General features: G+C 43.7%; 4 protein-coding genes across 9 annotated transcripts; 1 reads left to right on the forward strand and 3 right to left on the reverse strand.

The window, feature by feature from the left end:
- Positions 1-78,962: 78,962 nt before the first annotated feature.
- ABCA13 (ATP binding cassette subfamily A member 13) lies at positions 78,963-456,042 on the reverse strand. Its single transcript, XM_090049781.1, is given in 63 exon segments — positions 78,963-79,763; positions 82,379-82,516; positions 84,338-84,443; positions 107,703-107,795; positions 112,990-113,093; positions 118,281-118,411; positions 131,372-131,526; positions 144,464-144,466; positions 147,151-147,260; positions 150,146-150,344; positions 152,408-152,661; positions 154,474-154,630; positions 164,047-164,162; positions 169,904-170,081; positions 173,454-173,508; positions 200,968-201,076; positions 208,716-208,803; positions 211,698-211,816; positions 214,763-214,844; positions 215,688-215,780; positions 216,729-216,975; positions 249,089-249,194; positions 258,782-259,012; positions 259,820-259,977; positions 260,768-260,964; positions 266,714-266,932; positions 268,048-268,234; positions 269,557-269,584; positions 269,587-269,711; positions 271,376-271,510; positions 274,173-274,242; positions 277,809-278,138; positions 279,768-279,882; positions 282,955-283,249; positions 286,967-287,143; positions 293,675-293,765; positions 298,471-298,584; positions 328,444-328,583; positions 332,214-332,404; positions 353,113-353,258; positions 355,047-355,241; positions 360,915-361,036; positions 363,290-363,366; positions 366,059-366,231; positions 370,413-370,531; positions 372,102-372,208; positions 375,472-380,238; positions 383,845-383,959; positions 384,399-384,538; positions 385,755-385,960; positions 386,344-386,520; positions 386,716-386,807; positions 390,430-390,557; positions 398,128-398,327; positions 402,317-402,481; positions 405,675-405,808; positions 408,013-408,137; positions 416,815-416,978; positions 418,693-418,721; positions 420,105-420,256; positions 434,807-434,930; positions 439,588-439,681; positions 455,974-456,042. Coding segments are annotated over 63 exon segments (13,356 nt in total). The 3' UTR covers positions 78,963-79,673.
- A 21,655-nt stretch (positions 456,043-477,697) lies between these two features.
- Positions 477,698-496,933, reverse strand: UPP1 (uridine phosphorylase 1). Its single transcript, XM_090049687.1, has 8 exons — positions 496,804-496,933; positions 493,697-493,764; positions 488,667-488,784; positions 487,389-487,547; positions 486,246-486,360; positions 483,240-483,449; positions 481,993-482,139; positions 477,698-478,160 (listed from the first exon to the last, which is right to left on the reverse strand). Exons 2-8 carry the CDS (start codon positions 493,747-493,749, stop codon positions 478,021-478,023), a joined length of 942 nt encoding a protein of 313 aa, XP_089905813.1. The 5' UTR covers positions 493,750-493,764; positions 496,804-496,933; the 3' UTR covers positions 477,698-478,020.
- A 9,325-nt stretch (positions 496,934-506,258) lies between these two features.
- Positions 506,259-535,669, reverse strand: C5H7orf57 (chromosome 5 C7orf57 homolog). 6 transcript variants are annotated; one of them, XM_090049691.1, is made up of 8 exons: positions 535,383-535,664; positions 533,103-533,291; positions 531,644-531,752; positions 530,942-531,101; positions 513,258-513,358; positions 511,578-511,714; positions 509,994-510,062; positions 506,259-508,188 (listed from the first exon to the last, which is right to left on the reverse strand). In XM_090049691.1, the coding sequence occupies exons 1-7, from the start codon at positions 535,435-535,437 to the stop codon at positions 510,010-510,012; spliced, it is 804 nt and encodes a 267-aa protein (XP_089905817.1). In that variant the 5' UTR covers positions 535,438-535,664; the 3' UTR covers positions 506,259-508,188; positions 509,994-510,009. The 6 variants fall into 6 exon arrangements, 5 of the variants coding, with proteins under 5 accessions (XP_089905817.1, XP_089905816.1, XP_089905815.1 ...); XM_090049690.1 differs by lacking the exon at positions 509,994-510,062 and having other exon boundaries at positions 535,383-535,446; positions 535,552-535,663; XR_016442677.1 differs by having other exon boundaries at positions 508,110-508,188; positions 509,994-511,172; positions 535,383-535,668.
- HUS1 (HUS1 checkpoint clamp component) lies at positions 535,626-551,843 on the forward strand. The gene is made up of 6 exons (XM_090049694.1): positions 535,626-535,751; positions 538,418-538,546; positions 539,079-539,256; positions 541,416-541,490; positions 543,496-543,646; positions 544,055-551,843. Coding segments are annotated over exons 2-5 (303 nt in total). The 5' UTR covers positions 535,626-535,751; positions 538,418-538,544; the 3' UTR covers positions 543,544-543,646; positions 544,055-551,843.
- Positions 551,844-576,716: the final 24,873 nt, after the last annotated feature.

Consider the following 576,716-nt stretch of genomic DNA (forward strand, 5'->3'; position numbering starts at 1 on the left):
GTATTAGAAAATTCACAATACATTATTGCCACCCACGTTGCAATGTTTTGGCTCTATGCAGGAATTTATTTGCTTGCTTGGATATAACCTGCAGGCAGCAAAATTCAAAATGAGAAAGAGAAATAGATACAAAAAGTATGAGCTTTACTGGTGATATTATAAAGATATAAAATGAAGGGCCTGAAACCTAAAAGCTCTACTTTTCAAGATTCATCTTCCATACATTCAGGGAGGCAGAATTAACCAGGCCATTTGCAACATCACTTGCTGCTGATGCCTAGGAACATCAGAACTGCCCCTGGACTAGTGAGGTCTGTCTGATCAAATGTGCAGAGTAGCCATTTAGGGTTAAATACAGCATTATAGAGATGGTAGATGTTTTCAAGTCAGCAGGGCTGGACAAGATGCATCCTACAGCATTCAAGGAATTGGCAGAGGTAATTGCAGATCCCCTGGCTATTCTCTCTGAGAATTCATGGAGGTCAGGTAAAGTTCTGGATGACTGGAAAAGGGCAAATACAGTGCCCATCTTTAACAAAGGGAAGATGGAGAGAATTACAAACCCTGATCTGGCCTTGATATCTCAAAATATCATGGAGAAAGTCATCAAGGAATCTATTGTAAAGCATCTTGAGAACAAGGTGATCATAAATAGCCAACATGGATTCATTAAAAGCAAGTGTTACCTGCTCAACTTGATTTCCTTCTGACATAGTGACAGGCTCCATGGATGTAATATACCTTGACTTTGGCAAGACTTTTCACATTGCTTCGCAAGACATTCTCAACAGTAAGGTGAGGAAATACTATCTAGATGAAATTACTCTCTCTCCCATTTGGTATCACATATCAACTTCCAAAACTACAAGCTACTGTCTGGTATTATTGCTCAATGTGTGAATTCTACCTACTCTATCCAGGCATCTGTAAAGTTTGCAGCTTTTGACTAAGTGCTGTGCTATTTGTTGGACACAGCTTGCAATTAAAGAATTTTTTTTGCAAAAGTCTTGTTGGTCTAATAGAAGATATTACCTCTACTGTGAGCTCTGATTTGTTGGACACTTCATCCACACAGGAGGCTGTCCAAGATGTTCATCTGGTGAAGTCTTGTTTTGAAACATCCGTATCCAGATCTCAGTCTGTTTATTTAGACTCATGTTTCTCTGTCAAGGTCATGCCCAATAAGGGATTAATTTGGTGTTGTATAAAATCCTGTAGGAATAGATATGACCTTTCCTAGCAGTCTGCCCACTCCATTGCTGCCTATAGGTTTGGTTCATTATCCCCAATCTTTTCCAGGAGCTGTTTGGGTCTTCAGTTATTAGCTGATGGAGCAGGTGATTTTTTATCATCTCTTGCCTCTATTGCCAGTAATGATGCTAGGATTTGTCTTCTTATATCACTTGTTTCAATGCCCAAGGGTACAGTGAGTACATCTGTGTGCATGTAAGTTGTGGAACCTATTACTGTAAGGTGGATACTATAAGGTAGATACAGCTGGTTGGATCATCATACTCAAAGATAGTCAGTGGCTCAATATGTAATTGGGAAGAGGCATTGAGTGGGGCCTGGTATTGTTTAATATCTTCACTAATTATTTTGAGGATGGGATTGAATTTAATAAATTTGGAAGAGGTACTAAACTGGGTCGAACTGGGGAGGGTATGAAGGATAGGACTGAGATTCAAAATGACTTAAGTGGTTCAAAATTATTTGAATGAAATTCAGTAAAGACATGCAGATCCTGCACTTAGGATAAAATAATCACATTCACAAATAGAATGACCAGCTAGGATATCCAGGGGTCAAAAAAAACCCTGGAAAAAACCCCAGAGCAGAGCATGCATAGGCAGCCTGCCCTTGCAGTGTGGAGAAAACCTGACTGTGTGGTATGTGGCACTGCAGATGTGTTTGTGGCACCACATACTGCATGGCTGCATGTGCCTGGATGTACCCTTGAGGTCCCTTCCAACCCTGTGTTTCTGTGAATCTGTTTTAATAGACATTGCATTTAGGTAATTGTGTTCATGTGCTGGGTTTCACAAGACAGGACCTGATGTAGTATTTATCTTGACCAGTAATGGATACACTCTGGTTTCTGTTCTGTTTTCCACAACTACTCTATTGGCAATAAGTCCTCTGTATTCCTAGAGATGGAGATATTAGTTTCTCTTGAACTCTCTCCTCCACTATTTCAGCTACATAACTTGGAATAGAGCAAAGAAAACATTTCTAATGAATGCTTCCCAAAGCCAAATACCCTGTAAAACTGAGGAGCAAGCAAAGACTCCTCTGACTGGGGACTGCCCCCTAGTGAAAGGGAAAGATATTGCTCATCATGTGCATTGTCTGCCTGCTGCATGGTTCAAAGCTGTCCTTGTCTTTGTTATGTTGCACACCCTCCATCACCTCTCTGTCATACCAAAAATGTTGTACTCAGTACAACAGGCTGTAATGAGAATGGGGCAGAACAGCCCACCCAAACATTTAGGATGAAGATACACCTTACACTTAGACCATACCAAAAGCTTTTTAAAATGAGCACCTGCTTGTTAACTCATGGTTGGTGCCCTCAGACCACCTAAAAATTATGCCACTTCAGTTGAGGGTTAATCTTGGGCCATGCTACATAGCTCATGTTATGGTAATTTCAGGTCTGCTCCATGCAGATAATAAAAGTAATTTGAAGTTCTCCAGCATCCCAGGATGCACTACTTCCAGCCCTTCTCCCTCTGAGCAGGGATAGAGCCCAGGTGACCTGGCTTCTAGCCACACTCCTGCTCACTAGCTCTCTAGTGGCAAGCCAGAGCAGTGCAGGCATGAAACAATAGTCCTTAACATGAGACTGCTCGTGGCCCATTCTAACTTCAATACATCTTAGCATTCCACAGATTTGGTATGGTCCAAGCGTAATGTGTAACTTTACCCTCATTGTCTTTGTAGTGTGCAAACTGCATAGGCAAGTGTTGTGCAAAAGGAGACTTCAAACATCTCTGTCTGTCTGTCTCTCTCTCAGGACAGGCCCTTGCATACAATATTTCAGTTTTTCAGGCGTTTTTCATAGGCCTCTGAGTTTCCTGTGGTTCCCTCAGGCAAGAAGTCAACAAAAAGAACACCCTCCACATCCACGTTTCCCTTAGGAGTTAAAAACGAAGAAGCATTTAGTTTCTGACTAACCCTTGTAGTATCAATAGATCAGCATATGTCAGGATCAGCACTTAATCTGCGGTTTTCAGAGGTAAAAAAATATGCAAGAAAGTGTAAGATATAAGAAAAATACTGTAGAAAAAATGTGAATACTGCAAACATGGAGATAATGTAAATGGACACACTGCTGACAACTGACAATTGTTGGCATTTCTGAGTCTGGTCCCATCTGAAAAATAGTAAATATATTCATTGTCTGAAAACTACAAAAAAAGATACCATTTCAAGTAGATGTAAGAAGGATTTTTGACTTGGGGCAGGTAGGAAAAGGGAGTTTATTTTAGCTGAAATATTCCTTTAATCTATTTTCTGCTCCTTGACACCAATAAGAACCGTGCCTCTGACTACACAGGATTTTCTATCAGAGCCCTAATCTGGATCAAGTTCCAGATTGCACTTAAGTTTCCCAACAGAGTGAATATATAGCACAATAAATATCAGCCATTCCATCACAGAATTGCATATGTGTATGCCCCCAAATTTATTTGTTTTGATTATCACAAATCACAGCTCAGTGTTGTTTTAACATCTGCTCCAATGAAAACTACAATCTTTCTCAAGACTCTATTGAAGTCCAATAAAAAGTGGTATAAAACTATAAATGTGAAGATTAAGAGAGGGCACCAAAGTATAAATATGTTAATAAAGCCATAAATCAAGATAATGCAATGCTTGCATCTGACACAAAGGTATTAAGAAAAGTAAATTCCCTTTATGTTGCTATAATGGGGCAAATGCATCAGTATAATCTTGCCGCTACTGTACAATCAACCACAGAAATAACTGTAGACAATTTACTTTTTCAACCTTGCTAACTCCTCAATACCAGTTAAGGCCAATGTCTCGCCTTCTTCAGACTCCAGCTTACTCAACTGCTTTTCTACAGATGAGTTATTCCCTCTTTCAGAAACACAATCTTTTATTTATATGTGAGAGACTCTACTACAACAACTTGGAACAAAGCCTGATTTTGTCAAGTAGTTGATTTAAAGGATTTGCATTTCTAAACATTTTGTATGCATTTTAATGCACTTAAATAAGAAAACCATCTGTGCATTTTTTTCGCTATTTGAAACTATGCTTGGCAAACAATCATTACAATTATAAGTAGCATACCATTAAGCGTATGGTTAAATGACAACATATTTACTTATTTTGGGATCAATTCACTTGACAGCATTGTTTTGTTTAATATTAAAATTCATAAATCAGAGTTTTATAAAATACAGGACACCCACATTTGTAATAGTGCTGTCTTGCCTAAAGCTAAAGTATGTAATTATTGTGTCTATAGGTTTGGAGCTTTCCAAAATTTCCTCCACAGTCTGACAGTGCCATTTTCCACTTGCACCTGCCTCAAATGAACAATTCACATAGTCCTGACAATTCCTCATGTGCCTTGTTAGGCATGTTTGCTATATTGTATGCATCTCAATGATAATAAATACATTTCAGTTTGGGTCCCACGGTCATCATCATCATCATCAGTTACTACTGTATTACCAAAATGCCGTACAGAATATGTTTACACCACCATGGTAGCATGTCCCAGTCAGGACAGACCTAAGTACATCCTGCCCATATCATGCTTAGTGCTCACTCATACTGAGAGTGTTCCAAACCCCAAAGTTCACTGGTATGGATGCTTGGAGACATCGCTTAACATAATCTCTCTTGCACCCTCAGTCTCTAGCAGTCTCTGGGAAAAACCCAGAGCAACCATACCAGCACACTACTGGGTTTGGAGTATGCCTGTAGGTAAAGATGGCTGGGTCCTCCTCAGGGCCCTCCTCTCCAAATATACCACCAGCATAGTCTAGACAAGCCCCAAACAAGATCAAATTCTTGGGCTGGGCACCATATAAATACATGTTAAGAGATTACTCCTGCTTCCCACAGGTCTTACAGTTTTAATAGATGTGTCAGACAAAAAGCTAGAGATCCCGTATTACAAGTGAGAAACACAAAGATGACGTCTCAATAGCATAGGATGTAATCCATCCCCCCTTACCATTTTTACTATGCCTCATAGTACAATGCAGTTTTACTTTGAAAAGAGACCACAGAAACTGCATTGAGGTTGCAAGTGGTTTCTTTATGAGAAGCAGATTTTTTCCAGACTCATTAAGGAGCTCCATGTTCTCTGCTCCAAGTAAAAGGTTGGTTTTAACTAACTATTTAGCCTGTAAACTCAACCTGGGATTTGTAAGTCAAGCTGAGTTTGTTCTTACTTGGGCATCACTATCCAATTAATAATCTCCAATAAACAGTTCTGTAGGTGATGCATGACTTAGAAAAGTTTCTAAATGCACCAGTCTCCAAACTATTTTCTCTGCAGGTTTAATGAGAGACATAAGAAGGTAGGGATAAAAAGGAGGATTAGTCATTAAGAGTGAAGGTTATGGCTCAATTATCTGAATGGCTGAATAAGGTGTTACCATACTGCCATGGTTAAGCTCTCCTACTCTGTTAAGAAATACAAACATAAATATGGACATAAACACTTTTGACTGGACAACATAAGTACAATATTTAAGACAAAACTGCTTTATTTAATTATGCCAAATAGAACAGGTTCAGCTGGGGATACTGAGGCCACCATACTCATGGCACACTTTATAGCCCACAGGTTGGGGCATTCACCTGGCATGCAAGTGACCACAGTTCAAATCTCAGGGGAAGTGGAGACATGAGCCTTGATCTCCCATGTCTGCGGTGAGTGTTCTAGCCACTGGCTGTAAGCAGGTCTTCTTGGGCTCTCTGGTTTTGACCAGGAACTCCATCCTCCACTAAACCAATCTGTGTGTTCCCACAGAGTTATATACAAGAGGTTCTTTTGGAAAATTCCCAGCCAGCTCTCTCCAGTACTGTGAGCTTCTTAGCTGAGTAACTCAGTGAAAACTGGATCAGTTTTATAGCCAGCCACAATTCTGGCACCAGTGAACAAAGCTGGGAAACATAGCTGCTACCTGTACTCATATTAGAGCAATGTTCCCAGTTTCAACTGGTGTGTGAGTGCATTTTTCAAACCCTGTCATAGCTGCCAGGTTCTGCAGATCACAGGCCTGCACAGATCTCTTTTCTAAAAATATCTTGGAGGAGGGAAGCCATGCAGTGGCAGATCCACTCCCTCAGGCCAACTGGAGCTCAGAAAGGGACCTCCAGAGAACCAGGGAAGTCTCAGCCCAGAACCACCCAACCAAGGCTGCAGGATGTGACAGGCTGAGTCCCACAGGCACACCACCCACGAGGCACCTGTGAGCCCTGTGCAGGGTAAGAGGGCAAACGAGACTGAAGGGAGTTAGTCCTGGGTCACCTTTGGCCATCTGTGACAGGTCAGGTTGGCCTGAGAGGACTGGGGTATTGAGCATCATGCAGGGAAGCTGTGTGATGGAGAAAACCCTAGGAGGGGTGAGCAGAGGGCTAGAGAGAGACCAGGATGGGTTGGGAAGTGTGGTAGACTTTGTATTGCTTTGTTCTGTGTTTTGAGTTAAATTGTCTTGGGGCAGGACAACACTGTCTGAGGGTATCGGAAACCAGAGTCACCAGAAGAAAACCAGGCGAGCCAGAGCTTTACCGACTGCTGCCTGCAAACTCAGCTGATGACCAGGTTGTGTGTGCTGAGCCCAACAGACCCCAAGCTGCACCCCTTGCTGACCACTGGACAGACAGCAAAGGGCAATTTATTGTCACCCTGATGCATAGTGGTATTAAGTCAGAGTAGCCATGTATTATTTGAAGTGCTGTGTTACCAATATGAATTATAATATGTTGTAGTCAAATTTGTGAATGTTGGGTTGTTTACTATCAATTATTAACTGGTATTATAAGCCTAGTTATGCAATTTTTCTTTCCAGTGTCATTTATAAATTCAAGTTCCTACAATTTATTTGTGTGTGTGTGTATATATATGTTTGTATCACATCTTGCACTGGATAAAGGGAACTCTGAGTACTCTGCTGCTCGGCTGCTACCAATTCTTCAGTGGACTGGGAAAAAGACTGAAGCCACTGGCACCCCAGGAATCGAAAATTGGCAGTAAGCCCATACCTAGCATGGCAGATCTGGGTTACATATCTCTGTAAGGAATCAAACCCATTACAGCAGCCCTAACTCAAGCAAAACTCTAATAATATATTTAATTAGGAGATCTGCCTCCAAAAAGACTAAACAGCACCAGTGTCAGGACTTCAGAAAATTTGTCCTTATATTTGCAATCAACTTGTTTTCTCAAATTCACTCTAGCCTAACAAGTGTTCTAGGCTGGTTGCCACAGCCTGGCATATTTCTTTGATAAAACCTCAGAGCAAATTCCATCTAGTCTTGGAGATTTGATAGGTTTCATTTGTGTTAAATTACTAAATGCTTCTGGCTCACAGCTCGTGAAATCATTCAGGATACTGCATACACAAACAATGTCAGATGGCATATTTTCCCTGCTGTCTCATGTAAATACACTGGAGAAAAAATCATGCAATTCTTTAGCTGTGTTGCCATTCTCTCTGTCATTTTCTCCCATTTCTAAGTTTTCTTTATTCACTGACCCCTCATTTCTATTGCTTAAGAAAAACATCTTATGTCTGTATTTCTACAGCTCTAATTTTAGTTCCCATTGGCATATCTAATGCACTTTTCCTTTCTTATATTCACTGTTTTTCTTATATCATTTTAATTATTTATGCCTTTCTTCTTGTTTATGCTTACATGCTTTCAACAGTTGTTGATTTTCATTCCCTCCTAAATTGGTCTAGTGATTTTATTCTCTTTTTAGACAGGAGTGGTATTTATGGAGAATAGATATTTGTTTTGCCTGTGGTATTTACCACATAGGCCTTTACGTTTCACTCAAGTTCATTTCAGTTCATCGGAATTTTACAGAAACTTATTTCTGGGAAGATATTTCTAGATAGAGCAGATATTTACATTTGAAGTTTAAAGTAAAATAATAGTAATAATTGGTTTTCCCCAGGTCCCAGCTTAGCATTTTTTGAGACTCAGTTTCACCGTTAGTGATTTGTGCTAGCATTAGCTTCAGCTGCTGAATTAACCTATTATCCAATTCCTTCCTTGCCCTTTGCTGCCACAGGCCGTAGCAGGAAGAACCAATGGAGATTTCTTGGAATACTATATTTTCCTGCATAGTACATGCCCCCAAATAAGACCTTGTTCCTGGGAAGACAGGATGAAGAAAAGATGATTGCTTTAGAGTTGTGGGTATATAAAACAGGGACATAGCCTAATTTTCAGTTGATTCGCCCTCCCATTCCTACTTAACTAAAGCGGAAACACTACCTGCTGCTAAAGACTGGTGGTCTTGGGTAGATCTATGATTTTGAAAAGAGCTAACAAAGTCTCCAGTGCTGTGAAATAGGGGAAGAGAGACCAGGAGCAACTAGCAGACAACAAAATTACCAGAGGAAAGGTTAGTTGGATTAGTGGAACACCAAGAGATGATTAAGGAGAAGAGATGATTGTTAGCACCTCTGGAGTTAAAAACAATGAGCCATTAAACCAACTGACTCCCTCAGATGCATGAATAGTAATGCTGCTGCTGTGGCATACTGGAACAGAAAACACCACAACGTATTTCTATCCCATGCAGAAAATTAGCCTTCCTGCCTACAACTTGCACCCCAATTTTGTGCGCATGGGGGGAAGATTTGGGGAGGAAAATTGCATGTGGTATACACATACCTTTTTGCCCCTCTATTAGAAGCCTCTATGTAATGGCACCGGATTAAAAAAGCCAGTTCTGAGTCTGGCAAGTTTTATCAGCACAAATGGATTTTAGGAGAGTGAGTCAGGCTTGGGGGAAGATGGGAAGGAGATATAAATTATACTCGTTTAGAAACACCCTTAGACTGATCTCTGGATTTGGCCATTAGTCTTTCCATCCTGTAATTCAAGCCATAATAGATTCACTGACTTTACATTTTTTAATTATATCCTTCTAACAGATATCACTAGGCTTCACTCCCCTCCTCTATTCTTTCTGAAATGCTCCAAGAGCTGTGTTTCCATTCTCCATGCTGGACCCTTAATGATTTGTAGGCAATGAGCCTCATAACTTCCTCTTGCCAAACACGCTTTTACTCCAGATGACTTTATTATGTCTCACATTACAGACATGAATGTGTTTGTTTTTCTACACAAAAGTTTCCATTTTCAGTGTTTTAACCAATTCTTTTTGCTTTTGTGTTGCTTCAGTTACTGTAATTTTCAGTCTAATGAATCTTCTGCTCTTATTGACTAGAGATGAGCAAATGGTCTGACAGTATGATTCATATTCAAGTGATCCTAGTATTTGGATGAAATCCATATGCCGAAATATGCATAATTTTGAATTAAAAGCACCAGTCCTTTTATGGGTCTGGCTGTACTGCAAAGAACATTAAGTTCTTTGCTCACATCCTCCAAATGCTGAGAAAGAGAGCTTAGCAAGCAGGCATTGCACCCATGTAGCCCCTTGCAGGAGTGATTGAAATTGGTGCCAAGAAAAGACCTTCTGTTTCCTGGAGCTCTTCTTTCTCCTGTCCCATTTGGATTTTGGAGGGCACTGGTACAGAGCTCTTCACCAGCTTCATTGCCTCTTTGAATGCATGAATGGACAGGCAGAATCAGGAACATGCAGCCAGTGGCTCTTTCCCTCAGGTTGGCCCATGATTGTAGAAGCTGAGCTGGTAGAATATTGTCAAATGCTTCTCTCTGGGATACATAGCTGATAAGCTGTATGTGCCACAGAAAATTTTGCAATATGTATCCAGAAGCATTTGACTAACCCAATATGGATGATGTGTGCATGCCTGCCAGTGAGATTTACATTGTTGATGGCCTATACTGTCATTGATGCCACACAGAAGTCAAGCACAGTGACAAGTCCAGCACATCTCTAACTGCACTCAACTAATATTCTCATAGCTCCATCCACCCAAAATGGAGCAGGGAAGAAAAGGAGAAATAGTGTTCCTATTAGCAATCAAAATTGGTAGTAGAAGGATAGGAGCATGGTGAACACTAATAACTGATGCAGTGGTTAAGCTCTCAATGCCTTCTCTGGTGAGACAATGCATTGTCCCCTCAACACCACCTCAGACCAGCTAGGCATAATCCAGTACTATTCCAACTCTGTCATCCTTACAAAAGTCACAGGGTAACCATTTGCACTGGTAATAGCTTATCCAGTAGTAAATTATATTATTCTTAAAATATGCTGGTAAATTCCAAACTCTGTCTTAAAGGTACCATGGGCAGACATGTTGCAGGAAACTGGAGGCTGCTCTAAGAAGTTTGGTGACACTGCCAGAAGGGCAAGAAGTGCAATAACTAATAGCTTATGAGAATTTTTCAAATCTATTTGGAAGGTGCCATCACTAAATCTATCACTCTAGGGGTGGGAGTAGAGTTTACTGAATATTTTATAGATTTCATAGACATTAGGGGCTGGAAGGGACCTCGTGAGATCATCAAGTTCAGCACCCTCCACCATAGGCAGGAAGTCAGCTAGGATTAAGTGACCCCAGCAAGAAATATATCCACATGTTTTCTGAAAGAGTCTGGAGTAGGTGCTTGCACCACCTGTGGGGGAAGTTTGTTCCAGACCCTGGACGCTCGTACCATAAAGAACTTTTTTCTTATATCTAGTCTAAACCAGCCTTCCTGAATTTTATGGCTGTTAGACCTTGTTATCCCTTGGGGAGCTCTGGTGAACAGCTGTTCTCCCAGGTCCTGATGTATAGGCTGCCACCAAGTCCCCCCCCGAGCCTTCTGTTTTCGACTGAAAAGTCCAAAGTCCCTCAGCCTCTCCTCATACGGCCCGCCCTCCAGGCCTTGGATCATATGAGTGGTTCTCATCTGGACTCTCTCAAGCTTCTCCACATCCTTCCTGAAGTGGCGGGGGGGTTTCCAATACTGGATGCAGTACTCTAGCTGTGGTCTTACCAAGGCCGAGTAAAGTGGGAGGATGACTTCCCTAGTTTTGCTTGAGATGCATTAGTGGATGCACGCCAGAGCATCGCATGGGTGGCTCATACTCATCTTGTGGTTAACCAAGACCACCAAGTCCCTTTCAGTCATGGTGCTAGTGAGCATAGTACTGCCAAGCCTGTAAGTATGTTGAAGGTTCTCCCTACCAAGGTGCAGCACCTTACACTTCTCTACATTGAAGGCCATCAGGTTTTGATCAGCCCACCTTGAGAGCATGTCCAAGTCGACCTGTATCCACAGCTTGTCCTGCAGCGTGACTACCCTCCCCTGTAATTTGGTATCATTCATGAACTTGGCCAGTTCACATCTGATTCCCAAGTCCAGATTGTTAATGAAGATGTTAAAGAGTACCGGCCCAAGTACTGAGCCCTGAGGGACTCCACTGGTCACCCTGCGCCATGTTGATTTGCTCCCGTCAACTAGTACTCTTTAGGTCCGGTCCTGTAGCCAGTTACCTAGCCATCAGACCATAAGATGATCAAGGCCACAGTTCCCCAGCTTAACCATGAGGACATCATAGGGACCTAGGTCAAAGGCTTTCTTGAAAGCCAGATACATGACATCCACGTCATCTCCCTTGTCCAAGGCATGTGTTACCTGGTCATAGAAGGAGATGAGGTTGGTCAGGCAAGACCTGCCAGTCACAAAGGCATGTTGGCTGGTATTCACATGCTTGCTTTCTGTTAGACTGGTGTTGATGGATTCCTTGACAATTTTTTCCAGGATTTTTCCAGGGACAGATGTCAGACTAACTGGTCTATAATTCCCCAGGTCATCTCTCCTCCCTTTCTTGAAGATAGGGGCCACACTGGCTCTTTTCCAGTCTTCCAGGACCTGCCCAAGTGCCACGAATTTTCAAATATATCTGCCAAGGAGGATTCAGTGATGTCTGCCAGCTCCTTCAAGACTCTCGGGTGCATTCCGTCCATGGACTTGTGAATGTCCAATTTCTCAAGGTGTTCCCTCACTTGTTCCACATTAATTTTGGGCCCATCACCTACTCCCAATGTATCTGTCTACAGTGTCATAAACAGGGACCTAAGAATATTTGCAATAAAAGGAATATCTCCCTTAATTGGAAAGTTAGAGTATTTAATTACTCTACCACATTCTTATATTCTATAACGGAAAACGTAAGTAATTAAAATCTATAAATATCGCCAACTTTAAACTGCCAGAGGTCAGGTATGTTCAGCTAACTGGGGAGCCAAGAAGGCAGCTGTGGAAAATGCTGGGTTTACTCTATTTAAATTATTTAAAGAGACTGATACATTGCTTTAGTGACATGAGACTATTAGGTTGGTCCCCATGTATAAAACAGAGTTAGGAAGAGCAAATTGGGAATGGCTGGTGACATACCCATTTTGCTGAGTATCACAGAGTCTGCAATACTGCCCAGGCCATTGGTTGCAAGAAATAAGAGAAAATTCCTGCTTGCAATCATATCATGGTTCAACCTGGTCCTCACACTACAGCCTGGAACGCTCCAATGTCTCAAAGCTACAACCACCCACATGTGCTGCCCGTCAGGAGGCAGCGCAGAGAATTTGAATATATATATTGCATGTGTATTTTTGTATGATTAGAATCTAAGATTTAACAACAGATAGTACAGGCCCTGATCCTCACCTCCAAACATAGCTACTCCTCTTACTTCCTTTGTGAATGATCCTCCCATATGTAGCTTGTTGAAACATCTGTCCCCCCCTAGTTTGCAAAACACCTTGTGTTTGAAGTAATTAGAGCCTTGGCTATACAAAAGTAGCTTCTGAATGAGCTCTAAACATGGGAGGCACAAACACAGGTTCAGCCATGAAAAGCAGGTCTAACATAAACAGAAGATGCATCTCAAGTGTATCTATTCCTAGGACTAAATATAGACATTGGATTTATGGCACATTATAACCTGCCTGCCATCTGATAACCCCAGGTAACCTGTCTGCATTTTACCAGCTACATTCTATCACCAGTTCAACATTCCCCCTTTTCCCCTGCTCCTACACACCTATCGTCTCCCATTCCTTCTGATCCTCACTGCCATTTTTACAGACCTGCATTTTGCGTATTAGCTTCAATTCCACCATGGAGAACACGTAACACCAGCAGACTCTTCCTATGCCTGAAGAAGGGTGTTTGTACCTGAAAACTTGCAAAGAACAATTTTTCCAACTATTTAGTTGGTCTAATAAAAGATATCACATTTACCCAAAGAACCTGGGGAGGAAGAATCATCAACACTCCTATAGCCTGGGAGGTACCACTCTATGTAGCACAACTGTGAAAATGGATCTCAGAGTAGTAGTCAACTCCAAAATGAACATGTGTCACCAGTGTGATGAGGTAATATGTAAAGCTAACAGCACCCTTTCTTACATAAGAAGGTGCATCATGAACAGGTCTAGGGAAGTGATACTTCCCCTCTATGCAGCATTGGTCAGGCCGCAGCTGGAATCCTGCATCCAGTTTTGGGCACCACACTTTGGGAGGGATGTGGATGGCCTTGAGAGGGTTCAGAGGAGGGCCACTCATCTGGTTAAAGGCCTACCGAAAAACCCTATGTGTACTCAATGGGAGACCTGAACCTCTTCAGCCTCCGCAAGAGAAGGCTAAGAGGTAATCTCTGGCCACCTACAAACTCATCAGGGGGGCCAGCAAGAAACAGGGGATACAATGTTTACCAGGGCACCTGTAAGTGTAACTAGAAATAATGGCCACAAACTGGAAGAGAGCAAATTCAGATTGGACATCAGGAGAAAATTCTTTACAGTGAGGATTGCCAAAATATGGAATATGCTTCCAAGGGAGGTAGTGCTGTCCCCTTCCTTGGAGGTATTTAAAAGGAGATTGGAGAGATACCTGGCTGGGGTCATCTGACCCCAGCACTCATTCCTGCCCATGCCAGAGGGTAGGACTCGATGATCTAATAGGTCCCTTCTGACCCTAACATCTATGAAAACTATGAAACCTTGCCTGTCTATTGCTAGGACTAACTCTTCGCATTCAGCATCCCAAGAACATATGATTTTAGAAACTGTCAGAGTTGAGCTGATGCATCCTCTGAAATTTTCTTTGGGGAATGTGGAATTGGCCAATAATCAGAATTTTACCAGTGTTCTACATTATAGCTTCCTTAATGAAAGTGGGCACCCTGGCCTCTTCTGAATAGCATTAAGGATTATCACAATGTAACTGTAGCAGCAGAATTAAACTATAAACTAGTTAGACAAGGTCTGCTCCCCAACACCTTGTGGATGATATTACAGTTTTGCCCTCCCAGAAAGCCAAATACAGTAAAAGCTGTGTTATCCAGCACTTATCATCATCAACCGGCACCTGTCCCACGGTGGCACTTCTCATTTCGCCGCCACAAGCTGAATCCCACTTCTTCCTCATGGACCACAGCCCAGGGCAAAGCAGCCTGCATGGGTCTTCTCCCTATCCCCCAGCACACTGACGCCGGGAGTGGAAGCCCTGGCACACCAGATGTACCAGGAGGGGGTGGCCGGCCCAAACAGGCAAAGACACCTCCAACCTGCTGGGCTGGAGATAAGTATAACTGTCAGATAACTGTCATATTTGATTAACTGGCACCCCCCATTCCTCATGGATGCCAGATAATAGAGCTTTTCCTGTAATAGGATTTTAGGATTGCCAGATTGAGGCTTAAGAAGAAGGTGGCTTAGAAGAAAAAGGTAGCTATTCTTTCCTCTGGACCATCTCAAGTCATTCAGAATCACCCCCTGAGGGAAACGAAATGCCTGATATTAAATTGAAGAAACATGACAGTGTCCAAAAATGAGATAATCTTTATTGCCACCCACTCCTCACCTCCATTCCCAAATATTAGACCTGGAACATAAGCACCTCCAAGAGTCAAACCAGAGATAACCTGATCTAGCCCTCAGAAGCAGAGATGACCTGAGCTAGACCTGTGGCTTCTCTTGGCAGCTACAAAATCTTAAATTGATCTAGAACTGTCTGCATAAAACTCAGAGGCACTCAGCATTATTTGCCTCAGCACTTCCTGTGCTGCATAGTCAGGAACATCTTTACTGCTTTGGGCTAAACAGTGCTGTATTTTCATCTTAATCCTGCCCTGAGACTCAGACAACATATAGGCACTGTCTCTTAGGCCCACTGTCAGTACAGGCGTCTTTCCATACCAAGGCTAGGGACAGGGATTCAAAAAGCCTGAACCTGAATTGATTCAATCTTTGGAGGTTAGTCTAACCTGGCTAGGCTAAACCAGTTTTGTAACTGGACAGACATCTCAGAAATGCAGGCACATACCTGCAGTGGCTCAGGATAGAAGGGGGGGAGGGGCACTAAAGCAGCCCTCCCTTCCACAGAGCTGAGCTGAGGGGGGTTCATGATCAGGCCCTGGTAGGGCACTGTGATTAGGGAGAGTCGGCCCCCTCCCCTCCCCGAACAGCCCAGCAAGGAATGTTTATCACCCCTAAGTCCATATTCATCACCCAATTAAGGAAACAACAGGGGGACATTACCAGCTACTTGTTGATTCAGCCTGTTGATTCTACCTGTTGATTCAGCACAGACTAGTTGGCATTTGGTCTGCTAGCTAATACACAGACAACTCTCCACAAGGCAGAGGGGAGGGGGAAATTCCTGCAGAGAGTGGTGAGGGGGAGGGAGGAAGCATCCTGCAGTCTTGCAGAAGCTACAGCCAGGGAACAGAGGGGAGGGGCCAGCCCTGCTGTGGAGCAGAGCCCTGCCCAGCCCAGAAACCATACCAGGATGCTGGGGGAATCTGGCTTATCTTAAGCCAGCAAGGAGTCTGGGACAGACATTGAATAAACTGGTTTGAGCCGAATCAGTCAGTCAATCTGATACTACATTCAACCAGGTTTGTCTCAAACCACTTTCAGCCATTTTCAAACTGGTTTATATACACTGAATATCTGTTCTGCTACAGGTTTAAATCACTTTCTGATCACTTAAACCAGTTTCTATGTAATGTCTGACCCTAGCCCAAAGGTTGGCGGCAAGAAACACAGCTGCAGTTGCCATCCAATTACCTCCTCCAACCTTTATATTTACACTGTGTGGTGGATCCATTGGCAGCAACGGTCCTGACATTTTTGACATTTTACTAAGAATGTACTTCCCTTATAAATGCAATTCCCCAGGCCTGTTTTAAATGGGATCTTCAACTCTAACCTGAAAACTTCAGTAATGATAGTTACATGCTAAATAATTCCATCACCTGGACTATAGCGACATTTGCCATGTAAATATTCTTTAACTCACCTTTTTTCCGATGCCTGTTTTCTGCTGTAAATTTTTTGCACTTCCTCATTCACTGGAGATATCTTGCAGAACATCAAAAACCAGCAGTCTTACTGAAAAAATATGGGACTAGAATTATCATTAAATGGTGCATTTTGAAAGATCTTCACTGAGCTAACAAGTGCTATCACAATTTTAAGATGGGAGAAATAAAAGAACTTTGATAGAGGGTAAAACTTGTTCCTGTGATGAATGCCCTGAAGCCAGCTCGGTGAGGCTCTTTGGAAGTCAGTCCAAATTTTGTTGAGCTTTAAAATTTCACTTTTTTGGCAGTTTTCAGCATTGTTGATTGCTAGAAGTGGACTCTGAACTAATGAGACAATCTGAGCAAACCAAAGATGATAGACTTGCTTCAGGATGTGAACTGCTCTTCAATCAGTTTTCTCACATAAGGGAAAGAAGTTATTCTCTCTCAACCCCACAACTACTGTATAGTAGACTATGCCTTATAAGTGTCCTGAACAAGCACTAAAGATCTTATGAGAATAGAAGCACAATGCATATTTAAAACTACCCCCAGGTACATGCCACAACCATCAATAATAATGACTTGCCCTTTTTCAATATATATTCATCTCATAAATAAACTAACAACTCATCAACTACTGCTGTACTCATCAATACGAGTCAGAGGATCATTCACTCGTAACTGCTATCAACAGGTCCAAGATTAGCATTTATTCACCACTGACACCTATGCGAGAGGTTATAGTGGTGGGTGAGATGTTTCAAGGCATCAGAACAGGATCCTATGAGCTCAGCAGTTATTCAAAGGTCAAGTCTGCTCCCTTTACTCATGTTGAATGCACCAAACTGGTGACTTCCCTTTCACTGAAGCTGGTACTACATCAGGCCCTTAAGCAACAGGTTGCATGTACTCATGCAACCCCAGCAGGTATGGTCATACAGCCATGACTCTCAGTGATGGTAAATGACTCACATGAATAGTCCAAATAAGCCAGTACAGCTCTAACTCATGTCTATTCATAAAGGGCTAGTCATAATATGGCTCTACATGACAAAAAATATGAACAAAGACACATGAATGCAGAAGTAACAAACAATGTTTTAAACACACGTACATGAAAAATTAATGATGCTTTCCCTCCCATAACACTTCCCAGCCAAAGATAAAATTAACTATTTACAAAGTGGATCTTTCTAACAATTATCTGGCCATCTCCTCAGCTGGTCTAAATAAATGCTTGGTCCTGACTGGTGTGAATTTTTATACCTGTATCTGGATTCTTTGCATTCTTCCAGCAAAGCAGTCTGAAATGTACCATGTATATATTTAGAAAAGAAAAAATCGGCACTGATATTTATAATGTTTAAAAGTAAAATAACACAGTGCTCACAAAGCTTAATACATAAAGGAGTATACTCAAGACAAGTACCTATTCAGCAACAGCAGTTATATGGGAGGTTAAATTCTTTCTTTCTGAAGACTGAGAAGTTGTACAAGGGGAGAAAAACACTACACAAAAATATAACTCAGCTGAGATATCAAATGACCAAAGTGAAAAAATATAGAGTAGACAGGTTGTATAGACCCAATTCCACTGTCACTGTATGACTGCAGAGTAATAAAATAGTCATCCCCAGAATCATTCCAGATTTGCATTTGGGTAACTTACAGCAAAATTTGGCCCTGTGATTTTGCAAATACGTTTTATCATGATAATGTTCAGCAGATGTAGTCACGTGCTCTACATATATGCAAGGGAACTCTTATCAGAAAGGTTCTCACAGCCTTCAGTAGTCATTCAATCAATTCCTTTAATTAATGGTTAGTTAATGATTAATTTAATAATAGTAACAAAGCTGATGTTGCAAATTCTGAGACATTGAAGGTGATATTCACTTTTGTTCCAAGGACCATTGGGCTCTCTGGGACATGGGCTGTTATTTTATTGTGTATTTGTACAACACTAACACACTTATGCTGCACTTGGCTGCGGCTGTTAGATGAAAGATATTGTCCTCAGTGACACTCAGCTCCCATTTTGAAAGCTAAATATGGAATATGGGTATTAGCTAGACCATCTTGTCTTTTGCATGGGGGGTGAATTTTAAGAGTTTGGTTCTGCTCTGTAAATCACATAGCTCACAATGTACTAGATGTTTTGAGCCATGCACAGTATCTTCAGATAAGCCAAGGTCTGACTCAGTAGGGCTGTCAGCCTCACCATAGCCAGGGAAACAGCCCATTTCCCAAAACGTTTTTTTGCAGTGGAAATTATAGGCACTAGGGAAGAGACATTGGATGTGGAAGGGAGTCCAGCTTGTTGAGCCCTTCACATCCTTGGGAATTTCTTTTCCAAAAGCGTTTCCATCAAAATGTGAACATTGTGCTCTCAGGGCTGTAAAGTTTTGCATGCTGAGCTGATAAAGCAGACGGCCACCTTCATTAGGTATCAAAGCACCCCGTAACCTAAAGTAAGGTTGGGAGATATAAACCCTGGATAACAGGAGTATGGACACAAAAGAACTGTCCAAGCTTTGTTGTATCTGAATTCACACAGCTATTTAGGTGCCATTGTGTATTACTGTAGAATTGAAGCAGGCAGTCTTCCTACACAGGGATAAAAATAAACAAAAATAATTGAAACCTACTCATAGGGGAAAGTATGTATCACACTCTAATATAACACCTCCTTATTTTTAGTCCCTGGAAACCAACAGGTCGTCAGCTATTTTAGAGGTGACAATATCTTAAACCAACATCCTGACAAAGAATTAATAGGGACATCTGGTTTTCCTTCCCTACATCATTCATTATTCTGTGTACCACTGCTGTGTAAGCTCTTGTTTGTCTCTCTCAACTGAACAGCCCTGATCTTTTCAATCTCTTTGTATGGGATGTTTTTCCATGCTTCTCATCATTTCCTTTGCCTGTCTGAGCCCCTTCTATTTCCATCACATCTTTTTTTAAATAGAGTGACTATCACAGAGTGCAGTATTCTACCTGAGGGCATACCATTGATTTATGTAATGGCAGAATACTAGCTTGAGTCTGACGTGTTGCTTTAAATTACAGACTAGTGAACTCTTGCAGTCTAATGCAGGGTGTATCTACACTGCAGTCACTGCTGTAACTACAATTTGCATAGATGTACCTGAGCTAGCTTTCAACTACCCAGCCTGAGTATTGCTGGCCCTTTAGTTGTGACAGCACAGAGCTCAGTAAAGGCTACAAAATCCACACAAGGAGCTAGGTAAATGTTTTGCCAATTAGCCTATGCCAAGCTCTGTGGTGTTTTGTCAACATCTATCCTGCTCTCAAGTTAATTATTTTAAGCTAATTTGAAGATGTCTCATAGCATACCCTCAGTCTGAACAACTGCTAAATATACCAAACCTATTTCCCCTGTGTCCCATAGTGGTTTGATAATATACATTGCATGTAGATTTAAAGCAAGGGTTTTAATTTATGAAAGAGATTTTAAATTGGTTGAGTTCTACAAAAAAGCAAACACTATACAGCACAACCATACACACACTTCTTATAGTGAAAAAAAACAGAACCACATATTAATCACATTCATGTTTATATTAAAAATTTATTCATATGATTTTAAGCATCTGTTTAAAAAGTCTATTTTTTGTATATGGCAGACTTAATTCCATATTTGACTGCTGACTTCAGTGTAAATAGTTGTCTTATGTTTCTACCAGGATGTCATAATAGAGCTACATGAGATGCCTTGATACTATGCCTGAAGTGTAAAGGTGAGGCTGTTTAATTATAGATTTGTCCTTTGTATAGATTTTTAGCAGATAAGAGATTCTCACTCAGTGAGTAGCATGAATTATCCATTGATAGTCTGAGCTCACAAATAATTTACTACCTGTACATTTGTGCTCCATAATCTATATAGAAAATAAAAAATGCATCTTTATGCTAGGGTAGCTGGGAAATCAATCTGTTGCTAGATGACAGATTCTGATTATGTGATTTAGGTACCCACAATCGCATAAACCTTGTAAAGGCAAAATACTTATCAGGAGACAGAGGACAGAAGGATGAATACTGAGCAAACACCAGACATTGAGAGATGCAATTGATTTATTTCGACCCTTGGCAAATGAATGCAGTTACAGTTACATCTCCCGGAGTGCTTGTGTAAATATACTTCATATTTTACCTATCTCATAAGAGGTTTTATGTTTGTTCTCTGTCATGGATGAGTATAGGACACAAGTCACAATAGTCCTGCATTTACAGGCATTACAATTCTGTTGCAGATGCTGAATTTAAGATGACTCAGGTACCGGTTGTTCACTTTGATGGAAAATGAAAAATTGAAGCCTCTTGCACATGCAAATCTACAAAGTCAGTGCATTTACATATAGATCCAGATTGTGGCATAACAAATACTTGGCCTTTTATAGGTTAATCACACAGTCCTAGCAGCAACATGAGCTGTTTTCAATTTTAAATATCCATTCAGGGAACTATATACATTTGTTTACAGTTGGTATGGCCAGGAGTTCAATCTGAACACCAAAAATTTCCAGTGCAATGAAAACACGGTGAGAAGGGGACTATACCAGCCTTCTGGTTGGAGAACTGTGCAGTAACAAGCTCGCTAGCCAGGGGGCAATAGAGGGCTGCTCTTCGGGTCCCTCGACCACCAGGAGAAGTTGCACGTTACACCTAGACCATACTAAGGGCACTCAAAACATAAGCATTTGTATGTCAAAGCTCATTAACTCATTCTATGTGCCCTCTCAAAGGGATACCACATCAGACAAGGATTAACTCTGGGCCATGCTACCTAATTCATTTTGGAGTAACTTCAATCTGATCCATGGAAATAAAATGTCAGTGAAGTTGCACATGCAGTCCTCCAGCATCCCAGGATGAACTGCTCCAAGCTATCCCTCTCAAGAAGGGATAGAGCCCAGATGTCCTGAGTCCTAGCCAGGCTCCTGCTTGCCTCAGAGTTATGCAGCAAGAAACAATATTAATCCTTAACGTGTGACTGCGTACAGCACACCACTTAATATTCCAGAGATGTAGTATGGTCAAAGTGAAATGTGTAACTTCACTGATGTATGGCCTGCCCATTCCCACTCAATGATCATCCAGCAACTGCTGAAAAGCAGCAGCCAAGGACTGCACCCACTCCCCTTTGCAGGTGTGCCAAAGGTGAACAGAACTGGTTCTAGGCTTCCCAGGGATGGTTTAAATCATGGGACGGAGGGGGGAAAGTCCCTGCTCCCTGCAGAATGCTGAGAACTGAGACTGTGGCTCTTTTGGATTATGCAAGGGCCAGAAGGCAGTGGTGCTGCTGCTTCAACTGTCCCAGGACTATCCAAGCAATGAGGGAACACTTCCCCATGGCTTGAGCCATGGGGAGCCCCAGCAGGGGCTTTAACACATGAACACTAACATTCTGTGCCAGGAAAAAAATCATTTGCCCCAACACAGGTATAAGGCCTGTCCATAAAAGACTTAGTTGACAAATAATTATTTAATATGAGACGCTCCAGTTACAAAAGGACCCATTCTAAATAATTTTTTAACTCTAATTATTAGATTTAGACACATTCACACCCTATAGGGAAAGAGGAAAGCTTTCAGGAGGATGCAGTGAGTTCTGTAATTAACCAAGCAGACGAATTCCTGCTCTGAAGTGGAGAACTCAGTCTTGGCTACAGAACCTCAAAAAAATGCTTCTGTAAGCACCATTGTTGAGGTTCATAATCTCCTATCTTCCCAATTTGCAATTCCCTTCCTCTTGGCTCCACCAGCAACCAGCTATGCAGAACCCACCACTCAAACATTTTGCTGGACCTCAAGTCACGCACAACAAAGCAGAATGCTGTCACCTCCATTTCCACATGTAACCCTAGCCGCGATGCTACCCGTGGCCATGTCTGGATTCAGGGTCCTGGGATGTCAAATAGCCTTGGTCAACTTCCCAGCCCCTAAGGCTGGGGCCACCTCTCCGTGGAGTGCTTTATTGCGGTTTCCCCACACTCTGGAGTCCATACGGTCTAACTATTTACACAGTTTATTATTTACAGAACAGTCAACATATGAATCAGGTTAATAGCAAAACAGGATATCTATAATCTAATTGCCAAAACATCAATGAACTAAAAACACTTTTACCAATCGAATCCAAAACACCCTCAGTACAACTCCCCAGGTTAAACCTTGAATTTCAGCAGGAGCAGCAGGGTTAACACAAACTACTTAACATTAGCAACATAGTAGCATTGGCTGGTGCAGCTCCACAGAGGTGCTCTCCCCTAGAGCCAGCATGGGGAAGAGCTTTCCTCTGGTCCAGCTGTCTTGTACCTGCAAAAGTAACACACAGTCCCCCTCCCTAAACGTCCCTCTCTCTAATTGCCAGACACAGCCCCTTGTGCTGATAACGGAAACAACCCTTGGTTTATCACCCACACAGCCCCAGGGGCTTTGCTCAGCTAAATGTCCCCAGAGCCTTCTCAGATTAACACCCTGCCCTCCTGGGCAAGTCTCCCTTACATCCCTTTTCCTCTCCACGGGTCCCTCTGACTCAGAGAGAAAAAGGGTACTGGAAAGGTCTTCTCCCTGCCACTGAGCACAGTTTCTATTCACAACACAGCAAGGGCAGGCTCCGTGTGGTCCCAGCCCAAGCTTGGGACCTCTCTCTAAGCCTGGCTGAGTTCCCACCCCTCGCCTGCCTCAGGAGCCAAAAACATGCATATGCTTTTCAAAACACTGTGGCTACAAACTTTCCTGCTCTGCCTTTACAGGGATGTTTAGCCCTGCTGCAAATCCAGCAGCAGCTGTTACACAAACAACACAGTTCCTTTCAGGATCCACTCGGATGAAATTGTCCCTTATGAAATTCATCAGGGAATTTTTATAACCTAGATATCAATGTTGCATTCCTTTACTATTCGCTATTCTTTTCCTCCATCTTCTTAATATCAGCCTCTCCCTTCTGTCCTTTTCCAGCCTCTTTATGGTAGTCCCTGCCTTCTGCCAAACCTCTCTTCTACTTCTTCAACTCCCTTGCTTGTTTCAAGCATCTAGACAAGTGAATAAGCCAATCTTCAGCAAGTATAAATTGTCATAGGTGCCTTGAAGTCCCATTGGGCCTATGGGCAATTTACTGTAGCTAGGATCTACTTGTCCTTCTTTCCTCTTTTTCTTTTTTCTTCCAACTCTTTCTCAATTAGTCTCTCCCCATATTTTGAGGATAACGTTGTGCTACTAAATATTGCTAAGGGCATCTAGAGCCATGGACAGACACCCTTATCTTGTCATATAACCTGAAATAAATAAAATGGGTTACAAGCTAAAATCTGCATGGAAGGAGCTAAAGAAAATTGAGTTGTTTTATATCATTACTTGCAACTGATGATTCTGGAAGTTAGTCCATTTGATAATGCAAATAAAAATCAGGTCTTGGAACATAAAAGTTATATTTATCTCAGGTTGGACAGAACGAAAGCTGAATTTTAAACTGAAGGTGATGGGCTACGCTGCTATATTGGTAGAAAATCTAATTTTCAAGCTACCCGCAGGCACTAGTACCAGTGCAACATTTGAAAGAAGTGAGTAGAAGATGAGTGTTTGATTCCTCTCATAAGCTAGCTGGACTTTCACTCCCCATTGATATATATTCTTGGTCTCATAAACAAAGCTCCTCTTTTTCGTTTGCATCTTCAATCCCCTGCTGTAAGTAAGACCAACTCAGGAAAAAAGATCACCTTCCCAAAATGTCAAGAAATGCAAAAAAAAAAAAAAAAAAAAAGATATAAAGAATATCTTTTATTTCCATGCTATGATTTTTTTCCTTTGTTGATACCTTTTTCATTCAGAAGCACCCTGGAGGAATGTGTGACATATGGATAATACATGACACGGTTCTTGCTCTTACACATTTACGTATACTATAACAATCTTATCCTCCTCTTGCCATGGGACCTGGAACCATGATGCAGGCAGTCAGCAGCAGTTCCCTGGATCAGGCTTTTAACTGGATACAGAAAGGGAAAAGAGGAGACATGACAACATAGACTGGGATAGGTGAGGCATAAGAGAAGGAAAATTCTGGGACATTTTGGGGAAAAGAAGCCATTTGTTTGAATAACAAATGTCAGCCATGGCACACTGTCATGGCCCCAGTTTGGACACCTACTACACTAGGATCACTTTCCCATTTTTTCTGTGTCTTTAACAAGTGGGTTTAAACCATTTATTTTGTTCTCAAAAGCTTTTTTAAGGTGGTGTAAAATTTGTTGCAATATTATACTACTTCCATCCTTTCTCTGTGTTTCTTTGGAAGACCAGTCTCTGCACACCAGTAAAACGGTCAGAGGCAGGAGAAAGGAATTTGGATATGCTCACTTAAGGTTCCCCTCACATCTTAGAGCAATCTCATCTAGGAAGATTTGCAAGATAGTATTACAAGTGTATTTTTTCTTTAAGTAAATCCCACACATTTAGGTAACAAGACAGCCACAAAGAAGCTTAAGCCTAACTAGTTTTTTATACCATAGCCGATGTCGGGGAACAGCGGCCCCGAGGTCACGGTGGGCCGGGGTGGCGGATTGGAACATGAACAGGTGGGATTAGCGGCGATGGAGTCTGAGTGGCACTGAAGCATATGGTTTCAAAATAAGATGGATTTTATTTACTCGCGCTTTGAAGCGGAGGCACAATTCTTTCTTCAGTTACAGTAAGTGGAAGACAAAGCTGAGGCTGAGGTGAGTAGGGATGATCCGAATCGTAGTCAGATGCCGGTGCCAATAGTCAGTCAAAAGCCAAAGATCAATACGAGAACAAACGGAATCGAGGAAGCAAATACGAAGTGTAGAGTTGTGAGGAGAAGAACCGCGGCCCCGAGACCCAATCTCTCCCCTGCCTCGCAGTCCCTGCTAATAGCAGCCTCTGCTTGCAGGTTGAGCAGCTCTCTCTCTCACAACACCAACAAAACACCCACTCTCCTAACGCCCACCCAAGGTGGGGGCTCACAAGCCTTTTTATAAGAATTTTGTGGCCAATCAGGGCGCTTATTCAAAAGAACTTTCTAGTCGGATGAAGTCATGCTCTTGTTCCCTGAGCTTGCGTCTAACTTCAGTCTGTGGTGTAACTGGGCATGCGCAGGGCTGAAAAGTAGGTCACTGGTGATTGACAGCTCTGGAGGTCACCCAGGGGGCATGTGCTGGGTGAGCCCTAGAATCTTCCACTCACAGAGTTTACTGCGAATGTCACTTTTGTGTTGGCAGCATATACTTGATATTTTTCCATGACAGCCAACAGCAAAGGTTGGGTTTTTTCCCCCCTGTTTTTCCTTTAATAGTTTTCCTTCACTATTTTGAATCCTTCCTTTTTCTCATTATGTTCCTGCTTTTAACCTAGCATATTATCTCCTACCACTACAGGAACAGCTGAGTGACATTCTATGGCTGATATTCTCGTACAAAGTGAGCCTACATTATATTAATAATCCCTTCTGGCCTTTAAATCTGTGAATCCAGGTGCTGTTATGATGTTTCCTAGTTAGAAGTCTAATATGAAAAGTTACTGTGCATTTTAATCATTTCTGTTCCAGTTTGAAAAGGCAAACTTTGTGAATGCAATACATACAAAGCTCACAGTTTCAGGATCCTATTTAACTGGTAGGAGTAGAGGTTCCCCCCAATACAAGGAGGACAGTCTAACAGACAGGGCAAATAGTTGTGGGAGGGAAAAGTAAATCCTGATGATGTTGGGTCCCAGCCCTTTCCCTTTGTCTTTCTTGAGCAAACTCACTTCACTACGGAGGCAGATAGACTAAATGATTGATGCCTTGTCATACATCACAGAAGCACTGGGAGTTCAGTCAATGCTGGAGTCTCCCAGGTGCTGCCGATAATACTGCATTTCTTCAGATTGGCCTTCAAGGTGAACAAAAGGAGGATATTCAAGGACACCTCACTGGTGAGTTGGGAGCACAGGACCTGGTTTGAGAGCAAGTTGTCAGGCATCTTTATGACATGTTTTGTCTAATATAGCTGGTGCTATATAAACAAGGCTTCAAAGCTGGTGGTGTTTACTTGAGCCAGAACACCGCCATTCATTCTTTTATCTTTCCAACTGTTCTGAAGCCTTGGATAATGGTAACATTTCAAATTGTTTAGGTGTTTCCAATATATTGTCCAGGTTTCACACCCATGCAACAGGGTGGGGATGACAACAGCCTAATAGACAAGAGGTTTGGTTTGTGTCCTGATGTCATGGCCATTGTTGCACTTAGAAAGCAGGTTTTTAAACCTAGTGTCCCAAGAATTGATACAACACAATAACAGAAAGGCTTTAAAAATAATACCACAAGCAAGCTTCTAAAGCCAAGCGACACAAAAAGACTCCTTCCCAAAATAAAATGAGCTACTCCCCAAAGTCCCAGTACATATTTAGCAGCAATAGTGTTTTCTCACCAATGACGGCGAAGGAAGGTGGTCCAGTCTAGCAGTTTTCACCAAGCAAGATCCATTGCTGGTTAAGCTGGGTGCAATGTAGCACTGATCTCTCTCTCTGCTTCTCCTGGAGTGCACACCTTGCTGGCAAATTTACTTAGTTCTTATACTGTTTAATTGTATAGCTTCAAAGCATTTTTCTTTGATCATTGGCCGATTAGAGTCCAGTCAAACAGGGAGGAAAAGGTTGAACATCAGATCACAACTATTAATTGCCTGGCTCCTGTTCTTGGATCTGTCTGGGCGAGAAGACTTATGCATTTTTTTCAGACCCTGCAATTATAGGTTAATCATAGATGATGGGCCTTGAGTGGTCAGACAGGATGCTTAGGTATCTCCAAACCTGTTTTGGGATATTTGTTTATCAATGGGGCACATTTGCAGTAGCTTGTATGGGTGATGGTCTGTTTCCCAAACTCTAGACTTACATTGAATGGTTCAGACATTTGTAACACTCTCTACGTTACATATTTGTTGGGAGAAGTGTAAGAAGGGTGTGTTTGTCATGTACAAGGCTGTATCTTTTACAAGTTTCTCTCAAAAAGCATATTTAGCCTGTTGTTTTCTTTAGCTGCTAGGTTAATTGAAATGCATATGTAGTTTCCTCGCCTTCACTGGCTTTCTTAGACACACACATGTGATGAGCATGTTAGATGTCTGTTGACAATTTTCTTGATTTGACATAATCTAGCACAAAGAATAAAACCAGTTGGGGTTTTTCTATTTTGTATGGTCCCAGCTGCCACTTTGCATTTTTGTGCAAGATGCACTGTTATTTTAATTTGGTTGTAAAGATTTTATGTGTAGACCTGGCTGAGCTGTTACTGTATTCACCATTAACAGTCAACAGAGACACAATTTCAGACATGTCCAAAATCAGCACTGGAAGATTTTTTATGGTGTTAAGTATCATCACCAATGCTTACTTTTTGGGAAAAGTAACCCAGGTAAAGGAGACACTCAATGTTCTCCAAAGATTGCCTTCTAATTGCAATATGTAGATGATATGGTGTGGGTAGGTAAAGTGTTTTGGTTTTGGTGAAGTTAATGGTGAGTACAAGCATTTCATGTGCTTCACAAAAGTAATCAAAAGTAACCAGGAGATGTTCAATTGAGTGCACACACGATACAATCATCAATGGATTGAAAAACTGTAATGAAGGTGCTAGCTATCTTAGATTTGGAATGTAACCAGTTGATGTTAAAGAGATTCCTGTCCGTGTAATACTAGATGCTAACTCCAAATGGATGTCTATCAACAATGAAATACAGAATGATTCTGGCACCTCTCAAATCACTGAGAATCTGTTGTTTTCCAGATTTTCATAATAATGATGTGCAGCTGGTAAGAGTGTTTTTTTCTATCTTGGTTACAAATTTCAGCTGGTATTCCATCATGACCACATGCTTTGTTCTTTTTTATCTGCTTACTGGCTTTCAAGGCCTCTTGATAAGTTGGTGGTCCTTAATTGGGTGGTGTGGAATGGCTTTAATGGTACTGTCTTAAACATTGGAGCTCTTGAAAATGCTCGTTCCATCATGCACTGATGGTGGAGCTCTCTAAAAGTGTTGCTCCATCCCTGGACCCCAGGAGGGATGGCTCCTTGATTGCTTGTCCCACAGGTAGTTTTAGTTGTGCTGAAGAAACTATGCATGCCATGACTGTCAGCAGTTTTTTTAATCTCTTGATTTGTCCTCCCATCACTGGATCTTTCACACCCAAATTTTCCTCTGGGTCTCAGCTTTAAGTGGCAATGTTTGTCTTGCTTCTGTTTGATGTAATTTCCCCAAGTTTTAAAGGCTCTCCTTTTTCTGCCAATGAGAGTTTGAATTTCTTTGTAGAGAAGCCTAGAGATGCCCCAAAAGCCTGATAGACACTATTCTTGAGGCTGTCTCAGGGATCAATGGTGTCAAGATAATCGGGGGGGGCAGAGAGTTTCTCCATAAGGCACTTCTAGAGATTATCACTTTTAGCAGGGTCTATTAAGCATTTGATATTGAATCTTTTCCTTGGTTCCTATTCCTCCCTATCAGGAGTACAAAAATTCCAGATAGCATCATTCTTGAGGTCATTTGTAGCACAGAAGCCTCTCTACCACATCACGGTTGTAATTCTTAGGAGTCCTGTTTAAGCAGCAATAACCATAAAAGTGAATACATATTTTCTTCCGTCCCTTCCAGATGCTGATTTACGTCACAGATAAACATTTGAAAACATGAACTGGGTACAGATCACAAATCTAGTTCCTGAATTTTCACAGGAAAACTGAGTAACCAATTGTCTCTCTTTTTCTAATATTACCAGTTAAGAAATATGTATGTTGGGCTTCACTTAAGGTTATCTTGTGGAACATGTTCTCATGAAGTAAATTTTGTTGTTCATTTAAAAGATTGGTCCATGGTTCTAATCGTGCCCGTGCTTCACTGGACATTCTACTGGGACATGCTCATAGGAAAAAACACACAATCTACTTTAAAGGAAATACTTTAAAGATTTACAGAGAATTTAAGAAATAGATTTTAAAGTGAAGTTCCCACAACCTTGGAAAATTAAGATGATCAGATAATCAGGACATTTCTTTTCTTTTCTTTTTTAACCCAAGTGTGCCATTTAGAAAGATTCTCTCTCATTAAGAGAGGCCAATATTTATCAGTGAATATTACAGAAGACCTCTACTAGTGACTTCAGTTTATGACCAAAAAAGTAATGAGTAATTAAATCAGACAGATGACATGGTGTCTGTGACAGACTTTCTACATTAGTATGAGCATTGTATAACAGATATAATATTTGATTGGCAACCTAAAGTGACAGGCAACTGTAAAGGACAACACTTAGGTTGGGATCAATGATTGAAGCTACAAGTGCTAATCAGAATCCTGGCTGAACAATTAGAAGCCTATTAATCAAATGAGCTGGACTGCCAATCAGAAAAGCATTAAAATAATCAGTTCATGAGGAACTAAATGCATTGATCAGAATCTCTGAATTAGGTAAATGATTTGTATTTCTGATGGGGAAAAAATACATTCCTTAAGTGGTAGAAAGGCCACTTTACTCCTACCTGGACAAAGGCATTACAATTATGGCCTTCTGAAATAAGAGTGCCAAGGCTACTTTTAAGAATGATGACCATGATAGAACTAAAGAGGGAGGATGTTTTGTAATGGATTTCAGCATTTTAGCTCCAAGTGTGTATGTGATAAGTTATTTCAGCTGCTGACCTGGAGGCCTGTGGAACGCATTCATTTAATGGCATAATGGGATGTGTTTTCCGGTTCCAACAATTGCACCTCCTGTCCTGCCACATGTATATGGCAGAACGCATGGTTTTGGGCTCAGGGATGAGATCCCAATTGCACCATTATTAGCTACCAACACAGGAGGCGGCCAAAATCATGATCCCAGGCTCCCCCTGCACTGGCAAATTGAAAGCTGGGTGCCTGGTAAACCCATGAGGCACTGGGAAGGGACAAATAATCAGCTGATCCTTGGGCTTAACACAGGGCCGCACTAGAATAGGTTTGTGACTCCAGTGGATCCCAAGGCTGATTGTTGAGCTCAGCCCAAATACTGCACTAGAGCAGGTTTGACACTTAGTGGGGTCCCAAGGCTGGTACCAACAATCAGCTGATTGTGAGACTCAATGCTAGGACTGTACCAGAGCAGATTCAAGATGAGGATGGGGTCTCAAGGCCAAAACCATCAAACAGCTGATTGCTGATTTCAGCCCTGAGACTGCACCAGGGTCTTCAACTGGCCCCTACAGCCCTGTGCACCAGGATGTCACAAAACATCATGTGCAGTCCAACACATGTAATTGTTTAAGGTCCCGTCACAGGAATGTCAGAACACAGAGCGCAGCCAGGATGTACACATGATTTTTAAAAGCCCCAGCACATGCAGCCCCGGGTCAGGGAACCTCTCCCTATCCCAGGATTCCCATTGCTGGGATATGTCAAGTGCCTTGCTCTCTAGCTCCCTGTAAGCTGCAACGCAAGGCAGTCAACCTGCTAGGTCACAGGGAGCTCTGCAACTCCCCACAACCCAGCACCCTGGCTTACATGATAGGTTCCCTGGATTTGGCACCCTGAAAACAACAAGATGCAACCCCATGCAGGGCTGTACCACAGGCCTGCCAACACAGGGAGTAGTCAACCATGCCCCACCATTCAACCAGCATCAGGCTGCATGGTGGGGACCCTGCCATACTGTCACAGTGGGTCATGGGTGGCAAGGATCACAGGGTCAGCAGGAGTCAGAAGGAACTTCCAGATTCCAGTCACCAGCTGCAACAGGAAGCCAGGAGGTCAATCTGAGAACAAGGTCTAGGAACAGGCAGAGTCAGAAAGCCAAAAGATCAGACAGTATTCAGAGATCAAGCCAGGTTGATCAAGCAGAGAGCAGGGTATAGGAACAAGTCAAGCCAGAGAGCTGAGGTGAGACAAAGGTCAGAGTGAGTGAGCAAGCCAGGTGAAGAACTCAGGAGATCAAGCACAAAATGGAATCAGAGAGCAAGCTGGAGGGAACAGCAAAGTGAGCTAGGATCAGGATGAGCCTTGCTGCCAAGATACTTCCTGTTCTGGGTCAGGGTTTATATGGGAGAAGTGGCAAGCCGGCTGACCCTGGCTGGACATTCCAGTGCCAGAGAGTAGGCAGATGACTAGGCTCTACTGGAAACTTCAGGACAGCCTTGACCAATCTAGGTGACTAGTTCTAGGGTGGTAAGCTGCAATGAGTGGCAAGATGCTAGTCAGGCTGAAGCCACAAGTTTGAAACCACAGCCTGACGCACATTTAATTTAAGGTGCAATGGGAACCAGCCACAAAATTATTGCACATATTTTGTAGAATAATATTGTGACTGGTTTCATAGATTCATAGATTCTAGGGTCGGAAGGGACCTCAATAGATCATCGAGTCCGACCCCCTGCATAAGCAGGAAAGAGTGCTGGGCCTACATTACCCCAGCTAGATACACATCCAACCTTCTCTTGAATACCCCCAGGGTAGGGGAGAGCACCACCTCCCTTGGGAGCCCGTTCCAGACCTTGGCCACTCGAACTGTGAAGAAGTTCCTCCTAATATCCAATCTAAATCTGCTCTCCTCTAGCTTGTGGCCATTATTTCTTGTAACCCCCAGGGGCGCCTTGGTGAATAAATACTCACCAATTCCCTTCTGTGCCCCCCTGACGAACTTATAGGCAGCCACCAGGTCGCCTCTCAACCTTCTCTTGCGGAGGCTGAAAAGGTCCAGTTTCTCTAATCTCTCCTCGTAGGGCTTGGCCTGCAGGCCCTTAACCATACGAGTGGCCCTTCTCTGGACCCTCTCCAGGTTATCCGCATCCTTCTTGAAGTGCGGCGCCCAGAATTGCACGCAGTACTCCAGCTGCGGTCTGACCAGCGCCCGATAGAGGGGAAGTATCCTCCTTGGACCTATTTGTCATGCATCTGCTGATGCACGATAAAGTGCCATTGGCTTTTCTGATGGTTTCGTCACACTGCCGACTCATGTTCATCTTGGAGTCCACTAGGACTCCAAGATCCCTTTCCACTTCCGTGCCACCCAGCAGGTCATTTCCTAGGCTGTAGGTGTGCTGGACATTTTTCCTCCCTAGATGCAGCACTTTGCATTTCTCCTTGTTGAACTGCATTCTGTTGTTTTCTGCCCACTTGTCTAACCTGTCCAGGTCTGCTTGCAGCTGTTCCCTGCCCTCCGGCGTGTCCACTTCGCCCCATAGCTTAGTGTCATCTGCAAACTTGGACAGAGTACATTTCACCCCCTCGTCCAAGTCGCTGATGAAGACATTAAAGAGTATCGGTCCAAGCACCGAGCCCTGCGGGACCCCACTGCCCACACTCTTCCAGGTCGAAACCGACCCATCCACCACAACTCTCTGGGTGCGACCCTCCAGCCAATTCTCCACCCACCGGACTGTGCAGTCATCCAAGTCACAGCCCCTTAACTTGTTCACCAGTATGGGGTGGGATACCGTATCAAAGGCCTTCCTGAAGTCCAAGTATACGACATCCACCCCTCCTCCTGCGTCGAGGCGTTTTGTGACCTGGTCATAAAAAGAGACTAGATTGGTCAGGCACGATCTACCTGCCACGAACCCGTGCTGGTTTCCCCTCAGCATAATTTGTCCTGCCGGGCTCTCACAAATGCGAGCCTTGATGATTTTCTCAAAGATTTTGCCAAGGATGGAGGTGAGACTGACTGGCCTATAGTTACCCGGGTCCTCCTTCCTCCCCTTCTTGAAAATGGGAACCACATTGGCCCTTTTCCAGTCCTCCGGGACTTGACCCGTGCGCCACGAGCATTCAAATATTCCCGCCAGTGGCTCTGCAATGATGTCGGCCAGTGCCTTCAGTACCCTCGGATGGAGCTCATCTGGGCCTGCCGACTTAAAGGCATCCAGTTCCTCCAAGTGACCCTGCACCACCTCAGGGTCCACGCATGGAAGTCTGGTGCCTTGCTGCTGCCTCCCTACACTCCCAGTGAGAGACTTGTCTTGCCTCTCGCTTAGGAACACTGAGGCGAAGAACTCGTTGAGGAGTTCAGCCTTGTCCCCTCTGTCCGTCACCAATTGTTTCTGCCCATTTAGCAGGGGTCCTATTCCTCCCTGGGCCTTCCTTTTACTCCCTATATATCTAAAAAACAATTTCTTATTGTCTTTTACTTGGGTTGCCATCCTCAGCTCCATGGTAGCTTTGGCCTGTCTAACTGCCTCCCTACAAGCACGAGCAGAAGAGGTATATTCCTCTTCGGTGATCTCTCCCTGTTTCCACTTTTTATGTGCTCCCCTTTTGGCCCTTAGTCTGCCCTGGATTTCTCTGGTCAGCCAGGGAAGCCTCCTGGCCCCTTTCCCTCTTTTACCTCGCACGGGGATCGTCTCGCTTTGTGCTCGAAGGATAGCTTCCTTAAGGCACAGCCACCCTTCTTGGGCTCCCATCATTTCAAAACTACTACTCTGCAGTGCATCCTTCACTAATCGCCTGAGTTTGCTGAAATCAGCTTTCCTAAAGTCCAGCATGTTCACCCTACTGGTTACCTTACCCACTCGACGCCTTATGTTGAATTGTACTTTTAGGTGATCCTTTTTGTGCTGTAATTAATTCCCTGAATGTGTGGCCAGGTTACAAAAGTGCATGTCTGCCAGAGGCCTATGTCTTGGTGGTCCCCATGACCATGACCTATGCAAGTTTACAACAAAAGGGCAAAGACTCTTGGTCCATGCAGCAATGGAAGCTTGAAGTATACTGGGCACTTCTACATAAGATGCTTTACTGCACAGTAGAGCAAATTACTGTGTACAGTAGTAAGCATCACTGTCTATACATGCAGACCCTTACGGTGCAGTAATCTGTTTTACTTGGCAGTTAATTTTCTACCTGGAAATGCAAGTAGCAAATTAACTGCTAAGTAATTACTGCACAGGTAGTAAGGCACATGTGGATGGCCAACTGGGAGCAAATTTGCTTCCAGCCATCTGGGCAGCAGAGGGTAGGAGATTGTTCCCTGTTAAAGCTCCCCCATCACAGAGCAGCAGATATGATATTGCTCTCAGCCCCTGCCTGCGATTGTGGAGATGGGGCAGGGAGCTCCCTGCATGGCATTACTGGCCCAGCCTGGAGCTGGCTGGGACCTGCCCCAGACTGGGACAGTCTCTGGACAGCCTCAGGCTGTGTAGGGAAGTTTGCACATACAGCCTAGAGCTGACTAGGGACTGTCCCATTTTGGCAGACAGGGGCAGGGGGCTAGGACTTGCCCTTCCCCCATAGCTTTTTCTAAGCCCCTGTGCCCCATTGGGAAGCTGGGGCTGGGAGCTTCTTGCTGCCAGGACAGGGGGACATTGTCCCTGCCTGGTCAGTGGAGCCCAACCCAGCAGCAGGCAGCTCCCAGGGGCAGGGAGCAATCTCCCAGCAACCCCTCCCCTTTCTCCTCCCCCCCCGGAGACAAATGTCTCCTGACCCTGTGCTCCCTGCTATCTCCTGGGCTAGCACCCAAGAGGATCCTAGAGCTTCCCTCCCTTGGCTGCTGCAAGGGGCTGGTGCAGGGCCAAGGGAGGTAGGAGCAAACTGCTGACAAGAGCAGCAAATCTACTCCCAAATGGGTGCACATGTAGATGCCCACACAGGGTGTGTTTACTCTGGAGTAAATCACTCTGGAGTAAACCCATCCAGCAGCATTTGCACATGTAGATGCACCCACTGAATACATAACAGGTCTGGCAGCAGATAGGCTCTCTCTGCTCAATGTAACCAAGCAAGAACTTCTAGCTTCTATTATCCTGACTCCTGCTTTTGTCCTCCCTGGCCTATTTCCTTTTGCTTAATTTGACTTCAATATTATCTACACCAAAGCTGTAACCAAGTTTTTTTCTTCTGCCCAGTTCTGCTCTTACCATCAGACAAACTTATTACAGATCTTATCTTGTTGTGAAAATAGAAATGGAAAATCCCAATGTGAACTTCTGCTTACACCAATGGGATGCGCCTTGTCTAAAACCTTGAAACTTTTGCATAATGGTCTGCACAAGCTGATCAAGGTTTGACAGTATAGATAACCATGCTAGGGCTAAAGGGAGTACATTTTCTGTAGTGAATAATTTATTCACCCTTTTTAAATGTCCAGTCTATATATAAATTAGCCACTGGATACACATTTTACAAATGTATTCATTATTCAAAATTATTTGGACTCATCATAGGAACAAAGAGCAGCCTATAGCTGTTCATGTTCTATTTCATGCGACTATTTCAGAGACCATGCCCCATTCACAATTCATATTATGCAGTAGTGACCTTACATTCCAAGAAGATGGATCCTCAGAGGGCTATTAGTTACTTCAACCAGCTCTAAGGCTGCTCCACTTCCTGAAAGCAGCATGGAAGAGCTGTGGGTTTAGAAGAGGGTACTGCTCACAAAGTTATCCAAAGAAAGGGCACTGAAAAGTTAAATAATAATGGGCCAAAGACAGCCAGGCACAGTATGAGTCACTTGAATGAACTGGGAGAAGGACTTGATTTAAAGCCATCAGGTTAACTGCAGGCAGTTGAATGACTGATAAGTTCAGTCAAACTAGCAAAGGTCCAAACCACTCAGCACTCAAGACCTGACCAATGCTATCAAATGCAACAGGATTACCCAGCAAAGAGAGAGGCCCAAACCACAGATAGGTCTGAATTATAACTGGGAATCTGAGCATCTCATACTGGGGAGAGAAATTTAAAACACAGACAGTCACATGATTAACCTAAATCTTATTGCCACCTGTACTAGCATCTGTACTAACATCCCTGCCCTAGCAGCCTAGAGACAAAGATCTCTCAAAGTCTAAAAAGCCAGACCAACAATACTATTCTTAGAGACAGTATTTAAACAGTAATTAGTCAGTGGGGTACCAATACCCCACATCTGAATCATAGAATCATAGAAAATTAGGGTTGGAACGGACCTCAGGAGGTCATCTAATCCAGCCCCCTGCTGGAAGCAGGACCATCCCCAACCAGTTCATCCCAGCCAAAGCTTTGTCTAGCTGGGTTTCGAAAATCTCCAAGGATGGAGCTTCCACAACCTCTTTGGTTAACCTGTTTCAGTGTTTCATGACCGTCCTAGTGAGAAAATTCTTGCTAATATCTAACATAAATTTCCCTTGCTGCAACTTGAGATTGTTGCTTTAATGCTTTAAACTCATAAACTGAGTACAAGAAAGTAACTGTGTTAAGAGGGAGGGAGAGAATGAGAGAACAAGGAAGAATCCTATTTACTTTTCCCCACATAGGTGCCATTATTGCCACTGCCACACAGTCAGTGACCCTATGTACATGATGCAGTTACTTCTTTGCCTCCTCTTCCACCATCAAATACCTTTTTTGTGTAGGCAATACGTTGCATAAGAACTGTGGCTAAAGAACATCATTGCCAATACCAGCTTCTGCCCCTCAGGCTGGCAGAGGCCCTGCAGGGCCTGGACTGCTCTTAACCATCTCAGAACAGGCACTGAACAGTTTAAGGTGAGCATGCACTCTTGGGGCCTCCGCAACAACCCTGGCTGCAGCTGTGGTGCTCAAGCTCAGATAGCCAACGATGTCATCTACAGCCCTCCTTTGAACATCCAAGATCTTATTGACATGGACCATTCTACCTGTTGCTGGCTTTCTGGCCCTAATGCTTCCAATATATGAGTGTGGCGACACTCACCTCAACATCATCCTCTAACAACTGCTCAGGTTTTTTACACAGATACAGTTTCTGGACTTACCTGTGCCCAAGTGCAACATATGGTGCATCACACCTGCCTTCACATGGCTTAAAATGATCAAATCAGCCACACCGTATAAAGAAAAATAAATGAGGGATATAAAGGACTCAGGATAGTTTCATTTTAATTCTCTGATCTAATCTAGGTTTTTTTTATTATTATTTTAAAAGCTATTTTAAATGGAAGTCAATGGAACTAAACCAATTTACAGCCGCTGAGTACTTGGTCCATAAAATTTACAGTCGGCACAGAAATTAGAGTCCATGGCAGGCAGAAAGATTAAGAGATGCAATGAATTTAGTTAAACAGGAGACTAGGGAAACTGTACTCTTTGGGTAAGAAAAAACAAAAATGACCCCATTCACAAAATGCTGAAGGGAATGGAGGGACAGAAGTTTCAAGATTATTTGAACTCTTGTGTCATATGCAATAACCTCAGGCACAAGCTAAAGCTTGAAGAGAATTTTGGGCTTAAAAGAACTCAGGCAGAATTTCCTTTAGGGAACTGTTCAAAGTATCTGAATATGCTTGAATGGATGTAATCAGATATTTCATCAACTAGTTCTCTCAGCCCTAGAGCTACCTGTTCCCTTTCACCATCCCTGAAATACCCCACTGTACATTCCTATACTGCTTTGGGATTAATGAGCTAAAAGTTTTCTTTTACTGTAATTTTAATAATGACACTTAGTTTTTTTGAGCCAATGACTTCCAAGTGCCTCAGAAACCACTGTACGTATTGATGAGTTTCCCATTTTACTGAGGAAGAAACTGAAATTCAGAATGACTTGTAAAAGCAGTACAAGGGGTATATTTTCACACACAGCTTCTGTGTACTCAGCATGCAGTTGCTATGTTTACAGGTAGGTCAAGCACTTATAGGTGTACTTGCAATAGGTTCTACACAGGATTAATTTGAATAATGAAGATGACAGTTTATTACACATTGGTCTTAGAAACATGGTCCTATTTGCAGGTTGGTGCATGTTGCTGGAGAATACATATCCCTTCAGTGCTCCCGTTAAAAACTGACTCAGAGTTGAGTAGAGTATGGAAGAGTAAGCATCTCCTTCCATGTCACTTTTAATTGAAACAGTTACACTTAAGCTGTAGAAATGTATTAGTTGTACACATTAAGCACATCTGTTCATATTAGGCTTGTATTTTCTAGGAATCATTGAGTTATCAGAAGTCAACAAGTCAAAAACCAACATGACTAGAATCCAATAGATACAGATGCTGCTGCATGTCTTTCTCTCCCCACTTAAAAACTTCTTGCAAGTTTTTAGAGCATCTGTTTTCTTCCACATTGTTTTAAGATAACTTTTAAAGCACCACTAGGGAAGACTGCATACCTGCCCCAGCAAAGCTAAGGTAGGATGATAATGACATATGATCATACAAATTAAAGCCAGGATTGAGTATTGTACATAGGGACAGAATTCAGCTATCATTATGTAGGGCCATATTCTGCTGCTACTTGAAACAACTAACATGCCGTTGATTGACAGCAGTTTTGGCCTTCCATGGAACAGGACAAGGATCTCTTACTGTTATCAGTAAAACATCTCAGACACCTAACGTAGCATAGCAAGATATATTACTATCCATAATAGAGCTTCTTCATTCTGCAGAACAGTAAAAAATAAAATAAAATAAAATAAAGTCCACAGACTATGTCTAAGGTGTTTGTGTAAGATTACTATGATCAATCAAAAGTATGTGAAAATCTACAATTATCATTCAAAAGGGTCTGCACCTTCATTCAACATTTTTTAGGCATCTACAAATGAAAAAAGGTTGAAAACCACTGTATTAGAGAAATAGATAGCATCAAGAAATCTGCATATGTTCAATACTAGAGGAATTGTTGCTGCCAGCAGAGTTTTAATTAAAACAGTTCCTAAGATCATGTGCTGTACAACATTGTGACCTCCTTCCTCTTCATCTGAAATTAAAAAACTGCAAATTGTACCAGTTATGCTAAAGTACAGTTTTGGGGAACAAATCAACAAGAGGGTTAGAAAAATTATAGGAGCAGCCCAGAGAGAGACTGATTAGTCAATTGAGAAAATTACCATGGGAAAAGAGAAATTGAACAGTTTCAATATAAACTACATGCTCTTCTTTACCTCATGTGGACAAAACTGATATAAGGAACATAACATATTTAGGATTGTAAAAGGGTACACCTCCAGGGGTCACCAGAGGGACCGTTCCTGGTGGTCTCACTACATCTGCCTTCATACTCCAGTTCACCAAGTTGGCTTTATCTTTTTGTCTGCCATGCCTTAATGTTTGAGTGATACGTTTTAGGAAGCTACCTTCAGAAAAATGGAATTTGGTCGTTGGTGCCTTGTGCCACCCTGTTCATCATCTGCTGGTCTGCCAAATCCTAAACACCCTGGCCCAAGCAGGGCTCTTTGTCTGCCTTCTTACCCCAGGACCCCTTACCCCATCTTGCTGCAATATGGGTTTCATCCCCTCCCAGGCTTCAGCCTCTCTCTCCCAGTGGGCCCCTGGCTCTGCCTTGCTCCCTTCTGGGCTTCAGCCTGCCCCTCTCACAAAAAAGGAATAGTAAACAAAAAGAAAAAAACAAACCCACTCTGCAGCTGCCTGACCTCCCCTCATAGCCACTCCCAGTCCACTGAATGTTAAAAACCAAAAAATAAATAATTACAATCAAATAAAAAAATGAGCACCTATCAGCTTAACATAACTAGTCACAAAGGGAAAGCTTAACCACCACCTCCCCCTCCTCAGTACACAAGAATTGCCTTAATTAAGTCCTTAGTCCCTCAAGTGTACTCGCTCTCTCTGAAGGCAGAAGCTCCTCTTCCCAGGCAGAAGCTTCCCCTAATGGGCTTGTAGCTTCTTCCCTTTCACTGGACAGCTTTATCCTTTTCTACAGCCATAGCCGCCAGGGCCCTTCTGCCCTGGAGAAGAGTCTATATACCAGTGGTCTCCAACCTTTTTAAGTAGGAGATCACCTTTGGCATTTAAAAGTAACCTAAGATCTACCATGGGCTGCTGCACCTCCACCACCTCCCCAGTCAAGCAGGTAAGTCTGGGGGATGGAAGTGGGGGGGCAGATTGAGGCAGAAGGAGAAAAAATTATTTGGGGGCATGCCTCCCCAGCAAGTAACTCCCACCTGGCTAGGGCCCCACTCAATTTACCCCTGTTCCTGCCTCTGCAGCACTGTCCCTCACCACGGGGGCCTCCACTTCCCTCCCCCATGGACTAACCAGCTGGGCTGGGGCACATGTATACATGCATGCGGGCACTCAGCATCCCCACCCCAGCCTCAGATTAACTCCAGGAGGCTCTGAGATCTACCACAAGAGGCTCCGAGATCTACCGATGGATCTACTGGTTGATGACCACCGCTATATACCATTCAGCTCCTTCCTACTGGTCCACTGACTTGGCTCCCTGTTTACAGGACCTGATGCTGCTAATTTCCCCATCAGCTGCTTGGAGTTATGTTGCAAGCAGTCTGGGCCCTAAAGGAGCCCAGAGCCAGCCAACGTTCACTATGCAGTCTCTGCTCCCACCTGCAGCATGCAAATTGCTCCTTCTTGCTAGGCTGGGTGTTTACCCTGGAAGCTGGGGGTCTACTGCTCTGACTTTTCTGGCCAAGACTGCTTACTGCTACAAGTTTGGCTTTAAACTTAGATTTAAGCCAAACTCCTTTCCTACTTGAACTCCAGCGATATATAGGTACACACACACACACACACGTACGTGTAATTGCCCTTCCTCTCAGGCTACAAAGCTTATAGTTTCAGAGGAGCTTTGCCAGTTTTTCTAGAATTGTTCTTTCCTTTACCAGTAACAGGTTTAGGGTTCTCTGTTCAAGAATGTAATGTTTCAGGAAATAGAGTGGCTATAACAAATATATCACCCTTTCCCACTTATCTCCTGATTTAAAATACAAGGAACTCTGATAAGACCATATGGGGATTCTTGGTAAATTACAGCTTTTTAAATGACAACCAGTCTAGACAAATAGCCCTTTCAAGATTAACTCACAGCAGAAAATCAAATTGATCAATCAGTAATGTCTGTCTATCTAAACTGGAAAGAACAACTTTCTACCTATGGGGATTTTTTACCATCTGTAATTTTCCCTTCAGAAAAAGATTTTTTTTTTTTGCAATTTCTTAGTTGGTCTAATAAAAACTATCATCCCTGAACAAAGTGTTCTAGAGTTTTGCATTTCTTTTTGTCTCAGACCAACACAACTACCAAATACATCTCAGAAAGAACAATAAACATTTGTTAGGGTGCAGTTACACCTTACAATTAACATGTGCTATCTTTAAAGGATGTTAGTTGGTGTTAAAGTTAGTACATGCTTTGAGCAGTTACAGGATATAATAAGGGTTAACACCCGCCTGTAACGTGCACTGCTCTGACTTCCCCTTAGAGTGTATGGCTAGAAGACAAGTTGGCTCTGTGTTTATCTGCCTTGTTTGCTCTCTGGGGCATTGTTGGCAGCCTAGATGAGGACCCTGGCAGCCTGCGCTGGACTTGCCAGCCCCTCCCCATCCAAAGTGGGCCCCTGCTGCCCACTCCCTCTCCCTCTCAAGCCCAAATCTGGTCTAGGTACACCTCCCTGCTCACTGGATTAGTCCTGCCAGCCCAGCATCAGGCCACCCAACCCTTCCCACCCCCCATTGTCTGGCATTGAGTCCCCTTCCCACCCCATCCAAACCCCTTGGGTTTGGAGACTACACAGGAAATGTTCTGAGGGGAGAGTGAGCTCTTATCCTTGCCACCTTCTGGAAAGAAATCAAGTAAGAGTGGCCCTGCAGACACTGATTAGGTCATATAAATAATAGGGCTATGCAAAGCTTTGGTCCCTGATTTGATTTGGTGGAGATTCGGTCTGATTCAGTGGCCAATCTCCAAATTGGAATTGAATCAGAGGATCCTTTAATCTCTCTGAATCGAATTGGAACCCTCTGAATTGATTCAGAGAGACTTAGAAAGATTCAGCAATTCAGACATAGATGCAGCTTTAAATGTTTTTTCTACATACCTCTAGGTAGCAGGCAGCTCGTGAATTCTGTGATGCTGGGGCACATGGGAGTGTCCCACGGAATCACGGGGGGCTCCCCAGTGCATTTGGCAGCAGAACCAGAAGTAGACCAGAAGCACTTCTGGTCCACTTCTGGGTCCTCCAGGGAGAGTACAGGGGGCCGCCCTCCATGATCCCCTTGCTCAGCAACTGGTGCTTCTTGGGTCTGGAGGGGCACCCGGGGTTCCTCTGCAGCTGACTGATGACTCGGAGGGCACAGAGGGATCCCCTGCATGCACCCCAGTGGACCTGGAAGTGGACCAGAAGTACTTCCAATCCACTGCCAAGCACTCAGGGTCACTCCCCCCCTCCACAAGCTCCTGTGGGATGCTTCATCCACCCCAGCATTGCAGCATTCATGAGCTGCCTGCTACCTAGAGGTATAGAAAAAAAATTTAAAGCTGTGTCTATGTCCAAATCGCTGATCCTCCAAATCAGCATCGATTTGGCTGAACTGAATCAGGGACAGTGATCTGAATCAATGAATTGAATCACTGTCCCTGATTTGGGCCAAATCCAAATTGAACAGAGCTCATTTTACACACCCCTAATAAATAAATTCTCAACACACCTCACCTACAAATATATCAAATGTTGTTGAAAGATATAAGATCATTAAGATACAATTCTTTCTCTGATGACCTCCAGGCAAAGATTGTCAACCAAAACTACAAGTGCTCTCTGTACTATGCACAAAGAAAGCCAGACTGACAGGGGTCCCAGAATCTGATAGTCCAGATGTACATGGAGTTGTCCAGGAAGCACCCATTCAATGACTTTCCCAGCAAAGGGAAAGTTGAGTCAGGGCAGCAGCTAGCTGGGGAGTCAGTGTCAAGAGATATGTTTTGAAAAGGGACTAGACAATTGGAAACTTAAGAAAATCTGCCACCCCAACTCTGACCTCATCTCCCCCTGCCCAGCATAACCCCAGTAGGCACAGTTGCTAATCTGCTACTTTCCTCCCCAGTGCTTCCTATAACCACTAGGGCTCTGCGAAGCTTCAGTAGTCGATTTGATTAGGAGGAGATTCAGCCTGACTCAGCAACTGAATCTCTAAATCCAAATCGAATTGGGAGACCCATTAAAAGGTCTAAATCAAATCAGAACCCTCCAAATCGATTTGGAGAGATTCAGCGCTGATTCAGTGATTCAGCCATAGACTAAACAGGCAGCAGTCCTCGACCACGCTGGACACAGCTGCCAAGTTTGTGGTGGTGGGTGGGGCGGGGAGGGAAGTGTCATGGCAGGGGATAGATCAACACCCCCACAATAAGGGAGGGATTAGGGCTGGAGCTGGGACAAGCTGCCCAGCCAGGGAAGGGGGCACAGGAGTCAGGGAGGGGGGCCCCTGCCACTGCGCACAACCAGTTCAGGAGGATATGAGAGCAGGCATGTGTCCCCGGATATGTGCAGAGTAGGCTGGGCCGGGTTGTGCTCTGAAAGGCTAGCCCCAGCCACCTAATGCCAGGCTGCACTCCATGGGGCGGGTGGAGTCAGAGCTGTGCTCCAAGTGGCTAGCCCCAGCCACAGTTCGGAGCACAGCCCTGGCACTGCCCACCATGCAGAGTGCAGTGGAGCAGCGGTTATGGGGGGACTCCAGCCACCCGAAAATTTCCCATAGTCCCTGCTGCCAACCCCTTCCTGATCCAGGTGCACGTGCCTGCCCCCTTGCCCTGCCGCTGCTTACCCAGCTGGGGTGTACCGGGGCAAAGCTGCAGCTTGTCTGGGAGGCACAGGGAGGCTGGAGCAGTCTCTCCTCACCCAGGCTGGTTGAGTGGCAGGGGGACATAACCCCCACTCCCAGCACCTTCTGCCTGCAGCGAGCCATGCCTGCATTGTGCCACTACCATCCCCAGCTGGGGAAAGAGTAGCAGGGCATAGCCCCCACTCTCAGACTGCAGCACCCACATCCTGCGCCCCCCCCCCCCCCCCGGCTTCTGACACCTATCTGGAGCACAGCCCGGGTCAGCCCACCCCATGCAGATCCAGGGGCACGTCTGCTCCCATGCTGTCCCAGACCAGTGGCACGTGGCAACACGCAGTGGAGCAGTGTCAGGAGCCCCCTTCCCCGAGTCTGATGTCTGCCCACTCTGGCTGGGCAGCTTCTCCCAGCTCCAGCCTCAGTCCCTCCCTCACTGTGGGGGCATTTATCTGCCCCCACCATGTCCCTTCCTGCACCCCTCTGCCCACCACAACAGACTTACCAGCTGGAGGCAGGTGTGTCCAGCATGGTCAAGGACTGATGCCTGTTTAGTCTATGGCCAAATCTCTGAATGGACACCAAATCTTCAAATCTGATTCGGCCAATTCAAATCGGGACAGTGACTTGAATCACCATATCCAAAACAAATACTTGCCACTTTGCACAGGCCTAATAACCATCCTCCAGTCCCTGGCAGTTTCCAACCTAATTCCAGAGCTGACAATTCAGAACAAATCACAAACTCCTTGGGGGACAGGCAGATGGGGGAGATTCATGGTCCCAGTTTGGCACCCTTGAATGCAGATTGGGCAGAGAAGCAAAGGGAGAAAAATTTCACCGCATCCCATCCACTCCCACTTCTCAGGAGAGCTTCCTTCACTTGCCCTGCCCAGCCTCACTTCCCAACTTTCCCAGCCCCCATTCAAGTCCTCTATTAAAAACAGAAATTACCTTCCCATATTCCTTCCCATCTCCACCTCCCACACCCTTGCTTCTCATCCAGTGGAGACCTTCGTCATGTCCTTCCCGAGCCCATACCTCTTTCTCTCTCTCTCTCAGTGGAGAAGAGAAAGATGCTGTTCCCAAATTCCCCTCATCCTTCTCTGCCTCCCAAAGAACATACAGCTCAAAATTAAATAATAAGAAATAATAGAGATCCCTCTGTCACCACCAAAGGGTGATGCCAAAAAACACTCTTTAGTATGATCTACCTAGAGGCGCCAGCCCTGGACTCCTGCCCCAGACAGTTCTGCTATTTTTATAAGGGCTGTAGGCCACCTGAGTGCCTATCTCACTGCCCTTCCTGAAATATATAAACATGCCTTAGGAGTTCACTGGCACTGATTTCTACATGAGTCTCAGAAGATTTTTCCCAAACTGCAACAGACAAATACGGGATTCATAAAGCTGAGGAGAAGCAGCTAACTAAAACAGACATGAGAGGGTCCATCCCTCTTACTCATGGTATCATTAACAAGCTTCTTCACATTACAAAACAGGTCCTTCTTCCCTCCCATATTTATAGCAGCTTGATTAATCATTTTCTCCCCACCAGTAACTTTATTAAGGCTTAGACTTATGCCAAAATCTTTTCCCACTTGAACTCTACTAATACACACACACACACACAAGTGCGTATGTGCAGTTTCACCACAAATTAATTTGACTTTTGTTCTTATAATTACATAAACGGTTAGTATGTTAAAAGACCTGTCCAGGTTCTAATTACCATTGCTATGATTACTTGTAATAACACCCAGGAGAGAGGGAGGCATCCAACATCTTGACAGATGAAAGAAGATATGACAAAATCAATCAGTGGTACTTGACAGTGGTGTGGGAGAAGAGCCCTATATGATACCTGCATCTGTAAACACCAACTTATTCTCTGACCAGACACTGCAGATCTTTATTCTTCAGACACATGCACACAACAACGCATTTTGACAAAATGATTTCAGAAGACGGATCTGGTAAAACTTAATAACTTTATTGGATGCAAAAAAATACAGGTTTAATGCAAACGTGGCTCTTGTGGCTAAAATCAAGTTTAGTTCCATAATCCACCAGCTAATGACCCAAAAATCACAGTGATTTTTGTAAGTGATACTTCTTACAATCTGTCATGCCTACACTATTTCTAGGATTTTTAATTTATAGCTCTGTACATAGCAAGTTCAATAACTCTGTTAGAAGTCAAGGGGTTTTCTATTAAGCCAAATAATGTGACCACATCTTATTAATTTCCAATATTATCCATCCACATGATTGTCTACTTCAACAAATAACTTAAGTATGTGTATGCCTTGATGGGACAACTCATAGACATTAGATTAAGGAAATCCCTGAGGATTGGAAGAGGGCCAGCACTGTGCCCATCTTCAAGAAGGGGAAGAGGGAGGACCCGGGCAACTACAGGTCAATCAGCCTAACCTCTATCCCAGGGAAAATCTTGGAAAAGTTCATTAAAGAATCTATGTGTGATATGCTCACAGAAGTTAAGATTCTGAATGACAGCCAGCATGGCTTTGTCGCGGGTAGGTCTTGTCTTGCCAATCTCAGCTCCTTCTATGACTAGGTCTCTCACCACCTGGACATGGGAGATGAGGTAGACATTATATATCTAGATTTCCAAAAGGCTTTCGATCTAGTATCCCACGATATCCTTGTGGGAAAGCTGGAAAATTGCGGTTTCAGCTGCTCAACGGTTCAGTGGGTGGGAAACTGGCTACAGGGTAGGACCCAGAGAGTTCTCATGAACAGATCTGTGTTGTCCTGGTGTGAAGTGGCCAGTGGTGTCCCTCGGGGGTCTGTGTTTGGACCAGTGCTTTTCAACATCTTTAGCAATGATTTGGATGGGGGAGTGAAAAGCTCACTGGCCAAGTTCACAGATGACACCAAGTTATGGGGCAGTTTGGTCATACCAGAAGATAGGTATCAGATACAGGTGGACCTGGACAGGTTAGAGAGCTGGGCAGACTGGAACCAGGTAAAGTTTAACATTTCCAAGTGTAAGGTGCTCCAGCTGGGGGCAACATACATACAGGCTTGATGGTGACAGCTTGGCTTGCACTATGACCGAAAGGGATGTAGGGATAATGACTGATTATCGTATGAATATGAGCCGTCAGTGCTATGCGGTGGCCAGCAGGGCAAATAACACACTGGCATGCATCTCATGTAAAACTAAGGAAGTGATACTCCTGCTGTACTGGTGAGACTGCAGTTGGAGTACTGTCTCCAGTTCTGGGTGTCACACTTCAATAAGGATGTGAAACAACTTGAGAGGGTCCAGAAAAGAGCCACCCATATGATCAGGGACTTACAAGGTAAGCCATACAAGGAAAGGCTGAGGGACCTGAGCCTCTTTAGCCTACAGAAGAGAAGGTTGAGAGGGGACTTGATAACAGCTTACAGCTATATCAGATGGGCGCATCAGGAGCTTGGTGAACAACTGTTCACTAGGGCACCCTGGGGGAAGACCAGGACCAATGGATAGAAAATCCTGGAAGGCCGCTTCAGGCTTAATACCAGGAAAAACTTCACAATCAGGGTGTCCAGACTGTGGAATAAACTCTCTCCAGAAGTGGTGCAGTCACCTACCCTGGCAGTTTTCAAGAGGAGACTGGACTGTCACCTCGCTGGGGTCACTTGACCCCATTTGTCTTCCTGTCTAGAGCAGGAGGGCTGGACACGATGATCTGCGAGGTCCCTTCCAGCCCCTAACATCTATGAATCTATGAGTATACCCATGTGCTGAATGGAGGTGGACCCAAATAATCATGTAATTTAAATAATACAACACTCTTAAAAATGTGTCATAAAGAAACAATCCCTCCCATCAAGGACACAGAGAAGACATGGTAGCATAGCCCCACATTTCACATTGTGTTCCATCGAGTTCACTGTCACTAATGGCAGAGTGAGATACTACACCCAGTGCAAGATACTACACCCAGAGATAACACAGTATAAATCCAATTTGAGACAACAGGTGAGAATTAAAAATGGACAAGAGGGAAGAAGCAAAAGAAGAAAAAAGAATGGCGATAATAATAAGGTTAATCAATTAGGCACTTGCCTGTCTTGCTGCTTCAGCTTTTTTCTCTCTCTCTCTCTCTGTCTTCTTTACTAAATTAAATCAACCCTTTGGGGAATATATAAGCATTTTTTAAAGAGTTTAAAGAAATGAAAATCTCACTACGTGAAAAGGCCAGAAACTTAATAATATACAACTCTCTCTTTTTTAATATTGCTACTATAGATATCTCATGGAATAGGCCAAGCTTGAGCCTTGAGCTAATTCTTAACTACTGAGCTAAAAACTTCTTGAATTAGGAGTTTTGAAACAGATATAACCTTAACTATTGCATGCTTAAGGGAGGCACAGCTATGATAAAAGAATATCTCCAGAGTTCTCCAAGGTAGGCTCCTAGCATATCTCACATTTTATAAGATGAAATGCAAAGAGCAGCTAGTTGATAATGCTCCCAGGACAACATGTCCTCCTTTAAGATTGTTTGGCCTAGGGGTTGTGTTAAAAACAAAAATTCAAAGCCTGGTATCCTCACATCCTAAACTATGATTCACTCAGGAAGGATTTAACAAAAAACAGCCTACAACAACTACTATATGGAACAGATCTGTTCCTGCTGAACTCAATGTCAAAACTCTCACTAAACTGAAAAGTACAAAATCCTGCAACATAGTACATAGAAATGCAAACCTGCCTTCTCAGTTTTAAACGCATTCAAACTATGTAGTTATAAAAGATTAAATTCAATGCATGCACAATTGATTTTACTTTCTGATACAGAGGCAAGTGTGGGGAAAAAACCCATAAGGACATACAGAGAACAAAATCCATTTAAAATAGGGTGAAAATGCATTATTACAGGTCATTTTAAAATCAGCTACACAACTGACATTGCCATAAGTACTCTGTCTGTTTGTTGGTAATGGGCTTACATTTTTGACCTCTCACAAAATATGAAATCCCCCACTATGCCTGTTTACTGCATCAATATTACATCACTCTAGAGTATCAAGGGATTGTACTGAATACAGTAAATTTTGGAATACTTAGTGGCTGCTTCAAATCATTTTACAAGGGACTAAGCACTCCTCAACTGTCTGAAACTAATCAATTTCATTTAGGTCCTGGACACATGACACTTCACCACTGATATAATTCAGACTGCTTTTCGTGCACCAATATAAATTACACATGGATCCCAAGCAGACAAACAAGCAATATTCAGAATTAACTGAATGCAGTAGCCTCTCTTGCAGTTCCTTGCTACTAGGTAGTGGGAAGCACATAACAACCTGGCTGCCAATAGCAAATGGTTCCCCAGGATGGAAGTAGACAATACCACCTGTGTATGCCATAATAACAGATCTTTCTCAGGGTAACTCTATCCCAGATTTGAGGCATTAACATGTGTGGGCAGACCATGACATTGTCTGCCTCCTCCTCATTTACACTGGCATCCAGGCTGCTTACAGCAGCATAAATGTCCATGGCCTTAGATTTTAGTTACATGAAAGTATAATGTGCGTTCTACAAGCATCACCCATTGCAGAGGATGAACATTTAATCATTTACATAGAAAGCTGCAAAAAGAACAAAGTTTTCATGTAACCTTGACACAGGACTCTGACTTGTCCTCTGTCTGTACTACAAGGTGTTGAAGAACACTACCATGATAGGCAAAACTTTTAAATATGGATGACATGGGAAACCTACTCCCACAACTCCTACATTCTGAATGCTGGTCTTTGTAATCTTAATATTACTTTAAGAGTTAGGTACCCATATTATTTTGAGTCCCCCAACAAACATTCATTTAAAGGCACCATGCATGGCAGGAGATGTGATTTTGGGATCAGAGACCAGATCCCAATAACACCATTTCTACCTGCCAGCACAGGGGAAGCCAGGGATCACAATTTCAGGCTCCCTTTGCACTGGCAAGCTAAAAGCCCAGCATGACCTGATGCAGTCCTGGAGCTATGGCAAGCAATCAGCTCAAAATCAGCTAATCATCTGCCCCAACCCCAGGACTGTGCTGAGGCTGGATTGACGTCCCAGTGTTGTCCCAGGGCAGGAAAAAACACTCAGCTAATTGTTGGCCCAACCCCAGGACTGCACCACAACCAATTGGAGACCAGCAGATTGTTGGCACAAGCCCTGGGGCAGTGTGACATAGTCCACCTCCAGAGAACAGCTGTGATGCCCCTTGGTGGCTGCATTGATTGTGCCCTGCCTACACTGCCCTCCCACCTTGTCCTCATCTTACATGCCTTTTATGGCTAAATATAAATTTGGGAAGCTGGCCTCAGAAACCAGAATGAGCCTTGGGTACTTCATTCTGTCCTGCTCACCATCAGGTTGCCTTGGCCTAGCCTCATCTTTCAGTTCGCCTCCGTGAGCAAGGCATTGATCTTGAAGACTTCAGATGGTTTCAGCCAATCTGCTCCCCTGGTCTCTTTCTCCACATTTGAATCAGGCCTGCCTCGCTGTGCCAGAACCCCTGCCCTGGCTCCTTGCACTGGGTCCTAAGCCCACAGTTCCAAAAACTTTGGAGTGCCTCATTGGTACCTCTACCATAGCTTCATCCTCCATGTAAGCTACTCCCAAACCTCACAGTTGAAACACAGACTCAAAGAAAAACAACTATGGAACCTAGACTACCTATCACTCTAGACTCCTAGCAGAGCTCCTTTTTCTGTCAAGATCAGAGCCAGAATAACCTCCCAGCCTTGGAGGCTACCTACAATCTCCCTCCCCACTTCCAGTTTGAACCCTGATGCTTAGAGCCAGGCACCAGTGATTCCCATTAATCAGTCTCGAGGCTGGTCTCTCTACAGCCTGCCTCTCAATAAGCATGCTCACAACCATGTGACCAGCTTCTCTTAATCAAGCAGCCCCTGTACTGCCTTGCAGCCAGATCAGCTTTTTTGTAAGCTGCCCTCAACTAGGTGTCCCAGCCCCTTAGCTCTCCTGGTTGGTCCTGCTCTCAGTAGCAGAAGTCATTCTCTGGTCTACTTAGCAGCCTGATCAGCTCTGCTGCAGCTGCTCTTTTACTCACTGCCTGGAGCTCAGTACTTGTAGGCTATTCCTTTTACTGTCTTGCTCCAGGTAAGTGGTTCAAGGCTTTTCTGCAGCTCTGGAACTTCTATTATTTATTCCCTCCCTGCTGTTGATTTCCTCCTAGCTGGCCCTCAATCAGCTGTCTCTCCTTCCCAAAGTGACAAGATTTAGGGACCCTGGTTAGAGGCAGCCCTGCACAAGTCACACATTGAACTTAAGGTTCCATACAAACCGTGTATAAAAATTCTCTACATTATATGTGGAACATTTTAACAACTGGTTTACCATTTTATGGTGCTTTAAATTGGGTGCACAAGTAACACCCTTGCCACAATTAACATATTAATTGTGGCACAAACGTAATAAACAGAGGGACCCTCAGTGTAAACTAATCAAATACAGATTAGATGAACATGCTGTAACGTAGATATGTAACTACTTGTATCATCAAGTAGTCACCAATGTCTCAGTGTATAATTGGGAGGAGGCATTGAGTGGTGAGAGGATAAGTCCTAGGTCCGGTACTGTTTAATATCTTCATCAGTGATTTGGAGGATGGGATTGAGTGCTCATATAGCAAGTTTGCAGATGATACCATGCTAAGTGGCATTGTGAGCAGAGGACTGAATTAAATGGGGGGCCTGAGGTCCCTTTCAGCCCCATCTTTCTATGATTCTATGTTCTTGAGAAGATCAATTATGTTCTTGAGAACAGTATGAGGTGCTGGATCTGCTGAATAACAGAACTACCATTTTCCCGAACTGAGTAAATATTTCTTTGCCATTCAGCCAGTTCCACAAGCAGATCTGGTATGCAAGGAGAAGCCAAGAAAGGCATTGATGCCTCATAATTTTTTGACTTCTTAGCCAGGTCCACACAAGCAGGGGAATAACTTTGCAGCAACGCAAATTTGGGCTACTACAATGGCAGCACAAATTTGGGCTACTACAATGTGCTGCAGTGCATGCCCCTGCCCATATGATTTGAGGTGGGACATATTGTCCCACTGCTCTGTACGCTGCATTGGGGGTGGGGGGGAGGGCTCGCTGGGGCACAGGGTGCCTCAGCAGGGGCTAGCCATCCCCTGCACTGAGGCACCCTGTGCCCCAGTCAACCGGGGAGTCTAGGACTGCCTGCTCCCCTGTCTCTGCATGCTGTGGAATTCCCACATGGAGGCACCCTGTGCCCCAGCAAGCCACTCCCCAACTGGCTGGGGCACAGCATGCTTCGAGACGGGGAACAGACAGTCCTGGGCTAACTGCTGCCCTGTCTCCTCATGCCTCAGTGAGGGGCCTCCACTGCTGGGGCACACTGCATCCCAGCCAGTTGCAGAGCAGCTGGCTGGGGTGCAGTGTGCCTCGAGACGGGACCAACCAGCCCAGGCAGGCAGGCACACTGTCTCGAGGCACAGGGCTGAGCTACCTGGTCCTCCATTTTTGCATTTGTCCCAGTGCCTGCCACTTTGATGTGGTTTGCGCCACTTTTTTTTCCAGGTTTTTCTTTGCTATCAGGAAATGCCAGTAGCAAATTTTGCTGCGGCACTGCAAATTAGCAGCACCATACACTGATTAATGTGCATAATATGTAACTCATGAGGTTTGTGGTGCTGCAAAGAGGTTTGTAGTCCCACAAACCACACATCTGCACATCTGGATCCAGCCCTTCTGTCTATCTTTAATTCAAGAAAGCTACGTGTCCACTGTCTTGTGCCTTTCCTTGAGGTGTCTGTTAGTCTTCCATTTCAGTACCTCAGAAGCTTATTTTCCCTCTCAAACTGCCTCTTTCTATGAACCTCTATGTAACAGTCTGTTTACCATGAATAATACAAAAAGGTAACCTTTTAAATTGAAATCATACTTCCACATAATGGCTTGTCCTAAACAGCTTTTCCAAGCTCTCCCTCTGTCTTTTCCAATTCCTGCCTCAGCATTTCAATTACCCTGGTTTGAAATTACAAAGAATAAAACCCTCTTGTAAAAAGTGGAATTGCACCTCTAAGGTATCTTTTAAAGATAATAACAAGAAAAAAATATTTTTTTAAACTTAGAATTGTTCATTTAATTATCTCTGAGAGCAGGGTGTTTTCTATGTTATACGTTCCAATATTGTTCAGTCAGCCACTCCATGGCTATTCCCAACAATACATTCTCTGTATTGATTTTACACATGCTGCAATGTGAAAAAAAATTATACTCACAGCATTGAGGTTAAGGAGTTACAGAAATTTTCCAGAATCTAAGTAGCTACCATGAAATTAAAAACAAAATATTGTGGAAGTAATTCCAGGAATATTTTTTTTTTCTATAATCCATACTGCAGTGGGATGTGTGAGGTACCTGACAATTCCAGGAAGGCTGAGAGTCAAGGGAGAGCCATGGAAAGGAAAGGAAGCTGTTTGTGCCTTTCCCACTTTGTGCACCTAAGCAGAATCTTATGCAGAGTACTTAGCAATGAACTGGAAATTATGAAGGATATTTTTTTAAACATTGCAAATTAATTGTAATGTTTTCAATTAGGCTCAAAAATCCAACCTCTGGTTACTTAAATCCTAAAAAGCAAAAAACACAGCAGGTTACTGGAATCCCCCTGGCTATTGTGACCACACTGCGGGATGAAAGTACCTGCAGCCTTTTTCTGTTTTCAGTTTGCCAGGGTACAGCATGGACATGTTATCAAAGGCAACACTCACAACTCTTTCCTAAGTGTTCTCCTGGGATAGGTTGTGACACGTAGAATATTCATGAGCTTGCCTACACAAGTACCAGTATATGATTATCAAAATTAAAGATGTGCTATTTAGTGTTAATAAGCCCCACACTAGTTTAAGAGATAATATTTAACAAGTACCAAAAAGGAGTCAGTGATAAGCAGGAAAATGAATCAATTCACTTCCATTTTCCTCTGTCAGACCTTGACAGCAGATTCTGATGTCATTATGTCAGTTGCAGGTTTGTGTAACTTCAGCCATGCTACACAGGAGGAACTGGAATCTCATCGATTTATGATGTTACACTAGTGGAATGAGACTCATCTAATTTCCTACTGGAGATCAGTGCTCTGCAGAGTATGGTGAAAATCAATTTGATTAACCTTCTTGGGTTCATAATGAACTAGCCCCAGAGTTTCAAACCTCCTGCAGGTGAGCCACTAAACTGTCTAAATTTGCACGAGCTGTTTATTTGATTCTAGCCAGAGATGGCCAAAGCTCTAGAAAACATCTCGTATTCAATCAGAGAATTAAAAGCTCCCAATTGCATTAAGTAGTTCATTATTTTGAAGTTTTTGATTTTAAAAAATCATGCAAAGAGATTTCCAAAACAGCACTTGGAGCTGTCATTCTCTTTCCTAAAATTAAAGAACCATCCACATTGGTTGCTTTCTGTTGTTTGTTAAATATCCTGCAGTATTTGTTAAATACTGGATCATGTTAACCTGACGGAGTTGAAGAGTCCTGTGGTTAACAATAATGGACCAGAACATCATTATCAACTTGCAGGACATAATGGAACATAATATATAGTGGTATATATGAAAACATCTTTTTAAAATGGCACTGGGTTATCAATAGGATGTTATGCAACAGCAAGACTGTGCATTGGACATGAGAGCAACTTCAAGTATTAGCCCCTTACTGTATACATGTAGCAAAAATGCCATTCCCCACAGAGTGAAACAAGCTATACCAGTAGAAACTCAACTTTACCAGTATCACAGTGTCTATTTGAAAGGCTTCTGCCAGCACTGTTTTATCTGTCAGACATCCCAACTTTTTACATACCTGAGTGACTTAGTTATGCTGGCAGAAGCCTGTCATTATGTCAGTCAGAGATTTGCAAAGGGTGTGCCACAAGAACAACAGAAGTGTGTCACGAGACCCTCCTGTGTGAGAAGCAAAATGCTTTCCTCCTGTATCCAGCAACTATGTCTGCCCCAGCTATTCTAGTAGCACTTCCTATGAGGAGAGCCGACTGCTGCTGCCTTCTCCCGCCTTTCCCTTCCCCCAAGCAGCCAGTGCGTAAACCCTTCACCCATGCTCCCAGCAGTGTGCCCCGCTACCAGTGGATGCTTGAGCTGTGCTTTGCAAACTATCTTGTCCCCTCCACTCCCCCCACTTTCCTGTGGCTGAGAGGAGGGCCCACAGTGGGGTCACCAGTAAGAGATCCTGCAGGAGCAGCCTCAGCAGTGGGGACTGCCTTTACCTCTAAGACCATGGGTCAGGAGGAGACAGAAAGAGCAGGATACAGCAGTGGTGTCCTGCTCCTGCTGCCCTTCAGTGACACCAACTAGATCAGTGATTCGCAGCTTTTTTTTAGCTTCTAGATCTCTCTTCTGAATTTAGATCTTTCTTACAGATTTTCAGCTGGGGTGCTGTGAAATTCAGAAAAGTCATGGAGTTATTTTCTTAGCAGGACATCTCAGCACTGGTATAATTTAATCTGGCAGGATAATGTTTATGTTTTTAAATAAAATAAACACACACACACACATGCATACACACCCCTTTTGGGGCATAAAAGTGAAGTGTGCTACCAATTTTAATCCATAAAAAAACATGCCCCAGGTATCAAATGGTCTAAAGTCACCTGAAATATGACACAAATAAAACCAAAGCCTAGCCATTTCTATGACGAACTGTGCAAATTTGCTATGATGAACGGCAGTGTATCTGAAAGTCAAGGCTTTACATTCTGTATGTTGTACATAGAAAAGGCATCCCTGCCTTTTGTAAACAACCTAAATGCTGCAGCTCCCACTACAGTGTGACTGGCATGCTTGAGCACCATGTTCTATTTCCATGCGCCGAGCTGATCAGAAATGGCTCTGCATTTCAAATAAGAAGCTGTGCTACCTCTCTAGGGTGCCGTGTGCTGAAACATGCTTAGCCTCTCATTCACTCCCATTCAGTCCCTTCATATATCAAAGCAGGACAGGGAACAAAGTAATATTTTTAAAAGGCATGCCCTGCTATTGACTTGAACATCAAAACAAAGCACACAAAATACTTATCTTGTTAAACAGATGGTCTTCCTTACACAAAAACCGATCCATTTCCCAGGCTGTCGTAGGCAACCACCAGAGGCTGAAAGCACTCACAATGTCAGACATTCAAGCAGAACTAAGCTAATATGAGCATAATATTAAACAAAATAAATCATTAAAAAAATTGTTTCTTTTTGTTGCAATGACTCAAAAGAAGGGACAGTGGGCCTGATCCTGATCCTACTAGATTCAGTAGAAAAACATAAACCAAATATGCAGGTAAAGAAAAATATTGAGCTTACACAGCTTTTGATCAAAGATGAAGGTTCTGACTGCCAGGGGGGTCGAAGACCCACAGCTCTTATTAAAGTCATTGGTAGCTGCTTCTTGAAAAATGATTCCAATAAAATTCTGATTGTCAAACATGTATCATATCATGAGCATTCAAAGCATTTTGTATGTAGAAGAAGCCAAAGTAGTAAAAGAAAATGGCCAACCATAAAAAGCATCTATAATACAATTAGCAAAGCATCAATTGTTTAAACAAAAAAATCTCATTAGCACAAACAAACAAATGAAAAAAAGAGGTTTTGCCTTGTAATTGTATCCCACTCCTGGCCTTGCAGTCCCGCCCCACTCCTAAGCCAAGATTTCATAATTGTGTACAGAGGACTACTAACATGAGTACAGAACAAGGGATTTTATCTGACCTGCAACGGGTCCCTTGGCCCCACCTGGCTGGGGGGGGGAGGGGGGACAGACTGGGCTATGGCACAAGTCACTGCCACTGCCAGCTGCCAGCCCAGGCTCCATTACCCAGGCACCCCAAATCACAAACCACATGCTCCATACCCACTGCCAGGGGTACAGGATAGGGTAGGAAGGCTGCAGCCTTAAATGTCATGCAAACATCAGTGTAGAGGAGGGACTGTGTCACCCTTTCTCTCCAACCTTCATATGTGATTGGTGTGGCCCACCCTCCATCCAGCCAAACCCAGTGATCCCACACTTCACCTGCATATCAATTTTTGGAGGATGCCAGAACTCATGACAAGAACACCTGGTTCTAGTCATGAGTGGGGGACTAATTAGCACATGGATCCTTTGTGGGGAATATCTGGAGTGTACACACATACTGAGCAGTGCCATGCTGTGGGATCATCATGGCTTGAAACACTGTGAACTCCTCTAGGGCCTAGCCCAAACATATGATAAATCATTGACCTTTTAGCCATAAACTAATACCATGCATGTGCAACTAATGTGGGCCTATCTATATGTGCAACTAATGTGACTGAATATATTATAACTGAGCCAGAGTAAACTAGTAATTTACTGCTCTGCTGGATACCACTTGCATCTTACAGAACTATCCAGCAGCACAGTAAATTAGTCTACTGTACCCTAATTGTCACACATATATAAATGGTGATGCTTTACTGTGCAGCAAATTAGTCTGCTGCATAGCAAAGTGTCTCATGTAGACACACCCAATTTGTACTAAGTTGTTGCTCAAAAGTGGGTCTTTAGATTACCTGTGCTGAAACTTGCAGCAGTTTGCAAAAAATAAAAAGTTAGGGTTGGAAGGTACCTCGAGAGGTCATCTAGTCCAACCCCCTGCTCAAAGCAGGGCCAGCCCCAACTAGATCATCCCAGCCAAAGCTTTGTCTAGCCAAGTTTTGAAAACCTCCAAGGATGGAGCTTTGACCACCTCTCTGGCTAACCTGTTCCAGTGTTTTAATACCCTCCTAGTGAGAAAATTCTTCTTAATATCTAACTTAAACTTCCCTTGCTGCAACTTGAGACGGTTGCTCCTTGTTCTGTCATCTGCTAACACTGACAACAGTCTAGCTCCATCTTCTTTCGAAACCCCCTTCAGGTTGTTGAAGACTGCTATTAAGTGACCTCTCAGTCTCCTCTTCTCTAGACTAAATAAGCACAGCTCCCTCAGTTTGCCCCATCACCATTTTTTCACCCTCCACTGGACTCTCCAACTTGTCCACAAAAAAATAAAAAAATAAATTGATGAACACCTCATGGCAGAGGATGCTTCAGACCCTTGCCACCTCCTCCTGTAGTTCTTTTGGTTCTCTTCCTTGAGAGACACCACCAGGAAGCACCGCTCACACCACAGGCACTCCCCAACCCTGCCATCACTGGAAGGAACCTGCAAGCCACAGTCCCACATTGACAAAGCTGGACTGGGTGGAAGCCTTAATGGTGAGCAGTCCTGCCTGGACAGAAGCCTCACAGGTGCAAGCAGAGGCAGTGGCAGTGGCTCTGGCATCAACCAAAAATGCACACATTTTGGATGAACTATGTCTATAGGTACATTTATTTCCAAGTCAGTGTTTTTGGTCCCTTTTGTTTCAAATTTGCCCTTCATTTCAACATGCTCAGGGAGAGAACAGAGTCTGAGCAGAGTTTAAGAGTAAGGGGAGGGGGAAGGGACTACAGGGGGAAAAAGCTGGGGATGGCAGAGGGCAAGCAGCTACTTTACCTCCTCCTCAGCCACTATTTTCCCTGCTGTAGCAGTGAGAGGGGGGAAAAATTCAAGAAATTCAAGACGAATTCCAATAATTAGATTCTATACCAGAGGTTCCATATATAGAATCCAATTATTAAGGGGGTTGTCTTAAATTCAAGGTCATCTTAAATTTGAGTGACTACAGTAATTGACATCATAACTAAGACATAAAGAAAATATATGCTGATTATTTCAAAATAAAAAGCAAGGGCTATAAGTACATTGAACTTTTCTTTACCAATCTTGGATAATTTACAGATATTTATCTGGATTTAATCTCAGTCAGCTTGTCCAGTGACTGCAGTCATTTCATCTGGAAAACTGCAAGAGGGACGAAAAACAAACATTCAGAAGAATCCAGTCCTTAAAAAACAGAAATAGGACTACTCCTTTGTTACAATTAGATGCCTGGGGAATTCTATATAGATCCAACAGAAAACACAGATGTTATCATTTAACAATGTCTAAGATAATAAAAAGAAATGAACAAACCAAACAAAGATGCCAAATGTACAAATAAATTCATGTCACGAAACAAAAAAAATGAAAGAAATGTATCCAAGGAAAATAACTGGAAGCCAAGGCTAGACATATTCAGAGCAGAAATTTCTAACAGAGAGGGTAATTAACTATGGAGACAATTTCCTTCCAAGGTGTAATGGATTCTCCATTACACAAAGCTTTTAAATTGAGACTTGGTGTCTTTCTATATGGCACTGAGAACTAACTTTTTTGGCAAGTGCATCACAAATGAGCCCCATGACCTCCCCAAGTGCCACTCCCATCCCTTTCCCTGGCCCCTGCTCTGTTTTCTGCTTCCCACCCTGTGATTCCTGCCTGATTTGCTGCTCTGTTTTCTGCTCTCTGCCCTATCTACTATTGTGTTGGCTGTCCACTCCCGTGTCTGCTGCATGCCACAGACAAGGGCTGCTCATTCCACTTGTGGACACATGCTAGAGGTTGGACACCCCTGCCACACGGTATGCTCTGGGTCAAGCAGATATTATGAGTTTGATACAGACATTAATTTTATGCAGCAGCTCAGAGTAGATAGTCATAATAGCTCCTTCTGCCCTTAAAATCCATGAATCTGACACGTTAATTGGTTCTGTCAGGCAATTGGATTTTGACGTCAGAGTCCAGCACTGGGTATAGTAACTCTAAAGCCTCTGGCTTTCCTTCAGGAACCATTTAAGGATTCTTTAAGTCTGCTTGTATTTGCTGGACCTTTCACGCTCCTCTTCAAGGTCGTGTTTAAGCCCACTGACTTTGATGTGATTTACTCGTTATAATAAAGCACGTGTTTTCATGCTGCCTTGATTAGAGCTGCTTTTTTAAATTGGGATCTTAAGCCTGAAGAATTGCCTTCACTTTTAAATGCAAGTCAGTCGCTTAAGGACAACATTCTGTTCTTCCCATCTGGACAAAATTTCCATGGACTGACACCAGGGATAACTTTGGTCCTTCATTAGTGAGCCATATCTGTAAGGCTCCCATCCCCATTCAAGAAAGTCTTCTGGCAATGCTCCCCACTGCCCCCACTTCTGGATTTGATGTCAGAGGAAAATTCACTTCCAATAGAATGTGATCACAGTAAACTGATAAAGGCTGTCCCAGGTGAGACTGCAAGACAAACCAGGAAATAAACTTCAGAAATGGGAACTTTGGGTTTGAATCCTGTTTGGGAGAAGGCAAAGCAATTCAGAGGGAAAGGATCAAGATGGACGGCTATATACAAAGCTGAAGAGAAAACAGAGGAGGTTTTTGATAAACAGGCAGGAAGGATCAAATCCGTGTACTTTTTAGATATAAGCCAAGAGCCCGTCTTTGTTCTCACACCAGAGTAAACAAAATAACTCACCGACTATAGCAAGATTTCTGACATCACCCAGGCCTTTTAGCAGCAACTAAACTCTTAACAGAATACGGCAAGCAAGGGTCAAATCTTCAAATGGTCAAAACAGGCTCACCTTAATTCAATGGAACAACATATATTTATGTCACGCGCCAAGTATGTAGCAATGAAAGCAGCCAGGAGCAGATCCAGGATTTCCCAAAGGGGAGTCTAGGCGTTGCAACCCTCACTTCAGGGGTGGCTATATCCCCTGCTCCCAGACTCATCTGTGCACACCAGTGCAGGCATACCATGCCACGAGAGTTCTCCAAGGACTTTTAAAGTCCCTAAAGCTGTGAAAAGTCCTTCCTCCCTTCCCCTTGCCAAGGTGGGCACACCCCACCTCCCCTGTTGGTGGCTACTGATTTGTCCACTATTTAGGGGCTAGGTAGGGGCTGGGCTCAGCAGGGCATGGGACAGCAGCAGCAGCAGCCAAAGCCTAGTGGGAGAGTAGTTCCCTCCACCCTGCCAGGTCCCCAGGGGAAGGGGAATTCCCACCCATCTCTGCTGCCGCTGTCCCCTTTCCAGCTAAGCCCAGCGCTACAACAGGCATGAATGGCATTTGTGCTTCCCCCACTTCTGGGACAGTGAGGAAAGTGACAGCCAGGGGAGGTAGGGAAGATGGGTATGCCTCAGAGCAGAAAGGGAAGGGGGGTGGGGTTTACCTGCTTTAGGGACTTTACTCAGAGGCTTCTGTGGTGTTGTCCAATCCAAAAGGAGCGGGGGGTGCAGCTGTACCACCACACCCCCTCTGGATCTGCCTGTGTAAGCAGCCTGGCAATGATATAAAGAACTAAAGATAAACACAAGTGTGTGAACACTGGAAAAAATCCATGAACCACAATGTAAAGCAGCAGCAAATACAAGAATGAAGCAAACAGAACCAAATGCTAAAGATCACAAAGTTGTCATCTGCATGCAGTACACAACTATGACAGGACTGCACATGTCTCTGCTACACACAGAAGGCACTGCTAACCCTGTGACAGCAAAAACTAGGATTCCTGGTTGTCACATTTGCTGATGCATTTTGCATGATAGCCACAGTCACAACATGGTTCCCATCTTCAAAAAAGGAAGGAAGGAGACCCGGGAAACTATAGGCCAGTTAGTCCTACCTCAATCCTGGGTAAGCTTTTCAAGAAAATTATCCTGGCACATATCCACGAGGGGCCAGCAGGGGAGATTATATTTAGGGGCAACCAACACGGGTTCATTAGAGGCAGGTCCTGTCAGACCAACCTGGTGGCCTTCTATGACCAGATCACCAAATCCTTAGATGCAGGGGTAGCAGTGGACATTGTCTTCCTGGACTTTAGGAAGGCCTTCGGCACTGTCTCTCACCCCATTCTCATTAAGAAACTGGGGGACTGTGGTGTCGACACCTACACAGTCAAATGGGTTGCTAACTGGTTGAGGGGCCACACCCAGAGAGTGGTGGTGGATGGGTCATTTTTGACCTGGAGGGATGTGGGCAGTGGGGTTCCACGGGGCTTGGTCCTTGGGCCTTCACTGTTCAACATCTTCATCAGTGACTTGGACAAGGGGGTAAAGAGCACCCTGTTCAAATTTGCTGATGACACTAAGATGTGGGGGGATGTGGGCATGCTAGAAGGAAGGAATAGGCTACAATCAGACCTGGACAGGTTACAGGGGTGGGCAGATGAGAATAGGATTCAACACCGACAAGTGCAAGGAGAGGCACCTGGAGAGGAAGAACCAGCACCATACCTACAGGCTGGGGAACTCCTTTCTCATCAGTGCAGAGGCAGAAAAGGATCTTGGAGTTATCATTGATGCCAAGATGAACATGGGCCGGCAGTGTGGGGATGCAGTCAGGAAAGCCAACCGCACCTTGTCATATATCCACAGATGCATCTCAAGCAGATCGAAGGAGGTGATACTCCCCCCTCTATGCAGCACTGATCAGGCCGCAGCTGGAGTACTGCATCCAGTTCTGGGCGCCACACTTCAGGACTGATGTGGACAACTTGGAGAGGGTCCAGAGGAGGGCCACTCACATGATCGGGGGCAGCAAGGCAGGCCCTACGAGGAGAGGCTACGGGACCTGAACCTGTTCAGCCTCCACAAGAGAAGGCTGAGGGGGGATCTAGTGGCCTGTTACAAACTAGTCAGAGGGGACCAGCAGGCACTGGGGGAGTCCCTGTTCCCCCGAGCACTACCAGGAATGACTAGAAATAATGGTCACAAGCTGGCAGAGGGTAAATTCAGATTAGATATCAGGAGGCGCTACTTTATGGTCAGGGCAGCTAGGATCTGGAACCAACTTCCAAGCGAAGTGGTGCTGGCTCCTACCCTGGGGATCTTTAAGACAAGGCTAGACAATCGCCTCGCTGGGGTTGTTTGACCCCAGTACTCTTTCCTGCCATGGCAGGGGGTCGGACTTGATGATCTGCTCAGGTTCCTTCCGACCCTACTAACTATGAAACTATAAACTCCTGACCAGAGTATGCACATTTTTTCTCTTTTCTACAACAACTGTCTTTCCAAATTAGTGGAACAGGCACTGGAGTTCATATGGATCAAAAGCAAGCAGGTGGTGCAGGAAAGTGCAGCTGCAGCAAGGAGGAAGTTGATCATGTTGCTGACATTCTATGACAAGAGAAAGACTGGTCTACTTTTTATGGGTACACCAGAGAGGAAACAGGGTGCAGAGTCGCATCCAACTTCACCCTTAAAGGAGACAGCTATATATGAGGTGTCTCTTCTCTCAAGCTGAGGGTGCTACAAATTCCAATAGAAGTATCTCAGCAGGCAGCAGGGTGACCCAAGCCCTTCTGTGCCAGCTAACACTTAAGTGCTTGGAGGAGTTTGTAGCAAGTTACCACCACTGTGCATATGTCCTGAACTCTCCTTAAGGCATAGCCTCAGAATGCGGAGTTTCCATCCAGCACCACTCAAGACAGGTCACCTCTCTAGCCTCAATGCTTCACTGCCTTTCGGAGCAATTATTTGGTCTGATACATTTGCTTCACTTAAAAATCCTCAGTTCCTGGATGATTGAAAGCCAATTTAAGGCCAACTTTGCTAGGCAAAGTTCACCATACGTAGTAGTATTTCTCTCAATTTAATCTTGCCTTATTCCTCATCTACTTTTATGGGTATCCTAAAATGCTATTTCTAGAGTACAGAAGGAAGCTGAGTCACAGTTGTATTTATTTGAAGTCACAGCGTTAATGATGCCAGATGACAATTAGCACTTTTGGTACAAGGAGAGGGATATTCACAACTCATTGCACACAAGATGTGTACACATTAGTCTCAGTAGGATTTACGTGTTAGTTCCCTGTGCACTGAGATGAGAACATCGCCTAAAACATCTTTAGCTTTCCAAGGCTAAAATCAGGTTGTTTTTTCCCCCTCAAAACACATGGAAATAGTCTAATCTAGTTATGCATAACATCTGTTTGTAGGCACAGAATCAGATCTATGAATATTACAGAGCACTAGTCCATTTGGTCACAATTAATTACCATAATTTAATAATACCTGCTATTTATACAGTGTGAAACACCTGCAGGAAATATTCTGTAACATATAATAATGATCAGTGTATCATCTTTATTTTTTTTCTTCTGTTTAAAGCAATTTTTCTAGCAGAGAAAGATTTAGGTCAGCTTACATAGTTTATGGCTAACAACTAGTGCAACTGAAAATTTTCCATGGGATGCATATGTTGTTGGCAGGTTAACATTTGCCCAAAGGGGCCTCTGATGAAATGAGGATTTCAGTTTCTATCACTGCCAGTCCCATAACCTTAACCTTCATAACCATGCACTCAAAATATTCACAGTAATGAAAACAAATAGTACTGCCACCACCCCAAAAAATCAACAGTAATAGAGACCATGAAGCTGAGCAGTGGAAATATTCCAGTCTTGAACTCTTTTGAGACATCACTTTAGGCTTTTGTTTTCAAATGTCATTAGTGGCTTTCTGTTGAGCACCTGCTTTGTACACTGAATCTGTACTGTTAAAGGATTCCAGCTTTGACCTCATGCTCTTTTCTGAGAATTTTACATTCTTGCTCCCTCTGGTATTCTGCAAAATCACATACAAATATCCCTACCTATTCCTTTCCAGGACATTTTTTTCAGCACTTCTCATCACATGTAGCAAACAAAGTTACTTAATAATAAAAAGACACTGTGCCAGACTTCCTTACGACAGAACTTTGATATATAAATACTTTTACCTCTCTTTGGCATGAATGCCAGATAATTCATAGAATCAATACTTTGGTGAAGGGAGGACCCCTCCCCATCCCTTTAAATCAGTCAAAAGAAAGCTAAATGCCTACAGCTTATGTTTGCCAAATAATGCAATATCAGAATCTGGAAGAGGCATGCCCCGTGTGACATACTGAAAACAGCTGTTACAAGTTTCCCTCGCTTTACGTGGGTTCTGTATGTGCAAATTTGCTTTTATGAGATGACCCTTTTTATACCAAAAATTCGTTGTACGTGAGGTAAATTCACTCTTATGCGATCAGCGTGGTGGAAGCCTGCAGTCAGCTGTTTTGTGCGGTGCACTGTGGGAGTGACATGCACCAAAATATAGTCTCTTGTGCGGATCTGTGCTCCTCACTCGTTGTCTGCAACACGTGTTTCTGAACTTGCCATGCCCATTATGGCTTCTAAGTGTCCCACTAGCTTATCTCCTACCCCTCTCCCTGGTCCATCAATGAAGTGCAAGAGAACTTCACTAACATGAACACCTTTCACCGCCCTCTCTTCACACCAACTAAACATTCACCACCACCCTGTGCTTGTGTGTACTGTCTGCTGTTGGCGAGTACCAAAATTGTCTTGTAAAAGTGGTAGAAGTGGGTCTGGGGGTCAGTACAATCAAGGTCTTGGAACATATTCCCATTCATTACATTGTAAAGTGGGTTCCCTTTATGTGAATTTGAGTTATCCACCATATTCCAGGAATGCATGTACAGCATAAAATGAGAGAAACCTACAATTCCACATGGCCAAAGATACTAGCTTCTCACATAAACCAAAACATCAACATAAAAATCAACTAACTTCTCACATAAACCAAAAAGTTCAAAAGCGGGAGTTCAGCTTCATCCAGATTACTCATTCATATCAGTGCCTCCATGTGCACATACGCAAGTGATGGCCATTAACTTCTAAGACACAAGCTCCTCATTTTAAGATTAAAGACATAAACATCACTCTACTAGTCATTATCCTTAACATGTAGAGATGTTTTCAAGTCAAGAACTAGAAGCTGGGACTCACCAAGTAACAAATTCCTGACAGATGCAATTAGCTGCAATGGAGAAAAGTGCTAAGCAACATCACACTTTTCTCAAAGTTGCAGTTAACTTTTTCTCAAAATTTCATTTAAATAATGTAAAATATAATGATGCAATACAGTTGCATAAAAACATTCATAAATCTAAAAATGCAAAGTTAGCATAACTGGTACAATGAGGTCTGTTAGATATTCCAGTCGCTCTGAAACAACACTGCACAGGGTTGGTGACTACAAACTGTTCCCATTCACATCTCAGCAGGGTGCAGCATACTCTTAAGGCAGCATATCAACATGATTAACTAGCTCACTGCTGAATAAATGTGCAGAAGAGCAGGAATGGTCATATTGTAAATATCTGCACAATGTGGTATGTCTCCCATCTCATTCTGCTGCAAATGTGGATAGAACCTGGGCTGTACACAAAGCATGGGAAAGTAACAGCACTTGCCATTACCCAATCCAGTGGTTCTCAACCCTTTTAGGCTCAAGACACCCTTTGGAAAGTGCTAGTTCTTAGCTTTCACTCATTTTTTCACTACAGAAAAATAACAGAGCAATTATTTTGTTGACAAACTCAGAAAGACCATGACAAGGACAGAATGTTTTTAACACTGTGGATTCCTATTTGAAATCTTTGGATTTAACTTATGAATCATCTTCCGACACCTAACGTTACATGACAATCCAGCTGAGAATCCCTGATCCAATCAAATGCCTGTAGCTAGTCAAAGAAATACTGCATGGTGAACCCATGAAGGACCAATTTCCCTTCTTAGTTAAATCAGTGCAATGTGGTCCCTGCTCAACCTCCTCCCTCCCCCTGAAAACATCTGTAAGATTGAAGAAGGGAGAATCTTTAGGTTCAGTAGCCTTCAAAAGTTAGGTAATTGTCCAAGTCATCATGTTTTCTGTGATGTAGGTAAAGCATTCTTGGTCTAAAAGATGTAGATTTAGCAGGATTTTTTTTTCTGTTTTGACTGTAATTACTGTACCAAACTCACCAAAGGCAATTTTCTTCTTAACAGGCAAGCAGTCTTTCAAATGCATGTGCATAGCCCACCCACGGCATCCAATCATTATGACATATTCCTTTGGGATTTGTCACAGGGCAAAATTCTGCTTTCTACACCCTTGGGTTCAGCTTCCATTGACTGCACCATGAGTTTTGCCTGTTTCTTGGAAGTAGCTAGATATAATCCTGAGTAATATCTAAAAGGAGTCATTAGAATCCACTGTCAAATATGCAGCAGTTTCATAAAGATGTTGCCGCCTGTTGAATTATGGACCGCTGAATTAGTCTTTTTTGATATATCATTTCATAACATTTTAAAGGTCCAACGTACAATCTCTCAATAGCCAAACAAGGTCATATCTCCCCCACCCCCTTCCTTGCCAAATCAATTTTGTTTGAAGCAGGAAAATGAATCATTCTTCCCTTCCAACCTCTCTCCTCCCCAATCTCTAATGTTTCTGGGCTTCTCAGACTCTTGTTTGGTCCTAGATCAAAGCAAGATAAAAGTGAATTAGAGATTTGTTTAATCTGCTATTCACATCTGACAAGAGATGTGCTCCCCGTTATCCAGTGCCAAATTAGTTGCTGCATTTTGTTTCACTACATTTGGGAGTAAAATGGTATACAATGTATTTGCCAAAAATAACAACATGTTATTTAAACTGGGTAAATATTTTACATGCTTTTGCAAATAAGGCAGAAAGGTCTGCACAGACAAAGGAATGGCAAGAATCAAAAGTGCATTGCATTGTGGGTGGCATGTGTGTCTTCATTCAAACTGACACAGTGACACAGAGGGTGGAGTTGTCAAGGGCAGCTAAGTGAATCGTTTTCACAGATTTCATAGACTTTCGTAGACTTTAGGGCTGGAAGGGACCTCAAAAGATCATTGAGTCCAGCCCCCCACCCAATAAATAGTTTTCACTTATTAGGTTTCAAAAAGAAATCCTCCAATTATTTTTTGCTCATAAAAATCTTTCATTAAAAATGGCCATGTCTTTTCACCCCAGTCTCTTTATCCTTCTCCTTCTCCTTATCATCATCAATGAAGGCAGGAGAAGGAAGAAGGGAGAAAGGCAACAAAAGTGCAAGAGACAGTGGAGGCCATCTTTAGCATTTCAAACATGAGCAGTTCACCTAAGAACGTAGAAGTGAAGGCCTGTGCTGAGACACCAAAGCAGGCTATCAAGCAGATACAAGCGAAAGTACTGGCAGAGGTGTAGCTTGCCTGTACTGTGCCCTGGAAAATAAGCTCACCCTAGCAGCTGAACGATTGGCAGCTACTCCTATGCTATGTGCCACTGGTACTACTCTGCCCTCCCAGCTGCTGGAGCCAGAGCCAGAGCTACTGCAGGAAAGGTGCAGGGTGTAGGACAGGATGGGGGTGAGAGATGGGCGGGTGAGGTGCCCCTTATCTCTATTGTAGTGCCACACCCCCTTTACTCCATACTTAGAGCTCATACCCCACTTGCCCAGAGTTATGCTGAGAAATGGTGACCTTTAGTTTCTTCTGACAACAGGATCAACATTCTGAGAGAAGAATTGGACTATGCGATAGATTTTCCAGCTGACAAAACTGATTAGGTCCCATTGAAAAGCCTTGCAATTTGTCAATAAGTTTTGACATAGTTTTACATTTGGTCTTCTAATTGTCCCTGCAGGGAATCCCATAACCTTTAAGTCCTATGTGCATGCTATCCATAGCATTTGCAGAAACTAAGTGAATACAGCTTCGTGGGTCATATACACTGCCAATATATCCTCTTTTAAAATTTGTAAATCATCAAAAGTGTCATTTTAATAAAATCATCTAATAAAATCTCCATGATTCATCAGTCTGCATGTGGGTGGGTATTTAGTTTTCTGTGAATGTTCAGTTTTCAACTTTTCAGTTGCATTGTTTAGATCTGAGTGGAGACATAGGTCACATTACAAGTCAAGGAATAGAGTCAACACCAAAATTATACCTTGGAATAGGTTTTATGGTACAAATAATTATGCATTCAAAATTTGCTTTTGTACGCATCATGTTCTCATTCTGTTAATGTGTCAGTCTGGAAAGTGGTTCACCAAGAAATTGGTTCCACTATGACACTGTTGGAAAGCCACATACTGGCCACATCTACACATACATTAATGTGCCATAATTATGGCACATTAAATTAGTACCTGTTAAGTTAGAGCCTGTTAGTACCTAATAGCAGGTAGTAACTTAATGCACTGTAATTGGCACTACTGCACAGTACCGCCAACACACATTTTTATGTGACACTAATGCACAGTAGATTAATTCTGCACATTAGTGCATTAGCATAGTTTTCACCATGGTGCACTAATGCTCAGTAGAATTAGTCTACTGCACTTCTAGCATCTTGTGTAGATGTGCCCACAGAGATGAAAACAGTTGAAACAAATTAAGCATATTATGCTGGTTAAAGCCAATTACCTACAATTAATTTGCTGGTTGCCACAGCATCATCCAGTGAGTACCATGTAGAACTGGATGTGAAACTGAAGGGGGAGACGGGTTCAGGTAAGCTGTAAAGATTTGCAGAAGGGCAGGCAACCTTAGCAGAAGAAGTTCACTCAGACTTTGAGGTTGCTCTCAGTTCGGAATATTCAAAAAAAACCCCAAAAACCCAAAAACCCAAAAAACCAACGCATGGTATTATAAGTAGAAAAAGTGTGAAAGACTAAAAGCTTGGGAGCATGTAGTGAAAGTCAGTAACTCCCTACTAGAGAGGCCATGGTAACAGACTGCAAAAGAGACCTGCCACTGAAGGCAAGGGAGCAGAACTGACCAAAACACAGGGCCTGTAATGGAGTGACCAAGTCATAGACAGTTGGTCAGAGTGGAACACGCTTGGTCAGGGGTTACTGGTGTAAACCAAGGTCAAGCCATGGATCAGTCTGAGTCAGGGACATCAAGCCAAAGGTCAAGACAAGGTCCTGGTCAGGACAAGCAGTTTATCCAGCCTGGGAGGTATAAGACAGAAACTGGAAAGATCTGAAACAAGAACAATGAGGAATACATAAAAAAGTCCAGAGGTTCAGAGCGGACAGGTTTAGAAGTTTCAATCAGGCCAGAGGCACAGCAAGATGGGCTCAGTTCACATAGCAGTGTGGGACTTTCACCTGAAGGATGACTCAGCCTCATTGTCTCATTTCCTCCAGCTAGACCCTAGCACCAAATCCGCTCCAGCTGGGTCATGACCAGGAATGGGCAAAGTCCGGCCCAGGCTCACATAGGACTCCATTTCCCAGCAGCTCCTGCCCACGTGGCTGCAGTCAGTTTTCATGTAGACCCCAGAAGCGGTGGAGCTGTGGCAGCACGAGGCCAGGGTTTCCATGGAGACCAGCCCCAGGAGCACTGGCAGGGAGCGCAGCTGGACAGGGAGCTGATCCAGGGCTGGGATCTTGCAGCCGTGACAGCATGGTCCAGAGCTAGGGCAGAGCTGCGATCTGCTGCCTGCACACCCTGGCCCAGCTGCGCACCCTGCCAGCAATGCTGGGGCTGGTCTCCATGGAAAATCTGGCCCCATGCTGTCACAGCACCAGTGCTCCTGGGGTCTCCATAGAAACCAGCTGCAGTAAAGCAGACAGGGGCTAAGGTGAAATGAAGTCTGGTCACCAGCCGGATCTGCCACCTTGCTCATGCCTCGGCTTGACTCATTACATGTTCAGCCAAATTCTCTGGGAGAATTTCTGATAGCGTCCTGCCACACACTAGTAACATAATTAAAGGGAGTGGGGGGAATGGGCAAGGGCTGCCTTTCAGAAGATAGGGGAGTGGATGTATAAAGGGTGTAGAAAAGCTGTAGAGAGCCTGGTGAAGGATAATGAAAAAGGTTAGGGTGCTGGGGCACATGTCTTATGAGCAGAGGCTGAGGGAACTGGGCTTATTTAGTCTGGAGAAGACTGAGGGGGGATTTGATAGCAGGCTTCAACTACCTGAAGGGGGATTCCAAAGAGCTAGACTGTTCTCAGTGGTGGCAGATAACAGAACACGGAACAATGGTCTCAGGTTGTAGCAAGGGAAATTTAGGTTAGATATTGGGGGGCGGGGAACTGTCTCACAAAGAGGGTAATAAAGCACTGGAACAGGCTATGTAGAAAGGGTGGCTGGGATGGGTCTGGTCCTGCTTTGAGCAAGGGGCTGGACTAGATCCCTTCCAACTCTAATTTTCTATAATTTCATAGAGAGAGAAAGACCTACCACAAGGGATTTTCTGATTCTTTTCAAGGTCTCATGTAACCGCTAGAAGTGACTGAAATGAGGGCTCCTGCCTTTGAATGTGCTCTCTGCAGATATCTGCTCTTAACTTCTGTGCCTGGATCCCAGACAAGTGTCAGGTGCTTGGTGTTCCTAACTCTCGCACCTGAAGCTGAGACAGGCCTGGGCATCAGTAAAATGAGAGAAGTGTGCTGAACAGTAGGGCTGTGTGAAATTTCTCCCGATGTTTCATTTTGAAGTTGTTTTGATGCATTTTGAGGTCGAAACAGCAAAATTAAAATGAAACAAAAGCCTTTGAAACAGCTTTGAAACAAAACAAAGGCACTTGAAATGTTTCAAAAGTTTCTAAATGTTTCAAGTTTCAAAGCTAGGCTTACTGGCTTCAGTGCTGGTCCCAGCCAGCAGCAGCAGCCTCCTGTCATACGGCAAGCAGATCAAGGGCTGCGGGGGCTGTGCTGGACAACTCCAGAGGTGCGGGCCCCCAGTCTGTCTTTTGGATTACAGGAGGCTGGTGCTGCCAGCACCGATCTTCCCAGCACTGGGTGGGTGAAACGAAATGGCATCAAAACAGCAAAATAGTTTTGACGAAATGAAATGGAACAGTGCTTTCAAAACAAGACAAAACTCGAAACGAAACACTGTTCCATTGAAACCTCAACATGGAAGTCAAAGCAGAACAATGCTGTTTTGCACAGCCCTACTGAACAGGTTGGAAACCTGGCAGAGTTTTCTTTTGCCCTGTCTAACCTCAAATTCTTAATAGTCTTGCTGAGATTCTGCTTCATGGAGCCAGTGGCCTATTGTTTTCATATCCTTAATGTAGTGAAGTGCAATTGCACTTGAATAACTGACAGCTTGTTAGTATTTGGAGATACTGAATGCCCCGTCCTTTGTACTTTCCTACTCTCTGTGCCTTTTGGTCAAATAAAAAGTTGCCTATTTCTAAAATCAGCTTTAAACATAGGTGTGGAGTCAGTTCTTCTCTGAACACCAGGTCATACATCTCCTTGCTTTTCCTGGGCTAAACTGGCACATACCTGCTTCCCTCTCTCTCTCCCCCTTACCCCAGCCCAAGGATGTCTGATTCTCACAAATTTATCTAAAGATGCCAATGAATTAAAAAGTCATGAGAGAAAAATAAAAGAAAAAACAAACAAACATTGGAGTAAATATTTCATAAGTTGAATTTCATTTAAATAATAAATGCTGAATGGGAGCTGTGCATGAGGCAGGAACCATTCAAAGGAGTAGGATTTGGACACCAAGACTGAAGGGCAAGGAGGAGAGAGCAGAATGATATCATGGAAAATAACTAGGAAAAGACAGGGTTTTTCTCCTCAGGGCCAGGCCCACTAAGCACTCACAGCTGGCAATTCTCCCTGCTCCTCCCACCTCTTGTCCCACACACAATCCGCATGCATGTAAATGAGTACACAAAGGGAGAATCAGGTTCATTGAGACCCGTATGTAATCAACACATTTTGCAAAAAACAGCAACTACATTTTCTCTAAGTCAGTGGTTCTCAACCTTTTTTTTTTTGACTCAAGACACCCTTCCATAGCTGTTCTGAATGTAGTGGTACCCTGCTTGGGAACCATTCTTGCACTCTCTCACAGTATGTTTATAACCATTTTGTACATACTTAACCTTGTACCAGGATGGTACCTTCACTTAAATAGTGCTTCTCCTTCTCTGATATTCACACCCTTAATACATTTACAAAGAGTAATCATAGCCCCACAATACCACTTACCTGACAAAAACCTGAACCACTGCTCTAGGTTCTGCTTTGTTGACCATCAGATACATTAGTGGGGTATAAAGCTGGTACAGCAGTTGCCAGCAGCATTTTCAGGAAAGTAATGAAGAGTTGACCCTCCCTCATGTCTTTAGGGTCACCCTCCCAGCTCACCTGGCCTTTGGGGAAATTTGGTGCTTTTCTTACATACCTTGCAAAATGTCCAACCATCATTCTGCACCCAAATTCTGTTTCCTCATACTCTCCCATCATCTGAAAGAGTCAGTACTTGTGACCAAAGAGGCTAAGTGACTGACTTCTAGCATGCAATTCTGGTGGGATATACTTTGGGTGTTAGGGGGGGCTCAGTGTGAGCAAGTGTTGGTGTAACATTGCCTCTAAAACATATCACCTTGTGTCCCTTCCCCGGTCACCCCAAATATTCTATCATCTGATCCCACTTGCAGTTCCATCCACCAACTTTTCTGATTCTCTTTGCCGCCTACAGTTCTCTTACCGGCTTCATCACCCCACCTTTCCATATCACTTTCTCCTCTTATCTCATGCTCTGTTTCCATCTTGTTTCTACCACCCTCTCAGGGTTAAAATTTTCTTCCCTTTCCAAGCCATTTCCTAAATAAAATTAATCTCTATTGTCTCTGGCCCAATTCTGTCTCTCCTGCTCAAGGTTCTAATATCAGTTTCTTTTCTGACCCTGATTTCCTCACCCACAAAGTTCAATTTACCTGATTGCTCTTTGGAGATAAAAACAGAGGGGCCTCTTGACTGGACCTGAGAAACAGGATAGTAGAATTAGGACTGCAGCTTCCTGATGGTTTGTTTGTCAGGCTAACACTTCCTACTGACTCACTAAAATGACAGTAAATCTACATACAAAAATTCTTATTGTCAACAGTGCAATAGAGCAGTATCAATGTCAATAGAGTAATAGTGACAGATCTTGGGCATGTTTCATAATCAGTCCACCCCTCAGTTCCCCATCTGTAAAACTGGGATAGCACTTTCTTTTCCCATACACTCAGCTTGTCAATTGATATGGAAAAACTTTTCAGAGAAACACTTGCCACATAGTTCAGAACGTAAATGAGTTTCAATACTGGGTGATGAACTCATTTGTACCATAACAGAAACAACAAATAATTTTTAAATTTGGGATTGATGTGGGACCTTTTCTAATGTAGATTTTACTCTGTGCTGTTGCACATATTAGAAAAATGAGGCATGGGTGGGAAATGTTGTGATTTAATTGCCTTTCTGGCTTTTCCTCCGCTAGGGAGATTTCCTGCATGAAAGAGCAAAGGACTATCAACAATAATAATTCATGCCAAGGACAAGAACCTCTGTAATTTGATTAGTTTCAGGATTCAAATACATTGTTGTATAAAGCAGTATCTGATCATTTTTCCTCTTGAACCTAGTAAGTTTTGCCCCTTTGGTTTTGAAAAAGGATATGAAAGGTATGCAAGAACTAAATGAAAAATAATATTCATTATATCTGGCATGACTGTGCTGAATTTAAAACCATGAACATCTTGGCTGCATCCACATGAGTATGTACATTTAGTTCCCCAGAGACAAGTAACAGTGGCCCACCTTGCACCATCATTACTTGTCCCCGGGGAACACCCGTGGCACATGCAATTTCGTGCACAGCAAGTTATCCCAGGTGGGGTAGGAGAGGCTGCCTTACCTGGGGTGCAGGCGGCCTCCCGGGGCTGCAGCAGCAGTAATTCTGCCAGGTGGCGCCTGGCTAGCAACTGCACCGCAGCTCTGGGCAACCTGGCTCCACTTTTGAACAGCATGCCCAGAGGTCAAAAAAAGTTGCAGGAAAAAAAAGGGAGCAGCACGTGCACGGGAAGTGCCCCCTTGCAGTGCTGAGAACATCTGAATGTGTGGTATGTGGCACTGCAGTCATGTCTGTGGCGCCACCTATGCACAGCTGCATTCATCTGGATACGGCCCTTGTGTACAAGATTCCCCCTCCCCTTAAAATATTTACTGTAAAACAAGGCTTTTCCTACACTGTAGGTCTGCAAGATACCATTGCAGACCCACTGAAAAATTCTCTCTTAACCCCTTAACTGAACATACCAGCTACTAATTCAGTAAGGAGTTGGATCTATAGAAAATTCTTGGTGCTTTATCAACATTCTGGGGGAAAAGTTGTAACCATTTCAATTATGTGCTTAAAAACACATGCACTTGTTACTTTATTTACTCAACATTCAAAATTGAATATGATTAGCACAGGTGTATTACTGATTAGGGTTAGGAAATTGTCTCATATTTTTACATTTTAAAACAATTTTGAAACTACCAAAGATTTGAACTCAAAAGAAGTTTCAGAGGTTTTAAAAACGGAACAAAGAAAGGTGGCCTTGGATCAGTGGCCTGGTTCCCTCTAATCTCAGAAACAGATTTACTTTTGAGATAAAGCAATTATTTATAGTACTACCTATCCCATTGAAAGTAACCTTTAAAAATCAATTTAATCTGAAGTCTCATGACCTTGCAATAATACAATTTCCTTTTGCTTTCTCACCCAAACATCTTAAACTGAGATAATGTTTATCCAATATGAGTCCTAGTTATTTTATATGATAAATGCAACTGATTTTTTAATGTCAATCATTCAAAGATATGATTGGACCCAGGACGGTACAATTACTGCACAACTTAGTATGTCCATGAGTAATGCTAAAGAGCTCTTGATGTATTTTAATATTCCTCATACCAATAGTAATGAGCTGCTGTCTGCAAACTTCACTTTGGAATTGCACTCAGTGTTCCATAATGTCTTGTTTAACAACTAAATTAGGGGACTTTTAACTGGAGGAGGCATTGTTCTGATTTTGTTTCCTGTGGTTAATTGCTTTTTGCTTGTCTAGAATTGAATTTTCATGATTTTTCAGTACAGAATCAGAACTACTGATATGACTGAGAGTTAAATTTATGCTTTTCACTGTGAGTCCAGTATTGACAGCTATCCTTATCTGAGCATGCACTTGCTGTAGAAGTTTAAAAAAATCCTACATGTGAATATTTTAAGCCCATTATGAATATTATTTTAAAAAACGGAATTCAAGATAGTTAATATTTACATGTTTCAATAGCATGCAGAGATTGTACATCTGGGATACCCTAACATAAACACACTGTTGTCAAATACATTTGACAATATAAATAATTCACCACTGAACATATTCAGATGCTATATAATACAAAAATATGTACTGCTTTTATTTTATAAAAGGCATTTTTAACAGCCTTATTTTGGAAACAATGTGGCATTTCTCTGGACTACTTGATTTATGTTTAAAAAATGGAAGTTACGAAATATATTCAAATACATCTGATGACAAAGAAATGTGTCATCTTAAAGTCTTAGGTAATAGCACCTTTGTTCTCTAAATCATCATATAATTAATGATATATAGGGTATAATATACTATATATGCCCTGTAAGCCATAATAATATCCATGCTTGAGCATATCTATACCTGTTTTACTCTGCTAAAGTGCAAGTAATATTAGTATCTGATTCAACCTATGCTGGTATTGGCAGGGGTCAATTTCTTATGTCATTTGACACTGGAGCTTTTCAACAGATGTAAGACTTTGCTTCCCCGTTTCCACTTCAACCTTTCAACCATTCACTCATTTTTAATTTACAATTTAATTCCAGTTCTATCCTTCAGAGTAAAGGGCACATTGTCAGGAAGACAGAGAAATCTCTAGTGCAAACATGAAGCTTTCCTAATGGAACTCATGGAACAGAAAGTTACAATTATTGTGTAAAATTTTTGGTTCTTTGATTCAAAATCCAAAACTGTTCAAATGCATATTCCTGAATTCAGTGACTCTTTCAACATTAAGATTTGAGTTGAACTTTTCTGCAGAGACTCAAGGAATAGATTTTTTTTTTTAATTAAAGAAAAAAAACACTTCAAAGACTAGACTAGAGACTTACGTACTTGTGGAGTGCAGCAATTCGAAGATTGGGATTCTGTCCTCTGAGACAGAATCCAGTATGCTGGAACTCAATTAGATTTTGACCTTCTTCAACCATAAAGAACAGGCAAAAAGACATTGTTTGCTACTTGCTTAAATTAAATTGGGTCCCTTAAGAAACAGATGAAGAGATTCCAAGATGAGAAGTATTTTTAACAGAATTGTATTCAACTGCCAGTGTAAAATAGAACTTATTTACTTTATTACCTCATTACACTAATAAAATGTCATATTTGAATCAGAAAAATAATACTTAATTAATGACACTGGCAGAGCTCCCCAACTGATCATTCACTAAACTTCATTTATTCAGTCTCTCCATACTGAATCCTTGTGCTCTAAATCTTCCTTTGTTCTTCATAGGCTGCAACACTGACCCTTTCCTTGACCTCTTGGGCACACTTCTGAGGTACAGGCTCTGTATGTGTTTTTCCTTCACCTAGCTGGGACTTCGTAGCCCCAGAACCTGCGCTGACCTACCCAAATACTCCATTTACTGAAGTACCCCCTTTCTCAGAGCTCTGAGTCTTACAGACAGAAGTTACAGAAGTCTCTCTGTTTTGAAACATCTTCATCTGACCCCTCATACAATGAGGGTTCAGATTTTCATCCAATCGGCCATTTTTAAGATGTCTGCAATTGTGCACCTGTGTTTGGTCATGGCTATAGCTCGCTTTCTGTGGCCAAATTGGGCACATATTGTCACTTCTGTCCGTGCCCTCAAGAACTCTGTATTTACAGCTCATCTCCTGAGACATATGCAGTAGTGAAGGCAAACAAACACAGATACTTTGGAAGGTTCCCCAAACACCAAACACTTTACTTCCATTAGCAAAAGCAGCATAGCATTTAGGGTAAAGAGTATGAATAGTTATTCACCATTCCCTAACCTTTGTTGTAGCTCAGGGGTGTCTCAGGAGTTCTGGGTCCCGGACTAGCACGTGGCTTCTCTGTCCCTCTCTAGTCTCATATAGCCAGTTTTCCTCTTCTTGCCTGGCCCTGCAGTTAAGCAAACCCCCTTTACTATGAAGACACACCCTTCCGCTCTGCCCAAACCTCCAAGTTACTCTAATGCCTCCTCTCCTGCCCACTCCCATGCAACTTTCTCAGGCCCTGTGCTAAAAAGCAAGCACTGACAGACATATTGTATTCTGCTCTCCCAGCTCCAGCCCCATGTAGAGTCTGGAAAAAAAATGGTTTTAGTGAGAATGTGACCATAACAATTAACCCAGGTCTTTGCACTGGAATGGGAATAACCAGTGCATTAATGCATTCTATTGCCCCATGTCTGGAAGACACATGGCACAGTCCTGACTCCAAATTAACTATGACATGCAGTGGTAATCTCAACCAGAAGCTGTATGTAGCCATATTCCCCCAAACAATTAAAATTAACTTTTCAGGATGTCACATAAAGAATAACCTCTTCAGAAAGGACAAGACCATGCTGTCAAAGTGGGAAACATGAGTTCTAACTTTAAAAGACAAATTATTAGGTTCCAAAAACACATCTCTCAGTGTGAGACTTGAGCCCTTCTGTGTTGGCTTGAAAATCCTATCAGATACCAGCATAACCTTTTAAAATTACATCCTGGAACAGCTCGGCATTGGCACAGGAACATTGAAACACTGAGTGCATCTGATCAGATCCTTTTATCTCAATATGTACAATTTAATTTTCACAGAAACTGTACCACAGAAATATTTTTCTATTAAGTTACAATGTTCTGTGATTTCAACTATCAGTTAATGCAGACTAATAAAAGTAGTAAAAACAACTTTCACACAGTTCCCAAAGGACTTGATTTTAAAAGAAAGCTTAGAGTTCCCCCCCCAGGAAATTCTAAACTTTTTTCCAGCCTCAAAACAGCAACAATATGAGGAAGAAGCATGAAAGCAGCTCAGTTTTTATTCATTAAAAGACTTCACTTCAGCAGCTTGGTGGCTTCATTGAAGGCTGTAGTTTGACCATTTACAAAAAAGCTTAAATCAGCATAAATTTAATACAAAGTTTACTGATTTGTGTGTATGCTTATCTCATTTACTTTTAATATATCATTCAAACCTATTTTCACATTCTCTTAGAAAAAGAAAAAAACAGTAATTTCTAAAAGCTAACAAAAACAAAGTAGGTCATTATTAAAGATATATTCAGAATTCCTAAAGAAGCAGACCACGGGTACAAGGGAGAATTTATTGTCATGTATGATTTATCAAATCTTGCTAAATTAACATAGCCGTGAGGCAAAGTAGTATACTAATACCCTTTTAAACATAAATCCCTTATGAAATGTAGTGCCTCTTTTATACAATAATACTAATTTAACTTGTCACAACACAGAATTGAATTAATGGAAAAGTCAAAAGGCTCTCATTTGTGTTATTAGATACAAATATTGTATGATAGCATGGCTGCTCCCAATATCCAATGGGTTTTTCCTCCACTGTAACCCCCCCGATGTTTAAATGTGCATGCAATAGAAAATTATTGTAGTCAAATTAATATAGATTCACCAAAAAGATCCAGCTATAGACTGACATTTCCACATCAGCCCTTTTGCTATGTTATATATTTACGTTAATTAGGCAAAACAGACTCTTCTTTGATAAAGTCCAGCTTATTAAAAAACACCCAAAGAGAACAATTTGGGGTTTTTTCTTTCTTTTTTTGGCATGCATACATTTACTAATCATTCTTACTACTAAGTGGTGCTACCTCTGACTTTGGCCTCTAAAATTGAAAGCTTCCCTCCTCCCCACCCCAGCCTCCCACACACAGCTTGGCTCTGTCCAGTTGAAAAATGTTATTGCTTATAAAAGATACTGCTGGATTATGTCCTGCTCAGAGCCTAGACTGGCAGACAGTAATGATGACTGGTGGAAGAGTCTTGTGCAGAACGAGAGGTTTCCTGCTGGTGTTTAGCAAAATTAAGAAATACCTGCAAGACACAACAAATCAGGGCTTATGCAACAGTGGAAACATTAGCTGGAATGTTTTTATATATCTTCGTGATCTTTTCCTCAGGTCATGTTTAAAGACATGTTCTAAAACAAAAGTTGTGTTTTGATATTGATGGAAACCCTTCAGTTTATCAAGTTATAGATACTATACGAACATTTTTTTACCTTTAATCATGTTGGAGTTTGCTTATATTTAACGAACACAAACTAAGGAAAAAAATAGATCAGGAGTTTCTCATCCTACTCCTGTGTAACTCTATAATGTCAGATGAGAGCCCATATATTTAAAGAAGAAAATTATATGCCCAGGCCCTTGCATGACATACAAACATGTTATCACACAGTAAAAAAAGGTGGGGATTGTAGCACATCAGCTTCCCCACAGTGGCCACTGATACTCATCATTGCATCCAACAGTAAATGTGAGTAATGCACAGTAGCCTATTCATTGTCAAGGGGTTTCATTTACTGTGGGTCAGGCGCTTGCACATGGGTACTTACTGTGGAGAAGCTGAAAAGCATCAAGTCCTCGACCTCATTTACATCTTTGTAACTTGCTCAGGTGCCCATGCCCTGACCCTGAATAGAGTAAAATGGTCTGGGGGCTCATCTATGTGATTTTCCAATGACGGTCTGATTCAGCCGTAACTAAACCCTCTTATTTCATGTTGCCTCCATTTATATGAAACGTATGGGGTTTGGAACCATGCAAGTCTTTGAATTGTGGTGATTCTTCGTTCAAATAAGCATATTCACAGTCAAATATGATCAGCCAATAACAAGAGTTCGTTACTCAGAAGTACTGTTTTCCTTTTTGAAGCTTTTACACATTCAGTCAATGAGCTGAATAATGCTAGGTGACTGAAGTGATTAATTGTTCACCATCAAGAATGAAGAATAAACAAGCTGGAGCAAATAGTTAATGAACAGTCTGCAGCATGAAATTTGTTTGCATAAACTGGTTAATCAATAGCTAAAGTACAAGTAGCTTCATGAATGATTTGCACATGAGGAAAGGCACTAAATTTACACCAAACATCAAAAAACAGTTAATATATTAGCCAGTTCTGCTTCTTACTATTTTCATAACACATGAGAAGTTATACATGAACAAGTTCTAGCACATCAATAGCACCCAGGAATTTCAACACCACCCCTATATTATACTCTTGTCAATCTGTATGTTTCTAAAGTGCCTCCCACTGTGACATGTAGATTGCAAATGCCAACAAACTGCATACCTGATTCAAAGAAAAAAATACCAACCATCTGAGCTAAAGGAAAATCTCCTTTAATTACAAGGTAATTATGCTTTACTACAGACACTAGACCAGCTCTACATAAGCCTTATACCAGAGGCAAGCAAGATATGGCCTGCCAGGCCATTCTATCTGGCCAATGGGGCCCCTAAAAATTTTAGAAAATTAATATTAATCTTCTCCTGGCTGCCTATTGAAGATCACAGGAGCCAGGGGCAGTAGGACCCAGGAGATGCTGGCAGTACGCAGCAGCAAGTCTGACCTGGCCCTGCCCCACCCCCAGCCCCTGCAACCAGAAGCCTCTGCCTGCCACCACTTTCACTACTTCCCTGCATGCCCACCTGCCATCTCCAGCACCACACGGCCCCCAGCTGCATCACTGGACCAGGGGAGCATGGAGCCCATGCCAGTACCCCAGGGCCAGGAGCAGGAGGTGGGATGTGTGTGTCCTTACAATGAGGGAGAGGGAGAGAGAAAACAGAGCAATGAGGGAACAGAAAGTGTATGTGTGCATGTGCAATGAGGGAGGCAGAGAGAGAGAGAGAGAGAAAGTACGTGCATGTGGCACAGTGGTGTGAGTATATGTGTGTGTTCATAGGGCGAGTCCCACGTGCGTACCCCATCATACACATGCACCCACACCCCTCTTGCACTGCCATACACACAGATCCCACACCCACACACTCCATCCACCCTCTCCCCCACATATAGCTCCCCACAAACTCCATACCTACCCACATCCCACATATCCACACACATACCCACATGCTCCCTCATCCCACACCCACACCTCTCCATCCCCACAAAGCCCCCCCACACACCCACACTCTCCCCCACACCCACAGCCCCCCACAAACCTATACCCAACCCCACACAATATACGAGAGTAAGATTTCATTTTAAGATATTGTGCAGTCGCCTCTATGTGCACTAAACAAATGCATGCAAATCAAGACAAAAATATTTTTTGAAATCAAATTAATGAATGTTGTAGATGTTCATTTTTTAGAATATAATTTGGTATTTTTCTGGTTCTGAGATGACAAAACCCCTTGCTGAAAGGAGTACTTCTGGGGGCAAGGGGAGGACTTCTGGTGGCAAAGGCTGGAGATTTGGGGGCAGGACTTCTGGTCCCAAGATGGTGACCAGGGGGCAGGGCACCTATCAAGGGGTGGGGCTGGTAGCCCTCAACAGCTTGCCAAAATTCTTGAAGGGGCCCTCTGCCTGAAATAATTGCCTGCCCCTGCCTTATACAGTAGTCTTCTATTGTATAAATAATTAAAATAGCACAGCACATTCCAAAACAGAAAGTCAACCCAGTGAAAGAACAATACCTGTTCTAAAGTAGTTTGGCCAATAGAGTAGTGTTTGATCTGGAACAAAAGTTTGTGGTTTTCCAGGACTTTGAAGAGCTCTGCTAAATAGCCCCATCTGTGCGGGACATCATACTCCAGCAAATTGAGATGCTGTCCCTAAAAAATAAACATCCATAAATATTATTGACTATTCTTGTAGCAATATATATGATATGTGCTCTGTAATATAATCCACATGGCTCAAGATCAGGGGATCAGACGTCATAAACAAGTCTACGGTTAACAGCAAATACCGATATATACTTTCTCCCCTATCTTGATTCTTTGTTTCCCGATTTAGGGATGCTCAAGCTCACCATACTGAATCCTTCTTGCCAAAGAGTTTTCAGTTACAGCACCCGCCACCACACCCATGTCAAAGTAACAGAATCCAAATGAAGAGTTACGATGTCATTGCTGTCATGTCACAAAGGCTACGTACAGACATTCAAAAGCCCAAGGCGGATTCGAACCAACTTATGTGGGTTTCTCTAAGAGGGCTATGTTAGCTTGGGAATGAACAGAACACAAAGTTCACCCATCCATGTGAAGGGTTCATAGGCTGCCTGCAGTGAATAAGGCCAACAGCGTGGGGATACTCCTGCACACCTCCCAACATGCCAGAGACTTCTGAGGGCAGCTGAATGCAGCTGAGTGGCAAGTCATCCCTGACTGGTTTTCAGGCACATGCCTCACCTCACTGCCTGTTATCTGTCAGGCAGCTGTGAGCTGAAGGCAGCCAACAAAGGGAGGTGTGCTCATTCCTGCTCACAGCAGCATGGGCATCTTTGGGCTTTGTCCAGGGTTGGGGCAGAGGAGTCTGCCCACCAGCAGGACAGAGGCAGGAGGAAGTGAGACTTGCAAGCTGTTGGGGGAGACGGTGCCAGCAGCACACCCCACATTCCTGGCCAGGTCAGGGGAGCACAGGTTGTCCCTCCATGTCCCAAATTCTGCGACAGTGTGCTAGAGCAGCTCCAGGAAGGGTTCAGAGGATATCCCCAACCTGAAGCCAGCACCAAGTTCCCAGCAGAAGTCCTTTCCCCTGCAGCTACAAAGGCATGCCTCCTCCCTGCCTCCCCCCCAAACTGCTGCCACTGCCTGTTGCAAGCTAGAGCTCTGAGGGACCCAGTCTTTCCTTCTGTAGAGTGCACCAGACCCCCCCAGACTCCCATCCCCCAGCCTATGGACACTGTATAAAGATAAAAAATACAGAGCTACAGATGCACACTCCCCCACCACATCCTGCCTGCAGCTGACAGCTTGGAGCAGCCGAGCAGGAGCCAAGTTCCAGTGCGCTTCCATGCAAGTGGGGAATGGGAGGCTAGAAAGGTGCCTGGGACGCTGGCAGATTGTAACCTAACTTGAGTTGAGAGGGGAACTGGTACAGAAGTTTGATAGAGTGGTGTAGTCTAAATGAATTAGGTCTGATACCAAATCTACCCAGGTCTTTCTTAGACTGGGTTCTGCCATTTTTAAACCAGTCTATGTGCACCAAACTTCTGTTCTGTTACAGGTTTAGACCAGTTTCTGATCGCTTAATGAAGTTTGTGTATAATGCCCGTACTTGGCCAATGTCATTGCCTCACCCAAAGCCCAGTGAAGTCACAGGAAAGAATGTCACTGATTTCACTGGATCAAGCATCAGGTTCATGCATACGTATTAGAAACTTGAACAAAAGCACAAAGGAGACTGAGGATCACAAACTAGTCACACTGCTGAGGCTGCCAAAACAGCCATGAAACTGAAGGTTACAATTTAATAATGTCAGACAAATCACTTAAAACAAATAGAATAAAACAAATCATTTCTCAAGAAAAATTGAGAAGCTGTCTAATTTATGAAAACTAACATTTTATGAGGCATTACTTGATTCTGCCACCAAGACAACTGGTCTGAACTACTATTCCAGTTAATGCACTACAGTATGTGTGACTTACCTTAAATTGTGTTCCTGGAAAATGTAACTGCAGACAGTCCAAGATAGCACTCTGGTAACTTGTTTCTTTGTTAAGCCAAACTTTGACCGAATATCCATCTCCAAACCTGAGAGTTGGGCAGAAACCCATATTTAAATACCATAAATTGGGAAGATTCAGAGTTAAATTTATTATTTTTATGTCAAGCAACATTATGGATGCCTATTATGATTTTAATGTTCTATTTACATAAAATACATATTAATTTGAACAAGGAAGAGGGTTTTTTCCTGGTTCTATAAATTGTCAGTGAAGTACAATCTCTGCTGTACTTGAAGGAGAATTTATCTGCATGGCTATATTGCTTTGAGCTGCTGAAACTCTAAAGATGATTGTCTCACCATTGTTAGTGGCACCAAATACAGAGAGGAATCCTATTAAAGCTCATTTTCTTGGTAGGAGTGATAAAATATATTGTTATAACATAGAATTTTATATCACATTTGCTGAGACCTTTTCATAGAACAGCACAAAAGTTTAACAAACATGAGTATTATCTGTATTTCACACAGGTAGGGAGCAAGGCACCTGAGTTGTTAAGCTATTTGTCAAACGTCACACTAAGTAAAAGTAATTAGGAATATCCTAAATCTCCTGCTTTAGCTAACACTGCCAAGCTCTTAGACCAACATAGACCAACCTAAAGATTTTTTTTTAATTTGAACTCTTCTGATAATTATGGAGATTATCAAGTACTAAAGTACTGATTATCAAGTATAGCCAAGTACTGAAAATCTTAACTAAAGCATGACTTTTTTATTAACTATTTTCTTTCTGAGTATATCATGTAGTGTTAAATTTATTCCCCAAATGCTATAATGGCACTTATCTTACCTTGCGTGTTATGGTAAGTTACTTTTGCGATACCATACACTTGCAGGTTTATGGACAAGTGCTTTTCTTGGCCTGCTCTAGAATAATGTGCACAATCTAGATTTAAACCTCTCAAACTTTTCCTAGGATTTGGTAATAAAGCAACATGCACCAGGCAGTGTGTTACATAAACAGAAATCTTTTTTCTTCCCCACTTCAGCATATCTGTTCACACAGAGATCCTAATTCAGCAAGGTTCCTCCTACACCCAAGATATTCTTTCACAAGCAAATCAATCTTCTGCCTGTCTTATGTAAATAGCTTGCTCAAGTGAAACAGCCTAAACGCACTGTTGTGTTTAGTCTCTTATATCAATTATATCAAGGTGGGATGTGTCAGCCAAATGCTGCTGAAACAGTAAGAGTAGACTGTGTTATTTGTTCTGGACCTCAGAACATCAGAACTCTCCCTTTGTACATTACATGTGTTTAAGTTTCTAAGGGATCTGACAGATCTTGCCGTTTTAACTAGCAAACAAAAATAAAATGTCCAGACTCTGTCAGTATCACCCATTACTGCACAGTACTGGTGTAATTTGACCTTCTCAGGCAGTATCCCATATGACAGATAAATAATTGCAAGGCTTCTTCAGTCAAATGCCTATTTTTGCTGTGGCCTAGAGATGGTAATGTTTCCTATCTTCAAACAGTCACCTGAAGGCATAATTCTATTTCACCTACAAAATAACCGAAGTACAGTTTGCAGCCAAACTTTGAGTTACCAGGCTGAAGGGCAGGAATGCTTCTACTATGCCCCGAGGCAGCATAAACATTCTCATTATAGGAATAGGGAAATGCCTGCAAGGTGATCCCCTATAGCAAGAGACATTTACGCACTCAGCAACAGTAAGAAAATTGCTTCTATACAGCAGTTGGGTAACATGGAGTTTGTTGCGAGCTGTACTTTGGTTCTCCATTAAGTGGAACAGAATTCTGTTCTGAGCTTATGGTCCATAACTCATGGACATAACTAGAGTAAATCATTCATATGACAAAAGCACTGGGAGACAGAGTGGTGTAACAGTGTATTATCTCTCTCTCTCTCTCCCAGCAAATAGTGTGAGAAATGGGGCTACTAGAGCACAAGTCTTCCATGACCCAGGAGTTGGGGATCCAGTTCCTAGCTGACGCAACACACTTCACACCTTGAAAAATCCCCCAGTTTCCCCATCCATAATGTTCTGATTCAACAATAGCTTCAAGATTGAAGATATTCTGGGCCAGATTCTAAGATGGTTTAAACTGTGAGGTGCCCAGTGATTTAAATATCAGTAGTTGGGATCCAGCCCATTACTTCCAAAATTTACTTTAGATCCTCAGAGAGAATTAAAGAAAAGCTAAGTATTGTTTTTATGTGTTTTATCAGACTGAGGAAGATTATTGTTGGAATTTTTGGTTTAAAAAAAATATGATTCAAAGCTGAGTTTCTTCACCTTAAAATGTGTTTTCTTTCTTTCTTTTTCATTATGTTTGGAACCACCACTGAACAATGCTAAATGAAGAAGGGAAACCAAAATATGCTGTCAATTACTTTTTGCCCCACTATTTTAATTTACAAAATACTACAAATTATGTGCTGCTGATTTCCAAATAGCCTTTGAGCAATGCAAAATGACAGATGAGCAGTGTTGCCAAAGGAAAGTGATCCAGCTAATGTAGAATCCAGAGCAGTGTCTGGCTGGTTTGCCTTGTATCAACTTACTAACAGATCTCAGACCCCTAATTCAATCTTTTAAATGCATGACATCATCCCTGCAGAAATACATGTGCCAATAAAGAAGATGTTATAAAGACAGATAGACTTAACATGGATGTTCAGTTTAGATGAAAACCAATGTCCAACAACATTTTACAAGAGATCATATTGATGCTGATCAGTTTTCTGGTATCTGTATCCAGCCCCTGTTTGAAACATACTGGCTTATGGAGATGTCCAGCCATTTTGTAAAATGAAAACATAGCATGCCATGAAGATTTCAAAGAAAATAAATCAAAATTCTGATTAACAAAGACAGAGAAGTCTGTTGGCTTTGGATGGCATAACCAGCAACCTGGATCCAAATAATAAAAGGGAAATGTTTGGGGTAATCTTCTATCCCTTGAAGTCATTAACTGTCCTATTACAGAAGCTTTCCACCAGGATAAGCTGATCAACCACAAACATTTTCTGCTGCAGTAAATCAGCCAGCCAGCTGCTTTCTGTAACCAAACAAGGCTAGAACTGACCATTTTAGCACTCTTTTCCTCTCCAATTTATCTGATATGATTAATTCAGAAACCCAAAGTGGAATTACACAGAAAACCACATTCTGGTTTGATTACCACTAGTAAGATCAAATCCTTTATGTTTGATAGTTCAAGACCCAAGGAGAAAAACATCTTCATTAAAACAGCTTAAGTTGAGTCAATACACCTGTTCACTAGCCATCTGTTGTGAAAGAATCACCACTTCTCTGGAGCCATTCAAAAAAGATGCTTTCACTGCTATATGAGCACCATCATGTCACTTTAATGGTGCCTGCAATTTTTTAAAATTTATCTTAATTTCCTACAAGGCTAATCATTCAGTTCAGTCACTGACCAAAGCCCATGGGACTGTTTATGGAGTAGAGATACTTATCAGTCATCAGGTGCTTACTTAATAGAAAAAAAATGGTGTCCCAGCAACAAATTTATGAACTAGCTCAAGTGATAACAGTGCAACTGGTGCTACAAAACCACTTGTATGGAGCTCTCTGCTGCTGGATCTGTACTGCTATCATAAATACCTGAGCTAGCTTGATGAAAGCTAGCCTGGGAACCTGCAAACAGACTGCAATCACCTATACTGCAATACAGATATACCCTAAATGATGGGATACACTTCTGTCCTGCTCTACACTCTTTTGTGTCATTCAGGCAGTTGAAAGACAATGGAGACAGAATGTGCTCCCCTAGCTGGGAGACTTGGGTGGATGCAGAGCCAGTAAAGCTAACTGTCCTCCGCTGCAGAACTTCTGATACAACTGCTCTGGAGGGGAATGGGAGAGAGGGAGCATGGGAGGGCAGTGTGCTCTGGCTACCCTTCACTGGGCAGATGATTGCTTGATCACCACTGACAGCCAGCAAAAAATTAGAGGGGTCTCTGGGGCCTATAAATCACTGGAAGGAAAGGCAGAGTATCACAAAGCAGCCAGCTCCCTGAGTCTCTAGGTATCCGCCTCCTCCCAGCCCGACTTTGCCTTTCCCCTCCCCCAGCAATATGACTGCAGCAGATCAAAGGACCTAGGTCTGTATCTGTATCCCTGAAGAACAGGCAGACCAAGTAATCATGCAGATATCCCTGACTAATCAAAACACACATTTCCTGGAGAACACTGTACTCTCGCATCTTGTCATCTATGCCTGGAAATATGCATCATTAAATTATCATTACCTGAACGTTTGCTTGCAGAAAAAAATAATTATGTGCACACTTTATCTTTATGTAGAGAACTAGCTGAATTGATCACACTTATTGCTTCACGTAATATCAACAGATTACCCAGAAGTTACATTATCAGACAATAACATCAAAAAACTATTGGCATTTAATGTCTGGAAGGGAAAAATTGCAATGCATCCTTTAGAGCATCTGTCATAATTCATGGACAGGAAATCTCTCACCACTGAAATCTTTAACTATTTGTTTCAGTTTGTATTCATTTCCATTCAGTAAACATGATTGTGCTTTTCCAAGAAAGGTTGACTTCCTTTATGTAAGCTGGCCCACTGACTTGAACAGCACTTGACACTTTAAGGAAGAGATACATTACCAAACCTTCCACTTGAAGCACATTATAAAAATAAAAATTGCCATTAAATAAAACTGAATTTGAAAAAGGATAAAAAAAAGTTGGGATAAAATTATGTATTTAAAAAGTCACACTTGCAGGAGTGCAGTCATACTTTAATTTTGTGACCTCCAATTAAAATGGCCATGGGAACCAACAACTGGGGGAGGGGAGGGGAAGACCTTCTACAAACTGATCTGCTAACAGCAACTTTCACTGAAAGAAATCCTGCTAATACCAAATTCAAAACTGCTAATAGTTACTAAGTGCCAGTTCCTTATGTGATTATCCAAAAGTGTCACAATCTTAGTGTTGCAGAACAAGAGCTTGATTAGAGTTAATAATTAAATTATAAAACAAAATCTGTCTCATATATGACATTCTTTGGTTAGTTATTCTTAATTTGTAATTGTTCATTAATTTTACTAAGTAACAGTAGGATGGTCAAAACAGACAGTGCATCAGCAAATAACATACATATATTGTACTCTGAGATTCCCATACACATTTGTTTAAAGTTAGTCTCCTAAATCAGTTTTTAAGCACATAAGCAAGTGGTTTGGTTCTCTAATGTGCCATGTACCCACAAAATCTGAATGATTATTATATACACACAGGCACACAGATGCACAAAACATGTCTGTGCATATATATCTACTGATAAACACAAACACACACCAGGGACCTGCTTCCTTATTGTGTTAACTCCTGACTTACACTGAGGAGTGGTGAGAGTCATGCTCTGTAATTATAGGAGAAGTTGATAGCCCAGCATAGTCAGGTTCATCCCATTTGAAGAACCTATTTTCAATTGCTGATTAACAGAGGTAAAATTGTTTAATTCTATCAACCTGAAATTTTGTGAAATTGCAAAGATATCAATGAATTTTTTTTTGAAACAACTCAAGCAGAATTTTGACTTTTACTTCATTCCAAATGTTTTAACCAGACTTCATTGTTTTGGTTTGACTTCCCTTCCTCTCTGTCTTATATTGCCCTGTGTTTTTTGTAATTGGCTGAATGCATCTGTTTGTTCAGTTCAATTTAGCTACTTGTTTTTCCTCCTGACTGACAGCTAGCCTGTGTTTGCTCTGTGCCAGACCCCAAAGCACAATTGCTGCTCTTTCCATTAGCAGCATTCTGAGAAAACTGTCCTACTGTAAAAGATAAGTGCCCTTGACTCCCTCCCCTAGACTTTGAGCCCCATACCTCTGATGTTTCTACTGTTGCACCAGGCAATGATTAATTCACTTACCCCTCCTCCCCCCAAAACAACTGCCATCTCTGCATCCCTATTTTGCATGCTCACAAAAAAGGACTGTAAGAACAGTTTCTCAGTCCCCAAAGAGAAAAAAACAGAAACAAATCTCTGCTACTGCTGCCAGCAGCTATGTTATCTCATTGTTCCTAAAGCCGCTATATTTCATAGATTTCACAGACAGTAGGGCTGAAAGGGACCTCACAAAATCATCAGGTCCAGCTCCCTGCCCAAAGGGCAGGAAGTCATCTGGGGTCAGATAGTCCTAGCAAGATAAGCATCCAGATGCAACTTGAATCTGTTCAGAGTAGGTGCTTGCACCACTTCTAGGGGGAGTCTGTTTCAGACTCCGGAGACTCGGACAGTAAAGTTTTTCGTTATGTCCAGTCTAAAATGGTCTTCCAGCAGTTTGAAACCGTTGGACCTTATCTTCCCTAGAACAGCTCTGGTGAACAACCGTTCTCCCAGATCCTGCTGTACAACTGTAACGGGGTCTTCCCAGGGCCAGTTAGATGTTAGCCCCCCCACCTGTTTCTGGGCTAACCGCCTGCCTCTCTCACCTTCCACACATTGATGAAAAAAAGATTAAGATGTTACTAAGGTGGCAGGCTGCCCATTTAAGACCCTGATGATGAGGGGTGATATCCCAGCTCTGAATGTTTCCCTACACTAGGGCCCATGCCTCACAAATGGCATCCCATGCAACTAAGCTCACCTGTAACCCATCTCCCTCTCAAACTGTTGTCCCTTCTCTGAGACCTTTGGCTCCCCCTTAAGCCCTGGCCTTGCCCTCTGGCCAGTCAGGATCCTGAGCCTCTAGCTCTGACCATCCCTTGCTGTGGGTCCCTGGCCCTTTTGACCCCCCTTGGGTCCTGGCCCCAGCATTGACCAGTTTGAGGCTCCATCCATTCAGATCCAAGTTGCTTTCCTTTCCCTCCCAACTCCACTGAATCAAACTGAGCCTCAGCCTCTCAAGGATCTCCCAGGCCTGGGCTTTCCCCAGCCAGGATTGCGTGGGGGCTAGAGGTTATCAGGCGCCCCTTACCTGCCTTTCACCAGGGAGGTTCGCACTCCTGGCATTTCCTGGGGCTGCCATGCCACCGGCAGTCCCACCAGGCCTCCCTACATTGGCAGAGTGCAGTTTTAGGTCATGCCCAGGACCTGGGGCCTCTTCCATCCCCATAGACCCATCTCATATATATCCAAGTTGTTCCTGGCCCAAGGAGCTCAGCAGGGAGATGTTCTTCCCCTGCTGGCCGGTCTCAAACTGCTCCCCCTTAGCACAGAGAGCTGGGCATTAAATGGCCACCCTCATCAGGCACCTGCCATCTCCCTTGCCTAGCCCTTCAAGTGGCAGGCACCAACACTACCCTGCCACAACACTTGGGTTCTTTCTCCCAAGGTGGAGCACCTTGCATTTCTCTGTATTGAAGGTCATCAGGTTTCAGTCCGCCCACCTTGTAAGTCCGTCCAAGTCAACCTGAATCCTCAGCCTATCCTCCAACATTACTGAACTACCCCACAGTTTGGTGTCATCTGTGAACTTAGCCAGTCCACTTCTGACACCCGAATCCAGATCATTAATGTATATATTAAAGAGTACTGGTCCCAATACCAAAGTGGTCACCATGTGGCATGTTGACTTGGTTCCATTGACTATCACTCTCTGTCTCCGATCACAGAGCCAGTTCCCCAGCCATCAAACCGTGAGGTTGTCAAGGCCACCGTGCCCCAATTTTGCCATGAGGACATTGTGGGAGACCAAGTGAAAGGCTTTTTTTTAAATCCAAATATACGACATCAACCTCTTCCCCCCCATCCAGGTGACACGTCACCTGGTCATAGAAGGAAATAAGGTTGGTCAGGCATGACCTACCCACAACAAAGCTGTGTTGGCTGTCTCTCAGAATGGTGCTTTCTGTCAGCCTGTCACTGATGGATTCTTTGATAATTTTCTTGAAGATCTTTCCATACTGTTCAACATCTTCATTAACGATGTGTACATTGGAGTCAGGAGTGGACTGGCCAAGTTCGCCGATGACACCAAACTTCGGGGCAAAGCATCCACGCCAGAAGATAGGCGGGTGATCCAGGCTGACCTGGACAAGCTCAGCAAATGGGCAGACGAGAACCTCATGGTGTTTAACACCGAAAAATGCAAGGTTCTCCACCTTGGGAGGAAAAATCTGCAGCGCCCTTATAGGCTCAGCAGTGCTACGTTGGTTAGCACTACAGAAGAAAAAGACTTGGGGTCATCATTGACCACAAGATGAACATGAGCCTCCAATGCCATGCTGCAGCTAGTAAAGCGACCAAAACGCTGGCGTGCATCCATAGATGCTTCTCGAGCAAATCCCGGGACGTCATTCTCCCCTTGTACTCAGCCTTACTGAGGCCGCAGCTGGAGTACTGCGTCCAGTTTTGGGCTCCACAATTCAAAAAGGATGTGGAGAAGCTTGAGAGAGTCCAGAGGAGAGCCACGCGCATGATCAGAGGTCAGGAAAACAGATCTTACGATGACAGGCTGAGAGCCATGGGACTCTTTAGCCTGGAAAAGCGCAGGCTCAAGGGTGATCTGATGGCCACCTATAAGTTTCTCAGGGGTGACCACCAGGATGTGGGGGAACATCTGTTCACCAGAGCGCCCCATGGGATGACGAGGTCGAACGGTCACAAGCTCCTGCAAGACCGTTTCAGGCTGGACATAAGGAAGAATTTCTTTACTGTCCGAGCCCCCAAGGGTCTGGAACAGCCTGCTATCCATCGGAGGTGGTTCAAGCACCTACATTGAACACCTTCAAGAGTAAATTGGATGCTTATCTTGCTGGGATCCTATGACCCCAGCTGACTTCCTGCCCTTTGGGCAGGGGGCTGGACTCGATGATCTCCCGAGGTCCCTTCCAGCCCTAATGTCTATGAAATCTATGAAATGAATTGGTGCTGCACTTCTGCCTTACCCCACAGCACCATGAGGTCACCAGTTTCCTGCTCAGTCAAGTTGGGGCCCTAGATAGACAGCATGGGCGTCGACATGGATGTGGGCACAGACCTGGACAACGAGGAGGATGCCATGCTGGGTCCTGCACCAGCTCTCTGGGCTCCTGCATGGCTGTCCCTGTGTTGCTGGTCCTGGGCAGCTGCCAGCAGTGCCCAGTGCAGGGGCCCAGCAAAGAATTGGCAGCCATATGGCAGAAGCAATGCCCCACAGCACCTGCAGGCACAGGGCAGAATGCTGCAGGATGTGCTGAAAGCAGATTTCATAGATTTCATAGACATTAGGGCTGGAAGGGACCTCGGGAGATCATCGAGTCCAGCCCCCTGCCCAAAGGGCAGGAAGTCAGCTGGGGTCATAGGATCCCAGCAAGATAAGCATCCAATTTACTCTTGACGGTGTTCAATGTAGGTGCTTGAACCACCTCCGCTGGCAGACTGTTCCAGACCTTGGGGGCTCGGACAGTAAAGAAATTCTTCCTTATGTCCAGCCTGAAACGGTCTTGCAGGAGTTTGTGACCGTTCGACCTCGTCATCCCATGGGGCACTCTGGTGAACAGATGTTCCCCCACATCCTGGTGGTCACCCCTGAGAAACTTGTAGGTGGCCATCAGATCACCCCTGAGCCTACGCTTTTCCAGGCTAAAGAGTCCCATGGCTCTCAGCCTGTCATCGTAAGATCTGTTTTCCTGACCTCTGATCATGCGCGTGGCTCTCCTCTGGACTCTCTCAAGCTTCTCCACATCCTTTTTGAATTGTGGAGCCCAAAACTGGATGCAGTACTCCAGCTGCGGCCTCACCAAGGCCGAATACAAGGGGAGAATGACGTCCAGGGATTTGCTTGAGAAGCATCTATGGATGCAAGCCAGCATTTTGGTCGCTTTACTAGCCGCAGCATCGCATTGCAGGCTCATGTTCATCTTGTGGTCAATGATGACCCCCAAGTCTTTTTCTTCTGTAGTGCTAACCAACGTAGCACTGCCGAGCCTATAAGGGTGCTGCAGGTTTTTCCTCCCAAGGTGGAGAACCTTGCATTTTTCGGTGTTAAACACCATGAGGTTCTCATCTGCCCATTTGCTGAGCTTGTCCAGGTCAGCCTGGATCACCCGCCTATCTTCTGGCGTGGATGCTTTGCCCCGAAGTTTGGTGTCATCGGCGAACTTGGCCAGTCCACTCCTGACTCCAATGTCCACATCGTTAATGAAGATGTTGAACAGTATGGATCCCAGGACAGAGCCTTGAGGGACCCCACTGGTCACAGGGCACCACGATGAGTGACTGCCATCAATCACAACCCTCTGGGTCCGACCACGAAGCCAATTTCCCAGCCAGCGGATCGTGGTGGAGCCAAAGCCACAACTGGGCAGTTTGGCCAAGAGGTGATCATGGGATACCAGATCAAAAGCTTTTCTGAAGTCAAGATATATGACATCAATCTCTTCTCCCTTGTCCAGGTGATAGGTCACCTGGTCATAGAAGGAAATGAGATTGGTCAAACAAGACCTACCCGCAAAAAACCCGTGCTGGCTGTCCCTTAGAATGTTAGCCTGGGCCAGTCCCTCAAGGATGGCCTCCTTAATAAACTTTTCTAAGATCTTCCCCAGGATAGAAGTCAGGCTAATGGGCCTGTAGTTAGCCGGATCCACTCTCCTCCCTTTCTTGAAGATCGGCACTACATTGGCCTTCTTCCAGTCTTCGGGCACTACACCAGAGCACCAGGAGTTTTCAAAGATCCGTGCCAGCGGCTGGGCTATGACGCTCGTCAGCTCCTTGAGTACCCTGGGGTGCAGGTTGTCAGGGCCAGCTGACTTGAAGGTATCCAGCTTCTCAAGGTGTTCCTTCACGAGGGTTGATGGAGGGTAGGGGATCCCCCTCACCCAGATTTCCCTGTCCCATAGCAGGCATGGGCATCCCGTGTGACTGATGAAAGACTGACGCAAAGTACCTATTTAATAGGTTGGCTTTTTCCTGGGCGTCAGTTGCCCCATCTAGTTTAGCAGGGGTCCAACATTGCCCTTGCTTTTCCTCCGGCTCCCCACGTATCTGAAAAAGGACTTTTTGTTGTCCTTGATGCCTGAAGCTAGTTGGAGTTCAGTTGCAGCCTTGGCTTTCCTGGTTTGCTCCCTGCAGGACCGGACCAGCGCGGAGTAATCCTCCTTGGAGGTAAATCCCGTCCTCCATCCTTTGTAGGCTTTTCTTTTTAGCCACAGTAGGTCCGCTAGGTCTCTGGAGAGCCAGGGGGGCTGCTGTGCCTTCTTGCTGCCTTTCCTCCGTGTTGGAATAGATTTAGCTTGTGCACTGAGGATCGCTTCCTTGAGAAGCAACCACTCTTCTTGAACTCCCAACTCCCTGTGGTCATGGTCCCTGAGGGCCTGACTGACAAGCCTCTTGAGCTTGTCAAAGTCGGCTTTTCTGAAGTCAAGGACTTCTGTGTTGCTGACTGACTTGCCAGCTTTACGGCGGATGGTGAAGGCAACAGCGCTGGGGTGCTGGCAGGCAGGCACAGCTATGCAGTGGTCTTCCCAGGGGAACACAGGGGCCTTCAGTACCCTCAGTTTCCCTGGTAAGCATGGCCCAGGGCTCAAAATATCTGCAGGCTTTTATAGGGGGAACATGCCCTATAGCAAGGGATTTCAGGAAGAGAATGAAAGTTTTCAGGGTTTGGGAAGCTGAATGCTGACCTTAGAAGTGCTGCCCTTGCCCCTGAGTTCCTGTGTGATGCCTGGAAAGTCACTTAAAGCTTTTCACAACTCTGTGTTCCTCATTTTCTGGTGGCCCAACTTGAGATTTGCAGAAGGATCACTAGCAATGCAACAATAGGTAATGGAAGCTGTACAAACATGTATAGCACAGCTAAGTGCTACATGGTGGTAAATACATTGAAAAACTAGGCCCTTCTCAGCTAAAATGAACAACTCAAATTTGTGGAAACTTTGCCAATCATCTCTGTGCCTCATTGGCACTGGCTTTTCTGGAAAATGGGATTAATTTACCCTCATCCCCACATCAGAGGAAAGCTGTGAAAAAAAGCTAAATCAAACCAAACCATCTAGCATGTAGTCAGGCACCAGGAGCAGCGAAAGACACCTGGGTGCAAGCCCACTGTGCCCCCACTCCCCGAAGCCACTCAGTGACCCCCAGCAGCTGCAGAGCACCACACCAACCTGCAGCACAGCCAGAGGTAAGCGAGGCCTGTGGTGGGAAGGGATTAACCCCAGGCAGCAGAGAGGAGGTGGCTGAATGGGGCCAAGGAGGGTTTCACCCCATCCCAGCTCCTACTTCACTCAGCCCCCTGGGGAGAGAATGGTGAGGAGAAGAGGGTACATACCAGTCCCCCTCTGGTGGGGCAGGGTCCCCTAAATTCCAGGTAGGGTCTCCCCTAGCCTGGAAGCAGTGTGGTTCTAACAGCAGGCCCACTGCTCATGTGTGCAATTTAAAAGGGTTTGCCAAAGCAAAAAAAAAAATAAATCCAGTCAGGCTCCCAGTGCATGGCTTTCATGGGAGACTTCAACTACTCAGACATCTTGTGGGAAGACTGCTCAGCCAAATCTGAACAGTCACAAAGCTTTCTCACATGCATGGATAAGCTGTATCTGACACAAGAAGATCTGGGCCAACAAGAGGTGAAGTGCTGCTTGACTTGGTACTAGCAACTGGGAACCTAATCAGCAACCTAACGATCAAAGGGAACCTGGGCAACAGTGACCACGAGCTCATCACCTTCACCATCAGCTGTAAAGCTGGCAAGTCAGTCAGCAGTACAGAAGTCCTTGACTTCAGGAAAGCTGACTTTGACAAGCTCAGGACACTTGTCAGTGAGGCCCTGAGGGACCACGACCCAAAGGGGAGGGAAATTCAGGAAGAGTGTTTGCTCCTCAAGGGAGCCATCCTGGATGCACAAACTAAGTCTATTCTATCTCAGAGAAAAAGCAGCAAGAGGGCACTGCAGCCCCCTTGGCTCAGCAGGAAACTAGCAGACCTTCTGGATCTAAAAAGAAAGACTTACAAAGGATAGAGGATAGGATCCACCACCAAGGAGGAATATTCTGCACTGGTCTGGACCTGCAGGGAGCGAACCAGGAAAGCCAAGGCTGCAACTGAACTCCAACTGGCTACCAGTATCAAGGACAATAAAAAGCCCTTTTTTAGATATGTGGGGAGCCAGAGCAAAAACAAGGGGAACACTGGACCCCTGCTAAACCAGATGGGACAACTGACAACCAACTCCCATGAAAAAGCCAACTTGCTAAATGGGGATTTTGTGTCGGTCTTTCATCAATCCCATGGGATACCCCTGCTCATTATGGGACAGGGAGGCCCGAGTGAGGGAGATTCCTTACCCTCCATCAATTCTGACCTTGTAAAGGAACACCTTGAGAGGCTGGGCACCTTCAAGTCAGTCGGCCCAGGCTGTCTACACCTCAGGGTACTCAAGATGCTGGCTAGCATCATAGCTCAGGCCCTGGCACAGATCTTTGAGAACTCCTGGCACTCTGGTGAAGTGCCCAAAGACTGGAAGAAGGTCTGTCTTCAAGAAAGGGAGGAAAGTGGATCCAGCAAACTACAGGCCCATCAGCCTGACCTCTATCCCAGGGAAGGTCTTAGAAAAGATTATCAGAGAGGCCATTCTTAACAGACTAGCTGATGACAACATCCTGAGGGATAGCCAGCATGGGTTTCTTGCGGGTAGGTCTTGCTTGACCAATCTTATTTCCTTTTATGACCAGGTGACCTATCACCTAGACAAGGGAGAGGAGATTGATGTCATATCTTGACTTTAAAAAAGCCTTCAATCTGGTGTCCCGTGATCACATCTTGGCAAAACTGGCCAACTGCAGCCTCAGGTCCACCATGATCCTCTGGCTGGAGAATTGGCGCTGTGATCGGACACAGAGGGTGGTGGTTGAAAGAAGTCAAATGTCAAGGTGTGCTGTGACCAGTGGGGTACCTCACAGTTCTTGGACTTATATTATTCAACATCTTCATTAATGATGTGGACATTGAAGTCAGAAATGGACTGGCCGAGGTTGCCGACGATACCCAATTTTGGGGTAAAGCATCCACACCTGAGGACAGATGGACAATCCAGGCTGACCTTGACAAGCTCAGCAAATGGGTGGATGAGAACCTGATGGTGCTTAACACCGAAAAATGCGAGGTTCTCCACCTAGGGAAGAAAAACCTGCAGCAAGCTTATAGGCTTAGCAGTGCTACGCTGGCTAGCACTATGGACGAAAGGGACTTGGGGGTTGACCACAAGATGAACATGAGCCATCAGTGTGATGCTGCTGCTAGTAAAGTGAGCAAAATGTTGGCTTGCATCCATAGATGCTTCTCAAGCAAATCCCAGGATGTCATTCTCCCATTTTACTCGGCCTCGGTGAGGCCGCAGCTGGATTACTGCATCCAGTTTTGGGCTCCACAATTCAAAAAGGATGTGGAGAAGCTTGAGAGAGTCCAGAGGACAGCCATGCACATGATCAGAGGTCAGGAAAACAGACCTTATGAAGAGAGGCTGAGTGCCATGGGACTCTTCAGTCTGGAAAAGCATAGCCTCAGGGGTGATCTGGTGGCCACCTATAAGTTTATCGGGGTGCTTACCAAGATCTGGAGGGATGTATGTTCACCAGAGTGCCCCAAGGGATGACAAGGTCGATAGGTCATAAACTCCTCTGTGACCATTTCAGGCTGGACATAAGGAAGAACTTCTTTACTGTCTGAGCCCCCAAGGTCTGCAATAGCCTGCCACTGGAGGTGGCTCAAGCACCTACTTTGAACGCCTTCAAGAGAAATTTGGATATTTATCTTGCTGGGATCCTATGACCCCTGCTGACTTCCTGCCCCTGGGGCAAGGGGCTGGACTCAATGATCTTTCAAGGTTCCTTCCAGCCCTAATGCCTATGAAATCTATGAAACATTTGTCAAGCATTAGGTATACTCACAACAAGTACAACCCTTAGATGAAACGACAAGCCACTGAATCACTTTCTATTCAGAGAAGGGTTTGAATAGAGTAAATAAGGTTGGTCACACACAACAGTGTGAGTTGCACAAAATGTTGATTTGCTGTGTTTATGAAATGAGTACCTTCTATCCTAGACACTGAATGAGGCAAGGTTCCGTAGAAAATGAGTACACGATCGTGTAATTAAAGACTACATCATAATGAACAAGCACAGTGAGGCTGAGCAATGGTTATACAACCAGCTCTCTAGGCATACATAGGTATAGATATCACTCATTTACAAACTCCTACATCTTTAGAGATCACAAAAGATTAGAATTTGTGAAGAAAATGTCCTTTCCTTAGTGTGCTTTAGCTGGAAGCTACAGAAATGTTCTCTTATTCTTAACTCTTTGTTTACCTAAGCTTCTCTTTGGGAATATACGTAGGTCAATACATCTCTTATACACTTCTGTGCATACTCACTTCCTGCAATACATTTGTCAAATACATAAATATTTTCATTCTTAAAAAGTCAGTAAATTAAATGTTATATCCCTGGATGTTCCTGGCATGTTTTATGAAGCCCAAGTTAAACACAATCAATACATTACACATAATAATGACTGGAATCCTCCAGCATGGTAATTCTGTTTTACTCAGAGCCAGAATAGTCACAAGATCATTATATTTATTGCTGTATTCTACTTCTAAGAAATTTGCACATATGGATGTTTATTGGCAAGAAAGAGATTAAAATATTCCTAATCAAACTTTTTTTTTTTTTAAGAGTGAAGTGTAAATAGCTTGGCAACATATTTTTCATTCCAAATCTACTATCACAAATGAATTAATTATTCAGTAGTTTAATCTGTTCACTTGCTGATACTGTTTATGTATCAGTTTACTATGTGTCCAGCACTTGAAAAACTGGTGTAGGTGTTTTGACTATGAGACGTCTGCCCAGATGGCCTCAGAATGAAGAGTGATATTCAAATATTCCCAGGGGACTGGCCAGCTGCATCTAACATGATTAAAAAAATGCACAGAACCATTTTCATAAAGTATAATTGAGAATACTGGGGAGAGTGCTTAAATGTAATCCATTTATAATTGACTTACTTGGCAGGAGTCAACTGAAATGAGATTTTAGCAGGCACAAGCGTTAAGGTATGCATCTCATGTAAGCCACATCAGAACAAAGTCTGTGGCTTTGTGGAATCCTCTTTCAGTTCAATCTTCATTTATTATTATTTTGCCATTATTCAGACATTTACCAGCTACAATAAAAGATTCTTTGAAGAAGTCCACTAATTAATCATGCTATTGAGAAACATTCAGAGATACTTCAACTCTATATTAACATAGATAAATATATTCAAGGATTCATACTTTAATGCCTCACTTCTCCAATCTGAGCAGGAAACTGAAACCTAGAGGTCTAAAGTGAACACATTTTCTTTGATAAACAGTGCACAACCGTCTTATTTAAATACTAAGGAAAAACCTCCACAGAAATGAGCCAAATCTAATACACTGAGACAACCTGTATGGTGCTTCATATACCAATAACATTTTGGGTATCACATTCTCATCTTCTGGAGCTAAACCAAGACCCTAATAGTAGAGGCCTATGCCTTCTTGCCTGTTTTCACTCCAAAACTATAATGTTTCATTCCTGCCAGATGCTGAATGTGTGCAGAGGGGGGAAACTGTATTCCATGAAGTGACTGCAACACAAAACCTATAGCCATGGAGAAGGGGTTTGTTTAGCAGGCTCCAGGAGATTGCTCATTAAATCCTAATCATACATCCAGGACTTCAACAAAGAAACAGAAAATTCTCAAGGGGAAAAAGATCATCATCTTAGTATGTAGATTGTTTCACTAAATTCATATATAGAAAAATTTCCAAGACACAATATTTTTGGCTTGCATAAAACAATGTGCCTTTTACTAGGGGCTCTTAAGATTATGACCTGTCTGATTTTAGTGTGTTAAAATAATGTTCCAGGAAAATGTTAGAAAATTAGGTGTTACAAAAATTTATGGTTTTTAAGTGGAAGGAAACCAATGACATAATAGATTATTTGGCTGAGTTTCTGACACAAATTTTAGGCATATTTATTTCTTCCAATTAGCTCTCCATTAGATCAGTTTAGGTGTAAGTTACTTTAGCATATTTATTTGATGTGATTTATAGAAAGACTTTCTGAGTGACCCATGAACAACATGTGAATAGAAAAATGTGCATACCATTTTATATAAACAAAAAAAGATCTCCTTCCCTCAAAATAACATTGTGAATGTACAATGCATCTATATTCGCAGACACAGACCAAGACAAATCTTGCAATTGGATCATAGACACAGGAGGGACACCAGCCCACCAACTGCTAGCGCAGACTTAGTGAAGGGGCACTTGGAGGGCTGGTTGTGTTCAAATGAGCAGGCCCAGATAAACTTCATCAAAGGGTGCTAAAGGAATTGGCCAGTGTCATAGCAGAGCCACTGGTATGGTTGTTTGAGCACTCATGGTGCTCTGGTCAGGTCCCAGAGGACTGGAAAAGGGTTAATTCAGCTCCTATTTTCAAGCAGGGAGGAGGGAGGAACCAGGAAACTATAGGCCAGTTAGTCTTACCTCTATCCTTGGAAAAACTCTGGAAAAAATCATTAAAGATCATATTTGTGGGAGCTCGGCAAGGGAAATAATGCTGAAAGGAAATCAGCATGGGTTCATTCCAGGTAGATCCTGTCTGACTAACCTTGTTTCTTTTTAAGACCACAAAATGCTTAGACACAGGAGTCAAGGTAGATATCATCTACCTAGACTTTAAGAAGGCCTTCAATACGGTATCACATTCTGTTATTGTAAATAAACTGACAGGCTGTGATGTAGATGATTGTCTTAGGGGTTGCACCCAGATAGTTGTGGTGGATAGGTTGATATCAACCTGGAAAGATGTGGGCAGTGGAGTCCCACAAAGCTCAGTCCTTGGACTGGTCCTATTCAGTGACTTCATCAGTGACTCAGACAAGGGCGTAGAGAGCACCCTGTCCAAATTCACAGATGATACCAAATTATGGGGCAAAATTAACACACCAGAGGGTAGAGAACAGATCCAGGCAGATCTGGACAGGTTGGAAAAATGGGCAGAACCAAATAGGATTCAGTTCAACAAAGACAAGTGCAAATTGCTGCACCTGGGCAAAATGTTGGGGGAGGACCTTCTCAGCAGCACAGCAGCAGAAAGGGGTCTTGGATTCACAGCTGACTCCAAGATGAACATGAGTCGTCAAGGTAACAAAGTGATCAACAAGGTTAACCACACTTTATCATGCATTAGCAGATGCATGACGAACAGGTCCAGGGAGGTGATGCTTCCTCTCTCTGTGGCACTGGTCAGGCTGCAGTTGGAGTACTGTGTCCAGTTTTGGGTGTCGCACTTCAAGAGGGATGTGGAGAATCTTGAGAGGGTTCAAAGGAGGGCCACTCATACGGTCAGAGACCTGCAGGCAATGCCCTACAAGGAGAGACTGAGGGACCTAGATCTCTTCAGCATTTACAGGAGAAAGCTGAGAGGTGATCTTGTGGCTGCTTCTAAATTCAACAGGGGAGCGCAGCAGGGAATAGGAGATAAGCTATTTACTAGGGCACCCCCTGCAGTAACTAGGAATAATGGCCACAAATTGACAGAGAACAGATTTAGGCTGGCCATTAGAAAGAACTTCTTCACAGTAGGGGTTACCAGAATCTGGAATGGGCTTCCAAGGGAGGTGGTACTCTCCCCTCTTCCTTGGGGGTCATCAGGAGGAGACTAGAGAAGCACCTAGTTGGGGTCATCTGACCCCAGCACTCTTTCCTGCCCAGGGCAGGGTGTCAAACTCGATAACCTACTGAAGTCCCTTCTGACCCTAACATCTATGAATGTATGAATTGCTGGGATTCTTATGGAGTTCCCTTTAACACAATGTCTGCTTAAAAATAAACTACAAATAAAATATATGTGTACCATGTACACATGCATACGAATCCACAACCAAGCAATACTCATTTTAACACTGACTCTAAACTATGTGCTTTATCACCCAAAATATATCACCACCCAATGTCATGGGATTCTTGTCACACCAGGAAGTTCTTGCATCCTGCTGCCTCATACAGACTCTTTCCTGAAATGTCACATTCCCTGTACACTGTTTCCAAGAACATTTACTTTATGTCACACAGTCAGTCATGACCCTAGAAAAAAATCTTTTTTCCCTAAATTCTGCCTTCCAAAATCAAAGATGCATGTTTTATCTGGGGGTTGTTTATATGTGAGAAAATCTGGTAGTCTCAAATTTACAACTTTTATTGCAACCTTTTAAAGACAGAAATAACTAGGGATGTGTGAAGCTTCGATCCCTGATTCAACTGGGTGGAGATCTGGCCTGATTCGGTGGCCAAATCTCTGAATTGAATCAGGAAACCCTTTTAACCTCTCCAAATTGAATTTGAACCCTCCAAATCAATTCAGAAAGATTCAGAAAGATTTAGTGATTTGGATATAGACATAGCTTCAAATGTTTTTTCTACATACCTCAAGGTAGCAGGCAGCTCATGAACACTGAGATCATGGCCTGCATGGAGCATTCCACAGGAGTGCAGGGGGCGCCCCAGTGTGCTCGGCAGCAGACCTGGAAGTGGGCCAGAAGCACTTCTGGTCCACTTCCAGGTCCACCAGAATGCGCTGGTGACTGGTACCTCCTGAGTCTGGGGGGGGCACCCAGGGTTCCTCCGTGGCTGCTTGCTGAACCGGAGAGGCATGTTTCAGTCCACCTCAGGGTTTGCCACTGAGCACATGGGCCCCCCTTGCACTCCATCCACCCCAGAGTCGTGGCATTCACAAGCCACACTTGATACCTCGAGGTATGTAGAAAAAATATTTAAAGCTATGTTTATGGCCGAATCGCTGATTCTCCAAATCAGGATCGAATTTTCAGATTCAGATTTGGCCAACTTGAATTGGAGACAGTGATCCAAATTAATGAATCAAATCACTGTCCCTGAATCGAATAGGCCCGTTTTGCACACCCCTAGTAATCACAGCTTACTCAAGTGAAAGCATTCTATCGCTACCTTGTCTTAAGATCATTGAGATCAAAGTTAAGGTTGGCCCTTCAAGTTGGAATAGATTTTGGTGTAGATGTGAACAAGTCTCAAAACAGGATTTGGGCTTTGCAGCAGGGAATTGGGAGTTGATGCTATCTTAACTGGGGACTGCTTTGATTCTTTTGAAAGAAAATTCAACTTCATTGGAAGTTAATGTTCAGAGGATTCAAGGGGAGTCAGCAGAGATTGGTAAATGGGGTAGCATGGACAACTGTTAAGGACAGTGGGCTGAGGAGCAAGAGACATTTGATGGATGAGTGGTTAGGGTGCTGGGAGAACACAAGGTGCTGAATAGGTTGGGAGGGAAGGGAACATGGACTGTATGACTACAGAAATTCTAAGATTTCTGTGAGGCAAAGTGGGAAATTAATTTTTTAAGTCTGAAAGGGAGCCTGGGGAAGGAAGCCTAGAAGAGGAACAAGTAATGGCTGAACTATAAAAAAAGATGCAGAGAATTTTCAGGTGAGGGAAGTATGGAAGTCTCAGGGATATCAAGGAATATGTGTTATATATGGGCCTGCCAACAGTATTAGGCAGAGCCAGAAAAAAGCCAGGTAACAATCATTCAAAGCTGAATTATGTCATTGTCTTCTGTTTTCCAAATATATATATATCAATTGTCCTTTAGATGGTAACTGTGCTAAATATGGACTAAATTCAATCACACAGAAAGAGATAACTTCATACTAGCATACCTTAGGAGGTTTGTCAGTCTCCTAGTAGTGACCCTGATCAGGTCTGTGACACTTTGGGACGTACAAGGGATATTGGGCTGAAAGATAAAGGGTCAGGAGCTGATGGGATCTGTATGTCTATTGTGAAACCGGGAAGCCAGAGAAGCAGGGCAGAGAGGAAGCAGCAGTAAACTGAAATTCATGGTGGATATGGGAATGCCCATTGGCTTTCCTAAGCACAGATCAAAACTGTTCAGATGAAGAAGGGGAATAACTTTTATTACATTTAAAATTACTTTTAAAATAACCTCTACCCACAATATTATTTTAATACATCCTTCTGTGCGCAGTAACTATGGTAGGCTCTGCTTCAGGCACCTAATTTTGAGAACTGGATTATTTTAATTAATTCCTCTAGTAAAGTTGGTGACTATATACTCTGAAAAATGGGTTAGAAAACTCAATAGGTTTCTGAACAATAAGTGTGGTAAATTTGGAGACTAAATATAATCAATGAACTGTGATCTTAAGGGATTTAATCCTGTTTTAAGTGAAAGTCTTATGTAGCTTTAACTATGGATTCACCACCATCACTTCAGTAATATTGATAACCAGTCCACATCTCATGAGAACCCAGAGGAATGCCATTAACATTCATTTATTTAAAGAACTCTCATGGCAAATATAAGGAACACAAACCTGCTGCTAATGTGGAATGTTCTTAGCACACAAATTATTTTTCCAATTAAAAATTAATTTGGGAAGAATAATGACAATGGATCTAGGCTGTCAAGCACCCTTATCTGAGAATATCTATTGTAATCCAGCTTTGAAGACATTTGAAAGAGGAGTTTATGCAGCCTTCATTTCAGATCTGTTGATTTGCATGTGTCCTGATATCATTAGAGCTGGAACTTCCAACATGTCACATAGCTTACTGCCCTGCATTGTTTTCCTTACCTCCAAATCATCTGATAGATGACATCTACTAGCTATCTAAATACACTTTATGCATCTCTAGTGAAGGCATGACCAACTGGGCAATATCAGCCTTTTTCATGAATATAATGAACATAGTATTATATGCTTATGATGGCTTACCTGCCAAGGTATAGATCAAATAAGCAAATGACATCCCAAATAAAAATCCTTGACAAAACAATGGGGAAGTTGTATATTGAAGAATACCCCTACCTAGCTGCAGCAAAACTAAAGACAACTGACACATCCAAGAGCGGAACCCAGGATCAGGAAGAAGATACTCATCCTTAGAAGAACGAGCAATTAAAAAACGGTGATTGTTCAATGAGAAGTCAGTGTGTATACAGTGAGCTGAGGAAAGCTAACAGGTTGGCAACAGAGGAAAAACTGAGGCAAAACTGCAGAAAGGACAGTCATCTCCCCATATCCCTGGCCCAGAAGTAACTGAGCTGTCGAGGGTAGTTAAAGTATATATGGAAAAGCTTAGGCTTAGAGAAAAAGAAAATTGAATATGGGCCTTTACTGTATTTACCCTTGATTTTGCATGCTGGATACAGACTCTAAGCCACCTCACTGATCACCAGCACCTGGTGTGAAAAGATTTTTAGATGCCAAATCACATTTACCAAAGTCCATTACATTCATTCAAAAACATGAGTGGATAGATGGCAATTCAAAGCTTGGACAGCTTGCTCCTATGCATTCAAAATATTTATATTCACAGTGGCAGGCCTCAGCTTCACTGTGGCATAGCTTCACTGACTCCAAAGGTGAGAAACTACCTGAGTATCTGGCCCTGAAGCTTAATCTAACATTTAATGTTAATATTCCAGGCTGAAGTTTACCCCGACTATATAATGTTCTATTTGCTTGATGTTATTTTTTGTGTGTCCTCTTTATAATCTCCCTATTGCCAGAGATTATGTTTGAGGTTAATCAGAACCAAGGATGTAATTACAAAAGCAACTGTGGTAAATTCAAGGGAGCTCCTCCCCTCACCCCAACCTTTCTTTGAGGAACAGGATACCACCTGCTTACTGCATGGCAAAAGAATGCACGCAGGGCAGTTACTGCAGTGTAACTGGGGTGTTCTGCAAATTTGGACCCTACTTTGCCTTTCAGGAACACGCTTGTGCAGCCATCCCCTGAGCATATTTAGTCCAGGAAAAGGTAAAATAGAAGCATCATTATTTATAAATATGACTCAGGTCTGAGGGATATGAACACCAGCAAACAGTGCTGAAAATAGCTGAAGAGAGCATTAGGACAGATGGGTGGCTAACATGTTAGCATTCTGTTACCTGCTTCTTTCGTCAAGAGAAAATACATGCAATGAACAGAAAGTTATTTCCAAATATTGCAAGATTCAAATTATACACAGCCCACAATTCAAGCTGAACAAAACAGGGGCTTGATTTTTTGTACAGACTTTCTGAACAGAATTATGCTCAAGAGTGACCAGTTACAAGGCCATATATCAAATTATTTTGCCAAGATATCCTAATTTATTTTAAGATGTCCTAGCTGAAGGAAAGAAAAAAAGTGCTCTACCTTTAATGGTATTTACACTATACTGACATTATTAAAACATCTGGCTCCTTGGTGAAATTTAGTTGCAGAAAGTTGCCAAGAGATGATACCTGTTTTTAATGTGTTGGGGAGAACCAAGACACTGGAAACTGCCATCCACCATAATAGCAAGCCGTGTGCAGAGCGCTTCACACTCCTCCATGCTAAAAAAGAGATATGAGGAGAACAACAGTTGACATAGTAGCCATAGATTTGTAGCTACCTTTAGTTAAAATCAAGATAAACTCAAATGATGGAGGAAACAATACACAGACCCCTTCACATCTGCCTCAGCAATACAAATACAACTCTAGTCAGTAGAGAATAAAGAGACAGATGGCTGAATCTTATAACATTACAAAAGCACTACTACTTGCAAGCTGGAGACAGAAATTACACATAAAGTGGTACAAGTGATTGGAAACTGGTCTAAACTGGTAACAGAACAGAAATTCAAAATGGCCGAACCCAGTTTAAGATAGACTTAGAAGGATGTAGTATCAGATTTAATCAGTTTAGGTTAGACTGGTCTAACAAATTTCTGTCCCAGATCCATAGGCAGCAGAAGGTTGGGCTAACGGGGTTAAGCCCCCCGAGCTGTGGTGCAGTGGTGACAATATAGAGGGCCACAGGGCAGCCCAGGCACAGGCTCCAGTGGCTGTAGCTGGGAACGTGCGCAGAAACAGCCACGCAGCTGCAGCCTACATGAAGCCAGGATTGCACCCCAGCAGCTTGAGGAGTACTGGTAGGGTTACCATACACCTGGGTTTTCCTATACATGTCCTCATTTTGAGTCCTCCTGTCTCCCTCCGGGTGGGTTTTTCAAATCTGAACAAATGTCCGAGTTTTTGCTTTGTCTGTTTGGTGGGAGGAGGGGGAGGGGCAATTGTAGGCAGGGAGCGGTGGGCAGGTAAGTGCATCTACGCTCGCCCCAGGAGCTGCAGGCAGGTAAGTCTGGTTTGGAGGGCTGAGTCTGGGGCTGTGGCAGGGCAGGGGGGCTGGGAGGGAGACAGTGCCTGCCCCCCCCAGCGAGGGAAGGGGACTTTCGAGAGCCATGGCTGGGCCAGCAACACAGGGTGTCCTCTTTTTTTGGAACTGAACATACGGTAACCCTAAGCACTGCCCACCACAGCAGGAAAGTCTGGAAAGGGGAAGGGGCATGGGGGGGGCGATCGAGGCCCCCACAGTGAGGGAAGGTGTGGGGCAGGGGCTGAGGTGAATGAAACCCCATGGTGGGTTGTGGGATGTTGAAGCCCCGGTGGCTTGTCCTTGTCCAGGGGTAGAGAGGGACTCCTGGCACTGCATGCACCCCAGGGGTGGCACAGGGGCATTTGTCCCCCAACTATGTGCATGGGGATGAGACTGGCTGCCTGTTGCATGCTGGGCTTTGAACCCCACTGCCACTGTCTCAGGAGCCATGTGATGCTATGTTTCTGCCATGGCCAGGCTGTGCTGCATCCCCTGCCTGCCAAGTGGTGGCAAGCACATGGCATTGCACACAGCATCCAAGGCAGCAGGGCACAGAGCCCCATCCTCCAGCAGCAGCCTGCCTCCACCCTCGGCACAAATCCAGGGGGCACATGTCCTCCGTGCCTCTCCCAGGGTGCACGCAACACCAGGAGTCCCCCACCCCACACCCCACACACACCTCTGGATGAGGTGCCCAGGCCCCGCCCGTCCCATGACTCATCCCAGCCTCAGGGCCCCATTCACCGCAGCCCCTGCCCCACTCCCTCCCTCACTGTGGGGGCCTCGACCTGCCCCGCTGTGCCCCATCCCTCTCTCCCCACCCCTCCCCCTCCACAGACTTACCTGCTGGGTGCGGTGTGTGTGTGCAAGTGTGTGTGTACTCAGCCTCCACAAACAATATTTTCTCCCTCTGCCTATGTCCTGATCCCATAGCAAATCACCTTAGTTTCCTCTCCTCTGGCATCCCAGGATGCCTTATGGCTCCCAGCTAATCCCCCTTGCAGGGCAGAAAGCTAGTGTCTGCTCCCCCCACTCCCATCTGTGCCAGCTCAACCAGGCTGGCTCTGCCCTGGGGCTGTTACAGAGCTGAGGCAGCAAAGCCTGTGCATCCTCTCTGTACCTGTCAGACCTGCAGGACAGTGGGAGGAGGCAGGGGTACAGATCCTCACTGCTCCAACCAGGGCCTCAGAGCTGTGGTACCTCATGGGGTTTTCCCTGCCCTGCCCCAGGCTCCCCTTGTCTGCCCAGTTGGGTTTTCCTCACCCCAGCTTGGCTGCATAGCCCTAGACCCCGCCAGTCACTGCCTTTGACCGCAGGGGGACTGGCAAAGGAGTCCCTATCCTGATGCCAAGGTGGAGTTCCCCCCACTCCAGCCTGGGGTCCAGCCAGCAGCAGAGAGCCCCACACCAGGGCTGATTGCCCTTTGCACTGCCAGGCCAACTGCTCAGCCCTTCCTCCTGCCAGTCTCTGACCCACAGGGGGTAGGGGAAGAGCCCCCATCCCAGTGCCACTCCAGATTCAGGTTGCGGCAGTACTGAAATTTGTACAGTTGTGTCTTAAATTTGTAAGCAAGCTTAAAGAGGAAGGCAGGATTACAAGGGACCAAACAATGCCCTAAAATTAACTCAAACAAACATGAATTTAGGATGAAGCAACAAAATTTCAAAGAGATGAATCCTAAAATTTGAATATTTCAGGATGCATCATCCTGGCTGACCAGAACTACAACACTGTTACTTGGGGAAGCACTGGAGCTGCATTTCAGGTGTTCCCAGGGGCAGTAACTCATTCATACTAGGGCAGGAATTAGCTAGACTGCTAATTAGCTGTGACCTGCAGGGGGACTGGCAAAGGAGTTCCTGTCCTGATGCCAAGGTGGGGTGCCCCTCTAATGTGCAAGTGTGTTACAACTCTTAAAGAGGGGGCACAGATGCATCTTTCTCTCAGTACAAGAGGGAAGCTAGCACTAAGAAGTACCCTCTTTGCAGGGACAATGACCCTCAGCAGCTCCTTGTAGGAGGATGCCACTAGGGTTTTGGTGAAATACTGCAGTCCAGCAATTGACACAACCTAAAAAACCAAAGCTCCATCTAAAAATCTGGATACTTGACTTCAAAGACTAAGGCCCAGATCCCATTCCACCTCCAGGCCATCTAAGTAGCATTTAGAGGTTTAGGTGCCAATGTCACTAAATAAAATCCAAAATTTACCCTCCACAGCATCTACAACCTGCTAAGATGCCCATATTCTCTCTCTCACTTTCTCTCTCCTTTTTAACCTGGAAAGACCCATGGGTGACTAGACTTGGCCTACTGTGCATGCTCAGAAATGATCCAGACAGTCACCTTCATGTCTTCCTTCAGCCAGGCTCAACTGTGAGCCAATACCATCTGGAAAGCTGATAAAACTTACGTACATTTCTGCTTCTTGAGGCAGAGAAAAACCTTGAGGAGTGACTGCTTGATACTGATACAAAGGGATGAGGTGCCTCCACCCTGTATCTTCAGTCTCCATTCTCAATGTTATTTATGCAGTTTGTATTACATTGTCAATGGATAAAATGTGAACAAAAAGTCTGAAAGCAGGGCCAGGAACAAGGGCTCTCTCCTTCACTGGGCAGCTTGTGCTCACTGTACTTCTGCCCCGTGACTCCTCTATTCCTTGATGTCCAGTGGCCAAACTTCAACAGGTGAGATGAAGGATGCCCTCAGCCCCGCCTAATTCATAGACTGGTGGTCAGAATACTTTCATGAGAAATGAGACATGTGACCTTACGTATCCTCTATGCAAGAAAGGACTAGAGTCTCCCTCTGTTAGGGTACTGGACAAAAGGCTGGGGGATGCCTCCTCCTCCTCGCACCTTCCCTTCATTTTACACTTAAGTCAATTCAGCTACCAGTTAGATGCAGTGGTTTGGGAAGACACCTCCCCTTTGAGTGAGTTGCAATCTTCCTGGTAGAAGCACATAAGGCTGCCCGCTGGGAGTGTGGAAAAGCAATGCAGTTCCATGGGCAGAGTAGGGCAGTGCCTTAACAGTGAAACATACTTTCTGGGGCTAACAACAGCCAATATAGGCAACTCAGAAGTGGAAAAGCCCTAAGCTTAAATTTTCAGACTATCACCCAACAACCATTCCTCTTTTCTGTTCACTTGTGATGCACAAGAAACTCAATTTCTAAATAAAACATATCATTTATCATTTAAAAGTTCCTATGAAAATCTGGGCTCCAAACTTAAACTTTTCCTTTCTACAACCTGTAACAACAAAGTGTTATTAATTAGAATGGAAATCTGTGTAGACAACTCTTGCTAATTATTAGTCCCCTAGTTCAGAGTCATTCACCTGTAAAGTTATTTCCTGCAAGTTATTTGAAGAATTTCACTATCCTGATTACAACAGAACACAATTGCCTTGGTTTATTTGCTGAATATGAAAATTATGCCTTTTTTGTTTTACTCTATGAATTGAGCACTATCCGTGTTGTTTACTGATGACTGGTTTCTTAAGCCATATGGTATCAGGCATAGATACTCGTGTGCAACTAGTCAGATTCCGTTTCAATGATCACTTAAAAATGGCTCCAAAATGCTTTTTCTGAGAGCATTTTGCTGGTAAATCTAAAACCTTTAAACAGCCCTATATAAGAAACATATCTGAAACACATCTAAAGCAAATTAATTAAACAATATCTAATAAATCTTTATGGAATATTTTGTTGCATTATTTTATCAATTAATTTATGACTTCAAAACGTGATTTGGCCAAAATATTAATTCAATGTTTCTATTAATATGGCCCCTTCTGGGCATGCTTTTCTAATTACACAGATAAACATTTCCATCCACAAATCAGACTGCTCCCTCAATGTAAGCTATTTTATGTATAAATATGTCTATTATACTGAATGCCCTGCAGGGGATATGCAGTTGATTCAAGTTAGCATAGGTGCTACAAAAGAGTTTCAGTGCTTCTGCCATTAAAGCGAAGAAATTGTCATCATAGCAAGGAGTCTTGGCAAGATCCTCAATTCTGTATAGAGTCCAGGTGTGGTACACAGACAATATATACCACATCCACCAGGGAGCAACAGGCTCTGACATGCTGATGCCAATCCAGAATCCTTAGTCACTTCAGCAGAGGGGCATCCCAATTCTCTTCCATCTCTCACCATACCCATGAAGCCATAGTCTAATCCTTAATACTTTAACCGAGAGAACATGGAGGTGATTTCATATTTCATCAATGAGAAGGAATTGCCAATCATAGCAAGAGACCTTTAATCTACACTTGGGTACCAGTTTTCTCCCTCAGAAGTGTGTTCATTGGCACTTAACCAAAGGAAATATTTAGAATAACAGAAAACATTGCCTGCTGGAACAGTATCTCACCTGTGTGATGTCAGCACAGCTGCACAGCCATCCTGAACTTCCTTCATGATTGTTTTCCAGAGGTACCGCTTAGAGCATGGATCCATTCCAGAACTGGGCTCATCCTGCAGGCACAAATGCATCCATTCACCACCGGAATATAGGAGAGGCGATGAGAAGCCTGGAAAATGTCAGGCAGCGCTAGATGCTCCTAGCACAATCCATTTATAAGCAGGGACAAGAGAGTTCTATGTACCTGGACTCTCACAATTCTTCTGGTTTATTGTAGGGGTGAGAAGGCTTGGTGGGGTGTGTTTGATTCCCTGTCCATCTAGAACTTGTGGGTCTGCCTGCAGAGGGCATGGACTATCAAACTGGAGGCCCTGTATCTCCATGTTGCCCTTCCTGCATGTGTCATACCTGTGCACAACTGGATCATTGCTTAACTTCCCTAGACTCCCCTAATCCAGCAAGGACTTCCCTCTAAAAGAAAAAGTCCAGTCCATATTGCAGGAAACAGTGGTTTCAGAAAGGATTTCCTCAATGCAAGATTTCCCCCAGTGACCAACTGTCCTTCTAAATTGGCTAGTTCATTGTACTCTGCTTCCAAAACTCTGGAAGGCTTCTCTGGAAAATGAAATGCAGCTCTTGGAACTGCACCATCCTTTTGTGTCCAGTAAAATGCGCTTAGATGTAAGCTGAGATGATCTTGACTTTCAAATCCATTCTCTCTGGTTTCATAGGGCTAGACAAGACAGAGCTTTATGACGGCCATCAAGACGGACAGCAAGGACCTTGTTGCTTATTTTGTAAAGAAAAATCTCAGCTGAAATGTGTAAACAAAGATCTCAGCATTCGCAGTGTGCTGCCTAAAACCTGATTGTCACTTAGTTACAAAGGCCACAAGCAGAAAGAGAATCCAGCTCAGTCTCTTACAGTTGCCTTCTCAGCTCTCTATAGATGACAGGTGTAAAAAGCAAGGGCCAAATAAAACAAGCATGTTCCATTTCTACACCCTAAAAAAATCTGAATATAAACAGGGGCAGGGTAAATTGGCACTATTTTCAAGTCACTTTAGTACAGAAAAGCCTTTGAAATTCTTGATAAATAAACCCTTTTAAAAATCCTTCCCAAAACACTGGTATGTATGCATCTTTCGAAGCATTTGAGTTATTTAAAAGTGTGGATTTTCTTCTTGACATTACACATGAGATGGTGTATGCCTCACAGTTAGAGGCAAATTGAAATGGCTACCTGCAGTGGCAGGCTGTCATAAAGAGATTAAATAACAGTGGGAGCATCTTCTGAGATCAGGAACGGCTTTGACTTAAGATACCTCCTCCTTTTGCCAATTCAACCAACCTAAGCTAAAAATATAAGTAAAACCATCCAACCTATAAGTGATCCAGTGATATAAAACTAGAAGAAGGAAAATATATCTAGTTCTAGGAATGCACACCAATTCAGACACATTGGTGGCATGCGCAACTTTAGCTTAACCCACCTCTGTTCATGTGTGTGACACATTAGGACTGCTCTTTTCTTCTCTGCTCCAGGGAGTATATGGCCTCCCAGTGACATTTCTGTATGGTTGAGACACATTTGCTTATTTAGTTCTGCCTCAAGACAGAAAGGGAGATTGTAGGAAATGTCATTTCCTCTAGTTGAACCTGTTTATCATGGTGATGGGCACAATATGAGAAGAAACAAAAAAAAAAAAAGTAGTTCCTTGTCCTTCTCTGGATACCACTAGACTAACCTTCCATGCCTTCTCATGAACTTTTATCATTGGCTCATGAAGAATAGCAGAGAAGATACAATTTTTGCCTGTGCAATTCTCTTAAGCGGTAGTTCATCATTTTAATCTAACAAAGATCTTCCCTTCCAAATGTTACTCAGTTTGAAGCTGCACTCAGCCAAATGAAACTGAGACAGTGCTCCCTGATTCTCAATGGCTTTCCTCAAGCAGAATATCCTGGTTTAAACCTTGCACAACACACCCTAGTGCCTCCTAAATCTGCAGAAGTTGCATGGAAATTCTACCTATAAAAAAAAGTCCTTTGACAATGAGAACTAAGGACACATAGTTGAGAAGACAGGAGCATTTGAGGAACTGTGTGCAGGGATAACCTGAACTGTTTCCTGCTTGTTTATTAGATGAAACCACATTTACTTCTTCTGTTTTAAATCTAAAACCTAAAAAGTAAAACTTGCTTGTGTTTGTAACATAGAGCTCCAATCCCTCTTAGGCCAAGTTCTTCTCCTAGTTGCAACAGTGCTAGCACCTATATCAGTACATCTTCACAGGCCTTGATACACATGCAACAGCAAAACTGGGGTGAGAAACAAACAGGTGACATTTTGCACATCAGAGGCCCCATCTACACATTACACTTCAGGTGTGATTAACCAGTTAATCATGTCTTAAATAATGACTCAGCCACATATTTAATCAATTAATAGCATGATAAAAAGAGGACTAGACTATATGTAATAACTTTGTAGTTGCTTTCTATTACACCATTAATTGGATGTGTGGCCAGGAGGCCTCATGGTTGGAAGCCCTGTCAACTTGTCAGAGCTCTCAGCTGGTTGGGGCACGTGCACCCCAAGCCTGGCAGCTCCCAATTGACAGGGATCCCAGCTGCAGAGGGCCCCATACACCCCCGTAGCTTGGAGACTGCAGCTGCTATGATATCTCAGCCACAGGGGAGCCCCACACACCCCCAAGGCTGGAAAATCACAAGTTCTGTGCTCTCCCAGCTACTATGACTTCCCAGCTATAGGGTGGGGGTGTAACAGAGGACCCAAACCCTGTTATGGAGAAGAGAGGGCCTGGGAAGGAAAGTCAGCATGGCCCCTTTAATCCCTGAACCTTTGTAACCTGCAGGGGGGAAAGGATTACAAACTGCAAATCAAGACCCTGCCAGTGTGGCCAGAGTGGAGGAGATTTCAGCTACCAGGACAGACACCCAGCTAGACAGGAGGGGTCAAGAAGCTTGCCATAGGTGGGAGCAGGGACCTCCAGAGGGGAGATGCCGGGCTCTGGACTCACCCTTTCAAAGCCTAGCCTGCAGTCAGATGACTGCTGAACCCAGGACAAGAGGGGAGAAAGCTTAGGCACACCTGGAAACCTGATCAGGGGAACAGGAAAGCTGGTCAGCTGGCCAGACAGGAGTGATTGACAGCTATAAATTCTGCTTAGGACAGATGGGGGAGGCTGACCCCAATAGTGAAGGGAGATGGAGCTCTTCAGGGAGGCAAAAGGGAACTCACTTGTGGCCAGGATTGCTGCTGCCTGAGAGTAGGAAACTTTCTCAATAGAGAGAAGGAGCAAGCATAGAGGAAGTACTAAGGGCTCTCTTTTTTGTTGGTGCTTTGGGAGGACCCTCAAGTGGGGGGTATACAGAGAGCTAAGGGCCGTTCACGTTAACTCCACAAGACCCCTGGGGGACTTAGTGTGTTGGCCCAGGAAGGGCCTGAGGGAGACACCAGGACCAAGCAGAGGCTGTAAAATCTCTATCCTTGAGGTTTTTAAGACCCAACTCGACAAAGCCTTAGCTGTGATGATCTAGTTGGGGATGGTCCTACTTTGAGCAGGGGGGTTGACTAGTTGACCTCCTGAGGTCTCTTCAAACCCTAATTTTCTATGATTCTATGACTGTTTATAAGAGGCTGATATGGCTCTGCTTTTTGTTCCTTTTACTTTCTTCTCTGATCATTTTTGAAACAACAGGTGGTACACCAGAGCAGATGAGAGGAGGCACAGAGGCCAAAGAGCAGAATACCCATCACCCTGCCATTTTCCCCATATTTTTTTGTTTCCTTTTTTTGTATGGCTTTTGTTGGCTTCAGAGTGTTAGAAATATTATTGAAAATGCATTATCAATAGTGTTGTTAGAACAGCACAGCTGTCAGCTCTCCCTGGTGGGAGGGGGAGGTTGGAGGAGAAGCTACTAAGGGCTCTTTGTATTAAGGTATCACTCTCTCTTTGTTCTGCAAATTTACTATCTATCTCTTTGTTACAGTAAAGCATATACTCCTTAGCGTTCTCATGCAGATAAGAGTAAATTGCAATTTTTAATGGTCCTGTCCTTGAGGGCAGAGAAGGTTTGAACTTTTTGTAACCTAAAGTACTTTCTGAGCAGGCGCAATTAGCTAATGCATATAAGTCTATCCGCCCCGCATACTTAAGTAGTTAATTATAATGCACATGCGACGGATGACGTGATGTCATTTCATATATGTTTGTATGAACCGGAAATGAGATGTAAGAGTTCCTGCTTCTGCACACGTGCTCAGGAGAAAGGGAATAAAGCCTGCTGAGAAGTGTTCCCCGGGGGCAGAGGGTGGTCTTTTGTCTTCACTCTGACCCTATTTGCAAATATATACCTTTTGTGGTACTAATGGAGTGTGTCTATGACTAAGAGTTCTTCGCCTCCCGAGAAATGAACCATAGCAATTTCTGCAACAAGAGCAGAAGGCCTAGGAGAGGGTCAGGGCCCTGATTAAATTAAGATGGGCTGGAGCCCAACAAGGGCTGAACCCCTACCCACAGACAGAGAGAAGGGAAGATCCCCACAATGCCTGGTCAGATGTATGATTGGAGGAATTACTAGGGGAAGCAATTAGCAAAAAGTTCTTCACAGTCAGGGTTGCCAGGCTCTGGAATGGGCTTCCAAGGGAGGTGGTGCTTGCCCCATCCTTGGGGGTCTTCAAGAGGAGACTGGCTAGGCACCTGGCTGGGTTCACATGACCCCAGGTTTGGTGACCCTTTTCTTGCCTGCCAGGGGCAGGGGGTCAAACTAGATGGCCCACGGATGTCCCTTCTGACCCTACAACCTATGAATATATGAACATAACCAGTACCGATATCTCTATGGCAGATGAAGCCATACAGAATGATATTTTCAGGTTTACTTTTCTGGTATGGAACACAAAAATGGGGAGAAAAATATACGACACATTCTAACATGTTGCATAATACATCCTATTTCTCTTTTTTTGTGAAGAAATATATGTTAAAAAAATTACATGCTCAGGCTGACCTAGAGAAGTAACAATTGTATTATAGCCTATGTACGAAATCATAAACTAGAAGCCAGCTTTGAATTCTAATCCAAGATCATTGGAATGCAAAGTAAAATATATTTATTCAGAGAGCTGAAAAGACAACTACGCTGCTTTTGTGTCACTTTCTCCCTGGAGTTGCTTCAGAAGCAGAAATAAGTAAAGTAGCCTGAAAAATAATGAAAAAAGTGAACTGAATTTGCATGTGCTTCTGAAGCAATGAGGGTGTTGACATGGCTTACCAGTAAAAGTATTTGTGGTTTGCCAACCAAAGCCAGAGCTGCAGATAGTTTCCTCCTTGTGCCACCACTGTATGTCCTCACCAGTTTGTCAATGTGGGTGTCCAGATGTAATTGGCTAACAAGGTCCCCAGCTACCTGCAATTAAGAAATGGCAAAAATGGGAGGACTCATGCATTCAACTAGACAGTTTGAACTAGCACAGATTTTTCCCCCCACTAAACTTTAAAAGTAAATATTTCCTCTTTTCTTATCTGAGGCATTGTATGATTATCAAATCATAGACTGAAGACTTGCTGGAATCTGTCAGGCAAAATGTTAAGAATCAAAGGCTGTTAAGGGGACCCATGAAAAATAAGAGTGTTCTGAACAGAAAATCTGGCTTTGTTAATTCTTGTAACAGTCATTTACCAAGCATTTTGGATCACTGAGCCATTAACTTAAAATGCTCCTTCTTCCAATGTATTTTCACAGTATTGATTAGATCCCACACATTTTTCAAGTGCTAGAAAATATGATAGAATGAAATAATAGGTCAAACATAAAAGTGGAAATTGGCAGAAGAGCAGTTTCACAAACAAGGGCTTCTGCCCTTCCCAAAAGACTGGATTAAACTAGATTTAGCTCTGATCAATCTCTTTACCTGGGGACTCTGGACTGATGAGAGGGCACAAATTAGTCTTCACTCCCACTGTTTTAGATCATTATCGGGACCAGACTGATCTGACCTTCCACAGAGGCGCACATGGATAGGAATATCCAGGTAGCTCTCTCCAACTTTGCACTCACCAGCCCAGGGCCAGACACAGATCTTCTGTTCTTGCTCAGTAAGCAAAAGCCATATGTGTGTGCACTAACACTAGTGCTAGCTTCCCTACATGGGTAAATCTAAAACAGCCCTCATTCATCCACATTGGCCAAGGAACTGAACCTCTTCAAGGGTGAGTCCAAGATGTAGTAGGGACTTCTAAGCCAAGGAGTCCTAGACACAATGCCCCTCACAGCACCAGTTGTTAGGGGCACTGCAATAATCTGTGGGAAAGATGTTCCATTTGAATACAGTAAGATCCTTAATATACCTGTTTTGTTTTTCAGATACAATGAGCCTGGAGTGCCCGCCCTTCAGTGGCTGTGGCAGAGGAAGTAGGGGGTGACATGGGTATTTGGCAAGTCATTAGTTTGCTATATTTGAGATCCCCTGCCAGGGATTCCCCAGTGAGGGAGTTACCTAAATTTACATCCCTCCTGTCACCAGAAGAGGTCATGGGAAATTGCAAGATTAAGATTGGACCAAACAGACAGGGCCTAGTTAGTTTGTGGAATTCAGTGAGCAGCATATTGAGAGAGAAAAGTGAAGGTTTTTTGCCTATTGCAAATAAGCTCATATATTTGTGCTCATGCCTTTGAGAATAAGAGTATATTAACACATTTACTTAATGTAAGTTTTCTTGTGGAATAGGCACACCCACACCTGCCTGCAGGCATCCGGCTCGAGTGGTCCCAGAGGCACCACAGCTGTGGAGGGAAGCCCCAAGCCCCCCTACAGCTCAGGCAGGCAAGCAGACTCCAGGGTGGAAAAAAAAAAAATCAGGCTTGCCACTTTTCTTGGGTGGAGCTGTTTTCCCGGGCTACTGCCAGGCTGCCTGAAGGGTTTCCTGCAGAGCCATTGAGCTGCATGGAGTCCAGTGCTTCACTCTGTGGCTGTAGGGCAGCAAACTAAAACTCCTTGAAGGAGCTTTAGTTTGCTGCGCCCCAAGTCATTTAAGGTGCATTATGCCACCGAATTTCTTACAGCGGCTAAAATTCATTCGCAATACGACACTGAGCTGTGCAAACACTGACATCATTAAAGTGGTGCAAAAGCATTTAGCCAACTTTAAAGTGTTGTGTACACATGCCTCTCATTTTGTCTACACACATCTGAAAACTCTAGTTATCCAACCACAGGCTCTGATTATACACAGCTCTAAACACCTTCATATTCCCTTGAGACCAAATGACACTAAGAAAAAATAGTATTAAAAAGTTCATATCAAAAACAGAATGTCAAAAGTATTTAAAGTCAGTATCTTTGATATATAAGCAGGTAGTTTATCTGCTAATCTGACTTTTGTTTATTACCATGGGAAATATGCACACACTACTGACTGTCGGGGTTTTTCTCTATAAATGCAACAAAAATGCACGGAGACTTGTATGGAATAGTTCATAAAATCTGAAAGAAAAGGAGAGAGTTAAAATATGTGCTCTCCTGCTCACACCCAAATCAACATGCCATAATATTTCAAGGAATCTCAAGAAATACTAAGATTTATTGTACCTTAACAAAAATATGAAGGAGAAGATTGCCGTGTTTCAACTATATCAATGAGCATATTTGAACTATAATCACAACTTTTTCTAATACAGCTTGAGTCATTACTGTGACTCTCTTAATATAATCAGCAAAATGCTTTTTATTTTAAAAGAGGACAGTGAATAAGGCGGGGGGGGAAATTAGGGAATTGAGGAATACTGTCAAAGAAGACACAGAAAGTAGTTAGAAGAAGCAAAGTCAGATTTTAAAGTTTGCCACCCCCAACTATGCCGAGCCATGAATCACAAGCTCTTAACGAGCTATCCCAGGAATAATATAGAGGGCAACTTTATCATTTTTCTTTAAGAAGAAATACAAATACAGTGTTCTTTCCAGGTTGTGAGGTAAATCTTGCCTTTGTTTAATTTACCTAAACCCACAATGCTACTCCATATTTATTATTTGCTTGAGCGTATTCAGGGCATAGACACTCATGACTAAGTTATGATCTAGTTGGCACAGCAAGGGAAAGCAGAGGTTTAGGCTTGTAAGTTCTTTGTTACAGATATTTTGCTGGCTCCAAATGATTTCTCAATGCAAGGGGAAGATTCATTTCATGGTACTCACTCTGCCGCTGCTTAGAATGCATAGAGCTTGCAAGTTAACTGTTGCAGATGTTTGCAGAACATAAGCAAGTTAGCTGGACACGTAGATATACTTCTGTTGCACAGTCCAGAGGAGAGGCATCAAGTCAACGGTTTGTAGACTGATGAGTTAAAAAGTTGTTTCACTTATAAGGTGATGCACTGAACACAACAGAGAGGGTTTGATTTCCTGGTTGCACTTAGAAAAGAGACTTTCTATGTCTTTCTTATCTCCCTCAGCCTTATGCACTGGTGGAAAATATTACAATTAAGCCCAACAAATATAAGCTCATTCTACTGCACTGAGCAGCACATGACTTCAGCCCCTCTCTTTTTTGATAATTATATGTGTGTGTTCGCACATGTGCAGATGTGTACATCTGCAAATGTCTACATGATTAGATTTGCAGGCATGTCTCAAGTTCATTAATATAACATAAGTTTTAATGAAGATGCTGTCTATATGACATTTTTGTCATACTGTAGAATAACTAATACATTTCCAGTATAACTTCATTAATCTGCACAATTTATGACGTAATTGTGCTTTGAAGAGTGTTAACCAGTAAAACAGACTTTAAAACATCTTTCAGTTTGCCTGTACCCAAATATTGGATGGCAAAATTGCAAAAAATTATGCAGAAACCATACCCTAAATTAGAGCTATCTGAAAAATAAGTCCTTTGTTACTCAAGAAGTATTTTGAACTAGTGAAAACAGTAACTTTTTGTTTTAGCTAACTCAAAAATAAATTATCAATTGTCTTCCAATTTTAAAGAAAAAATTATCTACTGCCCTTCACAATAAACCTAGCAATTTTAGCACAAGCTCACACTGGTAACTAAAGTTGTAGGAGAAGCAACACTAAGTTTTTACAAACTTAAGCCTTGATTCTGTGCAAAGCTCTACATAAACCCCTTGCTACGTGGAAAATCAGATTCTGATTTTCCTGATTAGGAACAGATTCTGCTCTCAGATTCATAGATTGTTAGGGCTTGGAAGGGACCTTACAGATCATCAGGTCCAGCCCCCTCCCCCTCCCCCTCCCCACCACTCTAGGCAGGAAGATAACTGGGGTCATGTGGCCCCAGCAAGGTGACTGTCCAGTGTCCACACCATGGAAATCATTAAAGTACCAGGGTTTACAATCCAACACACTCTCTTCATACAGTGCAAGTCAAGGTAGCTCTGGGTTGCCACAAAAATTCACCTGTTTGAAGGATTAAATAAAACAGAGCTATTTGCATGTTCCTATGGACTAACTTTTCAGTTTTCAAATGCTCACGAAACATTAAAGCTGCAATCCAAGAATTAAACACTGCATTTAGTATCACATTTGATGTGGTTCAGGTTGGTGGGTTAAAGATAGATAACAGATGTTGAAACGTTTACCCTTGTAACACTGTGCACCCATTTCTACCCATTACTTTGATGACTTGATGAGATTTACTGTGGTATGAGCTATGACACCTATCCCATTACTTCTCCTAAGATACAAACCCTGAAATGTATTGATGTATTAGAAAAATCTAATAAAAATAAACACTCTTTTATTGTGATGACTGTTTGAACATCCCCATGTCTTTGCTCTAATCAAGCTCAAAGCTAATCCCACCCTAGTGTTGTTATATTGTGGGAGAAAATACATTTTTGATTCATCTTCAACTTTTATGTTGGTAGCAAATGACCTGTTTCCTCATCCTTTCCCATTTCGTTAATTACTGTTTTGGAAGTTTAAATGCACTCAGCATTGTGTCAGATACTGGACTCCTGTTCCTGATAAATCTGCATGGCAAAGAATCTGAACCTGAAGTTATTGCTTTAATAGATTATATTTATTTAGGCTGTGTGGCATACTCTTAAGTCATCTACTCACCTGTCAACTTACTGAAAAACAAGATGGACTTAGATTGCTTTCCACCTTCAGATCAAAGAAATGCACTCCCTAGTGCATTGTCTGTTTTGCGCGTGTATGTGTATTAACACAAGCACTTATTGGTAAACACTCAGAGGCTCAACTACAACATCACATAACAGACAAGAGCAAGAGAACAGCAGCAATAATTTATGTTTCTGTAGAACCCGCTGTTCCCTGGGATCCCCAGGCATGCTGCCTCACAAATTTAAAGTGAAAACAAACTTTTCACAGGGACCACTTTATCTACTGCTGAAATACAACCGTTTCAAAGTTGGAACACAGCAGCTGTTTAACATTGTGCTGCAATCTCATACAAAAGCATAGAACAGGAAGTACCCATTCATAGGCCAGACTTGTCAAATATTTTTCTCTAAAGATCTTTACTCTGAAATTTGTGGGAAGGTGAAAATCATTCATTAAATATATTATTTTGATTAGTATCTCAAGGCCTTACTCAAGAGCCCCATTTTGCTGAACAAAACGCATGGTAAGAGACAGAGCCGTGGCTGGATAGATGACAACCTATACCAATGACTCTCAATTTTTTTAAACTTAAGGCACCTGCCATTAGACTTGAACACCTCTCAAGGTACCCCTCAAGATCATTAGACTCAAGGAATCCCAGCTCTTGATTTTCACTCTTTTTTATCATGAAAAAACAATAGAACAGTTTTTTCTGTTGCGAAGAACTCAGATCAGAATGTTTTCAACCCTATGGATTCCTATTTGAAATATCTGGGTTTATCAGACGAATTATATTTGCACACCTAACAGTGCTAACACCCCACAGCACCCTTGAACAGATCTAATGCCAGCCCAAAGTTATATACAAAGTCTGCATGATAGCTGGATGACCTGAGTCTCACTCCAGTATGGACACTTATATAAAATTATATCAAGTTATACCCTATAATGAAACACTTAAATAATACTGATTTATCTCTCACTTGCCATGTGCTAGAAACAGACATACAAAGTAGTTAGTGAGGAACACTTGACATCTAGTAATTTTTGCTACAATTTTTAACCTGCTTTGCTGATCTCATCGTAAATAATAAGGGCTTTATTTTGACCTATTTTGTGTAGAGCCAAAGTGGACCACTATTCTGTGTACAGCCAAAGGTCCTATGCTATCCCTGTATCCTATTCCTGGCCTTATTCTTGTATACTACTGGAGCTGCCAGTGACTTGGAAGACACTACAAAGTTCCTCAAGAAATTCCTCAAGAATCTATTAAGAAGCTTCCAGAGAACATCATACTAGCTATCATGGATGTCAGACCAACATTGCCTATGAAGATGGATTACAAGAAATAAAGAACATTACCTTTGATTATAACCAGGAATCCTGGTTTCTCTGATAAAAAGTTGCAAATTCTCTGATACAACAGAAATCCCAACAACACAAGGAACCAAAACACAACAATGGCACAGCAGCTGTACCCAAAGAAGAAATGGTGCCAGAGGGAGGGACCTGTTACCTTAAAGGAACACCATCACCCGGACCCTTGGTTTCTCTCTACACCCAAGGGTGGATTGTCCCCCTCCCCTTCAGACGGCTTCCCCCTAGTGACCTAAATGGGGAGAGCCCCTCCACCTCTGTGGAAATCCCCTTCTCTTCCCCTCCAGCCAACAACTTCCCAGCAGCTTTGGTGGGCTAGGCTCATCTCTATCTTTGGGTTTGCTGCAAGGAGTCTTTCCTTACTAGGGTGGTTGACTTGTCTGGTTGCCACTTGCTGCAGAAAGGCCTGAGCTGCCTCGTGCAGCCCCCAGGTCTGTCAGCCCTCTCTCAGCCCCATACATTACCCTATGCACCAAAGGGGTGCCTGCCTCATGCAGGAATGGGGACCTATGCTGCCTCATGCAGCCACAGCATCCCATCAGCTCTCCAGTTCTGTGCACTGCTCCATGCACCGAGGGCTTCTGCCCTTGAGCTGTAGACCAACACTTGGGTTGTGCAGCCATGGCAGTCCTTTCAGCTCTACCAGCCCTGTGCACCAATCCATGAACCAAGGGCTCCTGTCTCGTGCCGGGGTGGGGATCCACACCGCCTCAAGTAGCCACAGCAGTCACTTCAGCTCTACCAGCCCTGTGCACTGATGCATGCACCAAGGGCTCCTGCCTCGTGCAGAGTTATAGACCTGTGAACCCACCAAGGTCCCTTCCACTCTCTGGACCCTCTGTGCACTGACCCTGCAGCTCTTTTCACAGTGGGGCTGGGATGCAGAGCGTTTCTGGGGCAAGTGCTCTGCTCTGCCAGTCAACTCTACCAGTTCTTCTGCAGCCCCATCTTCATTATCCCTTGTTGAAGCCACCCTTGTGCTCAGCATGCAGGCTTTTATTTCTTCTCAAGGCTCTGTCCCCAGATTGGGAACGGACCAATGAGAAAGCCTGAGAAGTCAGTTCCCCCTCAGGTCCTCTTCTTCACCTCACCTCTAGGTTAGGGCAGGGTGAAGGTGGTTGTGCTACAGGAACAACCTGATCTATTTTGGTGCCCCTGCCGTACTCACACCCCACTTGCTCATGGTCCGGCACCTCTGTGAAGTCCAGGGCTCTTTTTGCCTTCTTTTTCTGGAAGAGCTTCAGTGACAGGCTTTCCTGGCTCTTGTGGGGGGGGGAGGGGAAGAGGGAGGAGGGTCTGGCAAGGCAAGGTGGGTCATGCCTGCTACATCTCCGCGGGGCCCCGCAAGCCACTGCGCACCCCTGCCCAGTTGCTATGGAGACAGCATGCTATGGAGACCATACTTACTTATGGGAGCTTCTCTCCAGGCTACCTGGTGGCCATGTGCATATACATGCACATGGTACCCCCTGCCTGACTGCTACCCTCCTGCTGCTCTCCGAAGCTCCTTTCAGGCTGGAATTCTGCCAGCCTGCATAGATCTCTTTGCAAAAGTGCAAAATCCATGTGTTTCTCTGTTAAAATTAAAAGTCTGCCTTTTTCTCAGTTAAAAGGGGAAATCCACATTTCTTCTGTTTTTCCATGGGAAACGGAAACCCTGATTATGACATTGCTTTGGTTTCCATCCTACTCTCCCACGTTATCCTCATATACAATGATTTCAGATTTTGAGACCTACTATACCTACAAACAAATGGTACTGCCCCAGGCACATGCATGGTCCCCATGCAATATGCCATTATATTTATGACAGATCTCAAAATCTGTTTCCTTTGTGATTGCTTGCTTATCCTGGTATACCTGAGATACATCAATAATATCATGTGGATGCCAGGGATGGAATCTCTAGAGAAATTCCCCCATGTAACAGGTTCTATTCCTCCACAAAACTGACTTCTGAATACTCCACAGAGCAAATTCATTTCCTACATACCATGGTGAATCTTAGCACAGCACCACCACATTATATCAGAAGCCAGCCAATGGCTACAGCTCCCTCCATCTTTCATGTACACCACTAGATCCATCATTTACAGCCAAGCTCTATGTTACAAACATACCCACTCTGATCCTGCCAACTGGGATGCCCACTTCAAGCATCTGGAGCAGGATTCCTACACTTACAACAAAATTCCAAAACCATAGCCACTCAAATATATATAGCTAGACTGATACTTCACTCAAACTTGCTACAATATCATACCCATGATAAGAACAATAAAATCTCTCTGGTTGTTATCTATACCATACCTTGAATACTTTGGACTCATCATTAATGACCACCAGCTCTTCCCAGAAAATGACAACCAGTTCAAGGTAAGCTTGGAAAGCTGCCATGGTTTACACACAGACCCACAATCTCAGCTGACATCTCTTCAGCAACAAACTACCTAACTCCAATTCTCACCAAGCCACTGGGCCCTGCTACAGACCCAGATGCCAGCTGTGCTCATTCATCAACACAGACCATATCATTGAACCAAACAAACACCATGAATTATAACATCCTGGGTTAACTTACCTATTCCTCCACCATCATATATGCTAGCACCTGCTTACAGTGCCCCACTGCTGTCTGCATTGGCTGGATGAAGCAATCCCCATGTAAAAGAATCAGCAGGCACCAATTTTATATCAGTTTCAGAAACACACAAAAAACTATGGCAAAACACTGCAACTTCCATGGACATCCCATCATTGACTTAAAAACAGCTGTTCTTAAATTTTTAAAAGTAATTTATGAACCAATTTAAATGCAAAATTGCAAAACAAGAAGCTATACACATACTGAAATGTGTTACATATGTTCCCAAAATTCTTATTTCAGTACCTGGACTAGCTATTGACTCCAGCTGATTATTTTTATGCCCCACAGTGTTAATTGCTTTGTTTATCCCTATTAATGACAGGCCACTGGTAGGAGGTATATGGGGGTACACATGCCCCCCCTGACAGGGCCAGTGCCCCCTCTACCAGCTGACACCAATGCTGTTGGCAGGGCTGGAGCCCTGCCTGACAGGGCCACCGCCATCGGCAGCTTCTGCGAGTGTACCCTCAGATTCAAGAGGCACCAGTCACTCATGCTATTGATCTTTTCAACCTACCTTTTGCCTCTCTCAGCAGTGTCCCATCCCACTGTCCCTTGATTTTGTTTTTCAATTCCTCTCTATTTTAAGCCTTTTCTTTCTGCAAATCCATTTATAACATGGGTATAGGTGGCTATACCCCACAGGAGAGATCAAGTGGACAAAAGGGGTGGGGGCGTAGCTGTCTATGTCAAGGAAAGCTACGCATCTCTGCAAGCTGACATCAGTGCCCAGAGTGGACTGGAGACCCTCTGGGTTAAAATGCGTGGGGAACATAGCACAGGGGACACAATGGTGGGAGTGTACTACAGACCTCTGACCCAGGATCAAGAGCTTGACCAGGAGTTCACCAGGGAATTAGCTGAGGCCACATGCTCCCAGTGCATGGTTGTCATGGGAGACTTCAACTACCCAGACATCTCATGGGAAGAGCACTTGGCCAAATCTGAGTGGTCACAAAGCTTGTTCTCGTGTGTGGATGAGCTCTGTTTGATGCAAGAAGTCTACGGGCCAACAAGAGGTAAAGCACTGCTTGACCTGGTACTGGCAATGGGGGACAACCTAATCAGCAACCTAATAATCGTAGAGAAACTGGGTGACAGTAACTGATCACCTTTCCATCTGCTGTAAAGCTGACAAGTCAGTCAGCAATACAGAAGCCTTCAACTTCAGGAAAGTTGACTTTGACAAGCTCAGGAGGCTTGTGCCCTAAGGGACCACAACCCAAAGGGGATGGACGATCAGAACAAGGGGTTGCTCCTCAAGGGAGTGATCCTGGATACACAATCAAAGTCTATTCTGTCTCAGAGGAAAGGCAGCAAAAGGTCATAGCAGCCCCTTTAGCTCTCCAGGGAACTAGCAGACCTCCAGCATCTAAAAAAAAAGACCTACAAAGGATGGAGGACTGGATTCAACTCCAAAGACAAATACTCTGCACTTCTCCAGACCTGCAGGGAGTGAAGAAGGAAAGCCAAGGCTGCGTTGGAACTTGAACTAGCTACAAGTATCAAGGACAATAAAAAGTCCTTTTTTAGATATGTGCAGAGCTGGAGGAAAAGCAAGGACACATATCTAAAAAACAATGGACCCCTGCTAAACCAGATGGAACAACTTACAACTGACACCCAGGAAAAAGCCAACTTGATAAATGGGTACTTTGCATCAGTTTTTCACCAGTCCCATGAGACACCCCTGCCCATTATGAGACAGAGAGGCCCAAGTGAGGGAGACTTCTTACCCTCCATCAATCCTGACCTCGTGAAGGAACACCTTGAGAGGCTAGACACCTGCAAGTCAGCCATCCCGGGCAATTTACACCCCAGGACACTCAAGGAGCTGGCTAGCATCATAGCTCAGTCCCTGGCACAGATCTTTGAGAGCTCCTGGTGCTCTGGTGAAGTGCCTGAAGATTGGAAGAAGTCCAAAGTGGTGCCTATCTTCAAGAAAGGGAGGAAAGTGGGTCCGGCAAACTACAGGCCCATCAGCCTGACCTCTCTCCCAGGGAAGGTCTTAGAAAAGATTAACAAAGAAGCCATTCTTAAAAGACTAGCCAATGGCAACATCCTACGGGATAGCCAGCATGGGTTTGTTGCGGGTAGGTCTTGCTTGACCAATCTTACTTCCTTTTACAACCAGGTGATCTATCACTTAGACAAGGGAGAAGAGATTGTTGTCATATATCTTGACTTTAAAAATCCTTCGATCTAGTATCCCATGATCACCTCTTAGCAAAACTGACTAACTGTGGCCTCAGCCTCACTGTGATCCACTGGCTGAGGAATTGGTTCTGTGGTCGGACTCGGAGAGTGGTGATTGACAGAAGTCAATCATCATGGTGACCAGTGGGATCCCTCAAGGCTCTGTCCTTGGGCCTATACTATTTAATATCTTCATTAATGATGTGGACATTCACATCAGAAGCAGATTGGCTAAGTTCACTGATGACATCAAACTCTGGGGTAAAGCGTCCACACCTGTGGACAGGAGGGTGATCCAGGCAGACCTTGATAAGCTCAGAAACTGGGCGGATGAGAACCTGATGGTGTTTAACATCGAAAAATGCAAGGTTCTCCACCTTGGGAAGAAAAACCTGCATCATGCAGGCTCAGCAGTGCTATGCTGGCTAGCACTATGGATGAAAGGGACTTGAGGCTCACAATTGACCACAAGATGAACATAAGCCTTCAATGTGATGATGCAGCTAGTAAAGTGATTAGAAAGCTGGCTTGTATCAATAGATGCTTCTCAAGCAAATCCCAGGATGTCATTCTCCCGTTTTACTCGGTCTTGGTGAGGCCACAACTGGAGTACTGCATCCAGTTTTGGGCTCCACAATTCAAAAAGGAAGTGGAGAAACTTGACAGAGTGCAGAGGAGAACCACGCGCATGATCAAAGGTCAGGAAAACAGAACTTATGAGAGGCTGAGAGCCACAGGACTCTTCAGCTTGGAAAAGCACAGCCTTCAGGGAGATCTACTGGTCACCTATAGGTTTATCAAGGGTGCTCACCTGGATCTAGGGGAATGTCTGTTCACCAGAGCGCCCCAAGGGAGGAAAAGGTCAAACAATCACAAACTCCTTCATGACTGTTTCAGGCTGGACGTAAAGAAGAACTTCTTTACTGTCCAAGCCCCCAAGGTTTGGAATAGACTGCCACCAGAGGTGGTTGGTTGAAGCACCAACTTTGAACACCTTCAAGAAACATTTGGATGTTTATCTTGCTGGGATCCTATGACCCCTGCTAACTTCCTGCCCCTGGGGCAGGGGACTGGACTCAATCTTCTGAGGTCCCTTCCAACCCCAGTGTCTATGAATCTGTAAAACATCTGATGAAGTAGGCTGTTACCTATGAAAGCTCATGCCTCTCTGAACCAGCTAGTCCGCCCTCCTTTTTAGTAGACTTCAGGCTAACTTGGCCAATACCTTTCTGTTCACTGACTGTCAACAAAACCGTAGATAAGTACACTATAGGGATGTACTGCCCTTATGCATGACACCTTAACAAAGATTAAGAACCAGACTTACAGCACTTAAAAGAGCCTGCCGCCTAATTAAATAATAAAAGCTTGATTTGTTTTAAATTACATTTATGATCAAAAATATTCAATAACTTATGCAAGGCTTATAAATATTTAACAATGTTCTCTGAATTAATATACAGCCATATGAGACCTAAAAGAAGCTGTTCCCATCCACATCTGTATTAAGTGCCCTGATAGTGGAAGCCTGAAAAGAGTAGAGTTGTGCTAAAAGCTGGTCATAAGAAGGGAACTGCCATTTTATGAAGATGACAGGTAATTATAGCCAAGAGGTTTAATGCAATAACAATTATCCTGCAATATATTTTCCTCAGTGCAAAGGGAGCAAGTCTTCATGTTTGTGGCACTCTGCCCATCCTTAATCAAACCTAACAAGGTGGGTTGATAAGGAAAGGACTGAATGCTGAATTTTACGTGACTACTGAACTGCCCATAGGACACTGTTTGCACGGCAGCACCTTGTTAAAGCACAGCCCAATCCCAAGGCCCAGACCAGCTCTAATGAGTGCAGGGCCCAACTGAACGGCCAAAGATGTTTTGAACTAACTTCAAGAGCAAGGCCAATCCTTCAGCCAGCCAAATAACTGTGAACTCCATGTCACAATAGAGCAGCTTCAGGAATTCTGTCTGGTACAAGAAAACAGAACTGCTCTGTGATCTCTGTAGCACAACGTTGCCCTATCCAGTTTTGCAGAGATAAAACATGGATACCTGCCTTATGGATACATTGTGTTGGCACTCCACGTAGTCTGCAGTAATAATAAAGATGCTCCCAACCAGTTAGAAGTTCATCCAGGGCATCTTGCTGTGGGCAGTAGCCAATCAGAATGCCCTTAGAGATAGCAGACAGTATATCTATTTCAGACCTAGTTGAGAGAAAAGCAAAAAAGATTGAATACATTTTACATCCTCCCTTAGCCTTGGTATCACCGTAGACAGCATTTACTCAAGAGAAAACATTCTCACTTTCATCTGCCATGGTGAGGACAGGAAGTCACTTGGCCCAGCTCCCCTTTCTCCTAGTCTCACTAAATTCATTAGACAGTTTCCATTCCACTCCTTAATCCCATAGCCCTACCACACGTATCAGAAGCAGGAGCCTCTTTTCTAGCAGGCATCACATGCTACTGGTGGTTTGCCTACCCTGCCAACCACACCAAATGGAGACACAGCTACTCCTGGCCTCCATGCTATTAGGAGGCCAGGAGTAACCCAGTGCTTTTGTTTTGAACCACACACGCTCTACTGGTTTTTCAGTGTACGACTAGGGAGAGGGAAGAGATGAGATGTGGACTATTCCAGGAGGAACCTCCATAATCCCTACCATGAAATTCTTCCTTAGCTCAGGAGACTGACCAGGCATGAAGAATGTAGAATATTTCAGAAACTGAAAATTTCATAAGGCTTAGGATGGACTATAATGCCACAGGCACTAGGGTGTACAAACACAAAATGATGAGCAGACCCCCCAATAATTTTAAAAGAGAGTGTTTATATACATATGAGTGAGAAAAGTAAGAAAAGAGAGAGAACACTAAATATGTCAAACCCTCCCAAATGTCTAAGAAAACCAAAATAAACACAGAAATATTAAAAGCTTAATAGCTTAAAAAGAAATCACCCTCATTTCACTCTTTGGCCCAAGCTTTATAACTGTACATTACTAGAAATTGCATTCATTTCTAAGAAGCAAGCTTGATTGCAATGGTGTTTCATTACCCATAATGATGCTAAATGTACCCCATCTATTCCAATACCTAATCCAACACTCGGTGGTACTGATTTACATTTACAGGAAGGGATTCAGACAAACAACAGAGCTACAGACCTCACAAAATCAAGAAGCTGAGAAAAAAAGTCTGAGCTTTGGGAGAAAAACATTTAAACTGCATGGGTTTTTGCCACAGTGTTAATGAATTACTTTGAATCCTATTAATAAGCTTGAATACACAAATAATCATTTAGAAATGGACAAGTGAATTGTTCATATGCATGGTTCACAAATGCCACATTTGGTTAAAGTATAAATATGCATCTGATAGTCCTGAACAAGGCTCAACAGTCTGGGGAGAAAAGGAAAACACAAACTGTATATTTAAAATCAAACCACAGTATCAAAACTTATTTTAAATGCTGTCAAAAGGCAATTTACCATGATATGATGAACCTTTCTGATGACTAATTAGAATGGGCTTCTGGTCTTAATAGGAAAGACATGAAATTTTTAATACCTGTGTGGCTTTGGATGATGCCAAGTTAGTTAACAGCAAGCGGGGAGCGCTCTAGCAAAACGGAGACATGTGGCATAACAAAATGGAAGTCAGGATTTAACCCCTCCCCTTGTCCATGTTTAATTCAAAGGCTTTTATTTTTAATATAAACAGTAAGGAATTCCTCCCAGTGCTGATTTCCAGCATACCTAAATCAAATTAAATGTTCTTTTTAAAGTTATCTGCACCTCAGGGCATGGATTTTCTAACGTGAATCCATTTGCATAAAATCACAGACACAGTGGATCACTTCTTTAATAAACTCTGACACAGTGAAATTCTGTTTACAGTGAATTGCTTCCCAGGTTCCAAAGGCACCGCAACATGCACACACAGTCACTTTGAACTAAAATAAACACAGTATGGCCATAAGGCTGCTTGTTTTTAGCAGAGCTGCCCTCTTCGGATGGCTGAAGTCCTGGCTTGCAGCAATATGCAAGGAACATGCAAAGAAGGCCAAAATCAACCCTGCTATAACTTCAGCGGCTCCAGGAAAAAACTCCCATTGGAGATTAATTGAGTGCAGCTATTCTAGTAACTGGATAGGTAACTCCCAACTGGAACAGTTCCCTACCAGGCAGGAATTAAACCAGATCACTCTGCTGCAGCAAATCAACAAATGGTTAAACTTCCATTAAGCTCTCAATGTGAGAGAAGGTGTGACAGGGACATGCTTTGACTAGGGCTAGTTCTCCAGTTTGCTTTGGGGAGTAAAATCCCTTTAACTCCCATTAGTGAAACCCCCAGTTCCAAAAATCAACTAAGATCATGTGAAGAAATACAAGAGTCCCACTGATGACTACCTTCCATAAAGGACAATATTGCAAATGAATAGTTAGACACTGTCATAGGATGCACAAGGAAGGGCTACTGTAGATCTGGAACCTATATGGAGTTTCAGTGAGTACAGTCACTAAAGACATAAATGCCCAATGAAGTGGATCAGCTGTGCCGGTATGTGTCCCAGAACAGCCGATCCACTTCACTGGGCAAAACAAGTCTCCTGTTGTCCCACCTGTTGATCCTGCAGGACAATGGGTGATGTGTTCCCTACTTGTAGAGACATGCCCTGGGGAATCTCCAGGGTACCTCTCAGTAAGCAGGGCAGGCTGGCTTTAGTGCCATCTCATGGGTTAGTTTGCCAATCAGCAGACTGATGGTCCCAGCCCTGGAACTGGTGTCAAACTCTCGCCAGTGCAGCCCCAACCCTGAAACCACACTGGAGCATTCTGCACCCAGGAAATCCCAAATGGAGGAATCCAGGCAGAGGCCTGCTACTGCATGTCCCTAGTGCTCCTATTGACTTTTCTTATCCTGACAGACAGAGGCAGACAGAGGAAGAGAAGGAGAGTTGTTTTGCTTAAAGCTCTGTCCTAATCTTTTGTTGCTTGCTGAACTTGGCCGAGTGGGGAAAATGGTTTCACGCATTACTAACCTGAGAAGGAAAACACTCACCTTTGTAAAATCAACTAACTCATCAAGAAAACATATATTTCAAATTTGCTTCCTTATATTCCAGAAAAATGATGCCTTACAGCCATCCATGTTGTTACTCTTAAAGGCCTGCTCATAAGGTGCATTTGGAAAGGGTTAGAACTCAGAGCACAATTATCTTTATATTTTATTCTCGTGCTTTTTTTTTCTCTTGAACACACTTGCAGTATGCATTTTATAATCAGGCCATCAATATAAACAAGAGAAGAGCAGAGTAGAAAAAATGCAGCTGAAATGGCAGAGTCCAACCTCATTTAAAAGGCCCTGTGTTAGGCAGTTGGATCATACTTCTTAGCATAGTATTTCTCAATTTAATACCAAAAGGACATAGAGCATGTGGGGAGGGGGAGGATGACACAATTATTTAGGCCCAGGACCACATAGAGATCCTGACAAGCTGTCGTGGGCCAGGTCAGCACCCTGCCTTCCCTCCACAATTACTCACCAACTCCTTATGTGGGGTGGGGCCACAGGTGGGCAGATGGAGAGTAGTGTTTTAGAGTGGGAAAGCCAAATGAGGTTGGAATCACAGGGCAGGGTTGCAGGGTGGTGACTGCATGGGGCCAGGACCCAGGACAGAGCTGTGATCCACTTCCTGCATACCCCTGTCCAGGTGGGAGGGGGCAGGAGAAGGAGTAGAGGGTAGGGGGTCTTGCCCACATTGGGGAGGGCAATGACTGAATGCTAAATCCAGAGAGCTGGCCAGGGGCAAGCAGAGGGAGGGGCAGGGCAGGGGGCACATGCAGCAGAGCTTGCCTGGACAGTGCAGTCTGTGGCTGTCCCTGTGGTGCTCTACATGGGGCCGAGCCCCTCCCAGGACAGCCTGCACTATGCTTCTGCCTGAACCTGCAGGACTGGCCCCAGCCAGTTACTGGCAGGGCTGCTCCTGGTGTGGCTGCAGCCACCCTGGGGGTGCTGCTCAGCTCTCCTCACCTCCAGCGGCAGCTCGTCCTCCTGCCCCACTGCACCACTCTGGGAGGGGTGGAAGCTTCAGCCAGGCAGCTCCTGCCCCAGCATGTGGGGCTCCAGCTCCAGCTCCCAGCTGCCTTCCACCCACTCTGCCCACCTAGCACGAGTGGCCAAGTGGGTGGAAAGCAGCTGGGAGCTGGATCCACTCCCCCACGTTCTGGGGCACAAGCCACCCAGCTGAAGCTTCTTCCTATCCACAGTAGTGCTGCAGAGGCAGGAACAGGAGGAGGAGCTGCTGCTGGAAGCAAGGGATGCTGAGAAGCAGCCAGGAAGCTGCATCTGCATCAGGAGCAGCCCTGCTGGTAAGCTATGCAAGCTGACCCAGACTGGGGCTGGCAGGTGTGGGATGCCCTGGGCGAGGCTCAGCCCCATGTGGAGCACCACAGGGTCAGCCACAGGCCAGCTCCAAATATTTTCTCCCCCCCCAGCCTCAGGCCAGATCCAAGTGGTTGGCAGGCTGCATCCAGCCTGCAAGCCATATTTTGCCTCTCTCTTATATAGAGGCAAACATAGAGAAATCTACACTTATACATCCAGTTGTACTTAAGGATACTCAGACGCTGAGATAAAACAATCATCTATAAAACTTGCTAATAGGTTTAGCTAATACCTTAGAATACTGCAAATACTGGATCTAGGTATTCCCTATAGTAAAGTGTGGGAAATTCAGGTATATGCTACTTCACACAAAATAAACTTATCTAAGCAGAACTAGCAAAACCTAATGGAAACGCTGTAGTCACAGAATAGTAATTCTTTTTTCTACAATCCTTTTTATCTACGTCTCTACAGAAGGAAAGTAGTGGTGTTCTCATTTTACAAACACAAAAACTGAGGCACGAAAGGCAGCTTTTATCAAATGTGGTAACCTATACAGTGAAATAACAGCTGTATAAGGTACACTACCTCACTGTCTTATATGCATCCACCACTGTTCCTCAGTATTATGTTGGTACAAACTACCAAGCTATCCATTTCCTTGGCCAGTAACTTTCACACATATAGAGGGACTTGGCATTCTTTACCCATGTGTCCTGGTCTTTCAGACACAAAATAAGTAGAATCCTCACAGCAGCACAGAGCTCACCCATTCCTCTCTCTTAATGCATGCTTACGTAGGATCCAAGATGTTGTGCCCTGGTGCCCAAAGTGAGCATGATATGCTGAGGTATAGATGTGAAGGGTCTTGGACCCTGACCCTAGGTGGCTTCCTATCTATCTAAATGTCCAGTGAGAACCAGGTGCCAGCAGGCAGCATCTGAGTGGGGAACTAGCCACCAAGAGGTACAAAGGACAGAGGTGTAGTTGAAGTCCCATCCCTCTGAGTGACATAGGGCATTCCCATAGTATGGCAACAGCATCATTTCTAGTCAAGGATGCTGCCAAACCACACACTCCCACTTACATACTCCGAACCCAGACCAGACTCTTTTCCCATAGAGGAATGTTGTAGCAATAGGCAAAAGAGTGTTTGTTACCCTTGCCTCTCTAACATTCATGTGCTCTCTTCCATGTGGCCCCTCAATTTGGAAATCCCTCTTTCAGTGAGGCTACTATGCCACTACCTTTTCCTTTACATTTCTCAATTTTCTCCTTAAGTTTCTCTTCACTTGCTGCAAGAAGTCTATGCATTACAGAGAAAATGAAGATAAATAAATTAAACAAGAATCATAGGTGCACAATCCATGCTAAACAGCACAGCCCTTTGCACTGCTTCCCCTTATACTCCATTTTTCCCCATAATCCCGTTGCAGATTTCAGATTTCAGGATCTGTGGCTTGCGTGATAAGAACCAGACTGCCTTCTACTCCAGTGCGACTGTATGGTAAAGGAAGCCACATTATAATATAGAAAATTAATTCCAGAGAGAGATTTTCCATATCTTTAGTCTCCTAATCTGCAATATTGGGGATAATGTTACTTTACACCCTGAAATGCTTTCAGAAAGTTCAAGGCATGGGGAAAAGTTTTCCTATACATGCTGAGAGGTCATGTTATTTGCATGACTTCCAAAGTGCTGTATTTTTTTTTTATTAAAGACAACTAACAGGCATGTGGTCAAGGCAGCCTCGTTGGATAACATTTTTGGCTCACAGTTGTTTTCTCACTAATCTCTTTTTGGTATTTTAAATTTCCCTAGTTTGTTTCAGTAACCCTCGTACTTCAGGCTGTAAAGAAAAATATGCTGGGTTAATCTGGGGCCCTGAATTGGAAGACAATACAGAGTATAATAGAAAAAAACAGTGGACTGATTCTTGTTCATCTTACTTACATGAGAAGACCTGCCTACTTCAGGGAGGCTCTGCTGGTCAACAAAGCAAGCAGGATTTGGCCTTTATTTGTTATCATGTGATTAGAAATTTTACATGTAAGGATTAATATTCAGATATGCTAAGCACCAGGGGTGACTGGTGCCTCCTGAATCGGGGGCGGGGGGCTAGAATTTGTGGGCTGGCCCAGGGGCAGGGCAAAAGCCCCATATCCACACCTATACTTCTCTGCTGTGACTTAGTGCTCCCCCCCCACCCCAACAGGCTGCCAGCCCATGCAGCAAAAAAACTGCCCCATCCTGAGCAATGCCAAGTCAGGGGCCAATCTTGGTGGGACATGTGCTCCCCTTACCAGTCAGCCCTAAGCACTAGGGCTGTGCAAAACCATTTCAAAGGAACAGTGTTTCATTTTGTTTTGTTTCAAAGCACTGTTGTTTCATTTCTTCAAAACTTGCTGTTTTGACACCTTTCAATGTTTCACCTATAGGCTATAATGGGGAATCATGAAAATGCATATAGCTTTGTTATTTCTTGTCTGATTCAGATGAAAATTGCAGAGATCATATACCCTTCTAAGGGCATAATGCCTGCCAAGCTTCAAGGAGATAGGTGCAGGGGTTTCTGGGATACTGCACCTCAAACTACTAAAAGCAAAACTCATGTCACTTGCCAACAGTGGCAGCCTCCTGTCATCCTGTGTGCAGATCTGGAGGCCCACACCCCCGGCTGTGGGGCTGTGCCGATTCCTCCCGGGGGTGTGGGCCCCTGGATCTGTGGATGACAGAAAACTGCTGCTGCTGCCTGGGACCAGTGCAGGGTGCACCAGGAAGACTGGTGCTGCTGCTGGCCCAGCAACAGCAGCTTCCTGTCATCCCACCCACAGATCTGGGGGCCCGTGCCCCTGGGAGGAGTCCGGCAGTGCTGGGAGGGCAGATTGAGCTCTGTGGGCTGGGGGAGCCATTCAGAGCACAGCCCTGGCTCTCCATACCTCCTGCTGCTGCACTGTACTCTGAGCAGTTCCACCAGCCCCATGGAGCTCAGCCCAGCAGCTGGAGGACGTGGGAGAGCCAGTGGCAGAGCCACTCAGAGCACAGCCATGGTAAGCACAGCCTGGAAGCAGGAGGCTCCACAGTCCCATAGAGCTAAGCCTGGCAGCAGGAGGTAGGGGAGAGCCACTGGCCAGGGCTGTGCTCCAAGCAGCTCTGTCACTGGCTCTCCATCTGCCTCCCGCCACTGGGCTGAGCTCTATGGGGTTGGCAGAGCCATTTGGAGTGCAGCCATGGCAATCACAGCCTGGCAGCTGGAGGCTCCGCAGTCCCACACAGCTGAGCCTGGTGACGGGAGGCGGCCAGAGAGCCAGTGGCAGAGCCGCTTGGAGTGCAGCCCTGGTTTTGAGCACAGTGCTGGCCAGCAATTCTCCCTCACCTCCCACCACCAGGCCCAGCTTGTGGAGCTCTGGATTCTCCAGCCACTGGGCTCTGCTCACCAGGGCTGTGCTCCAAGTGGCTCCACCAGCCCCAGGGAGCTCAGCAAGGCGGCAGGAGAGCCGGTGGTGAAGCTGCTCTGAGCACAGCTCTGGCTCTAAGCGTAGTCCTGGCCAGTAGCTCTCTCCCACCTCCTGCTAGCAGGCTCAGCTCCATGGGGCTGGCGGAGCTGCTCAGAGAGCAGCATGGTGGTGGGAGGTGGGAAGGAGCCTCTCCCCTGCCTCCTGCCACCAGACTCATCTCCGTGGGTCTGTGGAGCCTCCAGCCACCAAGCTGTGCTTGCCATGGCTGTGCTTGGAGTCAGGGCTGCATGCCAAGCTGCTCCATCAGCTTCACTGAGCTCAGCCCGGCAGCGGGAGGTGGTGGGTGAGCCAGTGACTCAAAATGCATCAAAACAGCTTTGAAACAAAACACTCATCAAAATTTTGCACAGCCCTACTAGGCACTTATATCTCCCATTACCATGAAGGCTCAGCAGCTCTGAAAAAACAGCTTTTTGCAGTTCTTTATCATTTGTTTTAATGTTGACTCATTTGCATGAGGTTTGATTTTTATAACTTTTTTCCAAGCAGTACACGAAGAAAGTAAAGGTAGTGATATACATGGTACTTCCAAAGCTTCAATGGAGATATAAATTCCATTAATTAGTCAAAATGAAATATAAATTTACAAATGATTAGAGAAGTTAGATATTCCATTGTGCTCTTAACTGCACATTAGAGTCAGTGCCTACTAATGCTTAATTAACATTATAAAAAATCAAGGTTAAAAATGCAATTAATATAACTATGCTAAGTTATAATTAAACTAATTATCCTGATATATAGTATAACAACTACCATCTCAAATATTATATTGATGCAAATTTATTCTGCCTTTCAAGTAAAGCTATTTGAATTGCACTTTTAATTATATATTGAGTTGAATATCATAACCCTGAAAAGAACCCAAATTTTGGTCGAAAAGAACTCTGGTACTTTTCACTCATTGGAGATGTATTCTTTGGCCTTGTGACCTTTTATAACATGACAAAGAATGTGAGTTACTGCATTAAAGAATCTCTCTGCACACAGTAGAGGTTTAAATTTATGGGAGAGGAAACTAAATTGGTCACAATAGAAAAAATGTCGGATACTGACTACTTTATCTACTGGCTTTAATGGGACTTGTGAGAAGAACATCCCTCCCCATCTAAATCTTTGTTACAAGGGCTCCAATTCAACAAACTGCATAAGCCCAGGACTACCCTTGAGCATGGTTAAGTCCATTTCTATTCAGTATGTGCTTACGTTGCAATGACCTAAGAGCCAATGACATTTTCAAATCTTTTTACACTGATCTCTCACTTATTTTCTCAGATAAGCTTTGCTATCTCTCCAAAGACTAGTGCCTAGCCCTCCTCAGTAGAAAGAGACTGTATGTGTTCGAGGACAGTGGTGAGGGCAAAAGAAAGGAACATAATTGAAGTTGGGCAGAATCTGATGCACGCTCAACAAAAGTAAATAGTATTTCTGTGTAATGTCTTTTTGCATGGCAAGGCAGATCTTAAGGGTGATGCCTGATATATGCACAGCCATTTCCTTCCTCTTCTGGCTAGGCAAGTCTCTGCTTTTATTTGTTAAAAAGATCATACTGGTTATTGCTCCTGGTTCACACTAGTTGAAAGCCTATACTGTCAGAAGCAACTGTAGTATATTCAAACGCAGTCGCTTGGGTATCAGCAGCAGCCTAATTGTGACACCAAGGAGTTTGGCACAGACTAATCTGAATCTGACACACAGCTATAGTGGAAATGATTAAAAACTTCCTATCAATGTCAAGCACACATTTACAGGGTAGTCTAATATGATGTTGCTGAAACTTGAAAACTTCTGTGTCCAAAGGGTATCCAAAGAATGGATACATACCATTATTTATAACATAGGACCTTTGGGTATTTTAACTCTATTTATGCAAAGTATTTCCCTTATTATGGCTAGCACTTCTGACTATCAGTGGGGTTGTCAATAATTCATTATCACAGTGCCTCATTTCCACATATTTCAAAGTGATGGCTTGCAGTGTTTCTCCTTGGCTTTCCTGAGCATGAGGTTGTAGCAAACCCAAAGAGCAAGGCACTGTATATAAAATAATTACTGTGTGCAGAAATTATACATAATATCATTTGGACAGATGCATCACTGAACTATGCCAATGCTAATGAGATGCATATGACAAAAAGACAAAACCATTTCCAAGTACCACATTGCTATTACTGTGGCAAATTTCATTGTGATTAGTGCTAAATTTGTATTGTTTCTCTTAGTGGAGCATTTTTATTAAATCTCAATTACAAGTAGAATATGGTTGGAAAGGTTATAATTCGCCTACAGCTTCTTTATCTGAAAAGGCATAATGAAATAATAATAATAAAGAAAGTAATCCTTTGGTATACTAATTGTTTAACTTGTTATTAAGTTTCCCACCCATCACAGTAAAACTTAAACTTCTTGAAAATAGATGTTTACTTTGGGATGCAGAAAAGAAAAAATGAATATAATGCCACTGAAGACCTGAAAAAATGAATATAATGCCACTGAAGACAATGCAATTACAGGTAGGATTAATTTGCATTTATGAAAAATAACAACAACAAAATGTTGTTCTGTTACTAAACCACTTTGTGCTATTAAAATGAGCAACATTGTAAAATATTATTTGCTTTCCACTTTTCTATGCATTTCATTCACCTGGAATGATAAATCGAAAAAGTCAATTTACTATTTGATTTCTCTGAGCTACCACAATGTATTTAGCTGTCAAAAACTTAAAATTTTTGCTTGCTCTCTTTAAAAAAATTGATAAAACCTATTTGGATTTATATATTTTTTGTTTGGTTGTTTTTTTAAGTCCTCTGTTCTGCCTTTCAGAAACCGTAGATTTCATAGACATTAGGGCTGGAAGGGACCTCGGAAGATCATAGAGTCCAGCCCCCTGCCCCAGGGGCAGAAAGTCAGCAGGGGTCATAGGATCCCAGCAAGATAAACATCCAGATGTCTTTTGAAGGCGTTCAGAGTAGGTGCTTGAACCACCTCTGGCGGCAATCTATTCCAAACCTTGGGGGCTCAGACAGTAAAGAAGTTCTTCCTTCCCAGGTCTTTCCCAGTCTCTCCTGTTGGAACTGTCCAACTTTGCACAAATTATTTATTGAAACAAAAACTTGAACCCAGCCGAGTCCCCTAACCAATTCCCATATCCCAGCTAAGTGTTCCAACTACCATGGTATGAAGTCAAAATTTATCTGCCTTTCTCAGTCTCTTGGGTTGGGTTCACCAGTGAGAAGTGAAAGGCTCAGCTGTTTTTGCATGGTCTTGGAGTGACTTGGAGGACTTTTGGGATGACTTTTGGTGTGTGCAGCAAAAGCAATAACTATTGCCCTCCATAAACATGCTACCGGCACCTTTTGACAGTGGTAAAAACAAAAACTATGTACACTCCACTCTACAGAGTAAAAGTTCAGGCATTCACCTGGGGTACACTGCAACATGTGCTCATACTACGGCAGAACTTGCCTTTTACTTGCTTTACCTTACATGTTATTTTACTGACATTAAGAGCTATTTACAATTTTTTTTTATGTCCAGTCTGAAACTGTCATGGAGGAGTTTGTGACCGTTTGACCTTGTCATTCCTTGTGGCACTCTGGTGAACAGACGTTCCCCCAGATCCTGATAAGCACCCCTGATAAACTTATAGGTGGCCACCAGATCAGTTCTGAGCCTGCACTTTTCCAGGCTGAAGAGTCCCATAGCTCTCGGCCTCTCATCATAAGGTCTGCTTTCCTGACCTCTGATTATGTGCATGGCTCTCCTCTATACCCTCTCAAGCTTCTCCATGTTCTTCTTGAATTGTGGAGCTCAAAACTGGATGCAGTACTCCAGCTGCGGCCTCACCAAGACCAAGTACAACAGAAGAATGATGTCCTGGGATTTACTGCTCCCCACAGGTCCAGACCAGTGCAGAGTATTCCTCCTTGTAGGTGGATCCAGTCCTCCATCCTTTGTAGTTTTGTCTTTTTAGACTCCAGAGGTCCACTAGTTCCCTGGAGAGCCAAGGGGGCTGCTATGCCCTTTTACTGCCTTTCCTCCAAGATGGGATAGATTTTGCTTGCGCATTCAGGATCGCTCCCTTGAGGAACAAACACTCGTCCTGAACTCCCCTCCCTTTTGGTTGTGGCCCTTTAGGGCCTCCATGACAAGCCTCCTGAACTTGTCAAAGCCAGCTTTCCTGAAGTTCAGGACTTCTGTATTGCTGACTGACTTGCCAGCTTTATGGCAGATGGTGAAGGTGATCAGCTCATGATTACTGTCACCCAGCTTCCCTTCGATCATTATGTCACTTATTAAGTCATCCCCCATTGTCAGAACCAGGTTGAGCAGCACTTTACCTCTTGTCGGCCCTTCTTGCGTCAGATAGAGCTCATCCACGCACAAGAGCAAGCTTTGCAACCACTTGGATTTGGCCAAGCGCTCTTCTCACAAGATGTCTGGGTATTTGAAGTCTCCCTTGACAACCATGCACCGGGAGTGTGCAGCCTCAGCCAATTCCCTGGCAAACTCTTGGTCAAGCTCTTGATCTTGGGTCTGAGGTCTGTAGTAGATTCCCACCATTGTGTCTCCTGTGCCGTGTTCCCCATGGATTTTAACTCAGAGGGTCTCTAGTTGTCTACCCTGGGTGTCGGCTTGCAGGGATGCGTAGCTTTCCTTGACATAGAGCGATACATCCCTGTCCCTTTTGTCCACTTGATCCCTCCTGTACAGGGTACAGACATCTATACCTGTGGCCCAGTCATGGCTGGAGTCCCACCAGGTCTCTGTTATCTCTTATGACATCATAGTTATTTATGTTAAGTAGGAGGACAAGTTCCTCCTGTTTATTCCTCAAGCTCCTGGCATTTGTGTACAGACAGGCAAGCGTCCCTTTGGAGGCACCTGCCTTGCCCGCAGCTCTGTGTGCTTGACATTGATAGGATATTTTTTAATCATTTCCACTATAGCTGTGTATCAGATTCAGATTAGTCTGTGCCAAACTCCTTGGTGTCACTCCAGGGCTGGGACAGAGGTGAGCTTCCTTAAGTGCCCTGGCCTGCTGGCTTTGCAAGGGTTACTCAGAGGGCCAGCAGTGGCAGTAGTGCCCCCATCCCCCAGCAAGCTTAATTTATCCAAAAGATAAGAAGTTTGAACCAAGTTCAAACCCAATCCAAAACATAGGAAGTTTCAGGTTTCCCTATTTTCTTTTGGTCCGGGACTTTATATTGGGAAAGCGGGTATAGAACACCTTCTGAAAACCAGGTTTCTTCAAAGAACCACATTTGGGAATCTTGAATTTAAGGCTCCCAAACTCATAGGTCATTTTTTCATAGATTGCATAGACTTAAGGGCTGCAAGGGACCTCTAAGATCATCTAGTCCAGCCCCCTGTCCCAGGGGCAGGAAGTCAGCTAGGGTCAAAGGATCCCAGCAAGATAAGCATCCAACTGTTTCTTGAATGAGTCCAGAGTAGGCGCCTGCACCACAGTGGGAGGGAGTCTATCCCAGGTCTTGTGGGATAGGACAATAAAGAAGTTTTTTCTTATGTCCAGCTTAAAATGGTCTTGGAGGAGTTTATGACCGTTGGTCCTTGTTTTTCCTCGGGGCACTCTGGTGAACAGATGTTCTCCCAGGTCCTGATGTACACCCCTTATGTACTTATAGGCAGACACCAGGTCCCCCCTAAGTCTGCACTTTTCCAGGCTGAAGAGTCCCATGGCTTTCAGCCTCTCTTCATAAGACAAGAACTTTGGTTTTAATTGTATGAAGGTATTGTAATACAACAGCACAAAGGAAAAATCCCCACCCTACACCATGACCTTCCAAAATTCATTGCTCCCAGTTACTACTATTCCCACTACTAATGAATCAGGCCTTTAATAAATTGTTAAATTTGTTCATTACTGTCTGCTCAAAGTGGTCACAGCCAACTCCTACCACCACTGCTTCTGGCATGGGTTTCCCCAGACGTGGGACCAGCTATCCTAGCCAGTGAAGTGGAGAGCAAAGCAAGGGTTCTCTCCTGCTCCCTTGGGGGGATATTAGATGTCTCCAACTGATTCTCTTAGTTCCTGTGCACCAGAAATGTCTGGGCTTTGGGCAGCCTCAGGTAGGCAATGAAAAGGAAAGGGCTCCTTACAGCCACTTCCAGTTCATTTTTCCCTCCAACACAGAGCTAGGTATAATATACATGCCTTGCACTAGCCCAGGTTCTATACTCATAAATAAATAGAATTCAGACTCCTTTCCTCATTTGTTTGCCTCACATATTTATTCTTCATAAACAAAACTTTAAGCCCAGGGAAGAAAAGATTTCTGAAAGTTCATTTGACCTTCCTGATGCAGCACAAGCTACTGAGTGCACAGAATCCTTGGACAGCATCTTTCACAGGAGCAAAAACCATTTCCATGACTCAGTGAATGTTCATGCTCTTTTTGCCTCTAAACACTAACTTAAAGTAGGGCTGCTGAAGAGCAGGGACTTGGTTGTAGCCATTCCATTTTCAATAACTGTTTAGTGAAGCTGCAACTACCAACACAGTTCAGAACTTCCTAGATTTGGGAAATGTTTCTGACACTGTTAATAGGTTAACAGCTACCAACCCTATCCAGCTCCCTTCTTTCATTCGTCCATGTGTAAATGTATCATATTTTTTGATGGCATTTCCTATTTAGCTTGGTGGTTTTGTTACCAGCCTGTTTGGGCCCTTTCCCCCCCTTGCATTATGAAAGGTTATAAATGAGAGCACTTGTTTCAGCTATAACCATCTTACCTTACATCTCTGACCTTTTGTCCTAATCTTTTCTTACACTAGCCATACAAGCTATGCTTTTGTGTTTGTTTGCTTTTTCACATTTTTTATTTCTTCTCTAGAAAAAAATGTTGCAAATGATAAGCACCATAATGAAGGCAATAAATTGCATTTGGGGAATGTTTTTGATGAATAGCAATAAAAATGGAACTCTGAAGGGACTGAAACTATTCATGAATTCAGGTCAAATTTGCCTAATCATTTTTGATGAGAAAAATGGTAAAACTTTTTAAAAATACTAGAAGACTGCTTTTCAACATTCTCAGAAAAATGTTTCATTTCAGAGTACCACCACATTTCATTTCAACATTAAAAAAAAAAGAAAAGTTTCAACTTTTCTTTTCAAAATGTAATTTATCTATTTAAAGTATGACCTAACTGAGAAAGATTGGGAACAGGTTGAAAAGACAGTAAAATAATAAAAAATGAACATTTTTGTTTTGGGATGAATTAGATATTTCAGGCTGACCCACAACATAATATTTGCATTTTTTATTTTGTTAAAAAAAACCAGGAGAAATTGTTTCAATTTGATCCATACTGATATTTTTATATCTAATTTTTTACTTTAGCCACTGAAACAAAAAATCTATTGATCACCCAGCTCCATAGCTCAAATTAACGAATACATAAAGGCATGAATGAGGTCCTTTTGCCATGGAATATCCCTTCTCTCACTGATCACCTCTCCACATGATGATCAATTAAAAAACATGGGGGTTTTACAGAACATTTAAAAATGATCCCAAATGAATACCACTCATCAGCTTCATAGTGAAAACCACTCAGTATGAAATTGATTTAAAGGGATTGGTATATATACCTATAGATATACATGGTGACATTTCCTACCTCCCACTCAATTGCTATTGAGCAAATCCATTTCCAATTAACTGAGCTGCTAGTTGGGATTAAATAATGCTAAACTGCTTAACCCAAACAGCCAGCTTTAAAAGAGCTCCTGCCTCACTGGAGACTGTAATAATAACAGTGTAAATTTGAAGAGTACAAAACCATTCTCTGCAATATAATACAAAAGGCTAGGTGTCATGCTGAGGCTCCCTAAGTTTTGATCATTAACTCAGTCAAGTAGCAATATTCTGATCAAGCTCTGCAATATTTACCCTGTTGGGGTCCTGACCATAGCACACCCTGCGGTGGGGGTGATGTCTCCAGTCAGCATCTTAAACGTTGTACTTTTCCCAGCTCCATTTGTACCAAGCAATCCAAAGCACTAGCATAGAAAACATACAACAATACAATCATTATATTTGTAAAGGTATTGTAGCTAACAGTATAAATATTTAATCATTCTTTACACTTGAATAGATTATTTGTAAGGATATAAATGTATATGCATATACACATACTCATGCATACACAGAAGTGACAAAAATAATTTCAGACTTCTTTAGGCTCCTTGAAAAAGGAATTCAGTGAAATTAAAGGAAAAAGCAGTGCAGCATAAAAGTTATTCTGATCATTGGTGAATAATGCCAAAAAGTGCCCAAACAACTTAAAGCCAGGTTTCTTTGACAGTCCTATTCAGTAACTATATACAGCTACTTATGATAACACAAGTAATGTATTTTCCTTTTAAGTCATAAGAAAGGAAAAAAGCAGAAATAATAAAGGTTTGTATGTGTGTATGTACTCCATCTTTTTGCTGGATGATGATAGTTAAGGGTAAATGAATGCATACAGTCTATGTTTTCTGCTTCTTGAATACTGTTCTTTGAAAATGGGATAAAAACTCAAAATTTGCAAGGTATGCATTTTGTCATTTCCAGTCTGCTGTTTAGAGACAGTGCCTAAACCCAGAACAAATGTACTCATACACACACACACTGGGTATCTTCCCAACCCCTCATGGTTCACAGAACAGGAAAAGAGAAATTTAACCACAGATTTCTGGATAAGGAGTATCCTGCCATGCCTGTAAGGCTCATTGGTAGAATGGCTGTGGCACGTGGGAGAGGTTTATTTAACTAGCACAGCTTTTGCTTCTATTACTACAATGATACATGTTCCAGTGGATTATACACAGCACTGTTACAGTCTTGCTATGAGGAGAAAACATACCAGTTATTTAAACTGGTCTACTGCTTTAAAAAGGCATTTCTAACTAAGCAAATTCTCCTACAAAATATTACAATTTCAGTTATAAACTGCTACTGAATTTTAAAAACATATTATTAGAATGCTTCATATTAAAAAGAGAGGGAGAGGAAGAAGAAACTAAACATTTGAAACTCAGGCACCTGAAAGTTACAAAACATTTAAGTGTCAGGAATTTCAGAGAGTTATGGCTTTGTAACTAACTCTGATCTTAACCTGCCCTTGATACCAGTTTTCTGCCCATGGCTCTAGAATCCACTTAACTGCAATCACTCTACTGCTAAAAGAAGATGCTTCCTCTAAACATAGCAATAGCATGCAGGAAAGCAATTTAGGGGTTAGCTGAATATTTGTTCTACTACATATTTGACATACCATCAAGCAGATAACTTTTATAGTGAAGTTAAGAAATGGTTTTCCTGACTTTGTGAATGTGTTCAATTGTTGGAATCTATTCTAATCCCTCATCGAGACAAACCTGAGATCTTTCATGGCTTTTAAATAAAAAAAGATAAGGCCCATGCACAAAGCACACATACAATCCAGAAATGCCAACAGCCTATGTCCAGTGCCTTCTCTTCAGATGTAGATGGCCTAGGTTCGAACCCTTGCTCCAAACTGGACACTGGAATGATCTGAACTGAAGTCTTCCATTTCCCTGGTAAGCCTCCGGCCAGACTACAGGGTACACTTGGACTGGTGCTTCCCAGTCTCTCCTGTTGAAACTGTCCAACTTTGCATAAATCATTTATTGGAACAAAAACTTGAACCTAGCCGAGTCCCCTAACCAGTTCCCATATCCCAGCTAAGTGTTCTAACTACAATGGTATGAAGTCAACATTTATCAGCTGTTCTGTCTCTTGGGTTGGGCTCACCAGTGAGAAGTGAAAGGCTCAGCTGTTTTTGCATGGTCTTGGAGTGAGGACTTTCAGTGTGCGCAGCAAAAGCAATAACTATTGCCCTCCATAAATGTGCCACTGGCACCTTGTGACAGTGGCAAAAACAAATAACTATGTCCACTCCACTCTACAGAGTAGAAGTTCAGGCATTCACCTGGGGTACACTGCAACATGTGCTCATGCTATGGCAGAACTTGCCTTTTAGTTGCTTTACCTTGCAAGTTAATTATTTTATTGAAATTAAGAGCTATTTTCAATTTGTTTTAATGAAGTGGCATAACTGGTAAATATATTTACATTACTAATAACCACCTCTAAGTTAGGCATTTCCAAGTAGCTGCTGACAAACTACATAAAAACCCCAAATGTCACACACTGGACTCCCACCTCTTCTAACTGGTTTTTCACCTTCTCCTCACATATATAAAGAATTTTTGCTGCATTTTTTAATCTTATGGCTGCATGGCCCTTTGAACATTAGGGAAAAACAACTAACAGAAAAAAATCCCCACAAAAACTCCAACAAAACAGCTAATGCTGCTCTGGCATTTTAGAGCCTTTAGTGGCTAGAGTTTCATAGGCTTAGTCAAAAGATACTGAGACTATTCTAAGAAGGCTAAATCTTAAAGTTTCACTTGGCTTTTTTTCTTTCCTAACTCAGGTAAGAATTGTATTGAAGCCACTGTGAGTTTCACCCAGGGACAATTCAGGATTTAGCCTGGGGCTTGTGAATTTTTTCACTAGATCTATTAAGGAGTTCAGCACCTAAAATAGCAGCTATGGCAGCGTTTTACTTTTCATGTTATGGTTTAACTCAGTAAGACTAAAACAAAAGAAAAATTGTGTGACATACAAAAAAGCTTTAAGACAAAAAGTGAATCATCATTCCCTGAAAAAACTGCATCTTAAATATTATCACTTTCTCCTCACCAGTGCTTTCATTTCCAACTAATGTTCTCAGAAACTACCACAATTGGAAGTCTTTTGCTACTAACCACAGAGCCTTTGTTTCACACATTCTGAACATGCCCAAACAATTGCTCTTGACCACACAATTTGAAATGAAAGGTAAAGAAAGGTAAAATAAAAAGAGCATTTTTACCTCCCCCCTTGGAATTCCCAAGCTGATGTCTTTCACAGCAGTGCTTCTCCTACTGAAACCACGATACAATTTTTTGAGGTTATATAGCAGAAGGACATCATTATCGTTACTAGTTCTTCCACCAAAGACCCTCTTTCGTTCCATTGCTACATCTATGTCTTCTGAAGGATTGACTGTGCTGCTGATGGAACAATGGCCCCTAAATGAAGAACACAATGAATGCCAAATGGCAAATTACACCCTATTATATTACAAACATCTAAAAAAAGGAGCACTTGTCTATTTATAGTTGCATTATGGTTCAGGCATTCAAATCTCAATAGAATCCAATGGGTGCACTGATCCTGAATTTTCTCTTTCCAATTCCCAGTAATTTTGAGGAGCAAAGTCCGTATTTCATTTCTTATATGGAAAGAGATTACATTCAGTTCTTTTGGGGACACAGGAATGGTGAAGGGAGGCTGAAAGGTCATTTTGATATGGCATTAAATCTTCTCTATAAGTTGAAAATAAGCTCAAGTGAGATGTGAGAAGAAGCAATTCTTGCAATATGGGAGCATGGAAAGAAAAATGCACTTAGGTACTAGACAGGTTTGTAAAAAACAACAACAACAAAAATGATGTTACACGTTCCAGGTTAGCTCAAAATGAAACCTTCTTAAGAAATACTTGCTATGCTCTTTTCTAATGTAGATGCATGTTAATGGGGAAAGGAAGAAAGAGAAGACACACAAGCAAAATAAACAGGCAGCAACACAGGTGTCCCCAGGGAAAAACAATTCAGACCTTTTCTATTCATGGAAAATTAAATGAAACCATAGCACTTCAAAAGATGGTCTTGGAGAAGCTGGGAGTGTGAGGTAGCATCTCTAGAAATGTTGCAAGGGCTTAATGCTGAAATTAGGCCAGCTCTGAAGAAAACACATGTTATTATGATACAAAGCAGTAATGTGGGTATAGAAGTCTTGTGCATCCAAAATAGTCCTCTCTTACCCAAGGAAGAGGAACAAAAAGAGAGCTTGGAGAGTACACTCTCACTGTTCTGTACCAAGACGACAACAGAGAATGAACAACAGATACCACAAGGTTCATGATCTGTTGTACTACCATGTTCATGCCCTATGCTACTTCACAGCTCTTTCAAGTACAGTAGTTTAGTACAGCACTGTTGTCTTACTGTCCCCAGTGTTCTCTGCAATTCCACGTCAAATGCAAATGAGGAAATAGTGTTGTCTGATGCACCATTAAATCTCCACAACTGTAATGAGTCCAGGGTGACTGGAAGCCAGGAGAACATACTGAATAAGCCATTCTTCCTATTCCTATGCTCTGGTGCTGGCATTTTCCCCATAAACACAGTGGAAGCTTTTGTAGAGAAGGTGAAATAGAAAAGCAGCATTTTACATGAGCCACTGCCCAGAACCTGTTAGGTGTTGCTCTGTTGTTGCTCCTTTCTGCTCTGGGTAGCAGAGGTGGGCAAGCATCTAAACCAATGGGCTTTCTGCCATCTATAAATATTTGATTGTCTATTGGGAGCTGACTTGGTCATTTTGTACTAAATCATTACTAAGCTTTCACCTATGGAAATAATCAGGACTCCTACGTGTCCATCAACCTCTGATGAGGAACAGATTTTATGTTATATATATCTATATATCTTTTATATTATATATAGCAGGATCTAGCTTTAGGGAGCACAGGTCAGTGCAACATACTGCATTACACAAGAGTTCACACACAAGGAAAGAGTGTTTAATCATCCTAAAGTATTTTGCAGATGACTGCTTTGCAACATGATCTTTCAGTAAACAGGGATGAGGGAAGAAGAGAAACCTGCAAGCAAATAACAGAAGTCGACAGTTCCCTAACCATGTGTTTTTTTTCTGGATATCTGGTCGCTTAGAGGCCAGGAATTAATGTAAAAGAAAGAAAATCCAAGATGCTATACTGGCAAAATTCTTTTTGGATACTAGAACCAGCATTAGAACAGAGTTATATATTTTCTTTTCTCAGTTATTTGATTAAATTTTAAATGTTATGCTTCCTCTCACAACTTACCTTTTCAAGTTCTCTTTTCCAGCACATGTAACCGATAAAGATACAGAAATAGAAAGCTATAATACATGAGCTCATTAGAGCCAGATAGAATAGTGATCAGATATAGTCTATTTCCTAGTGTGCAGTAGGATTTCATTTCCCTTTTTCTTTGGGAAATTAGTTAATATCCACAAAAGCAGAGTGTAAATAATAGATGCAACAAACCTTGGTTTTTGCATCAGATCCCAGTGCAAGAAAACCCGCAGGAGAAGGAGGACTGTTCCCTGCAGGGCCATTTCCACAAAGATCCAACCAAGGAAATTCATCTCAAAAGGACTCACATAAGAATCAATTCCAAAATTACTTGTCAGGTCAAACTTGATTTGATTGTAGGAGAGTTCTATTAAACCCTGGCCCAAGCAGAATTGGGGGAAAACAATAAAAGCCCATTTGAAGATGCTGTAGAGATTCTCAAAACTCTGCAGAAGACGGATTTAGGGAGGGTTGGGCGAAGAGAGAAAAGGCAAAAACTTTGAATCACCATCCAACAGAAAAAACAAACAAAACAACAACAAATCAGTCATACCTAAAATCTATGAGCTTTATTCTAAACTCATCAGTATCTTAACTCCACTGTTTTTCAGTATAAAAATTATCCTTATTTGCACCAATCTGAAATATGAATCAAGTCCTAACTTCTCCACATTTTATTAGATTTATTAGATGGACATGCAAATCAATCCTTTGGCCTAGGAACCAGCTCTTATTCTATATTTTAGAGTTCCTAGCACAATGGAATCCTAGCATGTTGTGGTTCATAGATAATGCTAGATTACTACTACTGCTACATGATACAAATATTCCACAGCGGGCATGTCTACACATGCACCAATACTGCACAGTAATTTAGGTTACTTCCCCAAGAGCTGGAGTGTAATTCGATCTCTGATGCCCAGTTATAGTAACAGGAAGAGATAGCTGCTGGAAACCACTAAACGTTATCTATCACTTCTGTGAAGCTTTTGTTATATTCACAAAAATCTAATATAGAAACAAAATGTTTCTAGCTTCTTCAATAAAAATATTAAATGTGAAAGTCATGGTACCATAACAGGAGATATACAATTTAAGTGAGATTAGGTGCACTATGAGGAAACACTTGGTATTTCACCAATATATTATACATAATAAATCTGTTGACATAATGGAGGACAATGTAAGGATTACAGCCAGTTAAATCAGCTTTTCTGTGATCTTGCATTTCCCAGATCAGCATACTAAAAAATCCAAAGCAGATTCCTCTCCTAGTAAATCATTAAATCTAAATCCAAAATATAATCCAAATCTAGATTCAAACAAATTTCCCAGCCAAGCCTTTTACATATACAGTATAACCTCATAAATCCAGCATCCTTGGGACCTAGGCACCTGCCAGAAATTTGAAAATTCTGGATTTTTGAAACATGAGGAAAGTACATAGCCTTAGGACAATCTTCTTTGCTATTACACTATACAAGTGACTGAGCATTGTTGGAAACAATAGCTGCAGACTGACGAACAAAAACAATGGCAGCCGGAAAAGTGCCGAACTTCTGGAGAAATTTCTGCAGTATTGGGAAACTATTTTTAATGCAATAATGCAGTGTACTGTATTTTTTTAAGGTGACGGATTTTTGAGAATTCCGGAGTTTTAAAAGCCAGATTTTATGAGGTTTTACTGCATTTTGAAACATTAATTGTCCATCGTCTCCTCTTAATACACAAGCCTAATTTTTACCAAGTATAATGAAAAGTATATACGTGTGTTAATGAGCATATCATTATCCACACAATAAATGTCAGATCCTAGAAAAAATTAGCATATCGCTTATGTTAATATTATTCAAACAAATTTTGTAAAGCATATTATCTACTCAATAGACCTGAACAATTCTCATTATATGCAAATTATGAATTAACAGTCTGGAAAATATCAAAGTTTCAATTAAAGCTGGGTTTTTTTTCCCATTATTAGAGTGCAAACACTTTTTTGGTAAACATATGAAACAAAAATTAACCTTGGATGGTGCAAGAAAGTAGCTTTAACCTACTTTCATAACCTACAAAAGCTTATAGCCTATGAATAGCATCAAACTGATGCCACATCTGATGAAATAGGTTATAGTCTTCAGAAGCTTATGCCTTTTTGAGTGAGTTAAGTCTTTAAGGTGCTCCTCTGCGTGACAAAGCAGGCCACACAGTAATTTCTATACCACTTACAGGAAAAATTAAAGCTCAGGGCTTATACTGACCTGTGTTTTGGTAATTATAGCTAACAAACGAGGCAAGAGAGTCACCAGCATGGTACAAAGACCAAACACAAAATTTAAGGAGATGTAAGAAATGAAGGCTACATCTGAACTTGAGAAGAATCTGGACACAAAATACATCCATGGTAAAGCTGCATATCTGAAACGAGAAAAGCAAGTAGAACTGCAACATAAATAATTTAGGTTCACTCTGCTTCCTGATTCATCTGCTCAGTATCCTGGGCATTCCCCTAAAGAAAACACAACACCTGTTTGCTGATTTTAAGGTTTATAATCTCTTCCCTAAATTCTTCCTCCTCACTTTTATATCTAGCATATCATACTTTCCTGAATTCCACACACATATTTCCTATTTTGATACAAACAGATAACTCATTCTTTTAAATTTATCAGCTTCATATCTTTTCTTTCACTCTGCCAGGAACCTCACAACCTTTATTTCTGAATGATTACTAACCCAGGTAATTTTCAGTAGTTAGGCATCAGTGAGATATAGTAAAACACATTTGTTTAGGCATAAACCACAAGCTTCAAGCTATCACTGGTTATTATAATGACAACAAGCTGGAATGGAAACTAAGGAGCTCTGACCATTATGCCTAAATGATAGCATATGTCTGCTACAGACAGCACATTTAGTACAATTAATTATATATGGCAGACAATAATGGCTGGTACAGTGGTTGTCGTTAAAAACCAACAGTAACATGAAGTTACTGAAGAAACTACCAAAAGTATGGCAGCTATATTTTCTATGTAAATAATTAAATGAGTACAGAAAGCAAGACAAGAGAGATCATGGGCCCAGTTAGGGCTTCTGTCACCCATATAGGGTAAAAAGTTATCCTTTTATGACGAAGAGTGAGATGGCTCCACCAGACATTGCCCCCAAATGCAGCTCAGAGCAGTTAGCTATAGCCAAGTATGACTGTCCTACAAAGAACAGCTTATTGGATAGAAAATGCAAGCTTCTGTGTAGTTAAAAATGGGAGGACTGTATGCACAATGCAAGGAGCAGAGCCATTAAGGATGCACTAATGATTCAAAAAAAAAGGAAGAAAGAAAATAAATATGATAATATATGCAGTTTCATCAGCTATTACAAAATCAATTTGGACTTGAGCATTTTTAGGCATATACTCCAGATACACTCATTTTGCCTTGAAATCTATTTTTCTTTCCTACCCTGTGCCATCCGTCTATGAATATATCATGGTCTCTATGATAATGGTCCTATCTAGTCTTAACACTAGATTATGTCACACTTTTCAGTCAATTTATATCTGAGGATCTCCACATACTCAACAGAACCTGCCAAGCTCACTGAATCATAGGGGCGGTTTGTTCCTGGTACACAGAAACAGAAAAAGAAGTGACGTTTTCAAAATCTCAGAAGTTCGGGGCTGAATGAAGATCGCAACTTACATTCCTTGGCACTCAATTCTCTTTCCCTTTTTCCCTTCCTTCTTCTGCAGTTCCTTTAACTGGAGCTGGAAAATCACTAGTCCAAGGCTTGCTCCAAGTTACAACAATGTAACTACAGTATAAAACACTAGGTTCAGCAGAATGAAATAATTAAATGGAATTCATCTCGATTTAAATGTGAGCAGATTTAAACCTAAGTAGGCTACGTATGCTAAGCAATAAGACAGTTCATACCAGCCAGCCCCAGATTCTATTTTATCTACTTGCAACTGTTAGATTTTATTTTGTTTGAACTAATGATAGATCAGTCTGGATAGAAGTACATGAAAGACAATGCTGTAAAAACGGTTCTTCCAGCAAGCAGAGAATAAAGACAGCTAAGTCCTAAGCCTGAGAAGCTTTCAAAATATTGGTAACTTTGCTTGAATGAAATACAATGAGATGTTTTTAAAACATCATGTAGTTAAACTTCCTTCATACAATCTTTATCTTAGGCAGGGCAAGACTCACAAATCACAATTTTTCTGAAAAAAAGAAGGGAAAGTGTGCTACATGGAACATGGATACAGAGAAGTTATGTAAGGTCCTATATACTGTGTAGTGTAGGAAAAACCTGTGTAGGAGGATTGGGGATGGAGGAGATTGGGAAGAAGGCTCTCTATAAATAAATCAGTTTGTATACTACGGAGTTTCACAGAGGCAGGTTAAATTTCTGAATACTTGATTGTGACCGTACTTGTAAGAGTTCCTGAAAGTAAGACTTTTTCCATTGTCTCTGAAATCTACAAGTTATCTTCTTGGCTAGGGACAGACATTCAAAAAGCCAGAGCCTGAATTAGTTCAACCTTTGCAGCTTAGTTCAACCTGTCTAGGCTGAACAGTTTGTAACAGGATAAATATTCTCCTTGAACCAAGGCAATGCAGGCACATGCCTGAAGTTGCTCAGGCCAGAAGCAGGGGTGTGCTAAAGCAGGCCCTCAGCTGCAGGGAAGCTGTGTTGCCCGGGGAGTGGCCAGTCCAGGCTGATCTGGGCAGAGAGGGGTTTAATTCTTCCCTCTCTATCCCACCAACAGGACCAAAGCAAGGTCTGCCAGGCACTCCCCCCTCACTGCTGCAGCAGCAGGACACCATGGACCCTGAGGCAGACAGGAGCAGGGAAGAGAGTCAGTTTCCCCTCTATCCCCACTGGGAGCCAGGTCTGCCCACCGTTGCAACCGTGCTCCCTGCCCCAGAACAGGCCCTGTGCTGTCCCCTCCACTGGACAATGGAGGGAGGAGGAATAACCCATGTCCCTGCCCCTCAATCCGAAGGGGCCCTGCTGGCCAGCACCTGGCTGTGTCCCAACCCCGCTGCTGCAGCGGGAGGGGGAAGGCCCTCGTTGGGGGCAGTAGTCCCTGTCATAATGTGGGGGAGCGTGAGCCCCTTCCCAGTGGGGGTGCTGCACTGAGGGGCTGGCAGAGCTTCAGCGGGCTGCATGTAGCAGCACCAGGGTCTGAAGTAGGCCAAACCCCTGCAAGCTCGCTGCAGCATAGAGTGGCCCCTGCCAGGAAGGAGCTCATGTTCCATGAAGCCACGACAGGCCACTGTCTGTCATGGTCACTCACCACTTGCCACTCCAGCTGCCAGGCAGGGGCAGGGCTGCTCAGTCTGTGCTTTGGCCACTCCTCTCCAAGCCTGAGGGGGATTATTCAGCTGCTGGCTCCAAACAAAGGCCAAGCAGTGGCTGCAGCCAGGCCAGATAGACACCACTGCAGTGCCAGTGGCTGAATAAGATCCCTTCTTCTGGGAGGGGGCTTGCTCCAAGCACAGAGAGGCCACTGGGACCATAGTGGGGTCTGCCAAGTCCAGCTGCTGCCACTTTGTGGTTGGGGCCAGTGGCTGAATAAGCCCCACCCTGCCTAGAGGGGGCTCGCCCCAAACACAGAGTAGCGGTGGCTGGGCTGGACTGGGCAGACCCCACTGCAGTACCATGTGCCCAGCCTAGCCACCACTGCAGCAGCCCATCATGGCTTCCCAGAGTGTGAGCCCCTTCCCAGCAGGGTGCAGCAGTACTCTGGGGGTCTTGAAGGGCTCTGGCCCACCACAGACCCCTGTGCTGCCACGCACAGCCCATCGCAGCTCTGCCAGCCCCGCAGTGTAGTGCTCCCGCCAGGAAGGGTCTTACACTCCCCCACATTATGACAGGGGCTGCTTCCCCCAACAAGGGCCTCATCCCCTCTTGCTGCAGCAGCAGGAAGGGGGCATGGCCAGGCAGGGTCCCTGGGGAGGGACAGCAAGAGTGGTGACAAGGGCGGGGTCACCCAACTGCCTGTGGGGGTAGAGGGGAGACTAACTGTCCTCCCTGCCCCGCTCTGCCTCAGAGGCCATGGTACCCTTGTGCTGCAGCAGTGAGGGGGGAGTGCCTGGAAGACCCTGCTTGGGTCACTGCCAGTGGGATAGAGGGGGGTGGAACTAAACCCTGCCCTGGCCAAACCCCCACCCCTGCCTGTCCTTGCTCTGGCTGGGAAGCAGAGATGTGGGGACAGCCTGGCTGGGCTAGAACAGAGAGCCCAGCCCCAAGAGCATGCTGGGATGCTGGGGGTCTCTGGTTTAATTTAAACCAGCAAGGGCCTGGGACAGACATTGCATAAACCGGTTTGAGCCAAATCAGTTACCATATTCAATCAGGTTTGTGTCAAATCAGTTTCAGCTATTTTGAAACTGGTTTATGTGCACTGAATATCTGTTCTGTTACAGGTTTAAACCAGTTTCTGATCACTTAAACTGGTTCATGTGTGATGCCCTTGACTTTAACTGAAGTTGGACAAAGCTCATGAAATTCTGAGGGAATATCCTTAAAGGTTAGAACTTTATTATAAGTCAGATATAGGCCTGCTTTCATAGACATTCAACCTTTTCTGTTAGCAAATCTACACTGTGAAATGACCTTAACCATATATTGCAAAAAGGGGCTCATTTTGGTTAAAACTCATTTTGGAGCTCAACCTCTGGCCTGTGGCCCAGATCCAGCCTTCACAGAAGTGTCTTCTGTGGTGGGCCAGTAGGGGGGGCTTAGCACAGGAGCATTTCTTACCTTAAAGCAAATAGTGATCATGCATCTGGATTACTGAAAGCTACATACCTAGTTAGATCTCAAGTAGCTTACTCACAAGTATCATCCAGAGGCAGGTAGAGATTACCTCTGGAGGCAAGCATATCATAGAACATGAGTTTCAAGAGAAAGAGCAAGTTTCAGATGGCCCCACTTCTCTGAGAGTTCTCATCATGGCTGCTGCTCCACCTCCTGGGCAGTCCTTAACTTATATAGACATTATGACCTCATTTACTTGATCCAATGAAGGACAGTAGCTATTGGCTGCCAGCCAACCAATTTGAAATACATCACTGGTTGCCGGGTAGACTGGCAGGGTCTCTAGCCCCAACCCAGGAGTGAGAGGCCAGTCACATAGGCAGAGGAAGCAGGTTTCCCCCCACCCTCAGGAATGTATCCAGCTCAGGTTGCAACTCATGGTTACCTGAAGCCAATGGGACCAGACGTGTCTGCTCTCTGCAGTGACGATGGTCACCAAGTTGTTCTATTGGTGATCCACCTGCTGGCAGAATTTGAGGAGAAACAGAGATGGCATTCTGCCACATCATCCAGCCCAAAGGGTTCCCCAGTGGTCTGGAAATTTGGCAGCAGGAAAGCAGTTCAGCCTCAATTGCTGTTTCCCTGTTGCCAAACTTCCAGACCTGTGCTGAACCCTGCAGGCCACATAACGTGACCCTGTTCACCAAATGCTGGCATGTGATCAGGCTGGCACTCAGGGTTGGTCTGTGGCTGGATCCAAGCACACAGGATTCAGGCTGCTGCATAGCCAGATCCAGCATGCAGCTAGATCTGGGGTGCAGAGTAGGAATGGAGCACAGCCAAATCTGGCATGCTGAGATCACACTCAACTCTCATGCAAGATTCAACCCACAGACCAACTGCCCACCACTTGCCTGGCCCATGAAGCTGGAAGTTCTGACGCTACTGGATTAAAGTAACAAAATCTGTCAGCACTTTTAGGTCACAGAAAATACACAGTGGGCAAGTTTTGAAGCCAATTGAACTAAGTGGAAAACATATTATTGGCTTCAGGAGACACTTCAAATCAGGTTCGATACTGGTTTAAAATGTGTTTGGCAGGAGGAGATAAGTTAGGATTTGTATAGTAGTCTATTCTCCTATTTTCACTGGTGGCAGGATTCTAAAAGGATTTAATTTATATATGTATAATAAGAACACATAGGATATTTAATAGTACATACTGCAAGTTCATGCCATAGGGAGTAACCTTAAGACTTTTTTCTTTAAGGCTCATTAGTTGGAAGCAACAGAGGAAGCAAAATTATGGGATCATTAGCTGATCGTAGGTAGTCTACCTTTGAGATACAGCAAAGGAAAAGACAAATGCACTCTTAGGATGTATTGAGTAACATGCTTCCAACTGAGATAGAAGGGTATTACTGCCATCATTCAAGAAGACTCAGTCATCGTGCCTGTGCAGTTCAACATCTTCATCAGCGACGAGGGGGTGAATAGCACCTTGTTCAAATTCACAGATGACACCAAGATGTGAGGGGAGGTGGGCACACTAGAGGGGAGGGACAAGTTGCAATCAGATCTGGACAGGTTACAGAGGTGGGCAGATGAGAATAGGATGGGTTTCAACACTGACTAGTGTAAGGTGATGCACCTGGGGAGGAAGAACCAGCAGCATACCTACAGGCTGGGGAACTCCCCTCTCACCAGCACAGAGGCAGAAAAGGATCTTGGAGTCATTATTGACTCAAAGATGAGCATGAGCCGCTAATGTGGGGATGCAGTCAGAAAGGCTAACCGCACCTTGTCATGCATCCACAGATACATCATGACCAGGTCCAAGGAGGTAATCCTCCTGTAGCAAAACCCCCAGTTTTTCTTTTTTTTAATTTTATTTTAAAATGCATGCCTTCCCCTTCCCCAACCATTTCTGACTTTTTCTCTCCCTCTCTATTCCCTATAGATAAGAATAAGTGAGCCCAGATAAGCTTTAAACATTTTTATTTTGGTAGCAAGTTTTTGGTTTGGGATATCCACTGTTTTATATTGTATTATTATTAGGTTTGTATTGATTCTTACTGTTGTATATTGTATTATTATCATATTGATTTTTATTGTTTCATATGGATATTGTATGGTTTAGGCCTGTGTTTGTAAGTGAACCAAAGTCATGTCAAGTTTCTATTTTCTATGTCAAGCCTCCATCTTGTGTCCTCTGCCTGGGCATCCCATGTTGTAGTGGTATGAGTCACATACCCTTCCCATGTAAATTGGTTCCCCGATGAATGAGAATGATTGGGAATGATTGAAATACAGTGGTAGCAGGCCTCTACTGAATGGTCTGTAATGACTGGGCCATCACCTCATGTTGATTCATCCAGGAACCATAGACCTCACCCAGGAACAGAAACAAGACCAGCATTTGAAAGATAAAAGACCCTGAAGAACCAGCAACTCTCACCATTACAGACACCCAAAACTGCACATCCCTGCACACATGCTCAATACGCCAGGGGATGACCCTTGCCTAGGCATGCCTCCTGTCACTAGGGTCACACAAGGTCTGCCCCTATACAAAGGGGCAGTGAAGACAGACGCAGTGGAATGCCCTCTCCATCTGGACCAGCACCATGCCATACCATCTATCCACCCAGAGGCCCTGCCGGTGACTCCCCTCTGGACAACATCTACTGGACAAGGACCCCTTTCCAGCCTGGATAGGTAGATATTACCTGCACACCTCCTCCTATAATTTGGACTCTCTTTCTCTGTCTCTCTCTCTCCTCCTGGACTTCAGTGGGTGGTATTTGTGTAAATTAGTGAATACACATATATATACACATATATAGATATCATTGTGTGTGTGTGGGGGGGGGGGTATATAAATTAGTAATCTACGTATGTGTACTGAATGTGCAGGTGCTGGTAACTGGTAACTGATTCTGTCTAAATTTGGTGTGCATAGCATGTATGGGCTTAAATGGTGTTAATGAACCTAGACTAGTTATTTTGAATGTGAGTATATCTGAGTTTCGTGTGTGTGTGTATATACACACACACACGCACGGCATTGTGTGCATGATATATGAATTAGTGATCTGTGTCTAACTTTTGGGGTGTATAATGTATATGCTTGAATTGTGCCTAGGCGGGTTTGGATGTATATGTGCCTTAGCTGGTGTGTGTGTGTGTGTGTGTGTGTGTGTGTGTGTGTGTGTGTGTGTGTGTGTGCACCTAATTGATTTGTGTGTTTGTATATGTGCAATTGTACACCATGCCCTCCTGTCTAACAGCACAATATTGAGATCCTGAGCACTGGCCTGACCCCTCAGGGCAACACTCCCCTTCTATGCAACCTTGGTCAGTCCCCAGTTGTAATACTGCATCCAGTTCTGGGCGCCACACTTCAAGAGGGATGTGGACAACATCAAGAGGATCCAGAGGAGGACCACTCACATGATCAGGGGGCAGTACAGCAGGTCCTATGAGGATAGGCTATGGGATCTGAACCTGTTCAACCTCCACAAGAGGAAGCTGAGAGGGGATCTGGTGGCCATCTATAAACTGGCCAAGAGAGACCAGCAGGCAATGGGAGAGTCCCTGTTCCCCTGAGCACTACCAGGAGTAACAAGGAACAATGGCCATAAGCTGACAGAGAGCAGATTCAGGCTGGATATCAGGAGGCAGTACTTCACAGTCTAGGATCTGGAACAAACTTCCAAGGGAAGTGGTGCTGGCTTCTACCCTGGGAGTCTTTAAGAGGAAGCTAGATATACACCTTGCCAGGGTCATCTGACCCCAGCATTCTTTCCAGCCCGTGGCAGGGGTCGGACTTGATTATCTGCTCAGGTCCCTTCTGACCCTACCAACTATGAAACTATGAAGCTGGTGAGGCTTTTTCTGGAATAATGTGCACAATTACAGTCACCCATTTTTGAAAAAAGGTAAACTCAAACTGCAGCACATGCAGAGAACAGCAGAAAGGTAATTAGGTTAATAGAAACCTTATCTTATGAGAAGAGACTAAAACAGCCCAGCAAGGCAAAACTGAGAGGAGATGCATTTGCACTCTATTAATAAATTGTAGAAGCCACTGGGGAATATGGATAGAGAAATACAATTTAAGCTCAGGGACAATTCTGATGTAACAACAAATGGGAATACAGCATGAATAAATTCAGAGCAAGGAACTGGAAGGAGATCTCTGACTCTCCAAAGAGTGAGATTATGAAAGAGCATCCCAAGAGGCTCCCCCAGGCAGAGCAAAAAACCCAAGTGGTGTCAAGATGGAGCCTGACATTATGAAAGGAATTATAGATGAATGCCTACAATAAAATACATACTTAGAAACCATATCTATCCTCATATATAAAGCTATATTTAGGGCATTTCATAACTGTTCATCTTGAACATTCTTTGCAATTATCTGGAACTAGTTACTGCTGGAGACAGTGGAAACAAAAGGATCACTGCTTAGATCCAATGTGGAGGGTCCTACATCATAAGCTTCCTCATCCATCAATACTTTGTGCTTATTGGCAGCAATTTCACCTGTAAAAGTTGGCTTGGGAGAAATGAGGTCAGGTGGGCTTAGAAAAGCCTTTTGCTTCCACGTAAGATCCATTGTAGGGATAGTCTTAGCCAATCTAGTGCTCAAACTTGCCCACATTACTCACTGGACATTAACACCACAGCAAGTGGATGCAATTTAAAATAGTTTCATTGTCTAGTGCTAAACTGTACATTAGGCCATTGCAATACTGACCTGATAATGCTACTATTTTTGGCACCTAGATGAGCCCTTTAATGAGAACAACCACCAATTTTTCTGGAAATATTTCCAGCACAGATCTCATTTTGAGGGAGTAAATCTCTCCCACACACTTTCCCCATGAAGTATTCAGCTTCAGTCTGCAGTTTGTTCCCTCAGTAGCTTTAGCTGAATCATAATTGTCTGCAAAGAGACAAAACCATGCACCCAGCAGCAGGTGCAAACCAAGCCTAAAGATTTCTGTTTGTTTCTTACAATCCATAATTCCGGAGCAGCATTTCCAATCACATACCCAAAGAGTATCAGCAGGAGAGCAGTGGCTGCCAAGTTCTGTCGAAAAGTGAAGGCGGATAGCTGGAAGGCAGTAATAACACCAACGCACAGGATAACCGGAACCAAGTAAAACAGCTAGAAAAAAGAAAAATAGGGGTAGTGCAGGTGAGCATCTCCTATTGGTCTTAACCAATTAACACAGAAGTGCCTGTACAGTTGGTAGCAACTCTATGTTCCCCAGATAATTATATTGCCTATCAGAAATGTGCCAGCAGTAGAGATATAGGCTCAGTTGGGTTTCTCCCCTGGGGCACTGCCCTACTCAAAAACCGTGAGGAAACAGAATCCAAGTACCACATATTACCTTTATCTTAATCCTATCTGCAATTCCCAAATGTCACTGTAACAGGCTAGCTCTTCCAGATAATAAACCCTTGTGGGACTCTTGATCCAATTCACCAAGCTATATCCTACTTGCGCCAGTATGGGGTGCGCATGGAGCAAGGTTTCACTGAACATTCCTGGAGTCACAGCAGAACAGTGAGACAGCCTGAAAAGTCACTCTAACAAATGGGAATGTGTTCAGTTAGAATTTTTCCCCTCACCTTTCAGTTGGAGCAAACTCTTGCATTTACACACAGCAGTAATGGTTTTACTAGACAACAAGGAACATAAACCTCCCCTGGATACACATTCCTGGTGACCATTAACATGACGTCTAGCTTGAGGAATGGGTGAGGCACAGCAGCACAGGACTGAAAAACAGCACACCTGGGTCCTGCCCTGATAGTTTGGCCACTGATGTGATGTGTGACCTCAAGAAAGTCCCTCATCTTCTCTGCTTCCATTGCCACAATTCCATTGCCTTTTTTTCTTCAAGCCAATGGACCTCTAGTGCCAAAAACCCCCCACAATATGTCTACCTTGGAAGGTACCAGAGTGCTGGCATGCCAGAAAAACAAAATGAGAGCTGGGGGGAGATGTACATGGCAGGACGCACTGCCTAATAGTGTATTTAATAATCCTAAATGTTGCCTTTGTTGTTGTGTATTCCTTTTTGCTGAGCATGTTGCAATGAGAGAAAGAAAAAAAGAGACAAATAAGAAAAAGAGGAAAGAGAAAAAGAAAGAGAAAGAGAAAGAACCAGACATGCACAAAGAGAACCACATGCACAAACACAAAGAACCAGAACACACCCAGAACAGACACATGCATACACACATTCAGAACCAGACACATGTGCACACACAGAACCAGACAGGCACACACACAGAACCAGATGCGTAGGCACATGAAGCCGGGCTCCTGAGCCACACGACAAAGTCCAACCCAACAACGCCCTGGTCCTGCCAGAGTCCCTGTGCTTCCCCAGGAAGCCAGTCCCCCAGGCTGCAGCATAGCTGGCCAAGGCCATGGCCTGCAGCCTGCCCATCAGCCCAACCACCCACAGCTAAGCCTGCGAAAGGTGTGGTGCTCCTGGCAAGGGGCAGTGCCAGCCTCACCTCAGTGGAGGACTGGGCTGGGCTGGGCTCAGAGCAGGTGGGAGTCAGGCAGGCTCAGCTGTAAGCCCTGCTGTAAGCATCCTGGGCTCTGTGGTTAGCAGCAGCTGCCAGAGCCTGGGCTGGCTGCAGCTGGGAGGCTGCAAACAGCTGCTTGGGGCTCTGGCATCAGCTTCATACTGGTGGGTGCACACGCACCTCGGAGTGGATGGTAGGGATAGGCCTGAGGCAGCACAGCTCTCTCGCTGTCCGCTCCGAGGTGTATGCGCAATTGCCGGCAGCATGGAGCTGATGCCAGGGCTGTGGAGCCTGGCGCAGCTGTTTGCAGCCTCCCCGCTGCAGCTGCCCAGAGCCCAGACTGGCCTCAAACAGCTCCTGGGCCACAGGACAAGTGAGACAGCCTGGCTCCAGAGCCCAATCATCAGCTCTGTGCTGGGAGTTGGGGAGAGACCAGGGTTGCGCTGCCTCAGGCCCCTCCCCCATTGCCCGCTCCAAGGCACACATGCACCCACCAGTATGGAGCTAATGCCAAAGCCTGGAGTAGATGTTTGCAGCCTCCTGGCTGCAACAGGCTCAGGCTCTGGGAAGCTGCTGCCAACCACAGAACCTGGTCTGCTTGCAGCAGGGCTTGCAGCTGCCCAGCTGCCTGCTGGGAGCAGCCCAGGCTTTGTGGCTGGCACCAGCTGCCTAGAACCCGGATTGGCAGTGGTGTGCCGAACAAATGGCATGCTTGGCACATGTGCTGGGGGTTGCTGACCCCTGTTCTAGGATTTCAGAGAAGGTCAATGAAGTTGAGGACCAAGGGATGAAATAGGGATCCCTAATTCCTTGACTAGAGAGAGTATATTCCTACAGATAGCAGTCTGTGGGGTACAGGCTGCACAGAGGCTGGTTGCAAGGTGGTAAACCTGCTGATACTGAACTTCTGTGCCCTGTTAAACAAGGCCTGCAGACAGGTGACTAAGGCAGGGGTGGGCAATTATTTTGGCTGAAGGGCCACTTTAGCAAATTTGAGAGCTGTTGTAGACTGGGGGGAGGTGGCAATTGATCCTACCCAGTACAGGGTCAACCTCCCTGCACCCACTACCAGGGGCACCAGACAGAGAGGTGGACAGGGTCTCCATGAAGACCAGCCAGGACCTCTGAGGTCATGGCACGCTAGCCCAAGCAGACAGGATGGGGATGCAAATGGGCAGAGAGAGGCGTCCTAGAGCAGGACAGGCAGGCAGGGGCCAGGGACAGGCAGGCAGGGGCCAGGGATGGAATAGTGGGGAAGTAACAGAGCAGGACCATGGCCTAAAGTAGAGCCGTGATCCACGATCCACTTCCTGCATGGTAGGGACATGCAAAGAGCAGGTTGCAATGCTGCTCCAGGCCCACGCCCTGTGTTGTCACTACCCCATGACTCCAACCCTGGCCCCTGCCCACCTGTCATGCTGCTGGACACTGCTTCCCACCCAGCCAAGCACACCCTCCCCAGCCTCCATGGAGACCCTGCCTGCCCTCCCACCCATTCCATCCAGTGCCCCTAGTGATGTGTGCAGGGCAGATGAGCCAGGGTACTTCGGCAGTAGAGCCAGATCTTTCAGTAGTAGAGATACTAGCGGTGCTGGGAAGTGAAGTCCTGTGCCACCCCCACCCCACCATATGCCAGAGGGCAGCAGGACAGGCACATGGGCCAGGTTGCCCGCCATGCTTGGGCTGGGAAGGGCCAAGGGACCCACTGCAGGCTGTATAGAATCCCTTGGTAGGCCAGATCCAGCCTGAGGCCCATATTTTGCCCACCCTTGCTATAAGGGAATAGAAACTAGGGTTTTATAAGCCTAGCTTCTGGTTGGAAGCCTCCAACTGGCTCATGCTAAACTCAGGGAAAGATCTCCGCAGGACTAGAGAGAAACCAGAAGGAAGATAATTTGTTTAAATAAGATCACAGAATTCAGTTATCCAGATACAATGGTTGACCATACTTAGGGACCACTGAGCAAGTAAGAGCAGACTGGATGCGCTGCTATTTGGATATGAGCCAAGAAGGTGAATTCCATTACTCTACCCACACCAGTGTTTTTAAATAAAAAAACAAATTTCTCAGGTTTTACAAAGGGAGACATGCATTTTCACCCACAGTGATCATCTGACAGGATGTGATGGATTAAATCCTGCCTTTCAGAAGTTACTTCCTACTGGACAATTACATCTTTTCAATTGTAAGGAACAGAATAGGAACAGTTAGAAAGCAGGTAATAATTACCTTGATAATTTCAAAGGAAAGAAAAATGTTCATGTGTTTCTGTATACTAACTGAATGAGAAGATTAGCTCTAGGACAGTGAATTTGTGCTGATGACAATCTAAACCACCTGCAGAAGCATTAAAATCTCTCATTCTCTGTTTGCAAGATGGACAACTTGCTTATAAGGCTATTTTTGGTGTAAGGACCCTGAACTGCATGCGAATCTAAACATGCTGCTATTTACTCTAGAGACGATCAGAAATAGATAGTGCAGTTCACAAGTCAACAAAAAACACAATCCTTCCCATATAGAGGATGATCACACAGTGTTAATGTGGGAATGTTATAGTGGATAACTCAGGGAAACTCAGTTACAGAACAAATGCCTTATTATTAGCATGTATCAGTGCTAATGGATGTTGCCCTAAACAATTTAGCTGACAAAGTTTCCATTTGTTTAGAAATATATTTTATTGTGGACGTGATTTCTTTAGAATAGTACACAATCAGGATTCAAAGGGAGCTCAGGAGGTCATCTAGTCCAGCCTCCTGCTCAAAGCTGGTCCAGCCCCAACTAGATCATCCCAGCCAAAGCTTTGTCTAGCCGGGTTTTCAAAACCTCCAAGGACAGAACTTCCATCATGTCTCTGGGTACCCTGTGGCAGTGTTTTATTACCCTTCTAGTGAGAAAATTCTTCCTAGTACCTAATTTAAATTTCCCTTGCTGCAACTTGAGACCATTGCTCCTTGTTCTGTCATCTGCCACCACTTAGAACAGTCTAGCTCCATCCTCTTTTGAACCCCACTTCAGGCAGTTGAAGGATGCTGTTAAGTCCTCTCTTAGTCTCCTCTTCTCTAGACTAAAAAAGCCCAATTTCCTCAGCCTCTTCTCGTAAGTCACATTCCACAACTCCTTCACCATTTTTGTTGCCCTCCACTGGACTCTCTCCCATTCATCCACATCCTTTCTGTAGTAGGGGGCCCAAACCTGAACATAGTATCCAGATTTGGCCTCACCACTGCCGAATAGAAGGGAATAATCACTTCCCTTGACCTACTGGCAACACACCTACCAAGGCAGCCCAGTATGTTATTAGCCTTCTTGGCAACAAAGGCACACCGCGGCTCATGTTCACCTTATTGTCCACTGTAAACACCAAGTCCTTTTCTACAGAACTGCTGCCCAGCCAGGCAGCACCCAGCCTGTACTGGTGCATGGGACTGTTCCATCCTAAGTGAAGGACTTTGCACTTGTCCTTGTTGAACCTCATGAGATTCCCTTTGGCCCAATCCTTCAATTTGTCTATGTTACTGAATCCTATCCCTACCCTCCAACATATCTACTACTTCCCCTACCTTGGTGTCATCTGCAAACTTGCTGAGGGTGCACTCTATGCCATCTTCCAGGTTGTTGCTGAAGACATTGAACAAAACCGGCCCCAGGACTGACCCCTGGGGCACTCCACTTGATACTGGCTGCCAACCTAACATTGAGTCAATTGATTACTACTCTCTGAGCCCAATGCCCCAGCCAGTTTTCTATCTACCTTGCAGTCCATTCATCCAGCCCATACTTTCTTAGGTTGCCTGTGAGAATGTTGCAGAAGACCATATTAAAACCCTTGCTAAAATCAAGATGCACCACATCCACCAGCTCTCCCCACATTCACAGAGCCAGTCACTTCATCATAGAAGGGAATCAGGTTGGTCAGGCATGACTTGCCCCTGGTGAATCCATGCTGACTGTTCCTAATCACCTTTTCTCTTCCAAGTGCTTAGAAATGGATTCCTTGAGGACCTGCCAGATGATTTTTCCAGGGACTAAGGTGAGACTGACTGGTCTGTAGTTCCCTAGATCCTCCTTCTTCCCTTTCTTAAATATGGACACTGTTTACCCTTTTCCATTCATCTGGGACCTCTCCTGATCACCATGAGTTTTCAAAGATGTGATTGCAGAGCCATTGGCCATCATCAGTCAACTCCCTCAGCACCCTTAGGTGCATCCCATCTGGCCCCATGGACATATACACATCCAGCTTTTCCAAGTAGTCTCTAACCTGTTCTTTTAGTTTGAGTTCACTAAAGCAACCCATTCAGAACGACATATACAGCTTTAAAAAGACGCATGTTGCTATCCATAGAACCTACCATATCATAAAGGAAGTTACCAAGCCAGTAAGTCTTGTAGCCAAGCCCAGTGAGGTGCTGCAGCCGCTTTGCACCAGACTCACGGTCTTTTACAATGGAGCTTCCAATGGATGCCGTAAGGAGAGAAAATCCCAACATGATGCACAGTGCTACTCCACATTGACGAATATTCTCCATTCTGGGGTTCAAAAGAAAAAGGTATCATGACAATACAGCTCACCAAAAATTTTCCAAGTCAAACTCCTTATCAAACCAATTGCAAAAAAACTTGATAAATGTATTTACATTATTAGATATAAATATAAAAAGAAAACATCTCCATGTATTTTAACCTCAATCCTACCTAGAGTCTTGCTACATGTTCATTTTAGGCAGCTTCTGGAGCTCTTAACCCCTGGACTGTCCACACATTAATACCTGAAGCTAGTTTTAAGCACTTTAGGCAACAAAGTTATGCTACTCAAAGACAGGTTTATCTCTGATCCATGTTACCCATCTCATGTTCTATTAATGCAGGGGTGGCCAAAATGCAGCCCGCTAGGCCATTCTATCTGGCCTGCGGGGCCTCCCAAAAATTTAGAAAATTAATATTTATCTGCCCCTGGCTGCCTCTCATGCGACCCTTGATGGCTTGCCAAAACTCAGTAAGTGGCCCGCTGCCCAAAATAGTTGCCCACCCCTGCATTAATAGGTGACTCATCTGTGGGGAGTAGCCACACAAAAGTTGCAGTCCTCCATCATCCCAAGACACAGTGTCCCCTCTCCCACCCTCCTGTTCTGGAAAAACTTTCTACCCCCTGAACTCTACTGCCCAGGGGGAGGTTCTGACACCAAACCAACTCCCCCTCTCACCCCCCGGGGTGTCACCTTCCCACCCCCAGGGGTGCAACCCTATGCAAACAACCTGCAGAGGACATGCCAGCTATCTAGGTTGCATGGCACAAACAGATCCAAGAGTGGGGTTTAGGGGAGCATGGGAGACAAACAAGGCGAGTGCCCAGCTTGGGTTTCCATGAGCAGGGGCTTCCCAAAAGCACCATCCTTCATCACTTCCACTTCCCAGCCATCCCAGGAAGCGTGATTAGCCCCCTCTACACCTCAATCCCACATTATTAAAACATGAGATCTTCTTTAATTTACTTCCTTTTATTTTTTTAAATTCTTTTTTTCTCACTTTTTGATTTTATCCATCAGTGGCTGACTTCCTTCATTTCATCACCCTTCTCCCAACCATATTTCCTTTCCACCTCCAATTTCATTACCCTCCCCCATTCCATTAATTCTGTCTTTCCCCAGAGCATCTTTCACCTTCTACCCCTTGTCACGGAGTGGGACCTGTGAGTGGCCGTGAACTCGCTAGCGCCCCCCTGCCATGTCAATTATGGTGATCCAGCACCCTCGTCTCACCCGCCACGTCTTTGTTCTTATAAGTTCAGTAAGGGAGGCTGCCTACTCTCACCTTGACACTGCGCTGGTATTACCTCCGTTCCAAGTGGGGTGTTCCAACACCCCCAGCCTTATGGGCAATGTGTGCCTCCTACCTCCCCTTTAGCACGCCCCATGCCTCACAGCTGCTCCTGGACGTTTATTCTGTCCTGGCTCTCCGGTGCCCTCTCTGGCGCCCCTCTCTGACACCCCCGGGCCTGTCATCCACCTGGTGCCCCTGGGGCTCGTCATGCCCCGACGCCCGTCTCCAATCTTCCCAAGGCTATCACGCCACCTGGGCTGTCCTCCTAAACCTTTACTGGTCCCTCTAAAGTCCGTTAATGGTGGATACCGGATTAGGCTCAGGCGGCCGGAGCCTTACCTGGCCTTTCTGACCCTACTGGGTTCTTGCCAACATCATGAGTCCATTTAGGCTCAGGTGGCCTGAGCCTTACCTGGCCTAACTGACCCCTTGGGGTCCTGTCAATCCTTGATGTCAGCTTAGGCTCAGGCGGACCGAAGCCTTACCTGGCCTTTTAGGCCCCTCGGGGTCCCCAATACTGAGGAACCCCTCTAAGGTGCTTTTTAGTATCCCCATTACTGGGTTTCTAATAATCAGAAAAATGCCTCATCTATTCCTGGGGCCTCTCTTGATACCCGTGCCTGCTCCTGGGGCACCTCTCAACACACGCTCCTGCCCCTGGAGGCTTCCCTTAGTGCACTCACACTCTCCTAGGGTTCTTCCTAGTGTACTTGCCTGCTCCCAGAGCTTCTCACCCCCCTAGGGCCTTTGCCGCGCCTCTCGCGCCCGTTGTCGCCCCCTCTAGGGCCTATGCCGTGCCTCTCGCGCCTGTTGCCCCCCCCAGGGCCTATGCCGCCCTCACGGGCTGGGGTCTGCAACCCCGCACACCGCGCCTCTCCAGCGCAAACAGCTGTGCCCCATGGGCACCCCTCGCTGTGCCCCACTGGGCACCGGGAACCCCCAAGCCACTGGGGAGCCCCCATGAGGCCTCCTCACACCCCTACAGCCTCACCTGGTCCTCCGGTATAATCATAAACAAACCAAGCAGTCAGCCAGCCGGCTACAACGTAACAAAAGGCCTACCGGCTTACAATCCCAACTGCCCACAGTGCTGACTCCCAGTCGCTACTGCTGTCTGGACTCTCTCTCTCTCCCCTCGCATCACTGCAGCCAGCCAAACCACCAACCTTGACCCCGCTGCTCAGCTCTCCCGCAGAGCCGTGGCTCCTGCAGCTGCCAAAGGGCAACTGCCCTCAGGCTCTGGCCTGGGCTGTTTATAAAAGGGCCCGGCCCTGCCCACTTCCGGTCACCTGACCGGCTGGTTGCCACAGCAACCAGCAGCTGCACTGCCCTGCTGATTGACAGCTCTCCTTCTATCCTCTAAGGCACAGGACACCTCAGTGCCCCTGTGACACCCCTACCCTGCCCTCACCTAGAAACCAGGGATAGAAAACTGTCCTGTCTCACCAGCCCTGTAGTGCCAACTTACAGCTGTAGCTCCAAGTCAGGCCCCTGCTCACCAGCGCTCAAATGGCAAGTCACAGCTGAGCAGGTGAGGGACAGTCAGAAGTGTTTATCCTTAAGGTGCAACTGCTCCAAACTCAAGCCAGCACTAACACCAATCAACATGTGAGCAGCAAGAAGTGCAACATGTAATAAGGTCCCTACATATCAGCTAATCAAAGAATAGAAAGAAGACAATGTGATTTATTTAACTAGAGAACAAAGCATGCATTTCAAAGTTTGAATACTGAGTACTCACAGTGAAACCTTTTCAAGAATGCCCCTCTCACAGAGGATGAGCAAAGTTTTCAAAGAGAAACTCAGTGAGCATTTCAAATAATTAATCCATCTGAGATTTTTGTGGCAGGCTTGCAAACACTTTGCAAACAGAAATCCAATTAAGTATAATGGTAAGTTATTCATTATTTTTCCTCTCCAACTAACTTTATTCAACAAAATACTTATGTTAGTAGTATGCCTGGCTAAATGATTAATTGGAAGTGACTTGTGTGTAACCAAAATAAGGTATCTACTACATGCAACATACAGTAGCTATTATCTAAGTGGGTTTTCTTCAGTATTAATTAAACATTTTCTCACATTTTGTCCTCATCCAGCAAGGCTCCTCCATATGGATGGCTATATAGTGTGATTCCTATAAAGGGAAAAAGAAAGCCCCATGTCATCTTAAACTCTAAAATTAGCAGACTTTAACATTTTTATTAAATAGCTCATTGCCTTGGACAGGAAAGCTGGACATTCATGAAGTGGCATCAGAGCACCATTACAATTTTCAAGCACAATGAAAGGAAGCTCTGAATGCTATCAGGTTCAGAGTAGAGAGGTGGCAGAGTTTATAAGATGCATTAAATAAATAAATTACAACAGCAACTGAGAGGAACAGGGAACAACGTAAAACAAAACAAAGGGGGACCTAAGAAAGATAGCCTTGGCTAGAACAGCCTTGCTTTTGTAGATATTATTCAATACCTCATTGCACCTTTCACATAGTGGATTGATGTACCATAGCTACAGACAGTTGCCTCCAGAGAGCTGTCTGCGCTTTAGTCAATGGGAAATGAAGGCACTCAGGACTCACAGGAATCAGCACTCAGCTGTAAACTGACCCTTTGATCTCTCAATTCCAATTCCACAAGGGTTATATGTTTGCAGACATGTTGCAAGTACTCCTAATGGAGGAGAGTGGGAGTTGATTTCTCTCTGTGGGCCCTGGCTGGAAAGGCATTTGGTACTCAAAGTAGAAATAAAGTCCAATTACAGATCAATAGACACTTCGCTAAAGTTATGTCTAACAGAGAATGTATACTAGGATCATATATTAGCCTTCAGCTGGTTGGGTTTCTTGTGTTTTGTGTCAGTTTTTTTGTTGTTTTTAAACTACCTATTTTTCACCTTGAATATTTATGGCAAAGCATGAAGTCATTCTTCACAACCGGAAAACTCTCATTTAGCTTTTTTGCTAAGTTAGTAGAAAAACTCACTGAAGAGAGAGAACAATCTCATCTGAAGTAAATTTACATTTTTGCTTGGGATCATAATTTTAGCACTTCCACTACAAAACCAAACAAAAATAAAAGCTTTGTTTTCCAGCAGAAAGTGAGCTTTTGACTAGTGCCCACCAAATGAGAAAGTTTTGCAAAAATATTAACTTCTACATACATACTGGGTGTATCTACATGTTTAATTAGTGAGGCACGATAGGCTCCAGCACCGTTTCCACCAGAGTTAATGGCTCCCAGGTGCAGCATCTGCACATGTGCCCAGGACTACAGCAGTTTGAGCTGAGGTGCCATAGCAGGCTTGGGTAGGGTCAGCCCCAGGCTCCAGATCATGGCATCAGACTGTGGAGGGGCTGACTGGGGCACAGGAGTGCCTAAAAAGTGGAGCTGTGTGGCTAGGTGGCAGGCAGGAGTCTGGCCCCCTGCTGCCTGGAGTGACCAAGTGCAATTTACACCCAAGTCAGCATTTACACATGCAATCAGGTTCAGTTATTTTCACCACCGTAAGATTGTACTGTCCCCAACAAAAATTAGTTTGCTGTGGTCTAATAGCATCACATGTGCAGACCGTGATGCTTTACATCACAACAAATTAGTCTAATGTGCAGTTAAGTGTACATGTAGATGTACCCACAGAAACTGAGTTTCACACACCCTGATGGAACATATCTTAGGAATGGCCCTAAAGGAAAATAAAGTTTTGCTTGCAAATCAAATATTAAGAGATTTGCCATATTCACATTTTTGCTTTACATTTATTTCAGAATAAAATTGCTTCTTGAGATTAGGCACATAACACATTAATATCAATATAATCTGTCTTTATACTAATATAAATGTAGAGTGGGCACATGATATATGGTCCTACAAAGGCATACATCACTTCAGTCAAAACTAAAATTACTCCTTATGAAGGCAGTGGTAACTTCTTACCAGTATATGTTACAACAGTAACTGAAAATCAGTCATGTATGCCTCTGCTCTAATCCATTTAATCAAATAAACTATTACTAAGTCCTCTGCTACCCAATAACTGGGTGCTGTAATAGTGCCTGCCAGAGTTAGCTACCTACAGAGAGCTGGTTGCCTGCCCACTCTTACACTGGGTAATTTATATTAGCATACAAACCTATGTAAATTACACTGATGTAAACATATTGTGCATCTGCAACCTCTGTTTTGCATTGCAGTACTCTGATTTCTGAATGACTTAATTCAAAACCAAAAGAAACTTGATTACTGCTGAAGAATTCCAATATACATAATAATGAGATAAAATAGCATTATTAAATAATGACTGGCTTCAGCTATTGTATTTTTTTTCTATTTGCTGTGAGAACCATGACTTGTAATGTTCCATACATGACACCAAGTTGGTGAGAGTTAGACACTCAGGAGGTTGGGCTAGGAACCAGAATGACCTGGATAAACTGGAGAAACGATCAAAAACTCAACAAGAAGCAATTCAACAAAGACAATATTGGGGTGGGATAAATACATGTACAAATACAGACTAGAGAATGACTGGATCGGCTGTAGTACTGGACAGAAGGACCTGGGGATTACAATTGACCACAAGCTGAATATTAGCCAGGAGTGTGGTCTGTTTGCAAAAAAGGGCCAAAAGTATACTGGGTTGTATTAAAAGCAGTGTCTCTTGTAAGCTAAGGGAAGTGATTCTTCCACTCTACTCAGGACTACTGAGGCCTCACCTGGTCTGTGTTGTAACAGGGTGGGCTGTCCTATTAAGACAGGGCAGCCAGCCCTACTGAGTAGCTGCAGCTGGGGAGGTTGCTGATCATGGAGTGGCTCAAGGGAAGCTTAAAATTGCCAGAGAAAACAGCAGCAGGAAAGCAAACTGTGAAAGAACACCTGTGAACCCAAGACTGGCAGTGGTCTGAACCACTGACTACACAGAGAGGCCAGACTGCTATGCAAAGGTCAAAGTCACAGGACACCCCTTCCCAGAAAAGCCCAGAGGTGAGGCTACCCATTTACATGCATCCAATATTGAGCCCCACAGTTCAAGAAAGGTGTGGACAGAGGACAGAGTCCAGCAGAGAGTGACCAAAATGATTAGAGACTTGGGAAGCAAGATTTATGAAGACAGGCTGAAAGAACTAAAGTTATTTAGGCTGGGAAAAAGAAGACTGAAGGGAAATTTGAGGATCCTGGGCACATCATCCTTGGAGGCTCCTAGAGAAGCTGTGGAATCTCCATCCCTGGACATTTTCAAGAGCGGGTTACACAGACATTTGTCTGGGATAGTCTAGTCAGGAATGACCCTGCCTTGAGCACAGGTTTGAACCAGATGACCTCATGTGGCCCCTTCCAGCTCTAATTTCCTGTGTTCCTTTCTTTATGTGATATCTCCTTATCTATGACTTGGGAGGCTATTTGGAAGAATGCCAAGACAAACTGGATGAAAACTTAGAGCCAGATATGCTTCTTTTCCATGTCTCTCATCTATTTGCTGATATTTGCCATTGGCCCATCCTCCCAACCCTGCTCTACTCCATTAATAACAATGGCAAGGATAAATTGCCATAAGGACCAGGAAAAGTCTCATACCACATGCTCTTCCCTGCCAAGTGCCTTTCCACTAAAGCAGGGGTCAGCAACCTTTTGCCTGTACAAGCCGCCCTTTGTGACCTAGCCCAAAGCTATGGGCCACAAGTTTCCACCCCCTAAAATATCCAACTGCCTGTGCTTACCCTCACCACTGTTCACCACATCCCTTCTACAGTGAGGGTAAGCACAGACACAGCAGAGCAGCAGGCTCTGTGCCACTGATCCCCTGTATCATACCAGACATTCTCGGGCCAGACTGGACCCAGATGGCCCATAGGCTTCTCACCCTGTGACTAGAGCATTTCTTGGTATGTGGCCTGTTATACACTGCCTTAGACTGTACTCGCTCCTGCATCACATGGCCTTGCCTGTCACTCAGTATGAGACCAAGAGTGAAGGGACTAGGAAACATAGAATAAAAATGGGGGAGGAGCGGGGATCACTGGATAGAAAATGATAGCCTAGGTTTCAACCAGTATGTCCAAAGCAGCTCATTCTCTTTCTGCCTATAAACTGTCTCTTGTCTTCTGCTGATCTCCCCATGACTATTCAGAATTAGCCAGCCATAATGTACCACTTAGACATCACCAGGATTGTACAGATTAGCATGGAACATATCAGCTGTTCTGCACTTAGATCCGTTAAGAACTATTTCATATATCATTAGAAGGGTTGTTTCCTGGAAGAGATAAAATAGGAATCTGTCTCTCTTCTTGATTTATATAGGCTACTATAGGAATCAAAATACTTGATATTTCCCAGATTTTAAAAACATATCCGTGGATTTTCCGTGGCTTTATGGTATGGGTTTTTTTGCTTTCTTGTTTGTTACGTCTTGTTCCCCCTTCCCTCTTCTTGTTCCCTCCCCCATAGAGGGGATTTCCAGCTGATGGACCAAAATAATATGATTTCAAACAACTCTCATCAGTGATTTGAAACCATAAGATTTTATATTTTTAAAACTAATTGATCTGCGTGGCTGAGTAAATTGTTAGCACATCATTCAGCCCTGTATTGGCTCCTGAGCCCAGCAAAATTGTTGATAACCAATAAGATTATTATAAACTTCATTACACTTCTATGTTGAGAGTTTGCTAGGGTCTGAAGTTTCAGTGGTAGGCAAAAATGTTAAGCTCGCTGTAAAAAATAATGATAAGAAACAAGGCAGTAGGCCTATAATCTCGGACATATTTCTGATCCCACTGTGTGGTGGTAAAGAATAAAAGCCATACATAAACTAGACTGACATAGCTAGTCAAGTCACTGGCTGCCTCATGAAGGCAGCTTTAAAAACAAATATTTTGTGCTTCTCTAGCAGTAGAAGCAACCATATTAAATGTTAGAATGTGACTTTTTTTGTTTTTCCAAGGAGAGAAATGTTTTTTTCACAGCCCAAACATTGTTTGAACGTAACAGGGTCCTAGTTATATGCTGCATGACAATGGGTTATGATCCAAAAGCATCCTCAAGGCAAATCTAATCACAGTTCTAAGGACAGGTGCAATCACCCCAAATTTGTATCCACATTTGCATTATTTTCCTATCCTCCAAATATCCCTCATGCATCAAGAAAATAAAAGTTAATATAGTCATCTCAGGGTTAAAAAACGAACAACAGAAGATTAAACCAAACACAGAGCCAGGGTGTTTCTGATATTTCCAAATACGAATAAACACTACAAACCTGCACAGAAGTGGTTAATAAAACAGGAGAATCAAAAAAATAAATCTTTAATTCATCTCCAACAGACGCATGCTGTTTTGGAGAAGGATTTTGAGTCATTTACTAAGAAGGACTGTGTAAAAATTCTTCTTTAAGGTTTTTCCCCTACCCATCATTTTCTCACACTTACATTATTAACAATAGCTGCTATTTATTCTGAAGGAGAAACATACTTTTCTAAAATACCCTTATTTTAGTAATGGTTACATATTCTCTGGGCTTTCTATTTAAATGAGGGAAGGGGGCAGACGAGAAAGAGCTTAATCCCCAGAAAAGTTTCAGGTTTGTATGTGGATGAATATATATTTTCCAGTTTTCCAAGTATTTTGATGTATGGAAAAAGGGACTGACCAGTAGGGTGTCAGCAGCAGGCAAAAAATGCAGGAATAAAGTGAGAATGGCCAAAGGTGTAGTTGAGTTAGACCTGGAAGTAAACAGAACATGGGACAAAACACACCATGATTTTATCCAAGGAAGATTATCATACCTTTCTATGTCAAGATAAAGGCAATACAGTGGACTTCATACATGTACATATCAGCAAAACTTTTGATATTGTGTCTTACTGGAAATTACTGACCAGACTGGAGACAATTGGTGTCATAGTAGATAAGGAGATGATGCAAAGGGAGGCTGCTGAAGTTTAGGTTGAAAGGCAAGTTATCCCTTCAGGGATTGTTTTTGGGACCTATCCAGTTGACTTAGTAAACTTGGTACTGGAGTTATAAGTAACCCCATGAAATTGCAGATGATACTAAACCATGGTGGAGGACATGGCCAACATAGAAAAGGACCAAAATATTATACAGAAAGATTTAGATAAACCTGAGGAATGGCACATGGACATGGAATTAAATTTAACTATACGAAGTACAAAATCATGGCCTTAAGGATCAATAACAAGGACTTCAGCTATAAGATGAAGGCATATAGCCTGAAGACATATGGATCTGGGTGTAATCTTTTTATATAAGTCACCAGTGTGACATGACTGTGATAAAGATTAATGCAGTCCTAGTATGTCTTAGGCATTCATAAGACCCAATCTGGAATACTGTGTGCTTTTCTGATCACCAATGTTCAGAAACAATGAACTTAAACTGAAACAGGTACAAAGATGGGCCACTAAATGATTAAAGAATGGAGACTTTTTAATGAAAAACACTAAAAGAGCTTGGCACATTCAATTTATCAAAATAGAGATTGAGAGGAAACATGCTTACTCTTTACAAGATCATTCAGGGATGAATATTGGGAAGGAAAAAGAGCTTTTTAGGCTAAAAAAAACAATATTGGCACACAATCAAATAGCTATACACTGGTTATGAAAAAATGTTGACTGGAAACTAGAAGATTTCTATCTACCAGAGAAGGGAAGTTTTGCAATGTTCTTTGGGGCTTTTTCCTGTAAGAGCCGAGAAAGATTTCTTCTTTTTTTCCCCCCTCCTTATGAACATTTCTAGGTTTCTTCATCTTTCTCTAAGGTACTGGACAATAGCCACAGTGACAAAGGTACACCAGTGTCACTGTCAGTACTTAGAAAATGCTGGAGGGTCTTGATCTTCAGGTTCAGAATTATTTTTTTCCCTAGTCATAATGGCATGGACTCTAAGCATTTTCATATCTCACTATGGTCCAAGACAGGTCCCCTTCCTAGGATCCTCTAAGCACACACACACATGATTTTTTTCCTGGAAAAATCATGAAGCAGATCCTCAAGGATTCATAGATTCATAGATGCTAGAGTCGGAAGGGGCCTCAACAGATCATCGAGTCCGACCCCCTGCATAAGCAGGAAAGAGTGCTGGGCCTACATTACCCCAGCTAGATACACATCCAGCCTTCGCTTGAAGACCCCCAGGGTAGGGGAGAGCACCACCTCCCTTGGGAGCCCGTTCCAGACCTTGGCCACTCGAACTGTGAAGAAGTTCCTCCTAATATCCAATCTAAATCTGCTCTCTTCTAGCTTGTGGCCATTATTTCTTGTAACCCCCGGGGGGGCCTTGGTGAATAAATACTCACCAATTCCCTTCTGTGCCCCCCTGATGAACTTATAGGCAGCCACCAGGTCGCCTCTCAACCTTCTCTTGCGGAGGCTGAAAAGGTCCAGTTTCTCTAGTCTCTCCTCGTAGGGCTTGGCCTGCAGGCCCTTAACCATAAGAGTGGCCCTTCTCTGGACCCTCTCCAGATTATCCACATCCTTCGTGAAGTGCGGTGCCCAGAATTGCACGCAGTACTCCAGCTGCGGTCTGACCAGCGCCCGACAGAGGGGAAGTATCACCTCCTTGGACCTATTTGTCATGCATCTGCCGATGCACGATAAAGTGCCATTGGCTTTTCTGATGGTTTCGTCACACTGCCGACTCATGTTCATCTTGGAGTCCACTAGGACTCCAAGATCCCTTTCCACTTCCGTACCACCCAGCAGGTCATTTCCTAGGCTGTAGGTGTGCTGGACATTTTTCCTCCCTAGATGCAGCACTTTGCATTTCTCCTTGTTGAACTGCATTCTGTTGTTTTCTGCCCACTTGTCTAACCTGTCCAGGTCTGCTTGCAGCTGCTCCCTGCCCTCCGGCGTGCCCACTTCGCCCCATAGCTTAGTGTCATCTGCAAACTTGGACAAAGTACATTTCACTCCCTCATCCAAGTCGCTGATGAAGACATTAAAGAGTATCGGTCCAAGGACCGAGCCCTGCGGGACCCCACTACCCACACCCCTCCAGGTCGAAACCGACCCATCCACCACGACTCTCTGGGTGCGACCCTCCAGCCAATTCTCCACCCACCGGACTGTGCAGTCATCCAAGTCACAGCCCCTTAACTTGTTCACCAGTATGGGGTGGGATACCATATCAAAGGCCTTCCTGAAGTCCAAGTATACGACATCCACCCCTCCTCCTGCGTCGAGGCGTTTTGTAACCTGGTCATAAAAAGAGACTAGATTGGTCAGGCACGATCTGCCTGCCACGAACCCATGCTGGTTTCCCCTCAGCATAACTTGCCCTGCCGGGCTCTCACAAATGTGAGCCTTGATAATTTTTTCAAGTCCATTTCTAAGCACCTGAAGGAGAAGAAAGTGATTAGGAACAATCAGCATGGGTTCACCAAAGGCAAGTCATGCCTGACCAACCTGATTGCCTTCTGTGATGACTGGCTCTGTGGATGCAGGGAGAGCAGTGGTTGTGCTATAACTTGACCTAAGCAAAGCTTTTGATACAATCTCCTACCTTCTTGCAAGCAAACTAAAAAAGTATGGGTTCAATGAATGGATTTTAAGATGGACAGAAAACTGGCTGTATCATTGGGCTGAAAGGGTAGTAATCAACGGCTCAAAGTCTAGTTGGCAGCTAGTACAAGTAGAGTGCCCCAGAGGTTGGTCTTCGGGCCAGTTTTGTTCAATGTCTTCATCAATGATATGGAAAATGGAATGGAATGCACACTCGAGAAGTTTGTGGATGACACCAAGTTGGCGGGGGAAGGTAGTATTTACACTGGATTCAGAGAGGAATAGACAAATTGGAGGGTTGGATCAAAAGAAATCTCATGAAGTTCAATAAGGACAAGTGCAAAGCCCTGCACTTAAGGTGGAACAATCCCAAACAAGCTGGGATTGGGATCAACTAATCGGTCAAAATCAACTGATCCCTGCTCCCACCCTTGGGAGCATATCAATCCCAAACAAGCTGGGGACTGATTAACTAAGCAGCAGCTCTGCAGAAAAAGACCTGGGGGATACAGTGGACAATAAGTTGAACATGAGCCAACAGCATGCTTGTGTTGAAAGAAGGCTAACAGGATACTGGCCTGCATTAGCAGAAGCATTGCAACATATCGAGGGGAGTGATTATTGCCCTATATCCCGGTGAGGCCAGATCTGGAGAACCATGTCCAGTTTTGGGCCTCCCACTTGATGACTGTGAAATTCCAGCTGAGGTTGGGCCTACTCACAAAAGTTAAAATACAAAATATTGATGACAACTGTGTACGCAAAAGGATGCAAATTTGCACCTGGACTTTCTGAAAAGAAAGTATGAGGCATCACTTCCAGCTTACCTTACTATATTTATGATGAATTTAAGCAGGCTTATATGTGTTGGGAACATAACTGTGTGAAATGTCTATATTAACTGATATAGTAAATATTTCTCTGCAATTAAATCATGTTTATGTATAGGAAAAGACATTCTCCATATGGGCTTTGATAGGTGTCTCTTCCTGATTTACTTGTTGCTTCAGTGGTTCCCTTGATCGTTCAAGGAAAACACCTCAAAAACGTTGCGGTTTATTTCTGGTTGTTAATCAGCCTCTTGATATGTTCCAACTTAGCAGAAATTGATAATCTGTTGTTACTGAGGAAAGTAATTCAATCAAAATTAGGACTTTCTGATAACCAATAATGAACAGTTTGATTAACAGGATTTTCCTGTTAATTACTGCTTGGGATTCTTCTCTTGATTTACACAACTACAAGAATGCTTTGAAGATGCTGAGCTAAAGGGTATAAAAGAGGAACAAGGGAGCTAACTGGGTGTGCTTCAAGAATGAGAAATTATTCTGACAAGAACTGCTACTGCGCCTAGCTGATCTTCTAAGTGAATGGATCCATGCCTCGAGAAGCTGACAAGACTGAGATTGCCTCTTTGCCTGTATTGGTGCAATGCTATCACTTTTAAAGCTAAATATACTGGACTTTGCTTTGCTTTAGGCTCATTTAGCAGTGAATAGTTGTACTAAATAAAGCCCTTCTGTCATTCATCAAGTGCTGTCATGTCAAACCTTTATACACTAGTTCTGAATCCTATTTCATGACTAAACACCACTACAGAAAGAATGTGGCCAAATTGGAGAGTCCAGCAGAGGGCAATAAAAATGGTTAGGGGGCTGGAGAACATGACTTATAAGGAGAAGCTGAGGGCACTGGGCTTATTTAGTCTGGGATAGAGAAGACTGATGGGAACTTAATTGCAGCCTTCAACCACACGAAGGGCAGTTCCAAAGAGGATGGAGCTAAATTGTTCCCAGTGGTGGCAGAGACAGAACAAGGAGCAATGGTCTCAAGTTGCAGCAAGGGAAGTTTAAGTTAGATATTAAACAAAAACTCTCTTCCCGGGAGGGTAGTAAAGCACTGAAGCAGACTAACTCAGAAAGGCTTTGGAATCTCTATCCATCCTGCATCCCTGGCAGATGTTCAGTAAAAGGTGCTATAGAGACTGATGTGTGAACCCAACAATCATGCTTCCATACTCCATATGCATCGCAGGAGTAATGACTGAGGGATCAGAAATCAGATCCCTATACCACCATATTGCCAGTGCATAGGGAGCCTGGATCAGCTGACTGCTGCATGATTTCATAGATTTCATAGACATCAGGGCTGGAAGGGACTTCAGAAGATCATCAAGTCCAGCCCCTGCCCAAAGGGCAGGAAGTCAGCTGGGGTCATAGGATCCCAGCAAGATAAGCATCCAATTTACTCTTGGAGGTGTTCAATGTAGGTGCTTGAACCGCCTCTGATGGCAGGCTATTCCAGACCTTGGGGGCTAGGACAGTAAAGAAATTCTTCCTTATGTCCAGCCTGAAACGGTCTTGCAGTAGTTTATAACCATTTGACCTCATCATCCCTTGGGGCGCTCTGGTGAACAAATGTTCCCCCAGATACTGATGGACACCCCAAATAAACTTATAGGTGACCACCAGATCACCCCTGAGCCTGCACTTTTCCAGGCTAAAAAGCCTCATAGATCTCAGCCTGTCATCGTAAGGTCTGTTTTCCTGACCTCTGATCATGCGTGTGGCTCTCCTCTAGACTCTCTCAAGCTTCTCCACATCCTTTTTGAATTGTGGGACCCAAAACTGGACACAGTACTCCAGCTGCAGCCTCACCAAGGCCAAGTACAAGGGGAGAAAGGCATCTCAATCAGGGTTCTCTTCACCCTCACCATAGTGCAGTGCCTTAGGTGCTCAGGCGGCACCGCTCGTCTCTGCTCTCCTGGGCTCTTCCGCAGAGCTCCTGCACCTCAGGCTGCCAGAAGGGAACTGCCGCTAGGCTTTGGCCTGCGCTGTTTATAAAGGCCTAGCCCTGCCCCTTTCCGGTTATGTGACCAGCCTGGTTGCTCTGGCAACCAACACCTGTGCTGCCTTAGGGAGCTTCAGCAGCCCTTATTCCTACTGTCAGTAGCAGGCACCCTAGTGCCCTGCTACATACTCTATTTGTAGCTCTCCTATTCTCTCAGTCCACCGCCTCATAAACTTCTGTCATGCTGAGATGCAGCTTGGGAAACATCTACCTGAACTTGTGCTGTCTAACTGTCAGATGGCAGCTTTGACTACAACGGGTGCATCTACACATCACCCTATGGTAACGTTGTTACAGCACTGCACTTTAGTACTTCCTTTTGGAGTACTAAAGGAAGTACTAAAGTTTGGCACAGTAACCGCCCATATTGCACCGTGTGTGGCACATGGTTAGTTTTTGCTGCTTCTTCACCATAGCAATGCATTAAAAACAGGGAGTGTGCCACCACGGACATTAGCTGCCAATCATGTGTAGATTCATGGAATTGCTGTCACCATAGTGCATTGTATGGCGACATGGTGCATTGCTATGGCAGTGTAGGGCAAAGTGCAGACCCAATGTAAAATAGAAGACCACCCACCTTTTGCCCAGTAGCCTAGCAGTTAAGGCAGTTTCTGAGTAAGATAGGTTCTACACCCCACTCAGCCAGGAGGGGGATGCTAGGCTGTAGACATCCTACATCCCTCATGGTAATGCTGGGCCACTGAGCCCAAAGGAATGCAAGAGTCATGGGACCAGAAGTAGAGTGTGCAAGAGTGAGCCTGACTGTAGGTGGGTGAGGTAGGCACTCTGGGAGGGAGAGACCACTGGGCTCTGGCCCTTTGTTTCCAAAATTGTTTATGTATTTGTTTCTAATGGAATTTTATAAATGGCATTTTTACTTGCAAGTGTATGAATTGAATGCTTTAGGGAGAGGCTAATATCACTGGACATAATGGCAGAGACTACATAAGGACAATTGACAACAAACTAAAGAAATCCTACTTCAATTGTTTGTACTAATTTTTTTTAATTTCTGTTTTTGTATTTCATCTGCACTGTGCAGATGGGTGCTTTAGAAATATAAGGTAGTTACCTTGAAAGCTCTATTTCTAAGAAGGCATTGTATTTGGTGACCGTCTGTTTCACTGTCTTAAAATGAAATTATTGATGGGGTTGAATTTATTTTTTCAGAAGATGTCATGTCCTGCACCATGGGGAGTTTGTGCCCCATGCAAATTACCAGTAGTTTTCTTTTCTGGCAGTGGTCTCGTTTTCCTTGACCTGTGTTTATTCTGTGATTTGATTAAATGCTAAAAATATTTTCTTGTATCTGACCTAACTTGGCCAGTCTTAATTTTTGCTGAGTTGTGATTTAAAAATTATATCTGTTAGTATTTCCTCTTGGAATTGTTGATATACATAATAAACTAAGGCCATTTGAGACCGTCTCAGAAGTGTTGCTTTCTGCAGGAAAATGTTTTGATGTCATTTAATTTCCAGGACTATTTTTCATGTTTCACTCATTTCATATGGTTCTAAGATTGTCATTGGCACAGATCATTTCCTCTGTATGAACTCCTGGCCAGGTTTTTTACCTGGTATAGCTATTCAAATATACATTCTCTGAGGATCTGGCTTTATCTATATCTGAGCACCCTGACAGACATTACACTTAAGATGTGTTCAACCTGGGCTGTCTGGACACATCTTAAGTAGTAATCTGGCCAGATGTTAATGAAATTAATAGTACGATAAAAAAGGAATAAGTCACAAAGTTATTACACATGTTTTGTGTAATAACTTTGTGGCTGGTTCCCATCATGCCTTAAACTGAACATGTGGTTAGGCAGCTGATCACAGTTCCCAGCCTCTGGGGTACAATGAGGCCCTTGAGTCTTCGGTGTCCCAGAGGCTGGGAAAAGCAGCTGATTGGGGCTCCAGGCTTTGGGGGTGTATCAGAGTCAAAGGCTCTGATTTGCCCCTGAGGCTGGGCACAGAAGTCAGTTGATCAGTGGTCCCAGACTCGGGGTCACATTAGAGCCCTTGATTTTGATATGCTCCCAAGGATGGGAGCAGGGATCAGTTGATTGGCCTTCCTACTTGCTAGTGCAAATGGGCCTGGGATCATTGGCCTGGAAGAAGGCCAATGTGGTACCTATCTTCAAGAAAGGGAGGAAAGTGGATCCAGCAAACTGCAGGCCCATCAGCCTGACTTCTATCCCAGGAAAGGTCTTAGAAAAGTTTATTAAAGTGGTCATCCTTAATGGTCTGGCCAATGCCAGCATCCTGAGGGATAGCCAGCACGGGTTTGTTGTGGGTAGGTCTTGCTTGATCAATCTCATTTCTTTTTATGACCAGGCAACCTGTCACCTGGACAAGGGAGAAGAGATTGCTGTCATATATCTTGACTTCAAAAAAGCCTTTGATCTGGTATCCCATGATCACCTCTTGGCAAAACTGGTCAATAGTGCCCTTGGGTCCACCGCAATCTGCTGCCTGGGAAATTTGCTCTGTGGTTGGACCCAGAGGGTGGTAATTCATAGAAGTCGATCGTTATGGTGCCCTGTGACCAGTGGAGTCCCCCAAGGCTCCGTCCTTGGACCCATATTGGTCAAGATCTTCATTAATGATGTGGACATTGGAGTCAGAAGCGGACTGGCCAAGTTTGCTAATGACACCAAACTTTGGGGCAAAGCATCCACACCTGAAAACAGGAGGGTGATCCAGGCTGAACTGGACAGGCTCAGCAGATGGGCGGACGAGAACCTGATGGTGTTTAGCGCTGAAAAATGGAAGGTTCTCCACCTTGGGAGGAAAAACCTGCAGCATCCTTATAGGTTCAGCAGTGCTACGCTGGCTAGTACTATGGAAGAAAGAGACTTGGGGGTCATCATTGACCACAAGATGAACATGAGCCTGCAGTGCAATGCTGCGGCTAGTAAAGTGACCAAAACGCTGGCTTTCATCCATAGATGCTTCTCAAGCAAATCCCAGGATGTCATTCTCCCCTTGTATTTGGCCTTGGTGAGGCTGCAGTGGGAGACGCCTTTGCAAGAGGGCCAGTTTGGGCCTGGATCCTTATGTTACAGCCAGTAGGCTTATTTTGAGTTAGAGCCGGTGGGCTGGTAGCTTTGCTTTGCGGTAGGGCTGTTTGTGTGAATACTGGAGGACTGGGTGAGGCTGTAGGGGTGTGAGGAGGCCTCACAGGAGCTCCCCAATAATCCGGGGGTTCCTGGTGCCCAGTGGGCACAGTGAGTGGTGCCAGGCAGACACAGCTGTTTGCACTGGTGGGGCGCATGTCGGGGGTGTTGACCCCGACCGGAGGACCAGGTGAGGCTGTAGGGGTGTGAGGAGGGCACAGCAAGCGGTGCCAGGGCGACACAGCGATTGCCGCCATAGTTGGCATGGCAAGCGGGTGCCAGAGAGGCGTGGTGTGTGGGGTGTATGCCCAGTAGGGCATACGACCCAGAAAAGGGTTAGGGGGCCAGGCACAGCTATGGGCCACCTGAGCCCCGAGCACAAGAGGCGCACGAGCTAGGCCCGAGAAGGCGGGTCTGGGGACCAGGCAGGGCTAAGGCCGCCTGAGCCCAAACTTGGGAAGCCCGAGTGTGGACAGGGAAGCGCGGGGAGAGCGGCACAGGCCCCAGGGAGGGCAGGGAAGCGTGGCACAGGCCCCAGGGAGGGCAGGGAAGCGCGGGAAACATGGCACAGGCCCCAGGGAGGGCAGGGAAGCACAGAAAGTGCGGCACAGGCCTCAGGGAGGGCAGGGAAGCACGGCACAGGCCCCAGGGAAGGCAGGGAAGCATGGCACAGGCCCCAGGGAAGGCAGGGAAGCATGGCACAGGCCCCAGGGAAGGCAGGGAAGCACGGCACAGGCCCCAGGGAGGGCAGGGAAGCATGGGAAGTGCGGCACAGGCCCCAGGGAGGGCAGATCAGGGCAAGAGGCCCCAGAGTGAGCGATTGGTCTGCTACCGGTGCAAAGTCCCAGAGAAGGGCGGGTGCACGGTAGAAGTCCCGGAGAGGGGCAGGTGTGCGAGAGTAAGCCTGGAGAGGGGCGGATGTGCAGATTGGGACCCGATGGAGACGAACGCGTGACTAGGAGCCCGGATAGGGCTGAACACATGGTTAGAAGCCGTACAGGGCTGAGCGCGCGGGCAGGAGCCCAGGCAGGGCTGCGTGTACGGTCGACTGGCCCAGAGAGGGACACATATATCAGAGAGTCCCAGGGAGACAGGTGCTTGTATTGGGAAAAACTCCAAGAGGGACTTTATAGGAAAAAGGCCCAGGAAGGGTGAGAGGGGAACAGAAGCCCGGGAGAGGCGAGTACATGACACAAGAACATCCGGTACAGCTGCGAGGCTTGGGGCATGCTAAAGGGGAGGTTGGAGGCACGCGTGGCCCATAAGGCTGGGGCGCACCAGGGCGGTACACCCAGGACAGGGGACGGGGGACACTTGGGCACCGTGTCCAAGAGGACAATTAGGCAGCCTCCCATAGAGAACCATTTAAGATCAAAGACATGGCGAGCGAGACAGAGGGTGCTGAGTCGCCCTACTTGGCATGGTAGGGGCACCAGAGGGAGCACGGCTGCTCCTGCGCCCCGCCCCATGACAGAGTACAGGGTGGAATAGGATCAGCCATGAATGGTATACCAGGCTTATCATTTAGAGAACAAGAAAGCTATGCTTCTCCCTGGGCAGATTAAGATTGGTCTCCTACGGCAAGACACATGGTTCTTTCTGGACACCAAGCAGCAGAGCCTTAAACATCTTAGGGCACAGACAGAAGACCAGTTCCCCATTACAACTCATAGCATTTTGCAGGAAGTGCTATGAGTGGCAATGATCCCTCAGACCAAACAGAAATTCACTGTTGGATCCAGCAGTTGGGGATTCTAGCTGATTGCTGGGAGCCTGCAGGCTGGTCTCCCTAATAACACCATTCCCCTTCCCAGTCCAGACACTGTTTCCAGAATGGGAGGGGGGAAAGGGAGCAGAGGAGCTCGTTCTTGGGGGTCCCCAGCTGGCACTGGAGGGTACGTTGGGTAGACTGGAGACTCCAATCTATGCATCCTACCCTCCAGCAGTGGCTGAGAAAACGGACCAAACTCCCTTCACTCACTTTCCCCCCTCCCATTTTGAATATAGCAATAGGCTGGGAGCTCTGTAGACACAAGTTACAGAACATGCTCCATTTTAGAGTGCACCAGAGCTCTCATGAAATGAGAGTTCAGATTTTCACAGGATTGGGCCCTTTTAAAGAGGTCTGAAGCTGTGCACTTCTGTTTGCTCATGGCTGTAAAATGCTTTCTGGGGCTAGATAAGGTGAAAATTGTCACTTTTGTCTGTGCCCCTAGAGGAGGAATAGAGTCTGGATCATAGTCCTTAAACCTGCTGTTCAAGCTTGCATCATAATTTCTAATAAAGAATGTAAGTTACTGGCAAACCACAAAAAATTGAAGCCTTTACAAAATGGACACACAGTGTTTTATACAGCAGACAAGGTTCTTTGGGTAAATGTGGTATCTTTTATTAGATAAACTAAAAAGCTGGAAAAACTGTTCTTTGCAAGCTTTCAGGCACAAAGAGCCTTCTTCAGGCATATCTGCCAGTGAATTGTGAGCTCTCCTGGGTAGAACAGAAGCCAAAAGGCAAAATGCAGGTCTGTGAAAATGCAAATACCTGGCAGTGAGGATCAGAGAAGTGGGAGACAATAGATGCAAGACAGGAAGGGAGGGTGGAAGGTGGTGAATGTTGAACTGGTGATAGAAGAATGTAGCTGGTAAAATGCAGACAAGGTTCCATGGGGTTATCAGATGTCAGTCAGGTTATAATGTGCCATAAATCCAATGTTAATGTTTAGTCCATGATTTTTTGTATCCAGTAGATTTTTTAAGTGAAGTTTGTGTTTTATATAGGGAATTTCATGGATAGTACCTGGAAGACTTTCATGTAGAGTCACCAGGGACCACAGAACATAGAGCACCAGCATTCAGAACTAATTCAGCTCTACTCCCTTCTACTTCTTTTTATAATTTGAAATTAATAGTCCCACACCTAAAAGACCATCATTCCTTTCCAGTGACTAACTTCCCTGGAATATTACCAACATCTCCATGGTATATGTCTCCATAAATCTTCCTTCCCTAACATCTTCCTTCACACATTTTTTAGCTTTTCTTCTGACCTGCTGTAGTAAATTGAAAGACTATTCCTGGGGCCTCAATCCTCTCTATAAAAATATAGTATTTGAGCATGGAGTCTTACTACCTGTGCAGACCCTAAAGCCAAAGAAGGATTTTAGTGTCCCATGCAGAGAGTAACTGAACTGGATATTAATAAAATTGAATATCAAAATGCTGAGAAATTCTGGCTATGGTAACTTCTTCAACTCTAAAAGTAAGGAACTCAAAAATTGGAACCACTACTTCAATGGTTAGGTTTTGGGGGATGATCCTAGAAGAAAAACAGTATTTGTGTATATGCTTCTTCCATATGCTCCTTTGGAGAGATCTGAAAAGGAATGAGGCATCATGCAATCCTAACACTGAGCACAAGATAGAACTTGCCCTAAGCAAAGACCTGCTACAGGATTTTAAAAGATGTAAAGCTGTGAATGTACGGTATATCTTCATTCAGTTTAAATTCCATTTTGGGGATGGGAGGGGAGAGAAGTCATATTGTTTCTTAACTTGTTTTCAGCTTTCCTCCCTTTCCTCAGGGGCTTTGTCTAAACATATCTTTGCTAATGATGATTTTTGAGATATATATGATCACCAGCTGGTATCTTTTCTTTATAGAGTTCAGTGAAAAGACTTTAAAATTTTACCTAGTGCAGGAAAAAACAGGGAATCTAACCATTTTTATCAGCCTCGTCACTGATAGGAACATGGTGGGAAGTTATAAATCTCTCTCTCTTTGCCCAATCAAGGCAAACATACAATTTAAAGTGCAGAGTATGAGATGGGGTGTTTCTGGAGCTTGTTCACTCCCTCCTACCCATAGCAGAAAACAACATGAAGATTTCCAGAGCCATGAGACAGTGACTGGTTAGAATTATATCTGTTACTTCCCACCATTTGAAGTATGAAAATTCTGTCCACTTAGCCAACAATATAGGCATGCTGACAAGTTTCCTTCAGTAAACTGATATTTTAAAAATTCCATGTTAAATTTTGGTGAATTTGGAATTCTTTCGATGTAACTGATGTCAAAGATGGACTGAATCAGACATTGATGTTATACATTTATCTATCACCACAAGAGCTATTCGTCCAAAACTCATTGAAAGAGCTTGCAGATTCAGTACTGCTCCTAATATACTCAGCACCCTCTGAACCCCAGCCAGCCCACTTAGCAAAATGCAGGGAATAGAGAAGAGGACCTTCTCTTCTGCCTGATGAATGACTCATTCATGCCCTCCAGATCATGGCTGAAGCACAGGGACATCCAAAGCAGAGAAGCTGGAATTGTCACCATCACTGCCTGTGTTCACGCATAAGCAGACCTTGCATTTTTCTTGTTTGTCAACACGGCACTACATCTTTCAGACACACTTGCTTCCTATTGCAGTAAAACTTTGGCAAACCTCAGAGACGGGCTGAAACTGAGCAGCTTGTGCATCCAGATTGGTGTCGGGCAGAAAAGGGATTGGGGCCATCCAGAATGGTGGGGCTGTATGTGGGGCAGTTAGGCATAGTTTCATAGTTTCATAGTAGCTAGAGTCGGAAGGGACCTAGGTAGATCATCTAGTCCGACCCCCTGCCTTAGCAGGAAAGAGCACCGGGGTCAGATGACCCCGGCAAGGTGCTCATCTAACTTCCTTTTAAAAATCCCCAGGCTAGGAGCCTGCACCACTTCCCCTGGAAGCTGGTTCCAGGCCCTAGCCGCCCTGACTGTGAAGTAGCGCCTCCTAATATCTAATCTAAACTTACCCTCCGCCAGTTTGTGACTGTTATTCCTGGTCACTCCTGGCAGCGCACGGGGGAACAGGGACTCCCCCAATACCTGCTGATCCCCCCTGACCAGTTTGTAGCAGGCCACAAGGTCCCCCCTTAACCTTCTCTTGTGGAGGCTAAACAGGTTCAGGTCCCGTAGCCTATCCTCATAAGGCCTGCCCTGCTGACCCCTGATCATACGAGTGGCCCTCCTCTGAACTCTTTCCATATTGTCCACGTCCCTCTTGAAGTGTGGCGCCCAGAACTGGACGCAGTACTCCAGCTGCGGCCTGACCAGTGCCGCATAGAGGGGGAGGATCACCTCCCTGGACCTGCTCGAGATGCATCTGTGGATGCATGACAGGGTACGATTGGCCTTCTTGACTGCCTCCCCACACTGCCGGCCCATGTTCATCGTGGAGTCAATGACGACTCCAAGATCCTTTTCCGTCTCCGTGCTGGCAAGAGGGGAGTTCCCCAACCTGTAAGTGTGGTGCCGGTTCTTCCTCCCCATGTGCAACACCTTGCACTTATCAGTGTTAAACCCCATCCTATTCTCATCCGCCCACCATTGCAACCTGTCAAGGTCAGTTTGTAGCCTATTGCACCCTTCTAGTGCACCCACATCCCCCCACATCTTAGTGTCATCAGCAAACTTGAACAGGGTGCTTTCTACCCCCTCATCCAAGTCACTGATGAAGATGTTGAACAGTGCAGGCCCGAGGACCGAGCCCTGCGGAACCCCACTGCCCACATCCTTCCAGGTCGAGAAGAACCCATCCACTACCACCCTCTGGGTGCGGCCCTCCAACCAGTTGGCGACCCATTTGACCGTGTGGGCATCGACACCACAGTCTCCCAGCTTTTTGATGAGGACAGGGTGAGAGACAGTGTCGAAAGCCCTCCGGAAGTCCAAAAAGACTACATCCACAGCAACCCCTGCGTCTAATGATTTGGTGACCTGATCGTAAAAGGCCACCAGGTTGGTCTGACAAGACCTGCCACTGATGAACCCATGTTGGTTGCCCCTGAGCATGCATTCCCCCGCAAGGCCCTCCTGGATGTGTGCCAGGAGAATTTTTTCAAAGAGCTTACCCGGGATTGAGGTCAGACTAACTGGCCTGTAATTTCCCGGGTCCTCTTTTTTTCCCTTTTTGAAGATAGGGACCACATTGGCCCTCTTCCAGTCCTCCGGCACCTCGCCAGAGCACCACGAGTGCTCATAGAGCCGTGCCAGGGGTCCCGCAATGACCTCAGCCAGTTCCTGTAGAACCCTAGGGTGAAGATCGTCCGGACCAGCGGACTTGAACACGTCCAGCCTCTCCAGAAGTACCCTAACTAACTCCTCGCTAACCCTTGGCCCAGGCGTGTCTCTCTCGGGGCCCGAGGGGGGCCCAGCAGGGAGGTGGCTGAACTGGTCCCTACTTAGGAAGACAGAGGCAAAGAAATCGTTAAATATGTTAGCTTTGTCATCTGGCGTGATGACTAAGTTGCCCATCGTGTCCTGCAGGGGCCCCACATTACCCGGGACCCTCTTTTTACCCCCTATGTATTTGAAGAAGGACTTCTTATTGTCCTTAATCCGGGAAGCTAGTCCTATCTCCAACTCTGCCTTGGCCCTCCTGACTGCCCCCCTACATCCTCGGGCGACTATAACATAGTCCTTCTTGGCGATGACCCCATCTCTCCATTGGGTATATGCCTCCCTTTTAGCAAGGAGACATTCCCGGATGCTCTTAGTGAGCCATGGGGGTTTATGTGCCCTCCTGCTCCCTTTGACCCTTGTTGGGATTACCTCCCTTTGGGCATGGAGGATCGTCTCCTTAAGGAGCAACCACTCACCTTCGACATCTGATTCCCTTCCCCTCTGGGTCCTCAGCGCTTCCCCAACGATCCTCCTTAGCTTGTTGAAGTCAGCCCTCCTAAAGTCTAGGGCTGTTGCCTTGCTGCAGCCCTTTGCCACCTTACGCTGGATGGTGAATTCCAGCAAGCGATGATCGCTGTCTCCCAGGTGGCCCATCACCCGCAGCCCCCTCACCAGGTCATCACCCGTGGCCAGCACTAGGTCCAACAAGGCGTCTCCCCTGGTGGGACTGTGCACCTCCTGGGTTAGATGGAGGTCCTGCACTCTGGCTAAGAACCGACGTGAGCGATCAGACTTGGCTGACTGCTCCTCCCAGCAGATGTCTGGGAAGTTCAGGTCCCCCATGATGACCACATCCTTAGCCCTCACTGCCTCTGTAAGCTGACCTAAGAATTCCTGGTCGAGCTCTTCTCCCTGGTTGGGAGGTCTATAGTAGACTCCCACCGTTAAGTCTCTCTCCCCTGGACTGCCTTTTACTCTAACCCAGAGCACCTCAGAGTGCCCCCCCTCTACCCCCATGCTAATTAACGAGGAAGTATATTCCTCCTTGATGTAGAGTGCTACTCCTCCACCTTTCCTTCCTATCCTGTCCTTCCTATATAGCCTATAGCCCTTGACACTCACCGCCCAGTCATGCGATGAGTCCCACCACGTTTCTGTGATCCCTACTATGTCAGGGCTGGTGACAGCTAGGAGGAGGGCGAGTTCCTCCTGCTTCTTCCCCATACTTCGAGCATTCGTGTAGAGGCATTTGAGGCCTTCAACGGTTGTGCCCACTGACCCCCTAGTCTCAGCAATGCCCCGTCCCCCATCGCTTACCTGTTTCTCCCTTTTGACCATTGGTCTGGGCTCGCTGGCTGTTGCTGGGCCTGGTAGTTCATTGGGGGACACAGGGACCTACTGGGCACATCCAGACGAGCATGCACGTGCCTCTTGCTCTATCTCAAACCCCTTTCAGGTGGGGCAAGAGGCACATGTATGAATGAAAAAATGTTCAGCATGGGGAGAAAAGTAGACATGAAGTCTAAAAAAAACAGATAAAAAAAGAGAGGCAACTGGAGGCTGGGTCTTCCACAGAGATGCTCTGGCTGCCAGAGCATCTCTGTGGTTGGTCCCTCACCCTGGTGCTGAAGCACAGGCAGCGTGCTGCACCACCAGGGCTCCAGTGTCGGTAAGCATGGGGTGGGGGGGGGCTGGAGAAGAGGACTATGGGGGGACCCCCGCTGGCCCCACCCCCCAGCCCCGCCCTGCCCAGCTCCATTACCCACCTGCCCCCACCACCCTGAGGCCCCCTGATTCCTTTTCTGCCCAGCCCCATCCCCTGCCTGCCCCCGCCACAAGGTCCCAGATCCCTTTTCTGCCCATCCCCATCCCCTGCCTGCCCTCCAGGCTCCCCCAATCCCTGTCCCACCCAGCCCCACTCCCCGGTTGCCCCCCAAGCCCTCTGATCCCTTTCCTGCCTGGCCCTAATCCCCCACCTGCCCTCCCAGACAGCACAGGTGCTGGCTCCAGGCTCTAGATCCCCCAACTGCAGATCTAGGAGGAGTCAGGCAGGGTTCTTTTTCCCCAAGTGACACAATTTGCTCTGCAACAAGGTGCACATTCAAGCACGTGTGCTGAGGCAAAAAGCCTCAGCTGAAAATTTGCACCTCTCCTATTTTAGCTGCTGCAAGCACATATGCTTGCATGTGTGTACACGTGCGCCCATTGTGTGCCGCAATAGGTAGGTAAGATTGGTGGCTCCTGCAGATCCACAAGATGTATCCTCTGCCCCTGCACACACTGGAGTAGACAGGCAAAGGTTATACACAGTGCTGACCAAGGTACCCCATCCTTGAGATTCAAGTGGCAGCCGCAGAGTAGCTCCCGTTACTCCATGACCTGGAAAGAAAGAATGACCTCAAGGACTGTCCCAACACACAGCTCTGGGATGGGCCTGGGCTGTGGGACACAAACAATTCTGTAATCAAGTGGCATATTCTTCACTGACAGATGACAACTGACAGCTGAGCTATTGTAGCACAGCAGCTGCATGAGCATAACACCACTAATATTTCTCTGCCTGAATACAAATCATTTAAAAGTAATTTGAAATGCCTCCCAGTCTTAAAAATAACACAGAATCATTTTGATAGGAACAAGGGACACCTAGATGCCTCAACTTCCATAGCCACACTTGTACATTGGTTGTCCCAGAAAAAAACTGCACACACACACACACAAGGTATGCCATTACTATTATTTGTGCAGCTCTACTGAATTCATCAGGTGCAAATAAGAACAGAGTTGGCCAGAAAATATGCAACTATCAGTACAGTCAAGTCTCAGGGATGAGATACAAGTAGGAAAACAACTATACCACTGCATTTGTGGCACAGATAAATTACATTAAATTAATGAATAACAGGAAACTATGTCCTTCATGACATGATGGAGATTAATGAACTTAAAAACAAAAACCAAGTGCCAGAGCATATTTCTCTAAGGGAAAATCCCCCTCTCCCTTCCTTTCCTGCAACTAAAAGCACCTTTGCAATTATAGCTTTGAAGAAAAGGAAAGGGAAGAGTATTTTTACAGTAACATCACTGGAAACAGCACCAGACTAAGACTAGAGACAATTATAGAATTCTTGTATACTATTTTGCAATATACACTCAAAAAAGATAAGCAAAAGCTGCCTCCCTTTGTGGGTGGCATAAAACACTATTTTCTGCTGGCCCACTTACCTCCACCAGCCCTTTGCCCATAACCAGATATAGTTAAGCATTTACCACTGCTGGAGGGGGCAAGTCCAGTCCGTCTTTATGCACATCTACTGTCTGTCAGCAAGCCAGCCAATCCTTTAAGCATGCTGTGTGGAGATCAGTTGGGAGTATGGGGCTGGAGGAGGGAAGGAGGAGTACAGAGGTTCCCATCAGAATGTGGCCCGGTATGGTTGGACACCCCCTGATTCCTGATACCTTCTGCTAGACTTCGATATCATGGGATTTGTCCAGTAACATTCCACTCAAGGGGACTTCATTTCTACGCATGAAATCACTGAAATCTTAAAGTTAACTACATCATATAGACATTAGGGTGCTCCTTCTCCTTTATTGGTGTATATATCAAATGGAAAGAATTATGAAACTAAGGTTAAGCTTTCAGTAAAGGAAGGAGTCTCAAAGAATTTTACATTTTCTTCATGGCTTTTTTTCATCTCTCTTCTTGATATTTTTCTCTTACAGTATATAATCTGATTGGGCATTACAAGTAAACTCCAGTACCCAGATGAAATTTCCCTTGCCCACCCTGATATATAATGCACAGTGCCCAGACAGCCAACCTAGCAGCACCCTCTCCAAGAGGCAGGACAGTAGTGGCAGTATATGTAACCTATGAGGTAAAATAATCTGGTTCAAGGTGACAGATCCCATATAAAGGGATAGAAAATAGCATAGTTCCTATTTTGACTGCACCAGGGCTAAGCAGCAGAACCTCTAGGGTTCTGTGTGAATGACAGCATAAATGCCAGTCACTAAAGGAGATAAGTTACAATCATTTCTTTTATAGGTTCTACTTAGAGAGCATCTATATTTAGGTTGGATAAGACTTTCTGAAAATCTTGCAGGATGTTTTTGTTTAATGAGACACAGCTATTTGCAACTTTTATTAAACACTCTAAATAAAGCATTTCATTAACAGTAGCTCATCAATAAGTGACATTTTATTTTTTTCCCCACTACCCAAACAGTGATAACAAGGCCCCTGACAGGACTACTTAGCAAGACCCCAGATGAATAGATTTAAAGCTAAGCTTTTCAAAGATGACCAAGGACCTGCATAATTGCTCTACAGGAATTAGGTGGCATCTCCATTAAGGCTCTTAGAAGAAACCTACTTCAAATAAAGAAATAACTGAAGATAAAATATTAGCCTTACACCAAGACTCTTAATTTAAGGGATAAAGTGAGTGATGATCCTAGTACAAAGATGACAACAGGTGGCAACACAACAACTGAATCCCCAATACAGATTCCTGATCTAGGTGCTGCCACAGGAAAGCTTCCTGGCTACCAAATAACAGAACACAATGTGGACACCATTATTTTCCTTTCTACTATGGCCATGAACTTCTAGGGCAGGGAGTTTTTTACTTTAAATTTGTTTGCTTAGTATATTTTGGGAACCGCTGTAAAACAACTATTTTTCTCATTTTAACACTATAACGTTTTCAACCCTCAGCCAAAACCATTTTTTCCTCTTATTTTATCATTCCCTTTGATATTATTTAATGTTATAGTTGTGTTATCCAATTCTGTAGAGGCAACATGCACAAAAGACAATTTATAAGACAAAAATATATTTTATGCATTGAATTAAGTGCCAGCCAGAGCACTCATGTAGAGCTGTGCTGAAACCCAGCATAACATTTTTCCTTTGGTGTTGAACTTTCCCCACCAATAAATTATTGCTTTAATGTCTAACATTAAAAAATTCACCATCATGCTCTTTCAATGAATTTATAATCCAAGGTAAGCAGCAATTGCTATAATCACTTTATTATACCAGCTGTGAATGAAAATTAAGTTTATTTCCTTTCCAGGGAGATAGGTTGGTAAGTTCTTTCCACAAGAAAAACATGCATATCTAAGCATGTTATGGAGGTTAGGCACTGCTGTCCCCAACAATGATGTAGAGAGGCAATGCTGTATTGCAGTTAGTGAAATACTCTTTCCCCACCATATCAGAACAGACCACTGAATTACCAATGCCACTACCCCTTCACATTTGAATTTGGTAGTCTTCTGCGCCTTTGTCATAAATTAGCCACAAAAAAACCTTTCCTTTTGTATCTGTATATCAACTTACATTTTTAAAACATCCACTCAAATTGCCCAAATATCTCAAAACACTTCATAAAACTAATAAATTCTCACTGGGAAAGTTCTCTCACAAGGGTTGGATATTTGATATTCACAAATTTGAACAACAAAGAACCATACTGCCTTTTGGAGGTGAACGAGGCCAGGCTACCGCTGCCATTTTGATGCTCCTCAGTGTTGCTTATGCACATAAACCACTTCAGAGCTAGTGAACAGACAGCTAGCATACCCTAAAAAATTGGGCAGAGAGTTGTGAATCACATTCATGGGCCAAGGTGCTAAAATTCTACATAAGATGTACTTTAGTTGCCCACATGCTTTTCTGAATCTGTCCACGCTCACCCTGTCCACTCTGCCCTTGGATGGTCCAATATTTTCCTTGACAATTTATAAGAGCAGATCAAAACCACTAGTCATCTTGACAGTAAAAGGCTACCTTCTGAAAAAGCAAAATACAGCATTAATGCGAAGGAGGATTACAGAGCTGTGCTTTCAAGACATCTAAACTAGCTTCCTAAAAGCCTTTCAACAATACACCAGCATATTCCTTGCACGTAGACACTCAGTCTCTAATTGAAATCATACAAGGCAAAAAGAAAGCAACAAATAACTGACAGTCTTCAAATTTAATATTCCAAATAGCATTTTGACCACTGCTTTTTAAAAACCACTTTGTATATATCTACCTTATCTGACAGGTAAAGCACACACCAATTCTGATTTTGCCAGGATCACATGTTTATATGCCCTTTCCTGCTGCTATCACATTTTAATCCCTTTCTAACTTTCTGCCTACAAAATAGTACTTAGCATTTTCTGCCCACCAAAAAGAATCATAAATTGTATTGTGTAGCACTCACCTCAAATTCCAGGCAGAATGCAAGGAAAGATGCACCTTAAAGACTAACTAAACCAGAAATTCATAAGCTTTCATGATACCAAGCTCACTTCATCAGATGCTGTGAAGTGATCATGAGCTCACAAAATCTTATGCACATCTCTGCCTCGTACTCTGGCTGATTTCAGAATAATGCAGCTAACTACCTCTCTCTCTGCTCAAATGCCAAGATATACTGCTTTGAATTTACCACCTCTCCTGATCTAAAACAGTATAAAGCTACTTTAATCCATTGGACACTTTGCATTGCCCTCTCTATCCATAGCTTGAAGAATGCTTTCCAAATCTCACTGGGCATTTGCAGATATGGCCTACAGTTATCATATATATAAGGCTTTCATCCCAGTCAGGAATCTCATGGGGTTAAACATATATACACATATACAAATGGATATCTCAAAAGAGTGGGACATCCAGCGCTAGCAGAATGCATAATACAAACACCATTTACCATTATTTATCAACTATAGCTAGACCTACTTGACCAAAAACTTTTGATAGATTTTTTAAATTATTTTTTCCATCAGAATATTGCAATTCAACCTCTAGGTTTAAGAAAGATCAGTCCAATTTTTCACACTACTATTTAATGTCAACAGAGGAAATCAATTTTTGTTTTAAATCAGTAGTGTTAGAAAGAAATGAGTGAATTCAAACAAGGATTTTGAACATTATTACCATATTGTCTCCAGTCCACGTTAGAAGGCAAATTCATCCACAGAATAAGGTTGTTCAATTGATTTAAGTATGATGGCAGTGAATGGAACCCTTTCTGGTTGTACCACACCTGAGAAAGAAAACAGAGATATTAAAAACAAAAAGACAGCCTCAACAGGAACCCCAAGTTCAAAATATCCCTAGATCTGAAAGAATTTCAGAGCCAAGATGAAGTAAAAGGAGAGCAGCTAGATGCTACTCTAAGGAGCCACAAGCTTCTGCAGGTCATGGGAATCTGCTGTAGACCTCAAGGTGTATAAATATAGGTAGGGATTGCAGGAATGTTATTAGGGGGAACAAAATTTCACTGGGAAGTCTGTCATTATGGGCAAATGTTAACTACCCATATATATATACGCTGGAGAGGAAACACTTCTAATATTAGTAGGGCCTTAGTATTTCTGGATGTAATAGCTAGGAGAAGAGGCATGGAGAAATAGTGATTTGTCTGACCTGAGTAGGAGGCAAGATCAAGTTTTAGAACAAGTGTTAAAGAAAACATCAATTAAAGATATGGAGATAAAGGAAAAATGCATGTTTTTTCCCCAAAGGTAGATGACCACAGACTAACTTAATGTTTCTTTGATAAGAAAACTGATTTTTTTTCTGGACAATGAATAAGGAGTAAATCTAATCTATCTAGTTTTCATTGAAATGTTTGATATAGTGCCACATCAGAAATTATTAGTTGAGCTGTAGAAGACAGAGATTAATACAAGATCCATAAGGTGGGCACGGAACCAGCTATTGTGGAGATAACCCTTGCTGCTGACAAGGAAACTGCTGGTTGGAGGAAGATTACTTAACAGAGTTCCCCAAGAATTGGTCATGGCACTGGAATTATTTTTTTATTTTCATATATTTTTATTTTTGTATTTTATGTATGTGCAATAAAATTTGCTGTGGAAGCAAGTTTGTGTGGTAATGTCAATACAGAAAAGAATCAGAATATTATGCAGAAAAATGGATGTCATTGAGGGCTGTGATGAAATGTAATTGTACAAAATGTGAAGTCATATGCTATGGACTAAGCATCTCTGCTACAAAGCTGGGAGTTGGAAAAAATAAAGAGAAATCAGATCTGTTTCTATTAGTCAATTATGGGATGATAATAAGATACCAATCTAAGCAGCTTGTGAAAAAGCCAAATATCTTCCAATAATCTATCATTTGAGGTATTTCCAAGACAAGGAAGGATCCTTTCTATTTTGCAATAGTGATCTCTTTGTGAGATCTCTTTTTGAATACTTTGTGTATTATTACATACAACCCACAAACCCCACACCCCCTCCATCACATATACCCCCCATAAACCCCCACACACATTTCCAACACCCCACACCTGCCAGCCAACCCCCCCCCACAAATGCCAACTCTCCACATACACACATACCCCCAACACACTCCCCCATACCCTCTCGCACACACAATATAGAGTATGACTATTCTGAGCTATTACACAATTGCACTTTGGAAATGCATGTAAATAAGGACAAAATATTTCTTGAAATAAAATTAAAATATGTTATAATAGATGTTTAATTTTTCATATATTATTTGGTTTTTTCCATGTCCAAGATGGCAAAGCTCCCCCTCCCAAAAGGAGTACTTCTGGGAGAAATGGGAGGGATTACCAGTGGCAAAAGTCAGGGGTAAAAGGAGGAACTTCTAGTCCCAAGATGATGACCAAGGGGGCAGTACACCTGTCAAGGGGTGGGGCTACCCTTGTGGCCCTCAACAGATCACCAAAACCTGTTAAGTGGCTCTCCAGCCAAAGTAACTCCCCATCATTGGACTAAAACAAGAGATCACCTAGGCCTCTGCTTCTTCAAGCATCTATCTCAGCCTAGCTTCATCATTCTTGGCCCATTCCAGTATGAATCTTACGTTACCATTTGTCCCAATGTGCAGAATTGTCAGTAGATTTTTCCTCAGTCTTAAGATCATATTCAGTCTCTGGTACACATCTCATATCTGCTCTTAGTGAACAGCACAGCCTCTCTGTCTGGATCCGCTCTAGTGGCAGCATGTCAATTATTCTTTATTAAGAATAAACATAGACCTGCCTCTTCCCAGTATCAGTGTTCATTCGTTCCCTTCCATTCTTCCTTTTGCCTGCAATTTATTCTGCCTTATGTCCTCCTTCAGCCTCCTGTACATCATCCACATTGGGATCCAGTCCACAATTATTTGCACCACCTCTTTCTCTCCTCCCATAGTGCCAGCTACTTCTCTCTTCTTCCTAGCCATCTTATCTTCTCTATCTGACTGTTTCTCCTCTGAATTCTTCAGTGTAGCAAACTTGTTCCTAAATTCTAATTCTTTCAGTAGCTGGTTTTATCGCACCCACACAGCCTCCTTTTCCTTCCTTTCCATCATGTTTTCAAATCCCCATCATCCATCAACTCTCCCACACTATACCTCTGATCCTTGGATCTTCTCCTTTCACAAGCCCTATCACACAATACTTCCTATGTAACTATCTTCCCTCATGTACCCATTCAAGGATAATATACACCCCACTGATTCTACTTCCCTTCAGTCTTTGGATCACCTTCCCTGATTTCTCAGTAGCCATGACCATCTGCTCTTATTAGTCCCCATGTGAAAAAGAGACATCACTCCCAAACTTCCATCAATTAAGTCCCATGTTTAAGTCTCAGTCTGAGATCTTACAACTTCCAATGCACTTCATACATATTCTCCAAAACTCTCGCATGACATTTCTGTCCATAAGTGTGTGGAATACTGCATAAAACCTTCCTTTAAAGCCATCAGCACCCTTGGTGACTAAAGCATGGAGAGAGAAAAGACCTCAGCTTTCCAAAAAACAACAACAAGAACACACATTGAAGAAGTAATTTTAAGAATTCTATACTTCCTGGTCCCCTGTGCAATGAGGCACCAGAGCAAAACAAAGACTGTACTAGCCCACAATCCCATTTCTTCTTCTAGCTGTTCTGTTCAGATCGCCTCAAATACAGAAGTTAAATGCACATAATGAAAACCATTGCAATTATATGCATTGTATAGAAAAAAGAGGCAATTAAAAAAACAATAATGCAAAATTCTGCTGACACATTCTCAGTTCATTGGAGACCAGGGAGAGGTCTCACTAAGTATTCACAAAATATCCCAGGAATTTCATAATGCAACCAAGATTCTAAAGGAAAGCATAAAATCTGACAATATAGCATTGTCTGTAACAACACAGTTGGGTGTCCTGCACAATAATCAGAATCAAAGCATTCTTCCTCCAAGACTGGGACAAAATTGTGTAAGTCAGACCATCAGGAACTAGCCAAAATTAAAGAAAGATATTTATTCATTTATAATTTGGCAAAAGTGAAAAGAAAGTCCTTGATGGTATTATCTTCATCAGCAGATACATCTGGCTCTTTTTCAAAAGCCTAACATCTTATTCTGAACAAGTGACCACAAAAATAAAGACAGTGCACTTGGTTCCATTCAAAACATTTGCCGATCTGCCGGAAAAACCACTTCTACCTGGTCACTAATTCTGGGGAGAGAGGACAAGGAGGAAGGAATCCACACTTAACAGATCCATCTTTCTCTATCCCAGGGTCAGGAAGAAGTATCCAGGCAATAGCAGAACCTAACCACAAATAGAAAGCTCCATCAAACAGCTATGGCATTGGGCTAAGACTGTAGTTCTGGACTCAGCCCCAGTGTAGCCATGTCTATGTCTACCTGACTTTCTGTGTAGTGGTGGGTAAGTTGCTTAATTGACCTCGTGTCTCAGTTCCCCATTTTTATGACAGGTTATTTCTATAGTATTGCATCGGACAATGAGGCTTTCTGATACAGCTACTGATGAACATTCTCTAAATATCACCAGGAAGAGCAACAGCTTGAGAGACCTTAAGGCACTGTTTCTCAACCAGGGTGCCACAGCATCCTGGGGTGCTGCAACATCCTTCTAAGAGTGCTGTTGGGTACAACACAATATAAGTTGTGTAAATACTTACATGAGTCACAAGAGAAACTTGGAGATTTTGCATAGGACTCCATAGTGTCAAAACATTCTGACCTGTTGTGGTCTTTATAACGGAAGACTTATATTATTTTTCCATAGTCAAGAAACAAGTGAAAGCTAAGAGCTGGCATTTCCCATGGGGTGCCTTGTGTCTAATCAGAGGTACTTTGGGTCAAAATTTTAAGAATCACTGTTTTAGGGACAGATGTCTTCTTGCCGGGGATATAATTTATTTTATTATATCAAGCATATCAAGCATGGATCTCCTTTCATATCTAGGAGAGATCTTAATAGAGTCAGTGCCCCAACAATAATGTTATTAGCATCCATACCCTCCTTTAAATGAAGTGGTCTTAGATTTCTGAATCTATGTGGCTTATTAAAACTTCTCTTCCTACAACTGAGTAAACATCATTCAAATGGACTTCCTTTTAGTTCACTGCCTTTGAGCAGAGCAATGACAAATTCCTGGTGTTAATAAAGTAACATTGTTAATTTGCCCAATTTTATCTTCAAATCCTAGTCAGGCAAATTATTCCACAGTAGAGATTTTTTTTAGTTAAAAAAACAAAACCTAGTACAGAGGCCACCAGCTTGGTCTCTACTCTGTTTTTAGTGTTTTAAATACCCTATAAATTTGCCATTAATAAGATACCTGGAAGCAAGTTATTCTTCCAGCTTGGATTACTGACCTACAGCTTGTAATGAATATAGAGAAGCCAAAGGAACAAATTGCCTTCCTGCATGCAACCTGGCTTCCTAAAATCTTCTAGGAGCAGATACATTAAATTTGATATCTATATGATCACCTAGTGCATTTCTATAACACTTCATAGCCCACATTATCAAATGCAGCTGAGGAACACACTCCTCCAACACAGAAAAAGGGAGGAGCCAAGGAGGACCTGTTGAGTTCAGCTACATGCCTGTGCAGTGGTGGGCCTCTCCAAATGTCAGAAGTCTGTATTTTTAATCAGACATTCCTGGCAGTTTTGTCACATGAGTGGAAGCTGATGAAGCAGGTAAGGTGTTAGACACCTTTAATGTTTTAACTAGATATTTTTAATCTGAAGTGACAAGTTAGATGGTTGGTGCACTCTGCAGCGGGAAACAGTATGTGAGGATTCAGAGGTTTCCTACAGTGATATGAATTGTGCAGTAAGTCTCTTCAAATGCAAATTTCACATTTTCTTTCATAAGAGGCAATGTTAATGGTATATTCACTGTCTTGTGAACAGGCCTGAAAGGTCAAAGTAAAAGACTGGCCATTAATTACTGAAAGGTTAATGCAATAATTTGACACTGCATCAGTCGAAAGCCACTTCCAGGAGGTATTTTAGATAACACAATGCCCTTTATAAATCTAGTGCACTGTTGTGTTTGGCTCTGAAATATGAAGCTTACTCACTAACAATATAACTATAATTTATCCTGATACTGATGGCAGGTGGAGTATGTGCCAAAGACATTTTTAAAAAGACCCTCACAAGAGCCTCGGAGGAAGCATGTCAAAACAAGAATTTAAAATGATTGAAGACACATGGGAGAAAAACAGTAGTAAGAAAAACAACAATGTATTACAACCCTCTCTAGACTTGGGTGCCTAATTAAGAACTGATTAAAAATCAGAGGTTCAAATCAGAGGAGAGACTGAAGCAAGTTCATCTTGCAGAAAAGGCGCTTATAGAGGGACATGATAGCAGTCTTCAAATACTTGAAGGGTTGCCATAAAGAGGAAGAACACCTTTCCTCTCTTGCTGTAGACCAATGGCTTGTAGTTGTAGCCAAGTTAAGTTTAGATTGAATATCAGGAAACTACACAGCAGTTTAGATTGAATATCAGGAAACTACACAGCAGTTTAGATTGAATATCAGGAAACTTTTTCAGTGGTAGAACAGTGAGATAGTGGAATAAACTGCCTAGGGAAGTTGCAGACTCTCCTCCACCGGAGGTGTTCAACCAGAGGTTGAATAGCTACTGGTCAGGGATGATCTAGCTGTAGCTATGCCTGTGTTTTACTATGGAATTTCCCCTGCTTCTGGGTTTTCCTAGTTGCCCCCTCTCCACCTTTCTGTTATACATGTAAGGGTGTTTTTAAGCCTCTCTCAGAGTCACTAGACATTGGCTTCAGTCAAGGCTTAGGATTTTGACTGGGGTGTGCCAATGCTCCTATTGAGACTTAAAGCCAGAGGTTCCTGGCTAGAGCATCTTCCCCCCCTGCTCAGGGTCAGACCAATTGCCTATCTGGGGTCAGGAAGGAATGTTACCCTACGGTTACCCTATGGTTAGACTGGTATGAGTTTTTGCCTTCCTCTGTAGCTGGGGGCATGGCCCTCTACCTGCATTCCTTTGTGCATGTATTAACAATTTTTTCTATAAGCAAGACGTTGGCTGCTTTGGCCCCCCCTTCTTTACCTAAGACAGATTAGGATGTTATGTTTCATGTTGTCAGGCTTGATGGTAGTTTTAAAAACAGTTTAGATTATGAATTTGTATAGGATGGTTAGTTAGGGATTATTCTGCCTAAGCAGGGAATTGGACTAGATGACCTCTGGAGGTCCCTTCCTGCCCTGCTTCTTTAGAGAAGAAAAATAAAAAAGCTAAAAGAAGTTTGTGAGATAAAAAGGGACCAGAAAAACCTTAAATAAACATGCTTGATAGTCAAAACAAAATGGTACAGGTTACAGCTGACTCTGCAAGTGCACATTGATTTTGAAAAACAAAGCATGAGATAATGGTATCCACATCCCTTTTTAACTCAGCTCCCTATTAAAGTGGTAGACAAGGGGGTAATTTTGGATAAACTGTTCCAACTCTACCTCATTTGCAAGAAATAATAATATCTATTTCTATTCTTCTAAGTCAGGTGACCCTGCTGAGGAAATAAAATTAACTACCCACTCCCACTCTGCTTGCATCAATCCCAGAAATGAGGTGGTGAGTCTGCCTGCCTTGAGGGACTCAATTCCTGGGTTTCCAGTATGTCCAAGTGCACTAGCTTGGAGAGCTTCCAGGTCATCTTCACTGCCTCATTTTAGGGCTCATCTACTCCGAACAGGAGCAGTTCATTGGGGCCTATTTCCATGGAGGCATGACTGAACACTGCTGTCATAGTGTTTAGACATAACCATTGTGTAATCTTAAGCAAGGTACATGAACCCCTCAATTTCTCCATTTAAAGGGGAACGATAAAGGGATTCAGGAGCACCTTATTAGTGGAAAGTGTTATTCATTATGCAATTGTGATAGTTACCCTAGACATTCAAAACTTTACTTTTTAAAGCTATGAAATTGATGCATAAGAATAAAAATAGCAAAGAACATTATTTCTCATGAGAATGGCATAACCATCCATAATAATTCATTTGAACAAAATTCAATGAACTTAAGTCAATTCTGAAATTGATTTTTAGTAAAAGCAGAAAGTATACAAAGGAAGATTTAGGCTGATTACCAGGACAAGTCTTAAAAGTAAGCTCAGTTATATTCTGAAATACTTTCAAAAGGGCAGTTATAGAAACCTTGTCATTTGAGTTATTTACGACCGATATATGCAAATTAGAGGAAGATAGCTGTATGCAAGAAACTTGGACAGAAGACCTTGAATACATTCCTTATTTCTAACTACAAATATTCAGTTATATTATTGTTTCTTATTTGTTAAGCACTAAGGATCTTGGAATCCATGGTAAATATAGAAGTGCACCTTACCTTAGCCAAAGGCTTAGAGTTTGTCCAATTTGGTTTGACACCTTGAAGTTCAGGGTGTATTTTCACTCCAAATGTCCAACCTCCATATCTAGTAATATAAAACAATGCAATAGTAAATTATCTGTCAGCTGCTTGCCTTTGTTAGCATTGTGAAAAATTACTTTTTGCAACACAGAAAGACATATCTTTATGATTATTCTTTACATGTCAAGCTGAAAGTGTAGCTCATCCTCACATAATCAGCATATTTCTACTTGAAATGGAACCTAATTTATAACTTATAATCAAGTGATTATTATGCACTTTAAAACAAAGGAAGTTCCTTTAAACTCCACTGATAAAACCTATATTTTCAGAAAGCATAATTATGCTGCTAAGATGGTTTGGATTTTTACAAAACGTATTTTACCACGCAATTATTTCCAAGGCCAAAATGTATTTTAATGAATCATTCATCCTAAAAATGTACCTTGAACTTGTAAATTGAAGTTAAAATCAAATTCCATTTCACAGATGGGAGGGGGGGGTGTGGCGGGGGGTGGTACACACACACACAACACACACTTCCTTCTGTTCAGTAAAATTACACTTGCTCAAATTTTTCCAATTATGTCACTGGGTTTTTGGTTGTAGCTGTGTTGGTCTAAGGACATAGGCAGACAAAGTACTTTGAGCAGATGTGATATCTTTTATAGACCAACTGAGCAGCTGGAAAAAGTTCTCAGCAAGCTTTGAAGTGCAGTCACCCTTCTCCAGGCATAGGGAGTCTCTGCTGACCAGAGACTCCTCAAAGTACCTTGCCTGAAGTTATGTCACCTATTCACTGCGGAGGTCCAAAGGGATCAGAGGAGGACTGAATTAAAACAGGCATCATGGACTCATTCTTCATACCCATGTTCCTGGTGTCATGCAGTTATATCAGGACCTCAGTTTTTTTCCCCTGTGAAAAAGGTGCCTAGCCCTCATGGTTGCAAAGAAAATTTGAAATGTGACCTAAGTATAAGTAATGTACCAATATTTGCCTGACTCTGCAAACAGCCTGAAACAGTAGTGCTAAAAAACCTTAATTGCCCCATTAATCTCTATGGCAGATAAACTACACAACTCACTGAACTGAGATACACTAGCATTTCTAATACTGGCCATTTTCAAGAGCTAGGCATTGCTGCAAAAGTCTTGCTAAGCTAGAAAGCCCCAAATCCTCATTAACCGACTGCTGTGTAGTTTCCAAGTGTTACAAACGTATTCAGCAGAGTGTCTGCAGGAATCTGCATATTCAGCTAAGTAAACACCAAAATCCGCCATTTAGGTTAAGAAAGGTATAATGGGAAAGTTTGTTAGAATGCCTTATTCTAAGGTTAATACAATTAATAAACTATTGGTAAACAAATAAAATTGTATATCGATAATAATTAGTGATTTCTGTGACCCTGTGCATTTATGTATTGCTACAATGCAACTGCATGCTTACACTGTTTTCTTAACCAAACAGAAACTTTAGGGATAATATAAGGTGGGGGTAACTTCATTAATGTGACGAAGAAAAACAGAAAAGGGAAAAGGCATGATGAGCGATTTTTGCCCAACCTGTGGCAGGTAGTTGCCTGGGCACACAGCAGAGCTGGGGCCCTGTGGCTGTCAGATGCCATTTCCCAGCAGCACCAGTGGCAGCACAGGCTCCTTCCAGCTGCACTGCCATCAACCCATCCCTGCTGCCTGGGCACCCTGGCCTGTCCACCTCGCACTCACTGCCAGGGGCAGGACCCATACAGACCGGGTGCTCAGCCAGACATCTGGGATGGGGCCACGGGCCAGCGAGGAGTGGTGTTTGGGTGCAAGATGGGCAAGTGGAGCCAGAGAAACCCCAGGATCTCAGGGCAGTAACAGTGTGTGGGGTCAGAACAAAGTCACAATTCACTCAGCGCATGTCCCTGCCTGCAAAACTGGGGCTCTGCCTTCCCCAGCCAGAGCACACAGCTCTGTGGCCGGGAAGCTGCATCTAGGGCCGGGGCCAAGCCCAGAATCCTGAAGCAGTGAAAATGCGAGGCCTGGGCCAGAGCAGAGCCATGATCTGCTCTATGCATGCCCCTTCCCATGGGACCCACACGCATCACAGGAGTGTGCACGCAGCAGATCGTGGCTCTGGCCCAGGCCCCAGCTCTGTGCTGTCACTGCCTGTAACTCCATCCTGTGATCCCAGCCTCACCCATTCCTCCTGCTCCAGCACATCTCTCCCAAGCCTCCCATAGCCCCATTCCACATATGGAGTTTTGGTGAGTTATTGTGCGGTGGTTGGGGTTGCTGACCTAGCCTGTGACACTTCAACAAAACTCTCTATATGGTCCATAGGCCCAAATAACTGCCTGACCCTGATGTCAGGGATAAGAAATTCTCCTGGATTTCATAATGACATCAGTTTAGCTAACTGATATCTTATAGAACCACTGAAAACTTAATTCAGTCTAGGTCCCAGTGTCTGAATAAAACCAATGAGGATCTCAGATTGGCTTAATCTACTCCGATAGATAATGGAGACCTGCTTTGTGATCCTAAATTACAGAGATTCATAATTTTGGAACAGGAAGTCTTATGTTGCACCTGTACTATTTCAGTAACAATCCTGATATCTGTTTGTATATGGCCAAGTTTTCATTCACTGCTCTTGAGTTGTTATACCAGGAGTGGGCAATTATTTTGGGCACAGGGCCGCTTACTGAGTTTTGGCAAGCCATCGAGGGCCGAATGACAGGCAGCCCAGGGCAGATAAATATTAATTTTCTAAAATTTTTAGGGTCCCCGCGGGCCAGATAGAATGGCCTGGCAGGCTGCATCCAGTCCCTGGGCCACATTTTGCCCACCGCTGTGTTATACTCTACTCATGTCTGTAGCACACAAGACAAAAACTCTATTCCATTGTTCTAGCACAACTTTCTAGAAAACTGATTAAAAAAAGGGGAAATCCAGGGGAATATTAAAAAATACCTTGCTTTGTTAGAAGGTCTGATTAAATATTCTTCCACATTGAACCCTGAGAGGTTGTACAGGAGATGTCCTTGCATATTCTTCAAGTAGGGAACTGAGATATTAATAATTGGGCACTTCTAAAAATAAAAATAGCACACAAATTACTAAGGTTCCTTCAAAAACTTCAACCACTATATGTTCAGCCTCAAACTTTAATGTACTGCATTTTAGCTGTAATTGTATTTTGCAGCTTTTATAACTTTTTGATAAATTATGTATGGTTTTATGTTTATATGGCATTTAAAATAATTACATCACCTATATATATGGTACAATATTTTCAGTCACCTTTGTTTTAGAAACATCAAAAACTTTATGAATGCGAGCTTGGAAGGTCTGCAGCCATGAAAAGCACACTGAGACTTTTACAGTCACTAACATTCATCTGTTGAACATGAAAATAAATACACAAAAATGCACTGGATGGATTATGAAAGAGAGGCAGAATTCAAAATCATCCAAAATATTCTTAACATTGTCCAATGGACTGAAGACGGGAACATACAAAGATGATTCATAGACAATCAGTCACTTCCAAAAGTAAGCAGATTACAACATCAAGTGATGAGACATTTTGTACAGTGGAAATGAGCAGTGAGAAGTGTTGGATGTACCCAAAACCTAGATAAGCTAAAATTTGCCGTTTTCGAGATTCTTCTTCCTCTGCATAGATACAGACTGCCTCCACTGTCCACCTGTGAGTGGCTTCTCCTTTCTTCCACCTTCTTGCCCTTCTCTCAGAATCAATGTTCTATCCAGAGTTCTCAGCCCATCCTTCTCCCTGTCCTTGGGTAGGGTGCTCTGCACCCCATTTCAGCAGTTTGTTTCAGCAGTCCCTTCTGTGGCTCGTCTGCCTCAGCATGGCCCAACCATTTTCTCTTGGAGCTAAGGAATAGGAGGATGTTTAGGAAATCCATACCTGTAACAGGGAACCCTGGCCCTGTTACCAGAAGACAGGTCGGCCCCTTTAAAACCAGAACTTTCTGGGCACAGCAAGCTGGTAAGGTGGGGGTTAAAAGCTGAGCCAGTGGAGTTTCGGGGCCACTCCCCAGCTTCAAACTTGCAACCATATGGCTGTGGGGACAGTGGACGGGCCTCTGGGCCAGGGAGACCGGGCTCTAGACTGCAGCAAAAAGGAGAGCCACGAGCCCCAGGATTAAAGAGCTAGAGCCTTGGAGTCAAACCCTATCTGGTGGGTTCAGACAGGGAGGCCTCACTAGAGAGAGACTGGGGTCAAGGCCAAGGGTGGCAGAAGACCCCAACATACAAAAACAATAGGCGGTCTCCTGCTTATATTTCCATCAAGATGTGGCAGGTGAGTAGACAGTGGGACACAAGAAACCTTAAGGGGACTCCAAGGTTGCCCCACATAAGGTGCGGATAACGCAAAAGATGGTGCTGGGGAGGGAGACCTGTTACAATACCCAACCTGGAGCACTGCCTAGCTGTGCAGAAGCATCCCCTCCAGCTAAGAGCGCTACAGCTTCAGGAAAGCTCCCTTGACCACCTCCATTAAGTGCTGATCTGTCCATTTTCTGTTGTGCTTCCCAGATATGGTCTCCACTACATAACCTTGCTATCTGGATCTTTGCTCTCATCAGCCATCATGTTTACCACTACAGGCCATTACTCCATAATCTCCCTAACCCCTCTCCCTGGCTCACTGCCTTGCAGTCTCTCTGGCCTCTGGCTGCCCAGTAAGAGCAGTGTAACACCAGTCCTGGATCTCCTCAGGCCTTGCTAGCCTGCAGCCGAGGGACTTGGGTCCCTAGCCTCCTCCTTACCTATCACTACAGTGGCCAGAACTGTAATCAGTGTCCAACCTGTAAAATGAATGAATATTCAGTGCTACATCTAAGTAAGTAATAGAGAAAGTATAAGCAGTGAATACTGAATGCTGCTAAGGCAGGTTTGAACTCTAACCAATCAAAACTACTAAGTCTTGGTTTGTCAGGGTTCATACAGTAACATTTTAAACAGAATTATATTTGAAAGGCCTGAAATCTCTTTTTGGGAAAATACATTCTATCAAAATTTCAAAGATATTTGGTTCATATAGGCCTCCTCTACACATTACAGGTATTGAACAATTAACTGGTTAATTGTGCAATTACCTGAGACCAGCTACATGTGCAAAGTAGCTGTTACACAATAAAAAGTTTCAACCAGATATAAAGTTAGATTTCTGAAAGGAGTACTAACTTTATAGCTGGTTGCTATCAACCTTTAATTTATATGTGTATCGGGTTTTCCTTGAAGCTGGGAGCCCCGGAATCTGACAAGGGTCCCAGCCAGGGCTGCAAGCCCTGCAACTGCTGGGGACCCTCAGCCCCAGCAGCTGTGGACTCTGGGTCCGAGCTGCATCCAGCAGCCGCTGGGACCACCAGTCCTGTAGCTGTAGATGTTGGGCCCCTACAGCTTCCCTTCCCCAGGCAAGAGGATTGCTGCTGAGGTAATCCTCCAGCCACAGAGGTTTTCCACATCCCCAGGGCAGAGGGATCGCCTGAACCTCCCAGCCCCAGGGAATTCATATAGCCCCAGGGAAGGGGGATGGTCCTTGCATCAATCTTTTAGCTGTGCAGATTTCCCACATCCCTGGGGCACAGTGATTACCCTGTAGAAATTCTCTGGCCCTGGGCAGTTTCATGCACCCCTGGGGTGGAGAGACTGCCCCAATGGTGATCCTCAGGCCCCAGGTGTTTCACAAGCATAGTAGGAGGCATAATGTGTGAATCACACATTAGATCCCATCGTGCCTTTACCTGCACATAGAGGGGGCTGCAGCATACCTTTTACAATGAGCCATTCCTGGAAGATGTAGTTGTTTCACAAGCTCAGCATAGCAGACTGCAAGCAGTTTGGCTAAGTACAGTCTAAAAATTGTTTTACAACTCATTTCCCTGCAAACTCCAGAACATGGAGTCAAAGCAGTACAAGAGACAGAATGAAATCTCATAATGAGGCCAATCCACTGAGTTCCTTTTTTTTTTTTTGCTTATTTTATAGGAATGGAAGAAATATACCTGTTGATCTGACACACACCCACAAGAATCCAAAATTTTTTGTGGTGAACTAGGCTCAGTCTGCCAACACAAATCATTTTTTCTAAGGGAGCAAACGTAACAAGAGAAAAAAAATCATTAAAAGAAAAAAAACAAATATTTTATTTAACAGAACATGTCTACAGTATAGCAAACTATGACTCTATATTGACAACCTTCACATTCTAGTCTATAACAGTATCTTCTCTTTAGTAAATTGTGGGCGACTGTCAAAATGGCTTCCAATTTATCACTAAAAATACCTATGCATGCAAATCAGCCAATTAGTTGCTGACCTGGTGTTTGCATTCACAAGGCAAATAAACATGTGACCACAACCACAAATAATCTAAATTTGAAAATCCAGGCTTCTATATAATGAATACTGATTCAACAGAATAAGCCTTGCAATTGCTGACTGTGCCACCACTGATTTCATTCAAACTGACTAAAGGACTAATCAAAATTCCTCCAGAATTAATAGAAAGTCTATCGCTTACATGGCTTGAGATTTCCTCTAAAAGGAAGCTCTATGATATTTTTCAGCTGTAAGCAAGCCCAATCAATAGAGCATTTTTTAAAACTCATGCTATAATGGCCAAGCAAAGCATAAGAAAATAAAACACAGAAATAGAAATTATTTACAAAATCTCATATTACCTCTTATTTACTTTTGGAGGCATAGATATTCTTTTAAACTTCTATTTTGTAAAGGAAGGGAAGATTGTTCCTCTTCAAGCAAATAACAGTGAACAGCGGTTTGTTTAATGACTTATTATTATATTAAAAACCTTACAAAGCATGACATTTAAATAGCCGTTCCAAAAAAATGCATGCACTATAACAATAGCTGTAATCATTAAATCAGTCAAGTAGCGCATTAATAAAGATGTATTGTTTCACTTACATATCTTGTCTTGAGTACACACATGGATGTTGCCAGTCTGCAAAATATCTCAATAGGACATGAGAGAGATTTTGTAGGTCATCACTGTCAGTGCTGCTCAGAGACAAGGGAGTAATCAGTAAGGTCATCAGTACAAAGAAAACCTATGTTTGCACTCAGACCCTTACCAAGCTTACCTTTGAAATCAAGGAATCATAAATGAGCAATATGCCCTAATACTATATTCACAGCAAAAAGGCTTTACCAGGACAGAAAATAGATAACAACCCATTTTATCAAGTAAAAATAGAAGGACACCAGTTTTAACAATTAAATATTAAAATATTTAAATATGTACGAATTTCTAAGATCACTATGTGAACATTATCTGTGCCTCAAAGCCAATTATTTCTTCTAGATACTGGCATCAATCCCCACAAGCTGCCACACAAGAGGAAGATATACTCCTAGTATTTCATTTATAAATTCAAAGGCGTGGGCTCTCTCTTTATGATGATAGAATCTGCATCTACTCTTTTGATCTATATCAGGCAAAGGAATATCTCTGCCCAGAATACTAACAGATTATGCATAACACAGCATTTGTATTTGGTAGACTGGGACCACAGAACCTGTAAATAAAGCCCATCTACAGACATTGTAAACTCCAAAAAAAACTACCTGTGCACACTGAGGTTAAAAGCAGCAAGGACTACAGGTTTTCTGAGTGCTATGCTAGATTTGCAAACTTTGGAATTTTTGTGATTATGCCTCCATACTGCTCCAAAATCTATCTAAGTAACAGAAACACATGTTATCATCATGTACTTAGATACATTATGCTCTTCAAATTCTCCAGAGCCATAAAATGAATGCTTACAATAAATGTTCATGTCTGGTGGGGTGGGAAGTCCTGAAGATTTTTTTTTCCTTAATAAAATCTGGTTGCTGTGTCATAGTAGTTTTGATTATGCTGCTTTTAAAAAGTTTATTTAAAAAATGACAGCTCTTTAAAGAACAATAATACTGTCCACACTTTTTGATGATAAATGAGCTCTTTACCTAAAGAAGGATTCTGCATTGTCATAAAGTCCGGGGGTCAACTTGAGCGAAGGATAATCAATTGCCAATGGCTTCACAGTAAACAAGGCCATTGCCATGGTAACAAAGAGGACAGGCAGTAAAACATTTGACAGAGTTCCTCTCCAGTTTCGTCTGGTGTGGTGAAACCTCTTCAACAGAAGGGCAGCAATCTGTGTGAGAGCAAGGCTGGCTCCATGCACAGTCTGAGCATCCATGAGAGAGCTATCTGCCATGAGACAAACACATCTCTTCACAAATAAGAACCCTTTTTCTGGGAAACAACAGGATCTTTGTACCTTACTATATTCTCAGAGAACAAAATGAACCCTTTTACAGAAAAGGGGGAAAAGAAATCCTGCCCCAGAAGAACAATTCACCTTCCAGAGGGAACAGTTAGTCCCTAACAACATGAAGAATAAAATAATGTTCAGAATATCAATTTATAATAATAAGTAAATGTTCATAATAACATAATAATACAAATCATGCCATCTTTACTTAGGCCAAAATTGCTACCGAAGTAAATGGTTAATGTGAGCTTTAACTGAATAAAAGACCATGGTAAAGTCAGACGAAACTGAAACAGTAAAGATCATCACCTCACTAGCACCTGTGTACCAGCTTTGGTATACAATACTTTTTTAAAAAACTGTAAAATATTACGTCTTAAACCATGATATGTAGCTGCTGGCTTGAGCAGTACAGTGTGGAATCACACTGCCCCAAGGAAAAAAACAAGCCATCTCAGAAAAACACAAGCTGACGCTTATGGCTCAAAGGGAACACTGGAAGTGGCATCATTCCAGCATCACAGAAGTAGAAAGGACCACCTAGATCTTTGGGTCTAGTGCACAGTAGGCTCCACCTATGCCCAACAGAGAACTGAACACAATTCTGTTAGACCCTTGCTCAAGTCATGAAAAAAGACAACCGCTTTTATAACTAGAGGTGATGAAGCAGGGCACCAGCCCTGGGTATTAACTTAGAAGGCAACCAACCTCCCTCTAGTACATGCTCATTAGCTTCTATGGGTTTATGGGGCCTGATCTAACTTCCACTAAAATCAGTGGCATTTTTTCAATGAATAGGAGACAGAACAGGTGTCAAGAAAAGACATGCCAGGATCACAGTGCTAAGTCCCATAAAATCAATCAATTCATATTCCTGCCAATACAGGATTGAGTCCTCTAATGCATTTGCTAATGCTTTATCCAATCCAAGTTTTAAAATCCCAGCTCATGCATCTTCCTTCATTTCCCCAAGAGAGAGTTTCCACAGCCTATTACATCTCATAGGTCAGAGATTTCCTAGAGATTCCTTTTCTTAGTTTCGTCTCATTGCTTTTAGTTATACTCCTGTGAATCACCCTAATTACTTTGTCTCCATTCTTGACATTAACACCATTTAGATGTGTGTAAGATTATTGCTATGCCCCTCTTTAGTTGTTGCTTAGCCAAGCTGAATATACATTCAACTATTCCTTTTAGTTAAATTGTATTAGTCTCTGGGGTAGCTTTATAACAGCTGTTGTTTGCAATGTAAAAGGATTGAAAGGCCCTGCTTGCACTAAGAGTCAATACAGCCTCAGAAGACTTGCCATATCTAATGGCCCCTTAAGATATACCCCTTTTATCTTGAACCCTATGTATTGAGCTTTCCATAAACGTTATTTCTGCAATAGCTTTTCACCATTGTTTGAATGGGCGCTTTCAATTAGCCTCCAATTAATTGTTCCTTGCCTTTCACAGTTTCTTCTGATGCACTAGCAGTTTATTCTTTAATTTTAAAAGGCACTTCCTCATATGAGGGTAAGGCCATATTTTACATAGAAAACCACATTAGCTAAAATAATTACAGCTGCAGGGAAGAAGAAGAAATACAAATCGCAGAGGAAGACAGTTAGTTATGATGCAGATTAAAATACAGAAGTTAAGCGGGTGAAGAGAAAAGCAAAATCAAAAGACAAAATTTACCTAAAAGTTTGCATGTTGAAGAATACAAACCAAATTCTGTGCTCAGGGACCATGTACTCCCAGTGAAAGTCAAACTGACTGGGCCATCACATGGAATTTGTCCTATGAGTTTCCTCTTTCCACTGCAATATTATCATCATATTCCATATAAAGTCTGATGAAGGTAAGTATCTGAAAATAAGACACTCCCCCATAAAGCATCTCAAGATGAATCTCAAAATGAATGATTTTGATGCATTTCAATTTTGGTAAAGTCTTGGGCCATATACAGACATTCAGTTTCTCCTGGGAGGAAAAACCAAGAGTGTACAGGTGTTCGGTATTTTTCTACCAGTGCAAAAATATCCATTCCAGGAGAAAAAAACCCCCAGAACATGAAGAGTTAAATCACTCTTGGGAGAGTTTCTCCTAAAAAAGTGCATGTCTGTACATGTTTCTTTCAGAGAGTTGCTACAGCACAGTTCTCCAACATCGCCCCACGCCCTCTCTGAAAAACACTTGAACTGGACTCTGCTGCTCCCATTAAGCAGGGAGCAGAATACATTCCCATTGCAAATCTCACATTACAAATCTCACATTGTGCTGCAGGGGGACACAGGCTAAACCTGAGCAGTCTAAGTAAATCAATCAGGGCTGCACAGTGCACTGCTACCATCTATCTACAGGCTAACTGAGGGAACCTGCAGAGTATATTGAAATGTGTGCACAGGGCCCCCTGACTGCAGCACCAGCACTGTAAGCTCTCTGCTTTTCAGGGGCTCAGCATCTGAATCTCTGGGAGGGACCTCTAGGTAAATTACTCTACTTGGAAAACAAACTCAGGAGAATTCTCCAAGATTATTTGAACGTGTATACACAGCCTGAATCAGTTCAAACAAAACAGCATGTTGCTGAATCAAAAGCACAAATAAGTAAATGGAGAAAAAAGCATAGTATGCTATTTGAATCACTCACACTTCTTGATGTATAGCATATAATGCACAAATGCTAAAAACAAGCAAAGAATGGTTTAAAACCACTGGACTTTTGGATCGATAAGAGAAGCATTATGATTTCATAGAGGAAGGAGCTGACAATGAAAATAAAAGCTTGAGTTCACCAGCTCCACAGAAAAGAAAGAGGAGAAAAACAGGTTCAAATGAAGTATGGTAGCCTAGCAGAAAGAGGAAAAAGATGTAGATTGCGTCACACTGGACCACAGCAGCAGTCCCTGCTGTTAGATATCCTGACAGTTTCCCCAGTGGCAGCCAGTATCAGATGCTTCAGAGGAAAATGCAAGGAATCCCACAGTAGACAGTTGGGGGAAAAAAACTCACTCCTGAGGGAAGATTTCTCATAATCCATACACTCGAATGTTAACATAAATTCTGATAATTGTATTTTAATCCCTTTTTATATTTTTACTAAACTCAGCATTGTATATTCCATTAAAGTGTGAAACCCCTCTGTCCATTGTGCTAAGTTTTTGGCCTAAGCGATGTCCTATGCAGTGAGCTCCAAAGTTCTACTGCACGCTGTGTGAAAAGTATTTTATTACACCTTTCAGTTTTGATTGCCCACCTAGTTCCTACAGAAAATGTGGACAACAGAAACTCCCAATCTACCTTCTGTATAAACAGACCCAATCTTTTCAACCTTTCTCCACAAAAAAGTTTCATGGACCTAATATTCCTGCTGTTTTCTTTGAAATCTATTCCAATTCTACAACATCAATTCTAGAGAAGAGATGAAGGCTACACAGTTCTCTAGAGGAAGGTATGCCTTTGATTTATATAATGGCACTATGCTTTCTTGTACACAGTCCATCTGTATCATATCATTCTGTTTGACTGCAGCTGCATAGTGAGCAAAGGTCTACACCACTATGCCCCTTAACTGGATTACCAAGATATAAAATAACTTGGAAAAAAGAAAAACAAAGTCTGCACCCACTTGATATTCAACCAATACTGCTTCTCCATCTGCACATTCAGCCTAATATACTTGCTTCTCCCTGGAATTTATGTGGTTATTTTTGCTTTGTAAATCTCTGAAGTAATTTCTCAGAAATCTTTGGTATGTATGTCAGGAGGTGTAAAGGAATCATGTAATTCAGGGAAACAGAATATTTTCATAGTTGGTAAAGTTCTTCATAAAGAAGAACAGAACAAGGCCAGGCAACTTCTAGGTTATAAAGTTAATTTTCATGCTAAAAGATTATGGAAATCTTCACATGAATAATTTAGCTGATAAAATTAAAAATTGGACCCAATTGTTAGAAATTGTCTTGTTAACTTATGAGTGCAATTATAGGCAGGGAGTGCAATTATTTTCACAATTAAATTGTACTTCCCAATTCATCCAGATTCTTCCTTTACATTTAGGAGCAAATTACTAGTAAATTCTAATTCATGCCACTATTAGCAAGTACTGGGAAATGAGAAGGAAAGCAACCTATTCATTTCATGAAGGGTCCTATGGACTTCTGAATATATAACCTGGTCAAAGGTTGTAGGTTCTAGCATTATGAACAGAGCCAAATGTTCTCAGACTGGATATATAACTGCCATATCAATATTTTTTCTTGAAAAATAGGTTTTCTTGTTTGAATTACTTTTGTCCATATTAGAAAAGAAGGCTGTCAGAGTATCATAGGATGAATGAGATTAGAGGTCCAGAGTTCTGTTTCTGACCCTCTAGGGCTTGGGGAAATAATTTAATTTACCCATGTACCTGTTTATCCACCTTAAAATGAACAAAGAATTTATGTGCCTCACAAGAGGTTTTAAGGAGCGGCCAATTTTCATGAAAGTGCTTTGAATCGCAGCTACTTTAACAATGTGAAACATGTAAAAGAATAAACCATACTCTTTGAATCCATCTTCACAGGATGATTATGCCGTGTCCTTGTAAGTAGGGGCAAAATATTGACTAACTAGTAGAGTGAGTTAAAAAACCTAAATTATCTTCTTGGAAAATTTCTCAAGAAAAATTACCTTCTGACAGAATTCCCATAAATACTATGCCACACTCTCTACTTTGAGATATTTTACTTAAAAACACAATAGGCCTTGCTTTTAATCCCATGATCTAACATTGTGCTGCCAGGGCCTAGGCTCACCACAACACTCCTAGAAGAACATGAGCAGTATGAAGAGGGAAAGTGGGAAAAACAAAAATTTGGGGGCATATTCTTTACTGAACTAACTGCATGGCTGGGATAGATTTAGACAAGTTTATGAGTGCAACACAATCTTCTTCAGGTCTAAGACACAGCTTGAAGAGGGAAAATCATCTGACCATAATTAAATGAAGAAAGGATGAGCATGGCAAGACGTGCTAAAAAAAAGAATTAAAAAAAAAATCAAATATTGTGAGGAACCCCCATATCTTATTCTCCCTGGGTGCATCTACACATGCAATTAATGTACCTGAATAAGCCTTGGTGCATGTTGTGCTAGAGTTTATTACTTATGGGCACACATTTACTTATGTACCTGGGATTGCAGCACATTGAGCCAGGCCAATACAGCCCCAGCTGGCAGGAGACTTAGAGGGTCAAGCCTGCCACCCTAGAGCTGACTCCTCCCTAGCTCAACATGCTGCGGAGGGGGTAGCTAGGGCACAAGGGTGCTACAGTGCAAGGATAGATGACAGGCAGCCCCCACACTGTAGCACCCTCATGCTTTAGTCAGCCCCAGTCACTGTCTACACATACATTGAAAGTCAGTAAATAACTCCACTGTAGGATAGTACTTGTGTTGGGCACTACTATCCAACAGCATAGTTATAATTAGTTTATGGCAGCCTGGTAATGTTGAACATGTAGACAGTGATGCTTTACTGTGGAGCTAATAAGTCAACTCTAGTAAAGCACATATACAGATTCCCCTTCTCTGTACAGAAGTTGGAGTTCTGAAGTTTTACTGCATCAATGGCAAAAATGCACCTGTGGCCACTTATACACATGATGCACCTTTGCACTGACATGTGCTAATCGGCACGCATCAAAGCCAGCTCAATCAATTGAGTTTGCTGCTAGCCTGCTGGAGCATGCTGTAGCAGCCTCCATGTCGATGTTTTCAATGTCCCAATATTTGAAAATGGAGGTGGGGGGACTTTAGCTAAAGCTTATTGAATGAGCTTTAGTTAAAGCTCCCCTGCTGCCATTTTGAAGCAGAAGATACTGAATATACATGACACTGTGGGTGCTTTAATTAGAGTGGTTCTCAGAGTCACTGGAATTAAAGTGCCCCTCCCCCCCTCCACTCCAGGGGATGTGTATAGACATCCAGTGTTTAAATCCACATTTACTCTTTGGATCTAGGATTCATGTTCAGGTTTCTCTCATATGATAAATACATTGCAGTTTCATATAAAATAAATCACAGAATCATAGAAAAGTAGGGTTGGAAGCTACCTCCAGAGGCCATCTAGTCCAACCCTCTTTAAGAGGCAGAATCATCCCTACCCAAACCCAATGTCTTTCCTATTAGTAAAACTACACAGTCAACCCTGATGCAACCACAACACGTAACACCCTAACCTGCCAAAGGTACAGCAGGGGACAATGGTGGCCAATGTCTTGCTGCTATAATGGTATAGGTTGTAGCCATACGGTTTAAGGACATAGGCCGTCAAGGTCCTTTGGGTAAATCTGATATCTTTCATTAGACCAACTCCAATAGTATGAAAAATTCTTCTTAGCAACCTTTGGGGTATGAATATCCTTCCTAGAAAGAGTACACACCAACTGCAGATGCTTCCTCAGCCTGATGAAGGGTATTTACACCTGAAAGCTTGCTAAGATGAATTTTTCCAATTATTTGAGTTGGTCTAATAAAAGGTATTAGATTTACCCAAAGAATTGCTTGCTGCTATAATAGGGAGGAGGACCCTGTAGCCAGGAACCTCCAGGCTTAAGTCCCAGCATGAGTTTATTTAAATGCTTATTTTAAATAAGTTAGTAAGTACTGGGAATAAAAAAACATATATAAGGCTGGAGTTTCATGCTCCATCCACGATTTGGCTTTTAAGTACTACATATTGCACTATGCAATCCTCAGGGAAATTTATAGTGCGACACACAATAGATATGTCAATTTATCATCAAATAAATTAGGCTCAGTCTTTGTTCTGGTTGGTGTAAAAAAAACCCAGTTAAACAATTTTCCAGTTGTCATGAAGCCAGTGTTTCAGATAAAATAGGGCTGATACAAATGCTTTAACCATCAATTGAAAAAGCATTGTTCATCTTGTGCAGACAACAGAAACTGTAATAAGGTTAGTAGCAGCAGCTCCCCTTGCTGGTAGGGTGTTAGCTCTGGGACAATTAACTACCAAAGTAACAATTAATGATACCTTGTGCTGTATTCCTGGGTACTAATAACTAACTTTGTATAGGTGTACAAAGTTGGGTATAACATTCTCCCGTATCAGGTTCCCTCCACATGGAAATGAAAATGTCTAGAAAAGGCAAAACAGTGGGGAAACAAGGTCCTAAAGTTCACTGCTCACATGGGGAATGTAACCAAGTACTTCAGAACATGTTATGTATGCAGCAAGAGGATATTTGCTTTAATGTCACTGCAGAAGGCTATGTGGGCTTCTGATCACTGTCCCTGAAACAAGGGCCCCGGTCCTGAGGATGTGATTATTGCTTAAAAGTGCAGGGAGCTAAGGACTCTGCTTCACTGTTTAGCTGTCCGTTTTATTAGAGCCCCATCCCATTTGCCTGTTCTATGCCCGTGTTGAGTCCTGGCCCTGGAGTCTGGGTACATACAACTGTTAGGTGTTGAGGCCCTGGCTTTGGCCCTGATTGGAGAATGTTAGCTGCTGTTGTAATAAGGAATAGGACTTTAGCAGCTAGGAAATCCACCCCAGATGCTGGCAACACTGTTTTGAATGCCACTTGAAAGCTTTAACTGGTATCAAAATATCTTTTTCCCCAATACCACCTGGAATGGCTTTGGAAAAATACAAACACAAGAATTTACTTAAATACCTGGAATTAACTGCTTACAAGCAAAAGAAAAAAGGAAAATATGGCCAGTGGTGTCCCTCAGGGGTCCGTGCTTGCTCCAGTACTTTTCAGCATTTTTATCAATGATTTGGATGTGACGGTGAAGAGCTCACTGGCCAAGTTCACAGACAACATGAAGTTCTAGAGGAGTGTGATCACGCTTAAAGATAGGCTGCAGATACAGGTGGACCTAGACAGGCCGGCAAGTTGGGTGGATCAGAACCAGATGAAGTTCAACACTGAGAAGTGTAAGTGCTCCATCTGAGGATGAACAATCCCCAACATACTTACAGGCTTGGTGGCACCAAACTAACTAGCACCATGGCTGAAAGGGACCTAAAGGTGATAACAGACCATAGTATGAACTTGAGCCAGCAGTGCAATACTGTAGCCAGCACAGAAAACAATAGTCTGGCATGTATCAACCGATGCATCTCAAGCAAAATCAAGGAAGTGATTCTTCCACTTCACTCAGCATTGGTGAGACTGCAGCTGGAGTACTACATGCAGTTCTGGGTGCTCCACTTCAACAAGGATGTGGAAAAGCTTGAGAAAGTCCAGAGAAGAGCTACCTGTATGATCAGAGACTTGCAAGGCAAGCCATACAAGGAAAGGCTGAGGGACTTGGGTCTCTTCAGCCTAAAAAAAAGAAGGCTGAGAGGGGACTTGGCAGCCACTTACTGCTATATCAGGAGAATACATCAAGGGCTTGGCAAACAACTGTTCACCAGGGCATCCTCGGGGGAAACCAGGAGTAATGGCCACAAACTCCCGGAAGACCATTTTAGGCTCAACACCAGGAAAAACTTCTTCATAGCTGCTAAGGTGTCTAGACTATGGAATAAACTCCCTCCAGAGATGGTGCGATCACCTACCCTGGAAATCTTCAAGAGGAGACTGGATGGTCACCCCACTGTTGAAGTTGTCTTTCCTGCCTAGTGCAGCGAGCTGTACCCGATGATCTTATGAGGTCCCTTCCAGCCCCTAACAAACTATGAATCAGGGAATTTAGTGCACTGGATGGGATATATTACATTTCTGGAGGTACAGGTGTAAGATTCAGGAATGGTGGTGGTTCTGTTATGGAGTGTAGTTATTGTGGGAGTGGTGGAAATGGTTGGTAGGTTTTACAATTTTTGTCCTGGAATGGTCCAGGTCCATTTGGTGTACTTAGGCCCACCAGTAGTTTACTTCTGGTGATGAGGTTGGTGAGGTTTGGTGCTGTTTAAAGGCTAGGATGGGTGGTTCTGGAAAGATCTCTTTGAGAATTGGGTCTTCTAGTATGGGTTGCAATTGTTTGAGGATTTTCCATATGGGTTCCAGGGAAGGATAGTATGTTATAACCAATGGTGTGATTTGTGGGGATTTTCTTTTTGTACTGCAGCAATTCTCCACATGATATCCAGGTGGTTCTTTCAAAGCTATGATCTATCTCTCTGCAGGAATGTCCTTGTTGGGTGAAAGGCCTTTTGAGATTTGCAAGGTGATAATCACATGTATTCTCCTCAGTGCAAATTCAGTAGTATCAGAGGATTTTGGCTGTATATTAGTTTTCTAGGTGTGTTTAGGGTGATTGTTAGTTCTCTGTAGATATGCATGTTGGTCCATGGGATCCTTGTACATGATAGTTTGCATTTTATCATTCTGGATATTAATCCTAGTGTCTAAAAAGGAAATATTTGTGCTGGAGTATGATGGAGAGGTGATAGCTACTGAATCTGTGATGGAAATCAATCAGAGACTGCAGGTTTATGGTCCAAATGATAAAGACGTCATACATATATATCTTAGGTTTAGTATGGGTTTGATGCTGCAGTTCTTGAAGAATTCTTCTTCTATGTGAGCCATAAAAAGTTTGGCATATTGTGGGGCCATTTTGTTGCCCATGGTCTGGAGGAAGGGTTGGTTATTGAAACTGAAGTTGTGTGTGAGGATGAAGTGTATAGGTTCAGTAATATCTTTAGGCCTGTATTCTGAGTTGTAATCTTGCATTGGTAGATACATAAGGCAGGCTTTTTGCAGGAACACACATACACACACAGAGAAATCTTCTGAAAAATGTATTTGATGAAAAATCCTTTTTCATCTAGCATCCTGATAACTTATAAATAGTGGATTAAACAAGTAGCTACATTGATTTTAATGAACTAAACCAACTGCTCTATTATTTTCTAAGGGTCTCTGATGAGTGTGATAACCTAGATCAGCAGGGAGACAGACAGAGGGACAGACGGACAGAATAATGTTCTCAATGAGTAAAATTCCCACCTACACTGAAGTCCAGAACAAACATTATGTGCCATACAGTGCCATTCAGCTCTTAATTGGAAGGCTGACCTGGCAATTATATCGCATAAAGACCTTGTCAAGTGTAAGCTGTCAATATGGTAACAGAATTTACAGAGACTACTGGATGGACTCTAACATGGCAAACCCAAATCCTGGTTACTTGGTGCACTGTCTTTCAGACAAAGTGAAGGTGGACAAAGCATGCTCAGCCAGTTAAACCAGATTCTTCTCCTGAAAACAGCTTTATAGTCCAGGATTCTTCATCTCCAGCATACCGTCTAGAAAACAGACTGAGTGTTACATCCTCTTCTAGTGACTAAAGTCAGGAGATGAACAATTGCTTCCTTCTCAAGCAGTATAGAGCTGAACAGACTGTCAGAGTCAGACCTGTTTCCTAGCTCAGAACCTCAGCAATGAGGCAAAATAACTCCCACTTCAACATGTATACCTGTTACATATCCTGTACATACTACCTATGACAATTTGTGCAAACCAGAAACTATGAGGTTACTGTTCATATTTTGTGCTAGACTGAAGCTTTTTAGGTTTTGAGAATTGGTAGGATGTATTCCGACTGAATATTTACTGTCACTAAGCCAAGTTTGTGTGTGTTTATAGAATCATTTTTGTGAGGCATTTAGGCAGTATGGCAGTGCAACAGAAATGCCTATAAATAAATAAAGGGAGCTATATAAAATATTAGTACACAACAGTTTCTCTCTCCAAACACAGCACAAGTACCAGCTTTTATTCAGGAAAACATACAGCCAAGCCTGAACTTTAAACTAAAGCCAAAATTGACGTACCTCAACTGACACTCATACATAACAAATATTTGTTTAGGAAAATCACCCAAGAGTTTCAAAACTACATCTGATCACTTAACCATGAGTAAACTAAAAATGACTCTGTGGCATTTTCTAGAAAACATGTTCTAGCTTACCTGGAAGCATGTGCAATTTCAATTGAGAAGGACTTTTTGAGAAAGCTTTAGGTAAATGCAAATCTACTACTTTAGAGCAGTATTCCCATCAACCTCACATACAGCATAGCTAGGATTTTGTATTCTGTACTGGGATGCAAGTTCTTTGAGTACATGCAATATCTTTTATTAGACCAACTAAATAGTTAGGGAAAAGTTCTTTGCAAGCTTTTGGGCACAAAGCTTGCAAAGAACTTTTTTTCCAACTACTTAGTTTGACTAATAAAAGATATTACATCTACTCAAAAAACCTTGCCAGCCTGTGTCATTAGACCAACATGGCTACAACCAACAACCCTGCATGGTATTTTGGTATGGCATTTATAGATTAGTGACAACATACACCAATGTATTCACGCTCTTTTGCCAAGCATTTTAAAATACCTTTTCAGACATGTAAGTTGTTTTATTGAGTTTTTTCCTACTTGAAAAATGAAAACCTGATTTGCTTTAACATTAAATATGCCTGAATAAGGAATCTTGACTTTTGGGGGCTACCTTACAAACAGTGATATGAGATACATAAGATTTAAATAAGGTTATATACATCTGTATCACATACATTTGAAATATAACTGCATTTGCATTGGAACTGCAAACTAACGCAAAACACCAAAATTAAACTTTGCCAAGGGAACCTTTATTTTGCCTACTTCATGCAAACTTCAGCTGCACGATTCTTCTCCTCCCCAACTCTGGACACCTGCCTCATTAAGTCCACAGGCTGGAAAGAACACTCAGCAAATGAGTCAGCCATTCAACATTCATTCTTACATTCCTCATCACTCTGTAGCTGACCCCATGCTCTAGTTACACCAGCCAAATTTGGCATGCAACAATCTTTAGAGAAATATTTCTTGCAGGTTGTTGAATTCCATTCGTCACTGTCGTATTCAGATGCCTCACAGCCATTAGTTTTTAGCACATGAATACTTATTTGTATTGCAGTATCCTTGAGATCAGTGATATTATTATCCCTATTTTACATGGGGAACTTAGCCACAGGATGTTAATACCAAAAAGTCTCAAATGAAATCTTATTTTCCAAAATGGAAAGATTTTCCCCTTAGATTTACTCAGACTGTATTATATAAAATGTACTTTGTGACCTAGAGCTACTATTTGTTCCTACCAGAAGTGATTTTTTTTTTCATTTATTCATTCTTATGTCAATTAAAAAGCAACTGTTAGAGAGCCTGAGTGACAGAGAAGTGTCACGTGAACTGCCATCTACACAGGTTTCCTTCCACAAAGGTGCATTTAAATTTAGTTTGTAAATTACAGTAACTTATGAGTTTTGTGACTGGCAATTTACATGATGAGTAAACACATACCCTTTGATGTTAATGTTTTATAATGCTCATATAAAATACTGTAAACCCTTTACCAAAAGCTTCCTTGATTTCCAAACATCATTCTATTTCACAGTACATTAGGCTTTATTACACCTTTTTCTTCCTCTTCACCATATTTTCATTCCCTTTATTGAAGTAAACTAAATTTAGAATATGGAACAATCATTCCTCTAAACTGATGGATCTCTCTCATAAAGACTCAGACTAGCCATGTCAATCTCTAAGTCCTATACAGCAGTATGGTACATTTGCTCATCATTGCTCAAGGGAAAATAGGGTATTATTTAACTCAAGAAGAAGGTTAAACATCATAATAATATAAGCAAAACTAAAATATCAATGAAGCAAAATGCCTTGGGAAGAAAATTGGTCATTTGGCCCTTAAGAATAAGCTTATTGCCCAAAATATTTTTTTTAAATAAGGACATATATGGGCCTTCGTTTCACTCAACTAGCTTCCAAGAACTAACTGAAAAATGAAAAAAGGAAGGGGGAGCTACAGTTCATCCCAAACAAGAAAAGTTTAAGCGCTGTTTTTGAGAAAGCCAGAGTAAGGCTCCTAAAATTTCTTAAGGAGGAATTCCAAGGGATGAAGGATGTTATTGGAGTCACACCCCTCCCCCCCCCATCCACACACAATTTATCCCTACCTTCTATCATCTGTCTCTCTAGCCTCTCTTTTTTGATCATAAACATATAGTCAGAAATATTTATAGTGGTAGAATTGTACATATTTATAGTGGTAGATGTAGAGATAAAAGTAGCAGGAACATGACAGAACCTGGTCATTTTAAGGCACACCTGGATGACTGACACTAATCAATCACTCCAGATGGCATTGTGCTGAAACTCTGCCATGCTGTGGCACACTCCTCTAACCATTACATAGCCCTACTTCGCTTATTTAATGCATTAATTATTATGAAAATCAGTAATGAACCAACATGTACTGAGATGATATTGAAGATGGTGGCAGTTTAGTAGACTAGGGAGTGGCAGCTCTGCCACTTCTTGTCCTTGATGTACACTTCATCCAAAGGGATAATATACAAGTACTATGATGTCACCTGCATGTATACAACACTGCTGCCTAACAGTTTAGAGAATACAGGTAGCAGAAGAAGTGAATGTTACTTCTTATATCATTATAATGCATAGAAGGCAATGGACAAAAATAACATGTGGACACTGGACAGACTGAAAGAAGGGAGGCCCATAAAAGGCTTGAGGTAGGTGGGGAGACAAGAAACACTGATGGGAGATGAACGGCATCACCAGTATGAGAGGAGAAAGTGTGCTACAATAGCAAGAGAAGAGTCCCTGAAAAGGATGCATGCCTGTGTAGTGACCCAATCCCTTGAGTTCAAGGTATCTAGGAAGGCAGATCCTTGTAATTATCTTCTATTGTGGCTGTAATTTGGGGATAAATGACATTTTCATGTGTGGCACCATGGCCATCTCCAGTGCTTTGTTCCCCAACCCTACGAATGACCATGGTCTGGTGCCACTCCTGACATAGGCAGCATGAAAAATTTCCAACTCTGTGACTGCAAACATGTACAATAATCCAGATGCTAGGCAGGTGACAAAGTAGGGTAATATGTTTATCAGATTCCATATAATGCCAATGTAAAGCCTTACTTAGAAGCAGGATCTGAGGGCTTGAAGTTGTTGTGCCTAACAGCAACCTGAGATGTGAAGGAGCAAAATGGACTACTGTATTTACTCAAATATAAGACAAACCTAATTATAAGAGGATACCCCCCCTTAATTAGATTCTATATATGGAAAATGTATACATTTTATATAATTTTCCAAGTATAGAATCTAATTCTTGGAGGTGTCTTGAATCCATGCCCCTCCTACAGCAGAGAAAATAAATCTTGGAGTCAGGTAGTCCCTTTTCCCTCTGCCCCCCCCCATCTTCCCCTGAAGCCCCTTCCCCCTGTCCTTACTTGTCAGACCCTGATCTCCCTGAGCACTTAGAAATGAGGAGCACATCTGAAAAAACTACCCTTGATATAAACATAGCTGTAGCAATTTGCATATGATACACATAGACTTAGTTCATCCAGAATTGTTTTAACAGGGATACTCCATAAACATACTTTTAAGTCACTCTCGCTCTCACACACACACACATGTACATATATATACCTATACATAGAGAGAGAGAACAAACTATGCATGGTATTAGTCCAAAAACAAAATGCTGAATATTTACCACATTGTTCATTAAGCTGGACCCTCAGCAGAGTCAACAGCATTCATTTCAAGCCATTATGATCTTATAGCCACACTAAACATATGCAACAGGTTGAAAGAGGGGCCAGAGGAATTCTAGATGAACTGTTTGGCACCCCATGTTTGCCACACATGTACAACTAATACTATCTTCTTCAGATGGGTTGCATTAACCTATCCTTGTTGTAGATTCTCATCAGCCTGGTTGCCCAATATGGGCCATGTACTTTATACTTATGCTCAGTGTTGGCTGCATTTAATCAACTTCATAGGTAGTTTCCATTACTAAGCACATGATGCTTTTAGCAGCAGTTCAAAGAATAACAATGTATTTAATGCAATTCTCTTATATGCTAATTGAGGGAAAAATCCCTCATCTTGCATTTGAGTAAATACAGTAAATTATCCTCACAGGAAATGCCTAATCCTGACACCAATGTACTGTAAGTTAGAAAGCTCTATAACTGGTCTTGATCATAACTCCCTGCTGCACTATCCAAACCAATCCATTTCCATAGGCAAATGTCCCATCACAGGTAGGCATAAAAGCTTCCCTCTTCAAATTCCACACACTGTAGGCCTGAAAATGCTCAAGGAACTTGAGACATGACCTGCCATCTGTATCTATTTACAGAATAGAGATCACTCTTCAAATGAATCTTTCATGAAAGAAAGGAGTGGTATGTTTAAAAACTACAATGCATATGAAGATGACAGAGACCACAGACAGTCCTTCCACGGCTAGACTCTAGTACTTCTGATCACGTGTTCATAAGTATTGAGCCAGGCCTCCAAACTCATGGAAGTGTCTGTGAAATTTCAGGGGTTTTATACACACACTCCAACAGATCCCCACTGATCAGCATCCTCTCTCCAGTAGCACAATGGAAAGAGCAGGGCAGGAAAGCAGAGGTGCTTGTAGGTTCTAGCTCTTCAGCATGTGGCTGCACAGAGAAGCCAAGGGCGGGACTTGCATGGACTGCCTTGCCTGTGTGGCCTCTTTACATAGCCCAGGACAGGGGTTTGGTGGGGAAGACGGCCTTCCATTGTCAGCCATCTATATGTACATGCCATTCCTCTGCAGGTTTAACCAGGGTGCTACACCCGCCATTTCTCAACAATTAATGAAAAAGCAAAATTAGTCACAATGCTAATTCCTGTTTTGCTCCATAAACCACCTTCCCTAACCCACAGACCTGTCGCCTCACCCCATCTCCATCCAGTTTTCCATTTGTGCCAGAATGTTTTAATCCACACCAACAGGGCTTAATTTCTCTAGTATGCTTCTACAGGGCATAGAATGAAGAGATTTACTAAAAATCATCTTCCATCTTCCTTTTAAACAGAACTTGATAGCAGAGTTCTGTTTAAAATGTGAGGATAAAATATGGCCCAAAATACTAATTACTGCACTTGTCATCTGCATGTTCTATAATTCGAGCCAATGTAGGATTTGTTAGACTGAATGCAGTGTCTTGACCTCTTTAAGCCTCATGGGGCATGCCCATACTTGCAAGCACATGTGCGCTTGCAGCAGCTCAAACAGAAGTGGTGCAAATTTGAGCCAGGCCTTTTTGCTTCAGCGCACGTGCTCGGACATGCACTTTGTTATGGAGCAAATTGTGCCACTTGGTGCAAAATAACCCTGCCTGGCTTCTCCCAGATCTGCAGCCAGGGGATTCTAGAGCCCAGGGCCAGCACCTGTGCTGCTCCTCAGTGGTATAAAAAGCTACCCTGTCCTGGCCCCCAGCAGTACAAAAAACTGTCCTGTCAAGTAGCTCAGGGGTAGCTCTCAGGAGCTTCTGGGCTGTCCAAGTATTTTGTTGTGCTATCCATCCATTGGCCCCATAAAATAGGGGCTGTTAGTTAGCCATGTGGGCCTCAGGGCCCACAATAACTGGGTGATACAAATACTCAGGAGCTTCTGGAGCTCACCCAACTGGTACCTAGGGACACTACCTCTTGTGCCAGCTGGACTGCTGAAGCAGCCCTGAGAGTTTCCTGCACCCTTTACCCACTGCAGCAGTCTGGCAGTGGGGGCTGCTGCCTGGCTGTGACCTGCTGCGCACCTGCCAGACCTGGATGAGGCATCTGCTCCTCTGGGCCAGCTGCCAGTAGGCTGTGGCTGCAGAGCTGGCCTTTGTGTGGCACTACTGCAATGTGTGCCCCCTTGCCTGGCCATCTGAGCAGCTCTTGCACCGGAAGATGTTCTGGATGTGATGGCCTGCTTTGAACTGTCAGAGCTTATCTTCCTGGCCCTCAGTTGGCCAAGAAGTTAGCCACAGCCAGCTGGGTCCAAGGTGCCAGCTCTGAGCAGGCAGGGTCCTGCCACTGGCCTCCCTAGCAGGAATTCTGGTGTTCCCTATTCAAAAACTAAAAAATCCTTGATAAAAAAAATCCTGAAGTCACTCTGTAAAATACCCCAAAATCCATGTTTCTCCACAATTAAAACAAAAGACAACTATAAAGAGAGAGAGAGAGAACGAGAGAATGACAGTGATCAGTTGGGCAATGTTTTATTGATATATCGTACAGTGTTAACAGCAGTTTGGAAGACTACTAGCGTGTCTATCATAATAATAAAGTGAATTCTAAATACATGTTTCATGAATTCATGAATACCATGAATATATATTTTGTTGCCCCCCACAGGGGCTACACCCCCCCCCAGGGGCTACCCTCTCTCACGGGCAGGGCCTATATGCTCCTGCCCCACTCCTCGCTTGCTCCCCCAGCCCCCTGGATTGCTGCCCTGCTTAGCCTCATCCCCAGCTGGCTCCTGCAGCCCCCCCCAATGGCTGCCCCACCCAGTCCTCACTCCCCTATCTCCCAGACCCCCCAATGGCTGCCCACCCAGCCCCAGCCCCACTTGCACCCCCAGCCCCCCATGGATGCCCCCCCCACCCCAGCCTCCAGCACTTTAAAAAGAAAAAGAAAGAAAATAGAATAAGAGAAAAGTAAAGAAAAGAAAAGAAAAAAGACCTCTACTCACCCCAGGAGCAGGGGCTGGGTGGGATTCTCGGGCATCCTGGCAGAGCCCTTCCAGGCAGTACAGGGTAGCAGGGGGACAGCAGAACCTCAGGCTGGGGCTGCATGCAGCTGTCCCCTGCCCTCCACTATGTGAGCTGGGGCCCCACTGACCTTGACAGCAGATGGAAGCTGCTGGTAAGTGCTAGGGGGGGAGTTCTTCCCCTGGGATGCTGAGGTGAGGGGGCAGGAACTGGGGGTGCTTGGGGGCAGGGCTGAGCAGAGAAGAGATCAAGGGGCTCAGTGGGCAGCCAGGGGGTGGGGCAGGGATCAGAGGGCCTGGGGGAGCAGGCAGGGCCAGCCGGAGTCCCCCCCACAGTCCCCTCCCCTCTCCTCCAGCCCCCCAACTTCTTACTTACTCAGCAGGGGAGACCTGGTTCCAGCTCCCTGCTGCTGGTATGCTGCCTGCCATATACAGGCAGGCAGTGTGCTTCAGCACCAGGATTGAGGGCTAATCATAGAGATGCCCTGGCATCCAGAGTATCTCTATGGAGGACCAAGTCTCTGGTTGCCTCAGGGCACAGTCCAGGACCATGCCCCCTGCTTTTTTTCTCTGTCAGGGTTTTTTGACCCCTGGATAATCCAGGGGTCTAAATTTTGCCCCCGCGCTGCAAATTTGCAGTGTAGGAAACATTTTCTCATTTCTGCACGTGCCTCTTGCAGCATCTCAAAGGGGTGTGAGGCGCTGCAAGAGGCATGTGCAGGCTTATCTGGATGCGTCCATGATGTTTAAGGCCAAAAGAGCCTTGTTAGGGTGACTGTATTTGGATCTTGGGGAGCACTGGATTTGCAGCTGAAACAGGGCTTTAACCTGTGGCCTAGCAAAAGCTGCTAACCACAAGGCAGAATAATATATTAAAAGTAACACTGCAAGACACTTAGGCAAGCAGATTTTGCTTATGAGCGATAGCTAAGCCAGCCATTTGCTTATGCTAAGTAACCATCTTAATTGTGTCAACCATTTTCTGAGAAAAAGCAGCAAGTGAGTCTGTGTGCTGTGAATGAGGTGCCATTTTAGGAATGGCAAAGATGGTACAACTTGGGACAGAAAAACAGACTGGAATGGAAAAAAGAACATGAGCTAGTGGATTATCATCTCCTAGTCATTGGGCACTGCATGGAGTCAGGGGTCTACCACCACTGAGTCAGACTTTCAAAGGCTACTGAGTTTCACTTCTACCTCTATATAAAGCCCAATTACTGTATAAAGCAGAACTTCCAGGAAGGCTTCCAGCCTCCATATAAACACATTAAGAAAGAATTCATCACTTGTTTGCTAGTTTACTCTGGCTTATCCCAATGGCTTATTATTTCCACTGTTAGAAATTTCAGTCACTCCACTCCACTGTTCTAACAATAACCTGACCCCACATTTTTAGGTTTGATTTTAGGAAAAAACAGGTTTTTTTCCCCTGTATATATATGAATGCCTATAGATAAAGACCTTGATTGGGTCTTGCTCTTACAAAATCCTACAAGAGAATGAAATAACCAAAAAAAAAGACTCATTGGCAGCTTATAGACATGCTTGATTGCATTCTAATTATAACATATCAGAGAAGACTCAATTAATTGAGTTTGCTCTGTGTTCTAATTAAAATGCTCCAGCATTACCTCACTGCCATGTGCATTAAGCCCCTTCCCCACTCCATTCAAAATGACCATGAGTTAATTTAACTAAACCTCATTGAATGATTTACTGAAATTGCCCACACAGCCATTTTGAAGTGGGGGGGGGGCGCTTAATACATGTGACAGTGGGCAGGAACCACTTTAATTAAAATGCCCTTCATGCACACACCTCTAAGCATGTGTATAGGCAGCCAATGACAAGGTTAAAGTGCACTGAAAATAATAACTGCACTGAAAAATCTTTCTGACCTAGCATTTTTATTGCATGGACAAAAATATCACAAATACAGAAGTCAAGCGTGCCAGGGTCCTAATGATAGGCTGACCACGGGCATATTAGTACAGGGTGGTTTTTTATGGTTCTTGTGCAGGCAAACAAAAAGCAGATTTATAACGGGAAGAATACAGTATTGCCAGTATGACTTTGCTTGGTTTCAGCTTTCAGACACTGAATCAACTTAAATTTTGTTCCAGTACATTAACCACCCCCCCAATTATTTTCTCCCCATGAAAATACTTTGACCTTGTAATCAAGTCACCTCTGCTTTTTGATAAGCTAAACAGAGTAAGCTCTTGAAGTGCCTCACTGTCAAACATTTTTGCTTCAGCCCTTGAAATTTTTGCAGCTCTTTCTTGTATTGCTTCCAATATTTAGCATCCTTTCTAACACATGGACACAAACACTGCATGCAGCATTTCAGTGCCAGCTTCATTAATATTGTATAGCGGGTAGATATACCTTCCTTCCTCCTGCTTACACATCTGAGGATTACATTAGTTCTCTTTGCCAAAGTATCAAACTGCAAGCCCATCTAAAGTTGCTTTCAAGTCCCCTGCATTCCTTTGTCCTAGGTTTTCCATTTGGCTACATTAAAACAGTTTTGTATTTTGTTTTTTTTCAAATGGGTCCACCCAGCCATGTAACAAAGTCTGCCCCTTATAACTGTATCTTATTTACTATTCTGTCAATCTGTGCATGATATCTGAATATAAAATCATTGGTGCATTTATATTATAGTTTCATAGTTGGTAGGGTCAGAAGGGACCTGCCAAGTCCTACCATAGCAGCAAAGAGTACTGGGGTCAAACAACCCCAGCAAGGTGTTCATCCAGTGTCCTCTTAAAGACCCCAGGGTAGAAGCCAGCACCACTTTGCTTGGAAGTTGGTTCCAGATCCTAGCTGCCCTGACAGTGAAGTAGCACCTCCTGATATCTAACCTAAATCTACCCTCTGCCAGCTTGTGACCATTATTTCTAGCCACTCCTGGTAGTGCTCGGGGGAACAGGGACTCCCCCAATGCCTGCTGATCCCCCCTGACTAGTTCGTAAACGGCCACTAGATCCCCCCTCAGCCTTCTCTTGTGGAGGCTGAACAGGTTCAGGTCCCTTAGCTTCTCCTCATAGGGCCTGCCCTGCTGACCCCTGATCATGTGAGTGGCCCTCCTCTGGACCCTCTCCATGTTGTCCACATCCCTCCTAATTTCAATATCATTGCTGAATAGATTCAGACCAAGTACCAATCCCTGGGGAACTCTGGTAGAAATACTTTGTTGGATGACATTTCCCTGCCAATGCCTCTTTTTTGCCACCTGTTAGTTAAACAAGCACTTAATCCATTTAAAATGTATTTTAGAGATATTGTACACTGCTGTTGTTTTTTTTAAATCACAATAAAAGCAGTGGAACATTTAGTCCATGATCCTTCAACAATGGATGGTAACAGCTGCTAGAGAGGAAAGTACAAGAAACCATGCTTTTCAAGGAAAATTTCCTCCTAAATCCCGAATTGTCAGATGATGGCAATTGCCAAGAAGCCTGGGGATTTACATCTCTAACTTTTTTTAAAATATTCAGTATTACCACTATGGATAACTACCCAGGTACCTTTTTTTAATCTTGATAAGCCCTTGGCTTCAGTGAAAACTGGTATCAACAAGTCCTACAGATAAGTCACGTTTTGTATGAAAAATATTTCCTTCTTTCAAATACATCTCCCTGCAGTTGCTGGGAGTGCCTTTTTGACACTTCAGTCTCTAATTGCTCTTCCTCTTTCCTAGCAGAAACGATTAGGCCCAGAGTAAGCGTCTCCCCAGAATCCTCTGTGTTGAAACAAAGTTATTCATTTAACTCTTCGGCAAGGCCTTTATATCCTTTTTCTTTTTAATTAATTCCTCCCTTAAGTCTCTTGTAGACTTCATGCTGCTATCCTTTAAGAATTTCATGTTATTTGTGTTATACCTTTAGCTTTTTGCCCTTCAATTTCAGTCTTAGCCTTGGCTCTAATGTCCTTTGTGTGTATTGCCTGCAATAGTTTATGCTATCTTTTATCAGCCTCACTAGAGTTGGATTTTGATTTTTTCAAGGCTATTTGGCTCAAATAACCTTGCCACATAGCCATTCTGGTTCATTCTTGCCTTCCTTTTTATTTATAGCTATACATGCCTGGCATATATGCACATACCTACCTATAATAATATTCTCTGCTACTCAGCAATTTGCAAATTAAATCTTAACACTGTTTTCATATGTGCACAGACCATACCCATAGCTGTAAGCAGTCCTCAATTTTAAAAAATGTATTCTTCACAAAAAGGAAAAAAGTATATTACCCACTTCTTAATGGACCTGCAGTAAAGGTGGCTAGCAAAACTTGTGGAAAGTAATAAATAAAACCCAATGGAAATCACAAGAATGACTCCAAATTATAAATGGTGTTATCCATTATTTAAAGAAAGATTGTTTGAATTTTTTCACATTTTTTTTTCCTTAGCCTTTGGGTTTATACTTTGGTTTTCAGTGCCAAGCATACCCTTAAATGTAACTTGTATTGGGAACCCTGGTTAAAGTTAAGACGTGATTAACAAATTAATCGCAACTTAAATAGTAACCAGCATACATGCAACTCAATTTAAGATGTGATAATGCAGTAAATGAGCCACAAAGTTATTCCACGTATAACTGCTGCTGCTACAGCCCAGTGCTGGGCTCCCTGTCCATGCGGAGTTGTATAAGTCCCGCGTCTTACCCAGCTGGGCAGAAATGTGGTTTTATAGCTCCCTGTACACGGGAGCCTGATATTGGTTATATGAGCCCCATGTACATCCAAGCTGGGTGACACACTGGGCTTATACAGCTCTCCACTGCCAGCCTCCCCATGAACCAGGACCTGTTAAAAGCACACCTACTGCTCAGTTGGGGGGCCTATGTGGTTTTATAGCTCCTGGTGCACAAAGAGCCCAGCACTGGGACATTGCAGCCCAGACTCTCCATGTGCTGAGCTCATTGTCAGTTGGAGTCAGGGACCATTGTCTGGTTCCCAGCACCAGTTAACAGTCAACTGATTGGTTTTATCTTGATAGTAGGGGGTATGATTAGGAAGTAATGCCCCATACCAAGATCACACGTCCTGCCATGTACATGTGGCATGACAGGAAGTGTGACAGTTGGAATCAAGGATTAGAGCAGAGGCAGGCAAAATACAGCCTATGGGCTGTGTCAGACCCACCAAGCATGTTTATCCAGCCAGTGGTGCCCACCAACGAATTGTGCCCCACCCAGCACTTCCACCCACAAAGGTGGGAGCGAGGCGCCCACTCATATGCAGACCCCCAACATACTCTAATTCTGCCTCACCCCCACCATTGTAGACAGAGGGGCCCAGCCAACATACAGCTTCCAGGAGGGACTGCTGCTGGCCCTGGGAATCTGCTCAACTTCCCAGGCATCCAGCTTACTCTGGGCAACAGGTATGGGAACAGAGGGGCAAGGCAGGGGTGGGGGAGGGAGGGTGGGTTTGTGGGGACTCCCCAAAAACTCCGCCACATGGCACGCAGCCCCACTGCCAGGAGCAACAGCAGGTGAGGACTCAAGGCACTCGTGCCCAGTGTGGTGCAGCTCCAGCCATCCTTGCATGGGGGGGTGCAAGGAGCACAGCCTGCCTGGCTGCCTCCATCATGGTGGCTCCACACGGCACCCCTGCAGCTCCCACACTCGCACAGGAGAAAGCCCCACACTGGAGCTGGTTGCTTTCTCCACCCCCTGCTGCATAGGTCCCTGGACTCCACTGGGAGTGGTGGGAGCCCTGTCCCCTACTTCCCCACAAAGTCAAGTGCAGGGCTTCCCCTGATGCAAGCGTGGGAGCTGCAGGCACGCCACACAGAGCCCCCTTGACAGAGGTGGTCGGGCAGGCTGCATGCACAACAGCGGTCAGAGTGTACCCAGCCAACTATAAGCACCCTGGATCCCCCCCACCTCATGCTGCTGCCAGCAGCAGAGGCTGTGCACCATGGGTGCGAATATGGGGGGTCCCTACACCCACCACCCTCCCTCCCACATCAAAAACCTCACATTCCCACACCCTGCTCCCACAACCGCCACCAACATATAGACACCCCAACATACCTATGCCCCCCCACACTCCACCATACACCCAGCCCCACCACAATATACAATAAGACTTTTTTTTTTTTTTTTTTTTTACTTATTATGCAATCACCTCTATATAGACTATGCAAACACAAATCATGACAAAAATATTTTTTGTAACAAAATTAAAATATGTTATGCTAGGTGTTTGACTTTTAGTGTATGATTCAGTTTTCTTCTGGTTCTAAGATGGCAACCCCACTCCCAAAAGGAATATTGGAGGCGGGGGAGAGAGGGGGAAGCAAGGTGGAGGGACTTCTGTTGGCAAAGATTAGGGGTTAGGAGGCAGGACTTCCAGTCCCAATATGGCAACCAGGGGCAGGACAACTATCAAGGGGCAGGGCTACCCATGCAGCCCTCGACAACTCACCAAAACTCTGTGAGAGGCCCTCCAGCCAAAATAATTGCCTTCTCCTGGATTAGATCCCATCACGTCTTAATCTAAATGCCTCTGAGGGGCCCTTGAGCCTCAGTGTTTTGATGAATTGAGACCTTCATCATTCTTGCCACTGCCATGCATCAAATGCTACCATTGACTGACCTTTATGCAGAATCTTTGTTTCATAGTTGGTAGGGTCGGAAGGGACCTGAGCAGATCATCAAGTCCGACCCCCTGTCATGGGCAGGAAAGAATGCTGGGGTGAAACAATTTTGATTTACATGGAGAATTCTATGCAGGTGAGACATGACCAGAATTAAGGTGACGAATCATGCAGTCTGGACTTGAAAAGGACCTAAGAGGGTATGGCAGTGCATCTTTGGGTGCCTGCCACTTTAAGGGCTGCAGACAGGCAGCCAGCAGAAGCTTGATTAAGGCAGCCATTTTTAAACTTAGAAAAGACAGGAAGAGACAGACGCCTGCTGCCAGCCTTCAAGGTAGTAACATCAGCTAGCAGAGTTACAGGTCCAGTAACATCTTGGCAGTAAGGGCAGGAGCTATAGAGATGGCTTGGAGGCTCCTGGTCCTCGCCATGACTTAAAAACTGCACCCTGCCAGGGAAGGGGTTCTGGCAGGACTATCGTGGTCAGACAGCCCCCTCAAAATACTAGACCACATACCCCACCCACCAGTAAAAGGCGGGTAGGAGCACCTTAACCTTAAAGGATCGGTCCCCACCATCTGGTGGGTAGTGGTGAGAGTAGTAGGAGCAGTGTGGGCCAGATGCACTAATAATGAGGCACCTGAGCCCATCAGGGTGTGAGATCCCGGAGGCCCCTTGTGCGTAGTTTGAGGGTCCATGCAGAGTAGGGTGTAACCCTGAAGGACTGTACTAGTGGGGTGCAGAGTAGGGCTACAGAGGAAAGCTTGAAGGACTGCACCAGGGGTGTACCAAGCAGGGCTGCATGGGCAGCTTAAAGGGTAGTACATGGGCCAACCCCAAGTGTTTGTGCATGAAACCAGTTGCCCAGTGGAAGGCTTGGGGCAGAAGCAGCCCAGTGTTTGGCACAAGGCAATGCCATGTAGAGTAGGGGAGAATGAGCAAATCAAAGGTGCTTCATGGGCTGTGCCAGAGAATTAGTAGGCAAGCCTGATGGACAGGAGGCCACTCAAGGGAGCAGGGCAGGTTGTATGTAGCCCAGCAAGGGGCGGCGTGCAAGAGGCCCCTGTGAGAGGGGGCGGAGTCAATGTGAGCATGGAAGAGGCCCAACAATGGACTGAATCTGACCTGGCCTGAAGCTGGGAAGCAATAATAATATTCTGGATGCCATTTGCAAGGCATGGGCCATGATGTAGGGAAGGTATGGAGCCATGGATAGCAGCCTCTTGCATCAGGGAAATAAACTGGCAGCCTCCCACTTAATATATCATGGAATCATTCAAGTTGTGGCAGGCGAGTCAGGGCAAACTGCCCTAGACAGGTGAGTGGGCTAACTTGAGATGTAGCCCCGGGAAGCCCCCTGTCAGAGGCGAACTCACATTTTGTTCTTTTAAATATATACAGTATAACCTTGTTAGTTCAATCTTGGGTAGCTCAAAGTATCAGATACTTCAAATCTATTGTCATGCCCCAGCCGAAAGAATAGATTTTTGTACATTTTACAATACAGATAATTCATAAACATCTACTTTGGAATTCAAAACCATTTTCTGGTCCCTTGAACTAAGAAATCCTCATTAAATATAATATATATCATTAATGTGCTGTAACAGGTGCTCAGTCATAGAAACCAGCTATGAAGCCGAGTGCATGAAGTCTGCGCTGAGCATGCCCATACTACACCTGGCACAACGCTAAGGCCCATACTGCGCAAAATGTCTGCTGGGAACCTGCCATAAGGCTGGAGTAGTGCAGCCTACCTGAATAAGACAGTTTCATTGCATTCAGTCCCCCCCAGTGCCAGCTCTTTTCGAGTCAAAGTGAACCACTACATCAAATACATTTCAACTTCCTCTTCACTTACACAGCTGAACAACAACTTTCTCTCCTGTTTCTAATGATTTGTGCTGCTTCACCAGCCTTAAATGTCTGGTAAACATCTACATAGATGAGAGACACTGTCACACCTTCTCTCAGCCTGTTGCATGTGACCTGTGTGACCCCGCCCTCGATCCAATATGAGCAGACCAGGTCACTTCTCACCTCATCTGCATATAAATTTGGAGGGTCCTAGGAATCATGACAAGAACATCCAGTTACAGTCATGAGTAGGAAGCTAATTGGCATGTGGATCCTTGAGGTGGGGAGCAGAGAAGTTAATCTGGAATATACATACATACTGAGTAGGACTGGGTTGTTGAGTCACCATGGCTTGAAATGCTGTTGACTTTGCTGGGACCTAGACCAATGAACTATATCCTAAATGATGAGTCTTTTGGCTTTCAACTAAATATCATGTATAGCTTGTATTATACTTACCTGGAAGGGGAAACGTCATATATCTAAGTCCAAGAAGGCAATTTTCCTTAAGTCCTCTCCAAGACAACTGTTCTTCTGGTGTGGTTTAGTACCCACCGAGGTGTTGGGGTTTAAAGCCTATTTTATGAAAATGGGAGCCTCCTCCCTAACTTGCTCCTGTGGCCATATGGCTGTGGGCAGGCAAAACTTGGGGCATCCAAACCCCAAGCTTCTGACCTTGGGCCTGCCTGCTGAAAGATGTTGGAAACATCTGAAGCTCCTGGTGGGGGTGGAAGCTGTTTGCTGGTTGAAGGGCCACGTATGGTTCTGGACTCACTCATAGATTTGGACTTGATTTGGCTTGGAACACAAAAAATGTGTTTAAAAAAAAACCAGCTTGTATTATAAGTAGGTACACAACTGCTGTGCAAAAGTGTGATTATGAAATACTTGTGCTGAGACTTGAAGTATTTTGCAAAAAGATAAAACACATCAGTTGAGTGAATTAAGCCTGTGGATACCTGTATTGATTTGCATATATGCAAATTGGCAAGTGTGTTTGTTTCAATGTTAGTGTTTTTGTTCCCCTGTGCTTTGAATGCATGAGGTTTTATTGTATTATTTCTAAATTGAAGCATGTTACATGAATTTTCTAAGCCATTTGTATTTTTCCCTGACTGCTTTTATGAAGAGCTCTGTCAGCCTCTTCTCACACCAGCATTGCATCACCAACAGACATATAAACATGCTTTCAAGGGACCAGTCTTATGTCCTCTCTACTCTGGATGGCACCTTTCAGAACACAGCCCATCTTTAAGTGAGCAGCAAAAGCAGGAGGAAGTGTTACACTTCTTAAAATCTCTCTCAAGGTCAGTCAGAACAAGGCTTCTTGGTTGGCTGGAGGGTAGATATGAGCTAGAACACTTCAGCTAAAGAAGCTATTATCTGTGGAAGGCACTCAGAGCACAACATAGCTAAGGAAAGAAATACCCTCCAACATCTGCCTTGAGACATATGCCAGCACAGTCAATCCCAGCTGACTACTACACCACATGGAGAAAGGCATAGACAGCTTGATGGTCTCCATGATGCAGTTTTGACTTGTGCTGTGCTGGCTTGGACCCTAACATATCTATGCCTTCCTTGCTCAATGTGGCACTCAGAAAACATGCAGAGGTTTTTTTTGTGAGCTCTGCTGCTGGGACCCACACACTCCATAGAAAAAGGTTTGACTAGCCAGGGGCCTGAGATACCTGGGTTCAACTCTCTGTTCATCCACATACATTGTGTAAGCAAGCTTTCACTCAGACACACAAAGAGACTCCAGCACAGTGCTGCACCATCAACTACTTGGGCATCTAGCCACTATAACAAGATCCATAGCCCCCACTTTGGTGCCTACATCTACGCAATACACAGGCTGTGCTATACATCATAGGATGGAATTCAAAACAGTGAGCAAGAAGGCCTGCCCAAGCTAGGGAATAGTGAGTAAGGAGGAGAGAGACGTATCTTAAATCCTGCCCCTTTTTTGAGCTTAGTGCTTAGAGCTGAGTCTGTGCTCTAAGAGATCCCTTGCTCCACTCAAAATTCACAGCTGAAACCCTTACCCCTAAGGGAAGTGTATGAGCTTCTCTTTCAAAAACATTACAATCCAGAATATTTTCTTTTAAGACATAGGAGGAGGTAGTGATTGGGAAGAAGATCCTCATGTCTCTGAGAGCTCCAGTGGTTACAGCACTCATCCAGGAAGCAGGAGGGCTGGGTTCAATTCTACCCCCTGCCTGAGAAATTCAAATTCTAACCACTGTTATGCTAAGAGTGGTGTTTCTGGGCTGGGAAAGTGCTAACTCCTTTTCTTTAAAGCTATTCTTCTGCGTATTCATGGACCATGTCTCCCAGTGGCCAGAACAATTACCTGAGAAGTGGGAAAGATCTGGTTTCGGGTCCCTACTCCTAAGGCTGTTTATTAAAAAAAAAAAAATTGAATAACCAGGAAATAAAGCACATAAAAAAACCCCTGAAGTACAACTGGAACCTCTCAACAGCATGGCACAACCATTAGACTAGAGTAGAGATGGATATTTTGGCTAGAGGGCTGCTTAATTAGTTTGGGTGTCTGCAAGGGTAGCTTTGCCCCTTGACAGGTGCCCCACCCTCTGGTTCCTATCTGGGACTAAAAGTCCCACCCCTAACCCCTGACATTTGCCACCAGAAGTCCCTCCCCTTGTCTCCCAGAAGTACTCCTTTTGGGAGGGGAGGTTCGCCATCTTGGAACCAAAAGAAACCCAAAGCATACAGTAGAAGTTAACCAACACCTACTATAACGTATTTTAATTTTATTACAAAAATATTTTGTCATGTTTTGTATCTGCATATTATAAACAGAGGTAATAACTCAAAAATAAAGTCTTATTCTTGTATATTGTTTGAGGGGGTGTGGTTGGTGGTAGGTGTGTATATGGTGGAGTGTGGGAATGTGTGGGGGCAACAGGGTATGTTGGGGGAGTTGTGTATATGTGGGGGTGTTGCTGAGGCACAGTGTGGGTGTGGGTGTGTGGTATTTTTGAGGTGCAAGAGAGGGGAGGACATGGGGACCCTCCACAATCTCCCCCCCCTCCCCCCCCCCCCCCACGGCACACAACCCCCTCCAACAACTATTTGGCTCAAATAACTTTGCCATATAGCCATTCTGGTTCATTCTTGCCTCCCTTTTTATTTACAGCACTCATGTCCCATATAGGTGCTGCCACCCAATGATGCACAGCTCTACCCAGCACTGCACGTGGGGACAAGGAGCTCAGCCAGGCTGGCCCACCTCTATTGCAAGGGGCTCCATGCAGCGCACGTGTGGCTCCCATACTCATGTGCCACTGGGAGAAGCCCTGCACAATGGAGCTGGCTGCCTTCCCCGCCCCATGCCATGGAGGTCCTGGGACTGCCACAAGTGGAGGGGAGCCTCGCCCCCTGCTTTCTAACAGAGTCCTGGGACCTGCATGGCAGGGGGCAGGGAAGGCAGCTGGCTGCGTGGCAGAGAGGCAACTAAGTCCTGTCATAACCTTCAGTATTTGTACCCCAGTTTCCAACTTGTAACATCAGAACAAAAGAACTGTGCCTGGTTTGTTGTGAAAATAGGTTCATCAAAGACTGCAAGTATGAGATAAGGCCCCCATGGGTAACTATTATAATTCAGTATTGAACAGGCCATGTATACAGGGCTATAGCCCTTCTGCACTGGGCTTTGATGCAATACCTATACCTGTTACCCTCGTTGGTGTTAGCCACCATGTGTCATCTCAATCCCAATTCCCTTAATTTGCATAGGAGAATCCTGTGATCTTTTTAAATAATCCAGCTGTTCACTCTAGGGCTTTGCCAAAATTCATTGAACTACTCTGCCAAACAGAAAGTTTGACTGTCTTTGAGTCTGCTTTCAAAGACAAAATTATATAGGTCAAGCTATTGCCCATGGAGTATTCTGGTTAACTCTGACAAAGATGGATACCTTTCATGACCAACTCCCAAATCCCTTATGCCTACACTTCACAACTGTCCTTAATGATGAATGACAGTCATCTTCCATGAATGAAAATTTCTCTCCATCCTTCTCCCCGCAGAAATAGCATTATTATCACATTTTCTTACGGTAATTTATCAGCCTCAGAAATAAGAACTATTGCTTCTAATTAATGGTTTCTTTAATTATGTGAGACACCTAATAAATACATATCTATATGTTCTGAAAAATAGCTGGCTATTAACTTAAGATATAAGGTACAGTAGAGGCCAAACATTGATTACTTTATACATTTCAATTTGTATAAATTAATGAAAATGTGACGTGCAGGGGACAAACAGCTTGATAAACTGCCCTGAGACTTCCTAAAAGTTATCTAACTTGATATGTGCCATGGAACTTTGTTTTTAATTAGTCCTAAAATAAAGAGATATCTAAAACTATATAAATAATACAGCACCTGTTGTCATTTCACAGAGATTTTTTCTTATTTTAGTTTTTTTTTCCCCAAAGGGCGCCTTGTTGCTTTCATTTTGTCATCTCTATCTCCATAATTATATGATGAGAGGAAAGTAGACGTAGAAAAAGACAATCAATGAGACGGTCACCACAGGGCATTTATAATGTGATGTCTGTGTTCAAACCTCATGCTATCTGAGGTAGGGAAAAATCACAAAATAGAAAACTCTAAGGAGGGACATGTTCTAAAGTGCTCAGCATTGCTTTAGCTGCTCCACTGAAGTCAATGTAAAACTCCCACACACTGCTGTGGGAGCTGAACAAGGTCAGCAAGGAATGCTTTTGAACACGCCACCCACAGAGTTTGCACTTGTCAAGATTTTTGTAAGCACCACAGCCAAGGAGAGTATTAAGGAGGCTTTTTGAGGAAAACAACAAAGTGGCTTTCTAGGTCCTTATACAAACCACCCCCAAATGTGAGGGGACAGCATGTGAGGGAGCTCATTCTAAAATTTAAACAAGTGAGTGAAAGAAGCCAACATCCAGGGCTGACTGGAGATGGGAGTTGACATTTGGATACAGAAATGTTAGACAGGGAGGGCACAGACCACCAAGGTTCCTAAAAACAAAGACAAAATGACTTATAGCTGATGCAATGCAGATGAGGGAGGCAGAGCAGGGATGCTAAGATAGAGCTAATATAGTCAAAGCAACTGGCTCACATGGTGATCTTCAACCAGTGTTCTGAAGTAAGACTACAGTTGTCAAAGCCAGAGAAAAGAAGGTTACAGCAACTAAGAGGATTTTTACACGTGCTCCAAGGAAGGGGGTGAAGCGTTTTAATTAAAACACTAACAGTGTCCCATGCATCAGCGTCCCCTCACTTCAAAACAGTGGTGGGAGCACTTTAACTAAAGCTCACCAAAGGAGCTTTAGTTAAAGCGCCCCTGCCACCATTTTGGAGCGTGGGGTCACTAATACATGAGACACAGAGGCTGCTGGAGGCATGCTAATTAGCACACACTGTCAGACTCGATTAATCAAGTCTGCCCAACACACCATAATTACAGCACATGGGAGCAGGCTCTGCATGTCTACAGCTGCCCTAAATAAATAACCAGATGCGAGTTTCAACTGTGTAGATGGAAAGGGAAGAGTATATATTTTAGAGATGTCATGCAGAAAGAATCTGCAATACTTATACAATTGTGAAGAGCTTGCAATAGGTCTAAATTGAAGATGACATCTACATTATTGGGCCTGAATGACAAACCTGATGGTAATGCTGTCCATGATGACAGAAAGCAGCAGCTAAAAAAAGATTACAAGGTCTGCTCTAGCCATATCAGTCCGAAAGTAAGCCAGGGCAAGTGTTGAAGCATATAATCCCAAGCAGGATATCTAGATACCTCTGAATACTGCACGTGAGAAGACATCACACAGGATTGTGATGACCTACAGTAGCCCACTCCTCTCACACATGCTGCCAACTGTAGGGAGGCTTTAGCCTGATTAACTGTAGACCTCTCACCTTTCTAAAACCAACTGCTTTGAAGCAAGACACAGAATTTTTTTTTTTTTTTTTTTTTTTTACTTACACTTCTGATAGGTTGATTCAGTACCATTAGCAACTGGGGCCTTCAAGTCTATTGCCAAGGGCATAGATGGCTTCTTCCCTGTGTCCTGCAGTAACTTCAAAAACACCTTTCAGGAAACAGAAAAATAAATTAGTTCCAGTTTCCTACAGATCAGCTTTCAAGCTTCACCTTACAATATCTCTACTGAGAAATGACTGTACAAAACAATAGTAAGCATCCCACAGATTCAAAAGCATCTGCACAAAGAGCTTCTGGCCCTTTCACAGTGCTGTACTGGCACTCTGCCATCTAAGAGCAAAGCTCAGTCACAGCTAGGTCACCACAGACTGGGCTTCCCTACCTCTGAGCTGTAGCATTTATAGATTCATAGATTGTTAGGGGCTGGATATAGGGTTCTGGACTTTATAGGTGCCCATACATGTGATGATTTGCACCATTAATACATTTTAAAGCATTCACTTAATACACATGGGCAACTTCAGAACATTTTTAAAATGGTGGAAGTCACCTTAATAAACTTTATTGAATGCATTTTAAATGTAAGGCGAACTGCAGTAGTGCAACTCGGTCTACCTAGTTTGCCTTCATTGCATGTGTATTTAACTGGGGCTTTTCAAAGTCATAATTACTACTTGCTACCACCAGGTGTACCTAGCTCTGGAGTCCAATATCAGCATATTTCTCAAAAGAATATCCAGCACTCCCTGCCTCCTCCTCTATAGGCATGAAACTTGCGCAAAACTATGGAATGCCTATTAAGTTTTAAGGTATTATACTTAAAGTGCTGGAAGTAAAGCAAAAAACAAAAGTTACAGCATCTTTCAAAATGCCTGCCCTGCACATGTATAGGCATCCCATGCTTCCATGAAGCAGCATTAACTCCCTGCTTATATTCTAGAGGGGCATCCACCAACCCCATGGAAATTTCTTAGTTCCCTACCCTGTCACATCGAATGCCCCTAACTCAAACCACAAAACCCTACAGAATCCTGAACCCAGCAGCTCCAGCAAAAGGAAGAAATTCAAGGGAAAATTTAGCTCTCTGAGAGCAGAAACACTGCTGAAATACACATTTTGTAGCAAATGCAGTAGCTATCCCCACCAAAGTTGCGCTCAATAAATCAGTTTAAGGGTATGTCATGGAATCTTGTTTGAAAAGCCTCAATTATAATAAAAATAAAGAGAGGTAGTTAGCCATGTTAGTCTGAAGTCAGGCAGAAGGCAAGGAAGGGTGGCACCTTAGAGACTGGTTCATTCACAAAGACAAGCTTTTGTAGGCAACAGCTGACTTCATCAGGTGCTGTCTGTAGGTCTGTTCATAGCAATGGCAATACATAGAAAGGAACAAAGTAATTTAAATACAAAGGATAGCGAAAGGGGGAGAAAAGGATAGGGGAAGGAGGCACTACTGAGAGAGGCAAAGGTAGGTTAAACAGATAAACAAAACAGTTAACTGCTTCAAACCAGCAGCACCCCTATTAGCCTAACGTTACTGTCACACAGTAGCATTTAACTCTTCCAACAAAGGAATCCAATATTGGCTACAACAAAGGGGAAAAAACCCTTAAAGCACCCAAAGAGTCCATACAAAGGGCTATAAAAGCCAGTCTATTTTAATTTCTTTATCCTGGTAAAAAGGCTGTTTTTAGCTCCATTGAGGTCTGTCTGTTAGATGGATTTTGCTTTGTTTAGTCAATATAATTGCTGTTTAATAGTGATTATCGATTGTATAGCTACCCGTCAATTTCCAGTAAACATTTCTGGCTGCTAACTAGAGCGAGCACAATAGAAATTAAATGTTTCTTACCTTTGTTATATTAGTAGATACTAGAGGGAGATTTTGATTGTCCAGGCCTACACTTAATTGGTTGCTTTGGGCCTATGTGATTCTATCACTGATGTATACCCATTTCCACCACTACAAACAATACTAGGCTAAACACAGTTAATGAGATTGAAATAATTAGGGAGGAGTATTTTCCTTTCTATTGGCAAGTCCCTCACTACTGTTAATGAGTCAGAAATGATCAGTACCCTATTTAACTGATGGAGATTGAGGCACATAGATTATAATTTACCCACTGTCCCTCAGGAAGTTTGTGACATAATAGTCTTCTGAACGAGAATCTTGCTGCCAAGCCATATTTAGGGAGGTGGAGGCATGGCTCCCTCTACCATCCCCCAGTGAACCCCTGCACTATTCCAGGCAGGAAAGAGAAGGAAAAATGTAGGCCAGGTCAACACACTAAGCTTCTTGGGTCACCAAGCACACCATGCTGCCCTTCACAAGCCACTTCCTAAACAGAAAGCAGAGTAGAAGCATTCATGTGATGCTGCAGATTGGCTAATTAGCCTGGGGGCACAGGCTAATTTGCCTGTCATTCAGCAGTCCTAACTGTCCTGTCCAAAACCTACCTCTGCTACCTGGTCTCTGCCTGAAGAAGGAGCCTGAGCAGAGCAGCACAGTGTGCAGAGGACACTGCTGCCAGCTACAATGAGCCTGCCTTATGAAAGCAGTCTCAGCTGCAGCTGGTGAAAGAAGGAACAACAAGAGATGCTGACTCTTCCTTCAAACCCAAAAGCATTGGGCTACCATCTCGGAAGCTTTTCTTGACCTTCTACTCCCATTTCTAATGTAAATCCTGGAGAGGCCACCTTTTTTCCCCCCACAAATAGAAAGTGACTGTGGACAACAAACCACTACTGAAAGGGCAGCCAAGATTCTGGAGGACAGGTGGTGGGAGAGAGAGTCAAGTGAGCACATAAGCAAAAAACATAAAACACCTAAAAATAGAAAACAGGGAGGAATAGGGGAAAGCAACAAGAAATGTAAACACGCTGTAGAGAAACAATGCTTAAGCTTTTCCTCAGCTCTTTTTCTTCTGCCCTCTCTGAGACTAATAAAGGCTATGCCAAATACAACAAGGAACTTAAGAATGTAATGTATTTTGCTTCTTTGTACATTTGGAGATCGAGATACCCCTGAACCAAACCTGCAAACCTGTAAATCCTCGCCTTTGAGACTACTCAGCTTCAGGTTTAGACATGTTTATACGTTGCATGGCTCTGTGGCTGTAATTTTGGAATGATAGCTGGATATTTTCAGGTCACATATTCATGGGATGGTTCCAATTTCTGGAACACTTCAATCTCTTCAAAATCTATGGCCCTAATCTATTTCACTTTAAACTTCTTCCCCTCTGTTCTCCTCCTCATGTCAGAGCTAGAGGCAAAGTTTTCTTCTCTGATTACACTTTTTATTTATGTCATTTTTATCTTTTCTTCAGTACAGTGAGTAGTCAACACAGTACAGTACAGCTGCAACTGAAGCTAATGGCAAATGCCCATTGATCTTAAATGTGCAGAAGTATGCTTACAGCCATTAATTGTGGGTTTTTTGAGTTGACAAAGAAACTGGCAGAAAGTAGGCCAGGGTGCCACCTTAGTCACTGGTTCAGAGAGACATGAGCTTTAATAGGCAATAATCTAATCTACTTCATTAGATCCATCATACAAAGAATCTTGTTGCCTATTTAAGGGTTCGTGCTTCTTTAAACCAGTTAGTCTCTATCACCACTGACAGATGTTAAATTAAAGGCACGATGGGATCTGATGCATGATCCCAACAATTATACTTCCTGCCATGCCACATATGCATGGCAGGAGGCACAATTATAGGACTGAGCATCAGATCCCATTGTGCCATGCTAGCAGTGCAGGGGGAGCCACAAATCATGATCAGAACCCATCACACCTGCACCAGCAAAGAGCAAGCTCAGCTCTCTGATCAGCTGACCTAGGGTCTCAGTTGGGGGAGCACATGGAGCCTTTTGAATCTGATACCACTTTCCTGGCTGGGAGCGCCCATCAGCTGATTGGGGCTCCCAGCCTCTGAAACACATAGGAGTCCTGAAGGGATTCAATTCAAGATGTGATAGGAACCACCCACAAAGTTATTACATATTTCATGTAACACCTTTGTGGCTTATTCCTGGATTTATCACACCATAACTTGAATGAATGCCAGATCACTCCTTAAGACATGTTCATCACATCTTACATGTAAAGTCTGTCAAGGGCTCAAGGTACAACTCTGAATTTCCTTCTGCCTGACTTCAGACTAACATGGCTAAGCACCTCTGTGCTCAGGCAAATGAAACTGTTGCACAAGTTTTTTGCTTGGCCAACAACAGGGGCATGTTTATTTTAGTATAACATTTAGAAGAGGGAAGACCACATAACTCCTGGATCACAGAAACAACCATTTTTACAAACAGGCATTCCAAACTGTGTGCAAAATAAATTAACACTGCATTAATATTATCAGCAGTTGGACAGAACAGTCTTAACGAAATGTTTTGAAACCTCAGAAATACTTATCCTAAGGAAGTGTCACTCTCCAATCAGCCTTAAACATGAAGGTTATTTTAATAAATCACAATTTCAAATCTACCACATCTGCTAACATTTCTGGATTGCCTTTATGTTTAAACTCTTTAGTATCCATTTCTGACTATAGCTAAAAATCAAACACAGCAAGAAGAAGAAAGAAAAGGGTTTGAAGCATTGCCTTAGATCATCAAGATACTGCCTGTGATCATATGATGTCCCTTAATGGGTTAAGATTCCTAAAGCATGCAAATGTCCCATACAACCAATTGAAAGAAAACAGAGAGGAATTCTGAACAAAAAATAATTTGATATATTTTCCTTTTAGAGTCAGAATTCTTTGTTTCCAGATTGAATTGTTTGAATAGACTCAATAGCACTATTATATGCTTTCTATTTAGTTGCCAGCATAAAGAGGCTTTTGATAAGAAAATGAAGAAAGAAGCTGGTAACAACAGTTAATGATGAGCATGCAGAGATGACAGAAATCACACCAAATTAATATGTTAAATGTCTAAACCGCAGAACAATGTATCAGTACCTACTACCATTTTGGAAAGCTTTTCTTACTTTTCTGCAGGAAGTCACCTAGAGTAGCACCCTTAAATTGAATGACACAGAAAGAGTATTCTAAGAAGCTTATATATTTATTGTGACTGCTTTATGTTTGCTTTTGCAGTTGCCTCTTTAGGAAAATGTCCTGAGGAATTCCATGCAAATGAAACAAGCCAGCAGAAAAAGTTTTATATAAATTGTCTAAAACCCTCTGGTAGTCTTTTATATTGTATGTTAATCACTAACTCAAGAGAGAATGACCACCATTCAATAAGCTTCTAGACTCACATCACCTCATAGAACTCTAGAGCACAGATATAATTTGTTTAATTGTACATGCTAATTATAAAGCCCATATAGATATTTCCATTGATGTTATTACCCTTATTGCAGTTACAAATTCTTGCTCCACTGCACTAGGTTTTGTGATCTAATTTAATAGCAAGAAGCTCCCTGTTCCAAAGAGCGTTAGCCATTTTACATAGCTTTTAGCTTTGTATTTTGGGCATGGGCTTGTTTAGTTGTGATCCCATTTTAAAGGAAATTATTATGCTTCCTTGCTTATATTAATCATTTGGAATCCAAAACAAACAAATCTGTTTTGAAAAAACCCTTAAGAACTATTGGCTGGAAAGGACTTCATGGGACAATGAATCCACTTTTATGGCTGCATATACCATTTTATCCAAGCAATATAAAATGCAAGGAGCCAGAAACCAGGGCCCATCCCTTCCAGGGCAATGTCCATCTTATCAAGTAGCACTTTCTCAGTATTACTCTTTTCCTGGTCCCAACCTATCTTTCCCTCTTGGAAGCAGGTACAGGGGTGTGCTGGAGGGTGGGCAATCATCCTGCTGCAAATAGAATCCAAATGCCATTTAGGTCCCAAGAATATCACTTATAGAGCTATGTAAGCATCACTTTGGCAAGCAAAGGTGAAATAGGATTCATCCTTTCGCATTTTGCTGTATTTACAAATAGAGACAAGAGAAATTAAAATCTCTCATTATTACTGCCTCTTATGTTTCTGATTTGAGGGTATGTAGTAGACAGATCCCCAGCCCCTCTATCTTCAACAAGATGCACTCAAGAGGTCTGCTACTTACTCTTAGATTTTGCAGCAAGTACACAAGCCCCTGCTAGGACCCTTTACCTCTCCTGATCTCTCCATGTGGGACACCATAGTACATTATAGGAGTCTGAGAGGCCTTTGGCTTTTTGTACCTAATAATCCTGAGTCTACTACATGGCATCAGAGGCTGCTTTGTGACAAGTGATGTGTGTGGGGAGGAAGGAAGGGGGCAGAGTGGGTGTTCATGTGGGCTCTTTTGGATCTCTGTGGTTACACAGGCATGGACTCCATGGCTAGGGACAGACATTACACATAAACTGGTTTAAGTGATCAGAAACTGGTTTATACCTGTAACAGAATAGATGTTCAGTGCACATAAACCAGTTTGAAAATGGCTGAAACTGGTTTCAGATCAACCTGGTTGAATGTAGTATCAGACTTAACTAATTTGGGTCAACCCAGTTTATGCAATGTCTGTTCCAGACCCCCTGCTGGTTTAACATAAACCATACTCCCCCAGCTTCCCAGCATGCTCTCTGGGCTGGGTGAGGCTCCTTGCTCCACAGCAGAGCTGGTCCCTCCCCTCTGCTCCCTGACTGGAGCTCAGGCAGAGACTGAAGACACAGCAGGGTCTCCCTGGCTTCCCCCTGCCCTCCTCTTCCCCTCGCTGCTCAAGCGGGAATCCCCCTCTTCCTCTCTTCCATCTCCCACAACACAGACCCAAACCCCACAGACCCAAGGCATGTGGTATGCTAGCTAATGCTGAGAGGTGTTTGTGTGCATTTCCAATTTCATTGGGATAGGTGGACAGAACAGTGACTGCATAGGACTTTTGGAGCTAATCAACAAGTCAGCTGGTAAGCTGCTTAAGAAGAGTTCGAACTAATGGAGAAAGGCTATTGTTTTCCTAATGGGGTGATAAACACTGTTATCAGCCCCATGCTGGCTTGCTTCCTGTCAGTTTGCTGCAGACATTATAAAGAGGCAGGGAGAGGGAGAGGGAGACTGAAAAGCTCCGTATCATCAACAGTTGCATGCACTGTGTACCAGGCGGGGGAAAACGTCCTAGAGTTGCTGTGCTCTCCCCTAGCGCCCCCTACCGTGCCAAGTTTGCATTAACGCACCTTCGGTCTCGCCCACCACGTCTTGATCTTCTGAAAGTAAAAGGGAGGTTGCCTCATCTTCCTGGTCATGGTTCCTACTACCCCAATCCTTGTTTGTACAACGGGGTTCTGAACACCCCAGCCTTATGGGCTATGCGTGGCTCCAACCACCCCTGTACCATGCCCCAAGCCTCGAAGATGTACCAGACATTGTTTGGTCTATCTCACTCTCTGCGCCCTCTCTGGCGCTCAGGCTCTCCACAGCCCTCGTCTCTCAGCTGCACCTCACAGGCACTCTGGATTCTGCAGCCTTGTCTCGGAATCACGCCCCACAGGCACTATGGCTTCTGCAGCCTTGTCTTGGACCTGTGCCCCACAGGCACTATGGCTTTCCACAGCCTTCGGACATGCGCCCCACAGGCACCCTGGCTTTCCACAGCCTTGTCTCGCAATCACACCCCACAGGCGCTATGGCTTCCACAGCCTTGTCTCAGAATCGCTCCCCACAGGCTTTCTACAGCCCTGTCTTGCAATCATGCCCCACAGGCGCTCGGGCTTTCCACAGCCCTGTCTCGCAATCACGCACCACGTGCGCTCTGGCTTCCACAGCCTTGTCTCAGAGTCATGCTTCACAGGTGCTATGGCTTTCTGGGGCTTCTTGCTGTACCCCCCCCCAGGGCTTCTCTGGGGTCTCCACGCAGCCCTGGTTCCCCTATGAGGCCTCCTCCATCCCCTTATAGCCTCACCTGGTCCTCCGGTCTTACAATAACAACGAAACAATAACGGAAGCCCCTGGGCTATAACACAAAGCTAAACTGCTCGGCTAACCTCCTTTGAGTCGCCCTCCACGGGTGCTCCATCCTTCATTAGCACAACTGACTGCTCGTGTTCAGGCCTTTCCCCTTTGCTTAGTCAGGCAGCACTCCTTCTCCTTGGCTGCCAGCTGAAAGCCCACTCTCGGCCTCCAGCCTGTGCTTTATAGAAGTCAGCCCTGCCCCTTCCGGTCAGCTGACTCAACAAGTGTGGGCCCTTAGCTCCTCCTGGTTGCCCTGGCAACTGGCACCTGGTGGGAATTCCTGCTCTTCAAGTAGCAGGCACCTTAGTGCCCTGCTACACACTGCACACCTCCCCTTGCCTCAGAGTGCTAGCTGGGGGCTGGCGACACTCCCACCTCTTGAGCAGCCACCGAAGAAAAGCCTGGGGTTGTGCAGACAGACCTCCCTAATCAGAGGTCCTGCCAGGGCCTGGCCACACCCCCCGCACTCAGCTCAGCACTAAGCAAAAGAACAGAGGGCTGCTCTAGCAACCCCTGGCTTCTAGCCTGAGACACTGCAGGCATGTGTCTGAATTTCCTCAGTTCAGAGAGAATGTCTGTCTAGTTACAAACCGGTTCAGCCTAGCCAGGTTAGACTAATTTGCAAAGATTGAATCAATCCAGGCTTGGGCTTTTTGAATGTCTGTTCCTAGCCTATGACTCATGTGGACCAGTTCTGCCTTCTTATAACCATCCAAAATTTATTTATTTTTTCTGTGGGGGGGGGAGGAAAAAGGGAGAATGGGGATAAGTGGGTACTGCATAAAATGTTTAATACTTTTAACACACAGGGTCTGTTACAGGTATGTTATACTACACAAAGAACTACCAACCCAAAATGTGCATTTTATAAGCTTGTTATGAGTTTTATTCTCTGCCACACTTCAAATTCTCATTTTGGATGTGGTTCACTCCTCTGTCTGTCTGGGGAAAGCAGTTTTATGAAGTACTACTGAGTGGATTGGGCATCAAATGAAATTGTCTCTCAGCTATTGAAAAATCCTAGTTTTATTCTTGTATCATTTGAAGAATGAAAAACTAATATTTTTTAAAAGCATTTAGAGTCCATTGCTTAAGTAAAGGTAGGTTAGGGAATTTCATAATGAATTGATATAGTTGGGATAAAAATTATTCAAGCCTGGCATAACCCACTGAGAAGTATGAATGTTGAAATCAGAAGTGGTAGAGACCATGCAAGTGGCTGCTTCTGTAATAAATTTGACTAAGTTATACAAAAAACCCCACAGGTAAATCTGAGAGAAAGACGATTCTTATGACCTTATCAGCTCACTTCTGCAAATTCCTGAAGTCTGGTCATTTCAGTCAGGATTCAGAGAACAGATGCTAAACTTTGGAGACCTGTATGGAGCAATCTTTCCAGCTTCTTTTACCACTGTAATCAAGGTGCAAGTTTTCAGATTTCATTAGAGATTTTGGGTGACAGGGATTTTAAGATAAGTCACTATCCTATAAAAACTTCCCAAAACCAAAACAAGTCTTCCAGAGGATGATATGATCTTTGAAGCTTATATCAGGCCTTTTGGACAGCAGAACAGTTTAAAGTGTAGAGCAGTTGCTACAAATTAATAATACAACAACATTTTAAAATATATATTCTGTACAAGATGTTCTTTCTCGTTTCTCACAAAAACCTGTCCTGAAATATGAGTTGATTCACATGGAACCAAGAAGGCTAGAAAAAAAGAGAGTTACCTATTAGAAACCACTAGAAGCTAAATGTGCAGGGGACTCAAAAATACCTGCTCCAAGGTAGTGTCTGAAATGCCATAACCAGTCACATGTAGATGTAGAAGGTTTTCATCCAAAGCCTGAAAAAGACCTTTAAAGGAGGCCTTGTCTGCCACCCTTGGAATCAGGTAGGTCAGCTCACTCCCACTGTTCTCTTTCAGGAATGCTTCTGGTAGATGGGACTGCACCAGAGATGTAACTCGGACAGTATCTTTGGGATCCTGGATTTCAAACATGGAGGGCTACATAGAAGGGAAATATAACAGTAAATGGAGCTTAATGCCACCACAAAGTGGTAATAAAGGACAGACTGCAAACAAATATAGGACCCAATACAGGAAACACTTTCTCATGATAACATTTCCACTGAAGCTCTGGAGCCTAATTTTGTGAGCAGTGTTTCCTATTCAGCAAAATATGAACTTGCACCTTTTTCACTGAGAAGCAAGTATTTCTGTGGGTGATGCTTTTACTGGACCAACTGAATGGTTGATACAGACACAGGCAAACATTCAGGTATCACAGTACCCTTCCCCAGGCCTCTGAGACAGAAGTAGACACAGCTGACCTAAATACACATTGAACAAAATCTTGTTAAGTAGGGTCATATCCTTACTATAAAAACCTGTTCAATCTGCTGTTTAGCTCAGCTGTGTCTACTTCCACCTCAGATCCTGAGGAAGGGTACTGTGATACCTAAAAGCTTGCCTATGTCTATCCTGCTGGGCAGAAAAAATACTTTTAAAGAATTCTTGCTTCTAACATGTCTCCTGGACCATCATGGCAACAACCTCACCTCAACTCCACCAAATTCTCACCAAGTTACTCAGTAAGATAAAACAATGGAAGATAAAATAGCCATGAAACAAAAGTTACTAAAACAAACAACAGCAACCCTTGCAGTGCTGTCAGTTTTACATAAAAAATAAGAATCATAACATTTATCCTGCATATAAAAGTTACTGACAATATTGGAAGGTGCCTTCAGAATAAGCATGTCCATTCTTTGGCAGGCACTGCATATGGTGTAAGAAGTTTCCTCAACCTACCTTTTTAATGAGTGTTAGGCTGTGACCCTGGCCATATTTTTCCTTCAGGTAAGAGGGAGAATCACAGCAGTGCAGCTGCCCATGCTGCAGGATAGCAATACGATCGCTGAGCACTTCTGCTTCATCAAGATGGTGGGTGGTGAAAACCAGAGTGCGACCTGCCCCAGGAAGAACACTACACGTGACTCAGGTTTGAGTGAAAACATGGTCACATGAGAGACATCTCCTGCTTGCCATATGCCCTTATAAGAAGAGGGTGCTTCCATATCATATTGCACATCATGCAGGACCATTGTGCAACATGGCTGTAACCCTCTATTTCCCATATAAAACACTTCCTGAATTTTTTTAGGGCTAATATAGGTGAACAATTTAGAGCTGGACCTAAAGTTGAAGACAAATGTGAAGCAGATACAATTTGTAAGCTTCTAAGTTGATTAAAAGATACTTAAAAGCAGTGGCTTCTGCTCTAATGGATCATTCACAGAAGTGTGGGGGGAGGGGAAGGACTGTTCCCTCAAAAGCTTGCATTCTTGCAGCTCATTTTAAAGGAAAACCTTTTAAAGTTCTGTAGTCGCTAGACCTATAAGTGTGCCAGCATTAGACATATATATACAGCCATCTGTGAAACACAAAGTGAAAGACTGGAAGGAAGCAAAAGTACAGAGTGCTCAGGCCAGGGGATAACACTTTTCACCCAGGGCAGAATTGGCAGCGTTCAGGGCTAAATTTAATCTTGCACTTATGCCATTAGATCCTCTGCCTTTCCTAAGGAAACAGAAAGGAATACTTTGAATTTTAGCTGGTTGTTTTAAAACTTCATCAGCTGCATCTAAATATGGATTTCTAATCATTCACTGAAAAACATAATTTTGAACCACCCCTTGACTTAAGCAAGGCACCTTAGGAAGCATATTAGCTGACAAAATACTTGTCTCAGTTTTGTACCAGCTCTGTACTTCAAGAGAATGTCCCAGATGCTACGCCGTGAACATGGATCTATACCACTGGTGGGCTCATCGAGAATGACTGTCCTTGAGTTTCCAATAAAGGCAATGGCAATTGACAGCTTCCTTTTCATTCCCCCAGACAGGGTCCCAACTAGTTTGTCCTTATGTTCAGATAAACTCACATCCTTCAGGGCTCTAGAAGGAGGGAAGAAATAATGTCCTCTTAGATCAGTTACTACACTGGCCTCATCCAAAGTGGCCATGACTACAAGTCACAAGTACGCAAAATATCCATGTACAATTCAAGTAAAATGGAGCAGCATGCATATCAGTAACAAACTCATCTGAGCCCAATCACTGCTTGCCCATAGCAGGGGACCAGGCTTGATGATCTTACAGGTCCCTTCTGGTTTTATGTTTCTATGATTCTATGTTTCTTCTCATATTGATCAACAAGAGGGAATAGTAAGAATACTGAATCTCTCTCATACTTTCTAATTCTGGATAGCTACAACATAAAGATAAAAAATGCAAGTAGAATAAATTGAAAATTTCAGGTCTAAGCTCAGTGAATTCAAGGGCAGTTTTACTGATAATTTCTTTAAACTTCAAATCAGACCCTATAAGAATCTAAGAGGGGAAAGACAGGTCAGGAACACTGAATTTTTCTCGCTCAATACTTATGTAACTGACTGCAGAGACAGATTAAAAATCCTGGCCATTTATTAAAAAGAAATAGCTACTTGAACTAGCTGATCATGCAGTACATTCTGATTCACTTTAAATAATATAACAACTTCAAAATCACACTTCTGCCAAACAATCCACCCATGCAAAATAATCATCCCTTCCTTTAGCAAGCCTGAGGCCTTGGTGAATTCAGTGCTTCTAAAAGGGGTCATATTGCCAGCCTTAACCAGTGAAACCAAGAGAACAAATAATATGCAAGTAAAAAAGTATATTCCTCCATACTACTCAATCAATATGCCTGCAGGTTCATTTTTAGCAACAAAGGCATAATTTATTTTGTACAGACTATTCAGCTCTTGTCCTTTGTGGATACAACCTCCTAGTATTATATGGACACCTTTCCAACAAGAAGTGGACTGCAAGCTATCAACGTATTTCACATAGGTCAGTGCACAGACACCAGACGCTAACAGCTTTCAATCACCATGAACCTAGACCAATTTGAACTGGCAAGCATAGATAAAAGGCTGGGGAGCCTTATGCTAATCTGCTGAATTGTTCTGTCCTTCCCTGTGCACTCTACCTTCAACTAATCAGCCTTTTTAAAGAAGCAAAATGTCTGCACCAAAAAGCAGATTTCATATGAACACACACTTAATTTCTACTTCCATATCTTTCTAGATGCTATATTAAAAGTCTGAGCTTCTTTGTATAGAAAAACAAGAAAACTTTTAAAAAAAATTATAGAAATGAAGCCCTCAGAACAGGGCTAGGCAATTATTTCAGCTAGAGGGCCACTTAACGAGTTTTGGTGAGCTGTCAATTTTGAAATTTTATTTCAAAAATACTTTTCTCCTGATTTATGTTTTTGAGTAGTGTATATAGAGGCAACTGTATAATAGCTCAAAATAAAGCCTTGTTCTCATTCATCATGGGGGCTGGGGCTCTCGGTGTAAATATGGGAGTGTGTGGGGGGTTGCATGTGCGGAAAGTTGTAGAGGGGTGGGGAGAGTGGATGTGCATGTGTTGGGGAGGAGGTGCACTCAGTGCCAGGAGCTGGCCGGGGGTGGGAAAGGAAAGGGGCGGCAGGAGGGAATGTTCGGCAGAGCTTGCCCAGATGGTACAGTTCCAGTACTGGTGCAGGTGCAGTCTAGGGTTACCATACATTCTGGTTTTCCTAAATATCTCCTCTTTTTTGAACCCTTGTGCTGCATCTGGGTGGGCTTTTAAAATAAGGCAAATGTCCGGGTTTTCTGCTCTCCCAGGGTGGCTACTTGGAGCTGGGAGCAGCAGGCAAAGTGATTGGCTGTCAGGGGTCATGGCATGGCAAGGCAGACAGAGAGAGAGAGAGAGAGAGAGAGACAGCGCGGGCTCGCAGGCAATACAGGACCTGCTTGGGCAGCAGGTCTGGGGGGTGCAGGGGTCTGCAGGTCAGGAGTGAGGGGCACCAGCAGGGCTAGGGGGCAGAGGGCTGCAGGTCAGGAGTGAGGAACACTAGCAGGGCTGGGGGGCAGTGCAGGGGACTGCAGATCCAGAGTGAAGGGCACCAGCAGGGCTGGGGGGAAGGGCAGGGGTCTGCAGGTTGAGAGTGAAGGGCACCAGCAGGGCTGGGGGGAAGGGGGTTGTGGGTTGGGAGTGAGGGCCTTGGGCAGGGCTGGGAGGGGTGCAGGGAGCTGCAGGTCTGGAGTGAGGGGCATTGCCAGGGCTGGGAGGGGGATAGGGAGCTGCATATCAGGAGTGAAGGGGACGGGGGATGGGACAGACTGTTGGTTGGGTGTGCAGGGCACTGGCAGGGTTGGGGGGTCAGTGGGTCCAAAGTGAAGGGCAGCAGCAAGGCTGGGGGTGGGTGTGGCTTGTCAGTGAAGGGCAACAGAATGGGCAGGGGCAGGGCACCAGCATGTCACTGTCTTCCCACCATCATATTCCCCTGCCCCCTTTCATGACAGGTGTCCTGTTTTTTGGACCTGGAAATATGGTAACCTAGTGCAGTCACACCCCTCCATCCAGCCCGTGGCTGCCCCTAGCCAGAGTGCGCAGCTTCACAGTGGGGCTGCTCATATTGCTGCTGCAGCTGCCTGGGTGCTGTTCAACTCCCCCTGCCTCCAGTGGCTCCTCCTGCCCCTGTCCCATTGCACCATTCTAGGTGGGGGGAGGTGGGGGCCTGTGTGGCAGAATGCCCTCCCACTATCTCCCCAAATCTTTCTATTAGGTTTTTCCTTGCTATTGTCTTCTTACTTGTCTATAGCTCCAATTGCTAAGCAACCAGCTCTACTTATGTGACCTGGACAGGTAAATTCCTGAGGTAGGGGAAACCTGCTCCCTTTGTCTCAAGTTTCCTGCCACTGCAAGTCATGTGACTAGCTTCCTCAGGTGGAAAGGTGATGTCATTTGAAAGCACTGGACTGGTGGGACCTTAGCAATGAGGCCACAATAGGGGATAAAAGAGATCCCTATGAAGAAGGAGAGGGAGAGCCATCTTGGAAAGCCATTTTGGCAGAGCCATGCTGGAAAGCAGGGAGAGAGCTTGCACGTTGGAGTCCTAAGGCTCCTGGGGAGAGAGGAAGAGCAGCTGAATGCTGCAGCCCTCTCCCTCTCTCTCAAAACTGGACGCACAAGAAACTACCTGCCTCCAGAGGAAAGGAATTAGCTTCTGGATGATACTTGTGAGGAAGCTATTTGAGATCTATCTAGATATATAGCTTGCAGTACAGCTGTTGTATGATCAATGGCTGCCTAGCCACACTGTTTGCTTTAAGGCTATTCTTTGATATTGCTCTATCCTGCACCCTACCCCAAACCTACTCCCTGTAATCAATAAAGTTCACCATCGTCCTAAGTATGGTGAACTGGCTGGGAGAGGGAAAGGGGCATGCTTTTGTGTCTCCTTGGTCCAGCTAAGAGAGATCACTACTTTTGCTCCAGGCCAAGGAAAGCACCCCAAGTTCTTGCAGTGGGTCGAGCACCTTCAAGGTCTACAAGGCCTCTGCATCCCAGGGGGCACAGGGCTGTGGACAGACCAAGATTCCTGGGTGGTGACCCCAGGCTCACGAGTGTGCTCTGGGAAAGGGAGTTGGCAGGATGTGAGGCACCCCAAGGAGACACTAGGAGCCTAGTAGGTGGCAGGCACAGTGAGGTGGGTGGCTCAGTGCAGGATCGCTCCCTGCTAGCTTGCTACAGCCTGCAGCCAAGCAACTCCTGCCCGAGAACATGGGACTCCAGCTCCTCACTGCCTTGCACCCACTCAACCACCCACAAGTTGCTATTCATTGCACTGTGTGGGCAAGTGGGTGGAAGGCAGTCAGGAGCTGGAGCCCCAAGTGCTGGAGCAGGAGCCCAGCTGCAGCATCCCTTCTCCTGCCCCCCTCCCCCTCACCAGGAACAGTGCAGTAGGGTCAGGAGGAGAAGAAGGAGCCACTGGAGGCAGGGGGAGCCAAGAAGTACCCAGGCAGCTGCAGCTGCACCAGAAGCAGCCCAGCCAAGAAGCTCTGTGCACTGACCAGGGCTGGGGCTGGGACTGTGGCAGGTGCAGGAGGGAGCATGGCTGCCCCAGGCTGGAGGGGGCAGGGCTCAGCCCCATGTGGAGCACACCATGGGGACAATTGTGGGCCGAATCCAATCAATTGACAGACACTTGCCCCCATGCCAAATATAATCAGTTAGCAGGCCAGGTCCAGCCCAGGAGCCATGTTTTACCCACGCCTTTCTTAGCATTTAGGGCCTAATTCAATAAAATTTAATTCTGGACTTTCAATAGATTCCCTTTACTTAGTGGCAAGACTTGTTTTCTATCATTCCTGTGAAGGCACCAAATACCCATGCACAGAAATGTTATGACAAAGTCTATAGTATTCCAAGTCTAGTGGTCCAAAATAAATTAGAAGAAGGTTCCTTTACATCTAAATTTTGCCTCTAACCACCACAAATTGGGGGGAAGGAAGGGACATTGTGGAAAGAGGGGAGATTTAAGTGAGTTTTAGAGTGCCCCTGTAACTGAGGTGTTTTAAATTCAACATTAAAAAAAATAATAGGCCAGGTTGTTAATAGTAGTGTGTTCATAGAAAAGTTATGATCCTGCACACATTTATACCTAAGAAGACTTCAATAAATCTACCCATAGTACAGTAAGTTTGGTACAAACATGTAACTTTTGGAGCAATGAAAGATGTGGGGGTTGGGGTGGGAATAGGCTTTACCAAAAGCAGCAGTGCATTACTTTGACCTGCAGGATCTGTATAGATCAGGAACTTCAGCAAGGCTTTTTGGTGCTTTTATCTAACAGCTGATTCAACCAGCTGTTAGATAAAAGCGCAAAAAAGGGCCCATTATACAGGCATTGAGAAAGCCGGATGCAACTAACGCGATGACTCTTCTGGTCATGCACTGGGCTTGGTACAGGAGTGTAGCAAATTTAAAGTAAAGCACTTGTTTTGGGGAGGGGGGGCTCCACATCTGCAAGCAGTGCCTAGGACTAAGTTCTTAATTATGATTAGGGGCTCCTGGACTGTACTAGTATCTGCATGGGGAAACTCCTGAGTCCACATGAACTCCAAAGAAGTTCATGATTAGGAATCTCTTTGAAACATTCATTTCAGCTCAGGCAGTACCTTGTGGCCTTCCCACTAGAAACAGCAGTGGTTCTCAACCTCATTAGAGTCAAGGCACCCCTCTTAGGTTTTCACTTGTTTTTTTGGCTATGGAAAAGTAATAGAACAATTCTTCTGTTGCAAAGAAACTGGAAAGACCACAAGACGTCAGAATGATTTTAAAACTACTGATTCCTATTTGAAATCTCTGGTCTGTATCTCATGAATCATGTTAGCACTGTTGGGTACACAAATATCGTGCAACTCCTGCGGCACCCTTGAAAGGGTCTTAAGGCACCCTGGTTGAGAATCAGATTTAAAGACTATAGTCAGGATTGCTTCATTACATTAGGCTCTGTACAGGAGAGAAACAACCATAGTCCTGGTTTTGTCCATCTTGTTCGAACTTGGTATTTGTTTGCTTGTTTTTAACTCCTTTGCCTATTTATTTTCAAGATAGCAGAGCCTAGATTTAAAAATACTCTACAATTGTCACCAAAGGTGTTGCTAAAATATATATTCCTATAATTGCATTAGGTCTCACTGGACTCTAGCAATTAGGACTCTAATTCTTCATGTGGCTTTTTTTGTTGGACCTGATGTTCTTGGAGTGGTTATGAAATGACAGCCTACAATAGCACTTTCCAGCCCAAAAAATAGTAACCACTAACCTAAAGACTTGTTGGTTTAACTGTTTCTTTGTCCAATGAGATGCCTTCACTGAGCCATAAAGCAAAAGATGCTCTTGCACAGTTAACATGTCAAACAGTACATCGTGCTGTGGACAAACACCAATTTCCAGTCTGACAGCAGGCAGATGAGTACGCATGTCCCTTCCATTGATGATAATGGTACCAGAACTGGGTGGGGACAGGCCTGTCAACATTGATCTGATACAAGAAAAAAGAGAAATTCAGAAGCACACACCCCATGTTCAAGCCATACTGTATGTTGTATCCTGAATTTCAGTGATTCATTAATTTAAATAATTCTTATTTAAGAGTCACATCATATAAATAACTGTCCTTGAGTTCTTGAGGCTGGTACTCTGTTCATGTAGATCAAAGTACTTCTATTAGTTACTTTCGCACAATACTGACTTGTGCCAGGAGATATCTGCCCATTTATAATTACAGAAAAGTTGCTAATAATCATTTTTTTCCTAATTAACCCAGATTTCAATCATCTCTCCTCTCCTTAGTGCTTCCAAAACCAGGGTCATTTTCCTAGCAAAAGTAAGCATTCAACTGAATTATGTTTAAATAAGAAATATATTTAAAGTTTAACAGTAAGCAAATGATCAGATACAACTCCTAACTTATAGGGACTCAATGTTGAATCCCTTACTCAGGTTAATCAAGTTGATTTAATCTAGAGTCTAATTCATTCTTATTAGTAATTTATGTACCTGTGGAAGCTTAGGGGGGGAAATGGTCAGAATTCTTGATATTTCAATTAACAGAAAGGGCAGAAATAAATTAACTTTTTAATTAAATCCCATTTTTAAAAATGATTTTCATTTTGTTATTTCTGCTTCCCTCCATTTGTCAAAATACCATCTTCAAAATCCAAGAGCAAAGCCTGCAAACCCAGAAAGCCTCCAAGCTCTTCATCTGGTAGGCACAAAGGGGCAATGCTGTGCAAGAAGATTTCCCAGAGGTCACTATGCACCTCTACATGAGAACCAACTTCCACCTTTACTTCCACCCTTCCCCTTTACAGCATCTACCACCACAACTGCTTAAAAAAGAGTTACTCTGTTAAGGAAGCTCTGTTCAAGGGGGCCCACTTTTCCAGAGCAATGCATTGGTTTTGTTATGCACCAAGGCAAACCCAGTCCAGTTAAGCCATGTCAGTTATACCTTTTGAGTCCTTTACACCTTAAAAACGTGTAATAATAATAAGTTAATAAGCCTAGAGAACATTTGCTGCCTTACAAACACATTTTAGAGCACCAAATAAGTGGAAAAAACTGTAACAGCTCATTGTTAAACAATGGACATACATAACTGTTGTCTTGCCAGCTCCATTGGGCCCCAAGAGAGCTGTGATCTGATCTCTGTAGAAAGTGAGGCTTAGATCTTTAACTGCAGTCTTTTTGCTCTGTGTATATTCTTTGGTGAGTGAAATAAGTACTACGCCTTGAGCTATTCCTTCTTCACTAGTGATTTTCTGCTCTTGAGGCATTGAACCTAGATAAGTGAAGAATCACAGACCACACGGGCTTTAGAAACACTAACATTTATAAAGTGACTATTCATTAGCTTTACTTTTCCTAACACGGTCATGGTTGCTATATATTAAAACTAGAGAATCCATTCCTCTGGTGGTGTCAATTTGCACAGCTCCACTAGAATAAAAAATGCTGTGTTGAATATACATTGGTGAAGGGTCCGTAGTTGTACTTACCATATTTATTTGATTCTAAGATGAGGGCTTCCCCCTATTTAACATGGGGTGGAAGGACCCTCGTCTTAGAATTAAATACGAGGGGATTAAATACGAGGGGGTGTGGGGCAGGGGGCACATGGCTGCTATGGCTCTCACTCTGGCCCCTACCTGAGGTCAGGACCATCGCCACAGCAGCTTCAAGTTAATTGAACCTTGATAACTTTTGGAAAACTGCCTTGCTAACAGAGGTACCAAAATACATCAGCCCTGAATAGCTGGTCCTTCTCACCTCTCCTATAGGCTAAGCCATTTCAGAGATACTAATTTTCAGAGCTCACAGAGGAGTTTCCAAGGCACAGGAGTAGATATGGGTGGCATGTGTCTTTACCTGAAAATCTTTAATGAAAAGAAACACAAGAGAAAGTTGTGAAATGGGCCTTAGAGGAAAGAAAATAAATCTGATTTTAAGCAGCAGAACATGTAGGGAATTGATAAGCAGCCAAGCACAGAGCTGGAAATCAGCAGTGAAAATGGTTGTAGGCAGCAGCAGTGAAAAATAGAGGCGATAACAGTCTGTTATTGAAATACAAGGCTAGAAAACAGTCTGAAAGAGCAGCATTTAGAAAATAAGGGAAAAGAAAAAGAAAACTCCCAAAACCCCATATAAAAAGCCTTTCATGGAAACAACATGCAGATAACATCAGACTTTTTGTGATGAAATCAAAGTGCAGAGAAACTGAGTTTGACCATATGCTTTAATGAGCATAAAATTGTTCAGACTATGCAGCAAACACTATAGAATAGACTGAGAAACTTCAGGGAGCCTAACAAAGGTAGGTGGATTGGCAGCAAAATGGCTGGCAAAATTCTATATTGTCAAGTGCACATTTAAACTACTTGTCCATAGCAAGGGATTCTAGTTAAACTGTACCCACTCGGACATCACTGCAGGTAACTCAGTGAAATATTTTACATATTGTATACTGGAAAAAATAAGGCAATTTTCTAGGAAGCATAAGGAATGAGATATGGATTTGGGCTTAGCCAACCACGAAAAATGATTGATTGGAGAGAAGCAGAAAATGAAAGTGGTCCTTATAAAGTGTCCCATCCTATCGCAAACTTCTTCCTTGAAAATTTTCATTGAAAAAAACCAAAACAAAACAAAAAACAACTTACCGTAAGTTAGAGGTTTGTTTCTCCTGTCTGTACTGCAGAAGTTCTTCCAATAGGAGACACTTAAGGGAAAGTACCATGGCTCCCTTAATCCAAATCGACCTCAGTGTTAAATATAAGAAAAACAATTGAAACAAATCTTTGAAAAATTAATGACTTTTTCAGCTTCAATATTTTTTATCCTTTTTTTTGAAGGAGTTGGGGGAGAGGCAGGAAAACCGTACAATATGTTATCTATATTATTGTATCACTTGGATTTTTACCACATGCATTTTTCAAAATGTCTGACCTCATTTTCAAGCTTTGGGGACAACCTAGCTATCACTAATGTCAAAAGAAATGCTATCATTGTATTTTGTGTGTGGAAAAGGCATTCTGAAAGCGATTCAGACATTAGTGGGAGAATCCAGGTGTAATTAATTACCAGTTTTGCCCAAGATATTGAGGTCTGCCACTTTGGTACACTGGAGTAAAAAGTACCATTAATCTCTGACACTGGAGACATTTAGCTGTGGGATCATTCCCTGGCAAAAAAAACAATGGAGTCTCAGAGTGTGAAGTTTCCTGCCAGTGGGCTTCAGAGGAACAGTCCAACACCAACGCATCACACCCTGCTCTACCACCTGGCTTCGCCTCCCATCCTGCTGGTAGGGGAATTGACATAGGATATGCTCAACTGCTGATGATCCTCCAAGGAATCATCTTGCTACACAAAAGAAATACTCAGGATTCTTTTTTCATTTTTCAACAGATTGTCGTCAACTGCCAGCATGGGACTCATATATTGTAGCAGAAAGAAGCAGAAGTACAGCTGCACAAGCCAACTCATGTTTGACATTTCTTGACCTTTCAGTGCTTCATATAATATTTGCATTATGTATATTGTTCATGTCTAAGACTGTGGAGCAATAGTACGTGGCATTGAATGGCAGCAACATCCTTCATTATAAGTTAAAGGCTTTTGCTTGAGATTCTGTTACTTACATTGGCACACCTACGTTTCCATCTCGGGCTTCTATTCTTTTTTCATTTTGAAATAAATATAAAATTAGCACAGCAAAACATGTGATATACAGATGTGCGCAAGTGTAAATCCCAGATGCTCAGAAAAGCAAATTAGAAATCATTCCACGTGCCTCAACCACCAAGTCAAGAACACTCATAAATGTGTGGAGAAATTTGGAAAAATTAAACATCTCAATATTTTCTGAGAATACACTTGGGATTTAGCTACTCTCAATTATGCAACTGTGGCCCACAGACATACTTGGGATATGGAAGCAGGGGGTTAACAAGAAAAAAACAAGCTATTTAAGTACTGTCCTTTGATGTTTTGAAAAGCAACCTTTTTTGTAAATAAGAGGCCAGATCTTAAGACTTACTTAGAGAGAATCTCCACTTAACTCCAATAGGATTTTGCTACTAGATTGGACTCTGTTATTATCAAGTGTCAAATCAGCCCCAGAAGTCCTTACCCAACAATTTGTACTCTTTATAGAGAGCAAGACGTGGTACCACATTACAAATTCCAGCCCATCTGTTAACACTGTTTGCTGTCCTAGCTACATATGAAATATCTGTTACATATTAGTCATGAATTTGGCATGTCAAGGCTCTGACTCTGAGTACTGAAGATTTTTCTACTTGTATTTAAAAGGGGAGGAGGAAATCAATCCATTTTATTAAATTATTAAATCTACAGATGCCGAAAAAGAATATTTAAGTGGGTGGTGATTAAAAAAAAAAAAAGCCCTCATTGATCTTACCAGGAATTGTGTTGCTGAAATACCAGCCAGCTATAAAACACATAATTGAGTCAAAGAAAATCATCCAGCATGCCCATCCAAAAGTAATAGATCCTCCTTGTGGCAAGGTCTGGTACATGTTGCTCCACTGAATTCCTAGAAACAGAAAAAAAAGATCAGAATTAAATCTATAAAGCACAACAGGTAGGTGGGCCATTAATAGGCCAAGACGAAACACTTAATATACTAAAGCACTGACAGACAAAAACAACATAGTTAATAACTGTAATTTTAAAAGAATAAACTGTTAGACCTCTTGGTCTCTCTTTGGAACAGCAGGTAACATTACTGCTGAGAAAATGTAAGAGAATTCAGAGTGGCAGGGTTTTTTTTTTTCCTTTTCAGTTTTAAGTTGCTTTTTTTTTTTACTGGACTATTTTGGCAACAAAAAAAAGTCCCCAAAATTTCAAATAAAATATGAAAAGGTGTGTGTGCATGCATGTGTATGTGCATGTGTTCAAAAAAATCAGGCATGTGTGCATATATGTGTGCATGCTCATGCAAGAAATCAAATGCATGCATGTGTGTGTGTGTGCACACACTCACATGCACAATAAATCAGGCATGTGTGCACGCATGCCATTGTTTGGGCACGCATGCAATAAATCAGGCTTTAGGACAGAATGTTGATACCCATGATGAAATAAGCTTATAAGAGACCTAGAGCAGATTTATTTAGCTGAAACCCCCATATCATAACTAAATGGAGCATATCGTTGTTTATCATTTATATGACAGCAGTGCCTGGAGGTGCCAATCCATTACTGGGGCTCCCAACACTAATCAGTTCAAAAAGTCTTACAGTAAGTTAAAGTAAGTAGGAGGAAAGGAAATAAGATATGAATCAATAGAAGTAATTAGGATTTATACTTGATAGAGCTACTTTATGGCTCAAATTACAAGGTTCAAAAAAGTCACTGCATTTTTCCACATACTTTGTCAGAAAGTGGCAATAGTGCAACAGAGCAGCTCAGGAAATCCTATGAGGACATTTTTCATATCTTGAGAAAACCAGAAATTTGGGAAAATTTTCCCCAGAAATGTCAATTTTGGCCCCAAAAAAGCCATTTTTCCTCACAGCAGCAGGGATTTTTCAACCAGATCCACCATACTTCTTAGCTTCCACTTAATTACAACCCCCTCAAACAGCAGCTATGCTTAAGATAATTCAATGTTGTTACTAGGAGAGTTTTCCCACTTATGGCAGAAGAAAGAGAAGACTGAACCTTGGATCAATCACAGAGTTAAAAAAAATCCCTACTCAGGCTATAATCATGAGGATTTAAAAAAAAAAAAAAAAAGGGACCCACCCTTCCCCCCTTGGCAAACTCCGGCTGGTGTCTGGGGCCAGGGATGAGGGTTAAACTTCCCATCCCCTGAGTACAGAGCTGCCTTGCCATGATAAGAATTTACTGCTGGCTGCAACTGTAGACTACAAATGCCAGAGCCACCTGGAAGCAGGAAGAGGAAGCAATGAGCAAGCCTGCAGGGTCCTGCTTCTGTAATTCTGGATTGCAAATCCCAGAGACCTCAGGGGCAGCAGGAAGAGGAAGCAAACATACAGCCCATGCTGGCTACATGCCAGAGAGCCGTGCTGTAGTGCCCCCCAGTTTCTGGCCTGAGATCCTGCATGCATGTGGCTGCATTTCCTGAATCAAAAATGAATGTCTGTCTAGTTGTTTCTCAGTTTAATCTCTGCAGTTTAGACTAACGTGCAAAAACTGAATCAATTTAGCCTTGGGGTGTTTGACTGTCTGTACTTAGCCCTTGACCGCTGAGATCCCCGGGCTTTGGATCAGGCACAATATAATCTTCCTAACAGATTTTGCACCAATTTGCCTCATCATAATTTCTGAAATGCAAGTATTTTCAACAGGTTGAACCCCAAGCAGTGCTGTCAACAAGACGACACAATACAAGATTGAAAGTACAGCTTTAATACTTGAGTCACCTCTGAAAGTCCTGATTGTGAATTTCTTAACAAAACAAGTTTACAATGTTTTCCTACAATGTGAACATATTTGAATTACGGAACCAATATAAATTGCCTAAAAATCATCTTAAATTTCAAATTTAATTGAATACATGAAAAGACCACTTTAAATCACCTGAAATGTTGCTTCTGGAAGGCAGGGAGAGATGACACTCATATGGTGCCCAGAGCTCCCCTTTTTCTTAACAGTTAAAGTAACTTTCATCCTCAATACTGAATTCCCTGTCCATTTCATAAAACATTTCCACAGCCAAAACTCCATTGCTGGGATACTGAGAACTCTCTCCAGTAGTAGACCAACACAAGATCAGATCAAAGATAAAGCCACTCACAGTGCTATTCTGTTAGATGTAATTTGACTACAGATTTAGCCTTCTATCTATCTTCACGGTACTGCTACTGGATGAAGATAGCATGGCAGTGGTATAGTGCTACCTAACAACTTCTGAGAACTAATTAAATACTTCAGTTATCTTCCAGCTGCTGAAAAGTATCTGCAATGTTGGGAGTGTGGATAGGGTTTTCCCTGCATCCTGCATTATCAGCCCCTTTCAGTCACTGTAGCCTTCCACAATTTAGAGCAGTTTTAAGAGGGGAGAGGGGAAAGAATGTAGGGGCATTATGGGGCTTTACACCTTATATTCTGAGTTCAGCTGCTCACTGGCAATCTGATGCTCTTTAGCACAAAGCAAGGGGAATGGGTTTTCACATTTAGCTCTCTGTAAACCATTATTACAAAAGCTTCTAGCTAACAGGAGATCTTACCTATTTCTTGGCCTTCAAAGAATGTAATGAAAAACACCCCTTGTCCAAAGGCAGTTGTAGACAAAAGGCACTGCAACAGTACAAAAGAAGCAGTAAATTAACATGTATAAAACTTCATGAAGAAGCTGAACTAAGTCCAAATGAAGAAACAATGGACCTTTCAGTTCCACATAAGTTAATGATCCAGCCTTTCTTTTTACTTCTTGAACAATATTTATCTGAATTTTGCAGAAGTACACTCTCGAAGTTAGAGAGCTTTACTGACTTAGTTATTAATATTTGAAGGCATTATTTAACTTTACCACAATTTATGGAGCATCATAAATCCACCACATATTGAAAATATATAATGCATAACAGTGGAAGTATGTATAAAGCAATTTATTTTCTGTAGTAAGTGAATGACCCAGAACTCACAAGAGGCAGAGGTTGATGGAACATACATTGTGTACTGTACGCTGGGCAGGTATTCTACTGCAAGGAAATAACATTTAATTTCCAATGGAGCAATATAAATAGGGCATACTGCATCAGAAAAGCACAAAATGGAAAATGACCAAGTTCAGGGACATAATGTAATAAGAATAGATGACTGATGGTAAATGGAAAAAATCACTGGCCAGCATCTGAAGGCTAATAGAGGAAACCAAATCATTACTATATATTAATAAAATATAAGGCGTTGTGGTATGTGGAAAGTTCTGTCATTTGAATGTGAACTCATAACCAAGGTCTCATGTATTTTAAGATAGTGATGTCCAATGTGGCTGTATCTAGAGCCTGTCCAGTACATTGCCCCACCAAGCCATAGCTATTCCCACTGTACATACCCTAAACCTGGGAAAAAAGCAATGAAGCTGTCTTGGGGACAAGCCTCTGCCACTGCCCTCAAGCACACCAGAAACAGAGTTTGAGAGCATTTACTGCCCCATTTTCAGGTTTGGTTCATGAAAACTGGGAGCAAGAAGGGTTATGGGAGGTTTGGGGGTGGATGGGGGGAAGGCCAGTATGCTTCTCAGTGCTCTCTCAAATACCTGGGAAGCCATACAGGTATCCCCTTATGTTTCTGCAGCATTTCATACCCTGGGAATGTACCCAGGTACCTAATATGAAAAGTAACTTGCATTACTTTTCAGGTAACTAATATGAAAAGTAAGGGCAATTGTCCCACTCCCCCAAAATAAAGTAGCCCTTTAACCTGTTTAGACCCCAATCTTGCAGTGGCATATCATTATGCCAGGAGTGGCCAACCCATAGCACACATGCCACAAGTGGCACAGGCAACTGCTGTGTGTGGAACAAGAACCACACTTATTGTTTATGAACATAAAGTTATCTGATTGCCTTTGCTTACTTTTATGTAATACATAATGTGTGTATACACCTACCCTAGAGTCAAAGAGCAGTAAGTTGGACATCTAGGTTATATTGTTTCTCTGTAGTTATGGTATGATTTAAATTGTTTCTCTGGTTGTATTAAAATATTTAATTTGTTGTCACAGCATTAACAGGAAGTTAATGGTGTGCAAAATATTAAATACAAATTCAAATACAAATGACTTCTAAAAGTCATTGAGATTATATCTGAAATATACATCAAAAAGAGAATTGTTTGCCTAAACTATTTCTGTTTCTGTCCTTACTTTAATACTTAAGACATTTATTGGCCTAAACTCATGTTGTTATTAATCCAAATTACAGAACCTTCTTAATCCTTCTGGGCCTCAACAGAAGTACCACAGGCTCCTACCTGGGTCTAATTCTGAATTCTTTACACAGGTTTTGTGTGATCTTCCAAGAATACTTTCAAACTAGAGGGTTTTCAAGTTCAGTATTAAGTAAGTTCTCTCTGGGGTTTATTCTGTCATTTATAAAAGACTTGGTGTATAAATGCATGAGAAGAGTCTTCTGAAGTAGATGTAGTCTTTTACATTAAATAAATACATTAAGAGGAAACCGGACAAGTGAATGTAAGTGTGATACTGATTCACAAAATGCTTTCTGAGCAAGTATACTGATTCTTAAAACAGAAATTTCAGGAGAATAACCACTAGGCATGTGCAAAGCAGCTAGTATTCACTTTGGATTTGGTCGATTTGGGGGACAGTGATTTGATTTGGTGATTCGAATCACTGTCCCAAATCAATTCAACTGAATCTGATTCATAGATTCAACCATCACTGAATCGACCAAATCTCCAAATCAAACAGGCCTCATTCCTGCCCACTCTCCCAGCCCTGTCAATGGCTGCCCTGCCCGGCCCAGACATCCCAGCACTTTAAAAAAAAAAAAAAAAAAAAAAAAAAGTCGTGTTGCCTGGAAGGAGGACAACCTGCTGCTTCCCACTGCCCTGTGCTGCATGGGAGGGCTCTGCCACAAGCCCCAAGAAGTCCTGAGGCTGCTGCAGTGAGTGAATGGTCAAAGGATGGGGGCTCATGGCAGAGCCCCCACACAGCATGGGGCAGTGGGGGGCAGCAGGGATCGTCCCCCCACCCTGTCCTGGCATCAGCCAGTGTGTGTGGAGCTTTGTTTTCTTTTTTCTCTGAAGAGCTGGGACGCCAGGTCCAGGAAAGTGGGAGGGGGATGGGGGGCACTTAGGGGGACTGGGGGAGCAGGCAGGGGATGGGGCCTGGCAGGGGTCCCCCCCATGGTCCCCTCCCCCCTCCTCCAGTGCTCCCCCACCCTACTTACTGGCATGGAGTCCAGGTCCAGCTCCCTGCAGTGGTGAGCAGGGACTACTCATATCTCTGAAGCTTTCCAAATCTTTTCCGAATTGATTCGGACCTTTTTGTCAGTGTCCTGATTCAATTCAGATTCAGAGATTTGGCCACTGAATCAGGCCAAATCTCCTCTGAATCAAATCAGCACTCGAAGCTTTGCACAGTCCTAGTAACCATCATCACCATAGTTCAGTCCATCACAAAAACATGCATGACAAAACTGCTTAGCAGAATATAGCAAAACTCCAACCAGATAATATGGTAACTAGTTAGTGGATAAGTACCTTACTCCTATTATTATCCTGTCTGCTAATGTACAATTATTCCACTGTATTTTTAACAAAATTTAAGATAACATCTTAAACATTTCCACAGCACAAACAGTATCTGTAAAAGACACAGAAAGTGCAGCATGTATTCTTATACTCTTTTTCTGTAGTTATATTTTAAACATGAGTGATTTCTACCTTTCACTAAGTTTATACTAGTTTTCCTGTAAAGAAGAAATGTTTTTCCTCAGATGCAGTGCCATCCCTTTTGTGGATGGCATTAATTTTTCATGGTATTCTTTTGTGTAAAAAAGAAAAACCATGTGTTTAAGAATGTATCTTTTTCCATCATACATGCAGCACTAGGAATGTAGAGCCTTATGCTGTTTATTGGGTTCTGTCAATTCTCTTGAACATTCATTTTCTGATTCCCTTCTGTTGCATTCAGAGTGGTATTTCTTGGCTAGTTTCCCATCAAGGAAAGCTATGCAGTTTCAATGAGATATAAGCCCAAATAAGAATCTACAGACAAAGTAAGGGAAGGGGTGTTTTTTGTTTGTTTGTTTGTTTGTTTTATAATGGTCATAAATGATGAAAATGAATAAAACAACTTTAAAAGAGAAAGAAAAAAAGAAAAAAGTACTTACAGCGATGATCTGGTTGGCAAAACTCAGTTGGTTCTGCAAAACCAACAGAACTATGTAGGGTAAAAAACTTATCATATACACAAGGCTGGCACTGAGGGCTGCTGTATTGGCACTGCTAAAAAATGCACCCATCAGGTAGCTTAGCATAACAACTGCAACTCCAAAATCAAGGAAGAAGAGGAAGATGAGGAAGCTGTTGCTGTAAGCAAAGATGCCGCTCACTTTTAAAATGATGACCAGAGTGCAGCTGCTTATAGCAAGTACAGCTATATTCTCCAGAAACCAGGCTAGGAAATGAATGGATGGGTGCACACCCATTGTCTTCATGTACTGCAAAACCAAAGAAATATCTTACAGTTAATATACAGCTCTTAAAATTTAAGTAGAAGAGAGACAACAAGAGACATTGCTAGCATTCTCCCCAAAGATCACAACTGTATTAATTTCACCCTTGTATTAACAGTATGTGGGATAAGAGTGAGACCCGGTAAAACATTCTGGTGCTCTTTTTTTTTTTTTTTTTTTTTTTAAGTTATGGCTCTCTCCTGATGACATTTGCTTTTGAGTATAATGTAGATGAACAGGAGGAAGACCAATGAGCCTAAAGGCCTACTCATGTTCATGGGCATAATGTTTATTTGCAAGTATTTACAGCATCAGACTCTTAAATTGTACCAGCCCCTGAAGTGGGAATCTCCCCCTTTTATGCTTAAAACTGTGCATCTTTGGCCTGAAAAAAACAACAGTTATAAAAGACGGCATAATATAACCATAATAATGGAAACCTGTGAACAATTATCAGAATGACAAAAACTAAAAGAGCCCTGCAAAAAAATTATAACATTGTGCAAATATGAAACACTCCTATGCTTCATTTTTTGTTTTTCTCACTAAAGTTAAAGCATCTGAAAAGAAAATGTGCCATTTTAACAAATATGGTAACATTTACAATTTTCCTTCTTGTAGAACTTGCAGTAGAATATGGACTAAATTCTTCCATTCTCAGCTTCTGCATAGGAATCTTCACGAAAGCAGATATTAATGACACCACATACCTCCAAGACCACCACTTAAAAAAGCACTAGCTGAAATAAAATAGTATTTTTATACTATGTTTCAACCAGAGTAAAAGGCATTTTGCAGACATAGTGAATTAATATTTAAAACACCCCTGTAAAATAAATGAGCCCTCTTTTAGACACAGAGAAAAACCAGTCTAAAAAGTTTAGATAATTTGCCAAAGTTCAACAGCAAGTCGGCAGCAGAATGAAGAACAGCGCTTGGATTTGTGGGATAGAAATGGTACTACATCTACACAGCATCTACATAAGGTCCCAGTTCTGCAAGATACTGAAGACAGGGTGTGAACTCCTATAGATGCTACCTTCAATGAAAGAACATGTTTTCCCTCTGTGCACTTCTCCTGTAAAACTCTGAAGAATACTGTTCAGAGCCATTTTTTTTTAGTTCAGCAAAAACTATCACACTGTAAATGCATGTGTGTTTTCTCAAATAGACTGTCTTTTCTTGTTTTTTTATTCTCCTACTCCAAAGAAAGGTCATGCTGATTGCTAGTACATAGTTACTGTTTGAGAATGGATAAACATACCATCAGCTGAAGGCATACAGCACCTAAGAAGATCGGGATCTCTGTTGACAAGACTGGTTTTAAAGAAAGGTTCTCAACTTAACATTTTACAGTGTTTTCAATTGTTGCTCTCCTTTGTTTCAGATATAAATCTCCACACAGCAATGCGAAGCTCAAATTCAAAACATCCCTGTGAATCTGAGCTGGCAGGTAGAACTCAGGCTCACAGCTCAAAAGAAGAAAATAAAAAATAGAGCAGTTTTATAAGTACACAAAACCATCTCTCAACGATTTTTATTGTCGCCATTGTTTTTAGTCTTTTAGGCACACCTTTGGCAAACTCATTTTATAGTAGGTCCACTAATTCTTACCTCCTCAAGACAAATTTCTCTCTCATAAACCAGTTTCCGGACCATGCCAGCAACAGATACCATCCATGTTAGCATCATTATGAGTGGGAAAAAAAACCCTATGTTGTTCAAGAATCTGAAATCACAAATATATTTGTCAACCCCTAAAAGATGAAAGACTATTATATAGATGTTAATATCCATACAGTGTTATTCAGAACATATACATAAAAGAATAATGTATGGTGTGTGTTTAACTCAGGTCTAGAAATACTTTTTGCTGCTATTAGGTAAATATATGTACTATAATTTAACAGTAACAGTAGAACCTTTATATTGCCTCTTTGAAATGAGGCTCTATTTACAGTGAAATATAATTACTGAAGTATATTTCAATGTGCTATTTCCAAATGAAAATACTGAAAGTGCTTGACATATTATCAGCTTTGCAGCATTGCTCTAGTAGGAAGTATTCCTCACCTTAATGTTCACTATTTGCATTCTCATCTTTTGGTTTTAGTGACACTTATCTTCTACATATAAACCACATACTGAATCACTGCATGCACATAGTGTCTCCTCCCTCCAATCCCTTTCCCTCTATATACAATTATTTTTTTCTGACAGTCCATTCATAACACCTGGTGAAATAGGTTGTTGCCTACAAAAGCTCATGTCTCTCTGAACCAGTTATTTTACGGTGCCACCCTACCCTCACTTCTGCCTAACTTCAGACTAACACAGCTAACTCCCTCTGTGCTCCTGGAAGGCACTGTGCCCAACTGAATAAAAATGATTCCAATCAATCTGCTCAAGAAACTTGCTTGGGTATCTCAAATGTCTTCTTCCTAATCAGATACCAGTCAGATGAACCAACCAGTTGTAACCCAGCTACACATCTGATCAGTTAAACAGCATGATAAAACGAAATAAGCCACACGGTTATTCTACAAAAAACATGTAATAACTCTGTGGCTCATTGTTATCACAGCATTAATTGAATGTGTGGCTATGTGCTCCCCTGTGGCTGGGCGCCCCAACAGTAGACAAGGCTCCCCACTATGGGGGTACACCATGCACTGCCATGGATGCAAGTCCTGCAGCTAATGGGGCTCACAACCATAGGAGCACTCCATGTGCTGCCACCGTTGGGAGTCCCACAGCTGACAGGGCTCACAGATACAGCAGTGCGTAGGGCAATCCTGTGATTGCAAGCTCTGTCACCTATAGACCTCCCATCCACAGGAGTACATGGGGTGCTGCAGCAGCTGCAAGTCCCGTCAGCTGTGAGCTTCCAGCCACAGAAGCTTGTTACTTGTCAGTACAGAGGGAACCCGGGATGACAATAAGCCATAATAGGATCTGCAGCCCACAATCGTGCCTCCTGCTATACACAAGTGATCCTAACTTGCCTTTACCCAAATGTCTGGCAGGGGCCCAAAAGACTCCAGGTGACCAGGTCACATTGTTCTACATAACACACAGCCTGTTCTGAAAAGCTGTACTTTATTCTCTCAAAGAAAAGGAGGAACTGCCTCTTCAGGGTCTTATACAGCAAACAGGAATAAATTAGCACCAGGCTCACAGAACTAACAAGCAGACCATAGAGTCACCCAGATATAACAGACCTTTTCCAGGGGGACATCCCTGCATCCATCCAGGAAGCCTACCACAAATACGTTTAACTTGTTAAAGAAGATGAAGGAAGAACAGTCTTCTACACTCACTCTTCAAAAACAATACTACAGTCCACATCAATATCATCAACCTATCAACCCACACTCTCAGTCCCCCTAAAGTGCTCTGGGTTATCCAATCATCTTTCCTTCTGCTCTCCTACACAGTTCAATAAGGTGCAGCTTTATGAAGACCTTTTGGGCTTTCTCCATCAGCTACAACTAAGGGAATACCTCCATGACAAAAACAATACACCACAGTCCTGACCCTTACATCAAGACCTTTACATGAACTGTCTCTACCTTCACACCCATTCTGAGATTGCCAAGAATAAAACATGTGTACACTGCAAGTCTTGTACATTGAAGAGCCATAGTCAGATTTCAGACTAACAAAGCTAACCACATCTGCCTCATCAGGGTGCTATACACCTCATACTCAGAAACAGCTTTTCATCTGCTGCTCAGAAGTAGAGGGAGATAGGAGTACAAAGCTTTGGTCCCTAATTCTATCTGGCGGAGATTCAGCCCAATTTGGTGGCTGAATCTCTGAATCGAATCAGAGGACCCTTTAATCTCTCCAAATCAAATTGGAACCCTCTGAATTGATTCAGAGAGATTTGGAAAGAGTCAGAGATTCAGACATAGACACAGCTTTAAATGTTTTTTCTACATAGCTCTAGGTACCAGGCAGCTCATGAATGCTGCGATGGTGGGATGGATGCAGCGTCCCAAAGAAGCTCAGGGGACTTCCCAGCATGCTCAGCAGCAGACCTGAAAGTGAACTAAAAGCATTTCCGGTCCACTTCCCTGTGCTGGGGGGCCTCCTGGGTCTGGGGGGGGGCACCTGGGGTCCCCTTGTGGCCAATTGCTGGGATGGGGGGGTGCAGGGGGGCCCCAGAAGACCCAGAAGTAGACTGGAATACTTCTGGTCCACTTCTGGGTTTGCCCCCGAACACGTAGAGGACCAACCCCCCCGCACTCCTGTGGGATACTCCATGGGCCCCAGCATTCACAAGCCATGCTGGTACCTCAAGGTATGTAGGAAAAACTTTTAAAGCTGTCTATGTCTGAATCGCTGATTCTCCGAATCAGCATTGAATCTTTGGATTCAGCCAAATCAAATCAGGGACAGTGATCCGAGTCAGCAAAGCGAATCACTGTCCCCGATTTGGGTTGAATCCAAATCAAATAGGACCCACTTCACACATGCCTAATAATCGAGTTGGTTCCAAACCAGTTCCCAGCTCTATTGGCATTTTGAACACTGGCTGATAACAGCTCTTACAAGGCCATCTACCCAGGTTAAGATGTCACAGTGAGTTGCTGCTGTACTTGTTCCCTCCCAAATGTTCTCTTCTGGGAATCGCAAAATGAGATCCACCAAAACCAATCATGCTGGTTTAATGCCTTATTGGGGCAACCACCAGGTAGAGAAATCCAACAGGTTTCCAGGAAATTTCTTTGGACAGTTCAGCCAGATCACAGCTAAACTAATGCCACTTAAGGTTCAAATGAGCAAATTTACTTACAGGTCACTGGTGTGGCATGGATATGGCATAGCTTGCACTTGTATTTCTGGCTCTGAAGCATCAGTTGCAGCATGCACTGAAACAATTGCACTTTCAATCACGTCTTGCAGTGGAATGAAGATGTGGTTGTATTTGAATCCATCAGCTGGCAGGTTCTGCGGGTGGAATTTCCACAATGGGTTTTTAATCAAATCTGTTCTCATGCTGAACAGAACACTGGTCCGGACTGTATATGAAATGTGTGGAGGAAGGTAATCTGTGTTTGCCTTGTTGTCTGATGCATGGAATATGATGCCTGTTACAAGAAAGAAAAATACAGTAAGGTGTTTCACAGATTTAAATGACCACAGCCTCAGAGTCCTGTATTTTGTGCACCCTGCAGTACAAATTCTAGTCTCGGGTCCCCAACTTTCTACTTTATTTATGAAGGTAATAAATAGCCGATCAAATCATTTCATGACACCTATCCATTTATAAAAAGTTACTGTCTACCTGTAAAGAATATGGATGCATAGTTTATCCAAAGAGTAGCACTGCATTTTAAGCCACTTCTACTGCAACCCTATGATTCAACACAGTGGGATTCAAACCTTGAAATAGGAACTCCTTCAAGTCTCTATTAATCACCCAGTGAATTTCTTTTCTTGAAAAGTACTGGGTGATGTTTTGGAATATTAAACATAAATACAATGAAAGAGCTCATTCTTTTTCCTCCACTTCTAAGATTTGAAACTGGCTCAAAATGGCATTTTTTTCTTTAGCCCAAAGACAAATCTAGAGCAAAGCATTTCTATATTTTGACCTTTGAAATTTCTTCTCCACACTTCCTATACTTTTATCTAAATTTTCTGTAGTTGCTGCAAGAAAACTTAGCCTGCCTATACACGTGCTCTAATGCATTCTAATTAGAACACTCTAGCATCCCTGCCATGTCAAGTGTATTAAGTCCCCCCAGCCACATTTCAACATGGCCATGGGTCAGTTTAACTAAAGCTCACTGAATGAGCATCCCGCAGCCATTTTTAAACACGTAAGGGCTTAATACACATGATGCTATGATGTTTTAATTCAGCAAATCTCCAGGAACTGCTCCAATTAAAACACCCCCCTCAACCATATGTATAGGCAGCCCTTATGATCCTAAACATTGCAAAGTTCCCAATACATTTGGCCGCTTAAAAATTATACTCCCTTGAATGAGGATCAGAAGATTGTACCTCTGAGGCAGAGCTTTATTCTTCCATCAAGTGGGTGGAGTCACTGCTCCTATATAGCACTAGCATGGCAGAATAAATGTTTTTTTTCTTTTTATCTTAACTTCAGGGAGAGTGGGTCAATCCTATTTCTGAATCATGAGAAATGAAGTCAAGTACAGGAACAGGAGACTAAAGCTTCTCCTGCCCTACTCCTCTGACACATTCCTTCTGGATAAATGGTAAAAACACGTTTGCCATTCTTGTTTGAGAAGCAAAGCTGTCTTCATTTTCATTATAAAGGGCTGTGCATTGAAAGGAACCCAGACCATCTTCGTTTCTGAGGAAAGAAATATTCTTAGGACATTTTAGTCTCTCCTTTCCTATTTTTTAAGCTGGCCAAAGATTAAAAAACAAATACAATTTCCTATCTAGGGGAAAATTTAATACCCCCTGCCACCCAAGAAGATTTAGAAGTTGCCAAATATTTTTCAAAAATTAGATAAAGGAAGCCAAATTTCAGTTGTACATCATTCACTAAAAAGGAAGATGTGCATAGATCAGATGATGTAACAAAGAAGTACTGCATAGATTACCCTCATAAAGGGAAGGCAATCCACTTCAAGTTTTCAGAAAGCTTTGAACCTATTTTCTTGAAGGCAGGCAAGATACTAGCTTGCATGGAGCCTCTAATACAGGAGAAGCAGCAAGATAAAGCTAAAATGTGAGTAGTCAAAATTAGCTGCCTTTGGTTCAGAACCTGACAAACGTGTTGCAGGAAAGGTGCAAAAATCCTTTGCCTGTCTCCTTTGTGGCTCCTACCTCCCTCTATTTCTGAGCAGAAGATGAAAATCTGTTTCTGAGCATGACAGAGCAAGGTCACGTAAATATATCTGTGACAGAATAGGCAATAAAAACTCCAAAGTACTGGTCTGATGTTTTGCACTGCCCCAGATTTTGACTGATATTAATTCCTACATCTATTGGACCCAATTTCCCTTAAAGATCACCTTTAGGGTACAGACATGCAACACATTTGCTCCACTGTAATTTGACTTCACTCCAGGGAAAAAGTGAAAAGTGGAGTGGACACACAGCACACAGCCTTATAGGCACTCTATTCCCTTTGGAAAATGGCTATGTATCCTCTCCCTAGTCAATTTATCCTAGAGTAGATATTTGCTCAATATAAACCAGCATCTCCTTCCTCCTCAGCTGTGAATAGACATCTCGACTGTCCCAGAAGAAAGCCTTCTGTCCTGGGATCCTACAGATGTAAAAGTCCACTGTCTTGTTTTAAGTCCTTTTGAAGTATGTGGGATAAAATGTGCTAACACTTTTTCATGAGACATGGTTGTATGAATCTAAATTTATTGTGGGAAATCTCCAGGACAGGCCAGCTAGATTGTGTGGTCTCACTGAGAAGAAACAATTCAGCTTGGAAGGGCAACCGATGTAAATGGCTGTGCCAAGCTTGTTTTTTTCCAGGTCAAACGCCAGGGCAATTAGGCCCACGTCAAACGAGACATTATTTAAAGCCTTAGTGGCCAGGCACTTTATTTGTGCCTACTGCAAGCAGTTAGTTTGCAAGAGCTGGCTGCATATCTGCTCCCTATTAAGAAGTAAAATCCAAAGTTTATAGTCTCCAGTAAATCATGTTGCATAAGTATATCCTAAGCCCTGAAGACTTCAGCACAGAATTTACCAGGAGTCAGAAATGATAAAATAAACAAAACTATGGATGAAATCCTAGCCCCAGTTAAATCTGTGGCAAGGCTCTTTTGGCATCAACACAGCCAGGACCTCACCTTTCTATTTAGCAAGAGGAACATATGCCCATGCAACTCAGGCAGGAATAGGAAGCTTCTTAAATAGTAAAATGAAAGAGAGAAAGAAAGAAATCACTCTTTAGCACACTAGATAGCTCTCCTGCAGCAAGGAGGATTTTCAAGAAAGAGGTATAGAGACAGAGACAGTCATCCTAATGACCAAAATCACTAAACTTACTCAGAGTAAATGATCCAATTCAAAAGTTACCTTCTTTATCAAACATGACTACTAGAAAGATTACTTCATTTTGTTTTGTAAATCCAGAAGACAGAAATTAAAAATTTAAAAAGTGCTGCCTATACACATTCTGGGGGCAGTTGCATTTTAACTCCAACAGTTCCTGGAGAGCCACTCTAATTAAAATGTCTCAGCATCATGTGTATTCAACCCCCATGGGTTTAAAAATGGCCATGGGATGCTTTATTTGAACACCGTTCAACAAGGTTTACATAAAGCGCCCCGTGGCCATTTTTAAACACGTATACACATGACACAAGCTGGAGCATTCTAATTAGAACATGGAGCAGACTACTAATTTCATTAGAACATGAACCAGCACATTTATAGGCAGCCAAAAAGGTGAAAACTTGGGTGACCTTGTCTTAAAAGAATAGTTACTATCTTCATTTGGCTGGTTTGGGAGGGTTAGAGCTCTTGGCATTCTTTCACCTCAGTGCATTCTAGCTGTATATTACATATTTGTTGTTCCAAGTATAATATTTATTAGGTATATATGACTCTGGGGATTCATTTACTAATGTTTCCACAGTTACAATAGCAACATCATTAGCTTTCATTACAATGTTCAAGATTCAGAGATGTATTTGTACCAAGCAAATGTGCTTGTGATTATAACATATTTATATTTTAAGCCATGTATTCATAGCTGCCGAAGCACTACAGCACCCTCTTACAAGGAAATATGGGACGCAACAGGTCTATGAAGTCTGAGGTTTCCTGTCAATATGTATGTTAAATGAGGTACTTACTAGCCAAGAAATTGTTTTGTTGCATGAGCTCATAAGCCTTTGCCTCCAATTTCTCAACAGACTCTAAAGGCTGGAAGCGATCCAGTAACACACAGGAGGAGATATTTACCACGAGCTGTGACAATAGGTCAATCTGCTCAGTCACTGAGTTGTTGAGCATCTTGTCCATCATAGCCTCTAAGCAGAGTAAACAAATTGAAAACTATTGGTTTCAGTACAGCATGCATAAAACAAAGCCATTCATTGTGCAGTATGAATATACAACAGAAATAGAACATTTTTTGTAAGGAAAGAAAGAATCAATTAAGGAGAGAGATTTCAAAAGCACCTAGGAAATTAAGAAGTACAAGTACAAGCTTGTGCTCCTCTACGTTATTTAGGTGCTTTGAAAAAATCTTTCCCTGAATTCACATTCCATTTCAGATTAACAATGATATTATGTGTGTCCAATTCCAGAAGGAAGACCCTGTTCATGAAAAAACAGTAAAAGTTTAGATGCTTGACTCAGCTCTGTTGGTACCAATTCCATCTCCTGACGTGTGAGAGTAATTCTGGTCTGGTAAAGACAGGAAGTTTCCACACAGGCAAATTTGAAGTTCACATAAGACTTCCTATGAGTCATAGGTGAGAGTGTCATTGTACACTTCAGGTATCGCAGGGTTATCCTTCATAGTTTCATAGTTTCATAGTAGCTAGAGTCGGAAGGGACCTAGGTAGATCATCTAGTCCGACCCCCTGCCTTAGCAGGAAAGAGCACCGGGGTCAGATGACCCCGGCAAGGTGCTCATCTAACTTCCTTTTAAAAATCCCCAGGCTAGGAGCCTGCACCACTTCCCCTGGAAGCTGGTTCCAGGCCCTAGCCGCCCTGACTGTGAAGTAGCGCCTCCTAATATCTAATCTAAACTTACCCTCCACCAGTTTGTGACCGTTATTCCTGGTCACTCCTGGCAGCGCACGGGGGAACAGGGACTCCCCCAATACCTGCTGATCCCCCCTGACCAGTTTGTAGCAGGCCACAAGGTCCCCCCTTAGCCTTCTCTTGTGGAGGCTAAACAGGTTCAGGTCCCGTAGCCTATCCTCATAAGGCCTGCCCTGCTGACCCCTGATCATACGAGTGGCCCTCCTCTGAACTCTTTCCATATTGTCCACGTCCCTCTTGAAGTGTGGCGCCCAGAACTGGACGCAGTACTCCAGCTGCGGCCTGACCAGTGCCGCATAGAGGGGGAGGATCACCTCCCTGGACCTGCTCGAGATGCATCTGTGGATGCATGACAGGGTACGATTGGCCTTCTTGACTGCCTCCCCACACTGCCGGCCCATGTTCATCGTGGAGTCAATGATGACTCCAAGATCCTTTTCCGTCTCCGTGCTGGCAAGAGGGGAGTTCCCCAACCTGTAAGTGTGGTGCCGGTTCTTCCTCCCCATGTGCAACACCTTGCACTTATCAGTGTTAAACCCCATCCTATTCTCATCCGCCCACCGTTGCAACCTGTCAAGGTCAGCTTGTAGCCTATTGCACCCTTCTAGTGCACCCACATCCCCCCACATCTTAGTGTCATCAGCAAACTTGAACAGGGTGCTTTCTACCCCCTCATCCAAGTCACTGATGAAGATGTTGAACAGTGCAGGCCCGAGGACCGAGCCCTGCGGAACCCCACTGCCCACATCCTTCCAGGTCGAGAAGAACCCATCCACTACCACCCTCTGGGTGCGGCCCTCCAACCAGTTGGCGACCCATTTGACCGTGTGGGCATCGACACCACAGTCTCCCAGCTTTTTGATGAGGACAGGGTGAGAGACAGTGTCGAAAGCCTTCCGGAAGTCCAAAAAGACTACATCCACAGCAACCCCTGCGTCTAATGATTTGGTGACCTGATCGTAAAAGGCCACCAGGTTGGTCTGACAAGACCTGCCACTGATAAACCCATGTTGGTTGCCCCTGAGCATGCATTCCCCCGCAAGGCCCTCCTGGATGTGTGCCAGGAGAATTTTTTCAAAGAGCTTACCCGGGATTGAGGTCAGACTAACTGGCCTGTAATTTCCCGGGTCCTCTTTTTTTCCCTTTTTGAAGATAGGGACCACATTGGCCCTCTTCCAGTCCTCCGGCACCTCGCCAGAGCACCACGAGTGCTCATAGAGCCGTGCCAGGGGTCCCGCAATGACCTCAGCCAGTTCCTGTAGAACCCTAGGGTGAAGATCGTCCGGACCAGCGGACTTGAACACGTCCAGCCTCTCCAGAAGTACCCTAACTAACTCCTCGCTAACCCTTGGCCCAGGCGTGTCTCTCTCGGGGCCCGAGGGGGGCCCAGCAGGGAGGTGGCTGAACTGGTCCCTACTTAGGAAGACAGAGGCAAAGAAATCGTTAAATATGTTAGCTTTGTCATCTGGCGTGATGACTAAGTTGCCCATCGTGTCCTGCAGGGGCCCCACATTACCCGGGACCCTCTTTTTACCCCCTATGTATTTGAAGAAGGACTTCTTATTGTCCTTAATCCGGGAAGCTAGTCCTATCTCCAACTCTGCCTTGGCCCTCCTGACTGCCCCCCTACATCCTCGGGCGACTATAACATAGTCCTTCTTGGCGATGACCCCATCTCTCCATTGGGTATATGCCTCCCTTTTAGCAAGGAGACATTCCCGGATGCTCTTAGTGAGCCATGGGGGTTTATGTGCCCTCCTGCTCCCTTTGACCCTTGTTGGGATTACCTCCCTTTGGGCATGGAGGATCGTCTCCTTAAGGAGCAACCACTCACCTTCGACATCTGATTCCCTTCCCCTCTGGGTCCTCAGCGCTTCCCCAACTATCCTCCTTAGCTTGTTGAAGTCAGCCCTCCTAAAGTCTAGGGCTGTTGCCTTGCTGCAGCCCTTTGCCACCTTACGCTGGATGGTGAATTCCAGCAAGCGATGATCACTGTCTCCCAGGTGGCCCATCACCCGCAGCCCCCTCACCAGGTCATCACCCGTGGCCAGCACTAGGTCCAACAAGGCGTCTCCCCTGGTGGGACTGTGCACCTCCTGGGTTAGATGGAGGTCCTGCAGTCTGGCTAAGAACCGACGTGAGCGATCAGACTTGGCTGACTGCTCCTCCCAGCAGATGTCTGGGAAGTTCAGGTCCCCCATGATGACCACATCCTTAGCCCTCACTGCCTCTGTAAGCTGACCTAAGAATTCCAGGTCGAGCTCTTCTCCCTGGTTGGGAGGTCTATAGTAGACTCCCACCGTTAAGTCTCTCTCCCCTGGACTGCCTTTTACTCTAACCCAGAGCACCTCAGAGTGCCCCCCCTCTACCCCCATGCTAATTAACGAGGAAGTATATTCCTCCTTGATGTAGAGTGCTACTCCTCCACCTTTCCTTCCTATCCTGTCCTTCCTGTATAGCCTATCAGGACACCAGATACTGCACACAGATCAGCCATTGGCAATCTGGGCTTCATATTTTAAAAAGTACCTAGGCAAAATTTCCAATTCAAAACCACTTGGAATGTTTTGCTCCAGATCTAGATCTGAGATTGAGGACTGGCCTTTGTCTGCACACACAGTTAAATCCACTTCTCTCAGCCTTTGCTAAAGTTCAGGTCCGCATCCATTTTTCTGTGGTTTGTGCTAATCTCCAAGTATATCTGAGATAATGTTACATCACAAGACAACGTGAAACAAAAACAATTCTTGCTACATTTATGTTGAATAGAAACCTGTGGATAAATTCTCCAGATCTAGACACGTACTGGATCGTTCATGTTACTTTAGGCAGTCAAGAGTAGGTAGGGGAGGTTTCCAAACTTCTTAAGACTTTTCAAGAAACATAGTTTCATAGTTAGTAGGGTCAGAAGGGACCTGAGCAAATCATCAAGTCCAACCCCCTGCCATGGCACGAAAGAGTACTGGGACCAAACAACCCCAGCAAGGTGTTTGTCAAACCTTGTCTTAAAGACCCCCCAGGGTAGAAGCCAGCACCACTTCACTTGGAAGTTGGTTCCAGATTGTAGCCGCCCTGACAGTGAAGTAGCGCCTCCTGATGTCTAATCTGAATCTACCCTCTGCCAGCTTGTGACCGTTATTTCTAATCCCTCCTGGTGGTGCTCAGGGGGACAGGGACTCCCCCAATGCCTGCTGGTCCCCTCTGAAAGTCTTTGAGCCTTATAAATTAAGGTAATAACTAATCTGACTGAGAATGGTGGCAAACATACATCAGAACACAGTGAAAAAAAGAGCAGGGATTGCAGGGGGAAGGTAGAGGAGCAAAAATGTACAGTGATATGGAGGGAAGGCAGCACTGGCAGGAAAAGAGGTCAACAAAGACTGGAGAGGGAGTCAAGACTAACAGATAGTAGATGTACCAGGAAGTAATGGTATGAATTCTTGGATCCAAGGGGAATGTAACTTGGTTGGAAATATCACATGCATCTACAGCTATTCCTAACAGACGGCACAAAGGAAAGATGATGCAACATTCTTGGTTTTGTAGCATTCCAAGAAGTATGACATTCCTAATACTAATTGGGATAAGTATAAATAGATATATCAACTGAAATTTCTCCACCAGCTGATCTTTATTGGACCTTAATTTGAATAATACATCAAAAATTAATTTAAAAATTTTCTCTCTCAACTTAATCACTTAAATATTTTAGCATAAGACATATCAACTAGTTAGCTGCTCTCTTGGAGTATGTTGCAATTAAATATTTCTGTAAGTAAAAGATAATATTTAACTACATATGACACAATGTCTACTTCTATGGAAATCAAACAGTTACATTTATGAACAAATAGAATCTGAGGGAAGTTCCAAAATTTAATCAAATAACAGTTTTAAGAACAGAAAAACACCCCCTAATCTATGATAGCTGAAAAACAAAAATTATTAATGAAAAACAGCAAACTTTGCCTTGCTGTTTTTGTTCCTTTCTTTGTATTGTGTTCCATATCTTGGCCCTGGTACTACAAAGGTACTGGAAAATGAACTAGAGACAAACAAAGCATCTTGTATCCAAAATAAACAATCCAAGGATCATTAGCTCAAAGTAACCTTCTGGGTCATTATGTCCCATGTCCCACTACTCCAGACAACCACATCATATCATCCCTCTCACATCAGTTTATTAAACTGCATCCTAGAACCAATTTGGTTTTCCTTCCTACTCCTCCTATTGGATGGTGGGTTCTAGACTCTCACTCCTCTGCTGGGTAGGAACTTCCTCTTAAATTATGGCCTAAAAATCTGCTCATCACCTGTTTACATCTATATACTCTCTTGCCATCTTAAATACCTCTTTTTACTCCCCAGTATTTAATTATCTGATGTATTTGTAAAGAGCTCCTCCCCTTCTCAGCCTTCATTTTGCTATGCTGAACAGTACTGGCTCTTTGTGCTATTACATTTCATCCCATTTTTATTACTCCAACACTGACATTCTAATCTTCTTCTGTATCAGTGATGCTTCCCCAGCTTTGTGCCATCAGAGAATTTCATTAGCACACTCCTACGTTTTTGCATCAGCATCACAAATGAAAATATAAAATAAGACTGGTCCCAGGCAAGTCCCTCTAATGTGAGCGTGTGCAAGGCCATGCACAACTAAAAGTGTGGCTGCACACAGCCTTTTTAAGGCTGCACACCAGGAGAGGCTGGGGCAGGAGCCTGGTGCAGGCTCCGCCAGCTCCGGGGAAGTGCTCTGCTCCCTCGCATCAGGGCCAGGGGATGGAGCACCTGCCCAGAGGCAGTGGAGCCCACACCAGCCTCCATCCCTGCCTTGCCACACCGTGGGGAGGAGCCACTGCCTGGCCAAGTGGGACACTGCTGTGCTCCCCGGCATGGCCTCAGGGGGCATGTCCCACACTGTCCCAGAGCTGGCGGAGCCTCACTCAGGGCAGGCAGCAGCTCCTCCCCAAGGTGAGGCAAGGCAGGGATGGAGGCTGGGACGGGGGGCTGGTGCAGGCTCCGCTGGCTCCGGGGAATTGCTCCACTCCCCAGCCCTGATGCAGAGGAGTGGAGCACTTCCCAGGAGCCAGCAGAGCCCACACCAGTCCCTGGCTCCTGGCTCTGGCCCCTGGCCCCTGCCTCCGGCCCCAGCCTCTGGCCCCCAGCTCGAGCCTCGTCTGGCCCCCAGCTTCTCGGCTCCAGCCCCCAGCCTCCTTCAGTAAGTGTCCAATGCCAGACCAAGGCGGCGCACTCATGGACCACTACTCCTTAGAGGGAACACTGGTCCCAGGACTAACCCTTGAGGAACTCCAGATAAAATCCAGCCCTGATCTCCCTATCAGTACTATCTATTGTTGCCATCTGCATTTTATCCCATTCCATATTCATTTGACATTTTTCATCATACTGATCCTCATCTCCTCCTACATGACTCAGAATTATCTTCCACACCAAATGTTTTTCCAAAGTTCCATAGAGTTACCCCATTTCCATTGTCAGTTATCTTATCAAAGGAAGACAATGAGTCTCCCTGACACACTCTATCTTTGATAAACTGGGCTGTATTCTATCTTATTTTCTCCTTACCTCCAAGTCTTCAGACTGTGTTAAGACTGCCCTGTTCTTCCAAACAAACAATTAAAAGAAACAACAACAACAACTTTTGAAACGAACATGAAGGATTGTCTAACCAAGGCAAAATGAAATTTGTAACAGCAAATCATGAGCAAGTTTAAGTCAAATGCAAAACCTGCTAAGGTACTAAGCATGCATTTAGGTATACATACCATATATTCGCAGCTTGCCAACAAATTTTCCCACATCAAGATTCAAGTGACTTTCTACGAAGTTCTTTATAAAACTGTTTTGCAAAGCTTCCTAGAAACAAGAAATATGATTTACAATACAATGCTTATACTATTCATCTGTGCTGGAAGTATATATTGACTCACATTTAACACCCTCCTCAGCCATGGATTTCTCACATGATCTTAGCACAAGTCACTGGGCCACTTTCTAGATGGCAAGTTTTCCGTCCATGGCAGGGGTGCCCTCAAGCAAGCTGCACTTCCTAAACAGCACTTCCTGCAGCACTTCAGGCAGGTTAATTAGCACTGATGAGATATAGGGCCAATTAGACAAACAAAGACAATATGACTGCCTATGGCACCATTCAAATGTTGTTGCACTGCATCTGGCATATGGGACAGCTCATGAAGACTTGCCTAGTGTGCTCAAGGGTACCAATAGCAGTCCTAGTAAATGTACCATGCTGTAAAGGATGGATCCAGAGAAGATGTGGCAGCACAGTCACACACCCCTGTGGCTGTACTGCACATGAGCTCTCAGCATGGGGTCTGGCTGGAGTCCCTGCTTTCATGTGGCTCTGGAGCCCAAGGGATAAGCAGTGCCCCCAGAGGGGGTGGGGCAGTGAGAGCATCCCTTCCAGGAAGAGGGAGAGATGGCAAAGATGAACAGCAACAGTGTTCACCCCCAGGTTCCATAGCCAGGCAAAAGTAGGGACTCTACCCAGACTCCTGCCCCCATCTACCTGGTGAACTCAGAGTCCACTGCTCATGTGAAGACCCAGCAGAAACTTGCACTGATTAGGCATTAAGCTCAGAGCTCACTACACATGCATGGAAAAGCCAAAGTGGGTGGCAGGGAGGCCTCATCCTCCCTGCCCTGTTCCCGGATCTGTTACTGCAGGTGGTCACAGCCTTCATCTTCCTATGATCAGTTCTTGACATGGGAAATAGAATTAACAATGTCTTCCTACTTCACAGATATGCTGAGGATAAATTTAAAGAGTGTGTATGTATGCTCATATATACACATACCCACCGCCCCGGCAGAGATTTTAACATGTTTTATAGGAAGGGTGGGGCTTTTAAGATCAGCTATGGGTTTCCAGAAAAGGAGAAAATTCTCCTTTTGTTCTATACCCAAACATTTCCTAGTGAACTGTTTCTCCAGTGTTAGGAGCCCCTGCATAATCTATCTTATTTGATAATAAGACAGCCATATGTCTCAATTCAAGGAGACTGAAGGTATTATGATTTTTATATAAATATACAATACTCACATATAATTTATATATATAAATCTAGCCCTATCCAGAAAGTCTCAGAGCAGCTTACAATAAAAGAAGACCAACCCACTAGATAAGAAACAAATTCTCCAACTGACACCCTAAATCTTAATAACTCCACTTCAGCCTACCCGCTTCCCTGCCTTTTACCAAGTACAGCAAACTGTCCAGCCTACCCCAACTGACTCCCTGAATTCCTTTCAAAGTACACAGCAAAGAATTAAGACATGGGTAGATGCACCATATTATGTAGGATTCTTCATATACTATACAATGAGTTCTTTCAATTTCCCTCTATCTTTTTACACAGAAGTACATTTTCTTCTTTCAATATAGCAATAGATACACATACTGGTCATACCACAACCAAGGCTAAAAGGGTGATGGAAAGCCTTTTTTTAATGCCCACTATAGGAAATTTGCTTTAAAAAAAATCAATTTTCAAATTCAACATTTTAGATCCCAACATATGGCATTAGTGCTCCAGAAGTAGAAGTAATGGAGCCCTAAAATAAGTAGTGCCCTTCACAACAAGGTGCATTTAAAAAGATTCTACATTACAGTTATCATAACAGACTTGGAAGCACCACTGATTAAAACCTCTTTTATGAGCAATCTAATCCTCAACACTTTACAGCATTGTTGGCTTCAATGGCCACCCCTTATAATTTCTACAAGTCTGACATAGCCAAAGTATAAAATCTTCAAGACAACAGATTAATCATCCAAAGACAGGAAGAATCTAAGACAATTATTCAATTACTCTCATGGGTCCAACTCAGTCTCCCTTTTTGTACTTAGGTACATCACAAGTTCCCAATAATATAAATAGTCTACCATTTGTAGAGAATAGTTTCTCCATAGCAAAAACATTCCGAACTTCAGAAACAAGAGTCTGAATGCTAAATACCATGGGATTTTGATTATTTTTCTTCTATGTCCTTTTAAATTACTTATTAGTATTCGAATGATTTAGAAGACAGCACCAAGAGAACTATTTCTATTTTATCACAAACTACCTAACCATTCTACTACTCAAAACAGAATGTGCATCATGCATTCTGAACTATAATTGCTTCACAAAGCTGGAAAATAGCCCTGCTTGTACTAAAGGTAATTCTTCTTATATCTAGTCTTGGTTGTCTTTGTGTAAGTAATGATTTTTAACAAGTAGTCTAAGCCTGTGGAGATCTGAATCATTAGATAAGACTGCATGTAGTTTTTCTAACCTAGGTAGCCTGTAATTCAAAGAAAATAAAAAGAACACTTCATGATATTTTTCTCGTGTTCCTACCATGGCATTAACTATCTCTCATATATTTGATACTCATATGTCCCCCCCTCTCCATAGTATCTGAGTGTCTTACAATCTTCTATCCATCTTTCCTTATAGCACCCTTGTAAGGAAAGTAAATCCTATAACTCCCATTTCACAGAAGGACATCTCCATGGCAGTACAAGTCAGGAAAATGCCCACTGTTCTCTTAAATCTTTGGCTTCCACCTTGACTTCAGAACCATTGCTTCTCTTGGGTCCCAGTCTGCTTCTTACAGTGCAGGAGCCCACACGTCCATTAGTAAACCCTCCTGTGACTTAGGTGGACTTATTGACAGAGTAATTCACGCTGAATGCTGCCTGAATAACAGCAGCAGACACTTTACAGAAACAGGCCATATCCATGCATAGCGACTAACCACACACACTTAGTGTAGTACGCTTAGACTTCTCTCACCTCTCCTACCCTAAAACAAATTGAATCAAGCCTCTACTTTTCTTGTAAGTTCACTGGGACAGAGACTTTTTCTTTCCTTGTTCTGGAGGAAAAACACAATGTTAAAGCAACTTATTAATTACCATTATAAATAATAAAAAAGGATAAAATTCCATGGAGAAAATGTACATTGAGATTCTGTGTTTATTATCTCAATGTCTTCATTTCATTTGTTCAGTTTCAGAGGAAAAGAACTAAGTGTTCATTTCACAAAAGCATCCTGGGATCAGCAAGCTGCATGCATGATCACAAGCAGCACTCCTTAATTGAATCTTAATTAACAATTCTATCATTGATATATGAGCCACAACAGAATCCTATTTATTTGCCAGAAGCTTAATAGCTCTGCAAATCTTAGAGAGTAAAACATGGCAAAACTACACTTTAGTGAGTTAAAAGCATGATTGTGAGACTTGGAAATATGCAGACGGAGAACTATTAACAAGGTACTTTGTTTATATATACTCACTGCTTTTCCTTATCAGCACTGCATTTTACATTTTCCCCATCAGCCCTCTGGAAACATCAATTACATGAACCATTGGGAGATGCAGATGAGCATTAAGGAAGTTCCATCTATTATTTTATTCCTTAAAATCTTGTCACTTGCCTTACATATTGCTTGCCACTGTCCTATTCATTATATTTGCAGTATTATACAGGAATTCTGAAGATAGGTAGTATCACTTTCTTAAATACTTTTAAAAATGCTTTCAAGTAACAACTTTACAGGTTTGATAAGCCGCAGTACAATCCCACTGTTACACAGACACTTTCTTCAGTACCCCTATTACAGAAACTTTCTCCATAACTATGCAGGCAGACAGCTCCTATATTTTATAATATATATGTGCACTAACTGTACCACATGGGACTACCACATCTCTGAAACTGTTGCTCCTGAAAGTAGAGCTTTTGTACATTTCTGAATATATTCCTAGCTCTAGGTCCATGATTTGTGTCGCATGCAAGCATTTGTTTCTAGCGGTGGTAAACATCGACCACTAGTAATGATTCCAGGAGAAGGAGCCATTAAGGTGTTCAGCTAGCAACCTTCCCATCCCCTGTTCCTGGTGCCTTCCTGAGACTTGGGTGATCCCAGTCTGGGAAAAGCTTGGGGAGCAGTGGCTGCTCCAGTCTTCCTGTTCCTGCTGTGCAGAACAGGCATGGGCTTTCCTGCAATGCTCCCTCCACTCAGTTCCCAGGCACCAAGCAGAAATAGTAGTGACAGTAGTGCCCTGCCCACTCTTCACACTGGAGTCCCCAGTATGTGAGGACCCATCAGGGAGCAGCTAGCAGCTGCTTCTCACCTCAGCCTACAAGAGATGAGGAGCAGCTGTCTCCTGTGCATTCTCCAAACCAGTGTAACCCCTGTCTCTCGAAGGCACAGGAGATTTTGCCCACAGCTCAACTTCTCCTGGTCCCCAGGAGGAGTAAAGTTACAGGAAAGTGTACAAATATGTGTTCTCTTGTGGAAAACTCACCAACAAGCCACTTCTGCCAGGTGAAAGTTGGGTTATTTTTCCCCTGAAGCTGCCATTTTTGGTCCAGAAGAAACAATGAGAAAGTATGTATACTTCTGGTTTCTAACAGGAGAATGGTGGTTCTCCCAGTAGAAATGTGACACTTGTATGTGGCCTCCTAGACAGGTACCTCTACTGTTCAATTGTAGTTTATATGGTTAATATTAGAAACTAGGTAGTTGTCCATCATTTACCAACCTGAAGTTGACTAAGCATGAAGAAATTTTCGCCATGTTTAAACATCTTGGACACCCTGAGCCATGCCTCTGCGTAAGTCTTCAGATTCTCCACAAAACTGAATGTTTGATTAGCCTAAAAACAGAAATGAACCAAAGTGAAATGAAAGTTGAACCCATAAATCCCATGGAAACAGGAGTAATTTGGATGCTTTGAGTCCTTCTGTAACATTTTTGCATTTCAGTTTTGACTGTCAGCAGTGTGCACATCTGTGTCTTCTCTTTCATCCTCAAAAAAACCTGAAAATAATTTATTTGGTATTCAAAGACTGCAATGAATAAAAGAAAAAGCTTCCTGCAGTGTATGTTTTCTGCCTGAAAAAAACAAAATACAATTTCTTTTTATACAGCATCTGTACACAAGGTAACATAATGTGCTTTAGAAAGTGAGATGGTGAAAAACAAAGAGAAGTTCTCAAATGAAATACTGCATTGATCACAGCACCACCTGTATGGGAAGAGAGTGGGTAGTCTCTGGATTTAATTTTCAATTCGTGTAACCTGATAGGTCTGGCACTGCCTGAAAAAGGGATATCTGACAAGGTTTGTCAGAGATTCCTTGCTCCTTTTCCTGGCCCATCAGAAAAGGAAGAGTCAAGGACAATGTATTATGATTGAATCATCAGAGGACAAGTCAAGTCGGAGAATAGTTGGGAAAGCACTGAGGTCCCAGAGGGGAGGGGAGCCAGGTGTCCAAGAAGAGTGGTCGCTTCTTAAGGAGACGATCCTCCAAGCCCAAAGGGAAGTAATCCCAACACAGATCAAAGTGGGCAGGAGGGCACAAAAGCCCCCATGGCTTACCAAAAGCATCCGGGAATGTCTCCTAGCTAAAAGGGAGGTGTACACCCAATGGAAAGGAGAGGCCATCACTAGGGAGAATTATACTGCGGTTGCTTAGGGATGTAGGGGGGCAGTCAGGAAGGCCAAGGCGGAGATGGAACTGGGACTAGCTTCCCAAATCAAGGACAACAAGAAGTACTTTTTTAAATACATGGGGGCAAAAAGAAGGTTCCGGGTAATGTGGGGCCCCTGCAAGACACGCTAGGAAATTTGGTCGTCACACCAAATAACATGCTAACCTATTTAATGATTTCTTTGCCTCCATTTTCCTGAGCAGGGACCGGAACAGCCACCCTCCCTCTGGGCCCCCCCAGGGGAGTGGCACCTAGGCCAAGGGTTAGTGAGGAACTAGTTAGGGAACTTCTGGAGGGACTGGATGTATTCAAATCAGCTGGTCTGGATGATCTTCACCCTAGAGTACTGAGGGAATTACCTGAGGTCATTGCAGAACCCCCAGCATGGCTTTACAAGCACTTATGGTGCTCTGGTGTGGTGCTAGAGGACTGGAAGAGGGCCAGCGTGGTTCCCATCTTCAAAAAGGGGAAGAAGGAGGACCCAGGAAACTATAGGCCAGTTAGTCTTACCTCAATCCTGGGTAAGATTTTTGAGAGAATTATTCCGGCATATGTCCACAAGGGGCCAGGAGGGGAGATTATGCTTAGGGGCAACCAACACAGGTTCATTAGAAGCATGTCCTGTCAGTCCAACCTGGTGGCCTTCTACGACCAGATCACCAAATCCTTAGATGCAGGGGTGGCAGTGAACATAGTCTTCCTGGACTTTCAGAAGGCTTTTGACACTGTCTCTCACCCCGTTCTCATTAAGAAACTGGGGGACTGTGGTGTCAACACCTACACAGTCAAATGGGTCGCCAACTGGCTGGAGGGCCGCACCCAGAGAGAGGTGGTGGATGGGTCATTTTCAACCTGGAGGGATGTGGGCAGTCGGGTTCTGCAGGGCTCAGTCCTCAGGCCCACACTGTTCAACATCTTCATCAGTGACTTGGACGAGGGGGTAAAAAGCACCCTGTTCAAATTTGCTGATGACACTAAGATGTGGGCATGCTAGAAGGAAGGAATAGGCTGCACTCAGACCTAGACAGGTTACAGGGGTGGGCAGATGAGAATAGGATGGGATTCAACACTGACAAGGGCAAGGTGATGCACCTGGGGAGGAAGAACCAGCACCATACCTACAGGCTGGGGAACTCCCTTCTTGTCAGTGCAGAGGCAGAAAGGGATCTTGGAGTCATCATTGATGCCAAGATGAACATGGGCCAGCAGTGTGGGGATGCAGTCAGGAAGGCCAACCGCACCTTGTCATGCATCTCAAGCAGATCCAAGGAGGTGATGCTCCCCCTCTTTGTGACACTGGTCAGGCCAAAGCTGGAGTACTGCATTCAGTTCTGAGCGCCGCACTTCAGGAGGGATGTGGACAGCATGGAGAGGGTCCGGGGGAGGGCCACTCACATGATCGGGGGCAGCAGGGAAGGCCCTACAAGGAGAGGCTACAGGACCTGAACCTGTTCAGCCTCAAGAGAAGGCTGAGGGGGGATCTAGTGGCCTGTTACAAACTAGTCAGAGGGGACCAGCAGGCATTGGGGGAGTCCCTGTTCCCCTGAGCACTACCAGGAGTGACTAGGAATAACGGTCACAAGCTGGCAGAGGGTAAATTCAGATTAGACATCAGGAGGTGCTACTTCATGGTCAGGGCAGCTACGATCTGGAACCAACTTCTAAGAGAAGTGCTGGTTCCTACCCTGGGGGTCTTTAAGAAGAGGCTAGATGAACACCTTGCTGGGGTCGTTTGACCCCAGTACTCTTTCGTGCCATGGCAGGGGGTCGGACTTGATGATCTGCTCAGGTCCCTTCTGACCCTAGTAACTATGAAACTATGAAGTCCATTTACTTCTGCACTCATCCAACAATGGGGTCTGAACTATAAAATACCAAATAGCAAATAAGTTACATTCAGGAAAATTGTTTTTTTTTCCAGAAAAGTTTGTACTATAATTGGTGATATTCACCAACCAGAGTGGTTTGTCCAAATACTAGAGTGACATACAAGATGAAATTGGTGAAATTCAATTGCATAAAATACAAGCAGGGTTAATAAAAGCAAATTCTTTGAACTGAAAGTTCTTCAGTTGTAGACAACTGAGAACAAGAGGCATTCACGTTTACCAGATGATTAGAGGAGGTGCTATTGTGTTGCAGTGATAAAAAAGGGGAAAATGCAATTCTACCTGTAACAGTTAAGATGTTTCCATCAGTAACATCTGATGGAAGATGTTACTGTAAGACAAAAAGACAGAAAATTATTATAACTATTGCACAATTTCCTGGTCAGACCTCAGGTGAGTACCAAAGCAACATACACTGGTCTGATTGCCCTTATTCCACAAAGGGTAAATTTAATCTGGAACAAGGTCCAGAGAAGGGCTGCTAGGATGATCACGGGAATGGAGAGCATATCAGAAAAGAGGAGGCAATGAGAACTCACAGGTTTAAGCTGTGCAAAATGAAGGCTAAGAGTCTATTAGTAAACCATGGGAGCAAATACCAAAAGGGGAAAAAAGAGCTATTAAAGCTAAGAGTGTATTTTGTGCAAGAACAAGTGAGTACTAAGTGGTAACATATTTCTGACTGGAAATTAGAATACATTTTTAACCATATATAACATAATCGTACTGGCAGCAAAAAAAACTAACTACATTTACATTAGCATGCAATACCTTTCTGAAACGTTGTAAGCTATCAGGATGCATAGAAACTATCCTAAAACCATGTGTCACTCAAAGAGCAAGTTTCTTCAGACTTCCTCAACTGAATCCAGAACATCAACCACCTACCTGAAAAGACCATACCTGCAACCATGGATATCACTATCTTGTATATTAACATCCCAAACCATGAAGGCACTACTACCTGCCTAAAATACCTTTAAGAATATGGAGTAGATGTCGATTTGCAACAATATGTTGCACAAATCATCCACTTCATCCTCACCCACAAAATCTTCTCTTTCAACAATTGTGACTTCCTCCAAACCATGGCATAGCTATGGGCGCAGATGGTCCTTCAATATGCCAACCTCTTCAAAACCCACCTTGAGGGGTGAAAAAAAAAATCTTAAAATTGCACCATACCTATACTATACCTGTATTATATAGAAGATATTTTCATCATCTGGACTGAACACCCAGACTCACTTACTGATTTCTACCACAGGTTTAACAACCATCATCCACCGATCAAAATTTCTCTGAAATACTCCTACACTAACATCAACTTTTTAAATACTACAATCCACACCGAGGACGATACCCTGCAAATCACTATATACTGGAAATCCACAGACCACCATACCTATGTCCAATGTTCTGTGCCTGGCTTCCTGTGATTACAGACCTGACAAAGAATGTCTTGCATTTGAAAGCCTGTCTAACCTTTAAGTTAACTACATACTTGATCCAATAGAAGATATCACCTAAGAAATCTTTGCTTCTCACAACTTATGAAAGGTATTATATGATGGAAGAAATTCTACCCCATAGTCAGATTGATAAAGACTGTGGGGGTTTTTGCTTTTCTCTCAAGATCTCTTGAGCATATATTGACAACATTTTATAGAAGCAGGACATTGGCCACCATGGTTACTCTGCTTTACCTATGGCAGGTTAGGGTGTTAGGTCTGTGTTGTGTCAGGGAGTGTTGGTAGTCTTATGCGGAGTTTACTTGATGGTTTGTATGGGATGGTTTGTTTAGGGATAATCCTGCCTCAGGCAAAGAGTTGGACTAGATGACCTCTGGAGATCCCGTCCAGCCCTACTGCTCTATGGTTCTACATGTTGTCCACGATAACAGGGGAGCTAAAATTCATACCAATGCCCAAGAACCCAAGAAAAGCAATTTCAACATAAGCAAAAAATAACAACAACAACTAATAATAGTTTTAGAGCCAGTCAGAAAATTCCATTTCTTTTGCACAAGGGAACACATGGGGAAAATGTGTTTTGATTCTTAAACAATCTAGAAACAGTCCAAATTTTGACGTTTCTTTCGGAAAAAGCATTTTAAAAACTAATTCAAAAACATCAACATATGTTTTTACATTTTAAAACAATGAGATATTTCATAATAAAATAGAATTTAGAGCAAAATCACCTGATGATTAAATAAATTAACGAAAAACTTCATAAAGGACTTAACTTTTTTTCCAAATTAATGAAACACTATCAAATGATAAAACATTACCAAACTGGTAAAACATTTCATCCAAATTGATGCATTCCAATGAAATTTATCTTTCCAGTGGAAATGTTTTGAGCCATATGCCTCAGAAGACTCACCGTGGGGATAAAACAAAACTTTGTTGTTGGATAGCAGATAGTTCAGAATATCAGTTTATATCAAAATTTTACAAATGCCTCAATTGTGAGTGAACTAGTTTGTGGATACCCATACTAATTTGTGCATATGCAAATTAACGTGTGCATTCATTTCAAATCCATTTATTTCAAAGTCAGTGTTTTTCAGTCACCTGAATTTTGAATTAACAATGCTTTACTGTACATGGGGGAAGGAGGTCAAAGTGATTTATTGTCAGGTAAGAGACATGTAAATGTGTTGAAGATAAACTGGTGAACAGAATTCGGAATCTGATACAGAGAAAGAAATCAAAGGTGAAATTGATGAAGAAGTTGTTACAAATGGCATAAACAGAAAGAGGAGACTGTCATGAGTTATATCACATGGCTTTATCACTGATCAAAGCCTTAATATCATATTAAACCAAACATTTGTGATATAAAAGCGTGTCCAAATTTGATTACACTACAATAAAAAATATTCTTGTTGCAGTTAGTGGTTTAAGCTCACTTTGGAAACATTTGTACCTGGAAATACAAATAAGTACTATCTGAAGTAGTATATTCAATGGCCCATTGTGTTCAAAAAGAACATTCTTTTCATTATAAGGATAGAATACACAAGGGAATTTTTATAAAAGATGCATATCACCTTCTAAGTCACAATGTTGTTAATTCTTGAGCTAGCACAAAAAGAAAAAGAAAAGGATTAGTACGATAATTGAGAGCCAACTAGAATTTAGGTTGTTGCTTAGGAAAGAAAAGGGAAGAGTACAGTCTGTGTGATCTCGGTATTTTTTTCTTATGAAATCTGCCCCCTCAGTCTCTGGCGACTACTGAATGTTAGGATGTATTCAAAGCCAATGAAATAATTTCTTTTCCTCTGCCAGTACACATTTATATGTACAAGCAAGTACAAACAGTTCTTTGTGCACAGCTTTGGCAATTATCTTTCCCTTGGTTCTGTTAACAAGGAGCAAGCAGACATTTGAATGTAATTTGCAAAAATTTGACAAAGGGTAGTAAAGCTAATGAACATCAGTTTAATATAGCTGTATGTGTGCATAACACCAAACAAGGGCTTCTCTACACTTACGCTTTCAGAGAAACTGAATACTAGCAATAGCCCAAATAAGCATGTGATAAAATACAGTTAAGGTACAGCAAATATAGACTGGACAATAGCTGGACTAACAGCTAGGGGCAAAGAAATCAGGACAAATCCTGTGAAGAACTGCAGCCCAATAGCTTGTGTCCCAGTCCTGTACCTTAACCATAAGACTATGCTCCTCTCCTGTAAACAGCTGTCTCTTATTTTTGCTGAGACCCAACGATTAAGAAACTTATCACTCAGTGTTAGAGAACACAGTGAAATCTATTTCATTTCAGTTAATTGTTTAGCTGTCATAGTTGCTTCTAGGAGTCAGAGTTCTTCATTATCGTAATTTATGACCCAGTATTGATCTCAAGGTAAAAATGTAAAATATTCTTCTCTAACAGATATGAGCTTACTGTATGGAGTTGTAAATTGGTAAAGGATTTGATTTATTCTAATACTTCCTATCAAAAGTACAGAAATTTGGCACAGATCTACATTTACAGTGTCTTTTGCAGAGTTGACCTTTCAATATTTTTCAGTGGTTATCTACAGGAGTTACATGCCTGAAAGGACAACAACCTTGAGTGACCCTGTCTATGCTGGGATTACAGGAGGTTGTAAGGTGTTGCCTGGCAGTAAATTCTGTTCCCCTAGCAGTAGCAATATTGCTTAATAGCAATATTAAGATTTTAAAAAGGGGTCATCTTTGGCCCTTATTTTACCTCCCAATGCAAGAAATTCTTCTGCTAGAGGCTGCAAAAGCTCCACTGCTACCAACGTGGTATATGTGGGGTGGAATGTTTGTCCCTCAGATACACCAAACTATCAAATCCCAAAGGTTCAGGTTCTACAGCTGTCTCAGGTGAGATAAGTTTATTGAAGTGATATGGGGAGAATTGTCCAGCTGGATCTCTCTTTCTCTAGGTACCATTCTAAAGTGTGACTTGTCCAACATACCTTCAAAATGAGTCTTAATAACCATATCTCAGTTCCTTCAATTCTCTTTTCCATACATGGTGATATTGTCCAGCATTCTGATGCACACGTGGGGACTGGTACAACATAGCAAACCAAAACTCTTAACTTCATCCTCATAGAAGTTTTACTATTTGTCAGTATCTTTTTCATTTTCAGTGTCTTTTTTCATCACTATTCTATTTCATGATCACATTTACCATCTGATGTTATCCAGCTTCCCAAGCAGTTAAATTTATTGACCTGCCTTATTTTTTCCTTTTCCACTTTGATGTTGCATACAGGAATGATCTTCTTTGTAATTACTGTGCATTCTGTTTTTCTACACTTGATACTTAGACCCTTCTTAGTTTAACTAACAGCTTCATCCAAAATTCCTTGCAGCTTCTCTTTTCTTGCTATAGGTCTCAGGGTGGGCTTTCATTTTGCCTTCCTCAGAAGCACTGGGAAAGGCTAGAGATTTTGACTGGATGTGTCAGTGCTCCCTTTGGGATTAAAACCCGGAGGTTCCTAGTTAGAGAGTCTTACCCCTTCACTCAGAATCAGACTGATCTCCACATTTGCTATCAGGAAGGAATTTTACCCCGTTGTCAGATAGATCAGGGGTAGGCAATTAATCATAGAATTCTAATATTATAAAAGCCTTAATCTGTCTGTCTGTCCACAATGCTTTACTCGCGCTCTGATTGGCTGACAAACAGACAATCAGAGTGTGAAGAAGCATTCAGACAGGTAGCAACATGCCACCATGATGGCAGGGACACAGGGGACGGAGCTGGAGGGGCGAGGCCAGCTCCAGTGGCCTTGCCCTGCACTCACCCTGCTCCCTGTAGGTGACCTCACCATCCTGTTCCATGCGCTGCTCCATGCAGGTGGAGACCGGAGCTGGCTTCGTCTCCCCCACTTTGCTGCTTGGAGGTGACAATGGTGATGTTGGCACGGGGGGGGGGGAAGGAAGAGTGTGGTTAGGATGCTGTGGGGGGGCAAGGCCACCGGCACTGGCCTCAGACTTCCCCCCTTCTGTCATTACTGCCTGCAGCAGTGAGGGGAGGAGTGGGCCCAACACAATGGCAGTAGTGGTGGTAGGGGAAGGGGAGACGTGGGCCAAGGCCTGATGTCAGGGTGGGAGTGGGCCCGCCGCAGCGATGGGGGGGAGCGGTGGGCCTGGCCAGATGCATCCAGGCGTAACAGTGGCAGGGAGAGAGGAAGAGCGGGCCTCCTCTTCCCCTCAGGCCCGGGCCCACTCCTCCCCCACCCCCACTTCCATCTCCCCACCACCACTGGGTCGACCCAAGCCTGCTGCTCTCCCCCTCGCTGGGCCTACAGTGCGCCTGTTTGCGCACTCTATTTGCGTGGCTGCCTAAGGGGCTGGGATAAGTAGGAGCTGAGGTGCAGCGTGATTCTTCTCAGCTCCACTCAGCTGCCCCCAGCACCTAATGCCCACCCACTGCTGGCCCCACCTACCTCCCAGCTCCAAACTGGAGGATTGGGTCGGGGTCCTCCTGAGGGTCCACTGGGGTCCTGAGCTCACAGGGCACAATGGGTTTTCACCTGTGTACCTCACGCCGGAGCTGGACCCGAATACTGCTTTGGCCATTGAGGGCCCTTTTTCAAATCCTGCAGACTCTGACGCCATGCAGGTTGGTGCCCAGTTAGATCAGGGGTGGGCAATTATTTGGGCCCGAGGGCCACATGGGAAGTTTTGATGAGATGTCATGAGCTAGGTGAGCACTCTCTCCTCCTGCTCCCCACAACTCACCAAAACTCCCTATGGGGCTGCAGGCAGACGGAGAGCAGTATTCAGGAGTGGAAGAGGCATGTGAGGCTGGGATCATGGGGCCAGGTCACCAGGCAGTGACAGTTCTGGACTGGGGTTTGGGGCCTGCTCCCTATACACCCCTGCCCTGGAGGGCTGGGAAAGGGGTTTGGGGGGGTATGTGCATGTGTGTGTTGGGGTAGGGGTTCTGCCTTGGCATGAGGTCCCCATAGCCTGCCATGGGTGAGAGGAAGGAGGGGTGGCAAGAGGGAATATTCAACAGAGCTCACGCAGTTGGTGTGGTCTACAGTTCCCTTGCAGTGCTCCAAATGGGTCTGAGCCCCTGCCCACTTGCACTCCTGACACGTCCCAGCTGCTCCGCTTCCCCTGCCTCCAGCAATAGCTCCTACTCCTGCCCAGGCCAAGAGGGCAGCCAGGAGCTGAAGTTGAAGCCCCATGTGCTGGGGTAGGAGCAGCCTGACTGAAGCTACACACCTGCCCAGACTGGCACAGCATGGCAGAGACAGCAGCATCTTCCAGTGGAGCTGTTCCCAGTGCAGGTCCAGCCAGCCAAATGCTGCTGTGAACCCCCCACCTCCAGCAACAGCTCCTACCCCTGTCCCTGCCCCTGCTGGGTCACACCACTTCTAGCAGTCAGGTGAGTGGGCAGCTTCAGCCAGGTGGCTCCTGCTCCAGCATGCAGGGCTCCAGCTTCAGCTCCACCTCCCACCAGAAGGTGGTTGGGAGCTGGAGTCAGAGCCCCTGGGGCAGAAGCTGCCGAGCTGAAACTGCCTGCCCACTCACCCAGAGCAGTGCGGCGCATCAGGGGCAAGAGTTGCCCCTGGAGTTCGGGGGAGCACAGCAGCATCCAGCTACATCCATACCGGAAGCTGCATAAACTGGCTGAGGTTGGGCTGTGGCTGTCGGCAGAAGCCTAGCATAGGCCGTCCGGTGCAAGCTGGCAGGGTTTGGCCCCATGCTGAGCACCATGGGGGGCTGCCACAGGCTAGATCCAGTCACCCGGCAGGCCAGATTCAGCCTATGGGCCATAATTTACCTACCCTGAGTTAGATTGTGTGATGTGTAGAGTTATGCTTGCTGTTCCCAGGTTGCAAAACAGAAAGCAGGGTTTTGGTTCTTCCCCTGCTTCTGTACTTTGTTGGTCATTGTCACATGAGGCTGGGAAGGATTCCGCTCCCCCCCCCCCCGTTGTTATAGGTATCAAGGTGTGCTTTTTACCCCACCTCCCTCAGAAGCACTAGGGAAAGGTAGGGATTTTGACAGGGTGTGTCACTGCTCCTTCTGGGACTAAAACCCAGAAGTTCCTAGTTAGAAAGTCTTACCCCCCACTCAGCGTCTGACTGATCACCACATTTGGTATCAAACAAGGAATTTTACTTCATTGTCAGATACTTATGGACTGTGGGAGGTTTTTGCTTTCTTCTGCCTTCCCTGAATATCTTGAGTACCTTTCAACAACCTTGCTTTACCTGTGGCAGATTAGGGTGCCTTTGCTGTCTTTGGGCAATGCTTTTCTTTTCTGTGGTGTTACTATTTTTCTACTAGTTTATGTTAAGGAAACTATTAAATATGATCTTATTCCAAATTTAAGACCCAGGTAAGTCTTTCTTCATTAGAATATAACATAGAAAGTACAGAATACAGAGCTTGGAGATCTGCATGGATGCTTTGTGGCTACTGCACCATTAATACCTGGAAAATTGTGTATGGAAATTACCATGGAAATAGAAGTAGAAGTAGCTGTAGCTGCACAGAGATACATTACAGCCAGGGCTAGTGTTCTCAGGTGCATATAAACTTAGAAAATATAAACCCACATGCTGCCAGGGTTTTGGCTGTAGCCATGTTGATCTAAGGACATAAGCAGGCAAGTTTCTTTGGGTAGGTGTGATATCTTCTATTAGACCAACTAAGTAGTTGGGGGAAAGTTCTTTGCAAGGTTTTGGGCATAAGCTTCTTCTTTAGGCATAGGAAGTCTCTGCTGTTCTGACATCTCCAAGGAATGAAAGAAAGCCTCATCTCAGAATAGCAGAGGCTCCCTATGCCTGAAGAAGAGTGCCTGTAAGCTTGCAAATAACCTTTTTTCCCAACTACTCAGTTCGTCTAATAAAAGATATCACATCTACCCAAAGAAGCTTACCAACCCACATGCTGAAAATTCAACCAAGTTATGTGTTTGCCTCTGACTAAATTGTTTTGGAAGCTATTGTCCGTAACTGTTCAACCATTTCTGAGATTAAGACTAGGGAAAATCTATGTCCAAATTATGCATCTACAACTGCATATGCAGAGAGAGAGGGGAAAAACTTTTTGTTTGAGGGCTTTAGCTCCCTGACATTTTAGAAGAGAAATGTACAGGAAGGTTGGACCTGTAAAAATCTTTCCCCAATTTAGTCAAGTGTTGAAGAACTAGAGTTTACACATACTCAGCAGACAGCTACTCCAGCTTTGCAGCTGAAAACAAGGCAAGGGTCCAGCACTGGTGTGGGAGATAGAGGAAGCACCACCACACTGAGTTTAGCTGTGGAGATGATGGAAATGGAGACTGTGGGCAAAGGCAATACTACTTGGTAGATGACCACAGAATTCGAGACTATAAATCACAACCTGTGTTCAACAAGGTTGCACGGGTTTGTTGCGGGTAGGTCTTGTTTGACCAATCTCATTTCCTTCTATGACCAGGTGACCTATCACCTGGACAAGGGAGAAGAGATTGATGTCATATATCTTGACTTCAAAAAAGCTTTTGATCTGGTATCCCATGATCACCTCTTTGCGAAACTGGCCACTTGTGGCCTTGGCTCCACCACAATCCACTGGCTGGGAAACTGGCTCCGTGGTCGGACCCAGAGGATTGTAATTGATGGCAGTCACTCATCGTGGTGCCCTGTGACCAGTGGGGTCCCTCAAGGCTCTGTCCTTGGACCCATACTGTTCAACATCTTCATTAATGAAGTGGACATTGAAGTCAGGAGTGGACTGGCCAAGTTCGCCGATGACACCAAACTTTGGGGCAAAGCATCCACGCCAGAAGATAGGCGGGTGATCCAGGCTGACCTGGACAAGCTCAGCAAATGGGCAGACGAGAACCTCATGGTGTTTAACACCGAAAAATGCAAGGTTCTCCACTTTGGGAGGAAAAACCTGCAGCACCCGTATAGGCTCGGCAGTGCTACATTGGTTAGCACTACAGAAGAAAGAGAGTTGGGGGTCATCATTGACCACAAGATGAACATGAGCCTGCAATGCGATGCTGCGGCTAGTAAAGCGACCAAAATGCTGGCTTGCATCTATAGATGCTTCTCGAGCAAATCCCGGGACATCATTCTCCCCTTGTACTCGGCCTTGGTGAGGCCGCAGCTGGAGTACTGCGTCCAGTTTTGGGCTCCACAATTCAAAAAGGATGTGGAGAAGCTTGAGAGAGTCCAGAGGAGAGCCACGCGCATGATCAGAGATCAGGAAAACAGATCTTACGATGACAGGCTGAGAGCCATGGGACTCTTTAGCCTGGAAAAGCGTAGGCTCAGGGGTGATCTGATGGCCACCTATAAGTTTATCAAGGGTGACCACCAGGATCTGGGGGAAGGTTTGTTCACCAGAGTGCCCCAAGGGATGACGAGGTCGAACGGTCACAAACTCCTGCAAGACCATTTCAGGCTGGACATAAGGAAGAATTTCTTTACTGTCCGAGCCCCCAAGGTCTGGAACAGTCTGCCAGCGGAGGTGGTTCAAGCACCTACATTGAACACCTTCAAGAGTAAATTGGATGCTTATCTTGCTGGGATCCTATGATCCCAGCTGACTTCCTGCCCTTTGGGCAGGGGGCTGGACTCGATGATCTCCCGAGGTCCCTTCCAGTCCTAATGTCTATGAAATCTATGAATTACAGTGGAACAAACCACCTCAATTCTGGCATTTCCTGACTTTTGAGTGACTGACTTTGAAACCTTAATGAAGTTCTTTCAAAGAAGTCTATTCAGTCCCTGTGAAGTCTGTGTGCGTGTCTATAATAATGTATGTACAAGGATCCTTAGATTATGCAGACCCACCTCTCTCATTTTCTTTACACAGCTGTTCTGAGCCAATTAAACAGTAGCTAAATTAAGAGGTAAGAATTTATTTTTTTTAAGGTGGAGACATGGCAGAAAATCCCTTAAAGTTTTCCACTTTTTTTTAATACATTTTTTCCCTTCAAATCGATATGAATCCATTTGCAGCAGCACGTGTAACTTAGTTCTCCCTAGGCTGAAGAGCTCTTAATTAAGGCTGGATATTTGAATTCCACTGGAAGTCACTCTGTATCCTTGGACTCAACAAGCACAGTACAAACCTCCTACTTTTATAAACAGGAAAAGCTAGGAATGTCTTTTTGAAGGTACCTGACACCTGTGAAAGTATTTCATCCTAATATAATTTTGTATCATAAAGAGAGTCCATTCTCATGGGTTTCTTACAAATGTCAAATTTCACAGGACAATCCAATTAAAAGTTGCAGAAATAGAATTTCCTTTTTGTGTTATGACATTTTGATATTTAAAATGATTAAAATAAGGCAGGAATCTTAAAAGCAAATAAGTTTGTCAAACTACTGTTTTACCTTTACATTATATTGTTGTTTTAATACAGTCAGAACATATGCACCAATTAGACATACCTACAAATCTCTCTCATGAAGCTATAATCTTTTTAATATAACACTTTTTAAACCATCATTTAAAAAGTAGATGAAATAATAACATGGCATGAAAGAAATTTTGCTTCTGATACGCCAATAAGAAATCCAAAAACACACATATGCTTTCTGATGTGCTTAACTGTGATCCAAAGATTGATAATAGTTGAATGTAGTGATATTAGCATAATGTTATTTACCTACTACATGTATAAACTAATTGATCAGCATTAATCTCCCCCTCACAATTGCTGACTTTGGGTGCTATTACAGGTTACCTTTAAACCATTGTAAAACCATGGGAAGTTAGACAGTGTTAAAATTAGATTCATTTCAGAGCAGCTACAGGTTAAGGCTTAATACCGTCTTTGACCTTTACAAGTGTAACTTGCCACTAGATGGTCTGGTGAGCAGGGGTGTAGCAAGGAGCCAGGACTCTATCCCTCTATCCCTGGGGCAGCAGAGCCCCAGAGGTTAAGCACAGCAAGAGTATGAAGCCCAGGCAAGCACATTTCCCTGGGCACCATGCTCTCACTGCCCAGTGGCTCTGCTCCAGTACATTGCTGTCAGAGGTTAACCGTGACAACAGCATGGACCCCAGGCTCTCACCATGTTCTGCAACCCTTTCTCCCCTGCCCCAACAAGGAAAGCAGGAGGCTAGGGAGGGGAGCCATGCCCCCACCTCCCCCACCCAATTCTCCCAGCTAGGGGAGAAGACAAAAGATGTAGGGCAAAGTCTTAACCCTCTGAGTGGAGGACTGCATGCCTGACCTCCAACCCAGAGGCCTGGATCAGGTCTCCTAGGGCCCTTGGAGTCAACAGTGCGGTGCCATTTGAGCTCGGACCATATCCACAGGGGGTGGATGGGAAGATTGGTTTGGGGCCAGTACCACCCCCTGGGCAATAGAACTTGGGAGGATTAAAAGTTTGTCAAGGGTAGAGAGGCTGGGAGCCATGCATCCTGGCATGCTGAATAACTGCGAATTTGTCACTTTATCTCCATGCTAACAATACCTTTGCTCCACCCAGCTTGATCTAAGTAGAACAGCTCAAAGATAACACTCTTCTGAAGTGGCATAATTTTTACAACACTTAGAGAGTACTTAGCACAGTTTAGCACCCTTTGGACACTCCTATTTTAAGTGCTTTTAGAATGTTTTACCCCACTGTCAGAAAAATAACCTGTACCTGTACATCTTCTGTACCTTATCAGAAGACCAGCATCAGACAAACATGAAACAGGATAGCCCAATTCTATGAACCAATACAGGAAAATTATCCTGAAATTCTAACATTGATTTTACTTCTGTCCTTTACTAAGCTTATAATTTTCTACTTAGCTTTTTCTGAGGAACCACGGGTAAGTGGCATCATTACTACAGTCCAACACCTCTGCCTCTACTGTAGCAAAACCCCCAGTTTCTTTTTCTTTTTATTTATTGCATTCCCTTCCCTTCCCCAACTATTTCTGACTTTTTCCCTCCCTCTCTATTCCATATAGATAAGTATAAGTGAGCTCAAACTTAGGATAAGCTTTAAACATTTTTATTTTGGTAGCAAGTTTTTGGTTTTGGATATCCACTGTTTTATACTGTATAATTATAAGGTTTGTATTAATTTTTACTCTTGTATATTGTATTATTATCATTTCTGTATTGATTTTTATTGTTTCATATGGATATTGTATGGTTTAGGCCTGTGTTTGTAAGTGAACCAAAGTCATGTCAAGTTTCCATTTTATACGTCAAGCCTCCATCTTCTGTCCTCTGCTTGGACATCCCATGTTGCAACAATATGATTCATTGTATCCCTCCCATGTAAACTGGTTCCCCGATGAATGAGAATGATTGGGCATGATTGAAATACAGTGGTAGCAGGCCTCTACTAAATGACCTGTAAAGACTGGGCCATCACTTCACATTGATTCATCCAGGAACCAGGGACCTCACCCAGGAACAGAGACAAGACCAGCATTTGAAAAACAAAGGTCCCTGCAGAACCAGCAACTCTCACCATTACAGACACCCAAAACTGCACATCCCTGCATGGAGCACACATGTTCAGTTCACCAGGGGCTGACCCTTGCCTGGGCATGCCTCCTGTCACTAGGGTCACACAAGGTCTGCCTCTATAAAAAGGGACAGTGAAGACAGACCCTGTGGGATGCCCTCTCCATCTGGACCAGCACCATGCCACACCACTTATGCACCCTGAGGCCCTGCCGGTGACCCACCTCTGGACAACATCTACTGGACAAGGACCCCTTTCCAGCCTGGGTAGGTAAATATTACCTGCACACCTCCTTTATTTGGACAATTTGGACTCTCTCTCTCTCTCTGTCTCTCTCTCCTCCTGGACTTCAGCCCCTGCACCAAGCCTCTCTAATCCCTGCTGCCATTGTGTGTGGGGGGGTGCAAGGGAACGAATAAGACATTGTGTCACCATCTCCCCTGTTCAATAAAACCACTGTTATTTGCAACCCTGAGTTGTGTCATGTTTTACTGAATCCCAGTCCCTTCCTTATCTTAAATTCCAGCCTCATTCTCTCTCTCTCAGCTCCAGTTCCCACCCTCTCTGCTAGTTTCCTGAACTCCTCCCAATTCCATCTCCCCTTTTCTGCCACCTCTCAGCCTCTCCTTGCTTTCCTGCTGTCCCTCCTACCTGCTGCTTTTCCTGTGATTTTTCTTCTGCCTCTCTCTCTGTTTTCAGGCTTCCCACCCCCTGCACCTTCTGTAATCTCCCCCCACCCCAGCTTCCCAGCTCCTATTAGCTCTCCTGCAGTTCTCTCCAGCTTCCAGCACCTACTGCCGCTCTCTGCAACTTCTCTAGCTGCCCCAGAGCCATCCTATAGCTCCCTGCACCCAGAGCCCCTCTTTAACACCCACACTTTCCCTTAGTCCCATTTTCCCTCCTCTCCCCATCTACCTTTTCAGCTCCCCCATAGCTCTGGCTCCAGTCCCAGAAGCTGTGCCGGCATGCTTCCCTGTTCTTCAGGCTTTGGGTGTTGTCTTTTAATCAATTAAGATCAATTAACCTAAAATTACCCCCAGCCTCAGTTCTTCAGCCCAGGCCCCTGTAGTCTACCAGTTCTAATCCCAGTCCTGGTAACTTTAACCCCCTACACTTCTACTTTCTTACCTTAACCTTTCCCCAGGTATCCCAAGTACACCAAGCACATACATACATACACATCACAACACCCAACTTAGAAACTCACCTGTGTGTATGTGTAGGTGGGTGGTATGTGTGTAAATTAGTGAATATATATATATATAATATATATATACATATATAGATATCATTGTGTGTGTGTGTGTGTGTGTGTGTGTGTGTGTGTGTGTGTGTGGTATATAAATTAGTAATCCACATATGTGTATTGGATGTGCAGGTGTTGGTAACTGATTCTGTATAAATTTTGTGTCTAGTGTGTATGGGCTTAAATTGGTAATAGGTATGCATGTGCCTGAGCTGGTAGCGTGAGTGTGTATGCACCTACTGAGTGTATGTGTGCTTAACTGATTTTTATGTGTGCATGTGCAGTTGTACACCATGCCCCTGTGTCTAACAGCGCAATATTGAGATCCTGAGCATTGACCTGACCCCTCAGGGCAACACTACCTCTACCTCATTGGGAGTTTTAAGGGCTGTAAGATTGGACTTAATACTCATATAGAATACTTGTGATTAATTGGATACATTTATATTTGCATTTTTCTGAATTGTCACAGAACACAATATTTGATAAGCATATGCAGAAGAAAGAGGTATGACTACATTCCTGGTAGGACCTTGCCTGAAACATCTACAATCATCTCACAAGTCTAGCATTTAAATTTTCACAACAGCTTGAATGAGCTGATGGATCTGTTTTGGGTCCAACTATGTTAATAGAGTCAATGTGTTATAAACATCTGCTAGAATCTCTAAACAGTTTTAGACAATTTTAAAAAGAAAGCATAAAGTAAAATTATCTCATTTAAAGTACCTTGGCAGTTAGAACCCTGCTACTCAGATTCAATTTCACTTGAAGACATACAGTAGGACTTAACATATGCTGATAGATTTATCTGCCTTATCTTGGATCCTTTTAAGATAGTGGTCTTGGCATATTAATTGGCAAAATAATGTGGAGATGTCTTCAATGCATTATTCTCAGTGTCACTGTAATACAGAATGTAATTTTGTACTCTGGGGGTTTTAGAGTTTTTATCATCTATCACAACTGATACTTTTTAGATTTTGCATCTGTTAAAATCAGAAAAGAGGCTTATTTTTAGCTGGCTAAAGTTTTAAAATGAATTATATTCAACTAAGCAGACCAGACCACAAGAGAAATGGCCTGTCTCCTGAACTCAGTTCTTTATCTTAACTGTAAAATAGGAAACCAAAAAAGCCATTTTTTGATTAACAAGAAAACTGTGAAGTTACAAACTAGTTCTAATATCTATCATTTTACCTACAGTTTTTAACATTTTATTTTCCATGGCAGAAATCAGAATGTTATGCTGAATTCCATTTACATAGAAAAGACTTACCATCTCATTTAAAAGTTATTGGATTTCTGTATACCATTAGCAAGCAGTAATGCTTCACATTTAAATGAATCTAAATTACTATTCCTGTAATACGAAAAAATCCATGGCAAGAATCTCGTGCTTGCAAGGGAAACACAATTTTTGCCTCAGGCTTTCAAGCCTTTTAGAAAACTGATTATTATTATTTCTATTGTGGCAGCACCAAACAGCTCCTGTCCTAAAGTAGGATTATTGTCTTCACACGAGAAAAGTATAAAAACTAGTTTCTGTCAAAGAGAAGTTATAATCTTATTCAAGGCCAACCAAATAGTGGCTACCCCAGGTAAAAAGCTTAGAAACCATAAGAATTTTTGGTCATGCAAGCACACACAGGTATCAATACATCAATCAGTTAGGCTCTGGAGCAGCGAGAGATGCACGGGTGAAAGCCCGCCATGCCCCCGCTCCCCCAAAGCCTCACAGACACCCCCAGCAGCCGCGGAGCCCCCTGCCGACCCCCAGCACAGCCAGAGGCAAGCAGGGCCCATGGTGGGAAGGGATTACCCCCTCACTGAGTGGGAGGAGGCGGATGCGTGGAGCCAGGCCAGGTCAAGCTCCACCCAGGCCCCTACTTGGCCCAGCTCCCCAGGGAGACACCTGACCAGAGCCACGCGAACAGGCTGTGCAAACAGGTGCACTTGTCTGCTGGCGCGTGAATTAGCACGAAGTTCGCGCAGGAGGGTGAGTGAGAGGGCCCAAGACCCTGCCCACGAACCCCCCAGGGTAGACCGTCCCAGCTGTAGCCAGCCTACCAGAGGCATTACATGGATGGGCACATGCTGCACCCCAAGAGTCCCCTCAGGCTCTGCGGGCCCCCCCCCGGGCACTCAGAGACCGCCACCCAGACAGAGCCCCTGGTTCCGGGCTCCATGCAGACAGAGCCCCTGGCTCTCGGCTGCGCAGGCTGCCTGTCCCTTTTTTAGGCTCTGGGGCCTGGGAGCATGGCCACCTCCCCATGTGGGGTCTGCTCCCTTTTGGGGTCTCTGGCATGCCATCTGGAGGAGCTCCAGGCCACAGTTCAGAGACTGCGTGCCATTAGAGACTATGAGCAGGAGACTGACTCCTACTGCCAGGCCCTTCTCCCCTGTGAACCAGAAGATAGACTACCGTCTCCCTCCAGGACAAAGGAGGACTCCAGGACCTCCCGCTGTGTCCAGTCAGGGGCATGGACCAAGGTGGTCAAGGGCCCTAAGGCCCACCACATCAAGGCCCCTACCCCGCTGGAGCTTAGCAACAGGTACGCACCTCTTGCTGCTCCAGCAGAGCCTGCTGAGTTGCCAGCTCCCACAGGCAACACAGGTTCAACTGCAGCTACCATCCCCGCTCTCCCCAAGACAAAACATAAGGTGTTTGTTGTGGGAGACTCCATCCTGAGGGGGACTGAGGGAACAATCTGCCGCCCTGACCCCTTAGTCCAGGAAGTCTGCTGCTTCCCGGAGGCCCGCATCCGGGGCATTGCAGAGAAGATCCCAAAGCTCCTCCGGCCCACAGACCACTATCCTATGCTCCTTATTCATGTGGGCACCAATGACACAGCTCAGAGCACTCCCAGCCAGGTCATGAGGCGCTACAGGGATTTGGGAGCAGGGCTAAAGGGTCTGGGGGCACAGGTGGTGTTCTTGTCGATCCTCCCAGTCTCGGGGTATGGGCTGAGGAGGGAGAGGAGGATCCACGTAGTCGACCAAAGACTGCGGCACTGGTGTCATTGGGAAGGCTTTGGCTTCCATGACCACAGCCCGCTCTTTGGCGAGAGAGGCAGTGAGCTGCTGGGAAGAGGTGGCCTCCACCTCTCTCCCCTGCGGAGGAGGCTCTTCTCAGCCAGACTGGCTAACCTGCTCCACCGGGCTTTAAACTAAGCCTGTTGGGGGAATACCGCCACTGCTGGCCCACTGAGCAACCCTTGCAAAGCCAGCGGGTGAAGGCACTTAAGAGAGCCCACCCTTGCCCCAGCCCTGGTACAATCTGTAGGCAAGGCAAGAGCCCCCAAGGGCACACTTGCCTGCCTGTACACAAATGCCAGGAGCTTGGGGAATAAGCAGGAGGAACTTGTCCTCCTGCTCAATGCAAATAATTATGATGTCATATGGATAACGGAGACCTGGTGGGACTCCACCCATGACTGGACCTCAGGTATAGATGGCTATACCCTGTACAGGAGGGATCGAGTAGCTAAAAGGGGTGGGGGTGTAGCTCTCTGTGTTAAGGAAAGCTACATGTCCCGGCAAGCTGATATTGCCGACCAGGGTGGATGACTGGAGACCCTCTGGGTTAAAATCTGTGGGGAACATGGCACAGGGGGCACAACGGTGGGAGTCTACTACAGACCTCCCACCCAAAGTCCTGAGCTTGACCAGGAGTTCACCCGGGAACTGGCTGAGGCCACATGCTCCAGGACCATGGTTGTCATGGGTGACTTCAATTACCCAGACATCTCGTGGGAGGACCACTCAGCAAAATCTGAGCACTCGCAAAGCTTCCTCTTGTGCGTGGATGACCTCTACCTGACTCAAGAAGTCTATGGGCCAACAAGAGGCAAAGCACTGCTCGACCTGGTACTGGCTACTGGGGATGACCTAAATAGGTGAACTAGTTATTGATGAGAAGCTGGGTGACAGCGACCATGAGCCAACCACCTTCATCATCCACCGTAAAGCTGGCAAGTCAGTCAGCTAAACGGAAGTCCTTGACTTCAGGAAAGCCAACTTTGACAAGCTCAGGAGGCTTGTCAGTGAGGCCCTAAGGGGGGAGGAGAGTTCAGGAAGAGTGGTTGCTCCTCAAGCGAGAGATCCTCAATGCACAAGCTTAGTTTATTCCATCTCAGAGGAAAGACAGCAAAAGGGCACAGCAGACACCCTGGGTCTCCAGGGACCTATCAGACCTCCTAAGGATAAAAAGAAAAGCCTACAAAGGATGGAGGACAGGATTCACCTCCAAGGAGGATTATTCTGCATTGGTCCAGTCCTGCAGGGACCAAACCAGGAAAGCCAAGGCTGCAACTGAACTCCAACTAGCTTTGAGCATCAAGGACAATTAAAAGTCCTTTTTCAGATATGTGGGGAGCCGGAGGAAAAGCAAGGGCAATATTGGATCCCTGCTGAACCAGATGGGGCAACTGACAACTGATGCCTAGGAAAAAGCCAACCTATTAAATGGGTACTTTGCTTCGGTCTTTCATCAGTCCAGTGGGATGCCCATGCCCGCTATGGGACAGGGAGGTCCGGGTGAGGGAGATCCCCTGCCCTCCATTAATGCTGTCCTTATGAAGAAACATCTTGAGAAGCTGGATACCTTCAAGTCAGTCGGCCCTGACAATCTACACCCCAGGGTATTCAAGGAGCTGGAAAGCATCATAGCTCAGCCTCTGGCATGGATCTTTGAGAATTCCTGGCGCTCTGGTGTAGTGCCCAAAGACTGGAAGAAGGCCAATGTGGTGCCTATCTTCAAGAAAGGGAGGAAAGTGGATCCGGCTAACTATAGGCCCATCAGCCTGACTTCTATCCCAGGGAAGATCTTGGAAAAGTTTATTAAAGAGGCCATCCTTAATGGACTGGCCAACACTAACATCCTGAGCGATAGCCAGCACGGGTTTGATGTGGGTAGGTCTTGCTTGACCAATCTCATTTCCTTCTATGACCAGGTGACCTATCACCTGGACAAGGGAGAAGAGATTGATGTCATATATCTTGACTTCAAAAAAGCCTTCAATCTGGTATCCCATGATCACCTCTTTGCGAAACTGGCCACTTGTGGCCTTGAGTCCACCATGATCCACTGGCTGGAAAACTGGCTCTGTGATTGGACCCAGCAGGTAGTAATTGATGGCAGTCACTCATCACGGTGTCCTGTGACCAGTGGAGTCCCCCAAGGCTCTGTACTTGGACCCATATAGTTCAACATCTTCATTAATGATGTGGACATTGGAGTCAGGAGCGGACTGGCCAAGTCTGCCAATGACACCAAACTTTGGGGCAAAGCATCCATGCCAGAAGACAGGCGGGTGATCCAGGCTGTCCTGGACAGGCTCAGGAAATGGGCAGATGAGAACCTGATGGTGTTTAACACCGAAAAATGCAAGGTTCTCCACCTTGGGAAGAAAAACCTGCAGCATCCTTATAGGCTCAGCAGTGCTACGCTGACTAGCACTATGGACGAGAGCAACTTGGGGGTCAGGACTGACCACAAGATGAACATGAGCCAGCAATGCAATGTTGTGGCTACTGAAGCGACCAAAATGCTGGCGTGCATCCACAGATGTTTCTCAAGCAAATCCCGGGACATCATTCTCCCCTTGTACTTGGCCTTGGTGAGGCCGCAGTTGGGACTACTGCATCCAGTTTTGGGCTCCACAATTCAAAAAGGATGTGGAGAAGCTTGAGAGAGTCCAGAGGAGAGCCACGCACATGATCAGAAGTCAGGAAAACAGACCTTACAAGGACAGGCTGAGATCTATGAAGCTCTTTAGCCTGGAAAAGCGTAGGCTCAGGGGTGATCTGATGGCCACCTATAAGTTTATCAAGGGTGTCCATTAGTATCTGGGGGAACATTTGTTCACCAGAGTGTGCTCCACACCCCAAGGGATGATGAGGTCAAACGGTCATAAACTACTGTGAGACCATTTCAGGCTGGACATAAGGAAGAACTTCCTTACTGTCCAAGTCTGGAACAGCCTGCCATCGGAGGTGGTTCAAGCACCTACATTGAACACCTTCAAGAGAAAATCGGATGCATATCTTGCTGGGATCCTATGACCCCGGCTGACTTCCTGCCCTTGGGCGAGGGGCTGGACTCGATGATCTTCTGAGGTCCCTTCCAGCCCTAATGTCTATGAAATCTATGAAATCATGTATTCATGGTAAAATAAGCAGGAAAATTTTTAGTCTAAAAGACTACAAAATTAATCTTCAGCCACAGCCACATACAGGGGTTACATGCGTACCAGGAGAATTGTAGCCCTTCTGGTAGAAGCCATGAACATACAGGTGGTTCAAACAGTTTCTCCCAGAACAAAAATGGTGTTCTGGGACAAAAACAATCCATCTCCCAACCAATACATGTCACTGCCAGGAGAAACTCTCCAAGGAAAACAAATACCTGTATACCTCCCCAGTGCCCAACTCCTCCCAGGGACCAGAAGTAATCCCACACCAAAGAAAAATTCCCCTGCCTTCCAGAGACTGGGGTCACTCCAATCTGTAGAAGGTTCAGGGGATAGCTGCTTCTGCCCCTTCTGTAGATTAGGAGGAGAGGGGAGGAGTAGCTGCCCACTGTTCCCCACCAACTCCTCACACTAGGGTCCCCAGTGTAAGGAGGGGGAAGGGAATTTTCCCCACTGCTCCACCCTCCCTGGGAAAGGGAAGACGAGCAGCAGCTCCTCCCCATACTTTCCGCAGAGCAGGACCACCCACAAGGCACAAGGAGAAAGGGAGTGAAAACAATTGCAGGCTGACCGCCTATATTGTTTTCACTCTTGGAGTCACTTTTAGTGGTGGAAATTTCCCACCACTAGAAATGAGCACCTGTATGCAGTCTTAGTGGACTAAAGGAGCAACTCCACTAGTTCAGTCAGTCATGCACACCTGAGCATACCTACCCTGCTTCTGTTTAGTAGGAAGAAATACAACATATGGCATTTGTACCAGATTTTCAGACCCATCTATGGGAGTCTGTTACTCAATTTCTCTTCAGTTAACAGCCGATTCCCTTTGAGACATGCATGGCAGGGGTGTACAAAGCTTTGGTTGCCGATTCAATTTGGAGAAGATTTGGCCCAATTCAGCAGCTGAATCACAAATCCAAATAGAATTGGGAAACCCATAAGAAGCTCTGAATCGATTTGGAAAAGATTTGAAAAAGATTCAGTGATTCAGAAAAGGTGGTTTTGTGGGGACACAGAAACTGAGAAGGGGAGAGAAGGAGGGGAAATATTGGTCTGATATTGACATGTGTAGCTGACCAGTGACTGTGATCTTTCCCTGAGTTGCCTTCCAATCACAGTGCTCTCAGGGAGGGACGTAGAAACAGCATATAAGGCTCTGTTTGAAGCCTTTCTGTCCCTTTTGTGAGCTGTTTGTCTAGACGCAACAGCGTCTGAAAAATACTGGCTGTAGCGGCTGGCTTCCTAGTCAGCCTCTTCACTCTTTTGCTAGTCTCTCTATCTAGTAAACACAGAAGATATAGTAAGCAGATACAAGAAAATATAATAAGCAGTTAGAAGATATTGTAAACACACACAGGCATGTATTAAACACATACAAGATACTACACTTGATCTGAGCCTTCAAGAGGACGAGAAGCAACACACACACACACACAGATTTTCCAGCTCAGCAAACATTATGATGCATGCTGGAAAGGCAGGTGCCTGGTCTTCTAGCAGGAGAGGGAGAGGGGTTAGAGGACAGCTACAAGTTCCCCCTGCCCAAACTTAGATGTGCCCTCTTCCCTAGCAACCATAAGGCTTCTGCTGCTAGTGGGAGCAAGCAAGTGGGAGCAGTACCTGTCCCTACACCTGCACCACTTCCACTAACACCAAAAATAGCCACCAACACCAGCATGACAGTCTTCTCCACCCCAATTTCAGCTCCCAATATGAGCCTCCCAGTGCCAGAGGAGGAGCTGGAGCTGGAACCAGGGGAGCTCAGTGCCATAGCCAGGGAAATTCTGGGGAAGGAGGGGGAATCTGAGCTTGTGCTCCACACCCCTCAAAGTTCCCCGACAGGCAGGTATCTTCTGGAAGGCACTTCGTAAGAGGTTGTGGGAGCAGGTGGCTCAGCTTCCCCTGATATTGTGCCTCTGCCTGCTGAGGAGGGGGATAAGGCAAGATCCCCACCTGCAACCCAGAAGTCGGGGGGAGAGTGTAGTGTGGGATCATTTTGAGTTGGCAGATGATCCCAGGTATGCTACCTACCAGCGCTGCCAAAGGCAGATCAGCGGGGGCAAGTAGGTAAAACAGTTCACCACCAGTGATGCTGCTGCATCTCAGGAGGCAGCACCCCCTTGCCCTTGCTCCTCCTCAGCCTGGCACCAGTGGGAGTGTGCCCAAAAGGGAAGTCCCCCTCTTGCTCCAAAGCCCTTGTCCTCATGAAGCAGAGGCAGGCCACCCCAGAGTAGTGGGGGAAAGCCACAGACAGAGCGGGGTGCATTGCAAGGGTGAGCAAGGTCACCCAGAGCATTGGGAAGATTGGCAAGCCCTTTTCCTTAGTTGATTGTCAAGGGTTCAGGTGGCTCATGATACTCGTGGCCCCATCCTACTAAGTGCCTGTACACACCACCTTTAGCAGGACAGTGGTGTCCTCCCTGTATGAGGCATGCAGGGAGTACTTGAAGAAGGAGCTGCACAAGACAGGTCCACAGTTGGCCTTGCACTTCACCTCAGACATCTGGATCACGTCTACGTCTCCCTTATAGGACACCAGTGTGATTAGTTGTCTGTCAGTGGGCTCTTCTTCAAGCAGAGGTGATGGATGAGTTCCCCATGGCAAGGGAGATCCTGGTGGCCTGAACCGCATGGTGCAGGGGTGGCTAATTGGGCAGGGCAAGCTAATCCGCAGGTTCATGGTCACCAACAATGGGGCCAATATGGTAAAGGTGGTCCTCCGTGATGCCAGCTTTGTTGGCATCTACTGTGTAGCACACAAGTTCCACCTCATTGTCAGGGACGGTTTGGAGGGCAACAGGGCTGCCCGTGATGGTGCCACCATGACTGGCCAGCTCGTTTCAAGATGCAGTAAGATGGTGGGCTACTTCCACCTGAGTACAAAGGGGGGCGAGATGCTGTAGGATAAACAGGCAGAACTGAGCATCCCACGGCACAAAATCATTTACGATGTGGAGACTTGGTGGAATTCTACATACTTGACATTAGAAAGGCTGGTTGAGCAACAGAAGGCCATCCATGAGATGGCCTTGCTTGGCGAGATTGGGATCAGCGGCCCCCTTAACAAAACAGAGTGGGAGATCATCTCCCAAATCTTAGTGGTCTCCTCAAGCTTCTCCTCAAGGCCACCACTAGCACTGGCTAGTCCTCCTTAGCCAGGTGATCTCTGTAGAGAAGGAGCTTGAGAACCAAATGAAGAATTTCCAGGGAATCAATGTTCCTGGCTGGGCAAGCCGCTGTCACCAGAGGTGCAGGCACCGGTGAAGTGGCTGAAGGAGGGCATCAAAAAACAGCTGGATCTGTTGCAGACCAGTATGGTCCACATGCTGGCAGCCATGTATGACTTGACAAAACCCTGGATCACTGGACAGAGGTGCTGATAAACAGAGTCAGGGAGACAAAAGGGCAGAGGTGGGGGGACATGGAAGAGGGGGATCCACTTTCCCGTGCCACCACTCCCAGCACCAGCCAGTCTCCTCCATGACAGCCACTGCCAATGTGGGCCTAGGACATGGCTTCAATGGTGGGCACCAGACCCCAGCCTCAGGCAGGTAGCATGGACACTTCGGTAGCTACACCACACCTCCTTGAATTCTAGGTGAATCTCCTGCTGCTAGGGTTCACCAAGTCCCACCTGCACAGAGAGCAAGTACCACCCTCCTCACCTGTCCACACCTATTTCCTGTTTAAATTCTTTTAAAACCATTTAATGCCCTGTTCTCAGAGCTGGAGGCGGCACTCACTGTATCACCAGCTAGCAGGGGAAGAACTTCTCCCTGATGAGCTCCCATGCCAGGATGAACAGGTATGGACTAGGGCAGGGGTGGCAAAATGCAGACCATGGGCCAGATGTGGTCTGCCAGGCTATTCCATCCAGCCCATGGGGCCCTTGAAAAATTTAAAAAAATAATATTTATCTGCCCCTGGCTGCCTGTCATGCAGCCCTTGATGGCTTGCCAAAACTCAGTAAGTGGCCCTCTGCCCGAAATAATTTTCCACCCCAGACTAGGACTATGGGGAAAGAAGAGGCTCCAGGTCCTGGGCATGACCTAAAACTGTACCCTGCCAGGGTTGGGAGGCCTGGTGGGACTGCCAGAGGCACAGGAACCCCCAAGAAATGCCAGGACCACAAACTTCCTTGGTAAAAGCCAGGTAGGCCTTATACCTCGAGCCACCACATGCCTTATAACCTCCAGCCACCACACGCATGCACAGCCCTGGCCGGGAAAAGCCCAGACCTGTAAGATCTTTGAGAAACTTGCTGGTTGCAGTGGAGTTGTGAGGCTCCAGGTGAGCTTAGCTGCCTGGGATGCAGTCTGCAAGGCATGGGCTGCAGTTTTAGGGGAAGTATGTAGCTGCGGAGTGGATGTTACCCCTAGACGTCGGGGGGGGGCCTAAATGGGCAGCTGCCCTCCCCTGGAAAACATCTGGAAATCATTAATTGGTTTTCCATCAAGGCGTGGCATGAAAAAAGAAGGGTGGGTGGTTGGCCCAGAAACAGGTGGGTGGACCAAGATCTCATCTGCACTGGGAAGACCCCCTGCTCTTCCTGGATGGAATGAATAGTGATGAAGCCAGAGGCTGGTATGCGTGCAAGAAAGTTAGTTACTGAAAATGTAAATTCAGGTGTCAGGGGGTGAGGGACAGGCTGGGAATGGGGGGAGAAGGGGCACATAGCAGGTAAAAGTGGAAAGGTACCTGGGGAGTCAGTTGTTGTCATAAATCCAATGTCTGCATTGAGTCCATGAGTTTGTTTGTTTTTTATCTAGGAGGCTGATAGATTGAAGTTCATAGGCTCGTCTGTGAAAAGTGGTATGAAAATTCCCTTTGAGGATCAGCCCTGAGAGACTGGAGACAGAGTTGCTTTCTTGTGAGAAATGTGCCCCCACAGGTAGTTTCATAGAGTCATAGATGCTAGGGTCAGAAGGGACCTCAACAGATCATTGAGTCCCAGCCCAACCTAGTTGGGTATTCTTGTCTGTAATAGATTTCCGATGTGCACTCATTCTGGTGCACAGTTGTTGCTTGGTGTCTCCTAGGTATTTTCCACTGGGACATTTGGTGCACTGGGTGAGATATATAACATTTCTGGATGTGTAGTTATAAGATCCCGAAGTGGTGATGGTTCTGTTGTGGGGTGTAGTAATCATGGGGGTACTGGCAATATGTTGGCAGGTTTTGCATTCCTTATCATGGCATGGTCTGGATCCATTCAGTGTGTTTTGGACTGTAGGAACTTGGCTTCTGGTGATGGTTCAGTGCTTCACTGGTTAGTGAAGTTCGGTGGTTGTTTGAATTTACAAACCACTTTTCACAGACGAGGCTATGAACTTCACTTCATCAGCCTCCTAAATCAAAAAACTCATGGACTCAGTATAGACATTGGATTTATGAGACACTATAACCTGCCTGATATCTGACTCCCCAGGTACCTCTTCATTTTTACCTGGCTGCTACAGTCCCCTTCCCCTCCCCACACCCCAGCCTCTCTCTCACCCCTTGATACCTCAATTTACATTTTCACTGACTAGATTTCTTGCCTGCAGCCCAGCATCTGGCTTCTTTACTATTCATTCCACACAGGAAGTGCACACACCAACTGCAGATGCTTCCTCACCCTGACAAAGGGTTTTTAAACATAAAAGCTTGCTAAGATATATGTCTCCAACTATTCAGTTGGTCTAATAAAACATATCAGAGGTACCCTTGACTGGTCCGTGCTGGGGCCAGGACCCAAAGTGGGGTCAAAGGGCCAGGGGCCCACCATGAGGAATGCCCAGAGCAAGAGTCTCAGGATACTGACTGGTCTGAAGGTGAGGCCAGGGCCTAAGGGGGAGCCAAAGGTCCCAGAGAGGAGGTAAAGAATGTAATGTGTGAGGCATGGGCCACGGTGTTAAGGGAGGTATGGAGCTGTGGAATGGATATCACCCCAGGACACCTAAATGGACAGCCTCCTGCCTGGGAAACATCTGAATCGGTTTTCCATCAAAGTGTGGCAGGCAAAAGAGGGGCAGGCTGTTGGCCCAGAAACAGATGGGCTGGCAGACATCTAACCAGCACTGGGAAGCCCCCTGTTACAGGCTACCATGCCTGCTGTTTTCATCCTGCTGTGCCTTAATACACACAGAAAGTCACACTAGTGACACTAGTTTAGCTTTGAACAGTTTGAGGTGCAGGTTCACAGAAACCCCTGCACCTATCTCCTTGAAACTTGACAGGCTTCATGGCCTCAAAAGGGGCTACTATCCCTGCTGTTTTCATTCAAATATGCCACAAAATGACAATGTAATAGTTATTTCAGTAATTCCCCATTAAAATCTATGGCCAAATCACCGAATCTCTCCGAATCAGCGCCAAATCTTTCGAAGCAGAGTCAGCCAAATCAATTAGGGACAGTGACCCGAATCTCTGAATCAAATCACTGCCCTCCAAATCATCTGAATCTGAATTGAATGCTTCCCTATTCTCACAAGCCTAACACATGAATCCTACTCTTAGTATACCAAGTAGCACAATTAGACTTTGTCCACACTGGCTAGGAAAACCATAGTAGCACTTACGTAACAGGAATTACAATTAACCATGGATAATCCAAGTAAAGAGGAAGCAGCAGGATTCAAAACACAGCTCTTGATTGTAAGGGACAACAAGGAACATAAATGCTCACTGAATTAGAGGAGTTTTTGCATCTAACTTTACAACTATGTTTTGTAACAAAAACTCAGTTAACATAATCAGAAATCATGCGCTCACCTTTTCTATCACCAGATTGATCTTTTTAATGTTGGAAGTGTAGAGTATCTTCCCATGTAGCAAGGGCTTCAAGAAGGTCCACAGCAAAGCCCCATTAGTTGACTGCAAAATTTCTTGATAAAGCTGCAAGCAAAATGGAGCTGTAAGGGCAGGAAGGGAGAGAGAGATTTAAAAAAAAAAATTAAAAGAGATTATTCAAGTGGGTGATTTGTTCAGTGACAAAATGCCAATGCACTTCAACATAAGGGCCCACCCTGCAAGTTACTGCAAAGCTTCAGTTCTCAGGGCCTGGACACATTACACATGTATACCAGTGTCATTTACCTCAGCTTTTTACACCAATGTCAATTATACTGGAATTAAAGAGGAGCAGGTCTTCCAGGATATTTGCTCACAGTAGGCACTATTACAGTGCCTAAACCAGTAGGGAAAACAAGTAGTAGCTCATATCTGCCTATAACAAAGTACTAACCTCAGAAACCTGTGCATACACAACATACACACTGGTACAGTTTTAATCCTGATTTTTCTGAGATGAATTTTCCACCTAATTTAAATTAGTTAGACCTCCATACATTGCATGTCTGCACTTTGTTTATAGCAGCATAAAGGGGATTATACCAGTGAAAACATGTCATGTGTCTAGGCCCTAAATGTACTGTTATTACTGCTTAATGGATATATTAAATTTGTTCATCCAGAGTTTGCTATGAGTTGTTGAGAACCTGAAATTTCTACTTTAAATCAAAGGCCATCAGGACTTAAAGAGCTTTGGGCCTAAACTCCATGAGCCAACAGGCACCTTTCAGTCCGATGTCTCTTAGTTAAAATACTTCATAATCTGCACATATCTGAAAATCTCTGTATGTTACCACTTCAGAGTGAAACAACATGCAAAGTACACATAAATAAAGTAGCTGCTGAAGAAACAAGCACTGCTATAAAATGTCACTCAATTCAAAAGCTCTTTAAGATATGGGAAACCAGATATACAAGAGAAGGTGACTTGTTAACCTAATCAGCAGCTTGCTTTCTTATGCAACTTGGCTGTCTCTTTATAAAGAGAGATAGCAAGGACTCTATTTCAGAAAGATGCAGAGAGCTGCAGCTGTAACATTGAATTGAATGGTGCTTAATTCTTTTTTTTTAAATCAATCTATTTCAATTACTTAACTGAAAAACATGTTCTCAGTACCTAAGAACACATGATAAACAAGTTTTAATTATGGATATTTGTCCTTTAGACTCATTTCAAAATATGGTCCAAGTCCTTCCCAGAGAGATTTCAGCAGGCACAGGGAGATAGATATTCTTTGCAGGAACAGCCTCTATGTAGCTGTGCTTTGCTTTTATGAGGCATCTTTGCTAGCAGCTGATTTGGAAATATTTCATATTCATCATACAGTAGAAATATAATGTTAGAACACCTCTGTGAAGCACATGAGAATTATCATCTGCATTTCACCATGAAGAATGGACCTCAGAAAGCTAAAAGGACCTGCCTAAAACCAGGAAGTGCAAGTCAGAAATATCATAATGACTAAGGATATTCTAGCTCACCATCCTTTGCCAATATCACATCATAATTCTATCTTTAAGAAGGTAAGTCATTTTTAAAAAGACACAGTAACTGCAGAAAAATTAAACTAAGGCTCCAAGGGGACTAGACAAGTATAACAGTATTCGCACAGCACATAACATTCGTTAATCCTAAACAAACGTGGATATTTAGCATGCTGTCCAGTGTTTTTGGGCATAAGGCTAAAGCCATAAGTTCAATGATTAGTGTACAGAAGGAAGGGCCACTGAGAATCAGACTGACTTGTTATGTGATTTTAGGCATACTTTCCCTTTGCCTTATTTTATATATAAAACATAACAGTATCTACTTCATAGTAAGGGTGTGCAAAGGGGACCCTATTCAATTCAGATTCGCATTCGGCCTGAATCAGGGGCAGTAATTCAATTTCTTGATTTGGATCACTGTCCCTGATTCCATTTGGCTGAGTATGAATCTGAAGATTCAATGCCAATTCAGAGAATAAGCAAGTTACAAAGACACAGCTTTAAAAGTTTTTTCTACATACCTCGAGGTACCAGAGCAGCTTGCTGGGGCACATGGAGAGTCCCACAGGAGTGCATGGCGACCCTCCACATGCTCAGCAGCAAACCCAGAAGTGGACCAGAAGTACTTCCAGTCCACTTCCAGGTCTACCGGGGAACACGCTGGGGGGGCCCCTGCACCACCCCCAGCTTGCAATTGGCTGGGGGGGACCCTGGGTGCCCCCCCAGACCCAGGAAATACCAGTTGCTGGGCCAGGATGGCATGCACCCCCCCCCATGCTCCCTGGTGGACCCAGAAGTGGACTGAAGATTAAAGGGTCCTCTGATTCAATTTGGATTCGGAGATTTGGCCACTGAATTGGACCGAATCTCCGCTGAATCAAATCAAGGACCAAAGCTTCACACAGCCCTACTTCCAAGTAGAGTTGCGAGCACCAACAAGAATAGGTGTTTCCAGGACATTTCACAGCAGCACTATCGTACTGGGCTTTTTTATACCCACTATGCCAATAGGACCCACAACTCAAGTACACCCTTTCCAGACCTGTATGCAGTCTCACTCAAAATTGGAAATACAGCAGGGAAGGTGGCTCTAGGTTCATTTCCTCTACCTAAGCCCCTAGTCTCCAGCAGGCATGATAGTGGACACTAGAAGGGGAGTACAAAACAGCCATATCAGGCTACTGCTGAGCTTGGAATGTGCCTAAGGGCATGAGTAGGTGGGTTGGGCCTCTTCACACCCTTACTGGTGCTTTGAGGCTCTGCAGCAGAAATATAGACAAAGCCAATGTAGCCCACTCCTTGCATAGGTCTCTGTAAGGAAAAGTTTATGGCAACATGAGGTCAAGAGGAGTCCAGGGAAAAAGCTGTGCCCCAGAAAAGTGCAGCTGCATCATTGATGTTTGGGGAAAACTATCTGTTCTTGGCCCTGTATGCATGTAACATTTTCACCTCAATTCAGTTGTAATAAAGACTGGCACCAGATGCTGCACATCTACATGGGGGGGCGGTATTACCAGGCAGTCTAAGCATTACCTTCCTGGACCGATGATAGAATTGCAAGAGGGTAGCCTGTCGGATTATATATGGGTCAACACCCCCTCATGGCTGCCAACAGGACAATCTAATAACATATTGTTAATATTTTATGGTTAATTCCCAAAACTAGTAATGATGATGACTAGATGAAAACTAGTCAAATGTTGTTGAAGCCTATTCGGATACATAGGGATGAGAACGAAGGTAATAGCAGGAAATGGACAACTTATTTTACTAATGTGGAGTACAGTAAGGTAGCCAAACATTTCTGTGACACCGAAATAGGAGGAAATCTTTCTCTGATTGTATTCCCAAAGCCTTATTATTTCATCATAAAACTATACTAAAGTTCACAAAAAAGTGGAACATTGCAGAGTTCTATGCGTCTATCTAAAAATGTTTTTAATATTAATATATTCTATGATCTTCCAATAAATATGCCATCTCTGAAACAAGGATATCCTATTTATGATTACTCATAGGGATACAAAAGTAACCTGACTTACTTGTTTCCATAATTATATCTTAGCAATAAAACGTACATCAGTCATTTCAGAATTGCAATGCCAACTAGTTCAAATGAAGTTGATATTTCAACATTTCCATTTAAGATGCAAAAATGTCAGTAAATAGGCATGTATGCAATTTATTATTGATCTTTCTCTTACTTGAGTCTTTGGGAATGCTGTATTTTGCCATATCCTCCTCCAAGAGTTCTGTGATTCTGGGCATGTCAATGAACATGTTGGCATTGCTGAAGAATGAAGAGTCCTCTTTACAGACTGCCTTGATTACTGACTGAAGGGATCCAATAGCAGAACTTCTCGATTGACCACCCTGTAGGAAGTAAACAAGAATGACAAAGCATTAGAAACCCAATTGAAACAGAGCTGCCTTGGACTATCCACTAAACACTTAGTTTGCTCCAGTGGTAGCTCAGACACTTATCTTCATTACTGAATCTGAGGAAGTCAACAAAACATGAGCATTCAGACTGGCTACAAGAAATGATGCACGCCATGCTCTTTTTTGTTCTCATGACAACCTTTTTCACAGAAAAAAAAAAATCAACCACTCTAATAACCAGTGGACTCTTGTGAAAAGCAGCGCCATAATATACTACTTTTTAATCTTTCAAACCTGTCATATTTTTCTGGCTTGACTAGGCAGAAAAAGAATAGGAACATCAGGACAACCAGACTGTGGGCTCCTGGATTACACTGTCATTTTTCACAGTCTGCTGTCCTCAGCAGAACAGGAGTGGGACAGAACACATTATACCTGTGGCAAAGATTATGAAGATAGGAGCAATAATAAACTGAGAACATCTTTACCTGATAGGAATGTTTGCCATGAAAACAAGAGCTTTGATAAAATAAAAACAATCCCCAAAATATTAAAGTGCAGGTGTGGTTTAAAAAAAAAAGTTGTCAAAGAGAAGATGATCTAAGTTATCACTTGTGCTCTTTAAATGTTTTTCCCCTTAGTTGTTACAGGTATCAGGGGCTTTTTCCACCTTCCTTAAAGCATTGGGTGTTGCCTGCAGCCAAGGCTGGGGATTTTGACTGTGGTGCACTGATACTCCTCCTAGAACTAAGAACTAGAGGTTTCCTGTCCCAGGGGTCTTGCCCCTCTGTTCAGGGTCAGCCTAATGGCCACATTCAGGATCAGGAAGGGATTTTACCCCACAGATTGGCATGGATTGTTCGCGTTTTTGTCTTCCTTTGTGGTGGGAGGCATGGTTCTCTTCTTTGGATCACTTGAGTCTAGCTCAGCAGCAATTCACTGACAGTGCTTTACTTGTGAAAGGTTAGGATGTTCTTGGTGTTTTTGTGCCAATGTGCCTTGTTATGACAGGTTATTAGGAATATGTGAAACAAGCACTTGTATAGAGTGGTCTGCCTGCCTTGACTGCTTAAAGTCCCTTCTAGCCCTTCTTTTCTATGATACAGTGATCAAGGTCCAAGGTCCATTAGACCCTAAAAGCCCACTGAGCTGGTGTAGATAAGGTACTCCAATTTCGGTAGCAATGGCACATGAGTAAGTGACATGGCCAGTGTCACACCTGGCCACCTTTGACTCCCAGACCATACGACCAGGTACATGTACATCTTGATCACATGCGGGCAACCTTTGGCATAAGTGCAGATCAGGACTTGAACTCACACCTTCAAAGCTGCAGTAAGATACCTTCACCATTCTGCCATGTGCCCCTCTGTATATAGTTTGAGTCATATTGGTACCTTCAGTTAAACAGAAGTCATAGGAAGATTTCAGCCACTTCTTCAGAGCTGATGCTACTATTTAAGAACAACTGACTGCTTTTATGGCTTGTGCACCATCAAGTGTACTGTTAACCAAGTATTAATGACAGAACCCCCAATGTTCAAATTAATTGTTCGCTTACAACTGTTCAACTGTATAGCCTTCAGTGAGATTGCATGGTTGAACCTGAGGACATAAATAGAGGACAACTGTACTACAAATGAGTAACACAGAGCCTGGACATTTACATCATTGTAATCAACCTTTATGCTGGGTAAGCAAGGAGCAGAGACAAGACATACACCTTTATGTCAGTGTCTTTACTTGCATCTGGTGCATCATCCCATGGGAAATGGCAGTGAAACTACAGCGGTGCAAGTTAAAGTGCTTGCAACGTATCCCTTGGATAAATATTTACTCAGTACAGGTTATTATGCACTCTCCTGCCAAATAGCAAGGCATTGTCATAGCCATCTACTGCATGCAGGTACCCTGGGAAAACTGAGAATCTGTCTGCTCCAATGTATACAAAATATCCCATCAGTATACAAAACCAACCTAAAAATTATACCACTATAAATATACTCTTTCCTTCAGGTCCCAGACACTTTTGGTTGGCTTGATATTTATTCCTGTGGCAGATGCATGTCAGAAAGAACAGAATTACACTTTCAGATCTCAATTTGAGATTGCACGACTGGAACTTGTAGGGCAGGGAGCGAATCATTTGATAAACTGTATGCGTTTGATATTGAAAGAAGTGGATCATAACAAATACGAAACATGATGGGGTTTTTTGTCTATTTTAAACAAAGCCAGTTTTCAAAGTAGAACTATGCTTTAAATTTCATAGTTTCATAGTTGGTAGGGTTGGAAGGGACCTGAGTGGATCATCAAGTCCGACCCCCTGCCATGGGCAGGAAAGAAAGAAAACGGGTCAAACAATCCCAGCCAGGGGATTATCTAGCCTCCTTTTGAAGACCCCCAGGGTAGGAGCGAGCAACACTTCCCTTGGAAGTTGGTTCCAGATCCTAGCTGCCCTGACTGTGATAAGGTGTGGTCAGTTTGAAAGCCGTGCCGTTTGAAATGGTTCCTATTGATTGATGAATTTCATAAAAGAGAGCAATCTTTTTTTTTAGTAATCTTGATGCAGTGCAATGGAGTATTATTTAAAAACAATGTTCACTGCCCCAGGCACCTGATTTTCTGTCTTCACTTCCAGTGAATATTATAGCAAATAAATTATACCTAGCTCTTAAATAACCCTATGAACCATAGAATTCAAGTGAATTTGATGATAGGAGTGCTCATCAAAAGAGTGAATTTTATATACTGAAGAATATTCAAGAAAAATCAATCCCGAAGTCTTAGTCATGGCTACTTGAGTTAGAAACCTGATTCTAAGGATTGGACCCATCTAATCAAGGAGCAGAAACAGAACAACTCCCCAGCAGTCAAGAGAAGAGAACCCCTGTGAGCCCAAACAAAATAGTCTGAAATTTAAATCTTCACAAATAACATGCCTAATAAGGTCTTTCTAATAAAGGTTGAGGCCAGGCCAGTTATTTCTGAATGATTCAGCTGGGAGACTTCACCAAATAGGGAAGATCAGGGGGGATCTAGTGGCCTGTTATAAACTAGTCAGGGGGATCAGCAGACACTGGGGGAGTCCCTGTTCCCCCGAGCACTAGGAGTGACCAAGAATAACGGTCACAAGCTGGCAGAGGGTAGATTTAGGCTACATATCAGGAGGCGCTACTTCACTGTCAGGGCGGCTAGGATCTGGAACCAACTTCCAAGAGAAGTGGTGCAGGCTCCTACCCTGGGAGTTTTTAAGAGGAGGTTAGATGAACACCTTGCTGGGGTCGTTTGACCCCAGTACTCTTTCCTGCCATGGCGGGGGGTCGGACTAGATGATCTACTCAGGTCCCTTCCGACCCCAGAAACTATGAAACTATGAAATAGTGATGACATAACCAGAGTGTCGCAGGGCACTTCAGTATCCTGCTCCTAGTGAATCTTGAACTTAAGGGGGGAGGTGTGTCGCAGGGCACTTTGGTGCCCTGTGCCTATAAAGAGGTTCAGGTGCCAGTTGCCAGGGCAACCACAGTTTGGTCAGCTGACCAGAAGGGGGCAGGGCCTGACCTATATAAATGATCCAGGCTGAGGCCAGGGAGGCAGTTCCCTGCTAGCAGCCAAGGAAGAAGGAGCTCTGCTGGAGTATGCAGCAGATGGCCTGAGCAGCTTCGGTTCAAGGATACCGGGTGGAGAAAGCCCTGGTAGGGATTTGAATGATGATTAGTCAGGTGGCTTAGAGTTTACGTTTTAGCCAGGAGGCTTAGTTTTGAGTTATAGCCGATTGGCTTGCGTTATTGCTTTTGTTGTTTGTTGTTACACCAGAGGACCGGGTGAGGCTAACAGGGGTTGAAGGAGGCCTCATAGGGGCTCCACGGTAGTGTGGGGACCCTGGTGCCAGAGAAGGCACAACATTCAGGGGTGCATGGACCCCAGCCCTGAGAAGGGGCACAGAGGATTGGGGGCCAGGTAAGGCCAAGGCTGCCTGAGCCCCACAGGAACTTTCAGGCCCGAAGAGGGGATTCAGGGGCTAGGCACAGCTATGGCCACCTGAGCCCCAACTGTGAGAAGCCCCAGAGGGCACTCGCTGCAAGACCCAAGGAGGGGATTCGGGGCCAGGCACAGCTACGGCCGCCTGAGCCCCAATTGCAAGGAGCCCCAGTGCGGGCACGATCGCTGACGAGGTCCCAATGCGCGTCCGTGAGGGCACAGGTGATTGAGACAAGCCAGGGGGTGTCTGTGAGGGTGCAGGCCATTACGTGAGGGTGCCAAGGGGAGAATTCACAAGACAACGTCCGGTACATCTGTGAGGCTTGGGGTGTGGTATAGGGGTGGTTGGAGCCTTAAGGCTGTAGTGCATAGAGTCATCTAAGATGGAACACAGACTTGGATACATCAGGGGTACCATGTCAAAGAGGACAAAAAAGCAGCCTCCTTTAACACTACTTACATCAAAGATGTAGCAGGCGAGATGGTAGGGTGTATTGACACCAACTTGGCATGGTAGGGGGCGCTAGGAGAGATCACGGCTGCTCCTAGGACCCCGCCCCGTGACACAGAGCATATTCTAGTCTTGGCTTATTACTGGTAAGCAATAAGGACAATAAAAAAGAGCTGGCCATAGTAAATTACCTTAGACTGAGTGATCAGAAGTTGACTTAGTTTAATTTAAATAGAAACATAGATCTGTACCTAAGGTTTCTAGATTTCAAAAGGCCAAACTGAGAAATAAGGGAACCAGGTAGTGAAATCAACTAGCTCAAGGGTTTAGATATGATGATGACGTAGATTTTGGATCTTTCCCTTAAAATTCTATGTAGAATATCCATCCCAACCATGTAGTAAAAGTGTGGAAGGAAGGGCCTTATGAGTTGAATAGCCACCTCAAAAAGGATATTTGACATAAATAGAAAGTCTCCAATGGGAAACAGGGATTGAAAAGCAAAGAAATCCTTGGGAGTCAAAGTCTAGGGATAAAGTAAGAATTACCAAAAGTCAAGATGGTTTAGACTTTACAAATTATATTAAGACAAAGAATAAAAGGCTCTCAACCCTCATAAATAAGACAAACAAGGAAAGGGAAGTGTGGTGAAGATGGCTGGAAATTAAAGATACTCTAAGTATAGCTCCAAAACTAGATGAATACCTGACTTCAGGACAGGATTAGCGGAAACAGGATAATAGCAAAAAGTGCAAGATTGTACTTCAAGACCATGGATTTCTCTAGCAAGAGACTTATCAATAGTAATTGATATAGGAGGAGAAAGACCAAGGTATATTAAAAATCGTATAATGAAGTCTGTACCACCAACATAATGCAGCCATAACAAAGTAAGAGCAATGTTTCATTGAGTATTTTGGGGAGAAATAAGGTAGCATACATGGCATTATACAGGACACTGAGACCTTATCTAGAACAATGCAGACAGATCATTTTTGTCAAAGAAAAAACATCAGGGAAATAGAGAGCTTATCTAACAAGAAGCTTATGAGAGGAAACCTGGCTTTCACTTTCCTAAGTTAGACAAGCGGAGATAGGCTAGGATTCCTGTCTATAAATACAAATATAACAGGGAGACAGATGAACTATTAGAACTAAAAAGTATGGTTAACACACATAAATAAATAAGTCCTGGCCATGAATAAATTTATTCTCAAAGTCACCTCTACGTGTGCAATTAGTTGTGATTAAAGTTACTGTGCATTAGCCTAATGTGCAGTAACTGACTTTTGGCAAGTGTCTACATGTGCAGACAACTGGCACTAAAGTTAGTACCAGTTCCCTCCACTACTGCCATGTCCTTCTGTGGTCACCAGGGGAAGCTCCAGGCACACAGCTGCCAGCATTTGTCAGCCATGTTGGAGCTAGATGTAGCTGCCAACACTTGGCACTCATCTTTAAAACAGAGCTCCACACTGTGATCTCTGGGCAGACACTTCCTGTGATGAAGAAAGCAGTGTGGCAGGGACACAGCCAGCACATCAGCTCTGCTCTTCTGAGCCATGGCTGCCCCAGCCCTTGGCCCAGGCACCCAAGAACATAGTCTCCTGATCCTCATGGCCACTGTGGCTGTCCTCATGCCATCACCAGCACCTGGCTCATGGTCACCTCGGTCCACTCAGCTCCCTCATCCACAGCAACCACCTGGACAATGGCCACCCCCAGGCACTCCCAGGGCCCCACCACCACACAGTTGCTACCACCAGCCACAACAACCAGAGGCTCCATGACACCACTGCAGGGGTTGCCATTGCCCTCCTGGTCCTCCAGGCTCACCACGCCAGGTAGGACTGATAGCAGCATGTTGGGTCAGTGGGTTGGGCAGGACCAGATTACTACTCTGTTTTCTGCTGCAATGCAGGCAGTTGCCGTGGGTTACGGTAACATGGAACAAGAGTTTAACCCTCCCCCATGGGCATGGGCTAACTTAGAGGAAGCTATCTGCTGTCTTTATCAACTAGCATCAACTAATCTTTGACAGAATGATTTCAAAGTCTTTGATTTCAGATGCCGATGGCAAAAGGTCAGATGACAAAAGGGTCAGAAGCTAACACAACAAATTCTGTGGTTGTAATTTATCCCTCTGTATTAACAGTGTTGCATATACACACCCCTATCTGTGCCTCATTTCAAATTACTTGAGTTCCATACGAGAGAGAGAGAATCTGACCATGACAGCCCAGCACAAAAGATAAAGTATCTATAGTAATGAGATTAGCTGACTTTAGTAAAGTTGTAAAATTAAATATACTATGTGCGCCATCCTGTGACCAAACAGAACCAGTACCACCCAAGTAAAAATAACCCCCCTTTTTTTATGAAACCTGAGCAAACAAAGAAAGCACAAGTGCCAACTCATCAATTATTTATAATTGGCGTATAGTAATTGGTCACCTGTGAAAAGTATAACTTTGAAAGAACTTCCGCCCAAAGCGGAGAACTGTGTATACACTCAAGAAGAACAGATCGTGCACGAATATTTCTCTCCGCCTACGTTATTATTCTGGTGTATCCCCGTTTATCTCTCTATCTCTGGTGTTATCTTTCTTATCAAGAGCTCTCAGTAATCTGCAGATTGCAACGGCTTATACGAATCGCTTATACGAAGCAACTGTCTTACCCACCCTGTAAATGCTGGGTAACATGATATCTGCATGCTGTAACTGAATAAATAAATCAACTCCACTGCCTACACTCTAGCCATCAGAAGCGTAAGTAAAATAAATCTTTTGTGAAAACATCATGCTGTGTTTAAATCATACTGACTCCTGCTCACCGTTATCACCCACTTGCCTGGTCATAAATCCCCCTCCTCGCGCCAAGCCGGTCGTGCCGACCCAGGTTCACAGGTCAAGGGTGCACCGGTGTTATGGGGCACGACACATTCGAGCAGGAAACTGGAGGCACACTCTAGATGAAGAATTAGTGACAGAAGCCATGTGGAAGAAGCTCTGCTGGCAAGCACCGATGGAATGTACTTCAGCTCTGCTGGCCTTACAACAAGATTAGTAAATCACCCGGTAAGAAATGCGATCCGGCGGTTGCTACAGCTTCCGCCCATTGCAGAAGCTGGGGCTTCCCAAACCAGTAAAAATTGCCAAGGCCATGGCAGTGGCCCCCAAGAAAGATGACCCAGCAGGGCCCCCCAAGTCCAGGAAAGTGGGGAATGGAAGATCTAAACCCCTGCGGGCACAGATGTGGAGGGAGTTACTGGCAGCAGGGTTCAATAAAGAGCAAATTGATGGGCTGCCCACCCCAGTCCTGCAAGGGGTATGGGCCAAACACTGTGGGGAAGGGAAAGGGAAGAAGATAGAGCCCTCAGCACCCCCCACACCTCCAGCAGTAGGAGACCCAGCCAACACAACCCCCTCGAGCAAGGGGCCATCATGGGGGCAGCAGAGGATCAGGAACCAGTAACACAGAATAATATTGGCCCCTTAATTCAAGTCCTATAAAGATTTGTCTAAATGGAAGGAAAAAAGTCAATTAATATGCTACTAGACACTGGTGCCCAGCTATGCATTTTGGACTGTGCAGAATGGAAAGGGGCACAGAGAACCCCCTACCAGGTAGTAGGAGTTGGAGGCGCCAGATGACCAGCACATTTGGTCCGACACACATTCACCTTGCCTAATGGCTCTGTAGTAACAGCAGCTGCTGTAATGCTCTGGGGAGGGCCGAACCTACTGGGACTAAATGTGTTGCAAAGGCAGCAGTTTATTCTTAAACAGGAAACCTGGCAGTTTGGCTGTACCACAGCCCAGGAAATCAAGCAGGAAGGTGTGATAATGGCAGTAGCCTGATGTTTTGTGACCTGGCTCGCCCTGCCAGCCATGAAGTGGGTACATCAACCTCAACACCGCATACCCCCAAAGTGACACAACCCATCCAGAACATCATCAATCAGCAGCTAGAGGATGGAACCATCATTCAAACTCATTTTCCATACAAAAACCCGGTGTGGCAGGCACATAAACCAAATGGGAATTGGCGATTGACTGTTGATTTTAGGGCTTTGAATGCCAACACCGACCAACTGACAGCCACGGTCTCATCCATGCCTGCACTGACGGAAAGCATTAGGTGCTATGACCCCCAGTGGATGGGATCCGTGGACATTAAAGACATGTTCTTTGCTACCCCCATCCATGAAAATCACTGGCCTTTGTTTGCCTTCACATGGCTGGGACAGCAGTACACCTAAACAGTCCTACCCCAGGGCTGGGTGTACAGCCCCACCCTGGCCCACGGAGTGCTAGCTGCAGTAGTCCATAAAGTCCAACTGAGTCATCTAGAAGTACATGTCTGGCAATACATCAATGATGTCATGGTGCAAGATCAAGGCCAGGAATTAACCATTTCTGCTTTTGAGTCCATAAAGGAGAAAGTGCAGGCATTTAGGTTCATGCTGTCCAGCAAAAAGATCCAAGAAGTCAGACCCCAGTGTGAATTCCTGGGAATCCAATGGCAGCAAGGTGGACCCACCATACCGGCCAAAGAGCTGCAGAGTCTGGTAGATACCCCTGCCCGCAGCAATGTAAAAGAGCTGCAGGCCCAGCTGGGTGCGCTTAACTTCTGGCACCTGCATGTCCCCAAGTTTAGCATGTTGGCCTGGCCTCTATATAACCTATGCAAGAAAAAAACACAGTGGGAATGGGGCCCCAAGCACCAACATGCTATACGGGCCCTTGAGGGGAGCTCTGGCTTCATGCAAACATGTCCAAAGGGAGACCCCATTGGAGCTCGTTGCAAAGGGACACACCTGAGACAGAGGGAAAACCCCTTGGGTTCTGGAGCCGAGGCTGGAAAGGGGCTGAAGCCCGATATACCCTGCTAAAACAAAAGCTGTGTGCAGCAGCCACAGCTTTAGCAGCCACAGAGGCCCTGAGAGGGGAGCTTCCCACTGTCATAACCACTCTGGTGCCCATCCTAGGAATGGCATTGTCAGACAGACACCTCCCACCAGGGGGGCGAGCCCAAGAAACCACAGTGCAAAAATGGGTATATTATACCTTCAGTCAAGCTCAGTGCGTAACCCCAAAGGGACATCCAATATTAGTAGAAAAGGTCACAGACAGCACAATTAATGTATACCCAGACACAGCCAGCCTGGACTAGCCAAGGAAGCACTGCCCTTTTCACTCAACACAGAAACATCAGAAGACATAGAGGTCTGGTTTACCAATGGCTCAGCCAAAGGTCATACCTGGAGGGGGGCTGCCATATGAATCCGAGATGGTAAGCAACTCACCCTGGGGGGAGACGGCCAAAGTGCACAATATGCTGAGCTAGCCGCTGTAGTCAACATGGCTGAGTATGAACTGGTAGAGGGATCAGGATGCCCTACAAGGCCCATTTATATTTTCTGCGATTCATGGATGGTAGTAGAGGATTGCACCAAGTGGCTACCCCTGTGGAAGAAGGAAAACTTCAAAAGGTGGGGAAGAGACACCTGAAACCATGAAAAGTGGGAAGCTTTGTGGGAAATGGCACAGGAAGACCTTCCCTTATACATATGGCATGTTAGTGCACCACATGGGATGAGAAAGGCTGAGGGGCCTGAGGAAGAGTGGAACAGGCAAGTGGATGAGATAGCCAGAGGCAACACAGAAGCCCTTGTGGCCTGGCCCCTCCCTATGGCAGACCTCTGGAGTTCTAGCTGCAGAATGGCTGCATTGGCAGCATAGGCACCCTGGCCGTGATGGCACTGCTCGCCTGGCTGCCACCCGAGTCATTCACCTAACTAAAAGGGAAGTGCAGGAATTAGTCAACTCCTGCTTCACCTGCCAGGAGGTCAAAGCTTGACTAACCCCTGCCTCGACTACCCTTTTGTCGCTGCACGATGGAAAGGTAATATGAAAGGTTTGGCAATGTGACTTTATAAGCCCGCTTCCCTGCGCTCCCAGAAAGCGACAGTATGTGTTTGTAATCATAGAAGCGGTCACCGGAATGATGTTCGCCCGGGCCTATGCCAAGGCCACTGAGCGGGACACCTGTGCTGCACTAGACCTGCTAGCCATCTACCCACCTCCCGTACAGCTGCAAAGTGACAATGGTTCACATTTTTGTAATCATCTTGTCTATGAAGGGGCCACAAGACATCATGTGCTGTGGACCTATCACATTCCCTATCACCCGCAATCTAATGGGCTAGTAGAATGGGCCAACGGTAGCCTAAAGTGCAACTTGCGGATGGCCGCTGGCCCAGCCCTCAAGGACTGGGTCTTGCACCCGAGTCACTCAGTCAACTGGCCAAAAATCGGCCCCACCCCAGAGGAAGCCCCATGCAGTAAGTCTTTGGTCAGGGTGGACCCCATGAGCTGGCAGTGGAACAGCCAAGGTTTGGTTGGGGGAAAACTCCAGGTGGGAGACCAGGTAGTAGTTAAGCATCCGCAAGGGGGACACATTGGAAGGGGTGCTAATGGCACAGGACATACATAAGTCATGATGGGTGTCAAGTTTGGATCCATCTAATGGGAGCCAGATGCCATTTTTTCTTGTTCCTGCAGATTGGGTCCATCCGCAGGCACAGCCATAGTGGCCCCGAGGTGGCCTGGAATCATCACCCTGTTCCAGGGTGACACCACCACCCTCACCTAACAATGAAGGGGTGGAATGCTATTATGATGGGACTGCTGGTTATTTGCTACTGTTTGATTAAGGGGGGGCATTCACATGCTCCCAAGTCCTAGATAGCACCCACTGCCAAAGCCTCAGACACGCTGGGATACTGGGAACACCCAGCCACAATTGAATACGTGCTAAACTGGCCTTTCAGTCGCTGACAGTGGATTGTGGACTGGCAAGAAGGAATCTGTCAATGTTAGTGTGGGACAGGGTGGTTGCTCGGTTTCCTCCCATATGCCAAGATCAGGAAAAACAAGTGTGATACAGGGGGAGATTGTTGTGGTTTCTTCCAATGGCCCTGGTGCTGTTATATTCTGCCTGCAGGTGCGCTGCCCACCCTGGGTCCTGATGTGACCACTGCTGCAACCCCACCTGCAGCTCAAAATTCTACAACCACCCGGAGCCCAAGGAGGCAACCAAAATCTCCAACCCCCCCTCCATAGGAGACGATAGCTCCAGCAGTTCCCCTGCCTGATGATACTTTGGCATAATGGTGTACATCTCACCAAATACACCAGTCCTCCAGGTACAGCAAGGTACTGTGGTGGTTTAAAAATGACTCTTATGCTGTCAAGCGGTGGTCCATGGAATGGGAGGCCAACACATCCCACGTTCCAGGTATTTTGTGGTTCCGCCATATGGATGAAGGGGGGTTCACTCACAGAACTGAATACACAATAGCTGTATATCGCCAATCAGTCTGGGAAAATCTGCAGGGCAGCACCCTGGTCAACCCAGAATAACTGGCAGAGCCCATGGGGGGCACTGTGCCACAATCATTTCTGCAAGATACCAAAGCCATAGTCGTACCTTGGCAGTGTGCATTTAAGTATACAGATGGGGACACACCTGACCGAATACGCTCCTTTGACCAACCCTATTGGGAGATTTACCAATCCCAAAAGGAAGAAGGAAGATGGTTAAACACCTGAACAGGAGAACCCATAGCCATTTTTTGCATTAAGCAAGGATGTACCTTGTTAATCCAAAAGGAGCCACCACAGGTGTATCCACTACCTCACTTATGTAACGTGGAGGTCCCAAACCAGGGCTCCAGTCCTCCTTAATGCCTCCTTGTTCAATGCCCATATCACATTTAACCCCAATAAATGGTTTGTCAGAACAGCACTTCCTAACTGCTCTGCTGGTGCTCGGTTGGCAGAAAATACACTGCGCTGGGCCTGGCCAACTGTTTTCCAACCTGCAGCCCAGCCTCTAATTGCCTGGAAAAAGAGGGATACACTAGACCATGTGTGGAATGGGCTCAACTCAGCCATGGGAGTTTGGAACATAGATAAATCCCAGAAAAACACCCAAGGAATCATGGATATATGGTGAACCATAGGTTTTCTCAGTAAGGGAGGTATGATTAATAACATGGCCTTAGAATACACTGATGACTTGGTGGCAACCATTGGCCGAAAAGCAGCACAAATAAGTCACCTTTTGATGCATGCAGCCTTCAAAACTGATGCTAATCAAACCTGGAGCACTGCTTGTGCCCAAGTGCAGCTTTCACTTAACCTTCATTTTTCCCAGGTAATGAGTGATCTCAGACACAAAAAATGGCCTGCTGGTTTTGAGCACCATGGATTACCCCCAGCTTTAGCCCAGCAGTTGGTTTACCGAGACACATGCTGGGAGGGTGTGGAGCAAGACAAAATGCTTTTTCGTTGTATATGGGGTAGCAAATGGCACATGGTTGACCGCCCATCTCTTAACAACAGGACTAGGAGGTAGGTGCATGTGGGACTGGGACTTGCATCATCCCATTTGGGAAACTGTAACCCCTGCAGGTCCCAAGTATTTGGCCCAATCCCTGGTGTACCCTGTAAATGGCATTATAATAGGCTTGGGAACTTTATGGAGAGGGTGGCCTGATAGTCTGCCCAACATGGTTTGCATAACACCCCTACCAGCAACTCCCTATATTACCCTAGCCCGAGTTTGCTGGGAAGATCCTGGCTGCTTATATCATCCTAACAGCACATTTTGGACCTCCTGCACCAGCTGTTGTGCAGAGGCTCAAGGTTTCCGAGGGGAATCAGCTACCCTATATGTCCACGACCAGGAAACCACCTTAATGTGGCCGAAAACCCAATTAGAAAGTGTCACCATTAACCTACGTCTTCCAAAATCCTGGGTTAAAGATGTAGACATGCCCCAGCTAAAGGGATGGGGTGAAGTAGCAGCCTCCATTAAAGGTTTGTTTGAAGATGCCCAAAAAGGAAAACAATGTGCCCTCATAGCTCAAGAGGAAGGTAGAATTATTAAATGTGCTACTAATATTCCCCCACTAGGTAAGTGGTATGAAGTGGCCTGTACTGTGCAAATGTATACCTTTATTAAACGTGTTCCTTTTCCTTGGTTTGTAGTAGTAATAAGTTTAGTCATAGGAATAATATTATTCAATATAATCTTTAAATGTTGTTGTTATCAAATTAAGTCTAATACCTATGCCAAAGTAAATGTTGTTGCTTCTGCCAACCATATACACACCACCTGGCAGAAATCATATTTGTAGGCCTTACCAAATGCTCCAAACAAGCAAGGGTAGATTGTGATAGTCAGAACCAAAGGGATTAAGCAATAAATATGTGCTTCTTGGAAGCATTTTGTATTTTGCCTAAACAGGTAATATTAGTTACTATAAAGCTTGTAAGTTTGTAAACTGCAAATGTAACTTGTCCATCATAAGTTTAACTAAAATGATAAAATTAACTGTTCATGGAACTGACTGGGCCCCATAGGCAAAGCTGTAGCTACGAGATTAGGAGACCTAACTGTTTTTTGCTCAGGGTTCAGCCTTGATGATAAAACTAGATCCAACTGCCTGGCACACCCAAAACATTCTAGGAAAACACATCCCAAGAAAGCATATTCAAATGAAACCTAAAAGGGGTTGTGGCTTAGGCAGAGCAATGTCAATTTCAAACCTAAAGGTGCTGCATCATAATTTGCTTATTGGATAAACCCGAGTCTGGGTAGTAACCTTTTATGATAATTTTAACACCTTTCAATCCCATAGGGTAACAGATATACGCTAACATTGTGAGTGCCTCTAAAGCCAAATATTAGCATAAAGCTAAGTATAAAAAGCACGTGCATCAGGTGATCAGCAGGAAGGAGGGAACAGAACGGTCATTTCTGTTCGATGCCCGGACCCCAGTGTGAGTGAGGATCGGATCCTGATCAAGGGACCGTCCCCGGTATTCCTTCTGACAGTGTTGATCAGGGATGCCTAACTTTGCTGGAATCACTTGACACGCATCTGGCATTGAGGGACCATCGATAAGTTGCCAGCCCATGTCTGTCTATCTGTTGTTTTGAACAGCCCAGTGGCTAATACCCTCACAGTGCCCAGTTGGCCTGTGACAGAATTGATGCATCTATCTATTATTATTATCTGTTATTTACTATTAACTCTTTAATACTGCATTATCTGCTTATCGCATTTATCTTTCTGTTAACTGTTGTGTGTGTGTAAGCTATAATAAATTTGCCTTCACTCCCAACTTTGCCTCATTGATCTGAAACTGAATCAAACAGCCCAGTTTGCTTGTGATAAAATTGATACATTCACAGTGCCCAGCTGGCCTGTGACATGGAGGTGAGCAGTAGCAGGAGGCAGGTAGTGGGCTTGCTGCCAGGAACAGCCAGGCAGAAGCCCTGAGAAAATGTCAGGGCTGGGGGAGAAGGGATGAGGTGGGTGCAGCAGGCTGCAGCCTCTTACAACACCCACCTGTGGCCAAGCAGCAGCTCTGGCTAGATGACAGGACTGGCAGAGGCAGCCTAGATCCTGTCCAGGAGGGTACACAGGGCCTTCATTGCTCCAAAGTCCTGGTGTGTGCACCTCAAAATGGCTAGAGGCTTTTATAGGATAAGAAAAAAAATGAATTTCATCAGAAGCAGCAGCATGTAGTAGTTCAACCCAACTCTGCAGCATCTGTATAGATCAGATGCATCAGGAGGGCTTTTTGGTCCTTTTATCTAATAGCTGATTCAACCTGGGCATGTGGCTGTACTTGGTGTGAGGGCACACCAAGTTGAAAGTAAATCACTGGGTTCTCCCCCACCCATGTCTGTAAGTAGTAAAAAATTTTCAGAAGGTAATTAGTTGTTAGAGCAATTAGGATCTGGAACAGCCTTACAACAGGTGCAGTTGGGGTAGATGACCCTGTCCCAGGGGCCGAGGTAGCAAGGGACACTTACCTGGAGCCCAGGACAGGAGAGATGCAGCGACAGAGGGAGAACCCGCACAACACATTAGCCGCCTCTATGTACAGCTGCGGCCGGCAGATGCCGGCCAGCAGATTTTAAAATGGTGGCCACCACTCCAGAGGCAGCGGATAGCACAAAGAGCAGGCGGCTGTCAGGGTCATCCACGGTGCTAGCCCCGCTGGGCAAATGGAGAAGAGCCAGCGTGCTGGAGGGAACAGTGGCTCAGAGAGCAAGCTTGATGACTGGGACACCGGCGGATCAACCCCGAGGCAATGGACCGGGTGAGCAAATGAAGATTGAGATGATCCAGGAGGATTCAGAGTACCCTGAAGTAAGTGCCAAGGCGGTGGGTGCGGACTTAGCTGAAGAGGGGCGAGAGGCCGAAGGACCACCTGGTTGGCAGGAGATCGGGGCAGGATCGCCACCGAGAATAAAGGACGCTGATTAAGGGAACAAGTGTGCAACTAGAGAGCATCCGAGAGGTGCCACTCCTGTTCATGATAATAGGGAGCTGGTGGTAGAACCTCTTAGAGGAGGCACGTAGCATGGGGTGCCCAGGGTGATGGGTTTGTGGTGTGGGACCTACTGTAGTAGTGGCTAAGGCACCGGTTCAGGCTAGTGCAAAGGGGTCGACATCAGGGCAGGAGTATCCCAAGGGTTTTGGGGGAACTCGAAGACGAGAGCCGTGTTAGAAGTCTGATGAACATCACTGAGCAGGCTTGGGGAAGTGGAGGCCACAAGTAGCATGAGGCCGGGGTGTAGGGGTGGCAGAACCCCGTGTGCAACCGGCAGGCCAAACCCGGGCCACCGAGGGACCCGTGAACTAGCCCCATCCCACTGGTGTAATAACAAGTCATGGCAGGCGAGAGCGGGGTTGGCGACACGGGAGGACGAACAACCACAGTAACACACAAGTCCAGGAAGGGAGTAGCCAACGACCAGGAGAACAGAGCTCCCAGAAGCGACACACGAAGGCCCGTCGGGGACAGACCCAATTAGTTTTAAGATGCAAATCTATAAACTATATATAGTGTGGCAACAGCAAGACACACCCTGTGACCTGGAAGGTCCCTTGCAATACTATGCTACTTTATACCTAATTGTTAGTAAAAGAGATTAATACCAAAAATTAGCCAAATAAATAATTCCATGAATAGTTTAAGAGCAAATCATGATGAAAATCATGCTCTTTTCACCAAGAGAAAAAGTGGTGGGTTTTTTCCAAATATCTTAACCATTATAAAATAGTCTCCAGATGCTACTGTTTGTCCTAAGTAGCATAGGCAACTGATGCCTCCTGAGCAGCCAGTCAGCAACCAGAGGGGATCCCCCCACAGTTGCACGCACCGACCCATAAATTCTAGCAGTGTACCCAAAAGGGCCAGGGGCACACCTGGAAGTGCCAGCAGTGCTTCTCCTGGTGCCCCCACCCCCTGGCCAGCAGCCGGCACTCTCAGGGCGGGACCATCACTCCCGCTTGCCTCCCCCCTGCCATCCATCACCTAAACAGGGATTGCTGGCTGTCAGGGAGCGCACCAGAGGGTGCACGTAAACCCCTTACGTGTCACCACTGAACAGTAGGTCAGTATACCAGTCATTACACTTTTAAATGTTGTTTTCGGCATGCTGTGTGGTATGAAGAATGCCTCTTTATATTTCACAGCCCTTTCAGAACAATTGGTGTTTTTTTCCATTCCTATTAAAGTTGCACTTTCAGACAAAATGTACTTGTAACAAGGCAAGTTAGTCTGCCTGGAAGGAAATTAGGTATCTCTCAAACAGCTGCCTGTATCACAAATGGTTTAATAGTAAGATATTCTTATTTTTATTCACATATTCATTTATTCCTATGGTTGAAAATGAAGCTTTCAATGTGCATTTTAGATAGCGGGTCAAAAATCACCCCTGCAAAGAAAAGTCAAGGAAGATGATCCAGGTTGTTTCTGAAATTAATTTTGCTCATTGTCCCTGTTTGTTTTATCAGGAAAAAACGTATTCTCTCAGCCATCTAAGTTGGAAATTTGCAACTGGCTAGCACCAGAATAAAAAATTACTAGGAAAAGATACACAGGGGACATGGAGAGTGTTTTTAGGATAAATATATGAAAGCCCAAGGGTAACATTTGCCATTTAACAACATCTTAACTAGGAGCTACAAGCCTGACCAGTGGACATGAGCCAAGAAGCAAACAAAATAATCAAGGGCAAAAGAACATTTTGTATAGTAGAATGCAGCTGAACCTGAGAAACCCTGAGAAACAAATGCAAGAAGCTCGAAAGGAAGATTAAGATAAATAACTTTTTTCCTGGTACATAAAAGAACAAAAGGTCAGTAATGTAGATAGAAGAGCCTTTAAGGAGATCACATGAGTAAATTTATTGACAGAAGAGGAAGGCACTGAATTGCTAAAACAATTAAATGAATTTTACATGCAGGTGTTAGCAAAGGAGGATAGATGACAAAAACAGACAAATTTCCCAAGGGGGAAAAGAAGAAAAAGCACTGCAGAATATACAGACTCTGCCAGAACAAGATGCGAGGAACAAAAAATTATGGGGTCATATGGGCTGTATTCCTCAGGATGATACAGGAAGTGGCAAAAATGGGAGCAAAACTGAGATACGATAGCCCTCTGCTGTTGAATTCTTTTCTTTGCAAGAGGTTTGTCAGCTGAAACTTCTAAAACATATATTTATCAGATAATCAAATTTAGGTTTTCAGATCAGCCAGTCATATTTCATTGATAGCAATAGACGTCTCTAACCTTCTGTAAATTAGATGAGCTTAAAGTGAAAATTTAAAGGACCATGTCTTCATCTGATATACATTTGCATAGCTTCATTGAATTAAACCAATTGAAAATCCTGTACAGACATGTGCCACATTTGAATAAGGAGCATTAGAAGAAGCAAAGCTGTGACAGGACCAGGAAAGCCATAAGGAAAAGAAAAGCCTTAAAAAGAACTTATCCAAAGGCCAGTGCTGCCTTAACAACATTCTAATTTTGTCATACAGATCAAAGATCTATAGGAAATGCTCACATGACCAGTGTGGTCTATGGAAGATTTAGCTATTGTACATGATGGTATGTGACTGGACAGCTGGTGAGTGGGGAGCGGGGCTCCTGCCTGCAGTACCAAGAGCCCCATGTGGAGGCAGCCATGCTCACCTTGGTAGCATGTGCTGCTGGATGCAGTGCTGGGAGCCACAACTGTTGCCACAGAGCCAACCCAGCTGGCCCCATGGTGCACATGCATATGGGTTGGTGTGGGGAATGTATGTGGGTGGGTCTGAAATTTGTGGGGGAAAGTGCGGGGTGAGGTTTGTGGGTGTACGTGGGGTTTGTGTGTGAGTGTGGTCCTTTCTGCTGCATGCCCCCCCACCCCACATGACACACAGCTCCTGCCACTGGCAGCAAAAGCAGCAGGTGGAGGGCTCTCAGGGTGCCCATGGCCCATAGCTGGACTGGCCTGCTGGCATGCACCTTCATGCTAGACCAGGTTGTTTCCATCCCAGCAAATCACTGTAGGTCATCAGGCCACAGCCATATGCCATCAGGCCAGGCCAGGCCGGCTCCATGCCTCCACACGGGGCTTCCAGCACTCCAGCAGGGAGCTGCACATGGGGCCATGGAGCCAGCTCAGCCTGGCCTGACAGCGTGTGTTCCCAGCTGCAGTGCTGGCACAGAGCCAGCTCAGCTGGCCCAATGATGGACAGCTCCTGGAAGGAAAGCCAAGAGCCATACCTGGTGACATGGAGACTGCCTGGCCTGATGGTGCGTGGACCAGGACCTGTGGAGAATCACATGCCATCGGACTGGGCTGGCTCCATGCCTCCAAGTGCAGCTCCCCACCGAAGTGCTAGAAGCCCCACATGGAGGCACAGAGCTGGTCCACCCCAACCTGATGGCACATGGCTCTTGCCTGCAGTATTGGAAGACCCACATGCTAGCACAGAGCTAACCCAGTCTGGTTCAAATGCACACACCAGCAGGTTGGGCCAGGATGGCTCTGTGCTGCCAGGTACAGATCCTGGGACTCAGTCAGAGCCATGCACTGGTGGGGAGCCCTGCCTGCTGTGGCCCATGAGCACCCTGAGGGCCTGCCACCTGCTGCTGCTACCACCAATAGCAAGGGATGTGCACCATGGGGGGGAGGAGTGGCAGGGGACCCACACCTACCCACAAGCCCTACACCCACCCAAACACCCCCCCCACAAACCCTTCACCCACCCCCTCACAACCCCCACAGACATCCCCACATCCATTCACAGATCTTCCCACAAACCCCACACACACCCACTCACACCCTTTCACAAACCCTGCACACACAAACCTCCCCCCAACAAATGTTACACACACATCACATCCACCCCAACCATACTCCACACACAATTTAAAAAAGTAAAACTATTTTGAGCTATTATGCAATCATCTCTATATACACTATGCAAACACACTTAAATCAAGACAATAATATTTTTCAAAATAAAATTAAATGTATTATAGTAGGTATTTGATTTTTAGTACATGATTTGTGGGGGTTTTCTGGTTCCAAGATGGCAAACCCCTCTCCCAAAAGGACTACTTCTAGGGGTGAGGGGAGGGACTTTCAGTGGCAAAGATCAGGGTTTAGGGGTGGTACTTCTGGTCCCCAAGATGATCAGGGCACAGAGCACCTGTCAAGGGGCAGGGCTACCCCTGTGGCCCTCAACAACACACCATAAGTTGTTAAGTGGCCCTCCAGCCAAAATAATTGCCCACCCATGCTTTAACTGCAAGATCAACCTTCTTGCCATGGAGGATATTAACATTTAATGCAGAAAGTCAAGGATCCAACAGTGGAGCTCCTTCAGTCACCTGTAAAGGACGCTTTAAGTAATGTTACCACCCAATTTACAAAAAGGCAAACAATTTCCCAATATTGATAAAGGAGCCGCTGCTTTAAAAAACCCATGATGCTTAGCTAATAAAATGATGGTAAAGAGGACTATTCTATCTCCAGAACAAGGAAAATGAATGCTATTATTATCCAAGAACCTGTCAAGCTAGGCTGCCACCTGGCAAGTCAACAAAAATGAAAAAGAAGCGATCATCAGTAATTGGATGGTGCCCCATTTAAAAAGATGCTGATATAAATCTTTCATCAGTGGTGAAAGGGCCATCATACACATCTTCCCAAACACAGTAAACCCTACCCACTCACTCATCACACAATACTGCCTAGCAGGCCACAGAGCACATACCCATGTCTGCCAATATTCCTCCCAATTATTCAATACACATCCTTTACTAGGTGTCTTAAACAGGACAATCTCACTTATCTTTAGTAATTACTGAAAAAGTGACCATACATTTACCTGATGGAATATAGAGATGTCCAACAGCGACATATTTCTGAAGGCTTGGAAGAACATAGGAAGGTTTTCCATGACATGCTGGGCTTTGTTTAGAAGAGAGCTGATGCTAGAAACTAGATCCAATAAGGTGTTAAGCAAGTTATCTACCTCAGAAGGGATCTTGACCTTGAAAGAGAAAAAAGGTAGATGTGACCCCAATTAACCACACAAAATTTAACCTATCATTCAATTAGAGGCTTATAACTTCTTTAGTCTCTTTCACGTGCTGTTTACAGGAGCTCCAGCAAACAGTTTACCCAAACCCTATGGTAGCCTACATACAATTCAGTAAGGGTGTATCTATACATCACCATGCTTCTGTACTTCCTTTTCCAAAGTACTGAAGCATGGCGCAGTATGGGTGGTTATTGCACCGTGCATGTGGTGCATGGTTAGATTTCACCGCAGCAATGCACTACAGCAAGGGAGTGTGCTGCTACGGTGACATAACTGTTGATCACATGTAGACCCACATGATCGTTACATTGCTGTAGCGTACCATACAGCAACATAGCATGTCACTACGCCACCACAGGGTGATCTGTAGGTGGACCCTAAGTGTCCCAAGTTCTGCCTAGACAAAGTGTGCATTACAGTCAGTTTTAACTCCTTCCACTTGGAATCAAGAACCTGCAGAGCATCCTTCTCCTTCTCCAGCTAAATGGATCTCTTTTTCTACTCTGTTGATTTCCATGTGTGTAAACACAACAGGTGTTTTTCCTGCCACTGAATCTGGATTTTACCCTTATGCTAATTTACCACTTAAACATTAATTTTAAAGAATTCAGAATTCATTATTTAAAATTGACTTACCGTTTCAATCATTTTTCAAGTCAGCATTTGACTTAAATCCTCTCCATCCCTACTAGTTCCTCACTTCTCTCCCTTCACCCCACTCAGCATCTCCACCTCCCCCTCCGACCCCACCTCCCCTTCTGATCCATTTTCCAAGCTCAGGTACGCATAGAACTACAACAAGCGAGCAATGCTCGTTTCTAGATGACAGTCCCACGTGGGCAGCAAGTGGAATAGTACTATGGTCCAGATCACTTAGGAGTCTAAGTTCCATTAGAACTTAGATTATTAAGTTTTATCCAGCTTCAGCCTTGCTGATCTCAGATTATTCTGAATCCTATTAGCCTGAGCCAGTGAGTCTAGCTGGAAAAAAAGACACTTGATCTCTTTGCTTGGTGCTATTTGCAGAGTACAAGAAAGGAAACCCCAGTGCTGTGTTATGCATTGGAGGGGTAATCCTTCCAAGAAGAAATCTTGGATTGATTTTATTCAACCCATACACTTGAGTACTGTTGTAACTCCCATGTTTTAGCTAAAATTTGGAATTTGGGACAAAAATATGCTACTGCCAGAGTGGGGGAAGTATTCCAGAACCTGCTGGACTACCACAGCAAAAGAATACTTTCAATTTCTTTGTGCTGTGAGTTAAAAGAATGATTCAGGTAATGGTAGTATCATGGAGTGCCATATTTATTCTCCCAAACAATGCCAAACTGAATTTCATAAAGTAAAAATGCAGCTAATTTAACTACCAGAACTGTACGCTCAGCCAGGAATTTTAGAGGGGAGGGAAAAAAAAAATCAAACTATTGTTTATGATCACCTACAGAATCTCCAGAATTCCCAAATTATTACTTAATTTATAATTTTATTGGTGATAGAAAACATGACTGGCAATACAGCCCCATTCTTCAAATCACTCCACTGGCTCCACAGTACTAAATGAGGTTACAGGAAGTTCGGTAGGGGCTGTGTTTGGATTTTACTGGGCTAAGGGTCTATAGCAACACAAAATGATAGCAGCAGAATGGATAGATAGTAAATTATATATTTATAATTCTAGTTGACATCTCTAAAAGTTTTCCAAAAGTTCAGGAATTAAGTATTTGCTTCTCTTACCTTATAAATGATATTACGCAAGTTCAAATTCTGAGCAATCAGTACAATCATAGTATACAAGTCCAGCGCTGGCAAAGCACAAAGTTCTTTCACTGCCTGAGAAGTTTTGTCATTTCCAGGAAGCGTCAGCAAAAGACTAAGGACCTCCTTGTCACATCTTCCAGCTAATGCTACTGCAAGAACACTGTAAAAAAACTATTGTAATGAACTGTAATTAATGTTCATCCTTCATGAAATGTATCAAGAATTTTTACATTAATAAAGTAGAAATGTGTGTCACCAGGTTATTTCCAATAACCATCAATAGTACAGGAAGCCAGAGACTTATATAGCTTTATAGCAGGATATGTTTATATTTTATCTTATTTTTGTGTATAAATTGGTAAAAAAAAAAACCAAACCAAAAAAAAAAAAACACATATATCATAATTTGTCATAGAATCATAGAAAATTAAGTTTGGAAGAGACCTTAGGAGGTCATCTAGTTCAACTCCCTGCTCAATGCAGGACCATTCCCAACTAGATCATTCCAGCCAGGGCTTTTTCCAGCTAGGTCTTAAAAGCCTCCAAGGACGGAGATTATTCTACCACCTCTCTGGGTAACCTGTTCCAGTGCTTTACCACCCTCTGCATAACAAAGGTTTTCCTAATATCCACTCCAAACCTCCCTTACTGCAACTTGAGACCTTTGCTCCTTGTTCTGTCATCTGCCACCACTGAGAACAGTCCAAATCCATCCTCTTTGAAGCCACACTTCAGGTAGTTAAAGGCTGCTCTTAAATCCCACGCAACCCCGCCCCCCGCAGCCTTCTCTTCCCCTGACTAAATAAGCCCATTTTCTTCATAAGTCATGTGCCCCAGCCCCCTAACCATTTTTGTTGCCCTCCACCGGACTCTCTCCAACTTGTCCACTTCCTTTCAGTAGTGGGGGGCCCAAAACTGGACAGTACTCCAGATGTGGCCTCACCAGTGCAGAATAGAGGGGAACGATTACTTCCCTCTGTCTGCTGGCAACGCTCCTATGGTGGGCCAGTAGTGGGTGCTCTTGCATTGAGCCACCCACCTCACTGTGCCCTACAACTTTCCAGGCTCTAAGTGCCTCCCTGGGGGCACCTCATGTCTGGCCGACCCCCTTCCTGGAGCACACCTGCTAGCCCGGGGGTAGAGCTGCCACCACCCAGGAATGGGCTTGATTCTGGCTCTGCACCCCCTGGGAAACACAGGGCTAGTAGCCCTCGAGGGTACTTGACTCACCTCCAGAAGTTGAGATGCTTCCCTCAATTGGAAGCACAAGTAGTCGTCTCCCTTAGTCAGCCAAACCAAGGGGACCCCAAGGCATAATCTAGACCCACTCTTAATAAGTCTCCCACACTAGGTACAAAGGAGAACTTTATTGGTTAAAAGGGGTAGGGTTGGAATAGGGTACAGAGTTGAGTAGTATCAAAGAAATCCCTTAGAGCAAACAGGGTGGCTGGAATAGACTTTGATCACCCATCTGAGTTACTGCAAGCTATATATCTAGTTAGATCTCAGATAGCTTACTCACAAGTATCATCCAGAGGCAGGTGGAGATTCCCTCTGGAGGCAGGCAGTTCCTTGATCATGAGTTTTGAGAGCGAGAGAGCAAGTTTCAGATGGTCCAGCTCTTCTCTCTCTCTCAGAGTTTCCCTCATGGCTGCTGCCCCCTCCTCCTGGGCAGTCCTTAACTTATATAGCCCTTATGACATAATTTACCTGGTCCAATAGAGGCCAGCACCTTTTGGCTGTCAGCCAACCAATTTGAAATGCATCACTAGTTGCTGGGAAGACTGTCAGTCTCTAGCTCACCAGGGAGCCCAAGACCCTCACCCAGGTATGTGATGCTAGTCACGAAGGCAGAGGGAGCAGGTTTCCACCCTCCTTCTGGAATGTATCCAGCTCAGGTTACCTAAAGAGATAAGGTAATTGCCACAGAGTAGAGTTTTTGGGGAGAAACAGAGGTGGCCTTCTGCCACAGCTCCTACTAATGCAGCCCAGTATGCTGTTAACCTTCTTGGCAACAAGGGCATACTGTTAACCTGAGATCCAGCTTCTTGTCCTGCCCAGGTCCTTTTCCGCAAAGCTACTGCTTAGCCAGTTGGTCCCAAGCATGGGATTTGTTCATCCTAAGTGCAGAACTTTGCACTTGTCCTTGATGAACTTCATGAGACATCTTTTGGCCCAATCCTCCAATTTGTCTAGCCCTACCTTCCAGCATATCTACTACTCCCTACAACTTGGTATCATCTGTAAACTTGCTGAGGGTGCACTCCATCTCATCTTTCAGATCGTTAATGAAGATTTTAAACAAACTGGCTCCAGAACCAACCTATGGGGCACTCCGCTTGATACCAGCTACCAACTAGACATCAAGCCATTGATCACTACCCACTGAGCCCAATCCAGCCAGCTTTCTATCCACTTTACAGTCCATTCATCCAACCCATACTTCCTTAGCTTTCTTGCAAGAATGTTGTGGAAGACCATATCAAACGTCTTGCTAAAGTAAAGGTATATCACATCCACTGCTTTCCATATTAATCAATCTGTCATTCAATCGGCAGGCACTCACCCCACAGATACACATACAACAATGAAAACATGCTTATCAAATCAGTTTAATAAAAATACACACTTCATTCTGAGGAAACACCTAAAAACAAGTCGAGGATTTGCATGTCACTATGGTCAAAGACTCAAATCCTATTGTATACATACATACTGTAAGGGCCCCAATTTCAAAGTGCTCACTTAATCTAAGATTTAAACAATGCTCAACAGACAAACAGACACATGCATCAAAGGGAAGGGCAAGATAACTGTAAATGCAGATGTATTTCCTTTATTTCCTAGTACTACAGTGCCATCCTTTAAGAAAGTAATGTTTATAACATGGTTTGGTTTTTTAATTGCCCAGGAAACAGAAATTTCCATTCCCAACCACCTGTATCCCATACCACTTGAGGCATTATCCAGTAGGCTAAAGCAAACTCTTTGAACTCTGTCAGGAAATCCAGAAGTTGGTACATCTTTGTGAGCATTAGCATTATACACCCTTAGCACAGTATACTCAGTAAGTGAATAGTCATATATTTCATGAAGTTTCTGAAGGCTCGTAAGGTATAGTCCCATGGTAATGTGCATCACCAGAGTCTAATCTTAAGGTGACAAAAACAAGGATAAATGTAGCAAGGTCACTATACAAAAAGCTTAGTCATATTCTCCCCCCACAAATGCAAAAGAAAAAATAGTTCATTCATAGCATAGGCTGTTCCATATCATAAACATACAGGGCTACACAAAAAAACTGCACTTGAAAGAGTATGCTTGCAGCTCATATAGCATTAGACACTTATCACTGTGCTTCAGTTGAATCATGTGTATTTAAGTACTCATTTGCATGTACAAGTGTCAGTGTGAACATGCAAATATGTGCACAGATGTGAGTATATGTACAGAGTTTCCACAAGTATAAATTCTGCCTATTACTATTTATTATTTTAGGAGAACAAAGTCTTACAAGTTCACTGTCAAGTTCCTCTTTTACTGGATCACTTCCAGGTGACTTCTCTTGTCTAAATCTACTACTAACAAAACAATGAACTAGTAATAATGGCAGTTACTCATATTGCCCAAGGAGCAGAAGAACAAACAGAAATCACATGCAATTAGAGTTAGACTTGTCCTGTAAAAGAATTTGCATGGAGAATGGCATCTTTCAAAGTCAAGCTTTTTATGGAATAAGCCTGCAGCTCCCTTTGCCTTGTGGAGCATCAGTGACATCCAGTGGCTGCTTGATTGATCCGATTAGTATAAGGCTAAAGCGCCAGAATACCAATTCATTCCCATTTATAAGTATGTGTGTGTATTTGGAAACAGAACCTCTTGTCAGCAGACACCCTTTACAATTCACACAGGATACAGAAGAGGTTATACGACTCCAACCATCAAAGAAGGAATAGGCCGTGAAAAACAGGAGACACAGATAACGACAGCAAGGCTCTTAAGAGAAGGACTCATCCTTTAAGGGAACACAAGAGGGCAGACTGCTGTCTGCACTCCATTCTTAGGCAGGACAATTTCTCCACGAAGCCTGGCTATTGCTCTCCAGACTTTCCAGGTGGCAAAAGTTCAGATTCAATGCTGGTATAAATTGAAATGCCGCTAGCAGAGATGGAGTCATACCCAGTTACAGTAGCAGAGAATTTGGCCTATGACACTTTAGAGCAGTAGTTTTCAATCTTTTTTTCATTTGCAGACCCCTAAAAAATTTCAAATGGAAGTGCAGAGCCCTTTGTGAATTTTTAAATGCAAGTGCAGACCCCTTTGAATTGCAGTTCACATACTTCCAATTGATCGTGGTCCTCTTTTGCGGACTCCTTAGACATAGTTTGCAGACCTCCAGGGGTCTGTGGACCACAGGTTGAAAACCACTGCTTTAAACCAACAGGGCTTGCAAAATGTATCCCATAGGAACATGAGAAATGCCATACTGAGTTAGAACCACAAAGGACATCTACCTGGTATTCTCTCTCTCAGAGTGCCACAGAGAGATGCTAAGGGAAAAATGCAGGGTCTATCAAGACCCAACCATCCCCTTCCTCTCTACCTTATAACTTCTAGCATCAAGAAACCTAAGGAATTCTGATTTCAGGGCTCTATAATTCTGTTGTCATATTTAATACCTACTGACAGAACTATCAAGAATTTGTCCAATCCTCTGTTGAACCTAGTTAATTAATCAGCTTCTACAACATTTCCTGGTAATGAGTTCCCCCAGCTGACTATAGCAGTGTGAAAAGAACTTTATTTTATTAGCTTTCAACCTGTTTCCTAATAATTTCTTTTATATGTCCCCTAGTTCTCGTCTTGCAAGAGGCAGTAAACAGTACATTCTTTTTTCTCCACCAGTCATTATTTGTATAGACTTCTGTCATATCTCCTCCTCAGTTATCTTTTCTCTAATCTAAAAAAGTTTTCCTCTTTATAAGAGAGAAAAAGGAAATACACTATTTAAACATTCACCATCTTAGAGTTTCCAGCAGACTCTGAAATGTGTCCTAGGTTCTTCTGTGCCAGTATCACTACCCACCCCACTTAATGCCTTGATATCATTTTGAATTGCCAAAACCCTCATAATTTTCCATAGAAGAATAATGTGAAAATATGAAAGCCCACACAAGATCAACTAAGGCCGGTGGCATACATTCAAATAAGTATGTAATGGGGTCTGATCCCAGATCCCAACAATCACACCTTCTCCCACACCATACATAAATAGCACAATGTGCAATTATGGGCAAGATCAGAGACAGATCCTAGTCACTACTGCCTGCAGCCTTGCTGTCAATTCCAGGGATGAAAAGCTCCCCAGAGAAGAGGAGATGAGGTGCTAATCCCACTCAAGAGTTTAAGTCCCCATTCCCAGCAGCCTAGCCAGGACTGCTGGGCATAAAGAATCAATGCTTCCAACACAAGATTTAACCTCAGGCAGAAATGAGGGGGTCCCTATGCTCGATAATGTAAAGCCTCATGCCCATCAGCCCTGTGGGAACTGGAGGATCAAGTCTTCCAATAAAAACCTTAGGGCAGGGAGCACCTCAGTTCCATCCACCAAAAGCCAGGTTCCTCTGCACCCAGCAGTCCCAACAGTGCTGTTGGGCACCGGTGTCCAAAATCCCCAGCATAGGAAGTCCCTCAGCTTCTCCACTTGGACCAAGGCAGCCCCAGGCCAGTTGGAGACTAGCTGGTTTTCTATTTTATAGTGCCTTAAATTAGATGAATGTGAAGCACCTTAAGGAGGCATTTTATAGGTCAAGATGCTCATCCAACCTATTTGTCATCCTGTACCTTGGAATGTGAGCCACTCCCTTCCAAGATGATGTCTATGGTTTCTTCAGAGATATTGACTGAAGAATGAAGCTGCAGAGTCAGTTCAGTAATGTTCTGCACAAAGTCTTTGATTTTCACATCTACAACACAGGAAAGAATGCATCCTCAGTGCCACACCCAACTGCTGAACTCAAAATGCCACTCAGCCATCCACTTCCATACATATATTTGGGGACATGAAAGAGCAGAATGAAGTCTCCAGGAACCACTATCTCATTGCCCCACCAGTCCTACAGAATTCACAGTCAGGGTTCTGAGGTATATCACATCTACCTGTGGAGCAGGTCAAGAACGGTGCTTAATGCTACATAACTAATCCACTGGTTCATAAACTATCCCCTCAAGACCATTCAGGAGAGACATCCTAAATTGCTGAAGTTAATCTTCAGCAGGGATCCCGGTTTTTCATTCACCATGGAAAATGCAGAAAAATGCAGATTTCCTCTTTTTAAGGATAAAAACATGGATTTTTGCCCTTTGAAGGCAGGTTCCCCCTTGCAGGCTGGCAGAGTTCCAGCCTAAAACAGGGTTGCTTGGGGTTGGGGGGAGCTTGGGGAGGGTGATCAGGCAGAGAGCACAACGTGCATGTGTGCACACACACATACACATGACAGCCAGGCAGTGTGGAGAGCAGCTCCCACAACTTCCCACAGGTAAATCTATGGATGGGGCAGACTGTGGACCCCATGGTGAGGGAGGGAGTAGAGCAGGGCTGGGGTAGGGGGTGGTGCATGGGGCCCAGGGCCCAGGCAGGAATGTGCGGCTGTGTGGCCCAGCCTGGGAATGGAAGGGAGCCATGGGTGGCTCATCTGGGGAACCCGGCTCCTTGCCACTGCATGCACTCTCATGGGGGGGAGGCATGGGAGTAGTACATGCACCCCAGATTTTTGAGAGTGTTGGGGGCAGATGTGGGCTGCCCACTACAGGCTCAGGGCTTCCTGTCTTGCTGCCCTCATGTCTCTGTAGGTCAGTGAGTGGGACCCAGAATGGGAGAGCAGAATGGGGTGGGGCTGCACCACCACGGTAAGGCACCCCTTGCCTTCCTGGCAACAGCAGGAGCAGCAGCATGGAGTTATGCCCTGCCTCACTGCTGCCAGGTGGGCAGGGGTTGCCTCACTTTAGCAGCACAGCTGGTGCAGGGCTTCCAGTGGCAGCAGTGACACCAAGCCTCCCTGCCCCACTCCACCCTCCTGCACCAGGTCCCACCCACCGGACTGCAGAGGGCCCAAGGGGAGGGCAGAAGGATGGGGAGTCCTGAGGCTACAGCAGGCAGCCCACATCCTCCCTCCCCTCATGGGGTCTGCTCTGGCCATACCACCCACAGAGGAGGGGAAGCCAGGCTCTATGCTCCACTCCAGCCACAGCAGCCACCACCTCATGCAGGTGGCAGCCAGGGAGCAGGTGCTGCTGGGGGCAGGGCAGGGGTCTGTGGGCCCTGGCCTGATCCCATAGCTCTGGCAACTGGGGCCCCCTCTGGCAAGGCTGGGCAGGTGGTGGGCTGTGGGTGGGGAATGAGGGGTACTGGCAGAGCCAGGGGCTGTAGATCAGAAGTAAGGGGCACTGGCAGGGCCCAGGGGGCTGTTGGTCGGAACCAAGGGGCACTGGCAGGGCTGGGGTGAGGGGGCTGTGCATTGAGAGTGAGGGGCAGGGCACTGGCATATCAGGGCTCAATGCCACAAAGGGGGTGGGGGGGCAGTGGACAGCTGCAGCTGGACCCGTTTCCTGGTGAGCAAAGTGGACAGGGGGAGCTCTGATTTTCTATGATAAAAAAACAAAATCAAAAGCCAAAAAATATAGATTTTTAGAATTCATTATAATGATTGGAGCACTGGTTGTTCTTTTAAAAAAAACAAATTGCTTTAAAATTGTAAATATATTAATAAAACGTGTTCAACTGATAACTTTATATGTAGTGGTGTTTCATTTTAATTGCAGAAAAACACAGATTTTGGAGGTTTTTAAATCAGAGAATTTGCCATTTTTAAATAGAGGAAACCAGGAACCCTAGGCTTCAGTCACTTAGGACAACTTGTGCTACTACACTGCAGATCTCTTTTCCTTTCACAGAAAGATTCCAGGATCATGTTACTGGGGAGCTTTGCTACCCTGGGGCCAAATTACTATGTGGGGAGACCACGGACAGAAACAATTTATTCATAAGTTAACTACACACTAGCAAGCTAGTGTTTTTCACATACAGAATTATTTTACCTTTGTTAAGTTTGTTTCAATTTAATATTTGTTTTCATGGCCTTTCAAACAAGCACACCATGATGATCCATAAAACAGCAGCAGGGTTTATATTAGTTCCTATAAATACACCATTAACTTACCATTCGGTAGACTGAAGTTACTGAGAAAAGTGGGTACTGAGTTTCCTGACAAAGATGCCTCCAGGTTTTCAGCCAATCTGAAATGACAATACTAGTTTCATAAGTTGCTATTTCTAACTAGCGAAATATGATTGTACATCATGCATTACATGCACAGCATTTATCATTTTGCATTACTGAAGTGATGCCAGTTAGACAACAGATAAGTGCTAAACACCAGATTTTTCCTGCTGCTTGTGCAGGTAAGCAGCAAGGTACTGAGATGGGCCCAGATTACCATGCACCTATACATACTGCACTGACCATCACATGCCTTGTTCTTATAGGGCCTAACATGGTCAATTTGACAAACTGGGGGTGAAGTAAAGAATTTAGTATAGATCACCCCCGAACTGGTGACCATTCAAAGAAAAAAAAGGGGGCAAGCCCTGCCTTCCCAGTACAGTGTAAGTAATATCTATCATTGTTTACTCCCCCTTGGGCTGTTGGGTAAGAACAAAAACTATGACAAGACAGGCTTCAATCCTGCCAAGAGCAAAGCGCATCCTGCTGCTTGTGCATTCTGAACATCCCTGACTTGAAATCAACCCAAGTAGAGGTTGCTTAAAACCTTTCAGGATCAGGGCCTGGAAATTTGGTTGATATAAGACCCACAACATGTAGACTGGGGTGGGCAAAGTACATCCCACAGGCCAAATCCAGCCTGCCAACTGCCTGGATCTGGCCTACAGCTCTCCCTGTGGGGTTCTGCATGGAGCCAAGCCACACCCTCTCCCACCAGGACAGCCCACACCATGCTCCTGCCTGCTGGCCAGGTGCTGCTCTACTCCCCTTGCCTTCAGCAGAAGGCACCCAGCTGAAGCTTCCCCCCGCCCTGCCCATTCACTCAGAGCAGCACAGACAGGGGCAGGGGCAGGAAAAGGAGCCACCACTGGAGGCGAGGGGAGCAGAGTAGCACCTGGCCAGCTGCAGCTGCATAGGAACAGCACCGCCAGCCCAGGCCCTGGCCAGCATGCACAGCTTCCAGTGGGGCTCTTCCTGTGCAGTTGCAGCCAGCCAGGTGCTGCTCTGCTCCCCTCACCTCCTCAGCAGCTCCACATGCTCCTGCCGCACCACTCTGAGCAGTGAGGGAGCTTCAGCCAGGTGGCTCCTGCCTCAGTGAATGGGGCTCCAGCTCCTGACTGCCTCCCATCAATTCCACCTGCCTGGCACAATAAGCAGCCACCTGCAGGCAAGTGGAAGGCAGGCTGGAGCTGGAGCCAGAGCTCTGTGCACTGGTGCAGGATCCACCCAGCTGAAGCTGACCTCTGCCCACCCAGAGCAGCACAGCAGGGGCAAGAGCAAGAGAAGGAACTGCTGCTGGAGCTGAGGGGAACAGAACAGCTCTGCCAGCCCAAGCCTGAGCCCCAGCCAGTGCACCCAGCTTCCAGTGGGGCTTTTCCCGATGTAGCTGCAGTGAGCCAGGTGCTGCTCTGCTCCCCCGCCTCCAGCGGCAGTTCCTCCTCCTGCTCCTTCCCATGCTATGCTGCTCCAGGCAGGGGGGAAACTTCAACAAGGTTGCTCCAGCTGGAGGTGAGGGGAACAGAGCACCTCCCACCCAGCTGCAGCCACACTGGAAACAGCCCTACCAAAAGCTGCATTTTGGCTAGGCCAGGGCAGGGCCAGCAGGTGCGGGGGGAGCACAGCACAGGTTTCCCTGGGCACGGCTCAGCCCCATGTAGAGTGCCACAAAGGAAGCCATCCCCTAGTTCACTGCTCCCCACCTGCCAACAGCCCCATAGGGAGTTTTGATGAGTTGTTGTGGGGAGGAAGGACACATGGGGTGCTGACCCAGCCCATGACAGCTCATCAAAACTCCCTGTGTGGTCCTCAGGCCCAAATCATTGCCTACCCCTAATGTAGATGCTTATGGGTGCAGACATAAGTGCAGCTCCCACCTGTAACTCAGAACAATTCTTGGAAAGCGTTCCGAGTTACAACATTACCACAAACCAGACAGAAGTTCAGTGTTGATCCCAGGGGGAGGGGAGTCTAGGTGCTAGCCGGAAGCCTGCAGCCAGGTTCCTATAGCAATGGCCATGGCTCTCTGCCAGTGCTCACTGTTTTCAGAATGGGAGTCGGAAAAGGTAGCGGAGGGAGCTCATTCTTGGGGATATCCCCTGGCTGGTGCTGAAAGGTAAGGCAAGTGAATTGGAGCCCCCATCCTCACCCCAGGGGGATGGGCTCCAATACACCCATTCTACCCACCAGTGGGGGCTGAAAAAACCCCAGACTGAAATCCCTCTGTTCCCTTCCCCCCCTCCCATTCTGAAAACAGTGGCAGGTTGGGAGCTCTGCAGACACAAGTTACAAAAGATGCTACGTTTTGAAATATCTTTATCTAATACTTCATGCAACAAGGGGTCAGATTTTCACCCAATCAGCCATTTTTAAGTTGTTTGCAGCCACACACTTGTTTGGTCATGTCTATAAACTGCCTTCTGTGGCCAGAGTGGGCAAAAATTGTCATTTACTCTTTGGAGAGGGCAAAGAGGGTGATTAAAAAAGCAGACCTTTTCACACTTACAGCATAAGTCATTGTTTACTGTTGCAGAACACATCCCTCTAAGAAGTATACAGTCCCCCCTTCTTTCTCCTTTTTGGTCAGAGGATAGTCTGGGTAAGCATAATTTATATTATAGCTATACAAATTCAATCCATACACATGCAAGGGACTACATAACTAGCCGTAACAAAAATAGTGCATAGCAACAGAAAAACAGACTTTACATTTGTACATTCTTCTGGATGTCCTCCAATATGAGCTGACATTCACAGCTGCTATCAGTGGTGTTTTGTAAAGTTCTCAGGAAGCTATGCAGAGTACCAGAAAATTTCTTGTTTATATTTACAATATTCTCACAATCTCCTTGGTTAGAAACGGGCCACGTTTTTTCAATATCCTGCACAAGAAACAACCAAGTTAAAATAAAATACATGCAATAGCTTTATTTCCTTGAAATAACAGGTCTACACCACTAAACATAGGGAAGCTTTGCTTGAAAATAAAACACAAATAAAAAGACACAGCTCTTATCTTGTTATCTGATTTTTTTGTAAAGAAATGGAAAACACTACTTATCCAAAACCAAAAAATCCTAAGTGCACAAAATGCACAAAAACAATTAAGTTTTGGGACAACCCAAATTATTTATGAGTCCAACCCAAATTCAGCAAAGAGTTTCAGATGAAAAAGCTAGGGGGTGGGGAGGTTAAAAACATCAAAACAAAATGTTTCAACGTGTTCCAAATTAAATGTCTTGTTACAGAAATGCTGAAACATTTTGCTATGATGTTTTCAAAATTAAGTCCTTCAATTTTATATTTCAAAATAAGATTTCTGACTTAAAATTGAAAGGGAAGGAGAAAGGTTAAAGAAATGGGTTAAAGAACCTGGAAAATAAACAGGATATTTTGTTTTGGGTCAAATGAAATGTTTCAGACTAACTTAAATTGATAGCCAGGGGGGAGGGCAGGAGGACATCACTTTTCACCAAAAAAAACAAAAAAAGCCAAGAATATTTTTCTTTCCCTTTAATTCAAATACATTTTTCCCAATTTTTTCTGTTCCCGTACCAAACCAAAAAAAATAAAAATCAGTTGTGTGCTTAATTCCCTCCATAACCACATGCTCCTTGCATCATGCCCTACACAGAGACCATTTATTCCTTTCAATCTTTTTCTTGCCTTTTTATTAACTTTGCCTTTTATATAGGTGCTTTTCTAGAACAGGTCTATTTATACATACAATGTTTAACTGCATATGCATATATTTAGATATACGAGAGAAAAGTATTCATATAAAGTCTCCTTGAGCAAAATTCTACCCTCAGATCTGTTTGGTGGCTCTCAGTTCTGACAGCTTGCTCTACTTAACATTCTCTGAACTCTCACTCACACCATTGAGTGCTTTGTGTTGACAGTGGAATACCAAGGCTGATATCCAAAAAGTAAAGAAAGGCAAATCCTGTATTAAAAGAATAAAGCTCATGTTGCTGGAGGCCTCCAAGAGGCGAATTCTCTTCTCCTGAAGGCAACTGCAAAACTCTCACTGGAGCAAGATCAGACCCTGGCTGAGGCCCTAGATGCCAAGCATTCATCTTTTGATCAGAATTTGTGTCCAGCATCAGAGATACAGAGAGCAATCCCTCCTGGCAAGCAAAATTAATCTATTTTCTGGGAGAGTTTTCTTTTAGTCTGAATGACTCTGGTTGGAGAGCTTTCATTTGTACTATGTTTGATTAAAGTCTTGCTCTTGTAAATGTCTAGCAATGTGAAAGCACTCAAGAGTACCATGGTGGTTCCATCAATAAATCTAAAGGAGTTCACCAGGGACCAGGAGTTCACCAGGGAATTGGCTGAGGCCGCATGCTCCTGGTCCATGGTTGTCATGGGAGACTTCAGCTACCCAGACATCTCATGGGAAAAGCTTCCTCTAATGCATGGATGACCTCTATCTGACTCAAGAAGTCTATGGGCCAAGAGGTAAAGTGCTGCTCGACCTGGCACTGGCAACGGGGGACAACCTAATCAGTGACCAAACGATCGATGGGAAGCTGGGTGATAGACACCACGAGCTGATCACCTTCACCATCCACCGTAAAGCTGGCAAGTCAATCAGCAATATAGAAGTCGTTGACTTTAGGAAAGCTGACTTTGACAAGCTCAGGAGGCTTGTCACTGAGGCCCTAAGGGACCACAACCCCAAGGGGAGGTGAGTTCAGGAAGAGTGGTTGCTCCTGAAGGGAGCAATCCTCAATGCACAAGCTCAGGCTCTTCCGTCTCGGAGGAAAGGCACCAAAAGGGCACAGCAGCCTCCTTGGCTCTCCAGGGAACTAGCAGGCCTGCAGTGGCTAAAAAAAAAGACCTACAAAGGATGGAGGATGGGATCCACCTCCAAGAAAGAATATTCCGCACTGGTCCGGTCCCGCAGGGAGCGAACCAGGAAAGCCAAGGCTGCAATAGAATTTCAACTAGCTACAAGTATCAAGGACAATAAAAAGTCCTTTTTCAGATATGTGGGGAGCCAGAGGAAAAGCAAGGGCAACATTGGACCCCTGCTAAACCAGATGGGACAACTAACAACCGACACCCAGGAAAAAGCCAACCTATTAAATGGGTACTTTGCGTCAGTTTTTCATCAGTTCCACAGGGTGCCCATGCCCATTACAGGACAGGGAGGCCCAGGTGAGAGAGATTCCCTGCCCTCCATCAATGCTGACCTCTTGAAGGAACACCTTGAGAGGCTGGACACCTTCAAGTCTGCTGGCCCTGACAATCTACACCTCAGGATACTCAAAGAGCTGGCTAGCATCATAACTCAGCCCCTGGCATGGATCTTCGAGAACTCCTAGCACTCTGGTCAAGTGCCTGAAGACTGGGAGAAGGCCAATGTGGTACCTATCTCCAAGAAAGGGAAGAAGGTGGATCTGATAAACTACAGGCCCATCAGCCTGACCTCTATCCTGGGCATGGTCTTGGAAAAGATTATCAAAGAAAATCATCCTTAACAGACTAGCTGACAGCAATATCCTGAGGGATACCCAGCATGGGTTTGCTGTGGGTAGGTCTTGCTTGACCAATCTCATTTCCTTCTATGACCAGGTGACCTATCACCTGGGCAAGGGAGAGGAGTTTGACGTTGTATATCTTGACTTCAGAAAAGCCTTCAATCTGGTATCCCATGATCACCTCTTTGCAAAACAAGCCAACTACGGCCTCAGGTCCACCACGATCTGCTGGCTGGGGAATTGGCTCCATGGTCAGACCCAGAGTGTGGTGGTTGACAGAAATCAATTATCGTGGTGCCCTGTGAAGTCCCCCAAGGCTCTGTCCTTGGACCTGTATTGTTCAACACTTCATTAATGATGTGGACATTGGAGTCAGAAGTGAACTGGTCAAATTCGCTGATGATACCACACTCTGGGGTAAAGCATCCACACCTGAGGACAGGAGGGCAATCCAGGCTGAACTTGACAGGCTCAGTAAATGGGCAGACAAGAACCTGATGATGTTTAACACTGAAAAATGCAAGGTTCTCCACCTAGGGAGGAAAAACCTGCAGCACGTCTATAGGCTCAGCAGTGCTACGCTGACTAGCACTATGGACAAGAGGGACCTGGGGGTCAGGATTGACCACTAGATGAACATGAGCCAGCAATGTGATGCAGCGGCCAGTAAAGAGAGCAAAACGCTGGCTTGCATCCATAGGTGCTCCTCAAGTAAATCCAGGGACGTCATTCTCCCGTTGTACTTGGCCTTGGTGAGGCCGCAGCTGGAGTACTGCGTCCAGTTTTGGGCTCCACAATTCAATAAGGATGTGGAGAAGCTTGAGAGAGTCCAGAGAAGAGCCACATGCATGATCAGAGGTCAGGAAAACAGACCTTATGATGACAGGCTGAGAGCCATGGGGCTCTTTAGCTTGGAAAAGCGCAGGCTCAGGGGTGATCTGATCGACACTTATAAGTTCATCAGGGGTGACCACCAGTACCTGGGGGAACATTTGTTCAGCAGAGCGCCCCGAGGGATGACAAGGTCGAACGGTTATAAATTACTGCAAGACCATTTCAGGCTGGACATAAGGAAGAATTTCTTTACCGTACAAACCCCCAAGGTCTGGAACAGTCTGCCATTGGAGGTGGTTCAAGCACCTACTCTGAACACCTTCAAGAACAAATTGGATGCTTATCTTGCTGGGATCCTATGACCCCAGCTGACTTCCCGCCCCTTGGGCAGGGGGCTGGACTCAATGATCTTCTGAGGTCCCTTCCAGCCCTAATGTCTATGAAATCTATAAAGCAACACCCCTCCAACCACCGCCACCACTTTTTATTTGGTACTAAATGACAGCCTAGTTATTTTGTTTACAGCTTTCCACACTTGTCAGCATTTATTTATGTGACTCCTGGGTATCACTATGAAGTATGCTAGAAATACCCTTGCAACCCTTGATTGTACATAAGGACACTGGATGGATTGTTCAGGCTGTAGAAATACGGAATGAAAAACCTCTTGGAGGAATTTTCCAGTACAGAAGTGTAACACATGATGTAAAGGACATTGCAAGAATGAAAACTCTTCAAACCTGGTACTGATCATGAATCAAACTGATTCCTTCAATAACAGAACGGAGAAGATGCTTTGTTAAACCATTTTTACAGCTTGTAAAAGCACAGAGAAGGTTGCTGATGACTGTTGGTTTTTCTGTAAGAGAAAAAACATGCAGATGAATCAGTTAAGCTTCAACATCCCATCAGAAATTAAATTAACGTTAAAAAGAGGAAGAGACAGGGAAAGAAGATTTAAATATAAGAGCAAAAATAAAAGTCTAACGTGCTATGCTTTCCTTCTTATATAATGCTCTATATCACCCTCAGTATCCTGAGTGACAGTGAGGACAGTCATGCCTGGAGCAGAACCAGAGCAGCTAGGCTTCATACCAGTTCCATGGAAAGAAAATTCAAAACTTGTAGGGAAATCTGTGGGCTATAACTAAGTCTCCCCTCCTCTACCCTACCATTCCCACCAAGCAACATTCTGGCATCTTCATCAATCTTTTCCCCTCTGGAGATGCCTGGAGATTACTGTCCGGAAATAGCAATCCACATATAGCTGTAAGTGGAAAGACTGGCCTCTATTACAGATAAGTATCCAATACAGGTATAATCCTAAAGAGAGAGCGTGTATTCTGCTATCTAATCTCCAGGTGAGGGAAGCTTTACCCAAATTAGCTTTCAGCATGACCCTGACAAACAGCTTCCTTCCATTGCCTTCAAAGGTTTGCACATATGACTGAAGAGAGGATCTGGCCCCACTACTGGGTTTGAGTTAAATAGAATCCTGCTCATTCTCTCAAAGCCTGGATGGTTGCAAGGGGGAAGAAAACAACTTCCAATCATAAAGAAATAGGGCTGGAAGGGACCTCCACAGGTCATCTAATCTAATCCTCTGCCGTAGGCAGGATCATCCCTACCCAAACCATGCTACACAAATCCATTATTTAACCTCTTAATAAAAGTACACAGTCAGCCCTGAAATAAGACATCCATGTTTTGTTTTGTTTTGGTCATTCAGTCTTCATCTCTTAAATAGATAAGGGAAAAGGTAGAGAGAAAAAGATGGCGCTGCGTTAATGTTTTTCTTCCCCTCAAAAAGTTGCTTTAAATTCAGGTTCAGTAAAATCCAGCCTAGCAAATTTCTGCATCTAGGAGTTCCAGGCAACCCACAACACAACAAGCAAGTCTCATCAAACCTTTATGTCTTGTATAAAGTTTTGCAAGTTTCCCTTGATGCAGAAAATCTAATGTAAGCACATAGCACAAAGGTCAAGACACTCAGACAATAGTGCCTAAAAACATTAGATTATCCGCCCATTTTTGAACCTTTAAAGCTCGGCACCATTGGAAAAGCATTTTATAGTTGTCTTAACTTCTCTCCCATTGCAGCTAATGAGGGTATTACCAGAGAATCCATCCAGAGAAGCAGAATTAGTCAACCACCAAAATCCGTGGCTTATACACCCGTTGAATACATGGGTTTAGAAGCTAAAACATCAACTATCCACTTTCATGCCATGCTGTTGCATTAGGACTTCTACATCAAAACGTTTTCAGGTGCCTGCCTTTGCTTCCTTTTGAGGTGTCAGTGTTTGAGTCTAATTTGAGACCATCCAACTAGGCTCACTATGGCTGCACCAGGGTGCTCCAAGTACAGCTTTAACATTCCAGCAGTAAGATGGATCATGAAGCAAACAGTTGTTACTACAGCAACCAACCTGCAAGGATTTTTAGTACGCTCAAAGCTGTTATTTGTACATTCTGTAGCAGTAAGACACTAGCAGGACTTAAATGCTTCTGGAAAACCTGGCACATCTCAGAGACACTAAACAAAAAAAAACAAAACAAAAAAAATCAATAGAACAGCAATCATTTTTAGGACAACAGAATCAAAGAAAGGCTTGAACTGCACATGCTATTATAATCATCAGTGAGCTTCACTAATATTCCAGTTATTCCAATTTGACTTCCTGGAGTCTTATTCCTAGTTCATAAACCTGTGAACTCATCAGAATCAGGCAAAATAGGCAGTACCATCCACTTCCATATGTAACTAGAAAAGCAGGTCACTAAAAACTTATTTTTGGCCATAGCATGAAAATGGATAGTTGCGTATAGATTAGAGTTCAATATAAATATTCTTAGCCTTGGTTTCAGAGGCACCGAAGATTCAGGTCCCATTGATTTGATGGAAGCAACAGGGTACCGAGCCCCCTTTTAAAAACCAAGCCTTGACAGTGATGGGGGTGGGAGATGGGGGGAAACTAAATTCTTAATTATTTACCTTTGATCATTTAGTGGGCCTTGTTGCCAATATTCAGTCAAGCTAATCAGTTGCTGGGCATATTTTTCATAAGATGATAATTGTTTGAGCATCCATTTAAAACCATGAATCAGCCCCTGTGCATTCTTTTGTAGCTGGTCTGTATCAGCTACACCAGTGATTCCCATAATGAAGGGCCCCAACAACGTTTTGACCAAAGTTCTTGTTGAATTCACCGGCTGGTTATTATCTAAATGCAGCAACTCCACCCAGGGAATTTCATTTAATGAGCCCTTAATAACAGTTTTCCAGCTGGATTGTTTTTTCTGAAGGTACCTTATATTTTGGTTGATAAGGCTGGAGAAAAATGACCTCAGGCTGAAGTTTCTTTCAGAAACATTATTTGTTAAACTGAACAACTCCATAATGATTTCCATAACTCTCAGAAAGCCATTGTGGTTGTTTGCATAAGTCAGCAGCAGATTTAAGTCATTTTCATTTAACTTATTTTCCCAGAACCCCCCCAGAAGCACATCAGCCACAGCTCTGATGAAAGGCTTTATGGATGTGCATTTTTTTGTGTGCAAATTAGCAATCATTTCCTGAATTTCCCCCCATTTTTCTTCTTGTGTTGGATTGTGAGTAAGATTTAGTGTACTAGCTAAAGCTATTTTGCTAGTAATATCATTTATTGGTACAAAAATACAAAGAAGATACTGTATTAGGCTGACAGTCTTATTAGGCGAGTTTATATTTGCACTGGTAACAACTGTTACAAGTCTTTCTAGTACCCAAGAATAATTCTGCACATCTGCTAAAAATGCAGCAATTTCACCTACAATATTGTTTAATTCACTTAGTTTGCTCAGATTTGCAGGCAATCTGGTGGATGTGTTTACAGTCTCAGAGCCATTTGAACTGGAATGATCAACCTGAATGGACAAGTAGGTCAAATCAAGAAATGCTTTCACCAAATCTGCCACATGTTTTTCATTTGAACAGACAGCTTCTGCAGTCTCACTTGTAGTTAACTCATTCACTGCATCACAAACAGCTCTTTGAAGAACTGGATAGAACACATGGAGGTAGTCTACGTTTTCTGTAGTATCCGAGTCAGTAGGTTGTTCAAAAATGGTAACTATCTTTTCTGAAGCTTTCTTGGACCATGCCAGAAATTTAGCAATAGCTTCTACTACTTCTGACAGCTTTGCAAACTCATCACTTTCTTGCAGCAAAGTGCTCAAATAATCAGCAGTCTCTGAAAATGGTCCATGAGTGTAGTTAGTGCTACTGCTCCATGAAATAAGAAAAAGTAATATTTTTGTAGCTTCTACTACCTCTTTATTTTTCAAAGGAAACACCTTATCTAAAGAGATTAACTGTTCTGCTAAACTGACAATGTCCATTTCCCAGAAAGGAGAATAGAAATCTGGGAAATCTTTGGAGTGATTACTCGTGAAAATATCCACTATCTTTCCCATTTTTGCAAAAGTTTGCCTCATAATTCGGAGAGACGTGGAAAGTTCTCTAGTCATCTGAACAAGTTTCCATGAATTATCTGCATTAAAATTATTCATAAAATGAAACAGTTCATAGTTATCTTGGGTGCCATTTTTTTCAGCAGACTCTCCAAATAGGACATTAAACAAATCCTTCACAAACTTGAGTCCTTTTGCACTATCAAAGTGAAGTGTCTTGTCTTCTGATATGGCTTTGAGTGGGTCATACAGATGTTCTTTAAAACTAGAATAAATTATATTTTCCTTCAATCCATCAACTTCTTCCTGTAGCTTGATCAACCAATCCAAATTCAGAAGAGTTAATATCTTATCTCGGGGAAATATACTGCAACAGAAATATTGTTTAGTGTTTATTAGGGTGGCAGGAATAATTCTGAATGTAGACTGAAGTCGTCATTAATGTCTAAAAGGTATTTTGCTACATATTGCTTAAAGAAACACTACAAATACACTATAAAATGATATGGTCTGACAATAGATGTTGATCACTCAAAGGGACACGCTGGTTAGCCATTCAGCCAGTAGTGTAATAGGATGGTGTGACTAGGTGACTGTCCCAAGGGGTAATGTTCTGGGTTGGCGGGGAGGGGGGTTGAAAAAGCTGGCATTAGCAGCTACACAATCTTGCAACTCAGTGGCAACTGAAAGGTCACTACTGACCTGTGCCTCGGGTGTCTGGCCACACCACTGCCATGCTATATTTAGGGATAATGCCACAATAATACCTAACTGGCTCCTCAACAACATCAAAGAAAAATCCTATGCCCAGTGTGTTATAAATGAGTGGAGAAAATACAGGCAAGTACTATTACCTAGGATTTTCAAATACTACATCATTCAATGACTGCACACCTGGGTATACTTTCATAAACCGAGGAGCTCTAAGATTTATGCTAGCTTCATCTCATTTACGTCAACAACCAAACTGCCATCCCACAGGTAAAATCGTTGAGGTTACACTACCAGAAACCAGGGATAAAAGAATAAAAGAAGTTTGTGTGTAGTGTAAAAATACAATACTTCCAAAACTAAATTGCTACCAAGAAGTTAAATTGCTAGCATCAAAAACATCAAACTTGGTGAATAAGTTGTCATAGAAGAAGAAATTAATTTTAACCAGAAGAAATAATTGCAATAATTTTAAAGAGCCAAACATTTAAAATGGTACATTTTTCAGTTTTTTGACTGAGAAATCAAGAAATTCAAATATTAAAATGTTCTACCTTTTAACTATATTGTCCATAGCAGAATTTACTGTTCTTATGTTTGCATACAAGATTAATAAACCAATTAATAGACACTTACCTCATTTCTGCCATTATATCCCTGTGCAAGTCTTTTAGTAAGACAATTATTTTGTTCCTGTAATATTCTGCAGAAGATGGAAAAAATATCTGCTGTAACACTTTTACCATTTCCATTATCCTACTTTGGAATGGAGCAGTATTTTTTCTGTAGTTTTCATATTGTGTATTGTTAAAAAACAAATCAATGAAATCCTCTATTTGAAGGTCTGTAGAATTTAAGTGCATTATCTCTTCTTCAGTAACAAAGTCAGAGATCATATTAAGCATATTGTTCTGCAAAATCAAATGAGCAACATGAACATTATTGAGCTTTTCTTCATTAAGAAGATCAGTAACAAACGAAATATTGAAATAATCTCTAGAACCATTCTGAAAGACCTCCAGAAAGTCAATGATGTCTTTGATAATTGCAATGAGGTCATCTGATGAGTTTTCATTCGCCATGAGGAGAACCAGTGCATTTATTATTCTAGAATAATTTTTATGAGTGTACTCATTCAGCCAGTCTCTCTCAATCTCTTGAAGTCCCTCAGCAATTGTTATTGTGGTTTCCAGAGATGACAAATTAAACCATTTAATGAAACTACCAAATGCCAGTGAAGAGTTTTGTCCTGTTGCTGTACTTAGTAGTTGAATTTCTTTTTCTATCACAGAGAGCAGGTGGCTGACATCAAAATTCACCAGTAAATCCCATATGCTTTTCTCTGTATCAAGCCAGAGAGCCTCAAAGTTATCAAACAGACTACTACTGTTCCTACTTAAAGTTGCTAATGCCATGAATACCACGTAAGTTTGGTTTCCAGCTGGAGAGAGTGCCATTAAAGGCTGGGCTGCAGAAAGAAAGGAGAGGACATCCTCAGAATCTAGCATTCCAGTAATATCATTGACCATGATTTTTAAATTAGTAAGAATAGTGTTTATAACTGAAGTTCCTGCACTTCCATTCAAGCGTAGAAAGCTATGCAGATCTGCTAACTGGTCAGAAACAGCTCTGGCCTTCCCAATGTCTGCTGTTGTCATATTGTTCACTACTTCGATGAGTTGCAAAGCAGCTTGCCTTTTTGGTGTGGATAGGCAATGAATTGAATGAAGACTACTGTTTCCTGAAGACATAAGAGAGACTGACAGATCATCCCAAAACTCCTCTAAATCCATCAGAACATCGTCATCCAGATGGTGGATCTCAGAAAACTTCAAAAAAAAGGAGTTCCACTCTTTGAGCTGATAGAAAAAGCAAGTCATGTTGTAAGAGGCCTCCCTCAGTAGCTCTTCATTAGAGCATAGAGAATTTCCTGCAGGAGCTGTCAACTGCAGTAGCTCAAATGCATCAGCAACCATGTTGTAAACAAAGGAAGAATCTAAGTTACAAGGCTTCAAAGCAGGATCATCCAACAGGTTGGCTGTTGTGAGATTCCAGCAGGCAACTGTGCTAAGACAACTCAAGGCCTTTGCAGATTCATCAGGCATATTTGTTACTAGCTCCAGTAACTTTAGGAGGCCATTTGCTTTACTAGATAAATCTTCTTTGCCATATATTGACATATTTGTTTCCTGACTCAACATAAAAGTAAATACTTCAATTATGGCATCAGTGATGTTGCTGTTGTGAGGTAACTGCTCTAGAAGACTGAAGACATCAGGAAGAAGGTAAAGGGCCTCTACAAAATCATCACGCTCAGCTTGAAACAATTCTAAGACAGGCAATATATTTGTCAAGTTCCAAAAGTGTGAATTGTTCTCAAGCATATGTAACCAGCCTGTCAATGTTCCCAAAACAGGATTCTCAACCTTCAAAGCTTTAATATTTGTAAAGAATTTGTTCAGGCTCTTACAGACCTGTTCTAGCTGATTTATTAAGAATTCTAGATCTGTATTCTCAAGGTTTTGCATCAAATTTGCCACATGCTTTAGAAATTTGTTATCACCTAATATTATTGGAAAATTGAAAATGCTAAAAGACTTTAAAAATTTTAATGGCTTCCCAACCAGTTCAACATCAACAGCTGCTGCATTTATCAACATCTGCAGAGGTATGTTTTGCATACTTTGCATATTATGTGACAAGTTTGATGCAACGTAAGTTATTAGCTGTTCAAAGGATTCCATTAGCAAGCTTATATTTTTGTCTTGGGGGATTGCCTCTAATGAATTTAGGAGCTGTACAATGTCCAGAAGAGATGTGCTGTTTCGTAGGCTTGCAGCAGTTCGGTTTTTCAGAAAAATCCAAATTCTTTTCCAGTGGGCTACTGAAGAAGGCTGGTGACTATGAAAGAAATTAGGGACTTCACTTGAATTCTCAGTGGCTTCAGTGATTAGTTTAGTGAAATATGTCTGTTTCAAGTCAGATGTGTATTGTGAGTACTTCATTAAGTGCTTAACTATTGTTTCTATTTGGCCCCCTGAGCTATTTAATAGCTTAAAGATAAAGTCAAGTGTATGGGTATCACCTTTAACATCAGATGTTGGCTGGGTGAATTTTAAAATGTTTTCTATAATGTTGAAATAAATATTCATACAATGTGCATCAGAACCATTCTGTAAACACAGAGAATCTTCCAAATCAAAATAAGCCATGTTAATAATATCCAGGATATTTTCTAGACTATAATCCATATCATCAAGGTTTCCCAGAGACAACAGAAATAAAACGTGGCTTGTGTTTTCAAGGTTGGAAAGGGAAATTAATTTCTCACTGAGGTTACTGATAATATCTATCCACTCATTACAACCCTTTACTCCATTCAGGATATTACCAATGGTTAGAAGGTAATCAGGATGAAACCAGAAAGGTATTTGTGAAATATTTTTGGTTGTCAAATCTAACTCTGTCACATTCTGGAGAATGTTGGCACAAGCCAGTAGGTAACGATCTTGAGATATGTTTTTAAGGAATCCAGCAGTCTCTTTTAGCTCTGTGAGAACAATGGCCAGCTCTTCTGTAGAAAGCTTCAGGATACTTGAAAGTGAATGCCCAATTGAATATAGGTTTGTCTTCTTATAGTCCACTTTAGAACTCAATCGAGTAAAAATGCCAGCCCAGAAATCCAAAAACTCCCTGCTAAAAGTCTTCAGCAGAGATTTCTGTAATTCTGTGATCACAGTTTCCATTGTTTGGAAAGCTTCCTCCAGACTTTCCCTTGTAAGGTTGCTAGTGATATCAATTGCAATCTTAAGTGCACTTATAAGATCATCAAGGGCACCAAAATCCTCCCAGTTGTTCAATTTCCCAGCTCCTGTTATGATGCCTAGTAGATTCAACGCAGATGTAGTTTCAGGACTAGCTACAAATGTCACATTGCATGGTTCAGCATGGGTTATATTTCCAAGCCCTTCAGAAATCTGGGTCAGGCTGTTTTGTAGGTATGTGATAAAATTTAAATCCAGTGTTAACATTTCAGAAGCTTCTCGAAGAATCTCTGTCCACATCTGAAGCCAGGTAGCTGTGCAATGCATGGCAAAAGGCACAGATACCCCAAAGTCTGTTGAATTGGACAGAACACCGACCAATGGAAGAAGTAGTGAGCTGTAAAGCTTTACTGGAGGTTTCTCAGAAGGGATGCCAAGAACATAAAAATCAGTACATTCATTATTTAACAGGCTTTCTGGTGGAATGTCAAAAAGTTGTTCTAAGTATTGAAAGGCAACTGTACGTAGCTCTTTTTCTATAAACATAGCTTTAAGGCTCCCCAGAGTTTTATATACAACTTCTACCTCTTGTTCCCCTTTCTGTGCAAGGTGCTGGGCCTGGAGGATTAAGTAGTTGTAAACTTTTTCTAACTTTTCACAGAGAGGCTTCTGAGTAAGACCATCAAGAAGTGTTATAATTTCAGATAGAAAGTCAAAAACCACACTCATATTTTGGAAAGCAAGCTGTATTCGAGTAGATGAAATGTCTTTTGAAGTTTTGTGGAAGAAAGATAACAAAGAGCTATTGCTTTGGATTCTTAAGAATTGATCAGTGTTTTGATATACAGTGGAAAGCATCTCAACAAGCGAGGCAGCTTTACTATCCACTATCCTGGGGATGTTTTGGTAGAAATCAGACACAATTTTCCCTGTGTCTTGTACTTTAGATACAGCAGTTGCATTTGAGAGTAGAATACAAGACAGATTTCTCATTTTGTACATGATACTAAGAGCTGTACTGACATGTTCTTGGGTCAATAACCCAACCTCATACAGACTCGTTATGAAGTTTTCACAGAAATTGTTTACAACCTTTATGCCATCAACATTCCACTGAGGCCAATGTGCGCGGATGTTTTGGAAAAACTGAAGGCTTTTATTAAGGACTTTCTGATTTTCTGGAACAGAGAACACAGTTTTAGATAAGAAATTCTCCAGGTTGTCTACTTCTCCAGTTGAACTTGTACCCATCAAGAGGTGTGGTAGTTTAGGATCAAGCTCATACAAGACCATTTCCACCGTTTTCCAAAATACTTCAGCCTGCTTATTTGGCCAGAGCCTTGAAACAAGTTGAAAATTCTCTAGTAGCTTTTTACTGAGGTCAGAAAATGGATGAAAATCCACAGCAGACTCATTTGTCTCCACACTGGCAAAACTGTTAATCCATGTAACAGCATTATTCAACACTGTGTCTAGGAGAGATTGGGTGTCTTGAAGGCTTAAAGAAGCCAAAGAACCAGGCATCAAATTCTCTTGTATGAATTCTGCAAGGCGCAAGCTGTTGACTATGTCTTCTTTCTCTTCAGGAATTTGTAAGTTTTCTTCACTTGTCAGAAGCTCTTTGACAGATGTCAAAATCCTGAAATATTAAAATCAAGATTTTCATGCAAGTTACCTGCAGTTAATATATACCTTAGCATGAAGCATATGTAATCATTGTATTTCTTCTAAAATGCATTGCATTGATATCTTAAAATCAAGAGGACATTTAAAAACCACTAAAATAATGTTTATAGTGTTATCTTTTAAACACCAAATTAAAAATACATTAGCAGGGAGTTGCATCATTTTTAACACACACACGAAGGCAATGACTAAGAATATTTCAACCACACAAGTCAATGAAGTAGAGTTGACCTTAGGTAGATGATTAGGGACACAGACATCTATTGAGCAAGAGGATAGAGCCATGAAAACTATGCAAGCTAAGTCTCTGCCTCAATGACCTTTCATGTTCTGCTGAAACCAGCAGAATTTTTAAGATCCACAGAGTAAGTAGCTTTAAAGGAATTAGCAAGTAGAACAGTTCAAAGATATTTTATTTCCTTCAAACGTTGAAGAAAATGAAAAACTTCTATGTTTCTGTAAAGAATTGAAAAGCAAATGCAAGTTTCTAACAACTCATCCCTAAAAAGTTGTTGGCTTCTCAAAAAAAACCGAAGAAAATGCCAGTGAAAACAGAAATGTTGTCATGAAAAAATCCTTTCATCACTGCCGTTCTTGCTGCAAATATTTTACTTAAAGATTTCAACCAGTTTTACACAGAACTTTGGCTAAGAATGGGAAGGTTTGGGACACACAAATTAGGGAAGAGTAGGATCAGTAGGTCTCAACCAAAAATAGTTTTAACTTGCTAAACTAATTCAGTGAAGAAAGCCAACAGAAATCATATTTTTCTTAATTTTTGCATTGAAGACTTTTAAAGCAGGAAAACTGAGAAGCTAAGCATTGAAAAAAATATTCCAGAAGTTAATGATTGTTTCCATTATGTGGTCTCCACCACAAGTTTTTGCACAAAGTGTATGTAACATTTATTTTTGTTTTTCTTGTTAAAAAAAGACTCAGTTAATTTTGTTATTAATACTATTGTATAGCAGCAACAACATGTTTAGTGCTCTTGTATATTAGAGTACAGGCTGGATACCTGTTCCTGGAGATCTTTTATTCTAAAGTCAACACAGAGAAAAGGTGAAGAGAGAATGTGAGGAGACAGCTGAGATAAAACAGAAAATGTGTAATTGAACACACAGGTCTGTTAGGTCCACTGTGCTTGTGTACTGACATTTTCATTTTTGTCCTCATTTCCATTTAATAAAACTCTATATTTCACACAAATTTTCAGCTTTCAGAACCAAATGAGGAATTATTAATTCCTAGTGCCCACTTCATCAAAACCATCAGTGGTTGAATAGTACAAGGACTTTGATCCAAGATATTTTTGACTGCATTCCTTAATATAACCAAAAGTTCAGAACATGGGAATTTTTAGGAGCTCTGTTACAAATCCAATCCTGAATTTACTTTACCCAGATTTTCATCCAGCTGGATGAGTTAATTTGTTCCTATGTAACTAGCAGATGAGTAGCTCACGCTCCAAATGAAGTAGAAAAACTCTAACTGACTTCAATAGGAAAATAATTCAGGCCTCCTATGCAAAGCACAACAGATGGCCATATCATACTGTTGCCTTTAAGAACTCAACAATTCAGTCATTGGAGACTTCTGCTTAAATGTGAAGGGTAGCACACAGCCCACAACACCAGCAACTGAGTTCAATTGCAGAACAGAAGAAGTTTAAAATTGGAGATTAGAAAGAACTTTCTGACTACAAGGGTGGTTAAGCACTGGAACAGGCTACCTAAAGAAGTTGTGGAACCTCCATCTCTGGAAATTTGAAAAGCAAGTTGCATAGACACTTAGCTGGGATAGTTTAGTTAGCTTAGATCCTGCCTTGAGCAGAGGGCTGGACTAGATGACCTTCTAGCCCTGCATACCCACAATTCTGTGAAGAGCTGCGAATTCCAGAATTAGGTTATGAAGGGCCCATCTTTTACAGATTTACAACATTTCTTTCCATTTCACAGGCGACATGACTGATTACTTTAGCAAACACCAAAAATAAGGAAGCAGCATAATGTGAAATCTTTAGAAATGCAATTTAAAAAACACTTTTCTACAACAGCTAATTCCTGTGACTAGATTTGCCAACAACACTAGGTGTGTCCATTTAAATTTTCTTTTCACAACTAAGGGCCTTGTTACACACTGCACTTTGAGCAGCTCAAATGTTGATCAATGTTAGTGCTAGCTTGAGTTTGGAGCAGTCACACCTAAAGGCTAAAGACTTTCTCTCTTTCCCCTACTTGCTCAACTGTGACTTGCCACTAGGGGGCTGGTGAGCAGGGGCCTGACTTGGAGCTACAGCTCTAAGTTGCCACTACAGGGCTGGGGAGCCAGGACAAGCTTCTATCCCCGCTCTGGAGGCAGTGCCAGATTTAGGTATAAGCTAAATAAGCTTCAGTTTAGGGCCTCACATTATAAGGGACCTCTAAACCAGCTCCCAGGCCGTAAAGGGTCAGCTGCCAGCCACAAACCGCAGCCCCACAGAGCCAGTCAGAAAGGCTGCAATTCCTTTTGCAAGACCCGTAGCAGCCGTGGTTGAGGTCTGGGTCCACCTAGGGGCTGAAAGTATCTGTACTTGTGTTCCAGCCAGAAATTCCAGCCGCAGGGCTCTGCATGGCGGTCTGAGTTTGCTGGGCTGCAGCCGCTTCCAATCCACAGTTTGCTGGGCCACAGCATAGAAAGGTTGGGAACCCATAGTTCAGGGACCCAGCATGTCATAATCTGGCCCTGTCTGGGAGGAAGGTGTGAGAGATGGGTTGGGGAGAGGGCAAGCCTGGAACATGAAAGCTGGGGGGTGGAGAGTTAGTGGAATGGGGGTGGGTAATGAAATGTGAGGTAGAAAGTAAACGGCAGTATGGGAAGCGTGGTAAAATAAAAGAAGTCATACACTGAAGAATAAAATAAATTAAGTAAAAAAGAATTTAAAAAACAATAAAGAGGAAGTAAATTAAAGGCCTCATGTTTTAATAAATTGGGATTTGGAATTGGGATGCGGGGGATGCTGTCATGCTTCCCAGGATGGCTGGGAGATGGAAGTGGTGAGGGAAGAAGCTTTTGGAGGTACTCCTGCCCCTGTCCCAGGAAAGAAGCCCAGCTCATGAGGGCCTTGACCCCCTCCCTTACTTTGACCCCCTCCTGCTGTCCCGGATATCACTTCTGGACCTGTCCATGTCCAAAAACCTGGCTGGCTGGCATGTGCTCTGCAAGCTATTTACAGAGATGCACCTTTGAGCAGAAAGCATTTGAATGTGAGCAGCAAAGATATAACTCTCTGTAATCTTAAAAGTTTGATCACGTAAAAGAAATATTTGCCAAAAATGAGCAAAATAATCTTAATCAAGTCTACAGAAGTCTAAAATGGAAAAACAAACAAGAAACTATAAATTGGATGCTTATCTTGCTAGGATCCTATGACCCCAGCTGACTTCCTGCCCTTCGGGCGGGGGGCTGGACTCGATGATCTTCCAAGGTCCCTTCCAGCCCTAATGTCTATGAAATCTATGAAACACGGTTTAAAAGAGTTTGCAAAAAACAGTTGAGTGAAGAATTCAAACTGAATTACCTTGGCCATGAAGCAAATGGGGAATTTGATAAGTTTTGCAGAAATGCTAAATAATATTCCATTAAGGCCTTAAAATTGAGATTTTTTCCAATACACAGGGATGATCCAGCATAATCTGCAGGAAAAAAAATGTGTTATGTCAATACGCTCAGCAAAGAATCTGTAACTCTCCCAGAGGTCATTTGACTAGATTCTCACTGGATTTATATCCAGCTGGAGTTGAATCGAAAGAGAAATGACAACATTCTACAATTTTTCCCAGAGAAATTCATGAAGTATATGTTAGTAAAGGATTTAGATACCAAGAAGGACAAGCTAGAGAATCTCCCAACACATTTTTCATTCAGAGTGATCCTTTCAGTCTAGTTCCAACAAATTGTCTGAGACAACTGTCTCATCAAGGAAGCTCTAACAGCAAGATCAAGCTGTGAGGGCTTGTTGAAATTAGTGAAACAAAGGTGCCCATAATGTTTAAAGCAGCCTCTATTGCTCTGGGAACTTTTGTCCTGAGAAATACACAGAGAACCAGGAGATGCAGAGACTTTGTTTCTCACCTGACTGGCCTCTTCTGAAGCCTTTTGCCTCATTCACAAATTGAGCTATGCCACACATTGTCCTGACAACTGTTGTTACATCCTTCCAGTGTGGGTTCTCCTCAAAACCAAACCATATTTCTTCAAGTGTACGAATAACTCTGAAAGGATCAAGGACCCAAAAAGCAGGTATTTTATCATAGATCAGACCAGTAATTTTCTAAATAAAAACATGGGGTCCACATGCAGCTGCTGCCTTGTCTATTTGCAGCTAAATCTTCCAGTTCCTTTACTTATGTGGGGAGTCCTATTGATTTCAAAGTAAGCAGGGCTCTTGACTAGGTACTTCTTCCCTTAATATCAGTGGCAAAATGCTCCCCAATGGCAACATAAGCAGAGTTGCACTGCATGCAGCTTTGGCTACTAGTGCTACATATGTGGTCAAGTAGAGCAAAAGCTCCATGAATTCATTAAAAAAAATAGAATTGACAAGAAGCTTAAAGTCCAAAAGTAACATCCTGCAAATCTTCCAAATACCTATTTTGTATTAATAATTCACTGCTTACTCAAAACAATAGCAAACTTTCCTAGATGCCCTGCACAAAAACTGTACTTTGAGTTTATATGCTGCCTTCACTGGCTCTACCATGCTACTCAAGTGCTATTCCCAGGGGTGTTTTATCATCCCTCCAGCTACTGCTCAAAAAAGAGAAGCAAACAAAGCAGTCCTGTCATGTTCAAATTCACTTAGAAATAGGTCAGGGAGAAAAATCCACTTTTGACCAACAGGGGGAAAAAAGGACCCAAAACCCTGGGATGATAAAAAAAATAGAAACTAAATTATCTAACCTTTAATATGGTTATACAAGCCACACTCTTGGTTCTACTCTTGCATAAATTAATGCCATTTTTGGCTGCAGCTTGGATGGGAGATGATTCAAGCCTACTGGCAGGTCTGAAAACAAACCAAGCTTACTATATACAGTGACTTCATGCCACAAAACTTGTGCACAAGGTTAGTCATGTTCATAAATGTAATCCCACAAGTGTAATCACATGTGAGATGCTGTTGTTGTAACTGCATCACTGTAGGCCTGAACTCTAAGAAAGTGCCTGAAAGCATCTGCCGACTGTAAATCTAACTTTACATTAACCGCATTGTGCCTATGATTTATTTTTGAGGGGAAATACAACAACATTTCATTATATTTAAGAAAATTTTATTGCTACCAGGCTTAGTGTGCTTATCTTATTTACACAGGTTTCACTTTGGCTTAACTCCTTTGACTTCACTGAAATTACTCCTCAATTTAGAATGGGGTCAGGGAGGAAGCAAAATCAGGCCCCTTACATCTAAAAGCCATTTGTGATGCTTACAATGAGAGGAGCAGCTGCTCCTGACAAGAGCTGAAATAGACATCCTCTCCAGATGGTGCCTTTGTGCTCAGCAGCTGATTAATTTTACAGTAAGAAGCACTATTTTCAGCGAGCTGCTGTTCTATTTCTTGCCATCCCAAAAACTCTTCCATTATTGAATCTGGCAGGCTCTGTTGTCCATGAATTACTTTCTGCAGAAGTAAGACCTTTGGGGGAAAAAAGGCAACAATTTATAAACAGCAAAAGGAAAGAGTCTTTGATACTTGGGTCCTCTCTCTTAGACTAATATAACTCTATTGACTCCACTGGAATTATTCCTGATTTAGGTAGGTTTAGTCAAGATGAGAAAGAGAACCTCAAGTCCTTTTGTTTTTCTGGGAGTAGCATAGGCAAACTGGCACCTATACACAAAATACACATCTGGTCAGTATATGTATTGCCATAAGTTTCTTTTAACTGGTTTGATTTACTGCAGTGCCATACTATTCAAAGTCACTGGCACAGTTAGTTTAATTCTGTGATAACCATTCAGTTAAGTTACTTTGGGTGTTAAATGTATTAAAAAAAAGACGCATACAAAAATACTTACAGATTCCTTTATTGACTGGATTTGACTGCTTAACTTAAAAGCCTCATTTGAATTGTTGTAATGGCACACAAATCTTGCTAGAACATCTATGACTTCAGAGTTTGGAGGAAGATGAAGGGCCTTCTCAAATACTGTAAGCAAATCCTCGCATATATAGGAAGCATTACTCATCAATGTCTAAAATGTAATTAATATACTGTCAAAATGTAATGTGTGAAAAAATGGACTTAAATTCACTCTGAGAGACCATTTCCACATTAAGGAATATAAACACTAGAGTGAATAAACACAAACCAACCATAAAAAGCAGTATGGTGACCCAGTTTATTTGACACACACAACGTTATTTATTGTTTTTTAAATACGACTTACCTGCTTTAACTCCCAAAAGAGTGTTTCAATGTCCAGATACACTAGTCCATCTTGAAGAAAGGGGAGCGCTTTTTCCAAGTGATGTAAAAATTCTGTAAAACATGCATCCTTTATTTCTTTTTTTCTGAGGTACAGAAAATACTTGGGACACCAAATTATTTGGTTTGGTCTGAATGGAAGAACTAGCTTCTGGACAATTAGACCACAAAGAATATGGTTCAGTCTACATGTAATACCTATCAATAGGCTCTCAGTTGTTTTTGGGTACAGAGGTGAGACCAGTCCTTTTACCCAAAGGCTTGTGTACCACTGCCCTCTGCACTCAAAGTGCACAGTGCTTGTCTAGCATCCACAGTGGAAGAATCCTCACCAGAACAGGTGGAAAGGGAATGAGTCCAAGAGTCATCCCCCTAACTCTTGCCAGCACTACTGTCCCTGTGAGCAAGGATACCCACATCCTCCTCTTTAAGGGTGTGATATCCATGCTTCCTTGGTGCTCTGTAAAGCACCATGCACAATGCCTGCACAGACAATATAACTCCTCCACCTCTATGCCACCTACAGTTTTAGATCTGCATTTCCCAGGGGTCCTCTAACAAGGAGTAATTTTGGTCCTATGATCACCCATGCTGTTCAGAAATTGATCCAGCATTTTGCAAAGGGAGGTGTGGTAGCAGTGGACTGGCTGCCCCCTCTCCCCTCTGGGACAGGCAGACCATGCCACTGGAGGGATTTTAAGTCCTCAAAGCAGGTAAGAATTCCTCACCCCACCCCCTTTCACCTCTCCACTCAAAGGCACATCCTTTCCCTCCCCACCCTATGTCCCCTTTCCCTGACCTGCCGCTGACATTGTCCTGGGGGTGAAGGGACCTCCAGAACTCCTTCCGCAAGGCTGCACAAAGCCAGGCTTGACCCATGATAATAGCAGCAGCAAAAAGAGGGTAGCCATGTTCCCGCCCTGGCCATGCCTGCTTCTGGTCAGGTATGGAATACCCAAGGGTACAAGGCAGGAGACAGAACTTATCTGCCTCCACCACTGCTGCTGCTGCTGCTGTCCCAGGCAGAGCCCGGCCCCTGCAGTGGTGGGCTGGAGCAGCCCTGGAGCTCCTCTCACCCCACCCCCAGGACAGCAAGGACTGTGGCAGCAGCAGGGAGGGGAGGGAAGAATAGAAGGGAAAAGGAGGGGAAGAGAGCAGAGGGGACATGCCTCTGAGAATGGAGAGGAAAGGAGAAGAAAGAATTTTTACCTTCTTTAGTAACTTGAAATCCCCAGCTTCTGCTCCCACTGTATAGTCAGAAAGAAGGGGTGGGGGGAGTGACTGAGCCACTGAACCACTCTGAATCCATCCCTGTCCATGTGTTCACGATACATAGTCAATACAACCAGTTATCCAATTGTAGCAAAAGCCCCAGTCTTTCTTTTTTTCTTTTAAAATGCATTCCCTCCCCTTCCCCAACCATTTCTGACTTTTTCTCTCCCTCTCTATTCCCTATAGGTAAGTATAAGTGCACTAAGACATAGGATAAGCTTCAGCATTTTATTTTGGTAGCAAGTTGTATTTGTTTTGTTTTTCCTCCTTCTTTATATTGTTTAATTATGACATTTATATTGATTTTTACTGGCCTATATTACTGTTTTACTGATACTATATGATTTAGGCCTATATATGTAAGTTAGCATAAGTCATGTCAAGTTTCCATTTTGTTTGTCAAGTCTGCATCTTGTCCCCATGCCCTGTTGTGTAAGTATGTTGTAACCTATGACTCATACCTACCCTTCCTATGTAATTTGGTTCCTGAATGAATGGGGATAAATGAGGGTGCTTGAGAGACAATGGCAGTAGGTCTAAAAATAGCTCTTTCTGAATGACTGAGCCATCAAAACCAATACTTGGACCAATGACCCAGCCCTTGGAACCACCCTCAGCATTCAAGAAACAGAAGATGAGGCAACCCACCCTTGAGCTAAGGCTGCACATGCTCAGTAAGAACACCTGGAACCCTCTGGAACAGGACTGACATTGCCTGGACAGGCCCTCCCCATTGGAGATCAGAGGTAGTCTGCCCCATAAAAAGGGGTAGTGAAGACTAACTCCTTGGGACACCTTCTCCATCTGGACCAGCGCCATGCCACGCCACCTATCCAACCAGAGGCCCTGCCGGTGACCCACCTCTGGACAACACCTACTGTACCCCTTTCCAGCCTGGATAGGTAGCTATCACACCCCACCCTCTCTTCAACCAAGGACTTGCTTCTCTTCCCTACCTGAACTCCAACCCTTCCACTGAGTCTCTTTCTCCTGCTGCCATTGTGAGTGTATGAGTTTGTGTGAGTGTGTACCAATAACTTCATAGGGCTGTGTAGTGTGTCTGTTTAATAAAACTGTTGTTTTAAAACCCTGAGTTGGGTTTTTGTCCGTCTCCTGACTGTTTCTTCCTTGCCACCACTTATCTGCCCCCAACCTCCCAGCTGTCTGCCTCAGTTTCCAGCCCCAAGCTCCCAGCTGTCTGCCTCTCTCTCTTTCCTTGCTGTCTCTTCTTTGCCACTGGGCTTTTTCCCTTGCACCAGTGACCTTGAGTAACACTGGGGCCACATGACCTTAAGTAACCCTTAGCCTCAATTCCTCAGCCAGCTTCTGTCTAGTCTACCAGTTCTAATCCCAGTTCTGGCAACTTTCACTCCTTACACTTTCTCTCTCACCTTAACCTTCCCTCAGGTATCCCAAGTACCCCAAACACACACATACATACCATACCATCCAAGTTAGGAACTCACCCATGTGTATGCGTAGATAGGTGATTAGTGTGTGAATTGGTGAATATACATATATGACATTGTGTGCATGATATCGGAGTTCGCGATCCATGTATGTGTACTGCGTGTGTGGGTATTGACATCTGACTTGTGTAGTTTTCAGTGTGTATAGTGTGTATGTGCCTAGACTGGTAATTCTGGATGTGTGCGTGCGCCTGAGTTGGTAGTGTGTGGGTATAGGCACCTAGTGTGTGTGTGTGTGTGTATATGTACCCAACTGATTTGAGTGCGTGTGTGTTCAATTGTACACCACGCCCTCCTGCCTAACAGCATGATATTGAGATCCTGAGCATTGGCCTGACCCCACAGGGCAACACAATAAGGAAGAGACATGACAAATTAGGTTGTGCTTACACCCATCCCTAATCAGATCCATTCCCAGGTCTACACTTCTGCACACGGGCCCTTAAACCAGGGTTCTGCTTCCATTACAGATATGGGCCAGCCACAAATCTTGAAACTAGACGTAGAACTAAATGCAAAACTTCAAGAAATTTAACGGTTACTTGGAGCTGGAAATCTGGTTCAGGTCAATCTTTGTAAAAGATTACATTTATTTTATAAAATTAAAATGGTTATCATTTTCATCAATTAAATCTTTGAGGGTAGGGGAAGAAAAGTAGGCATCATCAGACAGGCATCAGTTCACCAAAAGGAAAGCAGATTACCAAAGGAGCTGTAGGGCGACTTATTTGCTGAACCTATGGAGTAGAAAAACATCATGCATTGTGTTTTACCATCACTTAACGGAACAAAATTTGACAAACACTGGAGACATGGTACATATCTGAAACATGGTATATGCATTATATAGTCTCAATGCTTTCCCAGTATGCTATCGATCAAGGCTACAGCAGTCATTTGGGAACTTGCAACTAGTAACCACAGAATATTTTTACCTTTAGTGAAATATAAATTCTGAGTTACTATATTCCTCATAGCTCCATCTACCAGAATCAGCCTCTTCATAACAGGCCATTGAGGCAAATTTTCAGTCAGAGTCTGTAGTTTCTCCACATGCAGAATACTGTAGACAAAAGAATGAGGATTTTTCTGTAGGTTTTTTTTGTATCAGCAACAAAACATGGGTTCCTACAAAATTACCTTACATTTGTTGTACATTCACAATATCACTTGCTTTATTATTTGTTATACCAACAGTATGGAAGAGTCACAGCTTCCTGTTGTGAAAAGCTGCATTCAAAATATGTTGCTCAATTTCTGAACAGTTTAACCCAGAGGCTTCCTACTGGCAATAACCAATCCTACAAAACTCTCCCTGTATATGCAGGAATAAGAACTCTTCCCCTCAGCATCCAAGCGTTCACTAACTAGCATCCCAGGCTGGAAGACAGACTTGGTCATGTGGGCAACCGTGTGTTTAACTTATTTTTAATACTTATGTACCAGAAGAATAAAAGTGTTACTGTTACATGAAACTGTCCTTATTTTAAGCGTTCCAGGAAACAAATTTTTAACAAAATGAACTGTTATTCCTCATAAAATTTCGTAATTTCCCAGACAACAACACTTTGTATATGCAAGTCCCAAAGAAGCAAAAGCAAGCTACTCAATGGCTAGTGCCAGTAGGCTGAAACCAAGATTTGTACATCCAGCCAAGGCTGTGTTCCTCACTTTTCCATATACTGACTTTAATAATGCTTTGGCATTTTTAAGTATTCTACAAACAAATTAGTTGTAGAATTTTACAAAACAAGAAAAAAAAAGGAGTAGAATTTTGGTAGCAACATTTGCATTCCAAGGACACTATCACAGATAGGACTGCAACACATCCTTCTGGATTTTCATCTTCTCTTTTGTCCATATACTACAGTTCTTCTTGGGCAAGTCTTAAGTTTTTCAGCCTCCTCCACAAAGCATGTGCAACACAATTTACCACTTTATTATGGTTGTAGCCTGTGCAGTATGTTTCTAGACTTTATCTAGAATAAGTAGCATTGCTCCTATTTTACAGAGGAGGATAATGGAGCCCCTAAACTCTCCATTTCTCACAGATAACTTAGAGCAATTGCTCAGTTTTATTTTAAATTGTGTCTTGAATTAGAATTCCTAAAATTAAAGAGCAATCAATTCTTTCCAGGCTTCTGTTTGCACTTGAGTTGGGCATTTGGGGAAATGAATGCATCTCTAAAGCATCAACCGGATGGATTTCTACTAGCCCAGTGACTGACTGCTAAAACGATAATTGTAATACATTAGAAGAATAAGAAAGCTTTAGCTATAAAAGAAGCATCAAACAGGCCTCCTGATGACATCTTAATATAAAATTGCTTACATTTGGATTAGAAGATAATAAACCAGGCAATTTAAACCCAATAAGGAATTTGTGTTGGAAACTTTCATAAGAACAAGTTCATGAAAGATAGGGGGGGAACCTGTAATAGCTGCATAGCCTTGGGAGCCCTTTTTGAAATTACATATATAGGCCTTGGACACGCTTTGAATTTGTACTGTTATACATGACCTTTTAGCACTACAGAAAGCTAGCGTGCATACCTCAGGCTGTCTGTAACTCCAAGATGACAGATCCACACAGAGCCGTCCCTAGGGGTGTGCGGGGCCCAGGGCATATCAACCTGTGCAGGGCAGGGGCATGATGAACGGAGCAGGAGGGGTGGGAAGCAACCAGAGCATGAAGCCAATGGTAAATGGCAGCTGCAGCAGAAACTGTACAGCACTATCCACAGGGCCCCCCCAAAGCCAGGACCTTAGGCTACACCTCTTCTTGCCATAGTGAATGAGCAGAGAGCTGCTGCTGCTGCCGCTGCCTGTGCAGTTGTGACATAAGGAGGGCTGTGGCATAAGGAGGGTTGCTGCTCCAGGACACAGGACTGCAACCACAGCACTGTGCTGCCCATGGAAGTGTAGCAAGGGGTAAAGAGAGATACCACTCTGGGACCTGGGACCCAGAGCAGCCAAAGATAGTTTGCCCCCTCCCCTGCCAGGGAAGGGGGACAAGTCTGCCTGGTCCTCTTTTCCTAGCAGAGGAGAGGGCAGGCTGCTAGTGATCGGACACACTGACAGACACCCCTAGAGTGGGAGGAGAAAAGAAACAGCGCTTTATCAGCCCTTGGCTGGAGAGCATAATTGCAGTGCTCCAGCTGGGAGCTCTGAATATGTGGACATCTTCATAGTACTCTATTTTTGTAGCACCAGAAAAATGAACACGTGGCCAAAGCCATATATGTGTATATGTAGATGTGCCATTATAGTTATTACTCTAATCTCAAGTTTATGCAGCTGCTTATTTGATTACTAACTCATGTTTGCATGACAAGGACTGGTATGTGAATGAACTGATGAAGTCTTAGAGCATTTTTCTTCAAACAGAAAGACCCAAACTTACAAGTTGTGCTTTGTTTAGAGGAACCACAAGAGACTGAGAACACTAACAGATGTGCAGCTCACTTCACAGAAAGTGCCATGAGTTACAGCAAACCCCCTGATCCCCATTTGGTTGGTGGGGTGGGGAAAGGTTGGGGGGAGGGGGGAAAAAATTGAGCTCCACTTTGAAGCCAATCCAGTGGTGAAAGGCTTATTGTTTATAGCTTCTCTCCCCTAGCCCTGCTCCCTGCTCTGGTGCTGTCTTCAGGATGGGAGGGAGGAGAAGGCAGGGAAGGGAGCTCCAGTCTGGGGTTTGCCCAGCCTGTGCTGGAAGTGAGGGGCAGGGGGAGCAGGTGGATTGCAACCCCTCCCTACCACCCCGTCCCAAGGTAGGGGACTCCAATCCACTCCTCCCCACAACCACCTCTAGGCACAGGCTGGGCAAACCCCAGATTGGAGCGCCCTCCCATCCTGAAAACAGCACCTGGGGTAGGCCTGAGCTGATGCAGCCTAGCCCTGTTCACACGCAGAGACAAACAGAAGTTAATGAAGGTGTGGCAGAAGGCCACCTCTGTTTCTTCCCAAAAACTCTGCTCTGTGACAATTTGGTTAGATAGGCCCTACAGACACCTTACCCTATCTCTTTAGGTAACCTGAACTGGATACATTCCTGAGGGAGGGGGAAACCCACTCCCTCTGCCTACATGACTGGCATCACATACCTGGGTGAGGGGCTTGGACTCCCTGGGGAGCTAGGGACTGCCAGTCTGCCCAGCAATTAGTGATGCATTTCAAAGTGGTTGGCTGACAGCCAACAGGTGCTAGCCTCCATTGGACCAGGTAAATGAGGTCATAAGGGTTAGATAAGTTAAGGACTGCACAGGAGGTGGGAGGCAGCAGCCATGAGGAAGACTCAGAGAGAAAAGAGCTGGACCATCTGAAACTTGCTCTCTCTCTCAAAACTTATGATTAAGGAACTGCCTGCCTCCAGAGGGAATCTCCACCTGCCTCTGGATGATACTTGTGAGTAAGCCACCTGACACCTAACTAGATATATAGCTTGCAGTAACTCTGATGCATGATCAAAGGCTACCCAGCCATGCCAGGGTTTGCTCTATGGGATTTCTCTGATATTGCTCTACCCTGTACCTTATTCCAGCCCTACCCCTTGTAACCGATAAAGTTCTCCTTTGTACCTAGCATAGGAGACTTATTGGGTGTGGGTCTAGATTATGCCTTGGGGTCCCCTTGGTTCAGCTGACTAAGGGAGACCACTACTTGTGCTTTCAAGAGAAACACCTCCAAGTGCCTGAAGTTAGTCAAGTACCCCCGAGGGCTACTAGTCCTGTGTTTACCAGGGTGCACGGAACCAGAATAAAGCCAGCCCTGGACGGTGGCAGTTTTTACCCCAGGCTAGCGGGTGTGCTTCAGGAAGGGGGATGGCCAGACATGAGGCACCCCCAGGGAGGCACTTGGAGCCTGGAAGGTGGTTGGGTGCAGTACGGTGGGTGGCTCAACACAGGAGCACCCCCTAGTGGCCCACCACAGAAGGCACTCCACTTTGGAGCACCTTCATCTGAAACTTCATTAAATGAGGATTAATTTGTTGCATGATTAGGCACTTTTAAAGTGCTCTGCAGCAATGCACTACTGTCAGGCCATGGCTGTAGAGCACTTTCAGGGGGCTAATTGCATGACAAATATCACTTCTGTGATCACCCTGACACATAAGAGATACATGCAGGTAATGGTGGGAAGGGCATGTCACTAATGAATTATACAAATAAATACCACAAATATATAGGAACAAAATCAGGAAAGGAAAGCCAATAAACGATTTGTAATTGGCAAGGACTATTAATGACAACCAGAGGGGGTATTCTACAAATATGGCCCTTTAACACAGCCTCATAAGATAGGGAAATGTAGACATAATCAGCTAAAATACCTCCAACAAAGTGTGAATATCAATGGATCATGTCAAATGAACAAGGGGGTTTTAAGTGGAGTGTGGTTTAACTTTTTTATAAATGATTTAGATGCAGAAAGAGAGAGCATTGAGCCCAGTTTTGAGTTTTGGATACTGCATATTAAGCAGCACATAGTGAAACAGAGACAATCCAGAGGAGAAAGAGAAAGACGATGAAGGGGTTGGAAAGCAAACTGTGGTAAGGAAAGGCTGAAGGACGTAGTTTAGTTTGTAGAACAGGAGAGTAGAGCAGACATAACAGTAGCTTTCAAATATCTGAAAGGCTGACATAAAGATGACAGAGAAGCATTTGCTTTTCCTTGCTGCACAGGACAGGATACATGGAAATGGGTTTAAACTACAGCAACACAAGTTTGGAGTAAATCTCAGGAAACTGATGTGAGAACTGTAGGACAAGGGCACAGGCTGCCCAGGGAAGTCATGGAATCCCCTCCCCTGAAGCTTTCCAAGGCAAGGCTCAATCTGTGCACTTTACATACATTACTGACAATTCAGGCCCCACTTCAGCAAAAGACTTCACCGCACCTTTAAGTCTTTTTCTAAATCTTTGCCTAGAGGTCCACTTTGAATCCCAAGGACTTTCTTTTTCTCAGCAGGGGGAGGGCATTTTTAATATTTTCATGGCATATTATATTTCTGAGTTAAAAATTTAAAAGTAACATGGGGAAAAAAAGAAAAACCACCCTCTTGACACTTCCAAAAATACCCAAACAAACAAAATCAGTGCTTAATGATTAAATGAAATGCTAAATTGAATATTCAAGCTAATCACAGCTTTATAGGGTGAATGTCAGAATGACTTCCTCTGTCTCGTGCTTTGAGTCACATCACTGAATGATGCACAGAACAAACATAGAAACATTAGAGGAATTCAGAAAAAACTATTTTCCTTTTAGAACGCATCTTTAAATTCAAGGGTCCTCTCTCTAGTGCATTCACTCTTTCATATTCTCTAAGGTCCTTTTACAGCTTCCATAGCTGTTGTATGCAAGTGTGTCACAGTATTTAAGGGGTGTACTTGGTAGCCGTGTTGTTCTGATACAAAAAGACATATAAAAAACTAGAACTCTTGGTTCCAAAACGATACCTTTTATTAGACCAACTGGAAAATGGCAATAAAATTGTCCTTTTCTGCAAGCTTTCAGGATCGAAGTCCCTTTGTTAAGCTCTGGGAAATGTGTAGATGGTAAAAGATGGTAAAAAGTCCCCATAGGTAGGGGGAAAATAAAGTTTATTTCCTACCTATGGGGACTTTTTACTATCTTGTACCATCCACACTTTTCCCAGAGCCTGACAAAGGGACTTTGATCCTGAAAGCTTGCAGAAAAGGACAATTTTCTTGCCATTTTCCAGTTGGTCTAATAAAAGGTATCATTTTAGAACCAAGAGTTCCAGTTTTTTGTATGTCTCACAGTATTTAATGCATTTATCTTTCCCATACCCAGATGAGGAAGGCAGTCCTGTTCACCCAATATTACAGCTAGGGAAAACTCAGCACCTCTTTAAGCCCTCACAATCCTTGCCAAATCCTTTCAATATTCACTAGTGAACACCCCCAATTGCCTCATGTTCAGCTTTTGTATGGCACAGCACTGCTGCCATCTTGTGAGGGCAGAGGAACTCAGCAACCGTTCTCAAACCTGAGAATCCAGGATCCTCTAACTCGGAGTTCCTCCCTTCGCCAAGTGCCATTGGAGGATGTGGTCTTGTAGACATGCCCAGAATGTGCCTAACACACCTGTAGGAATAAACTTTGTACAAGACAATGCAGCCACTTTGTCCTGATGGTGTTGAGAGATGATGACCTTCTTTTACAAAATAGATCAGTGGTTGGAGCACTCACTGAGGATGTGGAAGGCCTGAATTTAAGGCCCCTCTCTATCTGAGGGGACTTAAACCAGCCTTCTCTACCTTCCAGGGGAGCACCCCCACTGCCAGGCCATGGGTGAAGGAATTTCCCACCTAACATTTTCAAGCTGTGCTACTTTGTTAAGCAAGAGTTCGGGCCAAGTTCATTATTTCTAATCTCTCTACTCCAGATTTTACAGAAATCCTACAATGTCCAGTCAATATCCTGAACCTCTCTCTAGCTCCCTGCCAAGTACCTCTCCCTATATTTCACTCCTTCCCTCTACTGTCCACACATTTACCTATCAGAATATCCAGTCTACTCTGTGACCCATGGACTTCCTCCACCACAAAGCTGTTCTCTCTCTGTCTTTGCAGCCTCTCTAGGGCTGAACCTTTTTAAGCCCCTTACCTGTTTAAACCCTATGCTTACAAAACGTAGGCTCTTACATTTTGTGCTATATATCTATTCCCTTTCCCCACTCCCTTTAACTCTATCAAGGAATTGCAAATTTCTTCATAGAGGAAATACCGTCTAACTAGGATATCGTATTTCCTTTTCTCACCTCCCATTCTCTAATCCCTATGGAACTTCTCCCTTACATCTTTTTCTAAACAGTCAGTGTCCCTTCAGCCTTACTCTCTAAAAACTAATTGCCCCATACATTCCTCCACCTTTTCTATTACTGGCCATCATTGTGTTGGGTTTGTTTTAGGGACAAATTCTCAGAACAGGAGTGAAAAATATGCAGCCTGCCAGGACAATCCCACAGGCCCATCACAGATCTTTATTAAACCGCTCCATTAAAAGAAAAATAATTTTAAAAGTACAAGAGTGAGCCCTGCTGCATAGCAGTTAACAATCTATACATGTGTACATATATTGTCCATTTTCCAATTTATAAATGCATTGTGGGCTTACATTCAGAGTAGATCTGACCTGTACTGGGCCTCCATGGGCTGGCATGCCTTGCAAGTGGCTCACAAAAAAATGTGAGTGGTTGTGCACCTGGCACCTTACCAAGTACCCACAATTCTCCCTGAAGTCAAAGGGAGTTGCAGGCATCCCTCACCTACAGATCAGGGGGTTACAATCTACAGGACAGAACCTAATCACTTTTGCAGCAGTTGTTTGTAAAGCACCTGACTCACCTATGGGATTTCATAAGCCAAGTAAATGTTATCTGGATAAATTCACTGCAAGCTATTTACTTTTTCATCCTCCCTGCATAAATTGGTATTTTTAGAAGATATTTACCCTTTTAATTTTAATAATGCATGAAATCATGTTTGGGAAGCTTAAGAGCAAAAACTTTAAGGTTTTTTGCTCTTGTTAGCATCAGAGCTGATGCTTCTACTGTGAAGGAAAAGCTTACAAAGTGTGTTAATACAGGAGATGGAAAGTGTCACTTACATGTCCTGAGTTTCATTATGCCTTTCTGGAAAATTTGGTTCCAGTTTCTCATTCCAATATTGGATAAGGGTATTTATCGCTGAAGCAGTCTCCAAGGCCTTGCTGTTGTTTGAATATTGAGACACAAGATCAACGATATTTCCTCCAAGTTTGGAAAGGATTTTTTGAAACTTGCTGCTGCCGAACCACTGCTGAAATATCTAGCAGATTTTTTAAAAAGGAACACAGTGGCTTTTGTTACATGAAATGGGACCCACTTTTTCTGTTACACAGAACACAAAAATTCTTGGTTAGATGAAAACAAAGAAGTCAGATTTTGCTCCTTTAGACTTTATCACATACAGTGAAAGCTTCCTCCATTTCCTCAATCAGAATGGATTGCCCTTATGAAAAATGACATTAAACATGACAGCTGATAACGTACATACAACCTTCTTAGTTCTTTTACTAGCCACTACATACAAATAGTCCAGATCCCAGGTCTTACAGAATTGCCCTCAAAGCAATAGAGAATGGTAGAAAGGAAGCCTTCAGCAACTGAAAGGCCAGTCTCCCCATTCAATTGAAATACAATTAAGATGAGCTTTTAGCATGAACTTATAGTCCCTTTACCTTTGATGGCCTTATTCCCATGTTGAAGTCAAACATGAATTTAATTGTTCCGATGAATCAGCTCCCTCGTGAAACAATCCTATAGTCTGGCTCTAGATCCTGCCAGCTACAGTGACTCCATAGTGATTATGCTTTTTGTCCCTGTCCTGAGAATGCCCCTTAAACACCAAGTGGCATAAACCACCTATACCAGCTTTCCAACATCAGGGATGCCCTGTACATGAAAGAAATTCCTGAGTGCCAGCGTAGCATTGGAAACTGGCCTGAAGCATGTATTATAGGCCTGTGCAAACAGGAAAGCATTCTATTCGGATTTGGCCAATTCAGAGGACAGTGATTTGATTCAGAGATTCAGATCACTGTCCCGAATCAATTTGGCTGAATCAGCTTTGGAAGATTCAGCGCTAATTCAGAGAGATTCGGTGATTCGGATCAGCTGGGGAGAAGCAGGCATAGCCGGGTGGCTGCAGGTTCTCCTATGGCTCCTCTGGCTGCAACTACCTCTTCCTTGGTAGGGGGAGCCATGGGAGAAGCCTCCATGGCGGCCCTGCCCAGCCCCATCCCCCTGCAGGCACCAACCTAGTCCTGGCACTTAAAAAAAAAAAAAAAAAGAAGAAGAAAAAAAAGCCACGCAATCACCAGCTCTGACAGCGGTAATTAGGGCCTCTGGGTGCAGTGCGGGGCAGTGGGGAGCAGTGGGGATCATCCCCCCCGCTTGGCACCCATGCAGCAGCTTTCACATCACGCAAGTACAGCATGGCTTGGCAGGGCGCTGTGCACTGTCTGGGAGCTAGGGCCTCTGGGGATGAGCCTGTCAGGCTCCAATTGACAGATGAAGCTGCCCCAGACAGCACACAGTGCCCTGCCAAGCCACACTGCACCCATGTTATGGGGCAGCTGCTGCACAGGTGCCAGGTGGGGGGGCACAATCCCTGCTGCCCCCCACTGCACAGGGGGGCTCTGCCATGAGCCCTCAGAGGCCCCACTCCCTGCTGCCAGAGCCAGTGAGTTCAGGGTGGAGGGGGGGGAGGGGTTGGATTTTTTTAAAGTGCCAGCAGTCTGGGGCCAGGAGGGAGATGGGGCCAGACAGAACAGCCATGGGGGCTTCTTCCACAGCTCCTCTGGCTGTGCCTGCCTCTGCCCTGGCAGGGCGAGCTGCTGGGCCTATGCCCTGCTCCTGTTTGCCCAGCCAGCGTGGGGGAAGGGGGCACAATGCACTACAGGTGGCAACATGGCATAGCCCCTGCTGCCTGTTTAGTCTGGACAAATCTTCGAAGTGGCCAAATCTGAAGCTTTTCTGAATTGATTTGCATGCTTTGAATCAATTTGGAGCTTTTAATTGGTCTCCTGATTTGGATTTGGAGATTCCAAATTGGGCCGAATGTCCTCTGAATCGAATCAGATACTGAAGCTTTGCACAGCCCTAATACATTACTTATAGTGATTGCTAGTGAATGGTGTGCACTTGCCAAGAGTTATACAGTAATATCCAAGATAAATTGCTGGTTTTCCTTTAACTACAATACAAACAAACTGTGGTATATGTTCATTCAGAAGTAAATTTTAAAGCCACAACATAACCACCATGTAGATTTATCAGGAGAGGCACTGAAGCATCCAAAGGTTTAAATGAGCTCAGTTTTGCTATCCTCAGGACAGAGACAGGAGTAGTTGTGCACAATGGATTGTTACACAATTCTATAGCTCCATTATCTAAATAATACCCCTTTCAAAAAAAGACAGAAAGGCCAACACTAATAAAATGACAAGTTAAGATTGGCTTTCCTTGAGCTAAGATTAATTAATTTCCCTACCCCAAGAGACTACCTGGAATGTGTAACCTCTCTTTTGCACAAAATACACACATATATATCCTTATAGACTACGATGGAGTTTGTTTTCCAAGCCATCCTATACCAGCAGAACCTTTAGGTGGCACAATGGAGATTCCAGAACCGTTCACCCCAGTACATCTTATTCACCATGACCAGAGAAATAACAAAGGCAAAGTTAACATAGATGAACTTACAGTATATTTACAGTGCAGTCCTGTATTCTGTTCTCAGTGGGCAGGTCTATATGTGCAATCAATTTGAAGTAGGCTTACTATGCAGGAAGCCCACCGAGAGCATGTCTACAGATGCTCTCTCTTGGGAGCAGATTCACTCCCAACAGGAGCAGCCTGGAGAGGGCTGCTTCCACCCTGCTCTGCCCCCCTGCAGTACCAGAAAGAGCTCTAGGCTCTCCATGGGTACTAACCCAGGGGCTGGCAAGGAGCACAGGGCCAGGAGACAACTGTCTCCTGGCCCCATACACATGGAAGGGGTCCTGATGTACATGAGGTAAGAGAGCTGCTGCTGCAGAACTCTCCTGCCCCATGGGTGCAGGAACAAGTTCTGTGTCCAGCAGGGCTTCCCTGCAGCTGGCCAGGGCCTGTCCCCATCTGGGGCAGGTCCCAGCCAACTCTGGGCTATGACCCTTCCCCACAGCTGTTCCCAGGCCCTGTGCCCTGTTCAAGCACTTGGGTCAGGGGGCTGGGAAAGAGTTGCTAGGGAGGGGACTCTTCCTAGCCCCCTCCCCAGATCATCCCATCAGGGCACAGGGCTGGGAAACAGCTGCTGGGGAGAGGCAGGTCCTAACCCCTGCCCCGATCTGCTGGCAGGACAGCTAGCAGTGAACCCTCTGCTAGACAGGGATTCCCTGCTCAGCTGGAGACAGCCGGGAGCTGTCCTACAGGATTTCCCACCCAGCCGGGGGCTCTGTTCTAGCTGCCCCACTGGTAAATTCCCAGTCCCAGGAAGCTCAGCTCCCTGCTCCTGTGGGGAGCCAGGAGCCCCAGAGAACTGGAACAGGGGGCAGAGAGAGACCCAGTTCCCATGCTGATCGGATCCTGGCTCCAATCAGAGCTAGAGCGAAGGCATCCTGCTGCTGGGCCAGGGGGACACTGTCCCGCCTGTGCTCCACACTCAGAGCCCACCCCAGCAGCAGGCAGCTACTTGGAGCAGGAAGCAATCTCCCAGCTTTCACTCTGATCACAGAGTCAGGGCCAGGAGCTCCCTGCTGCCAGGGCAGGGGGACATTGAGGAGGTGATTGTTCTCCCACCATCTGCTGCCCAGGCTGACTGGTAGCAAATTTGCAGGTAGCAAATTAACCCCACAGTTGATTAATTGACTGTGCAGAAGTGTCAGTATGTTTAGCATCAGGATTTGACAGCACTGTGCAGTAAGCATCACCCAGTGCTATCCAAATTTAGACTTAAGCAGGACTTCTCCTTTGGCTGGGCCTCAGCACTGGACCAAATGTCACTTATGTTCTGACAGGTTTAAAGAATGAGCTTCAACTAATTTAGAAATGTTGGTCACCTAGAGGCTGAATAAACAGTGCTATGGTATATTTCATTGCAAGAACTCTATTATTTTAAAGCAAAACATCACCTGCCTTTTTGTCAGCTGAATATTTGACTAACTGTATTGTTGCCTGCCCTCATTCGTAAGTTTTAATTATATAATTGTTAGTCACTGACCAAGAGGATACTGCAAAATTGTGTATTCTAGCAATTGACCTATTAAAGCATACCTGTGTATAGAGTTTGATCTTGTTGACAGAATGGACAAGATAGAGTTTGGCCTCCAGCCATGCAGGGATACAGTCACCCTCATTATCCCGACTGTCAGCTCCGACTTCTGACATGTTGGACAGGGATGAGCACACAAAATGCTCCAGTGTGTCTTCAGTGGGAATCTGGCAGTGACACAAGAAACAGATGAGCATGTCAGAAAGCAGCTTGGTATTATCACTCATATTGGCTTACTTACCTAACAAAAAAAAAGAATAGCCATGAGGCCACTTTCAGGATGAACAAAGGCCAATTATTCAAACCTGGTGATCTTAGAGTAGAGCTTGCAAATGCATCCTGCACCAGAAGCTTCATTAACTACTAACCAGCCATGTGCATTTCAGGGTTCCTCTGCATCTGGAACTTTTAATCTGGGGTACCCATAATATTGAGGCCACATTGACATGAGCTCCCACTTTGAAACTGGAATAAAGACACTGATGCAAATCTTGTTTCATATGGATGAATCATTTCTCTGTTGGAGTTTTATACCAGGATAACTGCTTTGGTGTAAATACATAGAGGCAAACAAGCTTTTAGATGCAATTATATATCAAACTGGATTTGTTTTTAACACAACTAATTTAACTGAAGTAGGAGCTGGGGAGGGCGGCCAGACGGTTTTTTCCTCATGCTGAATCCATCCAACTTCCAGGTCAGAATTTTTAAATTTACCAAACAAGTTCTCTCCCTTTTTTAACAGGAGTATTTAAAATCACTGTGCCCTCACTAATCCATGCCAACAAGAACCCTGTCACAATGTTGTTTAAATTATGACTCATTATTCACCAAGGCGCCCCCGGGGGTTACAAGAAATAATGGCCACAAGCTAGAAGAGAGCAGATTTAGATTGGATATTAGGAGGAACTTCTTCACAGTTCGAGTGGCCAAGGTCTGGAACGGGCTCCCAAGGGAGGTGGTGCTCTCCCCTACCCTGGGGGTCTTCAAACGAAGGCTAGATGTGTATCTAGCTGGGGTAATGTAGGCCCAGCACTCTTTCCTGCTTATGCAGGGGGTCGGACTCGATGATCCATTGAGGTCCCTTCCGACCCTAGCATCTATGAATCTATGAATCATGTTATCTCTAACTACAGAAACACTAGAATTTTTTCAAAACATCTAGTCAGCAAGGCAATGAAACTCTCTATACATTGATGGCTGCTCAGGGCTGACAGTCACAGTCCTGTATAGTTCTTTGTGAACTGAGTCAGATATGATCCCAACTGTACAGATGACCAACCTGAGACAGACAGCATGTTTGCACCATTTGAGGAACATGCCAAGGAGCAGTTGTGCCGTGGTCCATTCTGAGACTCCCTACCAGAATCCTCAGCTGGCATAAACATGACAGAAGTGCCTGGTTGACGGTGACACAACAAACCAAGAGCACTGTGGTGACTGATAGTCCTTCATTCAGTTTACTGGACCATCCTGGCCCTCAGTGACCATTCTCTTCCAAGAATACTGAGAACCAAGGTATTCTATGACCAAGCCACTTAAAATTTTTCAGCGCAAACCCTTGATATGCACATGAAAATTTGCCCCTAAAACTCAGGTAGTGAGCAGCAAACAAGAGATATTTGATAAATGGCAACGTGTTCTAGCCGAAACACAGGACATAGTTGACAAATGATAGATTATTCTGTAGGTATGTATTTATTTAAACAGGATTAAACTATATCATCATAATGGTTATTTTTGGTCCAGGGAAAGAAAAAAAGAAACAAGCCGTGAATCTGGTTAAAGGTTTTCCCCAAAAGGACTTTTAAAGTCAAATTTTGTTCAGAATTAGAAACGCCACATTTTCCACCACTTTTGCTCATGTGGAGAGTTCCACTGAGTTTAATTAAATGTAACTCACATGACAATCACACGTTTAATATTAAAGAAAGGCACTTGACGGAAGGCTTTAAATCTCTACAAAGCCACTCAAATGACTTAACTAACCAAAAGCCAAATATGGGACCTAAATTTGCTAATCTTTGCCACATTCTTATTTAAGTTTTATATATAAAAAGCTCATTTGTAGTGTCAGAAGAAACAATACACATGATGAGAGACATCCTCCACCAAATTAGTACACAAGCATGGGAAAGGGTGTTGGCAGAAGAACTTCATTTGTCTGTAAACAGATATCAACAAAGAGAGTAAATTATAACTAGACTTTGATAGAAACAACAACATAGGAAAGGGATGCTGAATTAAAAAATAAATTAAATTAAATATCAGCAAGATGTCAATGCTTTGGCCTAAGTTTATGCTTTAAAGTAGCACTGTTGATTTCACCTACATCTATAATTCTAAAAAATTATAAATTGACTTCAATGAGACAAAGCTAGGCACACACTTATGCTTCTTTCTCAATTTGGGACATTTTAATCTTACTCCTAACTAGCTTTCCTACTCTAGTAAAAGGAGATGCCATATAAATGTCATATAAATCCATTGCTATATAAATCCAGAAATACCATATAAATCCATTAGATTACAGTTCAGTACATGGGCACACGTTTATAAGACAGTGATTTCTAATTTCTGAAAACAAGAAACATTCCTTGAAATAAGGAGTGTGCCTTTCACCCATATCTAGCAAGGACCATGTGATACAAGGTAGCGTTTATAAAGGTGACAGTGACATTCACCTTAATTGTTGTCAAGCATCCCTTATTATTGCATGTCCTTCTTTGACTCATTTGTCTCTTCTTTCATATAGGATCTTAACCTTCCTTATTAATGGAAACCTTCTAGATAAAACTGCTAAACAATTCCAGTCTAAAGCAATCATCATTTATAGCAGTAAAGGAAGGGGAGGGAGTTGTAATTTTAATTCCATTTAAGTAGGTGACTACCTCATGGATCAAGTAATCTGAAGACCAAATTTACCAATGACTGAATTAATTAAATGACACTGCATTTGCATCAGTTATACAAATGGATAAGCTGCTCTCAGAGCCTTGTTACACAATAATTTTGGATGACTCCTGGAGCTCTTAACACCTGGATTGTCCACACATTAACATGTGAAACCAATATTAAGCACTTGTTACACAGCTCAAAGTTGCACCACTCCAGAGCAGTATTATCGCTGATCTATGTTATCCAGCTTGTCTTACATTAACCATTCTATGCTTCACTTTAGTGTAAACACCCCACTTGCCCCCTGCCCTGCTGGCCTGGATCAGGCCCACTGCTCCCACCTTCCCCAGCACCCCAAATATGTGCTTACCGCCCCCCTGCCACTTACTTGTGGCTGCATAAAAATATAAAAGCATCAAAATGTAAAAAATACCAGAACACTGACATTTTTATGTTTCCCACCTTATTTAACACTGCCATATAATTCAGAAGTTTCTTAGCATGAAGTTCACTGAAACCAAATCTGGATTCAAGTTCAATTTTGACTGCATATGGATCCCACATCACATCCCAGAGAGAAAGGTTATACTGAGAACCTGTAAGAAAAAAAAAATATCTGGTGTCATATTTCTCACATTTTGCTCATGTTCTATCCTATAGCTTACTAATCCATATCTGACAGGACCTATGCAACCTGATAAGCTTTTTTACGACAGAGAATTTGAGCATATTCACATGCAATGGGTACAGTTATAGACAGAAATACTGAATCGCACAGTATTTTGCATGTCCTGTTTGAATTCATTCAGGCCCTGCCTCACACATGCAGCCCTTGGCAGTCTTGCAGGGACAACAGGCTAGGATAGGGCCTTGCTTACTCTGAAACTTTTTGATTGAATTATGAGAACCTAACCATTTTCCCAGCTATCCAGGTCAGAACCCATGTACCCAAAAGGTACTTCTGGTACTGTAGATAAACCTCTCTGGCACCTATGAATCCAGTATAATCCCTGCCCCCATCCTTTTTTGATCAGTTTGGTAAGCACATGGTCACATTTCTCATATGACCATATCAATTTAACCTTTACTTGGCATTCAGAGCCAGAGGTGGACGCAGCCACTCATATGAAAACAGGCTTCTCACAAAGAGGCTACAGCTCAGAATGTGACAGAACATGGAAAACACAGATGTAAACAGCAGAGCAGATGGTGGTGACATGCTCCCCCATGCAGTGAGTGCCAACAGTCCCTGCAGTGTGCCATTTATCTGGATTAGCATGTATAATTCAGCATGCAGTATTGAAACAGCAGGTATCTGTGCTGGAGTGAACAATCACTGAGCAGGGAAAAGAAACCACATTGGGCAGACAGGTTTGAATTTTATGAATGAAGATGTAACTTATTTGCTCTTGCATTTCTTAGAGTGTTCACAAACTATTCAAATTTTAATGCTGGGCAAATCTACACTGCAACATACACATACACAGATATGCCTTTAATCTAACAAGCTCAGGTAACTATAGTAGAGGATGTATGATAGACTTGGAGCCTAAATACATTAGCCAGAGTTTCCATCAAGATTGCCCAGTCTGCACAGATGTTCATACTACTCTCTTCACTGATGTTGTTACCCCCACCAGCTAGATAAAGCCTGAGTCAGAATAGCCTGCGTGGACTACTATCACAGGCTTCAGTTCTCTCCCCTCTGTAAGATAGATGTACATCTGGTTGGCACTGTAACTATACTGCAAACTATAATTATTTTGACTGTCAGAAAGTAAGTTATGCTGCAATTGACAGGTGAGGTGCCATGCAAACCACTGTCTAGGAAAGCCCTCCATTCATCAAAGCCACACAAAACCCATTTTCTGTTGCACGTGCTTGGATAACAATGGAATTTAGAGCACAGAAAAAAAGTAAAGGAACAATAGGAACAACAGCAGCATGTTCTAATAGGCAACCTCTGTGCAAGGACCGAGCACCAGATCTCTAGTTCCCTTGTTTTGAAAGGGTAAGAAATGTAAAGGACTTGGCATGACATTCTCCAGAGAAAAGACTGTGACCCAGCTTGAGCAGATCCTGATCTTACCTTGAAGAATAGCAGAGGAAAAGGGGAGACAGAGACAAATAACTCAAGAGAACTGAAGGAAGCACCCCAGTTAAGCTTCACCACCACCTTCCCAGGTTTGGCACATGTAGAACAGGCGTGGGAGGGTGGGGCAGTACTTCTCAACAGTGCTTTCAAGAGCATCATGTAAGTGACAGAAAAGCCCACAGCGTGTTTATATTGCAGGCCAAAAAAAGAAAAAATCACATCCTACTAGATGCACAGAAAGAAGCTGCTTCCAAAGCTCATCTTTCCTATTTAAACTCTCTGCCCAGACGTATGTAGTCCTTGAACAAAGACTAGCTCCCTTGACTATCTTGCCCTGACCTATAGCATTCATTTTCATTTGGATCTAAGCTGAAACTGAATTCAGCTTCTTTCACAATTCCTGGAAACTAGACATGCCAATTACAAAGCATCCTCCCCAAAAAATTCATTGTAAAGAGTACTCAAAACATGGTAAGTTTGGACTGTAAAACTGGCACCATGAAAGGATTGCCATAACCAGTGCTATCCACTGATTTCTACTAAAGGAGATGTCTGCAAAAGGCTCTGGCTATCCTAATCAATACCATTTTAAATTGCAGCAGCATTAAATAATCAATTCTTCAAGAGCTCATCTAGTTGCCTTCACCCCAAATTCTTAAAATTCTTGGACCATCTTTAAAAGAAACAAAAAAAGACACCATTTACCTTCCAGACTCCAGTCTTCTAAGAAATGTAGTGCTGTGATAGAGGTATTCAGTCCTAATTTCACTGATCTGTAGAAACTTTGGTTTGATGGCATTACATCCAACTCTTCCAAAGATGTTATGGAACTGAAAGGAAAAATGTAAAAAAAAAAAAGGAAATACTTTTCAAGCTACAGCAGTGCAGTGTGTTCTTTAAAGAGCAGGAGAAATACGATGCAAAGCCAGCTGACTTTTCATGACAATCCTTTGGGACGATGGGTGTCATAAGAACTGCCAGTTACTGGTTCAGACTGTAGGTTCATCTTGCCCAGTATCCTCAATCACACAGTGACTGAGAGGGGATGTTGAAAATGCAAGTGAAAAGGGTAGGACCAGGCCTTTTCCACTGTTACTTTCCCATTTTCAGCATCCAGCTTTTAAGGTCTAGGACAGTGGTTGTCAACCAGGGGGATGCGTACCCCTAAGGGTACTTAAAAAGGTCCTAGGGGGTATACCAATCTAATGTGGCTGATAAATGTTGCGTGTGTGCATGCAGCTGCAGCACAGCACGCAGTTGGCCAGGAGAGCCCAGGTCTGGCTGGTAAGTGTGTTTGTGAGGAAAGGGGTGTGGAGGGGGTGCAGACTGAGGCCCCAGCAGTGGGGGAGGGAGTGGGGCTGAGGCTGCCAAGCCAGAGCAGGGCACCAGACTGAGCTGCACAGGGGACTGATTTGCATGTGGGGCAGGGCAGGCTGCTGCTGCTGGCTGTGCTCGGACCAGGAATGCACTGGACTCTTCCCGGTAGGAGGCTGGGCTCAGGGCAGGCGGTGGTGGCACTGGGAGTGGGGCTATGGGAGGAGCTGCAGCCACTCCAGAATTTGTTGTGCCCACCCCCACATAGCCCCCTTCTAGCACCAATGCTGCCCACCCCCAGCACAGCCTCAGGCAAGCCCTGTACCAGGAACAGCTCAGCGCCAGCCCCAGCCTGCAGTGGCAGCCTGCCCTGCCCCATGTGCAGATCCTGGGGCACACCCCCGCCCATGCCCTCCCAGGGTGCACTTAGCTGCAGGAGCCTCCCTCCCCACACCCACCAGATGAGTCACTTGCAGCCTTGATCAAGGCCTCTGTGGTGAGGGACGGAGTGAGGCTGGGGAAGGCAATGCCCAGCTGGGGTATAAGTAGCTCATCCAGTGAGATTGAGGGGGGTGGTTCCCCCAGCTGCACACACCCTGGGAGGGCACAGGGGACATGTGGCCCCAGATCTTCACCCAGGGCAGGGCAGGCTGCAGCTGTGGGCTGAATCTGGGGCTGCACCAGGCTCTTTCTGGCAAGGGCTAGGCCGGGCTGCACTCAGGACAGGCACCACTGGGAGGGGGCTCTGGAGGGGGGGGTTGCAACCACCCCAGAATTTGCTATACCCACCTCAAACCTCCCTCCTAGCACCGCCACTGTGTGTACTGAGCACAGCCTGGCCCAGCCCCCACTGGAAAGAGCCCAGCACCAGTCCCAGCCCACAGCAGCAGCTTGCCTTGTCCCATGCACAGATCTGGGGACACTCTCCCCCCATGCCCTCCTGGGGTGTACGGGAGCCACCCCACCATGAGGCTCATTCCTGCACTCCGCCCCAGCTGTGCAGCCCCTGCCCCAGCCACACTCTCTCCCTACACCGCTGGGCCAGCCCACCCCACACCATGTGCAGATCCAGAGGAACACGCCCCCATGTCCTCTCAGGATGCGTGCACCAGTGGGAAGCACCCCACTGCCCCGCACCCCACCCTGCCCCACCCCAACTGTGCAGCCCCAGCCCCACTCCCTCACTTACTGTGGGGGGCTCAATCTGCCCCCCCCCCTTAAAAACAAGAAAAAAAATGTAAAAGCATACATGAGCTGCAACTTTGAGAGAGAAGGGATACATTTATTGAAAAAGGTTAAAGACCTCTGGTCTAGGAACTTCTGATGCAGAGACTGTTCACTGCATCATCCTATGCTCTGTAACTACTAAGGCACCTTTCCTCCAAAAATCTGCCCAATTCTTTTTTGAAAATAGTTAACCTGCCAGTTTCCACAACACCTTGTGGCCACATTTTAATTGCATGCTGTGTGAAAAAGAACTTCCTTTTGTTAGTTTTAAACTTCCTAGCTACGAGTGTCATTTTGTGACTCCTTGTTCTTGATTGCAAGAGATGGTAAATGATAAATCCCTATTTACTTTCCCTTCACCATTTAGTATTTTGTAAGCCCTTATTAGGTCCCCTCCTCAAGCATCTCTTTTCTAAACTGAATAGGCCTACACCAGGGATGGGCAAAATACAGACCACAGGCCAGATATGGCCTGTGGAGGGACTTTATTTAGCCCACAGTTGGTCCCTTGCAGGTACCATCCAGCCTGTGGTGCATCCTGCCACTCCTGAGTGCACAGCAGGGCTGGGGCAGCTCCAAAGCTGGACTCTGGCCTCAGCAGCATGGGGACTGACAGGGACCCATTCACACAGCCCAGCCTGGCTCACCCCACACCCACTCCAGACCTGCCTTAACCAGAGCGGACCAGCTTCAGACTGGCTGGGACCTGTGCGTACAGCCCTGACAGCCACAGTGTAGCCCAGGCTGGCACCACTGCTCATCATGAGTGGGCAATCCAGAGCAGGCACGAGTGGGTTGGGGTCAGGGCTTTGCATGTCCTGACTGGTCCAGAGCTGGTCCACTGTAGGATGAGTCCGGAGTGAGGTGGGGCCAGGGCTTTGATCTCAGCTGCTGCTTAGCACTGGTGTTGGTGAGGAGCCACGAGGTACATGGGCTCTGGGCTGTTCACAAGCAGGAGAAGGGTGCTGACTGGCCCACAACAGCTCCCCAGAACTGCCTATGTGGTCCTCAGGCTGAAATAATTGCCCACACCTGGCCTAGACTCTTTAATCTCTCCTTATATGGAAGCCCCTCCATTTCACTAATTCTCCTTTTTGTTCTTCTCTGTACCTTCTCTAGTTCTTCCATATTCTTTCTGAGGTGTGAGGATGAAAACTGGACACTATTCAAGGTGTATATGCACCACGGATTTATGAAGGAGCAAAACAATACTTTATATTTAGTTTACAAATTCACTTCTTAATGATTCCTAACCTTTTGTTTGCCTTCTTGACAGCTGATGCTTTTAGTGAACTGTCCACAACTCCCAGATCTTTTTCCTGATATAGAGGGACAGCTAATATAGAGCCCATCATAATGCAAGTATAGTGTGGGTTATTTTGCTCATGTGCATCACTTTATACAAATCTACATTGAATTTAATTTGCCATTTAGTTGCTCATTCACTCAATAGTGCCAGATCCTCCTGTAATTCTTCACAGTCCACCTTGGGCTTTAGCACTCTGACTAATGTTGCATTATCCACAAACCTGGCCATCTTGCTACTCACCCCCTTTTCCAGATCATTTATGAATATGTTAAACAGCACTGGTCCCAAAGAACAAGCCCTGAGGGACCTTACTGTTTACTTCTTTCCATCCCCAAAACTGACCACTTATATTCTTTGTTTTCTATCTTTAAGCCAATTTCTAATCCAAAAATGTACCTCCTCTGTAATCTCGTGACTACTTAACTTTGTTAAGAACCTCTAATGGGGGACCTTGTCGAAGACTTTTTTGGAAGCCTAGATATACTGTGTCAGCTGCATCACCCTGATCCATCTGCTTACTCATACTCCCAAAGCACTCCATTAGATTGGTGAGGCATTATTTCCCATTGATAAAACCAGGTTTATTCTTCCCCAGCAAGTTATAGTCATCCATGTATTGAACAATTCTTTTTTTTTTTTTATTACTGTTTTTACCAGTTTTCCAGGAACAAGTTAGACTCACCAGCTGTAATTCCCTGGGTCCTCTCCTCTCTAAAGCCCTTCTTAAATATGGAAGTCACAGTGGCAACCCTCCAGTCAGTGGCAACCCTTCAGCAATTTCTGGTATAAACTCCTTCAGGATCCTAAAGTGAATGCCATCAGGTGCTGGCGATTCACTACTGTGTAGTTTAATCAATTTCCTCTATCATCTAATCAGTTGAAACCTCAATTTCAGTCAGATCCATTGACTTGTCCCTAGAGAGGAGTGGATTGACTAAGGGAATCTCCCCAACATCTTCCACAATGAAAACAGATGCAAAGAATGCATTTAGTTTCTCAGCAATGCCCCTGTCATCCTTTAGCACCCCTTTTACACCCTGATCATCCAAAAGCCCCACTGACCCCCCGGCAGGTCTTCAGCTTCAAATGTACGTAAGGAAATATTAGTTTCCTTTTAGGTCTCTAGCAAGTTCTCTCTCAAAATGTCTTAGCTTGTCCTATCACATTTCTAGATTTGATTTTCCACCATTTGTGCTCTTTCTTATTTTCCTCATTAGGATCTGTCTTCCATCTTTTGAAATAAGCCCTATTTTTTTTGTTTTTTGCATCTACAACTCTACCATTAAATCATGCTGGTTTTCTTTTGGTCAGCTTTCCACTTTTTGATTTGCTGTATGCATTTGCTCTGTGCTTCCAATATCATGTTCTTAAGCGTTTTCCATGATGTTTCCAAGTTTTTCACTTCCGTAGGGGTGGGCCCCTTTTAGCTTTTGTCTCACTAGCATCCTCATTTTGGTATAGTCTCCCCTTTTAAAGTTAAAGGTTACTGTGGTAGGTTTTCTTTTCGCTTCCCCACCTACCTGGTTGTTAAACCAACTGCTATGGGGTCACAACTGCACAAAGGCTCAGCAACACTTACATTTTGCAGCAAATCCTGTGCACTACTTACAGGTAGATTAAGAATGGCCTTTCCTCTTGTAGGTTCCAGGACTAATTGCTCCAAAAAAGAATCTTTTATAACATCAAGAAATTTGTCTCTGCATCCCTGCCTGTGGTTAGATTGGCTAAGTCTATTTGTGGATAATTCACATATTATTACTGTGCTTTATGCTTTTGCAGCCACCCTCAACTCCCTTAGCATTTCTAGCTTACTGTTACCATCCTGGTCTGGGGGGGGTGGTCAATATTATATACCGAGATGTATTTATTTTTATTAAACCACAGAATTTATATTTACAGAGATTCTACAGTATCTCTTATCAGTTGAAAAAATCTACCCTATTTAATTTGATGCAATCTGATGTAGAGTGTTAGTCCCCCACCAGTACAACCTATTCAATCATTCCTTTATAGTTTGTATCCTGGTATTAGAGCATCCCATTGGTATTCCTCATTCTACCACAATTCAGAGATACCTATTATGTCAATATTATTATTTACTGCTAAACATTCAAGTTCCTCCATCTTGGATCTTAGTCTTCTGGCATTAGTATAAAAGCACTTACATTTTTGATTGTTGCTTGGTTGGCTACTTGTGTAAGACCTTTTAATAAATATTTCTATTTGTTCATGCTGGTATCCTCCATGTTTCACCCGACTACTCCCCTCCCCTACAGTTTCTTATGGTTTCACCCCCGTAGGATGTGTCAATCTGAACTGTACACTGTTCCATACCTGTTGGCTTTTCCCCAACTTTTAGTTTAAAATTTACATATAATAAGCTAATATATAAATTTTAATGTTTTTATATAAGGGAAAAATGACATGGTGTTCTCTGCATGATAAAATTTCCTAAATGAAATATTTCAGAAAAAATACTGGACATTTCTTCAATTTAGTGTACAGCCCCAAATAGCTACTTATCCTCACCATCTCTGGAGCACAAAGCACTCCCCTGAAGCTTGTCTAAACCATGGTCATAAGATCAAGGCAGAGACCACCATAGTGGTACAGCATGTCTGCTCCATCCCAAAAAGATATGTCATAGCCCCCTACAATAAGACACTGGGCATGCACCACAAGGTCTGGTGCATGCTTGTTCACTGGCATACACCAGGTGCTGCACCAAAGATGCTTCTTTTGCATCCTTTAACGATGTCACGCATATCAAAAAGCATGCGTTACTTAACGCTGCACTTTCCAGCACAGTCCCTTTATGGTGTAGATGTGCCCAGAGTTATTGATAAGGAAGTGGGAAAACAAAATTAAAATCTTTCCTTCATTTTTATTCTACCCTCAGAATCTGAAGAAAGTTGGTCATGTGACCACCAGTGCCACAAAGCTTTTCCAATAGTTATGTATGGGGGTTTGATTATCAGCAAGTTTGTGACAGCTGAAAATTATGTCTGTGTGATAAAGGTGCTTGCTGGAGGCTCTAGAAAGATTAGACCAAGTGTTTTTCTGCATTTGTTTAGATATTAAGGTATATGCTGTTGCTAAGAGCCTAATTAAAGTTTAAGATGTAGTAAGGCCTTGTATAAGTAAGGCCTAGTAAATTTAGCAAAGCCTTGAAGTAGTAAGGCCCTGTGGCGTAGTTAAAATTAACTTTAATCAAAGGAATGCAAGGCTTGTACTGCTATTGGTCAGTCTAAGGACAGTTGAAGTAAAAAGAATCTGAGTGGCTGTACGTTATCAGTACTGTTCAGAAGCTATAAATTGGCTGGAATACCCAGAAATAATTCTGAAGGAAGATACAGCTCTGTGAAAAGGATTAGTTAGCTGCTGGCCTGGACCAGTGGGCCTGTGGATCTCGAGGAGCCCAAGGACTAAATTCCAGGGTCCTTCTTGGTACCTCTTGGACAGCACCGATCGGGGATGCCTGACTTCACTGAACTTTGTGGAAAAAGAAACTTGTTGTATATCAGGCATTGGAGGGGACTGCTGATAACTTGCTGACATGAATTGTTCCTGTCTGTTATTGTTTGTCTTGTTACTATGCGTAGTTGTGTTTTTGTTAAGTCATTAAACCTTTCTTACCTTTCTACCCCCGACCATACCCTCAATCCTGAACCCTCTGCAGGCGGCTGGGATGCAGGATCCACAGATTTTAGGAATAAGTCTAAAATGTAAACAACTTCTTATACTGCAAGCTTGAACCAAAGTGACTGACTTAGAAAGAATCATAATAGAAATGGTTTCTAATAAATATTCCTCCAAGCTCCTTCTTTGCCCTTAAGCCATTTTGGTTTCCTGCTTCACTTTCTAAATTCTACAGCAATTTCCCTCTGTAGTACCCAGGCCGCCTGATGCTGTTCCTACCAATAGCAGTGAGGAGAACTAAATTCAGTGATGATGGTGAATGGAATATGCTGGAGGGAGCAAGGTGAACTCACAGCTACTGTATGTGGTTTCTAGTGAGTTTGGCTAGCCAGAGAATATAAGACGGGAGTTTCTGGATGGGCTGCCTATGCTACTGAAATAGGTTGTTTCTTTCCATGTGAAATTGACAGTGACCTGCATTGACAGGGAAAGAACTACACAGTGAAACAAAATCAGGTCTCTAATACTGATTCCTATCGACTGCCAAATAAGAATTTCATTAAACTATGTTAGAAAAATTGTATTAAATACAACTGAGAAAAAAAGATGCAAATTTATACTGAGAGGCTCTTGAGCATGGACATGGACTCCAAGTTTTCAACATTTCCAATGACCCTCAGATAATAATCTTACATTAACTGAGAACACAGAGAATCCAAAAAGACAAGCTAAAACTAGAGCCACTGGGCACAAAAGGCTCATTTCAGCCCCTGCTAGCATATGACAGCTTCCCAAAATCCTTCTGGCAAGATGGAGATACAGCCAGGGTTGTGGAGAAAGGAGTCTACAACAGAAGACAAGGATCATAAAACTTTCCCACTGAAGCAAAGGGGCTTGTTTCTGGTCACATGTTGGCTTAACTCTGTCACCACTACAGTCTACAGCAAGAGTAGGCAATTATTTCAGCTGGAGGGCAGCTTAACAAGTTTTGATGAGCTGTTGAGGGGCACAAGGGTAGACCTGCCCCTTGCCAGGTACCCCACTCACTGATCACCATCTTAAGGCCAGAAGTCCCATTCTCTAATCCCCTGACCTTTGCCACTGGGAGTCCCTCCTGTTGCCCTGGAAATATTCCGGGGGGAGGGAGGAGGGGAATGACACAAAATCATATACAGTACTTAAAAATAAATAAATAAATAAAATCAAACATCTACTATAACTTACTTTAATTTTATTTACAAACATATTTTGTCTTGATTTGAAGAGTGCATCTACAGGAGATTGCATAATAGCTCAAAATAGAGTCTTAGTCTTGTATATTGTCTGTGGGGAGTAAATGGGGGGGACGGGGGGGTGTACAGTTGCAGAGTGGGTGTGTGTGGTGGGATCCTCAGAGTCCCTGGAGTGTGCGAGTTTCTAGAACTGCGCGTGGTGGCAACAAGCAGGGCTTGCCCCACCTGGCCCCATAGCATGCAGCTCCTGCGCTCCCACCCAAGTTCCCGGCCACACACAGTAGTAGCATGATGCCAGGCAGAAGCTTCTTGTCTTTAGCACCCCCTGGCTTGGGGCTGGGGTGGGTCAGGCCAAGCTGGCTGGCGGTTGGTTGCTTAGCAACCAGAGCCACACCTCCTGCATGGGGGCCCCAGCTTGCAGAGGGGCAGCCCAGGGCCAGGGCTTACAGAGAGTCCCCATGAGCAAGACTGATTGCCTGGCAGACAGGATGCAGCCCATGGGCTATGTTTTGCCAGCCCTGATCTATGGTCAGTCTCCAATGGATGGCAAGTGCGAAATTCCATTTTTCCCCATGGATATTTTTCCCGATCCATCTCCCATGGATAAGGGCAAGTGAAGAATTCCATTTTTCTCTTTCTCCCTCTATGTGCATGCATGTCTATATAGGGATTCTCTCCCATTAAAAATGCATGTGGGCAGCACAATAAATTAGACAGGTATATTAATCCTGGCAAACAAGAGAAACCAAGAATCAACCCATACGTTTTCCAGATTTTAGTACTTACTTTTTAAAGGTCTCCAGAAACTGTGCTAGAGTATGTATCAAATCATCTTTGTAAAGGCTGCTTGCCTGCGGTCTGGGAAGCAAGTGAAGAAGGTCCCAAAAGTAGGGTTGTTTGTAAAGGCTTTCAACTGTAGAAATGATCTCTTCTGCTTTATTTAAATCCACCTTTATTAAAAAAAAAAAAAAAGGTGTGTGTGTTAAATATTATGGGGGGAGGGAGGTCCAGTGACCTGCCTTTTCCTAACTCCCACTATCACTTCCCAGGAATTATTAACCATTAGAAAACTTTTAAGAAAGGAAGCAACTGGCTTTGTACATTCACCCTGTGACACATTCGCTGTTTTTTGAATGCCTAGTAGTCATAACTTAACTATACATGCATCCCTGGTGGGAAAACAGAATTATGAAAAACCCAAGGCATCCCCTTCCTCAGCTTCTGTTCAGAGAAAAGAGAAGGATTAACTCCGAAATCCAAAAGCAAAGTGTTCTGTAGCCCTGCAACAGAAACACAATGTCTCTGGGGGACTAACAACTAGGCATGGTCAAGGAATGATGAGAGGGGTGAAGCCTCCATTCCATCCTTGCTTTTCCAGCTCTTTGTGAAAAGCTTCCATGAAACAGGCCAGGAAGAATGAAGAGGGATTAGCTGAGTCCAGTTGACCCTACTCTGATTAGTGATTTGATAAAGATGACATCTATTATGCTGGGTAATACCTTCATATGGTTCTGCAAAACATAAACAGGAAAATGTGCCAGTGCTTATTATGCCAGTCACAGGGGGAAGCCCTTCAGTGGGACTCTAGCATAAGTGTTTACCAAGATGACCAAGGCTTATGGTGGTACCAAGACCTTTGTACATTTTCTCTCATTATTGGGAAGAAAAAGGGGGAAGAAAGGTTCAAGGCCAAGTTCAATAATAACTGAGATTTAACACATTGATGAATGTGATTCTGTTTTTATTTTATAAGTTCCAGAAAGAAAACCTTGCCATTATGTAGCTCCTTCCAGTTAAATATCTAAAAGAGTAATTTACAGATATTGCTTGTAAAATGCCATCTAATCCTTTTCAGATTGTAAAATGAAGTTTTAGGCCATGCAAAGAGGCAGACATCACTGAAACTACAGAGCAAATTTACTTTGGATATTGAAAGTTAGTGATTTCTGAAAAAGTATAGAATTGACAGCCTTGGAAATTAAATTCTGTACCCATTCAGTTTTTGTCTTTCCACCAGAATTGCGAACAAGCTGCGATAGCAGATGATTTATCTACACTAGGGACTGGATGGATGGCAAACACATATCAAAAGGGACTACCAAAGGACTGAGAGGGACATTTCTTCTAAACACAGTCACCCTGTCCTTTTTCACTCCATCTCTATTCTGCTATTCATTAGCCAGAATAACTGCATCACATCTAAATTAGACACAATCTCTTCTAGACAGCACCCACATCTTTCTGTTTTTACTGTAATAAGCATCTTTTACATGCTGTTGGAAACCACAAACACTCAGAACACGAGGATGGAAGAGCCTTTTTGTTAAGAGTGTTTTGTATTACATCTTTACTCATTTTGTTCAAATACATAGAGTAGCCTGATAGGTACACTTTTAAAAATCTCATAACAGACATACAGCAATGGCTTTTAGCCAGTAATAACCTAAGCCAGGTGCAAATTAGTAATCTAGCAATTAATGGCTCTTTATTAAGTCCAAGAGACTACACTGTTTTCTCAGCAATATCCCAGCCTTTACAAATACTCTGACCAAAACATGAAAAGTATTACATTTTCTGCTCTTTAATGTCTACTCTTCAATACTATAATGATACAAACTCTAAAGCCGGCATGATAATTTCATAATGAAAAGTGAAGATACTTACAGCTAACAAAACAGAGCTGTCGTTCAGCCCTGTAAAAACAAGAATATTCCAGAGATATATCATTATTAACAGTAGAACCTTTGCTACCATACAACTTGTAGACATTCATATATATCATATTATATTCATATTCTAAATTATATATACACACACACAGACTGTATATTAAGGAAAAGAGGCTCAAGACTCAGACTACACCAGTATGAAAACTTTCTGTTTCCCAGTATTTACAAGTATATTATTTAACAACATTATTAATTGGTGACGACTATGGTATCTCTAACTATTCTGCATAGATACTAGGGGCCATCCAAGATGATGGAGATGGTAGATGGTGCTTGAGGATAGGCTAGAGAAGGGTGCTGGCTGTATACCTACCAACACAGATCAAGATTAATTTGCTAACACAGATTAACATGCATGGGGCATGTGCATATCCAGTGCAAAATGTGACCAGCTCTAGCTTTCCACAATGTAGCCTCTTCCTAAGACTACCATAAATTGGTAGGATTTTACTGCCTCCTCCACTCAGGGAAGTGGCTAAATGACTCAACACTCCTCCAAAAAAGTGTAGCACATGTATATACTGCAGCATAAGTACTAGGAAAAACAAGAAGTTAGATCATTGCACTAGCTTATATACCGTGCCTGCTCAACCCAGGGGATCTAGGGACATTCTTGAATATCAATGTGCCCATATGATCACATTACTGAACTTTGTCCTTATAATTCCTCCCACCTCCAAAGTCTTTTTTGTTAGTAATAAGTGATGCAAGGGGTGGGTAGCACTTTATGTAGATGTTACACTTGTAACGTTATATGCGGTTATCATGCAATTAATCGTAACATGCCCAAAATTTTACCAATTTTGAGATTTGCACTGAGAATTTTCTATCCTGGGATGGAGGCAGACAGATAACATCTACACCAGTGTAACTTACACTGGTGTTTTACCGCCAATTTTTCCTGGAGTAATTCTACACCAGATTTAAGTAGGCTATGGTGGTGAAGGAGCTTATATTGTCCATTTCTCCCATACCAATATAAGTATGTGATCTACCTCAGCCTCAATAGAGAACACTTCTTACAGCCTGATCCTCTTTTCTCAAGCTCCACTCATCATATTACTCTCCCTAATCCCTTCTTTTATTTAGCATCCACAAATATTTCGTCAGGTTTCATATTTAGCTTAAAAGTTTATGGGGATCAGGCATCAATCCTACTGTATGTCACCTTTGGGTTCCCTGAGACAGAAAAACCAATAGTAATTATTGCAATGATGCTACTTCTTGATCAATTTCTGAACTAGAACATGACTTTTTCATGGCAAAAAGAGCTGCTATCCATTTTAAATGGCTGTCACTTGCTATCTTATACACAAGACAGTCTGTATCTATAAAATGGTGGCTTACCTGATAGCCATTGTTTTACAAAAGGTGTGGGGAAGAGAATCAAAGTTTTCTCAGTGGTCTCTAAGATTTCCTCTGCAAGGTCTTGTATTTCTTTCAGGAAGGCCATGTCATTTCCCAAAAGTCTCTCTGGACCATCTTGGAAATCGGAGGCTCTTGAGGAGCAAAGACCGCATCATTTTAAAACAGTGTTGGGAAAAAAAAATACTTCTCTGTCACCTGTGAGCTCAGGCATGTAGGGTGTAGGTGAGGGTTTCAATGGTCTATATTTACCTGATTTTTATTTTATCTTTTTTTCCCCCCAAGTTCCTTACAGCTTCTGTTACAATAAAACTCCCAAAAGCCTGGTGGGGGGGGAGGGAGGGAGGCAAATGAAATCTGGCATAGACACCTCCTCTAGTTTGATGTCCTGACTGAGACAATGACCAGTGATCATAGAATCATAAGAAAGTGGGGCTGGAAGGGACCTCAGGAGGTCATCTAGTCCAGCCCCATGCTCAAGGCAGGATCATCCCTAACCAGAACTATCCCAGACACATATCTGCCCAACCTGCTCTTGAAAACATCCAAAGATGAGATTTCATAATTTCTCTAAGAAGCCCGTTCCAATGTTTAACCACTCTCATGATCAAAAAGTTCCTTCTAATCTGCAACCTAAATTTCCTCTGCTGCAGCTTGGGGCCATTGCTCCTACTTCTGTCCCCTGAGGCCACAGAAAAAACTCATCTCCATCCTCTCTATGATCTCCTTTCAAAACTGTTACCAAATCCCCCTCAGTCTTCTCTTTTCCAGACTAAATCACCTTAGTTCTTTTAGCCTTTCCTCTTAAGTCTCGTCTCCCAGGCTCCTAATAACTTTTGTTCTCTTCTAGACTCTTTCCCATCTCTTCACACCCTTCTTGAAGTGTGGAGCCCCAAACTAGATGCAGCACTTCAGCTGAAGTCTCTCCAGTGCTGAACAGTTTCAGAATCACTTACTTAGATTTGCAAATGACACTTCTACTGGTACAACGTAGTACTGTATATTGTTAGCTTTTTTTTCCCCACAAGAGCACACTATTGGCTCATATTCAGCATATGATTCACTGTAGTCCTCCACATCCCTCTCCGTAGTACCGCAGCCTAGCCAGTCATCCCCCAGTCTGTATTTGTGCATGCAATGACTCCATCTCAAGTGATGAGCCCTTCCAAAAAAGTGTTGATCAACTAAAGTGCACTGAAGCAGATGATTGATAATAGGAGGGGATTTCTTCACAAATCTGACAGGTCACTCAAGATATGGGAAAAAAAAATGACTAACCATCTCTGCTATTCTACCCAGGCTATGTAAACAGAGTCACTGCACAGCAGTGAGAGTCATGCCCTACTCAAGAGACGCAACTAAAGCAGAACCTTTATTCTGCCTCCCTGAACAAGGAGCAGTTTTACCTTCTCTGACTAACTAACCTACCAAACTGCCTTGCAAACATCTGATGTGTTTACAAGCAACAAGCAAACAGCAAGAATGACCACCAAAATCCTTAGTATTGCAGCAACAGTTTCGAAGACAGATTCTTAATACTCAAAGCGCAGTTTTCCTTCTAGAAGCAACTGTTAGGCTAGTAGGGCGGGTTGTAAATTTATTGCCTTGCATTGGCTTCCATGATAAAGTTGACAATAAAACAATATATTGCAAGCTTTGGATCAACACGTACCAAGCTAACAAAAAGTTGTTATTATGCCGCTTTCAAACAAAATATGCAAATTTCATGTAATTAAACTCTCAGCCTTTTGACAGTCCAATATAGGCAAGTCTGAGATGCTGTAGTAAGTATCTGCTTTATTGTGAACAGTGTCTATATACTGCATATGTAGTTCATAACAATTTTATGAGGCTATGCAAGAGCTTACTTAGGGAAAGAACATTACATTACAGGCATGGAATTTCTCTTAGCTCTCACATTTTCAGCTAAACAAAACTGTACATGCTGGCTATAAGAGTGATATCTAGTGGCTGCCTGATAATATTTAATTCAAACAATGTATATTAATTCCCAGACAGAAACAAAGCAAAAGGACCATATTTCTCTCTTGCTTTTTCTTTATCCCACAATATTCCTTAGAAGAACAACAGTAAACAACAGAAGAAAATTCTCCCTAGTATATTGCAAGCTGTGAGAGGTAACATAGCAGAGACCCCATTCAAAAAACTACTACTCCTTCTCATCAAGTCAAATAGAACCTGTGGGTAAAGGTTACATTTTCTACTTGTTCGCAAAGGGCAAGTGAAGACCTCTCAACTGCAAAAGTAAGTAAATACAGTCACTTGTTCTCTAATTTCCATCCTTCAGTCAACCACACTGCTACATAACTTTTTGTTTCTGTCAGTTTTTTCCCCAGCTCCACTGCCATCCTATTGGTCTTGAATGGAAAGAATCTCTAGCAAAAGCCTTTGAACACATCCAGACACTGGGTAAAACCTCCAGTCAAGTCAGACAATTCACATCTCCTTATAAACACTCCAAAAGTAACACTCCCCTCCTCTATCCCTTCTCAAAACCAGCCCCTTTCCTGAACAACTTGTGGAAGTATTCCTACAGTCATCCACATTCCAGCTTGTATAGAGCCCCTGAAAAGCTGAGAAAGAAAGCGCACACATATACAACAAACAGCAGCAACAGTTAGGTATGGTTGTGAAACAGATTCAGAAAACATAATCTCCTTCTTGAGATCTAAGGGACATCAGCTGGAGAGTCAGGCCTCGGCTCTTCCTAACACCTGCATGCAGACAAAGGGTTTGCTGGACTACTGGTTTAAGGTGGGGCATCCCAAAGTCTGTCCTGACTCGCACTTGACTGTTGTAATGGCTACTACATGGGTTTTGTAGCAGTAGAGGATTATTTGGGCAAATCTTCCCAGGGGGGCAGGGGTTTTCAAGCACGGGAAGGGAAAGGTGGTGGCATAAGGAGAATAGATGGAGGGTGGTCAGTCTTATCTGCCATGGGGGACAAGACAGACCTATGTTGCTGCTGCTGTGTTCTCAGACCTAGTTCTTAGTGATGTGAAACTATTCCTGACCCTGCAAACTTCAGGGAAGGAAAGGGTGCCATTCTCACACACACACAATTATGCTTTTCGCAACAGATGGATGCACAATAGATGGACCTCTGAGCAAGCCCTGGGCACCCCCATACAACAACTGCACCAGTCTCATGCAAGGCTGGTCTTCTGATGATGGGAGTATTTGCTAAAGCTTCATTACAGCTGCTATAGATCTCTTATACACTGCATTTCCACAAAGATTTAGCCATGGGAACTACCTCCAACACAATTAACTGCAGGAGCAGATCAAGAAGATTTTATAAGACTGAACTGAAAGCTCTGGAGGTCACTCTCAAGGCACCAGATAGGAAATTGCTGATGAACCACAGATTTATCAGATAAAGATTGAAGTAACTGGATACTGCCCATTTTAAACTAGCTTGACTAAACTATGGTAACTGGATAACACCTGGTTAACAGGCCTTTGTGTCCTTTTTTAATCTTGAAAGTAATATAATCATGAAGCAGATTTTAATTAAGAGTAAATGTGAGCAGGGAATTAAGTAAATCCTGGAAGACTTATTTAATTAGCAGCTATTTTTAATAATTCTTATTTAACCCATGCTTTGATTTTGGGTTCCACTACAACTAAATCAAAAGTAGCATCAAGTCAAATAACGTTGTTAAAATGATACATTTGCTTCAATCAGTCTATTATAGGGATGTCAAAGATACTACAGGTGGGATCTGACCCAAAGAGCTATTTCACTTAGTCAATGGAGCTCTTAGAGGTCCACCATTTCTGCATTCCCAGCTACAGTACCCCACTGGAGATGTGTGTCATTGACCAGGGGAGTGGGAAAACAATGACCGCACTGACCCCTGTGCTGTCCCTTGTCTCAACACCACTGCCAGGTCTGAATCCCTCCCAGGACCATGGGTGAGTCTGTTGCCCTTTGTCCATTAGAAATCTCACATAGCCTTGTTCTTCCAAGGAACACTGTAGAAACCCTATCCGCAAAACTACATCTTGGTAAGAACACTCCTACTTCTCACAAAAGTTTTGTATTCCAGAGTGTTTTTGTAAACTAGGACAGTATATAATCTTAACTTTTCCAAGGCATTCTTTGTCTTAAATAAAACTTGTTTTAATTCTAGCCTGGGAATTATAGAAAACTCATTCTTATCTGCCTCAAACTCAAATGGATTACAAGCAAAACAATGCAATTGTTTCTGAAGTGTTCTAATAGGCAAGTCTCAGTTAACAGAGAGATTTTTTGTTAGGAACTAATGTCTGCATTTTTCAGATTATACTATTATTACTATGCTACTTATACTACCAACACAACAACATCTGAAAACTATAAACACGGACATTTGGAGGAGAAAAACAGGGACATGTTTTGACCATACTGAAAAGCACTAGAGTCAGTGTTTTGCAGATCAAAAAAAAAGAGATCAATATTTTACAAAAATGCAATGATTCAACTCACTCAAAATGCAGATCTATTCCAAAAGCAACCATGTGGGGTATTGGGGAGTCAGTCTCTGCAGGATTTCTAGTGCTAAGGCCATTATCCTGCAAATGTTCATCTACAGGGAGGTGAGTGACTCCATTGGTTCAAACAAACAAACAGAGTCAAATATATTTGGAAGTACTTGCTGGACTGAAATGTAAGACCAGTCATGTTATACGTAACCCCACAAACTTAGGCTAAACTCCCCATATTATCAAGTTTTTCCATATCTCAAACCATTACCAAAAACAGTTCTCCAGGACAAATTGTGCTCTTGCATACACCTGTGCAAGCCCATTGTCTTCAAACGGTACCTTCAGGAACAGCTGTGCAGTGCAGCATCATTGCCATCAACAGTCTTGCACAAGGTGGAATGGCCCAGAATTTAGTAAAAACTACCCTGTCCTGCTGTTTCTTCAGGAGACTGAGCAGTAAAAAACCATCCAAAGACAAAGCAACCACACTGCTAGCTTCCTAACTCACTTCCATCCCTCATCCCACCCACGTTCTCATGAGTCACCAGAATCCACCAGAGAGTTCTTGTATCCCATGCCACCTGGAGCCCCTTCTGGCTAAAGGGACATTGCTCTCATCAGTTGTCTCGCTGTTGTGGAGTAGCTTTACCCCATAACAAACAAATAGTGCCCCAGACCCTTGATTGAACCATGTCCAAAACTATGAAGATATACACAGCCAGCATAACATAATGTTTAGGGTGATAAAAGCAATATGAATGGATACAGAGTACATGGGCTTTCCACTAAGACCACACATGCCATATTAGTACAATAAAACACAACAGAACATTAATGACACACCACAAAGCTGCAAAACATAATGGGCTTCTGGACACTCGCTATTAAAAAAAAGAAAGAAAGAAAGAAATTCCTTCTCATACTCACTGAAATCAGAGGACCTTAATGTGACATGCGGGTATTCTTTTTAGACCCTCACATATACTATTAATATTCAGTCCAGAGGTATAGCTGGACAGTCCATACGCTGGGCAGCCATGAGACACCTGGGGTAGGGACAGTTGCCTCTATGCTGTTTGCAGCAGCACAATCAGCTGCTGCTGTGGTTGCAGTTATTGTTGCATCCTCCCCCAAGAGGCAGAATCAGGGGCTACTGTGCCAGTCACCACTCCACACCCCCTCAGTAATGGTATTGATTAAATCCCATTTGTTACTGTAACCCCAGACACCCTACAAACACAGATTCCTGGCTCCAGAAAGATTGCTAAATAAAGAAGATGGGCACAAGTCAGGGAAGGGTTGTAATACACCAGCAAACCCAGCAAGGACAGCAAACAACACACTAGTGCTACAGTATGGGGAGGCTAGAAAAATAGATGTAGTTAAAAAGGATTAAGTATCTGGAAAAAAATCAAGGGAAGGGACACAAGGGAAAAGGAGGCAAGAACAAAGGGTGTGGAAATGAAGGGACTGCAAGAGTGAACAAAGCGAACAGCTATGCAGTGAAGAGAAGAGAAAGTCCTTCCAAGACTATAAAGAGATCTCCAAATGCCCAAAGGTCCCTGCTTTGGCTCCTCACTCCCTGACTGGTTCCTCCCTGTAGATTTTCTCTGGAGACTGGGGTCAGCAGGAAGAAAAGCACCACCCAGGCCCTAATGTCCCTAGAGTTTGGGGAGAGGAGTTTCCCTGCCTCACTCTTGGTCTCAGAGGCAAATTAGCAATTTCAACCAGTGGCATAGTGATGCTATGTTGCAGTGGTGGCATACAGAGCGTAGGCAGCTTGGCTAGCTAGCAGCAGCTGTTATTTTTGTGTTGTCATTGGCATTTGGAGCTGCTATCTCTATCAGCCTTCTACTTCCACCTCTCTCTGTTATATTACTGATCACAACACAATGAGGAGGGGGGTCCAAAGTATAACTGCAACATGGGGTCCTTGAACACCTGCTACTGCTATTACACAGATTCCCTGGGGATTGCCATTTAGAGGCACACCTTTAATCAACACCCAAGGCAGGTGCCTCAACTCAGCAGTAATGTTACTGTTGGGCCTAGGAGGACTCTGGAGGATAGATGGATAGATGGATGGGGGAGGGAGATCTTCAGCTGAGTTCCGTTTTAGCAGTATTTGATTCTAGTGTTTAATTTACTTTGTTTTCATGTCTCTGACCTGGCTTCAAAATGAATGCAAGGATTGTAAAAAGAGGAGTCATTATTAATAGATTAACAGAAAAGAAGGAAAGCATTACGGGTTGAGTCTGGTTTTGTGGCTGGCTCAGTGTGATCTAGATGAAGTGTCCACTGCTGCAAATCAGGAATAGCAGTTGTAAAAAAAGGCTATGACATTCTTCAAGTGTGGGACCCCTGGCCCATTTCTGTGGGTATGAATAACTAGTGTTTGGAGATGATGTGATTTCCCCATAGCTAGTTCTGTGACTAAATACCAGGTCTCAGTGCTGTTACTGTAATTTCTTTTTCATAAGCCTGCAATATTTGCAGAAGAAATGTTATAGCATATCAGCTGGCAGGTGGACATTTGGCAGCAAAGAATGATTTAACTGACTTGTAAGCAGGGTGGGGGGATCACCTGATGTGGCCAAGAGCCTTAGAAATAAAAGCCAAGGGATTGCCAGGATGAGGAAACATCATCAGTAGGAAAAGCAGACACCATGGCTAAGTACCGACAGCCAAAAAGCCTAAAGCTGAATTGATCCAATTTTCGCAGGTTAATCTAAACTACAAAGACTGAACTGATAAGCAAGCGAAGAGACATTCACTTTGGTTTCTGGAAATGCAGCCACATGCCTGCAGTGGCCCAAGATAGAAGCTAGGGGGCATTAACGCATGCCTGTCTGCTCAGCTGGAGCAGACAGCTTGAGTAAAGGCTAGCCAGCCCACCATGCGAGGTGGGGTTTGCAGAGAAGGTGCAAAGCATCCTGGATTTTGGGGGACTGTGAGTTAACTTGAATCTGGAGGGGATCTAGGACAGAAGTTCTTTAAACTGATTTCACCTAAATCAATTCACTCTGATACTACATCCATCCAGGTTTGTCTTAAACCAGTTTTGGCCATTTTGAAAGTGGTTTATATGCACTGAACCACTGTTGTGTTACAGATTTGAATTGGTTTCTGATCACTTACACCAGCTTATACGTAATTTCTATCCCTAGTCTGTTAGTATCAGGATACTGATGGAAATCATCTACATCACTGTCTCATTGTGATAACAGCTCTGGCATTACCAAAAATAAAGGGGTGATGCCAGAAAATGAACTTTGAATTCACCCAGATTCATAATAGTTCTGACTGAAAAAGCACTGAAATGTAAAAGAACAAAAATAGTCTCCTGCAGCACTTGAGTGCACAAAAGCAATTGGCTTTGCCTGAAGCTGTGACTTTGAAATTCAAATGCTGTCCAAGTTACCCAGTTACACAGAATATAAGAAGTCCCTCTAATGTGTGTGCTATGATATGCAATGTCACTTAAATCTGTGATTTTCATAAGCCTTTCAGCAAATTCTTGTCTGAACCTGACCCCTGCCATCATATTCTTTGTTAGACGCTCTTCCCTAAAAAAGGGAAGCCACAACTGTGCAGATTTGTACTGGGCATGATCAGCTCAGAGACATCGCACTCACATCATCAGTAATATGCACATCAGGTATCAACAGCTCATTGCATGCTGTTGCAGCACAGTACTGTACTGCTTCCACTTCAGAGCAAGGCACAGAGTAATAATATACAGAATTAGGTGCTGAGCATGCAAACAACAGTAGTCTCAATTTATTGCAGAAATGAAACAAGCACCTTTTTGGAATGACTTATCCCCAGTTCATTCACTTGCCTGCTCTGTCTCAAAGACATTTTGGTCTTTGAGACAGAGCAGGCAAGTGATTTAGAGTTTTGTTTAAATGTGTCATGCCTCAGAACATAAGTGCTTAACAGGATCCTTTGAAGATTATATAAGGTTAACTTTCAACCTGATGCCAGGATGGTGGCTCTGCATCTCTTTTAGTCAAAGCTTGCTTTTAAAAGCATCTCTTTTTTTGCTTTAAAAGCATCTCTTTTAGTCAAAGCTTGCTTTGAGCATGCAGTACACATACAGTCATTCTAAGTAATAAACATACATGCAATAATTACCTCTAAATAATATGTATGCAAGTGCTATCACTGCCTCCTTAGGCTTTTCTCCTGGACTTTGTGTTCCTGCCTACCTTGGCCCAAGACTGATTTCCCAGGCCCCTAGTACAACCTGTTAAAAAGTAATAGACACTCAAGTTTTAGTAACAGCTGTATTAACAGCACAGTTTAAATTTCATCCAATTCTAGCCATATTCATCCTTAACGCATCCCTAAGCATTGACATCCCCCTTGCTCTTGAACTGATATGCATACAAGTATCAGGCTGAGTGGCTAACCCCTCAGTAGGCCCTAAGCCCTCGAGTGGTTTTAATAGAGTGGAGTAGCCTTTGTTCTGCACAGAAGTGAAGCTCAAGATGGTGGTCCCTCTTCTGGATCTTGTTAACAGACACAATGCTGTTTAAAAAGCATATCTTAAGTGTGGGTAGCGATATCCAAAAAAGCTATGAAATATGTTTGTTCAGCAGAGCTGTTTGACATATTTCAGCCTTTCTCTTTGTTGTAATTTTGGCAGAACACTTGTGATTTCAGCAATGCAGATTCCTGTGGGAACCATGAGTCTGAGATTATTTCAGGGGAGAATACAGACTGCACCAGCTGATAGCATTGCAAGTACTGGGCAAAACAGTGGTTGCACATTCATATTTGTGGAACTTTACACATACGGTTTCCACCTCAGAGGCAAAGCATTGTTAGTACAGAATGGTCCAAAAAGTGGTTTAAACAACCAGGCTAGGGACAGGCATTCAAAAAGCCTGAGCCTGAATTGATTCAATCTTTGTAGGTTAGGCTGAACAGGTTTGTAACTGGACGGGAATTCTCTCTGAACTGAGGAAATTCAGGCACGTGCTTGCAGTGGCTCAGGCTAGAAGCCAGGGAGCACTAGACCAGCCCTCCCTTCCCTTGCATAGTGCTGAGCTGAGGCAGGTGTGGCCAGGCCCCAGCAGAACCTCTGCTTAGGTTGGTCTGCCTGCACCATCCATCCCAGGTTTTTTCCTGCTGGCTGCTCAAGGGATGGGAGTGTTGCCAGCCCCCAGCCCCCTCCTAGCACTCTGAAGTGATGGGGGGAGGTGCAGCACATGCATCTGTTGATGATGCAAAGCTTTTCAATTTTCCTCTCCCTACTTCTTTATGCTGTCTGCAGCAAACTGACAGGCCAGGAAGCCAGCAGGGAGCTGAAAACAGTATTTATCACCCCATCAGCAAAACAATAGCCTCCCTCCATTAGTTCAAACTCTCCTTAAACAGCTTTCCAGCTGACTTGTTGATTAGCTCAAAAAAGCCCTACACGGTCACTGTTCTGTCTGCCTGACCCAGTGAAATTGGAGACATGCACACACAGACACCTCTCAGCATTAGCTAGCTTACCACATGCATAGGGTCCATGGGGCTGGGATCTATGCTGTGGGAGATGGGAGGGAAGGAAGGTGGGATTCCTGCTTGAGCAGCCAACAACGAGGTGGGGTAGGGCAGGGGGAAGCCAGACAGACCCTGCTGTACCTGCAGTCTCTGCCAGAGCTCCAGCCAGGGAGCAGAGCCAGCTCTGCCCATGAGAGAGCATTCTGGGATGCTGGGGGTGTTTGGTTTATCTTAGACCAGCAAGGGGTCTGGGACATATGTTGCATAAGCTGGTTTAAGTCAAATCAGTTAAGTCTGATACTACATTCAACCAGGTTTATCTCAAACTGGTTTCAGCCATTTTCAAACTGGTTTATGTGCACTAAACACTGTTTTGTTACAGATTTAAACCAGTTTCTGATCACTTATCTCATAGATCTCATAGACATTAGGGCTGGAAGGGACCTTGGGAGATCATCGAGTCCAGCCCCCTGCCCAAAGGGCAGAAAGTCAGCTGGGGTCATAGGATCCCAGCAAGATAAGCATCCAATTTACTCTTGAAGGTGTTCAATGTAGGTGCTTGAACCACCTCCGCTGGCAGACTGTTCCAGAACTTGGGGGCTCGGACAGTAAAGAAATTCTTCCTTATGTCCAGCCTGAAACGGTCTTGCAGGAGTTTGTGACCGTTCGACCTCGTCATCCCTTGGGGTGCTCTGGTGAACAGACATTCCCCAGATCCTGGTGTTCACCCCGATAAACTTATAGGTGGCCATCAGATCACCCCTGAGCCTGCGCTTTTCCAGGCTAAAGAGTCCCATGGCTCTCAGCCTGTCATCGTAAGATCTGTTTTCCTGACCTCTGATCATGCGCGTGGCTCTCCTCTGGACTCTCTCAAGCTTCTCCACATCCTTTTTGAATTGTGGAGCCCAAAACTGGACGCAGTACTCCAGCTGCGGCCTCACCAAGGCCGAGTACAAGGGGAGAATGACGTCCCGGGATTTGCTCGAGAAGCATCTATAGATGCACGCCAGCATTTTGGTCACTTTACTAGCTGCAGCATCACATTGCAGGCTCATGTTCATCTTGTGGTCAATGATGACCCCCAAGTCTCTTTCTTCTGTAGTGCTAACCAACGTAGCACTGCCGAGCCTGTAAGGGTGCTGCAGGTTTTTCCTCCCAAGGTGGAGAACCTTGCATTTATCGGTGTTAAACACCATGAGGTTCTCTTCTGCCCATTTGCTGAGCTTGTCCAGGTCAGCCTGGATCACCCGCCTATCTTCTGGTGTGGATGCGTTGCCCCAAAGTTTGGTGTCATCGGCAAACTTGGCCAGTCCACTCCTGACTCCAATGTCCACATCGTTAATGAAGATGTTGAACAGTATGGGTCCCAGGACAGAGCCTTGAGGGACCCCACTGGTCACAGGGCACCATGATGAGTGACTGCCATCAATCACAACCCTCTGGGTCCGACCACGAAGCCAATTTCCCAGCCAGCGGATCGTGGTGGAGCCAAGTCCACAACTGGCCAGTTTGGCCAAGAGGTGATCATGGGATACCAGATTGAAGGCTTTTTTGAAGTCAAGATATATGACATCAATCTCTTCTCCCTTGTCCAGGTGATAGGTCACCTGGTCATAGAAGGAAATGAGATTGGTCAAACAAGACCTACCCGCAACAAACCCGTGCTGGCTGTCCCTTAGAATGTTAGCCTGGGCCAGTCCCTCAAGGATGGCCTCCTTAATAAACTTTTCTAAGATCTTCCCCAGGATAGAAGGCAGGCTAATGGGCCTGTAGTTAGCCAGATCCACTCTCCTCCCTTTCTTGAAGATCGGCACCACATTGGCCTTCTTCCAGTCTTCGGGCACTACACCAGAGCACCAGGAGTTTTCAAAGATCCATGCCAGGGGCTGGGCTATGACGCTCGCCAGCTCCTTCAGTACCCTGGGGTGCAGATTGTCAGGGCCAGCTGACTTGAAGGTATCCAGCTTCTCAAGGTGTTCCTTCACGAGGTCAGCATTGATGGAGGGTAGGGGATCCCCCTCACCCAGATTTCCCTGTCCCATAGCAGGCATGGGCATCCCCTGTGACTGATGAAAGACTGACGCAAAGTACCTATTTAATAGGTTGGCTTTTCCCTGGGCGTCAGTTGTCAGTTGCCCCATCTGGTTTAGCAGGGGTCCAACATTGCCCTTGCTTTTCCTCTGGCTCCCCACATATCTGAAAAAGGACTTTTTGTTGTCCTTGATGCCTGAAGCTAGTTGGAGTTCAGTTGCAGCCTTGGCTTTCCTGGTTTGGTCCCTGCAGGACCGGACCAGCGCGGAGTAATCTGGTTTATGTGTAATGTCTTTCCCTAGCCCCAGTGATGGTCACTGAATGGGGATGCTATGGTAGAATAGGGCTGTCCCCACAATCCTGTGACAGTTATCCCCACCACCCACTCACCCCTTGTCAAGAGAGGGAATGTTGCAAAGACAGTGACACTTGTATCATCTCTGGCTGATAATATGGACTCTCAGGGTTGGTGCTAGTCAGAATAACTCACAGGTGCCCTCAGGCTGATCTAATTTATACTGATGGACTTGCCTGCAACAGACTGACCTCAGGATGAACCTTATAACACTTTCATCCTTTTCAGCTAGCTGGCATGTTCCTCAGCCATGTCTGCAACACATACATATATGCATGTCTACAGGCAGATGCATATGTAATATATAAAACAACATAATAAATACACATAATTATTTCTAAACCAAGGAGATGAAAGTCTTCCAATACCTCCCTTTAGATTACTCAGTAGGTCTCTGGGATAAACTAAACTGTCTTGAGGAAAACCTTTCCTGTTTTTACATATGACATTAAGAGTTTAGTTCAAGCTGTGTGGATGTTCATCCAGAGCTAAAAGTCTCTACAGCTCAGAGTTAGGTGTCCCACTACTTCATGTTGCAATATAACACTGGGGGGTCTCCAGCCATTTGAGACAGAGAAAACCTTGCTTGCTTTAGAATATAACACTTCTGTCAGTGCACTGTGCATCCTTAATTTAGTAACAGTTTGTGCAATAGTATAAATTAAGATAACATTTTATAATACAACCTAAGGGAATGTACCACTCCAGTCAAATTCCAATATAAGCAAATTATATTTATTGACATACACAGATAACTAAAATGATTTAGAATACAGTGGCACATAACACAGAAAGTAAGCTAAGGGCATGACGAGGAGGCAGGCAGCTGATTTGTGGGCAGATCATGGGATCAGCCACCATTTTGTGGGCTTATCATACGGTGCACCCCTCCCCCATGCCTCTGATTGGCCAGGGGGGCCCCGTGGCCCCACACCTTGCTGCTGATTGGTCAAAAGGGCTGTCTATCATGCAGCCCAACCGCCACTACTGATTGACCAAGGGTGCTGTCCAGCATGCAGCCCCACTACTCATCACCGATTGGTGGAGAAGGATGGGGCTGCACAACAGGCAGCCCTCTCAGTCAAACAGCAGCAAGTGGGGGGGATGTAGCCATCATCTTAGCTGCTTCCCATCACATCAGGGCCCTCCCACCCTCCTCACCTCAGGCTGTGTGGTCAGGCTACAGAAGCCATAAGGACTGTTGGCTCCCACTAGGGAGACAGCATTGTATTTTAAGTTTTGTTTGGGGGGGGGGGGTTGTTCGTGTTTTTTTGCGGGGGGGGAGGGGTTGGCAGATTTCATGGACATTGCCCAATATCTCAGACAATGCCAATATCTCAGATATTGCTACAATATTGAAATTTTTACATGTGCTCAACACAAAGATCCATCATCCCTTTCAAATTATATTTATGATTATTAAGCCCTTTAAATCCACATTGACTGATCTTCTCTAGTCCCTGTAGCCCACTGTGCTCCGACTGACTGTGTAGTTTGCCTGGAATATGACCTTGAAAATAGGCTGCTTGCAACTACACCTATCATCAAGGAAGCATGCTGCTTACTTGTCTTCACATTTATCCATCCTTGCCAATATTTTAAAAGTAGCTGAAAGAACTGCATGTTTGCTACCGTGCTTAATTGATCCCAAAACAAGAGAGGTTTTAAGTTTATTTAAGTTCATTCTTTCATTGCTGAACTCTTGGGTCCTTTCTAGTCTGCTTCACTCTCACCTGTGTTTTGCTTGTTTTCTCTGGCCATTTCTTTGGAGTCTATGTTGGTAGCTTCTCTTATTCCATTTTCTAATTCTGTATTGGTCTCCCAAAGGATTGTGTCCTTGATTTCTTCCATTCTCTCTGCACCCCATATCAGATAGCCCGATCCAGGCCTATCCTATCTAAAACCCAACACGTCGTATATCTGAAACCCAAATGCTGTTCTCACTTCCATGTTCAGCCCCACACCATGTTGACAGAAGCTCCCTCAAAGGGTAAATTCTCTCCCATGTAACAGCACGAAAGCCAGAGAATCCCTCACCATCTTCTGCCTCAGTTTCTCAGAAAATTCCCTTTGAAAAGCCACTGTGAGGACTTGCTAACTCTGGGGAGCAAAAGCACTCATAAGAGGACAGAGAGGTCAGGAGAAAGCCTGCTGCTGGCTCTGCTTCTCCATCTCAAACAGCATACCGAGGAGAGTGTGATCTGGCCTGCAGCAATCAACTGCCTATCATTCCAAGCCACACACAAAAAATGACCTTTTTGTGGGGAAAAGATACTTTGACCATGAAGCCTGACACACTGGTACATCTTACCGGAAACTGTTGTTTTTTGGAGTGGAGTAACTGCTATTCTTGCACCTTGAGCCAACATTACAAAAGAGGCTCCGAACAAAAGGATAAAGGCCACGATTTGGCAAATCTCGGGCTTCTAGATAACCTAAAAATCAAGTAACAGACAGCATTAGAGCAGCAACAAAGATACGTTATAAAGCTTCAACAACAATACTGTTCCCTTTATTGTACTGCAACTATTCCAGTTTTATGTAATCCACACAGAAATGATTCATCCAGCACTGAAGTGGAGGCATTTCTGGGCTACAGCATGGCAAGACAGTGATCTTGTGCTGCAGTGCTCTCCAAACTTTTGAGAGCTCAGTTTCCCTTCAGGAAAATGAAGTGAGTCATGCACTGGGCTTGTAACTGGCTTAAGCCAACCTGGCTGATCATATAGAGGAGACTGTTCAAATCTTCATCAAAATCTTTGTAAGAATCTTCATAAAAAGATGGTTCCCCTGTTTCCTTCCATGTTTTCCAAAATGGTGAAATAGTTAACAGTGCAGACACACCTGGATTAACACTCAGTGAAATCGATAGGGCAATTTGCATCTCACAGGGCAAATCTACACATGATGCTACATCGCTGTAGCAACATGCTACTGTGACATACCGTTGGTGGGAATAAACCATGATGCTGCAGCTACATCGCTGTGGCAATGCGCTCCTTCATTATAGCACATTGCTGTGGTGACATAGCATCTAAAAATAACCACGTTCCTCCAGCACAGCACAGTACAGGCTGTTACTGTGCCATCATTTAATACTTCCAAAAGGATGTACTAAATGACGTTGCAGTACGAACAGCACCGTAGGGGCACACCGTAGATGTGCTCATAGTGATTGTTGCCGCTTCTCTGTTCACTGAAGCAGATATTCCTACATTAGTTATATTTACATCACATTTTGAAGTTTCTCTTTACAACAATCACAGAGGCCTTGCAGAAGAGCTCCCCTGGGCCTTGCAGATGTTATGTAGCACAGTCTGTGATGATGACCCAGGGAAGTTTGTCCTTGGGAAACTTGAGGTGCATGGTGAGGTGTGCCAGAAGTCCTTGAGGCAACTGAAGGCACACTCCACCAAGGTATCGGTCCAGCCCAAGAAGCAATTAGTGGGCCTAGTGGGGGTCCAGGTGGCTGGTATAGGACTGCATGAGCCAGAGTGGGTAGGCGGAGTCCCCAGTGAGGAGGTGTGGGATGGCCATAGCACCCAGCTTCAGATCTGGCACCTCTGGTACAAAGCACCCACTCTCCACTAGGTCTGGCAAGCTGGAGTTCCTGAAGATGTGGGTATTGTGGGTGTTGCCCATGCAGCCAAAGATTACTTGTATGAAGGCTCTGTGGTGATCCACAATGACCTGGAGTATCATGGAGTGAAAGCCCCTCTGGCTGTAATAGGGGCAGTCTTCATGGGGTGGGTAGGTGATGGGGATGTGGGTCCTGTCCAGGGCCCTGATGCACTGGGGGAATCCCAGGGCATGGAACCCTGCCAACACCACCAGGGGGTCATGCTTGTGGAGCAGAGTGGTCCCCAACATGTCCTGAAGGGCCCTGCATACCTCTAGGATGGCCTCCCTGGTGATGGCCTTGCCCATGCCAAGCAGGTGGCTGATGTATTGCAGGCTGGCAGGCATGGCCAACTTGAGCAATGTGAGGAGCAGGTGAGAGAGGCAGCCACATGCCAGTGTGGAGGGGCAGCCACATGCCAATGTGTTGCCACACCAAGCATGCCTGGACCTGGTCCAGGAGATCCCAGGTAATGCAGAAGGCCTCCAGCCACTGCCTGTCATCCCAGGTATGCTGGATTACATGCTGCCACCAGTCCTGGCTAGCCCAGCAGGCCCAGAAGCAGGAGTTTGGAGGCCCAAGAGTATGATGGTAGCCCCGGCAGTGGTATTCTGGAGCCCTTTATTGGTATCCCTGCCAGGATCTGGCCAGACAGACAGGATTGAGGCAGCAGGTACATGGCAGCAGTCCTGGGATGGTGCACAGTGGCTTGGCAGATAGTCACTATGCATGGGGGAGCCAGGAAGAGCAAAATGGCTGTGGACCTGGCAGTGGTCTGTATGGCAGACGAGTGCAGCAGCCAACAGAAGCCCAGGGTGATGGTGGTCAGTGCCAGGGCCAGGAGCTGGAGCAGCCAATAGCGCGGGAGGCAGAAGCAGCAAGGAGAGGGCTGACACATGCTGTTCCTACATTGGGCACTCTGTCCTAGCCAGGAAAATGGCTGGCCAGAGAGCAGCAAGCAGGGATGACTTTTAAAGAGGGCCGCTGACTACTGGCAGCTGCAGCCAGAGCCTGGAGTTCTTTGAGTGACGGCAGGGGCCCATTGCAGGGTCCCAGGAAGCGGGAGCAGATTGGCAGCAAATCTGCTCCTGCTTCCCTGCACGTGTAGATGCTTGCCCAGCACCATTTACTGACGAGTAATTTATTCACAAGTAAACTGGTGCTGCAGCAGATGCACATGTAGATGTGACCAGTGTATGTGTGTACACAAACATATATATCGTGTATATGTGTATCTATATATACATATATACATACATACGTATATCATGTGGGGGAGTGTATACACACATACACTCTATCTATTTTATTAACTCTAATCCCATCAAATTTAAAACTGATCGAACCTACACTCTGAATCTGTAAGAATACAATAGATATAGATATATTCATTTATTAACTGTAAGTAAAATAATAATTTTATTAAAAAGAGTATCAAAAGTAGAGCATAGCTGTTCCATTTAAACTACAAGAAGCATTAACGTAGTTTGGACATCAAATACAAGCTGGAACATTGCTAGAATATTCTTGTATAGTTTGTGCATGCACATGTGCTTATGTACAAAGGAACCACTGTTAAAAAATGATTTTTTATGGCTTGATCCAATGCACAGTGAAATCACTAGGGTTATTTCTACACAGCACAGTGCAGTACCACATAGCAATACCCAAGGTATCGTATGTGCACACATGCTCTATCATGTGCTTTGAAATGGAGATGTTTGAAAATTAGTGTAATTTTGTAAAGGTACATTATTAACTCCAATACCATCAATCTAAAACTGATCAAACCCATGCTACTGATCTAAACTACGCCACTTACAGAAAACTACGTAACTTAGATCAGTTCTGCCTTGGGCTTCTTGAATGTCTGGACCTAGCCTATGAGTCTCTCAGACTTCTAAGAATGAAGCATTCCTAACAGTATCTGTCCTGTTTTGGAGAAAGGGGATAATGAAGTTACTATAAAAGTTACTATTTCAGTGCATAGAATAAATTCTACTGAATATGAATTAGAAAGAATGAATATGTGTTCCACTGACACTATATATATACCAAAATTCCAGATAGCTCACTGTTTGTAGCATTACTTCAAATGCAGGCTTACTCAGTACCATTAAGTATAAAGCAGCAGTTTTTAAACTGTGGGCGCACCCCCTGGGAGACATGAAGGAACACTGGAAGGCTGCAGCACATGGGCACATGGGCGAGAAGTTTGCAAGGAGCCTTCACTGCTGCAACCTCACAGGGGGGATATAGGGGAGGGAACCACAGGCAGGCTCTGCCGGTGAGCTGCTGCGGTTCTGGGAACCTGATGCAGAGGTCACATAGCCTAGAGCCACAGCAGGACCAAGGCAGGAGGTGCTGGAGCCAGGGCAGGTAGAGCCAGCCCCACCAAGCCAAGCCAAGCCAAGCCAAGCCAAGCCAAGCTAAGCCACAGTGGCTGCTAGGGTGAGAGGTGCCCTGTGCCTGGCTGCTGCTCCTCTGGGGTGAGGGGGCCAAGGCAGGTGGGGTGCAAATAAAATTGTAATCCAAAGCGGGGCTCAGCTAAGAAAGTTTGAAAATTGCTGATCTAAAGGTTTCTACATACCTAGTAGATCGGTGCTTAATCTATATATAAACATAAAGAAAGCAATCCAAGGCTTAAGTTCTCATAGGCCTTTTATGAGGCAACAGGCTTCACATTTCTGCCTTAAATTCAAGCAGTTGTACCATGGTGTAATTGATTTAATTGTGGATTTTTTTTCCCTGTTCCTTGTTTTCATTAGCCTTGTGCTTCATTCCTTTCTGGGAAGTTGACAACTGTGTAGCTTGAATACAAGTTCACATTTCCAATTAGATTATAAAATATAAGCCATGCTGAAATCCCCTAGAATTGCACAAACTGAATGAACAATGACATAGTAATATGATTCATGCTTCTTTGTACAAGATAATGCTTGAGACGGATTTAGCAAAATTAACTATAGATTTAGATTTTAAAAATCCCAGGTTTTATAAATTTGCAGAAAATAAAGGAGCCACTGTTTTAAAAATTAATTTTTGTCTCGATCCAATGCCCAGTGAAATCAATAGGGATATGTCTGCACAGCACAGTACTACATAGAGATACCCAAGGTAGCTCTATACACACTAATCTGGTACTGGGAGCAGTGTAGCTTCAATGGTGTGGTGTTTCAGCTGGGCTCCATAGCCCTTCCAAGAAGCAAAGTATATTGGTGAGGTGGATTGCTGTGGTAACACAGCTATCATGCTCCTAGTTTCCAAGTTAATGTGTTCAGAACCACCCTGGGAATGTCCACATGGCATTGCATCGTGCCATGCAGATATAGCCTAGGAGTTTTTCCAGTTGACTGCAGTGGCTTTGACTTAGGCCATTATGTTTCACCTTTCTGATATTTTCTTATTGAGAAGCTGTCTTTACAATGCTGTGTGCAGCTGTGCAAAGAAATACAGATTAAACTCAAACATACAGTGTTCCTTATGTTTGGGAGGTTCCTGGAAACGAACTGCAGCCAGAATTAAGAATAGCATGCAAGGCCACAATACTTCAGAGAGAGACAGGATCTGAAAAGTGAACCAAAAGTACAATATCAACATTACAGAAAATGAGAATTAGAACTGCATCAGTCAAATATACATCAAGACCTGGGAAAACATTTAACATACTAAAAGATACTAATAGATTTCCTACTCAGGATCTATCTAAGGCAAAAGAAGCCACTAAAAGCAGACCAGATTATTTCACTAAAGACCTATATTTTACTTAGACTTGGTATCAGTGTTCCTTAACAAAATCACAAAAAGAGAGTTTTCTGAGAATAATGGTTACTATCTTGCTAGTTACACTGCTTTCCTGTATCATCTTCTGTGATCATACAAAATAACTTTAATAGAACCAGATTGCAATTACAGGTACTCCGACTGAAGGCAAAAAGCATTAATTTTTCTGCCTCACTTGCTCTAGCTGCAAAACAGAGGTGAGGCCACTTCACCAACTTTATAAAAAGCTTTTGGCTCCTCAGATTAAAAGTGCTAAATTAGTGTAGACTCTTATTATGTCAATACAATTTTGTATTGTAGAAGAAACAGAATGGTAGGGAGTCACTGAAAATATTAAGTCAAGGAAATAAGGAAGTTAGACAAGATGTCAGATTTGCCCCTGACAGTCTTGGAGGATTATTGTTCCAGGCTGCGTCTACACAAGACACTGACTGCACAGTCATTACTGCGCAGTCATTTAGTACCTGTATACACAAGTGTTAACTAACTGCACAGTAACTGGAGTTACTGCACAGTAATGTCACTGAATGGCTTTTAGGTGACACTGACTGCACACACTGATGCGGTAGTGTTGCATCACGTTTCATGCCATGCAATGCTACTGTGCAGTAGTAATGATCTACTGCACAGTCAGCATCTCATGTTGACACCGCTCAAGTACCACTCCAGTATCCATGTGCCAGATGCAGAAGCTGAATCATCTGTTCATATCAGGGAAGAAGCTCATAAACTTAAAATTATTACAAAGAAAAATGTGATAGGATGGTCCTCCATCCTTAAGAAGGAAGGCTGGATTTTGGCACTGACACTGTCTTGGAAAGCCTTTCCCAAACTAAAATAAGCTTCACCAAACCTGAAACAAGACTGATCTACAATAACCTGAAGAAATGAGGTGCTCCAGGACACCTCTGATATCCCCACCATAACTGAGAGTTGTTATGTCTCATGATATAATGTCTTGCATATAAAGCAAAATGACAAATATATTCTCTTTGACAAAACCCCAAATCAGTAAGCAGTACAACTGGTCAAGAAGTAGAAAGGAAATCACAAGAATTTTCTGCAAAAAGTCCCCATGTTTTTAATTAATCATTTTAAATGAGCTTTTAACAAACATTTTACAAAGTGAGCAACTTATAACCTAAGAGTTAAGACACCAGACCATAAGACATTTTAAAAATCCATTATTGGCAACTCAGTGCATGTACTAAGAGGCCTTCAGCATATCCCATTGAGGCACTACATCAGTAAATGTTTTCCAGTTTATATGTTCTGTCCAGCACACAAGCAAGTTAAAAGAGACTGTATGAGAATAAGATGCAGTATCAGGTCACTGAATTGTGAGAGAAAAAAGAAACACTAAACAGGTGAAATGATGAACTATTGTAAAAGTGTACAATGCAAATTTATAAACAAGTCTGGTGTGTGGCCCTGTGAAATACAGCTAAATACATTTGATGCTCCCTCTGGGTGTGTCAAAGGAAATTGAGTGCATTTGTTATGGGAATGCCTCCATGACAATACCCAGGAAATATCAGCTCGAATTAGTGCAGTATTACATAAGACTTGTTTTTATTTTTCAAAGCTGCTTAAAAGGTCACAATGTTTCTCTACTATGTGAGAAAGGGATGTTGTCTTGGGCATGTTGCACTGATGCAACTTCCTGACAGAAATTTGGAGGAAGTGAAATTCATTCCACTGAACACATATGTAGGTAAATCACATACAGGGAACCAGACAGTCCTCTGTGGGATCCTTCCTCAGAAAGAGAAATAGAAACTACCTCAGTATTTGGGAGCTTACAGAAATTACATTTTTCACGTGATAAGGCCCCTGAAAGCACTCTACGGTCCAGCCATAATATAACAAAAGTTCACAGCAGTAGAGTGCTTTTAAAATAGCTGATTGCATGAAAAAATAACCCTTGTTTAATCAGCAAGTAGCTGAAGGTGCTCTAATGCAGAGCGCCTTAGGGAACTTTTGCACAGGATCCCTGTGAGGGTTAATCTGGGGTGATTCTGCTGGTATCCCATGCACCTCTGCAGGGCTGGGCTGGTGCTCCAGCAGGCAAGCACCAGCGCAGCCCTGCCCCTGGGGCTGCCACATAGAGTCTCCTCCCTGGAGAGGAGAGGTAAAGGAACACACTTGCACTGGGAGCTAGGGCAGAGGCGGGTATCTGGACTCCCATGCCACGTGGGCCCAGGCCTGGTGAGGTCTTGGAGGGGAGCTGGCCTGGACCCATTAGATATAGGGGCACAGATTTCTGCCCCTCCCCGTCCCAGCTTCCAGTGTAATTGTGTTGACAGCAGCCCTGCTTGGCTGCAGCTCTAGAAGCTAAGGTGGGGGTGAATCCAAGCCCCTATGCTACACTGGCCTGGTCCAGCCACCTCAGGTAGGGTTTTTTTAGGGGGGGAGACTTGGATTCCGGCCCCTGCCCCAGCTCCTGGCACCACAGCCAGGCCGGGCTGCTGGCTGTCAACACACTCCTAGCCTCAACCAGTGCATGAAATGACAGTACCGCACCACCCCTGCCTCCTGGCCTTGGCTCCAAGACCCCACCACCAAAAAATGAAAATCTATTAATTTCAATCACACTGTAAATGTAAACACTTTGAGTGTGCCTTTTGATCACTTGTGTAAATGCCCTTAGCCTTCAGTCTGCACCCAACTGATCCCTCTCCATAAAGAATTTGGCCAGCCATCACCTGTCCCCCTTTACTCCTTTCTACAACAGGCAGAGATCCATCACCCAACACTGCGGGTCTCAAGGGTGTAACTAGAAGCCCAGGCTCTTCTTTGCTGAAGACAGGCCTCCAGGTTGCTGTTAGAGTTACAGCCCCACCTTCTACACTGTTCTCAGAGCTTTTTTTATGCTTGTGCTATTTGACTATGCATCCTCTAACACTTCACAGGAAAGAGAGAAAGAGGAGCCGGAGCAAGGTTAGAAAAGAGGACAAAGGTTAAGTGACTGATTACATATGAAAAGAGGTGCACTGCTTGTAGTGAAAAGGACAAAAAAATCCAAGAGGTCTGAGATCTTTTTACATGGAAGTGACACTCCAACTGGAAGCAAAATTGCAACATAAATCCAGGGAAAAAGTAGGATCTCAACTTCACTCTGCAAAATATTGTAGATTGGAAAAACAGTACTGACATTTCTACTAAACTCAGTAGACTACCAAGGCACTTAGAAGGAACCAAGAATAGATGGAATATTAAGAGAGAGAGAGAGATAGGCAGGCAGGCAAGCAGGCAGGTTCCTTTGGGACTAAATTAAAAGATGAGAAGATGAGGGTGGGCTTTTTCTGTGCATGTTTGCTGGGCTGGGGGAAGGGGGTTCTGTTCTGTTCTGTTTTGAGGAAAGAGAAACTTCTGAAAAGCATTCAGTACATACCAGCACCAATAAAGGCTGGGAGCATTTGATCAAATGTAAAACTGGATTCTCTTCTTTCATGCTCACATCTTTTGTGGCCATTCTGCAGAAACATCTGAGTAGTAAAGTCACTCGCTTGACTCCACAAAGTATACAAGAAGCATGCTAGGGTATTTCTCAGCATGAGTAAGGATTGCAAGGCCAGATGTTAAATAAATGCCATACTGCATGATGCACTAGTGTTACAGTAACACGCTCTGGTCCTGACTCCACTGAGTACCACATAGGGGAAATCCTTGCACCTGTGAGGCTCAGCATGTTGCCACAGGCAACACTTGGCAGGATCAGAGCACTAGACATTGAAGTGCAGTCTACTGAAATGGGCGTCAGTAATTTTGTGCAAACACGGCTCATTCTGTAGACCTCATTCTGTAGAGAAGCTGCCTTCCAAATGTGCTAAATTAGTTACAATCCCAACAGGAAACAGATAGCGTGGATATAACTAATCCATCAGGTAGTGTTAGAGTCCTCTATAACGAAACTGCTGTCCCTCTGTTAGATGTGAAGGTATTTTGACATGCCAAAAGTGGTTCATTTAGTTGGGTCTGAAGTTGTTCAGGGTGCAGGGGGAGCATGTGGGCCCTGCATGGAGGCATGTGGGCACTGTGGGGTACATGTGGGCCCTGTGGGAAGCTCATGTAGGCTCGGCGCAGGCATGTGGGTCCTGCAGGGGGGTGCTGTGGCCCTATAGGGGGGGCTGTGGCCCTGTGGGGGGAAGCTGTGGGCCCTGCGGCAGGGAGCAGTCCATCTGCTGTGTGGGAGAGCTTCACCTTGTGAGGAGTGGGGGACCCACCCCTCCTGAGAAGGCCCCCTCACACAGCCTCTCCATAACCACAGTCCCCCCACAATCCACCCACAAAAACCACATCCCCAAGTCACCCAACAAACCCCTCACCCACATACCCAGCCACAAACCCCAAACCCCCATACAAGCCCCATACCCCCACAAACTCTACACCCACCCACAAATTCCCCAACCCCCTCCCTCCAAATTGCTTTACACCTGTAAATATATCAATAAAACATTGACCAGCTGATTTCTCTCTATATAGTGGTGTTTCATTTTAATAGCAGAAGAACACTATTTTGGGTATTTTAATGAGATAATTTGGGTTTCTTGCTGGACACAGAGCTTGTCTGGACCTACATGTAAAATTTGAATAACTAAATTATAGTATCAGTGCCTTCTTGCACAAGAATATAAAAACTCATGACTGGGACCACCTAAAGCATAACAATACAACTAATCTCATCTCTTACTCTAGTATTAAGTACAACCCATGACCAAGTATTCTAATTTGGTTATGAATAAGCTTCCCTTTCAGAGTGATTACATCCCCTTGCTATGATATTCCTTGCCAATCTAGGTGTCTCTGCCAGTTGGAAACTTTGGAGTTCTGCCCTGCTATCACAATAGCCTATACTGTACCTTACGATTTAGAGTCTAAGGTGCTCAATTCAGGAAACCAACTCCTACTGAAATTAAATCAAGTAGTGTGCCTCTGGTTTACCTGGAGGGCAGATGAGGTGGCTGACATCTTGGCCATTTGGGGCCCTGAGGACACACACTGACAGCTCAAAGCGGGCCACCAGAAGGAGCACATCTTCTGGGCAATGGCTGCCCAGATGGCAGAGTGAGGACACCCCATCTGGGTCTGGCAGGGGCACAGCCATGAGGCTGCAGGTCCAAGAGGGTGGATGCTGCTGCAGGTGGCAGCAGGTCTCAGCCAGGCAGCAGCCCCCACTGCCAAACTGCTGCAGTGGGTAGAAGGTGCAGGGGCCACTCCAGGTTAGGGCTGCTTCAGCAATCCAGCTGGCACAAGAGGTAGTGTCCCCAGATACCAAGTGGCTGAGCCTCAGAAGCTCTTGAAGGCAAGTAGCCCTGAGCTGCTTGCCAGGGCAGGTTTTTATATTGCTGGGGTCGACACAGGGCAGGTTTTTATACTGCTAGTCCCAGCATAGGTGGCTGGTCCCAGCCTCTAGGTCTCACCGGCTGCAGATCCAGGAGGAGCTGGGCAGGGTCATTTTGCCCCAAGTGGCACATCTTGCCCCACACCAAAGTGCATGTCCAGGCACGTGCACTGAGGCAAAAATCCCTGGCACAAATTTGTGCCGTTCCTATTTGAGCTGCTGCAAGCGTACATACCTGCATGTGTGGACGCATACAAGGAGCGCAACAGGGTCAGGATTCCTATCCCCAGTCCTTCCACCGCCTCTCTCCATGACAGACACTGCTGCTGCAAGGTGTTAGGTGTTATTGCCAGGAGTGACATTAATTCTTTCCTGGCTCTGTAGCCGCCTCTAAATTAAGGACTTTGGATCCTTGCTCACCATGTAAAACTGTAGCAGTTACAGGGCAGGGGAAGGTTAACATGCCTGTTTGCAGAGACACTTCTCTTCACAGCAGCATCCTTGCCCCTACTCTGCTCCATGTACTCAGAACATTAAATCTCCCTATTTTGGCACCCCAGGGCACAAACCCTGTTAGGTATGACTCTACTGTGCAGAGCACAAACCCTATAGCACCATCTGCACCTCCCTTTTCAAAACTTCAGAGAGTGATAAAATCATTGTGCCTTAATCATTTGATTATAAGAAGGGCGGACAATCCTTCCTATCCCTCCCCCCCAGTCTTGCCCATTTAGACTGTAAGCCTTTTGGGGAAGGTGCTATGAATAGGTGCAGCATCTCAGTGGAACCTTCATGTCAATTGGGGCCTCTGTGCTCTCCTGCAACACTTCATTATATATTCCCAAAATATCTTCATCTGCTTGCTTTCCTTATTGGGCTATCCAGCTAAATCAAGATAATTAAATAATGAACCATAATTAAATGATTATAAAGACTGAAAATCACATGTGACATTCATCACATTTATCTCCACTGACCTCAGAGTCTTTTATGTAGCAGGTTAATCCTTATTATTAGCCCTGTTATATAGGTGAGGAAGCCAACACACAGATGGACTTGATTAATGAGCCACACAGGAAAGCCAGAGAGAGCATTCAAGTCTCCTCATTCCTAGTCCAGTGTTTTGGACTACAACATCTATCTATAAGCTCCCTGATCTAAGAACCCACTTTTTCTTCCTCTTCTATGCCTGCCAAGTACAATACACATCCCCTGACCTGTATAAACAAACAATTCAAGTCTTGCTAGGCTCAACACCTACAAAGTCAACCAAAACATCTCTGAACCAGATGTTCCAGAAGTATAAACCATGCAGAAGAAACATGGAAAAGATTTCTAAAGCATGGGGAGGCATTGTAGCAGATTCTAAGCAGCTCATCACAGATTAAAGGGCCAGAGCAAACATGGGATGTCACTGCCAGATGACATAATTTAGGGCAGCCCTTGGACTCTAAGGCTAGGGACAGACATTCAAAAAGCCTGAGTCTGAATTTCATAGACATTAGGGCTGGAAGGGACCTCGGGAGATCATCGAGTCCAGCCCCCTGCCCAAAGGGCAGGAAGTCAGCTGGGGTCATAGGATCCCAGCAAGATAAGCATCCAATTTGCTCTTGAAGGTGTTCAATGTAGGTGCTTGAACCACCTCCGCTGGCAGACTGTTCCAGACCTTGGGGGCTCGGACAGTAAAGAAATTCTTCCTTATGTCCAGCCTGACATGGTCTTGCAGGAGTTTGTGACCGTTCAACCTCGTCATCCCTTGGGGCGCTATGGTGAACAGACGTTCTCCCAGATCCTGGTGGTCACCCCTGATAAACTTATAGGTGGCCATCAGATCACCCCTGAGCCTACGCTTTTCCAGGCTAAAGAGTCCCATGGCTCTCAGCCTGTCATCGTAAGATCTGTTTTCCTGACCTCTGATCATGCGCGTGGCTCTCCTCTGGACTCTCTCAAGCTTCTCCACATCCTTTTTGAACTGTGGAGCCCAAAACTGGACACTGTACTCCAGCTGCGGCCTCACCAAGGCCGAGTACAAGGGGAGAATGACATCCCGGGATTTGCTCGAGAAGCATCTATGGATGCACGCCAGCATTTTGGTCGCTTTACTAGCCGCAGCATCGCATTGCAGGCTCATGTTCATCTTGTGGTCAATGATGACCCCCAAGTCTTTTTCTTCTGTAGTGCTAACCAATGTAGCACTGCTGAGCCTATAAGGATGCTGCAGGTTTTTCCTCCCAAGGTGGAGAACCTTGCATTTTTCGGTGTTAAACACCATGAGGTTCTCATCTGCCCATTTGCTGAGCTTCTCCAGGTCAGCCTGGATCACCCACCTATCTTCTGGTGTGGAGGCTTTGCCCCAAAGTTTGGTGTCATCGGCGAACTTGGCCAGTCCACTCCTGACTCCAATGTCCACATCATTAATGTCCACATCATTAATTGATTCAATCTTTGCATGTTAATCTAACCTAGCTAGGCTAAACCAGTTTGTAACTGTAAAGACATCCCCTCTAGACTGAAAAAATGTAGGCACATGCCTGCAGTGGCTCAGGCTGCAAGCCAAAGGGCACTAGAGCAGCCCTCCCTTCCCTTCCACAAAGCTGAGCTGAGGGGGGTGTGGCCAGGCTCCAGCAGGACCTCTGATTAGGGAGGGGTTCCCCCCCTTCCCTGAATAGCCCAGCAGGGAGTTGATAAACACAGTGTTTATCACCCCTAACTCAGTGTTTATCAGCCCATTAAGAAAACAAACCTCTCTCCACTAGTTCAAGCTCTTCTTAAACAGTTTTTCCAAGGAAGGAACAGAGGGACATTACCAGTTACCTGTTGATTAGCTCCAAAAATCCCTATACTGTCCTATCTGCTGTTGTCCCATCTCCCACAGCACAGAACAAAGCCAGCATGTGGTATGCTAATGTTGAGAGGTGTCTAAGGCATGGGGGGCGGGAAAATCCCAGCTTGAACAGGGAGTCATGGGGTGAAGGGGGGAGAAGGAGGAAGCCAAGCTGATCCTGCTGTGTCTACAATTTCTGCTGGAGCTGCAGCCAGGGAGAAGAAGGGAGGGGCCAGCCCTGGTGGGCTACAGCACAGAGAAGAGCCCCGCCCAGCAAAGTATCTGGGATTCTGAGGCGCTCTAATTTAACTTAAACCAGGAAGGGGTCTGGGACAGGCATTGCATAAACTGGTTTGACCCAAATCAATTAAGTCTGATACTACATTCAACCAGGTTTATCTCAAACCAGTTTCAGCCATTTTCAAACTGATTTATGTGCCCTGAACATCTGTTTTGTTATAGGTTTAAACCAGTCTCTGATCATTTAAATTGGTTTATGTGTAATGTCTGTCCTTAGCCTAAATAGGTCCTGAGGAACTTACTAGCACTCACTAGATTCAAAGGTGTGAAGGTGTTTTTAAACTGCATGATCACTACTATGTAAGTTGCATTGGGTTGATGACTGATGGTCAGTCCTGGCACTCTGGCCACTGGCATATATTCCACTGTAGAAGTATCCTGTAAAGGTAAGTGCCATCATCGCCCCCGTGGAAGCCAATGGGAATTTTGCCATTGACCTCAGTAGAGCTTGGATTTCATCCATAAGGTTTAAATTTCACATGGGAAACCAGAGGGGATTAAGTGCCTTAGTAAGAAATACTTGTTTGTATTAACACAATAGGATAGAATTAAGAGCTTATTGTTATCACAGAGGCCACTCTAGAGGAGGAAAAAAAATGTGATTAAATCTCACTGGTAGAGCAGGGAAGGGACCCCAAAATCATGATATTCTATAGCTAAAACCAATTGAGGGGTATAGCAAAGCATTAGTATTATAAGATGACTTTGCCCTACATACAAATGGCTTTAAAGAAATTATATAATCAATTCTATTTATCTGCAACAATGAAAACCATGAATTATTTTTAATTAAGGTTTCCTTTGTGCAAATGAATAAATCATCAGCCACAAGGGAGAAGAAACTTTCCCAGGTATTCAGAACAGTGAATATTCTTAAACTCTATCCATTTTCAGTCTCAGCTAGTATTTCTATACAGGTGACTCCCAAGCCTATATACTGCAGACTTCTTCCCTTCTCTTCAGCTCTGATTTTGTGCTGCCATTTGGCAATCCAGCTGCAGTTTGGAATGGACCAAATTTACATTGGCTCTGACTCCCTGAAATAGATGCAGTCACTCAACATTTGCTTTACTTGATGCAGGACACCCATGGCTCCTGTAAGGAAGCAAGACTGAAAAATATGGGCATGTCTACACATTGCCATATGGTGACATTTGTACTGCGCTGTCTTTTAGTACTTGCTTGGGGGAAGTACTAAAACATGGCGCAGTATGAGCCCATACTGTAGCATACAAGCAGAGCATGGTTAGAGTCACTGGCTAAGTTGCCATAGCAGCACAGCATAGCCAGGCAGCGCGCTGCTATGACATTGTAGCTGGCAACCACATGTAGACCTGTGTGTTCGCTACATCACCATAGCATGCCATACAGTGGGGACGTTGTAGGGAGATGTGTAGATAGATGTACCCTGTGTCCCTGTTTAGCTGGATGCAGGTCCAATGCTCACAGAGCCTGTGTGAAGTGAACAACCAAAAGGCTCCAATTTCAAATGAGTACCTCAAGGGAAGCTGCAGTCGCCATTGAACATAACCTGCACCCAGCTGATGCAAGTCTGAAGTCAACTACTGACAGAAATAATTCTTAAAAATCCATGTTGCTAACATCAGCCAAACTAATTACAGCAGAACATTCAGGTCACCCCTCTCAGAGATCTTGTTCCAAACTGTATTTGTCTTCACAGGAAGTCTTTGCTGAAGTTAAAACATCACTGGGAGGTGACTGGGTAGACCTGGATTCTGTCTGGAAGAGACTGGCCATGGCAGAGGTAGGAACCTCAGCTGGGAATATGCCATGATAGGTGCTCTGGGGACTCGTTTGGTGTACTGCTCAGCCTACATAATGAAAGAAGCCTGTAACCAGTCAGCCATTAAGCTATCAACTATGATACACAGCAACAGAGGGTGTCAGGCAGTAGGAAGACACAGCAGTGTAGGGACACAGCCAAGTACCCACGGCAAAGTGGAACTGTCACCTTCTAATTCATCATCACAAACATGCAACTGCTAGCAACAGCTGGTGTTTTTTTTCCCCCTCTCCACCTATTTAGCACCCAGAATAGTTGTCCCTATCATCTCCCACTAGTTATACCACCAAGGATAAATACTGACATGCTATGGCTTTGGAAATGCTAATAGAAGTTGGGAAGGAAAGTAAAAGCTGGAAGTGGTGGCAGAGGGGCTATCAGTTGCAAAGGATAGTGGGATGAAGTAGAAAAGGAAAGACACAGCAGTCCTCTCTCTCATGCTTATAGATGTCATAATCACCATTTAATAAAACTGGAGCATGTATTTCTTTTTTGTGTGATTTTTTTCTCCTGGTTTTATTAACTATACGTTGGGTGCATCTACATGTGTGCCCGGGATCATAGCACATTGAGCCAGGGCAGAGCAGTCCCAGGCTAGCAGCAGGTTCAGGGGGTCAGCCCCGGGCTCCAGGTGGGAGTCAGAGAGGCTGGCTGAGGCATGAAGGTGATACAGTGCAGGGCAAGCCAGAAGGCAGCCTCCTCACTGTAGCACCCTCTGCACTGTAGCACCCTCATGCCCGAGCTAGCCCCGGTCACTGTCTACACGTGCATTGTGCTGGTGTAAACTCCTCCACTGTAGGATAATACCTGTCCCAAACAATACTGTCCTGTGGCGGAGTTAATTACTTTACTGCACCCTGATATGGTCTCCACAGTAAAGTGCATGTGTAGATGTGAGCATTTCCATGTATAAATACTACCTCCATAATGAAATATAATTAAGTAGGGAGAGGAGCATCCTTTACCTAATCACCTACCACTTCTGCTGCAAGTCTACATAATAGCTAAATAGTGTAAATGTGATCACTTACTCCAAAAAGAAATATTTCTCTTACATTTCTTTCATTAAAAAAACTATGAAAATTAGTAACAAAAGGAACTTATTTAATACAACTATCAAGATTGCTTAATGGTATTTTATGCCTTTCCAACACATGTAGGTCAGTGAAACTTACAATTTTTGAAAATCAGAAAATGAAGAGTTAAGGTACTTGACCAGGCCAGGTTCAGTGCCAAATATATGTGTTCTTTGAGTTGTAATGAACATAAGTTAATTACATCTGCATTTCATCCAATGTACTGTACTGTACAGAAAGAACAGTACCTCTGCAAAATTAAACAATCCTTTGACAATCAATTTGTCCTTATAAACATGATATCTGACTGTCACTTACCCATCATTCCCTATGATCATCTCCACCTAAATGCTGACAGATTCCATGGCAAGGAGACCCTCTGTGCCTGACTTCTGACAGAAGCTACACAAGGCAATATGGAAATCTGTACTGGATTTCTCAAGGGAGCAATATACCTCTTCCCTTTGACCAAGTACATGGAGGTCAAACACAGGGGCTCCTACTCCCCAGAGAGACAGCCCACACATGCTACCTAATCACAATCCCAAATCTGCCAAGTCCCTCCAGCTAATGGCACCACAATTTATTATAGCTCCTGCCTAGTGCAGTGAATGCACTGGAGTCCTGCAAAATAATTCCCATTGGCATTTTCCAGATCTGTATAAGGTGGAAGAAAAAGGGGGAGAGTTAAGGTTACATGGGACTGTATTCCTTTATTTTTCATATTCAGGCATTTCATAGATTTCATAGACTTTAGGGCTGGAAGGGACCTCGGAAGATCATCAAGTCCAGCCCCCCGCCCAAAGGGCAGGAAGTCAGCTGTGATCATAGGATCCCAGCAAGATAAGCATCCAATTTGCTCTTGAAGGTGTTCAGTGCAGGTGCCTGAACCACCTCTGATGGCAGGCTGTTCCAGACTTTCGGGGCTCGGACAGTAAAGAAATTCTTCCTTATGTCCAGCCTGAAACGGTCTCGCAGTAGTTTATAACTGTTCAACCTCGTCATCCCTTGGGGTGCTCTGGTGAACAATTGTCCCCCCAAGTTCTGGTGGTCACCCCTGATAAACTTATAGATGCCCATCAGATCACCCCTGAGCCTGCGCTTTTCCAGGCTAAAGAGTCCCATGGCACTCAGCCTGTCGTTGTAAGGTCTGTTTTCCTGACCTCTGATCATGCACATGGCTCTTCTCTGGACTCTCTCAAGCTTCTCCACATCCTTTTTGAATTGTGAAGCCCAAAACTGGATGCAGTACTCCAGCTGCGGCCTCACCAAGGCTGAGTACAGGGGGAGAATGACGTCTCGGGATTTGCTTGAGAAACATCTATGGATGCAAGCCAGCGTTTTGGTCACTTCAGTAGCCACAGCATCGCATTGCAGGCTCATGTTCATCTTGTGGTCAATGATGACCCCCAAGTCTCTTTCCTCCATAGTGCTAGCCAGCGTAGCATTGCCAAGCCTGTAAGGATGCTGCAGGTTTTTCTTCCCAAGTTGGAGAACCTTGCATTTTTCAGTGTTAAACACCATCTGCCCATTTGCTGAGCCTGTCCAGGTCAGCCTGGATCACCCACCTGTCTTCTGGCATGGATGCTTTGCCCCAAAGTTTGGTGTCATCGGTGAACTTAGCCAGTCCACTCCTGACTCCAATGTCCACATCATTAATGAAGATGTTGAACAATATGGGTCCAAGGACAGAACCTTGGGGGACCCCACTGGTCACAGGACAACATGATGAGTGACTGCCATCAACCACTGCCCTCTGGGTCTGACCACGGAGCCAATTTCCCAGCCAGTGGATCATGGTGGACCCAAGGCCACAAGTGGCCAGTTTCGCCAAGAGGTGGTCATGGGATACCAGATTGAAGGCTTTTTTGAAGTTAAGATATATGACATCAATCTCTTCTCCCTTGTCCAGGTGATATGTCACCTGGTCGTAGAAGGAAATGAGAATGGTCAAGCAAGACCTACCCACAACAAACCCGTGCTGGCTATCCCTTAGGATGTTGGCATCAGCCAGTCCATTAAGGATGGCCTCTTTAATAAACTTTTCTAAGATCTTCCCCAGGATAGAAGTCAGGATGATGGGCCTATAGTTTGCCGGATCCACTTTCCTCCCTTTCTTAAAGATAGGCACCACATTTGACTTCTTCCAGTCTTTGGGCACTACACCAGAGCACCAGGAGTTTTCAAAGATCTGTGCCAGGGGCTGAACTATGATGCTCGCCAGCTCATTGAGTACCCTGGGGTGTAGATTGTCAGGGCCAGCTGACTTTAAGGTATCCAGCTTCTCAAGATTTTCCTTCTCGAGATCAGCATTGATGGAGGGCAGGGGATCTCCCTCACCTGGACCTCACTGTCACATAGCGGGCATGGGCGTCCCATGGGACTGATGAAAGACCATTGCAAAGTACCCATTTAATAGGTTGGCTTTTTCCTGGGCGTCAGTTGTCAGTTGCCCCATCTGGTTCAGTAGGGGTCCAATGTTGCCCTTGCTTTTTCTCTGGCTCCCCACATAGGACTTTTTATTGTCCTTGATGCTCAAAGCTAGTTGGAGTTCAGTTGCAGCCTTGGCTTTCCTGGTTTGCTCCCTGCAGGACCAGACCAGTGCAGAATAATCCTCCTTGGAGATGAATCCCATCCTCCATCCTTTGTAGGGTTTTCTTTTTAGCCTTAGGAAGTCTGCTAGGTCCCTGGAGAGCCAGGGGGGCTGCTGTGCCTTCTTGCTGCCTTTCCTTTGAGATGGAATAGACTTAGCTTGTGCATAGAGGATCGCTCCCTTGAGAAGCAACCACCCTTCTTGAACTCCCCTCTCCCTGGGGTCATGGTCCCGTAGGGCCTGACTGACAAGCCTCCTGAGCTTGTCAAAGTTGGCTTTTCTGAAGTCAAGGACTTCCGTGTTGCTGACTGACTTGCCAGCTTTATGGTGGATGGTGAAGGTGATCGGCTCGTGGTTGCTGTCACCCAGCTTCCCATTGATCACTAGGTTGCCAATTAGGTCATCCCTTGTAGCCAGTACCAGGTCGAGCAGTGCTTTGCCTCTTGATGGCCCATAGACTTCTTGAGTCAGGTAGAGGTCATCCACGCATGAGAGGAAGCTTTGTGACCACTCAGATTTTGCTGAGTGGTCCTCCGACGAGATGTCCAGGTAATTGAAGTCACCCATGACAACCATGTTCCTGGAGCATGTGGCCTCAACCAGTTCCTGGGCAAACTCCTGGTCAAGCTCAGGACTTTGGGTGGGAGGTCTGTAGTAGACGCCCACCATTGTGCCCCCTGTGCTGTGTTCCGCACGGATTTTAAGCCAGAGGGTCTCCAGTTGTCCACCCTGGTCACCAATATCAGCTTGCAGGGACATGTAGCTTTCCTTAACATAGAGAGCTACACCCCTGCCCCTTTTATTTGCATTTTGCTAAATTCAGGATTCTCTAAAGGCATAAAAGGTCAGATTCTATTTCATTCTGTTGCATCCCTCAATGCATCTACTGTTATAACACACCATCACCTTACCCTTAAAACTGAAACACCAAAAAGCAGGAAGTGGAGGAGGACACAACAACCTTTCATATCACAGTTTTTCAGGAACTCAAGCAGGGTGGAATTAGATTGTACTTATCACTTAGTAGATGCAATAGAATCAACTGGCTATCAACAATTAACTTTAGTCTACATCCGTGAAGGTTTTTATCATTGCAGAAAAAAGGAGAGAAGGGCAATGGGCAGCATAGGAAAGGAAGCTTACCAAGAAGGTGAGGAAAAGGATAGGAAGTCCTAAAGGAAGCAATGTGAGAGCTGCAGGTTAAGTGTGAGGAGCACTTGCAGCCACAGAATTCAAGGAAGGGAGTACGTAGGAAAGAAAATGATCACTCCTGTAAAGAATAAGGTTCCCTCACATTAAAAAGTCACTTGTAACTGTGAGATGTTCAGTGGGAGGAAGACATAGTGTTTCTCCCAGTTACAGATTCCTCCAGTTAACTAAAAATGCTGTTGAGATGAAAGCCCATGTCTTAACTTACTTTCCAAAAGGATTATTTAGAACAGCAAGTATGGAAATCCCCAAATCAGTTTAGACAAGGGAAATCAATGGCACGGCAGCAACAACAGTGACACTAATGGATTAAACCCTGCATCAGTTAATAGGGCCTTCTTTTACTATCTCTAAAAGTTTAAAAATCATGTCTCATTCAGGGTGGGGACACAGAAGAACATATTCTCTATCACTCTTGAGAGAGATTGTGAGTGTCTGCATTTTTATGGCAATTTCTAGCTTCCTCTGCATATTTTACTTCAGTGCTGTAAACTACAGCTTACTAAACGAAAAAGAATGGAAAGTACAACAAATCAGCTAATATTTCTAGCTAATATTTGTACTTCCCAAGCCTGGATTCCAATTTCTTTTGCACTATTTTTTCTTCCACTGCCAGTGGGCACTCCAAAGGTAAAGGACAAATCATTTTTTATCCTCAAGCACAAGCAGTATCTAATGATGGTATATGGTTATTCTTTCTCTTCAAAAACTTTTAAATGCCTTCCCTTAAATCTGCCATCTGGCAAGTCAGAGTTAACGTTCTGCTCTCCTCCTCTTTTAAATCATCAGGACTTCAAAGGCAAAACATGGACTGTCTGCAGCCAACTGATCCTTAATACTCTCTAAGGCAAAGGAAATATTGAGAAGGATGGACACAGCCTCTCCCCACACCTCCAGCGGAGGAGATGAGCACATGCAAAACTTACCGGTTGCCTCAAACGACAGAGCCAATTCTTCCAGAAGAGAGCCTTGAACTGATGAACTGAATGCCCCATATTGCCTTCCCATTCCCCTGTCCACTTCAGGACTGGATCCTTAAAGACTCATACTGAGCTGACCAGGTAGCCTGACAGAGCACTCAGTAATTTGTTAATTCCAGTACAAGGGAAAGGTGGAACAGATATGCCCACAACTGAGAAAAGATTAGATTATGTTTCTGCCTCTTGTTCTGCACTTACTGAGGAATCTCATTTTTCCACTTGCTGCTCAGTGAAATGAACAGTAAGGGGATGGGTTTATATAAATGCCTTCAGGGTGGTTTACTCTCTCTCTGGCACATAATCTGCACTTGCTTTGACTTGTCAGGAATAAAAGCAAATAAGTAAAACTTAACAGTACACATCGGTTGTTTAATATTTACTGCCTTTGCCTTCTCCAGAACAAAGTTACCATTTTTACTGCAGCGATTATGTCATTGTGAGTATATACTCTTTTTAAGAATAGCAGTACAAGAGGTGGATCTGCTTTCGTAACCAGTTCTCCCCACATAAATGTCTGACAGTTTCTGTAGAGTACGTATGCATGCTCATGCATACAATATTATAGCTATGCTACTGCCTCAGCCTAAGCCCGTATTCAGTTCTGCATTTCTAATGAGAGCTTATGCACTTAGTTTTACATGAAACTGCCTGAATTTTTAACCAAGCACTGCATGAAGCTTGAATATATTCAAGACAAAATTACCAGTTCATTTCCAAGTGCTCCTCAAGAGCCCTAGAAGTGATGTTAGCCTTCTAGCACCTTTTTCTCCAAGCAAATGTTGAGTGTAATTTTCAGAAAGGCAGAGATGTGCAGAATTGCAGGAAATGCTGCTTTCTTGTGGGGTGGGGGAACATAAGTAAAGAATGGCTGGAAGTCTGATATTCTAAGGTTAGAAACAGATATCACCAAATGAAGTGGAACAGCTGTGCCACAATGTGTCATGGCCCACAACGTGTCATTGCCCACTTCATTGGGCAAAACACGTCACCCCTTGTCCCAACCATTGATGGTGCAGGACAAGGAATAATGTGTTCTCTCAGGGCTTGATGGGTCTGGTCCTGCAAACCCTGGGAATTCCCAGGCAGGACTGGGTCCCTTCAAGCCTTAAGACCACCTACTTGGCTTTCTCCACTTACCCATGCATATCCCCAGGATCTTCAGGAACACATCTGGATAAGCAGGGGAAGTTGGGTTTGTTGGGCTATGTCCCCAGAGATCTCAGGGGTAAGTCTGGGAAAGCAGTGAAACCCTGATTTTTCCTGTTTACCCAGAGCTGCCCCTGAGATCTCCTACTACAGAGCTAATAGATGTGGGACACGGGAGGCCTAAGTGAGGGTGGTTCCTTGCCCTCCATCAATGCTGACCTTGTGAAGGAACAGCTTGAGAGGCTGGACACCTTCAAGTCAGCCAGCCCTGACAATTTACACCCCAGGGTACTCAAAGAGCTTGCTAGCATCATAGCTCAGCCCTGGCACGGATCTTTGAGAACTCCTGGCACTCTGGTGAAGTACCTGAAGACTGGAAGAAGGCCAATGTGGTGCCCTATCTTCAAGAAAGGGAGGAAAGTGGATCCAGCAAACTACAGGCCCATCAGCCTGACCTCTATCCTGGGGAAGGTCTTAGAAAAGATAATCAAAGAGGCCATCCTTAATGGACTGGAGAGGGCAACACCCTGAGGGATAGCCAGCATGGGTTTGTTGTGGGTAGGTCATGCTTGACCAATCTCATTTCCTTTTACAACCAGGTGACCTATCACCTGGACAAGGGGGAAGGAGATTGATGTCATATATCTTGACTTTAAAAAAGCCTTTGATCTGGTACCCATGATCACCTTTTGGCAAAACTGGCCAACTGTGCCTCGGGTCCACACATGATCCACTGGCTGGGGAATTGGCTGCCATGGTCAGACCCAGAGGGTGGTGGTTGACAGAAGTCAATCGTCATGGTGCCCTGTGACCAGTGGGGTCCCTCAAGGTTCTGCCCTTGGTCCCATTTTGTTCAACTTCTTCATTAATGATGTGGACATTGGAGTCAGAAGTGGACTGGCCAAGTTCACTGATGATACCAAACTTTGGGGTAAAGCATCCACACCTGAGGACAGGGGGGTAATCCAGGCTGACTTTGACAGGCTCAGTAAATGGGTGGATGGGAACCTGATGGTGTTTAACACCCAAAAATGCAAGGTTCTCCACCTTGGGAGGAAAAACCTGCATCATGCTTATAGGCTCAGTAGTGCTACGCTAGCTAGCACTATGGATGAGAGGGACTTGGGGTCGGGATTGACCACAAGATGAACATGAGCCTGCAAGTGCAATGCTGCGGCCAGTAAAGCGAGCAAAATGCTGGCGTGCATCCATAGATGCTTCTCAAGCAAATCCCAGGACGTCATTCTCCCCTTGTACTCGGCCTTGGTGAGGCTGCAGCTGGAGTACTGCGTCCAGTTTTGGGCTCCACAATTCAAAAAGGATGTGGAGAAGCTTGAGAGAGTCCAGAGGACAGCCATGCACATGATCAGAGGTCAGGAAAACAGACCTTACGATGACAGGCTGAGAGCCATGGGACTCTTTAGCCTGGAAAAGCGCAGGCTCAGGGGTGACCTGATGGCCACCTATAAGTTTATAAGGGGTGTTCACCAGGACCTGGGGGAACGTTTGTTCACCAGAGTGCCCCAAGGGATTACAAGGTCAAATGGTTATAAACTCCTGCAAGACTGTTTCAGGCTGGACGTAAGGAAGAACTTCTTTACTGTCCGAGCCCCTTCAAGGTCTGGAACAGTCTGCCAGTGGAGGTGGTTCAAGCACCTACATTGAAGTAAAAGCCTTCAAGAGCAAATTGGATGCTTATCTTGCTGGGATCCTATGAACCCAGCTGACTTCCTGCCCTTTGGGCAGGGGGCTGGACTCGATGATCTCCCGAGGTCCCTTCCAGCTCTAATGTCTATGAAATCTTTGAAATCTCAGCAGGAATGGGGAGGCTGTGGGCTGGGAGTGAGGATCACCTGCAAGGACAGGGGGCTGTGCGTTGGGAGTAAGAGGCAGAAGCAGGACACTGGTGTATCAGGAGTGCTCTGTGCCACAAGACAGGGTCGAGAATAGCAGCAGTTAGAGCCGCATCCTGGTGAGTGAAGAGAGAACTCTGATTTTCCATGATAAAAAAACAAAATCAAATGCAAATTATAGGTATTTAGAATGTACTGTATTATAATGACTGAGGCACTGGTCCAGATTGCTTTAAAATTCTAAATCTACCACTAGAACATTGTGTTCAACTGGTACTTACATATAATGCGGGTTTTGGGGGCGTTAATCAGGGAATTTGGGTTTTTTTACACCGAGAAAACCAGGATCCCTGATGATTAGGAATGTAGCTACATAATAGTGCAAGCACAGAGGTGTTTTTTTTACTTTTAGGAAGTAAAAAAAACTCTTGTATCATTTAGTTATTAGAAAGGGAAAAAACAGACTTTTCCCCCCTAGCACTTACAGCTATTTTTTTCCTCAGCCATAATTTAAAAGACTATAAATTTTCTCCACGTAGCTAATCCTTCTTGAGCAGACTTCCATTAGATTTGCAATGAGGAGTAGAATTAAAAAATATAATTTTGTATATAGTTAAAAAACAGTAGTACCAATTCATTGGTGCACGAGCTATGACATCGTACAACACCTGAGGATCTGACCCATGATTTCTAGTGGTGCGGTGCTCTCAGCTCAGAGTGTCTTGGTTGCAGTTTGCTCATCCTGGAAGCCCAGGATCCAACTCTCACAGCCCTTATGGCATGGTATAACATTCAATTTAATGCTTGACTGATTTTTTTTTAATATATATATTTGAAATTTTGCTTGTTTTACACAATTGCATTTTAAGTTTTGCATATAAAACATCTAGCTTCCACAGACACAAGAATGATAATGAAAGAAATCAAACAGACTCCATGAAATAGCATGGGAATTATTAAATTAACAATTTCTGTAATTAGTATTATTTTTAAATCCTATAAATAACTTCCTCCTGGCAACACAAAAAACTATAAATACAGAAATCATTGAAGCACTTGAGAATTCTTATTCCTACAGAAATAGGAAATCACTGAAATACTGTTTACTTTTATACATTCTGGTTCTGATTAAGAAAAATAAAAGTATGAAATTTTCATTTAGCTGTCAAACTTCAATTCCAAGCCCATATGTAAAATTAAAACGGTGGTTGTTTTCCTCAATCGGGTTATGCTGATAATTTAAACTAAACTTATTTACAGTTATGTTTAAATGCTCTGATATATTGTGACCTTTGTGAATACACGTGAGCTAAATTTGTTCACAAGATCATTAATAGAAATGAAAGTGCTGTACGACTATATTTGAAGGTACCCATTGGTAAGTGAACATGCATTTGCAAGATGTCACAGGGAAACCGCAGAGAAAAGACCCCGAGGGGCCAAGGGGGAACCCCGGAACCCTAAACACAACAAGGAAGGCGAGGGAAGGGAAGGAAAAGAGCAACGGAGATTCCCTGACCTGCAGCTGACGACGCAGCGAGACCGGAAGAGGCGGTAGGACCCACGCAGCTGATTAGCCGTGCCTTTTTGAAACTGCGGCCAGCTACAGAGAGTAACAAGCAGAACCGGCATGGGAAAATAAAAGGCAGCCCGGGTGAAGGAGAAGGGGGGAGAGCCGGAGAGGAGCCACCAGAGGAGGTGCCCTTTGGAGCCCTGATCGGGGGCGAGGAGGATCCAGACGACCCTCCACGAGACAAGAGGCTGCACCTTGAAGCTGTCAGAGGGAAGACGCCAGCGGTGAGGTGGTGGATGCCCTTATTCACAGCGACGGAGCCAAAGGAGAAAATCCAAGGACTCCAGATGAAGAAGCCGACAGCAGAGATGGCCCTGAAGAGAGGGTGACAGGAATCAACCCAGCAGTCCAGGTGGGATTGGCTCGGGTTTGGGAAGGATCCCGGAGTCCACCCCGACAGAGAACAGAGAGCCTAAGCGGCAGGAAGGGCTGCATGAAACAAGTTCCTACCAGTCTGAGCCGCTCGGCAAGGGACAGAGTGGGGTTGAATTGGAGGGACCCGCAGTAGTCCAGTTCGGCACTAAAGAGGGATATCTGCCGGACAGAGCGGGGTTGAATTGCGGGGGACTTGCAGTGGTCCCGTCCGGCACTCAGGAGGGATATTAGCCAGACAGAGGGGTGCCTTGTACAGGGCTGATAGGAAGAGGAATTCTCCAGGCCAGGGAGTCCATTTTGTTTAAGGCCAGGGAATTTAGTGGTAGTGCTTTTCTTAATTTCGTTGTTCTGTGTCCCACTTTTGGAGGGGTAGGAAGGAAGGCCATAGAGGGTCTCATACTCGGCTCGAGCCAGGGTCAGGTTAGAGCTTTATATCTGCATCAGAGTGCCCATTACATCAAGAGGCGAGGGTCGGGCCTGGAGACGTCAGCAGCTCAGTGAGGCTGGGTATATAGATTTCATAGATTTCATAGATTTCATAGACATTAGGGCTGGAAGGGACCTTGGGAGATCATCGAGTCCAGCCCCCTGCCCAAAGGGCAGGAAGTCAGCTGGGGTCATAGGATCCCAGCAAGATAAGCATCCAATTTACTCTTGAAGGTGTTCAATGTAGGTGCTTGAACCACCTCCGCTGGCAGACTGTTCCAGACCTTGGGGGCTCGGACAGTAAAGAAATTCTTCCTTATGTCCAGCCTGAAACGGTCTTGCAGGACTTTGTGACCGTTCGACCTTGTCATCCCTTGGGGCGCTCTGGTGAACAGACGTTCCCCCAGATCCTGGTGGTCACCCCTGATAAACTTATAGGTGGCCATCAGATCACCCCTGAGCCTGCGCTTTTCCAGGCTAAACAGTCCCATGGCTCTCAGCCTGTCATCGTAAGATCTGTTTTCCTGGCCTCTGATCATGCATGTGGCTCTCCTCTGGACTCTCTCAAGCTTCTCCACATCCTTTTTGAATTGTGGAGCCCAAAACTGGACGCAGTACTCCAGCTGTGGCCTCACCAAGGCCGAGTACAAGGGGAGAATGACGTCCCGGGATTTGCTCGAGAAGCATCTATGGATGCACGCCAGCATTTTGGTCGCTTTACTAGCCGCAGCATCGCATTGCAGGCTCATGTTCATCTTGTGGTCAATGATGACCCCAAAGTCTTTTTCTTCTGTAGTGCTAACCAACGTAGCACTGCCGAGCCTATAAGGGTGCTGCAGGTTTTTCCTCCCAAGGTGGAGAACCTTGCATTTTTCAGTGTTAAACACCATGAGGTTCTCATCTGCCCATTTCCTGAGCTTGTCCAGGTCATCCTGGATCACCCGCCTATCTTCTGGCATGGATGCTTTGCCCCAAAGTTTGGTGTCATCGGCGAACTTGGCCAGTCCACTCCTAACTCCAATGTCCACATCATTAATGAAGATTTTGAACAGTATGGGTCCCAGGACAGAGCCTTGAGGGACCCCACTGGTCACGGGGCACCATGATGAGTGACTGCCATCAATCACAACCCTCTGGGTACGAGCACGAAGCCAATTTCCCAGCCAGCGGATCGTGGTGGAGCCAAGGCCACAACTGGGCAGTTTTGCCAAGAGGTGATCATGGGATACCAGATCAAAAGCTTTTTTGAAGTCAAGATATATGACATCAATCTCTTCTCCCTTGTCCAGGTGATAGGTCACCTGGTCATAGAAGGAAATGAGATTGGTCAAACAAGACCTACCCGCAACAAACCCGTGCTGGCTGTCCCTTAGAATGTTAGCCTGGGCCAGTCCCTCAAGGATGGCCTCCTTAATAAACTTTTCTAAGATCTTCCCCAGGATAGAAGTCAGGCTAATGGGCCTGTAGTTAGCCGGATCCACTCTCCTCCCTTTCTTGAAGATCGGCACCACATTGGCCTTCTTCCAGTCTTTGGGCACTACACCAGAGCACCAGGAGTTTTCAAAGATCCGTGCCAGGGGCTGGGCTATGACGCTCGCCAGCTCCTTGAGTACCGTGGGGTGCAGGTTGTCAGGGCCGGCTGACTTGAAGGTATCCAGTTTCTCAAGGTATTCCTTCATGAGGTCAGCATTGATGGAGGGTAGGGGATTCCCCTCACCCAGATTTCCCTGTCCCATAGCAGGCATGGGCATCCCGTGTGACTGATGAAAGACTGACACAAAGTACCTATTTAATAGGTTGGCTCTTTCCTGGGAGTCAGTTGTCAGTTGCCCCATCTGGTTTAGCAGGGGTCCAACATTGCCCTTGCTTTTCCTCTGGCTCCCCACATATCTGAAAAAGGACTTTTTGTTGTCCTTGATGCTTGAAGCTAGTTGGAGTTCAGTTGCAGCCTTGGCTTTCCTGGTTTGCTCCCTGCAGGACCGGACCAGCGCGGAGTAATCCTCCTTGGAGGTGAATCCTGTCCTCCATCCTTTGTAGGCTTTCCTTTTTAGCCACAGTAGGTCCGCTAGGTCCCTGGAGAGCCAGGGGGGCTGCTGTGCCTTCTTGCTGCCTTTCCTCTGTGTTGGAATAGATTTAGCTTGTGCACTGAGGATCGCTTCCTTGAGAAGCAACCACTCTTCTTGAACTCCCATCTCCCTGGGGCCATGGTCCCTGAGGGCCTGACCAACTAGCCTCTTGAGCTTGTCAAAGTCAGCTTTTCTGAAGTCAAGGACTTCTGTGTTGCTGACTGACTTGCCAGCTTTACGGCAGATGGTGAAGGTGATCAGCTCGTGGTCGCTGTCACCCAACTTCCCATCGATCACTAGGTCGCCGATTAGATCATCCCCCGTAACCAGTACCAGGTCAAGCAGCGCTTTGCCTCTCGTTGGCCTATAGACTTCTTGGGTCAGGTAGAGGTCATCCACGCACGAGAGAAAGCTTTGCGCCCGCTCAGATTTAGCTGAGTGATATTCCCACGAGATGTCCGGGTAATTGAAGTCACCCATGACAACCAAGGTCCTGGAGCAAACGGCCTCAGTCAGTTCACGGGCGAAGTCCTGGTCAAGCTCGGGACTTTGAGTGGGAGGTCTTTAGTAGACTCCCACCGTTGTGTCCCCTGTGCCGAATTCCCCATGTATTTTTACCCAGAGGGTCTCTAGCTGTCCATGCCGGTCACCAACATCAGCTTGCAGGGACATGTAGCTTTCCTTCACATAGAGAGCTACACCCCCGCCCCTTTTGTCAACACGATCCCTCCTGTATAGGGTATAGCCCTCTATACCCATGGTCCAGTCATGGGTGGAGTCCCACCAGGTCTCCGTTATCCCAATGACGTCATAATTCTTTGCACTGAGCAGGAGGACGAGCTCCTCCTGCTGGTTGTCCAGGCTCCTGGCATTAGTGTACAGGCAGGCAAGTGTGCCCTTGGGGGCTCTTGCCTTTCCCACAGATTGTGCCAGGGCTGGGGCAGGGGTGAGCTCCCTTAAGTGCCCCCTTAAGTGCCTTGGTCTGCTGGCTTTGCAAGGGCCGTTCAGCGGGCCAGCAGGGGCAGTAGTCCCCCCATCCCCCAGCGGGCTTAGTTTAAAGCCCGGTGGAGCAGGTCAGCCAGCCTGGCTGAGAAGAGCCTCCTCCCCAGAGGAGAGAGGTGGAGGCCATCTCTTCCCAGCAGCTCGCTGCCTCTCTCTCGAAAGAGCAGGCTGTGGTCATGGAAGCCAAAGCCTTCCCGATAACACCAGCGCCGCAGTCTTTGGTTCACCGCGTGGATCCTCCTCTCCCTCCTCAGCCCATAGCCTGAGGCTGGGAGGATGGACGAAAACACCACCTGAGCTCCCAGACCCCTAAGCCACTCTCCCAACTCCTTGTAGCACCTCATGACCTGGCTGGGGGTGCTCCGAGCCGTGTCATTGGTGCCCACATGAATAAGGAGCATGGGGTAGTGGTCTGTCGGCCGGAGGAGCTGCGGGATCCTCTCCGCAATGTCTCGGATGCGGGCCCCCGGGAAGCAGCAGACTTCCCGGGCTAAGGGGTCGGGGCGGCAGATTGCCCCCTCAGTGCCCCGCAGGATGGAGTCTCCCACAACAAACACCTTACGCTTTGTCTTGGGGAGAGTGGGGCCAGTAGCTGTGGTCAAGCCTGGGTTGCCTGCGGGAGCTGGCAACTGCATGGGCTCTGCTGGGGCTGCAAGAGGTGCGAACCTGTTGCTAAGCTCCGGCGGGGCAGTGGCCTTGGTGCGGCGGGCCTTGGGGCCCTTGACCACCTTGGTCCATGCCCCTGACTGGGCAGAGCGGGAGGTCCCAGAGTCCTCCTTAGTCCTGGAGGGAGATGGAGCTCTCCCCTGCGGCTCCCGGGGGAGAAGGGCCTGGCAGTAGGAGTCTATCTCCTGCTCACAGTCCCTGATGGCATGCAGTCTCTGGACTGTGGCCTGGAGCTCCTCCAGCTGGTGCGCCAGAGACCCCAGTAGGGAGCAGATGCCGCAAGGGGAGGTGGCCATGCTCCCGGGCCCCAGAGCCTGAAAAAGGGACAGGCAGCCCCCGCAGCCAAGAGCCAGGGGCTCCGTCTGCGTGGAGCCCGGAACCATGGGCTCCGTCTGGGTGGCCGTCTCTGAGGTGCCCAGTGGAGGGGCTGCAGAGCCCGAGGGGACCCTCAGGGTGCGGCGCGTGCCCATCCGTGTCATGCCTCTGGTAGGCTGGCTACGGCTGGGGCTGGCTATGGCTGGCGGGGGTCACAGGCAGGGTCTCGTGCCCTCCCTCGCCCTCCCCTGCACGAACTCTGCGCTAACTCAAGCGCCTGTTTACGCAGCCTGTTCCCGCGGCTCTGGTCGCGGGGCTTCCTGGGGGGCTGGGCCAAGTAGGGGCCTGAGCAGGGTCTTGACCCGGCCCAGCACCAGGCAGCGGCCTCCTCCCAGCAAGCGAGGAGTTAACCCTTCCCACCATGAGCCCGCTTACCTCCGGCTGTGCTGGGGGTTGGCAGGGGGCTCAGCAGCTGCTGAGGGGGTGTCTGGGGGGCTTCGGGGGAGTGGGGGCGCAGCGGGCTTCACCCGCGCGTCTCTCACCGCTCCAGAGCCTACCTGAGTGTGTTTGTAGGGGCCTGGGCGGGGGCTTTTTTTTTTTTTTTTCCCTGGCTGGCGGGAAATCATTTTGAACAAATGAATTTGTAATACCTCAGAAAATACTTCACAAATAAAAATGAAATAAATTAACTTACTACATTGTTTAATATGAATATCATTCTCAACTGTGTCACACACTGTTTATAATGTACTATATTGATGGCTTTCCAACTGTGTTCTGCAGAACCCAGGAGTACCACAACGGCTAGGGACAGACATTCAAAAAGTCTGAGCCTGAACTGGTTTAATATTTGCAGGTTAGTCTAACCTGCCTAGGTAGAACTGGTTCTCAATTGCACAGACATTCTCTCTGGACTGAGGAAATGCAGGCATATGCCTGCAGTGGCTCAGGCTACAAGTCAGGGGGGCGCTAGCCCTCCTTTCTCTTCCACATTGCTGAGCTGAGGGCCTGCATGGCCAGGCAGGATGCTCTGATTAGGGATGGGTGTAAACCCCAACTCTGCCTACACCATTCCAGGCTTTTTCCCACTTGCTGCTCAAGGGGCAGGAGTGTTGCCAGCCCCCAGCCCCCCTGACTTCTTTAATATGAATATCACTCTCAACTGTGTCACACACTGTTTATAATATACTACACTGATAGCTTTTAAACAGTTTTTTCCAAGCAAAGAACAGAGGGACATTATCAGCTGACCTGTTGATTAGCTCCAAAAAGCCCTAAGGACACACCGCTGTGTCTACCTGTACTAGTGAAATTGGAGACACACACAGAGAGACACCTCTCAGCTTTAGCTAGCATACCATGTACCTAGGGTCCGTGGGGCTGGGATCCATGCTGTGGAAGATGGGAGGAAGGGAGGGGATCCCTCCTTGGCTGCAGCCTCTGCCAGATTTCTGGCTAGGGTGCAGAGGGGCAGGGCCTACTCTGCTCTCTGGGAAGAAGTGATATGAAAGGGTTCTATGACTTTAGGAATTTTGAAAGCTACTGTATAATAGAACTATGTATTCACTATTGGTGCATTCTATGACTGTAATTAACAATCACTTGTTGAATAGCCTCAAAAGATTCAGCTTGGATGTGATGACCTTGGTTGTAATTGTGCCTCTTGCCCTTTGTGTGCAGTCTCCACATATGCATATAACATATGTACAGAAAAATGCTCAAAAGATGATCCTAACAAGATCATATTCAAATCTTCTTTCATGACAAAGAATATTTGGAATGGAGTGAAACCTTCATAACTGGAACTCATTTTTATCACATGCCCAAACCAGAATTTCTACCTGCAAGCTTTATGTAAGTTCGTATCTGTATCTGAATTTTGTTCACTCTAATACTAGCACATTATGAGCCAAATTCTGCTATGATAGACAACTTGATGCTGACTGCATATCATTGTGCCACAGCTTTCCCCATCCTGTAGAGCACAAATGCCCTGTCAATTTGGTAGAAGTACATCAGTGAAGTCAGTAATTGAGACAAACAGTGTTGCAGAACTAGGATATCTTCCACATGTGCTTTTCACACTTCCATTGCACAGGCTCTCATTTTCTCCAGCCGATGGAGGCAGAGGGGTGAATAGCCCTAAGGCTTTTTAATTAGAACATTTAAATATGACTTTTAAATGACTCTTCCATTAACTATGATACAAATGTGAAATTGAACCACTAAATCACTGAAAAAGAGGGTTGGGGGGAGGAGGGAGAAAGTGTTATGGAGCTATTCCCAAGAAATTATAGCTGAAATGCCCATTTTGTCTGAGTTAAATGGCCTTTTGGCATGTGTGCAATTAATATTCTGTTAGATTGTTGTAGTTATTAATTACTACTGACCTAAATATTTTATTTTTATTGTAATTGGCATCCACCAAAGAAAAAGTCCTTAATTTTAATCCTTTGCACTTATTTTCTGTTCTATCAACTTCAGTAACCCCAAGATTTCATTCTTGCTGAGTGTATTATATTTTCCTCAAAGATTTAGGTTTTGCGTTAAAACCAAATTCAGAAATCTACAATATCTTTGATGATTGCAATATGAAGAACAACCAGAAGTCTGCAGCAAGGTAAGGAAACTTGTGAATATATCAGCTTGAGAAACTGTTTGTGGCACAGGCGATGCATAGTGGGTGCACACAGGTGAACACACACTTCCTGAGCATGGTGGTGCACCCCCTACAAAAAGGCACTGCCCCCCCGCCACCACCTACAGTGCCAGCGGCATCTGTGGGAGCTCCGTGCTTACTGCCACCGTGCTCCCACTGCCGTCACCATACTCCCGCCGCCACGAGTGCAGCCGTGCCCTCACAGCCACTGGGGCCACTCATCATTCATGGTTTGTAGCATTGTGAAAGGATGAGAAATATAAAAACTGTATACAAAACCATTAGACCAAGTAAATACAAATGGAATATAGCAGTCTATATTAAAAGATAAACTAATGTTTTGCATTCAATCTAAACAATACACCTATTTTGAATTTTTTCTGCAAGAATTTTAGCCATGCTGGTGCCACTCTGCATTGGTTTCATCAGCTAAACAGTAGACTGTATAGGATCTGCTTGTTTGAGGAACTTAGAAAATTAAACCAGAAGGGCATTACTTGTGAGTCAATAATTTAGCTTAGGAATCAGCTAACTGTAGTAACCACAGTAGACCATCACATTATGCAAATTCTAGATCATATACAAGTCTGCAGACCATGTTTCATCCAGAGCTGATTTTACAATCCCTAAAGTTGACAGGAAAAAGCGATCGCCACACTTTTTCACAGATGTTCACCTATCCAAGCTCTTGTGTAGTATTCTAAGGTGCATCATAAAATGTTCTTATCAGCATGCTCTAAAAGTCTAATGGAGACAAGGCAGCATTGCAATTTTACACATGCTGACATCCCAAGTGTCCAAAACTCATCCAGATGAGCTCATATAATGTACACCTTATTTACATTAGACTTCAGACATGCTAGTTAGAACAGGTAGCTTACCATTCTATTCCAGACAAAACCCAATAATTGCAAATACTGTTTGGTGAGGAAGGAAACCGTCTAATACTTTGATACTAGGGTCAGGGAATCTGGTGATCACTTATATTCTTAATCCTGTCAGCAGCTGTTTGGCTAAACTTACATACAATGTGATTTTGGACTTTCCTTTAATAGTATTAGTGGTTTTAAATATTTACCTTGCAAATCAGAGATGTTCTTGGAGGGAGCGTGCAGGCTGCAGCCAGTTAGCAACATGTTTTCTGGGAGATGCTCATTAATCCTTCCAAAAAGACTAGAAGGAATATGCTAGCTGGTAATGTGAAAGGTGAACATAGGGCATTTTTTAAAAGAGGGGATGGATCAGTGTATTCAACAAACACAATGCACTGTAGGTCTCACAGCAGATACAATGTCTCATTTGAGCTCCTAAGCAGTCCTAAGAGTTCTATTCTCAAAACCTGACAGGTTGATAATAGGTTCCTGCAAACTCTCTCGCAGTTACACACTCATAACCAGCAAGAAGTGTCTGGAATCAGGTTTCTGTGTTGTGTAAAACCCTCTTTGTCTGACACTTTCAGCTGTTCTTTTTCCTTTATAGCTTTAGCAGAAGCAATGTCCCTCATCACAACCCATTCTACTGCTATTATTAAACCAGAGAGTTTCAGATTTAATGTTGTTCTGCTCAGTGACCTCCTTCCTCTCCATTACACAGTAACCAGATGACTTTTTTCTTTTCTTTTTTCTAAATCGTTATTCCCATTCCCTCTTCAATCCTGTTATTTTACTAAAGAAAAAATATTGAATTGCAGCTATTTTAATTTACCACTGCTGTAGGAAGTGAGAAGAAAACAAATCATTGGGCCCTAAAGACAGAACCTTTGAAGGGAAAAGAATATCCACTTTCTGTGGGAGATGATACAAGTCTCCTCCGATTACTTCGGTGTGGTTTGTAAGCTTTGTGGCTATACACATGCCAGCCCCCAAGGTTATTAGCTCACTGTATACACTATTCTACCTGCAGGGGTGGGAGGGAAGGGGAGGAACACAAGCCATTATTTTGCTTTCACATTCTTCCGCTGGACAGTGAATGGAAATAAACTTGACTACCCTGATAAATCCTGGAGGGGTGCCTCCAAATCCATGGAGGATCACGCAAAACAAGATTGAGTACTTTGGCACTACCATTGACTTTTAAGTAAAAACATCCCTACATTCCCCAAACATTGACTGGGTCTCTGCTCTCTCCCTCCCCACTTTCTCTCACTCCCTTTTCTGTCTCTGGATTGTGCCTGAAATGATTCTTAAGGGTTGAAAAGTAGGCTTGCTTCTCCCACCTCATACCCCTATGCTCTTTCCCAGATGTAGATTTCCCTCAAGGAAATGTTTGGAGAATATCAATCTCAGGTTTCCTCCCACCTGAAAATGACTTTGGCATTGCTGCATTTCTCTTTCAGAGAGCCAACACAGACATAGCCCAGCAACAGTATCAGCAGAACAGAGAGGTTTCTCCAGTAGGGAGGCTGAATTAACAGTTGTGTATACTCTGAAGTCTTCCAATAGGCAACAATGGAGCCAAAGTCCACAAACTTTCTAAGGGGTTATTCAGCATACCCTATAAACAGCTATGGTACATGCTGAGTTTCAGAGAACAATGGGACCAGTACTGCAAGAGGCAACTGGTGTTGCCTGTTATTTGGATAACAGGCAAGTAGGGCTGGAAGGGACCTCACAAGATCACCTGCTCAATGCAAGATCATGCCCGACTAAACCATCCCAGACAAGCATCTGTCTAACCTGCTTTTGAAAATTTCCAAGCATGGAGATCCACAACTTTGCTGGGTAACCTGCCCAATGGCTGATCACTCATAGACAGAAAGTTCCTTCTAATCTTCATCTTAAATTGGGTCAGGTGGGGCTCAAACCTGTCTGCACTAGCCCTGAATTCACCATCCAGCGCAAGGTGGCAAAGGCCTGCAGCAAGGCAGCAGCCCTAGATTTCAGGAGGGCGGACTTCAATGAGCTAAGGAGAATAGTCAGGGAAGCACTGAGGTCCCAGAGGGAAGGGGAGCCAGGTGTCCAAGAAGAGTGGTCGCTCCTTAAGGAGATGATCCTCCAGGCCCAAAGGGAGGTAATCCCAACATGGATCAAAGGGAGCAGGAGGGCACAAAAGCCCCCATGGCTCACCAAAAGCATCCAAGAATGTCTCCTAGCTAAAAGGGAGGCGCATACCCAATGGAAGGGAAGGGCCATCACCAGGGAGGACTATACTGTGGTTGCTTGGGGGTGTAGGGGGGCAGTCAGGAAGGCCAAGGCGGAGATGGAACTGGGACTAGTTTCCCTGATCAAGGACAACAAGAAGTCCTTTTTTAAATACATAGGGGGCAAAAAGAAGGTACCGGGTAATGTGGAGCCCCTGCAAGACATGCTAGGAATTTGGTCGCCACACAAGAGAAGGCTGAGGGGGGATCTAGTGGCCTGTTACAAATTAATCAGAGGGGACCAGCAGGCATTGGGGGAGTCCCTGTTCCCCTGAGCACTACCAGGAGTGACTAGAAATAACGGTCACAAGCTGGCAGAGGGTAAATTCAGATAAGATATCAGGAGGCGCCACTTCACTGTCAAGGCGGCTAGGATCTGGAACCAACTTCTAGGCGGAGTGGTGCTGACTCCTACCCTGGGGGTCTTTAAGACAAGGCTAGACAATCACCTTGCTGGGGTCGTTTGACTCCAGTACTCTTTCCTGCCATGGCAGGGGGGTCAGACTTGATGATCTGTTCAGGTCCCTTCCAACCCTACTAACTCTGCAACTACTATGAAACTATGATCAGCAGGCAGAGGTGCTCCAGCAACCTCCCGGGAAGCTGCTGAACTGTCCCTCTTCCTAGCCTCATCCTGCCCCGGCTTTCTTCCCCCAGCCCTGGCCCAAGCCCCTTGACAGCAGCAGCATGCAGCTGCCAGCTCACACCTGCCAGCTGGGCTTTGCTGCAGCTGGAGCCTGGGCAGTGGGGGTGGAACGGAGCCCCCGCGCACTATGGGACTAGCCCAGCTCCCCCAATACCACAGCTGGGGTAGCTGGGGGGTCCTAGGAGGTGAGGGGTTCTGCTCCACCCCAACCCCTATCTCAGGTCTGGCCAAGGCAAAGCCCAGGTGGCAGCTGTATGCTCCCTCCTCTCCCCCCCCTGCACAGGGAGAGAGACTCTTTCCTTTCTGTGACAACCCTCACCAGCACAAGCACCAGCCCAGCCCTGCACATGCAGAAATATAACCCTCGAGGTTAGTTCTCTAAAGCATTCTGCTCAAGAGCACCTTCAGATAATAGCTGATTTATTCAGACTTAATTTTCTGTGCAACTAGACACTGTAAAGGCACTCTGCAGCTATACAAGTGTGTTCTGTCACAGCTGTAGTGCATTTTCAGGACGCAGAGTACACAAAAAATGTGTAAACACCCTTAGAGATTATAAGTAATATTTCCCAAAAGAATATTAGTGGAATGATCTGAGCTGGTAGTAAAACTGAAATGGATAGCTGCAAGTTATTTTTGAAAACCAGCTTTAAAATGTTCAGAGCAACTCCTGCAGCAGCAATCAGAACAGGATATTTCTGGCATGTTCTGCATGAAACATGAAGAAGTAGTCTATGAAGCCCTGGCAAAGGCTGCACCTGGATCTTGCAGAAGCAAAAAAGAAATGCATTTTGTAGTGGCTGAAATGTGATCAGAAAAGCCAGGAATAGTGCACGTGAGAAACACTCTACTGTTAAAAAAAAAAAAAAAAGTAGAGGGTACTTTGCAATGTTTTCCACTCTGGGTTTTTTTTTTTCCCCCCCATTATGGTTCATAATTTATTTTTAAGTTTTCAAACATTTCCAGTGCAAAATTCAGTAAGACCCATTAGACTGGCTTTTCATCACCTATCACCAAGTGGACTGACAAAGTGTTTTATGAAGACACTGACACAGGCATTAAGCAAAAAAAGTGGAAGAATCCTGCCATATTGCACTGTGAGCTTTCTATTTGTATATCAGTCCAATCTGCATACCATGAAGCAGAAGACTCCAGTAGAGCTGTTTTAGGACATAGCTACATTTGATTGAATGAAACCAGATTTACCAAACCTGCAAATATTGAAAAATCCATAGATCCTCCCAGGTTTTGGGGGGGTTCCCTGTCCCCTGCCCCTGCCTCCCCTACTTTAGACACGCAACTGTGGTACCTAATTACAAAAGAGGGAAGAGGTGGGAAAAGTTGTGACACAATAGGGAATGAGACAAGTGAAACGTTTATTGGAAGTGAAAGAGGGGGATAAAGAACAACACAAACTGATTGTTACCAGATAAAAGCTAGAGATGTTTACAAGATGTGCCCCTGGATTTAATAAAGACGGTTCTAGCTTCAGTTGGTCAGGAGATATGCTAATGGAAACTAAGAAACACTCCTGTTGAGTTCAGACAGGCACACCAGGCACAATAAAGTCACAGAGAAATGCAGAAGGCTAAATCTGGGATTTTTTTTTTTATATTGGGAGTTATTGAGTGAATTTATAAGGGACATCTGTGAAACGTTAAGAAACTATGCCGTTGTTTTAAATTTTTAAGGGGTTGCCTATTTCCTGCTTGTGGTGGGGGGGCGGAAACTCTAGGGAACTATGCGATCAGGAACTCCTTTTTAGTTTCATTTATGATTTAAGCTTCTTGCATCAAGGTCAATTAAGTTGTCTCTGTCTGTTAGCTGGTACTTATCTTGTGGGAAGTGATTGCATCTGGATTCTAAGCAAAGTACTCTTTTGCTGCCACTTCTTCAGAAAGAGTATTATAGTGTTTAAGTTCTCTGTATATGGCAAAACCAAAGCCACTTGCTTCATATGGGACGGATGGCTGAGGAATGGCATTACAAGAGGCAGGAAGTGGCCAGGATGGGGTGAGAAACTCAAGTAGAGACTCAAGTGAGGGAGGGAGCTGTATTTAAGAGCTGCAGAGAAAGATGGAGAAAGGGGGAAGATAAATGAGGCTGCTAGGAAGATTGTTTCTAAATGAAAACTAATGTTGTGAAGAGGGGAGAGAGATCAAACAGGGTACAGGCAAATGAGAAGCTGAAAGGGAAACACGGAAGGTTAGGAGATGGTGCAGAAACACATTAGGAACAGGAGATGGAGGGGGAGTATTGAAGGACAATGTGAATAGGAAGAACGAGCAGTGAAAGTGTGTGAGTGGGATGGGGGTGAGAGAGCTGGATAAGGACAGGAAGGGCTTGGGACGCTAAGGGAAAGTACAGCTGCTACAAGCTCTCCAAGCCTGAGAACAGTACCCTCCTCTGTGGCAGGGAGGGAAGGCCTACATTACTGGGTGTTTGGTTACAATTACATCTGAAACAAAAAAACATCCCAAAGACAAAAAGGAAACTGGACAGCCACTCCTCCTAGACTCAAAATAGGAAGCCAAGGGGGAAAAAAACAAAACACACTATGTTGTTTAAAAAAAACAAGATCCTTAAGTCAGTTTCCTGACTCATGGCACTTGGGCTCACAGTACTGTCAGCTTTGGTAACTGCAGTGGAGTTACTATTTCTTTTGCTTGACAACTCAAAAGGCAGATTGAAAGGTTGACCTCCAACTCTGTCATTCACTCTGCGGAAGAATCCAAACAGTTCTTCCCAGATGTTCCATGGGTTGGAGGTCTTCTTCACAATTACACTGTTTGTCCTTCATTTTCCATTTGTGTAGTAGGCAGCTGCAGCATCTGTGTGAGGAGCAGGTGTGGCTTGCTGAAATCCATATTTTGCCATGGTATCGTAAAGCCAGGTGTCTGATCACTGAAGTCAACAAACAGGACTCTACTCTGCCATTTGTCTTGTGGTAAGAGTTGTTGGGTTTCAAGAATTGGGGTACTTAACTAGAAGACTTCTGGACTCAAGTCAGCATCTTAGGAGATTCTAGAGAATTTCCCAAGAAAATTAACCCTGGCTTCATTATTCTGCTGTTGCATTAAAATAATTTGGTCAATTTATAGCTTTGAACCACACACAGAAATCTTGCTATTAATGAAGGCTTGCAACTAAATGGTTCCATTTAATGGATATTTATTAGGGCTGTGTGAAATTTCGCCCAGCGTTTTGTTTCAAAGTTGTTTTGAAAACAAAATGAAACAAAAGCCTTCAAAAAAGCTTTAAAACAAAACAAGGGGAACTCAAAACTTTTCAAGTTTCGAAGCCAGGCTTACTAGCTTCAGCGCTGGTCCCAGCTTGCAGCACCCGCCTCTTGTCATCTGGCAGGCAGATTGGGAGCTTGCCCACATCCCCAGGAGGTCTGCAGCCTTCCTGGGGCTGCAGGCCCCCGATCTTTCTGCCAGATGACAGACCAGCGCTGGACACAGCCCGCACCCAGTGCCAGGAAGATTGGTGCTGCTGTTGGCCCCAGGAAGCAGCACCTGCCTCCTGTCATTCGGCAGGCAGATCGGGGGCCTGCATCCCTGGGAGGACTGTTCCACTGAAATATCAAAACAGAAGTCGAAGCAGAACGATGCTGTTTCACACAGCCCTAATATTTATGTGGTTTTCACTCAAAAGAACACTATAAACCAATCAACTCCTGAACCCGAAATACACTCAAGTTTTTCCCAGCTATTAAAATATGGTGTGAAAGGTCCTCCAGAGCCTAGAAGCCCATATTGATATCATGACAATCCCACCAACTTGTATGTAAAACCTCGACGGAAGATAAGGAAGGAAACTTGGACCACAAGGTGCACTCTTCAGGGTGCCTTCTTCCTTCCTTGGCCAGCAGACAACTTGGTTCTTCTTACTGTGAAGGAACACCTCAGCGAAGTTTTCTCTGGAACAAGGAGGAAACGTGGTGGGTACCACTTTCTGTTCCAGATGAAGGAACGAAGGTAGGGTGTGGATTAGATTTTATGCTCACTCTGGTTTTAGGAATACAGCACTGCAAGGAAGTCTGCATTGCTGCTTCCCGTTAAACTGTGGAAAATTGCTAACTATATGAATTGTTGTGGGATCTACTTTGGATTTGTTTGTTTCTGAGCAGTTTCTTGGCAGTTTCTATATTCTGCATGATAGTTAGATACAGAAATTGCTTTCAGAAAGAGAAAATCTATATAGATATAAAAAGGAAGTGCCAGGATGAACACACTAGATTGGGTTTTAGTGATTAAACTTTTCAAGAAAGTGAGCCCAGGGACTGAAATGCTGTTCTCCAACATCATAGTAGGAAGCAAATGCTATTCCAGGATGGCTGGAACCTTAGCTTAGGTTAAGCCAGGCCAAAGTCTGAGTTACATTTCAGCAGGAGGGTGGCAGCTAGCTGCTTTCTTACTGCTCATGGTAGGCTGTATAGAGATGACTGCTTTGTGTGATTGCTAACATAAGCTTTTTAATCTAAATGGATGGATTTGTTAAGAGTCCTTAAGTAATCTTCTATTTTCTGTATCTAAAACAAGCTCCAGAATCTTGCTACTCTTTCCTCTTTTTCCTGTTCCACAAGACCAGACTTAAACTCCTGTACTAAGACTGCACAGTATAATACTGCCCCATACCGACTGTAAACAGACTGTGCTTCTCACTTCCAAATACAGTCTGTTTTTTTCCCTTGCTGCCATCTGCTGACTTAATACTGCCTTTCACCCTCATCTACACAACACCATGGAGAAACTGTTTTGAGTTTTGTCCTGGTAAACCCATTGTCCCTTCTGTCTCTGGAAATATCCATACTGAGGAGACATGCCCAGCTACTTGCAGGTTTCTTTCCTCTCTGGGGTGCAGTCTCTTATAAAAAGTAACATTTCTTCCTGTTTGTCTCCCAGAGTGCTGCCTGAATGCAAAAGGTTGCTGAGGAAAGATGTCCTTTTCTACATACTTCCCCATGATCAGGTAGGGCCAGCAAGAGTTTTTATCTACCTAGCGCTTGAGATTAAGAGCCCATTATCTGTCTTCTAAAAGACTTAACCCTCGGCACTTTTACTGATAGCTTTTTTACAAAACTGCTTCCATCATTTTTCCCATTTTCATGGGGAATACATCTGTGACTCTTCACTCCCTTTTGGGTACAGCCTGAATCAGTTCCCGGAGTGTTGATGACTGCAGTATTCCTCAAGGAAATTTGCCAGGTCTAGATCAGTGCTGTGTTTTAGGGTATGTTTATCCATGACTCCTAAGTATTACTCCTAGCCCAGGTGCAACATTCTTTGCAGAAAGCAATGCTTTTCCCTGTATATAATGACACGTTTGTTATATTAACAGAGGCAAAATTGTGAAAGATGGCATTTTAAAAACCACTACCCTGCTGGCAGCAACGCTATGCACCAGAGAAGTTACACCAAAGGATCAAATGCAAACTTGCAGCTACAAGTTTTCTGCAGTTCTCCATGTGCTTAAGTACTTTGCTGGAAGGGCATGGACTTAATTAAGTGCTTTGCGAAATCACTGCCTGAGAGCTGAGGGCTCTCACAACAGCTTAGAATCAGGTCCTTAAAGCTTTGGCAATTCAGTCCATGCTTTTTCGCTTCTCAAACCATAATTAAAATATGAGAATGATGTGTCCGACTTGTCACAGACGAAACACTAAGGACTTCTTGATGACATGGTTACCCAAGTTTAGTTGTATGAAGTGAAGTTACAAAAGGCAATTTTAAGAGCTGGCATGACATTTTGATACAACGAGGAATGTAGCAATTTTTTTTAAATATATTTTAATTTTTGGCTTTGCAAGTCCTTTTAAAGAAGTATGCTTTATCTTTTCTTACAGCATAAATAAATTAAAATCTTATTTTTATATAACATAGGACCTGTTGTACAGAATTAGCCTATTTTAAGGTACAGAGGTGAAAAATATCCTATGCCTCCTATAATATATATAAGCTAAAACTTCATTTAAAATAACTCAGCCTATTCTCTTACTGAAGCATACTGCAAAGAAAGTATTCATCTGAATACTATTTGGTAGCATATAAGCTATTGGAAGCAAGAGAGACTTTTATGGAGAAAGACTGGCCTTCTGCTTACAACAAACAGAGGTGCAGGTACTTCACACCTTCCCAAGGTACTTCTTAATAAAGTGTCCCACTAATTTCTGTGGTCTCTGCTGATACTCCACAAGTACATCATGAGGGGTGTTGATCTGATCCCCTTCAAATCGATTCAGCAGTGTGACGCACACTACAGCAGCTAGAGATGATAAAGATGGCATTAGTTAGAAATGATAGGTTACTAATTTCACAGTGAAAAAACATAAAGGCATCTTCTATTCCTACAACAAACCAAGGCATCAAAACAGAGGGAGAGTAAATAAGCAGGGAAACAATGACCCAGCAGAGGGTACAATCAGTTCACAATCAAACTCGCCCATTAAAATAACTAGACCAGCATGCTTTATATATATACATACATGTATATGTACACACACACACACACACACACACGCGCTTTACTAACTGCTTTTGAAAGCTACCAGGATATTAATAAGTCAGAGGCCCATTCTGAAAGTGTTGCTGCTGAATTATTATAAACTTTTTCCAAAGAGGATTTCTTTTTCAGTAGGCATTTGAAGCCTGCCTGGCTAAACGGCTAAATCCTTTTCCCCTTTCCACATCTAAATGGCATGTATGCAGCCCTGTACCTACAGTTTTTGCTCACAGTTTTGAGGTTTAGCTCTGGGCATGCAAGTATGTGCCTAATGAGATTGTTTGGCAGTGCTGCACTGTGCCTCAGCAGGTATGCAAGAACTCATGATTGGCTGGGTTCCTACACAAGGCCAGGTAAGTACTGAATTTTAGTTGAGCAAAAACCACAAGAAGGAGGTGGGGCAAAGTCTTTCCTACCATTTAGCCCAATAGTCTAGTGTTTACAGCACATGGGAGGCGGAAACCCAATATCTAGTTCCCCACCCAGCCAGAAGCTGTTTGAATGTCTAACTCCTGCTTTACAGGGAAGTACTCTAACTGCCAAGCCAAGTTTAAACATGACTCAGACCCCACTTCAAACCTTCTCTTGAAGCTAGGCCTCTGGACAGCCAGCCGAGAGAGGGAGATATGTGACATTTGGAGGAAGGGTACAAGCCACAGGGTGCGCCTCAGTGAGATGGATGTTGCCTTGGATAGAGAAAATCCTAGATCCTACACTGGACCTTTGCTCCCCGTGGGGCAGAACATTCTCTACTGCTCCCCATCCATTTTATCCAATGTGTAGTTAATGCAAGTTGAAATGGGTCAGCTTTAAGAGCAAGTCTAGAGAGAAGCCTGTGGCTAGTGCATTGTGCTGGGAAGATGATGTGAAATCAAAAACCCATGAGGAGGCCTAGAACCTAGGTCATTTGCTCTCCGAGCAAGTATACATGCAGGGTAATTCTATTTCACCACAAGGCAAAATACAATCCCAAATTGTGTGAGTGCCCAAAACTACAATTAGGTGGCTATTTATGCCATTTAGACACACCCTTGGCACTCAACTTGTAATAAGTTTTTTCTTACATCTAGTCTGAAGTGATCTTTGGTCAGCTTGTGCCCATTATTTGTAGTTTTCCCCTGGGGAGCCTTGGTGAATAGTTGTTCCCCCAGGCCCTGAGGTACTCCCCTGATATACTTGTAGGCTATTACTGGATGAAAGCTGTGAAGGTGTTTGCAAAGACCTTCAGCCAGATCGGACCGTTCCAGGAGGTTCCTGGTCGAGATACAAGACCTCCACTTAATTCAGGAGGTGCACAGTCCCACCAGAGTTAATGATCCTGGCCATAGGCGATGACCTGGTAAGGGGCCTCCAGGTTCTTGACCACCTGGGTGATAGTGATCATCACTTGCTGGAATTCACCATCCAGTGCAGGGTGTGAAGGGCCTGCAGCAAGGTGGTAGCCCTAGACTTCAAGAGGGCCAACTTCAATGAGTTGAAATTAGTGGGAGAGGTGCTGGGGTTCTCGAGAGCAGGGGAGCTCAGTGCCCAAGATGAGTGGTTGTTCCTTAAGGAGACAATACTCAGGGCCCAAGGGGTGACCCTCCCAACAAAAAGCAGGGGGGGCAGGAGTGCCCAAAAGCCCCCCTGGCTCACCAAGGTTGTATGGGAATGCCTGACTGCCAAAGCATCCAAAATCAAAGATAAGAAAAAGTCCTTTTTCAAATATATAGGGAGGATGAAGAAAGCACCGGGAAATGTGGAGCCCCTGCAAGATCCTCTGGCCAATCTGGTGGTTGCGCCAGAGGAGAAAGCAGACCTCTTTAACCAATTCTTCACCTCCGTTTTCTTGTGCAGGGCCTGGGACTTCCCCACCGTGATGCAAGACGGACTCAAGGGGAACGCCTCCAGACCTCAGGTTAGAGAGCTTTTGGAGGGGCTGGACGTGTTCAAATCAGTGGGTCCAGATGCTCTCCACCCCAGGGTGTTGAGGGAGCTAGCAGACATTATTGCAGGGCCCTTGGCACAGCTTTACAAGCGCTCATGGTGCTCGGGCCAGGTGCCAGATGATTGGAAGATAGCCAATGTGGTCCCCATCTTTAAAAAAGGGAGGAGAGAGAACCCAGGCAACTATAGGCCCGTCAGTCTTACCTCAATCCTAGAGAAACTCTTTGAGAAGATCACCATGGCACACATCTGTGATGGGCTGGCCTCACGGGTGATACTCAAGGGCAACCAGCACAGTTTCATTAGGGGCAGGTCATGTCAGACCAACCCACTTGCCTTTTATGATCAGGTCACAAAAGCATTGGATGCAGGTGTCGCCGTGGATGTATTCTTTCTGGACTTCAGCAAGGCCTTTGACAACGTCTCCCACCCCATCCTCATTAAAAAATTGGGCAACTGTGGCACTGATGCCTACACAGTCAGATGGATTGCAGATTGGCTGAAGGGTCGTACTCAGAGGGTAGTGGTGGATGGGTCATATTCGACCTGGGGGGAAGTGGGCAGTGGAGTCCCCCAGGGCTCGGTCCTTGGGCCCACGCTGTTCAATCTCTTTATCAGCGATTTGGACAATGGAGTGAAAAGCAACCTGTTTAAATTCGCTGATGATACCAAAATTTAGGGTGAGGTGAGCACGCCAGTAGGGAGGGAAAGACTGCAGCAAGACCTGGATAAGTTACAGGGGTGGCCTAACAAAAACAAGATGTGTTTCAATACTGACAAGTGCAGGGTGCTGCACTTGGGCAGCAGTAACCAGCAACATGCTTATAAGATGGGAAACTCCCTTCTTGAGAGTATGGAGGCAGAAAGGGATCTTGGAGTCATTACTGACTCCAAGATGAACATGGGCCGACAATGCAAGGTCACAGTTGCATCTCAAGCAGGTCCAAGGAGGTGATCCTCCCCCTCTATGTGACGCTGGTCAGGCCACAGCTGGAGTACTGTGTCCAGTTCTGTGCGCCACACTTCAGGAGGGATGTGGACAACACTGAGAGGGTCCAGAGGAGTGCCACCCGCATGATCCAGGGACAACAGGGCAGACCCTACAATGAGAGACCTGAACCTGTTCAGCCTTCACAAGAGAAGGCTGAGGAGGGACCTGGTGACAGCCTATAAACTCACTAGGGGGGACCAGAAGGATTTGGAAGAGACCTTGTTTCCTCTAGCTCCCCCTGGCATAACAAGGAATAACGACCATAAGATGTTGGAGAGTAGGTTTAGATTAGACATCTGTAAGAACTACTTTACAGTCAGGGTGGCTAGGATCTGGAACCAACTTCCAAGGGAAGTGGTGCTGGCTCCTGCCCTGGGGGTCTTTAGGAAGAGGGTTGATGCCTACCGGGCTGGAGTCATCTGAGCCCAGTTTTTTCTCCTGCCCTGGCAGGGGGTCAGACTTGAAGATCTGCAAGGTCCCTTCCGACCCTACTTCTATGATTCTGTAATTGCATAGCTCTAGCAAGCATCCTAAAATGAATTTAACATGAACGATAAATTGCTGAGGTAGTGTTATCATAATTTTCTACTGTAATTTACTTAATGTTTGTTTTCAGTTCACTAGTTTAGTCATTTTTGTTGTAAAAAAAATTGAATAAAATGGCATGTAATCAATTACCTTTGATACCACTAAGCTTACACATAGCAGCAAAAACTGACGATTCCATCTCAATGTTTCTAACTCCAGCATCGTATGCTTCCTTCAAATACTGCAGTTTCTCTTCTTCAGTGTAACTGCAGATTGCACCATCTAGACGGGCTTGGCCTATCAATTAGATGCATAGAGACTTTTTTCATATTGATGAAATCAAGGGACAATTCCAGACTGCAAGGGCCACATGGCTGTTACACTCTAATACATCCATCTCAATTTATCTCTGTGTTGCTTGGCTTTTGCACATGAAAGACAGTGGATAGCACAGTCCATGACTGGAACTCCCAAGCTTTACAGTAATAGATATGATACTAATATTAGTGGAAGTCGTTTTTATTCATAATTAGGAGACAATTTGAAATGGGAAAAAAAAAATCAACTAAATTCTCACATCTACACACAAGAAAATGTAGGACAATCTCCCAAGTGATAGACTTTTAATTGATTTTAATTAATTTTAATTGAAAGAATTTTAATTGAGGTTATGTTCACTTTGAGCTGGTTTGAGATACTGTGTACATTTGAGCTTAACAGTTCCCTAGAAAAAAAACCCTCCAGACTTATAAATGCTGTTGTGATACTCCCTTATTATATTAAAAGGAGAAACAACTGAAGCCACTTTTGTATACAAGACTTTTTAAGATAAGGGATCAAGAATTTCTTAAACCCAGGTAATACTGGTGCCTGTTTTCTGAAGTGGCTTATACCAGCCACTTGGAGCTTCAACACCAGTAAAATTAGATATCTTCTATCAAGCAATTCTAAGCTATACGCAACCAAGATAAATATAACCTGGTTCTCAAGCTTGTAGCTTTCTGTTTTCAGGAGTTGTACTCACAAACAAGAAAGGGCTTACACCCAAACTCAGTTTCTGTAATACATTTTGTGGCACAAGCTGGAAACCTGCTGCTCTGATTTTCAGCCCTAATACATGAACAATAACTTCACCATCCCTCCAAACTGTGCTTGAAGAAAGGCACAAACTAACACTGCTTTGCCTGGGACTTGCCTTGTATGTTGTTAGTAGACCTTCAGGCTAAATATTCCTCCAAGCAATGTCATTCATTTCATTGGAGTCAACAGGTTTGCTCATCTCAAAAGTTGAGAATGTAAGTGCTTTGTTGGACTGGGGCCTTTATACCAAAATAAAGTTGGATTTTCATATGTTGCTGTTTACTAATGTTCTTTCCTTAGTTTATGGTGAGACTTACCTTCATAGAAATCCAAAGTGCACATAGTATTTCCAATAACTGCATTGAACTGAGCTATCTCGTTACTGCACTGCATCAGTTCATTAGCTAGCTGCTCGTCTAGGTCTGTACTGCGAATTACATTCTTTCCTAGTATAAGCTGTTCAAACTGAGGCTTGAAGGTGGCATCTACAGCCTGCCTGGTTATGACCACTGAGCCTGGATCCAGACCTACATTAAAAAAAAAACAAAAAACTTTTTTTTACTGTAAAATATATGTATTAATATAATATACATAAGGTAATTAGCAGTTCAACCTCCTTCTCTGATATAAACAAGATTTTTAGGGCTCAATCCTACTCCTACAGAATTCAATGGGAAAAGTATGGAATCTACATGAGTGAATTCATGTTATTATTACAAGTACTTTTAAAAATTTGTCAGCATGCAAGATGCAACATATCACCAATTTAAAAAAGAGAATGATAAAAAGGCAAAAGTGCCATGTAGTAAAATCTAATAGCCTGATTATCTGACCTACCAAAGACAATTTCAGACTGGTAAGCAAGAAGAAAAGTCACTCATGTCCTATCTCCCTGTGGCAGCGAGTTGCCCCCACAGCTCTCCTGAAAGAGAAAGGGCAGTCCCCGCAGGCCCCAAACAAGTTTCCCCACCAGAGCTGGAGCAGGAACCACGGCCATGGCCGCATGAACCAGCTTTACGCCAGCTGTTTAATCAGCTGTTCCCTGGGTGGGAAAAAGCCAAGGCAATCGCGGCAGCCAGAACGGCTGCTGCAGGAAGATTTAAAAGCCCCACCGGAACCCGAGGGGTGGAAAGAGCGAGGGAGCACACTGGCGTGGAGCGTGCCAGACATGCTGAGGCTCCTGGAGCAGGCAGGAGCAGTACAGCCAGCTTGACGCCGGCAGGCAGAGCAGGGGAAAAAATTGAGCCCCCTGCAGCAGGCTGGAAGGAAGGAGGCAACTTCATACCCCTCTCCTCCCCAGTGTCTATTTTTTCTTACAAACAAGAATAGGAGCAAAACAAGAAGCGCCGTACTCAGAGGTGGTACAGCAGGTGCCAGATGATTCGAGTCCAGCTTGCCAGTCTCTGTAGCGGAAAGGTTACCCGTCGGGGCAGCCTGACAGGTCCCAATAAGACCCACGCTGACACGGGTTCCCCCTAGGCAAGCAAGGTTCGATCAAGCATTATCAAACCACACCGTTGGCACCCATCCGGTTGGCGAGTGGATGGGGTGTAGGGGAGGCAGAGCCCCATGGAAAATTGCATCTGAATTGTGAGTACAAATCTTAAAAATTATTCTAGTTTTGGATTTGTGTTCTTCAGCCCTTAATTATAATGCACTAAAAGAAAAAAAAAAGCTTGCATTTCTTCTTTCCTTAGTATTGGAACAAAGAAGAATGTTAATTATAGCACTACCACACTTGGCTGGATAACTTCTCGGGATACTCCATTATTAAGTGTCTGTCTGCCCTGATCTAAAACTCAACTAGTTATTGGAATTAAACAGGGATGAACAGAAACAAATTATAATTCAGAATCCCTCCAAGTTGCTCAGCTCTGACTTCCTGCCAAACCCAGGACTTCCCAGGCTTTTTATAGCCTCATTTTCCTATGATTCTACGACTGTTCTGTGACCCTTTTCCTAGACTTCCAGCCACTCAGAGTAACTGTGGGCTAGACAAAAACAGAACAGTTAATGAAAAAGCAGAATGGGAAAAAAAACAAGAGAAAAAGAAAAACTTCATATCTTTATACATCGTGACAGGGACAAGCTTGGGGCCGAGTCTCGAGTTGGCCCGGTTACCTGTCTGTATGGGGCAGTTCACCCAGTCTCGCCTGCCATGACTTTGCTGTTCCCATAACTGGTGGAAAATGTGGGAGACTTCCCATTACATACCCTAATTCCAGGGGCACTATCCACCACTCTGAACCTCCCCTACCCAGTGGCCCATGCCTCACAGATGGCATCCAAGATGACACTATGCTCCCAGCCTAAACCTAAGCCAACTTAGTCCTTCATCAGTCCTCTTCATACGCACATTCATACACACATTCATACTACCCTCCTCTCACTAGGGCCTCTTGCACTCCACCCCCTCTCATAGGGTCTCTCTCTTGCATGGAAAACTTGTTCTGCCCTGCTCCCTCCCTCTCTCTTGCTCTGTAGGCCTTGGGGCTTTATCTGGATCACACCTCAGGTGGTGACATGCAGTCTGTTGGGCCTCTCCCACAACCCTCACCTGGGTTATGGCCAGCCAATCCACCACACGGAGAGCTAACTCCACCCAGCCCCTCACCAGGCTTCTCATATCCAACACTTGTTCCTTAGGGGGTTGGCCCATGTGCTGCTCTTCAGGCTATCCCACAGCCCTACTCAATCCTTATCAGGGCCCTCACTACCGCCACCTCTCTGGGGCTACACATCTATCCCATCCCTGGGGCCTCTGGGGTCACATTCCCCTGTGGGGGCTCAGGTAGCCACACCCATCCCTGGCCCCCTTATACCCATGGTGTTGTGGGGGCTAGTGGTTATTGAGGCATCCTGACCCACCTTTCACCAGGGAGGTAAGGAGTCCTGGTATTTCAATGGCAAGACAGAGGGAGGGAGCAGTTCAGCCAAGCGATGTCTCTGCCTGGTTGCCAGCAGTGAACTGCTGTGTTTATATAGCTGGCCTGTATTGTAAAATGGCCACCACAACCAGGCTCCTGCTGGCTGCCTGACTCAGCCCTTAACATGGCAGGCACTACAAGTGCACTGCCACAATCATATACAAGGAAAAAAAAGGGTGCAATTTCTTATCCTTTGCAAGTCACTCTTAGCACTAGTTTTATCTATACTGTGCGGACTATAATATTTACTTTCCCAAGATGAGCATTAATTCATTTGTAAAGCTCTTTTAAAAGCTAAATAAATGTTAAACATTTTAATGAGGTATTATTATATCTACAAACCTTAAAGTACAGAATATTTTCATTTAAAAAGAAAGAAATCCAGAGGAAAATTACCTATTCCACCAGAAGTGCCAATGCGAATAACTGTTACATTGGAACACTTGGCATGATGCAACAGTTTGATCAGCTCATGTAACATGATTGCTATAGAGGGAATACCCATACCATGCTGAAACAAAAGCAGAAATTTATGGTGAGAGTTCGTATAAACAGGTGTGGAAAAATAAGAAGTTGGAGCATATTGCTTTCCTGTTATTATTTGAAGAATTAATTCAAAAGTGTTTTCATACAAACCAAACCTACAGGTCTGACTGGAAGCCTACTGCAGGAAAGATGAAGTAACCTCCCAATGTCCGTGGACACTACATCAGGTCCAGATAGGTTCATTTTGAAATGCCAAATCCCTGCCCTAATTCTTCACAGTTACATGCCTACACAAAGCTTCTATATAGTTCAAGAATAATGCTTACACAAATTTCTAACAATCTGGAAAGATGGCAACTATAGCTGTCCTACAACTTTACAAAAGGCAGAGCTTGTGGTATAAAGCACTAAGTTCAGCAAGCCAGAATCTCCCTCAATTTGTAACACACTAAGTTTAAGTCATAGTTGGAAGGGAAGACAGCAGAAGACTCATAAGACCAGGGGCTGACATGGCAGGTAAATAGTGTGGTTTCTTTCACGCAATGATTAAGTGACACAGACTGTCTTTGCACTCTTCAATATCCAACTCTGGATCTATCCTGGGTGAGATACAGACATCTGTCCACTGCTCCACAGAGATCTGTTCTCCCATTTCAAGTCCAGCAGGGGGACACTGCAGAAGCCAGGGGTCACTATATCATTGGGACATCCCTGCTGCATCTCCTTTCTCTCTGGAATGTCTGAGACTCTGGGGGCTGAGTATCACCTAGCCATTTTCCTTGGGTAACAGGGAAAGGGAAGCAAGATTTCTCTAAGGCCTTACTGAGCCAGATGGAGCCAGAGATTTTGCACCTCTGAAACAGACCTAGGAATGTGGCTGTAGATCTTTCAGAGGCTACATGCATTCATGCCCAATACCACAAAAATGACTTCAATTAAAAGGGTTACACTGCATATTGGAACACTTCTATTCTTCCAAAACCAAGCCTGCCTTCTTTTAAGAAGAATGGAAATATCATTCTCCCACCATCACTCATAATGTTTGATACTTACACTAACTGATAAGACAGGTCCTGCTTTGTACATGGCATACCGGTCAGTCCCTGCACAGATGTTAGGATGGTCATAGCCAGGGGTCCTGAGTCCAAGCTCTTCAGCTATGTAGGTGATAAAAGCTTTCATCCGTGAAGGGCTTCCTCCAACACATACAAACTAGTGTGGACAGCATTCAACAAAACACAGCTAACATACATGATGCAGTATAACATCAAAGAAGCAGCAAAGATACATGTAAGGATGAAAAAGCTCAAGTTAAATCAAAACTGTTCCTAACTGTGCTTTTTCCATTGTTACAATTTTTATAGGAAGCTATTATGAGAAATGTCTAAAGGCCAGGTTTAAAATAGTTTCAAAGAAGTTGTTCATCATTGCCTTGTTTGCTACTTGCAGCACTCGTGTACTAAAAAGCTGCAGAACTAGGGCAGCTTGTTTACAGACATTTAAAATGATGTTCCCTCTCCAAGCCAGAGAGGGATTTTTACTGTGAAGTAGGAGATGTAAAAAGGCACCAAAGAGAAATGCTGTGACTAGGTCAATAGGGAAGGCTTTATATCTATCCTGGCAGACTGAGAGGCTACCCAAGAAAGAACCAGAGGCTGAGAGTGCCCTTTCCTAACAGGGAAACAAAGCACTGCCAAACTCAAACTTAAATGCGATTTATTTCTGTCCCCTAATCCCCACAGAACCCATTTCCAGGGCACAGAGCAACTGCCAGCAATGCTGTGTCCTAAAAGACGATGTGAAATCTCATAGCAGAGTTTGCTGTTGAGGCTCTCTCTCTCTCTGTGGGTTCAAGGTGGTATTTCAGGTCTTGTTCTTGGTTTGGAATGAAGGGAACAATTCCCCGCATTTTGACTTAGGAGAAAGAACTGCCACAGCTGCTACAAAACCAGACTGACATGCTCATGTCATCAACATGCAGAAGATGCTCCAAAGGCTGAAAACACACTCAGTCCCGATCCTGATACATCTCTGGGACTTCAGCCTTGGTCCTGCATTCACTCAAAAACAGGTGGAAGTTTGTTATTGACTTCAGAGGAAATGAGAGAGGAGTCACTATTTGGACCAATACAGAAAAAAGCAGTCAGCTTTGCTAAGCCATAAAACCATCTGAAGATGAAAACACTGTTCCCACTGGGAAGGCCATATCTTCTCTCCAGGCCTTTCCCAGACCGATTTAAACTGCTGTATTTAATTTAATCTCAGGCGTAGTTTAATTTTTTCCTTTCTGATTAAATGTTTCAGCTTTTAAAATTAAATCAAGTATCTTACCTTCACATCTCCAAACATGGCAGGAAAATCCTGGGTACCAGTCCCAAGAGCAAAATGGTACAGGACATCTTCTTTCATTTGCTGAAGGTGAGGGTTGCAGAGATGAATGAGATTCTTTCTGTCATGACAGCAGAACAGTGGAAAATATAAGTTACACACAATATCCTACTTTAAAAGGTCCCCAGGTATGCAAAGACAAGCACTAGATGTTGGGGTATAATCAAAATTAAAGCTGTTTGTGCTATTTTTATTCCATTCTGTTGCATGACTGCATTCACTGGGTCTTTAATCATGTATTATTTTTCCCACAGGGCCTAGTATCACTTGTTAGACAAGACAATGCTCCTCAGGGTTGTGAAGCACTAATAAGTTGTCATCTTCTAGGGCAACAACACTGCTTGAGTTGCGTTTTGCTTGTTTTTCACAGATACGTGCTATGACAGAACCATGTGGGCAAGAACCATGGGTTCCATCCTGGGCTCTGTGGGAAGCTTGGTTCCTGGGGACATTTTTGTTTCTCCCAAATCTTGTGCCCTTCAGCCCTATCCTAGTCTTGTCTTCTGTGGCTGCTGCACCTTTCTCAGCCCCATTCTCCTCATGTATTCTGTCCCTGTCAAGCCAGTTCTATACTTCCTCCACTTTCTTAGCCTTCTTGCCTACCCAGTCCCATATACAACTCCCTCTTCTCAGTCCTCTCACCCAAATAAATACTAGTTTTCTTCCCATAGCCCAAATCCTTATAAGCTCTGTCTCACAGCCCCTAAACCCCCATTTTTCCTCTCTCCTGATTCCAGTCCCACACTACCCTTCCTCTGCCCCTCATCTGATATCAGCGTCCCTTCTTAATAACTCAGACAATCTCGAAACAGCTAACGGATTCTACCCACAATCATGACTGCAAGCTTCATTTTGCAGGTAGGGTAGGCCTTCACTTTCCTGCTGCCTTCTTATTTCTACTTGGCCTACAAGCCCAAGGGCTGTTGGAATAGCTGCTGAATGCTCTGCCATTCAATTGCAAACATCCTGTGCAATATGCTATCTCCAACCCTAGAGAACTGGTTTGAGACACAGAAATGGACAGAAAAGTGATGTAGTGCTGACCTATTATCACCTGTTGGAGCTGATCAGAGACTGTCCTTAAAAGCGGAATGCACATTATAAAAGGAGAGGAGTTGCTCTACTGGGAGGAAGACATGAAGGATGGGGCATACTACTCTGGGCAAGATAAGGGGAGAGAAACACAAGAAGCTCTGGGTAGGAGGGAAAGTACTAGAACATGCTTTTGTAGCAGGGGATGCATTTTTACTAGGCACAAACTGAGGCTGAGGAAGATGAGATAGGCTGGGACACTCCCCAGTACAAAAGCCTACCAGTAGAAGAATCCTAGACCACTCTTGGGCACCTGACCTCAGTCCAAAGAACGTCTCAGTCATTCAAAAAACCTAAAGAAGCACTCCTGCGTGCAGAAGCATAATAAGGCAGGACGAATCCTATCTTCCTAAGATATGCCTGCCCCATGCAAGACTCTCAAGGAAAGTCAGAGCTAGATTATACAGGGCACTGCCTTTAGGAGGTTTGCCATTTTCTAAATGAACTGTAACTTTTGGACTTTGTCTCAAAAATAGAGCCAATATATTTAGAAAACCTGAACAAAACCTCTCTGGATTTGCATGGGATTCTTTGGTCCTGTCACATATCCTGAAGACTTGCATGCTAAACTGAAAGTTCACTCCTTTGTGAAGACTCTAGGGGAGGGCTTCATGGAGTCTGAAAAGCAAAGCCTGGATGTTGGGGACTGTATTTAGAGATCTCAAATTGAAAAGCAGTGCCCGAACGGTCACCAGACTCCAGAGGCTTAAAACACCCTAGGATTCAGCAGTTGAGTCCCATGACTGCAACCTGGTGAGTGGTCAAGGTGGCCAGGTGTTGTACACCTCCAGTGTCTCTATACTTCTACTGGCCAGATCTCATACACCTCCAGCGAAGGGTAGATATAGGGTTGCAGTTGCACCCCTTTCCCCTTTGACTCCTGGTTCACCCACAGTTTAAAACCAACTGCCTGAAAGTGGAAGCAACATTTCTATTCAAGTAGCAGGGAGGAAGTTAACTGACTTTATGGCAAATCTACCTTACTCTTCCCAAACTCTTCCTTCCACAGGTGATAATGGCCCCCTCTTTTTTTAAATGGTCTTGATGTTGCACTAATAAAGCTCCCCTTTCTTCTAAAATATTGTTGTCTGTGAGCTGTTCCTGATAATTGTAGTTCCAAATTTCACACCCCTGAAGACTGTTCTTTAACTAGCTAAAAACATTAACTAAGATGTGGAAATAACTTTCAGTGAAGCATTGTCAAGCACAGTCAAAATGTTCAAGATTAAATTGTGCTTCAAGAATCTGAAAGAGAGACATACATTTCATTGTAATGGCTACAGGACTAACAAAATAACATATTTTGATTACTTTTGACTAGTTTGTTGTTTTTTTCTATAAATGATATATGGTAGAGCAAATTAATGCACATTCCAACATAGATATATTTGTTTTTGCTTCTATCATAAACTGACTAGTATAACCCTAGGCCCCTAACATATCAGTAAAGCTTCTAGTTTCTTTTTAACTACAGAAAAATATGTCCCGTGTTATACGTAGTAATCCACCATACCATCTGCACCCTGCTGTTTCAAAATTCTGGATCTACCCATGTCACTAGCCACTCACTGTCTTCCACCTCATCTCTTCAGATGAACTGGTCCCCCTGCCTGGCAGCTCCTTGCTCAACCAATCAAACCATTATCTCTATAGTCTCCAAGTTTCCTCCACAATTCTTAGTTCCAGTTTTTCTTTCCCCACTCATCCCAGCCTTACCACAACCTTTACCCCAATCTACTCCTTACACTCCCCTCTTCTTTGTTCTGCTCTACTTTTAGCTCAGATGATTTCTTCCTCTTCACTGCCTGAGCTCCAGTTGCAAAAGAAGAGGAAGCAAGGAATTCCTACTTGCAGTTCAGTTGCCCAACTGTCTGGGGAAAGGGCACATACAGACTGGCCAGCACTACCAGCAGCGAGGGTATGGAGCAACCTCCGTGAGAACAGAATCTTTACAGAACTTAGTGGCAAAATCTCTACTGAGCACACACAAACTGCAATCTTTGTAAACAGCAAAGGTTTAAGACACGGACAGATTTAGACAAGGGACCAGCAAAAGGCCGATCTCTGACAACAATGCCAGACTTTTTAAAAGTCTTTTCTTAAAATATAGTTTATCCTAGCTTTGTTTTTTGTAAATCTCTGAACTCTTTTGGATAAAATTTTCCAGAAAAATATAGCCTGAAGTAGACACCTGGCAAGGAAAATTTCAGAGCAAAGTGTTTCACCTTGGCAGCTATAAGCAACTGAAAAACAGGGTCTTATAGTACAGAATGTCAGGCAAGCTTAATAACAGACTTGCCTATCATAATTAAATATTAGAGCAGAGGAAACTGAGCAGTGATCCATGATGGGAGAGGGTTGGGAGACTGCACCTTTTCACTGTGTGGGGAATGTACAATCTGCAGCAATGTTAATATACAAACGCAGCCATCAAAACACCCCTCCCTCTTACGCTCTTTGGGGGCAGGGTTAATGGCCTACACCACCCCATAAATGTCTGGCACTGGAGTCAGACTATCAGATGTGGGAGAGAGGGAAAGGACCATTATTCTCTGAAATTATACTAGGCTGGCTTCAGATGCTTACTGAAAATAAATCCTACTAGGAAAAAAGTTTATAATCATTCAGTAACAACAGAGGTAGCAAGGGGAAAGGTAACTGGAAAGAAGAGAGAGGCAATGCGTAAGAAGAGAAAATCAGATGCACTGAGAGAAAATAAAGAATGTGAAAAAGAACAGAAAGGGAAGAAAAGGCAAAGAATGAGAGAATCAGTTTCCTAGAATTCATCCCATCAGGGCAGTTATTGCAAAGAGGGAGTAGTTCCAAGACATCGACTAAGGAACTTGCAGACAAGAGCAATGGGAAAACCCAGTCACATCCTAATGAAATGATGAGTGGTTTGATCTTTCCAAAGGCCAGAGAACCGTGCAGAGCGTGGCTATGGAAAATCAGCACTCTCAGTCTGATTTTAATTCTTCACACAGCTCAAAATTATTCCTGCTAGATGATCCGGGGCTCCCTGACTTTCTGTAACAGACCAATAACACAGACCAAATATTTGGCTCTGGGGATACATATAAGAAGTTATAAAATTCAAGTAGGATTTGATTTAGAAGCATTTTACCTTTTTTTTGCACAAGCAGAAAACCATTCACTTCTATAAGATACCAGCTCTTTTTTCAGTTACACGAATTAAGCTAAGACACAAGTAAATAGACTGTAATACACTGCAAGTGAATATTAAACTACAGAACTTATCCTCTTGCATCTATATACAATGCTTAGTGTATTTCAGGTGCTAGATAGAGAAAACAGAAGTATTTGAACACCAATCATTCATCCTTGGCTTAAGTTTTGTTTTCTTACACTGAGATTAATTTGCAGTAAAACTGAAATATTTGTTCAAAATCCCCTCTTCAAAAAAAGATGTGGTTACAATTGGCTCTATTTAAGTCAGTTGTAAAGATCCTCTTGAATCCACTGAAGCCAAAATTTCACCCACTGATTAGCCTACACCAGAAAAGATTCACTGGCATGGAATATCACTCAAGATAATTAGCTGATGCTCCTTATAAAGCAAAGACTGTTTGTAAATCTTATTTCAATTCCTTGAAATGTCAGTATAACTACACCTACATTTACGCTTTTGCTAGTAAAGAAATGTAAAAAAAACAAAAACAAAAAAACCCAACAAAAGTAGCATTGACAATAACCAACATAATTACTTCATCAAATATGTTAAGCATAGACCTGCAGAAAGTCTACATTTAGCCTGTAGGCATTTACCTTTAAAAAAAGAAAAGTGTGTAATGAATGTGTTAGAGCTTTCAGAGTAGTTAAGTAAACTCAAACTAGATAATGAATTTGTTTTTGGTCCTTACTTGGAAGACTGTTCATCCTCAGCCTTTTTTTCATCTGACAGTCCAGGAGCCATTCTGTATAGTTAGACCTTGAGAAAGAAAACAATATAAAGCAATTTTAGTTTTGTATGTTCCATTACAGAATAAGACCCTGATTCTGCAAAAGCAGCCATCCCATTTTTTAATTTAAATTTCATTAATTGTAACATAGATAAGGCATCTAGACTATACAGGTATTAAGGTTAACAGCAAAAAGTCAAATAAAAACATTTACCGTAAAGATATTAAAGAACCCAGCTCCTACAAAATAGTTCAACCACACAGACATTTATCCATCTGATTATTTTTTTTAAATAGACATTTAAAAAATTTGTCATAAATTAATGTGGACAGATTTACAATTGCTGCCCATGAATCAGCACTGTAATACAACATAGAAAATGCAGAGAAGCAGCTATCAGTGTTGTCAATTCTGATTTACATATATTCTGCATAATGAATAAGACAAACCACAAAAGTTAGCATATTAACAATACCTGTAAAGGAAGTTTTGCGTTATTGTTCAATTTCCCTTCCCTCCCTAAAAACTTATGACACATACATCCTGTTGAGTTAGTAATAGCTTTCCTTAAAAAGATACCCATGCTTAAGAAAGGAATTCAAGGGAAGAGTGAAATTTTGCAACAGCATTACCAAAGCAGTCAATTCTGAGAAGGAAGCAGAAGAGACCTGAAGAAACAAGCTTGAACTGCTGCACATAAACAAAAGGGAGTGTACAATGTACACTCCCTTTTTTACTGCATTCTGTGTACTGGAAATGCACTGATACTTACCAGAAAATTTCTTTCCTTTATTTAGGGCAACTCAGGTTTAAATAAAGCATAAATATTAAATGTTATTAGTATTAAATAAAAATTGCAGTAAATATAAAAGTAAAAAAATTGTTATTAGTGATAGAAAATACTATGTAGTTATTTATACTCAAGCAGTAGTCCAAATACCTGATAAAGGCGAAAAACACATACTTTGCTATGTGGATAAGTATATTTTAAACAGCCAATTCTTGTTTCAAGTACATGAGAACCCTGAAATCGTACTATTTCCTATATTGGGAAATTCCTAACTCCTACAATGGGAATGTATTTGATTAATAGTTAAGTTTTTATTACATACCAAAAGCCACAATGACAGAGGGAGGAGTTTTTCACAGTTTGATTAGTGCATAAGAGAATAAATGATTAAATTAAATTAATCATGTCATGCCTTTTTCATTCTGGCCCTTTGGTCCCCTGTACTAAAGGGACCAAACCTTATATCAGCAAAGGTGCATGACAGCCTGGATGCATAGCATAATACAAACACACAAAACCAGAATGCAGTAACTAAAAAGAAGCTAACTGAAATTCTGATCACCAGAACAAACCAAGACAATATAACCAACTTCCTGTATGAATTTAAGACAGCCCTCAGATAATGAAGTAGAAGAGTGATATGCCAGAAATTATGAGGCAAGGATTTCTTAGGATGATCTGTTATTAAATTAAACATGTAGTTGAGATAGTTAGATCGGCTTTTGAACGTCTAGCATTCGAAAACTTGTCTAACATTATTATCTCAACTACATATTTTTCCAGTAAAAGATTGTCCTAAGAAACCCTTGCCTCTATGATTCATTATTTGAGACAGAAGGGTTTCTTAGGCCAATATCTTTTACTGGACTAAATATGTAGTTGAGGTAATGTTAGACCAGCTTTTGAACGTCTTACATTTGAATATCTTTCATTCGAAAGCTGGTCTAACATTATCTCAACTACATATTTAGTCTAATAAGAGATATTGCCCTAAGACAACCTTGCCCCTCAGATAATGAATCAGAGGCAAGGGTTTATTAGGGTGATATCTTTTATTGGACTAGGTATGTAGTTGAGATAATGTTAAATCATTAAATCAGCTTTTGAACTACTTGCATTCAAAAGCTTATCTAACATTGTCTCTACGACATATTTAGTCCAATAAGGGAGATCACCCTAAGAAATTCTTGCCTCTCAGTTAACCAGTCACAGATTCATAGAGAAGCAGAGCTGGAAGGGGCCTCCAGAGGTCATCTAGTCCAAAGGCAGAATCATCTCTATCCAAACCATCCCATACAACCATAATCCAAACTCTACAGAAAACTACTGTCAACCCTGACACAGACCTAACACCTTAACCCAGGGGTCAGCAACCCCAGGCACGCGTCCCGAGCACAGCATGCGAGGCCATTTTGCTTGGCATGCCCAAGCTCTAAGCAGCTGCTGCTAGCCACAGAGCCCAGGCTGCTCCCAGCAGGTGGCTGGGAGGTTGCAAGCCCTGCTGCAAGCAAACTGGGCTCTGTGGGCTGGCTGCAGCTGGGAGGCTACAACAGCTGCTCTGGGCTCCAGCATGTTGGCACTCCGGCACCTTCCAAGGTAGACATTGTGGTTTTTTCAGCACTCTGACCAAAAAACGTTGCCTACCCCTACCCTAACCTGCCACCAGTAAAGCAGGGAACCAACATCCCGCACCTATGAAATATTGACAATATACGCTCAAGAGATCTCAGGGACGGGGTTATAGCCCTGACCACAGACAAAGGCAACCTCCTCCTCCCCCCCGCCACTGTCCATACCAATCTGTCCATGAGGTAAAATTCCTTCCGGACCCTAAATCCGAGTGGAGGGACAAGATGCTGTAGCCAGGAACCTCTGGCTTTGCAGGAGCATTGGCACAGCCCAGGCAAAGTCCCCAGTCTTGGGGGTGCCAACACCCAACTCCTCTGGAAAGGCTTTAAAAACACCCTGAAATGTAGCAGAAAGGGGTAGAGAGGGTGGCAGGGGCAAGCAGCCATGAGCTCCCCGGGCAAAACTTTGCAGCCGCCCGGAGAGGCGGCGCGGGCACAGGCCTGGGTGCCCGGACAGCCCGGGGCCGAGGACAGGCCGGCGGAGCAGCGCTGGCAGAGACCCACGGCACGGGGAGGGGGCTCAGGGGGCAGCGAGCCGCAGCAGCACGAGCCCCACGTGCATCCCGCCCAGCCCGGGGGTCTGGTCCCAGCCGGGCAGCTGCAGCGGGCCGCGATGGGCGGGATAACCTCCCTCCCCGCCGCCACCTACCTGCAGCACGGAGCTCAGCTGGGCAGCGGCACCTCCTTCGCGGCCCGGGCGACAGTGGCAGCCGCAGCCCCGCGGGAAGCCGGGCGGGGCCGGCAGGTGCGCACGCACCGGGTCACTGCCACAGCATCGCCGCCGCCGCCCAGCGCGCATGAGCGCGGCGCCTGGCGCTACCCCCCGCACCTGCCGGGCCGGGCCGGCAGCCCCACCACATTAGCGGCTGTGGGCTAAGGCCATAGTGTCATGCCGAGGAAAAGTTTGGGACGCTCTGGTCTGCACCTTTGGTAATGTGCCATAGTTCTGGTGCATTAGGTTTCTAGTGCTAGTGCACAGTAACACTAGTCAGCTTTTTAGTGACGCTAACTGTGCAGTAACCTAATACAATTGTGCGGTAACGTAGCATATTAGCATGGGTTTTGCCCTGCACACTACTGCGGATTTTGCCCCTTTCAGGAGCTGTTTGGTTTGGCAGGAAAATGTGTGAGGGGGAAACATTCCAGTTGTTGCTGGCTATCTCTGCTTTTTCCTTCCTTCTTACTCAGCTTCCTTATGATGCATAAGATCCTTTCAGCCACCAAGCAAAGCAGTTACCACTAATAGTCTTTTACAGATATCCGAGGTTAGGACTGAGGTGTTTGGAAACCAGGAGCCTCTTGCATGTGAAGATCTATGGTTTAGTTTCCTCAGATGACCCCCAGAGTTCTGGAGGGGAAGTAGACTATTGCCAAACGGCTTCCTTCCAACAGCTCACTGATGGTCATTTTTATTCTTACATGCTACGTGACACATGAACCATACACTTAGTCTCTAGCCCTTTGCAGAACAAACGTTTAATGGGCTGCTTCACCACTCAAGGAAGGAAAGCCAATGTCATGCTCAAATCCTTGAAAGGCCTTTGCCTCAGGTCACAATTTCTTGCTTGGAACAAGACACAAAGTGCAAAAATAGAACAGATTAACCAAGGGCTTGTTTTAACTGGGCATGCCTACACATTTATTAATGTACAATACTGACTGCATATTCAATTTTGTACTTGTCTAATCAAGTACTAAACACATGCCCACTAACTGTGCTGTAGCACTGGTGCTCACCATTTTAGTGACACTGCTGTGCAGTAGCTTAATATTGGGCAGTAGTGTATTAGCACTGTTTATGCTGTGACACACTACTGCATTGCGTTATTAGGCTACTGCGCAGTTAGTGTCTCATGTAGATGCACCCACTGTGAAGCTAACCTGAGTTGACTAGAGTCTCAAACATACTCAAAAGTTTTGGCATGGCAAATCTTTTAATTCAGCTTGGCTGGCCCAGCAGGAGTAACAGCCAAAGCCCAGGTTAGCACAACTGATCAGCTACTAACAGAATCACTAAGCAGCATGGAAGCAAGGAGCTAACCTACTGCTCATCTTTCTTTGCCTTCTACCGAGTGCCTAGTAAAGACAGGCACGTTCTGTTGCCGTTCACAAGGAAATCATTCTGAAGCTCAGCTTACTACAATGTAAAGTGTCAGAGAAAATTTTGAGTATCTGCTGCCGGCACAGAAGAGCTGGACTGACATGCGGGGTTTGATTCTGTGAGTGGAAAGTTCCAAGGCTCACCCAGTCCTTGCCCCCTGGGTGACCTGCAGACCTGTCAATATTGTTGACCTACTTTCCCCACAGACCCATGCTCAGATTGTGTCAGCTTCTGGCTGAGAGCATGCTCAGTCAGAACCTGACATGAGGTAATCTGACTAGAAATTTCTCTGCGGAGAGGGTTCTGATTGGCTACCAAATTCATATAACCCCGGGGGGGGGGAAGATCGCGCTACCTGAGAGCAGAGGCTGCTGTTGCAGCGACTGTCTCTCAGTCAGGCTTTAGGGCCTACAGATCTCCTCCTTCGCTCTTGTCGTTGGTTCTTTCGTATCACTCGATATATTACGCTCGCCTGGCTTCTGATTACTCTCGGTACTGACTAACGGCTACGATTTCGGATCACCCTTTGGACTCTGTTATAACCCGGTTCCAGATCACCGACCTCGGCCTCCTCCACTGACTACGACTCGGCTTACCCTTCTGACCTGACGTCTCAGCTGCATCATCTCCTGGCTTCCGACCTCAGCTTTCTCTTCGACCACCCGATTGTCCACCACCTTGGACTGGTGTCACGCGATTCATCATCTGCGCGTTACAGTTCATTTTATCGTTGTATTACCCATTAATGCGCTGTTGACCAGCCCTGGGACTAGGTCTTCGGACTAAACCTCGTGGGCCAACAGACCCCTTTGTTGTGTTGTTGTTCATACGTTTGCAACTGTAACTGAAGACTTCTCTGCCTACGCCGAAAAGCATAAGTCAAAATAAATCTTTGCATTTCAACCCTCTCCGGTTCCGCCTCTCAGACTCCGCAGCCGCTAATCCCACCTGTCCGTGCCAATAGCCACCACTCGGCCAACCCACCATGACCGCGACCCCAAGCTTGGCTTGCCAGCTCCGCCGGGTTCATCGTGACATAAAGAACCATGGAATATGGTATCAGAAATCTTTGTGTCACACACAAATATAGGATTTTGCATAGTAACAGAAGAGATCAGAGGGAGCCTGTATAGAAAATTTGTTTCAAGCATGAATGGTATATGAGAGAATCTGAAGTGTATTGCTCATCACATTTCAGGAAAATTGTGACCTGACCTATTAACTCATTTTCAAACAGGTCAAGCAGAAGTGTATATGGTACCATTATGCCCTCCAGGTGATATATTCCCGGACAATAATTGAAATCTAAAACAAAAGAGGCAGTGCTGGACAAATAGAAATCTGGTAAGGCACATATAAACTGTCTGTCAATTCCACAGAAGTTGCTTTTTTCTATATCAATACATAATGGAGTAAAATATCATTAATACTCCTTCCTGGCATCCACCAAATAAGCCACTGTGACTACTTATTCAGAGTAACCATATAAAATATTTAGTTCACAAATAAAGAATAACCTAGTTTCCATGGATACTCTGATCAAAAAGCACAATGAATAATGCATTTCTCAGAATCTAATAAGTGGTTACTGTGGTAACTTTTGTTTCAATCTCCATTAGAAAATACTATAAAAAATTAAAGTGGGTTTTGAAGCTTTTTTTAGTTAAATATTGAAGCTTGCTCTTGTTTAGGACTTGGAATTATTGCCTTTGGCTTTTTATTCCATTTTGTATTTTAATAATTCCAGAGGAGGACATCAATAAGTGTATGAAATACCAAATGTGCTTTTAATGATCATTTGCAAGGGGGGAAAAAAACAGACAAGGTTTTAAAAATGTAAGGGAAACTCTGATCTGCAAGTCACTTATTCAGCTACTTCTAGAAACCATGCAATACAGAGACTGTAGTGTGGGTAGGACTGTGAATTGCTCAGTTTAATTATGGCTGACATGTTCCTTGGATCAATATGTTAACACAAATCAGAGATTCTTGAAAAAATAAATTACAATTTCCCCCCTGCCAGTTTTAAGACTGTTGAAGAAAAGGGTTAATTTCACCCTTGTTTTCATTTTTGAAAACCCTGGGATTCTCTGTATATACGTGATAGTAAAACTTCCCCAGATATCAATACTCTTCTAATCCATTGTGCTGGCAATTCAGCATACTTGTACAGTTACTGACCTTTATCAACTCACCTTGGCCATGTGGTTTAATTTAGAATGGCAAATTTAGGACACAGAGTGGTTAGGTGTATTTGTTACAGTATTACTGTCCAAGAAAGAAATCACATACAAGATAGATATAGAAATGTATAGGCCCAAATTAGATAATAAAAATTAATCCAGCTTCTGGACACGATGCTTCAGCAGCATTCAGTGTCAGGGGCCACCATCTGCAGGTACTCCCCTCCATGCTGCTGTAGGGATGAACACCAGCTCGGCACTTTCCCCATGCAACAGGGGAGATAGGCAGTGGTGGCAGCAGAGTCTTGGTGCCCACTCTCCTCTGACCTGGGATGGGTCATTCCAATCCTCATCTGGAAAAAAGTAGTCTATCCCTGCCTTATATACTCAAAACTACTACTGCAGTCAGCAGGCATTTTAGGTACCCAGGGAAAGCGTAGCCCAATTTTATTTACTTTGCTTGTATATATTGACCAGGCAAGAAAAATTGTCTGAATATTTGGTCTTTAAATACATTTTTATACTTTTTAATTCTAGTTAAAAGCTTAAGTGCCATTTAATGGATCACACTATGGGTCCATCTTGCCTAGTATCTTGTGTCACAGTGGCAATGAGTGGATGCTGAAAAGGAGTGACCAAGATTTTTCCCTTTCCTCTCCCACTTGCAGCCTTCAGAATTTAAAGTCCAGCTGAACACTAGATAGTGATAGCAGGAAAAAAAAATCAAACCAAATTGAAATGAAATTTAAATTCTGTAATGGCCCCCCTCTACCTTTTCCCAAGGGAAATCAGAGGAACAGGTGAGAGAGAAGAAGAGTGTTCTGGAGGACTGGGTACAACTGAACAATAATTTCTTTGCAGGTGAATTAGAATCATAGGAAGTTAGGGTTGGAAGGGACCTCAGGAGGTCATCTAGTCCACCCCCCTGCACAAAGCACGACACTCCCCAACTAGATCATCCCAGCCAAAGCTTTGTCTAGCCAGGTTTTGAAAACCTCCAAGGATGGAGCTTCCACCACCTTTCTGGTTAACCTGTTCCAGTATTTTACTATCCTTCTAGTGAGAAAATTCTTCCTAATATCTAACCTAAACTTCCCTTGCTGCAACTTGAAACTCTTGCTCCTTGTTATATCGTCTGCCACCATTGAGAACAGTTTAGCTCCATCATCTTCAAACCCCTCTTCAGGTAGTTGAAGGCTGCTATTAATTCCCCTCTTCTATAGAATAAATAAATCTAGTTCCCTCAGTCTTTCCTCATTGTGTACCCCAACCACCTCAGCATTCTTGTTGCCCTCTGCTGGACGCTCTCCAATTTGTCCACATCCTTTCTGTAGTGAAGGGCCCAAAACTGAACACACTGATGGCTCATATTCAGCTTATTGTCCACTGTAACCCTCAGGTCCTTTTCTGCAGAGCTGCTGCCCTTGTTGAGCCTCATGAGATTTCTTTTGGTCCAATCCTCCAATTTGTCTAGGTGATGCATGGAACACAATACCATATAACCATTTCAGTAGCTTAGACAGGAACAGCTGGATTTTTAAAAGAACCCAGCTTCAGTTTGGGTACCTAAATAAAGCAGTCAGATATTCAAAAGTGTTTAGTACGCAGCAGATTTCAAAGCTTTCAGCTGGAACTGTTGTATACTGAGAAGTTTGAAACTAGTCGCTTTACTGAAGTGATCACATTTGCTTAGCGCAAACTAAGACTAAGTGTAGCCAACTAAATTTGCAAGGTGAATTTAAATTCATCCTGGATTTTCTGATTCATTTAATTATAATATTTGGATTAGATCTCCATAGGACAGACTGAAATGTGTGCTTCTGCTCTAGCCCTGTTTTCCAACATCAGAAATGACACTTTTACATGTGCTTGGCAGGGCAGTTACCACACTCCAGCAGACTAATTAAGTCTGCTCTAACATGTGCTCTTGTGCATTGGAGCAGCTTCTGCGCTCATGTGTAGGCACCCAAAAAGATCAAATCTACATAAAGGATCGCAAAGTGCTTTACGAACATGGAATGCTGCGAAATGCCTGCATGTTAAATACCAAAGCTAATTAATATTGTAATTCTGGTGGTATTTGGAATCTGTTTATGCAACATAGCTGTATTGTATAGAGATATCCAAACTAGCTAGAAATGAGTTAGCATTGCTGTTGCGAGCAACGTAGCCTCATTAGCATAGAAACCTATATTAGCCAGATAGAATACTGTGCTAAAGTGGCCATTAATGCTCTCATTACCAAAACTAGCTTATTTAGCTAGCTGAGGTGCTGCATGGTACTGCGTGTGCAGACATCCCCTCAACCTGCTGTCCTCTTTCTTTCCACTTGCTAAATCATAGTATAAGTAGCTGAATGTACTTTACATGAAATATTAATATTAGGTATTTAAGAACTGCCACAGGCAGATTATGCAGTTGGGACTAAGAAAGCATGAGATAAGCTTTCTATTCAAATGAAGCGTATTCTGAAGAAGTTTGCCCCTGGTTTTCACATTTAAGTGAGTTAACTATGGCAGAGAGGTTATAGAATGATTGACAGCCAAGTGAATTCATTCATCCCGACTTCCTTTCCCCTGCCCTATTTATTGCACTCTCCTTTTTAAGCAAAACTATACTGGGGCACAAACCACAAAAAGGGTAAGACTTATGCATCAGAGACACATTTTTAATTACTTGGGAGAACTTAGAGATGGCTGTGTGAGAAGGAAGAAGGGGCAGATCCAGAGGGAGTGCAGTGGCATGGCTGCACCCCCTTTCAGGCCTCTGGGGACTTCAAAAAAGTCCTGAAAGCAGAAGAGAATCCTCCCTTCCCCTCTGACCTATCACCTGGACAAGGGAGATGAGATTGATGTCATATATCTTGACTTCAAAAAAGCCTTCAATCTGGTATCCCATGATCACCTCTTGGCGAAACTAGCCAACTGTGGCCTTGGGTCCACCATGATCCGCTGGCTGGGAAACTGGCTGTGTGGTCAGACCCAGAGGGTTGTAATTGATGGCAGTCACTCATTATGGTGTCCTGTGACCAGTGGGGTCCCCCAAGGCTCTGTCCTAGGACCCAGATTGTTCAACATCTTCATTAATGATGTGAACACTGGAGTCAGGAGCAGACTGGCCAAGTTTGCTGATGACACCAAACTTTGGGGCAAAGCATCCACGCCAGATGAAAGGCAGGTGATCCAGGCTGACCTGAACAGGCTCAGCAAATGGGCGGATGAGAACCTGATGGTGTTTAACACCGAAAAATGCAAGGTTCTCCACCTTGGGAAGAAAAACCTGCAGCATCCTTATAGGCTCAGCAGTGCTATGCTGGGTAGCACTTCGGAAGAAAGAGACTTGGGGGTCATCATTGACCACAAGATGAACATGAGCCTGCAATGGGATGCTGCGGCTACTAAAGTGACCAAAACGCTGGCTTGCATCCATAGATGCTTCTCAAGCAAATCCTGGGACGTCATTCTCCCCTTGTACTCGGCCTTAGTGAGGCCGCAGCTGGAGTACTGCGTCCAGTTTTGGGCTCCACAATTCAAAAAGGATGTGGAGAAGCTTGAGAGTCCAGAGAAGAGCCACACACATGATCAGGGGTCCGGAAAACGGAACTTACGACAGGCTGAGAGCCATGGGGCTCTTTAGCCTGGAAAAGCGCAGGCTCAGGGGTGATCTGATGGCCACCTATAAGTTTATCAGGGGTGACCACCAGGATCTGGAGGAACGTTTGTTCAGCAGAGCACCCCAAGGGATGACGAGGTCGAACAGTCATAAACTACTGTGAGACTGTTTCAGGCTGGACATAAGGAAGAATTTCTTTACTGTCCGAGCCCCCAAGGTCTGGAACAGTCTGCCATTGGATGTGGTTCAAGCACCTACTCTGAACACCTTCAAGAGCAAACTGGATGCTTATCTTGCTGGGATCCTATGACCCCATCTGACTTCCTGCCCTTTGGGCGGGGGGCTGGACTCGATGATCTTCCGAGGTCCTTTCCAGCCCTAATATCTATGAAATCTATCCTCAGAAGCACATCTCTTCCATTACCCTTTCCCCACTCCCTTCCCTGCAGCACCTTTCCCTGCTGTTCCTGGGGCAGGGAAAAGCTGATGTTACTCCTCCAGCTGCACTTAGCTGGGAACAGTGACAGTGAGAGCAGAGATGGGTGGAGGAATGAGTTCCCACTCCCTGCACCTGCTTCTAGGGGAGTGGGAATGGTGTAGGAACCCAGCCCCCAGTCCACTGACATTGCTGTCAGTGTTACTCAGTATAGCCCCTACTTAACTTAGCTGGAGGGCAGAAATGCCTCTGAAGTTTGCTGCACCCCAGGCACAGCAGAGAAAGCAGTAGGGATAGGCAGAGGAGCATGGGGAGGAGAAAGGAAGGGAATGCCTTTGAGCATGGAGGGGAAAGGAAGGAGCAGGGAAAATTCTTACCTTCTTTAAAAAAGTCCCCAGAGGTTCCTACAGTCTCATCCGCCCTGTCCACATTGCTGGGTTGTGAGGGAGAAGGCTAGAAGAGGGGGTGCAGCCACTCCTGCAGACTGTATGGCTTCTCCCCCACCCCCTTTGCCAAATCCTGGATCCACCTCAGCAGGAAATATTAAAATTATAAAAGAGAACGCACAGTATAGAAAAGGAGGGCCCAATCATAATCCTTCCTCGCTTTGCAGCAATTCCCTTTTCCACATTAGTACTGGATGACTATGCGTATGTCCACACTAAGTCTTAAGTACCCCCCAGGTTGCCTCCCACTCCCACTTCACAAGCAAGTGCAGACGTTTGGTTCCCCAGGGACAAGTGGCAGTGGTACACCTTGCACTGAAGCTACTTGTCCTCAGGGAATGCCTGTGCCATGTGTACTTTGGAGCATGGCAAGTTACCCCAAGGGTGATAGGGGAGGCTGGGGCCAGCACTGTGCTGGCCCCAACAGCCTTACTTGGGGTCCTGCTGCAGCTGTGGCAGTCCTGCTGGGTGGAGCCTGTCTGGGAGCTGCAGCATAACTCTGGGCAGCCCAGCTCTGCTTTTCAGCAGCAGGCGCTGCCCATATGTGTGCTGCTCTGTTTTTTTCCCCATAGGGAAAAAAACGGAGCAGTGTGTGCACCAGCAGCATGCCCTTGCAATGCAGAAGACACCTGACTGTGTGGTATGTGGCACTACAGATGTGTTTGTGGTACCACATACCACATGCCCGTGCTCGTCTGGACGTGCCCACAGAGTCCAAACCCAAAAAGGCTATAGTAAAGATGTTCAGGAGCCTTCAGATCATTAACCTACTGCTGACACTCTGAAACCCACACAGATGACAACCTCCAGAGTTATAGCAGGGCCATCTCCAAAACATCCCCGTGCCTCATGGTTTAGGACATGTAAAGCAGAAAAAAGTAAGTGGTGCTTATTTTTTAGTCACAGACATCCATGTGCATGTACATGGAGCACAGACATATTCGGTGTGCATTTTAACTACCTGAGGAACCAATTACCAGAATATTTAAAGAGGAAAACAATTCTTACCATTGATAAATAATAATTAAAAAAGCTTCAAAGATTTTGCTGTTAGATATCATAAAAGTTAAGCACCTTTGATTTGGAAAACTGTTTATAACTCTTCTTCCCTCATCTGTCTTCCCTTTAATATGTTCTGTGTCAGCTGAAAAGTGTTAAATTCCCAGAATTTCCATAAAGCTATGCGCAGTACTAATTTTGCTGAAAACTTTGTGTTATGTAACTGGTTTAATCTGCTTTGCTATATGTAAAGAATTTCCCAACATAAATTATCTTTGGTCTAAAATAACTATTATTGGCATTAGACTTACCATGTTTCAGGCTGTTACATATTTCAGCTTCTTATATCTTTCTGTAATAAAGGACTCTTTTTAGCACCCAATTTTATTTGGAGAAAAAAATTCTACATTTACTCTGACAACCATGGAGACCTCTGCAAAAGCATGAAAACAATTTGTCCAATGATATGTGAATTACAGGCCATAAGCAAATTGTCCTGAACTGAAATCATAACTTTTAACAAACATTTATTTGCATTCCTGTTACAAACAGCTTGTTACAACCTTTTCAACCTTTCTAAATAATTTAATTGCCTTAAAAATGCATTTCTTTATGTGTAATAGAAATGGGATTCCCTATTATGTGGACACTATAAAATGTATTACGTCCTTCTTAAGCCACTTCCATACATTTAAGCACTTTGATTTTGCAAATAATACAATGTTTAAGTATGTTGTTTGCCATTTATTTAGAAACCAGAACTAAATATATGGTTACATATATTTGAAATGAAAAATTAAATCCTGGCATCATTGAAGGCAACAGCAAGACTCCCATTGGTTTCAATAGGGATATAATTTTTACCAAAGTTTTTCGGTTATGAATTAGTAACAGATCCATCCTCATAACTGTGTCTAACCAACTTTCATGATAAGCTAATTTAATTTGCACTAAATTTGCAATATATTTTAATTCTTAAAAGACTCTATCCAGGCAGGTGTCTTTCCAGTAGTATGCTTACAATTTTCAGTTTGGGGTTAAGAAATGGATAATGTCCCGTGGGTGCATTCTGAAAGAAATAATCACATTTATATTCCAGTGGAATAAAAAAATATTTTTTCATAGGAAACATCTTAATAAAACAAATAAAAAATTATGCCCATCTTTTAGCAACATTTCCTCAGACAGACTCAACATATGTATATATGAAATTTGTTGGATAAGCCCTAGTTCAAACAGACATAAGAGCAAGATTCACATATTGAAAATGTACAGTATACTCCAGCTTTCATAGTGCCATCCTTACTGTTAATATACACTACTTTTTCAAAAAAATATAACATTTTTTCTTAACATTCAAGAATAGAGAAGTCTGGCATTAAATAGAATTTTGTTGACCCAGTCAAAACTTCAAGTCGGACAAAAATATTATTAAGATTTTAAGGCTCAAAGTGCAGACCACATCCATTGCTCAAACTGACATCATTTGCTCTACTGAACCACTCCTGTAGTGCAAAAGTATGATTTAGTTTTCTAAAGAATTTGCTGATTTAGTCTTCTCCCTACAGAAGTGCTACTGATCAAGCAAGTTCTTATACAGCAGGTATAGTCTTGCAGAACTCTTAAAAAAAGTCCTACATCTGGTCCAAGCACAGTTTTTTTGAATAGTGTAGCTTTTCAGTAAGGAATGTGTTCCCCCACTCCCTTAAACAGCTACACAGAACAATCCCTAATGTAAACATTGTTATACCTGTACAGTATAGCTACCAGGCATCATCCGTTACGGGAATATGCTATACCAGTATAACTGTGTACACATTAAGGGGTTGTATTTCTTGAATTATATTGGAATGGTGTTTGCGTGCAGCCAAGTCCTTTCAGCAAGTTGAAACAACTAGTCTAGTACATTTGATGATAAAATCTTCAATGTTGTATGCTAAATCTACGTTAAACCCAACTTAAGTATAACAGAGGTAGCTATGACCTATGCACTTTAACATTTGCTGAAGTGAAGTGCCAAACCAAATTCATCTGTGGTATAAACCTATAAGGTAAACACAAGGGGTAAATTTTGCTACAATGGTTAGATACCTGCAATGAAACAGACATTAGTTTATAAATATAGACACTTGTTTCATAAGCCATCTCAAGCTTTACTCCTCTTGATGCTCTCTAAGTGTTCACATTTATTACATTCCTGAAGGTGCAACTTTCACTTGTCCTGTGTAGGTTGATTCGGGCTGGAATGTGTCTGAATCTGCAATTCAAAAGATGAGAGCACAAGTGACAACTTCTGTCATTTTAAAAAGGTATGGCCAAATGCTATAACATTTCCCTTTCCCGAAATCAAAAAATAGTCACAAACTCCAATTCTATTAGCTGACCAGGAGGAAAGAAAATACTTCATATAAAGTCTGCAATGCACAAGCTAAGCACACATGCTCTGCAATGCTTCTTTTACTTGTTGCTTGTATTTAGCATGGTAGATAGCTGGTAAAGTACTAGCAAATAATGCTCATGTTAAGCGAGTAGCACATGGAGACTAAGACACTCATTAAGCCGGTTGGACTGGTCAGTGTGGGCTGCCCCCAGTACCTATGCAGAAATTCACTGAAGTCAATGGCTAGTGGAGATATGTAGCAGTAGATACATCATTCTAGCCCGGTTTTATCAAAACTGACCATAAACGAACACACAGAACCCCAGAAGAAGTGAACTCTTGTTTCTTCTAGGCATATATACTCCCTATCTGGGCTTCCCAAATTGTGATATTGCCTCAGAATGACATCTGCTGTATTGTACCTGAAGGCCTTCATATTGTTAAAGAAAGGACAAGATGTGTCATTTAATTCAAATGTAAATTTTCAATTCGTTAGCAGAAGTCACTTTTTTCTGCATTAATTGCAGAGCTCTATCTTTGTAATGCTTCACTCTCCTATATACAAAGTTGAGTGGGATCACTACTGCTGCTAACTGCAGCTAACCAACAAGGAGGCTGGACACAAGATAACAAATAACAGTGCGAGATAAGATAGACAAGGAGTTTGGTAAGGGAGGGAATGATAGACAGAAAAAGGAAACAAAAAGAGAAAGAGCAAGTACAAAATGAAAAGTAGAATTTATAATCCTAACCATGGTACCTTATATAATTTCCATACTGATTATTGTATGGAATACCAAACTGGGAAACAATATGTAAATGTAAATGAATCATACTGTGCAATACAACAGCTTCATTTCCCTTTCTAATTAATCTTGGAAAACTTAAAAAAGGTTATATTTCATGTGGGAAATATAATTTATAGCAATCAAGGAATCCCCACATCCTATGCTCTTTTAGATGTTTCTTTCCATGTTTGATACTCAGATTAATATTTTTGATGACAATAACTGTGTAATGTGAATTAAGAAGTGGGTGACATGACTGGAGACAATATCACCTCTCATTAAAGGTGGCAAATTAAGAACACCTCATGCTCACTGTCTCTCTCAGCTTCATTGAACACATGACACCTAACAAGCTGACTAGTTAGTTTAGGGCTATGGAACTTCAAAATCTCAGTATTTTCTGGCATCTTGCACAACACTAGTCAGTGTGACAGATGTTCACAGAGTCCCTTCATTTATTATGTTAGGTTTTTTGAGGGACTGTTGCCATTTAAACATGGTATAGCCGTTTCCCCCAAGAGCACATTACAAATGTGCATTGATATAATAGGTGACCATGTCATGTCTGAAATTATGAATTATAGCCTTCCCAAACCTGAGCCTTGTGAAAGGGGAGAAGATGTACTCCTGCAATAGTACTGACTGGCAGCAATAAGCCTTTGAAAGGGTTCAGGACCAGCGTGAAGGGGATAAGACTAAACTACACATTTGGGGCTAGTCAACACTTTTAGCAGTACTAGTGGACACCTCTCCTTCGCACAGAGTATATCTGAACCTGTGCAGATGTGATGAGCATACAAGGGCAATAATGGGATAAGAAGCAAACATGATCTTATTCTAACTCAATCTAACAACATGTAGAAAAAAGAATTCAGGATACTATATAAAACTTACAGAATTTTCATCTTTTTCATATTATGCCTGTCCTTCCTTTCTCTCTCTCATTTGGTTGATTTTTCAATTCTATTTCAAGTTATATAAAAAGAAAATCAATTAAAAATTGAAAAAAGGAAATCAACACAATTAGCTATTACCCTGAATTTCTTGCATCACTGTGAAGCAATATTTAGCTGCACGTACTTTGAGTCAGAAATGGTTGGGTCAAGCTACCTTATTTAAGATTCAAAACAAATTTTTTTTAAAAGTACAGAAGAGCAAGAATATTTTAGTCTGATTCAGTTTATACACTTGTCCTTTATTTCTTGAGGTGCTCTCTGCTGGACTCATGCACAAGTCTGCCTTACTAATTAATTTGAAAGTCTGAGAATCCTGAAATCCTTAGCATTACCTCCCAAAAATTTTGGGGAAAAAATATTAATGCACAAAATGTAAGATAGAATCAAAAGACAAAGGTTATCAAAAGATTGACCATCAATTTGTTTGCAACTTGTTAGGAAAAGTTGGCTTTAGGCTTCTTGGTTGATTAATGAGGTCTTTAATTCTCACGGGATAATTGTGGGTTCTGCATGTATAAGCATAGGGGGTGCATACATCTGAGTTTGAAGAGTTGCTTCTCAGGCTGGGCACCTATTTCAGATCGAGACTAAGATTAATGTAATAACAATAAAAGCATAAGAAGTAAGTATTGGTAGCAAGATCAAGACCATGCTACACATATTTTTAGATTTGGCTGTTAGGAATATCCTTATTCACAAATATGGTAAAGACATATATTAAAAAACCCATAAACATTTATTAATAAAAGGTAATGATGTAAAATAATTAAGATGCATAAATGAAATAAACATAATTAGATACATAAATGAATAATATACAGCAAAATCTCTGTTATCCAATGGGAATGGGAGATGCCAGTTAACCAAATATGCTGGTTAATAAAATGTGCACCATTTGGTGCACTCCCTGGCGTCACTGTGCTGGCGTCCATGCAGTCTGCTTTGCCCTGCACAGGCTACTTTGCTTTGGGCCGCGGGCCAAGGAAATGAAGGAGAAGAACTCTGCTTGCGGCAGCAAAACCAGAAGTGGGACTTCTGGTTTTGCTTTTGCCGCGTCCCTCGGATGTCGGTTAGTGGAGCTCTCCGGTTGATAAAGTGCCGGATAACACAGCTTTTGCTGTATAAACAAAAATAAACATAAATATCTTTGAAACAGAAAGTATTAAATATTCAGATTTAAGATATGGCAATTCCTTAGCCCCTTCAAGTATCAGTAAACCAGAAATGTTTGTTATGCTTCTAAAGTATATGGAGAAGTCATACAAGTGGGAGGCAATAGAGATTACTTGTAAAGGGCTAGCAAAATACTTAGAAATGTTGCTAACTCTTAAGGGAAAAAACAGTTTATAAAACGGAAATGAAATATAAAAATCTGGGACTCTAGGCCTACATCATTTTTGTGTTTAATTAATATTAATTATGTTAAAAACAAGATATATACAAGTTGCTAGGACTAATCCTGGCTGGTAGCTTGAAATAACTGATAAATTAAGAAAAAAAAAATAGTTGCAAAATGCGATACCTTCAGGTTGCCCATTATTTTTTGGTGTTTGCTGACCCTTTTTCTCCCCTTCATCATGTTGCTGAATCTGGTCATTGCCGTAACCATTACTGATCAGTTTACTGAAGTTTACTGGTTCACCGTTTTTCTGAACAGGCCTGCAAGCACACACACATACACACACAGAAATTATGGGGAGGAAAAAAAAAATCAAAACCTTAAAAAGGGATGAATAGCAAACTTCTTAACTTACAAAAAGTATTCTCTTTTCCTAAGATTTAGCTTATACTATTTATTTTTCAAGTGCTTAAATAGCATAACATTAATTTAATATGAATTTTAGAAAAATATTCTAACACTTGAATAAATGTTCAGATAACAAATAACATTTATTTATCATCACCACAGAGAAAATGCAGCAGTCCTCTGTCATGCAAAACTCAATAGGCATTTTGACTGACAAGGTTACAAACATTTTGCTCCAAAACAGCAAGGTAAACAGTTACATGAAAGATAAAATTAATAGCTATCAGTGCATATGCCATGTTACCATTACAATATACATCATAGCTATATCCAATATAGTGAACACAGACCCTTAAGACATGATCTCACAACCTTGGATGCAAATAATTTTCTGTAAGCAATGCCTCCCATTTCAAAGAGTCTACATATGTGTAACATTTGAGGGACTTGGGCTTTAGAATAGTTGGGGAAATGAGATAAAGTGACAAGGTAGTTCATGTCATGAATGAAAAATTTAACCAAATACAAGTCACATTAGAAAACCTAAGATTCCTAAGTAATATTAACTTTATAGCCAGATCTGTACAGCACACTTAACTTTCCCTGATAAACTTTCTGTTTACCTTAAAGCTCATTGTGCTGCTCTAAGTGGACTCCTCTGACACCAGAACCAATCAGCTTGGAACTTTGGGTGGATGACAATGCCCATTAGCCAGCCCCCTAACTAACCAACCCACATACACAAAAATGGAAAAATGCTTCAAGTTTAGAAAGCAAACTGCCTGGAGAAACTCCCAATGGTTGAGGATGCCACATTGTTGGGTACTAAGTTTACTGTATGGACATATTCAGGTACTGCAGGAATATAACAGTTTCTATTCCTTTTTTTTGCATTTAAATAGAAATTTTAAAATGAATTAATTTACACTATTTAGGAACATTCTATAAAACTGCTATCTGGGTACATCTACACAAGACATTTACTGCAGAGTGGACTAATTCGCTCTGCAGTGAATGTTGCATATGTGCCCCTATTAGGCTGGAGTAAGCAAACTGACTCATGGTTTATATTTTGTATTAATATACTGAGCACCAAAATTAGCACAATTAAAGTGCTTTTTTTTTTTTTAAACAACAATAAACTTCAGTGGAATAGAATACTTATTATTCTGGAAATCTAAACATTTTGAATATTTATGCTTATATTTACAAACTTAAGGTCATTTAATACTGTATTTCTAAAATTCAGAACCACATTTTAAAGTTATTTATAAAACTATTTGACCACATCCATATAGCAAATGTAGTTTCATGGCAAGTTACAGAAGTGAGTGATACACCACAGATGAAAGTCATGCTCCCAACAAAACACTCATACACTGAGTCAAGTTACTCATATGCATTAATGTTTATGAGGATCAGGAGCTTAGTGACTACTATGTTTCTACTACTTACATAGGTGGAAAGTAAAGCCTATTTCCCTCATGGAATTCCTTATTTGTAGGAGCATTCTGCATTCTGTTGGGGTACTTAGGTTTTATAGCAGGAAGCTTTACCTGTGTTAGAGAGAGATTAATTTAATGCAAATGGTTATGGTTAAAAATAAGTATAATTGGGGGATATTACAGCATTACTTTTGTGGCCTTGGATGTCTTCAGTATCTGCATTCTCCAAGGTATGAACAGTAATTATAGGGAAGTACAGGGAGTACTGACATTTATGAAAAAACATTACTTCTTTTTACTTTCATATCTGTGGGTATATTAACATTTTTTTCGGTATGATACATCTACAAAATGTGCTGAGCCATGGGCAACTGGTGCCTCCTGAGTCTGGGGAGGGAGAGGGGTCCCCCAGTGGCCAGTCAGCGACCAGGGGAGGAGGGCTGGTCCCCTGTACCCTCCCTATGTGTCGCCCATGTGCTGAGCTATAAACACTACTGACACCACAAGAGCTGTAGTGGATTTCAAAACTAAGCTGCAAAATTCAATTTTAGCAGTTAGATTCAAATTATAGCTCAGTACATCACATGGAAGTGATAAGACAATCTTAGGTAAAATCCTGCAATAAAAAGCAAAGAACCACCTCCAAAAAGGGTATCTGGGTGCCTAGTTCCTATTTAGGTGCCTGTAGTTTTCCTCCCTGTGTTACTTGGCAGGCAGGCAGCAGAGTTACAGGGCTACAGAGCCCTAGGCTGCAGACCCCCCTCAGATAAGCTGATTAGCTGACAGAACTTAGAGGGCTGATGAAGTAATTAACCCCAGCACTGAATTAATGGAAGGCAGCTGCCTGGAAGGGGGAGAGCCAGACTGGAGATATCAACAGAGCTCCAGGGCTAGAATTGGAACTTCTGGCCCTGATCCCTGGACAGGAATGAGTTCTGCAGAAAGGCCCATGTGCAACCAAGGGGTCTTTGCATTGTATTGGGTTTTTTAGGTTACTGTTTAAGGCCAGAAGGCACGGAATTGGTTGAAAGGGTGGTTCAGGGAGGCACCATAGTTTTGTCTGCTAGACTGCCAAGACCTGTGTGCTGTGAGCAAGGGCTGGAGAACTCAGTGGACTCAACTGAGGCAGAAAGAGGGAATCGCCTGAGGAAGTCACTCTGGTGGCTTAAGAGCCATCTCCCAAACATCCATTACATCAAGGAGTGGCAGGAAATAGCAGGCCAGAACCCTGAGAAGCCAGAGTGGGAGTTGGGATCAGTGAGGCCAGTAGAAGGCACCACTACTGCCTTGGGCACCTGAAGTCTCATTATAGTGCCTAAACTCCTACTGAAATTACATAAATACCTGTTGGAAATCTGTCCTAAAGATTCCAATGATTTCAATACAGAGAGATAGAGATAGCGAGCCTGAGCCATGTGATTCTAGTCAGGCGCAGGGTGGTACCTTACAGACTAAATGGTTCAGTGAGACATAAACTTTTGTAGGCAACAGCCTACTCCATCAGATGCTAGGTTTTCAGTATTCCTTAACATCTGATAAAGTAGGTTTTCAGCTATGAAATTTTGTGCGTCTTTGAACCAATTAGCATATTTTCTCGCATATGAACAACACCTTTTTCTCCAAAACCAGTTGACATCATATGTGAGGAAAAGGCCTCTCCATAGCTCTGAAAATGTTTGTGTACAGCAGTGGCAGTGTTAACTGCTGTGGCTCCAGGAGTTATGGCAATTAACACTACCTTCTGCTCCCTCCTTTCCTTGCCCTCCATCACCTAATTTCCAGACCCCTCCCCCCCAACCACATGCCAGATTGGGCTGGTGTGTGGGGCTGGCCTACCACTAGACTTGGTTCACCAGGTCAGTCCCAGCTCATGGCCCCAGACCTGGTGTGCAAGTCCCACCCCACGTGCTGCCTCCAGAGCTATGTACTAGGTTGGACTCAGCACACTGAATGTGGGATCAGGCATTGACTTCAAGTGCTGACACAGCTGACATAATGGCATGCAGCACCTAACACCACTGTTATATTAATACAAAAATTTGAAGACTGAATGATCAAAAAGTGAAATATTGCTAGATAAATTAACTGTATGTTATTTGGCATAAAGGTACATAGTATTAAAGTGCATCTGTTTCTTACAATAGAAATATTTATATCAAAATTAACAAAATTGTAAAGTTATAGTAAGTATAAGAAACTGCAACTGGATTGAAACCACTAAAATACAATTTATTTCTATATAGTCGCATTGATAGCAAAATACCACTGATGCAGTTCTAAAATAAATGCATCTTATTCTGACAAATGACAGCAAATTACAGATATTTTAGAGAATATTTGCAGATGTGGAATGGGAGTTAGGAAGACTGTAATAAAATTTTAAAAAGGTTAAGTATAGACTCCTGAAAAGGACATAAAACCAATAAGGGAAAGAAGCATAAAGTCCTAATGACTTTAGCAGTGATAGCCTTTTACCCAGGATCAAGAAATCAAGGGTCTGGTAATGAGTAAGGATATGTGCTATTACAGTACAGAAAAAATAAAAACCACAGATAGAAGAGCTGAGGCTGAGGAAGATGATTTTAGATTTTTTTTAATAATAAAAAACTACATGAACAATGGTGTAGTTTCATAACAGTATATAGAAAAACCTTGAGCACCTTAACAAACCCAGAAGCATAAACCCCCCCAACACATACAAACAAACAAAAACAACCCCTTTTAGCTACACAGAGCTGCTCTCCTACTCCATGAAGCATTAAAAACAATTGACACTTAATTTTTCTAATTAATTTGCCTATGTGTTCTATTGCAATGCATGTTGCATGATTCCACAACCAGTGTTATACTTCAGAAATATGAGCTTTCAGATGCAAAGTATCTTATAACTTCCAAAAACTACCATTTCATGTTTTTACTGTTTCAGGTTATAATCAAGGTTCAGAACTATTCAGAGACGATTGATACATTTTGATAATAATATGTTTTATATATTAACATTATACTGAGCAGAGCAATGCTTGGAACACAAAGCACCACAGAAACACAACTTTGATTTGATCTTGTCTGCATCTGCATGGGGACCTAATAGTATGCATTGGATGCAATTAAACAGTTAATCATGTCTTAAAGATTGAGTAGGCCACACATTCAGGGGATAGATGCAATAAAACAGGAAACCAGCTTCAAAGTTATTACACAAAATATGTGCAATAATTTTGCAGCTGGTTTCTGTTGTATCTTAAAGTGAAAGTGTGGCAGGGACCACTCCAGAGGTCAAGCCCCAGAGCAGTCCCAATCACCTGATAATCAGCTGATAGGGATGGCCCTGGGGCTCAGACCCTGGGGTGGTCCCTTCCAGCCAACTGCATATCAGAATGGCCCAGATCCTGCTGACAATCAGCTGATTGGGACCACCCCAGGGTAGTTCAATAGGCAGATCATGGGCAGATCAGGACTTCCAGAGGAGTTGAGCCACAGGACAGTCTCAATTTGCCCATTATCATCTGGCTTGCTCCTAGGGACACACAGGGGCTTGAACAGCCCTAGAGGTCCCCAGAACCAGCCAATGATCAGTTAACTGTCATGCACCAAATCTGTTGATGCAGGAGGAGCCTGAGATTGTGCTCCCAGGCCGCTTCTGCACAAGTAATATGGTGCAATTGAGATATGATCCCCAGTTCCCACAACTGTGCCCCCTGACATGCACGGTGGGAGGCATAATTGTTGAGATCTAGGATCAGATCACATGCCTTTAAGTGAATGTTTGTCAGGGGCCTTAGTAGCAGCAGGAAAGAGATGAGAATCTGTGTTGACAATGAGAACATGCTGGAATATAGCATAGAAAAGGAAAAGGAAGCCTAAGTAAATACAAAAGTAGAACAGGAAGACCTAGAATGCAGAGGTGAGCAAAAGATTGTCATGTAAATAAATAAAAAAAACCAACAGCCATACTGCAGAGGAAGGCCAAGGAATAATTCAGTAATTTGGTCCCTAAAGCTCTGAAAACCATTCCTGTTTATGGGTATGAAAAGCTAGAAGACTATTTTACCATACCTAGTTTTATATCCAGACTTTGATTAACACAGATACTTGTGGTATTTTTATGGCTAAATTTGATAATTTTTACTTACACACATTTTGTGAGGAAACATAATGCCAAGCACATTTCATGTAATCAGAGTTCCTTAAATTAAAAATGAATGGAAAAGCTACATTTTAAGTTAGAAAAACAATTCATTCTTAATTTTAGGGAAATGTGAATTCATTTTTTAGAAGTAGGATTTAAGTAGAAAAATAAAATTCCTCTTTCTTCTGTATCAGAGGTTTCTTCAACTGCTTTTAGTGGCAAAGAAACTTGAAATCCTCTGAGGCTACAAATGGATATTGCCAAATGAAGCAAATCCGCTGTGCTGCGATGCGATGCAATGAGCTTCATTGAGCAAAATGCACTTCACCTCTTGTCCCACCCATTGATGCTGTGGGACAAGGGGCAATGTGTTCTTCCGAGATTTGAGAGGCTTGCTCCTGTAAACCCCAGGAATTTCTGGGCAAGATCTAGCTGTAAGAGCACCTGCCCATCTTTCCCCACTTACCCAGAGCTACACCTACGATCTCGGGGTGGGGGGAGGTGTATAGGCAGGCAGGGGAAAAAGTGGGCCTTTCCCTGCTTACCAGACCTGCCCCTGGAATCTCCAGGGGATCCATCTGAGTAAATGGGGAGTGTTGGGTAAGCAGGTCCCAGAGTGGGGGCATGGGGTTCCAAGGATCCTCTGGATCCTTTACCTCCAGGCTAGGACTCACGTGAGCTTTCCCTACTCATAGAGATGCTCCCCTGGAGACCCCAAGGTGTGTATCCATAAGCAGGGAATCTCAACTTCACCATATACAGAAAGACACCCCAAGATTCCCTCAGGTGTCCCTCTGCAAGCAGGGAAAGCCAGACTGGTGCTCCAGGGCCTTGAGGAGTCTTCAAGCCCCTACAGCACCTGCCTGCGGCAGCTGGAGACTGCAGGCAGCTCAGGCTGCCTTCACTCTCCCACCATAGAGCTACAAGACATCTACTTCAATAAAGCAGCACATTTTATTACTACTTTTTGTCATGCCACTGATTTTTCCTCTGATGTGGCCCAACAGAAGATAGGGATGTCTATTTGCTTACTATTTGTGCTGGCACAAAATTTTATGGTGGCACGTGCAATGTCAGGCAATGTCTGTTTCTCCCTTGTAAAAGTCATTCAGACAGCAAATAGAGAAGAAAAGCAGTCTCCAGGGTTTCTGAGACAACAGCCACTATAGCAACAACAGAGAGAAACAAAGCTGGGGAGCAACCAACTGCCACTTGCTTTCTGCTAATGCACACAGTTATTTATTTGTGAAGTAGTAATTGCTCTGGTTCATGCTTGTTTTCTGTATGTTCTGTTCTAGTTTCCCATGCCAGGTACTTTAATTTTATTCAAAGGGATAACTTTAAAAATATTGTAAATAAATGTTTTTACCTATTTCTAGTAATAGTTTTCATTACTAAGAAAAGGTATTGTTAAATACTTACTTTCCTTTCCATATGTTCTACCTATTATTATGCTTCTCCTACCTCAGACAATGATGAATTAAGCTGGTTTCAATGCATGAAATTTGCTCCTACGTAGAGAGTCAGCACTATGTGATATGTGATATTTAAGTGATACAGGGCATGTCTGCAGGAGACAGTGACTGTGCAGTAGCCTGATACTACTACCCAGTAGCATCGTATGGCAAAAACCATGCTGAGATGCTATTGCACAGTAGTATTAGGCTACTGTGCAGTAGCACCACTTAAAAGGTGTTTTCCAGCCCTACTGCACAGTAACTGCAGTTACTGCACATTTAGTTAGTACTTGCTTATGCTAAATGTGCAGTAATCACTCACATCTCACATAGATGTACCCACAGAAAACTTGTGCTGGCTATTTACAACAGGGTGCTTCACACATTTTTTATTGTAATTTTCACTTATTACTCAATATTTGGTCTTCAAACATCACCTGGAAATGGCTTCTAAACAACTGTCCTCACTAAGGTTTTAAAAATAGTAAAAATCTGTCCTTAAATCAGGTGGAAAGATTTGGGTATGCATTTTGTGACCAGTTTGTCTTGCTGATGTGCAAAAGTGTTCATTCAGGTTATGCCTTCACTGCAGGGTAGCTTGGGAGGGTTACCAGTTACCAAGAGGGGCAACACAGCAAACTGTCATGACTCCCAAACAGCTGCGAAGGCTATATCTCCTGCTAAGCCAGCTAACTTGAGTTTTTAATATATACTGCACCAAAATTAAGGGTTTGTGTATGGACACAGCCTGAGTTAGAAGTAACACTTAGAAGATGAGTTTAACCTTCAAGTGAAAACAAACCATCTGAGGCATTTAAATTTTCTACAACTAAATGGTACATGAAATCTACATATCATTGTTAAGCATCTGTATTGTCATCTCTGATATTATACTAACCCTTCCCATGTGTTAAATATAAAATAGCTGAATTTAAGATTTGGTTTTAGCATGCAGAATGAAAGAGAGGAAGAAATCTGAGCAAACAGTGACTCAAACAGCTTTAGTAATATTTAGTAAATCTCCAATTCGGTGTACATGTACTACTTACATCTATGGTTTCTTACATTACTCTTTAGAGAATTCCAAAACTAGTTTCAAATAACATGTGACCTCATAACTAAATGCTAAGGAAGTTTAAATTCAGAGTTTACTGTATTAATCATAGTCACTGAGGAAGGCAGTTTTCTTCTTCCATGGCATGGCACTAAGGGCAATTCCAAAAAAAGATTCAAGATGACCGGTTCCCAGAGCAGAAACCAGAGTTTTTAACTAGGCACTTTAATTCCTTCTGCAATGTGTGAGAATAGTTGCCACAAAATAGGACTGACAAAAAAACCCAGGATACTGAGTGGGCAGCTGTTTAAACTAACCAGTGGAAAACACAGGAATAAGTCTAAAAACTTGCCTCTTTCTAGGGCTCAGGTATCTTCACTCAGGATTCATTGTCTGGAAGTCTGTGTTTGAAAGTAGGCCTACGTCTCCCAAAAAATGAACAAAGGTTTGTTCTTTCTTTCAAAATAAGGCTGCTGATGCTGCTGTTTCTGTATTTTATTCAATGACCAGTGGCCTAACTGGGAGGGGGTGGGGGAGTGGAAGGGAGGCATAAAGGGAACAGCCACCCCAAGCCCTGATTTGGGGCAGAGGGTGAAAAGAATCGGTCGCTGCTGGCAGCCCTGCATTCAGTCACAAACAGGGTGGCAACTGGAAGCTGCTGCTTCCATTTTGCCTTAGGTGCCCAAGTGTGTCCTTGCACTGCTGCCAATTACCATTTTTTATGAAAACACAAAGCCACATGCTAGGTCTGCCCTAACCAGTAAGTTAGAAAATCATGCTCACTTTTGTGGCCTTTCTTCCTAGCCCAATGATTCTTTTAGGCACCCCCAGAAGCATGTCAGTCTTAATAGGACTGAGCAGGTCAGTATCTATATAATGCCTAATCCCCATCAGGATCCATTAGTGCCTGAACCTTTCATTTAACAGGTCAGTGGCTAGAACACTCACCAGGATGTGGGAGACCTAGGTTATTTTCCTCTTCTGCCTGATAGTCATATTGATATATCTGACCTCCCTAGAAAGCATTCTAACTACCAATGTATAGGTTATTCTGAGGTGAGGTCACTTGTTCCCTGCTATTCCATTTTGTCTGAATTGCATTAGAACAGTGGTGGGCAAAATATGGCGTGGAGCCTCTAAAAAATTTAGAAAATTAGTATTTATCTGCCCCTGGCTCCTGTCAAAGATGCCACGGAGCCAGTTTTCCAGCCAGCAGATCATGATGGACCCAAGGCCACAATTGGCCCGTTTCACCAAGAGGTGATCATGGGATTCCATGATCAAAAGCTTTTTTCCATGATTCCAGAACAAAGGCTTTTTTGAGTCAAGATATATTTACCCAAATATAAGGTGACCCCAATTCTAAGAATGCCCTCCCAATAATTAGATTCTATATATGGAAAAATTATAAATTTGATATAATTTTCCAGGTACAGAATATCTAATGCTTGAAGGCTGGTTTTGAATCTGTCCCCGTCCCACTGTCATAGCAGGGGAAATAAAACGGGGGGGGGGGGGTGGAGGGGACAAGTAGCCCTTTTGCCCTCTGCCCCCCTAATGTCTTCCCCCTTCAGCTTCTTCCCTCCTCGTCCTCCCTGTCAGACCCTGCTTTCCCTGATCACATGGAAACAAAGAGCAAACCTGAAAAATCTAATCTTGAAATAAACATAGCTGCAGCAATTTGTATATAGCACCCATAGACTTAGTTCATCCAGAATTGATGCATTTGACCTTTTTTGAAACGGCTGCAAATTTTAGCATAGGTACTCCATAAACATACTTTTAAGCATCACTTTGGCACCTACTTATATATAGCATAAACTATACATGATATTAGTCCAAAGCCCAAAGTCTCATGATTTACCACATAGGTCATTGGGCTGGGCCCCACCAGAGTGAACAGTATTTCAAGCTCTGGTGACCTCACAGCTCAGAACTACTCAATATGTGTGTATAATCCAGATACTACCCCCCACCCATACCACAAAGGACCCATGTGCTAATTAGCTCACCACTCATGACTGGAACTGAACATTCTTGTCATGAGTCCTGGGATCCTCCAAAAATTTATATCCAGATGAGGGCACCTTGGTCTAGCTTCACTTCACAGAGGTCACATGCAACAGGCTGAGAGAGGCTGACAGAGAGATTCTGGGTGAACTGTCTGGGGCCCCATTTGATGATGTCTGTCAGATATTTAAGGCTGATGAAGAAACTCTAACCACTGGTAGACTGCAGCAGAAGCTTGCAGGAGAAGTTTGCAACACAGCAGTGCCTGTAATCTCACTCTTTTTGCTGTGTGCTGCATGCCCCCTGTGCTGCTGAGAGGCAAAAACTGTGGCATTAATTGCCTCTTGGCCACTTAACTGGGGGGGCAGGGGGACAGGGAGTGGGCATGGAGAAAAGAGCAAGATTAAAGGCAGTGCTGCAACGCAAGCTTCTGCTGTGATTTAGGTAGGTGCAAATCATTGGAAATGGGAAAGGTGCAGCTCAGCTGTGGGAGTAAAGATGAAATAAAAATGTAGGCAAAGTAGCCATTCACCATGACTTGAAAGAGTCAGTCTGGAGGAAGACTGCACTCATTTGGGCACTACCATATGTCTTACTCAGGTAGGCTACACTAACCTATCTTTGTGGTAGGTTCCCATCAGCACCTCCCAAGTCTGTGGGGGCACCAGCGGGGCACAACCAGGAGAGGGAGGGGGTCTTCCAGTGGCCAGCCGACGACCACAGGCAGAAGCGCCAGCACTTCTGCATGAGGCATGGCAGTGACGGATGTGCCGGCACTTCTGCTGCCGGCATTTCTGCCACCAACGTCCTGCCAGTGGAGCCAAATTCAAGGGAAGGCACGAGCACTCTCCATGCCCCACTAACAGCCGGAGCGCTCGCTCTCAGCGGGGGAGCACCAGCGCTCTCGGGGAAGTGTGCCCCCCAGTACCCCTCCTACGCATCATCTGTGAATATACCTGGGTCTTTCAGAGCCAACATTCATATCGTGGTCCACACTGTTACTTGTCCGATACTTATTCTGTACATCGGATAGGTAATGTCTTCTCATATAACCTGAAGCAGGAAAATTTTAAGCTCAGCCACATCTAGTATGACTTTAATATAGTCAAATTATGTGCTGGGGACAAGCTGAGACTCCTCTTTTGCAGTCGTTAAATCAGAGACATTTTCAGGATACAGAATAGACATTATATATCCAACTGGGTTGAAAAACACCTAGGATAAAGACTTGATTCTGAACTCAGGAATACCACTCAATCATCCCCTGCACACCACTCATCCCCCTGAAGTCAATTAAACTTGACTAGTGTTACCTGTCAGCTCTGTGTTCTTGGGGAAACCTAGTACAATGCACAGCCTGTCTGACTCACAAAGGACTCCCCACCCCCTGCACCTCTGCCTGAACAAGAACTGATTAGAGAAAGGACTTACAAAAGACAATGAAGAAATAGTAGGAAATGCACCTAAATCCCTCCAGACAAGGGTAATAGGAGTGAAGCAACTCCCCTAGTTTCATTTACATCAGAGATGGAACCAGATGATAACTCATTTACATGAAAGGTGGGACATGAAAGCACCTTCATTAGCATTCAGAACGGAGAACAGAGATTCCAAGGAGAGGACCACACTGAAGTCTAGAACCAGAGAAGCAGGGGAGCACTGCATAATGGGGGATCCATGCTCCAAATGCTAATCAACCCATGTCTGCACACACCCAGCTCAGCATTTATCAGACCAATTCTAGTAATGACTCCTTTATTGGTACCCAAAACACTGAATCACCTGTCTGTATTGTGAGCTCCCTCAGAGTAATTCCACCCATAGCCAGGAATGATCAGTTCCTATTAGCCAGCATATAAGCCAACCCATAAACAAACCCAGTGTTCTCCCTTGAGCCATTGTTAGTTCTCTACAAAAACCCCCACCCAAGCTCAAGTCTCTGTCCTAGTGCTTGGATCCAAAAGCTGCACCAGTTCCACCCCTTTTCTGCCTGGAATCTCTTTAATCGTGCTCAGAGCTCTGCCTGTCTACAAGCTCCAACAAACACCTGGGAACCTTGACTGGTTCTAGCTTTGCTGAGTGGTGGGACCCCAACTCTTTTTCTCTCTCTGACTCCAGGAACCTGACTTTTGCTTTCTTATTCCAGGCACAGCTTTCTAAATCAGACTTTTACTGATCAAACTTTAGCTAGACTTCCCCAAATACCTAATTGAAACTATGTAATATTGTAACTTTTATTTGTCTCTCTTATATGGCTATTACTATTGGTATCATAAGTTCATATACCTGGCAATAAATAACTTTTATGGTCATGCTGTTGCTATACTCCCTGAACCTCACTTACTCTTCCTTCCCCTTGACCTCCCCATTTCCTCTGCAGCAACACTTTTTTTTACCTAAGCCAAAGATCCCTGTAATGCCCAGTACAGTGGGGTCTGCTCATCAAGGGAGTTACTACTAGGACCATTGTGAGAGATTGGGACATGCTGAGTTTTGAGGTGCATGAGGTTATCTGCTGAAAGTGCTGACCGGACCCAGCCTGCTCAAACGTAATCTGTCAGCATATGTGTATGTGCGTCTAAATGCATTTATTATTGTCCTGCTGAAATAAGGGACAAACTGAGTTCAAGGCACATGAAAGTGTCAGCCTGTCAATGCTGAATAACTTGGCCTGACTCAGATGTGTTCTGTTAACCCCTATGCTTGTGTCTGACTGCATTTTATTGTTGCCCTGATGAACTGAGTTCAAGGCACATGAGGTGTCAGCCTATCAATGCTGAATAACCTGACCTGGCTCAGGGAGCGGGGGCAGGGGGATGTGTGTGTGTGTGTGTGTGTGTAGCGGGGGCAGGGGTGTGTGTGTGTGTGTGTGTGTGTGTGAGTTTGGAGGAACACAGCCCCATTGAACCTGAGTCCTGCAAGATAGCTCCACCGAGGACTCGCTGAAGGGAGAGATAGAGCTCTATATAGAAACACAAGTGACACAAACAGCACACTGATAGAATTACAGAGACCTCAGAAAAGTACCCCTAATAAATGAGTGTGCCCCAAAGTGATGGGCAAATCTGGTAACACTAGTATAAAACCAAAAGCAGCAAGATCAGAGTCAGACCCCAAAGTTCTAAGCACATGCACAAACATTAGTTTGGTCCACTCTAGTTCAGCAGGTGTGTTTGTAAGAGACATGAAACCTGTGGCATCAATTTTTATTTTACTTTTGTCTCACACACACAGATAATAATACTGAACAAAACAGCGGTTTCAAAAATAAGACTGCTATAAATAAGCAGACTTTTAACAATAGTTAAAATAATGACATATTAAAGCAGGGGAGACAGAAAAATAAAATCCTAATCTCATTTGACTAGCTTGATTCTTGACTTGAGCTATACACATTTGCCCTTGAATCTTCTAAATAAGGAAAAAATTAACAGGAATACATGTCTAACTGGGGAAAAGAACATAAGAAACAAAAACAAAAATAAACTGGATGCCTAAAATTTGCTACAACAGTAGAAAGACATGAACATAATTTAACAAAAATTATTCCCAAACACTACTTTTGGGAGAAGCAGAATATTAACAGATTGAACTGAGAAATTGTAAAGGTACCAAAAATGAAATATAATTGTCTGAGATGGAGACCTTACATACCCAATTTGTGTTTTATTATAAGGTGTAACAAACATGTGTTTTTGTTATACACTTGCAACACAGTTTAAGAATAAGAACATACCAAGCATTTCTCACAAACACAGAACAATCTCATTATAATATTCTACTTCCCCTCCAATAAAACAGCATTGGGGAATAATTACTGTTAAATTATGCTCACATCCTTCCACTATGGTGGCAAATTTTAGGCATCCACTCCTGATGGGAATAGGAGAAAAGTTCATTAAGGATGCTTCTTATAGTATGGTTAATCGATTTCCTGCATCATAATAATGAAAAAAATCCAGTGCCTGTGTTTTTGGGATTATAATTCCATAGCTTTCAACAAACAGGGTTTTTTTATGAAGATGCATATTGTTAACATGTTACAGAACCACCAAATACTATTCAGGGAAGATGATCTTGCCAGTAAATCCAAACCACTCGATCTACCCAACTAAGAGGTTTTCCAAATATTTTCTTTCAAAGTTAGCACAGAATGCAAGCTGTCTGGCAAAACATACACACTATTTTAAAATTTAGATTTTTACACTGGAAGACAAGTGGGCATGATTTATATAAAGTATACATTGTGGTCACCAAAAGTAGATTGTAATAAAGTATTCAAATCTGTTAATTAGCAGCAAAAAGAGAGAGAGAGAGAACTAAAAATTGTATTACAATTGTCTTTAGTGGGTTCTTTGAATCCTGCCAGGTACCCTTAGCTGAACAAAGTGCTGAACCATCACATTACAGTGTTTTCAGCTGGAAAAACACTTTCTCATTAATAAATCCTCTCTTTAATAAGCCTATTGTTCTCTGACAAAAGTATCCCTATAGGATGAAAAATTCCCATATTCCTGTTAAAAAAACAGATGATTTATTCTGCTTGTGCATTTAGAATATCATATGCAAAAAACAATCTTGGTGATGTTCATTTCAGTGATAACAATTCAAATCAATCCAAATCATGATTTTTAAAATAACTGCTTGAAATAATATTTAAGAATACTGGTGATATAATTATAGTTTCAATAACATGAGATGAAAAAAGCTTAATTGGTCACAATCCCCCCTCCCTGCCTTAATAAATAAGGCATAGCCAATAGCTGCTAAACTATATATGCTTCCTGCCAACCTGAAAAGCTAAAGACAACAGGTGAATTCTTGGCTCCGTTAAAATTAATGATAAAGCTCCAAATTATTTTAACTGAGGCCCAAATTTCACTTCATATCTAACTTTGAAAACTTATTTCTGCACAACAGCCTGACAGAAAGAAATATGAAGCAGGAAACAATTAGCTATACGGTCCTTTCCAGCTTGACAGAATTCAACAGCCATGTCTACTCAAGATACAGAAGAACAGATCACTTTACATATAACATTAGCACTTACTAAGAAAAGAATTGTTGCTTTCCACCACTGCCTTTCGTTAGTAGTAGAGAGCTGCAACCACCCCAATGGAAAGAAAATTGCCTCAGGGAGGCAATTTGTCTTCTGAAAGTTTACAAGAAAGAGACACGCCAGATACACACATTAAAGCGCTCCCATGTCTGGCAGAGTTTGGACTGGTTCAGGGGGAGGGACAACGGAAACAAAAAACAAAGACAGCACTGCCCCCTAGTGATTCCATTTGGAAATAATAATCCCAACATCCAGTCCCCTGCAGCTGTGCCTAGCTAACAAAATTGGGGATGTCTTGCAATCTCCCCTAGCCCAATATGCCCACATTGCACAATGAAACAGTCTGGTTTCAAACTAAAAATGACATTTTTTAAAAATCAGTGGATAGTAACATGCCCTATCCCTAGAAACAATGGCTTCAAGCTTCATCAGGGGAAATCTAGGTTGCAGATTAGGAGAGTGGGAGAGTTTCTGACTGTGAGAGTGATCAAGCATTGGAACAGGATGCTTAGAGATACTGTGGAATCTCCATTTGGAGAGGTTTTCAAGTTAGACAGACATTGGCTGGGAAGGTTTAGTCAGGGATGAACCTAAATGTTGGACTAAATGACTTTGTGTGGTCCCTCCCAGTCCTACCTTCCTATGATCCCATTACAGAAATTAAAGCTCGGCTCATCTCCTTTCTAGAGAAATTCCACATTAGCACAGGAAACAAAAGTTGTATTTATTGACAGATGATGATGATAATGGTAATTCCCTATAATACGCAAGCACTTTACAAAGGACCTCCTACGGATGGGGAAACTGAGGCAAAGAGAGGTAAAATGAATTGCCCAAAGTATGGAGCAGGCCAGTGGCAGAGCAGGCATTCACAGATGTTTGGGTCAGAAGGGACCTCAGTAGATCATCGAGTCTGACTCCCTGGATAAGAAAGAGCGCTGGAGTTAGATGACCCCAGCCAGGTACATGTCTAGCCTCCTCTTCAAGACACCCAAATTAGGCAAGAGCACCACCTCCCTTGGAAGCCCATTCCAGATTCTGGCAACCCTTACTGTAAAGAAGTTCTTCCTGATGTCTAACCTAAATCTGCTCTCCATCAGTTTGTGGCCATTGTTCCTAGCTAGTCCAAGAGATGCCCTGGTAAACAGAGCACCTCCTGTTCCTTGCTGCCCTCCCCTGACGAATCTGTAGTTTGCCACAAGATCACCACCCAGCCTTCTCTTGCAGAGGCTGAAGAGATCCAGGTCCCTCAATCTCTCCTCCTAGAGCTTTGCCTGCAGGTCCCTAACCATACAAGTGGCCCTCCTCTGAACACTCTTGAGGTTGTCCACATCCCTCTTGAAGTACGGCACCCAAAACTGGACACAGTACTCCAACTGCAGCCTGACCAGTGCTGCATAGAGGGAAAGTATCACCTCCCTGGACCTGTTTGTCATGCACCTAGTAATGAATGATAAAGTGGCTAGCTTTACTGATCACTTTGCCACACTGACGACTCATGTTCATTTTGGAATCAGCTATGACTCTGAGATCCCTTTCTGCTGCTGCTGCACTGCCGAGAAGGTCCTCCCCCAACCTGTAAATGTGTTGGTGATTCCTTCTCCCTAGGTGCAGCACTTTGCACTTGTCTTTGTCAAACTGCATCCTATCCTGTTCAGCCCACTCTTCCAACCTGTCCAGATCTGCCTGGATTCATTCCCTACCCTTGTGTTAAACTTTACCCCATAATTTGGTATCAGAACTCAGGACTCCAGAGTCCGAGTCCAAGCTCTGTCTGTTAAACCTAACTGCAAAACAAGTAATAGTTGTATAATCTATTTGTATTTTTTCTTCCCTCTTTCCCAATATAAGCTTTGACTAGGGAGACCTACAGTGCAGAGGATTATGATAGAAAAAGAAGTTTCCAACACTGTCATAGCAAAAGCTGTCATGTTAACTGTTCTACTATCATGATGCTCTGAAGATATGGAAACCCATCTTTTCAAGTGCAGAAAAAGGCCATGCCATCTATAAACCTAAGGACAAGCTTAAGCAAAACAGTATTTTCCCTTATGCAAATGTCTGAAAAATAATGAAGTAATCTTAGAATATGCCTTGACTGCAGAGTTAACTCATGTTCTCACTTGAGTGCTGCCTCTTACCCCTCTGCCATCTTCTTGCTCAAGTTTAGCGGTGTTTTCAATCAAAGACAGCTGGCTTACCTGGGGTGGTATGCTAAAAACTAAGGCTAATGGCCTGCTTTGATTTGCATCAGTAGTCATTGCACTGAGGATGCCTGCTAAATCATTCAGACACAGGTAGTCAGTAATCTGAGGCCTTCCACAACTATCCCTGAGTGTCTGCAAGTTCTCATACAATTAACTAGGAAAGAATGTTAAAGTATCTCAGTAATTAAACTGAAAAGAACTGTAAAACATTTCCCCAGAAGTCATAGCAACATATGCCATTGAGGGCAACACAGTCACATGGATATGGCTTAGGATTGTGGCTTCTTGCACCCCAGTTGAGTCAACAGTGAAAATTAATAATAGGTCTATACTTGTATGATAAAAACAGCAGCAAAAGCTGAAAGTTGTTTTTAACAGTGCACTTGAATGTCAGAGACTTTACCATATCAAGAACCAACATGGGATAATAAAAATTCGGAAAAATTAGAAGTAGTAAAAATAATTGGTTGATATGGAATTTGTGCTTAATCTTTGGCAAGAGATTTCTATCTTAACATTAAACACTGCCCTTAACAATTAGGTAAAGAGGCAAAAATTAAAGGGAAGATGTCTCTAGTCCTCAGTCTTCCTTACTAAATGATAAAGATCCAAAATATACCTTTCAATATCAGAAATACTTTAGTTTCTAATAATCAAAAGACAATGGCATAAAAACTTGAAAAATTAGAGCTAGAGCCCACTTGGGAACTATATGTTTTCTAATTTGGGCTGACTAGGAACCCTCAGGGGTTACAGTGTTTTTGCCTTTGCCCTGAAGGATGTCCTTAAGGATTTATTTCTATGACACTACCAAACAATTTTTCTACCCGAACAAATTGCCTCAAGATGCTTAAAAAAGGCACTTTGTTTTCAATTCTTTAACCAAAGATTATGACCTGTCACTGCATTCAAAGCCACAAGATCCATCATAGCAGATAACTTCAAATTATCAAAGGTAATAAAGTATCATAAAGTACCATAAGGTATCTATAGAAAATAAATCTGAAAGACAGATTGGAAACTTTATTAAACAGCTTTTTGGATCCATTTGTAGTTTCAAACATATAGGTTTCAGAGCCACAGACTGAGAATAAAAAATATTATTTAATGTTTCTTCCATTTTCACACTGGAAGAATTTGTATGAAGACTTCTCCATCAATAGATAGAAACCAATTATAGGAGAAAGGAAACTAACAGAATTGGAGGTTCACTGTGATGTTTCAAGTTAAACAGGATTTTCCTTGTAAGCAAACACCAGAAGAACATGCACAGAAACAGCAATATGCTTTCTTGGTTCTTGTGCAGGCTGTGTACACACATTCAAGTAATCTGGGAGAATTCTCCCAAGTTTCTTCTCATGGTCTGTACCCAGAGCCATGTGTAGTAGCATGTGAGTGCTAAGACCCTGACGAGTGGAGAGCTTGCAATACTGACATTGTGCAACCAGGGTGGGGAGGTGGGCCCCATGCACACATTTCAGAATGCTCTGCAGGCTCCTTTAGTCTGCCTGGCAACAGATGGCAGCAGTGCATCGGGCAGCCCTGACTGGCTAATTCAGACTGTTTGTGGTGTCAGCACATACAGGTAATCGCTCTCCTGTACAATGTAACTGGAAAAGGCATTCCTGGTACAATATAGGGCAGTAAGACTACAACTAACTATTTAAAGTAACTCATATAATGTTAATTTAAAAAAAATGTTCTGATCACCTAAGAAACAAACAAAAAGGTTACCTAGGATTTTTTCAGAAGTAATAGAGAAAGTGACTAAATCATACCTTTTTTTTCTCTTTGTTCTCCTTATCCTCAGCATCCCTCTGCCAAACACTTTTCACATCAAAATCAAAAGGCCCTTGTTTTGTTTCATAGTTACTATTTTGTTGTTCAGACTTAAACTCTTCATGAACCATGTAGTCTGGCATTGAGGAGACATAGGTTCTGCAGAAAAAAATCAAACACTTTTACACTATAAATCAGACGTATCAAAATATGGCCTGTGGACTGGATCCAGCCCACAGTCACTCTTGCCTGCCAGGATACCAGCAGTCCACTGGAAGTTGGGGGGTGTGGCCTGCTACAGAAATCTGGGCCCTTTGGCCACAGCTACCAGAGGCGAGCTTGACTCGCTGTCATTGCCACTCCAGACCCTTCTCTCAGACCTACCACTACAACCATATTCCTCCTGCCAATAACAGACCCTGCCTCCAGACCCATCACTGCTGGTGGACCCCTCCTGCCTCCAGACTCTCACTACCACAGTGGCCACAGCAGCTTCCCCCATGCCTCAGGATCTATCCTGCCTACAAAGAGTCCCATAGTCCAGATCTGGCCCAGGGCCCCATGCAAGTTTGACCCCCCTATTATAAATACATTATATTTTCACTGAAAAAATATCAATTGTAAACTTTAACAAACTGCCAAGAAACACAAAATGGATTATAAAACAGTAAACAGCTTCCACAGAATCATAGCATACTTACTTAGATTCATCAGTTACTGGTGTTTTAGTGTGGTGTATGTACCAGTCAGGTAGAGCATAAGCTACTGGGGATGACTTTCTTGTAGTAGGTGGATAATATTTCAACAAATCTTAAATTCAAAAAGAGAATAAAACTCTATTAATGCTGTAATATTCCCCATGGGTATGGAAAATAACTTTGGGCACATAAAGACGTAACAGTTATACCAGTATTAGTATAAGATGTTCCAATATAACTGTTATGTCTGTCTGCTCCTGTACTGGCTTAAGTGCTTCACTCAAGATTAAAGTTACAGTGGTGCAGCACACTTATATCGCTGTTACAGTGAACAGGCAGAACAATTACATCAGACCAGATGATGTGCACTCTTGAGTGGCAAATCTGCTCTCCCTTTTTTTAAATAATTTAATATTACATTGATTCATGGGTTTTTTATGTTGCTATTGTCTTTTAGTGACAATTTCTTTAAAGGAAAATATACTTGTGTACATATGTATGGTATAAAATTAAATTGGACAACCAGAATTTTACAGTTTTTTATTCCCTGACTAGATAATCTCCAGCAGAGACGATATAGCAAACTACTCAGGGGTAACTTGCTAATGGGTCTCGCAGGTTCATTTTCCTATACTATTCTCAACCCTCAGTTGCAGTATATCAGTTGCATCAGGTATTTTGTTTTAAATGTACTGATACACAGTTGTACAATTCAATGCTGAATTGTGCATGTGGATGTGTACTCCTCATTTTACAAGTTAAGAAACATTATTACTCTGTGGAATAACTGTAATTTGGGAAGTTATTCCTTTGTTTTTATAGAACTGAAATCAAAACAGGTTTGAAATAGTAGGGGGGAAGCATTTACTCTCAGAAACTGAAAAATTAAATTAAAAAAAACCTTTACAACCTTTGGGATAAGACCATGGTTAATGCTAAAGGGTGTATTTTTACAGTTACCGACTTTTCAAAGTTCAGTACCCATGTAGAGATCCTCTTTTTGATCCAATATATAAAAAAGTGTTTAGATTTCATGCAAATACATTGACAATAATGGTATACTATATTTAGATTACATCAAAGTTAACATATCTAGGTTTTACCATGAAGACCAAACACTTTCCTAAACTGAATTCAATAGAATAGAAAAATAATCCTGGTTCATACTTCATATATACTTTAAATAAGATCTGAAAAAAGCAATTTAACTTTGAGTATTAGGGAAGTTAGGGTTGAAAACTGTTAAAATGTAGACAATGAAGTATCAGGGTTACTACAATAAAGAATAAGGCCACCAATATTAAAAAGTGAATTGCTAGGTTAAAAGTTATGTTATTGTTTTCTTAAGGACTTATAATATTTCATGTGCTACATTTTCCATTACTTAATTTTCAGCAAAATAGAGATTTTAAATGTGATTAACTATCACTAGTTAATAAAAAGGAAATGAACTGTGGTTCACCAGGTTGTCCTCCTTGCTTTGCCAGCTTCACATATTCTGAGTCAGTGTCTTTTATCCATTTTCTGCGGCCCCCAAATGTAATTTCACTGGAAGGCTCCATGAAGTCACCCAGTCCTGGGATCTGGGATTTTGGAGGGAGTGGGATTTCTGACTTCTCTGATGGTTTCAATGGTACATGGCAGTACCATTCTATAATCATTAAGAAGAACATTTTTTATTTACACATTTAAACTTTTAACAATGACATAATTTTTACTGTTGTCATCTGGAAAAACAAAGTCCACACTAAAACACAAGTAGATAAGTTATGCTTTTTGAAGGAAAGATACAATATGCTTACTACGAAGGAAATAGTATTTCCAACTCCCACATGTTCACAAATACTGAAAGAATATCCTGCTACTGTAAAGCTTTGTTTGAAAAGTCTTGTTACTTCAAATTGTCACTGAACAGTGCTAAAACGCAGTATTATATTCAGAAATCTACGCCTGTAAATATGGAGAACCTCTATTATATGAAGGTAGGAGTGGAAAGTATAATTCTTTCTTTTTTTTTCTACCTTTCTCTACATCTAAAAATAATGAAAGGCAGTGCCAACAACTGCTATACCTGTTTCAGTAAACATTTAAAATGTAACCTACAAAATAAATGATAAAAATTAAGTGCACTGAAACATGCCACCTACACAATATGTACTATTTCTTCTACTTTAAAAAGAGGGACGAACCATTCCGCATTGGAAACCTTTCACTGAATTAGCAGGAATGAGGCAAAGCCCTTTGCTTTGAACTTTTTGGTTTTCAGTCCTTTCTACAGGCAATTTCTTGTATGCCAATCTCACAAAGGGAATTGAAACAGTTTCTCTGAAGGTTGACCCCCATTTCTGTAATTTAAACTAATAATAATTCCCTTTTTCCCCTTAAGAGTCTCCCTGAATATTTATGTAGAAACCAACAAATAAGGAAAATGGACTGACCCTAGAGAAAGGGGCTTAAACCAAGCATACACAGTTCTGCTGCCAAATCCTAAACACAAACACGGAAAGACAATGTCTTCCAAAGTTACAACCCTTTTTGATGTTACTTGTAATCAGTCTAGACAGAACACATTTCAGACCACACTGTGTTTTTTAAGTTGACAGTGTCCAATTACATATATATGTCACTGGAGTCAGTTATATTCCACCTACTTGGCACATCTACACGTTCATTAATTCACAGTGGTTACTGTGCATTTAGTTTAGTACTTGTATAATTACATCCTTATAAATAAACATGCAGTAACCAGAGATACTGCATAGCAGCACCACTGAATGCCTTTTCAATGATGAATACCTTTTAATAGCCTAATTATACTGCACAGTAGTGTATTACCACTGTTTGTACTGTGATATGTTAATGCATGGTATTATTAGGCTACTGCACCCACTGTCTATGGAGGAAGGGTACAGAGAGTCATTAAAAAAAAAAGACACTTTTGTTCAGTGGCAGGAGCAAGTTCGCCATGCTTAGTAATTGGTCCACCAGGAGTTGAGTGTTTCAGGTGCCTCATTATAGGTAGCCTTTGCAACCTAGTTAATTTGCTAGGTAACCAGTGGGTTGGCCCTGTGCCTTATCTGTCCTGGCTCCATTGTGGATCCCCCAGAAATTTGTGAGGGGCAATCAACTGGGATCAGTACAAACTACTGAGGTGGTGATCTAGACAAGAACCAGGGGTCACAAAATGAAAGTAGCATGGAACCATTTTTAAACTAAGGAGCAGCAGCATTTTTTCACATCATGGGTCAACGGTGGGTGCAACTTGCTACCCCCAGGCTGGTGTCGCCAGTCCTTAACTATGAAATTACAGTATTGGAAGCTCCAGATGATCATATTTGCTGAAAACAAGCATGCAAACAATCCTTTTTCTTATTTACTTTATATTGCTCCCTGTCTCACCAGCGAGTGAGATCCGGGTAATCAAAATTGAAGCCTTTCTTTATTTTGAGGTGAGCTGTCTCAAGTGCTGACCGCCAGCTCAGACGCCAGTTCGGTCTCTCTGAGAGTGACTTGGGACCTGCCCCAAGTATTACCGTACATTTTGACCACTTTTACCAGTATGGATGGTACATCGTACAAGGGTTGAAATGATCGTACACCGGCCATTATTATGGTACACCTGACAACGCTGCACCAGGCAGAGGTGGCGGAAGCGGCCCACGGGGGCGGGGACAAAGCGTAGGAAAAGAGCGGGCACCTGCCGCGCGGAACAGCGGAGGGCTGGGGGGTGGGTGATACTTGCCGCAGGGCGCGTGGCGGGCCGGGGGCCCGGGCGGTTCCTTGCGCGCGCTCCTCATGGCTCGGGCCTGCCGGGGACAGGCGGGGACACGCAGCGTCAGGACGAGGAACCCGCCCCGCCCCCTCCCCGCGCCGCCGTTGGGCGCTAGCCTCCCAGCTCCGCCGGGCCGTACCGGGCGCGCGCCGCCAGCCCCGCCGTAAACTCCGGCGTCACCATGGCGACGGGGACGCTTTGAGGGCGCGCGGGGCAAGAGGCAGGACAGGGAGAGGGGGCAGTCAGCGGCAGCACCCCGCCCCCACACGTCACCGCGGCCCGGGCACTCCACGGCCACGCCCCGCCCATATCTCGTCACCGGGAGCTCCAGCCAGCCAGGTAGTCGGCTGTCGCGGCAGTGAGGGCGGGATCGCTCCGGGGCAGCAGCGAGCACGTGGGTAAGGCCTCCTGAGCTCCTGTCGCGCCCTCGTGGTGCAGGCGTGGGGTGCCCGGGACCTGCTGACAGGCTTCAGGAGGCAAACCCCAGAGATGCCAGGTCTGAAATATGAAATGATCGTAGCTTAAAATAACTTTTCTGCAGGTGCAATGATCGTACCCTAAAAATATGCAAATAAGCCTTCTTCTTTACTTTCTCTTGCTCACTATAACAAAGCAGTGAGTGAGCGAGTGAGACCTGGGTCCAAGTTGAAGCATTTCTTTATTTTTGAGGTGAGCCGTGATAGAAAATGCTGACTGTGAGCGCAGAAGGCAGTTAGGGCTCTCAGATTGATGTAGTATGCAAAACCCCAGTCAATAAGCCTCAAAAATTATGCTTCATTTTGAACACTTTAACTGTTATTGATTGTACATTGTACAAGGGTTGAAATGATCCTACAAATGAGATAATTGTTGTACACCTGGCAGTGCTGAGGATGCACAGTCGCACGAGCAAGGCTCTCCACCCCACCGTGGCCTTCCTGAGCTTGGGGCAGTGGGAGGATGGCTCCATTCTGTTTCTGGAGCCCAAAAAGGAGGGTCACAGCAACACCCTGGTATCCCCCAGGAGACCCTGAGGCCAGTCAAAACCCCTCGCACCTAAAGCAGCCAAGAAGTGCTGTCCCAACACAAACTCTGGGCCCAGCACCAACATCTCTCTTGCTCATTAAAGAAATGCCTCCCATAAAAGCCTCTGTCACTTGGCCTTATGGAGTGCTAGCTTGCCAGTCGCATGGCTCTCCTCCCAGCCAGGCATTTCCCTGCTTCTCATTTCAGGCTACCAGCTGCTCTGTAACCTGGGAAGTGCAGGCCCCTAAGTCTAGGCTGGTGCAAGGTGTGCAAGACCTGACCTGCTTTGAGTGCGTGCCAGCATGTGGTGGTTGTGCCATTAGCTGTAATATTGGCTCACAGCTGGGGCAGCCCTTTCACTTTCAAGGGGTCATGAGTTGCTGCCCAACAGATGGGGGCAGGATACTGTGCAAGAGGAAGCCTTGGGTTGAGGCTTGTTCCTGAATGCCAAAGCTTTCCCATTGTCCCATTTCATGGCAGTTGAATGTAAAGAGTTTGCTTGTCAGGCAAGATGTGTGGGCAAAACCAAATACCCAGCTTAGGGAGAGCAGCAACCCCTGAGTCTGGAGCGTCAGCAGATGTAGGGATGTGGGGAGTGCTTAGCACCATTCTCCCTGAGACGTACCACTGCTGCGGCACGGGGCCTGTGGGTGCCTTTTTTGGCAGGTGTGCCACAAATTAACTGTGCATCATCCCTGAATGCAACTCTGATCCTTTTCCTTCACTCAGTCTATTGCCCTGTTTTGATCGCATGGCCCTGTGCTCCTTCCCTGATCCGCTGCTCTGCTTTCTGCTCCCTGGCCTATCTATTTCTATGTTGCTTGTCCCCTCCGCAGTCTGCCCTGTGCCATACATGGAGGTTTCCTGTGCCACTTGAGGTACCCATGTCACAGGTTGGTCACCTTTGGCCATCCCTAAATGGTTGCTGGGCTTTGAAAGAAATGCTGTTTCAGCCCTCATCCCTCTATGAAATGCACTGGGAGGGGATGATTTGTGGCTAATGAGTTGGGCTGAACTGAGCAGCACGTCCTCATCAACTCCTTGCCCCACAGCTGCAGAACAGCTCTGCCAGAGACCCTCATTCAGCACAGCACCAGTCCCCTGCCCTGGGACAGGCCAGTCCTTGTGCTCACTCTTGAGGGTTTTGATATCCTGAGGGCAAGAATAATTTTCCAATTTCTTTCACCTTTTCCTCCAGCCCCAGGTGACAGCTAGCTTTTTACCTTCCCCCTCAGGTGGGGTGGGAGAGGGATAATAAACACAGCCCCATACTGGGGGGAGGGGGAGAGAGACACATGGGGTTGAATTGTAGGGAAATTACTTCCACATGAATTAGACTAGAGCAACCCTGTGCAGTGACCATTTGTACTGCAGGCTAGGAGAGTCTCCCAGTCCAAGTCAGAATCAGAAGACCTGTATTCTTGCCCTCAAAATGTCCCTTGATAGGCACTATTAGTCCTTTAAAGCAATAACAAAGAAATATATATAGTTTTAAATAATTAACAAGGTGTTTGCGTTCAAATCTGTAGGTTAAAAAAGAAAGGTCAAATTTAACAAAAGGCAGCTTCAATACAGACAGGTGTCTTGGCATTTCTGTAATAGAAAGGGCAGTCCAAGGTTGGACATTTTTTGGACACAGCGTAAGGCCTGCCTATACTGGACAGGCATTTAGTAAATGAAACTAGGCTGGGGTATTGTTTGGGCCACTTCTGTTTTGTGATGAGGCCTTAGTTCCCTTTTAAGTTGTCTTGTTCTGTTGTTCCTTCTCCTGTTTTATAAGTTATTCTGTTCTCTTATTGTAAACTGTCCTGAGCTTTTGTTGGGAAGGTTGGCACATAAATGGAATAAATAAATAAACAGAGGTTAGTTCAAACCAGAAATCACAGCTTGTAATTGGTTTCTTTATTCTGTAATGCTCTTTCCTTTCTACCACAGCTTTGTGAGCACAGACTTTTTTTTTCTCTCATGCTAGAAGTTACTTAATGGAATTTTATCCATAGGTGTGATCAACACAATCACCAAACTTGCCAAGACCTGCACTCTGCACCTTACACCAAACAAAAGTTTATTTCATCCTCGCAGACAAAGTGGCAAATGGAGGGGTCAGCATGTGGTGCGAGTTAAGTCATGTAAGTGCCAGAGAACTAGGCTGACATCCTGCAATATATAAACACTTAATTATCTTTCAGTCTCTGATGAAGCTTTACAGTTAACAGTATAGGTAGTGTTTCTTGATGTCTCTAGTAGGGTATCTGAGCTACAAATGCTTCAGTAGTGTGCAGGCCATCGTGGGGTTAATTTTATTATTTATAGATGACATGTCTTTTCATGTAGGAATTGTTTTTCTAGTGTGATCTTAACATCCATTTTTTCTCAGATTTTTGAGTAGTGGTGAATGTAAGAGTGATTTAGCCTCTCTTTATGAATGGTAGAAGCAGGGTGAGCCCTGATTTTGCAAATCTAAGGTCCATACGTGGAGATTCTTATGTGTGCATAGAGTCTGTTACAGAACATGCATATGGAGCAAAGAGAAACTTTAGCCTTTTGACATGCGGTCCAGAATGTAAAGATCAGTACTGTAATTCTGCAAACCACAACTTGCTCAGTTTGAAACTTAAACAGCTTTCTTGCCTCTTCCCTTCTCACCTCTTGCTTTTTCAGGGAAAACTTCTTTGATAAGTTCCAGATGGAAGGAATGCCAGCAGAGCACAATGAAATATATTTAGAGCTGACAATGGAAAACCTATCAAAAGCTTTAAAAACAGCCCAGAATGCAAAGACAGTGAAAATCAAGTTGACTGACAAGCACTGCCCCTGCTTCACAGTAGCTGTGGATCTGGTAAGAGCAGAAAGGCTTTTTTAAATGACCCTTGTGACAATGCATAGAATCATAGAATCAATGAGTTGAAAGGGACCTAGACAGATCATCTAGTCTGACCCCCTGCCATGGGCAGGAAGGAGCACTGGGGTTGGGAGGGGTCATAAGACCCCAGCCAGGTACATGATTTGGAGTTATACATGTACAATTCCAAGATCTAATAGTAAATTTTCCATTAATGGACGTTCTTTTCTGTGAATTATTCAAAGTAGTCTGAAAACAACAACCTAACATTGGCAGGACCTTGCTGCTTTTGTGCTTGGAAAGTACCTGGCACATTGCGGAGGGTACTGGAAGGGGATGGCAAGAAAGATGGGTAAACTATTACAGAACTGAGGATGTCTTTTTCCAGTTGTCCTGGTAACTGTTTACAATAATCATTATTCATCCTCTGGGCCCTATCCTACCTGATTTGCACCTGTAGATTCCCATTGAAGTCAATTTGGTCGCATAAGGGAATAGGACAGAATATATCTTTTTAATTCTGTTAACATGCTTTTTTCTCTTTCCTCTGTTCCCTTTAGACATGCCTGTACTAGATCTGAGGCTGGCACTATGCTGTACTAGCAGAAGTTCTGAGGATGTTTTACAGATACTGATTACGTTAAGCTTTGCAAAAGCCCCGTTAAATAATTATTTCCTTTTAACCTATAGATACTACAGTATTTTGCTTAGGCCACATCAAGCATCTGGTGGAGCAAAGCTTAGATATCTCTTCTTCCTAACTCCAAAGCCAATGCTTTAACCACACAAACTCATCTTCTATCTAGCCCTCCTTATCAAGCAGTAGGCACATCGTGATGTATGACATTCCTGTTGGGATTATTCCTAGAAGGCTGTAGATTGATTTCTGGGAGTCCAGTGTACCTGACTTTGATGTAAGCAACTATTTTTGAGTCACTCTTAAATGCACAGATTTTGGGTGCAACACTATAAGTTGAGTAAATGTAATGTGTATACCAGCAAAGCAAGATAATGGGAACAGTCCATATTTTCCATGTATTTTATTTGCATGGAACTATTTGTTTGAATATAAATGTATAGAAAATGAAAGGTTTCTGTTGTAAAAAGGATATATTTTAGTGTTTGCCTGTCTCTTCACCATGTCTACTACAGTAGTTGTATAAATAAAAATGTAGGGACAAAAGACTGCTAGAAAGTGTTTGTTTTAAACTCATATCTTGGAAGTAACTTGGATGAATTTTGTTCTGTTGCTGCAGATCTACTTTAAGGAAATTCCAATGGGCCCAGAGTTAATTTGGGTTTAGATTAAGATAACTAAGAACAGATACTGTTTTCTTTTCCCTTTGATTCAGGTGTAGATATTTCCTACGTGCTGCCACTGAGTCCAACAGAGCACCAAAAATCAGGAAAGGACTGGGAAGCATGACATCAAAGAACGGGCTGAAAGAAATAGGACTATTTAGGTTGGAAAAGAGAAGATTTGGTGTGGGGGAGGGAGATGTGATAAGTCTTAAAAAACAGGAAGGGTGGGTATATGCAGAATGGAGATAGACTATTCTCTATGGCTGCAGAGGACAAGACAAGGAGCAATGTTTTTATATCGTAACAAGGGAAATTTAAGTTAAACTAGGAAGAACTTTCTTGCTCAAGGTGGTTAAGCTTTGGAACAGACTACCCAAAGGGGTGGTTAATTCTCTATCCTTGGACATTTAAAAAAACAGGTTAGACAGGCACTTGACTATAATAGTTAAGTGAGGGGCAATTGTGCCTTGTACAGCAGTTTAGACTAGATCTCATGAGGTCCCTTCCAAACCTACTGATCTATGATAATGTAATAAAGAATGTTCACATGACAGCTCATTATTTACTGAAAGGAACTCTAGCTCTCTGTTTGGAGAAACTGGGCTTGCTGTTTTGTTGTTGGCCAGAAAATAAGTTGAGAGCATAAGAAATCTACAGTACATAGTAATGTGTTGCCTTGAAACATCACAGATAGTCAAATGCTAGCAGTGGCCTGCGGTTTTGTATGGACCCACGGTATGTATGATCTGAAAAATTAAATCTTCCTCCATATTACTCATCCCCTTTGGCATATCATAGCACAACACTGTATGCTTTATTTATAATTCACTTGATCCTCCTCCCTTTTTTTATAGGCAAGTATTTACCTACCAGTGCGGAAGACCATGAAGAGTGTTGTAGAGAGAATGAAAATCCTCAGCACTTCCATTGTGAGTACAAGCTGACCTCCTAATACCTTGTAAAATAGCACAGCTGCATCCTTTACAAAGAATACTTCCCTGTTACTCTGGGTGGTGTTCCTTAGATTGATTTCTGTCTTTCAAGTGAAATGTGAAATTGAGGTCTTGAATGTAGTTGGTTGGAAATTTGCCAGAGGATTGGTATTCCATCCATAAACAACAGTTCATTTAATCTAAATGTTTTGTTTCATTTCATCTCAGGTTTGACCATTTCTGCAAACCCAAGGCAGATTTCTAAGGTGACCTACCTGGATTCCTGGAAGGTTTAACCTAAGACCAGGGAGTAGGGTCCCTAGCTGCAGGATATTTGTTGGCAGTTCTGCTCTGGAGCTGCTGCTGTCACTACTCAGTGAAATTGACAGCAAGCCACTGCTTCTGTTAGTAGAGAAACTGATTTGGTTTGATTCAGACAGAGAACATATTTCAAAAGAACAAAATATACCAAAAACCTACATATCTTTTCTTTTTTTTAATCAATCTATAGTCCTACCTGGGCTATAACAGCAGGAGGGTTAACTGATATAGAACAAATGCTGCAAATAGTGTAAATGTGCTTAAATTTATTTGTGTTTGTAGTTCAGGTGGGTTCATCATGACCGTTCAGAGGCATAAAACTAAACATGAATGTATGTGTCCAGAATTCAGCACATAGTATTGACCATACTCTCTGCTTAAATTCTCTTTGTAGCATTTCAACTAGAAATTTGCATTCTTGCCTCACATGGTTGAACAGTGTTGCTGAGCATCATTTTAAGGATGCTGGGTTCCACCATTGGCAGTCTTGCCACATACTTATATATCCCTAACTTCTCACTCAGGAATATTAAGTGGCTAAGTATTACTTTTCAAAATGGTTCGACATCATCTGAGGCAAGGTGCTCTAGAATTGCAAGGTATTACCAAGAGAGTACATTCAAAACTTTGTTCCGTGGTAACCAAAGAGTGACTTACAATGCATATGCCTCATGTCAGTCATTCTGACGTTTTTGAGCTATGACAGTCATTGCTACAGAATGCTTTCTGATATTTCTGTGACTTTCAAAAGAATAGAGCTATATGATGTTTCCATCCTTAAAACTAGAGGTCAGTGTTGTCTTTGCTTTGTTAGGAAAATTGCTATGATTCAATGTTGTGAACAGGATCCATGTGGTAGAAAGGATTTTTGGAAGCTTTTAAGTAATAATTTGTTTTCACTTGGCACCCTTTATTCCAAAGGATCTTGTGTTTTGTTGAAAACTCTGGGCCAGGTGCACTACTTCCATAGACTTAAGTGGTAAAGGATCAGCGGTGTAGAGATCTTTTACTCATACCTGACTTAAGCTCCCATTCAGTTCCAAAGTTGTTTGGCACCTAAATGCTACATAATAATTGTTAGCTCTAAAAATACTGAAGAGAACTCTGATTTCTTTGCCTCTATAAAAAGAAGTTCCAGATGTTTCTCCTTTGTTCTCCTCTCATATCCCTCAAATCTTAGTCAAGGGAAAAAGTCACTGGGGAAAGGCATTATTAGGAAAAGAATGCATGATGAGTCTGAAAACTGCCTTTCAAGAGTTAAGCATGTGTGAATCTAAGCTTCATCAAAAGTCTCCAAGACTTATGGATCCAAGTTACTTTTCAAAATGTAATTTTAGGGTGCCTTTACATGAGCATGGAGACGTGCTGTAATTACAGCGTGTCGAAGAAGACTCGATTAGTTGTAATTACCATGCTCCATTAGCCTCCCACGTCTTGTTTATCAGTGCTGCCACTGCCATTTTTAAGCGCAGGAACACTGATACACGAAATGTAGTGGTGCTTGAATTAAACCAGCTCTCTGAGCCACTCTAAGATGCCCCCTCCCCCTCTCCATCCCTGGAGCACGTGTAAAAGTGCCCTTAGTTCCTAAATCACATGAGCACTTTTGAGAATGTTATCTGTTCTCTTCATAAGATAAGCTGCTTCCAACTATATGAGCTGTGCTTTGTTTTATTTTCAGATCAATGGCATGGTTGGGAAAAATGAAACGTGCTTATATTGCAGGTGATTGAAGCAAATCTAAGTGGAGAAATGAACTTAAAAATAGAAACTGATTTAGTTGTCTGTTACAAGTCATTTTAAAGATCATTTTAAAGGAAATCCTCCATGGGGTAAGTCTTCTCATTTTGCCTCATGAAATTGTTCATTTTATCTTTTTGCTTCAGTTTTGGGATTGAGAACTTTATACAGAGAATAGCTTGTTAATACCTGGAGAAAGTAACTTTTCATATATGCAGTCACATGTTAGAATGATTCAGACAAAAGATGTTGTTTCTCATTCTTTTCTTGTGTTTGAATTATAGTAGTGTAATGAATCATTGAAAAGAAAGTAAGTGATCTGACGGGAAACCTTTTTTGCAAAGAGAATGCTTATGACTTTTGTTGGAGAAATGAGATTTTTTTTTTCCAGCCATCCTGGAGAGGAGAACCTGTTTAAATATAAACAAATATTTGCCAACTAGCATTGAGACTCTTAGTCTGTTTTCTGTATGTGGTCCTTGTATTTTGTACCATTTCAGTATCAGAGGGCGACTCTCAAAATTCTACTTAGGACCAAGATCCAGAAATAATGGCTGAGGCACACGTAGACATCAGGAAGCTCCAGCAGCTACTTGCTGGACAGCAAGTAAATCCCACAAAAGTTTTTTGCGGTAAGTTCACTAGCTTTGTCTTTAGCAGAAACCATTCCTTATCATGCTTACAAGGTGTAGGACAAAATACTGTAACATGCTCAGACTGCCACGTAATCATATTTGTATGGCTTTGAAGGAGAATTTAATACATGCTCTTTTTGCACAAATTCAACTTTTAAATTTTCAAAGGTGACTGATGATTTTGGTGATCACCTTAACACCAGAGAAGGATTCTGATTATCAAGAAGTGCTGAGATTTGTTTCTGGGAAGCAGGCAGGCCCTTTCACAGCATCCAGTTAAGTACCCAACTTTTGAACCCTGAGGCTACTATGTTAGATGGGATAGGTCTTTTTTGTTAAGCAGACAGCATACAATTGGATAGTCCAAGGAAAAATTATCATCTCTAGAAAATGAGAGTGTACTGCTAAACTTCCCTGTCAGGAATATTTTAGTATCCACTGATCAGATTTTTCAGATCCACTGATCAGCTGACTCTTCAGTCACCATTAAGTATATTGACAAAATGGGTATACATTCAGTATCCCAAAAAACCCAACCACACACCTTTTGTTTCATAGTGTGAAAGCTCAAGTGCTGCTCCAAGTAGAAGTTCTGCATCATGAGCTGGTCTAATTATACTTCCTGTTGGGTACATGAACAAGTGAAAAGCTTCTGGTGATTAATAAAAGTCACAATGCCTTGTGCATACGTCATCCTTCCAATCAGGCCTTTTTTTTCCCAGATATTGTAAGCAAAAGGATTGTCCATTTCACTTTGCTTCATGAGGACGTTTTCCTTCAGTATTTCATTTCAGCAGTTGTGTGAAAACTTAGTCTCAGGACTTTTCCAGAGCTAAGGCCTTGCCTACAGACCCTGAAACAAACATAAAACATGGGGATCCAGTCAACTGCTATGCTTTGCAAGCAGGCAGTTATTGCTGCCTTGTCACCCAGCCCAGGAGCTCATGCCTGACCAAGTCTTTCATTTCCTGGGAAAGCGGGAATAAGCTTTCTCAACTGTAGATGCTGATAAAGTGGTGAGTTCGGTGAAGCAGGTGATTGGTGTGGCTGTGCTTTATTGCCCTTTTCTGGGTGCGGATCTTCCTCTAGATGTGGATGGTCAGAGAACACTGTAGACCATAGTGGTGGCCCTATGCAGTTATCCCTCTCCATCCCTTATGTCCTTTATATATTGGTTCCCTGCTCTGGTCTAAAAGTGGGGGAGACTTGGCTATTCCTACAATATATAAGGGATGATTTACAGAGCTAGTCTCCTCCTGTACCATTTGGTGTAACAATGTGCTCAGGTGTCTGGACTATTTTCTTGCACTCTGAGGAAAGAGATGGGGGTTATATTGTCCAAATTAATAGTTGCTATTTTGTGAGGTTTGTAGTAAAGAGCTCTGCATTCTCAAGTGAAGTGTGGTTGCTTTTGATGAAGAAGTATCACACAAGGATGCATGGTCCAGGTGAGCATGCATGTTTGGTAAGTTGCTGTATTCAACATCATTGTTGTGTATTGCCAATCTTTGTCCAAGTGCTGTGCTTACTAGTGACCCTGGTCTGCATTTCTGAGGTTCAGGTGCAAACTGTAGCCACTACCAGAATCTTGGAACCATCTGCCACTGATGCCACTCTGGCTAGAAGGGTCTTCTCTGGTCCAGTTCTCGTTCCAGACAGTCTTGGCAGTGATATAGTGAGTCCTCTGCTTTGGTGTTCTTCAGCCGTCCCACAGCCTCTGTCCCTCTCAAGATCCTCCCCTACATACCTTCAAAAGCCTGTGTCCTTCTGTAGGGCTTGTTTAGAAATACAATTCTTTACTGAAATAAGTTTATGGCTCTACAGGTGCATTTAGATTTCTTTTTCTGTTGGCTCAAAATTAGTTTTGTTGCTGTCATGGAAATGGGAGAAACCTTTAAATCTATCCTTGCAATGTCAACCAGGTACCATCCATGCCATCCCCTGGTCAGAATGGGAGCCAGGAACAGTGTGTGTGGCCTGCACCTGCTTAGGCCAACCATGAGTAAAGGGATGTGGTCATCACTACTGCAGGGTTCACTGTTTTCTGGGCACTCAAGTTCAGAAGTGTCTGCCTTTCTCCCTCCCCCTAAGTGAATGCACAAAAACCAGCACAAGCTGTGGCTGCCTCTTGACAGCTATGTCTTCCAAGATACAGTTTGCATTTCTTTAGCTTACAGGCAGATGGGCCCTTCCTTTTTCAGCAGTGCTCCACCTGTTCCTTCTAGAAGAGGATCTGGTGCCTTAGAGGCCTCTCTCGGCTTTCCCCCTGCATCCATTAAGAGTTTCCTGCTCAGAACACAAAGTGCAGTTCACATCAGAGAGGCATCTTACAAAACAACAGAAGGGTGGGAATCAGCTATTTAAAACCTGATCTGAAGGAAATCAAGGAAGAAAAAAATCAGGATAACAAAAAGTCTTCCAAGCACATTGACCTAGTGGTTGGTGACTTATGAAGGGGCTCAGCTTGCCTTCTCCAGTGTGCAGATTACATGGAAGTACTTCCCTTCCCTCCTTGTCTTCTCTCTCCCTGTTCTCTCTAACAGGTCTGTCTTAACTGTTTTCTTGGGCACATGCACAGAATCACAAGTGTACACATGTTGACTTTAAAAAACAAACCAAAAGGGAGTCTTGAATAACCTATCAAACAGACAGATGAAGTAAAAGTGACAAGCAACTGAAACATTCTCTTCTCTTCCTTGCAGAGTAGCTCCCTGAAAGTATGATGGCAGATCCCTCCTTGGTTTGTTTGATCTGCTCTAAACCTGACAGTTAATCCCAAACATGCCTTTTCCACCTCAGTCTTCATAGGCAAGATCACCTCCAAAACAATGGCACCTGGCAGCACAGTTTGGGGAGGATGTGAGCAGCCAACAGTGGCAAAAGAACAAGTTAGGCATTGTTTAGAAAAGCTGGACATGCACATGTCCATGGGGCTGAGAAGGATGCGCCTGAGGGTGCTGAGGGAGTCTGCCCATGTGATTGCAGAGTTTCCAGCCAGAAAGAGAAGAACAGGATCCAGAGAACTACAGACTGGTCAGCCTCACCTCAGTCCCTGGAAAATCATGGAGCCTCAAGGAATCCATTTCTAACCACTTGGAGGAGAAGGTGATAAAGAATGGCCAGCATGGCAAATCACGTTTGACTAATCTGATTACCTTCTATGACAAGATGACTGGCTCTGTGGATGTGGAGAGACTAGTGTATGTGATCTACTTTGACTTTAGCTAGGCTTTAGATACGGTCTCCCACAACATTCTCACAGGCAAGCTAAGGAAATACAGGTTGGATGAATGAACTGGAAGGTAGGTAGAAAACTGGCTAGATCATCAAGCTCAGTGGGTGGTAGTCAATGGCCTGATGTCTGCTTGGCAGCTAGCATCAAGTGGAGTTCCCCAGGGGTTGGTCCTGGGGCCATTTTGTACAATATTTTCATCAGTGACCTGGAAAATAGGATGAAGGGCACCATCAGAAAGTTTACAGATGACATCAAGCTGAGGGGTACAGTAGACATGCTGGAAGGTAGAGAAACCTTGACAAATTGGAGGATTGGGCTAAAAGAAAGCTCACTCAGTACAATAAGGAGAAGTGCAAAGTCCTTCACTTAGGATGAAACAATCCCATGCACCAGTACAGGCTGGGGACCGATTGGCTAAGCAGTAGTAGCTCTGCAGCAAAGGACCTGAGGGTTACAGTGGACAGTAAGCTAAATATGAAAGAATAGTGTTCCCTTGTTGCAAAGAAGGCTAATAGCATACTGGGCTGCATTGGTAGGAATGCTGTCAGCAGATCAAGGAAAGTGATTGTTCCCTTCTATTCAGCGCTGGTAAGGTTATATATAGAGTACTGTATCCAATCTTGCCCCCCCCCCCCACTATAGAAAGGATGTGGACAAATTGGAGAGAGTCCATCAGAGGGCAGTGAAAATAGGGGATTGGGGCACTTGACTTCTGAGGAGAGGCTGAGGGAACTGGGCTTTCTTAGTCAGGAGAAAAGACTGAGGGGGGAATTTAATAGCAAACTTCAACTACCTGAAGGGTGGCTCCAAAGAGGATGAAGGTATGCTGTTGTCAGTGGTGGCATGTACCAGAACAAGGACCAACAGTCTCAAGTTGCAGCAATGGAAGTTTAGGTTAGATATGAGTACCCTCCTAGTGAGAGAGCTTTTCCTAAAACACTGGAACAGGTTGTCCAGAGAGGTTATGGACTTTCTATCATTGGAGATTTTTAAGACTGAGCTAGACAAAGCCTTGACTGGGATGATCTAGTTGGGGATAGTCCTGCTTTGAGCAGGGTGTTGGACTAGATGACCTCCTGAGGTCCCTTCCAATCCTAACTTTCTATAATATCACCTAAGGCCTGGGCCATGGCCACAATGGCTAGACTGCCCTTCCTCCTCCAGCTGTCCATTTCATCCCAACCTCGTGCTGGAAAGGCAGCACAAAGGCACCTGATGCTTACAGGCCAGGGAAGGTTCTGGGGTACAACCGGGAGAAGCAATGATCAGGAGAGACTCTGCCTGCTCCCAAGTGGCATAGTGATAGCCCCTGCCCCTCCAGTGCACTGGTCCTCCTCTCATGCTGACAACCATGAGGCTGAAGTTGGTTTCTTGTTCCCAGTTCCTTATTTCTGGATCCCAGGGAATAAGGATCCAACTTCAGCCTCATGCCTGCTGTTCAACTTGACTAGAAATCTCTTCCTGGGGATGTTTGGATCATCCAAGTTGTTCACTTCTGTGTGTGCATCCAGTTCTATCCTAAGACAACTCTAATACAAAGCTCTGTCTCCCCTCACATTTCTTTTGGGCCATGGGCGACTGGTGCCTCCTAATACTGGGGGAGCACCAGCGGCCAATTGTCAACTGGGGGAGGGTCGCCCAGCGGCTGATTGCCACCACTGGCACAGAACTTCTGGTTTTGTGCTGGTGGCAGCGATGGCCTCTTCTCTCGGGGGGCATGGCCAATCTCAGGGGTTGCACATGCACCTCCCATGTATCACCAACGACGTGGACAAAGAGTCTTAAGGATTGCTAGCATATAACCTGTGAGACTTTGTCTATCCGCATGCCCATGCCCACACTGGAGCAGTGCCAGAGCTGAGAAATCATAGCCATTAGGGTTAGAAAAGACCTCCATAGGTCATCTAGTCCAATCCCTTGCCTGAGGCAGGATCATCCTGGAAGCTGTGCCTACTCCACTTCTTCCTGCCCTGTGCCTTACCCCTCCTCCTTCCCCAAGATTGTAGCAAGATTACAGCTTCCAGCCAGAAGGAGCCAAGGAGCTAGAAGCTGTGCCCACTCTGCTACCGCTCTCGCCCCCTCCCCAAATCTGCGGCATGGGCCTAGCTTCTAGCTGGAGAGGAGCTGTACTGGGCAGGGCTTTGGGAAGGAGCAGAGGTGTGGAGAAGTGGCAGAAACATGGAAGCAGTTTCCCTGGCCCTGGCATAGCTCCCCTCTAGCTGGAAGCTGTGCTCACTGCAGCTGGGGAATGGGGGCCTGGGAGAAGCGGCAGTGCCCCAGAGCTGCTCCCAGCTGCGTAGCTCTGGCAAGGGCATAGGGAAAGCCACTGCTGATGTGCCACAGAAGTCACCTGGCCCACATCAAACTAGAGCCATCTTGTTTTGGAGCATGGCTTGAAAAGGTTGCTTCCCCCTGGTCTAAGATGAAGGTCTTCTTGGATATGTACTGGCCTCTGGCTGTTTTACCTTTCCAAACAGGAAGAGCACAGACCATCTGTAGATGCTTCCTCAACCTGATGAAGGGTGTTTGTGCCCAAAAGCTTGCTAAGAAGAATTTTTCCAATTATTTGAGTTGGTCTAATAAAAGATACTGGATTTACCCAAAGAACCTCTCTGTCCTTAAATACTTATCCTCTTGCTGCTTTGAGTACCACTTCCGTGTTTACCTGGACACATGCTCCTTCAGTTTCACAGTTTAGTCTGAAGATCCATTGGACATGCTGTCTTACTTACAGTCATAAGGAAGTTTGAATAGAAATGCTGTACTGTTCGTATCCAGCTGTGCAATAAATTTGTGAGGGAGAGCAGATTTTCAAAGCTGTGCTCAAAATAAACTTGCTGGACATTTGTACGTTTTCACTGCACTTGTATAATGCCTGCAAATCATCACTTGATGAGTTTTGGTCAGTGCTAATCTGGGTTTGATGTAGAGGTGGAAGACTCCTGTCCATTAATGTTCCTCTGAACAGTCCAGTTCCCATTTTACAAGAGGTGATATGATGATATTCACATTTTGGGGTTTAAAATCAACAAGTAGTCTGTACAAGAATTAATGTTTCTGCATATACAAGAAGATTAATTTAGCAAATTTTGTTGCAAGAAACATGAAACTGGCAATTTATTTAGTTGTTGCTTGAGAGAACACTTGATTTCAGGTTTCAGCTGGAAAAACTGTCTTTATTGCTCAGCTATTGTAGAGTCATGGAACAAAATATTGTGATAGCATTATCTTAGATCCCAGTCCTTCAAATGTGTGTCTGTATATAATTTAGATTCATGAGCAGACCATATGAATGTGATAGAACTACTTGCAGATTGTGATGCTACATATATATATGTGTGTGTTGCAGGATTTGGCACTCAAAAACTAACAAGGAGTTTAATGGGAAAAGACTTGATAATACACAGATAAATTCATAACTCCAGAGCAAAACTTCATTTCCATTTTCTTCAAATATCAGTAATATAACTCTTTTGTGGACCTGATCCTTTTCTCAGGTACATCACACCATGTGCTTTCTACATACCTGATTTTCTCATTAATTTCCAATAAGCAAATATAGTATATTCTGTTTAAATGAATAGATATCCATGATACCCGAATGAGGAAAATCATGATCCTTCTTTGTTTTCTGGAAGTCCTGTGTGCTTTTAAGATTGTGGTTGCTAAAGTATAATGGAATACAAGCTAAACAACTCTGCTAAAAACTTTTTAAACAGCGCTCAAAATACGTTTGCAGCCAATCAGTATTCTTTCACTACATTTGTATAACTCCAGTTGAAAACCATTAGTTCATAGTGACTGCTGTGGAATAATAACATGGATCTGAGTTTGTGATATAGCAGTGAAAGGCTCCAGATTCCACGGTCTTTCCTTTGAGTTGTGCAGTTGCCATTCTATGAGAGATTAGATGTATGATGAATTTTTTTTTCAAGTTCTGGGTTTAGAAGCTATTAGCATCATCTACAAAACTCTTTATTCCTACATATGAGAAGACTGATTTAATTAATTAGTTCCAAGCCACAAAAAAATCTTATGAACACTTGAATAAGAATTGTTCTGATCTTTAAGGTATCTTGCAAATGACCTTTTGCAAGGATTAATGCTCTCCAATAGATATTGTACTTCTACGCATGTTGAAACCAACTGCATTGTTAAATTGATTGACAAATTGATGCCACCTTTCAATTTGATTACCAAGAACATTTCCAAAGAGCCAAGGAAAAATGGAACCTGTTTTTTCTTGTTATTGCATGGCATAGAAACTGGCATTCTGTTTACTTCTAATAATATGCTGAAATTTCTGTTGTAAAAATGACTGCAACAAAGTCTGTTAGTTTTCTGCTCAAAACCAAAGGAAATGTAAATAAAGGTACTTATACTGTTTTTGTATTTATAAGTACTAAGGGCTTAAATAGAAGATTGTACACCAATACATGAGACTAATACATCTATTATAAAATGATATCGTTTTTGTTATTGTTATAATTATTATTCAGGGTCTCAGATATGCATTACATTTTGCCTTTTGTTAATATGTAGAACCCTTGTCTTGAACAGCTTACAGTCTGAGCAGGGCATTTACTCACTGTGGGTAACTGGGCATGTCAACATGTGAACCTATGTTGCCATAATGATGTGCTATAGTGACGTAGCATCCTCAGGTATCTATCTACATGTGACTAGCAGCTACTTCACCATAGCGGTGCTTTCCCCCAGTGTAGTGTGCCGCTGCAGCAAAGTAGCTGCTAAAAATAACCCTGGAGTGCATGTACAGTGTAGTAGGGGTAGTTACCGCACTGTGCTTTAGTACTTCCTTTTGGCTAAATGGCACTCTCCTAATTCATCAGATCTGCTTCTAGGGTGTGTTTGGAGTCACATCTGCTTCTTACAAGAAGCCATGTAAGTGTTTCCTGTTCATTTTTCTGTTATTCCAAAGATCTGGCACTACTTTGTCACCAACAGTATTGTTGAATTTCCAGCTACAGTTTCAGTCCTGTGTTCAGTTGCACTCCTGTAACTGCACTGAAGGCAGCGGGTGATTCACAGGTGTCACCCTGGGCAGAATCTGCCAAGCAGACTTGTTCATACTGATCTTTATACACAGAGTCATAAAATGCAGCTTGGCAAAGAATAATGAAACACCACTTTCTTCCAGCAGTGAACAAGGAGCTTTATGAGACCAAGAGAAGTGGTGACCTGGGTTTGGCTCCCTTCTCAGTTTTCATCTAGTTTCAGTGGTCCATCTCTCCCACCCTCCTAGGGTACCACAAGAGGCTGAACTTTCCCCAGCTCCCAAAAGAAGGAGTCTGGTTGGGTTTCCCTGCAGTTATGCCTAGGACTCAGCATCTGAAGCTGGCCAACCCCCACCCCTCCAACACATGTACACACAAGTGACATAGGATCCTTACCATGAACAGTCTGGTCTGTGAAATATCTCAGCAGATGACCATCTCTTGCAATAGCTTCCTGCACCTAGTGCTCTGCTGGGGAGCTATTTCTGCACAGACTCGGATGAAAGAATGTCAGTGACCTTGAGTGATGAGTTACAAGAGGAGCTGAAACCACGTTTTCCCCTATGTCTTTCATTAAGCAAGATTTCTGTCCCCTCCCATTTAGCTTCCACAAGGGCTGTGGATAGATTACTAGTGAGACAATGTGACCCTCCAAGCACTGGCCAATCCCTTTGAAGGGAAACTAGTTCACTGAGTTAGTCCTCTTGCTGGGGAGAAGATCTGTGTAGGCAGCATTTTGGAATCCACACACAGAATATCAAGCTTGTTATAAAAGCTGGCCTGTCATTGTTCCTGCTGACTCTGTTTCCAGAGGCATTGTTGAGGATAAGTAAATTTCTCCTTTTGAAAGGTTAGACTAGTTTTAAAATAATTGTTCCTGATATAACTTGTCTTATAAAAAGGGCTGGTAATACACAGTGACAGCTGCCCTGCTACTTACTGTAATAATAGGGCCTTACACACTGGGCCACATTTTCTAAGTGCACTCTATGTTTGTACATATCTGCGCATGCAGGAGGAGCTCACAGACCTACGCAGCTGGCATAGAGAGAAGTTACCCCTAGGTTTTATCATTTTTATCCTCATGGCACTTGAGGCTTCCTTGCACTAGGCACTGTACAAACAAAGGTGCCAAGCGTGAGCACAGCAAACACAAGATTGACCTGAGAGAAAAGCAGGAAGGTGGTAGGGCCTTGAGCACACAAATACATAAGTTTATTTTGTTTTTTTTCTCAATACTTAGAGAAACAAATAAAGAGATGTTGGCATTCTCTGGCTCCAGAGTCAGAGTCTGCACACAGGTGCATGTGGAATGAATGCATATGTGGGTTCAGAAGCCAGCTCCAGGCATCACCTGTTTAGTGCACAATTAGTATTTTTACCACCTGGCTTTGAGGAATTGAGCCTTTGTATTTAGACGGTAGGCTGTCATGTGGTACAAACTGAGCAGCTAGGCTGTCTCATGCTGAGGTGCATGAGAGGATATTGTTGCTGTAAAAGGAACTGGAGCCTTGCTAAAGTTCACAAGTCTTTCCCTCACTGGGAAGCTCTTTCACACCTTGCTTTCAGGAGCAATTGTGCAGCTGACACCCAAGCTATCCTCCTGTGGTAATTAGCTGCAGAGGTTCCCTGCATGCAAGAAGTGAAGCGTGACTGATGTTCACTAGGTGCACGCAACAGTGATGCAAGAGCTAAAGCCAATCCTGACAAAGCTGTCAGCACTTGGCACTGTACTCACTGTTGTTACTGCACAAGATATACTCACATGGAGAAAGGAATGAAATCACAATCATTGGTACAGCCCTTCTCATTACTACTCTACATTGAAATTTGCAGGACATCTCTGACATAAGATTTCTTACCTAATGAAGAAATGGAGCATGGAGACCTATGTTTCCAGTAGGATTCCATAATTCACACTTCCTGTATTTTCTACTGCTCAACTTGACACTGGACCAGACCCTAAGTTTCAGAGGTGATGAGCACTCACAAGTACCACTGAAGAAGAAGGCCTGTTAACTAATCAGCCACTTTTAAAGAGGCTCTGAAATTTAGGCATCCAAATTTAAAAGTGTTGGCCTGTGGGGTTGACACTGGGCACTTACCCTCACAGCAGAGTTGACTTAAGTTTGGCTCATAAATCTACACACAAACCTTTGAGCCATCCTCAGGCTGGTTCTTTTTACGTGCGCTGGCTGGCCTATGAGTGGTGCACACTTACATCCTAAATGAACATAACCCTTCAGTGGAGCTCATGGATTATTTTCCAGGTGGACTCCTTCACTCAGGTGTTACAGAGTTAAGTCAAGGTATCTCAGCTGTGTGTTCCAGACATAGCCCAAGTTCTCTGCTGTAAACATTAAGCAACACAAGTCTCACTTGAAAGGCATGGAGTTGTTCATTTCCCCAGGAAGAATTGCTCTAAATAAATAGTAAGTAAATACATGACTTGTTGAGCTCTTCTTTTACCCCTTCTTGCAAAGTAGATAAGTATGTGCAGTATTTAAGTGGTTTCTAAACCAAACTACGAACTAAGCCAGTCTCCAAAGCAAAAGAGCATCTTTGAGATGACAGTATGAATGGGTTAAAATGTGAAGTGCATTGGACTTTGGAGCAACTGACTAGAAAGGGAATGCTGAATCCCAGAAAAGCTGCTAAGTTCCAAGGTTACTAAGTCTCAATGGCATTTTTGTTTAGTCACTTTCCATCTTCATGGTATTTATGACACACAATGTTCTATTTTTAGCCCCCCTCCTATGTACACACTGGCTTTTTACACCTTAAAAAAATCACTGACATTTTCAAAGTCATTATTGCAAACCAAAACAGGTATCAAGCAAGTGCTAAGGCACTGGCAGCAGCCAGAAGCAGCTCTCTACCAGTCTGTGCTGCCAGGAACAATTCATGAGGAGCCAAAAATTCTCAGCTCTGAGGAATCAGCAGATATCTCTATGAGACACCTCACAAAAGGTGTGAAGAATGGAGAGAGCAGACAAAAAGATCAAAGACCAGAAATCAAAGACCTCATCCTCACAATGCTGCAGACCGCAAGGGCAAGGGTTCAGGAGTCCTGCAAGTGCTATCTGATTAATACTGATGCCTAAGGGCACTGGGTCCCAGCCTGCAAAGCAGCCAGACAACAGTTGGCTTAGATCTTTTAAGCCTGACTGCCTTCTCCCAAGACAGGCCTGTATTCATATCATCCCCCTGCCACTGTTCTCAGTGGCTGAATATTCACACCAGGGCTGGCATCATGTCCTTCTCTCCACCTGCTGACATGCTCTCTTGTGCATGTCAGAATGCCCTTGAGAAGATGACATAGTAGACTACCCTCAGGTAACAGGGGCAGGTGCACAGATTGCAATTGCCCAAAGGGTCTGTGCAGTGCCGGTGCGCTTAGGAATGGCTCCCAGCTTCTTACACCAAACATAACAACGATACTTCCTTGCATGTGTACAGCTCCTTTCATTCCAAGGTACTAAGTTGCTCTTCAAAAGACAAGTGAATCCCATGAAGCCCATCTTATACCTGGAAAAAGTGAGGCCTGGAGACACCGACTGATTGGCTGGAGGTCAAACAGAGTTAGTAAAAGAAAAATAACACGCACCTGCCTTCTCCAGACTCAAGGCAGTGCAGGCCCCATGGGTTTACAACAAACAGGCACATGCTAGCACAGTGGATAGTTAGGCAGTAGGGTGGCAGGAAGGCCTTGGGTTACTGAGATGCACATCCTGAAATGACACGCCAGCATGGACTTCTTTAAGCTAAACATTCAAATTGCTGATTTTAATAACAATTGAAAGGACCAAACAAGAGATCTTGGTATAAATATCATTTTTAATCTTCTCTTGCAGTTGCAAATTTAATTTTCCTCAAGAAAAGTGGCTTCTCATTGGGGGGGTAACAACTATGACATGTTGGCTTGCAGAGAAATACAGCCTTCATACGAAACATGGGTGCAGCTCAGAGGTAGCCAAGAAGAGATGCCTTAGTACAACACATGGTTCTTCATTTTTATGCTACATTACATCACCCAGCAGCACCTGCCCATTCCTGTGTGGGAAGGTTTTAGAAAGTTACAGCAAGCTGCTTTGGGATGGAAATGTGTGATGGCCAGAACGAGAGGAATTAATAAACAATAAATATGTGCTTCTTAGAGGCATTTGCTATTTTGCCTAAACAGGTAATATTAGTTAATATAAAGCTTGTAAGTTTGTAAACCGCAAATGTAACTTGTCTGTCATAAGTTTAACCAAAATGATAAAATTAACTGTTCGGGGAACTGATTGGGCCCCATAGGCAAAGCTGTAGATGTGAAATTAGCTGACCAAATGGCTTCTGCTCAGGGTTCAGCTTTGACGATAAAAAACTGGATCTAAAATCTGGCACACCCAACACATTCTAGGAAAGGATATCCCAAGAAAGCATATTCAAATGAAGCCTAAAAAGGGTTGGGCTTAGGTGGAGCAATGTCAATTTCAAACCTAAAGGTGCTGCATTATAATTTGCTTATTGAATAAACCCAAGTCTGGGTAGTAACCTTTTATGATAATTTTTAACAACTTTCAGTTCTATAGGGTAACAGCTATAGAGTAACATTATGAGTGGCTCTAAAGCCAACAGATTAGTGTAAGACGAAGTATAAAAAGCACGTGCATCAGGTAACCAGCAGGAAGGAGGGAACAGAACAGTTATTTCTGTTCCACTCCCGGTGTGAGTGAGGATCGGATCCTGATCAAGGGACCTTCCCCGGCAATCCCTCTGACATCATCCATCAGGGACGCCTGACTTTGCTGGAATCACTTGACGCATACCTGGCATTGAGGAACTATCGATAAGTTGCCAACCCATGTCTATCTGCCTGTTGTTTTGAACAGCTCAGTGGCTAATACCCTCTCAGTGCCCAGTTGGCCTGCAACAGAATTGATCTATCTGTTGTTATTATCTGTTATTTACTATTAGCTTTTTAATACTGCATTATCTGCTTATCGTATTTATCTTTCTGTTAACTGTTGTGTGTGTGTAAGCTATAATAAATTTGTCTTTACTTCACTCCCAACTTTGCCTCCTCAATCCGAAACTGAATCAAACAGCCCAGTTGGCCTGTGATAAAATTGATACACTCACAGTGCCCAGCTGGCCTGTGACAAAATGAAAAGTCAGTTAAAAAAATGCAGAATACCAGTGCTGCACCATTTAAAACTGCGGCTTTCCTGTGCCGCTACGGGCTGCACTGAGATGCCTCCTTCCCCAGCAGGGCTAGTCCAAGACTGTGCAGTGGCCTGCGAACACACCTGGTTGGAGCCTCAGGGTGCCCTCACCTAAGATGGACACCATTTCCCCTCCCCCCAGCAAGCCCCTTCAAGCAGGAGCAGGGGTGCCTGTAGCAAACATGGCCGCTCCCACTGCAGCTGAGCCTGACGCCATGCAGCCCTCACTGGCAGTGGTCCGGGTTGGAGCCTCCTCTCTGCCGCCCCTCTGCCCCCCCACAACACACATGTGGACATGAATGTGTGCACCCCTGCTCTGTGTGGCCACTGGGCTGCCAAGTAGATGTTCTCTGGGTCACAGCACCTTCCAAGTTCAGTTTAGTTTCATGGCAGCAGCTGAGAAGGTGCCTCCGGGGTCACAGGTTTCTATCTATTCCTCTTGCAGGGATGGGGGCTGCGGGTTGGGAATGAGGGGCACTAGCATGGCCCAGGGCTCCCAGGGTCAGGAGTGAGGGATAGCAGGAGGGCTGGGGGGCTATGACTTGGGAATGAGGGGCACTGGAATGGGCGGAGCCAGGGCACTGGCATATCACTGCCCCTCATAATCATATAACGCCCTTGGCACGTGCAACATGTCCTCTTTTTTGCAACTGGCAATATGGCAACCTTCGAGTAGGCATGCCACATACATTCATGTACACACATACGTACATGCCTGTGTGCACTTGCACTTGTTCAAATCTCTTCAGTTCCCCTGGCAGGGTTGGATTTGGGCAACTTGTATATTTTCTGCCCACACCATTGTTTTTCGTTGCCTAGGCTCCCCCAACTCAACAGTGCACACACAGCACCCATGACAGGATATTGTGGCACCCCAAGGTGCTATAACACCCTGGTTAAGAACCACTGCTTTACCCTGCATTCAGACTACAGGCCCCTGCTATGCATGAGCTGAAGCGTGTCACCTGGCAGCAGGGGGTTACTGCCATCCTGTTAGTTGAGTGTTTTAAGAAGTTGCTGTTTGGGTACAGACTCAGTATCACTGGGCAGTGACCTTGTCTTTGGCCCCACAATGACTTCCCTTGCAGAGTGCCCTGGCCAGCACTTGGAGAGAGGGCGAGCTTAAGACTGGGAAGGAGTGTTAAACCTCTGCTCTTCAGCCCCTCTCCTGAGGCTCTTTGCTTGTCATAGCTCTGCTGATTGTTGTTTGCTTTTGCCAGCATGAGAAAGTCATGTGTCCCTATGATGCTAATCATCAGATGCGGAAGTCCTCTCTGGAAAAGCACATGGCTTCCTGCAAGCTGAGGAAATTGGATTACTTGAAAGAAGAGGAGATAGCTTCTATTTTTTTCTTTAACTTTGTTGCTTCTCTGACATGTTTTTTGTTTGCTTTATTGGAAAAAATGTAACTTGTCTCTCCTTCATGCTGAAAGGAAATAGCTTGCGACGCCTTGAGTTTTCAGCTACACAAAATGTGAAAGAGTCCAATCCTGAAATCATAGCCATACAAACAAGCTCATGCAGCTGTGCTAGCCTACCTGAATTCCATGAGGTTTAACATGGATGCGAGGGTCCTGTCATATGTATTAGGGCTGTGAGCAGCTTTGGTCCCTGATTCAATTCAGCAGAGATTCAGCCCAATTCGGTGGCCGAATCTCTGAATCAGAATCGAATCAGAGAACCCTGTAATCTCTCTGAATTGAATCAGAACCCTCCAAATTAATTCGGAGAGATTCAGAAAGATTTGGTGATTCAGACATAGACACAGATTTAAATGTTTTTTCTACATACCTCTAGGTAGCAGGGGCTCGTGAATGCTGCGATGCTGGGGTGGATGGACTGCAGGAGAGTCCCCAGCGTGCTTGGCAGCAGACCGGGAAGTTGACGAGAAGCACTTCCAGTCCACTTCTGGGTCTGCCAGGGAGCATGTGAGGGAGCCCCCCTGCACCCGGCTGGCTCAGCAACTGGTGCCTCTGGGTCTGCGGGGGCCCCCAGAGCCCCCTTACAGCTGATCGCTGAGCCAAAACGATGCGGGGGGGGGGGAGCCCAGCACACTCCCTTACAGACCCAGAAGTGGGGTAGAAGTACTTCTGGTCCACTTCCAGGTTCGTCGATGAGGACATGGAGGGCTCCCCTGCACTTCTGTGAGACACTCCATGCACCCCAGCATTGCAGCGATCATGAGCCACACCTGCTACTTCAAGGTATATAGAAAAAATTTTTAAAGCTGTGTCTGTGTCCAAATTACTGATGCTCTGAATCGGCATCAAATCTTCAGACATGGATTCAGCCAAATTGAATCAGGGACAGTAATCCGAATCAACAAATCAAATCACTGTCCCTGATTTGGGCCAAATCCAAATCGCATTGGGCCTGTTTTGTACACCCCAAATATTTATGCAAATTATGGTTTGGGGCAATCATTTCTGGGTGGGAGGGTCTGAGTCTTATCTGTAAAACACCTGTCACTTCAGAGAAAGATAAGCCACATCTTGTTTTTCAGGCAGAAATGTATGACTCCAGTGTTCTTTTTATGAGAAAATGAATATTCCCACCATTGTCATGGGTAAATGTGACTTGGTCATAGAAGTGAGGCTTCAAGTGAAAATGCCGTTCTTCTTTGGGCTTCAGCATTTTCCTTATTTCTGTCACTATTGCATACCCCTCTTTTTCTCAGCATAACACTATTTGGCAGGTGTTCTCCCTCATGTTCATTTTCAGAATCCTCAGAGGAAATTATCATTCACCTCTTGCTAGTTAGTTATCAGGGCATTTTTAAATGAATTGATATTTCTCACATCCACAACAGCTTGCAATTCCCATTGCTTTGTTACTAGTATTTTTTATAGACTGTATTAATAGATCACACACATATGTCTTCATCTTCTCACTTCAGCAGTGTGTCACATCTCTGAGAAGATTTAATAACTATTGCGGTAGAGCTACTAAAGAAAGTATGGTGCACTCTCTCATTGCAGTCACATGCAAATTGGCGGGTTCTCTTTGCAGGAGGATTTCTTTTTTTGTTCTGCTGTATTGCATTTTATTTTTAAACATAATTAACCCTAGGAATTGGAGAAGAACCATACTGAAGTCAATTACTGACAAGGTAATCAAAATGTGATTTTCTGTGATTCAACTTCCTTTAAATAGCAGATTTGCAATTAAACTGCTGTTGATATCAAGTGCATAAAATGCATTTCATGCATATTCATGATAACACAAATTGATGGGTCCTGCCACGATGAGTTTAGAACCTTAAAAAACAGAATTAAAGGAGAATGGATGTATAAGGAGGCCCAAAAAAGGGAAACACTGGATTTTTTTCCACATATTTGTAAACAGAAATCTTATTTTTTGCTTGGCTTAGTTTTCTGGACTGATGACATGGGATGTTATAAGAATATAGACAGTTAAAAAGACAAACTATTTTCAGACTTTTCCATTAAGGTGCAGAGTTCCTGAGAGGCAGGTGGTATTTTGTTAAATACTAGTAATGTAGCCTGAGAATATCCACTGCCTGCACATCCAATAAACCTCATCAGCAATGCTGCATGCCTGTATGTGCTTATCTCAGGGGGGACTTGGCACAGATGTAGAACCTCATTGAAATGCTGTTCTCCATTTCTACAGATAAAGATCTACAGTTTCTTGTTATGAAACAAGCTAGAATTTTAAGTGCAAAAGAAGGTGGAACTTATAGCCAAGGTAAGTGGAATAGCCAAGCCAAGCTAGAGATTCTCTAGCTTCCCTACTGTGTGAACTCTCTCCTCCAATTCTGGATTGTGCAGACTGTCTGTCTCTTTTCCAGCCTTCCCAGTTCTTATGTTTTTCTTTGCTGTCACAATATTCACTTGCTGCTTTATCTATTGTCTCCTCCTTTCATTCAGCCAGGGTAGGAACCCTTCATGCTAGGACACCACCCCTCACTGGGGCTACAGATCTTGGCCCCTTTTGTTGGGGCTACCCCTCACTGGGCTTCCATAACCCTGCCCCTCATTTGGGGCTACTGATCTCAACCCTTGTCACTGGGGCTCTGTGAGGAGGGGTTTGCTCCCTGGTAGGCTCAGGTGGCCTCAGCCATACCTGGTCCCACTCTCGCCTTCAGGGTCTCAAACCCCCCCACAGGGTTCAGGTTGCTACAGCTGTACCTGGCCCCAACCTTCCCTCTCAAGGTCTCGAACCCCCGCAGGGCTCAGGCAGCCTCAGTCGTACCTGGCCCCCACTCTCCCCCTTGGGGCTTGCACCCCTGCAACTACCCTCTTGGAACTCACCCTCCTGCTAGCTGACACCAACCCGGACATAGTGGGGAATCACTGAAACGTGGTGGGACCCAATGCATGACTGGGCGGTGAATATCAAGGGCTATAGGCTGTACAGGAGGGACAGGTTAGGAAGGAAAGGTGGGGACATTAAGGAGGAATACCAATCCACATCAATTAACAAATAATCAGAGGAAGGGCACTCTGCAGTGCTTTGGGTTAGAATACAAGGCAGTCGAGGGGAAAGAGACTTAACAGTGGGGGTCTACTACAAACCTCCCAACCAAGGGGAAGAGCTCGACCAGGAATTCTTAGGTCAGCTCACAGAGGTAGTGAAGTCTAAGGATGTGGTAGTCATGGGGGACCTGAACTTCCTGGACATCTGCTGGGAAGAGCAGTCAGCCAGGTCTGACCACTCACGTAGGTTCTTAGCCAGAATGCAGGACCTCCTTCTAACCCAGAAGGTGCACAGCTCCACTAGGGGAGATGCCTTGTTGGACCTGGTGCTGGCAGCAGGAGATGACTTGGTGAGGGGGCTGCGGGTGCTCAACCACTTGGGTGACAGTGATCATCACCTGCTGAAATTCACCATCCACCGCAAGGTGGCAAAGGGCTGCAGCAAGGCAGCAGCCCTAGATTTCAGGAGGGCAAACTTCAATGAGCTAAGGAGAATAGTCAGGGAAGCACTGAGGTCCCAGAAGGGAGGGGAGCCAGGTGTCCAAAGAGAGTGGTCACTCCTTAAGGAGATGATCCTCCAAGCCCAAAGGGAGGTAATCCCAACTCAGATCAAAGGGAGCAGGAGGGCACACAAGCCCCCATGGCTCATCAAAAAATACCCAGGAATGTCTCCTTGCTAAAAGGGAGGCATACACCCAATGGAAAGGAGGGAACATCACCAGGGATGACTATACTGCAGTTGCTCGGGGATGTAGGGGGGGCAGTCAGGAAGGCCAAGGCAGAGATGGAACTGGGACTAGCTTCCCAGATTAAGGACAATAAGAAGTCCTTCTTTAAATACATAGGGGGTAAAAAGAAGGTTCCGGGTAATGCAGGACACGTTAGGAAATTTGATCATCACACCAGACAACAAAGCCAACATATTTATCGATTTCTTTGCCTCCATTTTCCTAAGCAGGGACCGAAACAGTCACCCCCCTGCTGGGCCCCCCCTCAGGCCCCAGGGGAGGCACACCTAGGCCAAGGGTTAGTGAGGAACTAGTTAGGGAACTTCTGGAGGGACTGGATGTATTCAAGTCAGCTGGTCCAGACGATCTCCACCCTAGAGTACTAAAGGAATTGGCTGAGGTCATTGCGGGACCCCTGGCACGGCTTTACGAGCACTTGTGGTGCTCCGGTGTGGTGCCAGAGGACTGGAAGAGGGCCAGCGTGGTTCCCATCTTCAAAAAGGGGAAGAAGGAGGACCCAGGAAACTATAGGCCAGTTAGTCTTACCTCGATCCTGGGCAAGCTTTTTGAGAAAATTATTCTGGCACATATCCATGAGGGGCCAGCAGGGGAGGTCATGCTTAGGGGCAACAACACGGGTTCATTAGTGGCAGGTCCTGTCAGACCAACCTGGTGGCCTTCTATGATCAGATCACCAAATCATTAGATGCAGGGGTAGCAGTGGACATAGTCTTCCTGGACTTTCGGAAGGCCTTTGACACTGTCTCTCACCCTGTTCTCATTAAGAAACTGGGGGACTGTGGTGTTGACACCCACACAGTCAATTGGGTCGCCAACTGGCTGGAGGGCCGCACCCAGAGAGTGGTGGTGGATGGGTCATTTTCCACCTGGAGGGATGTGGGCAGTGGGGTTCCGCAGGGCTTGGTCCTCGGGCCCGCACTGTTCAACATCTTCATCAGCGACTTAGATGAGGGGATAAAAAGCACCCTGTTCAAATTTGCTGATGACACTAAGATGTGGGGGATGTGGGCATGCTAGAAGGGAGGAATAGCCTCCAATTAGACCTAGATAGGCTACGGGGTGGGCGGATAAGAATAGGATGGGATTCAACACCGACAAGTGCAAGGTGATGCACCTAGGGAGGAACAACCAGCACCATACCTACAGGCTGGGGAACTCCCTTGTTGTCAGTACAGAGGTGGAAAAGGATCTTGGAGTCATCATTGACTCCAAGATGAACATGGGCCAGCAGTGTGGGGATGCAGTCAGGAAGGCCAACCGCACCTTGTCATGCATCCATAGATGCATCTCAAGCACGTCCAAGGAGGTGATACTCCCTCTCTATGCGGCACTGGTCAGGCTGCAGCTGGGGTACTGCATCCAGTTCTGGGCACTAAACTTCAAGAGGGATGTGGACAACATGAAGAGGGTCCAGAGGAGGGCCACTCACATGATCAGGGGGCAGCAGGGGAGGCTCTACGAGGAGAGGCTATGGGACCTGAACCTGTTCAGCCTCAAGAGAAGGCTGAGGGGGGATCTAGTGGCCTGTTACAAACTAGTCGGGGGGAGGGAAAAATCAGCAGGCACTGGGGAAGTCCCTGGTCCCCCAAGCATTTCCAGGAGTGACCAGGAATAATGGTCACAAGCTGGCAGAGGGTAGGTTTGGGTTAGATATCAGGAGGCAATACCTCACAGTCAGGGCAGCTAGGATCTGGAACCAACTTCCAAGAGAAGTGGTGCTGGCTCCTACCCTGGGGGTCTTTAAGAGGAGGTTAGATGAACACCTTGCTGGGTCATTTGACCCCAGTAATCTTTCCTGCCATGGCAAGGGGTCAGACTAGATGATCTACTCAGGTCCCTTCTGACCCTAGAAACTATGAAACTACCTCCAATAGAACGCAAACCCACCTGAAGATGAGGGCTAGGGTTAAGGCACCCCTACCCACCTTTCACCAGCCTGGCCACCCGCTCCCAGCAGTTTTAGGTCATGCCCAGAACTAGGAACCTCTTTACCATCCCCTACAGCCCCTCCCTTACCTCCAGATGATACCAGCAGCCCTGCTGCCAGGCAATGTTATTGCCTAGCCTCTAGGCAGCAAAACTGCCCTGTTTATATGGGCAGCCCTAGGCCCAATATGGCTGCCCTCATCAGACACCTGGCAGCTGCTAGCATCAGGCCCTTAAAGTGGCAGGCACCTACAGTGCCCTGCCACACTTCTCTATAGGTTTGAGGCTGTTTTTTTCCACTTTGTGGAAAGGTGGCAACATCTTGATAACCTGTTGGGAAACTGCATCTTGTTTTTCTTTGGGTGCTCTCCGATTACCAGGTGGGAGCCCAGGAAAAGAAAGGCAGGGGTTTCCCAAAAGATTGAGAGCTGTGATCAAGACAGACCTTGAAAGACTAGAGGTGTGTGGCAATACAGCTACAGCGTACTGTAGGAGGGACTGTGGCACCAGAGGGTACTGTGTTAACCTGTTGGTCCTGTTATCAGAATATGTGTACCCAAGGGTGGAGAAGTGTGCATGTTGCTCTTGTAACTTACAACTTCAGTAGTTGACTACAGCAGCACAGTTGTCATTCACAGACTTTTTTGGTCTCATTTTGTTTCTCCACTGTTGAAACTGCAGCACGTAGAATTAGTCCTTTGGAACGGAGGCACCAGGAAACTTCCATAACATTTTTACCATGCCTGGAGAAAGGAAGAGCAAAGGTATAGTAGTATTAATATAAAACCTTGATCTGACACAAATGCATTTGAAATTGGCTGTTTCTAAGGAAATTTCAAAACCCCAAACAATTTACAAAGAAAATAAGTGAATACTGACATTTGCCTTATATGCTGCATTTCACAGTGTCTCAGTCACCAGATGTCACTGTTATATCTCTGTAGCCTGTTCTGGTATGGCCACCCTTGAACTGATATAAAGCAGCGTTTTTCAACCTGTGAGTCACAACCTAAAAGTGGGTCACAAGAGAATGTGAAAGGGTTGTGAACAAACTTTAAAAATTGATTCCCCTTTAAAGGAGAAAAACATGAGAAACTGTGGCTTTTCCTTTGCAGGCTGGCAAAACTCCAGCCAACAGGGGGCTGCTTGGGCCCCCCCCCCACTGCCCTACACACTGGGGTGCTGGAGCCTGGGGGTGGGGGGCAGTGGGTTGGGAGCGAGGGGCACTGGGTCAGAACTGGCCATTGATGTTTACAAATGCGTCCTGGTACAAAAAACCCCACTGATCTAAAGAGGAAAATACAGCATTGCACAAATTGTTTTCCTTCACCAAATAACTCCTAAACCTGTTATTACGTTGTATTTTGGAAACACATGCCTCTTTCATTTAGAAATATATTTGTTTCAATTCTAATGTCACTTTTATTATTTTATATGGAAGACCGTGATAACCAGTAAATTGTGCTAAATATGGAATGCTATGCTTTATTCCTGTTTATTTTGAAACATTAATAATGTCAGATGAACATGATTTAGAATAAGGGGCTTAGCTGAGCGAGAAGGTTGGTACAGTAATGTAGGGATTTTTTTTTTACTCATACAGATATGAGTGTTAATATACCCCCTCAAAGTATTAGAGCACTTGTATAGCAAGAAACCCTTTTGTCTGCCCTGCCGCCCCCAAATGTGAAGCTCCTCCGTATAGCAAAAGTCCCTCTTTTAGTATTTGCCCCCTTTTGATTTCTCTTTTCTACCTTTTCTTCCTTCCTCTCTCTTTCTTTTATTATATCATTATTTTTATATAAGGTGTATTTGTAGTGAAAATAGAGCTTGTAGATGCTTTTACAAATGTACTTTAAAAGTAAATTGTACCATGTAACAATGTTAGCAAGTGCAGGAATCTCTGTATGGAGCAGGTTCCTGAATGAATCATGGTTGATTGTGTAACACAGTAGCTGGTCTGGATAAGCATGTTAATGAGTGGCAATTAACACCTACAAAATCAGAGACCAAGGAGAAGAAAGAATCAATGAAGAGCCAGGAATTCCTGGATACGTCATTATTAAAGGTATGGAAACCCCTGTTTGAACTAATCAACGCTGGAAACAGACCCTTGGGGCTGAAATAACCCTGATCAACCACTTCCAGACCTCTATTCATCATGGCAGTGAATCAATCAAAGTTCATCAACAGTCTCCTGAGACTGCACATATGTGCAGATGTGACCCCTGACAGCTGCCATCCAGCAGCTACCAAGAAGGATGTCCCTCAAGGTTAATGACCCCTGGATTGGGTAACCCTGAGAATTGGGGAGTCACCAAAGTCTGCCAGAGAGGGATAAAAGGCAGTGAAGAATGACCCCCAAGGGTACCCTCTTTGACCTGACCTGTCCAGCCAGAAGGACTAGTCGGCAACCCCCTTTTGCAGCAACATCACACTGAAAAAAGCCTCGACTGGCCATCGACAGCAGACTCCAGCACTTGGGGATAGGTATATCTTGACACCAGTGCTTAGTGTTCAGAGCTAGCTACTGTGAGTGAGTGTATGTGAATGAATGTGTGTGTGTTTGAGGGGATCAGCATCAAGGTTTATGGTCTGACTTTTGCATTCATCCAATAAACTAGAATTTTATGATGATCCTGTGAGTTGGTCCTTTGTGGCCAACACTTGCATAGGCAACTTTACTGTGTGCATCTTCTTCTATAAAGCACTTCATGCTAATCAAAGAAGGGTGAACAAATTCAAGATGAGAGTCAGCACAAATGTAAGATCATAGTTTCTTTTTTTTTTTTAGTACTGAATTGCCAAAGGAAGTGAAATGAAGGGTAGGGGTATATTGAAGCACTTAAGAAATGGAGTACTTCAGCTGTAGACAGGTGTACAGCCCCCTACCCCATACTTGGGAATGCTTCAAAATTCCCATGATAGCACAAACTAGTCTGTTCTCCAGCCAAGATGTACAATAGGGGGTTGCTTGGTGCCAAAATTCCACTCTTTTCCCAGGGTGGCAAAGGGACAAAGTGGGACAGGCAGCCAATGAGTGCTCTTCTGTGCACTTGGTCTCTCTGGTCTCTCATCTCCTGGAGCATACTCTCCTATCCTCCTCACCCACGCCGCTTTCTGAAACTGGGAAGGAGGTATGCAGGGATCTTCTCTTCACCCCTGATGTCAGCTGAGTTCACAGGAGAGCTCTCATTAGCTGTCTGCTTCATTCCCCCATCGCCCCATCTGCCCAGGGGTGGGGGTGGATGCTGGAGGACAATGCAGCCCCCTGTCATACTCTATAGAGAATGAAGATGTAATAGGTAAAATGAAGCAGTTCAGAGAAGTTAATTGTTCTTTTCCAGATTATTTTTATGTCTATTTACTCACCTTTTGAAGTACTTCAAATTTTTTGTTTGCCTGTGTCTGGACATTCATACTTTTATTTGAATTGCTTTGAAAATTGGGATACTTCCAGTTCAGCTCAGGGTCCGTGGAGCCAGCTGAGCCAGGTTAGGTACTGGAAATAGCACAGACACATCAGCATGGTGCTTTTTCTGAGATAATTGTCACAGGTGACAAGCATGGTACAGCAATTTTGGGTGAGTACTAGTGCAGCTATACTGCCACCAGGGTCATTTCTGAAGCAGAATCCTAGAAGACCCTGTTTTTTCAATTTCAGGACATTCACTCTGAATTGTTCCTGGGGGGGGGAAGAGAGGAGAAGGGAATTAAGCCTTTATCCAGGAAACAGGAAGGTTTCCATTGACAGCAATGTTAATACATTGGGGAAACAATTGGGAGTTAGCTCAAAATGAATCTAGAATTTTATAGCTAATGAGCAGTGTAGATGCCATTGAGAACAGCTTGGCAGTGTTTTTAGTTCTATCATTGCTTTTGTCCATATATTATTTCTTACCAGGGTTTTAAGCAACCTACCCATGCAAGTGATTAAAAGGCCGCCTTTCCTAGATCCTCCCTGAAAATTTTCTGATCACATGTATAATGCTGAGTTGTCCAGGCCATTAGAGGCTCTAGGTCCAGGTCTTGCTAACAATGGCAACTAACTAGTTTGAGGTTCATATTTTGGAAACAAGTGTATATAAATGTGGACCCTTGGACTGCTGCAAAATATGTTTTCTTGTGCATGCTAGCTGAGGCAGTTAGCATGAAAATGCTCTCTAATTGCAGCTGGCAAGCTGTAAGACCATCACTGATAGTGTAACACAGGCAACTCTAAACAGCTAGCTAGATTCTATTCTGTGGACATTCTCTCCCTCTTCCCCCCAAATAATCCCTGGAGGAGAGCCCTCTTGGCTACCCAGGTAAATGTCTAATGGAAGAGCTGCCAAAGAGAAGCTTGGAGGCCTTTTGATGGCAGTTCATGAAATGTCAGTGATGTCATAAAGCAGATACCACTTAGCTTCTAGAATTATATACATTAAGATGGTTTTTAAGCTACCAACATCCAGACTAGAGAAGTCCATTATACAGCTGCATGGGGAAAGGACATGAGAGTTCAGATTCATGGTGTTGCTCTTCCCCACAATGTTATCTTTGTGAAATACTGTTGAGTTGGATAGTAACTTACATTATCTTTTTGCTTACAGTCTTTAGGTGCTAGTTCTTTGCTGCCAGTTCAAGTTCCCCAAAATCATAAATGTTTCATCTGTGACCTGTCCCAAGCTGATTGTCTTGCACTCTACAATTACTGTACCTTATTGAAGGTCCAGGTTACAGTTCACAGAAAATGACAAGGACGCTTTTGTGGATTTGACCGCTAAAATCAGTCAAGGTTTGAGAAGTCATCCAGCTCTGGAGTCTGTCATCTTAAAATGTCACTTTGGGCAGGCAGGGAGATGTGGTTGAAAGCCTTTTAAATTTTGGGTGTGTACAACAGTGACCAAAAGTGTAGGTTTGGTCATTGTAGCAAAAGGACAAAAAAGATGGCAAAGTATCCCAGAAAAGAGTTTGCAAATACTCTGTACTTTCTACTTTTAAAAGAAAATGATGGCATTTAAAAAATCAAGAAGATGCCCTCAACTTCCTGCAATGGAGTGTTCTGTGTACACCCATCTGTTGGCTGTAATTTTGCAATTTCCTCCTTCCTCTGCTCTTTTGTGGTCCAAACAGTCCTATGGCTCTTCTCTTCTGCCTACTGCCTTCATCTTGGCAAGATGAGGGATCCTGCATGGAGCACTGACATTAAGAATTTGAATGTAAGAATAATGCATGGTCTCTTTCTCAAGAAAGAAAATTCTTGAGAAAGAAATAAACCAGCAATGCAGCTCACAACTTTCTCAGTTATTATTGGGTCACACCAGTATCTGTGTTTCTACTTTAAAACATGCGCTCTTTGCACATGTATGTGCTTCTGGATTACCATGCACAGATCCCACTGCAGGACTCCACCTTTTGACTTCTGTTTGCAGACTTCCACACTTCAGTAATGCAGGAATTGAAAATAAGGCTGTATTTAAGAGTTACTTTCTTATTGCAAGCTGCTATAATGGACTGGCTCAGAGATCGCATTTTAAGAGTTGTATGGTTGCTTTGGTGTTTTGTGTTTCATCCCTCTTGTGGAATTGCATCATCTCCCTAAACAGGTTGCCATGATATAAATCACTGGTGGCCAGCCTTTTTGACAAGTGTGCCCCAAGTTAAGTCCAGAGTACAAGTGCTACTCTAGTAATTGGTCACCTGCATTGCTTAGTGCTGTCAAATCCTATCGCCCCTGTGGCAACACTGTATTTGGTGCCACCTTCCCTTGCAGGTCCTATGAAGTCCAGCCCTTGATCCAACAGATTTCTGCCCTTTCCCAGAGTGCTGCTTTAATGCCCTTCCCTTCTCTGAGTGCTACTCCAGCCCCAACTCCTGTCACTGGTACCCTCTTTAACTCTGCACCTGGGATTAAAGCCTACTGCACCAGGTTCCTATACTACTTGGAGCATGTGTGCTGCAGGTGACACACCACTGGTATAAAGGGTAATACTGGAGAAACTTCTTTTTACAGGAACTCTGCACAAACTTACCTGTTGTGGCTCAGAGCAGTATTCTAAGACACAAGGGCTACACTGACTTAAGTGCTGATGTGTCGCACCAAAGGTTGGTTTTGTCTTGAAGTTGTCTAACCATTTCTTTTATCCTGGCTTTAGTCATTAAGGTCTGAAGTCTCATATGGAAATCCTGGCAGAAATGAGGGACTGTAAAAGATGCTGACAGTCATACAGAGCCAAAAATGTTCACAAAACAAAGAAATTGTATACAGATGTGAGTGTCCAATAGAGGACTGAATGCTCCTATGGACTCTGGAATGCTTGTTCCAGCATAGTATGTACCCCCCAGCATGCCTCATTTGGATGGGTTTGAGCTGTTTTAATTATACTGCTGAGGCAGAAAAAGCTAATCTTTAAAAGGAACTTGTTTGACCCAGCTGAATATTATATACATATGCTGGCAGTGACAGAAATCTTGAGAGGAACAGTTAATGTTGTAAAGCATCTCTTTCCCTGGGGAGGTTTCCAGTGTTTCCTAGTGTTATTGGTGGTTGGTCTGTAATGTGTTCTTTTGTGGACTTTTTGGAAAAAAAATCCATTCGTGACTTAAAAATGGGTGAGGCTTAAAACTCTGTTTTTCTTATCCTTATTTCATCACTAATGTTTGAGGCTTTTAAAAGTGAAAGAAATAAAAATCCAAGACCCTTATAGATTGGAACGTACTTAATTTGCTATTTTGCAGATCTCGCAGAAAATACAAAATCTACATTTATCTGTGAAATCAACTTAAAAAGAAAAATTTAATCAAAACAAAATGATGGCGCCCCAGGGGGACCATGAAGGGCCACCAGCATGCTAAGATGACGGCCACCCCCTCATCCCTCCTCCCTTTGGGGCCTCTCTGCCAATGAGTGGCATGGGGAAGGGACGCCAGGAAATGTCCACAAAATCAACCCTTCATGCTACAACCAAACCGCAAAAATTCCTATGTCTGGTCATAAACAAGATCCTTCCTTTCTCATGTCCTTGCAACAAGGTATTTAGCAGAATTCACAGATTTGTTGGAATCTGACATAGCTGTGCCCTGAGCTCTTTTGCTATAGCCTCAAACTCTCCATCTCTGGGCTTCAGGTCACTTGCCTTAATGTCCACACCACCAGAATAGGGTATGAATTAAGAAGGTGCCTACTTATGCACTGCGGTATTTGTCCTTCACTTGTAAGAATGATATTAGACTATGTAATTATTCTAATTTACTGTACCTGAGCTAGCTTGGTTGACAGAAACTTTTAAGTTAAAAAGGAGAAGTTTTGTTACAAGTTCTAAATATATCACCAGTTATTGGGAACTTTGAGGGTTTTTATATAGGAAAATTCCAGCAACCTGCAAATAACATCTCTCTTTCAAATGCTTTTACTAGATTGCTTTTCAGCAAATGACTTTTTTTTCCCCTCTTGCAATCATTTAGCCTGAGAACTGAAAAGGACAACTCATCTTGTACCAAGCTAATCCCCAGATCTTGTCTTTTTTTAACTGCAGGTTTTTTCTCATTTAGTTTGCTCTTTTCTCATCTCTTCCCAGGTGATTCAAGACATGATTGCTGTGCACATGGAGGAACTCAGCAGCCACTGGCAGGAAGAGAGTAGGTTGGACAATGCAGAGGTGTGTGAAGGAGGAAAATCTTCCATTCCGGCAAAATCTTCATGAAAGCAAAAGCAAACACATGCACCTAAGATCACACACCCAAATGCTTTCTTGTACAAGATGCTGTTAACCAGGACATGCACAGCACCCCAATTCTTATCAATACTGCAACAGTATGATAGATGCTGAGTTGGGGGAGAGACCTGGTGGCAAAGTAGACTGTACAAACACATACCATGACAGGAGCTTACAGACTGGAGGTGGGAGAAATAATGCATCCAGCGTGCTTTACAGACGGGAAGCTGTGGAAATTAATTGACTTTCCTAGGCAGTTTGCAGCAAAGTCAGACATGAATGCTGCTTTCCTGAGTCCCAGTCAAGAGCCTTAACTGTGAGACTCTCATAGAACAGTTGGAGAGAACAACGTTCAAAAACATGTTTGTTAAATCCCCTTCAAATTGCAGGGTGATTACAGAGCTGATGTGGCACCTAAACCTACATGTTTTCACTTTTATTTTTCCCCACAACCTGGCAAGTCCTTTTCAGTTGCAGAGACTTACATGGGCTCCAGGGTGAGAGGGCGCATTTTAATTAGAGCGGCTCTTGGGAGCAAAGTGCAACGTCTTATGTATTCAGCATCCCACATTTCAAAATGGTAGGGGCGCTTTAAGTACAGCTTGTTTAATTGAGTCTGCTCTGACACATTCTAATCAGAATGTGCTGGAGCTTGTATAAAAGTGCCCTTGGGCACTTCGCACTATTCTTGCATTTGTGTATACCGGAGAAATACTGACAAGTAAGAAGGTTTTGAAAAAGAAAACAGGAATTCTACTGCATGCTTTATGTATGTACATTGCTGTCAGTGTCACTATGTGAGGCTTCACGTTATTCCCAAAATGGACTTTGTAATCGGTAACATACATCTGGTTTGTTTGCCTTCTGCAGCAGAATGAACTTAGGGAAAAGAAATGTAGTTTGCCATATGAGAGAAACCAAAACTAAAATAAAAGTTGTATTTCCACTTTTTAATAGTACAAACATTGTACTATTTATATAGTAGTCTCTTGCATACCTAAATGCTGCCTCTCCTTGCTCAGCAGAGGCAGACCACATGGAGCTGAAAAGTATTCCAGTAGCCAGTGTTTGTGAAGCTTTTTGTTACAGCTGACAGCTTTTTTTCCCCTCTATCAGAAAGGAAGAGAGGAGGTCAGCATCAGTGGACTGTCGACAATCCTGCGGAAGCTCTAAGGATACTGATCGATGTAGACAGAGGAGAGATGCCAGCAGAAGCCCTGAAAAACGAAGAAGTTGAAAGAGGCGCAAGGAGAGATTCCAGAAGAAAAAGAGAGAGGCAAGTCCTACCTGATTCTGGCCCACTGATTTGCATGTCACTGACTGCGGATGAGAATTATGGTGTAATGCAAAAGTGCTAAGGACTTCCTTGCAGAAATTTAAGACTCAGCTTCAGGGGAAACCTAGGGGAATTCAGACAATGGCAGAATGAAATAACCCAGAAGAGTGGAGCTAGTACTTCTGTTCCTGCAGAACTTGCGAGATCTTGAATAACCATATCTGGTATAGCAGATAATCTGGTATAGGGTATAATCTTGAATGCAAAGATGGCACCTTGAGCCACATCATGTCCCTACCAGGACTCTGGCATACTGGCTCCCTACTAAACCAGAGAAAAGTCTGTCACTTATTCCTCACCAGCAGCACTATGTGTTCTCTGCTGTTTTAATGTGAGCTGCATATTATGAATTAACAACACCTCGTATTGATTGTCAAGGCAGTGCAATTTATTTAAGTTGTAATACAGTCTCTGTATGGTTTGCAGAGCAATCTACCAAGTTAGACTGGTCATCACTTCTACCCTTTGCTTTACTTGGTGGTTTTCAAACTTCTTCCAGGCACAGAACTGTTTCATATAACTTCTGCAGATGTCTTACCCCTGGCTCCATGGGCTGTGTCAGTTGATGTGGAGCCAAGCAACACAGCATGGCAATGGTGGCTCACTGCCTCCCAGCCTGCTTGGCCTTTAACCCCAATCTCTTTGTGGAACCCCTAAGGACCTGTCATGGAACCCCTGGTTTCCATGGAACAGTTTGAAAACCACTTGCTTTACTGGTAGTTCTGTCATGTCTGATTCATCCGTATCTTTTCCCAATTAAATGCTTTCCTGTGCTTCAAAACACCATTGGTCTTCACTTAATATGTGAGGCCAAAACAACTGGCAGAAATAAAGAATGAGAAGCTCATAGTACTAAACTAAAGAAAGGATGCGTAACTCACATCTTGCAGCCTGTTTCACTTCCATGGAGTCCCAGACAATGTCCTGGGACATGGCACTGAGGCAGCTGTCAGTGCCAGCATGGCCTAAATCAGAATCTGGGTTTAAGCACTGTTTGATAACAGGAACAAGAACTTCATCAAAACACATTTGTTTATATTCTTGCCTGGTTCCCTGGCTTTTGTATAGAGTACATGTGGCTAGGAGTTCCTAAAACCAAAATAATTTGATGGTGCACTTTGGGGAGTGAGTTAGGAGGCCTTCTTGTCTCATAAGTTTGAATTCTGTACACAAAGGGTGGATGAGCAGTAGCACAGGCAATCTGTGTGTGGCATGTGGCAGCCTGGGGAGGACACTCTTGTGCCCCAGCCAGCCCCTCCACAGCACGTTGAGCTGCGGGGAGCAGCCCTAGGTTAGTAGGCTGACCCCTCCAGCTCCTACCAGCTGGAGCTGTTCCGACCCAGCTCGGTGCACTGCAGTCCTGCGCACGTATGTTAATGCACGTCCAGGAGCCATAAACTTTGGCATGGTAAGCTTCAGACCTTATTACATCACATTAATATGCACGGGTAGACATACCCAGGAGAGTGTAGGGCTAACTTGTAGCATGCCTGCCAAAACGTTTGTCCCCCACTGCTTTATACCAGGGTGGATTGATTTAAATCATGATTTAAATCATCAAGAGAAAATCCTAATTTAAATCGTTGATTTAAATTAAGTTTCCAACTGATACTTCTTCACATATTTCTTAAACAATAGTGCAAATCTGATCACTAAAACATGTTAATTTACAACTCAGTACAGCATTTTACAACATCTGTCCTTAAAATCTTTTTTTTTAATTTTTAAATGTTATTAACTCTAACAGACAAGTCATCACAACACTAAACTTATGTTGTCCTTAAAACTTCTGCAACTAGATCTCATTTTCCCCCCTTCCACTGTCATTTTTATTCATAGACTGAAACAGAAATATGAGTTTTCCTGCTTTTTCAACTCTCAGTGAATTTCTTAGCTTTGAGAGAATTAATACCAAATGATTAAAATATTTTCTGTACCTGCAGAGGAAGCTACTGCTGTTAAAAGTTGGCTTAGCAACTGAAGGAACTCTGTTTCAGTGTGCCTGGCTAATGATTTCCACCAATTCAGGGGAGTGAATTTGTTCAAAACATCATCAGTAAACATGTACTGCTTAAATGGTTCTCCTCCATCCCTGAAATTTATTATGACTGGCATAACTGAGGAGTGATTTTAAGATGCCCATGCCATGGCAGCAGTATCTTCTTTAGAAGTTAGATATGTACCTTTATATCTAGAATTCAGAATGTTCACAAGAAAATGAGGTAGAGTTAGTGCTCGATCCATTCACGTCTTTATTGCCTGCAGTTTAACTTTCTGGTTAGGTATTTCTTTCTTCAATGTCTCTTGCTTATGCTTACAAGCATCCCACAAAGAGGACTATACAACAAAGGCCCACACTTGTAGGGAGCAAATTAGAAAGACTAAGGCGGCGACTGAATTTAAACTAGCAACAGAAAACAAGTACAATAAGATGTCTTTCTTTAGGTATATCAGGAACAGGAAGAAAACAAATGGAAGTGTAGGGCCACTGCTTAACAACACAGGACGGATGGTTACTGACACTCAGAAGAAAACTGAACTCCTGAATGACTACTTTGCTTTGGTATTTCACCAGACTAAGAGGAAAATCATACTAGATAGGTTCAGAGTGGGCATGGTGGGAATGACTGCCTTCCTACTGTTGATGTTGAGCTGGTGCGTGATCAATTAGGAAAGTTAGACATAAGTCAGCAGGACGGGATGAACTTCATCTGAGAGTGCTGAAGGAGCTGGCCAAAGTAATCATGGGACCTCTGGTGAAACTCTTCCAAATCTCGTGGCGCTTGGGGGGAGGTCCCTGAAGACTGGAAGAAGGCGAATGTTGTGTCCATCTTCAAGAATGGGAGGAGAGAGGACCCAGGCAACTATAGGCCAATTAACCTAAGTTCTATCGCAGAGAAAATCTTGGAAAAATTAATCA

Source organism: Crocodylus siamensis, chromosome 5 (assembly GCF_052110815.1).
Source record: "Crocodylus siamensis isolate JL-2025a chromosome 5, ASM5211081v1, whole genome shotgun sequence".
In the NCBI taxonomy this organism is placed as follows: Eukaryota; Metazoa; Chordata; order Crocodylia; family Crocodylidae; genus Crocodylus; species Crocodylus siamensis.

Coding starts and splice junctions, on each gene's coding strand:
- HUS1 (XM_090049694.1), top strand. Junction 539,257..541,415: donor TCACAGTAGCTGTGGATCTG/GTAAGAGCAGAA, acceptor CTTTTTTTATAG/GCAAGTATTTACCTACCAGT. Junction 541,491..543,495: donor AAATCCTCAGCACTTCCATT/GTGAGTACAAGC, acceptor TTTTATTTTCAG/ATCAATGGCATGGTTGGGAA.
- UPP1 (XM_090049687.1), bottom strand. CDS start 493,749: ATGGCTCCTGGACTGTCAGATGAAAAAAAGGCTGAGGATGAACAGTCT. Junction 483,450..486,245: donor TGGCACTTCTGGTGGAATAG/GTAATTTTCCTC, acceptor TTTTTAATGTAG/GTCTGGATCCAGGCTCAGTG. Junction 482,140..483,239: donor CACTTTGGATTTCTATGAAG/GTAAGTCTCACC, acceptor TCTAATTGATAG/GCCAAGCCCGTCTAGATGGT.
- C5H7orf57 (XM_090049689.1), bottom strand. CDS start 535,437: ATGAGGAGCGCGCGCAAGGAACCGCCCGGGCCCCCGGCCCGCCACGCG. Junction 533,292..535,382: donor GGCCCGCCACGCGCCCTGCG/GCAAGTATCACC, acceptor TAATGATTATAG/AATGGTACTGCCATGTACCA. Junction 511,715..513,257: donor AGGCTTTACTTTCCACCTAT/GTAAGTAGTAGA, acceptor GTGTGCTTGCAG/GCCTGTTCAGAAAAACGGTG.